We start from the raw sequence: 487,587 nt of genomic DNA on the forward strand, positions 1-487,587 counted from the left end.
GAAGAAGATAAGATCTGAGCTGATTCTGGAAGGAACACAGGGGCCTCCTGTGTTTCTCTTCTCTTACTCACTAATAGAAGTGAAGACTTTGAAGTCTGTTGTCTGACATCATCATTCAGTGACACTGCTTTCTTTAAAGTTACTTATCATTTTTAAATTGTCAAATGTAATGGCCTTTTCCCTATCCATATGCTTCTTGATCTCTTTGCAGCTTTTAACACTGTTTGCTGCTCTCTCCTTTTGGATTCTCTCTCTTCTATCATGTTTTTCACAATATTTCTCTTGCCTTGTCCTTTCTAATCCCTCCTTCTCAAGCCCATTTGCTGGATCTTCACCCAAGTCAACCCATTAAATATTGGGAATTCCTCAAGGTTTCATTCTGGACCCTATTTTCTTATCATTCTATATTGTCTCATTTGGTGATCTTACTTGTTTTGATGAATTCAATCATCTCTATTTAATTTCCAGATTTATATATTCAATCCTGGTCTTTCTGCTGAGCAACCTATCGTCATACATCTTCAACTGGACATCTTCAAATCAACATATCTGAAACACGAATTATGATCTTCTCAGTCACAATCCTCTCATTCCAAAATTCCAAGGCATCATTCCAGTCACCAAGGTTTGTGACCTTGGTCTTTTGTTGAACTTGGTGTTAAGCTGCACTTCTCATTCTTACACATCATATATATCTAATTGACTGCCAAATTCCAACATCTCTTGTGTCACTCATCCCTTTTTTTGTCTTTATCTCTAACTTTGTCTGTATCTGTCTCCCTATCTCTATCTGCCTCTGTCTCTATTTCTCTGTCTTTGCCTCTGTCTTTCTCTGTTCCCCGTCTGTGTCTCTCTATCTCTTTTTTTTAAATCTCTGTATGTCTATTTCTCTGATTCCCTCTCCCTCTCAGTCTCTCTCTGTCTTTCTGTTTTTGTCTGTTTCTGTCTTTGTTTCCATCCTTCCCCCTCCCTCCTTCCCTTCTTTCCTCCTTCCTTCCCTTCTTTCATCCCCCTCCCTTCTTTCATTCTTCCCTTCTTTTCTCCCTCCCTTCCTCTCTTCCTCCCTCCCTATTTCAGTCTGTTTGTCTGCTCTCTCTCTCTTCCCCCCACCTCCCAGAGAACCAACATTCTTCATCCCTTTTCTCAAGGACTCCAATAGTTGATCTCCAATATATTGATCTCCCTGTATCAAGTCATTTTTTTGTTATCCAATTCATCCTCTACTAATCTACTAAAGTGATTTTTCTGAAATATAGATCTAACCATGGCGTTTCTCTACTCAGTAAATTCCAGAGGTTTCTCATTACTCCAGAATAAAATAAAAAGTCTTCTGAGATTTAAATTCTTTCACAAACTGGATTCTTCTTACATTTCTCATCTTTTTATACTTTGTTCCCCTCCATGCACCTTATGGTCTAGCTCATCCACTTCCTGTATCCTAATTCTCAATCTCTGGACTTTCTGTCTTTGTACCCACTTTCCCTCATTTGTAATAATATTCTGCCCCCTTCCATCTCTGCATCTTAGCTTTCTTAGCTTCTTTCAAGGTTTAGCTCAAATCCTACCCTCTACAAGAGATTTTCCCTGGTCTTTCTGCCTTCTACCCAACTATGCATTCTGTATATTTGGAAAGAACTTAGTTTTAAAAGGCTAATATCTCTCACTGCATTCTGAGCTATTGCTAGTCATCCTGACCAACATCTTGCCATTGGACTCTGATGATCCTGGAGTAGAGAGTGAGGTTGATGACCCTACACAGTCCTGTGTAGGGGCCAATTCACTTGCAAGGTAAGAATATCCTCTTCATGTTATCGACCCTCTTTGAGTTGTTTGTCTTTCGTTCTTCAAGAGAATTGTGATATCAGGGAGATAATGCTGTGATGTGCCAATGAGTTGGATTTAAGCGAGGAAAGGTTGTGCAAGACCACCAATCTCACTTTCTCTTCTAAAGCCATCAGACTCATCAGGATGACTGGAGATAGCCTTAGAGATAGCCCTAGCAACAGGGGACCTTTGTCTTTTTTAAGCTAAGATCTTTTAACAGGTCTCCATCTAACACCCATTCAGTGATTAAGGCTAGGTAAGAATTGAGACAAAGAATGGCCTCTTTTACCTAGTCAAAAAAAATCAATCTGGGAGGGGAAGACCCTTAGCATTTCTGGCTAAAACAGAAACAATTGCTATTTACATTCATTTGGAGCCAGTAGGGGCCCAGACACTGACCAAGTGGAACCTGGCTTGGCAGACAGAGATTAAGTGATTTACTCAAGTCACACAACTATTAAGTATATGAGGTCAGATTTGAACTCAGTTCTTGCTGACTCCCAGTGCAAACGCTTATCTACTGAGCCCTAAGTTTTATTAGAGTAGCAAATTGGTCCATGGCACTAAAAGATCAAGAACCCCTGACAAGTAAGTTTGTTAAATTATATAAAATACGATGTCTTTTCAAGATTAGGTGTATTTTCCATGTGAATGGCAGCTTAGACTATTGCTGAAGGGAAGGAACTTGAAATTTGACTTATAGCCTCAGTTTTTAGAGCATTTTGGAAGTTGCTCCATAAGAATTGTATTTGGGTAAGATGCAGTAGAAGCAAGGTAGAGAAAGAGAAAGAGGGAATGGAGACTGGAAATGTTAATTTACTTCTTCACTTAATCTATATTATATGTGACCTTTTAAAAGAAATGGGTAACTGTATTTTATATAAAACTTAGTGGGGTTTCAGGTATTATAAAATTATTGGTAATAATTTAAAATGATATTATAAATTATTTGCTATGAAAGCAATTTTGTAAAGCAAATTAGAATTTGAGAGCAAATTTTCTGTATTAGTTAAATCCTTTGTAGACTCTACATCTCATAATAGAGACTGAATTTTGACTCTGGGATCCTATTAGATTCTCACTCTCTTATGACTGTAGTATAATATTTAATCAATGGAAATAAATAGGATATCAAATCAATTAAAGCATGATTGTGATAGTACAAAATTTTTTACTAGTTGGGCTGAAGATTCAGAAAGGGAAGTATAGTGGAACCAAAGACAAATTTTGCTTAATTTAAAAGAGTTTCTGTCACTGCCAGTGGTCTGACTACATTTGGAGTGTTTGATATAATTGGTTCTGGGGCAACTAGATTCTTAATGGAGAGAGTGCTGGCCTGAGTTCAGATCCAGCTTCTTAGATGTGTAATCCTGGCCAAGTCATTTAACTTTGTTGCCTCAATTTCCTCATCTATGAAATGAACTGGAGAAGGAAATAGCAAACCACTTCAGTCTGTTTGCCAAGAAAACCCTAAATAGGGTCAAGAATGTCAGATACAACTGAAAAATGAATAGCACTATATAGATGTATTTTCCTTGGCTCTCCTGAGAGGAAGCATGCTATCCTGGATGGAGAACTGACCTTGAAATTAGGAAGATCTGAATTCATGTCCTTGTCTGTATGCCTTTTGCTAAATTACTTAATTTCTTTGTATTCTAGCTGTATTTATATATTTACAATATTATATTGTTTAATATAATATATTAAAATTATGGAAAAATTAGATATAATATTGATACAATCTATGTCTAATATTTTATTATTTATTAGATATTATATTTGTTTGTATATTATATATAAATTCTTATATTATGTATTTCTGAGATTAATTTATAGAGAAAGTATTGACCTGGCTTATCAGAAGTTACCTCATCCCTATCCCTCTATTTGGCTGCAGAAGGCAGGTTTAGAGTCAATTTTTGGAGGTAGGAAAGAGATAAACTTGACTCGGATGCACAATTAGACCTATACTTTATGTCTTATTGGAAATATCTATGATAATGCATGAGAATGAATGAAATAGACAATGGGAAACCTTGCTTTACTTTACAAAAAAGGAAAGAAAATGGGGAAAAAAACCCAAAACAATCCTTTATAATGGATTGTCATTGCTGGAAATCAGTAGTTTCTTGTAGTGGAAATTTTTTTTTAATGTGATTTAAACCACATCATCATGAGTTCCCTTCTAATCCAAATTTTGATTTTCATGAAGTTAAGCTCATCTTCTCAGCTTCCTGTTGGTAATAGTTAACCAAGAAACATTTCTGTGGGGTGAACATACATTTTGTACTCTTGAAGAAAAAAAAAATCAAACAAGTATAAATAAAGTTTTCCCTCTTTAAAAACAACAGTAATGAAAATCATATAGAATAATTATATATGTACACATGTGAGTATATATAAATATATATGCACACACACACACATATATATATGTATTTATGTCTAATGGTGGTGATCTCTAGGATGGGGAGGAGGAAGAAAAAAGGGAAGAAAGAAATTTATTTGATAATTATGTATTTGAAAGATACAGCGAGTTGAACATTATACATTTACAGTTTCATGTGAAATATTTTTTATTATATTATCTTATGGAATTGCTTATTTTATTCCATAAATTAAAAATTAAAATTAAAACAACAGCAATGATCTTTAAAAAAATTCAACTTCCAAATCCCACTACAAGTTATTGTTGATGAGTCAAGGACTATTGTTGAGTTGTCTATATCCAAATTAGATGCTGCTGGTAATATCCTGAGATGTTACCCCAGACTAATGGACTGAGTGTACTAAATCTCAACAGATCACATCTGTAAAGAAAATGAGGAAGGACAAAAATGGTTTTAGACCTATCTAAGTCCAAATCTGGCAGAGATCCAGGTAGAAGAAAAAAAATTCCCTGCCTTTGAGACAGGCTGACTACCTGGGCCATTTTTTCCTATTTCAGTATTTGTGTTTTGACCATTAGAAGGAAATGAAAATACTTGAAATTTCTTATAAGATATCCACAAGACATATTTTCTTCTCAACCTAACCAAGCTATTTATCTGAAGATCAACAAATCTTTAATCAGGAAGGAACCTTGGAGATCATCATATTCATTCCTTTCCTTTTATAAATGAGGAAACAGGCCATCTTAATTGTCATCATTTGGAATGGTTCAAGAACCCAGGAGCGTATATAAACATAACATTACAAGTGGAATAAGGATGGTTCTTGATGACAAACAGGGAAAGAGGAGTAGGTCAAATTGCTCATCTTCCAACACAGTTCTCATTTCAGTTTTTAATTAAATTCAATTTGTTTGGAGGAAGGAGGAAAAAGGGAAGCAATGATTGTTTCCTTTCTTCCTCAATTGCCCAATTTTACCTACTTGTGCTAAGATTTCAAGTTCATCTTGCTTATTTAACTTATCTTTCTTTTATTATTAAGGATTTTGAACACTTGTTCATGTTGTAGTTGATAACTTGTGTTTCTTTTAAAAATGCTTCTTCATACCCTTTGCTGACTCTGTTTAGTGGAAGTTTTCATCAATTCCTAATAAGTTTTGGCTGTTGGACTTTTATCAGAAATGTCTGTTATAAAGAATTTTTCTGGCCTTTTTTGCTTCTGGACACTTTTCTGTTGTGCTTTTAAAAACATAATCCAATTGGTCTTTTTTTTTAAACTTAAGGGAATTTATCCAAGTCACAGCTAGTTGAATATTTCCTCAACCCTCTCTTCATAGTCGTAAAAATACAATCCACTGTGTACCTCTAGTCAAGTTAAGTCAGTGAGCATTTATTAAGTATCCTGTATGTGCCAAACACTGTGCTAAATTCTTGGGATTCAAGGAAAGGCAAAAAGACAATACTCGCTCTCAAGGAGTTTACAGTCTAATGTAGGCGACAGCATGCAAACATCCATGTACAAATAAGACAGGGACAGAATTGGGAATGATCTTAGGGGTAAGGCATTAACATTAAAGGAATTGGGAAAGGCTTTTCATAGAAGGTGGGATTTAAAGACATACTTAACAATAATCATGTTTAATGTTGATTATTGTTTTACGGATGTGAATGGGCATAGCTGGATAGTTATAGATCAATAACTAAAATTCAAAAACCTTTTTGTAACTTTCTCCAAAATTCTATCATTGGCCAACAGATTTCTCATGTGTTTCTAATATTACCTTACTCAGAAGGTTCACGAAATATCAGTTTAATTCTTGATTTACTGAAAATGATTAAATTATATTAGATGCCTTAAATAGTCCCAATTTCTATTTAATTCTATGTATATACACTCTAGCAGCATCCTCAGGGAGTATGCTTGTGTATGGTCATAATATTTGTACAAAAAGATGTTGTGTCTTGAAGAAATACCCAATAAATTGGAGTGAATGAAATAGGCAATGAAGAAACTTGCCCCACTTTATAAAAGGAGGGTGAAAGAGAAGAAAAAGACCCTTTACAAGTATAAATTAATTTTCTACAGAGGGAGCAATGAAGCCTAAATGATGTATAACACAGCTCCCCCCACACACACCCTTTCTGGGTCCCAACTACACCATATTATATTATGGGACCAGATATTTTTCATATTTGAAAAAAGCTGCAAAATTGTTTTGTCATCACAAAGCACATGATAGTTTTTAACTTAATAAGTGTTTATTGAATTGAATTGGATCATTATCAATAATAGTATTTACATAGAGATGTCACTGGAGCAAGGATAGAGCTACTATTCGGTTATCCATGTTGTATCTTTCATATGAACACCTACAATGTACATACTTATGCACACACATTCCCATGTGCAAAAGCACTGCTTACCCCAAGCATCCATACCATGCTCATTTTAATTTCTTTTTCCCATTGTCAGAAGTCTAACAACTGGTCCTTCAGATCACCAATATCTTTATGAGCTCAGTGTTGGCCCACACTGCTGCATGATTGGGACAAAGAGACGATGTAACAGTCTGGTTTCTATGGCAACAGAGGAGGGGTAGTTAAAACCGAAATGTTGGGAACACCCATTCTGATAATTGGGACATAATTCTGGCTATTGCAACTACATAGACTCCTGAAGAAGCAAAAGTGGCTTTTACCTTGCTACTCGGGCTGCCAAAAAACCTGCCCTGCACGTTTTTCTTAGTTTAGCTGTTAAGAGGAAGGAAACATCTCACACACAGGCCTCATTTTCTGCATGTAAAATGTGTGTGTTCTTTAAAAGCCAGTGGTTGGCTGGTTTTCCGGACATGATGTGGTTGAAGCTGTCATCGTAATGGAAATTCATTGCTGTAGCTATGGTAAATCGAGTTTTCTGCCTGTGCTGAATGCATTAGTCTAATGAGATGTTTGCAGCTGGAGAGCTGAGCTGCAGGAGACGTACAGTGTCGCCACTAAGAGACAGGGAGAAGATGGCTTGCGCGATAGTCCATGTGCGTGTCCTGAAAGTCCTCCGTCCGCTGGGTCAACACTCTGGGTCCCGATAAAGAAACTGACCAGAGATCTAGAATAAAGTAATAGGTAAGGGAAAGGCTTGATTTTTTTTTTTTTTTTGGAGGGTGGAGGGCAGTGGAAGGGGAATGCTTTTGGTGACAAAACCTTTTTTTCTAACTGTCATACTGTGAGTATATGTATGTTAACTTCTTTAGTGGTTTCTGGATTGCATGCCTCCGCCTGTGGATGTATGAACGCACTGCCCATGTGAACGTGGCACCCAATTGAAACTTTGGTCCCAGAGCCTCCAAATGCAATTGTTTGATTCCCCAAGAAGAACTCTGGGAGGGAAACTTAGCATAGCTCTGTGTTCTACAAGTTTGGGGAAACTAGGTGTGTATATGTGTATGTATTAGATCACCTCTCTTTAATTGTGCATTTAATATGCAGAAAGTCTTCAATCTTTTTCAAATGGAAATCCAAATTCAAGTGGCAAGTTGTCTTCCTCTATTGGTGTTACAAAAAAATGAGTCTCCTCTTTTGCAGCACATCCTGACATAGAAGGATTTTACATCAATCAGATTTTTAAAAATGATAACACAAGTGTTAAGACTCCTTTGTCGATGGTTGTTTTGTTTTGCTTTGTTTTGAAGTAGAATTTGGTCATCAAGATTTTGGATTGGAAATAAATGTCATTTGGATTTTTCTAACTTAACAAGATGTAGACAAAGACACTTAAATTGTTTTCAGTTGCTGCTTTTACTGCATTTTTGGGGAAATCTCCCCAACAGGTTGATTATTGATCCATCATCCATTTCTTGAGTGAAATGCAGATAAGCTTCCTTAAGGACTCATAAGCACAAACCTATTAAGCAAAAATGTATGTGTATATATATATATATATATATATATATATATATAATGTATATATGTGTAGATATGTGGGTGTGGGTATGGGGATATGTGTTTATAAAATGGGCTGCCTGGATACATTTTTTTTTCTCAACTTCACAAGGCATACATCTTTCTTCTCCATTCTGCAGGAAGAGACAGACAGAAGCATACAGAAAGGGAGTGAGATAGAGAAACAGAGGCAGAGAAACAGAGGATTTATTGAAAAAGGGTAAAGAACAATCTGCTTTGTAAGTGATTTAATGGATAGTTGAGATGCTTAAATAGAAGTTCTTTTCTTATTTAAGTAAAGGAGAGATTTTTGCCCTATTTCTGTTGTCCCTTGGTTTGGGAAAAATGTTTGAAAAAGGTAGATAAAATTGACTTGTTTATGGGAGGATGGTGTGTGTGTGTGTGTGTGTGTGTATGTGCCATTTTAGGGTATAACCCATACTGAGCTTCAAAAAAAATTTAGCAGCCATAATAAAGTCTGTTTGAGTACTGTAGGGACTTTGAGATAGATGGAAATGTAGGTAGATACATAGCATATTTTTCTTGTTTCATACCAGAAATTTAGTAGCTATTTTCATTTAGTTAGGGGTAGAGTGTTTAAAATGTTTCAAATAGTAGTTTAAGCAAAAAAAAAATAGTTCAAAAGAATTTAATGATGTATCCAATGATGCAATTAAAAAACCTGGAAGGCCCAATATTTTGTGGGCATTCTGTTGTCTGACTTATCCAAACATATAAGGATGCATTTTACAACATGGGAAATGAGGGTGACTTAGGAACATAATACTTCTCAAGTTCTAGCTCACAGAAAATATTTATTAGGAACAACCTGTTTTAAGGATACAGGATAATTTCCAATTGATTGCTTTTTGGGGTACACTATGACATTTTTAAGAATAAAGATGTGGACTCATTTCTTCCCCCTCCTCCCCAAAAATTGCAGCATGGAATGCCAATGAGTGTTGAAGAGTGGGAAGTCTTCCTAAAATTATTTGCCAGAGCTTCATTCTGAGCTGGTCTGATTGGCTTAGTAAGTTCACACACACACACACACACGTTCATAAATACTTGATATGGGAAAGAAAGAAAAAAAAATAAATGCCCAAACACTTCCTGATAGAAGTCAGCGTTAATTTTCACTATTTAATTGACTTTGGTTTGGTGGACATGAGGAGAATGAAAATACAAGAGTCAGTTTCACTTCTGGGTCCAAGCCTTCTTCAGGACTGAGACAGAAACCCAGCAGGCAATGATAAAATATCTATGTATTTTTCACTTTCTAAAAATGGCCTTAGTTGTTAGGGTGTGAGTTGATTTGAGAACTATTTTTGTAATGACATTTCTTGGTTAATTATCAGTCTCTTTTTCAGATATAAGTATTGGATTTAAAACACCTGATTCTCTCACATACCCCCCCCCCCAACATATATGTGGGTATGGGCACATGTGTGCAATACATAAACAAACATATACCACCTTTCTCTTGCAGAATAACTTTAGGAAAAGCATAGATAACTGAACATTTTTCCTTTTGAAAGAGTAAAAGAGTTAGTCCACCATGCCTATATTTAATCTGGGTAGTTAAAAGTAGTTCTTTGGAAATCTTTTTCAAATATTACAGGATACCTTTTCCCTCTTTCCCCCACCATGTCCATGTGTGCACTTATAAGCCTCTATAACCCTTAAGATACATACTCAAATTTGATTCAAAATTTGATGTGTCCCGTTAATTTGAGGATTCAAAATAATAGAATTTCTTCCAAGAGACTCAGCCAGCCATTGAGAAACCTTTGGTGATAAGAAGACTATGGCCAAATGTTTTCTTCACTCTCTCAGGCTTTTCTGAAAAAGATTTGAAAGGGAAAAATAATGGTATCCCTGTGTTTATGGTATCCACATTAATATAAATACAAAAGTATCTATGGATATTAAATCTATTTCAAACAATGGCTTTAGGTTTATAGAAGGTTAATAACCTTTAGTTTAACTCTGGATCATGTTTCTTTTTCATTGATTTTTGGACTTTGGAGTAAATTGTGTATGTGTTACATAGTTAATTTAACTATGAACCATCATTAGATTGAGGCTTTATGGAACAAAATGTGTGAAAATAGTATCAGAGTTGTGCTAAAAGTACAGAATATTTCTATTGGTAGCAAGTATCAAATCCAGAAGTGGATCCTTGTTTAATACTTTTCCATAGAATCTTGATTAAATGCCTGTGGACTCATCCAGGGATAGCTTGAGGTATGTTTTTATTGTCTTCAGTGGAAGTAAGGAGAGAAAAGAGAGAGAAATAAAAGTATGCCCAATGATAGATGGTACAGAGAATACATCTTGCTGGTACATAGAACCTAATACAGAAGTCACCAGTGTGCCCAGAAAATTACACTAAATTTTAATTAATGAGTCACAGAAGTCGAAATGCATGCTTAAAAAATTACCCCTGTATCATTGAGGTGATAATTAACTCTGTCCAGAATCAGCAGTCCTCCCAGACCTGAAGCAGTCTTCAGTGCTGCTAAGTTTGCTGGCATATGTCCAGTGCTGAATAATTGATTCTTTGGCAGTCATGTCTTGGCTTTTCATTTAAACAGTTGTGACATTTTCTAATGGGGCCAAAAGGCCACCAAGATCACCAGAGATCACTGACAATTCTGAGGTCAGGGGATAAACTGATATTTGGAAAGGGTTGTCCCTTCACTTTTTTTCACCATTACTTTTCTCTTTCAAATCTTTCTCAAAAAATAAAAAAGAGAAAAAAGTCCCCTTTAGCACCACAAGATCACTGACAGCATTTTAAAAAATATTTTTATTTATTTTGTTAAATATTTTCTAATTAGAATTTTTTTTTGAGAAACTGAGAAAACAGGAGAAAATTTAGATCTTTAAAACAAAAATAATTCAGCAATATTTCTTTTTAAATTTAGGTACAATTTTTAAAAATGTTCATTGTTAAAAATTTGAATCCCAAATTCTCCTTCCACTTCCCATCCCCCACCCCTTAAGAAGAACACTTATAACATTTGTTATAAACCTTTGTTGCCACCTTTATTGCAAACCTCACATGTGCTGGGACTGCACATGTAGTAAGTTTGAACAGTCTGCCCAGGGGCCAGTCAGCTTTGAAGTGCTTTTCATCCATCTCTGTTTCAGCTCCAGCCAGGTTCTGTTTCTATTTCTGCAAACATGAGCTGGTAATTTGTCAGCCACGGAGATGTAGATAGAACCTTGAGATGCAGCAGAGGGAAGTACGGGACATCTTTTTAAGTTCTGTTACTTGTGGACCTTCTTGAACAGGTACCTTTCAGAGCAGGCTGCTTTCCCATCTAAAGGGATAAAGATAGATTCATTAGTCACCATCTTGCCCAAGTCTATGGATGCTCATTCCATGAGTGGGCTTTGGGTCCTTCTGCCTGAGAGAAGTTAGGATTTGACCAGTATAGAAAAAAGAACAACTTAAGACATATTTCATTTCCAGCTCATATTCTCCATGTCTGAAATGTTTGGGCTTTTGCTTCTTAAGCAAGTAGAACTATACTATATTAGGACTAGCCTTAGGACAAAACTTCCTAAGGATCTTACTAAGTGGTGCTGTCATGAGCAATAACATCACCACTTTTAGGGGAGGAAGAAGGGAGAACACTAAGTGGAATTTATAGATATCCCTTCATAAATTGGGGCCTGGCAGTTGGGGAAAGTATTTTAGTGCCAGAGAAGAGATAAGATAATACATTCATTTTTTATCTGATGATGACTTCTGAGCTACTCTTTTAGAATAAACTTAATTATCCAAGGATTACTAATTAATCCAGGGATAGGAATCACCTGGTATAAAGCCTAAAATCTATTTCCCTGAAGTAATTAGACATTCTTAACTAAACAATAGCATACTGATGACATTAGGCATATTATGTCATTGTTGAAATTGTTATATTTTGTAAATAAATTGATGGTACAAACCAGTGAATGGTGGTGTCCAGTTTGTGGCTGTCCAGTGAGATACTATTTTTAAAAAAATAGCCTTTTATTTTCAAAATACATGTAAAGATAGTTTTCAACATTCAGCCTTGCAAAACCTTGAGTTCCATTTTTTCTCCTTTCCTTTCCCCTAACCCCTTTCCCTAGATAGCAAGTAATCCAATATATGTTAAACACGTGCAGTTCTTCCAGACATATTTCCACAATTATCATGCTGCATAACAAAAATCAGATTAGAAAGGGAAAAAATGACAAAGAAAACAAAAGCAAGCAAACAACAACAAAAAAGGTGCAAATATTATCTTGTGATCCATGCTCAGTCCCCACAATCCTCTCTTTGGGTGCAAATGGCTCTCTTCATCATAAATCTATTGGAATTGGCCTGAATCACTTCATTGTTGAAGAGTCACGTCCATCAGAGTTGACTATCACATAATCTTATTGTTGCTGTGTACAATGTTCTCATGGTTCTCCTGACTTCACTTAGCATCAGTTCATGTAAGTCTCCAAAGAGATAACTTTTTTTCTCTTTCATTTCTCCTTCATTTCTCCCAGCCTTCTTAGGGAATTGAGAAAACAGGAAGAGAAAATCTAGATCTTTGGAACAAAAATAATTCAGCAATATTTCTTTTTAAATTTAGGAAACGTGGAGGAAAGGTCTAGTTAAATAATCTCCGTGCCACAATGATAGTGCAGATTCTGCTTTGTCCCTAAGTGAGGTGGTACTATAGGAGCATATTTAGGGCTGGAATTGCCCTTAGAAATTTAGCCCCTTCATTTTACAGGAGGGAACTGAAAATAAAGTAACCTATCCAAGCCACATAAGTGGTAAGTAGGGAGCTGGGTTTTGAACTCAGATCCTTTGATTACAGATCTTCTTTTCACTCTATTCCTGATCTTTGTAAGTATTGGTGGGAGAATGATTTTGAGAAGATGTTTTATACCAATTGTTATCAGAGTTGTTGTCATTTCAGTCATGTCCAGCTTTTTGTGATCTCATTTGGGGTTTTCTTGGAAAAGATACAGGAATGGTTTACCATTTCCTTCTCCAGTTTTACAGATGAGGAAATTGGGGCAAGCAGGGTTAAATAACTTGCCCAGGGTCACACAGTAAGTATTTGAGGTTATATTTGAACCCAGAAGATTAGTCTTTCTGACTCTAGGTCTGGTACTCTGTCCATTGCACCTATCTTCCCATTGTACTTAGTACCATTTTAGTAAATATCCTTTTCTAAAGCTACTTAAGACTACCTATCTGGTTGGGCCTTGGACTGATGGTATTAACTACCCCTGACCCACAGGTTGCCCTAGAAATTTGAGCAGAAGATGTAACTAAACTCTGAGTTCTCAATTTGTAATTGGGAATGGAACTGGGAATTGGGATAAGGATCCTCAGAACTTATGTGGACTACCATTGCTTTCTCTAGCCCTTCTACTAGACAGAATATGGGCACAAAAGTATTATGACATCTTAACAGAATTAACTGCTACAAAAAAATGAATGTTTGGGACAAAATGCATTTTTTGATGCATTTACTTTGTGAGTGTGGGAACCGTAACAACTTTTGAAAATTGAGTGGTTAATAGTAGAGTTTTATTCTAGGTATTGCTACTGTGCTGATCACTCAGATTGAAAGTCCAAATATTCTAGAATCAGAATCATTTTCACTTTGAAGATGATTCTTAAAAAACTAATGAACAAAAACTAACACATTCAGTAGAGCCACACAAGAGGCACTTTATAAAGTATGTCACTCTAGGAACAAAGGTAGAGTTGGGCAGAGAATGGGATTGTTATAATAGCTTCCAAATCCAGTGAGTAGGAAATTACATAGAACAAATTGCACAGTACTGAGATAAAATCCAAATCTGGTAATGAGGTTTATAGACTAATGGAGTTGAACAAGGAGAATATTTACTAACTTTTCCAAGAAGAGGATATTACTATTACTCTTGAAAATTCTGATTTCTACTCTTCTCCAACTTGGAAACCTTTGTGGCCAGAAGAATTCAGTAATTAATGTAGGGCTTTGCCTCCCCTCATGTTTTCCTTATGGGCACTTTTCGTTTGGGTCAAAGAAAAGTTGGAATTTCTCCCTCTTCTCTTTCCCCCTTCCAGTTTGTCTGCAATGCATCATGGTACAACATATCAATCTGATGAGAAAATCAGGGCAGAATACTAAGGAGGGCATTGTTTGTATCAGTCTCTTTCTTTTACCTGGATATTTGACTTAATTTTGTACTGTCCTATGAACTTTTTTTGGAACCAGGTAACTTCTTCCCTCCTGCTCTATCCCACCCTAGGAAAGTTGCTTCAGATCATGTCTGTGGACTGCTAATTGAATGAATGATACATTAATGTTGATTCTGAAGGGCTGGCTTTAAAGCTTCATTAGATCTTTTCCAACTCCTAGATTTGAATTATGTTTTATTAGGTTACTAGGACCAGAGATAAATAGGTAAGGAGAGACAAAAAAAAAGAAGGGCATTGAACAGAGACTAGAAGACATGAGCAGGTTTGATTCAATTTAACAAATAGCTCTTAAGTGTATTCTATGTAACCATGCCATTTATTTTGTTTTTGAAATGGGGTGGGGGAGTTGTACTAATTTAGGAATATAAGCTCCTTGAGGGCAAAGACTTTTTCCAATTTTTTTAAATCTTTGTATTCCTAATATCTAGCAGAGCAGCTGTAATATAGTGGCAGGCTTTAAATAAATATTTGTTGAATTTAAGCCGGTTCAATTTATTTGACCTAGTAGCAGACTCTCCAATTCATCATCTAGGCAGCTGCTGAAGAAATAGTTCTAAATTGTGGGTCTAAGTAAGTTACTCTCCAACTCAAAAACCTCTAGTGGGTCCCAATCACTTAGAGTAAAATATAAATTCTTCTATTTCATATTTAAAACCCTTTAAAATCTGACTCTAGAAGGTTAAATATAATCATTATTGTATAGATTATTAAAATGTATGTAATTATAATCAATTTATTAATAAATTATAGATTATTATTGTATAAAGTGCTGTAGTGATTCCTGCTTCTTCATATACTTTAGAATTGAGCCAAATTGGCCTATTTGCTGTTCCTGAAGAGCAACATTCAATCTTCTATCTCTGGTCCTTTGTATGGGTTGTTCTGGATGCCTAAATATGCTTCTTCCTTACCTCCAATTATTAGAATCTTTAGATTTCTGTAAAGATCATTGCAAGTGTTACCTCCTACATAAGGCTTTTTTTGATTCTTCCAAATACTTGTGTGTTTTTCCCTCTTCAAATCAGTTTGCATTTTTGTATGTATGCTTATAGTTATATATGTACATATATATATACACATACTATTTATATATACATATTTATTGGGTATGTATGCATTGTATGTATTTTTACCAAAAGAACTTATATATCCTTCTTGAGGGCATAGTTTAGTGTGTGTATATGTGTGTGTGTTTGTGTGTTTTCCAATTACATGTAAAGATAGTTTTCAACATTCATTTTATAAGATTTTGAGTTCTAAATTTTTCTCCCTCCCTTCCTTCCCCCCCCCCCACAACAAATAAATTGATGTGGGTTATATATGTACAATCATGTTAAACATATTTCCACATTAGTTATGTTGTGAAAGAAGAATCAGAACAAAAGGGGAAAATCATAAGAAAGAGGAAAAAACAAAACTAAGTGAAAATAATATGCTTTGATCTACATTCAGACTCCATAGTTCTTTCTCTGGATGTGGTCAACATTATCTATCATGAGTCTTTTGGAATGTCTTGCATCATTATATTGCTATATAAGAGCTAAGTGTATCACAGTTGATCATGGCTGTCACTGTAAACTGCTCTCCTGTTTTTGCTCACTTCATTCAGCATCAGTTCATGTTGCCTTTCCAGATATTTCTGAAATCTATCTGTCATCATTTCTCATAGCACAATAACTTACAATACATTACATTCTATAATATATATATATATATATATATATACATTCATATATACATGTATGTACAGCACATTATAACTGCTTCAGCCATTTCCCAATTGATAGACATTCTCTCAATTTTCACATTTTTGCTGCCAAAAAAAGAAGTGCTATAAATATTTTTGTATATGTAGATCCTTTTCCCTTTTTTATGATCTCTTTGAGATATAGACTCATTAGTGGTATTGTTGGAGCAAAGTATATGCACAATTTCATAGACCTTTGGACATAGTTCCATATTGTTCTCCATAATGGTTGCATCAGTTTACAATTCCACCAACAATTCATTAGTGTTCCAATTTTCCCATGTCTTCGCCAACATTTATCATTTTCTTTTTCCTAATCAATAGTGATATAGAGAGTTTTTTCATATAATGATGGATAGCTTTCATTTCTTCACCTGAAAACTGCCTGTTCATATGCTTTGACTATTTATCAAGGGGGGATGACTTGTATTCTTATAAGTTTGACTTGGTTCTTTATATATTTGAGAAATAAGCCCTTTATCAAAGACACTTGCTATAAAGATTGTTTCCCAGTTTTCTGCCTTCCTCTAATCTTGCTTACATTGGTTTTGTTTGTGCAAAATCTCCTTAACTTAATGTAATCAAATCATCTATTTGGAATTTCATAATGTTCCCTATGTTTTGTTTGATCAAAAATTCTTCCCTTATCCATAGTTCTCACAGGCAAACTATTCCTTACTCTCCTAATTTTCTATGGTATCATTCTTTATATTTAAAACATGTATCCATTTTGATCTTATTTTGGCATATGCTATGAGATGCTGGTGTGGGCCTATTTCTGCCATACTATTTTCTAGTTTTCCTAGCAGTTTTTGTCAAATAGTGAGATCTTATCTTAGAAGCTAGAGTCTTTGGGTTTATCAAATAGTAGATAATTATACTGTGTTTTGGGTGCCTAATCTATTCCATTGATGTGCCACTCTATTTCTTAGCCAGTACCAAATAGCTTTGGTGTTTCCCACTTTTTAATGGATATGGTATGGCTAGTCCATCTTCCTTTGCATTTTCAAAAATTAATTCTCTTAACATTCTTGACCTTTTTATTCTTCCAGATGGCTTATTTTTCTAGATCTATAAAATAATTTTTTGGCAGTTTGAAGTTTATTTTTGAAATGAGATTGCCAAAGAGATCAAAGGGAAAGTGAATCTATCTATATGTATAAAAATATTTTCGGTGGCACTTTTTATTAGAGCAAAGTCCTGGAATCAAAAGAGGTGCTTGCAAATTGAGGAATGATTAAACAAATTATGGTATATGAATACAATGGAATATTATTGTGCCATGCGAATTGACAAATATGATTGTTTCAAAGAATTCTTTGAAGACTTGTGTGAACTGATGCATAGTAAAATGAACAGAATCAGGAAAATAATTTACATCATGTCCCCAATAATGTAAAGGCAAACAAATTGAAATGTTTTTGGAACTCTGATCAATGCAGTAATCCCAACCTCAGGAGACTGACACTGAAACATTCTTCTTAAGTCTTGGCAAACAGGTGATGAATTAGAGGTACAGAAAGAGGTTGACATTTTCAGACACAGCCAAGGTATTGATTAATTTTGCTTTACTATTGTTATAAGGGAGACTCCTACCGGGAATATCAATAATAATAAAGAAAAAAGAATGAAAGAAATAGCAATGAAATGCTTAAAAATACACAAAAGAGAGCAGAAAGGAATTCAGAAGACATTACACACAAGCAGGGATTTTTGTAACTACTGTGTTAACTATAATATACATTAAAAAAAGCAAAACCTAAAAACAACTCTTTGCCTAACAGAAGTTCATAGTTCCATATATAATTCTATTCCCTGTTCTTTTTATATTGAAAGGCTCATGTTTGTTAAATTTATAATAAAAAGAGAATTTTTATTAAAATTTAATAAAATGGAGAAAAGGAGCTAGAGCTAGATGAAGTATAAGATCATTTCCAGCTCTAATAATTCTAGGCCTGCCCTCAAGTGAACCAATACAGCCAGATGAGTATTATTTCTTCAGAGAGAGAAAGAGAGAGAGAGAGAGAGAGAGAGAGAGAGAGAGAGAGAGAGAGAGAGAGAGAGAGAGAGAGAGAGAGAGAGAGAGAGAGAGAGATTTTTCATAGTAACCCTCTGCAATCCAGAGATTACAGTAAATAGAGAACTGAAAGCTTACTTGGGAGTCCGAAAGACTGAGATTCTCACAGATATTTGCCTGTGTGACCCTAGTCTATTTTAAGTGGCAACTCAATTTTTTTTGTTCTATAAGATGCCCTTCCTCATTCCCCTTAATGCTAATGTCTTCCTTATAGTGACTGTTTCTAATTTAGCCTGGATGTAACTTGCATGTATTTACTTGATTTCATGTTGGGAGCAGAAATTGTTTTATACTTTTCTTTGTACCCTCAGCTTAGTATGGTGTCTGGCACATAGTAGCTGTTGTTGTTCAATTGTGTCTGATTTTTTGTGACCCTATTTGGGATTTTCTTGAAAAAGATACTGGAGTGTTTTGCCATTTCCTTCTCCAGCTCATTTTACAGATGAGGAACTGAGGCAAACAGGGTTAAGGGACTAGCTCAGGATCACAAAGCTAATAAATATCTTATGTTGTATTTGAAACAGGCTCTCCTGACTCCAGAGCCAGCACCTATTTGTCCACTGTGGTACCTAGCTGCCCTACAGGTTTATACTAAAACCCCCAAATACTGGCAGCAGGTGTTAGGATTATGATTCACTAAGAATTTCACAGAGGGAATGGATTTCTATTTTTCTTTTTAAATCTGGGGAATTCTGTATTAATAGAGGAGAACCAAATAAGGATGTGTCTACAAGGCTCATTCTTCCCCATCTCCTGTCCACTTCAGATCTTCATGGAGTTTTCATTAGGAGTATGATGAGTGGTCTTGTACCCCTTTGTTTGAATGTCTTTGGATGCTGGTATATTTTAACTCTTTTAGGCAATAAGGCACCTAACATTGGGTGCACTTGGTGTGTCAGTTCTTAAGACCTCATTAAAGCATGGACTTTAGAAGGAGAAATAGTAATAGGAATTCCATTTCTCAGCAATCTGTCCTGGTGATTGGTTCAGAGCTCCATTATTGGAGGTTTGGGTTGCTTTTGGGAAAGTGTGTGCTAAGTAAAGTACCAAAAAGCTAACTTTCCTCAGACCACTTTTGACTCTGTCCATAATCTGTATACACAGGTCCCCATTTGGGCCAAGCTCATCAATTATAAGCAGCACCTCAGAAAGAGAGAAAATATGGAGAAAAGAAAAGAATAAGAATTTATTAAATACTTATTAAATACTGGCACTTATGTGCCAGATACTTTGCTAAGCACTTTACAAATATTATCCCATTTGATCTTTAGAACAATTCTATAAGATAGAAGCTATTCTTATCTCCATATACAGTTAAAGAGTCTTACCCAAGGTCACACAGCTAGCAAGTGATTCAGAAGGGAACATTGACAAGCAAGGCAGTTTTGTTATTACCATGTTGTTTAGTATGCAATTAAAAACTGTAGCTACTAAAACCGCAAAATGTGAACATCAAAAGAGACCTTTTTTAAAGGATATTTAGTTCCAACTTCTCTTTTAATAGGTGAGAAAACTGAGGGCAAGAAAGAGAAAGTCATATGTCCAAGTTCATACCCATTTCTCTTCTCTCCTGAATCCAGTGTTCTTTCTATCTCCTTGGGGGAAAACCCACAATTTACCTTTGTGAAATGTACAATTCGTCTCTTGGCTTGGTGTGTATTGCACACATCTCACTGTGTGATAAATTAACCATGTCTGTGCCAGTGGATGCGGTTAATTTATCACACAGTGCGATGCAACATGACTGTGTACTGCCTTAATGAGATGTGGTAAAGATATGCTGGCTGTAGGAGAAATGAAGCCAGACAGACTATAGGGAGGTTAGTGGGGAGAGGAAGAAGCAGGAGACTTCTTTTGCCTGGGGCCTTTTCCTTAATGATCAGTAATCTAAATATGAATGCTTATAACATAACCATGGGATAATTTTTTCTCCTTCTACTGGTTTTCTTTTAGTCTAGTTAATGAGTGTAGTCTTCATGGTTCTTAAAAAAGACATCTATAGGGACTGTCCATTTGGCCATTTCAAGCAAATGCTAGAAAAGCTTGGCCCAGTTGTGGACATATGTATACAAAATGAGACAGAATTGAAAGTGGGTCTGGAAAAGTTAGCTTTTTGGTACTTTACCTAGCACACACTTTTCCAAAAGTAACTCAAATCCCCAACAATGGAGCTCTGCACCAACCACTAAGATAGGTTGCTGAGAAATAGAGTTTCCACTAATTAGCTGCAGGCCAAGGGAGCATGAAATAAACTTGATATGTAATTCCCATGTCTCCAGCATAGGTCTGGGTCTAGATTTAATCATTGTACTCATAACAATTACGGAAGTTACTGTGCTCTTTAAAAAATTACGTTTGCTTAAGTGAGACAACCAGGACTTAATAGCAAGTGTTGGATTCTATGTCAGAGGATGATTTGGGTTCAAATTCTGATTTACTTCTTTACTCCCTGTGTGATCTTAATCAATTATCTAATCTCTTTGGGCCTCAGTGTACTCATCCGAAAAATACAATTAAATTATTATCACAGGTTAAAAATAGATTAGATTATCTTTACAATCCCTTCTATCTCTAAATTATACAATCCTATGAATGCCCTGGAAATTATTATTTATAGATTCATAGTAATGGATAGTTTGATGTGATACAATGTGATAAGATTAATATCTTTATCCCCACCCACAATATAGGTGGACATAGGACATTTTTCTTTTTCTTGTTTTTAGGGATTAATTTTATAAAACTGTCCCTGGCATCTGATTGATTTTGGCTTCCCGGAGACAGTCTCCTGTTCACTTAAAGGCATTAAAAAAGTCCCAGCCAAGGGCAACTGGACCCTTCAGACTTAGTGAATTTCTGAAGACCACCAAGGCCTTCATAATACTCAAATGTTACTATGGATTATTTGTGCCCAATCTGACTGCACCTTCTAAGCTTGGATTTGTCTAGTCAGTCATAATGGGTGCATGATGCCTTGCTCCCAATATAGTGATGTCATTTTGGTCCTCTTCAAGAACAAAGGATAATAATCAACTAACTAACCTTGCCTTGATGAACAGATATTTCTGTACAGAGATGAGGGAAAACTACATGCCTCTATACCAACCTTTTGTTCACTCTTCAATGATTTGTGAGCACTTTATTTTATCTTAATATTGACCCTAAACTAAGAGAGCTCTGGTGCTAAAGCTGATACCCAGCAGCTAGGGCAAATTAAAGTTCAAGTAATTTAAAAGTTTGGGAAGTGACTTAAAAAAAACTCAAATTAAACATCTGTCATTTTATAGGTCTAGGGAATTTTTTCTGCCAGTGTAGCTTGGCACTTTCTCCCTAGCTTGTAGACTTGGTGAGGGCACTGAGAATTTAAGTGATTTGCCCAATTTTGCCATGTCATTCTGCATCAGAACTGGGACTTGAACCTAGCTATTCCTGGCTCTGAAGCTAGTTCTCTACCTTCTGTTCCACGTTCCCTCTCCAGAGAATGCTACTCGTGACCTCTCCACTGTCTCCCTATGTACACTTTGGATGACCCACCGGCTCTTAATCTATTCCTCTTCCTGTCACTGTGGATGCTGATTGAAACCAGATGGAGAAAATTAAGGAGCATCAGGCCACTTAACTGGGAACAATAGCTGGTCTTTGATGAAAAGGTTTAAAAGACAAAAAACCTGATCCACAGGAGAGAATTGGCTTCTCTCTTTGTGTTTTGAAATATTGCTTGAAGAGGCCAGGCAGTTTCACCTGTGAAGGCTAGAAAGAGAAAAAAAAAAAACATTTATGCAGCAGGTCCTGCTATCCTTGCTTTGATTTGACTGGAATGGGTCCCACTTCCAACAAGTTCTAGAAGGGAAATGCTTCCCGACTCCAGCCACTTAAAGGCACAGATTTAGTTAGCTCCAAAGCCCACTCCTAGAAAGAGCTAACTTTTTCTCTCTACTTTCTACCATTATTAATTGGTTTCTCACCAAGCTCCAGCTTATTAGTGTTTGGAGAAAAGATTCTGCTCTTCTGCCTTTTTCTCACCCTATTGCCCTCCCGAGGTCCTCATAGACATCTATCCTCATATATAAAGATCCCGTTTCCCAGAGACGTTTGGTGTGCTATAAGATGAACTGACTAAAACCTTCAGTTTCCACATAAATCAGAAGACCTTGATCTCCTTTTCACCTTTTCTCCTTCACACTATGCAAGGGTTTACTGTAAATACAATAGTACCTCACTATCTCATTATATCTATGTAAGTGCTCCAGTTGTTGAGTCATTTCAATCATGTCCAACTCTTCTTGATCCCAATTAGGGTTTTCTTGGCAAAGATGCTGGAGTGGTTTGCCATTTCCTTTTCTGGCTTGTATTATAGATGAAGAAACTGAAGAAAATGAAGTTAAATGCCGGATTTGAATTCAGATTCTTTTTATTCTTTTTATTATTCTTTTTATTCTCCAGGACTGGTGGTCAGTCTATCCACTGCACCACTTAGCTGCCCATTTTCCAAGGCCATTCTATAAGCAAGTTTTACTGGGGGATTTTGTGTTAAATGAAATGAAATAGCAGATTAGTATAATCCTTTATTATCACTCCACATGAGGATTTTGGTATATGCAAAGGAGAACTGGATTCTAACTCTTAAAACCTGGAGTTGACACCTATTGAAAACAGGACATTCAGAAAATCTCTTATATTCTTTGACTTCTGATCTTTGATTTCTGATGAGGTGATCCTCTCAGGTTCTTTCCAGCTCCTTCACCCTACCTACCCATTTCTAATTCACATCATCAGACTGCCAGAGGAGACAGTCAGTTTAAAAAACATATAATACTAGTTCACATAAAAGAGAGGGCACTGACTCAGAAGGGATGGTAGGAACACAAAGAAACATAAAATACAATAAAGATAACAAGGGTTTTCACAAAACAATTTATATTTATTATTATTATTATTTATTTATACATATAAAGCCATGGTAAGCTTGTTTTTTCTTCCCCTAGGGTAAAGGAAGAAAATGTATTCATAGTGTTTATCTCCTGATTTCATCTGACAGTTTTCATCTATTTTCCTATAAACTATGAATGAGAGATGCATCTCATAACAATCTCTTATGGCTCAGTAAATACTTGAATTTATATGCATATTAAATCAGCCCCTTTCCTCCTTCCCTCACTTCAAGCAGTAGGCAGCTACTTCTATGTGGGGCACAATGAGATCCTGGCTTTTACCAGGGCAAAAAAAGCCATTTGGTGTCTTCTGCTTCCTTTTGAGTGTCCAAAAGGGTCGAGAATACCGTAACGATTCATTATTATTTAACATAAGCAATTAACCAAAGAGAGCTGTAGCTCAAGGTGGTAAAGTAGCCCAATATGCCTAGCTGATAAAGGACAGAAATGTGGGGCTCCCTTCAGACATTGTGAAGAGATTGTGGCACTGCCCCATTGCAGCAGTTTCATCTCTCATGGTAAGACATGAGTGGATCCAAGAGGTCATCCAAAATCCCATAGCTCTTTACACCTAAATAGAGGTCCTAAGTTCCGGTTGTCTATCATTTGATTAACTATAGATTGGAATTTGGCCCTTTCTCTTCCCGCTATTTACTATCCTAAAATTCTGGGTGGAAAATGAATAGTAATACCTTTAAATTGGGATTAAAGAAGTAAGTGTTCTCAGTTTTTTGTGTTAAGACAATTTAGGCTCCTTTTTATAGTGGCAAGGGATTGGAGATTGAGTGGATGTCCATCAGTTAGGGAATGGCTGAAGAAGTTATATTAATATTGTTCTGTAAGAAATGATGAGCAGGCTGATATCAGAAAAGCCTGGAAAGACTTTCATGAACTGATACTAAGTGAAGTGAGCAGAACCAAGAGAGCATTGTACAAAGTAACAATATTATATGATGATCAGCTTTAAGTGATGGACTTGGATTTTTTCAACTATAAGGTGATCCAAGACAATTCCAAAAGACTTGTGATGGAAAGTGCTATCTGCATCCAGAGAGAGAACCATGGAAATTGAATGTGAGATCAAAGTACAGTATTTTCACCCTTTTTTGGTTGTTGTTTATTTGCTTGTTTTTTTTCTTTCTCATGGTTTTTCCTCCTTTTGAACTGATTTTTTTTATGCAGCATGACAAATATGGAAATATGCTTATAAGATTACACATGATTAAACAATATTGAATTGTTTGAGGTGGGGAGGGAGGTAGGAGGGAGAGAAGGTGAAAAATTTGGAACAGGGTTTTACAAAGGTGACTGTTGAAAACTTTGCATTTACTTGGGAAAATAAAATAGTATTTTAAAAAAAGAAAGAAAACTTAGGCTCAAGTAAGTTAAATTTCTTTTCTGCTTAGTAGCACAACTGGAGCCAAAACTTGGAAATGTTGAACCCATGGCCAGAGTGCAATTCAATATCTTAAATTCTTTGATCTGCTTCTGGGGCTATGGTTAATAAGCATAAGGAAACTTGAAGATACAAATGTTCTAAATAGTGGGTAATGAAATTAGAAATGTTTGATTTCTAAAGAGGTCTATCTACAATTTTGGGTGATAGTCCAGGCTTTAAGAATGAATCAATAAATCAATTATTAAATATTTATTAAATGCCTATTATGTGCCAGGGGATGTGATAAATGCTGGGGATACAAAGAAAGGGAAAAGACTGTTTCTACCTTCAAAGAGCTTATAATCTGATAGCATCATTGAATCATAGTTTTAAAGGCAGCTAGGCGGTCAGTGAATAAAATCCTGGGCCTGGATTTAGGAAGCCCAAGGTTTAGCCTCACATCCTCACTGCCCAGGTGACCCTAAACAAGTCATTGAATCTCTGTCTGCTTCCAGAAAACAGGGAATAGCAACTCTCTCTTGGGGTTGTTGTGAGGATCCAATGAGATAATATTTGTAAAGTATTTAGCCCAATGACTGGCATAGAGTAGGTGCTTAATAAATGTTTCTTCCCTTTCTTCATAGAATATTAAATCTGGAAAGGACCTTAGGGGCCATCTAGTTCAATCTTTAAATTTCATACACAAAGAAAATGGAGCTCAGAGAATGAACATAGTGTGTTGCTTTGACTCAGATGAACCTCATTTAACGAGGATCTTGTTGATCAGCTGATTCTTCTCTTAAATGGGTCCTAATAGCACATTTGGAATGGGTGCCTCTGATGGCTCTCTTGGAATGCGTTCAAGACCATAGTACATTACTATAATTGGGCAGTCTAATGGAAGGTTTGAAATATCCCCTTTCCCTAATTTTCACAGAATGATAGAGTTGAAAAGGAAATCACCTTTATCACCTAGGCAAAAAGTTTATTAAACTTTTTCGTCTCCAAATCACTTGGTTTTCAATAAACCTTCTCGTGTGCTCAATTCTTCATGGAAAAATTAAATCTAAGTTTACTATGCTTATCTTCACAGGAAACCAAAGTGATTGAATAATTTTTCATAAAAACTGTATTTGGTATATGAAAATTTTAGCATCGTAACTGCTAATTATTGGCATACAATCAAATAAACTAGTCAAGACTCTTGATTTTATTTGTCAACCAACAATTTTATATTTGGCATAGTTTTGGGAGTTTGAGCAGCTAGGTAGTACAATTGATAGAGTGGAGGACCTGAAGTCAGAATGATTCCAATTTGAATCTGGCTTCAGACACTTACTAGAGATGTGATCCTGGGAAAGTCACTTAACCCTGTTTATCTCAATTTCCTCACTTGTAAAATAATCTGGAAAAGGAAATGGTATTTACACCACTGCCTTTGTCAAGAAAACCTCAAGTGAATCATGAAGAGTCAGACATGACTGAAATCACTGAACAACAACAAAAATAGTTTTAGAAAGAGATTTCTACATTGTCACATGCAATGTTCATTTTTTTTTCTTACTTTGAATTTGAGAATTAGACTGAAGATTCTGATTTATATAGATAGGCTTTTATGAATGGAAACAAAGCCTTGTGATCATGTTTAGAAAAAAAAATAATGGGCTTTTTCCTGAGTATACCTAAAATTTTGGAACTTTATTGAGAGGAAATCAAAGTTTCTGTTTTATTAGGAAGATCATTTGGTTCATCCTGTACTACATCACTGTTACTGAATTTTTCTAGCTCTCTATGAAAAGTTTCATATCTAAATATCATTTAAGGCTTTTGATAAGTAGGAATTATTCCTTCAATTGACTCTCAAATTTTTCAGATGGACCATAATGCTCTCTTCTTACCTCTATTCACCACCATTTTTCTTTAATTCACATTCAACAAGTTAATATAGTTTTTTTACCAAATATTCCCTGAGAAACTTTTTGAAGCCTCTAAGAGTTTATGTGCCCCAAGCTGGTAATCTCTAATTTAGTCGAATCTGTACATAAACAGAAATCCCTTCCAAAATATTCTGACAAATAGTCCCTAAGCTTCTACTTCAGGACCTCCCCTGAGGAATCATCCATTCCACTTTGGAGTCATCAATTGTTGTCCTTTCATCAAATCTAATTCTGTCTGTCTGAGGTTTCAATCCATCCTTTTATTCTTCTAGAGATAAATAGAACAGGTCTAATCCCACTTCCCTATTACAATCCTTTAAATATTGAAACCAGTTAGTACTTCAATAAGGATGATATTAAAGGGACTTTTGACCAGTATACTATCTTATGGCATTTTTTTCAAGGGAAGTACATTGAGGAGAGGAACTCTCTTTCTTTATTGTTTTTTTAAAATTTTATTTAATTGCTTGATTTTTTCTGGTTATATATGCGTATTGACCTTTTAAATTTACATGTCTTTATGAATCATGTAGGGAGAGAAAAAAATCAGAACAAAAGGGAAAAATCATGAGAGAGGAAAAAAAAAACAGAAAAAAGAAGTGAACATAGCATGTCTTGATTTACATTCCATCTCCATAGTTCTTTTTCTGGATGCAGATAGCATCTTTTAGCCAAAGTTTATTGGAATGATCTTGAATCATTGAAGCACTGAGAAGAATCAAGTCTTTCATAATTGATCATCAAACAATCTTGCTGTTATTTTGTACAATGTATTCCTAGTTCTGCTTGTTTCACTTAGCATCAGTTCATATAAATTTCTCTAGGCCTTTCTAAAATCAGTTTGCTCATAATTTTTACAGAACAATAATATTCCATTACCTTCATACAACACAAATTATTTAGCCATCCCCCAAATGATGAGCATCTACTCATTTTCCAATTCTTTGCTACCACAAAAAGAACTATTATAAACATTTTTGCACATGTGGGTCCTTTCTCCTCCTTTATGATTTTCTTGGTTTACAGATCCATTAGGAGTACTGATCTCCAGAATGGTTGTTTTTGTTTCTTTGTTTTGTTTTTGTCTTTTTAACCCCTATGGGCAGGTTAGTATCTTGAACATAATGGTTGTTTCATAATGGTTTATGAAATTGAAAAACAAGAAGAAATATCCCAGTCCTTGCCGTGAACTTCTAGTCCCAGCCTTGCCTTTGAATATTGAAGCTGCTTCATTGCCAGAAATCTTTGGTAGGTCCTAGAGATCAGTATATATTGGGTCTGCAGATATTTTAGAGCATATAAAAACACTTTTCTGTCTCAAGTGATGTGTGCTTTTGTACGATTTACAAACATGTCTATGTCTTTACACTTTTTTTTCCTTGTATATGAAACATGATGTGAGTTGAGGTGACTAAAGAAATTTTAATCTCTTTCAGGGAAAAATCATTATTTTTGTAGTTGGAATTTGCCTAAAGCAGAGTTTTTTAATCCTTTTCTGAATGGTATGAACCTTTTTGGCAGTCTGGGGAAGTCTTTGGAACTTTTCTCAGTCTGATTTCAAATGCGCAAAGCAAAATTTGTTGTTTAATTGTTTTCAGTAGTGACTGCCTCTTTGTGACCCTTTTTGTTTTTGTTTTCTTGGCAAAGGTACTGGAGTGGTATGTCATTTCCTTCTCCAGCTCATTTTATAAATGAGGAAACTTAGGCAAAATGATACCTAGTAAATGTCTGAATCTGGATTTGAACTCAGACTTTACTTACTGTACACCTGACACATTATCTACTGTATCACCGAACTGCCCATGATAAGAACTCTAGAAGCTTTTAAAGACAGGCAGTCAAGTAAGTATATCTTGGGTCACAGAGTAAGTTTCTTAATCTGAATTTGAACTCAGGTCTTACTGATTGTAGAGCTGTTACATTATTTACTGTATCACACAGCTGCCCCTTTAAGACTTGTTACAAGCTCTGAAAGATAGGCAATCAAGTAAGTATACAATGTAGTATAGAGGAAAAAGCATTTGTTCTCAACACAGAGGATGGAATTTATATCCAATTTCTAAAAAGAACTGTGGGATCTTGAATGTAGCTGGACCTTAATTTACTCATCTATAAAATGGACATAAGGGTCTGTGATTAGATGCCCCCTTCCTCAAGGTCCCTTTTACTTCCAGTTATAGGATGGTCTCTCTGGTTTCAGTACTACCAGCCACCTCCTAAACCTACATGAATTGGGCAGAATCTGGCAGCATGAGTTTACTCTCTCCTTACAGGGCTGGTTCAGAATGAATGCATAGCCTTATTCTGCAAGGTGCTACTTTCACAAAAGGTCCTTCTACTTGGGAAACTTGGGACCTTGCCACAAGCTCCCACTATCCTTTATTTGGGGAGAAGCAAGACTGATAGAGAAGGACAAATTGTTCTTTTCCCACTCCTCATCCCTACCTCTAGACTTCTCTCTTTATAGTAAGGCTGAAAAATCCAGAGTATTTCCCATTAAAGCTGTTTCTTTATGGAATGACTGCCCCTTCTAGCCTGTCTGCCATCTCTTTTCCTTGCCCCTAGTTAGTTTTATCAGCTCTTAGCTAAGATCCTCTAAAATACAGTCACTTCTGAGCTCTAATAAACTGAAACAAGCAGCTTGAGAAGGTATCATAGCACAGAAATCCACACAAGAAATTCTGTCCTTGGGAAACTTATGAAAAGGCTGCTATCCCACACATGGGAGAAGACTTACCTGCCTGTACCTATAGAAAAGAGCCAGAGGCTGTATCAATAGAGCATCGCTTTCTTTAGGTACCTTTTCTCAAGAAAAAATGGTGGTGAAATAGATATAATGTTTAGAGTCAGGGAGATATAAATTCATATATTGTTTCAGAAATTTAGTTGGGTAACTGGGCAAGTTACTTAAGCTCTCCTAGCCTCAGTTTTGTGAATTGTAAAATGGGGTAAATAACAGCGTCTGTCTCTCAGGATTGAGTCCAGAGTGGAGTGGGGGATGTCTTTGTAATTCTTAAAGCATAATATAAATGCTAGCTGTCATTGCTGATGTTTTGAGGAATCTTTTTTTTTTTCAAAGAAATTTTTGGAGAAAGAATGAGAAAGGGATTAATGTGTATGTGGTTTTATTTATTTATTCATTTGCCAGAAACATCACAAAATAGTGCCGTATCTTTCCTTCCTTATCAAACATTCCAGAGAGTTTTGTTGGTTTTCTTCTCTCAGCTTCCTTCTGTTGCTCTGAAGAAAATCTGTCCCTTACAGATGAGCAGGGAGAAAGTCAGAGAGGCAAGCTTGAGTGGGAGGGAAGAAACTGAATGAAGAGGGAAGATTAAACTTAATCCCGAAAAGCAAGCCACTAGACTAATGGGATTTAGGCCAATGGAATTGCTGAAATGTTTGTGCTTCCCTGCCTCAGGTTGAAATTAAGTGATCAAAATTTTTATTGTTCAGTCATTTTCAGTCCTGCTCTCTGATCCCATTTGGGATTTTCTTGAAAAAGATATTGGAGTGTTTTGCCATTTACAGCTCATTTTATAGATGAGGAAACTGAGACCCACAGATTTGAGTGATTTGACCAAAGTCACATAGCTAGTATGTGTCTTGAAACAAGATTTGAACTCAGTTCTTCCTGATTCCAGACTTGGTGCTTCATCCACTATATCACTTAGATGCTCTGATTTTAATTAATTCAGCAATGGGATTCCAGTAGCAATAACCTGGGCAGTTTATTGTAAGGAACATGGAAGATAATTACAGCATATAGTGAATGATATCTCTGCCTAGGGTCCAGAACTCAGAGGAATTTGACTCCACCTGGTCAACTAGTGTGATTGCAAAGTTTGCCAATGAGGTGGAGAGGCTGGGACTAAGAAGTGGGAAGGAATGGCTTAGGGTGGGACCTAGAGGAAACTTTAGAGTGATGGTGAGGCACTAGGCATAAGACCATGGTGATTTTTAAAAGAATCTTCCTTAAATGCTACAGCCAATTGACTAAGCAGAATTTTACTTCTGGAGATAATAACAAAAGATGCCAAAGGATTAGAAATGACTGTTCTTTAAAGTTTTTAAAAATACTCAAAAAATTTTTTTAAGCATTTTCTTTTTAAATTTTGAGTTCTGAATTCTTTTTCCTATCTATTCCTCCCCCACCCACTGAGAAGGCAAGTAATATATCAATTATGAATATGATATCATAGAAATCATATTTCTATATTAGCTGTATTTTTTAAATATAAGAAAAATAAAAAGATTGAGAAATTTATACTTCAATTTGTATTCAGAATTCATCAGTTCTTTCTCTGCAGATAAATAGCATTTTTACATCATAAGTTTTTTGGAATTGTCTCAGATCAACATACTTACCTGAGTAGGCAAGTCTTTCACAGTTGGTCATTATTACAACACTGCTATACTGCACACAATGATCTGCTGGTTCTTCTCATTTCACTTTGTATCTGTTCATATATGTCTTGCCATATTTTTACTAAAACTACTCACCTCATCATTAAGAGTTACTAATAGATATTTTTGTACATATATGTCCTGTTTTTCTTTTGCTTTAATCTATTTGGAATACAAACCTAGTAGTAGTTGTATTTCTGAGTCAAAGGGTAGGCACAGTTTTATAGCCCTTTGAGGGTAGTTTCAAATTATTCTGCATAGTTGCTGCACAATTCACTATTCTGTGATGACCACGTTAGCATCCAGGATACTTTAGAATCAGCCGGAGTCAGGATAAGCAAAAGTCCTTGATCTTTATTCTTTGTGGGCATGAGAAGAATGGCGACACAAATCCAGCCAGGAGTCACTCTGGCTTTCTTACTCCACCTTTTTATCCCTCCTCTTCATCTCTCTATACACCAACAGATTGTGCCTGCACAGAATGGTGGGACGGCCATTTTCCAAGCAAATGCTAAGAGAGTATTGTCTAATTGGTAATTAGCCTTAAGTGCTTTCTTGTCCCAACCTCAGTGCATCTGCTCAGTTTCAGCCCATTACATCTCCCTCTTTCTTTTGTTTTAGAACCCAGGTGGTCACACCATCCCTGACCTCTCAGGGAAGTGAGAGCCCCCAAGGGGAGGTGATCATGCCCTCACTGACATCTCAGGAAGGGAGATGAAAAGCATCAAAGGGAAGTGGGGCTTGCTAGCGGGTTTCTGGGCTGAAGGGTCTTACTAGAAACAGGTATGCACAAGCCCATCAGCATGGGAGGTATTACACAAGCACATAGCAATAATGCACAGGCTATTAGTGATGACTCTCCCCACAGTCAGTGCAGGCTCAATATGGTGCAACAAACATGAATTGTACATGCAAGTAGTGAGATAACAAACAATATGAATCAACATGGTGTTGTAAAAGATTTCCAGAAGTCCTAGAAGGAAGGTATGTAAACAACAGTCACACGTACGCCTTCTTCTGCAGCCAAGAGATAGTCCAAAACCAATCTATTGTCTAGTTCATTACGTACCTATTTTTCCTTCATCTCCTTCAACATTTACATTTCTGATAGGTATGAGGTGATACTCAGAAGTGTTTTAATTTGCCTTTTTTCAAATAAAAATGATTTAGAATATTTTCCCCACATAACTATAGATAACTTTGACTCCTGAAAACTGACTGTTTATATTGTTTGACATTTATCAATTGAGAAGTGGCTCTCATTTTTTAAAAATAAATTTGACTTAGTTCTATACTCAGCATTTGTTTGATAAATAAGGCCTTTATGAGAGAAATTTGCCATAAAAAGTTTTGATATTACTTCATTGCCTGTGGTATCTTCTAGCAAAATGTAATTTTCCTGATTATCCTTTTTAATTAGGTATAATTTTGTTTTTGTTTTGTCTGAGATCATAATTGTTATCCCTTTCTTTTGTTAAAACATAGTAGATTCTGCTCTAGCCCTTTTAAAACTCTGTGTATGTGTTTTTGTTTCAATTGTATCTCTTGTAAACAATATATTATTGGATTTTGGTTTCTAATCTATTCTGCTATCTGCTTCTATTTTATTGGTAAGCTCATCCCATTCACATTAATAATTATGATTACTGACTTTCCCTTTCATTCCATTTTCTTCTGTTTCTCGGTCTCTCTCTTTTATCCTTTCCTTCCTCAAAAGTCTATTTTGCTTCTAACCACTGCCTCCCTTAACCTTCACTTCCTTTTTATAATCCCAATCTTAACTTTTTCTCTTTTAAAACAGCTGGTGGGAATAGAGTGCTAGATCTAGAGTCAGGAAAACTCATCTTCCTGAGATCAAATATGGACTTAGATACTTACTAGCTATGTGATCCTGGACAAGTCACTTATCTCTGCCTCTGTTTTCTCATTTGTAAAAAGAACTAGACAAGGAGATGGCAAACCATTCTGTATCTTTGCCTTGGATTACTAAGGATCAGAAATGACTGAAAAACAATTGAATAATTCCTTTCTCTTATCCCCTTCCCCTCCTATATTTTTATTGGATAAGTTAGATTTCGATACATGCCAGTGTGTGTGTAGGTGCGTGCGTGTGTGTATTTTTTCCTTTTTAAATCAATTCTGATGAGTGAAGTTCAAGCATCATCTTCCCCCTTCCTCCATTTCCCCCATAATATAAAATATTTTTCTTGTGTAACAATTTTATGTGGGAAAAGTTTTCCCATTCTACTTTTCTCTTCCCTCATCTTCCAGTGCATCCCTCTTTCTTACCTCTTCATATTTTTTGAGGTTACTCCAATATAATCAACTCGCAATCTACTTTCTTCCTATGTAAACTCCTTTTAATTGCCATAAAAATGATAAATTTCTTAGGAGTTACAAATATCTGCTTCCCATAAAGGAATGTAAACATTTTAATTTTGTTGAGTATCTTTTGATTTCTCTTTCATGTTTATCTCTTGAGTTTTGTATTTGAAAATCAAGTTTTCTATTTAGCTTTGGTCTTTTCTTTAGAAATGCTTGAAAGTCTTCTAATTAAATATCTATTTTTTTCTCTTGAAGGATTATACTCAGTTTATTGAATAAGTTATTCTTGGCTATATTTCTAGCTCATTTAATTTCCAGACTATCATATTCCAAGACCTCTGCCCCTTTAATGTGGAAGCCACTAAATCTTGTGTAATCTTGACTGTGGTTCCATGATATTTGAATTGTTTCTTTCTAGTTGTTTGATATATTTTCTCAGGTCCTGAAAAGTTAAGGGATTTGCCTACAGTCACAGAGCTAGTATATTTGATCCCATGCCTTTCTAACTCCAGATTCAATGATCTATAATATCATGATGACTCATATTCCATTATGTTGACATGCCACAGTACATTTATCTCCAAATTCATGGGTTTCTATGGCAGAACATTTTGTTAATGCTGAATGGAAGAAGAGGAGAAAAGCTATGCAATAATAATTATGGATATTTTTAGTGGAAGTCCTAGGTAAACCAATTTACTCATCCAATTGGGTAAGATGAAACTCATCATATTTACTCAGGATGTATTTAATTAATTGACTGCCAGTCTTTAGGGCTGGTCACAGGTCTTGTCAGACTTTTAAGGTATTTGGAAAATGGGAGTGAGAAGATGTAAGTTTCAAGAACAAATATGAAATGAGGACAGAGGACAAATAAAGAAGAGAGGACACTGTAATTCCTTGAAATCAGATCTTTTTTTGTATTGAGAAATGGTGACTGAGGTTATAATAACTTGAATTCCCAAACTTTATTTTATCAAAACATCACAACAAGATACCTGGCAATATAGGTACTCCAAGTAAATTTTCCTTTGTCCTATACCTGTGATTTTTACTGATGTAGAGAGCTTCCAATGAAAAGAACTCCTATATATGCCGATTAATCACTATAGGTGTTATTATCACCATTTTGCACATGAGAAAATTGAGTCCTAGAGAGATTAATTGCTGTAGCTATGGTCACAGAGTTAGTATCAAAGGCCAGATTTAAACCCTTTTTCCTCACTCTAAGGCCATCATTCTACTCACTAAACCACCATACTTCTCAACAAGAATGGCCCCATCTAAAGATGAATCCCAAATCAGTTTTTAAAAGGCTTATCTTATTGTTTCTAACTTTTAAATATTTGGCTTCAATATAACAAAAAAAAAAAGACATTATAAATCAGGAGTTGGTATCACATATAAGCCTCTGAAATATATAGACATTATAAATGAAAGCTTAGACACATTTCAAGGAATAATTTATTATTCCCTCAAGACTTATTTAAATGATTCTCCTCTCCTTTCCCTATTGCTGTTGAAGCATTATCAGCTCACTTCTTATTTATTGAGACATGCTTTCATTATTCCCAGGACAGGAAGAAATATCAACATACTTATATGATTAAAAAATTGTCCATGTGTCAAAAGGTCTCAGGTTCTGCCCGACTGAAGGCACCATGTTGACAATGCGCCAGCCCCTCCAGAGCTGTAGCTAATTTGTATCAGAAGGAACAGATGGCAGGTGCCCACGTCTCCAGCATGGCATCCTTGGAAACAGCAGGCTCCAACAACATGATGACTATGTCTATGTCACATTTAGCTCCCTTCAGCCCAGGGTCTTGAAAGTCTCTGGAAAGTCTCTGGAACATGAAACTATCACATCCTCAATAATGTTCACCTGATGGAGAAGTACCAGTACCCACCCATTAGGTGAGGACTAGAATATGGGACAAAGTTAAATCAGGCCCAAATCCAAAGGCTATGGGGAGGAGTTAATGATAGAAGGTATAAAATTAAATCACTGGAAAGTGAGTCAGATGTTGGAAGGGACAATTAGATGATCTTTAAAATCACTCCCAACTTGCAATCCACGATGCCATGAAGATCGGGATCTCATTAGACTTGTTTCCAAAACTATCTAAAAATTGAGGATCAAGAATTAAGGAATGTATACCTTTCTCCATTATGGAGTCTAGACTTGCAGCTTACTGTTCCTTTCCCCCTTGGCTCAGCTTTCATAGGAAGGCAATTTGTGTGATATCCCCCTGCCCTCCACCCCATGTTTCTGTATTCATCACAGTTCAGAGTACTTCACACCAGGTCTCTACTGATTTCTCCTCCAGTTTTGTTTGTTTGTTTGTTTGTTTTTTTGCCAAAATGACACAATTTCTTGTCAAGGCTCTTAAACTGACCCCTTGCTTCATCACACACTGGGAAAAGTAAGAGCAGCTCTGAGCTTAAAACAGGTTGAAAGTTCATCCTTTCAAGCGAAAGAAGTGGCCAAGTTGATGGGGACAACTTAGCATGTGCTGGGCTTTCAGCTATAGTTATATGGCTTTCTGCCCACAGAGTTGTTGGAGCTCGAAAGGTCAGTGAAGGGCCTAGGGATTCATGGAGTTACATGAAATCTCTGAACTGAACTTGTAGTGGTTGCCACACACCAGCTTTAATTAAGCGAGGTTATTAAAATGCCAGATCATGTCGCTTAAACTCACCCACCCACCCCAACTGCCATTTCCTTCATAATTAATGTTCAGCAAAGCTCAGCACGCCCCCTCTTCCCCCAAGAACATGGCCTTCATCCTGAAGAGTCCAAACTGCTCTGGAGTAGGCCAGTATATTTCATTTGGTATAGTTCATTCTGTGGCTGTGTTTAAATGTAGATGGTTGAGAAGATTACTGCTGGAGAGAAATGGATAATAAAATGGTCCTGCTGGGCTCCATCCTGATTAGCTCTTTTCTGCTTCTGCATCTAATTTGCTCAGCTTGCAGAAACATCAAAGAGATGAGTTTATATCCAAGAGGCATCCCTGTAAACCCACTCTGGGAATGGGAAGGCCAGGTAAGCCTGACCCGGAATTGTGCGATAGCATCATCCCCAGCTAGAAAGATCTGGATATTAGAAAGAGAGGAAGAGGGGGAAAGACAGAGAGAGAGAGAGAGAGAGAGAGAGAGAGAGAGAGAGAGAGAGAGAGAGGAAGACAGAGACAGAGTATTACATCACAATGAATAAGTTTGCATTTGAGCTGAGTTTTGAAAAACTAGAATTCTAGTCAGTACATTGGATGGTCCTTTAATAAGGAAGATGAGAGTTCAAATCTAGCATCAGATACTAACTAGGCAACTCACTTAACTTTTGTTTGCCTCATTTTTCTTAACTGAAAAAAAATAATAAAACATTTGCCTTCCAGGTTTACTGTGTTTCAAATAAGATAATAAGATAATAATCTTAACAAAGATACAGAAATGGTTTACCATTTCTTTCTCTAGCTCATTTACAGAAGAGAAAACTGAAGCAAAGAGGGTAAAATGACTTGCCCAGGATCTTCACACAATTTGTAAGTGTCTGAGGCTGAATTTGAATTCAAGTCTTCCTGACACCAGGCCTAGAACTCTATTCATTGCACCACCTGACTCTTCCATTAAGAAGTATGGTGGCAGCTTTAAAATGTGAGGCAGAATAGAGGTATCATTTAGAAGCAGAAAAAAGATAAAAATGGGATTCCTGGATGTAGTGATTCGGAAAAATAATTTTTAAAAATAAGAAAGACCTAATTTACTGAGGCAGAAAAATAGTAATATTAAAAAACATTGAAATATTGAGATAGAAGAAAATGCATGCTATACACATACACCCACATACATATATGCACACACACAGTTCAGGTCAGAATATAGTGTTCCAAATGAAACAAAGGGTTGTATGTATGTTTAATCATTTTCTGTCATCTTTAACTTTATATGACCCCATTTGGGTTGTTGCTGGAATTTTTTTTTGCAAAGATACTGGAGTGATTCACCATTTCCTTTTCCAGATCCTTTTACACATGAAGAAACTGAAGTAAACAGGGTTAAGTGACTTGCTCAGGGTCACTCAGTTAATAACTGTCTGAGGCTGGATTTGAACTCAGGAAGAGTTTTACTGACTCCAGGCTGGGCACTTTACTCACTGAACCACCTAGCTACCCATAGGGTTGGATCTCAGTAAACCTTAAATGCAGCAGAACATGAGCTTTTTGAGGTCAGGAATATTTTTTTATTTTTATATCTCTAGTGCATAACATTGTCTAGTGCATCATAGGTGACTAATAAAGTTTTCTTGAATTGAATGGAAAGAACACCAGATTTGGATTCAGAGGACAAGTGTTCAGTCCTAGGCAGGTCACTTAACCTCTTTGGGCTTCAGTTTTCTCATCTGTAAAATGTGTGTCATTGGAGCAAATAACTTCTGAGATTTAATTGAACTCTGGATTTGGGATGGCTTATTTTATGACACTTAGAGGTCATGACAATGGTCTTTTCATACACACTGAAAATGGGATACAGAAAAACTTAGTGATTCCTCATAAAATCAGCTAGTCCCCAAACTGACCTTATTTAGGGCTCTTTGTTTATTTCAGGTCCTTTTGTATCAGTATCCTGGAAACTGAAGTCATGAACCAGACATTCCAGCGGGAATGAATTTGCCTGAATGGCAGCAAAAGTCAAAAGGTTTTTAGCAAAACCAGCAGACCATGTTAGGACTTGGCCTAAAGTTATGCCAGTCAGGCAATTTTGAGGCTTTCCTTTTTCTCTTTATAATTGTTGAGTGAAATTAAATTACTTTACATTTCAATTGCTGCTTTCTGGTCAACTTTTGAACTTATGTAGGAGTAGGAGCCACAGAGATTTGTTTTGTTGCTTGCTGTTTGTAAAATATTCACCAACTTAAAAGATTTTTTAACCTAATAAAACATCTCAAGTATAGTTAGAAAGGGAAAAAAAGAAAGTAAACAAATACTATTTTTGTTCCAACTTCTACCCTTGTTAACAAGATGCAAATACTTACTGTTTTTTTTTTTTTTTTTTTTTTTTTTTTTGAGGCAATGAAGCTTAAGTGACTTTCTCAGGATTAATTAACTAGTAAATCTCTCAAGCTGGATTTGAATTCAGTTCCCCCTGATTCCAGAGCCAGTGCTCTAGCTACTCCTCTGCATAACTACATCTAAACAGTTATCTTGAAAATTATAAAGCGTGATTTATTTTGGAAACATCATCTGACTACGAAAGATTAAATACATAAATCTTTGTTTAATTTTAAGCTTTTAAAGCTTACTGTGCGTTAGGTAGCTAGTTGGTGTAGTAGATAGAACATGGAACCTGTAGTTAGGAAGATCTGAGTTCCAACTTGGCCCCTAATTATTTACTAGCTACATGACCTTAGACTGTGATTCTGAGCAAGTCACTTGACCCTGTTTAGCTCAGTTTTCTCACCTGTAAAATGAGTTAGAGAAAGAAATAGCAAACCACTGAAGTATCTATACCTAGAAAATCCCACATAGGGTCACAAAGTGTCAAACATGACTGAATAATAACAACAACAGGAATATCATGCCTTCAAATAATAGTAATTTATGCCTGCAAAGTTCTTTGGGCAGAAACTTTGCCTAGTGATCTCTGTATCATATAACTAACTACAGGAAGAGAAAAGAAAAAAAGCCCTCAGATATCTCCAAAAGAATAAAATAAGGTTTTTGTATGGGTTTCCTCTCTTCCCCACATACATGCATAATAAATTACCCATTTATTTCTCTAAATACAGACATGATTCCATGGGGATTTAAAATTTTTTTTTCTAATTATAATTTTACATGGACTCAGAGATAACTATCCATCTTATTATGGAACCATCCTTTAAAAAAAGATAAGCAGCCATGACCCAGCTGATGTGTAACCTATAGAACTATGTAGTCCAAAGAAATGAATCAGTCTTTAAAAGCCAGCAGATAGTAAAGACTAAAACCCACTACCTGTGAATGAGTGAATCAAGCTCGCCTATACTCTTGTCTTTCTTTTTGCTTCTATATTTAGAAAAATTCCTTAAGTAAAGAAAAATGTCCAGTGTCAGCAATATGGGTCAAGTTTTCTCTATAAAGAATAATCCTTAGTAAATATAGTTTAATCTCTAACAGCCTAAGGTGGATAAAAATCATTACTTTAAAAAAACCAATTTTAAAACATATAAATCTGATTTTTAAAAATGAAAGTATTTATTAAAGTTAGCAAAACACTTAAAATAGCTTTAATTTTAGATAAATTAAGGTTTAGAGAGACCATCATGGAATAGAGATTATAAATTCTAATTCCATAGTATTTCACCAAAAATATTCATGTCTTTCCAGAAAACCATTGTGAACATCATGAAATTATATTAGAAGCCTAATAGCATAGCTTTCCTGGGGTTATCCTATAGATGAGTTAGAAAAATTTTAGTCTATATATTAGGAATGACTTGGCTAAAATACAAATTTCTCTGTTTGGCATTTAAAGGTTTCACATCCCGGCTATAGCCTACCTTTTCAGTCTTAATTGAACATCACTTTTTTTCATTCATTTAATGTTTTAGCCAAACTGACCTGACTAGTTCTTTAGACTCATTCTATTTTTCACCTCCAGGCCATTGCACAGGCTATCCCTCCCTCCCTCCCAGTCTCAGAATAGACTCACTCTTGTCTTATCTTCTCTTTTTACAACAGCTTCCATCAAGGTTCAATTCGAACACCATCTATTACATAAATCCTTTTTTATCTCTTCTCGTTGTTAATGATTTCCCCTCCCTTATTTTTCAGTCCTTTCTGACTCTTTATGACTTCCCTTGGGATTTTCTTGGCAAAGATAATGAAGTGGTTTGCCATTTCTTTCTCCAGTTCATGTTACAGATGAGGAAACTGAGACAAAAAAAATGAAGTGACTTGTCTAAGGTGACATAGCTAGTAAGTGTCTGAAGATAGATAGGAAGATGAATAAGTCTTCCTGACTTCAGGCCTGAGAGTCATTCATACTATGATACCTAGTTGTTCCCCCCTCATATTACTTTGTAATTATTTTGAATAGATATCCTACTGAATCATTCATATACATATTGTTTCTCCCCAAGAGACTGTCAACCCCTTGAGGATAGGGACCATTTCATTTTTGTCTTTATTAACTCCAGGGCCTAATCTGACAAATGGTAGTTGCTCGATAAATGTATGAATCAAGGAACGAACAACTTATTAACTTATTCTCAGTCCTATGAAGCATCAAAGACATAACTTAGTTATCTCGGTTCTAAAACTGTGGGTTTAAATCTCCAGAGATTCTAAGTTAGTATATAATCACTATAGAAAAGAGCTTAACTTTATGTACATAAACTTGGAGATAAAAACCGACAGTTTCATATAGGTTAAATCATTTGCCCAGGGTTTCAAAGAAAGTAGTGTCTGAGATAGGAATCAAACTCATCTCTTCTTAACTCCAATTGCTCTCTCTGTTCTCTCTTCCCTCTTCCCTCCCTCTCTCCCTCCTTCTCTCTTTTCTTTCCCTCTCCCTCTCTTTTTCTCTTTGTCTCTTTCTCTGTTTTTCTGTCTCTCTGTCTCTGTCTGTCTTGTCTCTCCCTCTCTCCTTTCCTCTCTCTCTCCCTTTCTTTCTCTCCATCTATCTCTGTCTGTTTCCGTTTCTCTGTCTCTTTCTTCCTCCCCAGTCTATGTCTCTTTCTCTATGTCTCTGTATCTGTCTGTATGTCTACCTCTTTGTGTATGTCTCTGTTTCTCTCCCCTCTCTCCCTCCCTCCCTCCTCCTCCTCCTCCTCCTCTTCCTCCTCTCCTCCTCCTCCTCCTCCTCCTCCTCCTCCTCTTCTTCTTCTTCTTCTTCTTCTTCTTCTTCTTCTTCTCTCTCTCTCTCTCTCTCTCTCTCTCTCTCTCTCTCCCTCCCTGCCCCCCTCTTGCTACTGCCCTGTCATTTGCACCATTGATCCTATATAAGAAAAATTCTTGAAGAAAATAGAAAGCCATAGAAGTATGGGCATTTGGTACTCTGGGTCAAATCAGGAAGCTTTCTAAAGGTCACCAGTTAGGAGTGTCTTCTTCTGATTATTTTTAGGCAGTAGAATTATGAAAGTGACAGGTGCATTGTACCTCTCCTGAGACTATGGGCCATGGATTTATCTTTAGATTGCTTAGGTTTTAGCAAAGTGTTCTAGGAATACTGGTAATTGATTCTAAGACATAAATGAGGTGGGTTAGCTTGATCTTTACTTTCCTGCTTTCTGAGGAAGAATAAAAACCCCAAGTAACTCCCAAGACTATAAGTATTTATTGACACAGCCCTGAGGTGTTTGCAGCTCTAGGAGTTTTAAGACTTCCCAGATCCTTTCCCTGAGATTAATGATCTTCCTCCTCCCCAGTATCTGTTCAATGTACTTAGCTGGGTAATATGGGGTTCTTGTTCACCCATTTCCTTCTCTTTGTAACCCCATTTGGGTTTTTCTTGGCAAAGACACTGCAGTGGTTTGCCATTTCCTTTTAAATCTCATTTTATAGATGAGGAAACTGAAGCAAGAGGTTAGTTAAGTGACTTGCTTAAGAACACACAAATATGACACAGTTAAGGCTGTATTTGAATTGAGGAAGATGAGTTTTCTTGATTTCAAACCCCGTAGTGTATCTATTGAATTGTCCAGCTGCCTAGCCTGTGTGGTGAAGTAGTCAGCTTCCAAGGTATCAGTGATGACATATCTGCTAACATATTGGTGATTGCATGTCTATAGATATCTTCCCTCTGAGATTTCCTTCCATCTGCTTTGTATATATCTTGTATGCATATAATTGTTTATAAGCTTCCTTTACTTTTATCCCATAAGAAGATGAGCCTTGAAAGTAGGGACTATGATTTTGCCTATCTTTGAATCCACAATTCTTAGAACAGTGTCTTACAGTAAACACTTAATAGCTGCATCCCATCATTGAATTCTCAAAAACTTTCATTATTACTAACAGATTGTTATCTGATAGCCAGCCTTGTTGGTGACATTCCCAAGGCCGGTTAGCCTTAGAATTATTATTACATCCTTCCTAGGAGCTACACCATATCAATATAAACAGTTTTCAGATGAAGAAATTAAAGCTATTTATAGACTCATGAAAACAATGCTCTCAGTCAGTATTGATTAGGGAAATGCAAATTAAAACAACTCTGAGGTGCTGAAGGAGTATAGCTTCTAGGGAAATATAGAGATAATTTTGGGGGGTTTCTGTTCTGGCAATCTGATTCCAAAGTCCTGGCTTTGCTGCACCCACCCACCCAATCTAGGAATGTTATCGTTCTGACAGTCTGTCTGATAGTGAATAGACTATGCCTCAGTTTATTGCTCATTGTTGATGGATAATCTGTTGGTCAGTGATAACCAAATTTCTGAGACCACTCCTTTGGGCCAAAGAATTAACATGTCAATGATAGAAAGCTGGATAAAGGGTCTCCTCTCTCTTAGGACTTTGCTAATTTATTTTGAAATTCAGTTGCTTGTAATTGGATGACAATTACAATACATTTTGTCCCTTGACAAGGAAATGGATTCAAACCTGCAAATTCTTTTGAGATACCTCACGACCCTGGTGTGTAACCCCTGAACTTTTGGGGTCCCTTCCCAACCTCAACAGAATTACTTCATACCTATCAGATTGGCTGATATGACTAAAAAGGAAAATTATAAATGTTAGAAGGGATATGGGAAAACTGGGACATTAATGCATTAATGTGGTCTGATACAACTGTCTCAGAGAAAAATTTGGAACTATAACTAAATAACTATGAAACTGTGCAGACCCTTTGATACCATGGTCACTGCTAGATATTGACATTGACTGATTGACACTATTAAATTATAAGTTTGAAGAACTAAATCCAAACATTTTGAATTTTTCCCCAGTGTCTAGCATGGTACTGTATTCATAAAAAGTGTTTAATAATGTTAACTGTTACTGTTAATGCCTGTGAAAGAGTCCCAATCAGAATTCATTAATGGACAGAGAATAGTCTACTACTTTCCAGGATGAGCTAAGGGAAGGAAAGAGAGAAAGTCATATTTACTCTGAACCAAGACAAAATACTTATAAAGCTGTTACAAGGTTTGAAAATGACATCTCTATGAATGGAAGAGATTTTGAGTCCCTCTTCATTGTAAATAGGGAACTGATGGTAAAGTGAATACCCCTGTGCTATAGAGGGTAGACTATAAAAATATATACATTAATAAGAATTAATATTGAAAAGTATCCCTCAGTATTTTTGTTTTGAGGGTTGTTTATTTTGCTTACTCTTTGTTCTGGCTCTGATCTTGCCTTCAAAAAATATTGTAAAATCTTAGTTTGCGAGTTGATGAATCAGGGCCAGAAATGAAGGGAAAGAACCTGCTCTTGTGCTTATAGGGATCATGAGAAGGCCTGGAATTTCTGAATAATGTCCTTAACTAGTGATGGTCTCATCTACTCAGTTCTGAATATGTGTGCTACCTCATACCAGACCGTGGTGAATCCCCTTATTTTGGTCCTTGAATAGAACCTGCAACAGGAAGAGAGCCAAGAAGCCACAGAGACAGGGGAGGAAGTTACTTGTAAACACAGACCATAAGAAGAGCAGGTGCTGACCCCATGATATCATGGTAGTATTGAACTACAGGCTATTTAAAGATGAGTTCCCGTATCTACAAGTCATCAGTGTGATCTAACCTGGTAAATGTCATTTTTCACTGTCAGAATAAATTGTGGTGAAATCCAGAAATTCGGAAGTACAGATAGAGAAAGATGATTGACCAGCCTGGGGCCTTCCTATAGAAGACCTGGGAGGATCTCATGTTAGAAGAATGGGGTTGAGGCAGCAGAGTTATATTCTAGGATAAAATGCCTGACAGTGATTTCCAGAGTGAGAATGCAGTTGAGAGTGCAGCTTGTCTTTTGTCCCTGGGGCCACTGGGATAAGTACTGCAAGAATTTGGGTAGGAGGGAATGGGCCAAGGGAAAGGTGAATACCTGGAGACTCAACCTTCAGCTGCTTATCTGAATAATATTAACAAATCTCTAATACTAATACTAGCTTGGATGTGGGACTTCAAACTTTGCAAAACACTCTACATATATTATTTCATTTTATCCTAGCAACAACTCTGGGGGTTAGATGCCATTATTATCCCCATTCTATAGATGACAAAATTAAGACTGAGAGTGTAAGTACCTGAGGTAAGATTCAATCTCAAGTTGTAATTGCTATAATTAGCTGGTCAGTAGTTTTCCTCCTGACGTTATGCCCACTTTAGAGGCATGTTCCCAGCTCATATAATGCTCACATACTCATATCCTGCTTCTTTCCTTCTGGATAAAATCATCCATGTCTATTTTTGTCCACCATCTCTTACCTACTCTTTGGTTGGTCTTTGGTCTCCCTTATTCTCCATTCAACTATCTCAAGTTTTGCTTGGAGTCTATGACCTGAATATTCCTACATCTATCCTAAATGATACTATCTGTAAGAAGAGAGGGTTCCTGATGAGCCTAGTGGTTACTTTGTGCCTCTGAAAAAAAGGCTCTGATGTGGCAGAGATTGCCTGGGAGTGGAACTGAAGGCAAGAATGTTGCAAGAATATTTTACAAATCCAGAGAAGACTAGTCTGATCTTTTACATGTTTCTTTTGTTTCTTTTACATTTCCTTTTGTTTACTGAGGGATACTTATTGAAAAGTATCCCTCAGTAAACAAAAGGAAATACTTTTCCTTTTCAATATTAATTCTTATTAATGTATATATATATTTTATAGTCTACCCTCTGTAGCACAGGGGTATTCACTTTACCATCAGTTCCCTATTTACAATGAAGTGGGACTCAAAAGTGGGACTAGTCTGATTATTGCTGTGTCTTTGTTAATCGGATCCTTAGGAGCACTGGTGTGAGAAAACTGCTGCAGAACTTCCTAGAATGATGAGAGGGGGGAAAGAATCTGGAGAGAAATGCAATTTGAGATGTAGCAGTCGTTCAGAGAGGGTGTTTGAGTGGGGCCAAACCAACACAACCTTCTCCTCCAATGGGCTGGTGGGTAGAGAGCCAGACAGGAAATAAGAGCTCTGCTTTTCCCCAGCTGACCCCAAAAGGAACCCTGCAGTTATAGCACCCAAGAAGGAAGTGTATTGGATAGAGAAGAATCTTTACTTACATTAATAATATTCTGACTTCAAATTTCTTGAAGGGAAAAATTCAACCTTAAAAAACCCCAAGCAAATCTTAAACTTTCTATTAAGTTCAGTTTCAAAGCAACTTTTTTTTTGACCTCTAAGGCTTTTTATAGTTTGGTTCAAACTTTAGGAAGCCTTTTCTTTCTTTTTTTTCCCTAATAAATTTATTTTTTAATACACATTGCTTTATGAATCATGTTGGGGAAAAAATCAGAGCAAAAGGGAAAAACCATGGGAGAGATTAAAAAAAAAAAACCCAGAAAGAAGTGAATATGGTATATGTTGATTTACATTCAGTCTCCTTAATTCTTTTTCTGGATGCAGATGGCATTTTCTGTCTGAAGTCTATTGGGATTGCTATGGATCACTGAATCACTGAAAAGAATCAAATCTTTCATAGGTGATTATAGCACATTCTTGCTGTTATTGTGTACAATGTATTCCTGGTTCTGCTTGTTTCACTCAGCATCAGTTCATGTAAATTTTCCCAGGCCTTTCTAAAATCAGATTGTTTATCATTTTTATAGAAAAATAATATTCCATTACCTTCATATACCACAACTTGTTCAGCCATTCCCCAATTGATGGGTATCTACTTATTTTCCAATTCTTTTCTACCACAAAGAGTTGTCAGAACAACTTTTTGAAGTTGGGTCTATTTGGTGCCAGGTGAAAATAGTCAGTCAACTGGTTAAAATTAGCAGGACCTGACAAATGTGAGGAGGAAGTTGGATTAGGGAGTGTGTGATTTAGGGGATGGTTACCTTTCTTGAAATTAAGCTTTCTTAGCTGCTCAAAGCTGTCTCAGATTTCTAAAATAGAAATCAATGATATTAAATTAAGTCTCTTTCTTCTCTCAAAGTAGGGTAACTTTTTGAGGGATAACATATTTAGCCTTATTGCTCCCCTAATATGACTCAGTTTATCTGATACTTTCCTGTGAACAAATATTGTTTTTAATTTTCTATTAGTTTTTATTGAGAAGTGATTTCATCCCCCATTATTTTCTTTTTTTCATTTGTCAGACAAGACATTTATTGTTTCCTATCTGCCAGACATTGTGCTAAGTGCTAAGGCTACAGAGACAGGCAAAAAATAGTCCCTGCCCTAAAGAAGCTCACAGTCTATATAGGGCAGATAACAAGTAAGCAATTATGTACATATAAGATATAGGCATAATCTATAAAATAATCTATATGATTCTACCTATATACCTACAAGGTAGATATAATTATATCTATAATCTACAAAATACAAGATAGAAATTGATGTATATAATATATAAATGATATAGTAATAATATAGCACAACAATTAGATATTAAATAAAATAGTTATATACTATATATAAATATATAATCTATGTGATTATATCTCTAAATATAAGATATAGTTATGGTTTCATCCACAAAATACAAGCTAGACATTGATATAAACAATATGCATAGATATATCTATAATATATGACATAGTAATAATATATCAAAATAATTAGATACCAGGTATAATAAACCAAAGTGAAATATACAGATATATAATCTATAAAATGAAAGATTTATATATCTAGAGAGATGCCTATTTCTCTAGACATGTAAGATAGATAGATATATATATATATACTCATAGTCTATAAAAAAGAAATACATGTAAGATATATGTACAAATATGTAGTCTATAAAATAACTTACAAGATTATATCTATATCTATCTTGTATGTATATAATTGCTAAATGTCCCTAGATATACATTTATGCATAATAAACAAGACAACAGAAAATAATCTGAGAGGGCTGGAAGAAACCTCTTGAAGAAGGTGGGATTTCAATTGAGTCTTTAAGGAAATCAGGAGATAGAGAGGAGGTGAGAGATCATTCTGTGAATGTGGAAGAGTGAGTGAAAGGGACAGGGTTAGCAGATAGAGTGTTGAGAATGAATAGCAGCAGTTAGGCCTTTGTGGCTAGACCATGGAATATTTAGAGGAGGTCAAAGTATAAGAAGAAGTTAGAAAGGGATCAGATTGTGAAAGATTTTAAAAGCCTCAAAGAGGATTTCATATTTATTTAGTCTTATAGATAACAGAAAAGGAATTGATTTAGTGGGAGGAGGAGTCAGATCCACACTTTAGGAAAATTGCTTTGGTAGCTGAATGAAGAATGGATTGGAGTAGAGAGAGACTTGAGGCAAGGTGATAAACCAGAAGGCTATTGCAATAGTTTAGGTGTGAGGTAATAAGAACCTGTACCAGGCTGGTGGCTATGAGAGTGGAGAGCAAGGAATATATAGGTACATCTGTGTGTGTGTGTGTGTGTGTGTGTGTGTGTCTGTCTGTCTGTCTGTCTCCATCTCTGTCTTTGCCTCTCTCTGTCTCTTTCTGTTTCTGTCCATCTCTATCTTTGTCTGTATATCTATCTATCTATCTATCTACCTATCTATGTATCTCTCTACATGAGAGCTGCTACAAAGGTAGAAAGGATAAAATTTAACAATAGATTGGATGTATAGAGTGTGCATCCAAGGAGCTGAAGGTGATCCTGAAGTTCTGAATTTGACTAACTGTGAGGATGGGAGAGAAAGAAAGGAGAGAGAGAGAGAGAGAGAGAGAGAGAGAGAGAGAGAGAGAGAGAGAGAATGAGTTCTCTTTTGGATATGTTGAGTTTGAGACATCCATAGGAAATCCAATTTGAGATATCAGATAGACAGTTAATTGGTGACCTTAAGTTTAAAATAACTATGGGTTATGTCACTTCTATAATTCAAATATTTATAATTTCCTCACCTATGACATTCTCTTCCAGGCAGACTGAAAACTGTCCCATGCACTGTTGGAGCTTGTGAGGTGCTCTTCCTGTACCTCTTACTTTTCCTCTGCATACTTCTTCTTCCAGTCCATCAGGTTTCATCCAGTTTCCACTATGTGTAGACCCCTGGGCTGATTACACCAGAGTATATACCCTTCTTTGCCTTTGAGAAACTTAGAATCTGACAGGAGAGGCTCATCAAATATACATGAAAGAACATATCTTACAGAAAGAAACCTATGAAAAGTTGATGGTTAACACCCACTGTTCCATTTTCTAGGCTCCACTGCTTAGCCTCTCTTGGAGCAGTAGTTCATAACAGACTTTTTTCCTTTTAAGCAGTTACAGCAAGGCTTCATTGATTTACTGTTTCTCAGATCATGCTTGAAAGGATGGACACCCATCTTCAGAGAATTCTGAATGCCAAATGGCAGGCATTAATTTAGGGATACCATTGATATCCTGCTAGTGTGAGATTAATTCTCTTCTAGTGCTACTTCTGTCTCTAACTAGTTCTGTGCCCTTCACTTTTTTGAATTTCAATTTCTTTATCTGTAAAATTAAGAGATAGAGTTAGATTAAGAGTTCTTAACTTTCTTTGTGTTATGAATCCCTTGGGCAGTCTGATGAAGCTTATGTTACCCTTCTCAGAATAATGTGCGTTTAAACATTTTAAATGTATGTAAAATAAAATAGATTACAAAAGAAATCAATTATACTGAAAAATAGTAATCAAAATTTTAAAAAATTTAAAATAATTCTAAGGGTAAAGATGTTAGGTATAAAAACTTCTCTTCCACTATCAATCTAAATAAGAATGTAATAATGAAAATCCATATATCACAACTGATTTATGTATAAAGAAAACAAGAAATCTAGACCCCAGGAGCAAGAATTTCTAGGCTAGATGATTTTTAAGGCCCCTTCCATCTTGTAAATGAGATGATTCTGAAGTAAATAGAACAATTGATGTTATTCTTCCCTCATTAACTCAAGAAGAAAGATAGAAAACAAACAAACCAACTAATCCTACCTCTTGACAGAATTAGATAGCTGGCCTACCAAAACAAACTTCTAAAATCTAGTAGAAATAGAAACTTCAGATACCAATTAGCCCAAATCCCTCATTTTAAGTGGTTAAGTGACTAATTGGTTTAGTTACTTAACCCAGATCCCACTAAACTACCTTGTCTCTTTTGAAGCTTATGTAAATGAGTTGTTAAGGTGTTTTTTTATAACCCTCTAAGAAGGTATGAAATAGTTCCTTAATCTACTAGAGAAATTTATACACTTTAGTCATTGAATTTAGACAACCAAATACCAAACATCTAACAATTGAAAGAATCAGTAATATGCCCTAGGGCTTGCTTCATTTATTTATTTTTTTAAAAAAAGGTGTCCAACAGTTTGAGGGTGGGAAATGTAGGTTTAAGCTTTGTGGAGATTGGGGTGGGACAATTTTCTGTTCTCTAGAAACAGAGCTAATCACATAGACAGAAAGATCTCATCCAATAATTCAAGAGTTATTTTGATAGAAGTTGAGACAGAGAAGAAGCAGAACTACATACTCCAGGCAGACATAGATACAGAGAGGCAACCTGTTGAGATAGGAAGATGTAGGAGCAAGAACTCTGAATTCAAGAGCTAGACTAAACAGTTATGACTCAAATTTTGGAGCTAAGTAGATCTAGAAATCCTTGCTGAAAAGCCTACCCAAAAACAGAATTGTGCTTGGACTATACTAAGAGAAAGAAAAGACTTCCAGGCCTTAGACTAATAGGAATTGTGAACTGTCTTTGTTCTGTGTGTATCCTACATGTGAGTCTCATTGCCATTGTGCTCTAAATAAGTTTGTGCCCACTCTTCCCATAGCCACTATATGTGTGTTTATGAGAGAGTGTGCCTCAGTGATAGGAATGTTTTGTAGTTACTGCTTTTTTTTTTAATGTCAACTTAGTTAATTACTTTGTTAAGAGATAATCATATTTACCATCTTATTGTTAAAGGGAAATGTATTAGTGAGGACTTATGAGCTATTGCTTTTAAAGAGAAGATGTACAGAATACTCTAGCTCCTTGAGACATCTGGTAAAGATTCATCTCATGAGAGAAATAAACCACAAACTCCATTCATAGGTCAGTTATTTGTACAAGACATAAAGAAGTCTTATTGAATTGTCCACAAACACATACACATACACATTTAAGAGACATAATACATTAAGCTGTTAAAACAGAATAGGACAAAAAAAAAAAAACTTTGAATAGAACAAATGGAGGAGGAAAAAAAGATAAAGAATTGGAGGCTGAGGATATTAAGAGACTGAACACAACCTATGAGTATGGCTTGGAGACAACTTGACATTATAGAAAGAGGAGAGACTGAATTATAAAGTAAGGTATTGTAAATAATCTTCACCTTCTTTATAGTTTTGGCCAGATCTAGAATAAGGAATCTCTTCCAGTTCTAAACTGGATACAGGTCACGGGTAAGAATTAGCATAGGATAGTCTTATCTCCATCTCCTTTTAAATCACATTTTTCATTGGTATTATTATAGGTTTTTGTTAATTGCAGATCACTTGGAAAGAAACATACATCATTAAAGTAATTAAATTCTTGATACACAACACAATTAGGCTGTGTAAAATTGGTATTGTTCTCTAGTCTGTTTTCTCTGCTTGTTTTTGTAAGATAGTTAAACATAAATGACTATGATGCTGCTCATTGCTGATGTGGACAACTAGAGTTCTTAGTGTCTGAAGAAATAGTCTGCAAATTAGATTGGAAACTCCTTGCTTTTGGGGACTATTTACAACATCTTTGTGTTTTCCACAGTGCTTCACATATTGTAGTCACTCATTAAATGCTTCTTAGCTTATCTACCAAGTGGTTCCTCGGATCTTTGACTCATCATGGTAAATAGAGGCCAGCCATTAACAATCCCATCCATAGTCATCCCAGTTGTTATGCATTTAACTCAACATCAAAGAATACTCTAAGGAAAAGCTAAGTTCTGTGCAGTTCTCAGAAAAATTGTCTATCTCAGAGCATTGTTCTTTAGATTTGTCTTATTCTGGCTAACAATACTTATTTTGTTAATCTGGGGTGTGGATTTATTGCATTAGTCTCTTGGTTCAGTCCCTATTCATAAGATGTTACCCTCATCCCTCCTTTGGGTTAAAAAATTGCTTGGATACTTATTTTATTGTGTGACCCTGGCCAAGATCCTAAATTTTTCTCTGCCTCAGTTTTTTCGACTGAAAACCAATAATACAAACAAATATAAACAACAAATAATAGCACCTACCTCCCAGAATTGCTGTAAAAATAAATTGGTATAATATTTATAAAGTACTTTGCAAACTTTAAAGCACTATATAAATGCAAGCTGTTATTGTTATTCCCATGCTTATTGTGTTTCATTAGACTAATTACTTGAACATGACATAAAGGTTTAATTATTTGTAGTTCTTTACTCAGAAGTAATTACACAAACTATTAAAAACAACTATTATTGTAGACTATGTATATATATATCTCTTCTCAAACCCAGGAAGCCTCCAACCCAAATCCAGGAGTTGAAGGAAAGATCCCATTCAGGTACATCAAGTCTCTCTTTTTCCTACTGATGAGGGGAGGCAGAATCACTGGATACCAAAGAGCATGACTGTTTATGCTCCAGGTCCCTGATGGTTCCTAATGCTCTAATTTCTCTACTCAGAATTCCACCCCATATTAGTGAGTATAGAGGGTAGACCACCCTCAAAGCACCAATCTAGTCGGTCAACAAACATTTATTAAGCACTTCTTTTGTGTCAGGCTTCATGCTAAGCAATGAGGATACAAAGAAAAGCAAGAACATGGTCTCTACCCTCAAGGAACTCACATTATAAAGGCATGTGGATAACTAGGTTCATATAAGATATATACAGAGTAGATGGAAGACAGTCCCAGAGGGAAGATACTAGCAGAAAGGAGTTTGGTGTCAGAAATGCTTCCAGTTTCTTTATCTGTAAAATGAACTGGAGAAGGAAATGGCAAACCACTGCAGTATCTTTGCCAAGAAAACCACAAATGGGATCATAGAGAGTTGGTCATGACTGGAACAACTCAATAGCAATAATATTCCTGTCCATCTCATCAAACTTCTGTCCATTGACATCCATAAGGGTCTTGAAATGGCTCTAATCTGAGGTTAGAAGTGAGTTTTTGAAAAAAAAGCAGGGAAGCTAAGAGAACGAAGTGAGGGAGCTGTGAATTCTAGGCATAAGGGACACCAACCCAAAAGTATGGATTGATGGGAGATGGGGTTGCAATATGCAAGGAGTAGCAAATAAGCAAGAGTGCCTGGATCAGAGAATGACTATAGCGAAGTAAAGCATGAGAAGACTGGAAAAAGGTAGAAAAGGGCAATGTTCCAAAGGACTTTAAAAGTCAAATATTATTTTGTATTTGTTCCTGGAGGTGAGAGAAAGGAAGCCATAGGAATTTAATGAGTGGAGGATAGAATGGGACCTATGTTTTAGGAAAATCACTTTAGTAATTGAGTGACTAATGGTGTCCCAATTCTGATCTTCAGCAGGTAGGGGAAGGGAAAAAGTAGTTATTAATCACCTATTGTGTACTAAATACTTTACAAATATCATCTCCTTTGAGCATTTAGAGGATAACAAAGAATGAAAAGAAGACTGATACATCTTTTCAATGCTTCAAAATAATTCCTGATTTGTTTCATTACTGAGTTCTCCTTATCCTAATTTATATGGCAACCTCTTCATTAGAAAAAAAATAATAGAAGTCTTCATGGATTTCTGTGGCCAGAAAAATTCCTCAGTGGGCTTTTAACCTTCTGGCAATGAACCTCTTCAACCTTAGTCAGGCTGGCCCACAGACTGCAGACCCACATGCCTATATATCCCCAAGCCTACACTTTTCAACCCTTCCAGCTTATCAGAGCTGGCAGACTATGTGTTCTTTTGGCATAGCTTTAAGTAATTCAGGGTCACCTTCATTCTTTACTGAGAAGTTGGAGTCAAACTTTAGCGGAATGTGTTGAAAGAATAGTTTTTCAAAATCTTTACCTCTCTTTTAAATCATTACCATCAAACATGATGAAGAAGCAAAGAGAGTAGATTTGGGGGCAAAAAATAAGAATGGGTTATATAGGTCCTTAAAAAAACAGCATTGCCTTTCTATATATTTGAATAAATTTCCTTTTGGGAGCAGAGACATCTTCCCATCAGGGGAAAAATATTATTCTTTCTATTTACATATGTTGACACAGCAGGCTCAGCATATGTTGAAAGTTATTTAGATGTCTCATCTAGTGCAGTGAGCATTTCTTTTGCTTTCACAACAACAATAGCAACACATTACAAACATGGAAAGACAAAGGATAAAGAGGAAATTATATCATTAAAGAAACATTGAAAAAGAAAGTCAGCTCACATGGGAAGAGGAGGAAAGTTAATGAACAGTCTGTGCTTTCCATTGATATGCTCTCAGTATCATGAGAAATCCAGGAAGACCCTCAGCATTATTATACAGAACTTATGGGGTGGCAATAGACCTAAGTTTTCTAAAACAGGCAGCAGTATTATTTTTGTTCAGTTGTTTCAGTCTTGTCTGATTCTTCATGACCTCACTTTGGAGTTTTCTTGCCAAAGATACTACAGTGACTTGACATTTCCTTCTCCAGCTCATTTTACAGATGAGGAAACTGATGCAGAGTGTCATACAGCTAATGTGTTAAGTGTCAGAGGCCAGATTTGATATCTCCTGACTTTAGGGTTGGTGGTCTATCCACTGCACCATCTAACTATCCCCTGTTCTCTCCATTGTGCACCTAGCTTCTTCAGGTAGCAATGGAGGGGTTACAGTCATTGTAAGAAATATCCACAGTGAACATCCACTAGTTTTGAATAATAATAACAATAACAGTAACCAGGAGGGAAAAAAAGTAGCATATTGGGTGGAAAACAGACCTGGCAATGGAAAAGACCAGGGTTCTCTCTCTCTTAGATGCACATGCAGATGATGATAATGATAATGATAAAATATATCGCCTAGGGTGGTGTAAAGGGGGAAGAAAAGGAACAAACATTCATTATTCACTAAGTGCTATGTGCTAGTCATTATTCACTAAGCAATATACAAATATTATATCCTTTGATTTGGGTCAAAGGGCATTGAAACCTAGGTTCTAGTTTCAGCTTTACTACTAATTAGTTGAATGACTAAGTTATTTAATAATAATCAATGTTTAATAATAAAAACCAGTGATTTACTCCTTCTTAAGGGAGTCTCATAACTACCCCATGAATTAGGAACTGCAAATATTATTTTCTCAGTTTTACACATGAAAAAACTGGGATCTGGAAAAATTAAGTCCCTTGCCCCTAGCCATATAGCCAATAAGTTTTAGAAGTAAAATTTTCATCCAGGTCCCTATGATGCAAAATCCAGTTCTCTCTCCACTGATTACACTACTCTGGTTCTCTGAACTTCGATAAACTTCACTGGGTATTTGCAAAATGAGGATGCTTAAATAAATTGACTCTAAAGCCTCTTCCAATTTTAAATTTCTAAGATTTAAAAATATTTCAATACTTCAAGAACTCCTGATTTCATTGATATGGGAATTGAATTCACTGACAAAGATTATAACTCATCTGCATCTCAGTAGGCTGTTTTCTTTTTTTTTCTTTTTGTTTGCTTGTTTTATTTTTTAAATAATAGCTTTTTATTTTAAATATATATACAAAGATAGTTTTCTACATTCACCCTTGCAAAACCTTATGTTCTAAATTTTCTCTCCCTTTCTTCCCTTTCTTCTAGACAGCAAATACTCCAACATATGTTAAACATGTACAATTCTTCTATACACATTTCTACGATTATTACTCTGTGCAAGAAAAAATCAGATCAAAAAAGAAAAAAATGAGAAAGAAAACAAAAAAACAAGCAAACAACAACAAAAAGGTGAAAATACTATATTATGATCCACATTCAGTTCCCACAGTTCTCCTTTTAGATGTGGATGGCTCTCTTCTTCACAAGTCTATTAGAATTGGCCTGAATCACCTTGTTGAGAAGAGCTACGTCTATCAGAATTGATCATCACATAATTTTTTTTTTCTATTAAAGATTTTTATTTTCAAAACATATACATGGATAATTTTTCAAAATTAACTCTTGCAAATCCCTGTATTCCAATTTTTCCCCTCCTTCCCCCCACCCCCACAGATGGTAAGTATTCCAATATATGTTAAACATAGTAAACTATATGCTAAATTCAATATATGCATACATATTTATACAATTATCTTGCTTCATAAGAAAAATCATATTACAAAGGAAAAATGAAAAAAAAATAAAATGTAAGCAAAAAACAACAAGAGTGAAAATAGTTATGCTGTGATCCATACTCAGTTCCCACAGTTCTCTCTCTGGATGGAAATGGCTCTCTTCATCACAAGATCAATGGAACTGGCCTGAATCATCTCATTACTGAAAAGAGACACATCTTTCAGAATTGATCATCATATAATCTTGTTGCTGTGTACAATGATCTCTTGTTTCTGATCATTTCACTTAGCATCAGTTCATGTAAGACTCTCCAGGCCTCTGAAATCATCTCAGTAGGCTGTTTTCAAGAGTTGCTATGGACAAAGAAATTTCATCAGTGTGTGTGTGTGTGTGTGTGTGTGTATGCCTTATGTGAGTCTAGGAATTAACTCCTAATTTAGCCAGGTTGGTCCTCAGATGATAGATGCAAACTTGTTTTCAGACCTGAGTTCCAGTGTGGTAGGGAACTTCCTGAACTTGCCCTTTATTACAAGATCATTTCTGCACTGTGACCAAGGCATCTGGGAAAAACTTAGTGGAAGATTCTAATAGTTGCCCATATTTTATTAAACATTTCCCAATCATCTCCTTGCCAAGTTACCTATGTTCTAAGCCATCATCATCATCATCCCTCTTTATCCTTCCCTCCCCTCCCCTCACGATATCCTTGGAAACCTTGTTCCAATAGGTAAGTTTTTACCTTCTTTCTCCTGTAAAACAGATCTCCACATTACCTCTAGGATATATCCATACAATAATAGGCTCCCTCTTTCCAGGGAATATCTGGTATTTCTTGTTGCTGCTGATGTTGTCATATGAACATCTTGCAAACTTGCTTTTTTGTTTTAAAGTTCTGAGAGAGTGCAGAGGCAGCATGAGTTTTCAAACCTTTTCTTTATTCACCATGAAATGTTATGTGTTGTCTTTTCCCAGTAAAATGTAAGCTCCCTGAAGTTAGTATGACTTTCTTGATTATATATTTGTATCTTCAAGTCTTAGCACAGTGTCTGGTATATACTAAAGTGTTCAAAAAATCTTTTTTTTTTTACCCTACCTATCCATATATCTATCTATTGTCCATCTTCCTATTAGTTTCTATCATTTGAGGGTTATAACATGTTTTCACATGTATTATCTTATTTGATCTTAACAATCGTGGGAACATACAGAATGGGATATTATCACCCATTTTCTAATAAGGAAACTGAGACAAAGAGCACCTAAGTGGCTTTGGTTCATAGGATTGAAGCTGGAAGGACCTTAGAAATTATCTAGTTGAAATAGCTCCATTTTCATAAGAGGAAATCTTGCTGGAAATTAGGAAAATGACTTGTTAAAGGTGTTAGAATCCTTACAAAGTGATAAGTCAGTTGCTTAATTTAGCATGGTACTTAGCAAATTCTCTAGCTCACTAATGTATTTAAGTACTCATTGGAGTTCACACTTTTGGGAGATTCACAAGTCAGTATTCAGTATGAGATTCACAAGTCAGAAACCCACAATCCCACTCTCTTGGAGGAGGAGTCAACCTTTTACACCGAGCATAAAAAGAGCTTCAGTGAGTCAGTCATGGTCAGTTCAGAGGAAGCCACGAGTAGGAGTTGAGCTAGAGCCAGAAGTCACTTCGGAAGATTGAAAGCCACGAGTAGGAGTTGAGGCAGAGGCAGAAGCAAAGGACAAGCTGCAAGAGCTCTTGGAATCAAGGAAGGAGAAAATAAACGTTTGGATTTTATCAGCTGGTTGTATTTGAGGTGATTATTACTCTGAACTGAAACTAAGGCTGCCTCCAGAAAACCTCCCCAAGAAACCTGCTCAGAGAGAACCATTGTATTTTAAAGAAGAGAACACCACAAAAGGTAGTGCAAGAAGTGAGAAGCAGGTCTACTATTTATACAAATACCACTCAGCACAGTGTGCCCAAATCTAAGAAGGCTCTGTTGAAATCTTTTGGGTTAGGTAAGAAGAAGAGAAAGGAAAAGAAAATAGGTTATCCTGTAATAATCACAGAGAAGGTCTCTCTCAAGTCATTTTTGGCCAGATCCTTTCTGAATTCTCCTTAATAGGCTGATCTTTCCCCTGGATGCAACTTTGATCTGACTAAGATCTTTGATACAGTCAGTAATAAAGGCTTGGGGAAAATTGTGGCAAAATTTGGTTGTCCAGGAAAGTTCATCAGTAGTAAGCATCAGTTTGATATATTCACACAGGTTCTGGATAATAAACAATGCTCTTTGTGTTTTCCCAGCATAGCTGGGTTTTTGCTACCATGCTTTTTAACACAATGTTTCAGTGATGTTATCAGGTACCTTTGAAAGGGTGAAAATCTCCATTCATGAGAACATGTACTTGCTGTAACCCTTAAAACTGTCATGACGTCATTAAAAAAGGTTTCTTTCAAACTAGAAAATGAATGGATGCCATCAATTGGAGAATGGTTGGGTAAATTGTGGTATATGAATGTTATGGAATATTATTGTTCTGTAAGAAATGACCAGCAGGATGAATACAGAGAGGCTTGGAGAAACTTACATGAACTGATACTAAGTGAAATGAGCAGAACCAGGAGATCATTATATACGTCAACAATGATACTGTATGAGGATGCATTCTGATGGAAATGGATTTCTTCGACAAAGAGAAGATCTAACTCAGTTTCAATTGATCAACGATGGACAGAAGCAGCTACACCCAAAGAAAGAACATTGGGAAATGAATGGAAACTGTTTGCATTTTTGTTTTTCTTCCTGGGTTATTTCTACCTTCTAAATTCAATTCTCCCTGTGCAACAAGAGAACTGTTCGGTTCTGCACACATATATTGTATCTAGGATATGCTGTGACATTTTTAACATGTATTGGACTGCTTGCCATCTAGGGGAGGGGAAAAACCGGAACAGAAGTGAGTGCAACGGATAATGTTGTAAAAAATTACCCTGGCATGGGTTCTATCAATAAAAAGTTATTAATAAAAAAAAGATTTCTTTTTCTTGGAAGTCTGGTCTGCTTCCTGGAGGTCAAACACTCCTTATATATCCCCAGAACTAATATTCCAGGATAATAATCATGTGAAGAGGATGATCCTCTTCCTGGGGAGCTTGGTCAGCTCTTGAGGAAAAGGCAAATACTTGTATTAGTCACATAAGAAGTTGGCTCAATGCCTTTTATATCTAAAAGTATATTTAAGTCCACACTGGGAAAGTAGACTTTGGAGTCTCACCCATGAAATGGAAGGAAGCATTGTCTGGGATTTTCCCAGGTGGGACTCTGGAGGCTGAACTGGGAGCCCCCAGATGTTTGTGATGTATGTGATCCCCTAATTTTATGATGTGTTTTTCTTTTTATTTATCTCTCTTTTATTACAATAAATCTTGTTTCCTACTACACCAATTTCTTTATTCACTATGATCTGAACTGAAACTAAGCTCCTTGCTGCAGCACATTGCTCCTTATTAATACAACCTTCAATGAATATAAAAATGTCAATAAGATCAGCTACTCCACAGCAGTAAATATATTTAACTTGAAAAGGCTACAAGTCAAAACTAAAGTGGAGGGAGAGTTGGTGTGTGACTTTTTGTTGGCAGATGATTGTGCACTCAATGCAACGTCTAAGTCTGAGTTGTCAAAGTATGGATCGATTCTCTACTGCTTGTGTTCATTTTGGCTTAATAATTAACACCAAGAAAACAGAGGTTTTCCATCAACTTGCATCCATCCATGAAACCAGTTTCAAATGGAGAAATTTTGAATGCTGTGGTTAACTTTACTTCCCTTGGAGTTATACTTTCTATGGATGTCCACATAGATGAAGAGGTTGACACATACTTTCTCAGAGCTAGTTCAGTGTTTGGGAAGCTCTGCAGGAAAGTGTGAGAAGAGGTATTAGACTGATTACCAAACTGAAGATCTACAATGCTATTGTGCTGTCCTCATTATTATATACTTGTGAATCCTGGATAGTATATCAGTGACATGACAAGAAATGGAATCACTTCCATTTGAATTGTCTTAGGAAAACTATGAAGGTCACCTGGCAAGATAAGGTACTGGATAGTGAGATCCTTTCTTGAGATAAACTGCCAAATATTCAAACTCTACTGAAGAAAGTGCAACTCTGATGGGCTGGCCAGATTGTTTGAATGCCAAATATATGTGTGGCTAAAAGTTTATTTTAAGATGAATTCGTAGAAGGCAAGCACTCACACAAAGAGTAGAAGTGATACAAGGACACTCTCTAAATCTCTATAAAGAACTTTGTAATTATAAAACATGGGAGACGCAAGACCAGGACACTCAGCACAGAAGGCTCGGTTCTCTGAAGCAAAACAGAATTGTAGTAGCTCAAAACAAATAAACAAAACATCATGAGATGAGGAAATTTAGAGACACCTGCACTCCAAATGTTCATATGGACTATTTGTATCTGACTTGAGTCAGAATCTTCTGAGACCATAATTGTGGTCTGATCAGCCACAATTGGACACACTTTACTTTGACCCCAACATAGTAATGCCATTTTGGTCTTCGTCAAGCACAAAAGATAACAACCTACTGAGAAGTAGTCACAATCAAATTTAGGCCCTTTAATTCCAAAGCCAATGCTTTTCCCACTATATTATATCAAAATTCCATAGTCAATTAATCGATCAATAAGTATTTATTAAGTACCTACTGTGTGTCAGGCACAAACAATAACAGAAGTCAGGACTTAAACCCAAGTCTTCTGACTCCAAATCACTTTCCTCCATCTTTCAAATTTCATATCACATACCCTTTTTCTAAATCTATTTGGACTTATTTTCAAGAGACCAAAAATGAGATTAATAGTTAGAGAAAGTGCTGGCATGGATGCGAAAAATGGTATTAAACTTTTTAGTTGGGTGGGATACCTAGATACTGAATTAGACCTCATTAACATTAAGGATTTGCCTTTCAAGGAAAATACATAAGTCACTAATCTTACAAAGTGGCAGAAAAGAAATTACAGAATCACAGAATTTCAGAGTTGAAAGTGATCTCAAGAGCCATCTAGCTCAATCCACACCTAAATAAGAATTCTCTCTACAACGTATTCAACAAATAGTCCAAGCTTCTTTGAAAGATCAAAAGTGAGGGGAAACCCATTACTTTTGGAAGCAGCTCATTCCACTTTGAGTTAGCCCCAATTATTAGGAAGTTTTTCCTGACATCAAGTCTGCATTTTATTCTTGAGAATTCCCACCCGTGACTTCCCAATTCTTTAGTGCTAGACTAAGTGCTAGCACAAGTCTAATCCCATTTGATACACATTTAAAAGTTCAATAAGCATGGCAACAGTGAAAGGGGGAAAATGTTATTCTCTTCAAATACTTGGTGAGACAGTTCAGCTGTTTACTCACTTTGACTTTCAGTGTGGGTGAAGTCTCCTTCTATCTGTAAAAGACTTCTGGTTTTTCTGGTTGCTGCTTTTGTTGTCTGTAGAAAGCTTGAATACTTGCTTTTAATAGTTCTGAGAGACCTCAGAGGCAGCATGGGTGGAGTTGGCAGCTCTCAACAATTTTTTTTTTTTTTTTGTTCACTGTGAAAGGTTATTTGTCATAAAGAGCTGGGGCATACAGAATGTTTCAGTTGGCAACATGGTAGAATTTGTATATGCATAGTTTCCCTTCAGTATGAGCATACTCTTTTATTGAGTTCTGTGTAAATTCAAGATTTGATGCATTTTGAGGTTAGTGTGTTTGTTTAACATGCTGGTATGCTGGTATAGTGTGATATGTATGTGGTTTCTGTATGTAATACAAACATACATATATATATGCATGAATAATTTATACATATAAACACATGCCTATATAAATTTATATGTGTGTATGTATATATATATATATAAATCTCATTTTCATATTATTTATTTTATTTTTAATTTATGGGAAAAGAACAATCATTTCCATTGCATGGCATAACAAAAATATGATTTCACTTGAAATTGCAAATCTGTTATACACAACTTGCCATTCTTCTTAGATATATAATAAAGTTATCATGTACATTTCTTTCTTTTTCTTTTTTTCTTCTCTCTTCCAACTCCAGCCCTAGAAAGGGCTAACATTAGATACAAATATGTACACACACACACACACACACACACATATATAATTATTCTATACAAACTTTGATTTAATCAGTTCTTTCTCTGGATACAGAGTCTTCTCATATGCCCTTTATATCTAATTTAAATATTTATAGTTGGCAAAATGACTTTATCATGCAATGTCAGTCTTAAAACAGTATTGTTATTGTATATAATATTCTTTTGGTTCTACTTATTTCATTTTTTATCATTTCCACAAATTTTTTTATGTTTCTTTAAGATCATTGACCTCATCATTTCTTATAGCACAGTAACATCCCATCTCAATTGGCACAATTTGGTCAGTCATTCCCCAACCAATTATTAAACTTTTAATTCATTTCTTATAATAGCTTTTTTATTTTCCAAAATACATGCAAAGAGAGTTTTCAACATTCACCCTTGCAAAATTCTTGTGTTCCATATTTTTCTCCCTCCTTCCCATCCTCCTCCCTCCTGTAGACAGTAAATAATCCAATATAGGTTAAACATGTGTAATTCCTCTAAATGTATTTCCATATTTATCATGCTGCACAAGAAAAAATCAAATGAAAAAGGAAAAAAATGAGAGAGAAAAAAAACAAGCAAGATTAAGTTCAACTCTGACACTTACTAGCTATGTGATACTGGCAAGTCATTTAACTTCCCTTAGTCTTGGTTTTCTCATCTGTAAAATGGGGAAACATTTTACATACTTTCAAGGGTTATTATGTGGAGAACTTTAAAGCCCTATATTAATGCTTTTTGTTGTTGTTTTGTCAATTGAGTCATGTTTGATTCTTTGTGACCTTATTTGGAGGTTTCTTAGCAAAGGTACTGGAGTAGTTTGCCATTTCCTTCTCCAGCTCATTTTACAGATGAGGAAACTGAGATAAACCAGGTTAACAAACAGAGTCACCTACATAGTAGGTGTCTGAAGCAAGATTTAAACTCAGGAAGATGAGTCTTTCTGACTTTAAGCATCTCACTCTGCCACCCAGCTACCTACTATTATTTAGGTCTGTAAGCACTGATAAGAGAATATGGAGACAGGATGGCTTCACTAATCCAAAATTTTACAACACACTTAGTGAGACTTGCTGCTATGCTTTAAGAACTACTGGTGAGGTGGTTATTGTTTGTCCTTTGTTCTCATAGAGGACCATGACATCAGGGAGATAATGCTAGGAAATGCAAATGAGTTGGGATTTGAATGAGGGAGGGCTGTGCAAGGTCACCTGCCTCATTTTCTCCTCCAGAGCCATTTGGGTCCAGTGACAAGATAAAGATCAATTATATCTAGTTGAGATACCCCTAGATGAATTGGGAGACCTTGGTCTTTTAAAGCTAGTCTTCAACAGGTCTCAATTTGACTGAGGCTGTACCCATCCAGGTTAAAAATCTCCTCTTTTACATAACTCCCCTCCCCCAATCTAAATAAATAAATCTGGAAGGGGAAGACCTTTAGGGTTTCTGGTCAAACCAGAAATAATTGCTATTTACAGTCAATCACAAGGTCCAGAGTGAGAAAAACATTCCTCTGTGAGTTAAACACTTAACTAGCTGTGTGACTCTGGGCAAGTCATTTAACCTTATTTGTCTCAGTTTCTTCATCTATAAAATAAGTTGGAGAAGGAAATGACAAATCACTCCAGTATCTTTGTCAAGAAAACCCTAAATGGGATCATGAAGAGTTGGACATGACTGAAATGACTGAACAACAACAAAAAATTATTAGATGAATAGTCATCATTATTAAAGGTATTTTACAACTCTGAGGTGTACTGTTAAACATGTTTAGGAGTTGAGAAAATAGAAGGTGAAAGTCTGATGAATTCTGAGTTTGGATGAGCACAAATGGAGAAATCATCTCATTATTTTAGAGACATATAACATCCTAGTGTGAAATATTATGAGATTGAAGCTATCCTTCAAATAGACTTCTGATGTTAAATGCCATCCCCATCCTCTCTGTTAATCTAAGCTCCACTCTTGTTTGTTCAAGGCTGACCTTTCCCAACTGTCAGAGACCACAGTTATTCATCCTCCCTCTGAACTTTCTGATACTCATCTGTTTTAATCATTTTAACCTCATCAAATGCTGTCTTAAATTATACTTGTCTCTTTATGTATATGTTTTAAAAATCTATATAAAGATGACCGATGGATCCATCTTCATTGGTTAGTTCTTAAGAGAAATGACAGCTAAAATCAAAGAATGTGAAAGTGGGGAGATACCTTAGAAATCCACCTCAGTTGCCCACCCATTGTAGAAATCATTCCATGGAATACTCTTTGCTGTATTGTAAAGAGCATTTACTACCTTATTAAGACTGACTAGTCACTTGTTGAACAACTCTATAATAGAAAGTTCTGTTTATGCTGTCTTTATAAGTCAGTCAAACTGTCTTCATGTAACTTAAATATATTGAGGTCTGCTTACATGAAACACACAGAATCAAACAAGTATTTAAGATTCTACTACATGGAGGAGGCAGAAGCATAATGGATAAAACTCTGAAACACTTAGATTCAAATTCCAGCTCTGACCCAAACTGAGTTTCTATCTTTGGACAAATCTCTTTAACTCACTGCTTATCTAGATAACGCTTTTAAACTATAGTTGCTCAGAAAGCACTATCCTTCATTAGTGGAGATAATTATCTATAAAGGGAATAAAGGCTTTGAGAGAAAAAAATATCAATTTAAGTATTATTCCCTTTTAAATTATTAAATATAAAAATCTGAACATATAAAATATTATGTGCAAAAATTTTTCCTAATGAATATAGACTTGCTTTCCTCTCTTTTTCTTCAAAATTTTCTCATCCTTCCTTTCTTCTGGCAGTAAGCATTCTAAACTTTCAGTTCCCAAACCTTGATCTGTGACCATTAATGTACCTCTAACACCAGAGTGTCCCATAACCAAATTACCATAAGAAACTTTCTATTAAAGTGAGGATCATTGGGATTATTTGAAGACTTATTTCAATTCAACAAATATTTAATAATTTAATATTAACTTAATATTATTCCAGAAACCATTTGAGGTGCTAGGAATAGGAATAGGGACCTATGATTTCATTAGCAGAGGAAATTCTTGAATAATAAAATTCCATCTTCCAATGCATGTTGGTATTATCTCTTCAGTGTATAGTATTTTAGAGTTCTCTAGAGCAATTTAAGTTAAGTGACTTGCCAAGGATCATGGAGTATGTATATATCAGAGGCAGTATTTAAACCTAGGACTTCCCATCTCCAAGACTTTAAGTGAAAAATTGCTCATCTCAAGGAGTTTGCATGTTACCTAGGGAATGAGTCATATCCCTGAGCTCTAGTGCCCAATTTCTTAAACTGTGAGTCACCACCCTATATGGGGTATTGTAACTGAATATGGAGGTCATTAAATTATTATTTATTATCAGTAAATGTTTGGTTTATGTAGATACTTATTTTATATCTTATATACTCAGGTTACATAAGCATTTTTCATACAAAAAGGAGTTGCAAATGGAAAAAGTTTAAGAAACCCTACTCTAGTGGAGGTGGGTGTTAAGATTTCACTAGAATGATTTCTTGATACTTTGTCTCCCTGTAGGGGATGAATGCTTGCTGGCTTTTCAACTTTTATACTATAACAGATGCAGAGAGATGCAGAAAATTGACATTCCCTTCATCCAGTCATAGGGATAAATTTCACTAGAGGCAAAAAAAGCAAATCTGTGTTTTTATTATACCTTAACATCCTAGTGAAGGACTTAAACTGAAAAAGACCAATGTCGTGTCAAACATGCCTTGTTTGTGTTTGAGAGCAGGGATTCTTGGAAGACTCGAGTTTGGGGATTAGATGAAAGATTTCATCAAGTGGGATTGTATGAAATCAGACAGGAAAGATAGTGAAAGCCAGAAATCTAGAGGGCTATAGATGCCATCTGATCATTTTGTATTTTAGCCTAGAGATAATGACTATTAAAAAAAAATTGGTATTGGTGTTATATAGTCAGATTTGTTTTTAGGAGCATCATTTTGCCAGAAAAACAATGTGGTATCAGGGAGAGACCCCTGAGAGTCAGAGGTTGCTGTTAGCCAGTCATTTCAGTCATGTCTGTGACCCCACTTAGGGCTTTTTGACAAAGATCCTGGAGTGGCGTGGCATTTCCTTTTCCAACTCATTTTACAAATGAGAAAACTGAGGCAAACGTGGTTAAGTGACTTGCTCAGGGTCAACCAGCTAATAAGTGTCTGAGATTAGATTTCAACTCACAAAGATAAATCTTCCTGATTTCAGGCCAAATACTCTATCCTTTGGACCACCTAAGTGCCCTAGAATCAGAGGACTATGTTCAAATCCCACTTCTGATGCTTTCTAACTGAGTAATCTTGGGTAAATCACTTGATCTTAATAGGTCACTCAACTGAATCTTTGTTCCCCTGGCTTCCTTCAAGATTCAATTCAAATCCTACTTTATATTAAGAGGCCTGTCCTGTTTGTCCTGTTTCCCCCACCTGCTTATAGCTTTCCTTTTGAGATCATCTTCTACCTGTTTCACATATATCTTGTATATATCTAGTTTTTTTTTTTTTTTTTTTTTACCATTGTATCCCCCATTCAGATGAAAGTTTCTTGAGCATAGGGACTGTTTTTACTTGTCGTTGTAATTCTACTATTTATGACAGTTCCTTGTACACAGTAATGGCTCACTTGTATATCAAGTTGGCCATATTTGTTCAGTTAATCCTTGTACTGGTTTCATGTTTCTGTTCTTTTGCCATGCCCTTTGGAATTATGTGTAGGTCACTGTCTCTCCCTTAAACTTTAAGAATCAAGAGGTAAACTACAAGTTGACGTAATCCTCATTGTAGAACATCCAGAAATTAGACATTTAATAAAGTACTTTAAAAATAGTCTATCATAATTTTTTGCATTTATACCATAGTTCTCTCCGCCCCAAGCACTGCATCCCTGTAATGAGGAAAGGAATTTAAGGAAAGCCAATTGACAGTAACTACATCTGACAATTTATGATATATTTATAATACATTTGATTCCCATATTGCATCTCTTTTACCCCCTATTTACTTATTTATCTGCATATCTATCTATCTATTTGCCTGTTTATTTATTTATTTATTGCTGAGGCCATAGGGATTAACTGACTTGCCCAAGGTCACAGCCAGGAAGAAGTAATTAAGTGTCTGAGGTCAAATTTGAACTCAGATCCTCCTCACTTCAGGGCTGATGTTCTACCTACTACATCAACTAGCTGCCCTTTACTACCCATTTATTAAAAAGAGGAAGATCTCTTTTCTTATTAGTTATCCAGGGACAAGACTTTTCATTGCAATTTATCAACATTCTACTGCTTCTTCATCTTTTATCTTTTACATTATTGTAGTCATTATGCATATTTTTTTTGATTCAGCTTTCCTCACTTTGCACCATTTTGTACACATCTCATCTTTCATTGAATTCCTCATATCTGTCATTTCTTATCAAAGGGAATTATAATAGAAAATATTTTTCAAAATATTTATCATTTTATTCTCTTTCCACATATATTTGCACACACACATATGTATACACATAACAGTTTTATCTTAGAACGAATGCTAAATGCATCAAGCTACCTTGCTATATAAAGAAACCATGGTGTCAATTTTTTGAGAAAAATAATAAAAATCTTTTATAATTTCAATAATCACACTTTAATTCATCTATCCTAAAAGTTCATATTTTGGATTTAAAGTTAGAGGGCAGATTAAGACTAATGGGTGAAAGTTGCAAAGAGGCAAATATAGGCTTGATATCAGGACAACTTCATAACAATGAGAATTTCTCCTCAAATAATTGGATGTCTTCAAGTAAAGAGTAGGTGATCATCTGTTTGATGTGTTATAGAAAGGACTCTAATTGAAGTATGGGTTGGGTTTGATGGCTGTTGAAGTTCCTTCCAATTCTGAAATTCTGTGATTCTGTGATTTGAATCCTAGCTCACCAAGTTAGTAGCTTTGTGACTCTAAGAAAGTCCTTTGAAGCCCCTCTGATCCTGTTTCTTCAATTATATGATAGGGATACTGTCATTGCCTGCCTCACTCGATTATTGGGAGGAAAGCCCTTTGTGAACTACAAAGCAATAGATAAGTGTAAACAATGATTATTGTGGTGATGGTTTCTCAGGTCTTCTCAAAGCAGGGCAAACCAGTCCTATTTTCAAGGTGATTTTATCTGTCACTTTTGGAGTTGCTGAAGTCAAGAACTCTTGATAGTAGGGAGATAAACACATCATCAAGGGGAGATTTGCCCCAGAGATAAAGACTCAGATGGAAATAAACAAAGAGAAAGTAGCAAAGCTTTCTAAAAACTGAAAATAAAATGTAAACAGACAAGGGGAAAAAAATCAGGAAGTAGTCTTTTACAGAGAAAAAGTAGTGCCCTAAAAATTGACTTTCTAAATACTGGAGAAGACAGATTCAGAAAATAACTTACAGAAAACCTTATGGACCCCTAATAAGTATAAATATTCTCCAGTTTTTTTGTTACCTATCCCTCCTTCCCAATTGCCTTTTGTTATTATGATATTCATTCATTCCTTTTGATTCAGGGTTAATTGCTTTTGATCTTTTAGAGTCTAGCTTTCTGTTCCTTCTCCTCCACTTTCTCTTCCTCTTCCCCCCATCTCTCTGTCTCTTTGTCTCTCTCTCTGTCTCTCTCTATCTCTCTCTCTGTCTCTCTCTCTTTCTCTCTGTTTCAGTCTCTCTCTGTCTCTGTCTCTGTCTCTGTCTCTCTCTCTCAACACACAAAGTTATTTAAACTTGAACAAAAACTCTCTTTTGGATCTCAATTTTCTCTTCTGTTAAAAAAAAAAAAAAAGATGGGAGGAGGCAGCAAAACTACCTTTATTGGTACCATACTTGCCTAATGTCCTTCCCTCACTTGAGTCAGGAGTCAGTGATGGGTCTGCCAAATTGTGTGTCTTGACACAAATACTTTCATATTCTGGGCCTCAGTTTCCTCACCTTGAGGATGAGAAATCTGGATGAGATGATCTCTAAGAAATATTCTGATTCCATATTCAATGAACTGGCAATATCATTGTTAACCTGAAAAGGGTTACAAATCAGAATGATTGTCACAGTTTAAATTAAGAATTCCTTTGGACTGATTTTTGTCTTTATGTTCTTTGCATTTAGTACAGTGCAGTACACTCAGTAGACAATAGACAAATGATCTACTTCTTGAAAACGTTTCTAGCATGATATCAAAAGGGCTTAACAGTCACTCTTCCAGAGTTTAATTGTTTTGTCATTTTCTAATGCAGCTGATACAATGAGGCTTTCTGTAGGGTAACAAACTATTGAAATCACATCTGTATGACCTTGTAATTTCTGTACAATCTCTTTTGTCTGGAGGTTCCAAATGTAAACCAGGTTATCTTCTGATCCAGACACAATCCACTTTTCATCAATGACTGAAAAATTAGCAAAAATGCAGTATTTCTCATTCTTGTGACCAGTGTATGTCTTCAGGCACTTCCCTTTGCTATAGTCCCATAGCTTAAGAGTGTTGTGCAGAATTGCAGCAAGAATGTATTTACCATTTGGAGAGAATTCACAAAAGACACAGGAGAGTTATCATCATCAATAAGTGTTTTTAGATATTGACCTGATGCTATAATCCCAGGTTCAACAGAGACCATTGTAACTACTTGATACTATCAAGGATTCATCACGATTAAAATGAACAGTTGAAATAAAGTCAGAATGAGCAGGTAAAGTCTTGAGGCACTTTCCTCAATTGTATTATTTGTTGTTGAATTGAAAAAAAAAGATAAAGAGTGGAATGTATGAGACAACTAAGTGGTTATTAGGTGATTATGTGGGACTTGAACTTTTGAAGACTTGAAGTCTTGCCTTAGGCATTTATTAATTGTGTGACTCTGGGCAAGTGGCTGAACATCTCTTAGTATCAGTTTTTTTATCTGTAAAATGAAGAGAGTAATAGCATCTACTTCCTAGAGCTGTTATGAGGACCAAATGAAATCATGCTTGTAATGCATTTTGCAAATCTTAAAGTATTTGAATGTTAGCTATTATTATGTAAAATGTAATGTAATATCAGTTATTTTTTAAAACAAATTTTATTGATCTCTAAAATTTTAATTTTTAATCTGTATTTATACACACAAAATAATCTTTCTATATATAAAGTAGAATATGAGTTGAAAATATATCTTTATCTCATATTTATTGCTTTTTTAAAAAGTTTAAAATCAAATCCAAACTTTACATTCAAAACTGTCATGTTTGTACTTTTTTCTAAGTAAATATGTCAATGGCTCTTTCTCACCCTCCCTCCTTCCCCTTCATTCCTCCCTTCTACCTTCTCTCAACTCCATGTCATTATTACTGCCTCCATACCCCCCCCAAAAATCTTTTCTCTGTAGACAAATAGACAATAGAGAAATAGACAAATAGACAGTAGAGAAAATATTAAAAAAAAAACCAACCCTCTAACAAATGAGCATAGTCAAGGAAAAAACAATCCCACATAGAGGTCCTGTTCACAAGTGTATACCTCTTTAAGCATCCTCAATCTATCACTTTTCTGCCATGTTGGGGGTAATATACTCCTTTATAGGTCTTTTGGAAACACGATTGACCATTAATAACTCTGATCAAAGTTTTTTTTTATTTTAATAACTCTTTACTTTCCCAAATAATGCATAGATAATTTTCAACATTGACCTTTGCAAAACTTTGTTTTCCAAATTTTTCTACCTTCCTTCCTCCCTTCTCCAATCTGTTATAGGTTAAATATGTGCATTTCTTATAAATGTATTTCCATATTTGTCATGCTGCACAAGAAAAATCAGATCAAAAGGTGAAAGAAAAAAACGTAAGAAAGAAAAATTCAAGAAAACAAACAACAACAGTAACAAAGGTGAAAATGCTATGTTTTGATACACATTCATTTTCCAAAGTTCTCTCTCTGGAGGCAGATGGTTTTTTTCATCACAAATCTAGTGGAAATGTCTTGAATCACTGAATTGTTGAAAAGAGCCAAGTCCATACCAAGTTGATCATCACATAATCTTGTTGCTGTGTACAATGTTTTCTTGGTTCTATTCACTTCACTTAGCATCAATCCATGTAAGTCTTTCCAGGCTTTTCTGAAATCTGCCTGATTGTCATTTCTTATACAACAATAATATTCTATAAGTTTCATATACCATAACTTATTCAGCCATTCCCCAACTCAAGTTTCTAGTTCCTTGACATTACAAAAAGGACTGCTACAAACATTTTTGCACATGTGGGTCCTTTTCCCTTTTTTATGATCTCATCAGAGTTCTTGAGACTTTCAGGGATTTTTTTCTTGATAATCTTGCTGTCATATAAATTGCTCTCTGGCTTTGCTTCATTTCCTATACCTAGTGTTCTCTGACATCATCCCATCATTTCTTATGATATAACAATATCCCATTACACTCATAAATCACAGTTTTCTCAACTATTTCCCAGCTGATTCTTTGCTTTTTTTTTTTTTTTTTTGTCTTTCTCCATTCCCTTTTTAATCTCTCTTTAGGACTAGGAGGCTTATTCTTAGGGAAAGTTATGGTAAACTAATATCACAATCTAAAATGAATTTGAAGGAATAACTTGGGAATTGAAGAGGCAAGGGAAGAAGGACTTTCACTTATCCAGGATTCAAATCCTGCATTTGTAAATTTAGGCAAATCATTTTCACTGCTCTGGATTTCAGTTTCCTCATCCATAAAACAGGTTGGTGGACTAGATGACTTCAAAGATACCTTCATTTATGATTTCTTCCTTAATAAGAAATAACTTCTTATTGTCTCAAGGACAAAATAGAAATGTCTCTGTTTAGCTTTTAAACTCTGCTCAGCCCTAGCCCCAATCTATCTCTACACTATCATTAAATATTACTCTTCCTCCTACACTTTGCAATCAATTCAAACTAACCTCCTTATTGTATGCCTCTCACACACTCCATTTTCCATTTTCTTTTTTTGTTGTTGTTTTCTTTTTTTTATCAGAGCTTTTTTATTTTCAAAACATATACAGATAATTTTTAACATTCATCTAAGCAAAGCCTTATGTTCCAAATTTTCCCCTTCTTTCCCCCACCCTTTCCCCTAGAAAGCAAGTAATTCAATATATGTTAAACATGTGCAGTTCTTCTATACACACAGTTATCATGCTGCACAAGAAAAATCAGATCAAAAAGGAAAAAAAGAGAAAGAAAACAAAAAGCAAGCCAACAACAACAAAAAATGAAAATACTAATGTTGTAATGCACACTCAGTCCCCACAGTCCTTTCTTTGGATGCAAATGGCTCTCTTCATCACAAGACTATTAAAACTTTCCTGAATCACCTCACTATTGAAAAGATCCCTTTCCATCAGAATTGATCATTGTATAATCTTGTTGTTGTGTTCAATGATCTCTTAGTTCTACTAACTTCGCTTAACATCAATTCATGTAAGTCTCTCCAGGTCTCTCTGAAATCATCCTGTTGATCATTTCTATAGAACAATAACATTCCATAACATTCATATACCATAACTTATTCAGTCATTTTCCAGCTGATGGGCATCCACTCAATTTCCAGTTTCTTACCACTACAAAAGGGGCTGCCACAAACATTTTTTGTATATGTGGGTCCTTTTACCTTTTTATGATCCTTTTGGGATACAGGCTGGATCAAAGGGTATACACAGTTTGATAGCCCTTTGGGCATAGTTCCAAATTGCTTTTCAGAATAGTTGAATCAGTTCACAACTCTACCACTGTATTAGTGTCCCAGTTTTCCCATAGCCCCTCCAACATTCATTTTTATCTTTTCTTGTCATCTTAGCTAATCTGAGAGGTATATAGTGGTCCATTTTCCATTTTCCTTGCTGTCTCTAATACTTAAAACTTCTTCCTCCACTGCAAGTCTTTTTTTTCCTTTAAAATTCAGCTAAAAGTACCATTTTTGGTATCAAACATTTTAAGATCCCTTAACAGCTAGTTTCCTCTGTCCCAAACTATTTTATACTTATTTGACTTATATTTATGTTATTTTATACATATTTATATATGTATTTGTCATTTCCCCCATGAGAATGAAAGCTTCTTGTGAATAGGAATGGTTTCATTCTTTATACTTGTATGTTTAATATCTCAAAAGATCCTTTGAGGTTTAACATACTGTGACTCTCCACATAGCCATATACGTGAATATATATGTTCTCATGCGCCCAGAGGAATGTCTCCTTAATGAAAAGCACTAATCTCTGTAGTTTGCCTTTCTCTGAGTAGTTATTGAACAGAAATATCCCAATGAATAAGAGATAGATATTTCATATTTCAATCTGGGGACAGTGTTTTAGTAAGGAAAGGTCATAAAATGCTATCCTCAGAATTTTAATACAGTTCCAGTGATACAATTTAATTAACAATACTTTTGGGAAAATCCCTACTTGATATTTTGGCTTAGAGCTTGCTGAAAGATACCTGTTGTTAATTAAGGAACCTTTCTGGAAATTCTCATTCTACCTTTTCTTCTGATTTGAAAGCTGATCAATGGCAGTGCCTTTTCATTCTTGTAATCAAGCCCAGAAAACCATCTGCCATTACCCTGTCTTTGCACAGAATGGCTAAGAAGCTGGCATGGATGATGGTTGGAGGTGGTTTCTGTTGTCAAGGAGACTGATTTTGAACAGGCTTAATTCAGAGAGAATGACAAAAGAGGAGGTCTATGGAATCCCCCAAGAATAATTCAATCAGAATTATGACCAATGGATGGAAGTTGCAAGGAGATAGATTCTGGGCCAATATAAAGAAAAACTTCTAATTTTTCAAAAAATAGAATAGGCTGCCCCAGTCTTTTAAGGCTGTACTTTTTCCATCATTGTAGTTCTTCAAGTAAGGGGCTATATGATTGTAAATTAAGAAATGCTGCAGTTAGGATTACTGCATTGGGTGGGAAGTAAATCTAAATGATCTTAATGATAATTTAGTTCTCAAGATCCTGTGATTCTATGAGTTCATTCCTTTCATGATATTTTGTCATCCAAGTAGCAGAATAGGAAAAGAACTCGCCTTAGCATGCCAATGGAAAAATACCATCAGCATCCTTGGAATTTGGTTACCTGGGACAAAGCCCTGGTTTCTCTGCCCTTGCTACATTCCAGCTTATACTTGGATGTGATGAGAATGGAAAATTTAATTGGCTATTGCAGGATGTAATACTCAAGGATAAAGTTACAGGGAAGATTTAGGGAAAAAATCAATTGGTTTAAACTAATTTACATATTCAATACCATCCCAATTCAATTACCAAACATTATTTTATTGAACTAGAAGAAATAATCTTTAAAATTCATTTGGAAGAACAAAAATAATCAAGAAAATCAAGGGAACTAATGAAAAAATATAAAGGAAGAAGAGTTAGCAGTACCAGATCTTAAATTATCTTATAAGGCATCAATTATTAAAACTCTCTTGTACTGGCTAAGAAATAGAAAAAGTAGATCAATGGAATAGAGTTGACATATAATTTATAGCAAATAAATATAATAACCTTGTGTTTAACAAGTGTAAAGATAAGCTTTTGATAAAAGAATTCATTATTTGGTAAAAAATTGTCAGGAAAATTGGAAAGAACTATGCCACAAACTGAGCATAGAGCAATATCTTACACCATTTATCAAGATTAGGTCAAAATGGATACATGACTTAGATAAGTCGTAAAAAGAGACATTACAAGAAAATTAGAAGAACATGGAACATAATGCTTATAGACTTTTGGATAGGTGAACAAACATAAATAAACAAGATACAGCAGAGTAAAATGTAAAGTGGATAATTTTTATTACATTAAATTAAAAAGTATTTGTACCAAAAAACCCAAATGTAGCCAAGAACAGAAGGAAAGCAGAAAATTGGGGAATTTTTTTATAGACCATTTCTCACGTCTTGTATCTTAAATATATAAAGAAATTTGTCAAATCTATAAGAACACAAAAAGTTCCCCAATTGATAAACAGTCAAAGAAAATGACCAAGTTTTTCAGTGAATAAATAATAACAGTTTATAGTCATATACGCCAAATCATTACTTTTTGAAAAAAAATTAAAATAACTTTGAGATATCATTTTACACTTACCAAATTGGCTAATATGATTGAAGGGGAAAATGACAAATGTTGGAAGAATGTGGAAAAACTGGGACACTAATTTATTTTTGGTGGGATTGTGAATTGAGGCAACCATTTTAGAGAACAATCTGGAATCATGCCCAAAGAGTTATTAAATTGCTTATATTCCTTGATCAATCAATACAATATTAAACCTGATTTTCAGAGCTAATTAGGGAAAAAGGAAAAAAAACCTAAATGTTCAAAAATGTTTATAAAAACTTTCTTAGTGATGACAAAGAACTGGAAATCATAAGGATGCCCATCAGTTGAGGAATATCCAAACAAGTTGTGGTATATAATTGTAATGAAATGTAAAGAAAAAACTTGGAAAGAGTTCCATGAAATAATGAAGAGTGAATTGAGGAAAACCAAGAGAACACTGTAAACAGTAACAGCAATATGGCTTTAAGAATGAATTTGAATATTTACAGGAGTTCTTTATCAAGGCAAAGAACTGGAAATGAAGGAGATGCCTATTAATTAGGGAATGAAGGAACAAATTGTGATATGTTATTATGATGGGAAATTATTTTTCTTTGGGAAATGATGAGCAGGGTATTCTCAGAAAAACCTGGAAAATCCTTCATGTAGTTGAGAAAAATGAAATGTGTATGTACAAATAGCAATGTTGTGAGAGGATCAGTTGTGAATAACTTTGTTAATCTCAGCAATACAGTGATCCAGGACTACTTTGAAGGATTTATTATGAAAAATGCTATCCATACCTAGAGAAAAAAATTGTGTCTGGATACATATTGAAACATAATCTTTTTTAATCTTTTTTTTCCTGAGGGCTGGTTTTTGGGGGAGGAGATCTATTTTTTCACAACATGACTTTTATGGAAATGTTTTGCATAATTTCACATGTATCTTCTTAAAGGGGGTGGATATGGGGTGGAAGGGAGAGTTCTAGAACGCAAAGGTTTTTTAATTTGTTTTTTATTGAAACTTTTTGTTTTCAAAACATATGCAAGAATAATTTTTCACCATTGACCCTTACAAAACCTTGTGTTCCAATTCTTCCTCTTTCTCCTCACCCTCTTTCCTAGATGGCAAGTAATCCAATATGTGTTAAACATGGTAAAAAAAAAATATGTAAATCCAATGTAGGCATATGTATTTATACAATCTTGCTGCACAAAAAGAATCAGATCAAAAAGGAAAAAAATGAGAAAAATAAAATTCAAGCAAACAACAACAAAAGAAGTGAAAATGCTATAGTGTGATCCATAGTCAGTTCCTACAGTACTCTCTGTACTTGTTGTAGTATTCTGGTTGTAGATGGTTCTCATCATCACAAGATCATTGGAACTGGCTTGAATCATCTCATTGTAGAACTCATAGTTTTAAAAACAAATGTAAAAAATGTTTTATACCTAACTGGGAAAATAAAAATATTAAATAAATCTTTTTTTTAAAAAAAAGAATGACCTTGAGCAGATAAGTCATTTTGATATTATAAATGCCCAAATCAATTAGTAAGGATATTTGAAGAAAGATGTTGTCTGAATCCAAAGAAAGAAATGATGACTGGAAGTATGTATAGCATAATTTTACCTATATACACCCATTTGTGTTTAATTGTAACCATCTCTATGGTAGAGGAAGAAAAGGAAAGAAAAAAGAAATAAGCAACTGAGAAATCTGAGGAGAGGACCATGGGGTCAAAGGATCAGAGATTTAGAACTGGAAGTGATCTTATAGGTCATCTAGGTCAACATGAGTTCCATATGAGAAAACTGAGGCTCTAAGAGTTTAAATAACTTCCCAGAGGTCAAACAAGTATACAGTGACAGACGTAGATTTTGAACTAAGGATTTTTGACTGCAAATCCAATCTTCCATAAAAGCATTAGAGTTGTTGATAGAGTCCACTAAAAAACAGAAACTGGGCAAAAAAGAAAAGGTCAAATATTCTTAAATCTAGATGTAGAAAAGATTTTAGGAGTCTCTGGCAAAAACTGGAAGGAAGAAATAAAGAAAAATTAGGAAAGAAGAAAAACAAACAAGCAAAAACCACCTTTTATCTCTTAATACACACACACACACACACACACACACACACACACACACACAGCCCTCCACTCATTTTCTTTAAAATTAGCTCAAGACAGTGGGTAAATCCATAACTGAAGACAAAAATATGATGTATTAGTACAACAGTAATAGCATCCATTTGTAAAGTGCCTTATCTTGCTTATTATCCTCAGGCTTGGCCTAGCAAAATATGAAGAGACTAATAACACTGAAATGATAATTTATTTTCTTTGTAGAAATTAATGAAGACTGTCTCTTAAGGAATGCAGCTAAAGGGTTGTGATTTGTGTAAGTGAAAAGATCACTCCATCTCTCCAGGCCAAAGATCACGAATATTTCAAAGTATCAAAGAAGATGGGTTTGAAAATTTGATTATTTATTGTCAATTCTCAGTGATGAAAATGGTCACTAAAGAGCAGAAAAGGGTAACTAATTTGGCATTTTGTACTTGTATTATTCTGCTGCTGGTGCTTCTTCATGTAAGAAATGTCACCACTCTTTTATAATGAAATCTTCCAGACCTACATGCCTGGTGGCTTGTCAATATATTTCCAGTTGAATCAACAAAGTTTAATTGTTAAAGTTTAATAGTTTATTCATTCAACTGATGTAGTAGGACAACTCTTTGTGCTTTTCAGCTACTAGGAAAGCTTGTATCAAAAAAAAAATTGAAGCAAATGAGCTTTGCAAATTTAGAGTGAGGGAGGAGGGATCTGTTCTGAGTCCACAATTTTTCGAAGTCTCAGGCTGGGCTATCTATAGTCTTTGCAGATCTCTGTTAGTAGAAATTTCTTCTTTTTGAAGTCTATTATTATGTACTTACACAGCATGATTACAAATCAGTTCATTTTCATTATCTCATTTGGTCAACCCAATAAACCTGTAAGGTAGTCAGAACAGTTGTTACTACCACCAGTCCACCAGTGACAAAATGGAGGATAAATTGAGTTGCCCAGGGCCATGACATCAAAGTCAAAGACAAATGGGAGCAACTAAACTTATATAAGGATCTCTATGGTGACATATTCACTTAGACACCCACATATTAAGACTATCTATGTATTGTTGTATATTTATTTAATTAAATATTTCCCAGATACATTGCCTTCAGAGGGGGTCAATTAGGATAGTGAAAATCCATTTCATATGAGGATCTGCTGGGGAAACTAGGGATGTTTAGAATAAGGAAAAGATTATTTGGAGAGACAGGGTAATTGTGTTCAAATATTTGAAGGACTGTCTTGTGGAAGAGTAATTGGACAGTTGGCCCCAGAGGATGGAACCAGTAAAAATAGGTAGAAGTTGTAGAGAGACCCTGAAATTTGTACTTCATGTCAAGAAACTTGCTAAAAGAGAAACAGGTTGCTTCAGATAGTGGTGGATTTCCCTTCATGCATGTCCTCATGAAGAGATAGAATGAACATTTGTTTTTTTTTATTTTTTTATTTCTTTTTTTAATAACTTTTTATTGACAGAGCCCATGCCTGGGTAATTTTTTACAACATTATCCCTTGCACTCACTTCTGTTCCAGCTTTTCCCTTCCCTCCCTCCACTCCCTCCCCTAGATGGCAAACAGTCTTATACATGTTAAATATGTCACAGTATATCCTAGATACAATATATGTGTGTGCAGAACAGAACAGTTCTCTTGTTGCACAGGGAGAATTGGATTCAGAAGGTAAAAATAATCTGGAAAGAAAAACAAAAATGCAAACAGTTTACCTTCATTTCCCAGTGTTCCTTCTCTGGATGTAGTTGATTCTGTCTGTCACTGATCAATTGGAACTGAGTTAGATCTTTGTTGAAGAAATCCACTTCCATCAGAATACATCCTCATACAGTATCGTTGTTGAGGTATATAATGATCTCCTGGTTCTGCTCATTTCACTCACCATCAGTTCATGTAAGTCTCTCCAAGCCTCTCTGTATTCAACCTGCTGATCATTTCTTACAGAACAATAATTAGAATGAACATTTGTTAAATAAGTTACATTGAAGTATTTTATGTTATAGGGAAAAAGTCATTTTTTGGATAAGATAGATGGTGACAGATTCTGTGAGTCCTTGATCCTGGAACAGTAGTTGATGAAGACCTGAACCAAGGTCTCCTGCTTCCAAACCCAGTACTTGGACCATTACAACTCACTATTTCCTTAGAGGTCATTTAGAGAGATTAGAAAGATAGCAGATGTCTCACTGAATATATTGCTCTTTCCTCTCATTCAGTTATGATTCAGCTACCATTACATTAGTTTCTCTCTTTCCCTTCCTTGCTCCAGTGTTGCCTCCTTGTATCATTATCCTCCTCTCACATGAAGGGATCTATTCTGCCTAGGATCCTGCTTCCAAGTCCAGAAACTAAGAATTATATACATGGGAGCTATTATTTCATACATGTTGTTTCCCCCTCCTTATTCCCAATAGAATGTAAATTCCTGGAGGGCCAATAATGTTTAGGTTATTTTCCTTGTATCTCCAGCCTTTAATACAATCAAGAAAACCTGGTTTCAAATCTCACTTCTGATAGCCACCAACTGTGGGAGGAAATGTCTCCTTTGGGTCTCAGTTTAATCATCTGTAAAATGGAGGGATTGAATTCCATGACTCCTGGGTCTTTTCCAATTCTAAATCTATGGTCCCTGAATGTTCTTTATTCCCTCTGGAGGCAGAATCCGCAGATATTGAATCAGTCCAAGGTTTATCACTGTCACATTTGAGATCTTCAGAGGGTTTCAGCACTGGGGAAGGGCACAGATACTATGGATATGACATTTCAGTAGAGCTCCTATCCTCCAACAGCCTTAGTGCCCATCTTTTCCCAACAGCAGAATCCTTTAGAAATATGTAATCAAAGACTTGAAAGTTACTTTTCAAATACACATTAGGAATATAGAATCTCATCTCATCCAACCCATATGTGACCTAGAATCCTCCCACCACAAACCTTTTTTGCACGATTAGCCAACTTTTGGATGATTATGTTAGCAGATACATGAAAGATATAGATTGAAAGGTAGATGATATATATAATGAGATGATAGGTATACGATATAGATAGAACAGAGAGGGGGAAGAAGAAAGGGAGGGAAGAAGGGGAAAAGGAAGGGAGAGAAAGGGGAAAGAGAGACAGAGAGACAGAGAGAGGGGGAGGAAGAGGGAGAGAGGGAAAGAGGGAACAGCATTTATTTAGGACTTACTATGTGCCAGGCCTTTTGCTAAACACTGAAGATATAAATACAAACAAAATTTAGATTTGTTAAATCTATGTGGTGCAGTGGATAGAATGCCAGACCGAGAGTCAGGAAGACTCATCTTTCTGAGTTCAAATCTGTTCTCAGGCATTGACTAGCTGTGTGACCCTGGGAAAATCACTTCACTCTATTTGCCTCAGTTTCCTCATCTGTATAATGAGCTGGAGAAGGAAATGGCAAACTACTCCAACCTCTTTGCCAAAAAAACCCCAGAAGGGGTCATAAAGAGTCAGATATGACTGAACAACAAATCATCTTCAAGAAGATTAAATCCTAATGGGAAAGAAGATTCATAAAGGGGAACTAGAGGCACTTATGAAAGAACAGAGCTTATAGCTAGGTCCTAATGAGAGCAAACTCATTATCTCTCTCAATGTTGCTTATTCCATTTTCCTATAGTCTGAGTTATTAGGAAGTTCTTCCTAATATGTCTAAATATTCCTCTTCTTTCTACTGTTGCTGGTTCCATCCTCTGGATCAAACCTGATCTGTCTAATTCCCTTGATGTAGCAGCAGTTGAAGACAATTTTCATCACCTCCTCCTCCATCCTACCTCCCCAGTTTTCTAGTTTTAACACCCCTAATTCTTTTAAATGATCTTTCTATGGCATATTCTTGTCTGTCCTTTACTATGTCAGTCACCCTCTTCCCAATGTTCTCCAGATAATCATTGTCCTTCCTTAAATGTGGGGCTCAAAGCTGAACCTCCAGATGTGCTGTGACCAGTGTAGCAAACAGAGGAACTCTCACCTGTTCCATCCTGGTCTTTGTGCAGCCTAAGATGACATCATTCCTTTGGCTCACCTCAGCACTAAATCCCACCTTCTACACATATCTTCCCACTTATGACACAAGTCTGTCATTCAGCTGTTCTAGTTGTATCTGACTCTTTGTGACCCCATTTGGGGTTTTCTTGGAAAAGATATTGGAGTGGTTTGCCATGTGGGCTGGAGTATTTGACTAAGATTTCACAGAGGAAGTGAGACTTATTCTAGACCTCAAGGGATTGATATGGGATTTCTATAAGTGGATACAGGCATCCTAATTTGGGCAAAAATTTCCACCTGCATTTTAGCTCAGGGAAGAATGTTATCTGCAGGACACCAACTAACATGTGTTCCAAACATATGATATCATCATGTTTCAATGGTGTATGAGGTACAGTCTTATCAAGGGTTATGTTTTTGGAACACAAGGGAGATCAGAGAGTTAAATCAATTCAAAGTAGCTGGATAAGGGAAATGATTTTAAGATTATTATTTGGAAAGTGTTTTGCTCCTTATAACCACTTTTTATAATAGATTCCATTATTTTATCCAGTTTAAAATAAAGAAATAGAAGCTTAGATGTATTAAATGACTTTTCCAAAGTCACAAAGCTAGTAAGTGTCTGAGGTAAAAGTCAAATCTGCATCTTCTCAACTCCTACTGCTTTTCTAGACTGAGAAGATGCTCTTTGAAATTCTCTGTGCTGAGCTGAGTGTCCTCTGGGTTTGTGGGAGTGACAGAAAACCATTTTCTTCTCCTCCCTTGACCTGCCCATACTTCCAAAGGCAGAATGCGATCAATGTTTCTTGGATTACCTGTTTTCCTTACTGTGATGCCAGACCTCAGCTAGGATCAGGTTGCAGTTAATTTGCCATTCCTCACTCAATAGAAAGACTTGGTTAGCATGCTGGTGTGCATTTGCTAAGACTCTCCTGCTCCTTCTGTCTCTGATACTATGTGATGTGTATTTAGGAAATAATAATGTAATAGCTAATATTTACATAGTGATTTAAGGTTTGCAAAGCACCTTACATCTATTACTGCATTCTATCATCACAACAACCTCAGGAGGTAGGTTTTATTATTATTCACATCTTACAGCTGAGAAAACTGAAATAAAGAGAGGTTATATTATGTGTTCAGATTCACACAATTAAAGTTGAATTTGAATTCAGGTCTTTGTAATGAACTGAGGTTTGAGTTGATGCACTGAGGTCCCAAGTACATGAGGCTAAATAGTAATTGGACTATTCTCTATTAATATATATGATTGGATAAAGAATGGCCCCCGCCCACTTTCTGTGCAAGTCCTGATGTGTTGTATAGGAAATGACGATTTTGGTGGGTGGAGACAGGGAGACAGGAAGAGAAGCTGAGAGAGATTGACCTTGGCTCCATACTCCTGGCTACTGGTCGTGTGGCTGCTGGTTTAGCTAGCTTCTTGACTCAGCTGCACACATTGCTATTGCCCATTCTCTTCCACCTCCGATCTTTCTTCACTGAGAATAAAGACTGACGATTTTCCCCTAACCTGAATTCCTGACTCCGGCTGATTTTAAAATACGTGGTCTTCACAGGTCTTTGGGATTATAGTCCATTTTTAAAAATAGCTTTTTATTTTTCCAAATACATGCAAAAATAGTTTTCAACGTTCACCTTTGCAAAACCTTATGTTTTTTTCTTCCTCTCTTCCCCTTTGCCTCTCCACAGACAACAAGCAATCCAATATAGGTTAAACATTTCTTCTGCAATTCTTCTAAACATATTTCCATATTCATCATGTTGCACAAGAAAAATCAGATCAAAAGGGGAAAAAAGATGAGAAAGAAAAAAACAAGCAAACAAACAACAAAATGGTTAAAATACTATACTTTGATCCACATTCAGTCTCCATAGTTCTCTCTCTGGATGCAGATGACTTTTTCCATCACAAATCTATTGGAATTGCTATTGTTGAAAAGAGCCAAATTAGATGCATTTTTAAACCATTGCACAAGTCAGCTGCTTCCAGGTTACTTCACAAAGCCTAATTGGCCAGAACATATCACAAGAAGTGGCCAGAGTCCAGTTCATTCCTCATGTAAGCTCCAGGGCAATAACCATTGTTATAAAAATATAAAACTAATGACTATGTATGAAGATATTCAACAGCAGTTCTTTTTGTTGTAGCAAAGAAATTTGTCAAAATCCCTTACAAGCCCTATTTGCTCATTGTTTAGGTTTTAATAGCTCAGAGTGAATGTAAATCACAGTCATTTCTGTTCTGACCAAAAATTTTAAGGATTTTTCCTTCCTAGATTGATTCTTCTGTGAAGGCGAAATAGGCCATCCCCACACCCCTTTTTCTTTTCCAGCCTTTAATTACTGAATGAGTGTAGACTGAGACCTGGGAAAGTTCCAACCTTACAAAATCCAGGGTTTCCCCCTGCATCCAAGGCCATCATCAGTCTTACTGACCTATGTCTTGTCATTGGACCCAGATGACTTTGGAGGAGAGAGTGAAACAGATGATTTTTAATAGTTTTCCTCACTTAAATCCAATTCACTTGCAAGTCAAGTCATCACTCTACTGATATCATTGGTCCTCTTCCAGATTGGAGGAAGAGCAACAAGAAGCAAAGAATTGGACATGCCCTGCTCAGGAATGGTTAAACAAATTATGGCATATGAAAGTAATAAGATATTGCAGTGTCATAAGAATTGAGAAAGGTAATGGTTTCAGAGAAACCTGGAAACTGGCACAGGCTGAAGTGAGTAGAACCACAAGAAAAATTTATATCATAATAATGTTGTAAAGACAGACAACTTTATGAGAATACAAGGTATTCCTCAATTGATAAATTGTCAAAAGATATGGACAGTTTTCAGATGAAGAAATTAAAGTCATTTCTAGTAATATGAAAAAATATCCAAATTACTATTGATTAGAAAAATGCAAATTAATACAATTCTGAGGTACTACATCATAACTCAGATTAGCTAAGATGACAGGAAAAGATAATGATAAATGTTGGAGGGGATGTGGGAAAACTGGGATATTAATATGTTGTTGGTGGAGTTGTGAAATGATCCAATCATTCTGGAGACTAATTTGGAACTAGGTCTAAAGAATGATGAAATTGTGCATTCCTACCCTTTGATTCAGCAGTGTCTCTACTGCATCTGTGGCCCAAAGAAATCATAAAAGAAGGGAAAGGACATATATGTGCAAAAATGTCTGTAGCAGCTCTTTTTGTAGTGGCAAGGGACTGGAAATGGAGTGGAAATCAGTTGGGGGATGGCTAAATAATTTATGGTATATGAATGTAATGGGATATTGTTGTTTTATAAGAAATGATGAGAAGACTGATTCTGAAAAAAAAAAAAAGACTCTCGTGAACTGATGCTGAGTGAAGTGAGCAGAACCAAGACAACATTGTATACTAACAATAAGATTATGTGATGATCAATTATCGTGGACTGACTCTTTTCAGAAATGAGGTGATTCAAAGCAATTCCATTATACTTGGGATAGAAAGTGCCATCTGAATCAGAGAGAGAACAATGGAAACAATGTATACTGAAACATAATATTTTCACCTTTTTTGTGGTTTGTTTGCTTGTTTTTTTCTTTCTCATGGTTTTTTCCTTTTGATCTGATTTTTTTTGCCAAATATAAAAATATATTTTAAAGAATTGCACATATTTAATCCATATCCAATTGGTTGCTGTTTTGGAGAGAGGGGAGGTAAGAGAGGGAAAGAGAAAAATTTGAAATACAAAGTTTCACAAAAATGAATGTTGAAAATTATACATATTTGGAAAAATAAAATGCCATTTTTTAAAAAAGGAAAAAAGACAAACAACTTTGAAAGACTTGAGAATGTGATAAGCAACTATGATAATAGAGGACCAATTATGAAATATGTTTGTTACCTACCTCCTGACAGAAAAGTAATAGATTCAGAAAACAGAATGAAGCACATATTTTTGCATATATATAATGAGGAATTATTTTGTTTATCTATGCTTATTTGTTATACAAATTTTGTAATTTTTTCAAATGGGGGAATTGGAAGGGTGAGAAAATCAACTTATGTTAATTAAAATCAATTTAATTTAAAAAACCAAAGCACAAAAGCCTAAGGCCAGCCTTTCTATCTAAGTTATACTCTGTTTTCTTGATGACATCTTTCCTGGCCTAAACTCAGATGCTAGATTTGAGCATACACTGATTCACAAGAAGAAGAAAAGCTTATCAAAAAATATATGCAAAAGTGAGCTATCCCCTAAAAAGGGACCTGTTTAAATGGTGCTTGAGATGCATGATTAGATGAAGTTCAGACCACACTAATTTATTCCTTTGTGTGTATGGATAAAGGGAGATAGTAGTGAACAATGAGTGCATGGATTGGCAAGACAGACAAATTTAGGATATCAAATTTTTCCTGTGCTTTGTTGACCCCAAAAAGAATATCGCTAGGATCTATTCACTCCCTCGCAGAGGAGTGGCCTTGTGCTTTTGTGGGTTTTTTTTTTTTTTTTAGTAAAATGGGTTTTTAATTAATACAAGTTGATTTTCTCACCCTTTAGTTCCCTCACTGGGAAAAAATGATAAAACTTTTGGGACAAATAAACATAGGCATGTCTGTGGTGGTTTAGGGTAGAAACATATGTCAGGATAGGGAGCAGGAGGTGGACAGGTTGGATGAATTAGGAATTGTAATTAAGTTTATGGTCTTTAATTATCTCTGGTGAGGGGAACACATTTCATGGGCAGAGAGAGAAACAGAATGACTTGTCCTTGTTACTGTTCAGTCTTTTTAAGTCATGACTGATTCTCCATGACCTCATTTGGGATTTTCTTAGCAAAGATATAGAGTGGTTTGCCATTTCCATCTCCAGGTCATTTTATAGATGAGGAAACTGAGATAAACAGGGTTAAGGGACTTGCCCAGAGTCACATAGATAGTAAGTGACTGAGGTTAGATTTGAATTCAGTAGATGGGTCTTCCTATATCTAGTCCCTCCTCCTTGCTCCCAAACAGGATGTTGACAAAAAACAATTCTGAGCCAAAAAACATCAGAACATGTATAATCAACATTCTGTTGCAAGGACACATCTAGAAGCCATTCTTTTATGATCATATCTCACCAAGAGAAGTGTTGACTTTTGTTCTCTGAGGAAAAGGATTTTATTTATATGTGTGCATCTCATCACCTGAAGTTGCTCAAAGAGTGATGGTTTTACTTTTGGTTACAGGGATTTATGATGATTGTCTAATAAATGATGAAAGTATTAGGAGGGTTTATAAAATGTAATGGTGGAGGGAGAACCCTCCCTCTGATGATAAGGAGAACCCACTCATAAGCTCACAGGTATTTAGAAATATTGAAATATGTATATATGTATATGTAAATGTACAAGTTTGTGTATATATACATTATATATATATATGATAGCAAGAACTGGGATAGAGTATAATTATGATTTTTATGCTAGGGGAGCTTTCAGTAAATGATTTCTACCCAAGTAATTTGTAAGTTTTTCTGCAATTTATAGTTTAAGGGTATTGAATGTGGCACTGAAAGGTCAACTGAATTGGCTTGGATCACCCAGTCAACATATATATATATATATATATATATATATATATATATATATATATATATTTATCCTCTCTATATATATATATATATATATATATATATATATATATATATAGAGAGAGAGAGAGAGAGAGAGAGAGAGAGAGAGAGAGAGAGGCAATATTCTAGCTCAGATTTCCCTGCCTCCAAAGCCAACTCCTTCTTCACTATTCCACATTGCCATGTTCATGTATGTATGTGTGTATGTATATATATGCAATATATATACATGCATATACTTATACATTTGCACATATCTATAAAATAACAACACACACATATATGCATAACATACATGTGTGTATGTGTTTCCATGCATGTTTGGAAATCATGAAACATATGTGCACATGTGAACATATATGTGCACATATGCTTGTACATATTACATATTTATGTATTTCTATCTCTATGTTTACAGAACAATTAAACATATGTATATATGCATATATACTTATACACATCTGCATGTATTTATGTGTTTCTATGTATATGTTTATAAAGCAACTAAAATGCATATAAATGCTTATATATATATATTTATATACTTCTATATATATATTTATAAAATATCTAAACAAAAATCTCTATATATCTATATATGTCTATCTACACACATATACATTATATTATGTATAATAATTATATATGAATGCGAACTTATATACATGCACCTATACACATTTATTAGGTATATTATATATAAGTAATATTAGTATAGTATAGAAATAGAATTATATAATTATGTTACATCTATATGCATATGTCTATACACATATAAAGATTATATTATTTATAATAATTATATATAAATGCAAACTTATATATACATGCATATGTACACATATATTAGATATATGTAGTTAATATTAGATGTTGTATAGAAAGAGTTATATAATTATGTTATGTGATATATTAGTGGACAGTTGGGTGACTTAACTGATAGTGCGCCAGGCCCAGAATCAGGAAGATTTGAGTTCAAATCTGGCCTCACATACTCGCTAATTGTATGATGCTGGCAAGTCACTTAACCCTATTTATTTTAGTTTCCTTACCTGTAAAATGAACTGGAGTAAAGAAATTACAAACTATTCCAGTATCTTTGCTAAGAAAACCCAAAACTCAGACATGAGTGAAAAAAGATTGAACAATAACAACAATATTTAAATATATAATTATTCAATAATATACTATTATATATAATATTAGTTTACATTTATATAATGATTTATGGTTTTCAAAGTCCTTTATGTCCATTACAGAATTTAATCCTCACAACAATTCTCTGATGTAGCCACTATCTTCCAGATAGTGAATTTGAGGCTCAGAGTGTTTAAATGAGTTGCCCAATCACACAACTATTAAGTAGAGAAGGCAGGATTCAAATTCAAGTTTTACTGACATCAAGTCAGCACTCCATTTCTTATACCAGACTGCCTCTCTGAAGGTAAATATGCATCCATGTAGATTTTGTTTTTCTCTTTGTACTGGCAGAAATCAACTTTATTTGTGTATAAATATCTATATGTATACCAACACTGTATGTCTGATGCTCATATCCATATGTATATACACATAACATGTAGATATAATTATAATTTACACATATGGATTCAGGTATCAGAGTCTCTTGTTTCTAGGAGCCAGTTCAGATTCCTTTGTTTCACATTTAAAGGCCTTCATATAATATGAGAATGCTCATATTATATATTATATTGCATAGATATTTACACTTCTATGTATCTAGACATCAAATGTTATGGTTTCTAGCTGCTAGTACAAACTCCTCTAGTTGGCATTTAAAGTCTTCTGCAATCTGATTCCAAATTACCTCTCCAGATTTATTACACACTATTTTCCCTCATGCAGTCTACAATCCAGTCAGCCTTATCTTGCTTTTCCTCACCCAGAATTTTCATGTCTATGCTTCCATCATGTTTGAATAAACTCCCTTCTTACCTTTGTGACTTATGCTTACTCTTTTTCTTTAAGGTTCAAATCAAATGCTATATTCTTCATAAAAGCCTTTTCTGATTCACCTCCAACCTCTGAAATTATTTGTGATTGAATCCTTAATATTCCTTCGTCTTTATTTTGCACATATTTTGTATGTATTTATATAGCAGCCTCTTGGGGCTTTATCCCCAACTTAGCCCTTGAAAGTTTCAGGTTTGGTCTCAAGGGAGCAGTTTGATCCCATTTTCAAGGTATATTATGAGTCTGCATTCTTTTTTTTAAAATTTATTTTATTTTTAAAAAATAGAATAAGAAAAAAGAAAAACAGAAAAGGAATACAAAACAAAATAAAACAAAAGATATCATTGAGTCTGCATTCTTAAAAGTATAGATTACCAGCCCTTACCAGTGCATTTACCTTTAATGATCAGTCAGAAGGCACTGGAAAACATTTCCTGAATCGAAAGAGTAACAGTAATTATAAAGCATTCTGCTCTACTCAAACCCTACTCCCATAAATCTGGTCTAAAATTTTAAATGATATCAGTGTGAAAATGAGTTCATCCATAAAGAATACTGATGGAAGCACACAAGCAGGGAACATATATGATCAAGGTATTTCTGCCTCTAGCACTGTAGAACCTCCATGTACTTTCCCTTCTCATGGTTGTTCATGGGTTTTCTGGAACTACTTCTCTTTAAATCCATATTTGCTTCTCTTCTCTGTTACCAAGGGTCACACCCCTTAAAGTAGTCTCTTGAATTGGTTCTCACTGGGCCTGTTCCCTACTATTTCTCCTCCTGGACAGGAAGCTAGTTACTCCTGCAAAACATCATTGTTGATGGAGGTATAGAAAAGAGAGGAAATCCTTTGGCCATCTTCTGGTAAAAGTAAAAGAGGAAAAACAAAGAGCTGATTTCTTCAGCTCTAGCTGCAAGGAACTGCGCTCTTCAGAGCTATAGCTTACTTCCATTGATCACCCAATGATCTTATCTTACTTTCTAAAAAGCCTGCTGCAATTGTGAGTAGGGAGGTGGCCAAGCCTTAGCAAGCCAACATCTGCCAGTTGTCGTTCAGTCACATCCAACTTTTTGTGATCCCATTTGGGGATTTCTTGTCAAGGATATTGGAGTGACTCGCCATTTCTTTCTTCAGCTCATTTTATAGATGAGAGAACTGGGGCACTCTAGATTAAATGACTTGCCTAAGGTCACACATCTAATAAGCATGGGAGGCTGGATTTGAACTAGGGAAGATGAATTTCTAAGGCTCTATCCATTGTGGCACTTATTTGCCCCATCACACTTGACTGAAGACTTCATACCTTTACTTACATCTCTGTTGCATGATGAACAACTGCTTGTCTCCTTTATTTCTCTTCTTATGTTCTGATTTCAATTAATTTACAGGGAAGAGTCAATTCAACCAGGAATCTCCTGATAAACTCTGCCTACTACAATTATAAATGTACATCTTATCTCCTACACGAAAGGGAAGCTTCTTGAGGGTTGGGATTGTTTAATCATTGAATTTTCAGAGGATAGTACAATACCTAACACAAAACAGTTAGCTGCTAAATCAATGCTTGTTGATTGCTTGGTATATATATATATATATATATATATATATATATATATATATATATATATATATATATATATGTATTTCTAGGTAAGGAGTATATGTAAAGGAATAAAGGAATCCTCCTGCTTTTGTTTTAGCATTCCAAAAATTGGACTCACAATCTGGCATTATGAGTTTTCAAAATGTTTGCTAGCATTGGAGGTAATCTTTTTGAGGACAGGTACTGTCTCACTTTTTTATTAGTATCTCTAACATCTCCTGTGATGTCTGGTAAATCATAGGCACTAAATACATGTTTTGTCTGTTTATTAATTAATTAATTCATTCATTCCTCCTTATGTGGTAACTCCCTTTGCCTCATTCAGGCAGATATTTCCCTCAGCTTGCTTGGCAGTCTTCCATTTTTCCCCTGTTGGCATACCTAAACCCAGCTTATTTGGAATTGGAATCCTCCTTGTATGGATCATAAACCTGGCACCTATTATTTCACCTTTGGGCACAGTTCATCAACTCTCCTGAATTTTTATTGTCCATATGGGAAGTTCTATTAGCTCCCCTGTGGGCAACAATACAACTTCCTCATTCATGAAGTAGCCAGAGTAGGAAGCTATAGCTTTCACCAAAATATCAATATATACTAAATGAAATCATTGGGGTCCTTCCTGGTAACATTTAAAAGGGAACATATTGATTACAAGGAATCCTTGGTGATTCCCAGATAAGTAGTGTATGTTGGAAATAGTTTGGATATAGGTCACTTGGAAGTTCATATAGGAAAGTTTTTGAATTATTAATTCTAACCAGGCAGTTGGAATTGCTTCTTTGAGCAACTAGTTTTCAAAATTTTGAACCCTGAACAGAATGAATTTTGACAAAAGAGCCATCTGAGAAATACAGGACTCATAGCATTTGAGACACTACAGCATAGTGGAAAGGACAGCAGACTTGGAGTTAGGAACATCTGGATAAAAATCTTGCCTCTGAGACCTACTAGCTATATGACCATATGAAATTAACTGAACTGCTCTGAACTTCTGCTATAAAAGGAGAATCAAAATATTAATAACACTTATCTATTAATAACACTTATCTCATGGGATTATTGTGAGCCTTCAATGAAACAATGTGAAGCTCTTTGCAAACTTTCCTCTTGTCTCCTTTTCCCATTGCTAACAACTGAAAAAATGGTTACTCCTTCCAGCTTCTAACTTGTTTCCCCCAGAAGTCTTCAAAAAACAATCTTCAATATCCACATTTCAGCATATCACCAACTGGTGAACCCTGAGATAGTATCTGCTGGAGTTTCTCATTTCTATAGAAATATAGGTGTTACATTCCCTATCCACTCCATAGGGTATATTGGGTCTTGGGATCATGGTATATCCTTCCTACTTTTGGAGGAGGTGAACAGGGATATAATACTTCCAAAGGAAAGCCTTAGATATTGGGAAGTATACAGTAAACTCAAGTCTGTTGGTTGTTTAGAGCTGTCTTGGCAATAATTATTCTTCTTTTCCCTCTCCAGGACAGTTGTAGCTGGAAGTGGGAACCAATAGTGATTTCTCAGGCTTGGGTAATGATTGCCCTACTAGGTTTTACTGTAGTACAAGATCATTGTGCTTTGCTTTTCTTAAAATCCTACCATGGAACCAGTAACTCCCTGAGAAGTCTAGGGGGATCATTAAACCTTATGAGCAGCCCAATGGGATCAATAACTTCCCTTTATCAACAAGCATTTCAAAAGTTAATAATGCCTCAGTCTGATTTTATTTTCCCTTCCATTACATGGTTGGTATCCCAGAAAGGCTAAAAGAAACTGAGCTATTTTTCTTGTAATTTTTATTCCTATTTTCTTCCAACCAAACAAATTGTATTTTTGTTTTTGTTTTGTGTCTGAACTGATTCCTAGCACCTCCTCTGCATAACAATAATCTGTCATCACTGCTTACAAGACTGGTAATGGCTGAAATGCAGTCTCCAAGGATAGCAGGAAGAAAACGAGGCAGACCCCCACTTCACTCGGCACCTATGAAAATGGCGGTCCACAACCTTTACTCTTCTTCTGCCTGTTCCTTACCAGTTGTGAAGATCCCAAAGAAAAGAGGCCGAAAACCTGGGCACAAGGTATGTTTCCAATGCATCTTTATTCTGAGGCTGTCTTAGATGGACACAATTAGCATCAGTGTGGAATTAAAATGTGAAACACAGTGAAAGGTGGAGCAGGCCATGTAAAGTTTGCAAAAGAGAGAATAAGAATTTGTTCTCAATGCTATGTTATCACCATATCTCATTGTTACAGCATGTCTGCTTAATGTGTAACAAAAATAGTATCTCCTTTCTATATGTCAATTAAGTGGTACAGTAGATAAATTACTGGGTTTGGAGTCATAAAGATTTATCTTTGTAAGTTTTTTTAACTTTGTAAGTTTAAATCTGTCCTCAGACACTTATTAGCTGTATGACCCTAGGCAAGACACTCAATTTTTTCACCTGTGAAATGAACTGGATCAGGCAATGGCAAATCACTCCAGTATCTTTGCCAAGAAAACTCCAAATGAGATAACAATCAGTCAGACATGACTGAAACAATTCAATAACAATAATCTATATGTTGCTTTAAGAATAATAATGCTGTTTATTTTATTCGATCCTTACAGCAGTCCTGTTCTAAGGTACTCTTATTATTATTATTATTCCCATTTTATATACTAGGAAACAGACTTGGGGAATGAGTCTTGCTCAGGGAGACAACGGCTTCTAAATGTATAAGATGAAGTATGAACCCAAGGCTTCTTATTCTATGTTTAACAGTTTATCTCTTATAGCATCAATATAGTCAAACCAATTTTGGGAGTGGGGAAACTGAATTAATAATAGATAAGGTAAGATCAGAATAGAGAAGATTTTGAGGCAAACATTTAAATCCATGTTTCTAAAACCATCACCTAAATTAGCCTTTCAAGCAAGAGACCATTACCTGACTTCTTACAGGAGCTGTTTTCAAAGCCATCATCCAAAATGCATTTGTCATTTATTTGAGTAGAAGCAGATGATGTCTCTCAGACAGTTATATAAATAATACTATCAAGGCAATGTCAAGGAATATAGAAGAGTTTTCTCAAACTCAGCTCAACCAGGGACCCCATGAGGAAAACATAGTTCATTAATTCACAACTTCCTGCTTGCATAAAGGAAACTCTAATGTCAGGCTTGGCTTCTCTTTGATGAATTCCCAGTGATTTGGAAGTGGAGAAAGAACCAAATTCTCCGATGTAATCCCAGTCATATAAACAAACTCTAAACCAGGGATGGTCTTCTTCCATCTGAGAAGAGAGCCAAGTATTTCTAAGAGTCTCTCTGGAAAAAAAAAAGACCATCATACTGACCATTCCTGAACATTTTCCACTTCAAGTAGATTCAATTCAGAAGCTTTCTTTTGTCTGGAGAGAAGAAAAGATTTAGGCATCCATCTTGAGATTTGAACACTCTACCCAAATGCAAATTTCCAATTAACTTCCATAGATTTAGGAAAATGTATGGAAATTATTTCAGGTTTGCAGAAAGACAAAGCCTCTGGAAAGCCTGAAATGAATTCAACCTCATCCCCTTGTGATTCTTAAGGAAGTAAATGCAGGGAAAAGGAAAAACAATATAGAAAAAAAATGTGTATATATATATATATATATATATATATATATACACATACATGCATATACACATGCAAATAAAGGTTACTCAAAGTTATTTAAGGGTTATTTATGAATTTTTGAATTCAGTTGTCTGATGAGATAAATTTGCCTTCAGACTCTTGATGATTTTTCTTGGACTGGATAACTTCTTTCTTTGGCACTTTATTTTAAATCTTATTTTAAAAGATACTCTTTCAGAGCTGGTATCAAACTGATATCATTCCTCCTAGCTCTCTTTCTTTTTTCCCAATAGTATTTTACTTTTCTAAATACATGCAAAATAGTTTTCAACATTTACCTCTGCAAAACTTTGTGTTCCAAACTTTTCTCTTTCTTTCCCCTCCTTCCTCAGACAGGAAACAATATAAGTTAAACGCATGAAATTCTTCTAAACATATTTCCATATTTATCATGTGGTGCAAGAAAAATCAGATCAAAAAGGAAAAAGAAAAACATGAGAAAGAAAAAAACAATAAGCAAATAAATAATAACAACAACAAAAAGGTAAAAATACTATGCTTTGATTCACATTCAGTCTCTCTATGTGGATGGCATTTTCCATCACAAGTCTATTGAAATTGCCTTGAATCACCACATTGTTGAAAAGAGCCAAGTCCATCACCGTTGATCATCACATAATCTTGTTGTTACCCATCTCCCTTCCTCAACAGTGCTGAGGTCTGACTATCCTACCCGCATGCTTGGAGCAGAACAGATTATTTATTGATCCAGGGAGCAAATCCAGGGACTGGAAGAAAAGCTGTAAAACTGGCTCCTCCTACACCCTTGGGAGCTGTGGCCCATAAATAAAAAATGACAACGAAGATATTCTTTATCACAACCAAGAAAATGGAAATTCGCTCCCTAGCTTGAGCCCGACTGCATGATTTTCCTTCTTTTTAAAAACCACCATTTTCAGTCATCCTGGCTGTTATCACCATACAGCCAGCTGGCCTTTTCACTGTGTTTCACATTTTAGTTCCACTTGGGAGGCATTGTTGGGGGCATTTTGGGTGAGGGAGAGAGCTTCTGAGACTGGGGTGGTCCAGGTGCTCTTCTTTACAAAGAAGGCTAGTCATTCCCATGTAATCAGACTTTGGGATCAAATGAAGTAACATGGTGCTTTGCAAACCTTAAAATGCTATGCAAATGCTAGCTATTATTATTATTTTTAACAACAGCAACAACAATAATGTTAATAATGATGATGATATTTATTGGGCAGCAAGCCCTATTACTATGGATTCTTCTATGCAAATCCAGGTTTGCCTCATACACAAAGATGCAAATCATTTATGATGACTGGTGGTGGGGCTCATGTTCTAGGGTTTTTTTTTTTTTTTTTCAAATAAATGGATCATTTTCCTCTTTGGTCCTGAGGAGAAGAATTCTGTGCAATTGAAAAGCTTAAGACCCCTGGCAAGAAAATTATATAGTGACTCCTCACTTTCCCAGATGTCACCTATTGAGCAACCTCAATTCTTTGGAACAATGCCCAGAATCCAGATGTGAACAAACTCACCCCTCCCATTAATTATTTTGGATGGTAGTCTGTCTAAAATGCATTATATCCCTCACTAACACCTTAAACAGGGCTTTCATAGCGTAATTAAACATTTTCTTATTGATCCAATCATTCTTATAAACATTATTCTTTGTACTGATCTGTATTCATTTACCTTGTTGGTTTCTGAGACTTTTTATGTATTGAAGGCATATAGTTTACCCTCCCCCTTGTCCTAATTACTTCATTTATTGGACCTTTTCTTTGCAACATCTGTTTAAAAATCTTTCTATCGTGCATTAAAAGGTGGTTGGGCTAGGATATGAATTTTAGAAAAAAAGCTTATCTTCTTTCCAGTTGCTTCTTTTCCCTAAAGCAAAAAGTATAGGAACAATCTGGTTAATGAAATTGCTATCTATTTTTTGAATTAATTTGTGGGATTTTCAATAGAACTTCAACAATAGTTTTTTATTCCAATTAAGAAAACTGCAGCCCTTGTTTCTGGCAGCCCCAGAACTATTTTAAGAAAGGATGATTTATTATAAAAGACAAAGTATTAGTTATGTGCATTTATTTTGGTATCGTGGGAAGGTGCAACATGATTTTTAGGCCTGGGATCAAGGACTCCCTCTGACATAAGCTGTCTTTATGACATGTTTCTGTGTTCCAAACAAATTTTTAGAATTATTACTCAGGAATAATAATGCTCAGACTGAGCTGAGTCTGGCAAGGGATGCTAACAATCAAAATAAAAGGTCTTTAAACAGAGGTCACATGACTATTTATTGAGTATGTTATATTAGATATTCTTTTTTATCTATGGAGCAAACCACTGAGATTTCATTCCCATTCTCAAACTGTGATCTGTGAAATGTCAGAGAGTCACTGACTTTTACTGGTAAAGGGAGTTTCCTCACCTGGCAATTCCTTATACTATTTGAACCATAGCTCCAGTCCAATCCCCCTGTTCCTTTTGACACAGTGAACATGAGGAGTAGGATAGGAGAAAGTGCATGATCCTACTACTTCTATTCAAGGTGATGGAAACTATTTTACTTTCTTTTTTTCTCAATTTCAGCCTTAAAAGAAATGAGGTTCTTGGACAAAGTGACTACTTGTGACCATGGGAATCTAGGGTCTTAATGTCTGAAAATTGAAAAATTGAAAATTGTTCAAACACTTATTTCACTTTCTTGCTTCAATTTTTCCAATTTTTTCTTGATATTTCTGTTATCTTTTGTATGGCTTATGCTGGTGCCTAAGAATCAATTATTGAATTGTTAAAATTTCAGTTTTAACACTTATAAATCAGAAATCAGCAAATGGTTCAAATCAGATCACAATTTATTGTTTTGATGAATAGACTTAAGAAAATGATGGAGAAAAACGTTAATAATGGTGTTCCTGCATACATTTTTTTCAAAGAGCTGATTTTTAACATTTATTAATATGTCCCTACATAGGACCTAGGAATTGACCCCAACTCTCCTGATCTCATGACCATAGATAGATTTAAAACTGAAAGGGATTTTAGAGACTATTTAGTCCAGTCCCTATACTTTATAAATGAGGAAAATGTGGACCAGAGAAGTTCATAATTTGCCCAAAGCCACACAGGTGAATCAGAAGCAGAATGTAAATCTTAGCATTCTGACTCCATATTCAGGACTCATACCACAGCTCTCCAACCCCAAATTTCTTGTAGCACAACATGTGAGTTATTACAGAACAGATGGGCAAAAAAGGTTTTTTTTGAATTTTAGCAAAGTGGTAATTTGCAGCCCAAATTTAAATTCATTCTGATTTTTAAGAGGGCAGGAGTGGAGGGTGGGAGTAATTAGAGAATAGTCTGTTTTCTTTGGTGTGCAATCCACTTCATCTATAGCTTTTTTTCTCTCTGAGATACTACGTATAGTGATTAGCCTACTCCTGGCAGGTCTATTAGGCTTTTTTTTTTTTTAAAGAATTGTATTTTGGCAAGTTTATTTATTTCCCCTTCTTGGGTTCTTTTCCTGCTGAAGGAATAAAAAAAATAGTGTGTTATCCTTTTTGTCTACACAGATGATATTACGGAGGCCTTTATCTAGTGATGGACTTGTGCCAGTTCTATCTTTCCACCTTTCCATGTTCTCTTTTATATGGGGTGAGAAACCTTGACCTTGGGATCCAGAAGCTCTATACTGCAATCTAAGCTTGGTTACTATGAGGAAGTTAGCTTAATGCCTCAGTCTTCTGATCTGTAATAACATAACAATATTGATGACAATGACAGTTGGCATTTCCATAATGCTCTGAATTTAAAAAAAAAACATATTAACTTATTTGACCCTCACAATGACCCTGGGGCAGTAAATACAATTATTATCATTTAAAAGATAAAACAGAGTTTAAGTGACTTTCCCTGAATCATATAGCTAATAAGTATCTAAGGCAAATTTTGAATTCACTCTAGATTTCATATTCTATCCACTCTGCCACCTAGTTGCTGAGCATTGTTATCCCCATATGCAAAATGAGGATAATAAAACTTACATCATGTACCTCATAGGATTGTTACTTAATTTTTTTGGAGTGGCAACTGTGGTTAAGTGACTTGTTGAAAGTCACACAGCTAGTAAGTCAAGTGTCTGAAGTTGAATTTGAACTCAGGTCCTCTTGACTACCGGGCCAGTGCTCTACTGTGCCATCTAGCTGCACCTGTTCTTTCTTATCATGATTGTTATTACAAAATCTCTGGTATAAGTTGGTAGTACAATCTTTTTCCAGCCCAAGAAAAATCAAACCAATCAACAAGCATTTATTAAGTGCCTATTATTTGTCCTTGGCAAATAAAAAAGACACAAAAGAAGCAATTCATATCCTTGGGGTTTCCATTTTTCAGGGAGATTACATTTATCCATTATTTTTATACAGAAAAGATAAATATGTGGTATTTTGGAGAGGGAGGACATTTACATCTGAGAAAAAGGAAAAGATTCATATGAAGTCTTATTTGAGACTGGAGAAGTAAGAGATTCTGAGTTTGGGAGATAAAAGGAGATACATTCCTGTTATTGAGGAAGATTAGTACAAGGGAACAGAGATGGAATGTCTTCCCCAAGGAAGCAAGGCCAGTATAGCTAGACATGATTTGTGAAGGGGGTGACATATAATAAGGTCAATATGGTAGGTTGAGACTTTATTGTAAAAGGCTTTAAATTTCCAATTGTAGGAAGTTATATTTGATTCTAGAGACAATAAGCAGGTTGCACAGTGGATAAAGTTCAAGGACTAGACTTGGGAAGAGTTAACTAATTGAATTTAAATCCAGTTTCAGACACTTAGTAACTATGTAATTCTGGGCTAGTCACTTAATCCTATTTGCCTCAGTTTCATAATCTGTAAAATGAGGAGGAGAAAGAAATGGCAAAACACTATCATATCTTTGTCAAAAACCACAAATGATTAAAAATGACTCAACAACAATAAGGAGTTCACTACTGAGACAAGTGATATTATTAGATTTTTTGCTCAAGAGAAATTGTTTTGGCAACTATATGGAAGACAGATTGAAATGGAGAGAAACAAAAAGCAGGGAGACAAAATAGGAAGCTATTGCAATAGTCCAGGTAAAAGGTAAAGAAGGCCTGAACTAAGGTAATGGCTTGAGAAGTGAGGAGTCAAATCCAAGGGAATATATATCAGTGGAAACAATAAAATTGAGTATTTCATTGATTATGTGAGATGGAGAGTGAAGAGTTGAAAATAATGTGAGGCTGCAAACTTAGGAAGGATCCTGGAAGAATTATGGTTGTTGTTCAGTCATTTCAGTCATGTCCAACCCTTCTTAACCTCATTTAGGGTTTTCTTGGCAAATATATTGGTGTAACTTACTATTTCCCTCTCTAGCTTATTTTTCAGATGAGGAAACTGAGGCAAATAGAGTTAAATGATTTTTCTAGATTCATTCAGCAAATAAGTGTCTGGGATCAAATATGAATTCAAGTCATTCTGGATTCAAGTCCTGTGCTCTATCCACTGAGCTACCAGCTGTCCCTAGGATGAACAAAAATATGGATATTTGGAAATACAGAGATTATATGATTTACACAGATGAAGTTGTCCCTTTTCTCAGTTCACATTCATTCATTCAACAAATATTTGTAGTCCTGTTCTGAACCAATAGCTGCATAAGCTTCTGGTAATTGTAGTTCTAGGTCTGCAAAGAAGCTAAATCATCATGATGTCTGGGCTGAAGGAGCCTGGAAAATTTGGAATTAGTCTCTCTGCACAGGGTAGGGGTTGAGAGTGAGGGAAGATTGGAGAGAGTGGAGATACAGCAGCAAAATGGGAGGATTTTTTCAAGAAACCTAATTTCGAGCATGAAACTATGGGAAGCTTTTACTTTCAGCTCCACTTAATTAACAAGTCTTCTAAAAAGGCAGAGATTAATCTTTTCTGAGGAAATGCAAGATGTTGGTGAATTGTCTCCTTTCCTTCTCCATTCTCATTTTTTTTTGTTTGAAAGGGTGAAGGTTTAAATCAAAAGTCCCTTTTTTTGTTCAATTATTCCTTATTATTTAATTATTGCTTTAAATCTGGATTTTTCCTAGCTAAATGATAAAATCTCTCTTATTTCTGCATGTATATCTTTAACTTAGTAGAAAATAGATGAAACTTTTTGTTGTTTGAATACCCACAGAGATATTACAAGTCAGAGAAACTTATCTTTGGGGGAAAATTGTTAGGGAATTTCTGCTGTAATTAAAGACTTGAATTATTATTATTTATTAATAATCTGCATTAATAGCTTTCAAAAAATCACAGAAAAAGATACATGAATTTTAAAAATTCTTAAAATTCTTACTTGATAATAACAATAATAATCTGTATTAAAAGGATCCCAAAATATCAGGGCAAATGATGAATGAATTGCCTAGGCTTACAGAATATTAACTAGCTATGCCCCCAAAACTTTGAATATAGGTGGCTTAACCAATTTCCACTCCTTCAAGTTTTTAGAGAGAAAGGTTAAAAAATAAGAAAGGCATTCTCAATTCTAAGTTTGAAAGGGCAGAGACAGAAATGATTTGAAAGATTCAGCCCTGTCCTTCCTTTCAGAAGAGAGGGGATGGTAGAAAAGTGTGAAGATCATTTCTTCCCACAATTTTACTTACTAATTTGACAAAATCTCTTAAGTTTATGTATTTTATGCCTATGCCAGATTAGTACTCTGATTCAAACATTTTATTTATTTTCTCCATGTGACTGGGTGGTTTGTAGGATAACTTTATAACAGGATCACTTCTTTTTCTTCTTCTACTGATTCTCAACCAAGTCCATCATAGTTCCCCTTTTCATTAATAGAGAATTACTTGATTATATCTGTTTAATATATCAAATTATCCTCCCTTCCTTCCAATCTTTTACTCATTCTACAAATGAGAAAATTAAGACCCAGAGTTTTATTTGAGACCACAAAATTTATTAGTAACAGATTCAAAAATAGTAACTCATAATCTAATATGCTTTCAACTATACTACAATTTGAAAAATTCTGGGATTTGATTTGTGTGAATGCTCTATATACAGTGCATATTTTAATTTCCCCACTTAGCTTTTGAGCCTTTTTTTGGTTTAAATTTATTATTTATTTTAAACATTCTTCTTAAACATTTTAAACATTAAACAAAAATATTTATAGCAGCTCTTTTTGTGGTGGCAAAGAATTTTTCACTTTATTTTTCTTGCTTTTTTAATATGGATAATATGGAAATGCTTTACATGATTTTGCAAATTAATTAATATGTTGCTTGTCTTCTCAGTCAATAGGAGAGAGGTACAAAGGAAGAAGAAAATTTGGAACATAAATTTTAATATATGACTGATTGCAAAGTGGAGTGAGAAGGACCAGAAACTTATTGTACCCAATGATAGCAATATTGTAATGATTATTAGCTATGAAAGACTTAGCTACTCTGATCCAGGACAATTCCAAAGAACTCACTTTGCATCAACTCATATGGATCTTTTCATGTTATTCTGAAGCCATCCCCTTTGTCATTTCTTGCAGCACAATAATGCTCCATCATAATCACATGCCACAACTTGTTCATTTATTTCCCAATTCATGGGCAACTTTTCAATTTACAATTGTTTGCCACCACAAAAAGGGCGGCTACAAATATTTTTGTACATATAGATCCTTTTTCTTCTTCTCTGATCTCTTTGGGATATAGATCTACTGTAGTACTTCTGGGTCAAAGGGTCAGTTTTATAGTCCTTTGGAACATTGTTCCAAATTATTCTTTATAATGGTTAGCCAGTCCACAACTTCAACAATTCATTAGCACATCTATTTTCCTTCATCCCCTTCTGCATTTCTCATTTCTGATGGTTCCTTAGAGTAGTTTTCATTTATATTTCTCTAATCATTAGTGATTTAGAGCATTTTTATTTGACTATAGCTTTGATTTCTTTTTCTGAAAAGTACCTGCTTATAACCTTTGACCATTTGTTAACTAGAGAATGGCTTTTGTTGAATAAGGTTGACTCAGTTCTCTATACATTTGAGAAATGAGAACTTTATTAGATAAATTTGCTGTAATTTTTTATATTACTTCTATGTCTATGGAATTTTTTAAAGCAAAATAATTTTCCTTAGTTACCTCTTTCAATTAAGTCTATTTTTGCTTTTGCTTTGTCCAAGATCATAATTGCTACCCTTGATTTCTTTATTTCAGCCAAAAGTATAATATTCTGCTCAGCCCCTTATTTTAATTCTATGTATATGTCTTTGTGTTTCAAATGTTTCTTATAAATAAAATATCATTGAATTCTACTTCATAATTTATTCTGCTATCTGCTTCTGTTTTATGAGTGAGTTCATTCCATTCAAATTCATAGTTATGATTATTATGTATTTCCTTCTATCTTATTTTTCTTCTGTTTATACTTGTCTTTCTCTTTTTATCCTGTCACTCCTCAAAAGTCTATTTGAGTTCTGACCACTGTCTCCCTTAACCCACTCTCCCTTTTATCACCCCCCCCCCACATTTTTTTCTTATTTCTTTATATCTTCCTTTTCCCAATTGGGCACGATATTTCTATACTCATCTGAATGTATGAACCAATTTCAATGCATTGAACCAATTCCAATGTGAGATTCAAGCACTGTCCATCTCCCATACACCATATTTCCCCTCTAAATTATAAAAATTCTTTTTTATATAAATCTTTTATGTGAGAAATTTTTCCATTCTTCCCTTTTCCCTCTTTCTCTTTCTCCCAGTGCTTACCTTTTTCTCTCCCCCCTCATTTTTTGAGATCATTCCAACATAATTGACTCACATTCATGCCGTGTTTCTATGTGTTGTTTAGTTTTCTGACTTTTTGTGATCCCCATTTGGAGTTTTCTGGGCAAAAATATTGGAGTGATTTGCCATTTCTTTCTCCAGTTCATTTTATAAAAGGAAATTGAGACAGACAGGGTTAAATGACTTACCCAGGATCACATCAGTTAGTAAGTATCTGAGGCCAGATTTAAACTCAGAAAGATGAATCTTCTTAAATCCAGTCTTGCCCCTCTATTTACTGTCACCTCATTACCCTTTTGTCTATATAGACATCTTTTAATTAAGCCCTAAAAATGATAAAAGTTCTTAGGATTGCAGGTATCATATTTCCACATAGGAATGTAAATGGTTTAATTTTGTGGAATCCCTTATGATTACTCTTTAATGTTTAACTTTCTATGATTCTCTTGAGTCCTGAGTTTGAATGTCAGATTTTCTATTGAGCTCTGGTTTCTTTTTCTTCAGGAATGCTTCATTAAATAGCCATTTACCCCCCTGAAGAATTATATTCAGTTTTGCTGGGTAGGTTATTCTTGGCTGTAGTCCTACTTCCTTTGCCTTCCAGAATATCATATTTTAAGTCCTTCACTTCTTTAACATTGAAGTAGCTAAACTGTGTTCCTGACTGTGTCTCATTATATCTGAATTTTTTTTTCTGGAAGCTTGTAATAAATCTCCTTATTCTGAGAGTTCTGAAATCTGACTATAATAATCCGGAGAGGGGGGTCATTTTGAGGTTTTTCTTTTTCAAGAGTTGATCAAGATGCTTTGTATTTCTATTTTACCCTCTGGATCTACACTATCAGGGTAGCTTTACTTGACCATTTTTTGAAATATAATGTCTAGGTATTTTTAAAAATCATGGTTTTCAGGTAATCAGGCTTAAATGATCTCTTCTTGATCTATTTTCCAAGTCAATTGATTTTCTAATATAATATTTCACATTTCCTTCTATTTTTTCATTCTTCTGACTTTGTTTTATTGTTTCTTGATGTCTTGTGAGGTTATTATTTTCCACTAGTCCAATTCTAATTTTTAAGGAACTATTTTCCTCAGTTATCTTTTGTACACCCCTTTCCATTTGGCCTGTTCTGCATTTTAAAGAGTTCTTTTCTTCAGTGAATTTTTGTGCCTATTTTACTATTAGGCCAATTCTGTTATTCTCTTCAGTACTTTTTGTGCCTCTTTTACCAAGATGTTAATTTTTTTTTCATAATTTTCTTGCATCACTCATTTCTTTTACCATTTTTCTTCCATTACTCTTCTCTCTTTCTTTAACTTTCAGATATTGTTGAGCTTGTATTCAATTAGCATTTTTCTTTGAGGTTTTTCATGAAACTGTTTTCACATTATCTTTTTCTGAGTTTACATCTCAGTTTTCTCTGACATTGTAGGAATTTTTTATGGTCAAGTTCTATTTGTTTGTTTGCTCATCTTTTCAGCTTATTTCTTACCTTTGAACTTTGTTAAAGTTGGGCTCTCCAACTTGGAACACTGTCACAAGCTTCAGGCTTTTATGTGCTACTGTTTTTAGAGATACTTCTGGGGGTTTACAAGTTTTTGATGTTTCCAAGATAATATGATCCAGGCAAAAGAGTAGCCATTGCTCTTCTCATCTGTGTGCTGGCCTTTAGATAGAACTCCTGTCCCCCTGCATGTGTATTTGTTAGCACTCCCCTTGGCCTTGGAATTGAGACCTAATTCCCTCTTTTCCTTCAGCCACTGCTCTCCTGCTAGCACTCCTTTATACACTGGAACTATGACCAGGGTCCCTTCTCCCTTGTGTCTTACTTTTCTGGCTTGGGACTGCAACACAGAACTACATATGAGTAATAGAATTGACAATCAGTGCTGGCTATACACAAGGCCAGCAAAGGGTCCCCTGTAATATCTTTCTGTCTAGTTGTCCCACCCCCTTACTGTCTCTAAGATGAGAGCTCTTGAAGCTGCAATTAATAACCTCATTGACATTGCTAAGGCCTATCCACATTTTAATAGATAATTTTATGAGTTTCATCTGATGATCATGTTCATCCCCAAACTTAGATCATCCTCAGGCAACAGGCAACCTTTCCAGTTTGCTAAGTTCAGTCAGAACTTCATGTCCACTGGCATAGCTTTTTAAAAGCCAATATCACCTCCATACCACATAATACATATCAATCTCATGCTATTGCCACCAACAAATATTTGATTTATTAATATAATATCATAATGCATTACTTTTCCTGAGATGAGCTAATGATACTCAATTTCCCAGTATGTTTTATCCTAGACAACTAGACTATTACAAAAGAATTTTTTTTAGTTTTATAATGTTGAGTATGTCTTCTTTTATCCTATGTAAATATTCTTTGTTCATATATTACAGTAATCATGTTTTGAAATTTAAAGAAGGGAGCCCTGCCCTTGCTATAAAACGATGAAATAAATTAGCAACAAATAATACCCAAATATTTCCTTTTGGAAATTTGCATGAATGTGAGAGATAATAAAACTTGTCAATGTTTTAAATACTTCTCAGGCATGTCTTTCAATGGTTGAGGTCCTTTGAAAGGGCATTACATCCCCAAGTGCATGGTAAGGACATCTAAGGTTAGCTAAGTAACAAGAGTGATTTGCAAAGTTGTATTTGTGGGAGCTAAGGGTTAAACTGCCACCACTGAATTATCCTCTATGTATAATGTACATGTGTATGTGTATATAGTATGTATCACTGTTCCTTCTGATCAGTATCAATGTCATACTACTTCAGTCAATAAATAGTTGATTTATTGATCTTATTTGTGCAATGTATGTATATATATATATATATATATATATATATATATATGTATGTGTATGTATCTGTGCCTATGGCTATATATGTATATATAAATTTATAAACACATGTATTACACATATACATAAATGATGCAAAACACAACTTTAGCATCATGTAAGTAAATGAAAAGGGATAAAGTGCCAGGCCTAGAGTTAGGAAGACTCATTTTCCCAAGTTCAAATTTGATCTCAGATACTTGCTATCTGTGTGCCCCAGGTCAAGTTACTTCCTTGTGTTTGCCTTAGTTTACTCATCTGTAAAATGAGCTGGAGAAGGAAATGACAAACAACTCCAATATTTTTGCCAAGAAAACCCCAAATGGAGCCATGAGAAGTCAGACATAACTGAAAAATGACCGAACAACAATCAGCATAACCACAATTATCTCATTCATCCAAACTAGCCATCTTGGAGTCATCATTGACTTCTAATGCTCATTCCACAATCCAAACTATTGCTAAACCTTGTCATTTATACACGTACAACATTCCCTTCTCTCCATTCACATAGCTGCCACACTAGTCCTCCAGACCTTTTAAAACTGTAAGTCACAATCCCATATGGGATTGTATAACTGAATGACCTCCAATGTGGAGGTCATGAAATTATGATTTATTATTAGTAAATATTTGATTTGTATACATATTTTATATATCTATATATCTGGGGTTGTGTAAAATTTCTTGGGCAAAAAGGTATTGTAAGTGGAAAAAAGTTTAAGAAGTTTAAAAAGTTTACGATATAGAATTACAGAGATAGAGATGTAAAGATTGAAGTAAACATAGGGAAATGTAAAGCTAAGAGAAGTGAAAATGGTGGTATATAGAGATATACAGATTGAGAGTTAGGGATGAATTCTAGTACCTTCTCTAGCATTGTTTAACTCAACACTTCATGAACTTTAAACACTCCATCTAAAATTTACTCTTTTAGAATAAGACAATAAGACTGTAAGTTAACTACTAATATTTCTATGCAGTAGAGGTAGGTAAATCTGGGACATTTATTAGTTTCTTTAAGTCTGTTTAGTTTAGTTGTGTGTGTGTGTGTGTGTGTGTGAGAGAGAGAGAGAGAGAGAGAGAGAGAGAGAGAGAGAGAGAGAGAGAGAGAAAGAGAGAGAGAGAGAGAAAGAGAGAGAGAGAGAGAGAGATTGTCCACTCAAACTCATATTAAGTGATGTTCTTTTAGTTTAAGGAGCTTAAAAACATTCACTCTATTGATATGGTGTTGGCTTCCATAGTTCTTGCCTATTTTTTGCCTATTTAAACTTGAGATAATACCTACAAAGCATTCTTTCATAAATATCACTTACTCATACTAATATTGTCCTTTAGAGCACCTTAGATAAGCAGCACTTCTGATAATGATAAAGCTACACAGTTCCAGTAAAACTTTGAATTGTGGGTTCATTTATCCCTGATCCCTTGTAACTACTCTGTTTCCCATCATATTCTAGTTGGACCCTTCCTCACTATTTGGAATTTCACTTCAATTTGAGAATTTTGTTGTTGTTGATTGGTTGGTTGGTTTTTGTACAATGATCAGCACTATTCTATGTATTCCAATCAAACTAAACAATTCTTGACTGCCATGTTGATTTGCAGTTGATTTAACAAACATTGAAAACCTGGGGGGGTCATTTCCATAAACAAGGTAACTTGGGAAAAATTCATTCATTCATGCATGACATTCAGTTTTCCTCCAGAGAAAATAACTTACACAGGATCTTAGTAAATAATCATTTGCTTTTAGATTGGTCTCTGCACTGGCATTTTAGTTCACAATGGAATCCTATCCTAGTGCCCCCACTCTATTTTTCCTCCTCCCCTCCAGTTTTAAATGAGTGATCCTTCCTCCCCAGATCTCTCATACTGATCTAGATCATTTCTAAGCAATTAGATATTGTGAAATATAACATGCATAGATATATGTAATATATATAACTTTGTATAAGTATATTATAATTGGCATAGAAATTGGCTTTTTTTGGGGGGGATCTTATCCATCTTCCAAATGGTTATTCACTTCCTAGAATAATTATTAGGTATCTGGGCAGCACAGTGGATGCTTGACTTGGAATCAGGAAGAGCTAAATTCAAATCCTGACTCAAATACTTATAAACTTGTGAACCTGGGCAAGATAACTAATTTCTTTTAGACTCAGTGTCCTCATTTATAAATTGGGATAATAAAAGAATCTACCCCATGGGGCTATTGAAAGAGTACAACGAAATAGCATATGTCATACATTTTGTAAACTTTCAAAAATTGTTTAAATACTAGCTATTTTTATTATTGCCACTAAACTACAAGTTCCTTGAGGGCAGGACCATATCATTTTTTTCATCTTTGCACTCTTGACACCTAACGATAGCATCACTCTCCTTCCCAGGTGATAGGATATAAAATATGTGGAAAGCATTTAATAAATGTTTGTTTGTTTTGTTTTTTGTTTGGCCTAATTGAGCTAAAAGTCATCAAGGAAGTATGGCACTGAACAGTAGATTGATATGGAACACAAAGTCCAAATTGTCCAAAAGTTAAATGTTGGGTCTCTTAATGCAAAGAAAAGATGAGCTGGCCAGAGGGTTCCACCCTCTTCAGTTGCATTTCCAGCTGGCAGAGATGGGTACTTTCTCCTTCTGTTCCATTCTCACCATGATACTATTAACAAGGCAAAGCACAGGCTCCTCTGGCAGCCATTGGCAGCAACGCCCTTTACACATATCGTGTTGGATGCATTTGATTAAGGTTTTGCATTTCAGATCAAGGTGCCAACTTCACCAGTGCCTGTACAGGATTGTTGGCTTTGAATGTGTTCCCTAGATTGCAAATTGATTAGCTACTGTATGTCAGGGCAAGGCAGCCTGGGCAGTGAATCTTCTTCAAGTGGGTATGACTGCCAAGAAAGACTCCCCTCCTCCCCTCCTTGCTCTTCATTCCAGGCCGTTTGTTCGGCTGCAGCCTATTTGAGTTTGTCCATTAAAAACAAAGAAAAATCACCTGCCAGGAGAACAGCTTGAACAGATTGGGGCAGAAGTTGGAGCTCATCATTTTACAAGTTGGAAAGGCTTCAACTTTCGGTCCTGGGGTTTCCAAATCACATCCCTGCTCCAAGGGGAGAATCAAAGGTAACATTTTTAGTGAGAGGGCCCTCATTGCCTATCCCTCCTCATTCATTACATGGCCTTCACCAGCTGAGCAGCCTGATACATGCAGGGAGAAATTTTACTCACTGAAAGGCCATCCAAGTGGAAAGTTGGTTCACTTTCACTGAGCCTGAGTGGCACTGTGGCAGACTGGGACATTTAACAAATGAACAAGCAGACAATGCCCAAGTTGCTGTGACCAGTTCCCAAAGCACTTTGGGTTCACTCATTTGTTCACAACTGCAATCTCATTTTCATTATTTTGGGAATTATTTTAAAGTACTTTATTTTTATGGCCTTTAATTTTGTTTGAATGTCCAGCTTGTATTATGTTGAAAAACCTATTAATAGCAAATTCTTACTCTTAATGCTTTGAATATTTTTAAAGCAGTCTCGTTAGACACAACTATATAAATAGCTAGCTAGTGGTAGTGATTGTAATTCTTTTGTAAAATAAATTTTATGGCTATCTTTTATTTTCATATTACTTACCTTTACAAGTCACCCTTTATAACAAAAAAGACACCAGTTTAACAAAACTAGTCAATGGACTAAAAAAGTCTGACATTACATCTAGAGCTCCATACTCACAATATGGAGCCTTTTGTGAAGAAAGTGGGAAAAGGCCTTTGAAAGGATTTTTCATTATAATTTGGCAACATTGAGCTTTTTTTGTTTTATACATCTTTTTTCCATTTATATTGTTTGAGTCATTATGTCTATTGTTTTCCTTATTATACTTACTTTACTCTGCAACAATTTGTCTTTTTTAATGTTACTATGTATTCATCATTTCTCACAGCATAGTCATTCCTGTGTTGAAAAAAAATCCCATTACATCATATATCACAAAGTAATGTTAATTGTTAATCATTAATCTTTGTTCCCCCCCCCCCAACATGTGAGATTAAAGGCAAAATAAAGAATGGCTTGACTTTAGAGTAATTATTACGTGGAGGGTAGAAGATCAGAATTTGACTCTTTGAGATTCTGCAAATATTTAAGTCTAATGAGTTTTTATTAAGCACATGCTTATGTTGGAATTATAAAGACAAAAATGAAGAAGTTCCTGTCCTCAAAGAGTTTGCATTCTATTAGATTACCAACAGAGAATAATATTTAACAGAGAAAACCTTCAATTCTTGTTACCTTGGTGCACAGAGTTTGATGATAAATCATCCTGAATAAGTAAATTTTTTGTTCCGTGTTTAAGGTTCCAAGCAAGACATGGAGGTTGGCCTCTTTTTATCACAGAATATACATATCTCAGGACAAATGGCTAATCCTAGTAGCCTTGATTGTCAGAACTAGGCACAGGAGAATAAATTTCTCCCTTTGGGAAATGGTTCCTATATATATTTTCACAGTAGAACCATAGCTCAAGAGTGAGATGGGACCTCAGAGACCATCTAGTTCAGTCCTTTCATTCTACAGGTGAGTAAATCGAGGCACAAGGAAGTTAAGTAAATTGCCTGGAGTGACATGTGTCAGAAGTGGAAACCCAAGCCATCTGACTCCAAAACCAGTTTTCTTTTGATTGTACCATGCCTCCTTTATCAGGAAAGAAGCAGACAGTCAGCAGGGATATGGAGAGCATCACACTGAAGGTCTACAATGATCCTCTATGATTGAGGACTTGCAGGCTAATTTATATTAACCCAGGGCTCTAGACTGTAGGGTTTAGATGACCCTAGGAAATGATCTTGAAGATCATCTAGTCAAACTTCTCATTCTACAAATGAGGAAACCAAGGCCCAGAAACATAAGACAATTTGTCATTTAGAAAATTTCTGAGCTAGTAAGTGCTAGAATGAGCATAAGAACCTAAATGCCTTAACTCCTAGTACGTTACTTCTTATTATTTAAACATCATCAGTTTCATGGGAAGCCTTAGACAGTCATCTGGAATTCTGTAAATTCTTTTATTTATCCTCCAGATAAATAAAGAGGTAATAAAATTAATGTATTCAAACCACCTGGCCCAGAAGTTAATATCCTCAGGTATCAAAAGAATTGGCAGTTAGGATTACTGAGCTATTGTCAGTGACCTCTGAAGCCCCATGAAGAGTGAGAAAGATACTGCAGGACTGAAGAAAGTCAAATATTCTCCCCATTTTCAAGAAAGCAAAGAGGATGGAGATTTTCACTTTGATTCATTGAAAAAATTCTAAAATGCCCTATTAAGGAGATGGTTAATGATCATCCAGAAAAGAAAGCTGTGATCCCAAAGGACCAACATCAAGAACAGGTTATGCTAAATTAATTTCTTCCTCTCTCTTCCCTTGCTCTTTTTTTTTTTATTAAATAGAGTATCTGGACTGACAGACTTGAAGAATGCTATAGTTTCAGTTTACTGAGATTTTAACAAAGAATTTCACCAAGTCTCTCATGCTACTGAGCTGTGGGGTTAGATAATAGTTCAGTTAGGCAGACTTGGAACTATTTGAATGACCAGAAATCAGTTAGCCTCTCCTAAGCGACATTTTCTTCCTATATAAATTTGGGGCTAATAAAAGCATCTACCTCACGAGGTTGTTGTGAGGATCAAATAATATATTCTCTATAGAGAACACCTTGCAAACTTTAAAATGCCATCTTAATGCTAACTATTCTTGTTTGTAGAGAGACATCTAGTTCTGGCCAAGGTTAGACTAGTTGACCCCCTTTTGACTCTGATTCCCTATGATGTACACAAAAGATAACCGTGCTTATCATAATTTTTCCTTGGTGTGGTCTTGGGGGCTACAGATACCACTGGGCTATTTTATCACTGTAAACACATAATTCCACTTCACACACAAGCCGCATCCATCAGTGACCCTTTTCGTGCTTCACACACTGTGGAGGGAAAGGAAAGGCAAGATGGGGGATGCACTAGAATTTGCTAACTAAAGACAGGGAAGTATTCAGGGAGACAAGGAAATGATGCCCTCTAGGTTTTCATTCACCAAATTGGTTATATCTTGCAGCTGAAGTCTCGTGTTCTAATGACTCCTTTAGCAATCTCCCCTCCGCGTCCGCCGCGAAGCACACCGGAGCCAGATGTCAGCTCCATCCCTCAGGATGCAGCCGCCATGCCCAGCTCAGCAGCAGCAGCGCAGGCGCTCACAGGTACGTCCGCGGAACTCGATACAAAAGGGTGCGTTGGGGAGGCAGGGAGTTAGTGAACTGACTAATGGCTATTTGCTCCGCGGTCACAGACATCATTTGAGATCGATGTGACTGACGAGTTGGTTATCTCTGACAGTCAAATGAAATCTATAATGACCAGAAATGTCGAGCTATGCTGTCTTGAGGTTTGGAGCATTCTGTTTTGGGTTTTCAATGAACCTGATGATGGTCCTGCTGAACGCATGGGGGAAGGGAGGTAGGAAAGAGCGTGGAGGGAAAAAAAAAAGAAAGCCCTGTTTTGCTTCTTTGCCGTCAGACTTGATTTGAGCCAATACTAAGAAAATTCATCAATGTCATCTTATGTACATTCATATTTTTGATTTCCTAGTCTTGTCTCTTTTTACAAACCCATCTTTCTGCCATCAGTATCAGAGTAGGATGTATTTTAGCCAGTTTGGATTTCATATGAAATCAATTCTATGAAAGGGATCAAATATAAAATGATCCAATTCACTCATTCATTCATTTGTACACGAATGCACGGATCTATTAAATATCTGCTATGTGCTAGGAATTGTTTTAGATGTTAGAGAGAGACAAAGATAAAAATTGAATGGTCATAGGATTTGAGGAATTATATGTTATAGGGGAAAGAACTCTCCCTTTGAAATCATAGGACTGGGTTCAAATTTTGCCTTTGATTCTATCTACCAGTATGACCTTAGCTAATTTATTTAATCTGAATTTTCTTATGTATAAGATGAGGGGTTTGGAATAGAATTCTCTAAGGTCCTTTCTGCCTCTTAATTTATTATTATCTTATGAGCCTATAATTTGATATTCTTTAGAAAGATCCTATAATCAAATATCTCCTCTATTAAAGCTGAAAATTTCATTATCAGGAATTAATTTGTATTAATCTTTTAAAATCTAAAAAAAATAGGCCTGGTACTTATTTTTCAATGAATCAACCTTAGTGTGATTTTCTTTCCTTTTTAAAACAAAATCATTAATGCCTTTTGTATTAATGTCACAGTCACTTCCAGTTACTTCCTCATCCAAACCCCAGAATTATACTTCTTGTGAAACAAAGATAGTTAAGTAAATCCTACTGACATAGTGAATACTTCTGACTGTGTATGTAACACTCTGTACCTGTAATCTCCCACTTTTTTACCTTGAGAGAGAAAATGCTGAGTCATTTCTTTTCTAGGGATAAGACTGATAACATATAATTTATATATTATATTATTATATAATACAGTTATATAATTGACCATTATAATTATCAGATTAGACTTAATCTTAGTGTTACTTTCTTTTACATTATTGTAGACACTGGGAATATTCCCTTTTTCTGATTACTTCACTCTGAATTTAGTATATATTTTCCCATGTTTCTCTAAATTGCTCATATTCATCATTTGTTAAAGTTTAATAATTTTCCATTATATTTTTGTTTGTTGGACCATTCTCCAATTATAGATATCTACTTCACCCCCAATTTTTTTGTTTGTTTTTTATTTTTGCTATCACAGAAAGTGATGCTATGAATATTTTGTTGTCGGGTATCTGCCCAATAGAGAGAACTCTGGGCCAAAGAGAATGAACAATCTAGCCATTTCTCTTAAATCCAAATTGTTTTCCAATTCATAGATCCATTAACAGTGTATTTAGTGTGTTTATTTTCTTTTTTTTTCTTTTTATTTAATAGCCTTTTATTTACAGGATATATACATGGGTAACTTTACAGCATTAACAATTGCCAAACCTCTTGTTCCAATTTTTCACCTCTTCCCCCCCCCACCCCCTCCCCTAGATGGCAGGATGACCAGTAGATGTTAAATATATTAAAATATAAATTAGATTGTGTTTATTTTCTAATAGCTTCTTCAACATCTGTCATTTACAATTTAACAAATGTGAGGTGAAATATCAAAGCTAATTTAATTTATATTTTTTAGTAGAGATTTGGAGCAGTCTTTCATATGGTTGTTCATAGTTTGCAAAAAAAAAAAAAAAACCAACCCTGTTTTTATCTTTTTATTACTTATCTATTGACTCTTGATATTATATATTTGTGTTAATTCCTTATATATCTTGGAGACCAGAGTTTATGAATATTTGATACAAATTTGTATTGGTTTTATTTGTGCAAAAGCTTTTTAACTTTAGGTAGTCAAGCCTGTCTATTTTTTATTTTAAGATAAATTCTATACTTCCTTTGGTAAATAGTTATTCAGCTAGTCATATTTCTGAAAGGTATGTTCTCTTTAAGAAAAAAGAAAGAAAAAAGCTGTGACGCTCTATATAGAATATCCCCAAAAGTCTTAGTGCATTTTAAACTTTAAGAATAGCAATAGTCAGGGCAACTAGGTGGCACAGTGGATAGAGCACCAGCCCTGAAGTCAGGAGGACCTAAGTTCAAATCTGCTCTCAGACACTTAACACTTCCTAGCTATGTGACCCTGGGCAAGTCACTTAACCCTAATTGCCTCAACAAAAAACAAATACACAAATAATAGCAGTTTGATACTAAAAACATACAAAAATTATCTTCAAAAGTTATTTCAGTTTTTTTTAAATTAAAGTTTCTTATTAACTATAACCAACATCTTGTGCTGTAGGTTCCATTAAGTGATTTTTTTTGGACTTTGCAAAAATCTTCTTGAGATACTGCTCAGTGCCTGCAACAATTGCATCACACACATTAGCTTTAAAATAATCCAAAGAATTAACATTTAACATGTATTGGTCAACCTGCCATCTGGGGGAGGGGATGGGGGGAAGGAGGGGAAAAATTGGAACAAAAGGTTTGGCAGTTGTCAATGCTGTAAAATTACCTATGCATATAACTTGCAAATAAAAAGGTATAATAAAAATAAATAAATAAATAAAAAAGATAATCCAAAGAAAACTATTTTTGCATGTATTTGGGAAAATAAAATACTATTGAAATTTAGAAAAATAAATAAAAATAAAAGATTTTATTAGTTATAAAAAAAACATGCAAAGAATGAGATTTTGAAGCATACATCACAGTTTTGATGTGCATCCACAAAAGAATCCTAATGTTTATAAATCAGATTATTGAGGTGGCAAATTTGCTGGTCTGAGAAAGTATTTTCCAGAAAACAAATTAAATTAAGTGTGTTATTCATAATTCATAAAATTAAATAAGTATAAAAGAAATATAATTTATAAAGGGTACTCTATTTAGATAAATAATGTATTTGAAATAAGTAATAGTACACAATGCTGTATTAAACCAAGTTTCTGTCTATTTTTTCGTTTCCCAGCGATTTTTATGGGTTAGAGAGTCCTTTCATCAATAGTTTAATGTAAGTTTTGCAGATTATTTTCTTCAAAAGAGTATTTGTTGGAAACAATACTTCCTGAAAGGGTTGGATAAAAGGAGAGAAAAACTGCAAAGGAAGAAAGGGCATAGAAAAAGAAGGCTGTGGTCATCATGACATCTTATCATCTTCACATTTTTGTTTACAGGTGGCCATTCAGAGATGGAAGTTTATAAAGTAAAATGTAAGATAGATTTAATACATGGCCTTAGAGAACAATAATGGTACATAATGGCACCTAAAACAAGGAGGCAGTGAGATTTAATGGGAAAAGTTTAGATTCTGGAGACACAGGAACTGGGTTCAAATCCTGGCTCCGATGTTTACTATCATCTTGAAAAGGTGGGCATTCAACTAGATTGCATCTGAGATTCTTTCCAACTTGAGATCTATGGTGCTGTATACTTTGAGTTAGAAAGAAGTTGCTGTCAATGGACAGTTTTAAGGTTTTTTCTGATCTTTTCAAAAACAAGGAAATTCTAGTTGATTTGTATGATCAATCCCATTCTTTAAAAAAATAAACAACATTTTTTTTCCTATTTAAAAAGTCTCATTTTCTCTCCTTCCCAGGAGGGAAAAAATTAAATCCTTGTAACAAATATGAATGGTTTAGCAGAACAAATTCCAGTATTGTCCAGTCAAAAAGTGCATGCCTTATTTGGCATTTTTAGGAAGCAGGAAACATCCTTTATCACTGATCTCCTTGAATCCTGGTTTGATCATTATGCTGATCAGAATTCTTAAGTCTTTCAAAGTTGATTATTTTGGAATGAAATTGTTATGGTATATAATGTTCCAGTTCTGTTTACTTCAGTTTTCATTATTTCATAATACATATTAATTATATTCTCCATAAGTCATTGAAAACTGGTGGGTGCTCCTAGATTCCCTGAGTCATATGTTCAAACTTGTCAGAAACCTTTTAGGTATGGAAATGGTTTTTATTTTCTTGTTTTCTGTTCATGTTTTGACTATACTTGCTGGACAGATATAACAGGGAATAATAATAATAAAAACAACTAATATTTACATAGATTTTTAAGATTTGTAAAGCACTGTGTGAATATTTCACTTGATCCTTTCAACAACTCTGGAAAGTGGGTGCTATTATCTTTATTTTATGGATGAATAAACAGAAACAGATTAAGTAAATTGCTCAGGGTCACACAACTGGTAAGTATTTGAAGCTAGACTTGAACCCAGTTCTTTCTGACTCTGTCAGCAATGTATCTACTTCACCACCATTTTAAAAAAAATAAACATCTATAGCTTTGTTCTGTTTATTGAGTTGACCTCTGATTCTTTTCAATAGTTGAAGACAAATAAACCTTCATCTGAGGCACCTAAGTGGCTCCATAGATACAACCCTGGGTTCAAATCCAGTCTCAGATACGTATTAACTCTGTGACCTTGATCAAGTCACTTAATCTTGTCTGACTCAGTTTTCTCACCTGTAAATTGAGGTAGAGAAGGAAATGGTAAATCACTCAATTATCTTTGCCAAGAAAACCCAAATGGGGTATGGAGAGCCAATTGTGACTGAAAACAACCGAACAATAATTTTTATTAGAATGCTACTAAAAAAATAGAATTGCGATGTAGAGTCAATCATAAGAAGTGGGCTGGTGTAATAGGCTAATGGACTTTTAGTTCAGAAGACATGAATTCAAATCCTACCTCCGATATTTACTGGGCTACATGATTCCTCACAAATCACCTAGTTTCTCTGGGTCTCCATTATCTGTAAAATTAGAAGCGTGGACTTGATGGCCCCTGAGGCTGTTTCAGTTTGAAATAATTAAATCTAGAAAATTAAACTAGTAATTTTTGTACCTGGGATAGCATATACTGCAACTAGGGCAAATACCATAAAAAAAATTCCTGCAAGCTAAGAAATAATACTTCCTTTGGGTAGATAATATGAAGAAATAGACTATATAACAGCTTCCTATTTTAATTTTTTCTCATCTGTTGTAAAACTGTAGATTCTTTAGCACCCTATAAATTCAACACTTTGGAGCAAAACTTCATCTTCCTTTCCCTATTTATAGGGAAGCATTATAATGCTTCTCTCTAGATGTTTACATTTTAGGATGGATATAGGATCAACCTTCCTGTTGTGCTTTCTCTTTTTTCTTTTCTTTTTCCTTTTCTATTTCTTGGATTGTTGTCCCTTTCTATTTTATATTCAAAGAGTTAAGTGATACTCCTTTCAAAGAACCAGTTCCCATAGTTGATTTTTATCCCAGGAGTATACTCTGTTGGTAAACTTTCTGTAATGAGTAGATTGATTAGAATGCTCTATCTAAACTTTCTTTTTACATATCAACAGGAGTGTAATCATGTAATTCTTATCACTGCCCATTTCCTGCTCTAGGGATGCTGTAGACTCAGATGCTGATTTGAAGAACAGTCTTTTATTTAGTCCTGATTTCAATGTCCTTTTTCAAGCTTATGGAACCTCAAAGATGTCTGTTGAACTCAACATCAGTATAGGTGGCTTCTCCATTGGCTAAGATGAAGCACTCTGTCTGGTCACTGAACATTTCTATGTCTCTCAGAGTCTGGGCACATTTCTTTAGTAGGACATTTATGCTGGATGATGAGGAAATTAGGTGGACAGAGAAGAAAATGAATATATGCTTGGTAAAGAAGGTTAACCTTTAATTTTTAAAGTAATATCTTTTTTTTTTCCTTTGGAGAAATGGTTAACTGTGATTACAAAATGTTGAATAGTCAGACAAAATTGCTATTGGTTATTTTTGCTCGACTTTTACTTTGTCCCAAGGGAAGGTTCATTGGCAGTGAAGGTGGGGAATGCTATATCTGGAAATGACTGTGATATAAAGACAAAAGGCATCAATAACCAATAATTAATTAATTCATTCTTTAAAATAAAAGGAATATATCCATTGAGATAGCCATTGCCTGTACAGTAAAGATACAGTTAAGGAAAAGCTAGTGAGGCTCTGTCTCAGGCTCACCAAGATATACATGCATACATGTATATATACACATATATGTATGTGGGTGTCACACATACACACATATATAAAATATGCATCTCTATTATCCTAAGCATGCCATGTCAAGAGGGTCAGAATCAAATAATTTTATTTTCTTCCTTGGCACAAAATCAGACAGTTTCAGTGCTGATTTCTAGAATCTCTGAACTGAAAGAAATTCTAGCTCTTGTTCCTCCCTACACTTCTTTGAACACTGAAGTGATTCATACCACCAATATTCATTGAACATAGACTGGGAGCAAATCTCTGTCCTAGGTGCTGAATAGGAAGGGGTAGAATAAGAAAAGAGCACCATAGTCACTTGTTTTCTCTAAGTTTCCAATAGCTTTTACCTTCTAATTAGATAGATAAATAGGTAGGTGGATAGGAAGCAAGATAGGTAGGTAGGTAGGCAGATTAAGCAGAATGGGGCAATGGTTAGAATACTGTTGAGTTCAGGTTGTCTTGACTTCAAAAATCTTGCCTCTGACATTTACTGATTGCATGACCATGGGCAAACTAAATAACCTATTTAGGCTTCAAGTTACATCTGAGGACTTATTAATTACAGAACAATCACTGATCTGCTAGTTGATAGAAGGGATTTCCATACTGGTAGCTCCCCAGTACCACATTAGTGGTATCACAGCTCATCAGAGTGTTAGACATTATTTGTCCTTCCAGAGGAAAAAAAAAATATTCCTTGAAATTCTCCTCAGCTACAAAGGACATTCCTTACCACCACCACTATCCTATTCCTACTACATTCCTACCTATAATTCACTATTTCTTTTTCTCCAGAAAGCAAAGAATAACATTTTACTTCAGATATACTTCTCAAAGATTACCTGCCAAAGCTGCAAGTTACATTTACTGGGCCAGCATGACCTCAATAATGTTATCATCCCCTAGATTTTAGCATAGTCTGGCACATAGAAGATGCTTGAAAAATGCTCATTGAATAAGTAGAAGTTGAATGAACTTCAGTCCCTCAGGCAAAACTTTGCAGAATAGCTCCTTTCTCTTTTTCTAGCCCATGATTTGAAGTAATATCACTCGTTTACCCCTGGCTTTTATAAATAGCACAGCAGGGATTGCTTGGGCAGTAGGTACACCTATACATGGACAAATAGGGCATGATAGAAAAAAAAACCCAAAACTTTCTACAATGTGTCAGATTAAATTCCATATCTAGGTTATGATGTATGGCCCATTGATTCATTTTCTTTTTGATTGCTTGGGGAAGATGGGAAAACTATATCTCATATGTTCAATCCAATAAAAATTTTATTGTGACAACTGTTTGCCAGGTATTGAGGACATAAAGTCAAAAATGAAAAAAAAAACAGCTCTGCATTCAAATGGCTTTTATTTTCCTAGGTCCTTTCCTTGGTGGCTATCACCCTCCTGAAGTCACCCCCCAGTTTCATAGAAGACCAAGAAGAGCAAGTGAGCATACTTTTCCTTTGAAGTTATGAGTGAATAATATTTTTACCAGATAGGTCTCTATTGACAAATATTGTGACATTTAGGGGCTACCTCAAAACCTTTTTCGAAGAAAGAAAAAGTCACCAAAAAGGAGTCATTTTATTTTTTAGGGGAGGTAGGAGAGGAAAGAATGGAATGTGTATCTATTTGCACACATAGTAAGAAAATGACCACCAGAACTTTTAAATATTAGAAGTTTAGAACCATTATTACTAGTGAATTAATAAAGATCAGGTTTTGGCTTCCAGTATGGTCGCAGTCACTAAGCTCTGTGCTGAAAGACCCCTGAAGCTAAAGTTCAGTTTCATGGAAGGGTAGACAACAACATCAGTTATACTTATCCCTCTATCATTCTATTCACAAAGTTGGGTGTTTGCCCTATTGCTTTGGAGGGCTTGACACTTTTGCTCCTTTAAGAACATTCATCATTCTAGGATTGTCAGTGATACTTCCTAAAGGGAAGGAGGAAGGAAAAGGGAGTGAAATTCTGGGAGAGACCCTCAGCATAACATGATCCCCAGTGTTCCATAATAAGCACATGGTGCTGGGTATTTGTCTCTACAGTTTGCATTTATGTCAACAAACAAGCCAACTTGGGGCCATACCTGGAGAGAAAGAAGGTACAGCAACTCCCGGAGCACTTTGGGCCTGAGAGGCCCACAGCAGTCCTGCAGCAGGTGGTTCAGGCATGCATTGATTGTGCATACCAACAGAAGACAGTCTTTTCCCTGGTCAAGCAGGGATATGGTGGTGAGATGGTATCTGGTAAGGCTCTGGAGGATGATTGATTGTTGGGAGGCTAACAAGTGGGGGGACATCACGATAGGGTTCAATTGAGAAATCAGGGTCAAAGCTTAGGGGGGATGATTAGGACAGAGCCTATCCAAAGGTACTGAAATCCCAAGTGATTCTTTCCTCCATCAAAATAGGAGAGAGGCCCCATAACTTTAAAAAAGCTGGTTGCTTAAAGTTACCTTCCAGCTATAGGAAATTGTCTGAAACCTGACCTGAGACTTAGCCCATTTTCCAATCCCAGCTCTGCAGTGTTTCACTTAGATTCTCTTCGCCTCAATTTCTTCATCTGTAATATGAGAGAATTAAATAATAATTGCTAACACATAGCAATTTCAAATTTTCAAAGTGCTATACAGGCATTATTTGATTTTATTTTTTAATAAATCCACATCTAAAATTGTATGACTACTTTGCCTTAAAAAAAATTCCCACTACATTAGGTAGTTTTAACTACCCAAGTCTGCTCTCCACTGCTCATCTTCCATCTTGTCCATTGTTCCTTTCTGGCTGACCAATAGCAGAGCAAGGAAGAAAGCCTCTTGACCCAATGGGAATATTGATCTCTCTTGCCAAATTTTTGTCTCTGATTAGGGTTTCAAACAAAATATATTGAATTATATTAATTGTTGGATTATTTATTTCTTTTGCATAGCTCTTGTGCTATTTTTGCCACACAAATTCATCTCCAATTTCTTCTCCCCCTGTGCCATTAATATAGTTGATCTTGAACTGAGTGTGTACTTTGCGGAATTTTTTTTTTCTCTAGCATCCCTATATTATCATTCTCTTTATAGGCCTAGAATGAAAGTTTATGAAAGAGGCTCAGATGAAGACTGTTCTCTACAAACTCAGTCCCTCCAAAAATTATATCATGTTCTCAATTTTTTCTGTTAAATTCAATAATGTTCATCTCCTTAAGTGCTTGCACATTCATAGAGAGAAATAAACTTGCAGGCCCATGAATTCAGGGAGTGTCAGCCACCAAAGTCTATTCCCTCTGATGTGTACTAGCACCTAGCTTGGGTTATAAAACATAGTAGGTGCCAATTAAATGCTTGTTGAGTTGAAGTAGTCATAGGATCCTAGTTCTAGAGCTGGAAGCAACCTCAGAGACCATCTAATAAAAAAATCTTCATTTTATAGATGAGGAGACTGAGGTTTAGAGAAGTTTAGTGACTTGTTTAATGTCACACAGATAGCATCAGCAGCAGGATTTAAACTCAGTTCCTTGTACTCCAGTGCCAGTTCTCTATTGAATTGAGGTGAATTGCATCAAGTTGAATTTGCACATATGATATCATCTCAGCCATCAATTAGATCAGTTTATAGGCCTTTCTCTTCTTTATGGCACAAAAATTATGGGAAGCCATGATTTCCTACAAAGTTTTATCCTCTCTAGGCAGGGTTGTGGCTCTTTTTGTTAATGGATAGTCAATTCACAATTTGGAATGTCTCCACATACATGATTTTAATCTGTAAACTTTCTGCAAATATTATTTTAAAAGAGATGAAGGGCATGACCAGAGATTAGAGGAAGAGGAAAATGAAAATTTAAGACAGAGGAATCTGCTTACATTTAGTACATAAGATGTCTCTTCTACAAGAGCGAGCCATCATATACTATCTCACTGGACCCTTAAAACAACCCTGTGAGATAGTTGATATTATTTCCATTTTACAGATGAGGAAATTAAGTTTCCTTAAGAGATAGCAATTAAGTGACTTGTCTCGGGGTCATATAGTTGGTAAGTGTTTGGGGCAGGATTCATACTTAAGTATTCCTGATTCCAAATGCAATGCTTAAAAAAAATTCAAGAGATATAGTTTCTGGGTAAATTGAATGGGATTCCCCCTAACTCACCCCTGGGTTTGCTTCTCATTCCTTAATTAACTTAGTGCACCAAAATCCCAACTTCAAGCTCCCTTTCCCAGCTCTCTATGGCTTGGGGGCAGAATTTCCAGTAGACACAGAAAGACTTTAAAATGGAAAAGTATACATATTAGACTTCTGGGTCTCTTGGGGACTTAACTAAGTTCACAAAGACAATAAGCATTGTAATAGGGATTTGAATCAAAGGCCCTGTACTCTAAATCCAGCCCTCTTTCTACTAAAGTGTTTAGCCTCTATAGGATGGAGCAGATGAAAAAGTCTTCTGGCCCCAACTACAAATCATAAAATCATAGACTTAAAACCGGAAAGATTAGAAACCATTGACTCAATAGGTACCGATACATCTTGACCAGGAAGTGTAAGTTGTTAACAATCCTATTCCCCACCAGCTGTCTCATGGGAGATTGGCTCATTTTTTTCAGAGAGATTAAGGGACTTGTCCAAGGTCACTCAAGTAATAAACGTTAGAGCGTTAGAGTTAGAAAGCTACGTGCTCTGACAAATTCTTTGACTTTTTCATTGCTACCATGGTCATGGATAGATGGCTAGACTGACAAAAACAGAATTAGTAGAGGACAAAGAAGCATTTAAGTGTTTATTGTGTGCCAGGTACTGTGTGCCAAACACTGAGGATATAGATATAAGCAAGCAGGACAATCTTTGCCTCAAGGAGCTTATATTTCAGTGAGTATAGATAAATTTAAAGGAGCTAGAAAGGGGAGAAAGTATTTGCACAGATTTGGTAGCAATGGGTGGAGTCCTAGTTCCCAGGAAAATAAGTTCCAAATTCTTCTATCAAAGCTGTAAGAACAGAAGAAATAAGTTGCTATGTGGATTTTGGGGGTGGGGAGAGAGACATGGCCAAAGTGTTGTCAGCATAGTAAGGAGGAGCTCAGGAAGTGTATTCCAAGACAGACCCTCAAGCACTATTGTTTCTTTTTAAAGCCAAACCAAGACAGCATATTGGGGGTGGGAGGGGTTGAAATTTTCTTTTCTCTTATTTCATTGCATTTTTTTTGAATTTTATTTTTATTTCATTTGACTGTTTTAATTAAATTTTAATTTCATTTCTTTTTAATTATAATTACTTAAATTTCATTTCATTTTTTTCATTTTACTTAATTTTATTTTAAATTAATTAAATTTTCTTTTATTTCAATTTATTTTATTTACTTTTACATTTTATTTCATTTTGATTTGATTTCTTGGCTCCCAGGCTGTTTGGCCCAAGCTCTTCTTCCATACACACAGCTCTGAATCGCTGTCTCCTGTGGTTTTTCAGTCTCAGCTTCTTTTGATGGGAAACAGCATCTCCTGAGCCTGCCGATGGTGAGCAGCTTTGGCTGTGTCTTAAGCTTCTTGAGGAAGCTATGTCAGAGCCTGTTGTGTGACAACCTCTTCACCAGCCAGCCTCTCCCCCAGTACCCCAGGGCTCCTGAGCATGGTCCAGATTATGAGGACAGGAGGATGGAGTCAGGTAGGCCTTGACCTGTCCCAGCTGGCCTTGTTATCTGAGACTGGAGATAGTGACACGGACCTTCTGGGACCTTTCTGTAAGAATTACTTTCTTGCTATAGTTAAACTGCTAATATGCTAATAACAGCCAGTTCCTGGGAATTCTCTCATTGGGGTCTTCTGGGCTTCTCTTTCTGGGGTATTTATTTTAGCATTTGGTTTTCCTGGATTAAGAAATACCTGGAAGACTGACATTATACATTTAAATTTCTCAGACATTAAAATTTAGACTCATCTATGATTAAGAATTTTTTCTTTATTTTTAGTCCACTATTGTCATTTCATTGTAGAGAGCTTCTGATGAGGTGACTCCCTCTACAATTTCAGACCATTAAAGGATTCTATTACTTCAAGTCTCAAGTCCTTGAGTGCACTGAATTTAAGATACTTATTCAGTGATCACACCATCAGTAAATCTTTGAGATAGAATCTGAACCACATCCTCTTAACTCAGAGGCCAGACCTCTATCTTCTATGCCAGGGCTGGGGAATGTCTGGCCATGTAAGACCCAATAAATCATGTACTAAGGCAACCACAGGCGATAATGAGCTGAAAGCTAGGTACAACCTCCCACCGTCTGAGTTCTATAAATTGATAATTTTGCATGGTCCTTGAATGATGTTGTAAATGTCCAAATGGCCCTTAGCAGAAAAAAGGCTACCTTCCTCTCCTCTATGCTATCCTGTCTCTCAAGCTTTTTCATATTGACCATACTTGAAACTTGTGATTCACTGTCATTGTTACTGTATGTTACTATGAATGAAGAACTCTCCAAAGTCCTAAGTAAACTGGGTCAGATAATTATTTAATCTAGTAAATATACAAACATTAAAAGTATCTATTTCATGAATCAGATCATATAGTGAAGAAGAATATTTTTCTTCTAGCAGGTAAGTGGCACAGTGAATAGACCAATAGGTCTGTAATCAGGAATATCTGAATTCCAATCCAGCCTAGGGCACTTACTAGTTCTGTGACCTTGGGCAAGCCACTTCACCTCTAGTTTTTTTCAACTGTAAAATGGGGATAAAATAGCATTTACCTCTCAAGGTTATTGTGATGATTAAAGGAAGTAGTATTTGTAAAGCTCTTAGCATGGTGTCCAGCATACAGAAGGGACTTAAATACTTTTTCCTTCCCTCTCTCACTAAAATATTTAAAGTATTGCCTCTTCCCAACTCTCCTATTCTCTAACGTTTTTATAGAGCACGGCTCTTCTTGTTAGAGAGAGGAAAGTTCTAGGACAGCAGGGCTAAATGGATAGATTTTACAGAAGTCACATGTCATAATAATGTCCTTTTGAGAGTATAATTGCATCGATTAGAAGTATTTGTTTCCCCTAAAAAGACACCTCTCTCTGTATCTCTTTCTGTCTCTCCTTCATTTTCTCTCTCTGTTTCTCCTTCTCTCTCTCTGTGGGTCCGTCTTCTTCTGCTTGTTTCTCTTTGTCTCTCTCTCTCTTTCTGTGTCTCTCTTTCTCTGTCTGGAGGTATTATGATTGAATTTCATAAACTTGAAATGGCCTCAGAGGACTTGAGCACAAGTCACAAGTCATTTACTGCCTACCTGTGTGACCTTGGAAAAAGTTATTTGCCATCTCTGGGCCTCAGTTTTCTTATTTGTAAAATGAGGAGAATTATAACTGATTGGTCAAGATGATAAAATATGGAAACAGTGAATGTTAAATGAGCTATGGGAGATAGGTATGCTAATATACTGTAGGTAGAGGCACTGATTAGCCTATCATTTAGCATTTGAAGTTTTGAAGTCATTCTAGAAAAATGACTGAAAAGTTCATACCCTTTGACCCAGCAGTTCCACTATTGGATATATATTCCCCAAAAGGTCAAAGACAGAAGAAAAAGGAAAAATACACACACACTCACTCTAACACTCTCACAATATATATATGCATATGTAGTACACACATGTATCTTTATATATTGTATATTTATACATATATAAATACATGTACATGTATGTGTATATACAGAACAAATATTGAATTTATATACATGTACATACATATATAGAGAAACCTAAAGAAAATATACATACATGTCATAATATGTTCATATGACATGTGTATAGATGAAGCACATGCTGGTATAGGTATACATGCACATATAAACATAAAGGAAATGCATGTATATGTACCCATATGGCTATATGGAGTTGAATTTCTAAATAAAGGACATGTGTGTATGTACATATACACATACATACATGTACATATGAAGTACATGTTAAGTTTATATCCGCATATATGGGCAATTTATATAGTCATATTATTTTGTGGTGGCAAAAGCCCCCCACTGCCCACCCTTGCATGTACCTGGAAACAAAACAGTTAACTATTGATTGAGAAATGGCTGAATCAATTATGATATATGAATGCAATGGGATATTATTGTGCCGTAAGTAATAATAACTAAAATGAGAAATTCAGAGAAAGTTGGAAAGATTTACTTAACTATAGCAAAACAAAGTAAAACCAAGAGAATAAATATATGCTCCTCATAATTACATAAAGAAAAATAACATAAACATATATCAGAATTGAGAGCAATGATTAATCTTGACTCTAGAGGACCAGTGATGAAACATGCTTTTCTCTCTCTGGATGAGAAGTATTCTGGGTTTTGGATATGAAATGAGACATGTCAGACATGGTCAATGTGTCTGTTATTTATCTGTACTGGAGAAATGATTCTTTTCCTGATACATGTGTGTGGAAAATTTATGATAAGTCATAGTTGTATAATAAAAACAAAATAAAATTATAAAACATTTTAATAAAATGAATTATAATCATGAGTCTGATTTATATTTCTCACAATAGCTTGCATTTATACTTTATATAAGCAATTTCATTGGATCCTCACAATAATCCTGGGAAACAGATGCTAATATGATCCCTGTTTTATAGATAAGAAAACTGAAGCATATAAAGATGTGCCCAAGGTCATACAGCTAGTTACTATCCTTGTGAACAACATGAGTTGAATGGAATATTCAGGGAGGACTAGCACCTCTGAGAGTAAGGGCTGCTCATCCCTTTGGCCATTCAGCTGTCACCTGTGGCTTCAAGAAGATGTAGCATGCTACCAACAAACTTCATACCTGTCAGTGAGTTAGGGGGATTTTTTTACCCCAAACACTTGAAAACTTCCCTTGGTGGAATGAGTGGATAAGAATGATTTCTTTCAACAGCCATGAAGGGGATTGAAGCAGATGTTGTGGAGTACTTAGAGCTTAGTCAGAAATTGAAGAGTCCAAGTCATCCATTGCACCTAGATGATTGCCAATCCCTGACTTTTTTCTTGCCACTGAACTTTGAACTTAGAGAGGATGAGGCTGATGACTTTGTGCAATTCTTCCTCATTTAAATGCAGTTCACCCATTAGTTAAGACATTTCTCCAAGGTCATTGGTTCTCATCCAATTGAAGAACAAGCAATAGAGGACAACATGATGAGATATAGGATCACTATTACAAAGGCAAGAGTAGTTAGAAAATGGAACCAGAAACTGGGAGAACAGAGTGGCTGTCTTGGATCTGACACTAAGAGGCTATGTATTCTTTAGTTAATTATTCAACCTTTCTTGGCCTCAGTTCTCTCAACTGGAAAATGAAGGAGTTGGATGATATGTTCTCTAAGACCCCAACCAGCTCAAATTATCTAGTAATCAGATTTCCCTTTAAAACCTTATTTGGCTTAAAGACACTTAAAAAACTAATTTTTCCTCCAGTGAGTTTCCCAGTAAGAATGGTACAGTAGTCTGGATTCACTTCTAAACACAATCTCTTAGCCCATTAGGAACAGCTCAAAGTGGGCTAGCCAACCAGTCCATTAACAGGGACTAGCCCCGTCCCTCTTTCCAAAGCCTAAAAAGCCTTGGCTAAGGCTCTAGGTTTTTCTTTTGGGTGAAATTTGGAATGGAAGAGCACCTTTTTCCTTTGATTGTAGATCATAACCTTTCTTAAAACAGGCTACATTGCTATTTATTCAAAGAAGCATGATGGCTTTGTCTCTAATCACACTTGGCAGGTTTAATTCCAGAGCCATGATGAAAGGAAAAGTTGGGAGCAGTGTTGTTCAGGATTCATTTGCCCCTTTTCTCACTCTTCAGGGTGACCTCTTGTTTTTATTTTATTTTAAGTAGAGTCCCATATTAAATGAAAGGCTGGGTGGTAAGGTGAAAAGGGTACTTTGCTACCTTTAGAGTTGGAGCACTTGGGTTCAAATTCCTGTAAGATTTCAAGGATTTTCATGAGCCTTCCTGGCCTTCAGTTTCCTCATCTGTAAAATGGAGTCAGACTAACAACTTTAGATATAAAAATCAAGGATGTAAAGATTTCCTTATAGATACAACCTTAAAGAGAGAATCATGGATCCATAAAGCATTAATTAAAAGGAATCTTGGAGATGAATCCTTTCATCTTACAAAGGAGTAAACTGAGCCAGGGTTTGCTTCAGAACATTAGATTCTTATAGTCTCTATTATAGTCTTAAAAGCTATAAGTAACCTTTGGCAATGTGTAATTTTAAAGATCAACTTATATTTATTAATTGACCAGGTATTGTATCAGTCACTGGAGATACAAAGACAAAAGAGAAATAGCATCTGCATCTAAATAGTCTATCAAGGGAGATATACAGATTTTTGTCATTATTGTTGTTCACTTATTTTCAGGCATGTTCAACTCTTTCTGACCACAATTGGGGTTTTCTCGACAAAGATACTGGAGTGGTTTGCCATTTTCTTTTCTAGCTCATTTTTTCTATATCTGACTATGCATCCCAGATAGTTCTGGAGGGGAAAGTGAGGCAGTTGACCTTGCATAGCCCTCCCTCACTTAAATCCGATTCATTTACATTTCAGGCATCACTTGCCTCATGTCATGGTCATCTTCAAGAACAAAGGATAAACAATAATAGATGAGGAAACTGAGGTAAACAGTGTGAAGTGACTTGTTCAGGGTCACATAGCTAGAAAGTGTCTGAGGCTGGATTCAAACTCAAGAAAATGAGTTTTTCTGACCCCAATCTCATGCTTTATGCACTGTACCACTTATCTCCTCAGAGACAACCCAGAAACAAGGTATATAAATAATATAAATAGATATACAAAATAGAAAGTGAAAATGAGGCTGCCTCTAGTGGTCTAGAGATGGCTAGGGGACATCATGGTGCACGGAACACTAAGCCTGGAGTCAAAAGACCTGAATTCAAATACACCTTCAGACATTTACTATCTGTATAATCTTGGGTGAGTCATTTGACTGCTGTTTGCCTCAGTTTCCTCATCTGTAAATTGGAAATAAAAATTGTATCTACCTGCCAGGAGTGTTGTGAGAACCAAATGAGATATTTGTTTTTAAAAAATGCTTAGGTCAGTGCTTGGATCCTCATTTCCTTCCTTCCCCAATGGAGGCAAAGTGCCCAATTCTTTTACATCTATGCCAGTAAAAACTTGAAATTTGTACCAGACTAAATAATGATCAAGTAATACAATTTTTAAAATGAATGTGTGGCTTATTCTATTTCTATACTGCTTTCAAAGTGAGTCAGTAGACAATGCAGTTCCAGTGTAGACAATCCATAGCCTCTCAATTTGACCATAGAAAGGCCAGAGTCCTATATTTACAGCTACACAGAACTTCTGTCCAGAGGCAGTAAAGGCTGAGAGATTCAAAGAGAAATCATCAGAGAGATTGTTAGGGGCATTTAGCCTGGGGAATAGCAAAAACAAGTGTAGGTAGAAAAGGGTGGGCAGAGACATCTAAATGCTCTGAGACCCCTAGCACCCTGTTTTGAGATAGCAGAGAGGGCCCTGAATATTTAATGCTTTGAAGCTCAGAGATCCTGGTATAGGCGATGGCCTAATCCTAGGAGGAGGAAATTATTGAAGAAATCAGGTAACCTAAGGTAAAACCAAGGAGAGCCCAAAATCTCAGTGAGGTGTGAAATTTGTTCCCAGCACAAAGTCCCATTTCAGGAATTAAAGCTGAAGAGATAAGTAAACTAAAGAGTTCTATGACCAGCATTTAAAAATTATTGCAAATCTTGGGAGCCCCTAAAAGAAGGGTAAAGAGTCTTTATGATGACAGTAAATTCTATAGCAATTATAACTATAAGCAGAAACTGAAAGAAAAAGATGGATTTTCTATATACAAAGAAGAAATGAAGCTAGAGATAGAAAATAAAATAAATACTTGCGAGGGAAGAGATGCCATGAAAGCTATTCTTTGTCTGGGAACCTACAGCCATTGTTAATCCCTACTCTGTCCCATCTGTTGTTCTTCATCTCTTCCTTTATCTCTTTCTCTTTGGACTAAAAGCCTAAAACATACAAATGTCTAATTATTTTCTGAGTTAACTGGCCTTAATCATGATACATTTGTATATGCTGTGCTAATTATCCTTTCTTTTTTTTTTTTTTGCTGTCAAATAGAACTCTTGAAAACTGGGTGATAAAGTTATCCTCCCTCCTGCCTCATTACCACAGATATGGGCTTTTTGGGGGTTGTGTTTAATCATTTTCAGTGGAATTCAACTCTTCATGACCCTTTTTGGTATTTTCTTGAGAAAGATATTCAATAGATTTGCCATTTATTTCTCCAGCTCTTTTTATAGATAGGGAGATTGTGGCAAAGAATATTAAATTACTTGCCCAGGGTCATACATATAGTGTCTGAAGCCAGCTTTGAATTCAGGTCTTCCTGACTCCTGCTCCACCTAGTTGCCCAAGATGGGCATTTAAATATGAACAGTTAAGTGAAATTCCATCACCCTGTGATTCTAACTTCTGCATCATAGACTCCATTACAGGGCAATGATGACATTTTATGGTTTCTATATGGCTAAAGTTGGGAAACCAAATGTCTATTTTTCCTATTTTTTAATTGCCTATCCTATAACTGTGGTATACAGAAAGAGCATTGGCCTTGGAGTCTGAGAACCTAGATTCAAATCTGTCTCTGTTACTTACTAACAGATTTTGGAGAAGCCATTTAACTTCAACTTTAATCCATAAAATTAGGAGACTAGACTAGATGGTTTCTGAGATCCCTTCTAGTCCTATACTTATGATCCTAAGTCACTCAACTTCCTTAGGTCCCAGTTTTCTCCTCTGTAAAATGAGTGTATATACTAGATGACCTTTGAACTCCCTTTTAGAATCAAATCTATGAGTTTATGAAGAAACTAAAATTCTTCCTTTCTAGATGAATGAGCATCACCATATGGTGACGAGGTCCCTTTTCCCATAGCCAATTTCTTTTAGATGTCTCCCCCAACCAATATTCTTTTAGATTTCTTTTCCCACAGGCCTGTTTCCTTTGGTTTGGCTTTGAGTTGGCATATCTTGATCCCTTTACTCCCTTTGTAAGCAACGCATGGTACTTTGAAGTATATCTACAGTCGGTCCTCATCATTTGTTTCTTTAGCTTTCATAATTTCAAGAATTTACATGATTTTATTAGTAATCACAATTTTACTTTCATTTGGCAATGGTGCACAGTACTGGCTATTCATAGTAGAGAAAAAAAACTGAGAGTTGGGATATATGAAAGTTTGTGGAGCTACTGTTATCCTACTAGACACTTCACTAGTCTTGTTCACCCTTTCTTTGTGGAGAGCTTCCTGTGCATTTGTTCCATATTTTCATTGTTTGCTTTTAAAACTCAAGTTTTATATTATAATTATGCACTCAAAACATAGCGCAAGCTCTTCAGATTCTATGCCCAAGTGTGCAAAGTCAGCAATGTGGCTTAGTAAGAAAATAAAGGTATCACATGAACTTCATGCCAGAATATGTTCAGCCACTATCAACCTAATCAAGCAATTGGCTACAAATATCCAGGCTGCCTTTCCATCATCAATCTCAGCTTCAAAGTTAAACATTTATTTGCCTTTGCTATACCACCAAACTCAGAGACCACTAAGGATTTCAAATGGTGAGATATCACTGACAAATTATTTCAAGCTGCTACATCCTTCATGATCTCCAATTCCATTCACCAACTGTGAAAGACAGAGTGTCAGAGGTGATGTTGAGACCTCACCAGTCTTAGCATCTTCTGATGGCAGCAATTGAAGTCATAGCAATCTCTCTTTTGGTTTTCAGAGGGTGGGCAAGATAGAGAGAATCAAAGCAATATAGTATAACAGTACAATACCCTCACATTGCCATGTAACATAGTGGGAGGTAAGGTTCAAGTTAAATAATTTAAAAAGTTTTTAGTTTTAAGAATTTTAGTTATTGAACAGTATTTGTGGTACTATTTATTTTATGTTATGAGAAGTAAATATGATTTGAAATTAATGTTTATTTTAATTGAGAGGTTAGCACAAAAGATTACAGAATTCAAGGGAATTACTGTCAGGAAAAAATGTTTTGCATGTTACCAATTTTATTTTATGTACTGCAATTTATGGATGATTTCATGGTTACTATGTGGGGAAAGTATATATTATCAAAATTGATATTTTGTTACAAAAGAATTGTATGAATAAATGAGTTTTCAACAGTTTCTAGCAAAAGATTACAGGGTTTTTTTGGTGGTCTTAGGAATCAAATCCCATTTCCCATAGGTTCAATTTATCAACACTTGCATTTTTAATTTTATGACATTTTCTAGGAATGTTAACCTCAGGAAATTCAGGAGTGACAACTTGTGAGCAACGTGCTGTTCCAAATAGAATGGGTCTGGAGAACACAGTGTTACCCTATAAAGAGCCAGTTAGCTACAAGATCTGATAAATGCATAAACCAAGGAAGAAAGGAGTATGGAGTTCATATCACCAATCAAGCCCTTATAAGCCTAGGCAAAAGTGCCTACGATGCCTTGGACCTAGTGTTGGGAAGTGTGAGGGAGGGAGGAAAGCGATGTATCAAGAGATGAAAGCCACTCAGGAAGCTAGAAGCAGAGAAGGAATGAGGAACTAAATCTTTTCATTCTCTAGCCATTGCTTTTATCCCAAAGTTATACAATCTCCCACTATCCTACCTTATTGCTTCTACTGGGATACTTATAGGTTCACAAAGTCCTCCATCTAGAACTTAAAGTGACCTTAAAGATCAGTCTAAACCTTTTATAGATAAGATGACTGAGGACAAGAAAAGTGAAGTATGACAATGTCCAAGATCCCACAATCAGAATGAAATGCTATTTCATCTAGACTCTGAATTTGGCTTCCTAAATGAAAAGCACTCCACATGTGAGTAATTCTCTTCTGAGGGTATACACTTGTTTTGTTGCCTCTAACTGGGAAAGGATCAGAACCAAATAAAACCCAGAACCTCGATCAGCCAAACAGAAGGGAAACCGCACCCAGACAGGCGAATCAAGAAGAAAACCATAAATATTTTTTTCCTTTTCTGGATTTCCTCCCTTTGCCCACAAAATCTTCTGCCAGAAAGGTAACTCCCACTCCCATTCTCTGAACAAGAGCTACTTTTATACCCAGACTAGAGGCAGACCAAGATCAAAGCTGACTTACTAACCTTTCCAGTGGACATTATAGGGTCATAGATTGAAATATGAATTCATATCTGAGAAGTCAACTGCCCTTCATTTTACAGATGAACCTAAAAGAGGTGAAAACAATCAAGTGTTAGAGGTGAGATTAGACCTCAGTTTTTTTGACTTAAAAAAATCATAGTGCTTTGTCCTGTACTTCAATGCTTCAGTAAGAAGGTGTAGCAGCTAGTAGTACAGTGGATAGAATTCCAGGTCTATTTTTTAGAAGACTTATCTTCATAAATTGAAATTTGACTTCAAATACTTACTAGCTGTTGACTGTAGGCATGTCACTTAAGTCTATTTGCCTCAGTTCCCTCATCTGTAAAATGACCTGGAGAAGAAAATAGCACATTATTCCAGTATCTTGGCAAGAAAACTCCAGATGGGGTCATGAAGATTTGGACATCACCGAAAATAACAACAATAATAATTCTAATTGGACCTCCTTGAATGTTTAAATTGATAGAAGAAAGGGTAGAAAACTGTCTTCTAGTATTTGAAGAACTGTCATGTGGAAGAAGGAATAGATGTTTTTGGCTCCAGAAAATAGAATTACAAGTAATGGGTAGAAGTTGCAAAGAGGCAAGTTTAGACAATATAATAAAAATATTACTAAAATTAGAGCTATTCAAAAATAGAATGAGCTGTCTTAGGTGTTAGTAAGTTCTCCCTCACTAAAGATCTTCATTCATTCAACGTGCATTTATTAAGCTCTTAATACATGCTAAATTCTGGTGATACAGAAAGAACAAGTCCCTGCCCTCAAGGAATATCAGAGAAATAAACATATACATGTATTTTAAAATACCAGGAAGAACTAGCTCTTACAGCTGAGGAATTAGGCAAAGGCTGATAGATGACACTAGAGCTAAACTCTGACAGAAGCTAAGGATTCTAAGAGGTTAGGAAATGAAACCCAAGAGATCAAGTATTTTGTACAAGGGAGAAGCAGAACAAATTTGGCTAGAGCATAGAACCCATCAAACGGAATAAGGTGCTTGCAAATAAGCCTGTAACATAGGCTGGAGTCTGATAGAGAACAACTTCCAAGATCAAATATAGGTTGTTATATTGTAGAGATGATAGGAAACCATTGGAACCTATTAATACATGAAGGCTAGAGAATCATTTATCGGGTATATTATAAAGGAGTTCCTTTTTTAATGGAAAGGATGCTATAATTCCATCCAATCCTAAAATTCTGGGATTCTTTGATCATTCTTCATCCTGCACCCACCTTCCTCTTTCTAACTTAGTCTCTTCGATTTTGGCACTGATTCCAACTAGGGTTGACTTCTGGACTGTATTTATTTAAATCCCAATTTCTATCTTAATCTAACCTAGTCACTTAATTTCTCATTAGAATAGGTAACACTTACTACTAATCTCTATCTTTCTCTTCTAATACTGTTAACTTTAGTAACCGAGTGTTGGCTTACAGTTTTCAAGAGCTTATTAAACTTTCCCAACATCTTCATGAGTTAGATTGTAAAAATATTTTTATCCTTAACTTAACACAGTCTCTAGCACATAGTAGACAATGTTTATTGAATTAATTGAATTGAGTTTCTCCTCATTTGAGTCTGAATTCAGGTTGAAACCTACTTTTTAAACTTCATTATCCTTTTTTTGTCTATATTTTCTTTTGCAACATGGTTAATATGAAAATTGCATGACTTCACATTATGGTTTATATCAAATTGCTTGCCTTCTCAAGAAGAGAGAAAAGTAGGAAGTAGAGAATTTGAAAATCAAAAACAAATGTAAAAATTTTTTGTTTGTATTTAAATAATTGAGAAATAAAATAAAAGTTGAATGTAAGGGGGAAAAGAATTTATATCCGTTTGAAAGCTGAAAAAATGGAGGATCTTGCAGGTCTGCTTCTTCTGAATAGTTCATTTAGTGTTATCTAAAACTCTTACCCAATAGTCACTAGGTAGGATCACATACCCGTTAAGTCATATCCCCCCTTTTGTATACCCCTTTATGGAGACTACTACTCCACACTAAAGCTGTTTCTTGAATCAAAATAGACTCAGAACCCTACTATAATATGAACCGTGGAGTTTTTAAGGTTGAAGTTAGAATCCAAGTGCTAAAGCTTAGTTCTGCCTATAAAAATTCATTTAGGAGCAAACTATTGTACATCCCAATTAGATCATTATGCTTAATTGTAGTATTTGCACATTGGGTTTTTTTATATAATGAGCTGGAAGAGGGGAAAAGATTCTCTAGATAGAAGTCTGGGTTAATGCAAGAATTTAAAATAGATTCTTTTCCTTTTTAATCCCTGAGTAATTTCTTGGCTGCTTTCAAATGGAAAGTGTCAGGCACTCTGTTTGAAGCCCTAAGGAAATATGTTCCTACACAGTGAGGAGTTTTGGAAAAAAGACAAAAGATATTTCCCTTCCTTCTACTTGCATTCACATCTCAGGACAGCTGAAACTTGTAGAGCGATTGTTAAATTCTATTGGCTACATAGTAGATTGATTTAATAGAAAACATGTATTTTCAGGTAAATTAAAGGTTATTAAGTATTGCCTTGATGAGATACACATATATAATAGTTACATCAGAGTTCTTAATCTGGAATGTACAGACTCTTGTTCAGAGAGTCTGTAAACTTGGAAGGGAAGAAAATAGATATTTCAATGTAACCAATTTCTTTTATCGTTCTATGAATTTTATGTGTTTAAAAATATGAGAAGGGGTCTAGACTACACCAGATTGCCAAAACAGTCCACAACACACACACAAAAGATGGCACTAGCTGGGATTAAATTTAGTGGTCGTGAATTTCAAAGGGGTCAAGGTAGGGGGTAGGGAGAGACAAGCCAAAAATATGTCTTAGGGACCTTTTGTTTTGAAGAAAAGACTTCAACAATCCTTAAAGGATCTCCAGCTAGGGAAGAAAACCACTGGGGATATTTTCTCTTGATGAGTGAGACAAGTTAACCCTCCAACAAAATGAAATCAATGCTTGACTGTTGGAAGTGACCTGACCTTTCTACTACCCAGCTGGGTCCCGGACCAATAACACTCAAGCTACATGTAGATGATGGAAAGGCTTGCTCCTCATACCTCCCCTAGAAGGAAATGTATGTGTATGCCTCTGACAGACCCTCATTCTCTCCTGGTTGGTGGGCCAATTATAAGCACAGGGTCTGTTAACCTCAATCAGAACCCACAATCCTATCTGCTTTTTGTTTTTTTCACTGTGACAGATATTCCCTTAATACTTAGCTGGCAATTAGGTGGTGAAAGTGGATTCAACTCTGGGCCAGGAGTCAGAAAGATCTGAATTCAGATCTCCCTTTTGGACATCAACTGTGTAACCTTGGGCAAATCATTTAACCTTGTTGGCTTCAGTTTCCTCCTCTGGAAAATGGGGATAACATCTACCTCCCAGAGTTATTGTAAGAATGAAATAAAATAATTTTAAAGTGCTTAGCATGGTTCTTGGCATGTAGTAAATGCTATATAAATGTTGGCCATTATTATCTCCAGTAAAAACTTCCAGACTTTCTGGTGGTCTGTTTCTTTTTCCCTCCCTTCTTCCCTCCTCCTTCCCTCCCTCCATTCTTCCCTCCCCTCCTTCTCTCTTTTTCTCTCTCTGTGTCTCTGCCCCTCTCTCTCTCTCTCTCTCTCTCTCTCTCTCTCTCTCTCATTTTCTTATTCTTCCTTCCTTCCTTTCTCCTTCTTTCTCTTTCCTTTCTCATGTTGCAGAGGAGAAATGTAAGTCTCTGAGAAATTGTGACTTGTCTATGGTCACATAACTAATAAGTCTTAGATGCAGAATTTAAACCCATGTCTCTTTTTTGCCGCATAAAATACTATTTCTACACGTGTAATGAAAGCTTTATAGACTTTGCAACCAAGACTCTCATAGCAAAAGAAACCCAAAGTTTTTTGGAGGAGACTTTCAGTTACTTCTTGGTCTATTATCCCACTCCTCCCTATGAGTCTGGGAAAAAAATCTTTACCTTGCATTCACATTAAATAGTACCAATTCCTCACTAGCATACATATAATTTATAATATTACAGATTTATAAAAGGAAGAGGAAAAACAAAACAGAAGACTTTGAATGGACAACCACGAATCCCAGAGACTTCACAATGCAAATTCTCAGAGTTCCAATAAGGATTTATCTGCCTGAAGCACCCCCTCGAGTCTTAGGTTCATTTACTGTTCAGGGAGAAAACTTTCCACTGATGGAGTTTTACTTTTTCCCACAGGGTGATTCCACATATTGCTCTCTGCTGCCCTCTGCTGGTCATCCTTTGACATAACTTACCTGGTCCACTATAGCATCTGTGTAGCTTGGTTTTGGAGTTTTTGGTTTCTTTGTTTATAAAGGGGGCTGGAAAAAATCATTCTGACAGCTCTCTATTGTTTTGCATAACATTGTAGAATCATATATCTCGAGCTAAAAGAGAGTTCAGAGATTATCTAGCTCAACTCTCATTTTTTAGAGAGGAGGAAACTATTCCAGACTAAATTATTTGCCCAAGGTCACAACATATAATAATACTATTATAATAATAAATATTTACATAGAAAGTTTATAGAATACTTTATTATTTCATTTTATCCTCACAATAGGTAGGTGCTATTTATTACCCCCATTTCCCAGATAAAAATTATATTTCTTAGCCAAATCAAGCTGGTAAGTGTCTGAGGCTGTATTTGAACCTGTCTTCCTGATTCTACCACAACACAAGATTTAGTCCAGAACAGTTACTCTTTCCATCCCACTATAATGTCTCTTGACAAAGCCAAGGAGAGGAGGATGCCTTAAAATCCTCCTTGTTTTTTGGGAGTTATAGCTTTTTCTCTGGGGTTTCTCTGCCCCACTGGGATAGTCACAAAGCAACAGAGCCTTCAAAACCCCTTATCCCCAGACCCAACAGTCATATGGAGGTTTTTCCTGGGCCAGCTTCTGAGTTTGTTTCATTGCTTCAGAAGAATCCCTGATCTGATCTTCATGTTCAGCAGGGTGACTGAAAGCTCTGTTGCCCTTTCACCTCTGACACCAGAGATGGATGTTTTTCACTCAACATTTGTATAGAAGCATAAAAAAACATGTACTTTGTCTCATCCGTGTAAGCATACTTGGCTGTAATTATTCAAATAAAAAAATGTCATTAGCATTTTTGGCTACTTAGTTGCCTACTACATAGTCAGAGAGCCATTCCACCAAGCTGTTTTTCTTTTAAAAAAAAAGTCACCAACTCCTTTCATGTTTTCTTGGGTTCTGTGAGGAAAAAACAAAATTCTGCTAAGGACATTTAAACTGATCAGTAATAAAAAAAATGATTGTGGGATGAAAGTAGTTGATCAATATTTAGAAGAAAAGTCAATTCATTATAAAGATAAAAAGAAAATCAGTTAGAAGTGAGGGTAGAGAGTTTGCACTGGAATCCTGGATTTAACATCGATGTCTGCATGATTTTAGACAAGTCTTCTCCTAAGATCATAGATTTAGAAGTGTAAAGGATCTAAGAAGTCATTGAATCCATCCCCTTTATTTTATAGATGAAGTAACTATGGCCCAGGGAGGTAATTTTCCCAATGTCATACAGAAAATTGAGACAGTTCTTGTCTCAGATGCCAAACCTGAAATCTCCTCCATCTTCTATTTTTGCCCCCCATTTCTTCATTTTAAGAGGCAACATAGTGCAATGTTTAGACTACTAGAATAGGACCTAGTATTCTTTAAACCTGGACTTGGATTCTATTTTCAACATTTACTACTCATGAGTCTAGTCAACTAAAAGGCAATTTCCCTGGATATCAGGAATTTTTCCATCCATAAAGTGGGGACAATATTTTGAATGATTATCATGAGGCTGAAATGAGCTATTATACATAAAGGTCTTTGTAGATCTTAAAGCACAATACAAATGTGAATTATCAACTGTAAATTTATGGGGCTAGATTAGCTGACTTATAAGGTGAAAACCTTCAGTTTTAGAATTACTATCTAGTGACTTTTGTTTCTGAGTTATGGCATCCCCTTGGAAGGACCATTTGTCTAGATGTGTTAGAGCCAACACCAACCAGTTAGAGAGTGGGTTGTTAAAATTTTAGTGTCAACCAGCAATAGAATTGTTAAATTTTCCATGTGAACATTTACCCTTGAAATCAGCAAAGCTACAAATTAGAGCTTGATTTATTGTTTTATTGATTATCTACACTTAAGTGTTAATAATTCAGAGTAAACTTAAAAGTTTGTCATGTGCATTTTTTTCAGAAAAATGATCATTAAACATTTACCAGCACAACCCTAATTTCCATTCTCTGTCTATATTTCTTAATCTATGGAGAAATTTCAGAGTTTATCTTTATAAAGACTTTCCACTCAGTGGTATTCTGAGATCCAGAAGTTCAGTGATTATATTTTAATCCCTAAAATACTAAATAAATCTATTTTGGAGTATTATAATTATGGTGTCTTCCAGAAGTCCCAGGCACATCCAATCTGTTAAGCAGACTTAACATTCACACCTACAAGTCTTGACAAGAAGAATAAAATGCATGAAATTTAAATTCCTGCTCTTCTTGGTATTTGATTATAGGATCATAAACTTAGAGATGGAAAAGAATTTAGGCCACCTAGTCTAACCCACTTATTTCACAAAGAAGAAACCTGAGCTTCTTAAAAGTGAAATTACCTTTCCCAATGTCCTACTGTTAGGAAGCAGAAGAGATAGGATTTGAACTCAGGGTCTGTGACTCCAAATTCTGTGTTCTTTCCTCTGACACCATGGAGACTTAGTTTTACTTCCTGTTAATTTTCAGTTTTTGATTAATGCAGCCACTTATCCATTTGAAATCATAGGCAATGGGGGAAGGGGAGGGATAAAACTTTGGTCTTGTGGGTGGTATTCCTGCTGCTCTCTGGCAGCTTGTGATTGATCCCAGAGATCTCCATCTTCTGGCATGCACTCCCCTTCTTGCTCCCTAGGGATGAAGAACAAGTTGTTTGGCTCTGTTTCCAGATACCATCTGTGGCTGTTTGGGGTTTGTATAAACTCAAGCAGCCTGTCACACACACCTCATGGGGTTGGAGATTGAGAAAGGTAAAGGAGCTGTTAACTTCGGAGCTTTTTATATCCTGGCTTTTCTCATGATAGGAGTTTGAAGGTGTCTGAAATGAAAAGGGGTATAATGGGGTGGGGAGGACTTTATTAGAAAGTTAGGAAATATGCCTGATTATGGGTTTGACTTTTGATGGTACATAGAGTAATGTGTGTATGTGAGGTCCTTGAAGGGATCATAGAGGAGCTTACTAATGTCCCCATCTGAGAGTGTGTGTGTTTGTGTGTATGTGTGTGTCAGAATTAACCATTCTGGAGCCAGTTGCAGAGGAAAGGATGAAGGAATCAAGGGAAGAATGATAACTAAGTTAATGAAGCAGAAAGATCACAGTAATTGTTAAAGCAGATCATTGATTGGGGGCAGGTGCAAGCAGAAAGGTTTTTGTTCAATATCATGTAATAGAAAATGTCATTCACTAGGGCTGTTCCATTCTTGATTCCACTACTAATTAGGGATGTTACCTTAGACAGGTCACTTTGTTCTGCCCCTGTTGCCCCAACTTTTCTGGAGGCAATGGAGTAATGTAATGGCCAGGATCATGCTGTTAAGTAAATTCTGAGACCAAATTTGAAGTCATTTCCTCCTGACTTCAGGGCCAGTGCTCTATCTGTATTGTACCACCTAGATTCTCTTTGTTTCCCATTCTTTTTAAAATTTTCTCTTTATTTTGTTATTTTTCCAATTACATGTAAAATTGTTTCCCTATTCATGAAGAAATAGAAAGCATACTTCACCCAGATTCTTCTTAGTGGACTGTTCTAATTTTTAAGAAAACCAGTACATGAAAATCCATTTCTGAAAATAGATAAATTAAGGGGCAATTGTTCACAATACATAAGTTTGGGTTTTTGTTTTGCCTTACAAAAGGATTTTGTTCCTTCAAATGATAAATTCCACTCATGATCATTATAGTGAAAAGAAAACTTATTATGTCTAGATTACCTAGGCAGAAAGAGGGATTACCTAGTTAGTGACTTGCCTCTAAGATCTTCTCCAATTGACCTTGTGTATGTATATCTATATCTATCTTTTTACAGATGTTTGCTTGCGATTACAAAGATTGCCTTTGCAATCTTTCAAATGAGAGAAGGCATTACTAGATATCTTCCCTCCCTTAGCTCATTTGGGAGAAGAGCTATGAAAAACCATCTCATAGAAGAAAAGTTCGTTCCATCACTTCAAAAATGTAATACACCAACCCTGTCTGAAAAGTCTCCCCCTCCCCCCAAATAACTTATCCCATCAGAGCCTTAAAATAAGACTTTAGGCAAGAACATGAGTGTTCAGGGTGGAGGAAATTCAGAGGTCAGACAGATTAAAATTGTATGTTGCTTTCTGGTCTCCCTATTATGTGAGAAAATATGATAGCACTTAAACAGACATAGAAAGGGGTCACTGGGTTAAGTCCAACACTGAATGATTTGAGCTAAGGAGACAGGCTTAAAAAGAAAATCTATACTGTTCTGAGAAAAAGTTAATGGGAAATGTAATTAAAGCAAATAAAATGATAAAACACTATAGGTAATGCAACCTGAAGTGCTCTTTGACCTAGGAAAGGATGAAACAAAAGGCCATGAAGAGACATGGGGGTGAGGGGAGAAGCCACTCATGGCAAAAAAAAAAAAAAAAAAAATGATGGGTTTTTATTAGAGAGAGAGCAAGGGCCAGGGGGCATGGATAGAAAAGCCCCTAAAGAGTTGGAAGTATCCAGAGAGCTCCATTGAATAGGAGACAAGAAATATGCCTGGTTTATGCAATCAGGTTAGATGTCTACTTAAAGGTCCATGCCAGAAGGGTCTCGTGTCTATTTTCCTGAGTTCTGTGCCTGTGCTAAACACTGGAAGGACTGTCTGCCCTAGCTGACTGGGAGGGAATTTAGAATTTTGTTGTCCAAGGTAAGTGATATAGTCCGTGCTTAAAGGGAAGCAGTGGAGTGACCTCCTGGGGGAATGGGGAGTCAGGACTTCTAACAGACAATACACGGATGTATCCCTGACATCATGGAAATGCTCCAGCCTGGAGATCTCTCATTAGATTCAGTGAAAAGTCACAGAATCTTCTTGGTGAGCTCTTTAAAGAAAGGTGGTATGTGTGTGTGTGTGTGTATGTATGTGTGTGTATATATGTATATATATGTGTGTATATATGTATATATACACACATATAACATAGAGATGCATAGACAGATAGATATTCCCCCCGCCCCTTTCTGAACTGAAGAGTTAGAGTGCTGTAGCCACAGAAAACAGCTCAACCAGCTGAACTGTGAACAAACCCTTCATTTGGACGTTGATCAGTTGTTTGGGGGGCTTATTGCCAGCTGAAATGTGACTATTAAGTCCAGCCACGCAGAGCAATTTCTTGAAAGGACAGAAAATCATTTCCCAAGGAAAGCCAGTGAATCTTAAACAAAAGGATGCGGGAAACTATTGAGGGATAAGGTAACAAGCAGAAAGCCTTCATTCAAATACCTCCCCCCTTCATCTTGCTCAATAGGGAACTCATGAAAAGTATATATGTATATGTGCTGGGTGTGTGTGTGTGTGTGGGAAGCTTATTTTCTCAGTACATAGTACATTTTGCCTGCAATTTTATCAAATGCAGAGTTTTAGAGTAACATTAAATGCACCAGTGTTTTTAACATCTGGATTAATGTTGCATCTACTTTAACTATAACTCCTTTTCTGGTTGCTTATGGTATTTTTTCCTGATCTGATCATTCTGGAATTTGGCTACAATATTCCTTGGAGTTTTCATTTTGGGATCTCTTTCATGAGGTGATCAGTGGATTATTTAAGTGACTATTTTACTCTAGGATATCAGGACAGTGTGATAATTTCTTGAAAGATTCTATCCATGCTCTTTTTTTTATCATAGCCTTCCAGCAATCTAATAATTCTTAAGTTATCTCTCTTGGATCTCTTTTCCAGGTCAATTGTTTTTCCAATGAGGTATTTTACATTTCCTTCTATTTTTTCATTCTTTTGATTTTATTTAACTGATTCTTGATGTCTAATAGAGTTATTAGCTTCCACTTGACCAATTTTAATTTGGGGGAATTATTTTCTTCAATTAGCTTTTGTACCTCCTTTTCCATTTGGCCAATTTTATTTTTAAGGGCTTTTTCCCTTCAATATTTGTGCTTCCTTTTCCAAGCTGTTAACTATTTTTTCATAATACTCCTTCATAATTCTCATTTCTTTTCCTAATTTTTCTTCTATCTCTCTTGATTTTTAAAATCCTTTTTGAGCTCTTCAAAGAGGATTTTTTGGGCTTAACACCAATTCATATTCCCCTTTGAAGCCTCACATGTAGGCATTTTGACAGTGTTGTCCTCCTATGAATTTGTATTCTGATCTCCCCTGTCACCATAGTAGTTTTATAGACAAGCTTCTTTTCTGTTTCTTACTCATTTTTTGGCTTATTTCATGATTTTTAAAGTTGGGCTCTGATCCAGGGGCACAGAGGGCACTGCCCAAGCTTTTTATGTTTGGGACTAGAGGCCTGGTCACTGGCCTTCTATACCAAAGCTTTAAGTAATTTTCAACTTGGCCATGGCACTGCAATATCCTGCCCTCATTGCACCTGTTGTCCCAGAGTTCTGGGGCTATCATTTACCTTCTGTGCTGGAGCTGGAGGCCTCACTGGTGTCCTGCTGTGCCAGGAACAGGAGGCCTTGGTTTCTGTGACTGTGCTGTGACTAAGAGTTTCCCCTGCCTTGTTTGGACATTGCTCAGTGGGGTGTCCTTCCCTTTTACCCAAGTGAGACAGACTTTTCTGAAGTTTCATTACATCTTTTTGTGGATTCTGCCATTCCAGAATCCATATAGAGTCTTGATTTAATGTTGTTTCCAAGGGAAATTGGGGAGAGCTCAGGCAATTTCCTGGCTTTTCTGTGCCATCTTAGCTCATCTCCTTCAATAATTCCTTTTAAAACGTTGATATTTTTATGTTGTTTACAATACAATCATTTCCCTATAGCTTCCTCTTCCCTATTATGCCCCACTCCCACCACAACAAAGAAACAACAAAGAAAAAGAATCAAATTAAATGAACCAGTACAGCAACTGTGTTAGTTGACTTCTCCCAGATCTGGTATTCTTAGTCATATGACTTCTGAGATCATGATTAGTCACTAGTATTCTGAGTTCAGTTGTCATTTTATGTTAGATTTTTAAAATTTATATCATTGTAGTTGTGTGTTGTCACTCCTGGCTCTACTTGCTTCAATGTGCATCAGTTCATATTATCTAAGGAATCATAGATTTGGAGCTGAGAAGCACCTAAGAAACTTTTCAGTCCAATTTCTTAATTTTATAGGTGAAGAAACTGAGGTCTAAATATGAAAAAAAAAACTTTTCCAAGATCACTTGGGTGGTAAATAGCAGAAGTGGGATTTGACTTGGGTTCTATCACTTCAAATTCAGCATTCTTTCCATGGTCTTCCCAGATTTCTTTACATTCTCTCTATTTGTCATTTTATATAATGCAATAATATTCATTGCATGTGTAGTCACAATTTTGTTCAGCCATGCCTCAATCAAAACATATGTACTAGTTTTAGACTACCATTTAAAAAAATAGTGCTGTGATGATTTCCCCACCAAATCTTTCTTTTAGGTTTCATTTGACTTAATTTAATGGGCTTTTCTAATCTCATGAAAATAAATGGAAGGACATCAGTGATTTGCAGGCAGTACATACTGTAACCAACCAACTAAGGGAAATAAAGAAAATTCCCTTGGCTGAAAAGGAGCCAATCTCTTGCCTCCCATAGATATTCTATTTCTTACATACTTTCTTGATTACTTTCTCATCCAGCCCTTTCTTTTTCTTTCTGCCTCTTTCTTTTGAATCTTCTATATCCACATAGTCAGATACCCCATTTCTGATTCTTTTCACACCAGGATAGTGACCAAAAGGGGGTTCCTGGATGAGAAGGTTGTTCTTGCTGTTCTCAAGACCTATAAGAAAGGATTTTCCTTGTGGTTGTGGCCATGATTGCGTCCAGGAGGGAGGATAACACCCAGTTTATCTGAAGCTTTGATATTATCTTTGTGGAACATGCAACCATATAGAAAGTTTGGGCTCCTAAATACAACATAGCTCTTGAGTTTGAGTAAGTGTGCCCAATTCTAAAGTGCATTCTTTCATTCTCAATATGAAGGATTTAAGTAGACAATTTTTGGACAACATTTTTTTAAAGGAGGAAATCCCTCTCCCCCTTATCATGGACTGTTCTTGTGTATCTAAGAGCTATTCAGAGTGGAAGGGGCTGTCTTATTAAAGTAGTGAACTCTCTGTCACTGGATATCTTCAAGCATTCATGCAAATGGTTAGAATAGATGGTCTTAGATTCTGGGATTCCAAGGTTAGTAGTGGTATAGAGAAGGGCTTCTTAAATTTTTTCACTTGCAACCCCTTTTTGTCCAAGAAATTTTTATATGACCCTGGATATGTAGGTATATAAAATAACTATACAAACTAAATGTTTAATAATAATAAATCATGATTTTGTAACCCCCACATTCAATTACAAGACTCCATATAAGATTGTGAACCAGTTTTAAAAAAATTACTGAAATTAGTAATTGTTGTGCTTCCAAGGATTGTCAGAGGTTGATCCTGGAAATACCAGCAGTCATATTTAGTTGTGGCTATTTGGGATTTTGGTTTTTTTTCTGTTCAATCATTCTGCTGGATATCATACCAAAAGCAGATTGTTCTTAGAAAAGAGGCAATGATTTGCCAGCATCATCATTTCTCTCCAGTAGATCAGGATTTTGAGAGGAGAGAGAGAGAGAGAGAGAGAGAGAGAGAGAGAGAGAGAGCGAGAGCGAGAGAGAGAGAGAGCAGAGAAACAGAGAGAGACAGAGAAGACACACCCAAGCATATACATACCCCTTATGATTCAGCTGACTTGGTTTAGATTTCCTGGAGTCATCCTCAATAATTAAATGGGCTTGAACAAGAGTGGCTTGATTGGCTTCCTTTTGATTTAATGGGAGTAGTTAGGGTGGCAGGATAGCTGAATTGAATCAGGAAAGCATCTTTTTGTAACCGCTGGAGAGAAAAATGATACTGAAAGTTCAAGTCCTGTCAACAGGCTTGTGTGGTTGCTGTGTTACTGAACAGGCACATGGCTCTCAGTCAAGGAGCCCACACAACCCAACCACATATCCACTGCCCCTGCCTCATTTCTCCATGGTGTGCCTATCTTCATCATTCTCTATCAAGCTGAAAATTCTATTTTCTTTTTAAATTGTCTTAAGCATTTGTTAAGAAAAGTCTATGGGATGGGGGATAATGTAAATGCACACTGAGTAGGTCTTCAAGTCAGAAGTCATAAAGAGCTGTGTACAAATCCTACCTCTGACCCATTCTGGATTTATATCATATTTCTTGCCTTCTCAATGGGTGGGGGAGAGCCTATTAAGAATTTAGTTCTCAAAATTAAAAAAAAAGAATGGTAAAATAAAAAGGCATATATATCTATGTGTATGATATATATATATATATATATATATATATATATATATATATATATATATACTCATGGCTCTGGTTCCCTTCTACCTTTGTAGCCTTTTACTCCCTTCTATGTCCACTGAAAACCAACATTGATCTTCTTGACATTTCTTATATCTCCCAACTTCTTGCCTTTTCCATGTTGTTTGACAGGCCTGGGATGCTCTTCCTCCTCACCTCTGCCTCCTGGTTTCTTTCAAAGCTCACCTTACTCTCTTTTGAAAGAGATATTTTCTGGTCGTCTCTCTATGGTTACCTTCTATCTACTCTGTTTATACATTGTATGTACATAATTGTTTGCATGTTATTGCACCCTGTTGAAGGCAGAGCATTTCTTTGTATTCCCAGTGGATATCACAGTGTCTGATATTCAGTAAGTACTTAATAAATTTTTGTGGAGTGACTATGGATGAGAGAGATAAGAGTTAAATAAAAAGAGACAGACAGAGGTAGTGGAAGGAGACTTCAAATCAAGAGATCTGAATTCTAGTCCTGCCCCTGTCATTAATTATCTGCTTGTTTTGGACAAGTCACAACCTCTTGGAGTTTCCATTTTTCTCATTTGTAAAATGAGGTTGCTGAGCCAGCTTCCAGATCTCTATCACTTCTTTTTCTTCTTAACATCCCATAGGTCTGTAACTTTAAGAACTTTTTATCCTGTTGACAGGAGATTTATTGAACAAGAATGAGTTAATGATAAAAATTAGTGTTTTCTTCCTTGGAAATACTCTGAATAAGAAAGCTATTTCTCCACAAGGAGAAATATTACTTAAAACGACTAGGAGGAAGAAGGAGATATGGGTACAGATTGATGACTCTTAGTAATTTTTTTTGCTTTTATTTTTTAATTTATGAAATGAAACAATATTTCTATAACAGAATATAATTAAAATATGATTACACATGAAACTACAAATCCATTAGTACAACTTGCTATTTCTTTTAAACATGTAATAAAGCTGTTGTATGAATTTCTCTTTTTTCTCTCATTTATCCCCTTGACCTAGTCTACCATTAGTCTTACACTGTAGTCACTTTGACATTCAGTCATGATTTGTGTTTAACTGTTATGGATAAGCATTTTAGACATGGAATGTACATGGTTTGTATTTATTAGTGAAAGAATGAGGATGCTCTTTCTAGGCTTGGATATTTCTTCTTAATTCAGAAAACAAGTCATAGTTCTTTCTGAGGACCACAAAATTTAGAGTTAGAAAGGACTTTGATGTCATATAGTTCAGGCCCTTCATTTTATTCTGTATATCTCACCCAGAATAAAATTTACTTTTCTCCAAATGTTTGGATAGTCTGGTAAATTAACTATATTGACATTCAAACTTTGACATATCTCTGAATCTCACTAGTATGTCTATGTATAGAACGCCATTAGAAGAGGAAATGTGGTATAATGGATAGAGATTGGATCATGGAGTCAGGAAGACATGAGGTTTTGTGTACTTATTAGATGTGATTCCACACAAGTAATCTAGCTCCCTGGTCATCTTTGCATAAGCTGCCTTGAAGATGAGCCAGAAAGTCTAGGAAGATTTCATCCTTTTTTACAAAATTCTCCCAAACCTCTGTCTCCCACCCAAAATCCATAACTCCTGCTTTGACTTTGCTACCAAGGCCAGCCACCTTTCTGATTCCCATAGATCTCTTCTTCTCTTCATACCTTTCCAGTTTTGGAAAAGGGTTGTCAGTCTATTCTTTGTAGTCTTATCATCCTAGTAACTTTTCAAGTCAAAAATATCCAATCTGAGGACCACATTTCCCTCTATGTGTCACTTCCCTTTTTGGAATGTTAGCTCTTGGCTATGAACTGGGACTCAGCATTCTGAAAAGCAGTTTGTAATTATGCAAATAAAATGACTAAAAATGTTCATATCTCTTGACCCAGAGATTGCCCTATTGGGCATATACTACAAGAAAGACATTAACAGAAATGTCTTTAAATAGATTAAAATGTTTATAATAGCAACACTCTTTTGGTAGCAAAGAATTGGAATAAAGTAGAAACTTATCAACTAGGGAAATGACTTAAATTGCATTACTTGCATGCAATGGAATATTAGAGATTTATAAGAAAAAAGAAAAATAATGAATACAGACAAGCAAGGAGAGAATTATATGAACTAATGCAAAGTGAAGTAATCAGACAAGAGAATAATGTATATTGACTACAGTGTAAAGTGAAAGAACAACTACAAAGCAATCAAATGTGTTTGTTGTAAAATTACAAAGAATAATTATGGCCTCAAAGAAGAAACATAAAAAAACCAACTTTTCTCTCCGTGCCCCCATGAAGGAAAGACTACATAGTTATGGAAATGGCATCAGATTTTTTTTGATGTATTGATTAGTTTTGTATATTTTTCTTCTTTCTGGAAGAGGAGAGTGAAAGGTACAGGGGGAAATATGGGTGATGTAAAATATATCAATAAAATCTATTTTTTTTAAATGGAAGAAAGCAGAAACTGTTTTTGCTTCTATATTTGTATCTCCAGTGATTAGCACAGGACTTGGCACAATGTGAATGTTTAATAAATATTTTTCATTCATTTAAATTCATACATTTAAGCTCTCTGGACCTCAGTTTCCTTATCTGTAAAATGAGGTCATTCTAATTGGGGATCTTTGACCACCGCAAAAGCTCTAATCCTTTGACATGCTAGGTTTCTGGTCATTTTTTTTTCATTTCCTATTTGATTCTATTGGATAGTAAACAGAATTTTCCCTTTTCTTTCTTTTCTTTCCTTCTTTCTTTTCTTCTCCCCTTATTTCTCTTTTTTGTCTTTTATTCTGGTCCAGTGGGTGCCTAAAATTGTACAATCCCTAAAATATTTGTTATCCTCTCCCCTTTCTTCCTCTTCTCTCCTCTCTTCTTTCCTTCTCTCCTCTCATACATTGCTCCCAGAGTTAGGGGAGCTGGGAGGTCACAGCAATCATGGCATTTACATTGCTGCCAAAGAACCTTTTCCTCATCACCCTGTCTTAAAACTGATTAAAACAAAAATAGCAACAAGAAATCTTACTAGATAGTAAAATATGCAGAGGGATGCTAAAACAAATTGGGAGCTGTCCTCACAGCATCTGGATCCAGTGCTACTCCTGTCATCCTTCGCTGCCTCAAGGATCAAAGCCCATTTCCCTTGAAAGCTATATGAAATGCATCTCTACCCAAGACTCCTCTTAGACTCTCCCTGAGAATTTTCTCTTCTCATCTTGGAGAATAGATTCAACAAAAAAAGAGGCAAATGAACCCTCAAGGATCAAGACACATTGTTTACAATTAGTTTAAAGGACATTATTGTACCATTGTGGGACAAACAAGCCTTAATAACAAAAATATATCTACATACTTGTATTCATGCTAGCATACAGTGGTGCCAAAAACCCTAGTTCGGCTCTGACATTAATAGTTTTGTAGCCTTTTACAGTGTGTTTAATGTTAAATAAAATGAATTGAACTTAACGTTCCTGAGCCCAAGTTAGGAAGTCTATAAAATAGGAATAATAACACTTATTATAATAATTACCTCATCATTATGATCAACAACAAGAATTTACTAAGTATTTAGTAAATACCAGGCACATATACTAGGTATAAGGGTTACAAAGAAAGAGAGGGGCAAGGATCTCACATTCTAATAAGGAAGATAACAGACAAATAACTATGCACATAAAAGTTATATACATACAATGTAAATGGGAAGTAATAGCAGAGGGAATGCACTAAAGCTGGGATGGCCTGGAGAAAGGTCTCTTACTGAAAATTAAATTTGAACTGAATCTTAAAGGAAGGGAGGGGAGACAGGCAGGAGTAATGAGGAATGAGAGAATTCCAGGCTTCAGAGATATCCAATGTCATGAAGTTGGAAGACAGTGTAGTGTGGGAGTCCAGAGGCTCTGGATCACTAAGTATAGTGGATAGGATGGAAAGAAGATTAAGGTCTGAGGAGGTTACAAAAGTGATAAGAGATTAAGTTGTGTAGGGTTTCAAAAGTCAAACAGAAGATTATTGATTTTCAAAACAATTGGGAATCCCCTGGAGTTTAATAAGTAGGAAGATAAAAAAAATCAGACTGGATTGGGGAAAGACGGGGAGACAAACCAGAGGACTTATTGCTATAGTCCCCACATGAGTTGAGGAAGACCTTTACCATGAATTGGCTGTGTAAATAGAGAGAAGGGAACATGTTTGAGAGATGCTGTGAAGGTGAAACTACAATATTTTTTTAAAAGTTTATAATGTAGTTTTATGCAAGTAAAATATATTATCACAAGCTACTTAATCATTAAAACTACCAGAATCTATTGTCTCTCCAAACTAGACCTCTAGATGATATGCAAAGAGTATTTAGAAAAACAGACATTTATATTTAATATTTTTAAGAGGTAATTCAGTAGATGAGAGTGACTGTGCTTCCTGTTCTTGATAGATTTAAAAAATGTTTTTCTTGTATGCATCATTGAATAGATAATGCTTATACTTGGAGTTAATGTCCCTTAAAAGTGTACAATTTACACTTTCAGTTTTACAAAAGAAGTACACTAGCTACATGAAATTTTTGTCCTTGAGTCTTAATGTGCTCTTACTATGACATGATTTAGTTAATATGCTAAATGTATTACCAAAGGATCAGATGCCATACATTTAATGAAACTGCCAATAGAGTAAGTATGTTGGATGAGTGCTAATAAGGAAGAGATGATGACTTGGAGATTGTGAGTGACTGGGAGGATGGTGATGCTCTGGAATGTTAGTTCAGTAGGGGGGAGAGTTTGAGGGGGAAAGATAATAAGTTATGTTTTATACATGCTGAGCTTGAGATATCTATGGGACATCTAGCTTGTGGTGTCTAATAGGCTTTGGAGGTATGAAACTGGAGGTTAGGATTAAGGTTAGGGTTAAATAAATTGATTTGAGAATCATCAACTGATGAGATCATGAAATGAGATAGCATAGAGAAAAGAAAAGAAAAAGAAACCCAGAATGGAGCCTTGGGAACACTCACTGTTAGTAGATATGATCTGAAGGAAGAACCAACAAAGAAGAATGAGAATTAGTTAGAAAGACAGGAAAAAACCCAGGACAGAGTATTGACACAAGAATCCAGAGAGAGGACAGTATCCATAAGAGAGTACCAAAGACTACAAAAGGGTTCAAAAGGTTGTGGATTGAGAAAATGTTTGTTAATTAAGAGATCATCAGTACCATTCCAAAAAGCAGCTTCAGTTGAATGATGAAGCTGGAAGCTAGATTAAAGAGAGTTTAAAAGAAAGTGAGAATAGAGGAAGTAAAGGTACCATTTGTAAATGATTTACTCAGAGCCAGTAAGGACATTAGGATCACAGAAAGAGGGAGATATGAATATGTTTGTAGACAACAGGAAAGCAGCCAGTAGATAAAGACTGAAGAGTAGTGAGAATGGGAATGATAAAGAGGGTGATTTGCTGGAAGAAAAGGGATGGGATGAAGAGTTTGCCTTGGCAAGAAAGGCTACTGCTGCATGTGAGAAAGGGATTCTGGGAAAAAGCATTTGAATGATGTGAGATGTGGAAGGAAGATTAGTGGTGAAAATCAATAAGCTAATTTTATGTTAAGTGCTTTGTAAGATAACAGTTATTATTAGCAGAGTATATATTATGTTTACTATCTAATTGGTTATTGTGATTATTTCCATCTTTAAGTTAACCATATTCCCATCATCACAATGACTCTCATTTATATACTGCTTTCAAGTTTGAAAAGTAGTTTACCCACACATCTCATTTGAGGCTCATAAAAACCCAATAATAGCACCTTGAAAGGTGAGTGCTATTATTAAGGACTAGAAAACAGGTGAAACTAATAGAGCTTAAGTGTCTTGTAAGGGTCAGATAGCTGTTTTCTGAGTCTGGATCTTCCTGATTTCCTTTCATGCCCTCTATCCACTAAAGCATATTCTCTAATCATACCTTTTTTCTGGTTGCCAAACATTTTCTGGTTTTTGTTTTTTTACTCATGGATAAAAAGAAGAATTTACCAGCCACTTATCTGGGTAGGGGCAGCCTTTTTACCTCTTACCTATGTTGAGGATGGAGAGATTAGGGAGGAAGAAAGGAAGGAATGCTGAAAGGTTCTGTTCTATGATCTCTCATAATAGGTTGTTGGACAATGTTCCTAGGAATTCTTTTTCAGAGGATTTGATTGATCATTAGATTCATGGGCTTCCCGTGTGGTGGTATTTGAAAAATACTAACAATTCTCTCTCCCTCCCTCCCTTCCTTTTTCTCTCTCTTTCCCTCCTTTCTTCCCTCTTTTTCTCCCTCCCTCCCTCTCTCTGTTTCTTTGTCTGCATGTGTATGTGTGTCTGTCTGTCTCATCTCTGGCTCTCTGTATATGTGTGTCTCTCTTAGTGTCTCTATCTCTGTCTCTTGGTCTTTGTATGTGTCTCTCTCTCTGTCTCTGTCTCTCTCTCCATATATATATATATATATGTATGTATGTAATTTTGTATCCCCATAGTACTATGTAAATTCCTTGAGAGAAAGATGTTTCATTTTTATAACTATATATCCCTAGGGACTGGCATGGTGCTAGCACTTAATAAGTACTTATTGGTTGAATACTTATGCACTTGCTATATCCTTCCTGACAATGCAAACTTTTTGAGGGCAGAACTGTTTCTTTGTTTTGTCTCAATCTCTGCCTACCTAAGCACCTTCTCTGGCACATAATAGAATCATTATTAATTTTTGTTGAATTGAATTGATTATATAATTATTTAAATGGTTATCCAGATCATTCCATTTCCCCTTCTCCAAATGCTTCTTTAGCATCTCTGTACAATCAACCAACAAGTTTTTATTAGGAACTTACTATGCGCTAGCCAGGTATTAGGGATGCAAAAAATACTATGAAATAGTCATTGTCTTCAGGGAACTTATATTCTATCCAGGGAGACTACACACAGAGAGAAAGCAGAGAAATATAAAGAGCCCTTTTTGTTTGTCAGCTCCCTCAGAGAATGAATGAAATAGGTAGTTTGTTTTATTTTTTTGCTAACAAGATGTAAGTGATCTCTGTGGATGTCTTCTATCTACATAACACCATTCCCCAAATACCCAACAGGGCTAGGGTCAGGTCTGAACTTGTAATTTCATTGATTAGAATGAACTCTCAGATGTGAAACACCCTCCCTCCCCGACTCCCTTCCCTCCCCCAAGGCAGGTCAGCACCTTCCCTGCAACTTAGAGTCTAAGAGAATTGCCTTCATCACTGAGAGACTGGTTTTTATCCAGGGTCACTTTGCCAGGATGTGTCAAGAGTGATGTTTGAATCTAGGTATTCCTGGCTCACTACTCACAATTGCCCTTAACCTCCGAACATTCTGAATGATTGGGAGTTGACTGTCAGGGAAAGGTTTGCCATGTTCCAGTGACCATTGGTCTCTTGTGCTGATCTCTGCTTTTTTGCACTGCTTCCTTGCCCAGCCAAAACTGTCATCTCGGAAGATTACCTGTTGGACCCTGTGGGTATGAAGCGCTACAGTGTGGACCCCTCCAATTCTGCCTTCAGTTGCATGGGCTCTTCCTCTTCCTCCTCCTTGTATTCTGGGAGGTTGAGCTCTGGAGATGGATGCCTTGGGAGAGGCCTCCCAACTTCCTCCTGCAGTCATCGATCTGGCCCCATGTCCTCAAGTGGCCCCTCAACTGTTGGTCTGAGGCATCAGGCATCCAGCCTCATGAGGAATGGCACTTATTTGGAAGGAAACAAAAGTGGTAACGTAATACAATCCCATGTGTAACTGTCTAAGGTCAGAGCTCTGGAGACAATAGCAGTTTCTTCTAGAAGCCAATACAATTGATAATTTCTCCCCTAAGTACCACATAGAAGAGAGAGAGCTCACATGGTGTTAGGAAGCTTTGACCCTATTCTTTTATTGTCTCTCACATCATTGCCTGTATCCTTTAAAAATAAAAATATCACATTGCTCTTATCCTTCGCTCCCAAGCTACCAGAGCTCTGTAGATTGCATACTTATATAGCCAGGAATGATCAAAAATGCTTTCATGTATGTTTACTTTGCTCTACCCCGTACACATGGGCCATCTCCAAAAGCCTCCCCCAGGCTCCAATCTGCTTCATCACCCAGCCAGTTCCTTGTGGCAGTGAGGGTAGAGAAGCAAAAAGTGATGGGAGCCAACTTTTCAAGGGGATGGCAGATCTGGGCTGTTGAAGAAACCAGGATCCTTCTGTTAATTTCATACCATAAGACTATAAATCCTGCCCCAAGCTCCTCCCCTGGCACGACTCTCTAGGCTAGAAAGGGATGAATACTCTGTCTTAGATATCATTTTATATTTGGAAGGATGGTGGGACTTGGGGGGGGGGGAAATTAACTTTGGTTCCCTTCCATCTCCTTTTCTATAATAGTAAAAAAAAATTTTTTTAAGCTAGTATTTATATGGAGCTTAAGGTTTGTAAAATTCTTTACAAGTATTACCTTTTTTATCCTCAAAACAATCCTAGGTGGTAGGTATTATCTCCTTTCCAAACTCCTGCTTCCTTTACTCCTTCCTAGTTAAAGATCAATCTTCTCATGTTGCCTTCTGGTTGCCCACAACATCAGTTCTGAGGTTGTGATAGTACTGGCCCCAGGCCTGTTTTCTTCACAAATGCCTTATCCTACAAAATTTGTTTCACTCATTTTACTTAGGAAAATTTCTATTCTCCCAGCTTCTTTGAGGAGGAAACCAATTCTATGATAATAATTAAGTGAACACATCCTCTTTCTTTAATTCTACAAGGCACAGCTCTGGAGTTGGCTGCCTGAAGTGTCAATGATAGACACTCCCTCTAGAATTCTGGGAATTTTTAGTTTTTGTTGTGATTCTTACAACTTGATTGGTCATAACATAAACACCCACTTGCCAGGGAGATTGGCATTTTCTGGCATGGACAATATGGGCATATATAAATCGTAGTTATAATATGTTCTTCTTTGGATCTCCTTGCTTTTTATTCCCTAGAAGGCAGCCTTTTTGACCAATTCTTAGATCAGGCTTTCCTGTGCAAAAACAGAACCAGAGCCAAAATGAAGTTTGAACTAAGACCATGCTAAGAGTGTGGCCAAGCTGGGAATCCAATAAGGAGGTATGGCCATAACTATGTGGTCAAAGGGTAAGTAACTGAAAAGTGGGGGAGAGATAAAGAAATTAGATCTGATTTTATGGGAATTTTTTTAAAGATGTACAAGGATTGATTTTGAATTATCAATTGAATTTTTAAAAAATTTCCTATATGAAGTCCCCCAACCCAGAAGGCAGGGACCAGATTATTGGGAGTCTGAGCCTAACTTGGGGGTGAGGGAGAAGCAGTGGAAAAGAGCATGTATGCTTTGCCCAGGAATGGGTTTGGCACTAGCAATGGCTTAGTTTGCAACACTCTAGTAGGGATGGAGTTGTGGGTAGGACTATCATGGATTTTGAATATGCATTGAAAGCCAAGGTCTGCCTTTTTTTAAAAAAATCAATGCATCTGCATAAGATCAACACAGAAAAGAAGTTTAATAGTTCCTTTGTCTCATTTCTTCATTTTTTTAGAACAAGGAAATTTAAACCTGCAGAGATTAAATGATTATCCAACATCGCTTAGATAGACTTGGATTTCTAATATATATAATAATTTTAAGAGGAAGAAAGCACCAACAAATAGGGAATGAGAAAATGCTTGCTGCAGGGGAGGCACATGAGCTAAGCCTTGAAGGAAGAGAGGATTTCTGGGAAATGGAGGTAGGCAGGGAATACATTTTGAAGATGAGAGACATTCCACAGACATAGCTAATTTGAATGAAATGTAGAATACATGAAGATAGCAATGCAAGACAAGCCTGAAAAGGTCTTCTGGAGTCAAACTCTGATGGGCTTTCAGTGTCAAGAAGCATTCTGTTTTACCTTAAATATCCTAAGGAGCCACTGAAGATCCTTGAGCAGGGTAGTAGCTTGGTCAGATTTATGGATTAAGAAAATTATTTTGGCTGTCATTTGTAGGACAGATTAGAAAGGTAAGAGACTAAAAGAGAGTCCATTTATGAGGCTATCTATTGGCTTTTAGCATAGTGAATACCAACAATTCTAGCCAAATGAAGAAGTCCTAGCATTTATATTCTGTATGATTTTTCTTTCAATCCTACCCTTACATGAATCAATCAACAAGCATTTATACTAAGTACCTATTATGTGTCAAGTGCTGAGCTAGCTGAGATAAAGATAAAAATGAAACAATCTCTGCCTTCAGTCAAACCTTTGACAATACTATATTTTTCTTACCAAGGTCTCATCAGTTACTAAATAGCTTGGCTCCTGTGAGTGGTGCTGAAGATACCTAGTCCACTGCTTATTGTTCTAAAAATCACACCTTGAATGTGAAAGTATTGAGTTATCTCTAGAAATAGAAGTGACTTTGGTCATAAATTTGGGGAAGGCCCCTAGACTCATCTCCCCTCCACGGAATAAATTGAAATCATGTATCTTATGCAGTCCTGTGCTGATGGCAAGAATCCGGCATCATGTAGAACCACACGGCTTTCTCTCTCCAGTGAATAACCTGGTCTGTCTTCCTGCTGTCTTGATGCACGTGCCTGAGCTTATCTGTCAGGCTTGTCAATGTAATGTGAAGAGTATGTGTACATGGCCCACGCTTTCCTGGCTTTTGCTTTGGTATTCAGGTGAAGAAATTCTCTGAGAGTGTGTTCCTGTCTCTCAGCCAAGAAAGAATTGCTGAGAAACATGAGATTTCAAATAACTAAGACTTTCTGACTTTTGCATTTTACCAGTAGACTTCGAAGGATTCTTATTCATATTTAGTCCAAACTTCAGTGTTTAAAATAAAGAAACAGGATAAATCAGTTCTTAGGGCAGCCTGAATTTTATTGTATACTGTCACTTTGCTGGATTAAAGTTTGGAGTTGTCTTGGGAGAGAATTATGAGTTTGAATGTTCAATACTTACAAAAACTTTCATATCCTGAATCACCAAATAACAAAATTTTGTACCTTTAGTGGATCTTCTCATCACTCAAATGATTGTCATAGGTTCATTATAACTAGTGACATTTTTATAGACTTTCAAGTTTGCAAGGGATTACATGTTGTCCAATATGACCCCTTCTTTTCCTCCTCTTCTTTTCCTGTTTTGTACTATTCTCTCCTCTTCTCCTCTTCTTCTCTCCTTTCTTCTTCTATCTCCTCTCTTCCTCTTTCTTTTTCTGTTTTGTCTTATCCTCTCCCTTTCTCTCTTATCTGTCTCCTCTCCTCCTTTCCTCTCCTATTCTCTTCTTCTTTCCTTTTCTGATCTTTCCTCTTCTCTCTTCTCTTCTTCTTTCTTCTCTTATTTTTCTATCTTCTCCTCTCCTCTTTTTTTCTTTCTTCTGTGTTCTCTCCTTCTGATTCTCTTCTCTCTCTCTCTTCTTCCTCTCTTCTCTTCTCCTTTCTGTCTTCTCCACCTCTTCTCTCTCCTCCCTTTCTCTTTCCCTCTTCTCCTTCCTTTCCTTCTTTCTCTCTACTCCCATTCAGCAAGTGAACAGCATTTCTTAAAATCTATGTGTCAGGCACTGTGCTAGGCTTTCAAAATACAAATACAAAAATAAAGATCTAAACACTCAAAAAGCTTACTTTCTGTTCTCTCTCTCTCTCTTTTTCCTTCTTTTCCCCGTTCTTTGTATACACAACACATACACATTCACATTCTTAGCTCATACTTCTCCTATATCACCTGTCCCATTCTGTCTTATCTGGGCATATGTTTTACCTCTTCTGCTAGATTATGAGTTTCTTGAAGACAGTGGATAATGTTTTGTCTGAGCTTTCTTTCCCCATAACACCTAACCCATCATTTTTCTTTGTAGAACATAGTCAATATATCTGGGTTGAACTGAATTAAATGGGACACCAGGAATGACAATAAAATAAGGGAAATTATTCTATAAAATCCACCTAAATATTAATATCATAACTTCATGGTCACAATTCAAATCCACATTCATATTGCCACTACACTATACTGTTTGTATAATTCAAGAGATGTAGCTAAGGAAATTTTGCTTTAAAAAAATGTTTTTCCTTAAGCAAACAAAACAAACACAAATACCAACTGTCTTTTTGAAATTCTTAGCTTTTGTCTATTATTAATAGACTTTGGGGGCCTTGATCCTTCACTCCTATCCAAAAATGTGACTTTTTTCTACAAATCATTCTAGGGATTCCCTTCCCAAGCCCAACTCCCTCACCCATACAATATTTTACTTTAACTCATAATGTGATAGGACTATTATACAACTTCTATCAAAAAGAAAAAAAATGAATGCAATACTACTATAAGTGTATTGCATTTCCCTTATATTTTGGGTTAAATAGGCTTTTGTCGGCTAGCTTCTAATCCTAGCCTCCATTTATAATTCTGTTTCCATGAGAAAATGCAGAAAAGAGTTCCATATGTGATAGAAATAAAATACATTTTTTCCCTTCCACCTCCCAAACTGGTCTACAATGGCAAGGGCTTTAGTTCTGGAATGAGAGGTTTTATATTCAAAACCTACCTCTTACATGACAGTCCATCACTGGGTATTTTCACTATCTCTCATACCTAGAACACTATCCTAGAGGAAGCCTTCCCCAATTTCTCTTCCTTCTATTAATTTGTTCTACTCACCCTGTATATAGCTTGCTTTATATATATTTGTTTACATTTTATTTCTCTCCCCCCCCCCCCCCCCACTATTAGATTGAAAGTTCCTTGAGGGCAGGGACTACATTTTTTTTTTTGGTATCCCCAGTTCTTAGCACAATTCCTGACACATAGTAAGTGCTTAGTAAATGTTTATTGAAATGAATTTCACTATCCATCCTCATCTCTGCCAGCTCCTTGAAAATAAGAACTACTATCTTTTAGCTTTCTTTCTTTCCCCATCACTTAGCACAGTGCCTGACATACAGTAGGTGCTTAATAAATGATTATTGACTAACTTAGATACTTTTATGATTTAGAAGGGAATGGAATAGATGTCCTCTAAGGCCATTTCTGAATCAGACCAATGACCCTACAATCCAACAAGAGTTCTAGGAAGAGAAGTTTACCCTTACTCCCACTGTAGGTGAGCTGTTTACATATACAGGACACTTTTGAACTAGAAAGTCACCTCAAAGACTCTAATCTAGCCCTTTCATTGCAGATGGGGAAAATAGGGCTTAAATCAGTGAACTAACTTGTCTAATGTTAAACAACTATTAAGTGATTATAGGATTCAAACTCAGAACTTCTGACTCCAAACCCAATGTTTTTTCTACTATTCTAGTCAGGTTTTCCACTGACTTTTAAATCATGCCCATAAATTATAGAGGGATAGAATTGGATACCTCAAATTTATGTAACACTTTTGGGCCTGGTATCAGAAAGAGTCATCTTTGCAGATTCAAATCTGTGCACACAGACATTTTACTCGTTGTATTACCCTGGAAAAATCATGTAAGCCCATTTGCCTGAGTTTCCTTATCAGTAAAATGAATTAGAGAAGGAAAATGGCAAATGATTCCAGTATCTTTGCAAAGAAAACCCCAAATGAGGTCAAACAAGCAAGCAAGCAAAAAAAAAAGTAACTTCATATTTTTGAAAGATGTTTTATATCTGAGGCAGCTAGGTAACACAATGGATAGAGTACTGGGCCTGAAGTAAGAAAGATCTGAGTTCAAATGCAGTCTCAGACGCTTAGTCTAGCTTTGTGATTCTGGAGATGTTATGTAGTATATATTTCCTCATCTGTAAAATGGAGATAACAATAGCACCAACCTCCCAGGATTATTGTTAGGATTGGATGATAATAATTGAAAAACACTTTGAAAATCTTGGAATATATGAAAATAATATAAATATATAAATACATGACTAAGGCAAATATATGGGGCATAATATTTTATATTGTGTATATTATATTAATTATATTATGTTATTACATATGATTGTAATATAAATATAAATGCTATCTGCTTTCAAAAAGGTAGGATGGCATAGTGGGTAGAGTAATACACCTAAAGTAGAGAAGGTCTGGGTTCAATTCCCATCTCTGCCACTTACTGGTCAATGTTTCTCTTAGCATTCATTTTCCTCAGCTGTAAAATGAGAATGATATCTTTCACATCTTCCTCCCATCTTTCTCTTGATGCTCAAATGTGATGAGACATAGGGGCATGTACATGAATAAATATGCACACATACATGTATATATGCACATATGAACATATGTGATATGTATGTATATACATATTATATACATGGATATATGTGTGTATAAATAGAGAGGGGAGAGAGAGAGAGAAAGGGAAGATGAAAGGACAGAAAAGGAAAGGAGGGAAAGAAGGAAAGGAGAGGAGAGGAGAGTAAAAGGAGAGAAGAGCAGAGAGACACACAGAGAGAAACAGAGACAGAGAGATAAAGTGCTTGCTTCACTTGCTTTGGAGCGGTAGGTAAATGCCAGATATTATTATCTCATTTAGTCCTTGAAAGAAATTACAAGGCAAAAACAAAATTATTAGTACCTCCATTTTATAAAAGAGAAAATTAAGACCTAGAGAAATAAGGGCTTGGCTCAGATCATGCCCTACTGTGGTGCAACAATGGATCCCAAGAACCTTTGATAATACAAAGAGTTCTTGCCTTGGAATTAGTAAGTCTTAGATTTGAGTCCTGCTCCAAATACTTATTAGCTGTGTCTCTTTGGACAAGTTCTTAACCCCTCTGAGTTTCAGTTTCCTCATCTATAAAACAGGAATAATACTGATATTCACCTTCCAGGTTGTTATGAGGATAAAATGAAAAGCTGAATGTAAAGAGCTTTGTGAGTCTTAAAAGGCTATTTGAATGTCATATATGATGATGATAATACTACTCATTCCCAGTACAGTAGTTTTTCCATTCCCCCATTTTTCAGATGTGGAGATGAAAACATGTACAGATTCATGAAATACATGAAAGGATTTATTGAGTTTTCACATGGGTGTGTGAGAGGCAGAGAGACAGAGATTAAGTGTGCACACATGTAAAAATGTGCTGGATTATTTAAAAACTAGATTCAAGGCAATTCCATTCCTGGGAATTATTATTTCAGCTCTAGAAAAACATTTCATTATACCTCCATTCACAACTGGGTCTCATTTTTCATAAGCTTTTGGGCTGTATCCAGGGAAAGGACATCACTACTTACAAAGCACTCCACACCATGAGAAATGCTGGCATTTTCACAAAGACATTTGTCAAGCAGTTTGTATGTTTCACCAGGCTTCAACACTACATTTTTTTCACATCTGTCATGTGTTCCAGCTAACCTATTAAATTTGCCTGTCCTGGCAATGCCAGGCTGAATTCATAGATCTCCCTGACACCTTTGCGGCAGCCAGTTCATGTAGTTTATTTATTATCTTTATAAGCACAGACCACTGCAAAGGTTTTACAAACTTGCCATTGGGCAACTCCATTTTTCTTCTTCCTGAAGCTGGTTTATAGGCTGCCATTAAATCCTGGGCAAATCTTAGCATGTAACTTGTGCTGGTTTTTTGTCTAGTACAATTGTGTGACATCCCCCCAATCCCGAAGGTCCACACCACCAGGCCACTAGATGTGAGTCCCATCCATAACCACCTTTCCTCTAGCTCCATCTACCTGATAAAAGTTTTCATGGGATGTTTTATGGGCAGTAAGGTGTATGCTTAGTTACTGGTTGGACAGTCTCAACAACCATTTTGGGAGATAAGAAAACTGAATTCTAGTTAGAACTCTGCTACTAATTCACTCTGAGCCACAGCCAAATAGTTTCACTTCTCCAGAGCTCAATTGTCTCATTTCTAAAATGACTTGATAACTTGTACAATCTTTAGGATTCAATTTGACAAGCATCGATTAAGCATCTACTGTGTTGCAGGCAGTTACTGAGCTAAGGATGTGATTACTAATTAGCATTCTATACTATCTACTCTGTGCCAAGTACTGCCCTTCCTCACATTCTGTTATTTGCTTTATAAATATTGTTTCATTTCATCTTCACAATAACCCTGGGAGATAGGTGTTCTTATTATTCCTAATTTTACTGTTGAGGAAATTGAGGCAAATGAGGTTAATTCACTTGCCCAGGATCTTACAACTAGTAAATATTTGAGATTGTTTTTAAATTGAAGTCCTTCTGACTCCAGATGTATTATCCTAAACACTAATATCAAGAGGAAACAAAGTATCCCTGTCCTTTAAGAGTTAAAGTCTACAAGGAAAAAAAAATATACTCTAATAAATAAATACAAAATAATTTGAGGAAATTTCAGTAAAGGAATCAGGAAAGGTCTTCATATAGGAAGTGAAACTAGAGAAGTGACTTAAGGGAATTAGGAATTCCAAAAGGTAAGGAGGAACCCAGAAAGCTGGGCCAAAGTATAGAAATAGGAGCTGGAATGTAATGTATGGGGGGAAACAAGCAAACCAGTTTGTCTTGGAGCACAGAGCATATAGGAGAGAGTGATTTAAAATCAATCTGGAAACAGAGGTTAGAGCCAGATTGTGAAGACTTTAAATGCCAAATAGAACTCATATTTTATCTTGGAGACAATAGGGAGCTACTGAAGCTTTTTGAGTAATGTTGTAAAATGATCAGAGCTGTGCTTTTGGAGTGTGAAGGATGGGTTGAAATTTGGGGAGAGAGAGACTGGAAGCCAGGAGACCAAATTAGTGGTGCTTTTAATTGTTTAAGTAAAGGTTGGTTATGTATGGACTGAACTTGGGTGATAACAATTTGAGTGAGAAGAAAGGAAATGAGAAGACTGGACAACTGGTTGATAAATAACGGTGGGTGGGGTGAGTAAAAATAGAATTGAGTATAAATCTGAGGTTGCCAGCTTGGGTGACTGGAAGAATAGTGCTACTCTTACTGGAAATTGAGAAGTTAGAAGCAGGGACAAATTTAGAGGGAAAGATGTGATGAGTTTAATTTTTGCATGATGACTTTAAGATGCTTCCAGGTGAAGATGTCCAACAAAAAACTTGGTGATATGGTACTAGAACCTAGGAGAGCAATGAGAATTGGCTATATGCATTTGGGAGTCACCTACAAAGAGCTAATTGAAGTTGATGAGATCATTAAGAAAGAGTGCAAAGAAAAAAGAGAAGATTCAGAACAGGGGCCACACATCCATTACATGGAGATAATTTAGAAAAGAAAATGGGAAAAGAGGAATTAGGTAAGAGGAGGACCAGGAGAGAATAATGCTCTGAGAACCCAAAGGAATAGAGAAGTTCAGCATGCTTTAGAGTGGTCAAGAAGGATAACAAAAGTCTCTTATAATTTTGCAAATTTCTGATCCTGACATATTCTAAGATCTAATTCTCTACTTCCTCTTCATTTTCACTAATTCTGGAGTCTCTGTTTTAAAATTGAGCTTTTCTTTGTCTATCCAACCAGCTGAGGTACCACAGGAAATCAGCTCTGTGAGTTTGCTAAAAAAGAATACTTGCTTTCATCTGTTCATTTATCTTCATTTTTCCTTATTCGTGCCAAAAAAGGACATTAGAGTCAGCTTCACTCTTGACAGCTACAAAATCATTAATGGCACCAAAGACTCCCAGTCTTTTCTAATCAGAACATCTATTATCATCCTGATTAATTCAAATGCTGTGATGAAGTAGGATTCAAAAGTATTTGACAAATGTGATTTCCTTCATTCCGAATCCTCTAGTTGAATGCAAATGTCTTTAAACACAACAGCATTCAGATGGCTTTGTGATGCATTCAAGATTTTCCAATAGAAAGTTCCAGTACAGAACACCTTCTCTCATCCACATCCCATACAGGGCAGGAAGGAAGACTTAGCATTTGAAATCCCTACCCCAGCCATAATGCATGCATACAGTGACAGGAAGGCAAAGAGTCTGTTTTCCTCGAGTCCCGTATTTTTTTTTTCAAATAATTTACAAGGAAGAGACAACTGTGGCCATCTCCAGTTGTCCAAATCTATATCTGGCCACTGGACCCAGATGGCTCTGGAGGAGAAAGTAAGGCTGATGACTTTGCACAGCCTTCTCTCACTTAAATCTAATTCACTTGCAAGTCACAATATCACCTTCCTAATATCGTAATTTTTTTTAGATTTTTAAGATTCTCTTTTTAGATTTTAAAGATTCTCTTTAAGAATGAAGGAAAATGACTAGGAAGAGAAAATATGACAACAGAAAACTGCTATGACCTCATACACTAAGAAGGAGACATAGTAACTCTTAGATTTGAACCCAAAGATTCCACAGGTAACCTTGAAGAGTTCATTTCATCAATGCTCAGTATCTTCATTATTCTACCTGTAAAATAATAGTGATCCCCTGCTTATAAGATTGCCTATTTAGTGATTGGATTTTGGACATTTAGCCTATCAGAGGTTTCCCACTGGTTGTACCTTTTTGTTTTTTAAATTGGACCTGTGATTTCACTTTTTATGAGGTATGGCAGTGAAGAAACTCCTACCAATGCAGATCTACATTTTCCATGAAAATTATAGGTCTAGAGAGTTGCTTGAGGGCAATAAGAGGTCACAAATCCAGTTTGTCTCAGAAGTGGGATTTGAATTCAGGTCTGCCTGACTCGGGAGGTAAGTAGGTAGCTCAGTAAATAGAATGGGCCTAGAATTAGGAAGACCTGAATTCAAGTCTGATCTCAGATGCTTACTAGCTATGTGTCCCTACACAAGTCATAAGATCTCTGTTTGCCTGAATACACTGGAAAAATTAATGGCAAACCACTCCAGTATTTTTACCAAGAAAATGGCATGCTATATCCATGGATGATGAAGAGTTGGACATGATTTAATAACAAATACCTAACTCTAAAACCAGCTCTTTATCCACCAGAAAACTTGAATTCTACAGGGGAAAACAACATACCTCTTGTTAAGTAAATGCACTATATGCAAAGTAAATTAAAAAAAAAAGTCCATGCTTATGACCTCTTTCCCCCTCCCCCAGCCCATATTCCCTTGTTTTCAACTTCCCTATCTCTGTCCAGAGAATCCCAACCTAGTCACCTAAGTTTTTTTAACTTACAGTCATCCTTAATTCTTCCTTCTCCATCACTCCCATCTACTCAATCAGTTATCAAGTCTTTTACCTGTACATTTCCTAAATCCATCCCCTTCTCTCCACTCACATGGGAATCCTTTTAGTTCAGATCCTTATCCCCTGAATTATTGCAATAGGCTACTAATTGGTGTCCCTGCCTCAAGTTTCTCTCCTCTAATCTATCTTCCAGACAGTTGCCAGAGTGATATTCCTAAAGCAAAGTTTGTATTGTGTTACCTTGCTTAAAAAAGCTGTGGTGGCTCCTGTTGCTGCTAAGATAAAATATAATCTCTGTTTTAAAGCACTTTACAATCTGGCTCCAGCTTTCTTTTCTATCCATATTTTATATTATTCCCCTACACATACCAGATGTGTGGTATCAATATGAATTAGAGGGAAAGAGGGGTGGCAGTGTTTTGGAGTGGAATTTGTGGCATATTGTAGAGTCAAAATAGATCTTAGCAGCTGATTGGGCAGGAAAGAGTTAGAGTGTGGTGGAAAGGAAAGAGTCAAAGAAGACTTAGAACTTTCCAGTCTAGTTGGCTCAGAAGATGATGATGCTTTCAACATTTGGGTGAGAGCTAGACCTTTTCTTCTGCCTTCTACATGAGTTCAGTCTCGTCCATCAGCCATATTACATCAAGCCTACTCTTATCCTGTGTGCCAGAAAATGGCAAATTCAAATATGGTCCCAGATATCCACTTCAGATTTCTCTAATATAAAACAGGGATAATAATAGCACCTATCTCTCAGAATTGTTTTGAGAATCAAATAAGATAATAACATAGTAAGCACTTAATAAATCTTTCATTCCTTATTTTTCCTTCCTTCCTTCCATTCTTCCTTCTTTTCTTCTTCCTTCTTCTTTCCTTCCTTTCTTCTTTCTTCCTTTCTTCTTTCCTTCCTTTCTTCTTCCTTCCTTCCTAAGTTTTCAATCTCATAGTCATCCTTAATTCTTCTCTCTACCACTCCCATATACCCAATCAATTGCCAAATATTTTACCTCTACAGTATTTCCTAAATCCATCCCTATTTTTCCCCTCATATAGGAACTCTCCTAGTTTAGATCTTCCTCACCTATCATCTGAATTATTGCAATAGATTTTCTCCCTCCTTTCCTTCCTTTCTTCCTTCTCTCTCTCTCTCCCTCTCCCTCCCTTCCTTCTTTCTGTCTTTTGTTGCATGCAAATTTCAATCTAAATATGAGCTTATGTTGCCACATGCTGCTCCTCAATGAATGAATCCCTCAATAAGCATTTATTCAAGTTCTTCTTTTGAACCAGACCATGTCATGAAGTGATGCTTGAGCTGAGGTTTAAAGGAAATGTAGGATACTGAATCCAACCAGATGCATTAACACATTTTTTTATTGAATAAATGCTTCTAGGGGAAAGAGATAGAAATCAAGGACATCACCTATGCTGAGATTCTTTCAGTAATCCAGGCATAGTGAGGAGGGCCAAGGCTGGGGCAATGACTATAGAAATCAAGAGTAAGGAGGGAGAGGTATAAGGAGGTATATTGGAAAGAAGTAGGAGTTGAGAGACCTGGAATTTAGCTTTGGTATTACCATTAAACAGCTTCTAATCATGCGCAAGATACTTCATCTCTCCCTCAAACAGTTAGTCAATAAACATTTATATTAATACTAATCACTGCATTGATATAGTACTTTAGTGTGAGCAAGGCACTCATTTGACTTATACAACAATCTTAAAGAGATAGGTGCTGTTATTAATCTCCATTTTATAGATCAAGAAACCAAGCCAGGAGAGTTATGGTAAATGGCTTGCCCACAGTCACCCAGTTGGACTCAAATTCAGCTTTTTCTTCTTCCAAATTAGTCACTAGATCCACTATACCACCCAGGAAGTATTAAGTTCCTACTCTCTTGTAAGGCACTATGATAGACACTGGAGATGGGGGATAGGGACTAGGTCCAGTGAAGAAGCTTCCTTTATCAGTTTAGCTCAGGATCTTTTCTGCAATTTATAATTTTAGAGAGTTGCTCAAAGCATTGAGAAGTGACTTGTCCAGGTCCTGGGGAAATGAAGACAAAAATAAAAGAGTCTTTACCTTACTTGGGCTTCTGTACCATTGTGAAAGACAAAATATATACATAAAATTAGACATAAAAACTCAAAACTGCAATGAGACTTTTGGAACATGCTAGATAAAAATATTATTTGAGTGGGAAAGAGAAAGAGGCACCAGCAACTAGGGGGATCAAAAAAGATATCTTGTAGAAGATGGTATCTGGGCTAGCCTTAAAGGAAATTAAGGGTTCTAAGATATAAAGATAGGGAGAAAATTTGAACTGAGCTCAATTTCCCCATCTATGAAAGGAATTTAACTATATATTCTCTAAGGTCACTTATATGTTTAAATGATATCAAGAGCCCGTGTAGTACAGTTCAAGAGAGTTTTGAGATTTGATTATGCTTCTTTAGAGATCCCTGGAGATCCCAGAGTCACTTTTTAATTCCCTACTCCTATCTTCAGCAGTATTTCTTGTGGAAATTCCCCATGTTACTTTGTTCTCACCCTCCCCTCACCCCATGCCAGCTCTAGCTCTTTACACCAAATGTGTCCTTAGAACTAGTAGACTTATTCATTATAAACCAAGTGGTAATGATAGGACTCAAGAGGGTTGAATCAATATGAGTCATTGGCAAAGGAAGGCTTTGATTTTAGTTTTGGTTTTGACTTCGTGTGATGTAAAGATGGACTCTCCACTTCCCCAGGCAGGATAATAAATCCCATGTGAGGAGGTTACATCGATATGGTGTTGAAGATTCATCCTTCTGCAGAGACCAAGAATGAAGACATAAATGTATCTCTATTCTGCAGTATCATTATTGCTTTGATTTAAAACTAGTGTGGGCTGAAGTGATTTTTAAATCAACCTGCTCCCACACTATTAAAAAAAATCACATTTTCAGTGTTTATCTTAGCACTTCTTAGCAGATTAACAAGAAGAATGTTCATTAAAGGGGTTTTAGCTCATGAAGAAACTAGGACTAAAGGATACTGAACAAAAAAGGACAGCTAGCTGGTGGTGAATAGAGTGCCCAGCCTAGAGTCAGGAAAACTCATTTTCCTGAGTTCAAATCTGGCTTCAGACACCCTGGGGAAGTCAATTTGACTCTCTCAGTTTCTCAAGTGTAAAAATGAACTATGAAGGAAATGGCAAAACACTCAAGTATCTCTGTCAAAAAAACAAAAAACAAAAAACAAATGAAGTCCCAAAGAAGTAGACATGACTGAAAAATAGTTGAGCAGAAAGGTTCTTTTAAGCACCATGGACATCAGTTGGTTTAGAAAAGTAATTTTTCAATTCCTGTTTTTCATTTCTCCGATTTTATGACCTACAGAGAACAGAAAATTTGGTCTGCAGGTAGGATTTTAGAGTTGTATACTCACGGTTGGAAAGGAATTTAGAGAACTTCTCGTCTAATCTCATTTTACAGAAAAGGAAACTGATTCTTAGGGACACTAAGACTATACAAATAAGTGTCAGAGGTAGTATTTGAATTCAGATCTGGTGACAGTAGATCCCAATACACACACACACACACACACACACACACACACACACACACCCCTATCTCTTGGTTTCCTGTGTCCTGCTTAGTTAGGAAATTTGTTTCCTTTTCTCCAAGTCTAAAACCCAGGTTTAAACCAGAGAATAGCCACCACTGTCCCCGAGTGATAGATCCTGGACCATTTTCTAATAGCACTTTGTGCTTTTTCTCTATTTGCTCATCTCCACTTAGCTTCAAGTCCTTCTCCAGATGGACAAGATGCCGCCCGACCAGCCAGCAAGAATCCCTCCACCTGGACTGTGGAAGATGTAGTCTGGTTTGTGAAAGATGCTGATCCCCAGGCCTTAGGACCTCATGTGGAGCTCTTCAGAAAACACGTATGCAGATATTGTGGCCCTTGGGGAATGGGATAAGGGGTGGGGGGGGAGGGCTAAGACAAACAGACAGATGACATGGACTTGTTCAGGTGGACCAAATGAACACATCTCACTCCCTTCTATCAAAGTGAAATGCTTGAGATGCAGCAAAAAGAACACTTGCCTACTCTCCGTTACCCAGAAAGAGAATGAAGTTTTTTTCAGAGGACTACAATTCAAATCTTGCCTCTGGTACTTATTATCAGCATTATTTTGGAGAAATCACAAACCTCTTTATGCCTCAGTTTCCCCAGTTATAAACTGAGAGAGCTGGACTAAGGTCCTTTCTAGCTCTAGATTTAAGATCCTACAACCAGTTCTCTTATATCTGCTTCAGAAATAGCATTTCACTTGTTCCACACAGTATCTGGTTTTCACATTTACCAGGTAGACCAGTGTAGGATTACATTATTTCTCCTCAAAATGAAGTAGTAGCTGGTCTGTACAGTATATTGCTAATTTAAGTACTTATTAATCAAAAGGAATTTATAGGGGATACCCAGTTAGGCTCTTTCCTAGAAAATATGACTCTTCCTGTCCCCTACACTAGGGGACCCACTCTCACAAAAAGTATCAAAGAAGTTTTAAGGCTCAGATCTCAACATTCCCATGGACCATGCATGGGAAGTGAGAGTTTACTGGCATTTGAAATTTGTGTTACTGTTTAATACTACTGGTCTCTGAGCACTTGGTGGTCTTATGTATGAGTTATTGCTCATGATAATGAGTCATGATCACTGACCTCAGATTAAAGATAGACTTGGACCTCACATGGAGCTCTTCAAAAAACATATATGCAGATGTTGTGGGCCCTGAGGAATGGGGTAAGGGATTTGAGGTGGGAGGGCTGAGATAAACATATAGATGGCACTGACCTGTTAAGGGAGACCAATGAACAGAACCTCACTGCCTCCCCAACACATGTGTGAGTGCACACACACACACACACACACACACACACACACACACAACTCTTTTGGTGTCCTGTGTCCTGTTTAGGTAAGAAAAATTATTTTTATTTCTACAGGATTAAAGCCCAGGGTTAAATCAGATAGTAGCCACTACAAAAGAGAGACTTCTCTTCTTGGGCCAGGGGAAGACTTCAATGCAATAGACACAGCAAAAAAAAAAAATAAAAAAGCAGCCCACTTTTCTACTTTGTATTACCCAGGAAGAGAATGAAATTGAATTCCCAGACTTAACCAAAACAAATGAAACACAGTTTTTAAAATGCCCTGAGATTTGCCAAAGCCAGGGGCTGGATTCACACTAAACTATCTTGTTAACTTGCTATGTCATCTCCTAGTAAAATGCATTATTTGTTTTTACTCAATCCCTGGAAACATCTTATTCCAATAAATTTCTTAGGCAGAGAATTAGAAGAAGAGTTTTTAGAATGGGAAGCAAAAATGCTTATGACAAGCCCACCTCCACCCCATACATTTGTTCTATAGTTGCTATAGGCAAGGAAAGCTTCCTTACTACATACCCCAAAACCTTAAGGAAAACCTTAATGGCATGACTGGGTAGCCTGGATAACTTGACAAAATAGTCACATTGGCATTGCATTGGTATCTGGGGTGGTAGGAGCAGAAAGGAAGGAGGGAGGGGAAAATAAAGCTAATATCTCTACTGACATCTGAATCTTATTCACATGTTTTTTTTTGTAAAATGAAAGTTTATGCAACTATTAGTGCTATCTATTGGTTCTATCCTCATTAAAAAAGGCTCTAAAGAAAATGAAAACAAAAATCACCTCACACACTTGCCCTACTGCCCAATGCCCCTCCGTTTTCTCTATCCCTTTCCCTACCAAGAGCACAGCCATCCTCAATCTCTCATTACAATATCCATGAGAAGTTTGGTTGAGACCAAAGTCATATCACTGCAGTGTCTAATATCTGGGAGGGTTTTATATCATACATTTCAGGTCTACTACATAGCAATGCTATTGATGTTTTGTTTTTAAAGCAAACATCCAAGAATTTACTCATCCAAAGAAGTGCTGTCCCCTTTATTTTTATTTTTATTTTGAAGAGGGAGGATGGGTTCACAACCTAATAAGTGTCTGAGGCTAGTTTTAAACTCAGGGTCTCCGGACTTCAGGGCCTGTGCTCTATCCACTGTACCTCCTAGCCACCCTGAGTGCTGTTTGCTTTGGAGCAGTCCCCTTGGGAAACTGGGTACTTAGCCCTGCACTTACTTATTTCTTATTTTTCTCTATTTGTCTTTGAATGACTTTTGATTGTAACAAAAAAAAATTAAATCTACTGTCAAATGACAAATGAATGAGGTTTTATATTCATAAAAATATGCCCCAGTTGGCTCAAAAGAAATTCCAAAAACATTCTAAATAATGACAATATCATTAGAATAAATGTCTATCCTTAGAAGAAGACTACTTTGAAAGGGTTAATAATTATTTATGTTTATAAGTTTGAGAATTATTTGTGTAAAATCACAACTATCACTTTGTGTTCTAGGAAACATCAACTTTTTATGAATCAAAGAATGCTTTAAATGCATGAGGAAAAGCCATTATTAAAAATAGCAGTTTTTATTCTTTGTGCCCTGAACCCCATAGATAGTGAAGTCTATGTACACCTAAGAATGTTTTCAAATAATTAAAGGAAATGACAAATTACAGTTACTAATTTGGAATTACAGTTAGTAATCATGGAATTTTTGCCTTATTTGAATTTGTGGACCCCTGAAATCTATTCATAAGTTTCTTGGAGTCCATGGACTCCAAGTCCATGATCCCCAAAAGAATCCTATGGAGTTCTTTTATAAAGTGAAATATAATACTATAATTGGTCTTTTTCTGAAATCTAGATTTTCATTTAAGGTTATTTAAAGTAGGATAAACCTGTAAATTCCATTCTCAAGGAAAAAATATCAAAGAAAAGTTTAGGTGGGCATTTAATTTAAGATCCCTGCCTAATTTCTTGGTGAGTAGAGCTTGGTTCTACAGATCATGAACTGTCCACTTTGTGAGATCATTCAAACAATCTCCCTTACTTCAAACTTCTTCCCACTTCCTCCTTCTCCAATTCAATCAGTTACCAAGTTTTATAGATTCTGTTGTTTGACAGCTCTTTCATTGTTCTCTTCTCTCTTATTTTTCCTGGTACAACCCAAGTACAGGGCTCCTTATCACCTCCCACTTAGACATTGACAGTAGCCTCCTAACAGACTATCTTATCTTCACTTTGTCCATCTCCAATTTATTCTTAATACTGCTACTAGACTAATCTTTCTTATGCATTATTGACTCAGCAATGTTATTATTCTACTCAAAAATCTTTTGAATAGAATTTGGATCTTTTTGCCTGGAATTTAAAGCTTTCCACAACTTGACACCAGTCTACTTTTCTAACTTTTTCCCAAAGGGCTCCACTCCCAAATTATTCTAAACTCCAGCCAAACTGCATTCTAGTCTACTTCCCCATCCCACCCCCACATGTCATGTGATTCCCTAATTCCAGAGCTTTTGCTTTTGCTCTTCTTTCTGCTTGTAGCTCTCTTTCTCTCTCCCTCTTTTCCTATTGAACCTAATAACCAACTCAGGCACTTTCTTTCAGGAAGGAAACTGGAGCCAGATCAACAATCCACAATGCTGTGGTAGATAGAACCTCATCTTAAAGCTTTCTTTGCTGCTTACTCCCACTCTGGCGTAGAATACACTGGGGTGCTAACAACCAGATAATAAACTTTATCTACTGACAAGCCCCCATAAACACCAACCCCCAAAACTAATGACCATTACTCAGAGACAAAAGATCAAAGCCTACAAATACACCCCCCCATACACAGACACACACACACACACACACACACACACACACACACACACAGTGAGACTATCCCATGAAAACTGCTAGAGAACTTCATTAAAACATTAGTAGCCATTAGCACAACTGGATAAATCAGTTTATCATATGAATTTGCTGTTATCTAACAAATATCAGGGTCCAGAGACAATGGGGTACAGGAGAGATCTTCTTTTCACTGAGAATGTAAGGTGGAGAAAGAGAAGTTTATTGGAGAAGGCTGGGTAAATATCTAATCTTGTCCAGAGAAGGCTTATGCCAGTAGGAGACCCTGGATTTAGTAGGTTGGTAAAATATAAGAAGAAAGGGTACAAGAAAGGGAAGGGCAATTAAAGGGAGGGAAGGGCCAAAGACAATCTTGACAGGCTCCAGAATTCTGTCCAAGGCTGGATCCAAGGAGAAAAGGAGGCTTGTTGCTTTTCTCACAGTTAATGAATAGTAATCATTCCCCTTCTTGAAGTTCTTATCACTTAATTTCCATGTTGAGTCTATGGTTCTGGGAAATATACAGTACAAGTATCTAAACTGAGGTGAGAAGAGGCTAAAGAAGTCCAATTGAATTAGACTCATGAATTAAATATATCTCCAGGAGTTCTGTATTTTTCTTAGCAAAATGGGATTAAAACAAGTACCACTGGTGATTAGCGTATTAACTGTATCCCTATAATTGCATGTGCTAAACCTTAGTAAGAAGCAGGTGAATAATTTGTGTATAGTTATTGACAGGACCAGAAGACACCTAAAACCTCTCGCTGGGAGCAATTACCACATTGGCAATCAACTAAAGTTAGGGATGAAAATTTTAGGGAAAAAAAATCACAAGAGGTCCAGGGAATGAATGGCATATGGGGAAAGGAAGCTGCCAAACCTCAGACCTGGTTTTGTTTGCATATTTTAGGATATGATGGATGTCATATCTTATTCCTAGAGACATAGAGGTTGGAGTAAGGGAATGTGGTTTTGGGAATACAACAGAGATATAATTTCCTGAGCCCTCACTGAGTAATAGGGATGTTGTTTTCTCCAGTTCCTTCAACAAGGAGACATAGGCAATGACCTGAAACATACCAGAAGAGAATGATAGCCAACAGAATATAAACTCTTTATGGGTAGAGACTTTGCTTTTTTATCTTTGTATCCCCATTATGTAGAATAGTACCTGAAACATAATAGGTGCTTAATAAATTCTTGTTCAATTCTTGTTCAAGAGTTCTTTATCTCTTAGTTCTCTTCCCATTGTGAGACTCTGAACAAGGTACTGACTCATTTCATGAAAAAATGAAGCATAAGAGATCATAAGATTTAGAACTCAGAGATTATGTTAGCCAATGCTTTCATGAAGAAACTAATGTCAGAAAAGGGAAATAACTAGTCTAGGATAACAAAGGTTAAAAAGCAGAATAGGAATTCAAACTCAAACCCTTTCCCTTTAAATCCAGTATTCTTTCCATTGGAAAGAACTCTGGAGACAAGGATATGTGCATACACAACATGTAAAGATTAACTTTTTAATAATATCTCAATCATAGATTTAGAACTTCAAGAGACCTCCTTTTACTCATGAGGAAACTGAGGCCCAAAAAAGTGAAATAATTTTCTCAAGTTTACACAGATAGTAAATGCCATTATCAGGATTTAAACCCACATCTTCTTAACTAAAAATCCAACACTATTTCCAGGCAAGATGGAGAAAATAAATTAAAATAATAGGTAGACATGGAGGTGTCTCCCCTTTAACACTTATACTTCTTAAGTATATATTTACTCAACTATACACTCAAACACATTCTTAAATGATAATTTACAACCCTATTGTTATATATATATATATATATATACACTTATATACATATATAATATATACAGAATCATACAGATATATATATACATATACATAACACAGATATAACTATAATTATTGATATCAATATAGATATAGATGGCAGATACATGGTACAGTGGATAGATTCTACTCCTAGATTCCAGTTAGGGAAGACCTGAATTCAAATTCAGCCTCAGACACTTAATATCTGTGTAACCCTGGGCAACAAACACATAAACTCTGTTGCCTCAATTTCTTCATTTGTAAAATAATCTGGAGAAGGAAATGTAAACCAGTCTAGTATCTTTGCCAAGAAAATTCCAAATGAGATCACAAAGAGTTAGACATGACTGAAACAACTGAATAATAAACCTGTGTGTATGTATATAATGTGTATAATTATATATATATATATATATATATATATATATATATACACACACACACACACACACACACACACACACGTGTGTATGTGTGAGTGTTTCTCAGAAAAAAAAGAAAAAAGGTCAAATCAGTCCTGAGGGAAATTAAGCCACACATCCAGAGTATGTTTATTTGTTTTTCTTCAAGTCACCAGAGCACTTTAAAAGCATCTTTATCCTACAGAGCCCTAAATAAATAAATCAGTCATTATTATTACCATCATTATTACTAACTAAAAACTTAAATTTCTAATGTACAAGGTCATGTTTCTAGTGATAGTTCTTGGTTTTTGATATTTTCTCTGCAAATTTAACTTGGAAAAGGTAAAAGTAGTTATTTGACAAGGAAAATACAACTCACCTTCTTAAAACTTTCATGTGATTTTAAATCAACTTTGGCCCTAGAATTCACAAGTCTAAGCAATTTGAAACAATGCCTCCAAATTATTAACCTGCTCATATCCTTTGATATAGTAATACTACTATCAGACCTACCTTCTATACCTATACGTCTGTCCCTCTCAGTGTCTTATAATCATAAATATATTTTATTATTATAAATTATTATATTATAAATTATAATTATATTATTATAGTTGAAAAGAGTAAAAGGAGCTTTATAAATACATATATTTATATAAAAGCTCTTTTCACTATAGTCCCAAATTAAAAACTAAAAGTATGTTCCACCTATTTTAAAATGACTAAACAAATTATGATTTGTGAATGTAATAGATAGAATACAATAGGAAATGATAGAAGAAATAGTTTCAGAGAAAACTGAGAACTCTATAAATTGATGGAGAGTAAAATGAACAGAATTAGAACAATATCTACAATAACAACTTTTATAAAGAAAACATCTTTGAAAATATTCTTTATCAATGCAATGTTGAACCATGAGTCCTGAGGACTGAAAAATGAAACATGTCACCAATCTCTTGTCAAAGAGAGGATTGTCTTAAAATGAGATTCATATTTTTCTAAGTTGCCAATATGAATAATTTTCTGGACTCTTGTTTGTTATGATAGTTTTATTTTTCATGTTTCATTATTATTATTCAATTAGAGGTGGTACAGTGGGAGAAAGAAATAAAAAATTAAAATAAAGTACATGTGAAAAATATTTACAAGTATATAACTGTCCTCTTCCAAATATCCTCTCTGTCTCTGACTCTTTCTATACCTCTGTTTCTTTCTGTCTCTCTCAACTAGGAAATTGATGGCAATGCATTGTTACTGCTAAAGAGTGACATGATCATGAAGTACCTGGGCTTGAAACTAGGGCCAGCACTGAAACTTTGCTACCACATCGATAAACTCAAGCAGTCCAAGTTCTGAGATTCTCTAGAGCATAGAAACCAGATGTTGACACCAGTAAAAGGGTAGACTTTAAGGTAATATGCTGCCTTACCAACATACAACTCCAACCACAAAATTTTTTCCTTAAAATAACAAAAACTAAAAACAAAGACTTTAGTTTTGGGTTTTTTTCAACATTTGTGCATTTTTACCTTTTTTTGTTAAAAAAAAAATCAAGTATAGCCTTTTAAAGTGGCTGCTTCATGTTAACAAGTTGCAAAAAACAAAAAAGTACAAATTTTAATAATTTTTTAATGTTCCTAATATCATTGTTTTTCTTAAAGTAGGCCTTATTTTTATAACCCCAAAGTGAGAACACTGCATATATCAGCCCTCTGAGACACCTTGGGGAGTGACAAAGAGACTATAAGAAGAGAGACAACCCTGGCAGACTCTGGGGGTGAGGGAATTAATCCCTGGTTTATTATAAAGTGTTGCCATTCCAAACAGTGCCAACAGCAGCACTGCCCAGTGTTACATACAACACCTAGGACATTTACAGTGTTGGTCAGTTTGGTTCAGCTCTCAGAGATACTTCTGAGAATGACTTCTTTGTCTTGCACTATGTGGAAAACTTGAATTCTTTTACTTCCCAAAAAATGAGAGAGAGAGAGAAATGAGAGCACAAAAGAGAAGAAGAAAGAAGAGGAGAGGAGGAAAGAGAGAAGAGAAGAGAAGAGAAGAGAAGAGAAGAGAAGAGAAGAGAAGAGAAGAGAAGAGAAGAGAAGAGAAGAGAAGAGAAGAGAAGAGAAAGAAGAGAAGAGAAGAGAAGAGAAGAGAAGAGAAGAGAAGAGAAGAGAAGAGAAGAGAAGAGAAGAGAAGAGAAAGAAAAGGAGGATTTATTTCTTAGTGGATGAAATACCTTGTTGTCCCACTAGAGGGGAGACTTTTAATGAACTTTCTAGATTTTTAACTTCACAATATTGCTCTTCGACAATATTGGTGTGAGGGAATAGCTGTTTTCTTGAACTGCACCTGACCTGTACATTTGGCTATAACCCAACCAACTCATCCATAATCAGAACCAGAGAATGCAACAAAGCAAAGAAACCAAAATCCAGAGTGGTGCTGTTTTGTGTTCAGTAATTATTGGCTCACTGGCTGACAACATTACTGGCTAACTGATTTACTGCCTATCTGTCTAACTGAGTGGCTAACCAACAGGAAAAGAGAGTCCTTCTGTTTCATGCTCCCTAATTGTTGTTAACTTGTTGACTGACTGTGAGTAACTGTTTTTTGTCTGTCTGTCTAAATGAGTGACTGAGTGACTAGATGATTGATAGTCTGTCTGAATGGCTATCTTTCGGAGTTGGATGACTAAATGACTAGCCAACAGACTAAAAAAAAATTCTATTTTAGCTCATTGATTTTTTTTGACTGACTAGCTGAAACCTGGCTGACAAATAACCAAGTATCAAGAACAGAATTTTTGTCGCACTGAAATACTTTGTTTTTTATCATACTGAACTTAGTAGAATATTCCATTTTGTTGCTATTTCTACTTGGATCTCTTTGATTCTATTACAAAAAAATCTCAGAAAAGAGTGAGTCACATATCGTCAACTGGAAAATATGAAAATTCTGAACCAAGTTCTGGACCTAGAAAGCACTGACCTAGAAATATCCTTGCTGGACTGTAGTTGTAACTGTGGTTAATTTCATTAGTTTTTAACACATACACAGACATGGTGTTTAGGGTTGGATTCAATTTACAAATAGGTTTTCTCTCCCCACCATGAAGGAATACAAAAAATTGATTTTCTACTACTTTCACAGCTGTGTCCAACAGAAGAATGATATAGTCTATAATTTAATAGGACAGGAGGAGATTGAACACTTTTTTTCTCTCTCTCTGTCTCTTGGTTTTTCTCTCATTGAGTTAGAAAACTTGAATCTTTCAGAAAGGTGATTTGATCTTTTCTAAATGGAACATATTCTTTCTCAAAGAGTATTCAGAGTGGTAAAAGAGTCTACAACATGGCAAACTTCATGTTTTCCTAGGAGTTTTAGAGCCAGAACAAACCTAAGTAGCAGATTGGCTACCTATAATCAAGGCAAGATTTCTTTGAATACCATTAAAAATGCTCAACTCCAGAAAAAACGCTGAAGTCCATATGCATGAGGGAACCTTGGAGAAATTGGCTTCACGAGTGAATGTCTGAAATAACTGTATACCATGACATGCTTTTTCACTGAAGACTGACTTGAAAATGGGGAAAGGAAAAGGAAGGTGAAAAACTTTTTAAAAACTTGCTTCAATGAGAATCTTGAGTTTTCCAGTTGTAAAAATGATCTGAAGCTCAGACTTTACAAATGGACCTCATTTTGTTTGCCTCAGTGATTGTTAACTTTTACCAGAAATGAAAAAATCTTTTTAAACATGATTGGTATAAAAAATAAAAGCTTTTTTGGGAAGGGAGTTCATGCCCAACAAGTTTGGTAAATCTAAATAATTACTGCTGTATATGATATTGATTCATTTCCCTAAAATGCTATTGTACATAGTCAAAGCAGTTCAGTGCATATAAAAAAAACACTCTATACATAAATGCCGGGTAATTCTAAGACAATCTAGTTTCTTATAAGTGTCATTGTCTTGATGATAGTACTCTGATTTTTTTTATTCCTCTTCCACAAGCATATACCTCATTTCATACCTTTCAATATATATCCCCATGATATCCCTCCACAGTCTCTTGAGGTCTTCTCTCCCCTGATTTCTCTTCACCTTCCCCATCCCCTGCCTACACCTGCAAAACAGTTTCCAAAAAATAATAATCAGCCCAAAACTCTTGTGAAATAGCACTCATATTAGTTTATCAGTAGAAGAATGTTTCTGCTTATCTCCAGTTTCAAAGAAAATCAAACACATTGTCCTATGGAATCCCACACACAATCAGAGGTGCTGGCTTACCTTGGATCCCCAAAACTACCTAAGCCAGGATATTTAATGTTTGACTTTCCAGGCTTTCATTGCTAATAAAATGGATGCTGCCCCTAGTGTATAAGAGACCAACTGGAGAACAAACTCCTCCCAGCCTATTTTTGCACTGGAATTCAATCAGAAGGCCAAATTGTTGTAGCAAGATTGCAATTATAATTAATTTTTCCCCCTCTCAAAAGTCTTGTCAAACCAGGCGGCTAAATAGCTCTGCTGTGTAAAACATGTCAGGCTATTTCTACTGAACAAGCTTTTATAGAGTCAGACCACAGATGTCGTTCTTTTCCAAATGAGAGCCTGTGTGGAGGCCTCACATTTGTACAAATTAGGTTACTTGGTATTTCATTCTGTAGCCTTTGTTTCATATTGTAGCCAATAAAGATATATTGTTGCATTATTTAGAACAGGTATATGTGTGTGTGTGTGTGTGGACATGTGTATGTGCACGTGAGTGTGTACGTGACTTCTGAAACAATGGCATGAATCTGTTGTATACTTTAAGGGAATCAAGAGACATTTCTATTGCCTCAGGCATTTTAAATATTTAATAAGTGTGAATGTTCTTTTTTTTTTAATAAAGATTTTAGGTAAAGTCTGTGAGTTTTCCCCTCCCTTTTCTGTTTTTGCAGCAACTCTTATTGAAACAGACTTAGGAAATAGCATTCAAAATACCAGCTACTTGGCTTTAAAATGAGCACCCAGCTTACAGATTAACCTTTAACACGCCGAGGCAGATTGCTTTTAAGAGCTTTCAAACAGCCAGTCCTTAGTACACAATCTCCCGTTTTATTCTTTCATTTTATTGAAGATGAATCTCAGGCTGAATGGCTGTGATTTGCCCAATAGCTAAGTGGGAGCTGGGATTTGAATCCAGGTCTTCCTGATTTCAAATCCAATAACCTATTTAGTAGACCATGTTGTCAAAGGGATTTGTCCTAGAGGTTACCTAGGGATTCCCCTTAGCTATCCTGGCTTCATTGAGCCGTCCTGGGGCACTGCTGGGCCCATGACATGCTCCAATCTGGAGCCCTTTCTTGCCTTACCCAGCTTCTGCAGCCCTCCGAGAGGCTATCATGCAAGCCACACTTCACTCATTGTGAATTCTGGAGGGTAGGCCTCCCTCAGGGAACACACAGGTTGTAGACAAAGAGTTATACAAGGTCCAAGAAACCCTTTCAGGAGCACAGGATCTCCCAGTGCTCCCTTTCAATGGCACCACGAATGATTTATTTTCCTTTCATTTGGAAATTAGAATGGATGAATCACTCAGAAAAACCAAATAAGGATGCTTGAGTTGGAGAGAAATACTGAGTTTAGGTTGAAGACACAGGATGATAGTGTGGAAGGGCCCTATCCTCCTGTTTTGTAGATAAAGAAAATGAGGGTCAGAGATATAGCTATTTGCCCAGGATCACATAGCTAGTATGTGAGACAAAATTTAAATTCAATTCCTCTGATTACAAAACTCTCCTGTACTATTATCACTCTGGTTCTCAAATCATAGAATATAGGACTAGAAGAGTGCTTAGAAATTATCTAGTCTACCTCTTTATCACACAAGTAAAGATGTCAGAAACTGCTCATAATTACTTAGATAGTTAATGGTAGTATCCAAATCAACTGCCCCACATGATGATCATGCCAATCAGAATATTCCATATCCATCATCCATAGTCCCTTTCCCAACTGAGAAGGAGGAGGTTTTTTTTATTATCTGTTCTCTGGAAATCAATATTGGTCATTGCATTTATTTGGAGTTCAGTTGACTTATGGTGTTATTTTATTTTGTATTATTATAATTATCATATGTGTTATTCTCATGGTTCTGCTTTCTTTGCTTTGTATCACTTCCTACAAATCTTCCCAGGTTTCGCTGAGTTCCTCATATTTTTTTCCATTTTCATGGTATAATAATATTATATTATATTCATATACTTTAGTCATTCCACTTAATAGATGGATACCCACTTTATTTGAGTTTTTGTTGTTGCTTATTTGAATATGTGATGCTATCCATGTGAAGAATCATCAGCGAGAAACTCATGGAAATGTCCATAATTTATAGTTTTAGAAAATTTCCTGGGATTTTCAGAAATATTATGACTTGCCAGTTGAAAAGCTAGCTAGTATGAATTGGGACTTGAACACAGATCTTCCAGGCTGTAAGAAATACTCCCTGATTCCTATCGCCTCTTTTCCAATTAATTTTTTCCTCTCACATACAAAAAATGCTGCTATAAACTTTTTGGGGAATACATACACACACACACACACGTAAATGTGCATATATATGAAACAAATATATGTGTATATAGTATATTCATTCATACCTATATATACATATACATGCAGACATATACATATACACATGTGTGTTCATATGCACATCTAAATGTATGTTCATATATACATACATATATATACACCTATATACAAACACAATATATACATATATAATATATATATACATATCCATACAAACACACAAATGCATAGATAGATGGATGGATGGATACATATAAGGCCTTTCTATCTTTGACTTATTACTGTCTAGTAGTGCTGAGTCAAATAATGTGAATATATTATTAACTTCTTTTTTCACAGAATATCAAACTGACAAAATGTGCTATTTTTTCCAATTGGTTTTTAATATCAAGCACACAGATACCCATACTCCAGATGGTACTGCTTACACTTATGTAGACAGACCAACTCAATAGATGGTCAGAGCTGTGAACTATCCAGTGTTTCCTTTTTTATGATATCAAACCAGGTGTCAGTTTTGTCTGAATCATCCTCTTGTACACACACACACACACACACACACACACACACACACACACTCTAATCCAACAAGATTATTAGAGGAGGAAGCACTGGGCAATCCCCAGATCCCATTTCTCACAATGGTTGGGCAGTTCTCTGATCCACAATTCCTTCATGGATAGTTGGAGATTGATTCTTTGGAAATCCAGCATTGACTGGGAAAGGATTCACATTGATTCATCACCACCAGTTAAATATTATGGAAACATGTCTGCTAACAATTTGCTTTGTGTAATTTGCTCTAATGCTAATCAGCATCAGCTGTGATGCTTCCTGTGATAAATTCTTTTGTGGTTGCAGCAGTATTATCACATATGTACTTCACATACATGTTACATGAAAGAGTCACTCTCACCCTGGCACACCATCATTCCAGGAGCCTTCTTTGACTCAGGATCAGCATAAAGCAAAAGCACATTTATTATTACTTTAATATAGATAAAACTTTGTTTTATGCTCTTCTTATATTTTAGACAGGTCTCAAGGAGTTAGTTTCTATGGTAGATAAGATGGCTTTCTTGTATGCATTGCCTTGTTTTTCTATAGAAGAGGCGATTCCTCATGGTTACATTAATACACACACACACACACACACGCACACATATATAATTTTACAGTGTCAGATACAGTATAACATAGATAGCTAGTGGGGTGGTTTTGAAATCAGGAAAACCTGGATTCAAGTCTTTCATTTGATACATATTGGTCCTCTTCAAGAATAAGGACTTCAAGCAGCCTACACAACCAACCACCAACCAGTTAGCTCTGTGCCCCTGTGAGTTGATTAATTTCTCAGTGTGCCAGACAACTCTTTTAAGATCATAAATTACTAAAGAGTTGCTGATCAACATTGATAGGGAGAATTTTCACACTGGGAGTTTCCAAATCTCAAAAAATAAACCAAAGTTCTCTTTAAAGAGGTTGGAGGCAGAAAATTAGAATAAATCAGCCCTGCTAAAGAGATGGTTGTTGTATTGTCTGGGCAGCCAAACCAAATTATGTTAGCAAAAGCAAAAATTTTGCTGTTTGAATGATACAAATATATGCTTTTATCCATATTTATTGGGTAATTATTTGTTTCATTTTAGCTGGATAAACTGATTCTTAGAGAAGGGGTATATAAATAAGGGTCCTGGTACTTGCCCACACTTGTTACAAGGAATTCATCATAAACATCAAGATAATTGCTCCTTTGCTGCTCCATAACCTGGAACATCCTAATGAGATAACTGATCCCTACTGACTATTAATTAAAGTAAACTACCTTGAATTGAAACTCATTTCTCTACTATAAATCACAGAATCATGGAAAGGAAGGAAGGAACAAGCATTTATTAAACACCTAATATGTGCCAGGAATGGTGCTAAACATTTTACAACTATCTCATTTTATCCTTACAATAACCCTAAGAGGTAAATGCTATTATTGATCCAATTCCATAATTGAAAAAACTGAAGGAAACAGGTTAATTGACTTGCTCAGAATTATACAACTAATAAGTATCTTAGGCCATATTTAAATTGTGCTCTTCCTGACTGTAAGCCTAATGTTCTATCCATTCTATCCATTATCCACCTAGCTGCCTCAGAATCTTAAAATGTTAAGCTCCTTTAGAAGTTGACCTACCCAAGATTGAATCCCCTCTCTAACATCCCTAATTAGTAATTCAGTCTTTGCTTGACCACTTACATAGCAAGGAGTTCACTATTTTACAGGACAACTTTGCCACTATTTTATAGCTATTGCTGTTAGAAAGTTCTTTCTCATGAATATCATGACATTTTTGTGTATGAGTCATGATGGAGATCCATACTAAACATCATGAATTTTTGGAATTTTCTGCCATAGGTCCATGGCAAATGGAGTTGGATTTGTCAATAGTTAGCAGCTAAACCTACAATTAATCCATGTGACTTAATGATTGCCAACATATGCAAGATTCAGTCTCCAAAAGTATACTCTTGCTCTTCCAAAGGAAAGCTTTCAATGAAAATTGAAATGTGAACAGATCTCTACCATCAGATGTAGCATCCCTGTCATGGAAAAAAAAAAAAGGCAGTGAAAATTTTGTGAGCTCATAAAAAATTGGGGGCAACCAAGAGACTTTTTAAAGCCTAGCTATAAAGCTGCCTACAAGCACATAAACATATGAGTATGTGCATTTGGGTTTACAAATCTGCAAAATTTTATGCTTTGATTACAATGGTTATTACATTGGAAAATGTTGAAGGAAACTCAGTCTCTTCTAACTGCCTTCACTAATTATATAACGAACTTATTTTGAAGAAATCAATTATTATAATTGACAATAGAAGCTTAAGCCTGCTCTTTAGAGTATCTGTAAATAGATAATCCTGTTAACAGGAGATAACCCAAGGTAGACTACATTTGTTATAAAAGCTTGAAAAGGGTAGAATATAGAATAGAAGGGAGTGGTGAAGAGTTGCATACACTTTTTCAGAGTACTGCTCTCTTTATTTAGAAAAAGCTGTGGAGATCTGATGTAGCAACTAGGTTTTTTACAAATAAAGTAATGAAATATGTAGTTTGCTCAGTTACTAACCAAATATGAGGTAAGTGCCTTCTGTAAACATCTAAAGTTTGGTAAAACTGCCAGTCTTATAGATTTTCCCACGAAGAAGCCACTACTAGTTTTCTCTTGTTCCATTGGGTGGGGTTTTTTAAATTTTTTTATTTTTTGCTTTTTTAAAATAGCTCCCAAATTTCATCTTTGTTGCAAAGTAGCAGTATCACATAACTTCTTCCATTTGGAAATGGAATCAGAAGCTAGCAATTTCTCATGATGCAGTCTCTTTGAGTCAAGTAAGGAAATTACAAGGAAAGAAAAATATGATTTAGTGATATTTGTAGGGGTGACTCTTGCTCAATCTGAAGGAGATTGCCCATGTCTTTCACTGAGATGGGTGGCTGAACAATTTTCTCCCTTTCCTTTCACTCATGTTCTTTCTTGAAGGGGTATGAATTTTGACTGGCCTGAAGATACCATCACAATGATAAATGTTGTCTTCTGACACTTAGGACTGAGCTTATATGGTGAGGCTGATCTCAGCTCAATTTTAACTTTACTTCATATACCTCTTTATCAAAAGCAGATTGCTAGGTCTAGGCAATATCTGCTTTCCTACAAACCACTTTAGAACCTGGAATACTACAAACCACTTTAGAACCTGGAATACTTCCCTTCCTCACAAAAGCTAATTCAATTTCAAAATATTCTGTATGTCCAAATTCATTCTGCTTTTTACAAATATTATCTCATTTGATCATCACAACAATTTTGCATGATAGATACTATTATTATCCTCATTTTTCAGCTGATGAAACTAAGGAAAACAGATGTCAAGTGATTTGCCCAAGATCATACAACTAATAAGTCTCTTTGATGCTAGTTTGGCCAGGAAAAATTTTTTTACTCTCTGTTCTACACTGCTTTTCTCTTTATTTCTTACTGTGCAGTACAACTGCCTTATGTTTTGTAGTATATAAAACGTGGGGATATGTGGATCACAGGAGATAGATGAAAAAGCATCAATTCTTATTCTTTTTCATCATCTACACTGCTACTTCCCCAAAGAAGAGTATATAGAATCCTTAAGAGTACAGATTGGAAATAATAAAGATTCCTCCCTCCCCAGTTTTTCCACTTCATTAAGAGACAGCATGAAATAATGAATAAAGAAAAGTGGCCAAAAACATTGGTTCAAGTGTGTGAGTTGGTTTAAGTTCTTTGAAACTATTACTAGTAAAGGGAATGACAACTTTGCATCAGTAAAGAGAGTTTACTCACCTGGAAAGTCTTATTAGTGAAAACAAAGATCCACTCCCTAATTTGTTTCTAAAATTTTCTTAGAAATTCTTTTTGGGAATTGGCTATAGAGCCTGAGGCATTTTTTCTGTATATCTAGTGGAAGAAAATGTTTGCCCTTAGAGGAGTGATTTTATTTTTGGTAATGGGCAAAAAGTTTAATGATCAAGAATAATGTTGGGTGCTCTCAATTTGGGTCAAGAATGAACTATGGCTATAATAAAGTGATAAGACTTATTCCCTTGCAAACTGGCTCAAATATTAGGGTTATGGTAGCCTCATTACGATAATTATATCAACTCCCAAGGTGAATACTTTGAAGAACAAATCATTTTTATTAGATAAAACATGGAATTTTTATAAGTTTGATTATTTTATGATCTCTGGTGTTTTTCCCTGGAACAGTTCAATGCATATGTAAAAAGGCCCAATTACAGTCACACACCTAATGCTAGAACCCTAGAATTGGAATGCTCTTTTCTTCAACATCTCACCAAACCTCCTTTGCTTTGTTAGAGAGGCTGCTGTCTTAGTGTCAGGAGATTTGATTGTGTGACCTTATAGAAGTTATTCTCTGGGCCTCAGTTACCTCATCTGTAAAATGGGGGATTTGGCTAGATGGCTCCTGAGATCCAACTCTGAAAAGTAATAGAATTTTATCTTTTCTTCATGATGTCCAAAGTGGTCAAAAAATGACTTCAGCTTGAGGGATTGAAACCAAATTATCAAGGACCTTCCCCTAACATTTCTCCTTTTCTACTTCATTCTGTCATCTGCAAGTTCTAATTCTCTTTCCATTCAAATTCCTTGGGGTTTCACATCTTTTCCTCATTTTGAACCCAAGAGATTATTTCTTTGCCTTCAACCTTTTGTTTTCTTTATTTGGGCTATATAGATTGAAAGTTGGTTGGCTGAATTTTTCATTTACCAAACACAGGATGGTAGAAGTGATCTACTTGTAGGGAAACATATCCTAAGCCTGCAGCTTGTACTGAAAGCTTTAATTTGTCCAAGGGGAATCAGACTTTGGTTCAAAGTTCAACATCTAGAGGTTGAGGATGACAGGATATTTCCTTCCTGCGGGAAAGCAATTCCCTACCATCCTCAGGCAACCAAAATCTTATCCCTTTGATACCGCTGTCTTGGGGTCTATCTTATTCTCCAACCCTCAAGAGGTAAGACACAGATTTTGGGAAATGGCCAAAGCCTTTCCCTGTATGAGGGCACCTATAGTCACGCTGATCCTTATGCCATTCATTGCTTATTGAATATTAGCCAATGGCAAAAATTCCTAATTATGTCTCCATCCTCCAAGACATGCTACCTACCCCTTTGGAGGCACATCGTAATCTGTGTTCTAGAGATGCCATAGATCCCAACAATTCACATTCTTAGAGCATTTTATAGTTTATAAAACACTTTCCTTACATGACATTGGCTTCTTTTAAGTCCCAGCCATAATCCATTGGAGTAAGAAATTCCAATATTTTTGTCAAGAAAAGACCTAGGGATAGTATTGTCACGGGGTCATGAAGAGTTGGACAGGAGCACCTGAACAACAAAAATCCAATTTTTACAAAAAGCCTTTCCTAACCCCTCTTAATCCTAGTGCCTTCCCTCTATTAATTATTTTCTATTTACAGGATAAATAGGAATTTATATATATTTATTTGCATGTTGTTTCCCAAGTTAAATGGTAAATTCCTTAAAGACAGGAACTATCTTTTGCCTCTTTTTGCATACTCAGCACTTAGCACAGTGCCTGGCACATAGTAGGCGCTTAATAATTGTTCATTGATTGACTGAAGTAGATAACACAAGCAGTATTATTATCATTTGACAGATGAAGAAAATGAAGCTCAAAGAGGTTAGTTAAGGTGGTTGTCCAGTCACACAACTAAAAAGGAACAGAACTAGACTTTGTACCTAGTTTTCCGTCTCTCAAGCTCAGTACCTTTTCCATTCTACCATACTGCCCAATTAAAAAGGCACCACCAGTGGCTACCGCTTAAATAGAAATCAGGGAATGGTTTGGATTAAAACAGGGTATGAGAGTCAAGTCAGTAGCTGGCTCATGTAGTAAAGTGAAATGATCACTTGTCTCAGAAGCATTTGTCATTTTTTTTTTTAATTTGTCTGGTTTTTGTTCTTATGATTTCACTACTGCCAATAAGGCTTGTGCAATAGTGGGTCTCATGCTATGTCCAAGAAAGAAGACCTTTATATCCCACTTGCTTGCCCAATCCTCCCACCATCATATCCCCTTGAAGTTGATTAAATGATAGTTTCCCAGAGCCGGAAAGCCTAGATGATTTAAATCCTGCTGAGAAACTGACACTTCAAAAAAGGTCTGAACCAAGTATTAACCAGGGTGTCCTTAGATTTCTTCTACACATCAGTTAATTTTCACTGAGGAAAGAAAATGTGTGTGTGTGTATATATGTTTGGGAGGGGGTGTTTGGGAATGCTGAGGATGGGAGAAGGTAGTTTTTTGTTCTGTTGTTTATATTAAAAATATTTTAACTTAAAAGATGTTAAAAGAATATTAACTATGTATTTAATTTGCTGAGAGTTGTTAGGGGACAGAGAGCTGAATTCAGAGTCTAGGAGATGGGTTCAATTCTCTGAATCCACTGCCTGTAGGACTCTGGGCACGTCACAATCTTTTGTTCCTTCCCAGGTGATTCTCTGACTTAGAGAATTCTGAGAAGAAACTGATAGGCATCAGGAAAGTTATCCTGGGAGTCCTTATACTTACTCCCTCTGGCCAATACGCCATTTTTCCCCTCATTAAATACTGCAGGTACTTTGGAGTTTTTTGCCTAGTTTTTACATAGCAAATCAATTAATCTTGTGTTGAACAATGGGCTGAATCATGTCACTTTATCGATCACATATCCCCTCCCAAATCCCACTATATGGAGATGTTAAACTTTAAGTGCATTTGTAGATTTTTTAATTTTGTATTTTCTGTGCCCAAGAAACATAGAACATCATAGTTGGCAGACAAAGCTCTTTCTAAGTTTAGAAACTTTTCACCAAGATTCTGAGCACTGTGGCCTGAAATGTTACATTTTCTGCTTTGTAAGCCAATAGTGGTATTGTCGAATGCTTGTATTCAACTATACTCTTGCTAAGCTCATCTCCACCTTTTTGTCCCTTTAGTTCAAGATGGCAGACACACCCAATGGAGTTTCCTGCTCTCTGTACACAATTTTACAACTGTACCTCTTCCTCTTCATAATCATTTCTTTAAACTGTGCACTCAAAGAAATGACTAGACAGCAGGGTGACAATTAGAATCTTTCGTTGTCCTGGAAAGAAAAGAACTAGGTCAATCACTCTCTTTGTTGCTTTAGCAAGGTGTCATTGTAGCTCCATCTATTTGTATTGGTGCTGATACTTATTTTTTCAAAGCAGTGTGTGTATGTGTGTGTGTGTGTGTGTGTGTGTGTGTGTGTGTGTGTGTGTTAGGCCTGAAGGTCCAATAGAAAGATAGCCTGACATAAGTCTGTATGTTGTTAGCAATTAGAAGGTCTGACAAGGATCTTACTGTGTGTAAAATTCTTAATTATGGGGATGATTCTCTATGGTATAGACTTGTTACAGTGCAAGAGCATTCCTCTAACTTCAGGCTCAGTTCAGAAATGCCCAAGGAACCATACCCTAGAGCTTATGGGATAAGACTTTAGACCTTTTGCTATTTTTTAAATGAAAACTAATTTTAAATGAAAATTGATAAGAATAGGAATAAGGAGGAGGGGGGAGCAGCTAGATGGCACAGTCCTGAAGTCAGAAGGACCTGAATTCAAATCTAGCTTCAAACACTTAACACTTCCTGGCTGTGTGACCCTGGGCAAGTCACTTAACCCCAATTGCCTCAGCAAAAAATAAAAATAGGAACGGGGACTGTCCCTGTGATTTCTCTGATATAGGGAACTCTTCAATGAGGACACTGCTTCTAACAAGGAAGGTTATAGCATGTTTTCTACAACTTATAATCATAGATAGTTGCATAGAGCATTGAGATATTGAGGGATTTTCCCAGGGTCTCATAGTCAATATATGTCTGAGGCAGGACCCAGAATTTTGTGGGGAAAAAGTGGAATGACCTGACAAATTCATATTGGAGTAAAAATACAATAGAAATCACCATTTGGACAAAGTTAGGCTACTACCGACTTTTTACTCTTTGGGAACAAAACAATGTTTTTCTCCATTTGAACAACTGCCTTTTCCTGTGAAGCATTCTTATGAAATTATAGTATACACGGGAAATCACACTAAGTATCTCAGTGTTAAATTCAGTTTACTAAATATGCAATTAGAAGATAAATTGCTCAAATGCAAATGTTTCACACTTATTTGGAGGTGATTATGGGGAGATAAAGTTTGGTTCATCCTGAGAAAATCATCTGATAAAGGCACTGTGGCTATGGTTCTCTTACTTACAAAACCAAGACAAACCCACATAAAGAAAGGACTGAGAACATGTATTTAATGGTGTGACAGTTCCACACACTGTTCCCATCAAGAGCAGCATCTTTGTTATCCACGGTTATATGGGTGAGCATACAGCAGTATTCCTAGAGACATCCATACACAAATCTCTCACTGGTACAAACAAACAGACCCCAAAAGGTAATATATTCTTGGGTGATCACCATTGGCTATTTTCATTTTAATAATGTACCATATTATAAGAAATAATCTACCCTGCATCAGGCATTATGTCAAAATGTATTTTTTATTCTTCATTGTTTTTGTTATGTTTCATTTTTTCCATTTATATTTGTATTTTTTGAGTAAATTTTTGTTATTATTTAGAGGAATGTTTCCAATGTATACTTACTTGTACAGTGACTGCTAGAGGCGTATTGTGCCCAAATGTAAGAGCGTGAATTAAATGAGTTACTACTGTTACTACTTTTTTTTTTAAATCGTCTAAGTTTACTTTTGAGGTGGTATGTTCCAATCTTGTGTCATGGGGACCCAGGTTTGATTAAATGTAAGGATCCCAAATCTTCACCTTTATGTTCTACAAAAAGGCAATATTTTCTGTTATTACTGTAAGAATTATTTCTGTATTTTTAATAAAGAATGGAATTTATGTAGGTTTAGGTGTTTTGTCTATTTAGCCATTTTATCTGATTTGTAGTTTTAAAAGAGTATCTCTTCTTATAAATAGAAATAAAGGGAAAAATCATAAATGAAAGTGTGTAGAATCAGAACCACAGGATCCCAGACTTAGAGCTGGAAGGTATTTCTGAGGTCATCTAAGAAGGAAGGAAATAAGCATCTATAATGGTCTACTGTGTATCCAAGCACTGTGCTAATAACTTTACAAATATAATCCCCTTGCATTACAACAATCCTGGGAGGAGGTGGGTGATATTGCTATCCCAATTTTACAGTTGAGGAAACTGAGGCAAATTTCATTTAGATTACTTGCTCAGGGGCACATAGCAATTAATGCCTAGCTTACAATGCTTTGCACAGTTAGCACTTTATAAATATTTTATTCATTCATTTATTCATGAGGGAATTGAGGTACAAGGAATTGATATGATTTACCCAAGTTTACACAAACAAACTAAGGGCTGGAGGTACCAGTGATACCACTACTAGGCTTAGATCCCCAAAAAGATCAGAGAAAGAGGGAAAGGATCCAATTGTACAATAACATTTGTAGTGGTTACTTTTATAATTACAAAGAATTGTAAACTGAGAGGATGCCCCTCAATTTAGGGTATGTCTAAATAAATTATATGAATATAGTGGAATGCCATTATGCCCACAAGAAATGATGAAAAGGATGGTTTCGGTGAAATTTGGAAAGACTTATATAAACTGATACAAAGTAAAATGAGAAGAATAAGGAGAATAATTTCAATATTATAAAAAGAAACAACTTTGAAAATCTTAAGAACTCTGATTAATGCTTCAATCAACTATGTTTCCAGAGGAACCCTACCTCCTAAGAAAGAAAATGGACTCATGGAGCAGAACGATATATATATATATATATATTTGATATGACCAATGTAGAAATTGTTTTGCTTGATCCTGCATATCTGTTAAAAGGATTTTATCTTCCTTCCTTCCTCCCTCCCTCCCTCCCTCCCTCCCTTCCTTCCTTCCTTCCTTCCTTCCTTCCTTCCTTCCTTCCTTCCTTCCTTCCTTCCTTCCTTCCTTCCTTCCTTCCTTCCCTTTCTCTCTCTGTGTCTGTATTCTGTCTTTGTCTCTATCTGTTTCTCTCTGTGTGCATTTCTCAGTGATGAAGATTGGGGGACGGGAGGGGAAATTTTATTTTTGTTAATTGAAAAAATAAAGATTGGAGACAGAATTTTAAATAAGGACCTCTTAACTCCTAAAGTAGTATCCTTGTCACTGTACCATGTTGGTTCCAAGACAAGAATGTTAAGGTTAGCTAGAGAAATAAGATTCCAGGCAAGAATGCCAGTAAGGACAAAGTTTGTAGCAGAATGAATAGATGAGCAGCAGTCAGTCAGATTTGTCATCCATAGAGTATGAGTACAAATTGAAATAAAGTTAAAGCCAGGAAAAGGCAGTAGAGTCTAGCCAACTAGGGTGTGGTCCTCTTGATTTGATGAGGACAAGATTGACAAGGTGATGTCTATCCATCAATTACTCTTGCTAAATTGGTTCTTAGAAAAAACCAGAGAAAGCCTCAGCACCTCCTGGTTGATCCCAGTGTTAACATGTACTATTTTCTACTCCTGGCTTTACCATTATTTCCACTTGTTCCCATAGCTTTGGATTCTGAATCTGGTTTGGTTGATATGCTATCTATTCAATCTACTACTGGCTTGATTCTAGAACTGTTTGTTTTACTCCTTTTTGGTATCTTGATCTAGTTTCTAACCAGGATATCCCAGCCTTAGGACAATTAAGTGGTATAGTAGATAGAACACTGACCTTGGAAACAGGAAGACACCTTTTTGAGTTCAAATCTATCTTCAAATATTATTGTATGACTTTGGGCAAGTCATTTAACTCTATTTGCTTCAGTTTGTCATCTGAAAAATAAGAAGGAAATGGCAAACCATTCTAGTATCTTTACCAAGAAAATGCCAAAATGGGATCATGAAGAATCAGATATAATTAAAACAATATAACAAGCAAAAATACCCCAATCTTGGAATGATACATATAGTGAAAAGATCACTGTTTTGGGAGGTAAAGGGTCTGGGTTCAAATTAAGAATCTGTCAGTTATTTGCTTTGTAATGTTGCACAAATCATTTCTACTCTCCCTCCTCCACCCTTGTTTCAGTTTCCTCACTTGTAAAATGAAGCTTGACCAGAAAATCTCTTGAGTTCTTTTCTAAAACTGGGAACCTATAACATTGCTTCCAGACTCTTATCTTTCAGGTTTCCATCCCAGATTGTGAGCCCTCTTTTTAGTGCTTAGTTCTAATCCCTGACATGAACAACTTTATTCTCAATGCAAATAATTATTTGGAAAATCCCTTTTGTCTAATGAATAACATTCAAGGCTTTGTACAATCTAGCCTTACCTTTCTAGCTTGCTAGCTTATTCAATGTATATTATTCCTTTCCACCAACTCTATAGACTGAATTGCTCTCTCCTGAGCAAATCATGTGTTTTAATGCCTCTATGTTGTTATCAATGATATTGCTTCCCATGCTTGGAATATCTCTTCTTCCTTTCTTCACCTGTTAAATTCCTATTCATCTGTTAAATTCCAATTCAAGTAGTTCCTCTTCCACAAAAATGTCCTTGATTCCACTTGTAATTCCATTAATAATGTTGGGTACCACTCATAACTTCTGATGAGGGGTCAACTATAGGAGCATTTGTAGGGGACCCATGTAGGTGGTTACTAGGGTTGCTTCTATAAGTACCTGGTAATGTGGAAAGAAGGGGCACAGGCTATCTTTACATCTCCCCCAAGCACAAAGAAAGTGCTCTGACAGAGTGGATGCATATTGAGGAAAAGGGACCAAATCCAGGATTTCTTTTATACAGGGATTTCCCAGGTAAGGAAACTCATTCTTCTATTGTTGCCAGTGCTCCTCATAAATTTCTCTGAAACTTATAATCTTCCTTTTTTTAGAGCAGAGGTAGGTAACTCATAGTTACTGAGAAATATTTAACAAAATAAATAAAAATATCTTTTCTAAGAAAATCATACTCAAGTGGCTTGCTATTTCCTTCTTCAGTAGATTAAGGATCAATAGAAGTTAAGTGGCTTGCTAAGTACTAAGTAATTACTAAGTATCTGAGACTGAATTTGAACTTGGTTCTCCTGACTCCAGCCCCAGTGGTCTATGTACCATTGCTTCCAGGTTCTTATTAAATGTTAGTAAAATTAAATTAGTACTATTGTTAAAAGAAGGTGAAGTCACATGAGCACACCTTCATCATTTCACTTAGGTCTTTGGGTCTCTAGTATATTTAGTAGGCTCAGAAAAAATCAATGAATATGCTAACAATTAATTTAAAATTATTTCCAAAGTTTATTTCTTCACCTTCCTCTTTGCCTTGTTGAATATAAGACCAAAGGTAGATAGAGAAGATTTTCTGAACCACCAAAATGAAGCAGCCCTAGGAGACTGTCTTTCCAGATGTTTAAGACTGTGGCAGCTGGCAATCATACTGCTTCCCTTTTCTTTAATCAGCTTTTCTCCCCTAGGCTTTAGGGACAGTCCCCTAAAGCTACCTTTTATTAGTAGGTAGAAGCCTGAAATGTAACCCCAGTGGGGGATTATGTGGGAATTCTAAGGTAAAACTTGGACTTATTATTTCCCTCAGCTGGGAACTGTCCGTATTCTATTTCAGAGAAAGCTGACCTTCAACCCTTAATTCTTTCATTCTTCCCCATTATATGGAGGACAATAATCTCTTTGGTATAAATAATTATTACTGTTTGACAGTGATGAGCACAAAAGCATGCAATTTTTTTTGATGTAGATGTCAGTATGACAAACAGTGAGAAGTAGCAAAGACAGAGCTGGTCTCAGAGTAAGAAAGAGCCCAATTCAAGTTTTGCTTGTGACACACACTGGTTGTATGATTTTAGGCATGTCACTTAACTTCTTAGTGTACAGGCAACTCTTTAAAGAGAGTAAGATTTTAAGACTATTAAACTGTAGTTATGGTTGTCATTGTTCAGTTATTTCAGTTGTGACTGATCCTTCATGACCCCATTTTCAGTTTTCTTGGCAAAGACACAGGAGTGGTTTATCATTTTCTTCTCCAACTCATTTTACAGATGAGGAAACTGAGGCACACAGCTTTAAGTGACTTACCCAGAATCACACAGCTAGTAAATGAGTAAATGCTTGTGGCTTGATTTGAACTCAGGAATGAGTCTTCTTGCTTCTAGGCCTGGAACTTTATCCATTACATCACCTAGTTGCTCATTAAGTTGCAGATCCAGGTGCCAATTTTTACGTTAGTTGAGTTTCCTGGTTGTCAGTTCTTTAAAAGGCAAGTCTGATCTAAATGTGTGTGTGTGTGTGTGTGTGTGTGTGTGTGTGTGTGTGTGTGTGTGTGTAACACTAAGTGGGCTGTGTAAGATAGATGTAAAGGAAGAATTTTGTTGTAATTTTGCCTTTGAAAGTGTAGTGAATGATTTATGATTGTGCCTCCACTTAGAGAAAACTCTTTAACAGTAGCCAGGAAGCTTGGATTCCCAGCTCTGGCTTAGGAAAAGTCATTCTCCCCAAGTGACTTCCAGAGTTGCCCTGTGCCCTCATGTTCTAAACTGAGGAACACAGGAAAATGCAAAGGACCACAGGAGTTTATGAAAAATAAGACTAGATCAGGAATAGGCAGTCCTTAGCAGAATGAAAGGATGTATGTAGCAGTGATCATTGATTGGACCTGGCTGAAGGAAGGCAAGGGGAAGGGAGTAAGGGCTGCCACTTCTTCCTTGTCTGTTTTCTGGTTCACAAATGTGTCCTTTATAAAAAAAAATAGATACATGTATATAGATACATATATCTATACCTATGTATGCGTGTGTATATATATATACACACATATAGCAACAGACAGAGAGATGGAGAGACAGAGACGGAAAAAAACAAAGAGACAGAGAGAATGAGAAACTATTGAAGTCATGCTACTGATACACTTGTTGCACATGTGTGTGTCTGTGTCTATGTCTTATTATATCTGGCCCCTTATCATGTTAGCTTTCACTTCTCCAATCTCCCCAATGAATGAGTTTGAGGACAGGAACAGTTGATTTCATCACCTCTGCTCTTTTCCTCTGCTCTATGCATTCCATCTCTTTAAATGATTCCCTTTTTTATCTGGCTCTGATCCAAACCAAGCAATATCCCTTGCCTCAGAAGATGAGCAAAAACTCCAAATCCCAGAAAATATCCAAGATATTCTCACCTCCTCTGGAGAAAGTGTTACATTCTTACATATTTGAAAGACTGGAATTGTAGTGCATCAGCATGGGAAATTTTCAGCCCTAGGGAATTCCCCTAGCAAAGTAGGACTCCACCCGATTTGAGACTTAGTCTTTGAGACTTGCCCTAAAGGTTTTCCACAGAAACTCAGCTAACATGTCAGTGGAATGACTTGAACAAGTCTCCTTCCCTTGCTCTCTCTTTCTGTTTCTCTCTGTCTCTGTCTGCCTGTCTCTGTCTCTGTCTGTCAAATTTGACTATACGTTATCCTCCTCTCTTGAATCTTTTAGACTCTGTCATATTTCCAATTGCACCCAGCCAAGCCTTACCTTCAGATTACAGCCACTATTCATCACCTTTCAGCCTACTCATGTGCTGCTGAACAAAGGTGGAGAAGATCAAGCAATGATTCTAATTGTGTCCACTTCAAATTTATGTTACATAACTACAACTATTGCTGGGCAAGTCTATATAACTCCTTTATCACTCACTATCTCTTTCTCCACAATGACTCTTTTTAAAGCTTTACATCTCCTCTTAAATCTTCCATGGCTCCTCCTTCCTGTACTTTCTCAGTTGAGAACCTGGGCTTATATTTTACAGAAAAAAAAGTAAGGCCATTTTGCCATGAGTTCTCTCTTCCTCCTTTTCTATTATTCCTATTACATTATTATTATTCTTTCTGCCATTTTTCCTCCTTCTCAGTATCATATGATGAAGTGGCTTTAATCCTCACCCAGATTAATTCTCTACTTGTTCAAGTGATCCTATTTTGTATTGTTTTTTTTCTAACAGATTTCCTCCACTGTCATCCCTATTCTTTCATTTCTTTTCCTTTTTTCTTCTTTTTTTCTATTTATTTTAATAGTATTGTATTTTTCCAAATACATGCAAAGATAGTCTTCAGCATTTATCTTTTGCAAAACCTTGCATTCCAAAATTTTCTCCCTTTCTTCCCCTACTCCTTCCTCAAAATGCCAAGCAATCCAATATAAATTAAACATGTACAATTCTTCTAGACATATTTCCATATTTGTCATGCTTCACAACAAAAAATAGATCAAAAGAGGGAAAAGCACAAGAAAGAAAAAAATCTTTCATTTATTTTCAATTTCTCCCTGTCTACTGGCTCATTTCCTACAAACAAGTCTGTGTCTCTATTATCTCAAAAAAAAAAAAAAAAAAAAAAAACCAAACTTGATCCTTCCATCCCACTAATAGATAGATAGATAGATAGATGATAGATAGATAGATAAGTAGACAGGTAGGTAGGTAGGTAGATAAGTAGGTAGGTAGACAGACAGAGATATGTTGCTGTTTGTTACTAAACTTCTCAAAAAGTTCATCCACAATAGCTACTTCTCCACTTTCTCTCCTCTCTTTTCTTAACTCCTTATAATCCTTACAAGCTTCTGACCTTATCATTCCATCAAAGCTGCCCTCTCCAAAGTTTCTAATTATCTCTTAGTTGACGAATCCAATGATCTTTTCTCAGTTTTCTTTCTTCTTGACCTCTTTGAAACCTTTGCCACTCTTTGTCACTCTCTCCTCATTGGTTTTTCAGAACACCACTCTCTTGGTTTTCCTCTTACCTATTTGCCTGTTCCTTCTCTGTTTACTTTGCTAGATCCTCCTCCGGACCATGCTATGGTAACTGTAGGTGTTTCTCATGATTCTGTCGTGGGCTTTCTTCTTCCTCTATCCTACTTCACTTGGTGATCTTGTCATCTCCCATGAATTTAATTACCACCCCTATGCTGATGATTCTTAAATCTAACTTTTCTATTCCAATTTCTCTTCTGACCTCCAAATTTGCAACTCTAACTGCCTTTTAGACATCTCCAATTGGATTCCAGTAGACATCCTAAACTTAATATATTCAAACAAAGCTCATTATTTTCACCCTAAACCCTCTCTTTTCTCTCCCTACCTTACCTACTGTAGAAGATAACCACCATCCTCACAGTCCCTCAGGCTCACAACCTGGAATCATTTTGAATTCATCACTATGTCTCACCACCCATATCCAAGCTGTTGCCAAGGTCTGTTAATTCCACCTTGGTAACATTTCTCTAATAAATTCCCTTTTGTCCTGTGACTTCTACCACTCTGGAATGGACCGTCATCATCTTGATTTCTGCAATAGCTGACTGAAGGACCTGCCAACTTCAAGTGTCTCCCCAATCCTATTTATTCTCATTCAGGCAAATAAGTGATTTTTCAAAAATATAGGTCTAATCATGTCATTCCTGCCCCTACCCCCCCCCCCAAACACACACACTTTTACTCAGTAAATCCCAGGCTCCTTGTTGCCTCCAGGACCAAATATAAAATGTTCTGTTTTCCATTAAAAATTCATAATAGGCTTCATAACCTAGCCTCCTTCTACCTTCCCAGGATTCTTACTCTTTACTCTCCAATACATACTCTTCAATCCAATGACACTGATCTCTTGGCTATTCCATGAAAAAGAGACTATCTCTTGTCTCCAGGCATTCACTCTGGCTATCTCCCAATGCCTGGAGTGCTCCTTCTCCTCTGCTCCCACTACTTACCTTCCTGAATTTAAGTCCCAAGTAAAATCCCACTTTCTACAGGAAATCTTACACAGCCCCTCTTAATTTTAATGAATCCCATCTGTTAATTAGTTCTTATTTATCCCGTACATTCCTTGCTTTTTCTTCCCATGTTGTTTCTCCCTTTATATTGTAAGCTCCTGAAAACAGGGACTCTTTTGCCTCCTTTTATATCCTCAGTGCTTAGCACATAGTAGGCATTTAATAAATGTTTACTAATTGATTGGTTATTGATTGATTGTATATATGAGTATTTGTATATATGGGCAGTGGTGTGCTGATGCATATTTAATATCCAGCTTTAAAAAATGTACACATGACATACTTTTAAGTTTAATCTACCATCATTAACATTTTTCCTTACTTACATAAGGTTAGACAATCAAGAAATCAGTAAATCAAGTCTGATTTTTACTGTTTGCCAATTTCTGAGGTGTAAATGGTCACATTGAAAAGTAATAATAATAATAATTAAAAATAATCAAGCCAGTTCCTCATATTTGTGTGTATGTGTATGTGTGTGTATGTGTTGCCACAACTAGCTGCTGTGGCAGGCAGATCTATGAGAGAATCTCACTCCTCATTCCTAACCTGATAAAGGAGAAGCAGAAGTCATTCAAACCTTAGCTATTTCAGTCTACTAGTATGGGCTGACAAGGACAAGATATTTCCTCTTAGTCTCTGCCCTCTCTTCCCCTTCATCTCTCAGTCCTTTTCTGCTTGGTCAGCTGTGGAAGATGGAGATATTTAGCCCCAGATTCCATGCCTTTCAATTATAACACAATTCTAAATTCACTTTTTATATCTGGAAGAAGACAAATTAAAAGCCAGGGTTCTGTTTTACATACTGCTCTTGGAAATTTATTTTAAAAAATTTAAAATACCGAACAAAGCTTGTAAAATACCCTCAGGCAGCACTACCTACAGAGCTGAAAAGGAAAAACTCAGAACTATTCCTATCTTGTAAGCTAATTAACCAAAACTAGCCCATTGAATTCCCCAGATCCCAAGTAGAGATTTCCCCATGGGACAGGGGAAAACAAACTCTTTTATCTAAAGGAATCAGGCTTACAAAATACCATTAATATAGTGAAGAATGAGCTTAACAGGGAAATAGGAAGTTTAGTGTTAAATATGCTTCCTGAAAGGTCAGAGGAAGAGAGATGAATGGGGATAGGGTGACTGCTTGGTTTTTCAGTTTTGTGTTTGCCTCTTAGTCTAGTTACTGCTACCAAGTGCTCTTTTATCATTGTCCCCTCACCAGAAACCTTTTCTTCATTTCCCTTCTTTATTTCCTAAGTTATATCTTTTATGCTACTTGGAGGATACCAGTCATAAAAGGAAACAAGCTTCCCCTATTCATGCTTACCCTATGTCTTTCTATTGGCCTTTGGATTACCCACCATTTTAAATACTCTTTAGTTTTAGAACTTCTTAATTGGAGCTATATAGCATCATAGGAAGACTACTGATTTTTCAAGAGATTATTGTTTGTTTCAGGAGAAAACATCATTCAATTTTCCATGGGGCATAAATTCATCAAATCATATAAGATTCCTCAGAAAATGAATTAGTGAGAAAAAATTGTTCAGTGGTCCTTTAATCATCAATATCAAATGAAATGTAAAACCAGGAAATGGTTGCTCCCCGAAAAAACATTTGTCTTGGTCAAGAAAATTCCCTAGCTTGGACTCCAAATAGAAGACAGACTTCCTATGAATGAGAAGGTCTTCCATTTGGGAGTAATAGTGTAAAGATTGCAGTAAACTCCAAGTTAATAAAGAATCTCTTAAAGAAGCCCATCAATTGGGGAATGGCTGAACAAGCTGTAATATATGAATGTAATAGAATACTCTTCTGCAATAAGAAATGATGAATTGAAAAAATTTCAAAAAACCCAGAAAAATTTATATGAATTGATGCAAAGTGAAATGATCAGAACCAGGAGAATCTTGTATATAATAAATGCAACATTGTGTGATCAATTATACATGACTAAGCTATGTCCAAAACCATCACTTTTTCCACTGATCCATGATATCTCTAAGAATAGAAAGGAAGTAAATGTGAACAATGCCTGGGAGGGTAGAGGAGTGCCGGGGGAAATCAATTAATCAAAAGATCAATGAGCAAGCTTACTATGTTCCAGGCACTATGCGGATTGCTGGAGATACAAAGTAATAGGAAAAATAGTTTCAACTTTCATGATGTTTACATTCTAATAGAGGAGATAGTAAGCCAAAACACAATGTATTTTTTTAAGTGGAACCTAAAACAGTGATCTGTAACAAGAATACACAGGTTAAGTGACTTGCCCAGGATGGTACAGCCAGGAAGTGTCTGAAACTGAATTTGAACTTACATTTTCCTAGTTCTGGGTCCAGCATAAACTTTTCTGTACCACCTAGCTAGATGAGATAGATCTTTTCAGTTTCAAAGGAGTGTGGGGAGATATAGCTAGGTGGAATGACTCAGACTTCTGTGCCATAGGGAATGGGGTTTGGTCATCAAGCCTTCCTAGATTTTGCGTCTGCCCTATGTTAGAGAAACCTAGTGACTTTTCCTAACCTTGAGCCAAAAACTTCATGGAAAGTAGCCACAGTGTTAACAAATTGTTGCCTAAAGAAATGCAGCAGTTCATTTTTCAGGGAGAGAGTGAGAACAGGATAAGTCAGCCTCCAGCTTCATAAAAGAGAAACAGGAAACAACAGGACTATCAAAGAAGATAGTAGACAGGAGTCTCTTCCTCAGCAGAGAACATAGAGGCCCACAGAAGTGAGAAACTAAAATAAAACTCATATCAGAGAGCATTTGTTAAGGCACTGGGCTGGGTCTTACGGATATAAAGGCAAAAATGACACCATCCTTCTTTGAGGTGAGAAATTAAGGATCTAGAATATTGCATTTACTGTCAAGCAAGGTTGATATGTTAGTATGGCTGAGCTGCTTTTTTTCTTTCTTTTTTATTCTCTACCTTTTTAATCTTTATTTTTATCCAATTTATTCTATTTTCTTTATTTTTGCTCTCTCTTATTTATTTTTAATTTTTCATTATTATTTGTTCATTTATTTTTATTTATTTTTTATTCTTGCTCATAAAAGATGCTGGGAGAGGGGGAGGGAAAGATCAATAGTGGAAAATGAGAACATTATAAAAAAACAATAAAAGGGAGACAAGCTGCAGACATATGAGTAGATACGAAATATTTACAATTGGGGGGAACACTAGCAGAAGGAGTTGAGGGGATCAGGAACAGCCTTTGGATGAGGAAGAAGCTTTGGATTCTGAGGGCATGCATTCTAGGTATGGGAGATAATCGCTGTAAAGACACAAAGATAGAACATCATATGTGAGCAACAGCAAGAAAGTGTTTAAATCCAGGATGAACACTAAAGAATTAATTTTCCCAGGCAAGTAAAAAGAAAAGAGATTTTCCTTTCTCTACCATATTCAATCACTGAAACTATTATCTCCCAGAATAAATAAGTCAGTCACACAGATCAGGCATGAAGGGGCCTTTCCTTCTGCTCACTGATTAAGGCTTCAATTCATTCCAAGCTCAATGAGCTTTTGCCCTTCTTTATTACTTCTTTTCATAGAAAAATCATTATTTCAGTAGAATGGCTTTTCTCCTTGAACTTTTCAGTGATCCTGGTCTGAGATTCATCCAGCAGCAACTCCTAATTGTTAACCTATTAGTTGAGGCAATAAAAAATTATCGAAAGCCCAAGGCTTCTTAAATGAGAAGTGTTTCTACAGAATTCCCTTGAGATGGGATGGAGGGGGAAGAGGGCAGTACTGGCTGTGACCTTACTCTGGCTGCCAGTTTGAGTAAAGACTAACAGGTTTAAATATGCTGCTTTAGTTATCTGCTCTTTAATCAGCAAATCTCATACCTTAATAAGGCAATCAGTCTTTGCAGAAGCTGCAAATTACGGTTTCTGGCTTGCCATGTTGAAGACACCATCCTTAACATTTTACATCAGCAAACCTCTCCTCTGCAAAACTTGGGTAATCTGAGAAACAAGCATCATGTGCGATCAATGGGGCCTGACTTTGTCCTGTAAATTTATAGCCATTTCCACCTCTCTTTTTTCTGCCTTCTCTCTCCCCCTTCTCTCCCCCTTCCCAACCCCCATGTATTCTTGCCTTGGAAGATGTATTTAAAAGAGCAAAATGTGCCACTATTTATTACTGGATGCAAGAAACAAACCATAAAACCAGCCTCAAGTAAATTCATAGCCTTGTAAAAATCCACACTAAGTCAGTTCATGGGCCTTGAAGGGAGTTTTCAAATGATCAATCTGTGAATCTATGATTTATTAAACTAGAGAAAGTGGAGGGTAGAGGCTATCCCCATTCTAACCTAACTACTTCCATTAACCTCGCATGACACTCTGCCCCTCGCTAAGGTCACTTCCATTTTGTACATCCTATTTCAGCCCATCTCATTTTAGGACTGAGCAGTTCAGTAGCCACTGAGCTGTCCCTCCTCCAGACACAGCTGACTGACTGGTCCTTAAATTCCCCAGACTCATCTGCCAGATGTCATCTGCTGGCCCCAGCACTTTTGTCATCCAGCCATGTCCCCTATGTAGGCTAGGAAGCTTCACATAGGAAAAGGACAGTGCTCAAGGTTTCAGGTCTAATCTGGTTCATTTTGTCTCCTGTGGAACAGAAAGTGGGCCAGTGTGTGTGTGTGTGTGTGTGTGTGTGTGTGTGTGTGTGTGTCCCTGCAGCAAAGAGAAAGCTCTCTAAGCACTGGACTTGGAGGGAAGAGGATCTGAATTTAAAATCTGTCTCTGATACTTAGCAGCAGCAAGATCCTGGGCATTATTATTCAATCCATCTTTTGAAATTATTCAATCCATCTTTGTCTCAGTTTCCTCATCTCAAAAATGTAGAGCTGGACCTATTGGCATTCAAAATCCCCTCTGCCCATCTATGATCCTATGACCCTAGGCATTCACAGCAGGGCTTAGGGGCAAGGAAAACTTGGTCCCTAGCGGGAGAAAAAGAGGTAAAACAGCAGCCGTTTTGGAGAAAAAACATATGGAGCCTGGGAGACTGGGTTTGGCATCTCTCCTAGGGAAAGATGTTGGTCCTCACACTGAAGTGAGACTTGACATCTCTGCTTCAGAACTTCATAATCTCTTTAACTTCCCTAGTTCTGTTTTTTAGTTCTAAGAGCCCTTTTGGGGAATGGATTTTTAGCTCAGAATGGGGTTTTTTTTTAACTTTTTTTTTTCTACCTCTTCTCCAGCAGATGATGTCATTTTCCTCCTTATACTGCCTCCCTCCCACCCCCAACTCTGTCTGCATGTCCTGAAAGGCTATAACATTTCTTAGAGCTGCTTACCATTTCCCCTGGGTGGGTCCTTGTATTTTTTGGCCAAGTTAATTTTTATGTATTTTCAGCTGAAATTTTTTTCCCCTTTTGGTTTCACTTCTGCATTCTTTCTGAACATGGCTCAGTAGTCAATAATTGGGGAGGGGAGGATATATGTTTATTATTATTTTTTAATTCTTCCCTCTTTCCTGTCCCTTACTCTCCTACCCTGTGAGGACATCTTTGTGAGTTTCTTCTAGTCCTACCCTTTCCATAAGTGGAGTTCTCAAAGAAGGGAGTATTTTTGATGAATTGTGAAAAAATTCCTTCTCAATCAGTCTCCTAGAAACAGGATGTCAGATAAAAGGCACTTTCCTTCAACTAAGACAGTTTAAAAAAAAAAAAAAAGGTATCCAGGAATTGCTATGAAAAACCTAAGTGCCTTCATTTGCCTAAAACTGAAAAGGTAGCTATTCATGCTGGAGTCTAAGGGGCAGGGACAAAGCATCCCAAGCTTCTTAGGCCATGTGCTTATTCTCTCAAAGGCTGACAGAGGTTATGAATTACATAGATTGCATATGATTTCTATCTCTTGCTTTAAAGAAATTCAGGTTCAAAAAGTGTCTGGGGAGCTTTGTTCAATACTGTTCCAGAATGACTATTATAATTGTTTGAGACAGTTAAGTGGGAGCTCTGGAAGTAATTCTAAGTCATGATGTCTTATTTGGACTCTTAAGCCTTGATTAATGTAGCAGAACCTGGTCATCTTTAAGAGGGAAACTTAGAGAGCTTACTCAGTACCTAGCAAGGGAATTTAGGCTGGACCAGATGATTATGGTAAAAATCAAAGGGACAAACTTCCTCATGAAAAATTCTGGGTGTGGGGTGTGTGTGTGTGTGTGTGTGTGTGTGTGTGTGTGTGTGTGAGAGAGAGAGAGAGAGAGAGAGAGAGAGAGAGAGAGAGAGAGAGAGACAGAGAGACAGAGAGACAGAGAGACAGAGAGACAGAGACAGAGAGACAGAGAGACAGAAAGACAGAGAGACAGAAAGACAGTGAGGTGGGGAAGGATAGAAAGAGGGAAAAAGATAAGCTTGTTAATTTAATTCCAAGATCCCTTCCAACACTATGATATGATCATGACTAGTCCATCTCAAGAAGTAAAATAAACAAGAATTTGAAACAAACTGAACTTCTGTCAATAAAGTCATTATAATAAATAAAATAAAAAAGAAACAAACTGAACAACAAAAATTAGACCCATAAGTGTATTGAGCACTAGAAATACAAATAGAAACTCCCCAAGAGTTCACATTCTGATGACCTATGCATGACTATATATGATACATTAGAAAGGATGTTGAACTTGGAGTCACAGGTGATAAATCACCTAGCCCATGACAAAGGAGGAGACAGAGGCTCAGAAAGAGCTGAAATAATTCACCTGGGTCACAAAGCAAGATAAAGATAAAATAGGAGGAGCAGAATCTGGTTGTCCTGAGTCCCAATCCAGAATTCTTTATCTCTCTTTCATGCTACTCCATTAAGCAACTTATAGATAAACAATTAACAAATATATATCATATAAGTAGCCTATAAATGTGTATATATATTCGTTGCAATTGTTCAGTTGTTTCAATAGTGTTTTATTCTTTGAGACCCCATTTGGGGTGTTCATGGCAAAGATACCAGAATAGTTTGTCTTCTCCAGCTCATTTTACAGATGAAGAAACTGAGGAAAATAGGGTTAAATGATCTGCCCAGAGTCACACAGCTAATAAGAGTCTGAGGTCAGATTTGAACTCAGGAAAATGAGACCCAACACTCTGTCCATTGTGCCACCTACTGGTCACATACATATGTATGTATGCATGTATGTATGTATATACACACATGTATGTGTATATATTTATGTGTGGATAGCTTGATAAAGCCTCAAAACTACCTGACTGCTTTTAAAATTTAAAATTTCCTCTTCTAATTATATGAGATTTTATGAAAAAGACAACATATGTTATACACACATACCTATATATTTTCATATTATATATGTGTATGTATATATGTATATATACATACTCAAAAGCTATATATGTATATATATATTCCTCAATATATAACTGGTCAAAGGATATAAACAAACGATTCTCTCTCTCTCTTTCTCTTTCTCAGTCAAACATATACAGTCCTTTTAAACATATTTCCATATTTGTCATGTGTAAGAAAAATCAGACCAAAGGGAAAAAAACTGTGAGAAAGAAAAAGCAAACAACAACAAAAGGTGAAAATACTATCCTTTAGTCCATATTCAGTCTTTGGAGTTCTCACTGGAGGCGAATAGCATTTTCTATCGCAAATCTATTCTAATTTTCTTGAATCACTGTGTTGCTAAGAAGAGCTAAGTTGATCATAGTTGATCATCACATAATCTTGCTGAACAAACATTTCTTAAAAGAATGACTAAATATTTACAACTCTATGAATAATGTACAAAATCATTAGTAACATGAGAAATACATATCAAAATCACGCTGAGATTTTTCCTCACACACTGAAAATTGGCAAAGATGACAAAAAATGGGAATACTTAATACTGAAGGAGTTATAGGAAGATAGACACTGGAGTACATTGTTGGTGGAGCCATAATTTAGTCCAAGTATTTTGAAAAACAGTTAGGAATTATACAAAGTATCTAAAATGTCCATCTTCCTTTTGGTCCAGGGATTCCAATATTAGGTTTATATCCCAAAGAGGTCATTGATGAAAAGAAAGACCCTTATACATGCAAAAATATTTATAACTGCTCTTTTTTTTTTTTTTTTGTAATAGCAAAGACTTGCAAACAAAGTAGATGTTCATTTTTTTGGTGAATGGCCAAAAAACTTATAATACATAAATATATATTATACATTTTTATAAATATATTATAAAACATAAATATAATGGTCTGTACTATGATAAATTGTGAATATAATAAATAAATAAAGAGAAACACAGAAAGATCTAGTTAAACTGATACAGAGTGAAGTAAACAGAAAGTAATATACATAATGACTAAAACAATGGCAACAGAAAGAGCAAACACCAAAAACACATTGTAAAATTATGAAGAATAAATATGGCTCCAAAGAAGAGCTAACAGAAGCTATTTACACCTCACTTCTTTGAAGATATAAAAGGTCTACAAATATGGCACATATATTTTCACTGTTGTAATATATTGACCAGTTTCATTAATTTTTTTTTCTTTTCTATTAAAAAAAGTTATTTGTTATATGGGATGACTTTCTGGGAGGGGGATGATGAGTGATGCATGGGAAAATTTTGTAAGAGCAATAATAATATTTGCCACCAAAAGAAATTGAGATGTTTTTTAAAAGAATCTTTGGGGCCAGGCCATAAGCTTCTTGAGGGCAGGATCTGTTTTTTTGTTTTTATTTTTGCTCTCCCATTGCCTGGCACAATAATAAATGCTTTTTGATTGATTAGACTATTTGGTTTAAAATAACATAAGGGGAGTGAGAAAGTACTCAAAGTTTACAAAATTGTGAGAAGCTCGGAGAGACTGAGCACTGTCTTCACAAAATCTCAAATTATGAGATTTAACAGAAATTCTGAAAGCAAATAGAAGTTGGTTTAAGGGTAATAAAAGGAAATATATATGACTTTTTTAAACAAGGATGCTGGATATGGAATACTTCACACTCATACAGCTATAGGAAAAGATTATATGTATATAGTCAATGGCATTTAAATATATCATCTTGGAAAGTTGGGGCATTTGAGGTACATCCCTAATTCATGTAACAGGAAGAAATGTGACATTGTGCAGAGTGAAGCTTAGCATCACAATGACCTGAGACCAAATACCATTCTAGGGATTTATTGACTCCAACTCCAATATATTCAAGAGACTGTTAAATTTTCAGGATGAGGATTTCCATCTCAGAAACTGGCAAATACCAGAAATAAGGACTTGATTTATTGTTTAAATCTTTAAAATGTGAGGAGAAACTATTAGTGTTACAGATTAAACTTATTTGTTTAAACATGGTAAAAAAAAATGGATACATGTTTATACAATTATCTTGCTGCACAAGAAAAATCAAATCAAAAAGGAAAAATAAATGAGAAAAGATAAAATGCAAACAAACAACAACAAAAAGAGTGAAAATGCTATGTTGTGATCCACACTCAGTTCCCACAGTCTTCTCTCTGGGTATAGATAGCTCGCTATATCAAAAGATCATTGGAACTGGGCAGATTAACTTAAAAGGGTGTATCTCACCAGAGAGTCGGGCTTTGTTGAACTTCTATCAACACATTAGTGCTTTTAAAACTTTTAAAACACTGTGACCCTGGCAAGCCACAAAACCTCCATTTGCTTTGGGATGGAGTCCTGGACCTGGACCAGGAAGACTTGAATTCAAATCCAGCCTCAAATACTTATCAGGTGTGTGATTCTGGACAAAGCATTTAATCTCTGAGTGCTTCATTGTCCTTAACTTTACAATAGGAATAATAGTAACACATTGCTCCAAGAGTCCTTGTAAAGATCCAATGAGAAAACATCTGTAAAGAGGTATACACAAAAGAGATACTTAATAAAGGCTGATTCCCTTCCTAACATAGTGCCACTAGTTAAACTCCAAAAGCCTTGCAGAAGGCTGCAAATGCAAAATTGCAAATTCCAAAAATGTTATCTTGCAAATCTAAACAGTTCTTATGAGCTTGTGCAGAGCAGATTTTGGAGAATCCTCTGACATTCTGTCACTGGGATGTGATGAAGAAATCAGCTTTTGATTTGCTACAGGGTTAAAATTGGGTCATATTCGAAGGTACTAATTAGCCAAAGCAGGCCACCTGTTCTTTTCTGTCTGGCTAGTGTTCAAGAGAGGATGTATCTGGTACATAGTCACCCAGAGCCATCACGAAGGCAAGGAGGTATGGCCCTTCTGTTGCTGAGAGAAGTGATAGCAGTAGGTACAGTTGGGACCACCTGTTGCTATCTGCCTATCTCCCATCCAAGGGTCAACATGAAATCTCTTTTCTCTGTCTTTAGCACTTATTTTTTTCTGTTTTTAAGAGAAGTGCTGGAAATGGTGAGAAACTTATAAGTTTTGAAAGATCACACTAGCAAGTGTCAGAAATTCAGCAGCTGGAATTAATGACAGGATTTGCTGAAAACTAAACTCAGGTGAGGCAATATCTGAAACCCAGAAGAATGACCTTCTGGACCTAGCCTAATGATAGCTGATTGCTGCTGACTTATTCAATGACCATGCTAGGGTTGGAAGGAAACTTGGTAGGATGAATGCTTAATGGACACTGTTTGAAGCTTGAACCCACTTTCCCCAAGGATGAGGTGAGCAGAAGAAAGTGTGTGCCATGGATAAAATGCTGGCTCTGGAGTCAGGAAGATTCAATTACCTGAGTTGAAATCTGGGTTTACTAGCTGTGTGACTTTGGGCCAGTCACTTAACCTTTTTTGTCTAAATTTCTTCATCTGTAAAAATAAGCTGGAGAATGAAATGGTGAGTCACTCCAGTATCTCTGTCAAAAAAACCCAAATGGGATCATAAAGAGTAATACAATTTAAAATGAGTGAACAAGTTCTTTCTCTTGTAAAATCATCTCACTGTTTTGCTACACAAACGAGTTCGTTCTGTCAACTGTTCTACAATAGCTCACTTAATTTCGGGAAGATGGGCTTTAATTCGTTTTGTCCGGTTTAACTAGCTAAATCATTATGCTATATATCATTATACTATATATATATTCCTGTTTCTGTTATATCTACTCAGTATAAGATTTCTCGGTCTTCCCCTTTGTAAAAACAAATCCACGTTAATCGGTTAAATAAGTTGCTAATCACTAGTAATTGATATTGGGAAGACATACCAGAATGACTATTTCAACCTGTAATATTAGAAAATCACCTCCTCCCCCTCAGGGATAACTCTCAGAAGGAGAGATAGTCTGCACTTGGGAACTTAATTCATCAGCATGATTGATAAGAGCATATTCTTTGCAATATGTTCAGAGTGTTCAGGGAAAACTAGCACTTCTGGTGAGAAGATATTCTGAGTGCTTTTCAGAGTTGCTCATCCACCTTTGGTGTCCCCCTCTCTGACCTGTGTCTCCAAGAAGCTATAGCATGTGTAGTTGCCACATCCCAGTAAAACAGTTCAGCAGACTGGGTAATCTAGGCTGAATATAACCAACAGACCTTAAACCCACTGGTCAGTTAGAGGTATCTACCCCCTATTGTAAAGATTTCCTTACTGGAATGAACAGATGAAAGCAATTTGTTTAAATAGCCATGAAAGCAGCTGAAATAGGCTCTATAAAACTTTTGGAGCTTAATCAGACATTAACATCCACTGCATCCTCGTCATCACCCCTCATCCTGATTTTTGTCCTGCCTCTGGACTTTGATGACTCTTGAAGAGTGAGACTGACAACTTTGTTCTGCCTCACTTAAATACAATTCATGCACATGTTAAGATATCACTTCAAGATATTATTGGTCTTCTTTGAAAAATAAAGGACAAACAACAAAAACAACATTCTTTGTAGAGTTCCGGTGAGGATCAAATTATATAGTATTTGTAAAGTGTTTTTAGCACAGGGCCTGCAGCATAATAGTTACTTAAATACTGATAACCTTCCTTTCTAACATAGTACTGCATGATTGAGAAGATGTCAGTTTCTTCAAGTGCAAAATGGGAAGAATAATGGTGTCTACCCAGTGGAAAAATAAAGATAATGCCTAAAAAACTTGTACTGAATAAATGTCAGCTATTATTATTTATTAATCATCTATTATGTGGAGTGAATAAGAATTCAAAGATGTATAGTGTGCCTGAAATTTTGTTATGTATTTTGTACATACTTATGTGTATATATTTATTGTTTCACCCATAGAATAAAAGCTCCTTTAAGACAGAAACTGTCTCATTTTTGTCATTGTATCCCCAGTGCCTCCCTTTCTATGGTGACTGGCCTGTAATAGGTTCTTAATAAATGCTTGTTGATTGATTGAGTAATTACATATGTAACTGATCACATATACTAGCAAATTTGATCTGGTTGTACAGTTTTATCGATGTCAGTTTTTCATTGTCAGCTGTCAGTTATGAATTTTAATTTCTTTTTCTTTGATTATTTTTTTCTTTCATGGCCCAAAGCTCAAGATAGTCTCTTTATAATTAGCCATGTTGGGGAATTCTTTTAAGAGTCATCCGTTTGGGCAATTTCTCCTTTATTTCCCATTCATTGGTGAATTATTACTGTCTTGTCCTAGCAAGAGCAGCAGAGCTCTTCCCACTTACCCCCAGGTCACCTTTTTTTGCACAGATGATGTTTTAAATGCTACACAACAGACAGCACTCATATGACGGTCAGAGCACTCATATGACAAGAGACAGAGATAGTGTGGGCAGAAGCCATTGGGTCCCAAAGGGCATCTCTACAGACAGGAGGGACATTGTGGACCTGGACTTGTTCCACTGACTCCACCACAAATCAGTCAATGGAAACTTCCCTGAGAGAGAATTACCCAAGCAGAAGAGACCCTAGGGAGGTTTTTGGAGGGCTGATGTAATGGACCAGCATTCCTGGGAAAGCAGCTAAGCTTTAAGAAGGGGCCAGTATTATGTGATCCATTGTTATACAGGGTAGTAATAAACTATTTTCCATCTTCAGAGAGAGTAAGATAAGAGAAAATTGGTGTGAAATATATAACCTATGGAATTTAAGCTAGCACAGGCGAGATCAGGGATTATTTCCTGGGAATAAGGTCTATTTAAGCCCTGGAAGAAGTCATTTAAGACTGTAAAGTCAATCGTTTAACCATATGTTGTTTTTGATTTTTAGTGTTGTTTTCAGTCTCATCTAATTCTTTGCAACTTTTCTTGGCAAAAATACTAGTTTGTCTTTTTCTTCTCCAATATATGACTTTGGGCAAAACAATTCATGTCTTTGGGCCTCAATTTCCTCATCTGTAAAATGAGTGTTTAGACTAACCTCAGTTAACCTCAGTTTCCTTATCTGTAAATGGGGATAATTTACAGTCCTCACAGGACTATTGTGAGGATCAAATGAAATATTGTGTTTAAAGGATTCTGCAAATCTAAAAGCTCGATCTAAATTTTAGGTATGATTACTATTGTTTTCAATAATGATAATTCATTATTATAGTCACATAGACTTTATAGGATTTAGAACTCTAAGACCTCAATGATCATTTAGTCCTGTGTTATTCTTCAAATCTTATGCAAAGAAATATGAGAAGATAGAAGATGCTTTACTAAGCAGCTGAATATTTGAGCTGCCTTAGCCTCCTGACCTGATGTGGCCCTTCATTTGGAGCCATCTGCCCAGGAAGATGACCGTATTTATTTGCTCTGCTTTCTCTTTATTGAGACTGCTTTTCCATACTGGATAGAGATGAAACACACTTTTAAAAACGTAAACTTCTCCTGCAGGACATTAGCCCCAAAAGGCAGACTGTTTGAGAGAAATATTGTTAATAGGGAATAACTGAGTAACTTACTGATTTATAAACCCATGGAAAGAAAATGAAGGCAACTTTTCCACTCAGTGTGGTTATTTATGATGTCCAGAGACTCAACCAATTCCAGAGTAGAATAGTCTTTGGTCCCTGAGCATAGAAAGAATAAGAACCAGTATTTTCAAGATTGCTTTTTCTAATAAAATACAGTACTCAGTTTGCATCAAAATTTACCCTGGCCTCTTCTTGACTACTGTACATGAACATATAGTACTTGAGTCATGAACTCAAAACTAAGGGCATTATAAATAAAGAGAAGATTAAGTCGACCTGTTTCAGTTTGGTAACTTTTCAGTCTCCCTCCTTTGGTGGATATATTCCATTGAAGAGAAACTTTAGTTTTATGTAAATGATTTAAGTTTTGTCATTTCTCTCCCCCCATCTATAAACCACTACCTCTCCTACCACCTTTCTTCTCCTTCCCCAGACAATATTTATTATTTGCTTTAAGCATTCACCATTTCCTAATTTGTATCATATTTTTCATCTTCATGCCTATTAGAATTCTTTCTTATTCCTTTACTCTCTCCCCACAAAGTTCTTTACTTAAATGACATTTTATATATAAATGTATGTATTATATATCATTAATATTATAATCATTTATATATTAATATTAACTATATATTATAACATGTATAAATATTATAAATATAATGTAGTGTATCCTGAACACAAGCCCCTAAATTCCTTGAATGAAACATTCGAGTTATTCAATCATTTTGGTCATGTCTGACTCTTGGTGACCTTATTGGGTTTTTTTTTTTTGGCAAAAATACTGGAGTAGCTTAGCATTTTCTTCTCCAGCTCATTTTACAGATGAGGAAACTGAGGCAAATAGGATTAAGTTAGTTGCCTAGGATCACACAGCTAATGAATATCTGAAGTCAGATTTAAACTCTATCATGCCACTTAGCTGCTCCAAAATTAAATACATTAGATGGCAAAAGAAATCAATTCTATTAAAACACAGTTAATACAATATTCTCCTCCACCTCTCAAAAAAGTTCATGGATCCAAAGTTAAGAACCCTCAGATCGTTAACTGACATATTGCGTAAGGTCCCTTCCAGCTGTAACTCATCTTTTTTGCAAGGTCTTTTCCAACATATACCCATCACTCAAGAAGATGGCAAAGAGCCAGGTGGACCCAGAAGGCAGTTCCAACAGGCACACCTTGTACAGCAAGGAACCCATTTTCCCCAACCAAGGAAAATTTAATTTAACTAATAGCATGCCCAAGCTACTGCCATCCAAGGTAGCAACCTCTGAGAGTTCTATACACACTAAATGTATTCTGTGATCACTTTGGAGGGTCCCCAACTCCTAGTAGGAAGCAGTCACCTAGCCAGCCTACTGCTGACACCTTGTGGCTATTCGAAAATGTTTCTGCATTGTCAAAGAGGAGTTAAAAATAAAGTCAATCTTGGAAAAACCAAGAGAAACTATAGCCACCTCTTCTCTTCCCTCTCTAAATCCCACATTTTTAAATAGACAATTTCCCAAGTTTTATTCTACAAACTACAAAGTGTTCTTTGTAAGTTCCTCTCTGCAAAGTCAGAACTTCTCTGTTTCTAGGGTCTTTGTAGATTATCTCCCAAATGGAAGAGCTCTGGAGTAGAAATGGCTCTCTGACTGAGCCAATGGTTCAAAGGGTAAGAACATGGACCAGAAATCAGAAGACCTAGATTCTGCCATCCCTAGCTTTGAGACTTTGATCAAGTCACTGAATATCTCAGGATCTGTTTTCTCCTCTGGTGACAGAGTAGGTAGAATAAGAAGACTGTCAGCTCCAGAGTCAAAAATACTACCAGTATGACCAATTCTTGAGCAATTCTTCATGTTCCGTCTCTAAAATGAGGGTGTTGGAGAAGAAAGTCTCTAAAGTTCCTTCTATCTGTGAAAATCAGAGGATTGGATCAAGATTTCTTCCATTTTGTAAAAACTGAAGTGATAAGCACCTCAGGGTGTCACTATTATGTTAGCGTTCTATCTGGTACCATTGGAACTCAAAGATTGTGTGAAAGATTCATTGCCAAGCAGGCTAAGGAAAGCAGAAGTCTCCATAGACTTTTGCATTAAAACCAAAAAACAAATGACAATAGCAAAAAAACAAAAACAAAAACCAACAAGACAGATATGGTGGGGGTGAAAGGATTATTGAATTTAGAAAACCTGGGTTCAAGTTTTGATTCCAAATCATTTGATATGTCTACTGCTACAGTTACCTTTTTTATAAAATGGTGATTTAAAAAAAACTTAGGATTTTGATGTGAAAGCTATTAGTCTAAACTCTTCATTTAATAGAAAAGGAAACTGAGGCATACCATTGGAATAAAGAAGCAGAGTATTATCTAAACAGTGGTTTATTAAGAGACAAAGGGCAGTTGCATAACAACCTGGGACCAAGGCTCTTGGTAGCCAAGGACCTTAACTATTGGTTTCTATCCAGTTAATAACCATTTGGAGGTAGTGAAAAACAAGAAAAATAGGAAGAGGTGACTATAACATCATGTTTCTTACTGATGGAGGATATCAAAAGGCAATCAGGTGGGGATAATAGGGTATTCTTCTCATTGAATGACATTGGGGAGGGAGAGTAAATTTGTGATTTAAAATCAGGAACTTATAAGCAACTGAAACTTAACAAAATGGTGGTTAAATAACAAATTGAAGTTACATTATTTTTAATATTACAAAAGTTAAGTTGCCTAAGGTCACTTAGATAGCAAAACCAACATTCTTCTTTTGACTTCAAATTAGGGATTTTCCCCCAAAATCAGGCCACTTCTCCTTCTACCTCAAAAAGTTGCTGTTGTGTGGAAAGCAAATTCACAAACATAAAAATATTTTTATGGAATGTGGTGTGTGATTACAATGAAATTGAAGGGAAAAAAGCAATAATTTCACTACAGACATTCAATTCAATTGGATTCTCCTAGGCCCCTGAGATACAAAATCAAAAATGAAACAGTTTTTTATTTCAATTAAAAAACATGTGGGGGAGAAACAAAAATATACAATAAAAATGCAGTCTATGGAGAACAACTACAAAATAGTTTGGGGAAGGGATAAGAGAGAGAGATAAACTGAGGGATCAGGACATATAGAAGTTGACATGAGGGATTCTAAGAGGTAGAGGGAGAAAAAGGGAGTTCATTATGCAAAGGAATGGGGATGGGAGATGGAAGGTTTGGTAGAAGAACTGAACTCATTCATCCCCTATGTTGCTCTTTAAAGGGGTGTGACTTTTTCCCTCCCCCAGCTCAATCCTATAGGGACTGTTTTGTATCCAAAAGCCCCACTGATCCAGTAAAATAAGCCACAGTCACAGGGAACAATACGTTTGGGATTAGATTGTGGTTTTCATTTAACCTGAAAATGTGGTTTCCCAAAGCTTTGATAATCTCATTAGTTTGTTACAAAGAAACAGGTGCAAAATTTGATCTGTAGAAGGTCAAGTGGGGAATGCCCAAGGGGGTGCACTATTCCAAAACTATTTAACCGGATGCCTAACACAGGATAAATGTGAAGTTGCTTTAAAAGTAGGATTCTACTCCCTTTTCTATGATAATGATTTATCTTGATAAAGAATGTTACAAAAAGACATTCTTCTATCCCAAAGGTTCTTCATTTGGGGATCTATGGGCTTTAAAAGATGGGCCAGAAATTGCAAAGATGTTCATCAATTAGGGAATAGCTGGACAAATTATGGTATACAATGGTGATGGAATATTATTGTTCTATAAAAATAATGAACAAGCTGATCATAGAAAGGCCTGGAAAGATTTACATGAACTGATGCTGAGTGAAACAAGCAGAATCAGGAATACATTGTACACAGTAACAGTGAGATTATGCGATAATCAGCTATGAAAGACTTGGTTCTTCTCAGTGGTTTAGTGATCCAAGGCAATTCCAGTAAACTTTGGATAGAAAACACCATCTGCATACAGAGAGAGAACTATGGAGACTGAATGTAAATTAACACAATGTTCATTTTTTTCCTTCTGCTTTTTTTTTCTCTAAGGGTTTTTCTCTTTTGTTCTGATTTTTCTCTTCCAACATGATTCATAATATGTATTTTTTAAAGTACGTACATGTATAAGCAGGAAAAATAAAACAATAAAATATAAAATAATAATAATAAAGAAATGATGAGCTCAATATTCTTAAAAATACAAAAGGAAATGAGCAGAACTAACAGAACATTGTATGCAGTAATACTGTTTTAAGAATGACTTTGAGTGAATGAATTATTTTGAATACTATAAATACCAAAATTAACTATAAAAAAACATGAAATATGCTATCTGTGGCTAGAAAAAGACCTGATAAATAGAAGTATATATAGAATAATTTTACATGTGTATATACATATTCTTATGGTGTGTATGTATACATATACATACATATATATGTCTTATGGGAGTCATCTGTAGGGTAGGGAAGGAAAGAAAAAAAGAAATTTACACAATAATTTTGATGTGTATTTGAAAAAAATAGCAAGTTGTACATAGTAGATTTGCAATTTCATGTGTAACCATCTTTTTATTATAATGTTATAGAAATGTTTTATTCCATAAATTAAAAATAAAATTTTGAAAATTAAAAAATCCAGTCAAAAATATTTTTGACAGCTGTACTCCAATACAATTGATTTCTTTTGTAATCTATGTATTTTATTTTATGCATTTAAAAATGTTATTCTGATAAAGAGGCCATAGATTTGATCAGTCTTCCTAAAGGATCCAAGACACTGAAAAAGTTAAGAACTCTTGTTCCAGCTTTTCTATTGTCTCTTCTGCCTATGCAGATATTAAACTAATATCAATTCTCTTTCTCAAGACTCTCTCTCCTTTCAATTATCCATTATCATTTAAATGTTTTCCTCCCGGCAGCCTTTTGAAAGATTAATTAAATGAGATGCATTCTTAGTTAAGTGAACCTGGGATTTGGATCCAGATTCTTACACCTTTCTTGACATCATTTGGTCTGTGCCCAACCAAATAGAAGACTATGTCTCTGTTCTTTCCAGGCCAGCAGATGTAGACAAACTAAGAGAAAAAGAAAATTTCTAAGAGAAATCCTTCTCCTCTCCCTCCATAACCTTCACTCCCCAGATTGTTAACAAGTGCCTTCAGGAAATATATCAAGGTTACAAAGGATCCGTGTTTTCATCAGTAGAGGTACTCTTTTCTCCCCTAACACTGATCTTAACCCCTCAGCTTTAGAAGATGGATGATTTTCATGAATTTCTAAGGTTAAAAGTATCATTACCTGGTTTTCATCTCAGATTTGTTTTCAGATGACAGTCTATCCCTGGATCCAGTATGATAGATCTGCCAGAGTTTTTGGTTTAGTCACATAAATGTGTAACCCTTGGCTCAAAGGGGCAATTTATATAGGACTCTCTCCTCATTGGTGGAGATTGAATACTCAATGCTCCAAGCCTGTCTGAAGGGCAGGAGAAGCTGACAACAGCTGGAGAGAAGAAAGGAACTCAAATCTTCTGACTTTCATCTCCAATGGAAAAGATATGCCATTCCAACCTTTCTTCGGGTGCCTAAAGGGAAAGAAAGACTTTGAGAAGAGGCCAATATGTAGAGGAGCTGGCTATTTCTATTGTGTGCCTTCTTCAGCTTGTTCCAATAAAGACTTTGGAAAATTTTTCTTGGGTGAGATCTGAGACTCTGCTAATTGAATTAAGTCATCTTGCTTCTAAATGGAGAGATCAATTCACCATGTATTATCTGGTATATATTCTTCTATGTATAGTTTTTCTGCTTTGTGTTTTGCTATTGATTTAGATAAATGGTTTTATTTGTTATTTCCTATATGTGTTTGCTGTAGAGCTGGCATTTGATAATAAGAGAATCAGCCCTAGATATATAATATCCCATTAAGGGATAGTGATAAGGAATGTAACTTGAACCCAAAAATCACTTCCCCTAGACCAGGGCTTCTTAAGCTTTTTCTATTTGAAAATCCCTTTTCACCTGAGAAATTTTTACATGACCCTGGGTATATGAGTATTTTAAAAAAAGATATACAAATCAAATATTTCCTGATAATAAATCATAAAGCAATTTATTTAAAAACAATTATTTGGTATACATATAATTTTCCATTTATTAAATATGAAAGCAAATTTTCATATTAATGAGCTGGAGATGCTTATTTATTTTTAAATAAAGTATTAAATCTTTGCAGAATATTTGATATTGCAGGTCACAGACCATTCAGAAACCTTTTACTATTGCCAAATTTTTGCAATCCCTTCCCACATTCAGTTAGGTGACCTCATATGGGGTTGCAACTCATAGTTAATATAAGCTTTGCTGTAGACTAATACTATTTAAGGGAGCATATAAACCCGATTCTAGCCCAGTACCTTCTCTCTCTGAGGAGAGGAGAATGACCAACTTCTGGTCTCCACTTCCTGTATTTGCTCCTGGCAGAAATGAAAATCTTCCTTGGAGAAGGGAGGAAATGTTAGAGATGTCTTTTCTTATCTCCTTGGAGGCTACAAGACAAATATATGTAGACACATATAACTTAGACAGGTAAGAGCAAAACAGTGCACACATACACACATACACATATTTAGATATCAACAACTAAAGGATCAGGGGAGGATTTGAGAGCAGGATTCAGTGAATGCTTAATTAACAACCAACAAGAAGCACTTCAACTGTTTCTTACTACTACAATGGCGCATTAAAAATATCATTACATATTAATCAGAACACTGGACTGGGAAATAAGATAAGGACTTCTATCATCTAGCTGTATGACCTTAGGCAAGTAATTTCTCCTCTCTGAAACTTAGTTTCTTTATAAAATTGGGGTCATGGGGATAGGACCAAATGATTTCTGAAGTCTCTTCTATTTTGTGGTTTCATTATAAAGAGAAAGGACAGTGTATAATGAATAGGACCTGTGGATTTTTGTTATTGGCTCAACAGCAAATCTATTCAAGATATAGAAATAAATGCTGCCAATTCTAAGCCTTCCAGGACCCAACTCATTATTGAGAGTGAGAGATGGGGTAAAGATCCCCTTTGCTAAATTTTAAAAAGCTACAAACTTGGATTATATTTGGATTTTCCACAGTATCCAAGAGATCCAGCAATAATACCCCGATGTCTCTATAAGGGTTAAGAAACAGTGTGAACCAGAGGTACCAAAGCAAACAGATGAATTTGATTTCATCTGTATCCCAGAAACTTTATGGGAAGGATATAGTGTGTGCAAAATTGTATAATGCAAATAAACAAAAAGGGTGCATATTAAGAATAAGATAGAAGGGGAATGTGACAAATGCTGGAGAGGATGTATAAAAATTGGCACACATTCATTGTTGGTAGAATTGTGAACTGATGCAACTATATTAGAGAGCAATCTGGAATTGTGCCCAAACAGTTATTAAACTATCTGTATCCTTTCCCCAGCAATACTATTACTTGGTCTGTTTCCAAAGATGATTAGGGAAAAAGGAAAAGAAACTATATATTCTAAAATGTTTTATTGCTCCATTGTGATGGCAAAAAACTGTGGGTATACCCATCAATTGGGGAATGGCTGAACAAGTTATGATACACGATAAGAAATGATGAGCTCAATGATTTTAGAAAAACATGGAAAGATTTCAATGAAATAATGAAGAGCAAAATGAGTAGAACCAAGAGAACATTATATATAGTAACAACGATATTGTTTTAAAAACAACTTTGACCAAATAAGTCATTTTGTCTGTTCTAAATACCCAATTAACTATGAAGGACATATGAAAAAGGAAGCTATTTACATTCAGAAAAAGAATAAATGGAAGTACGTATAGAATTTTATATTTATGTATAGGCTTATATGTGTTTGTGTGTGTACATATATGTGTGTGTGTGGTTATATATGTATGTGTGTGGTTATATATATATATATATGTATATATATATATATATAGGTGTAGTATATGTGTGTATATATGTGTGTATGTATATATATATATATATATATATATATATGTGGTGTATATATATGTGGTGTATATATATGTGTGTAGTATATATAGGTATATATGTGTGTTTGTATGTTTGTGTATATATGTGTGTATACATACATATACATATATATATATATACATATACACACACACATATATACCTATTTATGTTAAATGGTAGACATTTCTAAGCTGGGGGAAAAAAGAAATTTCATTATACTTTCATTGTATTTTGAAAGGAATATTAAATTGTGTGTAGTACATTTGCAGTTTCATGTATAATCATCTTTTTATTGTACCATGTTACATTTATTTCATAAATTAAAAATAAAATACATTTTAAAATATATATATAATAATAATAATAGTATTTATACAGCACGTTCAGATTTGCAAAGTACTTTATATATCTTATCTTATTTTTCTCTCACAATTACTGTCTTCATTTTACAGATAAGGAAGTTGAGGCAGATTGTGGTTAAGTGACTTATTCAGGGTGATATAGGATGTTTTGAGGTAGAATTTGAACTCAGATTTTCCTGACTTCAAGTCCAACTATCCACTTTATGACCCAAAGCAGTGTGAGAAAATCTATACTGGCGGGAAGAAGTAGAGAGAAATTAAATGAAAGTCCATGGAAATGGAAACAGAAGTAATTTTGTGATAGGGGTACACTACAAATGAGCTAAACAGAAAGAGAAAAGAGATGAAGAGGTTGGGAAACAGATTTTACACCTGCCACAGAAACATGATATTATAATGTAGGGGACTATTTATCTGGATATCTGTGGTATTCTCTCTGTGTCAAAAATAAAGCTATTGTTGTATCTATTATTTCCCTTAATGAAAATTTTATCTTTCAAAAGATAAAGGGAAAAGTAGAAAGGGAAACTATATTCTGGACCTGATTTTGACCAAAAAGGAGATAGTGGTTATTAAAGAAGGAAGATCAGATCACTCCATCCTATAGTTTGTGATGGTGAAGAAAACAAGTGAAAGTCAGGCATTTGGGACATGTACTCTAGGTTTGAAGAGAGCAAATTTCAAAGACCCTGTAGCCTACTCTATTAAAAGGAAGATTGAATAGAAAGGGATGAGTATCTTTCAAGAATGAAATTCTACAACTTCCAGCAAAAATTATTACAACAAAGATAAAAGGAGAAAACAGACCAATAAGACCAGTGTGGATGTACTGAAAACTAATTGACAAATGCATATTTTTAAAAAATTATTTTTTGCTTTGACATTCTTTTCTTTTTAAATTTTGTGTTCCAGATTCTCTCTCTCTTTCCCATTCCCTCCCCACCTGCTAAGGGAGCAAAAGGAGGATTAACTTCCTTTTTTTTTTGACGGATAATTTTTGTTTTCAATTAACATTAACATTTTAATTAACATTGTTAATTTTCTTTTTAAAATAATATTTTTCTCCAATTTCATGTAGAAACAATTTTAAACTTTTTTTTAAGTTCCAAATTCTCTCCCTTCCTCTCTCCCTCCCTTCTTTTCTCCTTTCCTGATATCCCTGATATGTTCATGTGGACTATTTGTGCTCAACCTGTGGTAGAGCCTTCTGAGCCCATATAAATTCGATGAATCACAGTTGGACACATTGTACCTTGATTCCAACATAGTGAAGTCATTTTGTTCTTCTTTGAGAACAAAGGAAAATAACCATCTCCCTTCCCTGAGATGGTAAGCAATCTGATATAGTTTATACAAGTGCAATTATATACATCATTTTCATGTTAGTAAATAATGCATATTTTTAAAAATCATGCATGAATTACCAAAGATAAAATACATCATTTTAATTACATGACGTTGAAAAGCTTTTGAAGAAATAAAATTAAAACATCTAGGATCAGAAGGAAAGCAATCAACTGGGGGCTATAGCATCAGATATTTCTGATAAAGATTTGATATTCAAGGTACATAGACAATTACTAGAAATATGCAAGAAAAAAAAATCATTCCCCAACGATGTGATGAAAGAATATGAACAAGTAGTTCTCAAAAGAAAAAAAACTTTTAACAATCATATAAAAGAATGTTCCAAATCACTAAAAATAAGATAAATATATATTTTTTTTAAAAAACAGGTTTTCATTTACACTCCACAAACTAGAACAAAATGACAAAAGATAGGAATCATCAGTGTTTGAGGGACTGGAACACTAATGAATTATTAGTAGAATAAGTATGTACTATGTATCAATGTACTGTATACTGTGAATCAGTACAACCATTTTGAAAAGTAATTTGAAATTTTGCAAAATATCTAAAAAGTTCAAATTGTTTGACTTAGAGATTCCAGGCTAGGTATATACCTCAATGAAGTCACTGAGAAAAAGTCTCCAATAGTCACTGAAATATTTATAATAGTATTTTCAGAGTTATAAATGAAATAATAAATATAAAGCACTCTGCAAATTCTAAAGTGCTTTATTCATGTGAGTTATTATTTTGTGTTAACAAAAATCAATATTTATTGAATGAGGAATGGCTTAATAAATTTTAGTACCTAAATATATCGGAATGTTACTATATCATAAGAAACAATGAGCCTGGAAGTTGTCAAGAAACCAAAAAAGACTTCTAGAAATTGATACAAAGTGAAAGAAGCAGAACCAGGAAAACAATATGGATAATAACTACAATGTAAATGGAAAGAACCATTGCAAAACAAACAAACAAACAAAAAAAAACAAATGTGAAATGAAACAAAAAAAAATTATTGGCCTTAAAAAAGAGAAATAAAACATTTACCCTCCTAATTCCACATCATCCCTTCCTTTGCAGAGATACATGGGTGTGTAGTATTGCATATGATATTAGCATTTTTTGATATTTTGTTCAGTTCTGCAGATTTTTTCTTTCTTTTTCTTTGTTCCTTTCCCTTTGGATCCTTCAGTATATATATTAACTATCTTTCCCAACTTCCATTAAATTTAGTAAGCTAATCATCTATGCTTTTATCCAAGCCATTGATAGAAATGTTAATAGCATGAGAGCAAACATGTCCCTGGAGCATTCTACTACAGAGATCCCACACCTCTAACATTCAACCATTGACAATAGGTTTTTGAATCTGGACATCCAAGCAGTTATGAATTCATATAACAGCATTTTCACAGAACCCATACTTCTCCATCTCCCCCACAAGAATAGTATGAGAAACTTTATCAGAATTCCCAATAAGATTTAGGTAAATTATATCCACAGTGTTCCCCTTATCCATTCATCCAATAATTCTGACAAAACAAGGAAATGAAATTAGTCTGGCATGACCTGTTCTTGATGAAACCCATTCAGGCTCTAAGTAATTACCTGTTTCCTTTGAGATGCTCACCAACCCTTTCCCAAGAATTGAAGTCAAGCCCACTGGTTCACAGTTTGCACACTCCATTCTCTTATTTGGACAATATCTGTATTTCTTTAATTTTGTTGTATTTCTTCCACTTACCTTTGTCTTCCAAATATCCTTGACAATGGCTCGACAATCTTATCCACCAGTTTTTTCCTGATGTAATTCCTCTGACACTGGTAACTCAAACTCACTATTAGTAATAGTAATAATAATAATAAATTCTTTTTGATGATCATGATGATTCTAGGTGTATATGTGTCTTCTAGTAATTAAAATTTTATTATATGGAAGAAGGTCTGAAATTTTCCTACCTGACCCTGGAGGAGAGAGTTAAAATCAGAGCAATCTGGATTATAATATCTCACTAGGCACAAGTTGTGGAACATCCTGGACTTAAAATCAAGAAGACCTGAATTCAAAATTTGTGTCACTTACAAGCTGTATGACTCTATGTATGTTACTTTATTTCTGCCTGCCTCAATTTCCTCCTTTGAAAAATAGTAATAACACTCACTTTCTGTAAAGGGCCGAAACTCTGAATATGTGCACTGGAATCAGACAACTGAGCACTTAAGGCTAATTATGATTGGACAATACTCTATTAGCATATGTTTAGAAAATGGCCCTTCTCATTGAGCCAGCCCTATGCTGGCTTGATCTTTTGGTGTATACAGATAATGGTAGGAGGGATTAGGGGGTGGAGTTAAGACAAGCCAGAATCACTTTGGCGGTGGACGAGGAGAAGGGAGGTCTGAAGAGCTTGTGTCAATTCCCTTCATGTCTACTCCTAAAAACCAAGAATAAAAACCAAGGACTTTTGCTTATCCTGACTCTGGCTGATTCTAAGGCATCCAGGGTGCTAACCTGGACTTCACAACCTTCTGTGGTTATTGTGAGGATAAAATGAGATAACAAATGTCAAATACTTTTTTTAACTTTAAAGAACTATATCAATGTTATTGTTGTAATGATAATTGTAAACAATTAAGAAGGATGCAAGGAGTTTTCTTTCACAATGAGTTGTCAAGAAAATGCTGAGTTATCACTTATTGGTAATACTGTATGGGAGATTGTTGATAAGATATAGGTTATACTAGATGGCCTCTGAAATCTGAATTAGACACCATATTCTAATAATCACTATTTTCATCATGTGTAGCTTGGATCTTTAGTGTTCCAAGCTTCCCACTCATCCAGAATGTCAGAGGAAATATCTACATTTATATAGAAGGGGGAAGAGGAAGAAGCTTAAAATTATAGTCATACATTCATGTAATCTCAGAAGAATTTCCTTTAAGCACTTAAGATCACATAATAACCACTCATATTTTTATAGCATTATACTTAAGAAAGGGTATTTCTTACAACAACTCTAATAGAAGTTTTTGGGTTTTGTCAGGGAAGGAAGAAAAATCTGTATTTGTAATTTCATCATTTTAGAGAATTACTAGAATGAAATCTGTTTCCATCAATGCAGATCAATAACTCATGTATAACTTAAAGAGTTAATTGGGTCACTGAAATATAAGTTACATGACTTGCCCATGGTTATCCAATTAAGAATACATCAGAGGAAGCACTTGAAGTCAGTTCTTCCTAATTGCCTCTCTATCACATCATACTGCCCCTTTTAAAAATATATTATTCTATCTTTTTCTCCACTCACATATTAAAACAATTTTTAACATTTTTGAAATTTTCAATTTCAATTTCAATCCCCCTCTTCCATCCCCTCCCCTCTCCTTGAGACAGTAAGCAATCTGATATAGATTGTAGGTACAAGCATTATTAGCCCCATTTTAACAATGAGAAACAGTGTCCCCAAAAATTAAGTGGCTTGTCTAGGGTGGAATGTTAAGTACTCAAAAAACTTAAGAACTGGGGCTGCAACCCAGACCTCCTAACTTCAAGGCTAGTATTCTTTCCCATAAAGAGCCTAATGACCTCTTAATACAACTGAATCCTGCTGAAAGTGAGGGGAGAGAGTTGTAATGTGTTTCCAAAACAAGGAGTGTTCCTAACCTCTTTAACCGTTGACCCTGTCTCTAGTAACCACAGGTTTCCTTATTGATCACTAAGAAAAGCTTGGTTGTTCTCTCAGGTCATTAACTGCCAGAGCTAAGCTACTAATAGCTTTATTCTCTTTTGGGGGTGTGGTGGTGAGGAAAATTGAGATGACATGACATTTCTAGGCTAAACAGTAGAATTCCTTAAAATCCCACTCATTCACATAGAAAGCCAGACAGCAGACAATACAGCAACAATATGCTCTGACACAAGGAGAAGCTCTCATGGGCCAACATGACTTCCAGACTTAGAGGTGAACTTGCAGAAGAGCCTCATCTGACTTCCTGGAACCTCTCATTAAAGGCTTCTGTGCACACATCAGAAGGATGGAGCAATGGGCCAGCGGGAGTGGATGTGCCAGCTAATTAGTCTATCAAACCTTCTGTTCCTCTGGAAGTCCCAGCCCTGCTGGACAGTGCAGCATTTTGTGTTCCTGGTGTCAAATGGCCTAGTTCCACCTCTCGATGGTACTGGTATTTGGTTGGTCTGCCAGGGCTCCCATTTGGCCCATAAAGAGCAAACATCTGCTAGGGTTCTGGTTGGCTTGTTGGCCGATTTTAGAAAGGTTGGGGGAATTGGGATGGGGGGTGACCAGGAGAAGGAAAGGGGATGGAGGAGGAGAGGGTGGCCTGCAGCATTAGTGGAGCTATTCTGGAGGAGTTAATTAGATTCCATGGAAGAGTTTCAGCTAGCAGGGGCCAAGCTTAACCATTTAAGAAGTGAAAGCAGGACGGGGAAAATGGGATTTCACAAAATCTCATAAAAAAAACAAACCCTAAAGCAGAGGCTGTGAGTGTTTTCCCATCCATTGCCTTGCCTCCTCCAAATGTTTCATTTTCTCACCAGTTGGCTATTATTTTCTAACGCATTTTGATAATTACTTTATCAATCAAGAAAGATAAACAAAAGTCTAAAAATATATTCGCGAGAACAAATTTTCTGAGCCAACCATTCTTCGGTTCTACTTTATTTGTTGAGCTCAAGGAATGGTTTAAGTTCTGGGAAATTCATTCAATGGTATTATTTACACTAATCAGTTGAGTGCTAGTGGTTATCATAGATACCAGTCAGAGAAATTCAGTTAGTAGGGCAATCTTGTTCAAGCAAGATATATGGGTTGAAAATTCTTGCCCCAAATCTCTTTATTTGATTATCTCTTCCTAGTCATTTTTTTAATGAGGAGATTACAGTGTTAAAAGTTAGGATAAGCCTTCATGTGGCACCTCTCTAAAAATAAAGCTCATGGAGCTCATCCCTGTCACAGTAATTGTTTTCATTAAAGAAGGGAACAAAAAGTTCCTGTTACTTTAGAGACGAGTATAACATTTCAAAATTGAAAATATTGTCCAGCTAGGCCCTTTACAAAAAGAAAGAAGATATGCACAAACATTTTGATCTTATTTGAGACCAAATATGTTGTAATCTAAGGTCTTCTTTGTTTATAAAGCAGAATCCCTACTAAGGAATGGTAAAGTTTGGAGAAAAGGAATCATCAACATTAGCCTAAAATTCCTAACTTTGGTAATGAGAAAGCCAGTAGGACTTGAGTTTCTCAAAATTTACTTCCATGCACCATCCCCTTAAAGCTGTCATTTTTGAGAGTGAGATCTGCCAATATTGGGTTTGGGGAGGGTACTTTTCCAGTTGAGACCAGAACAATTGGGACTTATTCCATACCTATTCCCTAAAACCTATAGTGTCCTATATGGATATCAGACATGAAGGAAATTATCTAATTTATAGCTGCTCATGTGAAAGCCGCCAGGAGGATCGTAAAATGATTCTCCATATGGTGCCCGGAAGCATCCAAAAACTATATGAGAAAGGGGCTTGGACAGAAATTTTCCATTTTAGGTATAAAGGATAAAATCATAGCATTTGTAGCAATCTAGAAAAGGGAACTCCCACCAGGGTAACATGAAGGGTCAGTCTGGAATGGCCTGCCCTTGAATAGAAGATCACTAATATGAGGCTTGGAGGTATTGGGATTTTATTTTTGTTGTTTTGAGGGTTTTTTTGTTAAACAACTTCATGTTTTCTGGCAAAAAGTGAATTCTACAGTTCCATTGCATGGAGGCTTCAGAACATGGTTTGCCAAATGGAAAAACATTTGGAGGTTGGGAAAAAATCTTGCACATAAATTACCAAAAGCATGGAGAGCTTGAAAGAGGGATCAAATTAGAAGCCAAGGAAAAGACGGGGAGGTGCCAAAGTTAAAAGAGAGGAAGGAAGGGAGAGACAGACAGACTCAGACAGACAGACAGAGGCAGAGAAATAGACAGATACAGAGATAGAGAGACAGAAACACGGAGACAGGGAGATACAGAAAAAGAAAGAGACTGAGAGACAGAGGCAGAGAAACAGAAATGAAAGAGAGAGACAAAGACAGAGAGAGAGAGAGAGAGAGAGAGAGAGAGAGAGAGAGAGAGAGAGAGGCAGAGAAATAGATACAGAGATAGAGAGACAGAAACATAGAGACAGGGAGATACAGAAAAGAAAGAGACTGAGAGACAGAGGCAGAGAAACAGAAATGAAAGAGAGAGAGAGAGAGAGAGAGAGAGAGAGAGAGAGAGAGAGAGAGAGAGGCAGAGAGGCAGAGAGACAGACACAGAGAGAGAAAGACAGAGAGAGAGACAAAGAGACAGAGAAGAAACACATAGAGACAGGGAGATACAGAAAAAGAGACTGAAACAGAGGCAGAGAAACAGAAATAAAAGAGAGAGAGAGACAGAGAGAGAGAGAGACAAAGACAGAGAGAAACAAAGAGAGACAGAGACAGAGACAGAGAGACAGACAGAGAGAGATGGAGAGACAGAGAGATAGAGAAACAGAGAAAGACAGAGAGAAAGAAACAGAGAGAGAGAAAAAGAAAGATAGAGGGAGGAGGGAGGGAAGGAAGAAAGCAGACAGAGAGAAAGAGAGAGAGGGGGGAGAGAAAGAGGGAAGGAAGGAGGGAAAGAGAGAGAGACAGAAAGACAGGAGGGGGGAGAGAGAGACAGACAGACAAACAGACAGAGACTGAGAGAAACAGAAAGAGGGAGACAGATACAAACACAGAGAAACAGAGAGGAGGGAGAGAGAGGAAGGGAGGGAGGAAGGAGAGACAGAGAGTGAATGATTTTTCTTAAAGCCTCTCCTTCAAACTGGAAAGCAAGCTTCTAAGTCATGTCCTAGTCTCATAAAAGCCATGTGCCTAGATGATGAGAAATATCCTTTAAATGGTTAGATTAAGCCTCCATTTTTCATCCCCTCTCCCTGTGCTCTCGATGGATTATGCTAAGTGCTACCCACGGGTAAGAAACACAGAGGGTTCCTTGTCTTCAACTGTGGCAAAGGCCAGTTACACACTTGTTAATTTCCTGATTTATGACACAGTAAAGAAGGAACTGAGAGGGTGTCTTTTTTTCCCCCTATTCTTTCTTTCTTTCTTTTTTTTCTTTTGGTGGAAACTATTAAAACAGAGGCAGATCAGGAAGTTTGTGATAAAGAAAAGACAGACTCTCCACTGACATGCAATCTCCCTCTTGGCTTGAGTAAACCTTCTCCTTCAAGGCTCTGCGATCAACAGGGTCTGGGCTCACATTTCACCACTAAATCTGAGTCAACAATCTCTAATCTGGACACCGGGTTCGGAATCCGGGCTCAAGTTGCACTTGGAAGCGAACAACAGGGACGAGAGGAGAAAAATACGGCCTTTGTTTCTGGTTCGATCGTCCAGCCTGTGCTGAGCTGAGGTCATGTGTCATTTTCTGTCATCAACAAGATAAAAGTTTGCACCTCTCTGGCCTTGAAATGGCTTTCCTGCCACTTATTTTAAGTATGGGAAGATCTATGCCCAAGAATCAGGGGCACAAGTTGGACGAGCAGCTCAGATTTGGACTTCTTTTCATCTTTCTGACATGTGATACCGTGACATAAGCAGCCTGCAGCGGGTTGCTATGCAGATATACAATTTCTGAAAAGTTACACCAGGAAAACGAAAACCTCGTGCTGGATTAGCATTTCACAAAGAACAAGGATAAAATGTGTAGCAGTTCGACTAAAAAGCTAAAAAAAAATAGGTGAATTAAAGTTTCATGAAAACAATCTCTTTTCAAAAAAATGAAAAAAAAAAAAGATCAATAAGCATAAAAGTATCTTGTTGCATTCCTGGCCCTCAGTCTCATACTCTAATCCAGCTACTGTATATGAAGGAGATACTGTGTGTTGAATGGTGGAAACTGGGTAGGAGGCTTCTTGGGATGAAAGAGGTGGGTTGGGGAGACAAAAATTTGAGAGATGTTAATGTTTGGATGCTGATATATATTTTAATTGCCTCTCTTTTCTCGTTAATTTTTTTTGACATAACTTTGTAATAGTTTTATTTTTAAAAGTGAATCTTAAAAAAAATACTAATAGAAAATGATATTTTGGATTTCCAGACAAATGTACCTCGGGTCCCAGTTCCTTTTTCCCTCTCTAAGTTTTCAAGTCAAAGACCATGTGCTGCTCTCTTGATTTTACCCTGTCTTCCCAATGAATAACAAAAGGTATTATGAATAACAAAAATAATATCATTTGAAACAATTTGGGAAAAAAGTATATTTGCACATAAAGATAAAGGTTAGAACAAACTGGGGATTTGATTTAAGGAGAGGAGCAGGAGAAGAAAAGTTATTGGGATTTCCTTGCCATATTGCAGTGACATTACAGAGACATCTCAGGCTTTTCTGTATCATTCCTGAAGTATCCTTTATATGCTTTCCTTTGTCTACATTGCCTAAATAAAAGCTTCAATACCACTTTGAAATTTATAAAGTGGTTTTTTTACCAAGTATTTTTTACTCACCTTAACTTATTTGAACTTATAAGATAAGCATATACTATGAATATTTAAATTTTGAGGGGTTGAGATTTCATTAGTGTGCCTCCCTAATGCAGTCCTTAATCTCAAGGAGCTTATACTTTAATGAAGATAACATACAAAAGGAAGTTGAAATGGTGGAATGGGGATGGCCACTAGGTGGTACCCAACTTGGTGTTCCTTGGAATCATTGCCAAGCAGAGAAACTGATGGAAAATGGAGTTATCTAAAAGGCGTTGAGTCCTCTATAAAGCAAGATTTTGGTAGGAGTTTAAGGCTCCACCCGTCAGCCCTCCAATCAGAAGGGACAGCCAATTAAGGGTAAGTTGAGAAGGTGTTGAGTATCAAAAACCTGAGTCAATCTGTAAGATGATGAGATTTCAGATGATCAGGTTATCCTAGGGTGGAGCTCCATGGAGCGCAAGCCAAGCTGAGCCATACATAGTCTTAGAGATCTGTTCTAGGCACTGAGAAGCTAATGGACTCTCCCATGGTGAAACAACTAGTATTTAAATTTAAACCATTTCAGTGAGCACTTATTAAGCACTTACATTGTGGAAGGAGGATATTCTAGAAATGGGGGATGGGAGATGAAATGTTACCTGCAAAGAAAAACAAGCAGGCCAGTTTGGCCACGGTGTAAAGTAAAGAAAAGAGAACAATGTGGGTAGAATAGAGCCAAGTTGTTAAAGACTTTTAAGAGCCAAAGAACTAAGTCATATTATATCCTAGAGGCAAAAGAAAGGCATTGGAATTTCTTGAGTAGGGAGGTGATGTGATTAGACCAGTGCCTAAGGATAACAATGATGGAGTGGAGGATTCGAATTAGAGACAGGAGATAGCAAAGGCAGGGAGAGCAGTAATACAGGAGTAGTATAGGCAAGGAATAATAAGGGCTTGCAACTAGGGTAGTGGCCATGCCAATAGAGAAAGGGATATTCAGTAATGTTGTAGGGATAAAATCACAAATATTTGCAAATTAATTGAATATCATATCAGGGGTGAAGGAAGTGTCGAGAATATCTTTAGGTATAGCACATCTGGGTAATCAGAATGATGGTGATACTTTAACAAAAACAGAAAAGTTGGGAAGAAAATAAATATTTATGTGGTTGTACTATATCACATTGGTTGATGTTTGGCGGAAGGTAGTATAAGGAAAGGAGAGAGAAAAAAATTTCAAAATCTTACAAAAATGAATGTTGAAAACTATTTTTACATGTAATTGGACAAATAAAATACTATTGAGGAAAAAAAGAAAATAAATATTTTTGTAACATCTATTGTGTACCAGGTATTCTGCTAAGCACTTTGACAAATATGATCTCATTTGATCCTCACAACCACCTTGTGAGGCAGGGAATGTTATTATTCCTATTTGACAGTTGAAGAGAGTTTGATAAGATGATCTATATGGTGGTCCATTCCACTTCCAAATCTGTGACTGTTATTTTGTATTTATGCTACTTAATTCAGCAGTTAGCTTATATAACTTCTATGGTTGGTCCCCCTAGATGCATAAAAATTGAGGAAAGAGAGACTAAATGACTATTTAATATTCAGGTCTTAAGGAGCATGGGAGAGGTAGAAAAATGAAAATTAACATACTTTAAAGATTCTTCCCCTGGACCAACTAATCGACTAATTCAAAGTGGGAGTAATACATTTGCCCTGAAATGTTTAAAATCCAAATAGAGTTGCTACTTGAGTTGACAATGACATTTAAATAAGTGACTGTAGTCCAAAGGAGAGACTGCCTGGCATAATACTTTAAAAGCTGGCCTTAGAGACAGAAAGACCAGGATTCAAGTCTTCAGATGCATGCTTGAAGTATGACTTCAGGCAGATCACTTAATTTTTTAGCTTTCCCAGGCAACTCTGAGACTAAAAGTAAGGTGACCCGTTTTCTTCTGGGTGGAGAGAAGTTTCCACACCAGGGACTCTCCCAAATGATGATATCACAGGTCTATATCCAAAATACAAGTAACCCACTGTCAACTGGAGATTCAGTCCAGATGTGTATGTAAGAAAGGGATTGTTCGCACCTTCAACACCTGTAGCCCATCTCAGCTCATTGAGCTTTGGGGGGAGGAGGGAGAGAAGGAAATGTTTTATTTTCATATACCCCAACTGGCTTCTAACATGTTTAACATTCACCCATCAATCTTAGTGAGAGCCAAGGGGATAGAAGACCTAATAGTTAGAAAATCAAACTACATTGAAATGGAAAAATGTGTGTACGTCACCCACGTGCATCATAACATCTCCGTTTATTTCCTCTAGGGATGAAGAAATTCAAGTCTGGGACTGACTGACGATATTAAATGTACCTCTGCTTTTTTTTTTTGAACAGCCTTTCTCTTGCCCCCTCATCCAAATCTGTCTATAAGCAGATGGATATTTGCATATTTGGCCTTTTAAAGGACCAAGGGGAAAAGATGCTATTATGCTGCAGAGGTTTGTTTTTTGGTTCAAGCCTGTAAGTTCAGTGATGTAAGAAAACTCCTACATCTCATGAAAAAACACCTTTTACTGATTCAAGTAAAATAGCTCCTACACAACTTTTAGACTTAGAGAATTGTTGCAGTGGTGGGGAAGAGATGGTGGGGAAGGATGGGGAAGTGACTATAGCCAGTAGGAGGAACAAGCCAAACCCTAAGTCTTCCTGACTCCAAGACCTATTCCCTATTCTCTATGTATGACAGATAGTTATTTCTAAATCCTTTCTATATAAAAGGGGGGGATGCCTGCATCACACAAGTTTGGGTATTAAAGAGCTAAATAGCTTGATCATTTGCAACAGTATAATTTAAGTCTTTCCACTCTTATAAGTCTTATGCTCATTTTACTCTTGCTCATTGTACACTTCCAAAGAGGAATACTTATATTGCCTTTTCATTCCTTTGCAACTTTCTCATGATTAGAGTATAATAGAGAGATCACACATAAAAAATGTAGCTCTGGTTCCAGCACATGCTACCAGTGTGACTTCTGGCAAGTTCTTTGATCTTTCTGGGTCTCAATTTATTTCATCTGTGAAATGGACTAAGATATATCCAATATACCTCCCAGCTCTATAGTTATAGGATGTCCTTGATTCTATACTAATAGGTTCTTGGTGTTTAGGAATAAGTATGAATTTTCATCTAGAAATGTTTTTGTGTCAAGAACCTCACTGATATCTAGATTCATTCCAGCTCTACAAGTCTATGATTCCTTCCCTAAAGTAAAGTTGTTGGCAAGAGACTGTACATTTGATTTTGCATTCCCTTAGCACCTAGTAAAGTGCTTTTCAGAGTAGGGATTTAATCATTTTGGTTGAGTAAATGGAATGGATGAATGAAGTAGGCAAGAATTTTGATGACTTTCCCTAAACACTAAACTGCATAAATGACATCTTCATCTAGTTGTCTTGTGCTTTGTTGCCAAAGGAAATTATTTTCTACAAACAGGTGAATAAAGAGACTTTTTTTCATTTAAGAAGAAATTGCTTATAATAGCACTAGTATGTTTGTTTCCCCCCCCCCAAAAAAAAAAAGGAAAAGGATCTACTTATACAAAAATATTTATAGAAGTTCTTTTTATGGTGGTGGAAAATTGGAAATTGAGGAGATGCCCATCAAATGGGGAATGTTGAACAAGTGGTGGTATATAATTGTTGTAGAATATTTTTGTGCTACAAGAAATGACAAGCAGGAGGTTTTCAGAAAAACTGAAAAAGACCTATGTGAACTGATTCAAAGTGAAGTGAGCAGAACCAGGAAAACATGGTATACCACAATCACAATATTATATGATAATCATCTAAATGACTTAGCTATTCTCTGCAATGCAAAACAATTCCAAAGGACTTCTAAGGAAAATGTTAGCCATTTCCAGAGAAAGAACTAATGGAATCTGAATGCAGTTCAAAGCATACTTTTTTTAGCTTTATTTTTCTTGGGTTGGGTTTTTTTTTTTTTTTTTTGGTTCATGTTTTCTTTTACAACGTGACTAATATGGAAATATGTTTTGCATGAGTGCACATGTATAACATATCAAATTGCTTGCTTTTCAATGAGAAAGGATGGAAGAAAGAGAAAGAGAATTTGGAACTCAAAATTTAAAAAAAAACTAATATTGAAAACATTTACATGTAATTGGTAAAAATTAAAAAGAAGGAATTGTTTAGAATAAAATGTGTCAGCTGTTAGGTTCTTGCTTACTCTTGCAATTTATGATTATGGCACAGAATTTCCATGGGACTTTGAAACATACATGATGTTAGATGAAATCAAGAAATATGGTCATGAGTAGGAAGGTCCAATTAGTTTTTTCTTTCATTAAAGTAATATTTAAGTCAAACCTACATGATATTCATGGGTTCAAAAGGATATTACACACTGTGTGCAAGGCACAACAGGCATTCTTTGCATGGGTTTCATTAAAGTCAAGACCTAATTAGCAGTCAATCACCTGAAAATTAAATCACCTAACTATCCCACTCAGACTCTCGAGCAGTAGCCCTTGACTAAACTGTGCCTCTAGTGGTTCATGGGTCCTTGAAATGGATGTAGGATCACCATTTTTCTGTAAATCTGGAAGAGGCCCACTGTACAAAGTTTTAAGTGGGTGCCCAGAACTGTAACATAATAGCTCTGTTTGGCCAATTTGGTATATTGACATTGTCAGTGTTTTTGAGGACTTTTTTCATGTCTTTGCCCTGTCTCTGCCAATTCAATTTTAAGCCCTGCCAGGGTTTTCATTTTGTTCCTCTCTCTTACCCCTTTCATATTTTGCCATTATACCTAGAATGATATGGGGACAGGGGAAATTCAATAAATGTTGACTGATTCACTCCCTTACTCATTTTCCAGGAAGTCCAGTATCCTCCATATCTTCTCAGAAGCCAAAAGGTGAAGTGAGCCGTAAATCATTACTGTCCAATGTTTTTGTTCATGTTTAAAATTAGGGCCAGGTTAGAATGAAACTGAATCATCTGCACAAATGCTCAGGAGGTTAAAAAAAATTCTGGATCAGCTTAGGTTTCCATGGTCATTCTATGGATTAGATTTCAGGGTTGGTTTGTATTTCTTTTCTATAGATGATTTTCAGGTCTAAGAGATATTGCACTCTGGAAATGCTGAGTTTAAAAGGAGGAGGAAAAGAAGACAACAATATACTGATGTCTAATGATATTCTTTAGCGTAGGGAACAAAGGAAACTTTTGTTTCCAGAAGGGTCAAAATGTTTGCCGACAACCTTGGACAGCAGACAAAAGCAAAATTAATATCCTGTGTGATTGTCTCTCAGGCCAAGTCCAGATGAATAGTGCTATCAGGGATGGCTTACCAGGCAGGAAAACTGATGGCCGATTCTCTCCAACCTGGCATGTCCTCTGCTGAGCCTGTTCAGCTCATTTGGAGACTATGTCACTGGCACAGAACTGTACCCAGAGGCCTCCGCTGATGATGCCCCAGGGCTAGGAAAGCATGAGCCAGTGTGGCAGAAACCACAGGATGATCATTTGAAAAAGGTTTCCCTTGGACGGCACATTTTTAATGAGCACCTGCTTTTGATATGCAAATGTTTGGGTACCATAGAGAAACTAGGCTGACCCCAAGGTGAACTGCTGGTTGCCATACACCCTTTATAAAAGCTAAGTAATACCAAAGAGAGGCAGCATGGTGTAGTAGACAGAGAATTTGAGTTCAAATTCTATGATACTTACTGGATAAATCACTTAATATCTCAATTCCTGAAATGGTACATCACAACAACCCTTACTAATCTCCCTCAATAGTGAGTGTCTATAGGGATTTGGGATTTCTGTACCTCCTACAATAATGAAATCATAAATCAGATTAAAATCAATAGACACCCCAAACAAAATATATGGCTAATATTGGGATGTGGAAATGGGTAGAAAACCTGCAAATAGCACGGAGATTGAGTTAATGTCTTTTTCTTGATTTGCATTACTGTTTAGGTAGATCTCTATTAACAACTTGGTTTTGGAAAGAAGTTTTAAGACCTGAAAAACTGATTTGAGAACGACTTTGGAAGAGAAACAAACACAAGATTTAGAGTTGTAAAGGAGGAGAGGAAATTCAGTCCAATCCCTATATTTTATAGTCAATAAACAAGCAATCATTAAGTACTTATTAAGTGCCAGATACTATGCTAAGTGATGTAGATACATAGGAAGGTTAAAAAGTCTCTGGCTATAAGTAGCTCACAGTCTGTGAGGGACAATATGCATAAAGAACTATGTACATACAAATAAATTATATATGTGTGTGTGTGTATAATATATGCATATATGTGATAAATTGGAGATAATCAATAGATTGCAAAAATTGAGATTCAGAGGTCACACAAATAATGTTTGATGGTGCCTCAAATACCAGAGCCATTCCTTGTAATGTTACTTTCCATCTACTCTTAAGGCATTTTGTTATTATTCAGTTATTTCAGTAGTATCTAACTCTTTCAAGACCCCATTTGGGGTTTTATTCAGTTATTTCAGTAGCATCTTCACGACCCCATTTGTGGTTTTCCTATCAAAGATACCAGAGTGATTTGCCATTTTCTTTCTGCAGCTTATTTTATGATGAGGAAACTGAGGCAGAATGAGATTAAGTCACACAACTAGTAAATATCTGAGGCCAGATTTTATGAGTCTTCATGACTCCAGGTCTGGCATTCTATCTATTGCGCCATGTCACTGCTCAATGCATTTTACATGTCCCTATTTATTTACATGTTGTTTCTAATGTTTAAATGTACATTTCTTGAAGACAAGGATTGATGGAGGGTTTTTGCCTTTCTTCTAATGCCTTTAGTGTGCAGTGTCTCACACATTGTAAATGCTTAATAAATACCAATTGATTGATAATAAAGAGTAATGATTTGCTCAAGGCTCCATAGATAGTATGTAAGGGGAAGTTTGTAATATCAAACTCAGATATTCTGATTCCCAATCCAAGGCTTAGGTCACTTCCTTGCAAATAGGCTGAAGCCTACAGAGCGAGCTGTATGTTTGTGAAATGTGATATGAGGGAATGGTATGATTGCATAGGTAATGGACTTGGACCTTCAAATAACATCTCTATATTCTTTTATTTTATTTTTCAAAAGAAAATTATGAAAAAGAGATTCGGCAGAATTAATATCTCTATTGTTGTTTTTGTTTTTGTTTGAAACTAACTGATCCTCAGAAAGTTATAATCCATAAGGAAAGATAAGAATACTTTCAAAAAAAAAAAAAAAGAAAACGCCAATGACAATAGTCATAGTAATGAAAAAAAAAAACCAACAGCAGCACAAGTTAGTGCATTTTTTTTTCTTAGAGATTTATTTTTGTTTTAATAAATCTGACACCAGTCAGGGAGAGAGAAAAAATGTTGTGAGCCCAGAAGGAAAATGAGCACAAGTTCAGTGCCACTTTTCTCTGTGTGTGTATGTGTGTGTGTGTGTGTGTATGTGTGTACATGTGTTGGGAGAGGGGAAAGAAGGTTGGCATGTGTTGGAGATGGGGGTGGGATTTCTTTTTAATTTGTTGCTGGAGGTTTTTCTTTTGTTCACTTTTAAAAATCTCTCCCCTGGCTTGCGAGCTTCCCCTCCCTCCCACCTCCCCTTCCCTTGCCCCACGATTTTATTTTTAAAAAGCGAGCTCGCTCGCCAGGTGTGTTTCCCAAGCTCTCACAGCTCTAATAAATAAGGAGCACCTGTAAAACAGTAGCTTGACTCGTTAAGTGAATCTGTACAAAGGAAAATATAGAAATACAGTATGTACATAGTGCCCGTCGTGCCCCATGTCTACAAGGCTCTGGCTCTGGGCATAGGTACCCCGTCCCAGCTCTGCTGACCCTGCAATCGACCAACCAACCTTCCCTTTCTCTTCTGCCAATTGCTCGTTGGTTCTGCTCTGCAGCCTTGTAGGTCAGGGTGCACTTGGAAACCTTCAGCGTGAACAATTGCTTTATTTGAGTTAGTAAACAGATACACTGAATCACAAGGTGATCGGAATTTTTTTTTTGTTGGCTTTCTTTTTTTTGGGTTTTTTGGATTTTTTTGTATTTTTTTTGCATTTTTTTTTTTTTTTGTATTTGTCAGAATGGGATACTCCACAACTGTCTCACCAATTCAGTGCCAGTATACATGCTCTAGTGGACTTTTGGACTCTCGGCTACGACTGTACAAGTGCACACAAGTAAATCTACCCTGTTATCCTCCACCCACCGATTGAGGATCGAATTGCACATTTCTCTTAACCATGACAGGAGAAAGCAAACAGTGAAACAGAATCATGGGGGACCTTTCTCACTTTACTCCTTGTTTGCGGCGGTTTGTCCATACCATTCTAATTATCATGAAAGGGCGCTGCGTATGGAGAGATTGTCTCACTGGCTTCCTGGATCACTGAAAACCATCAGGGCTGAAATTTCATCCAAGTCTTTCGTGACGCCCAGCAAATATTCCTCTCATATTATTTTACACCTTGAGGGAATTTTGGTCTTTAGTTCAACACTCTTGCTCTGTTCCCAAATGGGGCGCTATTTAGGGGAATTTAAAGAGAAAGCTGAGAAGAATAAACATTTACTGAGTTCTCTTGGCATTCCGTCTCTGAAAAACCACAGTATAAACTATTCATGCTGCTTCTTACATCTGTCAAATCAAAAATTAAAACCCATAAAAGTGTAACACTGAAAATATGGCATTAAAAAGGATAAAGGTGGCCTTTGTAAAAATAACAAGAAAAAGTATATTAGCCAATAAAATATTCTAACTCTTCATTTAAAAGTGCATCCTGGGTAGGCTAGAGATGACCCTGAAGTGTTGTGACTCCAGTTGAATCCCTTTCCCCCACCAAAACGTGAATAGTATAGGTCCAAAACCGTACAATGCAAATCACAATTCTTAGTGTAGCAGCAAAACCACAGCAGTTTTTGAAAAGACAAAAATTTTTTTTTAAAAAAATCCATATCATCTTTCAGTCTCACATTTCTGAGCCTTGAAGACAGAGAGGGAAAAGTACCTACATTGGTCCTTGTGGTTTATTGGTGCTTTTTTTGTTGTTTTTGTTTTTGTTTTGTCTTGTTTTAAACCATGGGCAAAATCCCTAAGTTCTTCTGGGGATGAGGAGAGGTGGCAGCAGCAGGAATGCTGAGCAGGCTTGGTGGGTTCAAGATGTGCTGGCTCTTTTGGGCCAGAGGCCACCATGGGAGAGCAGCTTCCTCCAAGACGCTTAATGACAGGAAGCTGCTTTATTTACTTGAGTTTTAGCCAGAGGGGTGGTGAGCTGACCAGCTGGTGTCATTTGGTGGAGTGACATGATTTGCTCTGCTCCCTTTCTCCATGCAAGGTACCCTGTGAGTGAGTATTCCTGAAAAACAGAGAAGAAGGAGCCAGTCAGAATACATTGTAACGGAACCACTCCCAGAAAATGAGAGCCTAGACATTCAATTCGTTCCCTCTGAGCTAAGAAGGCTACTGATAACTAAGTAAGCATGACTTGCTCTGTGAATCTCATTTCCAGGACAGCTAAAAGTCAGTGGCACCAATTTCACATGACCAACTGAGTTAATTCTCTAAACCTGAGTCTCTTTTAGAACATTCTAATATATATATATATATATATATATATATATATATATATATATACAATTCATATCTCTTAACCAATGGCCATGTGCCTCATTTCAAGTCAATAGCTCGTAGCTTTTCACCTTATTTCACATTGAGTGAGTTTGAGGTCTTCAGATTGATCCTATGCCTCCAATTAGTGACAGAACCATTATTAAGGCTCTGTGGCTCCTTCTGCTACTTCTACAACCCTTCCTACTAAGCAAAAAAACTCACTCTGGGGCGTTTGTTATAAAGCAATGATCATCTTTATAGCAAATGAAGTAATAACCTACTTGGAGACACACCTCTTAAAAGGCTTCTCAGACACATGGAATGATGTCCCCAGTGGTAGGAATGAATGAAATCAAAAGTGCAGAGCCAAATGCACTCAATCAATCCACTCGTGCCTCTCTTTTTCTAGCTCTTTCCTTGAGGAGATGAGCCATTCACATCTTTATATTTCAAAACCAAACAGGTAGGGTTGGAGAAAAGCTCTCTGAAAGCACAATGACAAGCTTTTGTGGGATTCTTTGATCCCCAACCTTGGACTGAAATCTGACTTACTTAGAAATGTCTATCCCAGCACAGAAATTGATTTCTGGATCTTTGTTCTTATTGGTTTATTTTAATGTCATTCAGATACTCAGCTGGCCGATCAGTTTAGAATTAAAGCAGTTCATTTTGCTTGACTGTTGTGGCTGGGATTGTAAATATGCATAAGATAGAGTTTCATAGAATAGGAGATGGATTCCTTTAGAGGTTATCAAGTTCAACTCCATAATTTTATAGAGGAGGAGACCGAGGCTATTTATGTTAAGTGACTTGCCAACATAGAGTCAGTGGAAGAAGTGAGCCCAGGTCTTCTAAATTCAAATACAATACTCTTTCCCATTGTACCACTTTGTTTTTTTGGTAGAGTGTCAAAATAAAGAATTTGCATTTAAGAAAGGAAGATAGGAAGAAAAAAAGGAAAGGGTGTGAGGGAAGGAAAGAAGGAAGAATGAGAGAGGCAAGAAAGGAGAAGGTCTTTTTCTATTCATCCATACAACAGTGAACATATTTTTTAAATGTTCACAAATGAGGATATCAAAAACATTCCCAGCTTAAGTTTTGCTAATATGAAGTGAAGGTAGAAGGCTTATAAAAATCTTTACAACTGTGGAGAATATTGTTAGAACTAACAAAAACTTCATTGTGGTTATAACAAGAAATTAGAATGAATTTAAGAGAGCTAAAAAAAAGTCCATTGGGGAAGGACCAAGTTTAAGTACATCCTTTGTACAATTTCTACTCAATGTGTTAATGAGAATGGTAGGAATATGGCTCTTGATACTTGCTAACAGCAAGTTGGAAATTTAAATGTTCACTGTGGTAGGAAATGCCAGAGTTCCCAGAGTAATACTAAATCACCAGCATTGTATGCACTTCTAAGATGTACATTTAATTGCCAAATTAAAAATGTAAAACACCACAAATATGACTAGAGTCACCCAGACATGAAAAGTTTTTATCTGGCACAGTTGGTTCTGAAAGTGTAGACATTCTATCACATTGTGTAGCCATATATCTTTCATTTGACTTTTACTGTTTTCATAAGGAGAAGGAGGAGAAAAAGCTGCAAAGAAAAGAAAATGGGAAGAGTAAGAGGAATTGAGCCATGAGACTGAGTAATTTCCCTTTGCAGAGTTTTGATTCTGAAAAGATAACTGAAAAACATTCTCTTGACAAAGTTTGTCTATAAAAATCACTCTTCCTTGGGATACCAGAACATGATGAAAGATAGTAGTGGAAAAAATGATAAATATAAAGAATTTGGAGGAGACTGGGAACATTCGCACAAACAATAGGCTAAAAAAAGTATTAAAACCTTCAGAAATCTGATCAGTGCAGTGACCAATCATGACTTTATATTAGTCATAATGACTTCTCACCTCTAGAGGTATTGAATAGGATATGCATTTTTTGATATGACCAGTGTGCTGATCTATTTATTTGAATACACTTAACTTGTTTCAAAAGTGGTGATAGGGGAATTCTATCTGGTGGTGATAGGGGAAAAGGGTAAATTGGTGAAATGTGAGAAAGATTTAAATAAAAGGAAGAAAAGAGTATCATTTTCCCCCAAAACACTGCAAATCATCAAAACATCACTACACAAAAACATTACAGGACAAAAAAAAGTTTGGAAGTAATCATAAAAATAGCATGTTTTTTTTTTTTTTTACTACCTTGTTAAACACTTTAAAAATCATTACAGAAGTTCACTGACTTCTATCCAGTACTCTTTTTGTTCCTCTTTCTATATTTCAACTTTTGTGTTTGTTAATTGAGTTCATAATTAAAAAATAAGAAAATGTAACATTAAATTAAATTATTTTTGAAGGGAGCCAGTATTAGTATCTGGAAGAATATAAACTGATATACTTTGTACTTGTATATTTTTGTTCCTGTTGCACCCCCACCTACACTCATAATTAGAATGGAAGCTTCTTGAAGTCAGGGACTTGATTCTGTATTTGCAACCTCTAGTCTAGTCTAGTGTAATGTTGCATTATATGCTTAATATTTAATATGCTTAATGTTTATTGAATTGATTTGAACTAATTAAGAACAAAAAGCATCTTTTTATTCTTTCTCCTTTCTGGAACTTGCTGCTTGAGAGCCTTACAACTATATACTCCTAACCTTTCTAGATTTATTTCCCATATACAAAATGGGGATAGTAATACATTTCTTTTTAATGCTTTTTAATAGCATACAAAAAAGATCTGTGATTTCATCAGTGTGGAAATCTAGTAGATAAATTCCAGAGAATTACCTGAGTGAGGTACATGGGAATTGAGTGATACATTCAGGATCCCATAGCTAGTATCAGAGGTAGGTGTGTCACCGGATTGAACACATGTTAATTTTTGTTCTAATGATGATAATAATAACCACAACAAAGTAGGCAAAGAAGCAAAAAGAGGAGGAAAAGGAAGAGGAGGAGAAAGAGAACTTAGGTGTAAGGTTTTCAAACTTATTTTGTTTGTAAATCATATTTATTCAAACCTTAGGGATAATTAATTATAAAGTTATTTAAAAGTTCCTAGGGGCTACCATTTTGGATTGTTTTCTTAATGATGTTGCAGTTTCTTTTTCAGTATTCTGAGATTCATGTTTAAATTTTTTTCCTCTTTCTTCTTCTTCTTCTGCCCCCTCTTCTCTCTCTCCCTCCACTCCCAAAGAAGAGTATGTTAAATAAGTTTCTGAATGTTCAAATTTACCTTTTAGACAGACATTAAACATGGAAAGCATCAGCCTACTAGAAGGGAAAAAAATTCAAGGCATTTATAAATGACTGCAAAATAATGAAAGCCATTTTGGAACCCTAACTATAGCATTCGCCGTCACAAACGCTATAATAATCATGATTATACTCTGGTATCTATTATTGTCTGGTAAATAATATGTGTTTTCCCTGAAAGTTGCAAAGGGTGCAGCTGCACCGTACGTCTATTTTTGCAGCCCCAACTCCTGCTGCTCTGAAAGCTTCCTCACACACAGCTTATTTTAAGTGAATAGCCGAGCAGACAATTTAGGCTGTGTTTCCTTCATCCTGGCTACACGTTTCCTATGTCAGGGACAACCCCAGGGGCCGGATGGTGGCAGCAGAACTCCCTTTCTGTAGCTGCCATTTCTGGGGTTGGGAGGGAAGCCAAGCTTATTTCAGCCTTCTGAGGCTCTGCTTGGTTGAGGTCAGATCCCTTCTTGATGATAAGCAGGGCTGTTGTTACTGAACAGATTGTCTGTGTGGTGTAAACGAAGAAAGACCACATCTGGAAGTGTACCTATTTGGAAAGCAAGGCTAGCATGGAAGTGAGGGAAAGCATTGTGGAATGTCTGAGCTGAAAGGGACCCCAGCGATCAACTATTTCCTACCCCTTGTTTTCCAGATTTGGAAAGAGAAGGCCAGATAGGATTTGTAAATTGCCTAACCAGTTAATAGGAGAACTGGGATTCAAACCTTGGTCTCTGGATTCCTAGTTCACTATTCTTTGCACAATTTTGTGTTGCTTTTAGGAAAGTATTGAAGGCAAGAGATTTCTGATCTTTAATTTATACTATTATCTTTTTGCCTTTGAAGCATGCCCTTATAAGAACGATTGACCAATATACCAGTTTCCTCATCTATGTCAATGGGAAACCATCCCATGAAAAAAAATAAGCAACATTTTTGAGATCTTTAGATAAAAGTGATATATCAATGCAAAATGACTACAAACATAAGTACCTGTGTATCAACTCCATAGATATATTACACGAAAAGTGACTACAAACATAAGTAGCTGTGTATTAACTCCATAGATATATTACATACAAAATGACAACAAACATAAATAGCTATGTATTAAGACTTCCATATAGAGGTTTAATTTCCAAAGAGTCTCATATCACTAAATTGTGTGCTGGCTAAGCCTATCTTTCACAGAGGGGACCCGTTTCCTTGGGACCATTTAAGTGGTAAACCTAAAGACATTATTTAGGCATTATTTAAGTGTTGAGATGCCTGGCACTATAGTTCACATATTTATAAAACTTTTCAAATTCAAAAAATACTATCTATATGTCAATTATTATTGTAATTATGAGCATTACTACTGTTTGACTTCATAAAGAAGAACCATGGCACAGTGGATAAAAATCTAGTTTCTGACATCAGAAAGACCTCAGTTCAAGTCTTTCCTCTGACATAGACTGAAATTGAAATCAGTAGCTAAATTGCTCTGGAAAATGGAGTTTCTTGACATGGAATTCCTAACACCACTGAAATCACAGATCAGGATCACATATCTCATATTAAGATACCATCTGACATTTTAATGCAACATTACTGATAATAATCCAGCCAAACTTGCTTTCTGAATGATGTACAAATTGCCACAAAGCTTACTTAATCATTTTTTTTCTGGACTGTGGAATCAAAAATTCTTTTTCAGGTAAAACAACTTCTGGGCAAATATATTATGAGAAAGGGAGTGTGAGGGGAGTGTGTTTTCAGCATCTTCTCTTCATTTGCATCCCTTTTCACTTGCAAGAAATTACTGTAGAGGAGTGATGACTCCTTACCTTTGATAGCATAAGAAATAGAAATGGGCTAGATACTGCAATGAAGCTAAGATCTCTTCAATATGACGCCTGTCTGTGTCTTCCTAGAAATCCTCCACAGAAGGGAGGTGCCCTGCAAAAAGGCTTTCTTTTAGGTCTCCTGGTATTATGTGAGTTCAGAGCAACATTCTGGCTGTCCACCTGTCATTTTTCACATTCTTTACATGACCAGCCCATTTCTTTTGCTGACAATACATCCCTTTGATGATTTTTAATGCTACTTCATGCATGCAGTCTGTCATTGTTAAGATGCTGTATTCTATTTCTACCCATCATGCATCTCTCCATTGACCTCTGGGCAAACCCCATTTTGATTCCTCAGATTTTCTGGCATCCCATGATTTGTGGCCATATAGCCTCACCAGAAGAATAAAGGTGTTGAAATGATGGAACTTTCTTTTAGGAAGAAGCTTGGGATCTCTGGAAGTGCTGCACAGTTTCCCAAATGCAATCCAGCCTGCACTCCTCCTCCTATTCAATTCTACGTCCACCTCATAGTGCATCTGTAGTATTTGTCCAAGATTTAGGTACCGATGGAAGAACTCTATGGGCTGTCCAACCAACTGTATATCAGTCTGGAAAATAGACATTCTTCATCCACTTTGTTTTTCCACCGTGGATAGTAAGAATGACCTCTTTTGAGTAATTATGGATCTCATTTTGGAGATGATGTTATTCCCATGCTCCAGAAGCTTCAATGGTTCCCAATAGATTCTAGGATAATATACAAACTACTGTGGCATTTAAAAACCTTCTCAATCTGAATCCAACCTACTTTCCAGACAGATTTTACCTTACTGCCCTTTACACATTTTCATATTCAAGTGCACTGGCTTACTTTCTGTTATCTATAGACAACTCTTGTATCCCTGTGTCCATATAGTGTATCTCCCATGTTTGGAATGCTTTCCCACCCCCAGTTCTACCTCTTATAATCCCTATTTCACTTTAAGGCTTACCTCAAGAATCTTCTATATAAGGACTTTCTTAAAACCCCTAGTTACTATTGCTCTCCTTTCCCAATAGAATTACTTTGTATCATTACATATTTGTTTTATATTTATCTGTGTGCCTGTTGCTACCCAACTCCAAATTCCACATAGAAATAGAATATAGACTCCTTGCAGAAAAGGGCTGTTTTGTTTTTATCTCTAATATCTACCACAGGGAGAGTCTAACACAGAGAAAGAGTTTAATAAATGCTTGTTGAACTGAATTAATATTCTGGGGCTTGATGAAATCAGTACATTGTTATCCATAGATAGGAACATCTGGAAGGCCTCATTATCCCTAGAGAATCTTTCTTCCATTTGAATGCTACACTGTATTAGCTAACACATTTCATAAAATCTATCAAAAATTGTGCATGATGTTAACATGTTTTGAGGAGATCCTTTATTGAAGGTCTAAAGTGCATTTAGTTCTACAAAAACAAAATTTCTTTTTTTTTAAATCAACAAACAACAGTGAAATTTTATGTTTTCTACTATTTGAGGACAGGGAATGTTTTGTCTTTTTTGTATCCCCAAAGTTTAGTAAAGTGCCTGGTACATGTAAGTGCTTAATCAATATTTGTTGACTGATTTGTATGACTATAAATATGTATACTGGTCATTTGTAAAAGTCTATCTGTTCTCTTTTCATATTTTCGTCAAGGATGCCCATGAGATGTGAGGAGTCTGTTTTCACCAAGATTTCATAGAACTAGACAGCTGGATTAGAAATTACTGATATCCTCTTGATATCCTCTTGATCCTCTTGTTTGAGGAGTAGAAATATATTGATTTTTTTCCCCTAACCATTTGATGTTTTCCCATCTTTCAGAGTTGTAGGAATTGATCCCTCAATATCCTCAAAACTGTGTCATCTCTAGCACAATTCTCTTTGATATATATTTGGTCTGACCCAGCTGAACCTCCCATTTTTGTTTTCTTTAGTGTATATTCTATTTTTCCATATAAAATACTAATAGCTGTGATGACAAAATGTGGTGGTTTTACTTTCATTGACACAAAAGGGCTTTTAAAGAAAAATCTTGACAAGATCTTTTCTATTTTTTATCTACTTTCTATCCTACTTTCATTCTCATTCTTAAATTTTTTTCAGATGATCTGACTTAATTGGGTCTCTCACTGAGTTTTCTATATAGTCATTTTCCCCTCCATCATTTCTCATTGCTTTATGAAGTGATGTTGATTATAATTTCCACCATCCTTCTCTGTACAATTTTATAAACAAGTTTATATTCTAAATCTATTTTGCTCTTGGCTCTTCACTTAACAAGGAGACCAAGTGTTGCTGAATGTGATGGTTTTTAGTTAGATTTTTTTCAGCTTTCTTTTTATGAAGTTATAAAAGACAACAATATGACCAATTTTTTATTACTTAAAAAAACACATTATAAGATATACATTATTATCCTTGTATTTATCTCAGCTGATTGACTCTCAAAGAACCTTGGAATTACAGCTAAATGTTAACCAATGAAATAAGGCTAAAAAGAGAAAAAACTTATTTCATTCATGAAAAATATCTTTGATATACTTAAAATCACTGGCTAAGGTCCATCTCCTCCAAGAAGCCTCCCCCAATCAATTTTTTCCTTCTTTAGCCTGCCAGCACAATAGTGATTCATCCTTCCACTCAAAGAACTTTGATAATTTTCTTTCATGGTCTAGTCCCATCCCTACTTGGAACCAATATCTTAGGACGATGGTGAGAAGAGATTGAAAAAGTTTCCCCTCATGAAAAGCAGAGTCTCTACCTCTAGTCTCTATCAAAGAGGGAAACTGAGCCATAAGGACTAACATTTTATTATGCTGGTGTCCCTTACTAATTAGAGATCTTCAGTAATACCTAGACAGTGACCATGAAAAGCAGAGGAAAGGTCAAATCTTTTTCACAATCAGTAAGGGGAGAGAATGATGGGAGAACCAAAATAAGACATCAAGCCAAAATCACCTCATGGTCTTTTGCAGGGATTTCTTTTTTCTACTCAGCACATGACTATGATCTATGATGAGGATCAGGCCAGGATCATTTGCCAATTTGTCAAACTATGATCAAGGAACTTCAAGATATGCAAAAATCACAGGGGAGTCTGGAGTGAGTAGCAGCAAGAAATTGATGTCTGTTTAACCAAAGAGTTATGCTTTTCAAGCATACTGCCCAGATAAGACTTAAAAGACTCAAATGGCACTTACACAAGAATAATAAAGATTTCTTTTAATTCGTAGAATTTGTTGCTATTGTTGTTGTGGTAGTTGTGGTTGTTGGGAATGGGAAACGGTTGGTTTTGTTTGTTTGGTCTAGATTTGTGATTTCATGGGGTAGGGAACTCTAGGTAAGTTAACTTCCTCTTTCAATATAGATCAGCAATTATTTTGTAACTGATAGTCTTATAAAGTTGCTTGAAACACTAAGAGTGTCTTGCCTAAGGTCACACAACCACTATTCATCAAAGACACAACTTAAATTCTGAATCTTCTTAATAACAAGGTTAGCTTTCTACCTATTACACTAGGTTATCTCACATTGTTAACTTACATTTTAAGTTTCATTAGGGCAGAGATCATCTACCCTATGGTCATTAATATGAACTCCCATTCCTTGAAAAATCTATACTACTGCATACCCCCATGGTACTCAATAAATAGTTGGGATTTTTTGACTGAGGTCTTCATTTAAATATTTTGGGTCCGTAGTGAGAAGAGATTGAAAAAGCTTCAGATCAGTTATATCATTGACTAAAGTAGTCCCAACCATCAGTTAACATATTTAAATCAAGCCATTAAGGTTTGATTGTACCAGTGTTGTTTATCTGGGACAATCAGGAGTTTCATGGAGGACTAAACTCTTGTAGGGTAGCCACAGTTGATTTCCCAAATTACAAAGGTATAGCTTAAGACCATCTGTGCAGCCTGATAAAACTCCCAATGAAATCTCTGATAATAGGCTCAGCACTAAGCTCTTCTTTGAAAGAGCTCATTTATAAAGACTTGCCATGAAATTTTTTTCTCTTGCTGATTAATAAATTATTTTTCAATAGTCAATATCAGTATTTTTAAAATTGGGCTTGGATGGGATGGTGAGTGTGAAATAAAGGGAATGAAATAACATTTTCTTCTAATTAGGTCAGTGGTTAATGAAAGAAAATGAAAAACATTCCTCTTGTTTTTCAACAAGTCTACAAATGGAAAAAAAACACAAAGGCAGGGCAAGGGGCAAGAGAGACAGAGGGGCAAAGGTCAGTTTCACTGTGGCTTCCAGGCTGCATTGATCTAAGTTCTACATGATTAGTAATGGTCTACCAAAAAGATAGGTAAGATAGATCTTGGAATTATCTCCAATAACAAATATTATATTATGATTAAACTAATTTTAGCTGCTTCTTCCTTCTTTTTTACCTCTCCTTCACTGTCTCCTTTCTTCTTTCCTTCTTCCCTTCTGTCCTCTCTTTCTCCTTTCTTCCTTCTTTCCTTCTTTTCCTTCCTCCCTTCTAATCTCTTTTTTCTTCCTTCCTTTCCTCCTTCCTTTCTCTCCTTCCTGGTAATTTTCCCTTTTAGAAAACTTTCTAAGCCAACACTTTGGGCAGTAAAATGACCACCACATAAAAACCTTTACTGAAAAAATTATATCTTTAATATTATGCAATTACTGGTTTAAGTAGCACTGCTAGCTAATTGAGACAAAGGTTTTCTTTATTTACTCATTCTGCAGACATTTATTGAGTGTCTACAACATACATGGCTTTATATTTATTCTTATAAGGATGGGTTATAGTTTATTATTGCCACTAATGGGGAACTTTAAATTCTTTCTTTCCCTTTGCCTACTACTCTTCTTCCACACTTGTAGAATCACAGAATTTAGAACTAGAAAGAACTTGAAAGATATCTATTCCAACTTTCTCATTTTATAGATGTCAAAATTGACATCCACAGAGATTATGTTCAAGACTTGTTCAAAGTCATGCAACTGAGAAGCATTGCAACTGGGATTTGAACTCAGGTTTCTAGCTGTAAATATTAGACAATGTAATATATGGGAGGAAATGGGTAATCCTCCCATATATTACATTGTCTAATATTTAGTTTAACTGAGCTCTGACTTGGATTACCAAACCCTACTTCTGTCTTTTCCCCAAAAGTATGTAATAGTGTCAGAATAAACATTCTGGACAATGCTATCTACTAAAGATTGGTGGCCAGACTAATTCACAAATAGGGGGAATTAAAGTACTTAATAGGTCATATGATATTCTTGCATCACAAAGGAACTTCACAGGATTGTTATGAAGAAAGTATTTTCTAAAATTTTAAGTAATATATAAATGATTTTTTTTATTATTATTTGAAGAATAGGCTAGAAATTTAGTTTTCTGATCCCCAGCTCCATGAATTATCTGATATCTAGATTCCCTCAAAGTAAAGTTCAAGTGCTGTTCCAGCATTCCTGATCCCCCTGTTATCTCCCTCTTGGCATTATTTCATATTTTCTTATTACTTAATATATACTTTTTATTTACTTATTTGAATAAAAACTGTATCCCATCCTCTGCTCCTTGAAGGAAGAGATTGTTTTTGTCTTTGTATCCCTGTCCTCTAACAAAACACCTATTTTTTTCTTGAATTTAATTAACTATATTATTTCCTTCCTTCTTACCTCTATGAGGTAGATAGGAGCAGCTATTCCCATTTTATCCAGAATGATAAGAAGGCCTAAGCCAATTTACATAACTTATTAACTGCCACAAATTGGGAAAACTGGACTCAAAATTCATTTCTCGTCTGCCCCCTGCTCTTTCCATCAAAAAGCTGCCTTTCCAAACTGTCACTTTGGATAATTGAGGTCCTCATTCAAATACCATGGGTCTATGGTGAGAAGGGATTGAAAAAGCTTCAGATCAGTGATATCATTGACTTGGTCAGTCCCAACAATTAGCTATGTTTAAATCAAGCCATTAATTAAATCAAACCATAAGTAATTTTGTGTTAAGTTTGACTCTGGTTTTTTCCTGTGTTATTTGGACCCCAACACCTTAGGAAGACAAACTATTTTGACCATAAATCAGCAAAAGAAATGAGAAATGTAGCATTTTTTTGTCCAATCAGCCTTGTCACTTTTCAGAGGCACAATGAAACTGGTATCTTGTTTGAAATAAGATAGGTTATATAAGGAACATGTAAATGTATGGTGAAAAATATAACTCTGGCCATAGTCAGGGATAAGTTACCAAAGTATTTTAGTCTCATGCTCCTTCTTATCGGGAAAGTCAGGTAAGCACTCTAAGACCTGAAAATTTCCTAATAGTTATAGCTGCTCAAAAGTAAAATCCCCAAATGCAATATCTCAGACATGAATGGAAGCCAGAGTTTAGAAAAACATTTATTGGAAATATCCTCAGATATTGACTGGTCTGGATTAATGGTGGCAACTCACCACTAACCTATACATAAAGATGACTGCAAGATGAATTCTGACTTAGAAAACCACATATTAATATTGTCTAAGTTTTATAATATTTTTATTTATTTTGGTTAAGGCAACATTTGGGGGCCATCTCTTTGATGCTTTTAATTTAGGTGACAACTGAGAATCTGTAAATCTAATCTAGTCTGTGGCACAGAATGGCCTCTCTCTCTTTTTTTTTTTTTATCTATTCAATGGATTTAATGATTCTGCCAGCTGTGAAATACTTAGAAATCTTTATCTTCTACCTACTTTCTAGATGTGTTAGGAAAATTAGTAAAATAATTTAAGGTATATTCCTAAACCCCAACCATTCTTCTACAGTGTTCCAGAGACACAATAATGAGATGGATGAAGCATGTGTCTGACCCAGTAAAACAATTGTTTAATTTTGGGGAACACAGGCATCCCAAGAGAAGCCTATTGCTACTTTCATACAGTAATTTAGACACACATGAAAGCTTCAGAAACTAGGGGTCTCTAGGGTTGAAGGAAATTGAAAGGTAGGCTCTAAAAAGTTAATGCAGCTTCCAAAATTACTTTGTGCAACAACCTCAAGTCTTAAGAGAAACTGAATCAGTGACTCCATAACTCCAATAACATCCTGAGCTTTGACTCCAGGTATCTTTTAAAAATGGACAGTTTGAGTCTCACTGTAGTATGATCCCCTAGATATACATCAATTTTCTCTTTCCTAAATGGTGTCCTCTCCTATTAGAACTGACTGTGGTGGTATATGCATTTGGCCCTTCCCCAGGATGATCTCTGTGCCAGCAGACCCAGCCTGGCTCGGCATTCTCCCAGCAGGGGAAAGCTTGAAGGAGCTGTGGGAGCCTAAAGCTGACATGAGTGTGGGAGAAGTTTAAAGCTGCTTTTCAGACAAATGTTGCACCTGTTTCTGTGGCAGTCTGGTACTGGGCCAGGCCTTGGCCTCTAATGAGTGGTTAGAAAGTTCTGCACAGCCCTCCAGGTCCCATGCTGTGTCATTGAGTGCCCCCAGGCCCACTCACAGGCATAAAGGAAAAGAACTTTCTCCCACATGGTGACTGTGATTATACAACTTATTTAAAACATAGCATGTGGCAACTTTCCTCCCTTGTATCCTGGTGAAAAAATTCTGCAATGTTTTGAGTTGACCATTGACAATTAGCCTTTCTTTAAAATGCCTCCGTAAGCATCCGTAGTGCCAATTTCGCCCTACTCTTACCTCTTCTAGACATGGGTGATAGAACAATGGTCCTCCATTACAAATTTCAATATGCTCCATTTTGCCCCATCAAACAAAAGATAAATGGCCACATGACAGATACTGAGCAAGGCTATTTAAACATAAAGACAAAAACAAATCAATTCCCGCCTTCAAGCAATATTCTCAAAAATATCTTGTGTATAAAATACAAACTCTTATCTCCTACTATGCACAAAAATCTTTGTATTACTGAGCTGACAAAGCTCAGATTCTGCTCTCATCTGAGGGAAATCTGAAACCTATCCCCATTCATTGGATTTCCCAGATTTTAAAGATAGCATAATAGAAAGAAAATTAGGATCAGTAATCAGGAACACCTGAATTCAGATGTTTATTTCTGATTCTAAACCAATTATCCACTTCCCCTTTCTGTCCACTAATTCATGCCCCACATCATTTTTTAAAAACTAACTCAAATCTTCCTCAAGAAGTCTTCCAGAATTAAGCACACTAAATACACATCCTCTCAAGTCTTAGATACTGTATCTAGATTGAAACCTTGAAGGAACCAGCCAGATTCATTCACATCTATTGATATATTGCTTTGTAAACTGATATTTGAGTTGTTTCATGTAGATTCTGTTCTAGCTGTCTTTCCCCCTCCTCTTCATGTATCCTCTGACAATGTGTACATGTATATATGGATGGATGGAATTAAATTCAACCCCCAAAAGATTTATTGAATATCCTCCAGGTTCCAGGCGCAATGCTAGGTCTTAAGGATACAAATTTAAAAAAATAAAATGATGTGGTGCAGTCCTTAGGAAGGCTATAGCAATAACCTTAAAGCCCACCTGGTCTTGGGAATGATATAGTTAGAAATGACATATTTCTTCCCCTAGGCTAATCTGTTCCACTTTACTCTATATGACCAGGATGCTAAGGCCACAAATATTGCTGGCTATTTGATAACAGCCTGTTGGTCAATGATAACAGATTTTCTGAAACTAATGGGAAACAATAATGAGGTGTTTAAAGTTAATGCAGGTGCAGAACAAAATTGGGTGTCCACCACTTGACCTAGTGCTATTTCAGGCCTAAAAACACATCTCCTGAAGCTTCCCAAGAGCTCTGCCCAGGGAACTATGGGTATTGCATCTATACACGAAGTCAGAACCAGATCACTCCTCAACTCCACCTCTAAGCCATAAAATTAGCATATAGTGACATGAAGCACCTGGTTTCTCTAACTTTTCCCAATAAATTTATCTTCCTGCTCCTGGCACTTTGCTAACTTCATTTGGAATTTATATTAGCATTACAATCAGATCCATATCTGAGCCTGCAAATTCTTTTGAGACATGTCATGACACCCATCTGGAACCCCAACATTTTGGGGTTCCCTTTGAACCTCAATAAGATCATTCCCATTTTTAAGGAACTCACATGCCAGTTAGGAGGAGAGGGCAAGTATACAGATAAATAAATATAAAATTATTGAGGTGGGCTCAAGAAGAGCATTAGCAACTAGAAAAATGAGGAAAGGCCTCTTTCAAAAGAAGTAGAGATGATGCTAAGCCTCAAAGCCTGTCAGTCAATAAACATTTATTAAGCACCTAATATATGCCAGCTACCAAGTGCCTAACTAGGAAGCTAGGATTTCTAAATAAATATAATTGACTTGTTAAATGCATTTTCTTGATTTTCCTAGAGGATCAAATGAAAGCCATGAAGACCCTGTTGTGAATGTTGTCTCCCTTTTCTACTTAGTGCATTTTTCTTTATAGACCCCCCCCAAAAAAAAATTGACAACAGCAGCAAATCAGTAAAAATAGGATCTTTGTTTGTGATTAGCCAGATCTGAATTTCATGGAATCATTTAATTCTCATGGAATCAATTCAACTAATAAGCTTCTATTAATTGTCTATTATGTGGCAAAAATCGGCTACATGATGGGGATCACAGATCTACAGTTGGAACAGACCTCAGAGGTCACCTGTCCAATTTTATAAATGAATAAATTAAAGCCCAGAGAAGCCAATCATTTGTCCAATGTCAGAGAGATACTAAATGTCAACTAGGAGATTTAAACTCATTTCTTGTGACCCCACATTCACTACATCTAGTGTTTTCTTGATTAAAAAAGTTTTAACTTTGAAATTAATCTAGGGAACATTCTAAATATGAGCATTTTTCTTTTTTGGGTAGGTGAAGAATTGAGGTAGAATGACTGTGACTCAGGCAGTGAGGAAGTAATAGAATCAGAATTAGAATTCCAAACCACTGGCTCTTAATCTTCATTTCCTGAGCAAAGTCACTCCCCCTCTCCACCTACCCTCTTCCTTTCCTTCCAAAATATTCAAGTATAATTTTTCTATCATTATTTGATAGATAATGTTGATCAAACCTTAAATTATAGAAAAACAGCCATTATGTCTCATGTTTAGGTTCCATAGTATTAAATGGGAGGTACAGTGGAACCTGGATGTATTTTTGGTTTGGAAAATAGCTCAAACTATTTTTCAAACATTTTTGGTTTGGCAAAAACTAAAATGCATTTTGCCAAGCACTTTGGCCTTAATTTTTAAACCCATGTGTATTTTAAGGGAAATTTAATCTATATGTTTCTGACTCATTTACACTTAACTCATCAAAATGTTGTTTGGTAAGAGCTATTAGATGTCCAAGAAACTTTATGAGCCCTTTTCTTAAGCTGTTTTACTCCTTGTCCTGACCAGAAAGTTGTACTTTGCCAGTCATAAAATAACTCGAACCTCAGAGGCCTGAGGTCAGTTTGAAATTTATAACCTTCAAAGTTTAAGTGGATACCAAGCTTGGCAAAAATCCCCCTCCCCCCTTGTCTTCTTATGAGGGCTACAAATAAGTCGGGTTTTTTATGATAAAGGTATGACAAAGACTAGCTCTTCAGTTGACAGTATAATAAAGGACCTGGTCTATATAGCAACAACAACCAAAAAAAAAAAAAAAAACCCAAAACACAACAACAAAACAAAACAAAAACCCTATAAAAACCTGCCAAAGAGGGCAACATAAGCCATTTCACAACTAGGTAAGGGTGAGTTCCTAACTTATTTCCAAAGAAAAGTCCTAAGTATCCATTATAGAGAGAAGAAGGAAGTGGGATTTTTCCATAAGGATCTGTGATTTTCAGATCTTTATGTTTTGTTTTTTGAGGAGCTAGTAGGGAAAAAAAGGGCAAAAAAAAAAAAAACAAAAAACAAAAACAAACACCAAACTTTTATCAGTGGCAACTCTGTGGTATGACAATTTCTACAAAAAATTGTTAATGAATTGGACTGCCAAAAACAGCACTTGAGTTTAAACCAAAAGCACATGGGATCCATGTATGCATATATGCATGTCATGGTGATCTCATCGCATATCATCTGTAATAATGTTCAGATGTCACCAGATTACAGTATTCTGGGGGGAGAGGGTTTTTTTGGACAAGGTACTTTAAAATAGCAGCTTCAGTGGTTATAAGAGCTTATAAATATTTAAAATGTAAGCATTGAACAAATCTTAATGACAAAGTTTTACATTTAACTGCATATGTACCAAGTATCTTGCAATTGCTCTAAATATAGGTTTTAAAATATCAAAAAAAGTATGTTGATGGCACACAGAACTTTGCAGAGAAACTTAAACCTGATAGTTCTTGCCCTCACAACATCCAATCTGCACAATTTTAAAAGTGTGTGTGTAGGTTTCCACAGAGGAAGATTATATTACACAGCCTAAATTTCCAACACAAGAGTCAAAAGCTGAAATATAGCTTTCCACCCCACCCCCTCTTCTTTCAACAAATGCAGTTCAGCCACTTGGCTTTTCGATAATGTCTTATTGTCGGTTGGCTCAAATTTAAGACAGTAACATTTTAGAAACATTTGGGGAACTAAGCCAGCTGCAAGGAGGATATCATTACAAATTGAGACACATGTTGTACAGGAATACCATTCATTTTAAATACCAAAAACATGTCTGGAGGAAATACAGTCATGCAAATGAGCCAGAGATACATTTTTACACTATATTTCCAGAGATCAGGTCAATGTTTTACATCATATATGTCTACAAAGTAACTGTATTTCTCCTCTTTGCCTGCTTCTTCAACATTTTTGGCCTGGCATTATTATTTCCCCTTCACTCAAGACAAAACACAGCTTGCTATCAAAAGAAAACAGCAAACCAGAGGTTGGGAAGAAGGAGGAAGCCAAATTTGGCACAGAGGAGGAAGGAGATTCCTGAACTGACTGGATGGGAAAGCAACTTGGGAAGTTCAACAGTTTTCACTGGCTGGAGCTCTGATCTCATGACTGCCCAGGGAGTCATTTTTGCCTTTCTCAGACACCTACTGATGATGTGCATTGGGGAAACACAGCTAACTTGTCAGAAGCTTATTTTTGATTTCTACTGCTGTGATGAACCATTTGAGAACAACCAAACCCAAAGGTGGTCAAAGAGAGCTTTGTTAGTTTTCCACCAATGAAAGCTTAGAGCATTTAGGAACAGTTTTGAAATGTAGGAAGTCATTCCTACAACCATCAAGAGATTTTTTTGGCTCTAATATCTCAGCCAAGATCTTGCAACTGACCCTTGAAATCATTCGGGTGTGTTTATTCTTCCTCCTGATTGCCTACAATTTGCAATCATAAAATCAATTTCCACCCCACCCTGCAATTGGTTGTTTTTCAGAATTCTGTGGGACTGCACAAATTTTCAGAGATTTTATATTTAGTTGGTGCTTAGTGATTTGAGTCTGAGATAGTATCTACTCCAGATTTTCCTTTAGAATAAGCTCAGGTTGAGGTTAAGGAATAGAGGAAAGCATTTATCCTTTTAAGATATTTCCTTTCAATTCTCTTGAAATATAATTATTTTTTGAGCCAATATTTCTTTGCTCCACATCATCCTCCAAACCGCACCCCCCAAAAACCCCCCACTCTCAATATTAAATAGTTTATACATGTGGAGTATATATGTGACTTAAATAGTCTCCTGAAAATTACATGTGTTGTGTTTAAAATAGCAACTAAGTGGCACAAACTCCATGCTGGGAATATTAAAAGAAAAAAGTACATGACTCTCTTCATTCCTTTTGGCACACCCTTTTTGACACGATGTTCTGGAAAACACTGAGTGTTTGGGCTGGGTCTCCATGAAGTAAATATTCCAGACTGTACAGTATTGTTTGCTTCCAAACTTCTGTGTCCCATGGTATGATGTGTCTCTGAGAGGGAAGGCCTTAAATGACTCAACTATCATTGAGGAAACTTGTTCTGCCTGGGTACCACTATAGCTATTTGTCAACAGCCAATCAGGAAAACTAAGTTCTAGAAATACTATAATCAAAAGCTTATCTTCCTTTTTGTTTCTTCCTTCCTGCCTTTGTTCCTTCCTTCGTTCCTTCCTTCTTTCCTTCCTTCCTTCCTTCTTTTCTTCCTTCCTTTTTTCTTCCTTTCTTCCTTCTTTTCTTCTTTCCTTCTTTCCTTTCTTCCTTTCCTCTTTCCCTCTTTCCCTTCCTTCCTTCCTGTCTGCTTCCCTCTCAGTATAAAGGAACATGTTCTTTAACAAAAATACATACAAGATGTTGATTTGTTTGGGGCGGAATAGAGGGTAGGAAGGACTCAAAATATTGGTTTGCTATCATATAGATATCCTAATTCTTAATGCTTCAACAGAAATGATTAAATTGCCTTCTTAGACAGCAAGTTTTTAGGAATTACCTACCTTTATTTTCCCATCACCAACCCAGGATGTTAGCTAGCACTTCCCTATAATTTGGGAATGAATGCTCATTTTAGAAAAGTAGAATTGTTTCTATCCTTTCCTTCCTTTTCTTCTTTCCTGGGAACTTGTAGAAAGATATGAGTTTGTCTCTTTGCATTCTATCACTTGGACAAACTTCCATTACAGGAAAAAACTCAAAAAAATTTTTTTAATACCACATAAAACTTAGAATAATGGATTAGATCTTTTGCTGCATTTTTCAGGATAAAGTTTGTGGTAATTTGGGAAACACAATGGAATTTTTTCAACTCAAGATAATTAACTTCCTCAGGGCAAAAAAGGAAATTCCTATTTCTGATGTACCTAAACAAGAATTTACTGTTTAGCTCACCTGTCCTAGAAGGTAGGAGAGGGTACAAAATTGGAACACCTTTTGGAGGGAAAAAGGAAGGGAAATATGTCAATACTTTGTCTTTTTGTTTTGTGTAATACAGTTGCATGTACTACTAAAATCTGACTGAAATACTATGTGAAAGCCAGATGTTTCACGGCCTCAAAATTGTTTACCTTAAACCACTTCTCATAATCCTGCCAACATATAGCATATGAATACAGCCAACATGAGACAGGCTAATTTTAGAAAGCCCCAGCTGACAAACCTGAAATAATGGGAACCAACAAAATCTCCTGGTTAATCATTATATGTGTCCACAAATAATGGTCACCCAGTGGCTTTTTCCACTTTGAATAACATCAGTTTAGACCTGAACAACCACATATACTCTGACCAGAGGTAATACTTGAAAATCAGGGAATGAGGTTGCTAATTAGCATTTCCAAAAACAAATTAATTGGGATCTTAAATAATCTCATCTGGCCTAGTGCCCTAACAGCTCATACTTGAACTGGTTTCCTTTTTTTTGCTCTGTCTTTTCTCCCTTTGTTTTTGGAAAGAGGATTTCAGAGTAGCTTTCTGAATATGGAGTTTGACTTCAGGAACTTCACCACAGGCAAAGCCAGCACTTTTCTGTCAAACTATTCTATAGAAGAGTTTAAATTGACAAGAAGTTACATGCTACAACCACATATTTGGTTTCCCTAATGAGGAGAAATCTCTGTCACGAAACAGTCATTTCAGTTAGTGAGATTCCATGACCTGACTATTAATTAAACTCCAAGGGACCAAACCTGCAGCCACTGCCTCCAGCCTTCCCAGAGAAAAACCAAAGAGACCAAACTCTTGGGACAGGAGTCTCCAGGAGTTCTAAAGAATTAAGGCTACATAGCTTGAGTCTAGAATGGGAAAAATATTAAAAAAAAAAAAACAATCAGGGAGAGAGAAAGGGCCAATTTTCATTTGATTTTTAAATTGTATAGGAATACTCTGAACTGCTGTTCCCAAAATGAAAAATTGTATGGATTGTTTCTGCTGAATCAGTTTTGGGACCATTGGTCTCTGTCTAGGAGTGGAAAATATGACAGTGATGAAGTTACTCATGCTCCAAATCTTTTCCACTCATTTGAAAAGAAAAATTAAATCAGAATGTTTCATTTCTTTGGAAAATGGTTAGTGGTGATGGTGGTAGTGGTGGTGGTGGTAGCAATAGAGTGCTTCTGAATATCAGAAAATATTTGCATATGGTAACTCTGAATTCCAACTTATGCAAAGAGCAAATATAAACTTTGGGGATTCAGAAAATGTACAAATGCAAATTGCTCCCCTAACCCATCCTTGGACAAAGACAAATAAAAGGATATTTATCCCCTTTATAAATAAAATTCTTTGTGGACAGGACAGTTGGAAAAATGTTTATGCATTTTGTTTCTTCATTTGGGGAAGGTTTTCCCCTCATTCTATAGGAGGTGCAAAATTGGTCTTTCAATCATCAAAGGTTTAAGGATAAGGAACGACTCTCAAATTGTGCTTTTATCTTCATCTCAACTTAATTTGTCCTGTGGCTACAGGGAATCATGTATGCACACTCATGTCACTTGTAATCCTATCAGCCTACAATATATAAAAGAAAGTCATGCACATAGGAACAGAATTACTTCTGACTGGAATCGCGGAAAGCTTCTGTAATAGCCTCTCAGTAAGATTAGGTTATTTTGCTAGGTGATTATTGCTATTGATTTCAAACTACAGTCCTTTGGTTCTGTTTAAGATAATAAGAAAAAAATAGAAAATGGGAAATGGTTGACCTGAAAGGAAAAGAGACTAAAGAAAGATTTCTGATATTAGTAGTGGATGGTTCTGTATGGTTCCAGGAATGCCAATTTAGAACAGTCTTCCCCCAAGACTAAGACATCCCTCAGTTGCATCTTCCTGACCATATCCTTGAATGCTTTGGCATTTACTATTCCTCAGTCCAAAGTCAACTGTCTAGTCACAAAAGTCTCAAAGTCCATTATTTAGGACTTGATCCTTTTGGATTCTAGGATCCCAGATTTGGAGCTAGAAAGGCTTGATATCAGAGGCCATCTAGTCCAACCCTTTCAATTTATAGATGAGACCAAGGTAGTTTAGAGTTACAGAGGTAGAAAGGATAGAAGTAGGATTTGACTTCAAAGCCAATGTTCTTTCCATTATATAATACTTCCTCTTCATAATGTAGAACTATAATGAATGTGGCTAGTTGTTTAAAGGCAAAAAAGAAAGACAGCAGTGTTTGTACACGAACATGTATGCATGTATAAGCACACATGTGCTTATGTGTATGTATATAGATAGATATGGGATGAGTACAAGAAGAGATGAGGCTCTAGAAATGAATTCTAACAAGTTGAGATTACATTATGTGGTTCACATGAAACTACAATGAAAAACAGAAAATATGATTTCCTGAAATTATCTAATTCTCTCTCTTTTACAAATCACTCATTTTGTTGCTAAGCCACTAAGCTAAAGACAGCGAATCTGTGTTCCTGATTCTCTAGGCCTGGTTAGGGGAATGAGGTAAAATCAGGGCCCTATATGTAATAATCATAACAAAGGACTCTTTCCTCCACTGCCCCCTCCACATACTTAGAAGCCATAGGAAATTGATTTATAATTTCTTTGGCAATGGATTGAAGGAGGCTTTCTTTTTCATTAATGACTTTAAGTCTTCATTTGACGGGCTCTGGACTCATTCTTGACTAAGAAACCAGACTATTCCCAAAAATGTGATGTCCCTTTTTCCTCCGTTATCAATAGCACTTTTTGAGTAAGTGACCTAGTGATGCTTTCTGTGTCTTGGATGTCTCTATTCTCAGTTTTGGAAGAATAACTACCCTGATGCTCATTTGAGAAAGCAGACTTTTTCTATATTCTAAAAATGGGTTTAAAAAATTATATGCCTCCTATGCTTTCTCTTTGCTTTCTTAAAAGTGCTTATTTATTGTGTTGTTGTTTGGGGGGTTTGAACACAGATTCTTACCACCTGCTACTAATTCTCATCAAATCATAAGAGCACAGATTCAATTTCCTAATTTTATAGTTTAGGAAACTTTTATAGTTTAGATGACAAAGGGATTTTCACAAAGTCATCCAGTTAGTAAGTAGAAGAGCTGAGATTAGATTTCTTTCAAGGGAAACTCAAATAAGATGACCAAGGGAGGACTCTACACACCTGCCTTTGAAAAACAGGAGTTCTGTTTGTGAAATCAGCAAGTCAAGGTCCCTATCCCAAACTTTAGTGAAGTAGATGATCAGTCCTAATTAATAAACCTGAGGCCTCCCCCCACCCAAAAACAATAGGAAGGAATGAAAAAAAAATTATCTAATGGGAATGTTTTATTTATTCCCACTTCTGAAGATCTCCTTTCCTAGGACTCTTTCTTTTCTTGACTTTTACTTAAAGGTCAGTCACTCACTTTTTAGGGCTCACAAACATAAGATCATAGATTTAGAGCTTAATCTCAAAGGTCGTCAAGCCCAAACCCCAGCCTTTGCAGATGAGGAAACTGAGGCCCATAAAATTTAAGCCACCTGCCCAATGTCACACACTTAAGAAGTCAAGTTCCCTTGACTCTAGAGTGACTTCATTTTCCATTTTCCCATGCTGCTTCTTACAGCTTAACAGAGCCAGGACAGATTCTCAGCAAGGATGAGCTATGACATATTTAGGGAGGTACTTTTTTTTTCCTTTCAAGAGTACTACCAGTTACAGAGATGAACTCTGAAACATCTATTACCATCATACTACAGCCCCTTCTCAACCACAGGGGGTAAGAAAGAAAGCTATGCAGCTCTGAAGGACCACCCTGACTTTCCCAGACTTTTCCCAATAAAGCAAAGTGAAGAGTGAGACCTTCTCCCCCTTCTCCCTCTGAGACTCAGGGCAGTAAGTATTTTCCCCAGCTGCCTGCCTGGCAACTCTCCGGAGTTCTGGGCAACAGAGTTTGTTCTTAGCTCATCTCTTGGACACTGCTGATGATCTTTGCAAAGAGAATACAATGACTATAATGGAAACTTGATGGCTTGGGAAAGTTCTAGCCAGTGGTGTGACTGATACCAGAATATAGCCAAGATGGGTGGGTCACTGGCTATTTAGATGACTCTTCATAGCTGCCACCCCACCACTAAAAATCACAGAAGTCCCCCACTAAACTTTCATCCTTCCCTACAGAATCACCCCACCCTGAAATGACTGGAGAACACAGATTATACAAGACAAAGACAAAATATAAATATTGCTATAACTATGACATCCTCCCCCATTCCTATTCTTTCCTCATTTTTTTCTTTGTTGGATCGTAGCTGTTAACACCTAGATCTCAGCCTCTGCTTCTGTCTCACCACACAAAGTCTAGGCACACCTACAAACAGAGAGGAGAGGCCTTTGGCTCAGGACTGAGACAGGCCACGTGGACCTACAAACCTTTTACTTATTTTGATTTCGAATTCGGAGGCACCTCCTTTTCAATGGCGGTTCCAGGTCCTCTGGCCCGGTGCTGAGCATTGGTGTTGAAATGATACACGGTGCAATAGCAGTCTTTTCTGCGGGTTTTGGCACAGGCTGGATCACGCAGCCTGTCTTGGGGAGCATCCGCAGAGCGTATGCGTGGTCCTCATCTGCAGGGTTATTAAGGTTTGGGTCTGTCTTATCACCCACCGTGAGGGCCTCTTCCCCCATCAGCTTTTTGCCGGCCTCTCCATCCATATGGAGGCTGGAAGCACAGTTGTTCTCCTTGACGGATTCCAATTCACTCACTGTGGGCTCCTCGGGTTGCTGGGACTTCTTCTGGGAGGGTGGCAGGGGAGGAGGAGGAGGAGGAGGCAGCGGCGGAAGCAGAGGAGGCGGCGGCGCTGGAGGCAACTGTTCTGGAGGCTGTTCTATGCTCTTGGAACCCTCGCTGTTCTTTGTCCCGTTCACAATGACATTGCACACCGCAACGCTGGTGGCTTCGAGTCCCGAAGGACCTGAGGGGGCCAGGGAGACAGGCCCGCAGTGGGTTGCGTCACCACCAGGCAGAGTTTTGGGGTCAGCGGTGTTGCAATTATTGTCCCTGCAGGTGCTGCAGTTCCTTTTGTCAGAGCTACCAAAAGCCATGCTTACAACACTGTTAGGTTCACGTTCCACCTTAACTTGAGCATGCAGAGCCCTGTGAATGACATTGTGTAGCCGGGACCGATGGCCCACGGTCAGGTCTATCACACCATCCTGAGGACCCTGGACCACACTGGAAAAACTAAACTTATTGTTCACCGGGCTGCTGGACCGCACAGTCAAATCCACCACCTCATTCTTACCATGCTCCTGTTGGGCTGCTGCGTGACTCAATGACTGGCCCGAGCAGCCGGGTGAGGAGTCAGAGGACTTAGAAGACCCTTGCTTGGAGTCTCTAGGGGACAAGGAGTGTCCACTTGACTTGCCCCCCGCTGAATCGCTGGGTGTGTTTGGAATGAAGTTTTCCCCATTGCTAGAGAAGCCGTTAGGGGGCTTGGAATCATTGACATGAGGGATGGGGATGGGGATGGGGATGGGCACAGGCAGTGGGACAATGACGGGGTATGGCACTAACAGGGTCGGGGGCGGCACCAGGGGGGCAAGGGATGGCAACCCGAAGTTCATCATCTGTGGCATAGGCATAGGGCCATTTGGCATCATGCTGACGGGAGGGAAGGGAAGACTAGGCAAAGGTGCTCCAGGAGGGGGCGGGGGCAGCAATCCCGCAGGGTTCCCAGGCATGGTTGGCGTGGTGGGGGGGTGGATATGAGGTGATAGCATTGGCCTGTGCATAGGGCTGGAGGTGGGGCCCATGTTTCTGGGACCGCCCGGCGGTGGACCAATCCCAGGAATCATTGGGTTAGACAAAGGGCTGTTAGGGTTGGAGGCGTGGTGAGGTGGCCCCCGGATAAAGGGAGGGCGGATCTGCTGCATGATTTGCTGTTCCATGAAGATGGGCAGGGGGACGGGCCCTCGGTTTGTCATCACCATGGGAGGACTCCGAGGTGGGACACCAATTGGAGGCACAATACTAGCAGGTGGCTGAACAGAAACTGGAGGGACATTTGGAGTCTCATTGATGGTAATGGGTTTGGGAACTGGTGTGGGGATTTTTGTGACAGAGCAGTTGGCAGTATCAGATGGAGAGACGGTGGTTGACGCGGATGGTCCAGGCCCTTGATTTTGGCCAGCTGCAGACACTGGGGAGGGGGCCTTCCTCCGAGCATCTGTTAGCGGTATATTCCAAGAGTCTGGAGTCAGCAGCTGTACCCCAGCACCTTCTGCTTTATTTTCGATCGGAGGATGTAATGTGCTGCACAGTCCAGCTGGAAGATTGGCCTGTGTTTCTTTGTAGAAAATGTCCATTTTGTACTGATTGAGACATTTTGCACTGCAGAACTGAAGCCTTCGCTCCCCGTCCCCAAAATCCAGGTATTCTTTTGTGTGTCTTATGTGCTTACACCAGTCACATACCTACAACACAGTAACAAAATCACAACAGGTGAGATAAGCAATTCCTTGGGTAAAGTGTGTTTCATATTGTACATAAAGGTTCTTTCTTTCATACTCATTCAGGGTTTTTTCAGAGTCTGAGTCTTTCTTTTTGAGAGATGAGTCTAATGTATTTATATAAAAAAAAATGACGGGTAAGACCTGCCAATATAACCCCATACATAAGCTAAAATCACCCTCTTCTGTTCTTTCTCTAAAAATGGAGTTACACCTTCCACTTTAAACATCACGGATGTGGAACGTGCATGTGTGTGTGTGTGTGTGTGTGTGTGTGTGTGTGTGTGTGACTGGGTGTTTAATTGGAGAGAGAAGAATAAATACACCTGCCCACACATTTTTTCACTTGTCAAAAAAGGCCCATAGTAAATGCAAATCTAAATATGTTTGGAGAAGAGGCCTTCTCCAAAAAGTTCAGTGGGCTTGCAATATGTCCCTTTACAACTCTCCTCCCCAGGAGGCATTTTTCCTCTACTGACTGCATTCCCAATAATGTTGGACAGAGTGCACTACGTTAAGAGATATCACAAAGCACCAACAATCCTTCTCTCTCCTTCCAAGTCAAAACTTGGAACTCATCATGAAGTCTGTGTAAGGTTCAGTTCTCCCCAACTTGTGATGTTGCAGCAAGTTAGAAGTATTTTTTGAGCTGTTTGCCCACTCTCACTCAGTAGTCAGATTTCTTGGTGATATTTCTTGGCAGGCAGGCTTATTTAACAACTTTTCAAACATGAGAGAACGTTTTCCAAAAGTTGTTATGGCATCCCCTACCCCCAACCACCACCCTCCGAACCTCTTCTACTCCTAGTGTAAGGAAGGCTTAGCCAAATTCATTTTAAAGTAAGGCTGCAGAACTAATTAAGGGCTGAAAGCTTTTCCCAATTGGAAATCACTAGACACCAAAGTTCAAAAAATAGTCATTCTAGGCTTCAGAACCCATTACTTCGGAGAAATTATTGTGATTTCATTAACACATTAATTTTGCAACACCATCAGTTCTCGCAGATGGTGAAGACATGATCTACAATTCAAATATGAGTCTTGTTTGCACAAATGACTTTCCTTCATATGGCATTTTAAACAAGAATTAATGAGTAATCTTGCCATAGCTATAAACAGATAAACAGATGTCAAATTTTTCAATAGTTTTTTCAGTGCCTTACTTCTTTTCTGACAGAATTTTACACACATATAATCTTTTTTTTTTCTTTCTTTTTTTCCTTTTTTTTTTTTAGCTTGGTGCTCAAACTCTATGACCCGTGGAGACTTCCAAGACTCTACAAGCATTAAGTTTGTTGATTGCATTTCTGACCATGTCACAATAAAGCACTGTGTACTGAGTTTGTTGTTCCCGGAAGTACTATGCCAGCCTTAAGTTGCTTGCTGCTGGTAAGGGTTTGGCTTTAAAAAAAAAAAAAAAAAAAAAAACAATTATTGTAAGTGGATAGCATTTAAAAGATGATTAATTTTAATAACGATTGGCCACATAAACAATGCAAAAACAACATATGCTGGGCATTTGATTACTCATCTCATTTAACTCTCAGCTTTCCTTGATTATAAACAGTGGTAGCATTCTAGTGAGTGTTTCTGTATGTGCTATGTATGTGTTTGGTGTCCATGTGCCTATCCATATAAACCCACCCACTTCCTCTCTACTCTTTCTTTTGCATGAATTTTCACTAGTAATAATACGCATTCATCACCATTTTCTTTTCAAAAGTTTTCCTATTGGGTCTTTTCTAGTTTTTTTTTTCTAAAAATTAAATAGTTTCTTGAAAAGAAATAGTACATCCCAAATTATCTTTGGGAATGAGAAAAGTAGCTTTTGAATTGTATTTTCACAAGTGCTCGTCAGAGTTGGAGGAAAAAAATGAATGTTCAAAGCCCCTCTGAAGTTAAGAGACTGGAGAAACTTTGAGCATGCTATTGGAGTCAAGAAGAATGAGTTTATTTGACAAATATAAGCAAAAATGCTTTAAAGATAAAGACCTATACTCAGACTTCATCAGGCTCTCTAAGGATGGTTACACTATAAACAAGCACTAAATTCATCCCTATGTATGTAAGTGCATTTATATTTTAGAAACCTGCTTATTTTGGCTATAGAGTTAACCAACATACACATGACATGCCATTTAATTTTCTTCTGTGGAACTTGGCCATGTGTGATTGTGTTCCAAAATTAGGCATTCAACAAAAACCTACAATTGAAAATTACAAGATTATAGCAGGAGATTACAATTGAAAAAAATATGAGGGCAGCTATAGATTTAATTTTATATGGAAGAGTATTATTAATGGATGAGTTAAAATCATTAAAAAAATAATATATCACAGAATTTCTGACTTCCTTTTGTATTATTTTAGGGGGGGTCAGTTATCAATATAAAGTTTTCAGAAATATTTGGGCATTTTGTTACTAAATTGATTTGCTGGCCTATAAGGGATTCCAAAATCACCTCCAGTTACATAAATATTTTCCCCCAGGAAAACACTTAAGAATCTTGCTTGAAAAATTTTCTACAATTTATCTCATTTTTAATAATTCATATGAAAAACAAAACAGGCTATAGGCAGAATAACCAAACTATATAAAAATGCAGATTATTCACACATGCTTTGTTGGTAATGATAGTTCATTTTTTATAGCACTTTAACATTAACAAAATGTCTTCCTCACAACTATCATATGAAGACAAAGTACTGTCCACACTTTAGAGATGAAGAAATTCAAAATCACATAGGTTAAGGGATTTGTTCATCATTATAGAGATAGTAAATATCAAAACAGAGATTTAAATTCTAATCTTCTACAAAAGCTCATAAACTCATACTCTAGTCCAGTTGTCCATCCACTATTTCATGGCATCTCCTGACATTATTCTTCCTTATTCACATCAACCATGGTACAAATAATGAAGAGCACAATTTTAAAATAATGCAGCAAACATCCTGACTAGAAGAAAAGAGTTATGGTTATCAAACTAAATTTCTTCCATCTCCCAAAATGTCTTGGTGAAAGTGACTGTCTACCAGACTGCCCTGAACTGTCTCATTTCTGTCTTGTGCTCTGCGTGTAGGCAAGTTTATGCATGTGTGTGTGTGTGTGTGTGTGTGTGTGTGTGTGTGTGTAGGCATGTGGGAGCGGTGATGGGGGGAGAGATGAGAGAAAGAAGGAGGGGAGAAAGGAAGGAGAGAGGGAGAGAGGAAAAGAGAAAAAAGAGAATGAGGGAAGAAAAAAGAGAGAATGAGAGAAAAGAGAAAAGAATAAAAGAGGGAATGAGAAAAGAGAAATAATGAGAAAAAAGAGGAGAGAAAATGAGAGAAAGAAGAGGAAGGAAAGAAAAAAATGAGAGAGAAAGCATGAGCCAGAAGACAAAAGAAAGAAGAGAGAATCAAAGAATGAATGGGAGAGGAGAGAAACAATGAGAGAGAGAGAGAGAGAGAGAGAGAGAGAGAGAGAGAGAGAGAGAGAGAGAGAGAGAAAGAGAGGAGCACATTTCCACCTCTTTATTATATTACATGCCAGGATACTGACCTAAGACATAGAAAAGTAATTTTTCAGTTTCAGGGGAAAAAATTTCTTAGAGGAAAAAACTGTCACTTAAGAATTAATGAATTCAGTCCAGGATTCATCATTTAAGATGAGGTCAATGAATTTATGATACAACTGGCTATATTACACAAGGCAGTAAAATAGAGCAACATCACTCATTCCCCATCAAACTAATGACACACTCTTAGTAATTAAAGATTTCTTCTAAGAGCCTGTCCTGATTACTTAAGATGTAGGAGTTAGGTAAAAGCATAGACTGTATATCTTTCACTTTAATAAAATAACATTTGCATATCCATGATATACACAGCATGTATCTCATAAAGAGCAGTTTTATAATCATTATATTGTGGAGTTTTTCCACAAACTGCTTTAAATCTATAAAACTTCATTGCTTCCCCTCGCTTTTTTTGCTATAATTATTCAAGGAAGGTTTAAAAAAGCTTGCAGGCATTTTTAAAAGCTAAAAGGTAACAAGTACAACATGAAACTAACTTGGCTCTGGAATATTTTTCTCCACTTAATTCTCTTTCTTTTGGAATCTGGCCTCTCTTGTTTCACCTTTTAGGAAGAGTCCTAAACAAGTCCGAGGATTATATCACACTGAGGTTTTCTAACAATGACATTCTGGGGACACAAGCAACTGGCCGATGTGCTACTCTCATATAAGAAACCCATCTAAAATGCTTCATTCCACCAATACATAATATAAGGCTGGAATGACAAAAAGATCAGGAGAGAAACAAATGTATGTATATACCATTGTAGCTTGCAGCAACAGCCCTTAAGAAGATTAAATTTACCTCCTTGGTATGTGTCCAATTCTAAACAACAGAATGAACATTTCCTTTCATACATTTAAAGTATTTATACTTTAGTGGCTGACTGCCAGGGTAGTACTTATGAGCTTGGTGGTTTGATATCATTCACCCCTTTTCCTGTGAAAAAAAATATGTGTGGCAACACACACCACTAGACTGCTCCAAAGACGTTGCATCAGCAAAAATATCAGTTGCTCTTGCTTGATATGGGAAAACCAAAAGACCAGGGCTGGTGGTTCCTAGAACTTTTTCCATCTTATGTTTCCCCAGAAAAGAAAGCAAACTATTCACATAGGCAACTGAGCCTTTATTTTTCAATAAATGTCCAGAGGCAAGTCCAGACCACATGGGTATAACATATACATTCTATGAGCTTTGAAAGAAGTAACTTTGGGAGCAATATAATTAATGCATTAATCAGCTGTCAAAAGCAGGAGAGGAGTTCATCCATTAGTTGAGCCTACCATTGCCCTCTGAATGATAATCTAGCATCAGGCAAGATTTAATTAAGAAGGTCTTTACTTGAAATTTTTCTTATCCTGAGCAAAGATATATGCATCAATCTAGTAGGAATAGGATGCTAATAATCTCTTGAATGGAAACTACTAAGTTCCCCCCAAAAAATCCCAAACAAACAAACAAAAACAACTTACAGATTCTTTGGCATTCTCTGAATTTGTTACATTGGTCACCTCTGGGAGAAGTTTTGTTTGTATGTCTGAAGTCTATCCACATGGTTTCCTTGCTTTAAGGAAACTCCCTTTACAAATGCATATAAATAACTATTTGATCAGTCAATCAAACATTATTAAGTGCCTACTGTGTGCAAGTTACTTAGAGTCTTAGAGAGAGTCTCTTGAGTGACTCACTTAAAGTCACATAGCTAATCCATGGCAAAACTATAATTTAAATCTTCCTATTCTTAGTCTGGCTCTCTATCTACACCTCTATCTTGCCCCCCTTGGAAATCATGCTTCTTAAATATATTTTAAGGATAAAGACTTTGATTTTTTGGACTAAAAAAGTACAAAGATAGAGGATGTAGTAGAAGGAAGGCTACCCTTGGCTCCTGGTGCCATCTTTGATGAGTATCAGTTTTGTGAATATTGGCAATCATAAGTCCCTCTGTACCACAAATATTGAAGAGAATAAATTATAGGTGAGTTGCCCATCAGCGTTAATGGAAGTTCCTTCTACCAATAAATATCATGTTTAAACAAACAAGTCAATAAAACTATAAAAAGTATCAGTGGCCTTTTGGTACGGGTCAGGTCTAGAAAGTCTGAGTACTTGTTAAAAGACTCAAGGATGGAAAGAAGAGAATTGGAATTGTATATTGTCACTGGGTCACTCTTTATCTATAACTACAGATTTTGGGAAGCAGAAAGCAGCTCTCAACAATGAGAGCAAAATCTCTCTCACTGGCCCTCACACAAATTCTTATGTTTTCTTCAGACTTTGCATTAATACAGTATCTCTAGAAAACCCCTATGAAAATGCATGTTTTCTAAGAGGCATAATATATTAGCATCTATTAACACATTAGACATGGATTAGTTTATCAGATTAGCTAGCTAAAAAGAGAATAGGATCCTAAGGGGAACTGAAAACAACACAAGTAACTTTTAGTTGTTTGACCAGCTGGACTGGTAATTAGGACAAACTAGAGGCAGCTAGGTTCCTCTATGGTTATAACAGTAGTCATGGGCTCAGAAAGACCTCAGATCTGACCTCAAATCTGACCTCAGATAATTAGTAGCTGTGTTTTCTTATCTATAAAATGAACTAGAGAAGGAAATGGCAAACCACTCCAGTATCTTTGCTAAGAAAACCCAGATGGAGTCACAAAGAATCAGACATGACTACAAATGATTAAACACGGTTACTGGGCCCTAGGAATGGGCAGCAAGATTGGAAACAGGTGTCAAACAGCTCTCGATCCTGGAGTAAGGAAGAATAGTTGAGATGTCATAGAGCCCAGTAGCCTTCTTCACAATTTGGCCTAGGATCACACTTCAGAGGAATCTTACTGTAATTTAAACTGAGACAATGATTTTCTTCTTGCTTATCCTGCAGTTTTTCAGCATGGAAGCAACACCCTCTACTAATGGAACAATACTAAAGTGGGACCTTTGTCTCTGGGATAGGATAAGGAGATTTTGGAAACCATAAGAGCAAAATGAAAATTAAAACAATGCAAAACCTCCTCAGTGAAATTTGCAGAAAGGTGAAAGAGATGGGTGAATCTAACCATCCTTACTTGCCAAAAAAAAAAAAAAAAAGTAGAGGAAAAATGCATATTGATCACTCATCAAATTATTGCATTAGTACGCATCATGGACAAACATGGCACATGAATAATGAAAAATGAATAGTAGAGGTAGTGGGCAATGGTAGATTCAATTCCTAGCAACTAGACAGCTCAATAGATTAAGTGATCCTGCAGATAGACCTGAGCACAAATCCAACCTCAAACACTAGCTGCTAACACTAAACATATCACTTAACTGCTCTCTGCCTCAGTTTCTTCAACTGCAAAATGTGGATTACAGTAGCAACCAATTTCCAGGATTGTTGTGAGAATCAAATGAGATAATATTTGTAAAGTGCTTAGCACAGTGCCTGGTGCTTAATACATGCTTTGTTTCCTTCCTGTTTACTACTTAAATGATCTTAGTGCTTAGATGATCAATCATTTAATGTTTCTAGACCTCAATCTAAATTGCACTTAGCCACAATCTTCCAGTGATCCTAAACAGTTTGCCACTGCAAAAGCCCATCCCTTTTTAACACCATATTCTCACCATGATATCATATAACAGTGAATCATGAGACACTACCATCTCTGAAGAATTAAAATGGCAAGTAATACAAAGAACGATGGAAAAACACATAGTGAGCATATGAAGGTTATAAACTGGTCACAGGGAATAAGCTTTGACGTAGCACCAATTAAGTGCTAAGATCTTTGCTTTACATCCCTGCAAAGTAGATGCTGTTATTTCATCTATTTCATCGATAAAGAAAACTGAGGCAAATAATGTTTAAATAATTTGCTCAAGGGCACAAAGCTAATAAGTATTTGAAGGCAGATTTGAACTCAGGTGTCTTGGACTCTAGGCTCAGTGCCCTATCTACTAGACTCCTAGTTTCCACTGACAAAGATTACAGACATTTTTTTAGGGTACAATTCAATTCAAATAGACTTATTTAAAGCTGAATGAGATCTTACACTTCATTCAGGCCACACCCATCCTGTGAGGTGAGGCCTAAAAAGGGTGACTTTCCCAAAGTTACACAAATAATTAGTAGCAACTAAATGGTAAAGGGATAGCTTAACTAAGTTTCAGGAAGGAAAAAAAGCATCAATTCTGTTAGGTGAGGGATTTTTTTTTTTAATATTGAGAGTCTTTTTCTTTTCCCTTGGCCATTCCCCCTCCTTCCTCAAGCCCAGTCTGTCTCTGATTCAAGCAAAGGCTTGATAAAACTGCAAGACTGCTTGAAATGAGTGTTAAATCCATTAAAATGAATAATTTCTCATAGTTTCAACTGCTGTTTGAATAGTGGGAGCCCTAAGCTGTACTATTCATGTTTTATTAAAAAACGGAGCAGATGAATGATCTGCTAGACTCATTAGACTGCAGAATCATCTTCCAAAGGAAGAAATAGACACCCTATTATCAGGGACATTTAAAAGAAGACTGGCTGACTAGCTGGAACAAGACATAGATGAACTTACAATTTATATATATAAAGAAAGTCACCAATCTCTCAAAAAATACCATGGAATAGCAGGATATCCTAGAATGCACAGTTTTACAAAACTTTTGCTGTATTGTTTAGTCCTTTCAGACTCTTTGTGACTTCATTCTGGAGTTTTCTTGGCAAAAATATAGACGTGGTTTTCCATTTCCTCCTCATTTTACAGATGAGGAAACTGAGGCAAAAAGGGTTAAATGACTGGCCCAGAGTCATATAGCTAGTAAATGTCTGAGGTCAGATTTGAAATCAGGAAGATGAATCTTCCTGATTCCTAATACAGCACTCTAGCCATTGAACAATCCAGCTTCTCCTCTGCAAAGCTGGAGTGGAGAACAAGGTTCTTCAAAGGATGATTTGACCACAGACATATAAGTGATACAAAAATCAAGGTATTCAAGGGTCAGCAAAATCCCTTGTAACTAGGAGGAAAAATAATAATTAAGTTTAAAACAAAACTTTTTCCCCTTTCATATGCCTAATATCTGTAATGGGCAACAAGTTGAAAAGACCTTAGTTAAAATCCTACCTCTGACACATGTGATTTGCACAACCACAGTCACTTAATCTTTCAGTGTCCTAGATAAGTCTCTAAAACTATAAAGTTGCAAATATGCTGCCAACTTGTACTGGGAGTTCCCTAAATCCATAAAGTCACAGGTTTGGATCAAAAATGGTTTAGAATATAAGAGTTAAACCAATTCTCAATTTATGAAATTTTAGTTATCAAATGAAGTTTACTATCAAGTTAACTGTTTAATCATATAGTGTTGCTGTTGATGTTGTGTGCATTTGGATGGAAGTTGGCTTTTTTTGGTTCATTATTTCTTTTGTTAAACAAGTTAACATAGATTTTGGATCTCAATAACCTACTAGGGAAGTCTATCTGAACAGAAATCTAATAGAAAATTGTCCTCACCAAAAAAACTAACTACGAAATGAAGTCTTTGTGATATGTTTCCAAAACCCACTTATCTTATGCTTTTAAGCTAGATCCCAAAACTGTTGGCTAAATTCGCTAGGGACAAATCCATCCCCTTTGCTCAGTGCTGTGGCCAAAGCAGGGGCAAAACTGGTGTAGACTTAGTTTGGAGTTAAGTTTTGAAAGCAGCTTGAGGAAAGCTCAGGCTTGTTCTAGATACTAACCTAAGAGTTTGAAAAAGCTAAAGGTGAGAAGTTACTATAAATAGTGACTACCTCCATTTGGTATTTTTCAAAGATTACTGACTTGGTCTTTGAGTAGTCATTTAATTACAGAAAAATCTATTTCATTTAGTTTGTGGAGATGCAGGTTATATTCATACAATACTGGTAAAACAAAGGGAAATGGAAAATTTGAGTCAAATAACCAATTTTTGGTCTACACTAAGACAAACATCTGGGATCTTTGGCTCGTTCAGTTTTCACAATGTCTGACATCTAATAGTGCCACAGCCTAAAAAACCACAGAGATAATATATTACAGAATGTGACAATTAGAAGAGACTTTAAAGATCACTGAATCCATCCACTTTCTCTGAAGTATTATGTCAGCTCTTCTGTTATCTTTTTGGTGAAAGCAAATCATTATTGGTCATAAAAAGAATCTTATGTATGCATGGGGGGATGGGGGTAGGAGATACTAAGAAATATGTTTTTTAACTAGACCTGTGATTTCATTGGTTTAGAGAACAAGGAAACTTCCTCTATGAAGAGAGATAAACAAATACTCTGATATTTCCAAAAAGTTGCAGGGATATGATGGACCTAACAAGAGAGTGGTGAGAGCCAGTTGTTAAATTTTCAATGTGAGCATCTACAACTTAGAAATTGGTAAATGCTATCAATCAAGACTTGATTTGTTTTATTGATTATCTGTTTTTAAGAAGGTGATAGAGAAAATGTTAGTAATACAGATTAAACTTAAAAGTGTGTCATAAGTATACATTTCTTTCCTCATTTTAAAAAAAAAAAAAGGTGGTTGTTAAACATTTACCAGCATCCCCCTGCTGCTGATAGATCACTGACTGTCCAAAGTCATATAGGATCACAGGCAGCATTCAAACTCAGATCTTCTTGACATTTAAACTAGTTTACTATTCACTGTACTCAACTGCCACTCAACAAATGACTACTAACTTAAAATATTTTGGTTGAGTCATTGGTGAGTTGTTTCCATTATATTTTACTCTTTGAGTTTTCTTGGCAAAGATACTAGAATAGTTTGCCATTTTTCTTCTCTGGTTCATTTCACAGATGAAGAAACTGAAGCAGATAAGGTTAAATGACTTGTTCAGGGTCATGCAGCTAGTGAGTATATAAGGCCATTTTTTAATTCATTGAGATAAGTCTGTGATTTCAAGCCCAGTGCTTTATCCACTGAACCACCTAGCTGCCCCACTTAAAATATATTTATTTATATATATGATATTTACATGTGTACATGTATATAAAAATATATATTTACCACATTATATAGATAGATGGATAGATAGATAGGGGTGTGTGTGTGTGTGTGTGTGTGTGTGTGTGTGTGTATGTATAAATACATAAAAGAAAATCTAGTATTTCTCTACCTTTTAACAGTCATTGTTTCCATGCCCTACTATTGTCTAAGATAAAGAGATGATTTTTCTATCACATAATGTAATCAGGAGAGGTCACAAGATATAGGGGCTGATTTAGAATCAGATGATTTGGGTGGGAGCCCAGGCTAGACATTTAGATTATGTGACACTAAGCAACCTCTCTAAGCAAACTGCCTCATTTGTAAAATAGAGAAGGTGATATCACTGACATCAATGTCTTCTGTTGGGAGAAAACACTTTATAAATTGCAAACATCTTTATAAATGTTAATTATTACTATCATTATTATTATTATTTCCAGACCCTTTGCTATCTTGGTTTAGTTTCTATGACAAATCCCACTTTGTCAATGATTGTTTCAAAATATAAGACTTAGAGTATTGAACACCATAGTACAAATATGATCCTACCAATTTAGAAGATGGGATAACACCTTCTGTGATATGAATATTCTATTAATAATTAATACCTAGCACTTAAAGTGCACTTTAAAGTTTACAAAGCACTTCATATATGTTATCCCGTTTAATTCGTACAACAATCCTGAGCTAATATTTTACCAGATGAAGAAACTGAGGAGGCAAAATGTTTTAGTGACCTCTCCAGGACCATATACCTAGTGAATGTCTGAGGTAAGATTTTAATTTGGATCTTCTTGATTCCAAGTCTAGCACTCTATCCACTCCTCTACCTAGCTGCCTTGATGTTAAGTTTGTAATGCACGTTTGAGGTCATTTTTGCCCAGCCTTTACATCTTTTTTTATTTTATTTTTATATTTTATTATTATATCCTTCCCATTTATTGTTTTCTTTCAGTGCCCCCCCTTTATGCTTATTTTGCAAATAGCAAGTCAAGAAAGAATGGATCAATGTATCAGATGACTGGTTTTTAATAAAATGAGATATTTATCATATATTTGAAAGCTGAAACCTACTTTCACAATTATATCCTGTCTCAGTTCCAGTTTTTGATTCTATATATATTTGAGAGCATCATCCATATCGTGCTTCAGGCAATGCAGCCTTTAGCATATTCCCAACAACAATGGCACTTCAAATACTAGTTATTGTGCTTTTTTAAAATTTTCATATTGGTATATACCACTCTTTTCTATCTGTCACTCTCACTCCTCATCAGTCTAGCACATGGGAGGTACTTAATGTTTGTTGGTATCTTGATTAATTGGTCTCTCAGATTAATTTCTTTTTTTTTAATTTTTTGTGAGGGTGGGCAAGAGGGAAGAGAAGGGAAAGGCTATTGGAGTTAGGTCACATAGCTAGTAAGTGTTAAGTGTCTGAGGCTGATTTTGAATTCAGATCCTTCTGACTCCAGAACTGGTGTTCTATTCTCTGCACCATCTAGCTGCCCCTCAGATTCTGTTTTTTTTTTTTTTTTTTTTTGGACAATCTATTGTTGTTGTTGTTGCTCAGTCATTTCTTTATTCCCAACCGTTTGGGGTTTTCTTGGAAAAGATACTGGAGTTGTTTGTCATGTCCTTAGACATCACCGTATTTTAGTCTTAAAGCCCATCCTACCAAGTTTCAATGATATCTCTGTGTTTGTACTTAAATTAAAATGTCAAGATCTTCATGTTTGTTCCCTCTACATTTGTTTGCATTGGCTTGTAAATAGCCAAGACTAATATATTGTTCCCAACCTATTTCCCAATTATTATCAGATCAGAAATACTGGGCACTTCTTGCAGTCTCTGTTTTCTTTCTAAATCATACCTGTTGTCTTTAATATTGCTCATTTTCCAGATTCATTTAGATATCTTTTGTTATCCCCATCTCCCTTGTAAAATTCAACTGAAAAGATTCTTGATCCAATGAGCTAATGACTGCAAAATACATTGCTGCTAGATTTCATGGATTATCTCAAAGTTCTGCTACCAAATGAGTCACTAGACCATTTTTGTCAGTAGCTAAATTGAAAATGTACCTGCCTTCCCAATTCAATTATTTGCAATCATTAATCCTTATAAATGTATAATATCAATATTTTAAGAGGCCAGATGATACACTTATAGATTATTCTGCTTACCCATTGTTTTGAAATTAAAATTTAGTTGTATATTTTCTCTTCGTTTTAATTTATTTTTCTTTTGATGCATTTTGGGGAAGGGGAGTAGTGTGGAATCAAATTTTAAAAAAATACAGACCAACTAAAGAAAAATCACCCCCTGCCAAACTCTACAGTATTTCCAATGGTTCATGAAATGTTTGACAGCAATGTAATTGCAATAATGAGGTAGTTTGAGGGCCAGGTGGTGGTTTTAAACTCACACAGGATGTTTCTAGCCCTAGGCCTAGCTTCAGGCCAGGACCACTTCAACCAGGCCAAAACTACCAATGGAATCCCTGTTGCTGGGTAACACACAAATGTGACATTTACTAGGTCCCTGAATAATGCCTTTCTCTGAGTAGCCAAAAGTACTCGCATATCAAACAAGGAGAGGAAGGGTAATTTAAGATGTCAGTAAGTCTTTATGATTTAATTAAGACCTGAGAGACTGTCTAGGATTAGGATGGTTCCTCCAGTCCCTGCAAGGGATGCTCTGAATCCCTTCTTGAGAAATCTTTCCCTGGATTCCAGATTGTAATAGGTTGGTTCCTCAGCCTTTGTTAGGATGCTTTGTATCTTTCTTGTTTGCTTGTATCTGTTCTTTTCTGGTTGATAGCCTGTGAATTTAGCAGTCAGGAAGTGCTAACAACCTGGTTGAAAACCAATGCTCAGCTAGTGTTAGTTTTTCCCCTTAGCTTCCCTCCAGCAACTCAGAATTTATCAGCAATCTCCTTGTTATCTCAATCTAAACTCCTGGCTTGGATTGCTAAACAGTGTAGGCTGAGGACAGCTGTGACAGTAAAAGAAAATGTATATTATGTATATACATGTAACATATACAGAGTTTAATAAACATACATATGTATATATATATGCACATAGTACACACACATAACCACTGGTATTTACCACCAGTTTTCCTTCAACTAGTTTAAATGGCTACATATAAATACTCCCTCATTAGTCAGGAACGTAAGTGTGTGATGGAATAAAGAGCCAGGTAATAACCTAATTTCAAAGATGAGTATATTGAAGCTAGCATTGGTTATACGGTCAAGTGGTCTCATAGTCAAAACTCAATGACAGTGCTGTGATTATTACCCCAATCTCATGTCTCCTTGACAACCACAGCCCCTGGGGGACCAGAACAAAATCCATCAAATATTTTCATTTGTGTCTCCTTTTCCTATTGGACTCCTTTTGCCATGGACTCAAGATAATTCTATGTGACAGTGACATGATGTCATAGCCAACCCAGATTGTAACCAAAACCCATAATACCTCACAGATGCCAAATTTGGTGGGGGCGTGGATGTAGAGGAAACAGAAACATTCATTCATTCAATAAACACTTATTAAGCATTTATTTTTTAAATAACTCTGTGCAAAGTCAGAGAGCTATCAAGGTATCGCAGAATGAGAGTTAGGTGTGCTGAGTTCTAATACTAACTCTGCTACTTAATACCTATGTGACTGACCAAGGTCAAGTCATTTTTCTCTGGGTTTTAGTATCCTTATCTATAAAAAAAGGGGAGGATTGTCATAGATGACTTCAAAGATTCCTTCTAGTTCTAAAACCTACCTATGACGAGGTCTATGTCATGGATTCCTTTGACAATCGGATGAAACCTATGGCTTCCCCCTCAGAATAAAGTTTTTAATTGCATATACAGGATTATCAAGAGAATGAATTATATTGAGATAGAGTTTTCATAATATTTTTCTAAAAACACAGATTTAATGATCCCACAATATGAATTCTTGATATGATTATCCTTTAAGCCAAATGGCTTAAACCTATGATATCCTTTAAGTCAAAAGGCAATTGATAGCAAAATCTCACTTCTTCCTCTCTTTATACCTGTGATTCACACTTACTTTGTGCTAAAATGAAATGCCTTTGACACTGACCTAACTTTCAGCACCTTCCAGATCTGACTTCCCCCTTCCTATCTTTGCTTTGTGCTCTAGCATGCCTTCTGGAAAACCCATTTTATTGTTAAGATATGCTCCTTCATCCTTTCATAGTCTTTTTATATTATTTCCCTTGTGGTAATCTGTAAATTTCTTTCTAAAGACATTATAGCCCTACCACTCTCTTCAGTATTTATTCTATCATGCCTCTTCTTTCAAAGGGCAAGGAGGAAGAGTAGGCACTATTGGATATTATTATTATTGTCACTGTTATTATTAGGGAATGTGTGGAGCTACTGAGTGAGGGTTGGAGGGTAAGGATTTCTTGTCTGGAGCTGGGCTGCTTTCTTTTCTTATTCTCTTAAAAGACAAATTCTCAACTCAATACTTTTTTCTCTGCCACACAATCTTCTTCTTTCTCCTTTTTCAGGGATTTCAGGCCATAGCTTGTAAGCTTTTTCTTTGTTTCAATCCTTTCCTCTCATACTCATAAATCTGAATATATTCATTAATGTTCCCAATAATCAATTAATAATTAATATATGTATTAATAATGAGAATTAAATAATTGTCAAGTCTTTTTTTCACAGCTGGCCACAATGATGGCACATAGTTTAAAGCCATCATCCAAAATTTTGTTATTCTCATGATCCTGATCTCGCTCTGATTATAAATTTATATCATTCTACCCCTTCAGTCCTTCTAAACCTAGTCTTTATCCTCATCTCTTATATCCCTTCCTGTTCTCAAAATTAATCAACATCACTGGAGACTCATTTTCTTCCCTTCACAGTCTTGACTCCTTGAGTATACATCTCAGCTGCCCACTATCTTCCACCCTATAATTTTATGCATCTTTGCTCTACTGACATTTAGGTCTTATTGAACTCCAACTTTGAATTATCTTCACTGTCTGCTTGCTTCACTTTTACTCATCATAGTGTAGAACATTGTAAGAGGGAATAATGCAAGGGTGCCAACAAAGAACCACTGAAAAGTTGTGCTATCTATTCAATTGAACAAATATTAATGGACTGCTATGTACGTGATACTGTAGTATCTAATCTCAAGTCAGTCATCACTACTGGAGAGCAAAATCTTTTAACCTGGGATCCATGGACCCCCAAGGGGATTGGGTATAGATTATAGATTTCAGGGGATCCACAGATTTGGATAGAAAAAAATATATTTGTATTTCAAAGGTATTCATAACACAAAAAAAGCTTAGAACCTCTGAACATAGAGATCTCCTTTTATTCTTCCTTATTAATTCCCTACCATGTTTTCTACAGATATTCCAAATCTTTTTTTTCTTTTTCCAAAGGAGTTCTTTCTATTGAATCTTCCCCTTCCCTTCCTACTGATTAATTGAGAAAATTCTTCTCTTTTCCCTAAATCCATATCCCAAGATATTTTTTACTTAGTCCTCCATTTTTTTTCCTCCTTTGCTCCAGTTTCTGAAGAAGAGGTGGCCCTTCCCTTTGCCAAGGTTATTTTTCTGCTTATTCTCTTAATTCTGACCCCTGAAACCTCCTCCAGAATTTTTCCCCATCAGTCATTTTGTCTCTCATCTTTAATCTCTCCTTATCTACTGAATCCTGATCTCCCCCATCCTTAAGCTAAATAAATAGCCCTCATTTGACGTTGTTGTCTCGTGCTATCATACAATACCTTGCCTCCTTTTCACACCTATCTCTCACCTGGAGATAGAAAAAGTCACCTACTTTGGACGCTTCTAGCCTCACCTCCCACTCATTTGCAACCTGGTTCCCTACCCCAGGATTCTAGTGAAATTTTCTTCTTCAAAGTTATCATATATTTTAACTGTTTAATCAAGTAGCATTTTGTCAGTCCTTATCTTACTTGACTTCTGCAGTTTGGGGAACTGTTGAACACCAGCTTTTCTTATATAACCTTTCCTCTCTTGGCTTCAATAACTCTAATCTTTTGGTCCTGCTCCTTCTTATCTGACCATTCCATTTTGTGTCCTTGTTATACTATCATCCATCTCCTACTCACTAAGCTTATCACTCTCCTAAGTCTCTATTCTGGGCATTCTTCTCTTCTGTCACTGAGTCATCTCATCACTTCCTATAGGTTCAATTATTAGCTTTTATGTGATTATTTTATATTATAAACAGATGATTTCCAAATCTATATAGCTCTAACCTCTTTATCTGATAGTTTCCCATGGCTCTCAAATTTTATATATCCCAAAAGAAAATATTATTTACCACCATTATGCTCTCCCTTCCTTTAAACTCCTATATTTCTTTTTGGGAAACCAGTCACCTTACAATTACTCAGGGATACAACATAAGAGTTCTACTTAACTATTCTTTTCCACTTTATCTAATCAGTTGTGAGGCTTGTTGATTTTATTTCCATATATCTCTTGCATTTTCTCCTTCTCTCTAAATCAAATAGTCATTATACTAATTCAGACTCTCAACACCTCTCTTCTGGACTATTGGAACAACATTCTTTATTGATGTCTCTGATTCTTGTCTCTTCTTTCTTGGATCATTTCTCTTCCTAGCTGCCAAATCATTACTCTTAAGACACTGATCTGACCATATTTCTCCATAGCCAGAAAACTTTCAGTATTTTTCTATTTTGTTCCTAGGAATTACAGTTGAAAGAGAGTTGAACTGAATTTCGATCAGCACCCATATTTTACAGATAAGGAAACTGATGCCCAAGATTAAGTGATTTGCTTGGGGTCATGTGAGTAAAATATAGAAAAGTTAGGATTAAAACTCAAGTATTCAGAGTCCAAAGATACTCCTACTCCTTTTGACCCCATTTGAGGTTTTCTTGGCAAAGATACTAAAGGGATTTGCCATTTCCTTCTCCAACTCATTTTCACAAATAAGGAAACTGAGGCAAGCAGGATTAAATGATTTGCCTGGTGTTATACAGCTAGTAAGTGTCTGAGATCAGATTTGAACCCATGAGGATAAGTCTTTTTAATAGGGTCACATAAAACATTTCCTCCTGCCTATCACCCACACATGAACAGAACCTGAGAGAGAGAAATGAGATTTCAGACTTTAACTTGAAAAGAAATTTCCTTCTTCCATTTCCTTCTCCAACTCATTTTCACAAATAAGGAAACTGAGGCAAGCAGGATTAAATGATTTGCCTGGTGTTATACAGCTAGTAAGTGTCTGAGATCAGATTTGAACCCATGAGGATAAGTCTTTTTAATAGGGTCACATAAAACATTTCCTCCTGCCTATCACCCACACATGAACAGAACCTGAGAGAGAGAAATGAGATTTCAGACTTTAACTTGAAAAGAAATTTCGATGGCCAGTGTTTCAGAGATCTGGTGATAAAATGTATTGTACTGTATTACCTTCTTTTATTTGTCTTATTGTAAAAAAAAAAAAAAAGGCTTTATAAATGTCTTTACTGGACTTGGGATTGAAGATTAGTATTTGGATTGCCACTATTTCTTCATTCATTGATTGAAAGATATTTGTTTTTGTGTTCTGTGTTTGTTAGACACATAGTGTTTAGATTATTAGGTAATTGTCCAGTGGCCTTAAGTATACCTCTGAGTTTTTGTCCTTATTGTGGACTACTAAACCACACTAAATTCTAGGGACACAAAAACAGAAAGAGCTTAGGTTCTTGACCTCTGTGAGTTTCAGTTTATTTTTCTGATAAACTTGATTTTTCTCCTTTCTAGCTCTATGATTTAGTCAGTTAGTCTGATCAGGCTAGAGCTCACTGTTATAACTTGTGGAGTTGTAATAAGTAATTTTTTTTGTTCAATCGTGTTTCAGTTGTGATTGGCTCTTTGTGGCCTCTTTTGGGGTTTTCTTGGCAAAGATATTGGAGTAATTTGCCATTTTCTTCTGCAGCTCATTTTACAGATAAGCAAACTGAGAAAAACAGAGTTAAGTAATTTAGCCAGAGTCACATAGTCAGTCTGAGGCCAGATTTGAATTCAGAATTGAATCTTTCAGATTCCAGACCCAGCACTATAACCATTGTACCATCCAATGATGGGTGCTCCAATGATGAAAGAGTATTATATGGTAAATTCATCACCACAAATGGAAAAACAACCCAAATGCAACCATACAAAGGATGATTCTGTAGCACTGGCTTTGAATGCAAAGGGTAGTCCATGTTCTAGAATGGAATTAAAACCTAAATTTAAAAAGCCTTCCTTCAGCCTCTCTTGTTGATATGCTATAATAATTTGAGAGTATTTATTCAATAAAAATCAAAAAAGATTGTTTTCTTTATTATCTTTACAGGCACAGATTTGCAAAATTTCCATGTAAATTTATCATTGCCTTCAATAGGAGATGTATGATTTAAGAATGGACCAGACAACTGGATCAAAGGATGAATGAGTTGCTCCTATTCTATCAATCAAGCCATTTTAATCACACATCTGGGAAAGAGCCCCAGCTCCAAGTCCCAGTGCTTTTTCTGATGGTTATCACCTGTGCAACCTTTGGCTTTATCTTCTGTTTTCTCATTTCTAAAGTGAGCAGGTTTAGACTAGACCAGACTAGATCTCTAACTCTATAATGTCACCATCCCAGGATTCCAGTTTTGTGACAAAATCCCTGATAATTGAAAGTTGGCTGGAATATTTTCAGCATGTAATTTCTAACAGGTAGCATTATTCCTCTTATATGCTATAGGACTTGGAAGAAGGCTCATGTTCTCAAGTAGGTCTGTTTGGTTCCTTGTTGGATCAATGCTATCAATTCCTTATAACAATGTATAGATAGAGATTAGTTCAACAATTATTTCTACAAGATGGTTTTCACAATGACTTCATGAAAAGAAGTAAGAATGTTGAAGTGATCCACATTTATGATACCAGGTATCTATCAGAGGCTGCTTTTTGCTTTTCTAGAGTGAAAAGTGAGGCAATGAACAGGCTAGCTAAGCAAACTAATTCATTGAGCAAATTTTTATCGAAGCACCACGGAGACCTGAGGGATCAGTTTGGACTCATATTCCATTATGTATTTTGAATTATTAAACATTACATGTTTGGAACCTCATTCTTCCCTATTACTTTTTAAATAATTCATCTGTATTTACATCAGCTGGACTTCCTGGAGCTTTACACATAGCAAGTAGCAGCCATGCTGAGAGTCACAACTATTGAAAGATATTAAAACATTTGTGATATATGGTAACAGAAAAAAAAAAGGCTACTAACCTTCAGGTTGGCCAAATTGGACAAAGCAGTAATTCTCAGTCTTTAGACTTCCCTTTTGTTTGATTTTGCAATTCACATCCTCCTCACCATCCCTGCCAAGAGCATGCAGCATGGGCAGATATTGGCTTTTACAACTAGTGCGAATCTAAAGGGGGGTTTTGTTTTTGAGAATTTCACAATCCCTTGAGTTAAATGGAGATACTCTGGTATGCTATAAAACCAGGGTTAGGGAAAGGAGCACATGTGATTGTCTCTTCTGAAATTAACTCTATATGATGATTCCTTAATTAATAATAATAATATGTCTCCAAAATCCAACAATCCAAGCACATTTCTCTGCCAAGCTTCCCTATATCTGTCAAGGGAACCCCTATTTTAAAGTCTCTTAGGTTCACAAGTCAAAGATGACTATCCTTCAATCTCCTATTCCATCCAATCAATTGCCAAGACTATGTAATTCTGCTTCCTTACATTTCATATATACAACCCCATCTCTTCACACACATAATTATTATTCTCTTTCAGGTCCTTATCGCCTCTTACCTGGACTTACTGCAAAAGCCTCCATATCCCATTTCCCTATTTCCAATCCTTCTGGTACACAGAAGTGTCAAACAGATATTCCTAAAATAGGAATTTTTCTATTTTTTTCTTATTTTGTATTTAGTTTTAAATAATTTTTAAGTTATTATTAACTCAAACATTTTGAATGGCACAATTCCATCTGATACAGAATTATTACCTCACCTCTCATTGTTTCACATTCTCCCTCCCAATGAACTTTACCATTCGAATCATGCTGCTTCCTCTGATGTATCCTCCCCTACTATTCCCCCTGAGTATCTCATAATGTCTGTCAATCTCAAAGCCCCAGTAGCTCTTCATTCGGGTCCTTCTCCCCCTCCTTTACTTCTGTGATTGCTGTCGTCCTGCCCATTTGGCCAAGTGCAATCTGGATTCAGACTGTCCCAAAGCTAGGAACAAGAAATTTCCAACAGCCTGACTGAATGCAAATGCCTTTGCTACCCAAGGAAAGTACAGGAGGTCAGGTTTCAATGGAGTATGGAATTCTATGCCAGGAGAGGAGATCAAGGTCTGAGTAACTCAAAGTACAGAAGAACCAGCGCTTCAAATGTCAGCCATTTCAAGGACTCTGGGTCCTGCTGTTTCTGGAGTTGAAGCGATAATCAGAGTGGTGTATATATTAGACTCCTTGCAGAGATCTCCAAAAGCATGGGCTCCTATAGGGTTTCAACCTAAGAATTTTATTTCCTTTTAACAAAGCAAATGGTGCAGACTAGCCACATGACAAGGCTGTTTTAAGGAGCAAAACACTATTTTACTTAATAATAAAAAAGAAGATGTAGGATTCAAAGGAGAAAATTATGTGGGAGATAGAGTTATACTAGGAAGAATTTTAAAAATATAACGTGACATTGCTTATATCCTGGGAGGAGGAAGGCCCACTGACATCTTTCAAGAGGTTTGGGAAAGGAAAAAAAATGCCTCCATATGTCAGTATATCCCAGTATTGTGATACCTTTTGGTATGTATCGAATGGCTCATGCAAATTATGCAAATGTCCTCATAATTAGCCTCAGAGTAGCTGGCAGCCTGAGCCTCCTGGTATTCTAGGGCTGAAGATGCTGAGGGTCTTGGCCCCAATTCAGAAAAGTAGTAAAGTAGGAAGGCTGTATGTTCAAAAGCTGTGCAGATTGGTGGCTTTCTGGACACACAAAATGTCACATTCTCGGGGGAAAGTTAGATGGGCTAGAATTTGGAGCAGGACACATGGACTCCTGTAGACTGAGGGAAATCCCAGGCCCCAAAAAGCAAGGACGAAAATGTGGATGTTTAGAAAATTGAGATCTTGCAAACAACCACCAAAAGCAAAGAGTTGGAATAAAAAGCAAAGAGTGGAATAAATAAATGAATGATTGAATGAATAAATGAATGAATGAATCAAAATATATTATACACTTACTTATGGTGGAATACAAACAAGGGAACAAGAAAATCCCCTCTGAGCTCTGTTCTGGACTACTAAACTTTCAAGACTACACCTTAGCTATGGTCTCTCCTAGACTTTCAATACTCTATCTCAGCCTAATTCCTATGGGATAATCCTTTCCCAAACTGGTTCCTTCTATTTGTGAATTCCTCCTAGAGGCCTCCATTTCGTGGAAGGGTCCAGGGATAACCAGCCTTCATTTTCTTCCCATCTTTGCTCTTGCCTTCTGGGCTTAAAAACCATTTCTCCATATGGGCAGCTCCATCGTCTCTAACTTTTCAGCTTCTTTTTGTATGTTGTCTCCCTTGAGGGCAGGGACCATATTATTTACCAGTTGCTGCCAAAGTAAGCTGTTAATAAATGCCTGTTTTCTTTCTTCCTTCCTTACCCTTAAGAAACTTCTGTTTTAAATAATGGCTTTAAATCTTTTTTAAAAAAATCCTTCCCCAATTGGACAAATTTTTTTCTTATATGTAAAGTGAGGGGCTTGAACTAATTTATTTCTAAAATTTCATGCTATTCTAACAATATAAGAATATATTCTGACTCTGTGACAAGACAATGAAATCTTCTAGTCTATCCCCCAAACTAGCCTGCAAGACAAGAGTCTTCAGTCTCATCAAAACTCCCCTAGCACAGTTTTCTGCAAATAGCACAAAAACATCCTAAAGGTTTACTGGATGAAAATTAATAATAAAAGTTATTTGCCTTTTTTTATATCTCAGGTCTTACCACAGTACCAGTGCTAAAATGCATGCTTAATAAATGGTAGTATTTAATAAATGGTTGTTGATTTGTTGATTTAAGACTTCTATCATCTACAGTTAACTTTGAAACCACTCTAGAGAAATACAGCAATGAAATCCATCAATAACCTGTCAGCTTCTTTCTGAATAAATAAAGTTCAGACTCTTTCAAGCATTCCAGATCCTCCACACCTTGGCTACCACTTACATTTTCAAACTGATCTCAGTCTCCTGTCCTTCAAAAAGATAAGCCCTTTAGTCAAGTTAGACAATTTACCCTTTTGTGAATACTAGCTTTTTTTCTCAATAGTATTTTATTTTTCTAAAACATGGAAAGATAGTTTTCGACATTCATTTTTGTAAGACTTTTGTGTTCCAAATTTTTCTCCCTCCCTCCCTTTCCTTCCCTCTCCCAATGCTAGCAAGCAATCTGATATAGGTTAAATATATGTAATCCTTTTAGACATATTTCCATATTTGTGTTATACAAGAAAAAATCATACCAAAAGGGGAAAAAACATGAGAAAGAAAAAAGCCAACAAACAACAAAAAAAAGGGGGGTGGTGAAAACACTGTACTTCAATCCACATTCAATCTCTATAGTTCTCTCTCTGGATAAAGATGGCATTTTCCATCCCAAGTCTATTGTAATTGCTTTGGATCACCACACTGCTGAGAGTTGATCATCACATAATCTTGTTACTGTGTACAATATTCTCCTGGTTCTGCTCCCTTCACTCAGCATCAGTTCATGTTAGTCTTTCCAGGATTTTCTGAAATCACTCTGCTCATCATATGAATACTAATTTTTATATTCTGCTCTGTACCTGGCTGTCTTAGAATTGCTTTCCCTTTGTCCTCCTTCTCCCAGCTTTCCCTGTTGAAATCCTAAACATTCTCTAAAGTCCAAGTGAAATACTATCTCCTCTGTAAAAGCTCTCCTACTCCAAGAAATGGCTTCCTTTTCACAAATGTGGTAGAATTTTGGTATGATTGAGAGCTAGAATTGACCCCACTCCAGAAATCATCAAGTCCAACATCTTCCATATTTTACAGATGGGGAAGTTGAGGTGCTCAAGTTCACACACAGGGTAAGCATCAGAGCCATTATTTGAACCCAGGTCCTCTGACTCCAGAGCCATAATCCTCAATGCTGTACCAGATACTTTAGAATCTTCGTCTTCTACTACTGTATTATCTTTGTCTATCTTATCACTCCTGTTGAAGTGCATGCTCTTTGTGTGTTGGGACCATGTCTTATTTATTTCTGTGTTTCTAGCGGTAGTTGAGATGATGCTTTGACTACTGTAAACTCTCAATAAACAGCTGTCAAAATGAATCAAAACTCTTTTTCTATGAAAATACTCCATCAATGTGCCCAATTCCAGCAATGAGATGAACCAAATCAGTTCCAATGGAGCCGTAATGAATTGAACCAGCTACACCCAGAGAAAGAACTCTGGGAGATGACTATGAACCATTACATAGAATTCCCAATCCCTATATTTTTGCCCACCTGCATTTTTGATTTCCTTCACAGGTTAATTGAACACTATTTCAGAGTCCGATTCTTTTTATACAGCAAAATAACTGTTAGGACATGTATACTTATATTGTATTTAATTTATACTTCAACATATTTAACAGGTATTGGTCAACCTGCCATCTGGGAGAGAGAGTGGGGGGAAGGAGTGGAAAAATTGGAACAAAAGGTTTGGCAGTTGTCAATGCTGTAAAATTATCCATACATATAACTTGTAAATAGAAAGGTATAATTGAAGACAGAAAGAAAATACTCCATCAAAGATGTCGATAGCATATTAAACTGGGCATTTGGACCTTGGGAAGATTAGGTGACTTCTGAGTTTCCTTAAGTTTTCCTTATAAATGTTTTAATTCAATTTAAGTCTTCTTACCACTCCCTGTTGTTATATGGAGATGCCTCCTTTATGGAACATGACTAATTTGAAATACTTCCTCATGCATTGACAAAGGGTAGGTAATTAATTCAGGAGGGGATTCCCAGTGGAGCTTTTAATATTTATAAATTATAGAAATGATAAACAAAATTATAGAAAGCTAAGCTACCTTGACTACACCCAGGGGTAGGCTACTATTTCCTACTGGCATGAGAGCTAGCCTGTCAGGCAAAATGATTTGACTTTGAATTTTGTTTCAAATACTCGTTGACCCTGACTGTCCAAGAGCACTTAACCTCTCTCACCTCCAGTTACCTCTTCTGAAAAAGGAGGAAAATAACAGCACTTACTTCACAAGGTTGTTATGAGAATCAAAGGAAATGTTATATGTAAAGGGATTTGCAATTTTTAAAAAACACTTATATGAATATATATGAGCAGCTGGGATAGAGCTCCAGACTTAGAGTCAGGAGGACCTGAGTTCAAATCCAGCCACAGACACTTAACTAGCTGTGTGACTCTTGGAAAGTCACACAGCACCCAGTTTCTTCATCTGTAAAAATGAACTACAAAAGGAAAAGGCAAACCACTTTAGTATCTTTGCCAAATAAAGCCCAAATGGAGTCACAAAGAAACTGGACATGACTGAAAAGACTCAATAAACAATAATATAAATATTTTCTATTAAAATGATTTATATATTTTTGTACAAAAGATTTTGAAGTAACTTGGAACTTTCATCACTGCCCCTAGAAAATTATCCTAAAGCTCAATAAATCTTTCTGCTGGGCAATTTCCTCCTGCTATTTAGCCTAAATTTTTCTTTCCTTAATTTCATCCCACTACTCCTACCCTAATTATAGCCCTTGTCTAGTACCACATAATTCTTTTCCTCCTTAGTATTTACATCCTTCAGATAGCTGAAGACGATGATCATGCTATCTACCCAAATTTCTTAGTCCTAATTAATTTAAACTATGTATAAGATCTATAACATATGTGTATTCCTCTAGGACAGTGTAAGCCATTCAGGTCTATTCCTTTAAGTTCTTCCTTTTCTGATGTATTAAACTATCAAGAACCACACTTATTCAGTAAGTTAGCTAATGGCACTGTGGATAGAGCACTAAGCCTGGAGTCAGGGAGATCTGAGTTCAAATCTAGCTGCAAACATTTCCTAGCTATATGATTCTGAACAAATCTCTTAATTTCTGTTTGCCTCAGTTCCTTCAATTGTAAAGTATGGAGAATAGTAGTATCTACCTTGATGGGTTGTTATGAAGATCACAAGATAATATTTGTAAAGCTCTTACCATATTGTCTAGCTTATGATTGTTTATATCAAATATATATAATGTGGTTATTCTGACTTTTGTGTATGTGTGTGAAAAGAATCCACTATTATTTAGAACATATATGAGTTCAAGTTCCCTCCAGCTGATAAACCTAAAGCAGTCACAATCCCAAAGCAAATAAGTATTTCCAAATTTGATTTTGCCAATGATGTGAGTATTTAATCAGGGTACAAAGCAGGTTTTTAAATTATACTAAGGTGATTATTAAATCCAAATCTACTTTATGCTGTTGGGTTCATATTTTGGCACATAGTACTTAGACACCAATTAAATCATAAAATCATAGACTCTTAGAGTGGGAGGGGATATTAAAGGTCATTTCTATAAATATGAGTTATTATTATCCAGTCCAAACTCCCACCCAATGCAGGAATCTTCCATGACATCTAGCAGCCTCTATTCAAACACTTCTGTGGGAAATTCCTGACTTCATAAGACAGCCCATTTTGTTTATTTTCAAGTAACCTTAATTGTTAGAAAGTTTTTCCTTATGCTGACCTGAAGCTTGCCACCTTGGAATAATATTATTATTACTAATAACATGTAGCATTTATATAGCACCTATCATGTACAAGAGACTACACTAGGCACTTTAATAATATTCATTCATTTGAGCCTCACAAAGGTAGATAGTATTATTGTCCCCAAGGTGAACAAATTGAATCCCTTCTAAAACAGAATTCTAATACTTGAAGAGCAGTCACTATAGTCTTTCTAAGTTTCTTCTTTTTCAGGTCAAAAAAAGAAAAATGTCCAGTTCCTTCAAGCAATTCTTCCTTCTATGGGATGGTGGCCATATTCCCATTATCCTGACATCTCTTCGAATATAAGACAGAATTGGCCACAAGGCTTCACATATAGGAGGTCTAAAAAGTATCTAAGGCAGAACTAGCCTTAAAATAGGCTAATAGAGTATGATTTGGATATTCATGATTAACTACCATTGGCTCTCCCCCAAACATCTCCCTTATATTGATGATAAAGAACACCAAATATAAATAATGAGAAACATATTTTTGGACATTACCATTGTGGGAATCTGTAAGTTTGTTATAATGATTTTGTTTTTCTTTTTTTCTGGGGGTGAGGGGGTGTTGAAGGAATAAAAATAAATGCTTGTTAATTGAAAAAAACTAAATTGAAAAAAATCTGTCATGCCAAATATCTTCCTTTCAGTGCCTAATATTCTACTACTATATTTTTTTCTTTCAAGTTAAGGAACTGTATCTCTAGGAATCCTGTTAAGATCTAAATATCCCTCGGTATGGCATTATATTAAGCTGCAATTGCTTTTTAGATAGATTAGTTTATTCAATTAATTAGCTATTATCTGGAAGAGCAAAGAATAGGATGCTGAAATAACTAGACAAAAGATAGGTGTGTTTGACTAGAGAGAAAATGGAATGCTAAACTAGAAAAGAGTGCTGCTGAAAAGACAACCAAGGACCAGGAAGAGCAGGGTGGAGTGGGGATGACATTGGGGAGGGATGAGTCCCATCATTGGCTATAATCAATAGAATTACAGCTCTATCAGTGATTTTGGGGAAAAATCCAGAAAAGGTAGGGGGGAGGGCAATATGGCAACTCTTTATTTTGCCTAGGATTTGTCTAGCATTAACCCTACTCTGGACTAAGAGAGAAAGGTATGTCTAGAGCAGCAGCCAATATATGATATATTCCTTTCAGAAGAAATGTTCTAAGTCCATCTGATTTCAGTCAGTCCCCATTACAATTCCAAGAAATTCCAGGAAATAATCAAGCTTAGTTCATATCCCATCTCTGAGGCTTACTATCTTTATATCCCAAAGCAAATCAACTTAAATTCCTTAGGTCTCATTTTCCTTATCTTTAAAATTATAGAAAATTGAAGTATCCAATTCAGTAAAATTTACTAAGGGCCTACTATGTGCTAGATACTAGTTAGCCTCTGGGACACCATACTGCTATGATCTATGTAACATTGATTGTCCAAGCTTATGATTCTTGAGGCAAATTGATCATGCCATGAAATGCAGCTCACCTATGTTCAGTCTCAGATCTCAGAGAAATTTCAGACTGCTCTGGGGGTATTGTGGACACTCTGAAGAAGATTTAGCTCACCCAGGAAGAATTACTATATTCAAGAAAAGCTGGCTAAAACTGAACCTACCACAAAACAAAACAAAAAAACCCACCAATGTTTCAAATATCTCCCAGGACTTTTCTGTACATTTGGATGGGTTGACTAATTTAAAATTGATAAAGTGCCTGGAGCTCAATCCCAGTACTGTTCCCTTTGTCTTCCCCTTCTCTGCCACCACAGTTCTGGGAATTGGTTTCTATTAGCAAAGATAAACTGATTCATCATAGATATGTGGGATGTTCGCAATGGGAGTAGAGTCCAAGATTAGGTGAGGGAGCAAAAGCAAATAGCTCTGTATTTTTATAGAAAACACATTCCTATCCCCTGTGAAATCCTTGAACCCAGGAGGTCAAGAAGTCCCTCTCTGTCCAGCCTCCTGTTGCCTAGCCTCCAAAGGACTCAGGTACAAAAATAGAAATCTTGGTCTTTATAGTAGAAATAAACTCTAAACAGGCATGGCCAAAAATTCAGGTGGAAGGCCAGGACAACCTACACAGCTTGAATAGGGCTACTTTGTCAAAGTTAAGTCATTTTTAAGTCACTTCCGACTCCTCATGACCCCATTTGGGATTTTCTTGATAAAAAGACTTTGATTTGCCATTTCCTCCTCTAGCTCATTTTTACAGATGAGGAAACTTATTAAGTGACTTGCCCAGTCACATAGCTCTAAGTGTCTGAAGCTAGGTTTGAACTCAAAAAAATGAGTATTCCTGACTCTGGACTCAACTCTGTATCCACTATGTCACCCAGCTGCCCCTGCAATGTTGCTCGCTACTCATCAAATAGAAAGATAGAGGAAGATGAATAAATCCCTTCTTATCTTTTTTCTGCTTTAGGCTAAATGAAATTGGATTTTCTATAAAGGCTTAAACTTTTCTGTATGTGTCTCTATATCAACAGGAATGACAGTTCTGAATCTGTTACTTGGTGCCCCAGTAGCTTTGTTTTTCCTTTTAATCCTTCTGGATTTGGGGTCATCCTTGACTTCTGAGCACTCAAAACCTAATAATAATTAGCAATAATTGTTCATGAGATTTTCTTTAGCACATAATAGTTTACAAAGCATTTTCCCCACAACAGGCTAAGTGGTAAGATTCACAATAGCAGAATGAATAGCAAATGGGTCTCAATGCCAGGAATGCTAAAATTCAAGTGCCCTCTCTTATAAATATTGGTAATTCTGTATATGTCACTTCAACTCTCAGTGGCCCTGGGAATTAAAACTGTATGGTGCAGAGGAAGTGCCCATCTGCCTTGGTAGAGGAAGTTTTTGACCCAGGAGTTGTCTGTACCTCTGAAATGACATGTCCAGTGTATCCTATTTGTAGGAGTAGAAATTGAAGTTCAATGTCCACGTGGCTAATATTAACCCATGGTCACATAGCTAGCACCAGAGTCAAGATTTGAACTCAGATGCTCTCTTGATTCACATACAGAAAAGTTTAAACTTCTCTAGAAAATCTCCTTTCATTCAGTCAAAGGAGGAAAAACCAGATAATAAAGAATTTATCCATCCTCCTGTAACTTCCTCTGTGCTGAGCAGAAAGTCTGTGTTCTTTCCCAAAACCTCACTCAGATAAGTGATGATGACATGTTGAAGTTTCAAAGCTAGACTTCTGGATAAATGTATAATCTTTGTCTATTGCGTTAGTCTCTCTCTCAAAATATATTAGTCCCTTTGCTAGAGTGAGGTGGGGGAAAATGGAAGGGGAATTGACAGGGAAAAAAGAACCTCCTTGTAAATAGGATCTATTTCATTTTGTCTTTGTTTCTCCAATAGCTAGAACAATGTCTGTCACACAGTATGTGATTAATCAATACCTAGTGATTTTTCTGCATAGGCGATATACATAATGGATTGAATGTTGGTGTTGGAGCCAGATTTAAATCCCATCTCAGATACTTAGTAGATGTGGGATCTTATGCAAGTAAGTCACTTAACCTGAATCTCAATTTTGTTTTCTACAAAATGGGTATAATAGGACCTAGTTTACAAAGTTGTTTTAAGGATCATATATAATGTAGCCTTATATAATTGTGAGCTATTATTATTATAGTGTCCAATCTCAGAAACCAAACAGAAAGTATTAAAAATCTACTGAGTTCACAATTAATTATTTTCTAAGGGAACTCAGAATAGTGTTTAACATATATATATATATATATATATATATATATCCTTATACATCTTGAAGCTGGTGTCTATCTCTTGTCTTTGGAGGGGAGCAAGATCTGCTAAACAAGATGTTGGAATGACTGGAATTCTCCCTTTTGATATTTTAAAGTTTACCCCAAGTTCAATAGGGTCATTTGATGCATTTCCTTATCTTCTTTTTTTATTTAACATAGTTTTTATTCCTGAGCATTTGAGTATTCAATTTCCACATGTCCATGCTTAAGTGAGCAGAGTGCCTCAGATCTTTTCCCTACTGAGGTTGTGTTGCATGGTATTTCTCACCTGGAAAGAATACAGTTCAGTTCCCTCTGTTATACAACATTAGCATAACTACAATGCCTGAAATGTAAACACGCATAGCCATATGAGTAAACTAAATGACTGGCTAATCTATCAGGAGGAGTCAGGACCCCCATTGAGCTGAAGGGAGAAGGAAGGGAGGTGATAGCTTTAACCCAATGAGCAGACAGAGTGTTTATTCCTTTCCATTTGCAGGGCTGCCGCGTTTAAATATGAATATGTTGCTTATAGCCAAATTTTAGTGACAGCAGCCTGTGGCGTCTATCACTGTTTGCACTTTTACTCTTGCTAAAAATAGGCTTGCTATCTCTGAATTCCTTTAGTGTCCACATCTGCAGGAAGTTTTTATTTTTTAATGTGCTTATTGGTGGTTATTGTTGGACTTTTTTTTCCTTTTTCTTTTTTCTCTACGCATTAGTGTTCTTTTCCCTCCCATCTTCCACCCACCAGCAGCCCTCTTCCCCTCCTTTGCCTGGATTAAACTGTGTTCAGAATGATGATGACAAATAGTGCTAGCTCAGCCAGGCCCACAAAGGCCCAATGTAGGTTCTCAGTTATTATCAGAGACGTCAGTCTTTGTGAAGTTTTCAGGGAAGGGATCACAGGATTTACTTCAAAAGGCATGTCATTTGGGTTTTAGAATTAACGTGACCATAATTAATTGGGTCAGCTGCTCATGTCAGCTAACAAGGATGAGAAGTTAGTGTCATAGTCAAAGGAAGTTAAAACCTGGAGACAAGGAAAAAACTGGGGCTCAAAGAGCTTAACCTTAAGAGATTATTAAGAGATTAGAAGATAATTTAGTTGACTTCTCAGTCCCCAAATTTGACAGATCCATATTTCTTTCTTCAGATTCAAGCTGCGACACCCTTTCAAATGGACCGATTGAATAACTTCCTTTCAAAATGGGCAAATATTCAATTTTCTATATGTTTATTTAGTAACACGCAAAAATGATGCTTAGGAATGACAACATGGTTTCTTTTGAAATGAATAGGGAAATATCCAGTTGCCTTTTCCCACTGTATGCAGGAACCAACAAAAGACTCAAAGGAGATGGATACTTTGCTATTGATGTTTTCAGAAATGATCTACAGAAAGGTATCATGGTACAGTGGGCAAGAGAAGTGAAGTAGGAATCAAAGGAACTGAGTTGTCAATCAATGAACATTTATTAAACCCCTACTATGTTCCAGATTTGGTGTTAAGCACTGAATCCCAAGATTTGGATCCTGGACCATAATAAGCAAGTCAATTCAATTCTCTAGGCCTCATTTTCCTAAATATAAGGAGAGGATTGGATTAAGTGATCTCTAAGGTCTATTGTGATTCTAAGTCTTAAAACACTTTCTAAACTATGAGACAGGATGGGCAAGGCTAATGCTGGGAGTAGAAAAAAGAGAGTTTAGACTGTAAGCCCAGAGATCTGGGTTCAGGTCCTGAGTATCATTAATCAGCTGTGTCACCTTAAGTAAGCTACAGTTTCTTCATCTTTAAAATGAAGGGGTGGAACCAGATGACCACTAAGATTTTTTCCAGAGTTAATGTTCTCTATCATTTCCACAAACATATATTAAATATCTTATAAGGCAAAAGACTTTGTGCTGGGCACTAAGAATATAAAAAAGACTTGGCATGGTTCCTGCTGTCAAAGACTTTTACAAAATATTAGAGGGAGGAAAGAGAGTGGGCAGGTACACAAATAATTGTGATAAAAAGGATAAGTATAAAAAAAAAATCCTGGCAAGTGCAATGAGAAATTCAAATAGAGAGAATTCATTTTCCTCTGAGCAATCAGGGAAAACTTCAAGATAGGAATCTGAGCTATGGCCTAAATAGAAGAGAGTTCATTAGACAGTGGGGGGGGGGGGGGGGGGGGAAGAAAGGGGGAATCCATCCTAGATATGAATAAACATACAGAAATGAAAGGGGTCAAAATGAAAATAGGGAGCAGAAAGTAGTCCAGTCTGGCTGAAATGCAAGTTATTTACACAAAGGTTCTAAAGACAGCAATATGAATCTATACCGTTTGGAGAGTTGGAAGAGTCAATGGGATGATTTTTTTATTTCTTAATGCTCTCTTAAGGTAAAACCATCTTTGTCAGGTTGGAATAAGATTTTGGATGCCAGTTAGAAATTTATTCTTTATTCAGTTTTATACTTCTATGATATCTACTAGATGACATATGCTATTGAACAGCCAAATGTGGGGAAAGGTTAAATAAGAGACCCAACCAAAATGTCTCTTTGCTGAGGTCAGCACTGATTAATGAAACCTACAGGGGCAAAATATCTTTTCCCCTAGATAGTCTTATCATTGTTATTGGATCATATTTCAGATCAAATTTATCTGAAAGGACTTTGAGAGGCTATCTAGTCTAAATGCTCCCTTTAACAGATGAGGAAACTGAAGTCCAAAGAGGCAGTCATGTCATTGTTATTAGATCAATGGATTACAGATTTAGAGCTGGAAGGGATTTCATAGGCCACCTGGTTTAATCCTTTGGTTTTACAATTGAGAAACTGAGTCCCAAAGAACTTGGACAATTGCCCAATTGTCTAGATTAGCTAGAAACCAGCCCCTCTGATTCCAGCTCCCTAGTTCTTTCCAGTAGACCATGCTACTTTGGGATGGAGAATCAGGGTGCATACTAAAGAGCTGACTGCATACTTGGCTCCTAGAGAAAAGGTACCATAGATCTGGCCACATCTCACTAGTTGTGTTTAATGAGGCTTATGACTAATAGGCAAAACTTCTAATACACTTTCTCTCCTGCCGGGGTCATTCTAATTGCATTTTGCTCTTTGCTGCATAAACCTCTAGCAGTTTCTCTGCAGACCAATTTGTCTGGTGTTGCACCAAATGTTGAAGGAAAGAAACTCTATAAAAGCTTAATTGCAAAATCCACAGCTTCATTGTCTACTTCTAAGGGTCTAACAACAGCTATAAAGATAAAAGCACCCATTTCTGCCAAATTCCACATCCTATAGTTGTTGCCTAGACATATGCAAAGACTTTTCTCTGGCTATTGTCTGTTTGTTCCCTACATGACCAATTCTTTACTCCCTTTGCCCCTCTCGGGGTAACATTCCAGGAAAGCTGCTACATGTCTGATATCTCAGGGTAAACATCAGATTCTCTCTTAGATCAAACCTTATTTTATGAGGCTCTTTCTGCCTCAGATTAAAACATCAAGCAATCCCACACGTTTTCTCAAGCTTTTGGGCTAGACCTTGCATATGGTCCAAGAAGTTCTATTCCCCCTCCATCCTCCATATACATATAGTACAGACATTCTCTATTTTATAGAAGAGAGTCTCTATCAAATCTCCAGTTAGTGATTTCCAGTTAGTGACGCAAATATTATTTAGATGTTACCTATATTATAAAATTTGAGAAATGTTTCCTTGGAAATAATCTCCAATAGACTAACTCAGTTGAGAAAGTTGAAAGGGCAGAAATGTGCCTTTATAACCCTTTCAGAAACTGGTCCCAGTTTCTTGAATCTAGATCTTCTCTCTGCCATAACAGGATTTCTTACATTTAAAAGGATTGCATGTGTTTAACCTGTAATCAGATGGCTTACTGTCTTGGGGATTAGGGAGGTAAAAGAGGGAGGAAGAAAAATTTGGAACACAAAGTCTTACAAAAAGGAATGTTGAAAACTATCTTTACATGTATTTGGAAAAAATAAAATACTATTGATGAAAAAATAATACAGGATTTCTCATATGCATCCTTTGCCAAAATAGAGTAATTTCTGCTAAAGCTATCATAATTCCATCTTCATGTATAATTGAAAAAAATAAAATACCATTAAATGAAAAAAATTTCCTTACATTATATGATTGGTATAATTTCCTCTTCTTTCTGAGGTTTACAAGTTCCTTAAGGCCAGATCTTTGGCCTTCTTTATCTTTCTATTTCTCTCAATACCCAGTACATAGGAGACCCAGAATATTTGGTGAAAGATGAATGAATCAACAAACAAGATTGAAGAATTAATGAATAACCTTAGTCCTGAAATCTCTTGGGTTTGTCTTATCCTTGATTATTTAAAGACTCATAGAAATTTAAACTTCAGGGGCAATTAAGTGGTGCAGTGGATAGAACACCCACTTAACACTTCCTAGCTATGTGAACCTGGACAAGTCACTCAACCCCAACTGCCTCAGCAAAAAAAAAAAAAAAAAAAAAAAGAAGAAATTTAAACTTCAAAGATTATTTAATGTAAACTATTATTACATGATTATACAGATGAGTAAACTAAGAATAACTTGCACAATATCCCACAGTAAATTAATGGTAAAATTGGGACTTGAACTTCTTGTACTTGGGACTTGAACCATCTTATATTTCCAGTTCAGTGTCTACCTCTTTGCCTCAATTATAAAAATTAAATTCTATATGCAAAAAAAATCCCTTTCAGCATTCTTCATAAAGGAATTCATCTCTAAGTAGAATTTTAGACTGAGAGGAAAATATTTTGGTTCACAGTGAATCTTCCTGGTTGTTCCTCAAACTATATTTTAAAGGCTACTGTCTGGTCTATCTTATTTCCTCCAAAGGCCAGCATTTAGATCATAGGTTCTTAACCTGAAGGTCTATGGACCATTAAAGAATTCATGGATAGATTCCAGAAGGTTGATGAAGGGAAAAAAAAATTACATGTTTATTTCAATATAATTTGTTATGATCTGTATTTTATTTTATGGCTTGCCCTTCCATGTTCAGCAATATCCAACTTTCCCTAAGACCTTGTCAACATGGAACATCCCTCCATATGGCCCACTCTCTTTTCTCACTGCTGAGTTTCTCCTCTGAGCTTGGCTTCCTGATTTCAAAATCATACCACTATCCAGGGACCAGTGATGGGCAGAATTTGGTTTAAATTCGTTTCCCCAAAGCTTAGCACAGTGCCTGAGGCACAGTTAGGATTTGATAAATACTAGTTTCTTTCCTTTCTAATGCTAAGGATCCAGAGGCTTCTCTAAATTGCCAAAGGGTCCATGACTCAAATTCTTAAGAATCCCTGTCATCAAGGATTTCTAAAACAGAGCTGAATTCAATTAATCCATATATATACACTCCTCATGCTGACCTAGCCATCTTGCCTAATATAAGCACAATCCTGTTCAGATAAACATACAGAAGGTCATGGTTTTGTCTTTATATGTTCTTTTTTTAAAAATTTCTACAATATATTTATTGTGAGAAAGATCAATCTTTCAAAATCACCTTTAACCATTAAGTATGACTATTGAATTTTCTACAGATTCATTGGAATCAACTTTCTCAAGAGGGTAAAGATTTTCTCTCTCTCTCTCCCTCTCCCTCTCCCTCTCTCTCTTCTCTTCCTCTTTTTCTCCTTCTCCCTCCCTCCCCGCTCTATGTCTATCTGTCTGTCTTTGTGTGTGTGTGTTTATCTCTCTGTATCTCTGTCATTCTCTTTCTCTCTGGCTCTGTCTCTGCTATCTGTCTGTGTCTATCTTTCTGTGTCTCTCCTCTCCCTCTCCCTCTCTCTCTCTCTTTCTCCCTCCCTCCCCCCTCTCTTTGTCTGTCTGTCTTTGTGGGTAGGTGTCTGTCTTTCTCTGTGTCTCTGTCTCTCTGTGTCATTCTCTTTCTCTGTGTCTCATGCATTCAGTAGATCCATCAGGTGTGGATGCACATATGCATATATACACGCATTTCACGAGCATGTGTGTGAAAAAGTAGCGATGAAGAACAAGATACATCATTTCCAAGATCAGTTCTCACACACACACACACACACACACACACACACACACAACAGGCACAGCCCACCCAGGAGATGCTGGTCCAGAATTGCCTAAAGCTGCCCTTTCCGTAGTACACTTTTAATCTGCCTGCAGCCAGGGAGGGTGGGAGCTGGGCTGGGGAGACAGAAGTGACAGCTTTCTCTGTCTCCTGCCAACAGAAAGCAGCAGCAGCAGTAGTAGCCGGAAAGGTCGAAACTGACAGTACAGCAGCTGTCAACCTGCTCTCCCCACTCCCGAGCCTCCTCCTCCTTCTCCCCCCATCTCCCACCACCCATTCCCTCCTGGCATAAGTAAGGAGTCACAAGGCTAGAGATACGACACTTGGGCCTCTCTGCTCCCTAGTCTTCTTCCTTCTGCAGAGCCCAAAGGATGAGACATCTCTGAGGACACCCCCTTCTCTTTGTTCCCACTCCCACCCAAAATTGGCCTGTTTCTCCTAAGGCTAGCTGTCAATGCTGGAATGTGATGCTGTTCAGGGATGCATCCCCAGCCTTTTCCTTGCATTGATCAAGCCATGGAAACAAGATTTCTGAACCCAGGGAGTATAGTTCAGTAATTAGTTGAGGTGGCAGGGCAGAAGGAGCTGACATTCTACTCTCTAACTTGGAGCCTGATCTCAGCTATGTAGATTGCAAAACCTGTATCAGAGGCTTTCCAAAGAATTGCATTTTCTCAGTTTACATACATGTCTTCTGGTTCCTTGTAATGCCCATTTGTCAAGTCTCCTGTCCATCTACACTCTTGGTGTAGTCTCTCAGTCGGTCCACCTTTCTCACAAAGCTACTGCCTTTTCTTATAAAGATAGGACTGCTTCTGTATTTTCATTGGCATTAACAGTTGTCAAAAAAAATTGTTTTAAATTTTAGGCTCTCTTTTACACTTTTAAAAATGACGGAGAATATTCCAAATAGCTTTTGTTTATGTGACATGTATCTATCTATATTTACCTTGTTAAAATGTCTTATTATTATTATTATGAATTTGGTTTGATTATATGGCCCCCCCAGGAATCCCCAGACTTTGAAAACCACTGGTATAAGGAAACTTATGCAGCCTAGAAACTTCTCTGCAACTGAGATCTTGGAAAGTTCCCTGAAACCATGAGAGGTTAAATGACTTGCCCAGAATCACATAGCTAATATGTGATGGAACTTGAACCTACGTTTTCCTGGCCCTGAGGCTGGTTGTCTATCCACTCCACATGTTGCCCATTTCCTGTAGTGTAATAAATCTTATTTACATAGCTCCTTTCACAAAGCCTTTTTCTTATATCATCCCTGTGAGGAAGGTAGCACAAGAGACAGACTCATTTTACATATAGGGAACCTGAGGTAAAGAGAAGTTAAATGATCTTCCCATGGTCAAAGAATGTTAGAAACAGAATTTAACTCCTATCGTCTGAATCTAAGACTGGCATTCTTTGCTACATCACATTTGCCTCCATAATTCATCCATTTTTCTGAGCTACAAAGGAAGTATTTCAATATCACCTCTCTTTAACCCACTAGAGCAATTGCTCAGCTAAAGACTGTTTGAATGTATTTCAATGTATGTGTATATCCTAACAATCTACTAACATGCTAACAGCATGTTAACAACTGCCGCAGAGTCCAAATTTACATACAGATCCATGATTACATTCCAGGTTGCTGGAAGAAGAGGGCATGCATAATAAAAATGTCCATACTCATGGGCAGCGCAACAAAGAGAACCTCTGTATGATCTCCTGACCCAGAAAAGCAGGTATGGATCCCTAAGATCATAGATCTGAAGCAAGAAGGCAGTCTAATCAAACTTCATTTTAAAGGTGAGGAAATTTAGATCCAAGAAGGTAAAAGGATTTACTTAATTTCACAAAGGGAGTGATCATCAAGAGTGCAATTTGAACTTGTGCTTTAATTCCCAAAATCACTGCTCTTTCCACTGTCCCAGATCTTCATCTTCCAATTAAATCTCATAGATAGTCTTAGGGTAATTCTTAATATTCCTAGCACTTATCCAGACTTAGAAAAAGACAGGAGTTCTGACTGCTAAAGGCATAATGGGAAGTACACCAAGGCACCCACACAGAGAATGTTTCTGGGACTCATAGCATAAGAGATACAGGTGGGCCCATCTTTTTGGACTGGCCAATGGCATTATCTTGGATTGACAATATGTATTCCTATATGTGTGTGTACAACATGGTATAGTAGAAAGCTTTCTTATTTTTAGCAAAGAAGGAATTTCACATGCAAAATGTAGAATATTGCATCTCAAACATAGTGGTTTTGTAATCCTGTTTTGCCTAACTTTCCTTGTTACAAGAAAGGGTTTAAGTAAGATAAATCTAAATGTCTTACAATTATAATGAACCATTACAGCCCCAGAGAGAAAGTGGAGAAAATAAATCTCCCTTCTTTTGCTAGAGATGGAATATTACAGGGGTTCAGTATTTCAAGTAAAACCATTAGGTTTTTTTCACTTAATTATTATTTTTCTTTATAATAAGAGGAGGACTGATGAGGAAAAGGGAATATCTGAAAATGTTCATAGTGTAAAAAAAAAAAGCATAATAAATCTTAAAGACCAGACACCAAAAAAATAGCATAGACAAAAAAGTCAGAGGCCTGAGGCTGAGTTCTAGCTCCAGCATTTACCAGATGTGTGATCTTCACTAAGTCAGTTAATCTCCCTGAAGCACAGTTACTCCATCTATAAAACTAGGATATCAATACCTGTATTCCCTATTTCCCAAGGCACTTACCCTATCTGAAACGCAGTTTTCTCACATGTAAAAGTGTACTTTCAATGTTTCTATTCTTTACCTCCCAAGAATATGACAAGGAAAACATTCTACAAACTCTAAAGTACTAGATAAAATAATCTGTTACTATATGTCATTTCCTATTAAGTGTTCTGGTGAATCGAGATCATATATTATACTAATTTTTTTTCCCTTTTATCACCTATCATCAGGGAGGAGTCATTAAATATTTGTTGACTGACTGATGAATATCTTTTTTTTGGAAAATAAACTTTCAATTTGGCTCCCACTCAGGCTGGATTTCCCTAAAACCCAAAAGGCCAAAATTTGCTTATCGAATGTTAGAAGGAGACAAAATCTTGGAGGTTACCTTGTCCAATCCCCTAATCCCTCTTTTTTATAGCCTAGGGGGAGATGAAGTGATTTGCCCAATGTGAGTTAATGGAAGAATGGGCAGTCTAACCCAGAGATTCCACTTCACCATATTTCTCACTTTCTCCAAGGCAGTAAAGTCTAATTGAACTGACTTAAAAGTAATACAACTAAACCCTCATCATAGACACTAGCCTTCTCCAGAGTTTATACATACCAGAAAAGATAAGAAAGAAATATCTACAAGTCCCAGGCTAACTTCCACTTAGTCCTTCTTGGCTCAGAGTGAGTATAAATAGCAATTGTTTCTGTATTGTTCAGAAACCCTTAGAGTCTTTCCCCTCCCAAACTGATTTATTTTTTACTAGCTAAAAGAGTCATTCTTACTTAGCCTTAATCATTGATTGGGCATTGACTCAGTCAGACTGAGACCTGTTAAAGACCTTAATTTAAAAAAACCAAGATCTCCCACTGCATCCAGAGTGATCTCTAGTCATTCGGATCTATATCTTTCTCTTAGCACACACAAACAAAAAGAGAGAGATTCCCTAGCCTCTCTTGGAGACACTTATGGCTTCCAAGTGTCATGTATACATCACGAACCACTGCCCTAAATCAAGTACCTACAGAATCTACAACCTTATAGAGTTCACAGAGCAAATCCAGCTGATTCCCAAAATTCTTATCTGAAAATCTGATTTTATATGGACAGAAAGCTGCTAGTGTACTCCTTTTTCTTCCCTCTACCCCATTGTAAGAATATTTTTTAAAAAAATGCTGCTTATTTCATGGGCTAAATGTTCATTGGCCCTTTGGGATCATCTGATCCCATGTGTATGAGAATGAACTCCATTGTACTGTGTCTGTAAATATCAATTCATTTTCCTGGAAAAAAAAATTTTCCCCATCGTACTACCCACATGGGCACAGATGGAGGGTTTTATGTGGTAGCCCCTGTTTACATTTCTGTCTCTGGAGGCCCATCAAATGCCACCAGTGCAGCCCACACAGGAACATGATCCCTCAGGCAAAGACATTAGTCATGATAGGTCAAGATGCCCATGGATGCAATAGCCCAATGGCATGCTCTGCAGCACCTCCATAGGCACACACATTTCTTTGAAGGCAGATGCCAGGTGTGGCACAGAAGGCACATTGAGAGGGAGGTTTTGCTTGAAAGAGGGGGGAAGGGGAGGGGAAGCAGCATAAGAAACACAGAAAAATCATTTCTGAATTTCAAAACAACAAAACAAAGCCTGCCCCTCAGAAAAAGCAGGGCATGTTGTTCAGCGAGTAGCTCGTGCAAATTTCACCAAGTATCCTTAATTTTATATTGATAGACATCCATTAATCCCAATGGATTTTTATCTTTTCAGCATCTTGCTGAAATTGATAACAGAGGGAGTTTATTTAGGAAAACAAGGATTACTCAGCTCTGAAGAAGTCATTGACACCTCAGTCTCACACTAAGACAGCATTTACCAAAAAATGTCAACAGATTGCTTCTTGCCTTTGACTTGTACAGACATCAAAAGCTTATTTTTAACAGAGCATTTTACTTAAGCTCCTTCAGTTGGTTCAGGAATTTAGAATCTGTCACAGAATCATAGGCTGACTACATAATTTGGGTTAAGCGCTTCTCTTTCATTTGACTGATTTTGCACAAATCAGACGGACATGCTTGAATATGGCCCTCCATTTATACAATCATATCCTCTGTATCGAACACAACAAATTTGCCCTTTCTTCTACATGTGTTCATATAATATTTTGGGTAGGTTTCCTCTTTTTCTTTTCTTTCATTTCCTTTTTGATTTACTTTTCTTTTTTCCTTCCTTTCTTTTATCTTTCCTTTTTTCTTTTTTCCTTTCCCACTTTCTCTTCCTTCCTTCCTTCCTTCCTTCATTCTTTCCATGCTTCTTTCTTTCCTTTGTCTTTGTCTGTCTCTCTCTCTCTCTCTCTCTCTCTCTCTCTCTCTCTCTCTCTCTCTCTCTCTCTTTCTTCCCCCCACTCTGTAACACAGCTTAGTTGCTATGCAAAAGCTCAAAGTAACTGCAAGGGGGATCAGTTCCAGAGTTTGGTTTGATGTGAATAAAGCCAAGCAAATGAAGCCTGTATGTGATTTGACAGGGTTTTCCTGTTTTCCTGTTTCTCTCATTTGGAGACTAAGGGAAGAAGAGAAGTACATCATTTTGTGAGTTCAAATGATACTGGTCTGATTTTCTCCAGCAATTCATATGACTCAGTAGACACAGCTCAGATATTAGTTCACGGTTTCACTGAACCACAAAAATGTCTACTGGAGACCCGATACAGTTACAAGGGCTAATATCAAAAGGCAGATTTGTAAAGACTAAACAGAGAGAGTTTCCTTTTCCTTCCTTTAGATCTTAGATTTAGAGTTAGGAGTCTGGGAAGACATTTAGTCTTTCATTCATTCATGTATTCATTTAACAAGTATTTATTAAATGCATTAAATGCATACTATGTACCAGACACTAAGCTAAGTGCTGAGGCTAAAAAAGACAAAAACAGTCCATCTTCCTCCTTTTACAGATGTAGAAACCAAGGCTTACTGAAATTAAAGGATTTGCTCAAGGTTATAGGCAGGAAGTGGTGGATATGGTATTTAAATATTGTTCTTTACTCAAAATCCAGTCTTATTTCCATTCTACTTCTTTCTTCCTTTTTAGCTTTCCTCCTTCTTACCTTCCTTCCCACCTTTCTACCTTCCTTTCCACCTTCCTTTCCACTTCCTCCTTCCCTTTCATCCTCCTTTCCTTTCTTCCCTCTTCTCTCCCTTTCTTCCCTTCTTCTCTCCCTCTCACTGTGTTTTTTATCACATTGACAAGATATGACTCCAAAAGTTAATGGTAATTGCACTCATTTTCATTTAGCAAAGAGGGAGAGAGAAAGACAGAGAGACAGAGAGAGAAATGAGTGTAATTTGCTGATCTGAGAGCAGGTCATTACAGGTGTGTTATATTAGTGTATTCATGAGCCCCCTGGGATAGGCCTGCTGAGATATCCAATAACTTTCTTAATGTGTAATTACATACCATCGGACTATAATTGATTAATTGAAAAGAGAATGTAGGCAGATGCGAGGCCAAGGCTTCTGCTGCTCATTAAATGAATATGTCCTTGCTTCTCTTTAATAAGTTAAGTGAACTACTCAAAAGCAATTAAGCCAGTAGTGAAATTCATTAAATTTTAAGTAATTATTGGTATTAACTTCTATAATAAAATTCAGGGCTTTGCATATTTCCATTTCCAAAAGATGTGCGCTAATTCCATAGGTTTAATTTAGGAAAAATTGGACTCCATATGGCAATATCCTTTACTTGTCTGACCTATTAGTATTTTTTTTTCCTATGAAAATCATCAACCCAACTGATCCGGCATTTCTTGAAAGCCTTATATATTATCTTAAAGGGGGGAAATGGTTAACTTTTGACATATAGGTAAGAAATCTAAGTCCCATTAACATATGTGAAGAAACTTAATTTTTTTTTAGAAATATTTCATTTTGTCTCAAGACATTTCATGTGAGAACAACAGATAGAATGGAGAAAACAAAAGACAAGTAGTAATTTCAAGTATATGGAGTTTAACCTAGAAAGTGAATTTTTAAAAATCTTTATTTTAAGACTATTTGCAAAAGAGTGATATAGTGGAACTGAACACATATCTTGGAAAATCTAGGTGATCTGGGTTCAGGTCTAAGCTTTAACATTTTAACTTTGTGAAACTGGGCAAGTCAATTCATTTCTCTGAACCTTAGTTTCTTCAAGCATAATAATTATATTACCTACTTCACAAGATTTTGATAAAGAAAGCATTTTATAAGCTTTAAAATGCTTCATAAATGTGAACTGTTATTATTATGAGTCTATATTGTTTCACATACCATAAGGATTTTGTCATAAGGATGGTTTACTGGTGTCTAGCACCCAGTTTAGCATGCTTTAGAGTTGGTAATCTTTCTTTGCATGTAAAACTTAAAATGTAAACCCTCTACTTTTGGTCATCTTTGCACAAAAGGCATTACCATGGGTTTTTAAGTTATATTACAAAAACTAGAAATAAGCACATGGATAATTTCACAATTTAAAAATAATTGTGATTTTATTGTTTCCTAAAGCTAAAACTTCTGCTAAGTAGATCCAGTCTACTGCAAGTAATTAAAATATTGAAATTATGATTTTTACTACCCACTGTCTTACCAGAAGAAGAAGAAAAATGACATTTCAAATATATTGCAATTCATATATACACAGAGCTACACATATTATGATTTTAGAAATCATATGTAAGTACTAAAATTACATTTGCCTGTTAGATGAAAAGATTAAGAATTAAGAAATAATAGACATCAATTTACCTGGATGGGATTTCTTTTTTTTTTTTTCATTTTTCCTTAAGCAATGGTTACTTCCCTTTCCCAGAAAAAATTTTCATCTTGAAAATCACCTTTTTAATTTGTTTTGGAGCAACCCAGCTCAGTGAAAATTAGGGTTAGGGAAGTTGGCCTCCAATTTTAACTTTTTAAAAGTTGTGCTAATGATACTAATAAACATGTTTATAATGCACTAATGATTTTGCTAATACTAGATGATAAGCTCCTGGAGGAAAAAGACTGTCTAATCCTATGTACCCAGCATAGTATGTTATATAAAATATTAAGGTATTTAGTAAATATTTATCAAAAGTTGAATTATTATTAGTTTTCCAATTCTTAAAACTTATAGGACCCAATGGCTTTCAAACGGCTAAAATAGAATAAATTAAAATGTAGAATCTGTAGAAACAGTCATATTTCTAAAATATCATATTTCTAAAATTATCAATTTAGAAACAAAGAAGGAAGCTGATCCAAAAAGCAGGCAAATATGCACTGAGATATAAATAAAAATTTTAAAACTATATAGGCAACTGAAATTATCATGGGATGGGAAATTCTACCTAATTTCATTTTCTCGGTAACAGATTACTAACCAGAAATCCCTTTCTATTCTAACCCTTATTTTTGAAAAACTTAATAAGTTATGAATTTCCTCTTCTGCCTCACATTAAACAGAAGTGAATTTTCTTTGAAACTTAAGGATCTTGCTCTGCGTCAGAGGCGTCGCTCTGAACACCCAGTGGATCTCTGTATTGCTACCAATTCTCAGAAGTGTTTTTGTTTCCATTTTTAAATGCAATTTCTCATATGTGAAATGTTTTGCAAGTTGTTACTTCTCAACTGTATTTTAACTTGCTAAAAAATAGAAATCCCATTTTCTTCTTTTTTTCCTTTTTCTTCTTCTCTTCCTTCTCTTCTGCTTCCTTCTCTTTTATCTCCCTTCTTCTAAATTATTTCTATTTATTTTGTTAAATATTTCCAAATTACACAAAAGAAGTTTTCAACAATCTTTTTTTTTTTTTAAGTTTGAGTTCCAAATTCTCTCCCTCTCTCCTGCTCTTCCTTCTCCTTGAGAAGGCTTTGCTTTAGATTATGCATATGAGATCATGTGAAACATGTCCATATTAGCCATGTTGCGAAAGAAAATACAAAATAAAATAAGGAAAAACAAAGAAAAAAATTTAAAGTATGCTTCAATCTGTGTTCAGAATTTAATTCCCTCTCTGAAGGTGGATAGCATTTTTCATCATAGATCCTTTGGAATTGTCTTGGATCATTATCTTGATCAGAGTAACTAAGTCTTTCACAGCTGTTAATCTTTATAATATTGCTCTTACTGTGTACAATATTCTCCTGGTTCTGCTCACTTCTCTTTGCATGATTTCATATAAGTCTAACTAGGTTCTTCTGAAAGCATCCTGCTCATCATTTCTTTTAGCACAATGATATTCCATCTTAATCATATACCATAACTTTCTGAGTCATTCCCCAATTGATGGATATTCCTTCAATTTCCAATAATTTGCCATCTCACACACACACACACACACACACACACACACGCACAAAACTGCTATAAATATATTCATACAAATGGGTCCTTTACCTGGTAGTGTTTTAATTTAAATTTCTCTAATCAATAGTGTCTTCTTCCTCTCTCTCTCTCTCTCTCTCTCTCTCTCTCTCTCTCTCTCTCTCTCTCTCTCTCTCTCTCTCTCTCTCTCTCTCTCTCTCTCTCTCTCTCTCTCTCTCTCTCTCTCTCTCTCTCTCTCTCCCTTTCTCTCCCTCCCTCTCTCCCCTTCTCTCTCCCTTTCTCTCTCCCTGCCCCCAAAACTTAATTCAGTGTTCCATACAAGTATTGTTGCACTTGCTATCTATGGTCACTTCCTACTCTCACATCACTTCATCCATAATCTTGCTAGAAACCTACCATGACCTGAAGGTCTTTCATCTCTAGAACTTTAATCTGGGTCTCATTCCCTTCTCCTTCCCCTTCTCCACCTCCTGATTTGGGGCTTCCTTACCTGAGGAAAGCCTCAGATATGTTCCTTTTCATACACAAGCTTCCCTACAACATTATCAGCACCCTTCCCATCTTGGAAATGTTCTCACCTTTCTATTTTTCCAGAAAGAGGTATATCAATTTACTCTCCTATGAGCCCACTAACCTTTATATGTGCCATTAACCTTTATTACTATGTAAGCCAAGTAAAGGCAGAAGCTATCTTTGCTTTTGTATTGGTGTCCTGAGTGCTTAGCACAAAACTTGGCACAGAAAGTCTAATAAATGCTTTTTTCATTCATTCATTTTATTATTTGCTTCTTTCCTCTGAAAACCTGAAAGAAAAAATACTTTATTTAATTGGAAGCTGTGGATATTCGGATTCTGTCTGATGGAGATTTTACTATAATCTCATCTTTAAAAGGCTGGATATAGGAATGTTTGTAATTAATCAGTCAATAAACATTTATTAAGCACCTGCTATGTCCCAGGTACTCTGCAGCTCATGGCCTATTGAACTGGTCCCTGTTCTTATATTTAAAGTCCATGGCTAGCATGGAAATGTATTTTGCATTGTTTCACATTTATAATCAATATCAATTCTTTCTTGAGGAGAGGGGAAAGGCAGGACAGAGGAAAAGAATTTGAAACTCAAAAATTTTTTAAATGCTTAAAATTTTTTACACATAATTGGGATATATCTAAAGAAATAAATATTTTAAATGAATTTTTAATTAGTTAATTTTAAAAATAAGTCATGTTTATGCCTTATTCATATTAGGTCAAAATTATTTTATCAAGTTTTAATTTCTATTCCTACTTTGGTTCTTTGTTTCTGTAAAATATATACTGAACCTCTTTTCATTTATGTTACCTAATATTAACTACCAAAGTGTGGATTTTCATGTAAATTTTGCATGAGAATAAATATGTCTGCCAGGTATATTATTAATATATTCATCAGAACCTCGTGTCCATTATCTATTGTTTCTCTCGGTAGACAAAACTCTGGGCTTCAAATTCTTTGTCTATACAGTGAGGAGGTCAGACTAGGTTAACTCTTACATCTAAATCCCATGATACTATGCACCTCTCAAACTGAGGAATACCTTCTCCATTTCTACTTCTGCCCTTACAATAAAGCCAGATTTTCATTTCCTCATACCTGATTAGATTCATTCACTTCTGAGATGAATTGCTCTTTCTCTCCATTCCATGTTCTAATGTACCCCCACATTGGTGCTAAATTAATCTTTCATATACATTGCTTTCAATATGTCATTTCCTTGCTCTATATTGCTTATCACAACAATTCTAAGGTTATCTGCTTCCCTTTCAAGGTTTTCCATAATCTGACCCCATTCAGTACATAAATATAAGTTTCTTTGCCATAATTTCTCATAAAATGATATATCTTTTACTTCAGTTAAACCAATCTCCTTAGAGCATTCCTCCTGACATATTCTCTCACCTTAATTGCTTAATTTGCTCTCTTTGAAAGAACCCCCCATTCCCTCCTCCATTCTTTTATACTTTTCCATTTCCATCCATCATGTCCTATCTCTTCAATGAAAACTTGCCCTAATGACTACAGCCCTACCAGCTACATAGACCCCTTCCACATTTTTCATCATTGTATCTCCAATATTTAACACAATGCCTTGTGTATGGTAGGAATTTAATAAAAATACATATTGAATTGAGTTGCCTCACACATATTGCCTGGATTATACAATTAGCATGTAACTTCATACTATCTATTTCTCTATTTGTACTACTTTGTATTTTGGATTCTCTCATCAGTTATTTTGAAAGTGTGTGTCTTGTCTCACTTACTATGTAGACTCTATGTTCCTTGAGGACAGGAAATCTGTTTTATGATCTTTTATTGACTTATTTTGCTTTGACATTCTTTTGGGATCTCAGTTCCAAACATAGTGTTGGATACAATAAATATTTAATAAATAGTTGCTGATGGATTCAGTAGCTAAAGTACTCTATACACAAGTGTACTGTATCATAACCATATACTCTCATATTAACAGACAAGAGCAATATCCACACAATGACCTCACTTATTATGCCTTTAAGATTTTTTGACCATAGTATAGTAAATATGTTTTTAACTGTCTCTTGTCTCTACTAATTTAAAAATTTGCCTCAAAAACTTATTGGGTTATGAATGTGGGAAAAATCATTTAACTAACTTCTCTCAGCTTCAGTTTCCTCATCTCAAAAAGAAAAGATAGAAACAGCTAGATGATGCAGTGGGGAGAGCACTGACCCTGGAGTCAGAAGTATCTGAGTTCAAATCCAGCCTCAGAAACTTAATACTTACAAACTGTATGACCCTAAACAAGTCACTTAACCCTGATTGCCAACAAAAAATCCTTACAGAATTGATTTTCTACTATCTGTCTAAGTCTAAATTACTTCTTGACTCAAAACCTTCTTTTCTTTTGAAAGAAGCTTGTTATTCAAGGCTCCCCACAATAGGATTCCAGCCATATATCATGCTTTTCCACCTCATGTGGTCTATATTACAACAAACAGACTACTTCCTTGTCCCCTACTCTGTTTTTAGTTTTTCTTCTGTCTGTATTTTTGCTCACACTATTCCCCTGGTATTTCCTGGAAGGGACCCTCCCTCCCCATTTCCACCTGTAACAGTTTTTCCATGATGTCTTCCCTGTCTTCTCTTATTCCTCTTCTCCACCCACCCCATGAAATGAAATTTCTTTCCTTTCCATATGTATTTGTCATAGTACTCATTTTTTGCTCTCTCTTTTCTACTTGTAACAATTTTATTTTACAATTGTTTGTGTATAGTTCTAATTCTCAACCCCCTTTTAGACTATCAGCTCCTTCAGGAGTTACATATGTGTTTTATGTGTATTTTCAATTAGTGTCACTGGTATTGAGCTCAGGACTTTGCACATAGTAGGTACTTATTAAACGCATGTTAATTGAATTGAATGCCAAAATACCCAGATGCTTCCAAGCATCCAGATGGCTGGAAGCACAAACTTCAAAATGTGTGACTAGTTTTTTTTTTTTTTTTTTTTTTTACTTTCTATCAGAATATTTCAACATCTCCTCAACCCTGAAATTGAAGTTATTGTCAGTGTCTACACATGCAATATAAATAAATAGTTGTGAGAGGAAAGGTTGAAGTAACTGCCCAGAAAAAAATGAATGGGGGAGGGGAAAGGGAAGGAAGGAAGAATGGGCTTTAATTGAGAACGGTGTTTTTGGACCAAATTATTTACTCCAGCTGTCTACAATCAATACAACTCAATTTTTCTTTATTTATTGGGTAGCATCCAAAATGTGAAGCTTTTAAGTGCAAAGTTAGGAAAATTGAAACTTAAATTCTCAAGATAATTCTTAATATTCTCATATTATTTATTTTTATACATATGTATACGTGTGAGACTCTAGTATTAAAATGCCATAAAAATCTTCAATATGTCTTAATTTTAGCAGGGGATAATGCCAGTAATGTAGCAACATGTTATTTTAAAAGCAATTTTCCTATATATATTTGTTGTTGTTCTGCAGTTATTTCATTCACGTCTGACTCTTCGTGACCCATTTGAGGTATTCTTGGCAAAGATACTTAAGTGGTTTGCCATTTCTCTCCCCAGCTCATTTTGTAGATGAGGAAACTGAACAAACATATCCATAAATGTCTATGAAATATACTGTGTTCTCATGTGTATTTTGTAAATGTGCATGCTTATGTCTTCAGAAACCTCACATACACAAGGAGAGAAACAAAAGAAAAAGAGGAGAGACTGGTGTATGTCCCTCTAGTCCCACAGAGAATTGGATCCCAGAAAATAGAACTGGGACCAAGGATTTAAGTTGCCATAAAATAAATTTAGGCTTAGTAAAAGGAAGAACTTCTTTACAATTAGAAATAATCAATGATATGTTACATTTATCAAATTCTAAAGACAAAATCTCATCCCCAACAAATATTTTTAGAGTTTTTCCTGATCATTTAGATATAATTTTTAAAAACAAATCATTATGGCTGGATCTATTTATATAGGTTTTCTGGATAAATAAGAACAAAATAAACTAGATTGTGATCTCCTTTAAAAACTCACTAGAAAATAAATGAATAAAATTAAAGTCCAGGCAATCCACATTCATCAAATTACCCAAAAAAATTGAGGTGAATATATATTAGTAGGCCCTGATTACCTAGATAATGTTCAAGTGAAGATCTGCTTATAACTTCTTTAACTTTCCAATGCCTCACATTCAGACAAATGAGGTTTTTCATAATGGAGCATTAGCTCCCCTGGACTATAATGTGCTCCTGCAGAATTTTGTTTAAATTTCCCATTTAAATGGAAAAATTGCACTACAATTGTACAACAGAGAATTTAGCCCCACCCACACCCACAAAGGTATTTCAGGAAGTTCACCTTGCATTATATAAATTAAGACTCCAAACAGCATTTTGTTCTTTCAGTCACAGTGTAACTCTTTGCAACACCATTTTAAGATTTCTTGGCAAAGATATTAGAGTGGTTTGTCATTTCCTTCTCCAGCTTATTTTAGAGATGAGGAAACTGAGGCAAACAGGGTGAAGTGAGTTACCTAAGGTCACACAGCTAGTAAGTGTCTGAGGCCATATTTTAATTATGAAATGAGTCTTTCTGACTCCAAATTCAGTATTCTATCCACTACCCTACTTGGTTGCCTTAAAACATGGCTTTTAAATTCCTTGAATAGAGTAAATATATAAAATGTATAGGTTCCTTAGCATAAATTGGAATTTTCTATGAATAGATAATTGATGAATCCTCTACATATTAATGGCTTCCCATAATACTTATACCCATAAAGATTCATAAATCATAGAATGATAGCTTTCCAGCTAAAAATTATGTGGGGCATGATGCCTCCAAGGGTGATGTCCAAAGCATCCAGCAGCAAATGTGAGATCTCAATGATATATATATGCTCGGGTAGCTAAACAAAGGCAGGGGTGGAGTCCAAACTCTGGTGAGGAAAAATCTCCAGGCAGGAACCATCAATCCAGTTCTGACAGGTCAGGGGTAGGACCATAAATTCTAACAAATTGGGAGTTAAGGAGGTGTCCAACTAGAGCCAGGAAGTCTGGTTTTAGAGGATACAGACAATGCCAATTAGGTATCTCAGATAGGATATCTGGAGTCTTATCTTCTGGAATGTCAGATCTCCATAGCCCCTAATTATCTCAGTTCTAATGAGCAGAAAAGGGGGTTGCAACCAGAAAGAAACTGAGGCAGAACAATTCAGGGAAACTGAGGCAGAAAAATTCAGGAAAAATTAGGCAGGACAATTAGGGAAACTGAGGCAGAACAATAAAAGGGAACTGCGGCACAACAGTTCAACCACCTCATTTTACAGATAATGTAGCCAAAATCATATAAATACTAAATAGCAGAACCAGTAATTTGGACCCAAGTTACTTCTCTAGATCTACCACACCACATTGTCTCTATTCTATTTTAATAGGAGGTGCATCAGTTTTGTTCTTTCATCCTAACTCTGCTATTTGAAGAAAAATGATCCAGGAAATGTGATATGAATTGGAGAATTAGAGCAATTTTCCAGAGAATTCAAGCAAATGTGGATTTAGATTTTTAGATCCAAATTACCCGGATAATTGCCCCTAATTCTTCACTTTGCTCTGCAGGCCCAGATTGTCACAAATATAGAGGGAAATGAATTGTTGATAAATGTGCTGAGATGATCAAGGTCCACTAAGGATAGACTAATCAAAAACCATAAATGTAACAGAATGGTTTTTATGTGCAACAAAACAAAATTATGGTCTAGAACCAATGGAAGATGGGGGGAGAGGATATGATCCTTTAATGAGGCCTGACTTTTCTAGTTTGAATCCCTGGGGCAAAGAAAAGGAAGAGGAAGGAGGAGGAGGCAGAAGATGTGGAAGAACTGTGAACCAGCCCTGGAGAGGAATTCTGACACAAAGACAAAGGAAGCATCTCCATGGGAAATATCTGGATTTCTGAACTGCAGAAGAAGCCTGAAGCTAAAGAACAGATTAAAAATGCAATTTTAAGCACTTGAAATCCATAGAGTTGATTTCCTGGACCTAACAAGGATATTTCCATGTAATACAACCTTGATTCTCTGTATAGCAACTTCTTTAATTAAAAAAAAAAAAATCTTCTCCTTTCCCCACCCCTTCCTTTGCTTTTCTTTCGATTTACCTATGTCATTCTATCCCACTCAAAATGTGTTTTTTCTTTCCTTAACCTTTTCCTTCCAACATATTTTCCTTGACTTCTTATTCTAGCCATAAATCAAGCATGTTCCTGCATATGTTTTTTAGTTCTGTCTGGTTACTTATACATATTTATACTGAAAATTCATGGTTCTTCTAGATTTTCTTTTTTCATTAACATAGGACCTGTTGAGTTGAAGGAAGTAGGGAGATTTCACTTGAAGAAAAGGAGAACTACACAGAAGCATAATAGCTATATTCAAAATATTTGAGGAACTATCAAGGCAAAGAGGGAATTGACTTGTTCTATTGATCCTCAGAGAATAAAATAGGGACAATGATGGAAGTTGCAATGAAATATTTAGATTCTGTATAAGGAAGAGCTTTTTTACAATTAGAGGTATTCCAAAGTGGAATAGCTGCCTTGGGAACAAATAATGTATTCTCCTTTATCCTACATGTCCCAAATGGATAGAGGGTTGAGACTAGGGTCAGGAAAATCTGAGGTCAAATCCAGTGGTAGACACTTATTAGCTGTGTTCCTCTAGGCAAGTCACTTCACTTCTGTCTGTCTCATTTCAGATAATAATGGCAACTACTTCCCAAAGTTGTTGTAACGATCAAATGAAATACGTGAAGAGTTTAACACAATACCTGGCACATAGTAGGCACTTAATAATTCTTTTATTAGAAATCTTCAAACAGAAACTGGATGATCATTTGTCAAGTACATTACAAGGAAAACTCTTTTTCAGGTACAGATTAAACTAATTAGGTACTAAGATCCCTTCCAACTTTAAGATTCCGTGATTCTCTTGGAAACTCTAGGAAACATATTCTCCTTGATGTTTTATGCATTTATTTGTTCCTGGAAGGGGGAGACTAGGTGGTAGAGTTGATAGAGTACAAGTTGTAGAGTCAGGAAGATTCCTCTTCCTGAGTATAAACCCAGCCTCAGACACTTAGTACCTGTGTAAATCCCCTAATCTCTGTCTGTGGGGTTTCCTCATCTGTCAAATGAGCTGGAGAAGAAAATGGCAAATCACTACAATAAATCCTCAAATAGGATCACAAAGAGTTGGACATAACTGAAAAAATTGAACAACAACAACAAATTTATCTCTGGAGATTGTAAGAATATGAAGTAGTTGGGGAACCCTATATATCAGAAGTTAGTCCAGATAAATTAACACAGTACCTGGTACTGATGACTTGACATGATTTCTATAGTCTAGATTCCTTGGATAACACAGGAAGAAAAAAATCTAATTCATTTAGATCCTGCCCAGTAGAATGTTTGAGCCTTTGTTTCAAAAGTTAAGTCCCTCTGATAACCAGAAATTGGATCAAAATGTTCATGAGAGCACTGCCAACTACTACATGTATCTCTGTTATTCTCAGATAGGAAATCATACTCCCCCTCATACACACAAATGCCCAAATCCCAGCAAAAGAATATTTTAAAAGCATACCACCACCCTATGTTTCTGGAGTGTTACATGTGCCATTTTCATCATCTGGCACATAAAAGGAAGCTATCCTTTGGATACTTTTCCTACAATTGCCTCTGCAGTGGGAGTTCTTTGCAGAAACAAACAGCTATCCCTTTCAGAAGAAGTTGCATTTCCTCATACTCCCTTACAGCTGCTCTTTCTGGCTTAATTTAGAATCCTTAGATAGAATTATGGTGACAAAGAATCCTCAAACAATGCTTCTTGAAGTAATTGCTTCCATCAGTTTGCAGTTGCAAGTACTTTCTTCTGGCAAATTACAATTTCATTTTACATTTAGTGTCTTAGTTGTTAGCTTCTAAGATTAGTCACTTATAGCACTGAAAAGTGGAAGAGAAGCATGAGTTTGGGGCCATGTGCTACTACTTACTACCTGGGGGAAGGTACTTCAGTTGAGTCGTTTTTGTTCTTAGGGCCTCAGTTTCCTCATTTGTAAAATGGAGACAACAATAACTATGTCACCTCCCTCCCTAACACATTTATCATAAGTTTCAAATGTAATATTGCATATAAGCACATTTGTAACCTTGAAGGCATTACCTTCAATTATTTTTATTATTAGAAAGTCTATAAGTTTGGTTAGATAGAAAATGAATATATTCCATTTTCCCAGTTGTGTTTTTGTTTTGTTTTATTTATAAGTTTTATTTAACTTATCTAGTTTCCTTTTTGGAAACACACTCATCCCAAAGCACCAATAAAAACAGCCAAGTCCACATTCCTATTGACTACTGACTACAGACACCTTGGGCCCATAGGCAATTGGTTATTTGAAAAATTGTTCCCAAGAGATTTCCTCTAAATTCAAATGTGACAATCCATCCAAATGATCAAGACCATTGGCCAAATTACTCCCTCTGGGGAAGAAGCCCAGATACCCCAAATTTCTGTGCCTTCATTTTTCTTTTGGAGTTTTGTGGTAATAGTAGTCCTTGGTTTTTGAAGAGGGCCAATGGCATCATGGCTAATGTCTTGACTTTATGCATGGATTGGATTTAAATGAGGAAGAGTTGCACAAAGTCCTCAGCCTCACTGTTCCAGTTTTCAAAGTCCACTGATAAGACAAAAATCAAGATGAGTGCCAATGGCTTGGGATGCCTATTTTGTTAGACACATACTATATAGGCTCCATTGTCAACTGGGATGCAATGGATCTCAAATCCCAATTTATGGCTAATATAACTTTGTATTTAAGGGGTAGGGCACAAGTGTTCTAATCAGAGCTCTTGGAAGTGGGTCATGAGCAAATATTTCTTTTGTGTTTGATATCAATTATCAAATAGCGTAGGATGCAAGAGAGGCAGAAAAAGCCTCCTTATTCTTGCAAAGACATGTTTTAGTCAAGGTACCTACTGAGAGTAAATGGCCCACAGCAGGAACCAAAGAAAGGAATAAGAAGGCAGAGCTAGAGAGTGACTGTTGTTCCCCACCTTCCAGCCTACATCTGAAAAAGCGAAGAAAAAAAAATGTTGTTTCAGTCAGAAGTGAAGTGGAATAACTTGGCCCACATAGGTAACTAACAGATATTGAAGAAGAAGAACCCAATCAAACAAATGTGGGCAGAATAGGTAGATAGAAAAAGGGAAGAGATGAATAGACCCAGAAGAATAGGAAAAGGGAAAAGATGCAGGTGAGAAATAACTTGAAATGATACCAAGAGAGATAAAAGGTGGAAGATAAGAAGGAAATTTTGGCTAAAATAGTTTTCTGCCCAAGGTGTTTTCCTTTGAGATTATGCACAGGGGCGCTAGAAGGCACAGTAGATAGAGTACCAGTCTTGCAATCAGGATAACCTGAATTCAAATCCAGCCTCAGACACTTAATATTTACTAGCTATGTGACCATGGGCAAATCACTGAATTCTAATTAACTTGCAAAAAAAACATTTAAGATCACCTTCAACTTTCTTCAAAGCTTATTTTAGGTACTACAACTATACAAGCATTTTTGGATCCTTCTGTTCCCATCTTTTTAGTAAAACTCTCACATTATTTTTAATTACATTGAAGATTTATTTTGAATTAGCTGAATACAAGTTTTTTTTCCCCAGTAGAATGTAAATTCCTTGGGAGAAGAGACTATTTCATTTTTGTCTTTGTATCTCTAGTGTTGATCAGTGTCTAACATATAGTAGGCACTTAATAAATGCTTGATTAATGGTTGAATGAAAATTGTAGAACACTACAAGATGACTACATGGTATATTACAATGGTTTTTTCGTTTGTTTTTTGGCAAAGAACCAGTCATTCATTCATTGCCTTTGCTTAGTTGAAAAAACAATAAACTGTTTCATTTCATGTGTCTTCTCTTAAAGATTCCATTTGTCAGGAAAATCCATTTCTACATACTGTATTCTGGAAGCATAGGGACATTTTTAATGTGAAGAGCTAAAATGATTCTAAATCAGCTGTGGTAGTAAATGGGGCCAAGAGCAAAAGTACTCAGATAACCCTCAATGGGCTAAGAAATATATAGTATTACATATCCTTATAGGGAAACAGGGCCCTGAGGTTTTATGTGTCAACTATGTCTCTTGGGGTCTTAAAATTATTATTTTAGAGAGCTGATAAGAAATGTATCATTTAGTAAAACCTCAGGTGATAGTATAATGACATATTTGGGGTAGTAGAGGGAGGGTGATGGGATTCCAGGTTTGTCATACTGGTTTTTAATCTTCTTTGCATTTGAATATAAACTATAACACCAAAGTAATATAATTTGAAGCAAAGTTGAGCAATGACATCCAATTGGCCAATAGTATTAAAGAACTGTAGTATTAAAGAGATACTTTATCAGTAACACTTTCAAGAATCTATAAAGCTTAAAGATGAAATGTATTGGTCCTATATTCAGTTTTTCAGATAATTTTTTGGTTCCCAATAGCTCCCAACTCAGTAGTGAAAGTTCAAATGATTTTTAACATTTGTTCTATAAAAGGGATGAGAAAGCCTTGTCAATTGAGTAAAGTACTAGTTTTACAATCAGTAAGAACTAGATTCGAATGCTGCCTTTAGTATTTATTAGCTATGTGAATTCAGGCAAGTCACACAATCTATCAGTCTCAGGCTACTCATCTGTAAAAGGGAGATAATAAGAGCACAAAGAGCAATGTGGTTAGCGGATATTCAGTCAGTTTTGGAGTCAAGAAAATTCCAGGGTTCAATTCTTGCTTCTGACATATATTGTTGGTGTCACATAGTATTTTCCAATAATTTTCCAGGGGGCATGTCACTTAATTCCAGACAATTCTTTAATACTCTGAATTGCAGCAATCTGTATCAGTAAAGAAATTTTCCTCACTGTAATCACCCTGCACTGATGAAACCACTGGTGTGGATTCGGAATACAATTCTCACAAGATTTCTGTGAGAATTAAATAATATGGTATATGTAAAGTGCATTGCAGATCTGATAGCTATATCTAAATGTCAATGTTATTTGTTATAGCTTTCAATTTTCCTTGGAAACAGATTATATATGACCTGTTGCTAGGCTACAAGAGAACAGGGATAGGGCAGAAAGAGGAGAGATGAATCTTACTTCAAAAAAAAATACAATTCATTCTCAACCTGGAGTCTTGGGAGTATAGAACAGGAATGACTTCACTAGCATAGTAATTGAATTTCCATTTAAAATCAGGGAATTCTTTTTAAGTTATTAACTGCCATGAGTTACTAAAATTGAGCTAACAGTGGAAGGAGAGTTGTATAGACAATTAATTCACCTCTTTTTCTACAATGGCTCCTCCTTACATACTATCTCAGAGTTCTTATTCCCTTATTTAATCAGCATCAACTTACTTTCTAAAGAAATGGGATGCCCAAAATTTTAGCAAGTCTATAGAGACTTCAGCTTTTTGTCTTGCTACTCAATAATACAGAATCACCAAAGGATTTTTTTGACCAAATCTAGCTATCATAATTCTCTTGTCCATCTCCACAAATAAATGGAGCGGAAAAAATAGCTCCATGAAATAACTGTTTGACCACCATAGCTCTTTTCCATGGTATATAAGGCTACAAACTTAAAATTATTTTAAATTCCCAAGTTGCCTTGATATTGCGAATGGCCCCAGGGAACATGTTCTCGAGGACACTTATGAACGTGGGGGAAAGAAGGTGGGAAGGGAAACAGACTTTCAGCCAAGCATTTCTGGGACTCGTTTATACAAATAAATGAGTTTATAAATAAATGAACTTGTATACCTCACCTTGGTATTAAGGCAAAGGGACAGATGGGAAATGGTCTGAGGAAAGGAGGGTAATTTTTATAACTAGAAAGATAAATCTAGGGAGATATATAGTATATTCCAATATTAGCATAATCCTCCTTCCTCTAAATTAATTCTGACTCATCTTCCCCTTTGTCTGAACATCCAGATGAACTATATAAGATGATAGAAAGATAGATTGATAGATGAATAGCCAGAAATTGAATCTATAATTTCTTTGATATAAAGAATCCCTAGGTGATCAATTTGAATCAATGTAAGCTATCAAAAATTAACCAATCTATAGTTTTAGAAGGTTGCCTAGAGAGAGGTTAAATGACTTTTCCAGGGTCAAAGAGTCAATATGTGTCAGAAGAAAAATTTTAACTCTCATATTATCTTGACTTTGAGACCAATTCTGAATCCACTATGCTATACTGCCACACATGTGCACACATATATATGGAATATATTAAAATATATATACATAGAATATATACATACATATATGAACATACTGTATAATCAACCATAAGTTCCCTCTCTCACTTTAGCTAATATGAGAAGAAACCCAAAAAATCCTCTTAATTTGTCAAGATGATGACTCAGAAATCTAGGACTAAGGAAAACAAAGCAAGCTAATTGTTTTTTCTGAGTTTCTCTGTTTTCCTTCCTATATTCCATTCATTCAGCAAATTCTAATTTAGATTTTCCAGGTCTGTTTCATTTTCTACTTTAAATTTTATATCAAATAGTTTACATATTATGACCATTTTTGTAACTTCTTCCCCAATATAATCCCATCCTTGAAATCCAAAATTTGGAAATTGTCAAATTTATATTGGTACCTTCCTACCTTCTCTTCTCATGTCTTTCCAGGCTTTCCTGGGCCCTGTGCTTCCTGTAAATACCTAAATAAGGTCTTTACACTCACTGATTTACTTGTCCTTCCATTCACTGACATTCACTAATAACTAATGTGTCAATTTAAGCTATTAGATAATAAGCTTAAGATATAAAGCCTCCCAGAATTGTGGATATTTTATACAGGGAGCTCCCAAAGTAGAAAGTCTTCAAGGCCCAAAAGAAGGGAGTTTTAAGGGTGGCATGGGAGAAAGAAGGGATATGGATAGATTCAGTGATCTCTATGGTCTCTACTAATTATAATGTTCTATGACTTTATGATCTTAAGAGTTCACCCTTCCTAAACTGGCCCTGAATGTTGTTCCTTCTGAATCTTTTGACACAATCTCCTTTTATAATATTTTCTCCATTTGGGTCATGATAGAAATTACATATGCATGTGCTATCCTACTGGTGATCATAATGCAGATTCTTATTATATTGAGGCAATAGGGAATGCCATCCCTTTAAGGGATGACCTGATCCACCATTCTGGTTACCTATATTTTTGTTCTGTCCCCTAATGTCTTTTGGGATTTGGTTTTATAAATCTAAATCTAAATCTAAAACTAAGAATGGTGAGGGAAAGGAAACAATGGGTTCAAACCAGGCTGTGGCCTGTGCTGTTGTGCCCAAGTTTTATTGAATGTTGTTCATCTTGACAGCCTTTCATATTCAAAATTATTAAAAGCATAAGGAATCTGCTGAACCTTCCCTGACTAAAGAATCTTGGCCACCAAGTTAAATATCTAGTCATCTGTGTTGTACATTAAGTGTGATGGCACATATCACAGTTTAGGATTTAGATGGAAAAATCAATACCCTACAGGAAATCTACAGCTGTAGAGCAGATTTTTTATCAGTCAATGCTTTCACTGTCTGAGCCTTCTGATTACACACACTTGTATAATCCAGACATTGATTTCTTTCTGCTTGTATTTAGTTTACTTAATATCCCTCACCTTTTCAAGAAACTCCAAGATTTTTAAAAAGTATTTTATTGAATGAGATGAAAAGAAATCCAAATACCATACAACCTTCCAGGGTAGCATAGTAGCATCTACCCTAGGACAAAGGACTTCAAATAAATACCTGTGATTCAATGCACTGACCATCTAAGCCTCTGCTCTGGTTCTTCTACTATAATTCAGAAACCATTCTGTGCTCTCTCTGCTAGATTCATCCTGGCAATTTCTCAGATATACAAACATAATCTAAATCAGACTCTACACTTGGAAGCTAGAGCTACACCCTGGAGTGAAGAAAGCCCTCTGGAGTCTAAGGGCCAAAGCTCCTCCAACAAGTCTTTATCAGACTTGATCTAAGATCCATTAAGCAGGCTCTAAGCATTCTCCAATTATACTAAGAATCAGTGAGTCTTTTTTGTTTCAAATCTTAACATTTTTGGACTTCATAACTAGCCTTTAAACCATCATCTCTCTCAACAGATGAAAAATTAGTTACATTTCTCAGCAAAGAAATACTCTTTTTGGTTTTTCTCTTTGGCCTCCTTCCCTTTTTGTGGAGATGGAGGTAGAGAGTATTGGATATACTATCAAAAATAGAGCATTTTAAACCACAACCAGGAAGGCAAGAATTGTACCAATCCCAAATCTTCCCAAACTACAACAAAATATGATATTTAAGAATGGCCCTAATTAAACATATCTTTTTGCTAATAATAGCTGAAAAAAATATTCATTTTTCCTTCTCTTCCAATACAAACTGACCATAGCCAGAGTCTTGGACAACTCATCTTCCCACTAGCAAAGGGGTCAGGGAGAGAAAGGTCAAAATACTTTCATTTCTTCTTTAAATAAGAACCAAACTGTCTAAAAATCACTTTGATAATTGAATACCAACACAAATGGCTCTTCTTGATTTCAATCAGGTACATAGAAGGTATGTAGTGAAACTTTTAAAATACCTTTTTAAATGGGAAGAACTGCTCTTTGAAATAATCTACATTAACAAGAGCAGACCTGAAGGATTCAATGTCCCATTGACAAATTCAAGAAAATGTAAGGGTTCAGAGGAATTTCATTTATAAGAATTAAATATTCCCTCTGACCAAAGCATAGAACACAGCAGATGAGTAGTGCTGTTGTAACTTAATAGGGCCATGTAGCCAAAAAAAAAAAAAAAAGTGTTTCTCTCTTTCAACGTAGTCACTGTGGCTAGAATGGGCAAGAACTGTATTTTTTTTCATGCTTCTGCTCTTTGGACACTTTGTTTTTATGGAACAGTTGGTGTCAGGGAGAAGCCCAAAGACCGTTGCATGTGGGATTTCCTAATGCAGAGATTTGGCAGACAGACTCTTACTGGATTAGGCCAAAAATGAAACAGAAATTAGACTACCTCGAGATATAATAACTAAGCATTCTCACACTCATTCACTGGGAGCAAATGTTGTGCTTAAAATGCAGTTGAAAAGAAAGGAAAATTTAGGGGAAGACATAACTGAATTCATCAAACAGCTTCATTTTCAAAAGCAGTGTTTGAAATCTCTTTAAATAAATGACAATTCATTCCCTGTTTACTTTAGGTAAACAGAAAATTCATTGTGGAGTATTCATTTTGAAAAGCTAATCAAGAACATTAGGTCCCAACAGATTCATTTAATAGAAATATAATAGGCCTTCTTGCTTGCTTTTCATCTTGTCTAAAAATGCTCAAATGAACAGCAAATTAACCCTCCTTTGGAATACAGTCCTTTTCACCACTGATATCCTCTCTCTCTTATGACTTGTAAACATCCTCAATTCTTCTTGTCAGTGCTTTTGCTTACTTGATTCGACTCCTTCTACACAGAAAAACAGGACGGAAAGAGCCTGATTGCATTTGGCAAGAAAGTGGTGAAATCGTTGAATTCTAAAGGGAGTATTGCGTTGTTAACTCTATCTTTTTTTTTTTCCCTAGCAGAACAAAATTTTACACCTTTGTCCGAAAATAGTATACAGATATCAGATGAGAGTGGGGTTGGATCTTTTTAAAAGCTACATATATGTATATAATATATCTCTATATATGTGTGCTTATCATCTCTATAGTTTTAACTTTTCTAATGGGAAAAGGGTTGCCTATAATCTACTATACCAAGCAGATGAATGTAACCGGGCCACTCAAGCTCTATAATCAGATATAAAAGATTTGCAAACAATTTGAGATCTTAATACTTATTCAGTGATATCAGCATTTAGAACTTTTATACAGATACAACTCTAATATTTCATAACTTATGTAATAATGTACAAACCCTTTCAAAAACTTTTTTCACTGTGCTAAAGTAACATTCTAGACTTGTTGTAAGTATGTTATTCTTACAAGTAGTTCGCAGTTATTCTTGAAGGCAAGCCTTGGAGTTTCCTTAGCATAGTGCTGCTGGGGGAAATTTTCAGCATGTCCATCTTCATCTCTAGCCTGAAGGGAAATATAATGGCCTATTTAGGGACTTACAAATAATGGAAGAAAGAAAAAGCTAAAAGCATAACAGCTCAGATCATTAAACAAACGGGAATCCAGAAATAACAACATTATTAAGAAGCTTAAATACGCAGTATGCCTTTTAGATATTAAAACTTGGGATTTTTTTTTCCTTTAAATAGCTTAGGCTGAACATGCAAATTCATTGTGTTCTAATACTTAAAACAATAAGAAACAAACCAAAATCCAATAGTTAAGCTGAAAGTCATACCCACTTTAGGAGTTTCATATGACTTTATTGCATTTTCAGGATTCCATTACATACATACTTGTGTAAACTTTTTGACATGCTCAAGCATTCTCTAGATAATGTACTTTTTTGTCGTTTTAATAGCAAGGCCATAAGAAAAGAGATTTGCATACTTATAATTGGCATCATAATACTGTTAGCAATAAACTGATTTCCCCTCTATTTTTAAATAAAGATCTGAAAGCAGCAACGGTCTAGCAAGAACAATGAGTATTCAATCAAATGCAGTAAAAAATATTTAATTAAGAAGCTGCATTAAAAGTTACTGGTTATTTTGATCTACACTGTTAATTAAGAAAGCTGAAGTTTAAATGGAGACATTAACAGAACCCATTAGCAATACCGTTTGCATACAGTATTTTCCTTCTAATCTACATCATTTTCGGGTTTGGAGTTAAAGCAAAGGGAGAAGTAGGTGAAAGGAGGAGTGTCAGCAGCACACTCATTAAGCCATTCATTTGGGCGACACTTGCACTCTGTTCCGCTCTCATCTCAACTAATCCCTAGCTGTTCACTCTCCCAGCCTCCTGAAATTCACAGCTGAGCTGTCTCCCTCACATATGGCTTGCATATAATTATGCATATTCCATTTTACACTGCATTAAAATGATGAGCTTCTGGCCCTGAGCCAGCTTATTTAAATAAGCCCCAGTGAACTAAGAAAAAGAAGAGAAACACAGAAAAGCCATAGAGTAAGCAGCAGGTAGCTCTGTCTGCTGTCTTTTCAGATAAAATGTATGTCTGACACAAAGAGAGCTGAGAACTACCTGTTGTGATATATGGACTAAGGCGGGGATGATGAGTATACTTCTAGCAAACCCTGACAGCCTTTATGCATTGTTTCTCTTTGATGGAGTGAAATTGGTCTGATGTTGTTGGGTGTCACTGGGAACACTGGGAGCATTGTTTGGTGATTGTTTTTGTTGTTGTTGTTGGGTTTTTGGTTTTTTTTTTTTTTTTTGTATTGCCATTTAAGAAACAAATCCACATTTTGCAAGCCCTGGTATGTGAAGCTCATCTTCATAAAGGCTTTTGCTTCCCACTGTTGGAATGGATGGGAGTTAGGATGGAATCATTCAGAAGAGGGAATGACAAGGCCACTAGTATTTGGGTCACAGAAGGATTAGGGTGTTTTTTTAAATTGGTTTGCTTTAAGAATTAGGAGTGCCCCCATTTTGGATTCAATGCCTCTTTTATTGAGTCTTTTCCTGATGCCCAATGCAGTTGACTTTAGAGGAGGGGAAAAAATACAGTGTGAGGCTCCAAGTTGTGTAAAAGTTGTCTCTTCCTGAGTGTTTAACATCTTGATTTGACAGATACCAATTTAAACTGGCCAAAGTTTTACTCAGAGTAAAACTGATACTCAGGGTGTTCATTCTACTCTGTCAGGGTGACCTGATAACACATGATACAGGGTTACACATACTATGTACTATATCAGGATGACCTATTTAAGGAAATGTGGCCTTAAGTTGGGCCAGTTACAAATCTATCATTACTTGCCTCTCCTTTGGGAATTTCCTTAGCTCTTAGGGCAGACTCAATCTCCCCGCCCCAAATTATCAAATACGTACTTATCTGTCAACTGGTATATCCCTACCCTGTTCCTAATTCCAAGTAGAATATAGGCTTCTTGCTGGTAAAAACTATTTTTCATTTTTGCCTTTAATCTTTTGCTTTTTGCCTAGTGCTATTGGCACACAATAGGTTCTGAGTAAATGCTTGTTGGGCTGAATTGGATTGGGTTGCCTCAACCCTAGTAGGTAGAAGTAAAAAAAAAAAAATGGAATGCTTCAACAAAAGAAAGATTTTTAATGCCTAGAGCAAGTAATGGATACTGTTCCATGAAACTCCACTGTAATGTTTGGCTCATATAAATAGATTGTAAACACTTCTCTACATTGCAACTTCCTAGAAGGTAGGAACCATGTCTAATTTATCTTTGTTTCCCCACAGTACCTAATACATAATATGCACTCAATAAATGTTTGTTGTTACATGGATGAACTCTGAAATGTGTTGAACTTAAGTCCTACTATAAGCAATCCTCTCAAAAATGATATTATTTAGCCAGAAGGACTTTATTGAGTCCTTTAACATTCTTAGTGTGTTGTGTTACATATGCCTGAAAATATATTTTACATATAGTCATACAGGGGCCAATGTGTTTTCATATATCCATGATATATATATATATATATATATGTATCTTATATATAAATATTCATAAGTTAGAATGTGTTTATTATACATGTAGTATGCATACACATACATACACACCAGATGCCTAGTGATATTGTCAACACTGCTGATTAAAAATAAAAATAAATTTATTTCCTTTACACATAAGTCTTTTACAAATTGTTGGAATCTTTAAAAGAACCTCCAGATTACTATATTATGTAGACTTTAAATTGGTCTATTCACAACAACTAGATCATATTTATAGTTCATAACTTATGAAGTTAAAAAATTAGTATTGAAGTATGACCCACTAATGCTTAAACTTTTCTAGGAGGCATGTGTGGTTTGGTATGTTAAAAAAAGAAAGAAAGAAACATACAAAATGCCTGATCCCTACAGTGACTTTAGCAATCATCTGATTTAATCCCCTCACATTCAAAGTAAGGAAACTGAGGCTGAGGCAAGTGAAGTGATGTGCCCAGGGTCAAATGGTTATAACTTCTGGCCTCACAGTGCAACACTCCCACTCCATGCTACACTCCACTCTTGCAATTTGAACCCTCCTGTTTTCACAGCTTGTCTTACTGAATCTTCCATTTTATTCTCTGCATCATACATCCCTGTCACTGGAAAGTGCCTGAACCTCTGACAATTAATCTGACTACATAGTTAAAGAAATTCCATCCTACAACCATTTGCTTGGTATCCATCACACAACCACGGAAATGGAAAACACACACATAGTGAAAGGAAACCCAACACCACCACCCACATGCACACCATCACACACACACACACACACACACACACACACACACCAGCACTGCCACCACAACCAAAAATAATCCTTCACAGTATTCTGAATTTCTAAATGGTCTAATGTTTTAAACTTCACTAAGGACAAAGAGAAGTCAAGTATAATCATCTAAAAAAAATAAGTTTTAAGTGCTTGACTCTTTCCTCTCCTGGGAACAGACATGATGCTCTTGATCTGGAGGGATGCAGTGAAATCTTTTGAATGATCTGCTGTGTATTACTAGAGGAGATAAGGGATGTGTGTAGCTTTTAGAAGAATATTATACTTGAATTCGGAAATGTTATTCTAGGAACAGCTTAGTACACTGCTTGGCATATAGTAGCTGCTTATTGACTTGACTTGAAGTGTTATAGGATGGGCTATTTTTCCAGCTCAAGTAATTAGAGAGGAGTCACCCTAAAAAATTTGGAAGGCTTCAGTTCATACTTGCCGCTCAAAGACCATTTATGAATAATCACAATTGAGATTACATAGGTGTCATCAGGATCATAATTTTAGAGCTGGAAAAAGACCTTATAGGCTAAATGGTCCAGCTTCCTCCTTTTATAGACAAGAATGGATCCATGAAGGCTAAATAACTTATTCAAGGCCACACACATACAACTGAATATTTAGTTCTTCCTCACCACAAATGCTATACTATTTATTTTTATAAGAATCAGTGGAAGGATCTGATTTTAGAACCAGTATTCTTTTGTTGCTTCCTAAAAGCTAAATTAATGCCTGCATGATAGCTATTATATTCAGTTCATTACTTGATTGACCTATAATTTTAATTGAATCAGAGATATAGAGTTAAAAGGAACCTCTCATCTTAGAGACCATCTAGATCAATTCCATTATTTTTAGAGGAAATAAAGACCCAGGTATGTTAAGTACTTTACCGGACATCACTAGGGCAATAAGCATTAGAGGGTAGATTTGAACCCAGGTACTTTGGCTTCAGTCAGTGATTTTTCCAGTTACACTGTACTGCTTCCCTCTGAGTCTTTCCTGCCTTAGATGTTCTTCATGAGCTGATAAAAATTAATGTCACCTGATAGCCAACCTTCTACTCCTGAGCTTTCACAAATCTAGAAAGTCTGGTTCATAATTCTACATTAAGCCTATCATTAAAACCTACCCATGGTCCACTGGCATGGACTTTGAGTACTCAGGCTGTCCTCCTGTCCCAGGATAGGACAGAGGAAATCTTTAGGGAAGATATTAATACCATAGCAAAGGCTGTTCTCCTTTTTTGCAGATGATTTTCAAAACTCCACTAACTGCCCATACTGACTTTTCCAATTAAAAAGAGATTTTATCAGCAATCCTACAACATCACTCAGAATACTCTCAGACTTGGCCAACTGTCCCTCTCTAGTAGTAGAGCAACAACAGAAAAGACTCTACCAAACAAGCACCATCATGCATGGTTGATGGCACCATCTCTGGCCCAAGAAAGCTAAAGAGTTCTTTCTAAGGAAAAGATGGAAACAAGGGTAAATGCTTAATTCAGTGTGGGAGGAGAGACAGGCTACCTCCTAAGGGTCTCTGTAGGGAACAAAAGAGAAATTTTCCATTTGTTCTGTTGAACATCAACTCCCTTTGAATGGATCATACCACTTCACTGGAGTGCTAGGCAAAAATCCCTGGAAACTTCCTTTCCCAAGCTTCAGAATTCCTCCAGGAAGATTCCTGAAACTCTGGTTGTGTTCATTGTCTTCTTCTATATCTATGCCTGGATACAGTAGAGCCCCATATTAATGTCAAGGTTCAGGGACAAGGAAAGCACTTAAGTTACAGACTTGCTGGCAGCGTGACAGAATGGCAATATATGAAACACAATTTGGACCAAAATATACCTGAAATCATAAGGCACTTTAGAGGTTTTATTTTTCCTTCTGTACTTCTTCATAAGTAACTATACCCTTGCTAGGGCATTGTGTACTTGCTTTAAATATAGCATAAGGAGGAGTTGATACAAGTGTTTTCATAAGAAATGTTACTGTCGGATGAAAGGAATATTTTTTACCTATTATTATTATGAGTTGCTTTCACTTCAAGGCACAAAAAAGAAATCAAATAAAAAACCCCAAATTGCATTATATCAGAAAAGGGTTTTACCATTTAGCTGCCTGACATATATACAATTTTTAAAGGAAATTACAAGCATTTGGGGATATTAAAATAGATGAAGGAGTATTCAATAAATAGTAAAGGAGAAGAATATTTAAAGTATTCATCTATGGAACAAAAGCTAACAATTATATATCACTTTGATATTTGCAAAGTGATTTCTAGACTTGGAATTACAAATCTCAATCCCAATTACTCTCTCAGTTTATCCTCATCATACCCCTGGGAGGGAGATGCTATTATTTCCTCTCCCCCCCCCATTTTACATAAAAGAAAACTAATTCAAGCAGAGATTAAATGACTTGCCCAGGGTCACACAGCTAGTTTTTCTGACTTGACGAGTAATATTCTATCCTAGTACTGTGTCACCTAGTTGCCTTATGCCTTAATGGCTCTAGCCCAAACAAATTCAATACCTCATTTTAGTCCATATTTTTACAAATATTATCACTAATTCTATGCTTTTATTTTGTTTCTTATAGTAAAAACTCTCTTATATACTTAGACCAGAGATTTTATTATGTATTTAATATTCAAAGTGTGCATTCTTTCTTCTGGTTTCATTGCTACAAGGTTACTCCTGCATGAAGGAACTCCCCTCTACCAAATGCAAGTCTGTATCTTCTCCAAATCTTAGAGTTTCAGAGTTGTCTCAGGTACTGAATCATTAAGGGACACAAAGCAAATATGTATCAGAGGCAAGACATGAATTCAGGTCTTCCAGTCCAGCTCTCTAGCTATTATGCAAACTCCCTTCCAACCCTAGAATCACAGAATGAGAGGAAGAGCCAGACAGCGCCCAAGAAAAATATTCCCCATTTTATAATTGAAGACCAGAGACATGGAGTGACTTGTTTAAATGAATAGCTATAATATAATGACTAAACTTGGGTACATAATATACCTTTATTGTTGGTTGAATATTTCTCCCACCTAATTGGCAAAAATTAACTAAGAAAAGGTAATTCTGTTATATTTACTATAACAAGGCCACTAAGGTAGCATGATGTAGGGAGGACAAAAATAATCATATTATATTTATCCAAAGAGAATAATTTCTATGAAAGGCAGTAATGGCCTCCAAACAAGGATTTATCTGAATTCAAGTCCTGCCTAAGATATACTGGCTAAGATACATGTTACTTCTCAACTTAATGTTCTAGGCAATTCTCTAAAACTATTATTGCAAAGGTTTTGACCTGTATTGGAATAAACTGGCATATTTATACCAATAAAACCAAAGGTTCAGTCCCTATGTGTAACAGTTTATAAACTATAAACTGCAACTATAAACATCAGCAACTGATGACATTTCTCTGATGACATCTCTGTGAGGCAGGTATTTTATGTAATATTATTAATCCTTGGGCAAGTAGCTGATTCAGTGGATAAGTTCCAGATTTGGAGTCAGGAAAATCTGAGCTCAAATCCAGTCTCAGACATTTTTAGCTATGTGACCTTAGGCAAGTCACTTAACTCTGCTACTATTTCCTCATATGTAAAATGAAATGGAAATGACAAACCACTCCAGTATCTTTGTCAAGAAAACTCTAAATATTAGGGCCACAAAGAGTCAGACAAGACTAAAACACAACTAAAATTTATTAGTTCTGCTTTATAGATGAGGAAACTGAGTTGTAAGGATCTCAAGAAACTTAATGATGGTCACATATTGCTAGTAAGAGTCAGAGGTAACTCTTCATCCCTGGTCTCTTGACTTTTCTGGCTATACCATTGATAGCCTATGTATCAATGAGATCCCCACACATATAAGGCCTTACATGTGAGTAACTAATGAGCCACAGGTTCTTTTGATCTATGTGACAAATGTGTCAATGGGCACACACTGTAGAATCAAATAGTAGTTATTTCATTTAAATAATAATCATAATAATTGACAAAGATTTATGTTTTATAAAATCTCCATTTGAGAGATATTTAAAAGCCTTTTCTGATGTCTCATCATAAGGCATGAATGTGATTTTTGGATTTTCAATATCTATATCACCAATAGGTGAATCTTGGCAGATCCAACCAATACAGAAAGCTTTCCAGCACAGATGTCATGATAGACTGTATGTCTGTTTTCCCAGGACCAGAATAGATAAATTTAAAGATACTTATCATCAGAATGGTCACCGGAGGATGAAATTTTTAGTATCATAAAGCAGTCTCCATCTCTGCTGTTGGCAATAGGGTCCACACTGGTAAAATCACAGATCTTTTCAAGTATTGAAAATTCAATATATTTAAGTATAAATATTCAAGTAATGGTTTGCTAAGCAATTTTCAGATACTACCTTTTATTTGATCCTTATGAAGTAGAGAGATATAAGCAAAAATAATGCCATCCTCACTTATATAAACATAATTCTATTCAATTGAATCTGCCTCCATTTTAAAGATGAGGAAACTAGGGCTCAAGAAGTTTAAATTACTTGCCGAAGATATGGCAACAATTCAAAAAGACTATCTGATTTTTAGGACTCTGAACCTACCATCTCCTGCTTCCCGGAACTCCCAATCTTGCCTTTTTCTGAAAGTTTCCATGATTTATTCTAGAAACTTCTATGTTTGATGGTTGCATAACTGGAGCCTTACTAGCCAATCCCTAGTCTTTGCTTAGCAGTGACATTAAAGATGGGGAAACCCATCAAAAGAACCTAGTGAGAACTTTCCCCCAATAAACCCATGGCCTTTGTCTACTTGGTATGGAAGATATGGGAACCAGCCATATCACACAGTATTTAGAAGGAGTGATGGAGAGCAGGGGAAGCTTGCTGTGCAAAGTTCAAGGGCCGGTTCTTCCCAAGAGCTCACTGATTCCCTGTTCCTCCTCCAATTACAGCCTTTAGGTTGTCAACCTATCATCTGAAAAATTCCTCCATTATCTTTTCTTTGTTGCTCCTTCTTCCCATGACCCTACCTATGGGAGTCTTATTTTAGTCCCTGAGCCTTCCCTTGTGAGAGAAAAAATTCACCCCAATAAAGCTCCATGGATGTTTGCATTACTGTCCTATCTTACTCTTGTGAGTTACTCATGCTATTAGTCTGAGAAAAGTCATATAGCTAGCAAGCCAGTTAAGGCTCAAACCCAAGTCTTCTAGAAAATCAATAATTATACATTTCAACTCTTTGTAATTAAAGTTTTAACACTAGAGATAAAAAGACAGAAGAAGTTGGATTTATATCTCATTGTATATCTCTGGTTTAAAAACCAGAAAGACTGGGGTGTTTTTTAAAGTATAGAAAGTATAACCAACATTGGAGTTAGTTACAAAGCAATTAGTAACTCAGAAAACTTACAGAATTTCAATCCCATTAATTTCCATTTTCTCCATTATGACCTTTCCTGAAATACATATGAGCTTATAAAACTAGAAAGGGATTTGGGCATGACCTAGTCTTGGTAACTTTGAAAGGAGTAGATCCTTGTACCATCCTGCATTGTAGTTCTTGGTGTACTATTCTTTATTCCTACTAACCTTGGCAACTGAGCCTTGCTTCCTGAAGTAGCTTTGGCTCTACCCACTGACTTTGACTCTGGAACTAATTCTGGAATTCTTTGGGAATAGATCATGTACTGCATTGAGAAAGGCTTTTGCCCAGAGGAGAGGGCACATACAAATAGAGACAAATAAAGTTATTGCAGAATATCTATAAGTCTAAGCCCTGATTTCATAGGAATTCTACCCAACCACTACCCAACTAGCATTTATGTAGTACTTTAAGATTAGCAAAATATTTTTCATATATCATGTCATTTGATCCTCACAATAATCTTGTAAGGCAAATGCTATTATTATCCCTATTTTAGGGACAAGGAAACTAAGACTGAGAAAGATTAAGTGACTTGCCCTGTATCAAACAACTAATAACTGTCTAAGACAGGATTTGAACTCAGGTCTTCCAGATAGCCAGACTAGCAATTGATCTATCCCCTAAGCTACCTGGCTGACTAATTTTAGATAGGTATATTTGTAAGAGGGAGCAGTTCCTTTTTTTCTACCTCAGTATGAAATTACAGGGCCACTAATCTGATAGTCAGGCTATTATTGGCTAAACAGCACATGTTCTGAGAAAAGTTTAAGCATGGAGCTACCTTTCCCCAGCCTGGAAAAAGATAGGACCCAAAAGGTGACACAAGGTAAGCCAATGACCTGTATTGTTTTCTTGTACTCTTTTTGTATGACTATATCTATATGGTTTATATATCATTCTACAAACTCTGTGCTTAGATGAACTTAGTGCAAGGCTTTGTGTTGTTTAATATCATGAATCTAATTAGTATACAACACACATTGACACCCCTGGTACTTTCTAATGGCTAGGTTTTTATCTTGTTCTTCAATTTCACAATTGTCTGTCCTGTATCCTTATAACTCAGTTCCTGGGGTGAGTGTCCTACCTTGAAGCTCAGAACCTAGAGAATGTTCTCTACCTCTTATCCTTATTTTCCTGATGCCTGAATCTCCTATTTCTATTACCCGACCTTCTAAATACCAACTTCCCACCCATTTCACCCTCTACCAAATGACTCCTTGCTGAAATTCCCAATCAACTCTCATCTATCTTTGAATATCACCCACATTTCATATCAGGTTTGACTTGGACCTTGGCCAATGATACCTTTAGCAGTTTTCCCCAGAAGCTGATCTATGAATTTCAGATTTGCCTTCAAGTTCACCCTCACAAGGCCATCCTTAGATAACCCATCCTCAGATTTGCTCCCATATTCAACTCCTTGGTCTAATCCAACCTTACTTATTTTCTTGAATTTCTTTTCCTAATCTTTCCCAATTTGGCCCCCACTGCTAGATTACTGATCATGTCATATTTTATAATAGATTATAAACTACTATGAATTAGGGGCAAGGTCTTACTTATTTTTTATTTTCTGAAAGAAATGATAGTTTCTCTTTCATATTAATAAAATTGGGGATACCCCAACTTTTTATCCTCTGTTCTATTTCCTTGTCCAATATCTCAAGGATAGGGTTGATGGAAGATAAAATTAACATTCTCCTCATTCTGGATATTGCTGCTCCATCCTACTAGATCAGACTTCTAATCTAAGATGAAATTTCCTTTCTTTCAGGTTTGGGTGGAGGGTATAAATTCTTATTTAGATTGCCCAAAACTGGGCTTAATTTAGAAGTAAATGATATAATCAAAGTTCATTAAAATAGGTTCAGCCCCTCATTGTAATATCCATTCTCTCATTAATTGTTAACCAATCAGAGTTGACTGCCACCCTCCAGACTACCCCTTTTCCAAAGGCATATAAGTCATAAGACTGCCATAACTGTCTGGTATTTGAGAGTGCCACGACCTCCTTTAGTTAATAAAATGACTACCCAAAAATTGTGGTTCTCAAACTTTTCAAACATCACATTTCCTACAGTTTCCCACATTTCCATCACTGCCATAATGAATGAACTTTGCATCATATTGCAAACTAAGGTAGGTTATAGTAATATCCCATTTTCCTTCATTGTAAATCATCTGCCTCTAAATATCAATTATATGTTAGCAAGCATTTAAATAATCAGACTTCTCTTAAGCAGACAGCAAACTACATCTCAGTAAAATAAACAATGGTTTTTCTAGCTCAAGTGAAGAATAAATCCAAGTCACCTGTGAACAATAAAATCAACCCTATCATTCTATCATCTCTTGAATATTTGGTCAAACTACAAATCCATACCTTTCCTTTTACTACTGATTAGGTATGAGTGGCTATTGGCCTCCTTTTATACCTGCTGTTCATATAATTCAATTTTACCTAACTCAACATTTATTAAACACCTATTATACATATAATAATAGCAAATATTTATTTTTGTTTTAAAATTTGCAGAGTATTTTGCATGTATGATTTCCTTTGGACCATGCAAACAATTCTAGGAGGTAGATGCTATTACTATCTCCATTTTATAGATGAGTAATTGAGACAGAGGTAAGTGATTTATCCTGATTTGAACTGTTTTCCCTGACTCCAAGATCAACTCTCTAACCATTTTATTATGAAGCTGCTTTTTACAAAATATTATATGAGAAGACAAAATTAAAATAGTATATGACCTAGAGATGCTTATGGGGACTAAGGGGACACATGTACACTAATTAAGTATTGAGAAGATAGAGATCCCTAAAAAGTGAAGGAGGAACTAGAGAAAGAGGTGGCTCCTGATCTAAGTCTTGAAGGCTGAAACAGATTTCTAGAAGCAGAAATAAAAAGAAAAATCATAATGATTGCTTCAAATATATGGAGGTAGAAGGTGGGGATGTTGGTCGGAAGAGATGATTAATCCATTGCAACATGGAGTTCATAAAGGGGAACATTATGAAATAAAGTTGAAAAGGTAGGTGGGAGGACCAAATTATGGAGACACTTAGAAGCCAGAGCAAGAAGCTTGGATTTTGTATCACTACAGATTTTGTATCACTGAGTTTTTGGAAGTATGGAATGGTATATAGTCAGACAACTTAGAAAGATTACTTTGATAGCTATATGGAAAATGGATTGGTGAAGGGAGAGACTAGAAAAAGGGACATTAATTATTTTATTTTATATATTTAAAAACATTATTCTGAAAAGGAATGCCCAGGCTTCACCAGACTTCCCAGGGGGCCCATGGCACAAAAGGGCTAAGAACCCCTGATCTAACACAACTCTGGGCCTACAAAGCTGATTAATTATAAGGATGTTTAGCACATTCAATAGAACTACAGAAGTTTGGAGGAAGCAAAGCATCAGAAGACTGATGTGGGGAAGTCCTGGTCTTACATTTATTAACAAAATTAATCTGTTCTCATTTGACATGATAAACAGAGGGAAAGGCTATTTCTCCTGCAAATGTCCCTGTTAATCCTATGCCCTTGTTCAGCTGGTAACCAGAAAAATTGCCTCTTCACTTCCTTCTGTGATAGGCCATACAGCAATGATAGAAGAAAAGTACCTATTTGCAACATGCATGTCTGTGTCTATGTGTGTCTCTGTCTCTCGGTGCATATCCCTCTCTTTCTTATGTCTTTTCTATCTCTCTCTCTGTTTTTTTTTCATCTTTCTTTCTCTCCCTTCTTTCTCTTTCCTTTTTTTTCTCTCTCTCCTGTTTTTCTCTTTCTGTCTCTCTGTCTTTTTCATCTCTGTCTCTTTTTTTCTTCTGTTAGTCTTTTTTCTCTCTCTTCTTTCTCTGTTTCTGTCTCTTTCCTGTCTTTTCTCTTTTTTTCTATCTCTATCTCTCCTCTCTCTTTCCTTTCTGTCTTTCCTTTTTTCTCTTTCTTCTCTCTCTCTCATTCTATATAAATCTTTACAGCTATAATAAATTTTTAATATTCCATTTTAAGCCTTAAGAGAATAATGATAACAAATAGACAATATAAAGATAATATGAAGTGAATGTTGTTTATTGCCTCTATGAATATCTTCTTGAATGAGGTGTCAGATGGTACCCATGTAAAGCCTGCAATGAAATGAGTCAATGGGGAAGACCTCTTGCTTGACTAATGATTGTGCATACTGAGACAAAAATGGATTGCATGACAGTTATAGGGAAATCTTCAATATTAGCTTGAAATACAACTATTCCATACAAGAAAGCATATTAAGTTCTTTCTCCCAGATTCCAGCTTTGTCTCAACTAACTAATGTTTGTTTCCATGTGGTCCTGAAAAAATCCTTCTGCTTGGTTTTTTAAAAAAATATTTATCTTTTTTTTTCATGAGACAGATGACTCTTTTTGATTTATTTTGTGCTATTCTTTGTTAGGTTACTTGAGTGCTTTTTGTTCTATTAAACACATTAGGAGAGAGGGTTCTACAGGACAGATAGGGGCTAGAGTGTTGACAGAAACTAGAGGAGATGAATGCTTCCTATTCACTTCCCAATGAGACCAGACAACTACCACAAGTCAGTTCTAATGCCTCTATATTGTGGATTAGTGAGAGGTGCCATAGCCATGGTACAATGGGTGTTCTTTTTTTTTCTTGCTCATGTCACATTCTTTGCCCATAAAGAATAGTGAGTAGTATCTTGAACATTTAAATTAGCAACACTAGTAGAGAATTGGATGCATCAAACATACTAGTTTCTCTTAAATAAGAATATTTTGAGTGAGTTCTTTGTGAAGTCAAGGCTTTATGTCTTCTGAGGTTAATGTATACATGTAGTTTACAAATATTAGATTTAACATACATTTAATATTCTGGGCAGGTAAAACTTTTATTTACAAATTATTTATAATTGTCCTTTTATCTGCAAGAAAATTATATCCCAAATTTCATATCCTATGTATTGCAACTCATGAAATCCAAGTGTGATGTAGTAAGAAGCCATAATGGATAGAGCCCTGAACCTATATTCAAGAACAGCTGAGTTCAAATCCTTCTTGATATACTTGTTGGCCATGTGCTTCTGGCAAATAACTAACCATCTCTGAACTTGTTTTCTCAGTGACAATAATGGCAGCATCTCCCCCATAGATTTTGGAACAAAATCAAAAACATGCAATGTATATAAGTGATTTGGAAACTTTTAAGGGCTATATAAATGGGGCTGTTATTTAAACTCTTTAGCCTCTGATAGAAGTTTAGAATTTTTTAAATTCTTCTTAATAATTCCTATTAATTAATAATTAGTTAATTATTCCTAATGTCCCTTTCAGACATTCTACCAATATACTGGTAAATGGGCAAGGAAAAGAAAATGAAGTGATGAAAGAAATGTACTTGAGTTCTGGGGGTTTCATTTGCTTGCTTTTGATCTGGGATTTCATCAGTGTAGGAAACATTTAGCATAGATTGATACCTTTTTTTGCAGGGGATGAGGGATGGGAACTGAGTCTCTATCTCATCCAGGCTAGAAAAGTTGTGAATGATCGCAGGCTTGACCTCACTATTGATCAGCACAGAAATTTTGACATTCACTTCACTCTTATGAAGCTATTAAATGAGGATAATTTATTGTAGTCCTAGAGTTGTTATGAGGTTAAACCATGTGTGTGTGTGTGTGTGTGTGTGTGTGTGTGTGTGTGTAAAATACTTTGCAAGCTGCTAGCTCTTATTATCACCCTCAGCTATCAGTGAGAAGAGATTCTTGAAGTTTTTAGTCATTTTTCAGTTGTCTTCAATTCTCCATGATCCTAACTGGAGTTTTCTTGGCAAAGATACTGAAGCAGTTTGCTCTTTCTGTATCCCAGATGATTTTACAGATGAGGAAACTGAAATGACTTGCACAGGATCACAAAAGCTAGTAAGTATCTGAGACTAGATTTGAATTTACAAAGATGACTTCAGACCCAGCATTCTATCTACTGCACCACCTAACTTTCTATGGGGAAAAAAAGTTAGGTAGAGTTGAGACCATTAGAAATGAGGAAAAATGTGAAATAGGCAAGGAGAATATAGGGACAGTCCAACAGTAACACTCATAATAAAAGATTAACTACAAAAAAAATTTCCAAAATAATCCAACCTAAAATGTGATTTAGAAACCCATTACTAATCTGATTATAGCACAACTCCAAGTATCATCAATGATCAGTCAATCTAAAATGTAATCAGTATATAAATCTAGTTAGCTTCAAAATTATAAGAGAAATTTATTGAATTAAGAAAAGGAGGGTATTGTAATAGCAAATGCAAACAGAAGAGGGGTGGTCTGCCTACAGCCTAGTAACAGGAGAGGCAGTGAGTAAGGATTTGCCAGGCTGTCTTTAGCCCTGACCAAGAGAGATCGCTGGCCAGCAAACATAAATATTCAGTAGACTTGGCAAGTTTATCCAAATAATGGAAAAGGGTGAGTCATTACCATGGCCTGATGAAAAGGTCTCTTATGATCATTCAATTTCCTTTATCCTAATTCTTTATTCACTAAGAAATCTTGTGATTAGTGATTGCGTTTTCAAATTATTCAGTATCGAGCAGAGGTTGTTCTGATCAACTGAAATACCTGACAATTCTGTTCCCCAGTGTAAATTAAATTGCATTTTCCTGCTTTACAAATGCTTTGTGTTATATTGGTTAGTGTTCATCAAAGCCTGGTCACACTGAGAATTAATGAAACTGAGTTTATGGGCCTGCATGCTGAGAAATAGGCCCTGAACCTCTAGTAAAGTAGAAAGCTTGCTGAGTTTAGAGTCAGGGGACCAGGTTCAAATCCCTGCTTTGACCCTTACAAACTATTATGTTGAGTGACTCATTAAACTTCTCTAAAGCTTTAGTTATTTTATCTACAAAATGAGGGAAATAGAATAAGAGCTTCCAGTTCTAAAGCTATGATTCTATGAACTCTCTCATTTTACCCTCTCATTTGACATTAACATATCCTAAATCATCATGAATAATTGAGCATTAACTATAAATAATGTGTCAATAATAAGGACATCTAGATGGTACAGTGGACAGAGTGCCAAATCTGGAGTCAGGAAGACTTCCTGAGTTCAAATCTGATCTCAGACACTTACTAATATGTGATCCTGGACAAGTCACTTAACCCTCTTTGCCTTACTTCCTTGTCTGTAAAATGAGCAAAGAAAGGAAATGGCAAACTACTCTATTATCTTTGCCAAGAAAATCCCAAATGAAGTCACAAAGAGTCAGATATAAGTGAAAAAACTAAACAACTAATAATATTAGTCATTTTGCTTAAAAACTGGTACTAATGAGGTTTAGGTCATAGTTATATACATAAGCCAGTGGTTCTCAAAGTATGGTCTAGAGAATCCTGGGGATCTCTGAAATCCTTTTAGAAGATCTACAAATTCAAAAATAGTTTTTATTTCCAATACGGTAAATGCCTATAAATATAATCCAGATAAACAAAAATGCTTTGGAGAGATCCTCAATAATTTTTAATAGGATAAAGATACTGAAAACAAAAGTTTGAGAACCACTGGTACCATATCAAAGCTAATTCACATATAGCACCTTTAATGTTGACCAAGCATCTGACAAAAATGTTGATCCCAAAAGAAGCCTTATAAGAAGATATGAATGGACCAGTACAAATTCATCTATTATCCTTAGAGTGTAAGCTCCCTGAAGAGAAGAGCTGTGTATTATCTGTTTCTCCTCTAGCATGGTACTTAATATATCACATTATGCTTGAAAAGAACCTTGACTTCTCTGGCATGAATCCACTCTTCATTAGCCCTTAACATAACTTTTCCATGAGTTTCTGTGGCAAAGCTCTTCATTGTGACCAATCTTCTAGTGATGAGTCTCTCTACATTTATTAAGATTAGTTCTCAGATATAACGTTCATTGTTAAATTCATACTAAAAAGCTCTCTAGTTTCATAGGACCAGCCAAAGTTTGTGCTCCATTAGCCTAGCCTGTGGAAACTCAGTCATTTCTGTATCACAAAGGAGCATTTGAGTGGTAGCAAAATGAGCACTTTCTTGAGAGCTGAAAGTCCTGGCTTCCACTTCCTACCTACATGTGACTCTAAGCAAGTCAGTCTACCTAACTGGTTGTAGATTTTCCTATCTATAAAATTCCCTTTCCATTTCCAAATCTCTGATCCTATAACACCAAGTGCTTAATATATATTCATTTTTGAATGAATGGATGGCTGTAAATCATTAACTAAACCAAATATTCTTGAATATGCTAATATAGTCACTGTTTATGGAATTTAATAATATATATGATGAACTGGTGACAGACTGTTGATGACTAGTTAAATTCCTTCAAAATCATTGACTTTTTGTATCATTAAGAGTCATTCAAATATTTAAGCATTTTTTTTAACATGAACATGAGAAGAAAAAGAAGCTCAGAAGGATATAAAATCAACCAGGACAACTTGGTAAGTAACATGTTTCAAGGAGATCATGGATAAGAAAAGAGCCCCTATGTAGACCAAAATATTTATAGCAGCATTTTTTTAGTAGAAAAGAATTGAAAACAAGGTAGATGCCTATCAGCTAGTGGAATAGTTAAACAAATTATTATAAATAAATATTACCAACCTGTAATAAACAACTAATATGATGAATATAGAAATATGGAAATTTTATATCTCCTATGCAGAGTGAAATAAATAATGTGTGTATGTGTATTTTAGTGGTTATCATCATTATATATATATACATACTACATATATATATATGACAACATCTAAATAAAATGATGACAACAACTAAAATGGAAAAAACAACCACAAAATAAAAGTGAATGCTGTAAAATTACAAAGAACAAGCACAGTGTCAAAGACAAGATAGGAAAAGATATCTCCACCCCAAGTCCTTTGTTTAAGTGGGATGTCCAGGGTGTGGAACACTGCATATATTTTCAGATTTTTTTGATGTACTAGTTGGCTTTGCTGATTTTTTTTCTCTTCTTCCTCTTTCTTTTTTTTTCTTTAAAAATATTATTTGTTATATGAGATAGCCCTCTGGGAGAAGAAAAGGGGAGGATATTCGGAGAAATTCTGGTAAGATAGAAATAAAAGATATCAAAAATATTTAAATAAAGAAACATACTTATGGTATACTTTTTTAAAAAAATAAGCCTCATACAATAGTGTACACATATAATCCCCCTTTTATATATTGCTTTGATATAAAAATATCTTCCTTTGGGGGAAGGATGGTTTTAAAATTCAGAATAAATTATTTTTAAAAGTGATTCTGACTGATTTAATGAACTTTTGTTCCCTTTATAACAGATGCAACATGATCAGGGCTCTATTACCATAAACTTTCTTTTCTCTTGATTCCCGTTAGTCCATGATATTAGTTTCACAAAAGTCAATATCCAATTAAGGTGAACCAAGAACCTTAATGGAGATCATAGTGAGTCTTAAACACTAGTTTCCATGGGGAGTAGGGCTGGAGGCTGAGGCAGAGGATGTGTGTTGGGGGGGAGGGGAGAGTCTCAGTGTAACCAAAGACCTAAAATAAGCCTGAGGAAGAGAAATTGAAAAGGGCTGAGCCTGGCCATTGAAGTGTCCCTATAATCTATAAATTTCTACAGACAAATCCTTATTAATATTCAGCAAAGCTATGATTAATGCTACATGAACATGGGCCAGGGAAAAAAGGCAAAACAACGTGGTACATCAATCTCTGTGTATTTTTTCCATGGGTCTTCCCAAGTATGAAAACACAATTTTGCCCTGCCCTTGATGAGACTTTAATTATAGGTGATGTACCACTTGACCTTCTAAGGAAGGCACCATGGCGAAAGCAAACATCACTCCATCACTAAAGAGAAGGACAACCAACTTCTCTAGGAAGCAAAAGAAAATGTGGCAAGACATGAAAGTAGATAGAAAACCTACTACATACACATGACATCCTCTATCCAATCAATTTCTAGGCTTAGTTTTGCTGAAGATGTTGACTAGTAATGACAGTGACATGTTTAAGTCAGGAAGAAATTTTTAAGTAGAAATTGATAGTAGCCGAGAGAAACTCATATTGGACTTGGCAAATGAACGTCAGGTTAAAGACAAGAGTATGCTCACTAGCCACGTTAATTTTTTGGTAACATAGTGCTACCCTACCATTTTTTGGCCCCAAGAGTTATGATGTTTTTGAATTTTGTTTTTATGATTCTGAACTTTATAAATAAAATGAACGTCTCTACATCCACAGTAAGATAGGAAAATATTATATTTAAAAAGCAAATCTCTAGTATGAAATCATAAAAATAGCTAGCATTTATATGGTATTTTAAGATATATGTTATCTCATTTGATCCTAAGAATTTGTTTTTTGTTGCAAAACATTTAAATTCATCATATACCTTTCAAAGTTGCCCAGATTGTGATTCTGTGATTCTTTCTGACCTCCCTTCTGTTCTCTTTTGTGCATTTTCTAAAAATGCTTGATTTTCAAATTCCTTTTATTTCTCTCCATTTTCTCTCACTTTTTCTTTCCTTTTATATGCTAGAACAAGGCATAGAGTCTTCCACATAGTTGATGTTAAATAATATTAATAAGAGGCAGCTAATTGGTACAGTGAATAGAGCACCAGTCCTGAAGTCAGGAAGGACCTGAGTTCAAATCTGACCTCAGACACTTAACATCTCCTAGCTATGTGAGCTTGGGCAAATCACTTAACCCCAATTGCCTCAGCAGCAATAAGTAAATATTAATTAAATTATTAATATTTATTGCATGAATGAAATAAATCTTATAATAATTGTATATATTACTATATCATAAAGCAATAATATTTTGAATAAAAACACAAAGTGTTCATGTTTCCACATTTTCTCTCTTATAATATTCTGATCAGTTATAATTAAGAGATAGCATAGTATAATAAAGAAAGAGTTACATTTGGAGACAGAAAGACTAAGATTCAAATCCTCTTCTGATACTAGTTAAATGATCTTGGATCAATTAACCTTTGTGTGACTTCTACAGTTCCCTAGATCTTATTTATTAAATTAAAGACAAGATGTGATTTGAATGAGTGGAAAGAGTTCTTATGCCTACAATACTCTTCACTGAAAAATGCCTTTGTATATTATTTATGGTTAAGAATTACCACTAGGAAATAGAAACACTAATACATTGTTGACAGGATTGTGAATTGGTCCAGCCATTCCAAAAGGCAATGTGGAACTACACCTAGAAAGTTACCAAACTATGCATATTCTTTGATCCAGATATACCACTACTTCGCTTATATCCCAAAGAAACCAAAGAAAGAAAAGGCTCTACATGTGCAAAAATACATCTATCAGCTCTTTTTGCTGTAGACAAAAAATTGGAAACCAAGAAGGTAACCTCCTATTGGGGAATGATTAAACCAATCATGATATACATATATATATATATATATATATATATATATATGAATATAGTAAATATTGTTTTGCCATAAGAAAAGACAAAATAGACAGCTTCAAAGCAAATTGAGAGGACCTTTATAATCTCATGTAAAGTGATCAGAAATAGAATGATTTATTTAATAAAAAATAGCATAGAGAAAAACAAGTCTGAAAGATTTAAAAATGCTGATCAAAACAATGATTAACCATGAATCCAAAAGAATGAAGATGAAATATGCTCTATGCTTAAAATGCAGAAACATATATTTTTGGATATGGCTAGTGTGGGAATTTGTTTTTGTCAAACTCTGTAGATATATAATGAAAGATTTGTTTTTCACATTTGTTCATTTTTTAAAGAAAATTTTGCTCAATGAAGGAAAGGGAGAGTGGGAGGGACCGACTGATTTATAAACTTGTTACTTGAAAAAGAAAAATAATAAGCTATTATTTTAAAAATCATCTGTTGTACTCCCTCTAATAACTCAACTATAATTCCTTATCTCTGTTTTGTCTATACCCTCTTATTGTTCCTATTATGACCCACTAGGTTACCAAAATTCCAAATCATTAAAATACAATGCAGTCTTTGGTATTGTTGCAAGGCACTATGCTGTTAAAAACACACTTAACATTAAGCTAAATTTAGAAGATGACAACCTAAACTCACCTTAAATTGTTGAATGCCAAAGAGTCTTCCAGAAAAAGGAATCACAACACACTAACTATAAGTTACCAAGAATTCATGACAATGAATGCCAATCAATCAATCAATCACTAAGCATTTGTTAAGCACTTGTTATATTCCAGGTTTTGCACTAGGAAGCAGAGATACAAAGAAGAAAAACAAAGCCATCTTTGCCTTCAAGGATCTTACCTTCTATCAGGGAGAACAAAGTGTATGTACATCATGACAAAATACATAAAAAGTAAATACAAGGCAATTTCAGAGGGTTCCCTTGAAACCTTTTTGAATCAAGAATGGCCATGTATTAAGAAGTAGCTCTTGAGGTTAAAGAAATTAAGTATCTAAAGAAGCATGAATGGAAAGTCTCTACTCCAGGCAGAGCCTATGCAAAGGCACCAATCATCTATATTGGTGTCCTTTCACCCTATCTCACCACCCCTTTCTTCAAAGAACTCCTTGGCAAGAAAATAAGGAGGTATAATGCAGAGAACGCTTTGATTCATAGTCTACTCAATGAAATTAATGTTACCAGCATATCTAGGCCAACAGAGGCAAAGCAGCCATCACAAGGGATAATGACCCCCACTCTGGCGTTGCTGCCTTTCATAGAAGAAGGAGGCAGTTAACTTCCCAAGAAGAAAAACCTTTGGGGTAAACACCTTATCACCAATACACTTTAATTGGGGAGAGTGGAAGAGAGAATAAGAAGTTTCAGAATGATATTCTGATTTTATCTATTAAACCAATTGCTAAAGAAGGTGAAATTCCAGAAAAAAATGAAAGGGAAGATAAAAACCTAAACACAGAGATGGAATGAAGTACGGTCTCTAGATATTCTACTCATGAAGTAAGGATGGGTGGGAGCAATGATAGGGATGGATAGTGGATAGGAAAATAAAAAGAATAGGAAATACAAAAAGAAAAGGATACAATGGTATGAGGAACCAGAATGCTAGGTCATGGAAATGTGCACATTTTGGAGAAAGGAGCATTCATTGTAGAAGTGTAAAGGTGCCTGCCTTCTATCCTTCTATCCAAGTTATAGTTTGTTGAAACAGAACAGAATTAAAGCCCTCTTTTTCCCTCTCTATTTTACTTGGAGTCTTCATAGGTTCAGTTCCAAAAGTAACAACCTATGGTTGGTAAAATGTATAAAAGGGATCTTTTCTCAGATATTTTGTATGAGCAATTAAGACATTTTTGGAGACCAAGATTTTTATGGATTTAAGCTCTTGACTCTGGAGTTATTTTTCACATTTACCCAGTCATCAAATGGACTATTATCTTATCTTACTATACTACATCATTGTTTAAAGATCGGCCTTTACTTGTCTATTAATTATGTATTATTGACAAATGTATGCACTGACTATGTATCCACAATTTGCTAGTTACTTGAGTAGCTGAGGTTTTGATCTTTAGTTCCTTTTTTGGGGGAAAATGTTTACAAACCTATGAGTTTGGACCATAAAATGATTTTACCAAACTCCACAAATTTGAGATTTCTCTATTTGGTGATTATCCCCAAATGGCATGGGTGTTTTGCTGGCACAAAATAATATGCCACAGCAGCAAAAACATCTGTGCAATCTGTCTGTACTGTGGCAAGTAATTACACAACTAATAAGAATTTCATACTAACCATGTATAACTGCAAATTTTAAATGTATCACCAAGGCAGTTTGTTTGAAAATAGGGCCTTATCAAGGCTAACTATGTTACTTCGAGGTGCTAATTTTCATGGATTTTACACGTATTTTTCTCAATGTCAGACTGGATTTTAAATATATATTATTCCCACCCTTACTCTACCCTTTATATAGCTGAATAAATTTTAGTTCAAGTTAAAAAGAAGTGAAATCCTACAAACATCCTCTTGAGAAGAAAACACTTGTAGTAAATAAAAAGGAAACAGATAAAATACAACAGCAGAGCATTTCAAAAGACACCTGAACTAATGACTGCTTGATACTTTTCAAAAGACCTGATGCCTTTTTAAAAGAAAATGACCTAACCAGTTTAGGGAACAAGAGTATTTTTTCTTATTTTTAAGGTCTTGATTAATTGAGTTGAAATAGCACAGTGAAAAACATTTCACATTCTTGACATAAATGTTTGTTGATGGTGATGATCCTTCATTTTCAAAGAGGACCAATGATGTCACAGAGTGATGTTTTCACTTGTGGATGAACTGAATTGAAATAAGACAGAGTTGCACAAAATCAGTAGCATCATTCTTTCTTCCAAAGTCATTGAAGCCCAATGGCAAGACAAAAGTCAAAGTGACTGGCAATGACCTGGGATGCAGTGGATGATGTTAGCTTCTTGGTCAGACAACATCAGTTCAAATATATGATGATGATAGTAGAGAAAGAATATAAAAGTGCTACTGACTGTAAGCTCCTTGAGGTCAGGGGCCATGTCTTATTTATGTCATTTATATCTCCCTAACACCTAGCACAGCACATTAAATATAGAAGTACATTGTCTATGTATGTGTGTATACACACACATACATATTATATGTAGGAATGTGTATATGTATATATACACAATGTCTATGTATATGTATAGACACAACTATATGTGTATGTGTGTATGTATTTGTGGGGTTGTCTGGAATTACAGATATTCTAGAAATGCCCACAGGAAAACAAAATAAAAATATATTCTCAAATGCAACTTCATCTCCTGTATCTTTCTTTTAGAGTCTCATCCCATGATTTAATTTTCCTTGACTATATCAATCTTCTCTTATACGTCTTAACAACTGCTCCTGCTCATTTTAGGTAGACATCCATCTCTACCACACTGCTACCATGTACCTTATTTCATGTCTTAAATCTTCATTTCATTAATTTCATGCCCATCCTTCTCATTTCTCTTTGTATTAATTTTCAGGTCTTTAAAAAACAAAAAACAATTTCTACTTTATGTAAGATAACTCTTCGGCTGGTAGCAGAACATCCATTTATCTTTGCAATAAATTCCCCATTGAGGCCAGGGCAGAGCCAAATAGAACTGCAAAACAAGCTTCCCAAACTGAACCACCCAACCTGGTGTCAACCAGGGCCTGAGGCAAAAGAAGGAAGGAGATTCAGGGAAAGAGAAAGTCTGGATCAATCTTATATTTGGTTTAAAATTCAGGTAATATAGGGGGAAAAAACAGCATTTTTTCCTTTTTTTTTAGCCAGACTGATCTTTTTTTGAAATAGGATTACAGCATTGACTTGCTTCTTAGTTGTATCAAAGTTCAAATCAAAATTGTTGTCAATGGGATTTTTTTTAAAACATGCATTCATACTTGTCTCTCTCTAACATGGCATTCTCTTTCTTTTGCTTCATAGAGGGTATTATTTTTTATCTCATCATTTCTCCATCAATGAAAGTTCCCTTGTCTTGGTCATTAGTGCCATCTGAAAAAGCTTTCCCTTTATTTCTAATACTTCACCTTATTTCACCTTAAAATGAATGTTTCTTCCTTGCATGAATCATTTTCATTTCTCCCCCTCTCTGCCTCTGGCCTTGTGACAGGAAGCAGAATTTCAGTCATTATGTCACATTTATGCTCATTCCTTCCTTAATTTATACCCCATCCTACCCTCCTGGGCCCTAGGATATAATGTGTACAAAAATACTATCAAAAATGGAATTTTATTGGCTCACATTAGCAATTATGGCAGCAATTCCTATAGATGCTGTTGGCAAGACAGAAGCTATAAGGTCTGCCTTATTTTGGAGCAAAAATGAGAAATGACATCTCTGACGGAGAAGACTCCATAGAGACCTGGGTAGAGATGTGGCCTGTTCCTCTGTGCCAACAGCTCTCTTTTCCTTTATAGAATTGACAGGTGTGTAATCATTTTCCTTAGTCACAGTTTGTGTTAAAAATCCCCGATTACAAAATGAATGGGAATTGAGCTCTGTATGGATGTCACTAGTCAAAAAATGAAGTCATGTCAAGCAAAGAATATACTCTAAGTAAGTAAAAGTCTTAGCTGTGAGGATTCTTTGCTGAGCTTGCAATATGATTTTCAACAAAGCTATGTAATAGAAAGGCCACAAAATACTCTATTATTTAAACATTTCTAATTTTTCCACCCCATGACATACCCAAGAGTTGTCCAGAATGCCCAAGAATCCCTTCTTTTCTCCCCCTATATCTAACTATCAAATGATCCAGGCAACTGTCCATTCACATCCTAATTTTAGATACACAATTCATACACACACACACACACACACACAGTCACACATATATGCACCATCCTCCCTTTTATTTCTGCTAATAGTGACCACCACCTCCATCTTTCATCCTCCACCCAGTTATTCAAAATTAAACAGATAAAAGTGTGTTGTGCTTTTCTTCCCCCTTCTACAAAGATGGTTGTCAAAAATTTATCAGCACACCCCTGCCTGTTATTATTGAGGGCACTACCATTCTCCCATTTACCCAGTCTTGAGATCTGAGTCATTCCTCATTGACTGCTCACTTTTACTCTTTCCATATATCCAAACTATTATCAAATATCATTGTTTCTACCTTTGCAATATCTCTCCTATATACCACTTTCTTTCCACTCATATAGCTACTTTGCTACAAGTTTTCATTACATCATGCTTGGACTATAATAATAGCTTTCTGGTTAGTCTTCTTGACTCCAGGCCTGATCCTGGGCAAATTATTTAATCTGGTTGCCTCAGTTTCCTTATCTGTAAAATAAGCTGGAAAAGGGAAATGCCAAACCACTCCAATATCTTTATCAAGAAAACTTCAAATGGGATCATGAAGAGTCATATAGAATTAAACACAAATTCTCTCACCCTGTTTCCCATCTATAAAATAGGGATAATAATAGCATTTACCTCACAGGATTTTTGTGAAGAGTAAATGAGATAGTATGTGTTAAGTGCTTAAAGTGCTATGTAAATATTAGCTTTAGCTATAATCATTCCTTTCTTAAGTATTTTACAGTGCCTTGTACACAGTAGGTGCTTAATAAATAGTTGTTGAATTGAACTATAAAGCTCTCTCATTGTAGGATTTAAAACTTATGGGTCCTAATTCTATCTGGTGCCCTTTTCCCTAGTCTATCCTTTGTTAAGACTTAAAAATATACTATATAATAATATATAATATGATAATTAAAGGGAGAAGGGATCATGAGGGCAGCCAGTGGTGTAGTGGATAGAGTACTGAGCTTGGAATCAAGAAGATCTGATTTCAAATCCAGTCTCATTTAATAGCTGTGAGTCCCTAGACAAGTGACTTAATCTCTGTCTGCCTCAGTGTCCTCAAATATAAAATGGAGATAATAATATCATCTACTTCTCAGGGTTATTTTGGGGATAATGATAGCATCTACCTCTCAGGGTTGTTGTAAGGGTCAAATGAGACAATATTTGTAAAAAGCACTTAACAGTTCCTGGAACATAGATTTTTTTGTACTTCCTTTTTTTAATGAAGATAACCAATGATATCATGGGTGATGTCTTGACTTATATGTGAATTGGATTTAAGTGAGGCAAAGTCTTGCACAAAGTTGTCAGCCTCACACTCTCTTCCTGAGTTACTGAAATCCTGGCACATGGTAGGAGCTATATAAATGCTTATTCTCTTCCCCTTCCTTTACAAAGTCCAGGCTTCAGGCTTAGCATGCTATGTCTCTCTGCATTACACCCTTCTTTATTTGCTTCTGGAAGCTTTGGCAGTGAACTTTCAGAGTGAAAAGCACACTGCTTTCTACATATGGTAGGAAGAATCTTGTGCATCAGCTGAACGCATCCTGTACCACACACACATTCTGTTTTCTCTCTGGGCACAGCTGTTCTGCAAAAGCTGACAAAACGTGAAACCTTCTGTGCAGTTAAAAGCATGGATGGAAGAAGCTAGACTATGACTTAGATGTGACACAAGCCAGAAACAGCCACAAGGTTTTAGACTAAGGCTCAAGTGTAATGTGCTTACTGTGTCAAAGATAAGTTAGGAACTGGGAGTGATCCTTAACTTCAGCTTTCCTCACTTATGACTTCTGCCACAACTTCTGAGGTCCTTCTTTTACAAACAGTGCCCCTAAGAAGACCTCATTCCCTAACATTTACTTACTGATAAAATTGAGCAGAAATGTGTATATGAACCATCAGAAAGTAATGAGATTTGCTTTTTCCTCTATTTGATGATGAATTAAGTAAATACAATGATATCTGAGGGTAGTTTTATAGATTTGCTTTGAGAGAAGCCAACAAGGAACAGTTTGTCAGAGCTCCTGTGAGCTTTAGCTGATCCTCACTTACTAGGAAACATTTCCTAGGGACTCACAGGACCCCACAAAGATTACTTAGGAGTTTCTGGAAGCAAAATCTGAGTCTACTGTAGACTCTGAATTATAGAATATTACAGAAGGCACAGGGCTCAGTTCCTTTCCTCTTTTCTTCTCATTCCTGGAGACCCCACCTCATCTAATCGTGCACAAGAGGAAAAAATGGACAAAACACTTCTTTTTTATATCTTTCACATAAACAGGCTATAACTACCTTTCTCTTCTCTCAAAACCACATCTTTCCCCAGTTTCTGTTGTGGTTGCATCCAAGTTATTGTTCAATCATTTCTGTCATATCCGATTCTATGTGACTTCATTTGGAACTTTCTGGCAAAGATACTGGAGTGCTTTGTCATTTCCTTCTCCAGCTCATTTTACAAATGAGGAACTGAGGCAAACAGCCTTAAGTGATTTGCCTAGGGTCACATAGCAAGAGGCCAGATTTGAACTCATGAAGATAAGTCTTCCTGACTCTAAGTTTGGCACTCCATCCACTAAGACACTTAACTGTCCCTGTATTCAAGTAAATAGGAAAAAATTGAAGTTGAAGGCTTTTACTGAAGCTAAAAGTTTCTTTGAGCAACAGATCATAGATTAAGATCCCAAAGGGACCAATTAAGTCATTTTGCCCAATCTCTTCATTTTAAAAATAAGGAAACTGAGGCCCAAACAAATTAAATGATTTGACTGAAATAATAATAAATATTGGAACTAGAATCTGTGCCCATATTCTCAAACTCCTAAATCAACAATTTTTCCACTAACCACATTGCCTCATTAATAGAACAATCAGTCTGCGCATAGAAGGATGAATCTCTTGACTTCACAGATGCCATTAATGATTTGACAGAAGTCACTCAGTACAAATTAGAGTTTGAAATTCTTGACAATGAGCCCATTTTGCCACTAAGAGTGCAAAAGGCAAAGAGAACAAGAGAGAAGTAATTATAAAATTTCACAATAGTATCTCACCTATCTGCTGGGCAATTCCTTCTGTTAGGTGATGAGGATACCATTTCTTATCAGCTCAACACCTTTGTCTGGCAGAGCAATAAAAGTACAGTCAAATTCTTAAAAACTTAGAAAGCTTGGCATTACAGAAGCATGTGCTATCACTAACCTAATTTATTCTTCTTTCAGAATTTAGAATTGAGTTAGGAGATTATTTAAAAACCTTGCTTCTCACAAATGTTAGGGAGTGAGGGAAGTTAACCCTAAACTTGTAGAAAGTTTTGTGTAGCCTGAGGCATGCTTTGGCTCATTTGAGTCAATTGTTCATGTTCAATATGGTTTCAGTGTTTTGAATTGGTATGAACAATAAAACACATATTTTAAAGGGTCTGGTAGCTGCATTATTTTCCAGGAGTTATCTCAAGTCAAGTTAACAATTCATTAAGCACCAATTATGTGCCATTCATTGTGCTAGCACTGGGGATATGTATTGTTCATTGGGTCATATCTGACTCTTTGTTGAACCCATGGACTATTGCACACTAGGCCCTTCTATTCTCTATTTCCCAAAGTCAGTCTAAGGACATGTTCATTGTTTCCATAATACTATCTCACCATCTCGTACTCAACCATCCCCTTCTCCTTTTGCCTTCAATCTTGCCCAATATCTAGGTCTTTTCCAATAAGTCCTATCTTCTGTAGAAGAAAAACAGTTCCTGATCTCAAGAAGCTTACAATCTAATGGGGAAGACAATGTGTAAACAATCATATACAAGCAAGCTATGTTGAGGACAAAGTGAAAATAATCTTGTTTGCACATGTACACATATATATATTCATTTATGTGTGTTCATATGTACATAATTGTATATAGATATATGTGCATGTGGTTTTTGACTTTTTAAAAATGATTTTAATATATAGTCAGAGGAATGAAATAAAGAATCACTTGTGGTATGGAAAAGAGTGTGGCTTTGAAGTCAGAAGACTTAAATTTGAATCTTGCCTTTGATGTTTACTACCAATGTGACCTTAGGCAAGTCATTTAACTTCCTTGTTCATCAGTTTTCTCATCTAGCAAATGAGAGGATTAGATTAGATGAATACCTCAACTCTTGGTCCAGGATCTGATAGTGAGATGGAGATGGAGCCTACCCTCTAATTTCTTTTGTAGCAGAAGCTCTGCTATTTGAAAAGTATTGCTATGTTATCTGTAATTCTTAATTGAGAATTAAGTTTGGGGCATTATGTGATTTAAATGGCAAAGACATTTCTTCTGGAATTGTCCAAATTAGCTAGGACTAACCCTTTAACAAGCTGAAGTTACAAGCTGGCTTTAAATGCCATTATTACTTCCACACATGCTTTGAGGAACCTTAAAAGATTGGATGAGAAAAATACTCCACTTTTCTTTTCCTTAATGTTCTTATATGGAAGCTTCAATTTTCAGCTCTCTTTTTTTCATGCTCAGATGGACTATGGATGGCCATTCACCATCAGCCATCACAATTAAAACTCATCCAACCAACTGCTCCCTTCATCATGTGCAAACTGCAACTGAAAGCTGAAGCATGACTTGTATGCCAAGAAGTATCACACATTCTGCAAAGCAATTTGGAACTGTGACCAAAAAGTTATTAATCTGTGCATACTCTCTGACACAGTGATATCACTACTAGGTTTACATGCCCAAAGAGATTAAAGAATGAGGGTAAAGACTCATATGTACAAAAATATGTGTAACTTCTTTTTGTAGTAACAAAGAACTAGAAACTAAAGGTGTATCTATCAACTAGAGGGTGGTTGAATAAACTGTGATATAGGAATTTCATGGCTTGCTATTATGTTATAGAAATGATGAGATAGTTTTAGAGAAAGACTTATATGAACTGATGCAAAGAGAAGTATGTAGAACCAGGAGAACTATTTATAAAACAACATTATAAATGCAAACATTTTTGAAAGATTTGAGCGTTTTGATCAATGCAATGACCAACCATAATTTAAGAGGAGTGATGATGAAGCATGTTACCTACTTGCTGAGTAAAGAGTGATGGACTCAGGGTGCAAAATGAGACATAGTTTATAGACACAGTCAAAGTAGGAACTTGTTTTGTTGACTATATTTGTTATAAAGACTTTTTAACAGAGAGCAGTTCATTGAAAAAAATTAACTTTAAAACAGCACAGTACAAAATAGGGCATAATACGTGATAAACAGGAACTACAGACAAACAAATGCTATAGGAATTCAGATGGAGGAGAGATCACTTTCTGGATAGACCAACTCTATCCCAAACTTAGAATTCTAGATGTTTCTTACTATAAACCCTGGTTTGGATATACTGCTGGAAGCTGGGTAAGAGTAAATAGGAAACCCTTCTTCCTAGAAATCCTGAATTCTAACATCTAGCTTTGGCACATAAAATTTCTAACACATGTATTTTATTTTTCCATTTAGTTTTTCTACTATTCATCAAATTTGGAACAATAATGGTTTGCCTCAAAAAGAAGACTATAGTTATCTAATTTAATTTGATATTCAAGGACCTTGTTCTTTTTAATGCAGTTTGCTCCAATCTCACATACAAGGAAGTGGGTGAAAAATCTAAATTATTAGCACAAGATCCTAGATGAGAGCTACAGAGCTGAATGTAGTTTATTATTTACAGTAATAACAGTAATAGCCAGCACACATATAGTAATTTTTAAGATTTGCAAAGTGCTTTACAAATATTATCTCCTTTGATCCTCATGACAATCCTGGGAGATAGTGCTATTATTATCCCATTTTACAGATAAAGAAACAGAAACACAGACCACAACATAGCATTTTCACTCTTTTTGTTGTTTGCTTGCATTTTGTTTTCTTCAGTTTTTTTTCGCTTCTTGATCTGATTTTTCTGGTGCAGCAAGATAACTGTATAACTATGTATGCATATATTTTAACATATTCAACATGTATTGGACTACCTGCCATGTAGGGGACGCAGTGGGATGAAGGAGGGGAAAATTTGGAATGGAAGGTTTTGCAAGGGTCAATGTTGAAAAATTACCCATGCATATGTTTTGTAAATAAAAAGTTTTAAAAAAAAAAGAAATAGAGACACAGGCTAAGTGATTTGTTCAGGATCACGCAAGTTAGTATCTAAGGCTGGACTCAGGTCTTTGAGACTACAGGTGTTCAGCGGACTAGCCACTGCACCACCTAGTAGCCTCATTAGTTTTGCTTTTCTTAATTTTACTAACAAAAGTTCCCCTTTAACAGAATGTAACCATAACTTTCCTCCCTTCTTTGCCACCAGGACTGACCTAATTTTCTGCTACCCATCCTGATTTGGTTCTATTCTCCTGCTTTTTGTTCTCCCTCCTACCTAGTGCCACTGTTAAATAAACAATAGAATTCTGGGGGGAATTGTCTTTTCTGATCTTAGAAAGAAGACAGATGATACCATCCCTCTCTTCTTTTCAAGACTATATTTCCTTTTTTCCCCCTTCTCTTCTGATAAGAAGGTAAATGACACCTTGCATAGCAAATGTAAAGTATTATAGAATCATAGATTGTTAGGTCTGAAAGGAATCTTAGAGATCTTATAGTCAGTACAATTCAACAAATCTTTATTAAGCTCCTATTATATTCAAGAAATTGTGCAACATATAACATATTGGGGGTTCCAAAGCAAAAATAAATTAGACTTGACCCTCAGGGAATTTATATTTTGCCATGGTGATACATGAATATAAATAACTAAATACTAAGTATATACAAAGTAATTTCAAGAGAAAGAAAGTATTAATAACTGGGGATGGAAGCATATGTAAAGGCTTACTGTAGGAGGTAACAAGTGAGCTGTGTTTTGAAAGAAACTGGGGATTCTATGTGGTGGAGGTAAGTGGAAAATGCATGTACAAAGACACAGTTGGGAGATGTTAAAGATAAGTAAACGGTACAGTTAGTAGACAGATTTAACAGAACAGGTAGTGTATGAAGAATAGTAATATAAATAAATCTAGAAAGGCAGGTGGAAGCCAGATTCTAAAGGATGTTAAATGCCAAGCTGAGGATTATGGATATTAATTCATAATTAATGAAGCCATTGAAGATTTTTGAACAAAGGTTGTAACTTGATCCTAATGATTTGTTTTACTGATAAAGAAATCTCAGGAAGATGGAGAGGAGGGGCAGAATTAAGAACCACAGTCGGTAACATCAAAAACATTATAAATACAATATTTGGTGACCAGCAGGATGAATACAGAGAGGTTTGGAGAGACTTACATGAACTGATGCTAAGTGAAATGAATAGAACCAGAAGATCACTATACACTTCAACAACAATACTATATGAGGATCAATTCTGATGGAAGTGACTCTCTTCAACAATGAGAGGATCCAAATCAGTTCCAATTGATCAAAATGAACAGAACCAGCTACACCCAGTGAAAGAACATTAGGAAATGAGTATGGACTACAACATAACATTTAAACTCTGTCATTGTTTTCTTGCATTTTTGTTTTTCTTCCTAGGTTATTTTTACCTTCTTTCTAAATCTGATTTTTCTTGTGTAGCAAGACAACGGTATAAATATATATACAGATATTGTATTTAACATATACTTTAATATATTTAACATGTATGGGACTGCCTGCCATCTAGGGGAGGAGGTGGAGGGAAGGAGGGGAAAAGTTGGAACAAAAGTTTTTGCAAGGATAAATGTTGAAAAGTTACCCATGCATATGTTTTGTCAATAAAAATCTATAATTAAAAAATTAATTAATTAAAAATATTTGGTCTTCCCTTTTTCATGAGAAGGACAGAGATCAGTAGATTAAAGCCAGAAAAAGTGATTCATGGGGCAAAAAGCAGTGAATTTTCATAAAGTAGTGATATGTGTTAATTTTGTCCAAAATGGGATGATTGTTTTGTTCTTTTAGCTAAACACTCACCAAATTTGTGGATAAGACATACTGTCTCTTTGTCTAATGATGAAATCTGCTCATTTCTAATGTTAATGGAAAGTCAGTTGGTAAACCCTTTAGCTTTTAGGGCATCTGTCATTTATGATCCAAGAGAGTAACAGGTGTCAGCTTCTTTAGGAAAGGACAATTGAAAAAAAATCTGTTTATATACATAAATGAACTAAAACCAAGTGAGGGGGAAGTTCAAAATTATCCTTGAAGCAAATGGAAAATAAGGTTTCAATCACTTCTACATCTATGGATGAACAAACCAGATAACAGTAATTTCCATCTCACATAAAGTCCTACAGATTACAATCTTTGCTTGATTGAATCTGGCTACTTAATGTAGGCAGTCATACAATTTTTGGATTCAGTTTTTTTTTCAAATATGATAAGTTATGAGTATATAGACCTCCAGCAAGGCATAATGGATAGAGTAGGTCTTACAATCACAAAGACCTCAGTTTGAGTCTTGCCTCTGGAATATACTCTGTGACTCTAAGAAAGTCACTTAACATCTTAGGGTTCCAGCCAACTCTTTCAAATTATGAATTGCATATAAGGTGACAATCTGCATCTATATAGATATTTTCCTCCCATATAAGAAATTATTATGTATATGTGTGTGTGTGTGTGTGTGTGTATAATGCTCATCTGTATACATGCTATTTCTCCCCAATACAATGTAAGCCTCCTAACATCAGGAACTGTTTGACTTTAGCTTTGTATACTGTTTGCATTGAATTGAATGCACCTTCACTTCTAAAAGGAAATAAAAGAATCTAGGAAAACATCATAGAAGCAAATATTCCCTCCAAATGCTGTTTCTTCTGCCATTGCTAACATTTATCATCAAAGGCTAATTGAATATAAGCAGAACTTAGAGTGTGTTGAGTTATATTTATGTCTTCCTCTATCTCAAAGAATTAAAAGAAGGCTAGGTTAGTCCATACTAAGGCTAAAGATTCAATTAACCTTCCCTAAAGCCTTTCAGGAATCTTGTAGACAAGCATGGCTTGTCTCCCAAACTCTCCTTGATCTAGATGTTCATTTCTGGAGCTGGCCTAGACTGGTATTCTTCAGTTTTTTTTCAAGCAGCGATGATGTTTTTTATAGACAGGAGATGGGTTATTTCTGCATAAAGAAACACTTCTACCAAGTGAGAGGTCTGGAATACTTGATGTGTTTCCTAAGAAACTGAGAAACACTGGAAAATACTTGGTATCTCAAGTCTCTATCCCTATGTCAGGTCCCCAAACTGTTACTCAATGTTGACTTCTCAATAAATGATAAAAAGCAAGAGAATTGTCAAGAAAAACTACTTAGTTTAGTATTATGTTCAATGAATCAAACATGACTGCAAAGGACCAATAAAATGTTACCTGACAAAGAGGTGATAGTCAAGATGCAGAATGAGATATACGCTATTGGACACAGATAATGTTGGAAATTGTTTTGTTTGACTTAAAATATTTATTATAATGGTTTTCTTTTTTTATTCAGGTGGAGGTGAGGAATAAGGATGGGTAAAGATAGTGTTCTCCCTTAGAAAAATGAGAAGACAATGAAAGGAATCATAGACAAGTTGAATAGTTTTGAAAATCACACACTGAATTTATTTTATAATTAAAAAGAAAAGCAAGTCTATATAGTGGAGACTCAGTTTCATATACAAACTTCTCCTGTTTTACAATGAATATCAAAATGTTCATTGAATTTAGTGCTGAGAATGAAAATTAAATGAGAGTTCAGAAGATCAGAATAAAAATGAAATGGAAAAAAAAATTGCCTTCTCAAGATCAATTACATAGCTGAGTTGAATACTTAAGTCCCACAAAAACTCCAAAGTAGAAAATAATACCTTGTGATGACAGCATAAGGTGTTGAGGACTATCCCTCAGAAGCAATACCACATGACAGTATTCAGGCAATAGCTCTGACACAAACTATTCTGTGAGTCGTGTGAGGGAGATGACAAGTTCCAAGTCTAGGATGATGGAGCAATGGTCAACATCTGATGTGTGAGCTGGACAGCTACTACTGCTAGGCAAATATAAAATTCCCAAGGAAAAGTCCTAGGGGAATCCAGATTATACCCTTTAGGCTGAGATATGATTAACCTCCTTGTAGCATATGTAACTACAAATGTTGCTGGTCATAAAATTATCCAGCCCTTATTAAAAACCAGCTGCAGCCCTGGGTTCAGTGACCTCCTAAGGGAGAGATTTCCACAAGATAGCAAAATACTTTGTGGAAGGGGAGCTCTTTGCTAGCATTTACTCTACAGGAGTGCCTTTTAAAGTTTAATGAGGAGACCTTGAGAGAGACCAGGTTCCTTCACATTAAGAGCTTTAAAAAAAGGAAGGGCCAGATTACATTCTGTTTGCTACTTGGTGAGCAGCCATCCTACAGTTCTAACTATATACTCCTTTCTAGAAGGATAAACTTGTATGTAATCATGTTCATTGATACATGTGATATAGAGAAACATAGGAGATGGAATGCTGGGCTTGTCATCAGAAAGACAAGGGTTAAAAACCTTCCTTATCACTTGTTAGCTATGTTAGCCTGGGAAAGTAACTAAGCCTCTATATAGCCCAAGCAAACTCCTTTGGACTTACCAGGTCATGGAAGGAGTACAAATTGCATTGATTGAAGGGAGTAGTTTCCATACCAGGAGTCCCCCACATAGATGAAACCATTATCATCCTATTTGTGTCTATACACTTACTTTTTTTCTATTCAGATTTTACATGCTTAGACTCATATTTTCTAACCACTTTATAGAGTCCTAACATTACAGAATTGCAAGAGATCATAGAATGCATCTATAACACTCTCCTAGACATACAGAAATACCTCCCTACACACACACACACAGACAGAGACACACAGAGAGAGAAACAAAGACAGAGACAAGATGAGACACAGAAAATGGACCCAGGCTGCCTCACCAAACAGTAAACTCATAGTAATCATAAGTATTCAAGTAGAAACTGGATGATCCCATAATATATCCATATTACCAAAGGTACATGATGGCTAGAATAAGTTAACTACCATCAATAATTAGTTATTCAAAATCACTTTCTAATTTTGTCTCCATCCCAAGAAGTTTTGTCTTAGAAACCTCTTCTCCTAAACAATACTGTCACAGGAATGTCCTCTCCTTTTCTTGGAAGATAGATAGGAGCAATGAATAATAGTCAGCTACACCTGAATTCAAATCCAGTCTCAGCTACTTAATAGCTGGGTGACTGTTGACAAATCACTTAATGGTCTATCTGCCTCAGTTTCGTCATCTGTAAAATAGAGGTGATAACTGTACCTATCTTATCTGCAAAATGCTATGTTATAAAAACATTGGACAGAAGAAACAAGAATATATGAGAAAAGTTTTGGTTCTTTGAGGAGTTTAGTTGTTGTTTTTGCTTATCACAAATTTCATTTGGAAGTACACAGCTAAAATCAGAGCAATTAAAATATTGGATTTTTTCTTTTTCTGATCATGGAATCAGAGAATCTCCAAGAAGAAATCTCCAAAATTATTCAGTTCAATAAATCAGAAATCAGCTAAGCTGATATCCCTGTGTTGGGTTCATTCATCTTCCAGTGAGAGGAAACTATTACTCCTGGAGTCAGTTCCCTCTTTGTTTAGAAAGGTTGTAATGATTAAGTATTTCCCAACTTGATATTGGTCACTCTGTCACTTCTACTCATTGGTCCTTTTGCTTTAGGGAGTCAAACAGAACAAGACTAAGCCTTTTCCACACAACAAGTCTTTAAGAACAGTGAAAAGAGTCATTACATATGACTCTATTTCTTCTTTTCAGATTAAAGCATTCATTCCCCTTTCTTTTAATTTTCATATACCATGGTCTCAAAATCCTGATCCCTTAAGTCTGGACAAGTTTGAGTGCATCAATGTGCTTCCTAAAATGCGATGTCCACAATGGAGCACAAGGAAATATTTTGCTTAATAAGTATTTATTGAATTGAATTGGATAATCCAATGTGGTTCAACAACAGCAGAAAACAGCAGGAAGTGAAATACTTACTATTGATATTTTAATTTCCTCTACCAAAATACTCATTTTTATGGATGGCTTCTCCATTTTGGGGATTTCATTCTGCTGCTATTTATCTAAAGATTTGGCATCTTTTCCCCCATTTAATTTCATAAAATTTAAATATATTCTCTACCATGAAAACCTAGACCTTGAATACCTGTAGAACATAGATAGATAATAATAGCTAATATTTGTATAGTGATTACTATGTGCCAGACACTATGCTAAGCATTTTAGAAATACTATTTCATTTGATCCTCACAACAACCCTGGGAGGTAAGACAGTTATTATTTCCATTTTACAAATGATGAAACTTAGGCAAATAGAGATTAAATTACCTGCCCACAGTCACAATTATTAAGTATCGGAGGCTGAATTCAGGATTTCTTGATTCCAAGTATAGCATTCTATTCTAAGCCATCTACCTGCCTTGATTTTTAATCTTCCCTTCTTTTCATCTGGCATCACCCCTCAATGATACAAGAACTCTTCATTTTTTATAATCGAAAAAAAAAGACCAATCTTTTCCTGGATAGTTTCCTATCTAAAATGATTCTGAACCAGCAGATTCCAGCTATCCATTCAAACTCAGTCTCTTTCTGTGTCTCTCTATGTCTCTGTCTTCATCTCTCTGTCTGATCCTGTGTCTCTGTCTTTATCTCTGTCTCTGTCTCATCTCTGTTTCTGTCTTTGTTTCTCTCTATGTGTGTAGGGAGATATTTCTGTATGTCTTTCTCCATTTTTTAAGGTTCAACCTTCATTTAAATCATCTTCAAATATTTTATACCATTCCAACAATAACAAAAACTAGTTTCAAAAGCAATACTATAACTGGTCTCTGAGTTATTGCAGAGGAAGAGAAGAGTTTGCCCCCCTTAATAAGCAATCTTCCATTCATATCTTGAAATCTTAAACTGTGGCTATAAATTGAAGTACTCTTAGCCTAAACTGCCTTCTCCAATTCCAAACTGTTATCAGCTGCAGCAGTCTATGAAAACAGGTGGCAAATGTCCAGAATAAACCTTTAACCTGTGGCCAACTGCTCTGAAATTCAGTTTCTCCTTATTTCTCCAGTCCCCTACTTTTCACTTTCCTCCAATAACTCCCTCAGTTTAAATGTCGGCATTGATTTTCATTTAACAGTATCAAATGGCCCTTTTGGGCCCAAGCAATGTAAAAGGGAGGAGAGGAGAAAGAAACTAACGATACCACAAATATAACGAATATGATGAAGGATTTAAATACATGTATATGAGTACAAATGTACCTTCATCAGCAAATTTTAAAATATACTGCCTTTAAAAAAAATCAAAATAACAAAACAATGGTTTTATGCCATATGCTAAATGACCTTCCAGGTCCAAATAAACTCATCTTTCAAAAAAAGACAATTTGTTTTTATTAACCTCTAAAAGCCTTTCTTTCAATCCACCCTCATTAGGTGAGTTTCAGCATTTAAGAACCAGGGGGCCATTAAGAAGCAACCATGTGATGACTTAGTATGGTTTTGCTTCAAAGAATATATGATTTTAATGGTCTCTTTTGAAGACCACAGAATCACACAGCTAGGAAGGACTAAAAATGTATGCTACACTTTCCAAGGGATTCATTTCTTTCTGATACTTTAAAAAAAACAGCCAAGCTATAATAATTATTCAGTCTAAACATCCCCAAGTAAATGAAACAGCCTTTAGACAGCTGTCAAGATTCAGTCTTCCGGAAGCTTTGATTTTAATGAAACTCATTAAGGGAAGAAATTAACAGAAAATATCATAATCTGTCTTGTTTCAGAAAGCTAAACAGAAACAAAAGGCTTCTTAACCTGACAAGCAATTTGACCAGTCAACCTCCTTTCTTGCATTTAGTCATCCTCACTGATGTTAGCATTCTCAGTTTTGTGGATGCCACTAGACAACTTTATATGTTAACAGAAGTGCATTGAATAAAACTCTTACTCCCAAGATATTAGCACAAAATTGTCTATGATATAGGCTCCTTGAGAATAGATATTGCTTTAGTTTTTGAATTTGTGCTAACATGGTATTAGTCACATAGTTGGAACTTAACAAAAACATTGTTGGTTGTTGGTGGGTTGGTTGTCTACATCTTGTGCAATCTTAAAACATTCAGGGTAATGAAAAATTATGAATAAAGAAAATTTCCAAAATAGGGCTAGTCATCAGGATTATTGACCAGAATTCTGCATGAAAATATCTACCCCTAAATCCTGTTTTTTTTTTCATTCATCTTCAATCTAGCAAAGACTATATGATCTCCTGTTTAGGAAACTGATAAGAATACCAAATAGAATTTACTCAAGAACTTCTTGAGAATAGGAACTGAGTTTTGGCGGTTTGGATTTTGTTTTGTTTTTTAGCTACCAGCACAACATCTGGAACATAACAGGTACTTAATATTTTTCATGTGAAATTGAATTGAAATACTTCGTTTGTAGATGTTATATAGGGTTTTTTTATTACAATAAAAGGAGCCCATAAAATATACACCCCTGTCTTTGCCCTCAATCATGTCCTCGAAATAGAGAATATTCCCAAGAAGGGAATGAATAATTCATCTGGTATTAGTTTGTGTGCACTTATCAGGACATTCTGTGCTCAGTAAAAGTCTTTAAAATCACCTTTTTTCATAAATTGGTTTCTAGTGATAGCTAGATTCATTTCTTTTGAGTGGTCTAACCCAACTTTAATTTGAATATGCTTTAGGTTAGTAGTATCTAACTATTTGATCAGTTATATGTCTAGGAGAGTAGCCATTTTTTTTTTCTGAGAAAGAGACTTCTAATTGGAAAATGGCTAAACAAACAGTATATGCATAAAATGTGATGTTTTTATGAAATGAAATGAAAATGAAGAATTCAGAGAACTGTGGGAAAATATGTAGGAACTCATGCAGAGTAAAGTAAACAGAACCAAGAGAAAAATATATGCAATGTTCAAAATCATATAAAGGAAAACAATGCTAAGAATCACAGTTCATACAAATGCAATGACTAATCGACACCAGAGGACTTATAATGAAAACTACTTCCATCTTCTTTGCAGAGAAGACTATAGATTATAAGTGGAAAATGAATCATATATTGTCAGGCATAGTCATGGGCTGGTTTGTTTTGATTAACTATATTTAATGCTTCCATATTACAAGTGAAGATTCCACTGGAAAGAGGCAGATTATTGCAAATGACATTAAAGTTTTTAAAAAATAGAAGTATAATGCATTGTTTTGTTTTTGTTTCTTAAGGAGGCTATCAGTTGAGAAATTAGGAAAGGAAAAAGGAAAATATCAAAAGCTTTTAGAAACTTCATAGGAAGGAGTCCATAAGCAAGGTTGTATCACATGCCCAGAAGGTAGAGAAAAGGTTAATGTGTGTTTTCTAGAGAGAGATGCCCCAAAGTGGAGATTGTCAGTCAGCTAACTTCTTTGTCACTACACTGCTCCTTGAGAAAGTTAAAGGCTACCAAGATAAGCAAAGTTGGCTCAAAAGATAGAAAGAGGAGTATAAATATCAGATGCTTTAACCCCCTCCTATTTTATAACCCAGAAAGATTGAGTTACTAAATCACTCAAGTTAATATTAGTCTGAGGCAGGGAAAGAGAAATCAAAAATTGCAGTGGTTTTATATCTGATGGCCAAAGTTCTTATATTAGATTGGATTGTTTACTTCATCCACATTTGCTACTTGGAATTAGCTGAACCCTGGATGTATTATACAAAGCTTCCTGTAGGTGCTACTCAAAGCTTTTTGCAATCTCATGCAATGTATACATGTATCACAACTTTGGAATGACACTATGATAGAATAATCAGGAATAATAAAAAAATCCTTTCTAGGACTACAACTGAGTAAGGCAAACTAAGTAATCTACAAAGTGTCTTTGCCATCCCAAGGAATCAATGATAGTATTTCTTTATCTATTTATGATCCCATCGAAATCAGAAAGAATACCTACTGGGTACAGTCCTGTTAATAAGGGAAGATCCATCCCCTCCTACACTGGGATTTGTATACATTGCAATTCCTATTCTGACTTTCAATATTCCCCCTTTTTTCTTTTATTAAATACTAGTTTCTTGTTGTAGTAGACTGAAATAAATTCTACCTTAATTTAGTTCATTTCCAGCCCTTATTAGTTTGTTTGTACCACATGGTTTGCATGCTGAAATGAGAATAATAGTAATAATCAACCAGATTATCCTTCATTTTGTGTAGTTACCAGATCCCTTCAGCTTGTGACAGCTTCAGAAAATTCAGCCAACCCCTACATAGCTCTCAGCATCTAAATCTTCACCATGAATTAGTGAAGAAGATAAGTGGCAAAGCAGAATTCTCTATATCTTATAGTAAGAGACACCGAGGCACAGTAAAGTTCAGTTAACAGTAGAACTGGGAATGAATGGCTTGTCCAAGCCCCATGTCAAAACTGTGAGCTCATATATCAGCTCTTTCCAATTTTCAAAATAATATGTCTTAATAAAAAGCTCTTTCGTCTATCCATTCAGTTTGGCATCAACTTTCAAATCTCCTTGGTTAAAATAGCCAGCAAGTCTTCTGAAATAACAGATTCTCAATTTTTCATATCACTAGAATTATTCTTTTGGAGAATTGGTCCTTTAAAGATTCTCATAAGCAACAAAAATAATAGCCTACAAATGAGTGGATGTTTTGTCAAATGCTTTTAAAATTCTGCATAATTTTAGGCTTGTTGTTCTGCCTCTTTCCTATTACATAATAGGATTTTTATGTGAATAAATGTGACATAAACTAAGATCCAACACATCTTATTTTATCTTGTCTGAAATTCATTTCTTGGACAATAATGCCTTAGGAAATTTTCAGAACTAAGACTTGCCAAAAGGCAAACCAAAATATTTCAATACTTTCAAGAAATTGTTTCATTGGTGTACACATTAGTATCAGAATTAGCATAAGAAAAACCATTCTATTGTTGTCTAGTTGTTTCAGTTATATCTGACTTCTTGATCCCATTTGGGGTTTCCTTAGCAAAGACAATGCCATTTTCTTCTCTAATAGGGTTAAGTGACTTGTGCATCTACTCCTTATATTTATACCATCAGTTGAAATGTAGGATTAAGTTTATGGTATTTTTTCTTCAGGAAGCATAAAATACTGAATAGAGAGCTAGTCTATAAATTAGGAAGACTTATTTTCAAGGTCTGCTTCTCTATATGACTCTAGGTATGTTATTCAAACTTTCAATATCCCCAGTCAATTTTGGTTATATATTATAAAGCAGATAGCAATCTGTTTAGGTACAAGGAGCTTCCTCATTGGGAATTCCCTAAACCAGTAATATCACAGGTCCAGTCTACCTTAAAGGGCAGCTATAGGTGGCACTGTGAATAGAGTGCCAGAGTTCCAGTCAGGAAGAAGAAAGTTCAAAGATGGCCCCAGACACTTACTAACTGTGTGACCCTGGGCAAGGCACTTCATCCTGTTTGCCTAAGTTTCCTCATCTGTCAAATGAGCTGAAGAAGGAAATGGCAAACCACTCCAGTATTTTTGCTAAGAAAATCCCAAATAGGGTTACGAAGTGTTATACATGACTGAACAACAAAAACAACTATTCTACCTTAATTTTTCCCTCTTTGGAAATACACTTTATAACATGCCTGTATCATTTCAGTCACAGATTTAGAATCTTAGCTCTTAAATTTTATAATTCAGTTGAAAAATTATAGCATATAATACAAAGTAAATATACTCTAGTTGTCATAGTATATTTAGCAAATAACTAGCAAATGATTATAATATATATAGCAAATAAACTATGGTCAAGAAAAGCTTTACAATTTCATATTCCTATTCCTATATACTTACTAATATAAATATCACATGGAAAGGGTACAAAAGAAAATATATATGGTAAATTCTTAACTATAGTTCTTAATGCAAAAGGAAAGAAGAATTAAAATTTAATGATGTGAAATAATGGATAATAAAATAACAAGAAATGTCACATATAATCACACAAACACATACACACATACACACACATACATACACACACATGCATATCAAGTTCTATAATTAATCCTGTCCCTTCCTGCTTTAGGGTTATTTTCAATGATTCCAAACTTAACTTAAAAAAAAAAAAAAGATAGATAACCTTGAACTGTTCTGACGACTATAGTCACAGATAATCAGAAATTGTTGCTTTATATTTGACCAAATGAAGCAAGGGTTTATTTCACCTCAACTTTTTGGCATTTTTGTGTTTCTCTGACTGATGATTCTGTGATGGTTAAAAAAAATAAAGTACTTGACTGATTTTGTGCAAATTTAGTAAATGATGACTAAAAAGTATCAAGACCTCTCTTCAAATTAAAAATTTATTAATTCATTCATCACTTCTAAAGAAAATATCTGTAATACAAGGCACATGCCTTATAATTTCAAATAGATCCTAATGGAGTTTTTAGGGATTACAACAATATGTGATGATACCAATTGAGGTCTGTATGATTCTGTGTGGCAAAATTAGCCATTTTTTATTGCCTTTTAAAATCACCTTCACCTGAAATGCTCATTAATTATTTATCTGAGACAGTACCTCATGCTTTAATTCTTCTTTTGCTTTTTACTGGTAATTTTATGTTTCAAGAAAAAAAATCTGAAAAATGTGAAACCTATATTCCATGCCTCTATTATATTCCTTTTCACACAATAAATTATACATCTTTTAGTCACTAAAAATTCATGTTGCTGCTCAAAATCAGTTGGGCTCTAAAGAGATAAGTCAATTTTTATAGTGGTAGAGAGAGATTAGAAAGCATAGATTCTCACAGAATTGTGTAGCCACTCCGTCTGATTCCTTCTCTGCCCCAGTCCCAAGAGTAAAGGTTTGAATAGATTGTCCAGTCTTCTTTTCTGCAGTGTACAATGTCTTAGAGTTCACAACTTTGTTCTGTTAACTCATTATTAACTGTGAACTTTTGTCTTCCCTTACTACCCTAGATATGGGCATTGCCGGGTGTACACATCTGTTCCAACAGCTGACCAGATTCAGTTCTGTTCTAACTGAGGTTTTTGTAACATTTTAAAAATTAGGTTTAAACTAACCCTACTCCTGAAATAGTCACAAGATTTAAAACAGTTGATTATTTACATATAAACCTTGATTCATGCATAAATGCATTTCTCCTGTCTAGGCTGCCATGGCTTATCAACAGTGTTGTGCCATTTGCTTTGTTAGGCACAAATTAATGCACCAGAACCATATAATTTATCCATGCCATTTTGTCAAGCCTGTTCTCATAGAAATAGCCTGAGAAAACCCCAACACTCCCTTGTCCTCCCTCCAAGAAATCATGTTCTGCAGCTCCCATTTGGTGCAATGGGTCAGCGTGCTCTCCTGCCAACATCTGAGGTGATGGAAATCACACTCTTCTCTGTTTCATGGTGTGGCAGGTAAGCTGATTTGTGTGTACACAGAAGAATTATGACATTGCTATAATGGAAAACTTCTGACTACATGGAAATTTTTGGAAAGGCCATTAATAGGCCATTCAGTGAATCAAGGACAAAGAGTTGATTTACTGATTTAACTCACGATTGTACATTTCTTTCTCTTAAATGTGACAGACTGCTGAACTACATCATTACGCTGACACAATTGACTCTGATAACATATTATAATGCCGGCAGTTTAGAACACTCCAACATGCTCAGTTATAACACTTCTATTACTTCAATAAGGGAAGACATGGAAGAGATTTTTCCACCTTGCCTTGGAATCCTCAGGTTCAGTGTTAATACATATAACAAAACACCTTCTGGCAAGTATTGTTAAAGCTATCATTAAAAGACCTCCAAAAATCTTTAACTCTGCAATTGAAAGTGTTTCCCAATCCTCTTACTCTCAATGTAACAAATCCCACTGTTCTTAAATCCAGTGTTTTGTAAATTTGATATTCCATGGCTTATGGGATATATTGGAAAGGAGAGGGGAAATGCCATATTCTCCTTTCTAAAACAACTGAAAAGAGGCTTTAGAGAAAGGGAAAAAGAAAATCAAGAGCACTTCTTTCATCACGATATGGGCATAATTCTAGAACCAGAAGACACAACAATATTGCTAACCAATTACAGTTCTGTCTGGGTCATGTGCTATCTGTAGCAGAAAGAAGCAAGATGGCAGATGCCCTGGGTTATTTTAATTAATTTAATCATGTGACTAATTGGTCTCTGCTGGGTTTCTGTGGTAACTGCTTCCTAAGTGCTGATGGGCAATTGTGTTAAATGTAGCTTGGAAACCGCACGTAGGGTGCACTGCCTTCTAGAGAGCAAAGGGAATTGTACAGCTGTGCTTGGAAGGTGCTCCTGCTGGGGCTTTCATTATCTCACTGCAGAATGTTTACAGCTCTACTGTCCTCTCTGCCTCTCTTGAAATAGACTTTTCCATCTGATTTTCTGAAAAGATGTGCTACCTACCTACAGACTCTCGGCATGTATTCCCCAGTGGACATAGGAAAATGCATACATGTATACAGAACAGTCATGTTCTATGAGCATTTTTGGTGTCAGACTTAGAAATGCAACAGCAATAAAAGAATATCTGTATGAAAGTGAGGAGTGGAATTAAGGGTACTCTTCTGTGAATAATATGAAACCCCAGAAACTATCATGCGTTATTCATTGCTGTCCAAATGATACTAATAAGTCATTCCTTTAAATGCCTTCTGGGGTTTATGATTCCCCCCCCCCATTCTCTTGCAGTCTCATTTCTCCCTGTCACTGAGTGGGTGCGTGGGAGAATGAGTGGGTGGTTGGCCAGTTTTAGAGCACAGTCTACTGCAAACAGATGGAAGGCAAATGACTTCCAAATTCTCTTATGAAGTGGGATATGTTTGTGTTTGTGCAATGCATTCTAGCACCTGTGCAGAGAAAAATAAAATGTAATCACAGATTTCCCTACACAAGGGGTTTAAAAAAAAAAAAGCAAAACCATTAGCTTCAAATCAGAGATACTGCTATACATTAGTAAGCTTTTCCACTTGTAATATTTATTGGTTTAATGTCTTTCAGAACAAATGTCTTCCTGCCACCTCTGGTAAAGGCCAAGGGATGCCAAAAGCGTTATAGAAGCAACAAGAGAAACTGCTTTTTTGGACTATTTCCATGTCTTTTGTAAGGGTGATCAGAACAATACTTCTTCCATAGAACGCAAATAGTAGGGAGTCATTGAACTGAATATGTTGCATTGTTTTAATCTTGACACACACAAAAGTGACTCCTTTGTGGCAAGAAGACCCTATGCCTTGAAATTTATATGGTAAAGAGGTAGTTCATAGCCTGCATGGTCTTCGCTCAAAAATTTTTCTTTTACACTTGCATTTCAGTATGAAGAGGTGTCTTAGTGAATCAAATTAAATTGGCTGCATCTAAAAATTTACATTAGAAATGAACATTTAATGGATTGACTGGCTGTGTTCCTTTAAGGACAGATAGGGGATTGTCCTAAATTTCACAATGGTATCTGACAGCAAGTCCAGTCAGCCATATGTTATTTAATATAATATTGTACTATAAAGACCAAAACCTTGCCCACATCCATTATGTGTCTGAAATGCGAATGGAAGAATTTAAGTCCATGATACTGCTAGTTTTGTGAATCTAAATGACACCCATTTTCCAGAGGTGTCTGTCTGCTCCAGGTGTTTTATCATACAGCTTTAAAACTGTCAATGAAACTACAAGTTCCAGTCAACAAGAGGAGAATACTCTCTCCTAAAGGGAGGTAGAATTGATCCCTCACCAATTTTGCAAAGTTCGTTCTTGTATAAAGTTATTTTAGAAGCCTGCAGGGGGGGTACAAAAACTAGAGGAGCCAGGGCTACAGGTAGGAAATGCACACTGCTGCCCAAGCACAAGACACAGCAAGGGATGCCTTTTAATTAATATAGCTTTTTTAGAAATGAATTTTTATGCCAGAAAATTCTTTTTGCCATCAATCAATCAGTCAACAAGGACATTTTAAGTATCTAGGTTGTGTTAGGCACTTCTGCTAGGTGTTGGGATGTACAGTGAATTAAACAGTTCCTACTTGTAACAGGTATATATATATATATATATATATATATATATATATATATATATACAGCCTAAATAAAAAAATAAGTAAATACAGAGTAGTTAAAAGCAAGAAAGTACAAAAGTATTTCTCATAAAAGTATTTGTTTTGTTTTGTGATAAATCCAATCATATGCATTATAATAAATGCTTAAAGATTCCAATGGACAATACATATATTGGGAGAGGAAGCACTTTCTGGCATTCCTGTTCCTTTCCTGCTTGTTGTCTTTCCCCTAGGTAACAGTTGTGTGGGTATGTGTGTGTCCATATATATATATATATATATATATATATATACACACTCTTAATTGTTCTCCCTGCATTCATCTTTCAAGCTGTCTTTCACATGAGTTGTTATTCCAATAGTAGATTTCTAATCATTTCATTTTCCAGCTTACTCAAGAAACTTCCCAGACTTTGTATTGTCTATAACATAAAACACAAACTCATTTCTCATATTAAAACTTTCATTATCTGGCCCTAATTTATCTTTCTGGATAACTCACATTAATTTCTTTTAAGCACTAACCTACCTGCTGCCCCTTCCTCATATGAGACATTCCATCTTCCATCTCCATTCCCTTAATCAAATCATTCATCATTTCTGGAATTCTCTGGCTCTTGAGACTGTTCATATGCCACATCTGAAGAGAGATTATCTCCCCACTAAATACACAACAAATTAACTTGAATAGATTTACTTTGTTATTTAGTTTTTGCTTATATGTGTACTTGGTGTTAAACCCCAAATAGAATATAATACTTGAGGGCAGGGACAGTTTTATCTTTCTATTCCCAAGGAAGAAGGGAACAAGCATTTATTAAGTGCCTACTATTGTGCCAGGAACTGTGCTATTAAGTGCTTTTAAAATATTTCTGTGACCATTACATAGAATTCCCAATCCCTCTATTTTTATCCGCCTGCATTTTTTATTTCTTTCACAGGCTAATTGTACAATATCTCAAAGCCCGATTCTTTTTGTACAGCAAAATAACTGTTTGGCCATGTATACAAATATTGTATTTAATTTATACTTTAACATATTTAACATGTATTGGTCAACCTGCCATCTGGGGGAGGGGAAGGGGTGGGGAGGAGGGGAAAAGTTGGAACAAAAGGTTTTGCAATTGTCAATGCTGAAAAATTATCCATGCATATATCTTGTAAATAAAAAGCTATAATAAAATAAAATATTTCTGTGATCCTCACAGCAACCCTGAGAGGTACATAATATTATTATCACCATTTCACAGTTAAGGAAACTGAGTCAGACAGCTGTTAAATAACTTGTCCATAATCACATAGCTAGTGAGTGTCTGAGGCTGTTTCAACTCAAGTCTTTCTGCCTCAGATCTTTTATTCACTGTGCCACCTTGCTGCTACTAAGACCTGACATATAGTAGGAGCTTAACGAATGATTGCTGAATATAATTGAAATTGTGGCAAAATCACTAAAGTGGAAGTCATGAAACCTGGACTTGATCAAACCACTTAATCTCTTTGGGTTTCAATTTCTTCATTTGTCATATAAATGAATTAGACTCACAACCTTCACATGTCACAAATCACAACCCTTTTTTTAATCCAGAGAATAAGATTACCTTCATATTCTACTCTACTGAAGCAAACTTGCCTTTTGCTATTGAAGAAGGGTTCTGAGCTCTGACCTCTGCCCCAAGCCAACTTAGAGGCACACACATTTTAGGAGCTATTGAGCTTCCCCTGGGATGAGAGGCTACTGCTTTCAGTACTTGTCACTGAGAGCCCTAGGTGATGGTGATTATTCTGGGCACGGTGCCTAATGAGAGTAATTTGGGAGACAATCAGTGTGCTTTGCCAAGTCTTGGACAAGAAGAAGGACACAGGACGAGGGATGACCAATTCTTTTGTGGAGATACAGTAAGGAAGCCCCCCTTCCCCCAAGGCAGGAGAGGCAGTATACTGACCCAGAAAGAGTGATGCATTTAGAATGAGTAGTTCAAATTGCCCCATTGCCACTTCCCAGCTGAATCTGTGTTTTTGCAAGTCACTTAATCACATTTTGTAATTGTATAGCTAGATAAATATAAGATATGGCTATTATTCAACCATACTGTTCTCAAATAGGGTTAGTACCACTAGCTGAAGGGTGGAAGATAGGACATGTAGTAAAGTTATACAATTCTCCTAGTTCTAGGTTAAGTCTCAGCACACACAGACAATTGAGCCATAAACAGAGTTAAGTCTCAGGAGGACTGAATCCTCGATTTAGTTCTCCACGGCTAGAGCTGTGGGCTCCCCTTCAAAAGCTCCTATTATATCTCTGAGGCTTCCCCTACTAAAATCGAAAGTTCCTAAGGAGAAACTGCAGGTGTCCTGGATAGCTGAGAAATGACATTGGTCAGGAACAGATGGCAGAAAAGATATAAATCAAGTAGAACACTGAGGAAGCAGAGACCACCAAACCTTATACCACTTGGCTTAGAGTAGAGATCGGAACTCAGATTCTACAATTCATGAAAAACAATTGAACAACTTGTAGTATTCTGGCTTTATTGTTGTTCAATTTTTTTCATTCATGTCTGACTCTTCATGACCCTATTTCGGGTTTTCTTAGCAACAATACTAGAGTGGTTTGCCTTTTCCTTCAAAGGAAGTTCAAGCATCCTCTCCCACATGGAGCTTTTCCTGATTCTCCCTCCCCACCTCCAAATTACTTCATGCCTCCCTCCTAAATTATCTTGTATTTATTTTTCATAAACTTGAAATAATATTGTTATACGTGTTATCTCCTTTCCAGAGAGAAAGTATTTCATCTTTATATTGTTGGAACTTAGAACAGTGCCCAGGGCAACTGGGTGGAAGGGTGGAGAGAGTACCCAACTTGAACTCAGAAAGACCTAAGTCCCAAATATGGCCTCAGATTCTTACTAGCTTTGTGACCCTGAGCAATTCCCTTCACCCTGTTTGCCTCAGTTTCCTCATCGGAAACATGAATTGGAGAAGGAAATCACAAGTCACTCCAGTCTTTTTGCCAAGAAAACTCCCAATGGGGTCACAAGAGTCAAATGCAACTGAAATAACCAACAGCAAAGTACAGTGCCGAGCTCATAGAAAGTGAGACAGTATATGGCACAGTGGATAAAATTCCAGTCCTAGAATTAGGAAGACCTGAATTCAAATCTGCTCTTAGGAACATAGTAGCTATGTGACTCTGGGCAAATCTGATTGCCTCAATTTCAGTCATTATGTAAAGAAATTAATTCAGACTATCCACTATAAGTTCAAATATAAAAGTTAAAGCTGAAATACTTTGGTCATATAATGAGAAGATGGAACTTATTGGGAAAAAATCCCAATGTTGGGAAAGAATGAAGGCTGAAAGAGAAGGGGAAGACAGAAGATGAGATAGAGAGTGTCCTAAAAGGAACTTAGACTTTGAGAGATAGTGGAGGACAGGACCTGGAACACTATGGTCCATGGGGACACGGTGAGTCTGACATGACTGAGCAGCAACAACAAAAATGGAGATAATAATCATACCTCCCTCTCAGGATCAAATGAGATAATAATTGTAAAGTTCCAAACACATGGTAAGCTCTATATAAATGCTTATATTAATTACTGTTATTATTGATCCAAACTATGAAAATATATGCTATATTAATTACTCCAAATCATTGAATCAATTGATCCAAATCATGGAAATATTATAACACAAGGTCAATTTTAGAGATAAATGGTCCTTTTTTCCCTGTGTATATTTTGGCTCAATCTTTGGATTTGAGGCTCCAGAAGTCTTTAAACTTTTCCTGAAGACTGTCTCTAGAGAGCTGTAAAAGCCAGGGTGGAGGCCAGAAAAGTAAGCAAAGAACTCTTCTAGGCTCAAGTGAAAGATGAATGAAAAGAAAGTGAGAAATCCTTGTACAGAACATTCCATTTCCTGGCTGTGCATTTTCATTGACTGTCCACCATGTTTGGAACTCTCTACCTCCCTATATCCACCTCCTGACTTCCCTGGTTTCCTTCAAGTCTCAGCCAACACTCAACCTTCTACAAGAAGCTTTTCCCAATCCCCTATAAACCAACCTTCTCTGTTGGTTATTCCTAATTTATCCTGTACAAATCTTATTTGTCCATAGTTGTTTATATGTTGTAAAGTTAAAGTGTAAGCTCCCTTAAAGCACTGAATTTTTTGCCTTTCTTTGAATCCCCAGTGCTTACCACAGTATTTCAGCACATGGTAGGTGCTTAAGAAATGCTTGCTCATATTGACAGTGTATTTGGTCATGATGGAGAACTATTACCATCTCTGGAATCACAGAGTTAGACTACGCCCACAGAGGATGAGCAGTACATAGAATCAGATGGAAAAAGAATCCTCACCTGGTGATGGTAGAACCTTGAGATTCAAAAGGGCATTATGAAATTTTGGATACTCTGATTGGCTCATAGCTGATTTATATACTATTTGATGATTTTTCTTTTATTGTAAGTAAATTTTCTTTTTATACACCAAGGCTAAAATCCTTTCAAGTCCAGGATTTGGTGGCAGCCTCCTGAGCTGTCTAGCAAAGAGCTTCCCCAGGTTGAATCTTCTCCAACCTTCCACTTTTGTATATTGCTTTTTCTGATAAGATGACATGCTTAGTTCAAAACAAAGAAATTAAAGTTATGTAAATAAACCAATATAACAATGCTATCTCCTACCCCAGTCCCAGAACTCATCATTCTCCCTCAGATACACAAATCTTTAATGAGAAGAGTAGAACTCTATAAAAATTATCTCTGACCTCTCTATGTTATAGTCTAAATAAGGAATAGCAGAAGGGAGTAGGGAAGAAAGGCAATCAGATGCATAGTAAAGAGTTCTAGCTTTGGCTTAAGAGGACAAGGGTTCATTACTGTTTGATAAAAATTGCTGGGAAAATTGGAAACTAATATGGCAGAAACTAGGCATTGATCCATACTTAACGCCGTACACCAAGATAAAGTCAAAATGGGTTCATGACCTAGGCATAAAGAATGAAATTATTAATAAATTAGAGGAACATAGGATAGTTTACCTCTCAGACCTGTGGAAGGGGAAGGTCTTTATGACCAAAGCAGAACTAGAGATCATTACTGATCACAAAATAGAAAATTTCGATTATACCAAACTGAAAAGTTTTTGTACAAACAAAACTAATGCAGACAAGATTAGAAGGGAAGCAATAAACTGGGAAAATATTTTTACAGTCAAAGGTTCTGATAAAGGCCTCATTTCCAAAATATATAGAGAATTAACTCTAATTTATAAAAAATCAAGCCATTCTCCAATTGAAAAATGGTCAAAGGATATGAACAGACAATTCTCAGATGAAGAAATTGAAACTATTTCTAGTCATATGAAAAGATGCTCCAAGTCATTATTAATCAGAGAAATGCAAATTAAGACAACTCTAAGATACCACTACACACCTGTCAGATTGGCTAAGATGACAGGAAAAAATAATGATGATTGTTGGAGGGGATGCGGGAAAACTGGGACATTGATGCATTGTTGGTGGAGTTGTGAACGAATCCAACCATTTTGGAGAGTAGTTTGGAACTATGCTCAAAAAGTTATCAAACTGTGCATACCCTTTGATCCAGCAGTGTTACTACTGGGATTATATCCCAAAGAGATTATAAAGAAGGGAAAGGGACCTGTATGTGCACGAATGTTTGTGGCAGCCCTTTTTGTAGTGGCTAGAAACTGGAAACTGAATGGATGTCCATCAGTTGGAGAATGGCTGAATAAATTGTGGTATATGAAAATTATGGAATATTACTGTTCTGTAAGAAATGACCAACAGGATGATTTCAGAAAGGCCTGGAGAGACTTACACGAACTGATGCTGAGTGAAATGAGCAGGACCAGGAGATCATTATATACTTCAACAACAATACTAGATGATGACCAGTTCTGATGGATCAGGCCATCCTCAGCAACGAGATCAACCAAATCATTTCTAATGGAGCAGTAATGAACTGAACTAGCTATGCCCAGAAAAAGAAACTCTGGGAGATGACTAAAAACCATTACATTAAATTCCCAATCCCTATATTTATGCACACATGCATTTTTTATTTCCTTCACAAGCTAATTGTACAATAATTCAGAGTCTGATTCTTTTTGTACAGCAAAATAATGTTTTGGTCATGTATACTTATTGTGTATCTAAGTTATATTTTAATATATTTAACATCTACTGGTCATCCTGCCATCTAGGGGAGGGGGTGTGGGGGGTAAGAGATGAAAAATTGGAACAAGAGGTTTGGCAATTGTTAATGCTGTAAAGTTACCCATGTATATATCCTGTAAATAAAAGGCTATTAAATAAAAATTAAAAAAAAAAAAAACTTAAAAAAAAAATCCTGTCATCCATGTTAAAAAAAAAAAAAAAAGAGGACAAGGGTTCAGATCCTAATTTTGTTATCTGTCCCCTGGGCAAATTGCTAAAAACTTGTTGCAGGTTTGGGGATTTTGTGGGATGAGAGTAAAGAGAAAGCCTCAAGACAAAAAAAGTAGTATCATCCTTAACAGGTAACCCAGCTTCTGGAACTGCACACATCCCTAATCCACAACCCAAAGAAACAAGGATTAACTCTGACTAATTTTTTGATCTCCAATGCACTGTCTACCATGAGGGGAAAAATGAGGGGCACAGTAAAAAAAAAAAAAAAGTGTGAGGCAGTGACGAAAGCAGATCTATTGGGAGAGAGAATAGAAGCAGAAACAGCTCTGTTATGCTCCCACCTTCAGGAAGTGAAATTTTGGTTCCCAGGAATAAAATTCTGGTTAGCACTAGTGAACTAGTGAAGACGAAAATAATTGCAAGCTAGATCTTCACAGAATTTGTCAGAACAATGAACCCAACTCTGAAAGATACCTCAGAACCCTCTCTGGCCACCCACATGCAAAGGTGGCAAAGCAGAAACTGAAGCAAGACAGGACATGGAGTGCAGAATTACTGGACTGGTTCTAGATGAAACATCTAGGTCCAGTCCCTTCCCCCTCTGGATCTTAGTTTTTCTACTTGTAAAATGAGGATCCCTTCTACCTTTCACTATATGGGCTGTTTTAAGAATCACAAATAAAATATAATTTTCAAAATCATATAAAATAATGTATTAAAGAGATTTTCAAGCTTTACATTACTCTATACATGTAAATGACTAGTATTTGCCACCAGTACTTTTCAATGGAATTTCCCCCTAATGTTTTGACAGAAATACACTGAGATACAATCCAGGCTTATGATTTTAGGATAGGGAACTCCCAGAGGAAGAAATGGCTTCTATCTACAAAGTCAACAGATTCTCTAGCAGCTTAAAAGTCTTTTTTAATTGTATTTTATTTTTACAAATACATGTAAAGATAGTTTTCAATATTTCTTTTTGTAAAACTTTGTGTTCCAAATTTTTCTCCCTCTCTCCCTTATCTCTCTTCCCTCAGACAGAAAGCAATTTGATATAGGTTAAATATGTGCAGCTTAAAGTCTTAAAGATTTACTTAGACTATATGGTATCAAACTCAAATAGAAAAAGATCCTTTGGGGCCACATATTAACTTAGAAAATCACAAATGAACATTATCTATGTTGTATTATATTTTTATTTATTTTGTAAAATATTTCCCAATTCCATTTCAGTTGGGTCCATACCCACACTCCAGAGTTTTGCTGACCCTCTTTGACCTAGAACACCGAAAGATTAAATGACTTACCAGTAAGTGTCAAAGGGAGTAGTTGAACCCAAATATTCCTGGCTTTTAAGACAGCTCTCTGTCTACTACACTCTGACCTTTTCTGGGTTTGGGGTTTTCTTGGTAAAGATACTGGAGTGGTTTGCCATTTTCTTCTCCAGCTCATTTGATAGATGAGGAAACTGAGGCAAACAGGGTGAAATAACTTGCCCTGTGTCATACAGCTAGTGAGTGTCTGAGGCCAGATTTGAATTCAGGAAGATGAGTCTTCCTGACTTCAGGCCCAACACTCTATCCACAGCCCCTCCTAACTGCCCCACACACTGGAATATCTTTTCTTTTATGCAAATATCAGTAAAAATATAACCAATTACATTTGTTTCCCCCCCTCACACATGAAAGAAGGCAAAACTAGCGCCACCTTTACTAGGCTACTGACTAAACATTTAATAATGAAACTTTTGAGATAACTGGGAATTTGAAACCCTGTTTGTTTCCAAGGTATTATAACCCTGTTTGCCTCAGTTTCCTCCTCTATAAAATGATCTAGAGAAGGAAATGGCAAACCACTCCAGTACCTTTGCCAAGAAAACCCCAAATGGGATCATGAAGAGTCAGACATGACTAAATAACCACAATAAGAAAGTACAAATAGGTTGCCCTAAATGGGTAACTGGGGGTGAAACAGATCGAGGTGAACTACACCTGCTTAAAGGGAAGGAATAGGAGGAAACAGTAGAACTCAAAACATTCCTTCCATATTGTTATATAATGTTTTATTTTAACTCAATACATTTGGAAATAAGACCCTAAAATCCTTTTCCCTGAGGCTTTTTTCCAACTTTCTGAAATGACAATAAATCCCATCATTTTGATTTAAAAGTTCAAAATACTAATGCTTTCTACTCATCTATTCATGATATGGTAGGTCTGTCCTCTTTTACTATGAATTCCCTGAGTTCTGACTTTTCATTTTTCCTTAAACACTGTTTTGAATGTTATGATTTGAGGGAACATTATCTTTTGCTGTCTATTACATACATCTGAAGAAAGGAACAGGGTTGAGGGAGGGAGATAGTGACATCGCTGATGCAATGATATTTCTGAAGTTATTCAGACTACAAAATTTGTAATTCTTGATTTTGTTAAGTCCCATTGTGGCAGTCTGTTGTTCCATTGGCTCCAAGTCAATGGAATCATTCAAGTCATTTCCAATGACAATGCATTCCATTCATAAATTCTTCAATTCTTATTTGATCCTTGCCATTAAAGAGAAACTAAATCACACTACTAGCAACTAGTATATTTTATAACTTTTATGTTAGCTAGATTATAAACTCTATGAGTACATAAAGTTACCAATTTCCCCATCCCCATTTTCCCCAACACTACCATTTTATCCAGTGACTAGCACAGAATCATGCATGTTGTCAGTGTTTAATAAATATCTGAATAATTTGTTTTCCATGCCCTTCAAAGTAAACTAAATTGTCTATTTTCTTGAAGTATGCCTGATAAGTATCAAGCATTAGAAAAGAGAGCAATATTGTTTTTCCAATCAGAAAACTCATCAATTTCAAAGCTAAAGAATGAGATGAGATTATCTTAGTAGAAAAACAACATATCACAACTCTTATTCACCAATCAAATCAAATCAACAAACATTTGTTAAATAGCTATTACATGGGGGCAGCTAGGAGGCACAGTGAATAGAGCCCCAGCCCTGAAGTTAGGAGGACCTGAGTTGTTCAAATCTGGTCTCAGACACTTAACACTTCCTAGCTGTGTGACCCTGGGCAAGTCACTTAACCCCAATTGCCTCAGCAAAAAAAGCAAAAAAAAAAATGGCTATTACATGAAAGGTACTAACTATATAATGAAGAACTACAAAGTCCCTGACCTCTAGGTGTTTAGAATCTAAGGTATGGAGAAAGGGTAAGGCAAAGAAAAAAATGGGGATAAGGATAAGATATAGACCCAAATTATATGATGCAAAGTAGAATGACAGAGAAAAAGGAGAAATATAAAAAGTTATAAGAAAATCAAGGAAGAAGCGATCACTTTCATTTCAGGGACTAGAGAAGATTCCCTGAAGGAAAACCCTGAGCTGGACTTTGAAAGGTTTTAATGAGCAGAAATATGTGAAAGGAATACATTACCAGCTTGGTGGGGTGGGATGGGGATGGCATAGCTTGCAAGAAGTCACAAGAGATTCAGGAAAAAATTAAGGAAGAGTTAGTAATTAAAGTTGACTGGAATATAGAACATATAAAGGAAGAGTAAAGGAAAGAAAGAAACATTTATTAAATGTTTGTTATGTGTCAGATATTGTCCGACACATTTTGAAGAATCTCATTTGATCCCCACGATGTCCCTGGGAGATAGGTGTTATTATTCTCTTCATTTTATAGTTGAGGAAATGGAAGTTAAGTGATAACCATCACACTGCTAATGCTTGAATCTGAATTTGAATTCAGGTCTTTCTTGTTTCTGGCCCAGCCGTCTGGCCACTGTACCATATAGGTGCATTCTAGGTGAAACATGTAAATTATAACAGTAAAAATGGTTGGCACTATATTATGGAGTCCTAAATTCCAGGGAGTCTGTATTTTAAAATATAAACAATGGAAGCCATTGTAAAAAATATTTTGCTAACAAGTATCAAACCCATGCATTTGTTTATTTATTTATTCAATAAGCATTTATTAAGCACCAACTAGGTGTCAATTAGAGCAGTTAGGAGGTACAATGGATAGAGCACTGGGCCTAGAGTCAGGAAGATCTGAAATCAAATCCACTCTTAGACATATTAGCTGTATTATCCTGGGCAAATCACTCAACCTCATTTTACTTCAATTCCTTATCTGTAAAATTGGGACACATTGGAGAAGGAAATGGCAAACTACTCTAGTAACTTGCCAAGAAAATCTCATACACTTGTCCAGAGGGTCAGGAAGAGTTACATGTGAGTGAACTACTGAACAAGAAATGTGTCATTCATTGTGATATATATTAGAGTTGCAGATATAAAGAGAAAAAAAAAAACCCAATCCTTGTCAGCAAAGAGATTCTATTATATTGAGGAAAATAGTACATATACATATAAGTAAATTCAAAATAGACACAAAATAATGGTACATGGGTGTACCATAAGTAATTGGATGATGGATAAAGAAAGGCTTCAGAAAGGAAGAAGCAGTTAACTTGAACTTTGAAAGAAGTGAAAAGGAAGTGCATTCTAAGAACAGAGGACAGCCTGTTCCCACCCACTGAGGTGAGAAATGATAGAATGTTGAATGCAAGGAAAACTACTCAATTGTATAAAGGAGAATACATAAAGGGGAGTAATATGTGGTAAAGTAGGTCAGACCCAGATTGTCAAGGGCCTTAAATCCAAAACAGTGTTTGTATTTTATTCTAAAGGCAAGAAGTCCCATTAGAATTCCTTGAGAAGGGGAATGACATGATCAGATCTGTGCTTTAGGTAAATTATTTTACATGGAGTGGGGAGTGAAAAGAGAAGAAAGCTAAATAAAAAGTCATTGCAAAAATCCAGTTGAGAAATGATGATTGTCTGAACTTCGATTTTGACTGAGTAGAGAGAAAGGATATGGGATATTAAAGACGTAGAATTAACAATACTTGCCTCAGACTGACATAGATGAATAAGAGAGAAGAAAGACTTGACAATGATTCTGAGATTGCAAACCTTAATGGTTGGAAGAAATAACAGAATCTAAGAATTTAATTGGCCATCATGGAGTTCTTAACCCCAAGCAATCTATGGGTAGATTTCAAAGAATCTATGAACATGGATGGGGGAAAACTACATTTTACTTTCACTGAGCTTCAACAGAAATTTAGAATTTCTTTTATTATAGGAAAAATTTTACTTTGGCTTTATTAATTCCATTTGTTTGAGAAAGCAAGCCATATCACCAGCTAAAACTTATAGAATTTAACCGAGTTGTCAAACTTTAATTCAATTGTTTAAATGGTTAATAAAGAAAATTTCTGGTTCAGTTTTATTATCTCTATTCACTTACGATGATCATGTCAAGTAACTAGCTTTAAGGTTAATGATTCTATTTAGTCTGCAAATTCCAGCTTTATCTCTAGAGTTTACAGACCGATTTATAATTTTACCCCATACAGATCTTCCCCTTCTTCTATCTATTCCTTGATGTGTAAATCTTCACTTCCTACTCCTACTTGTGTAATATTCCACTGTATCCATTCTGCCTGATATTATTAAAACTTATATAAGGTTTTTGAAAAAAAACACTGTTTTGGTTTTTTTAAATACCATGGGACTATTTTGAGCATATAAAAACCACTTAGATATATATAATAAACCAATTTAAATTTTCTGCATATTGAAAAGTATGATTGGCACATAACAATGAATCCTTGGACAATTTTTATGTCTCCTTTAATTATGAATGTGAGCAACAAAACATTATTCCAAGAGGGTATCTACAGGCTTCACCAGAATGCCAAACTTGCCCATGACACAAAACTGGTTAAGAACTCCTGATCCAGTCCAACCTAAAATAGTGGTCTCCTCAAGAGAAATTGGGATGCTTTGAAGATTGATGGCTTGGGATATAGAAGGGAATGATTTCCATTTGGGACATGATACATTTAAGATGCCTATGGAATATCCAATTAGAAATGTCCAACAGGCAACTAGTGATTGGTTGGCTGGTTCTTGCCCTTAATTCAAGAAGAAGATTGAAATGACATCACTATGTCATGGCACAATATGTCTGACTGTGGCTAATAAGACTATTATGAACTCAAAAAGCTCTACCACTGGTCAGGTACAATGAGTCCATTTGCAGTGGAGATATTTCTACTGATGATATGAGCTTAGAGATGAGAAGAGAACTAGAATAATCTTTTTGACAGCCATGTTAAAGATGGATTAAAGAGAGAGAGAGAACTTGAAGGGAGTGGGATACCACTGACAACTAGGCTAAATTATCCATGATTTCTAAAATTCTCAATCACTCTGGAAGTCCCCTATATGTCCCTTGAATTGAAGCATTCTGTAATGCTATTTGTCTTTACTCTTCCTTCATTCACTTTTCAATAATAGCAAAGAGTTAATCTTGATTCACTTCGTAGCCCTGAATTAATAGGTTCACTTAAGCCTAATTCCTAACTGACCTCCATGTCACATATAAATTTTATTTTTAATTTAAATATTTTTTAGTTTTAGATTTAACCAAAAAGTTCAGGTAACATAAAATGGAGTTAGTGCATGCAATATAGATGTGCTACTAATATCTTAGTTGTTTGATGCGTTGTGCTCTACTTGTTTTAATCTTATTAGGCATTCAAAAGCTTTTCTTATGCCCTAAACAGCCAATGCCATGGATTTGCTTTATAGGCTCTACTAATTCTTTCTCTAGAAAACTTGCAAATTCAATGTATACAGGGTTATGACAATATCAAACTTCTCTCTTCACTCATGCTCCACATATCCAAGCTATTATTGAGTCTTGTTCCCATTAGAAAGTAAATTAATTATGAATAGGAATCATTCTTTCTTCTTGTAATCCCCCTGCCAAGAACAGTATCAGGAACACTGTAAGAGTTTAATAAATACATGTCCACTTACTAACAAAAAAAGTCACAATGTTTGGTTGTGTGTGCTGCCTAAAAGCTGACTGAATGGAATGAGAGCTGAAATCAGGTTAGTTCATCATATATAAATTTCTTACTAGGTTTTCCATAGCCCTTGGTTTTTACCAACCAAAGCAATCTTCCCCCACATTACCATCCCATTCTTTGCACCAAGCAATCAACATATTATGTGACCAGTCCTAATACAACCCTAGAGAGCTAGCATTAAATTACCTGTCCTTTGAGGGATACCCACCCATTCACTACTTATCTAGGTTCTTCATCTCCAGGAAGACTTTTTGCTTTGCCTCTTCTTATTTGTTTTCCTCACAGGTGTCTTCTGAAGGAATTGGTGAAATGCTAAATGAATTGCTTGGATTTATAAAGGTCTAAATAAATTATCACACTTTTTTGCAGGGTTGTAGTTTGAATATGTATTTATTTTTATATAAAATGACAGTTGATAAAGAGCATAATTTTTCTTTTCCTCTGAGAAGATATGGAGGTCTAACCCTCTCAGAGTAGATTTAAATCAACTCTATACCATTGCGGTGGTGGTATTATTATTGTTCAGTCATGTCCAACTCTTCATGATCTCATTTGGGGTTTTCTTGACAAAGATACTGAAGTGGTTTGCCATTTTCCTCTCAAGCTCATTTTACAGCCAAAGAACTAAGGCAAACAGGGCTGGTCACAGGTTAGTAAGTTAGTAAGTAGCATTGTATGATTCCTTAAATATAGATTTCATACCTTTGAGTTGGCTTATCCAAATTCTGAGGATCTTTTTTAATGTGCAGAAAGTTACCTATGATCTCACATTCTCAGGTAGAGTTGCTACATCTAATAGCACAGTGTTAGTAACCCATGCTACTAACCCATAAATTGCAGAACCTAATAGATGTATATTGATGTACGTAGCTTCTGCAACAGGAGTTCCTTATAGCCTTGAAATCACATGTCCAGTCAATACTTATATATACATATATTGTATTTTATAACGAATACAAGGATACTATTATTAATAGCTCACATTGATACAACACTTTAGAGTCTATGAAGCACTTTCAATAAATTATCTCATTTGTTTCTCCCTGCAGTCCAGTGAAGTAGGTTCTATTATTTTGTCCAATGTATAAAGAGATTAAGTGACTTGCCCAGGGTTACACAACTAATAAGTGCTTAAGTCATTATTTAAATCAAAGTTCTTGACTCCAAGTTCACCACTGTAATTGGTTGGATTTTTTTTTAAATTTCAGCTCTTTGCCCCTTTGATTTTCTAATTTGCTTTTAACCCATCTTGCTAGTTTCTTGAGACAGATTTTCATGTTTTAAAAGATGCCTTTTTAATCCTAATAAACTTTCATACTTGTCTGTTTAATCATGCCAGCTTTACTGTCCCCTTTTTCTTTTTTGTTTTTGGCTCAGAGGTATATAAACCATCTGTGCCTCTAAAACAGTTTTCTTAAATAGCCTCCAGGCAGATTTTATGGTTTTAAAGTTTTTTACTTTAACCTTCAGCCTGCTGTTAGCCATTTTCATCACAGTTTTAAAATCAGCCTCTTTTGGAGGTGATTGTCACTGTGTGTGGTTCTCAAGGCTATGAGAAGGAAGCAAACCTATGATGATTTCCAACTTAATTGCACTATGACCACCATTAACCAAGATAGGACAGTCTTTTGCTCAGGGTGTATTCAGGCTGAACATAAAAAGAGATCAACACTCTTCTCCTGTGATGATTTGACATCCTGTTTATCTGTTTGGAAAAACTATTATTTAGCAAAACTATGTCCATCAACCAGTTAGCACAGAAAAAACCTAAAATCTAGAGCTCTTTACCTGCCCATTTGTCTGTCTCTCCATATCTAAGAAGCTTGTCTACATAATTCCAGGCACTAAAATGAGACACTAGGCTAGAACAAAGAATCCACAGAAAGGGAGGAGAAGTCTTCCTCCCCTCCCCTACACACTATTGTGTTATGTTATCAACCATTGCTATTTTGCTATTTTGTTTCAATTTTACCTCTGTATTCTTGACTGGGGACCTGAGTGATAATTACATTTAGTGTTTCCTAGAATCTGTGATCATCCAATGTTCATCTCCACCCTTGAATTAAATTTTGATATAGCTCTATGGTACCTTACATGTACAATGCAGCTGTCTCTTCCTCCCCCACCCAGGGTGTTAATCTACCCTTTCTGTGGCTCTCTTCACCAAGAAGCCACTTATCTCATTTATTTTCAATCACCCAGCCACATTTATCAGACACTAATTATACCACTCTCCTTTTCCAAAGCAAAGCTTTTAGCTTTTCCCTTTTCTTTGTTGTCATTGTGGCTTATTTTATGCAGGCATTTGATCATTAAAAACAGCATTTTTAAATTTATTTACAAAATGCATTCATTACCTTCATGAGTTAATGAATTGTCAAAACACTCTGTGATGTGAATCAGTATTACTGTCACAACTCTAGAGTCAATGATATCGATTGTAAACTCCTAGAGGGCAAAAAACTGCATTGTATACATTGATTCCTTATAACCTTTATGGTTACATATAAATACATACACACATATGTATATATATGTGTGTGTATGCGTATGTATGCCTTGAATTAATTCCTTCATTAAATAAGCAATTATTAAATGCCTCTAATGGGCCAACTAGAAGAGGGATCACATATAGGCAGTGCCAGACCTTAAGGAGCTCAAGTTTTATTGGAGGAGAAGAATTACATACACATTTTAAGTAAATTCAAAATCTAGAACAAAGTTTTTTTTGGGGGAAAAGGAAATAGCAACTGAAAAAATCAGAGTCAAATTTTCAGCACTTAATCTAATCTTTGAACAAAGATAGGAATTCTAAGCAGCACAAGAGAGTAGAGTTTCCAGGACAACTGTGGGGGATAACCTATGCAAAGGCATCGATGAGAGATAGAATGTCTTTATGAAGAAAAGCAAATAAACCTGGAAGGCAGAAAGTATAATGGAAAGTAGTATGTAATAAGTCTGGAAAGGTAAGATTGAGAGATTGTTAAACAAGTTAAATGACAAATGGAAGAATATGTCATTTATCTTAAAGTCAATTGGGAGCTACTGGGAATTTCTCAAGTAAGGGAATGACAATGATCAAACCTGTGCTTAAAGAATGATACTTTAATGAATTGTCAAATGTCTAATATGCTATTTTGCTACCAATAGTGGTACCAAAAGTACCAATGTGAAGGAAGGATTTGAGAGGGAAGGCAGAAGAGGCATTAAAGGCAGGGACAACAATTAGAAGGTGTAATGGGCTGAGGTTTGAGCTGATGCACTGAGGTCCCAAGTACATGAGGCTAGATAGTAATTGGGCTATACTCTATTAATATACATGATTGGATAAAGAATGGTCCCTGCCCACTCTCCGTGCAAGTCCTGATGTGTTGTATAGGAAATGACGATTTTGGTGGGTGGAGGCAGAGAGAGAGGGAAGAAGACAAGCTGGGAGAGATTGGGCTGGGTTCGAGACTCCGAGCTGCTGGTTGTGTGGCTGCTGGTCGAGCTAGCTTCTTGACTCAGCTGCACACATTGCTATCGCCGATTCTCTTCCACCTCCGATCCTTCTTCACTGAGAATAAAGACTGACGATTTTCCCCTAACCTGAATTCCTGTCTCGTGCTGATCTTAAAATACACGATCTTCACAAGAAGGTATTTCACTTATCCAGATGAGAAAAGATTAGAACCCAAACTAAGGCAATGGTCATATCAGTGGAAAGAAGGGAACAGGTTTGAGGGATGTTGTTGAGGTAGAATCTGTCAGATTGATTACTTTATTGGAAAAGGATAGTGAAGGAAAGTTATGAGTTAAGGCTGACTCTGAGATTGCCAACCAGGGTGACCAGAAGGATAATAGTACCCTCCAAAGAAATAAGGAAACAAAGAAAAGTTGAGTTTGGGATGACTACTGGATATACTTTGCTCTCTACTAATAGTTTTAGGTCCATAAACTCGTAGAACTATTTATCTACTAAATGATGGTATCAATGAAGTTACTAGCTCAGAGCACTGACAGAACTAGGATTAGATTTTGGCATTCCTACCTCCAAGGTTTTACAGTCCTATTCATGGGGACCCAAATTTTAGACTTCCAACTCATTAAAGTCTCACTTCTCTTTCAAAAAGATTCCTTTTCCTTGCTATGATGAAAGCTTGCTACAACTTAATAGATCAAGTTCCCAAATATCCACATAAGGATTAGCTTCATAACAGATTCTTTGTAAGCAGGACAGCTTCAGAAGCACCTTTCTGAACAATCCAACAACTTCAAACGACTTTCCAGACTGTCCCAGAATGATCTACCTCCTCACAGACAGGACAGTCTTGGACCAGTGCCAAATCTGCTACTGAAGCTTAATAAAGTCATATTGTATATTATTTCCTATTTTTAATTAAATGTATCATTGCTCCCTCTTCATGAGTGAGAATAATTGAAGTAACTGTAATTATTTTCTCTTGGCCCGACGCGGCTTCACTTGTTTTATAGGATCTGACCAGAATGAAAAAAGAATGGACTGAAACACAAACCCTTACCCTAGGGTTACCCTTCTTCCCAAATGGCACCACAATCTAAGTAATACACACTACACCATCTTTTTAATAATAAATCTAGAGACAGTTGTTACTTTATATGAGATAAATGGCTTTTTGGTGAAGCCTGTGACAGAACAGCAAACTTATCTTTTCTATCTCATAATCCATACTCAGCCTCCAGCTTATTCATGAGGAAGCCTAGTGGAGGTTATCCTTCAAAGGGGTATTACTGTAACTTTGGGAAAGCTATTTAACTTATCTTGGTTTCAGTTTTCCCAAAAGTCAAATCAGAGTGTTGGGTTGGGCAATGTTTGGAGTGCTTTCTAGGAATAAATCTATTATCCTTTGACCTTTGCCTCTTTTCCAATGAGTATAAATCACTAATTTTCATCATCAAACTATTGCTTCTTCTAACAAATTTTTTATTTATATTAAGTCAAATTAAAGATCATTGACTCTGGAGCCAGAAGACCTGGATTTAATTCCCACTATAGAAACATTGGAAAGTCACTTAACCTGCCTGGACTTACTCTTCCTTATTTGAAAAAAGAGGGTATAAAGTTAGATTGCCTCTGATACCATTCTATAGACATGATCTTAGGATCCCTGTATAGGTATCTCCTATAAATAAAGCTTCCTCCCATCTTACCACATCTAGAATTAGTAGCTTACATTCATTCGGATTTGGGGTTTTGCAAAGTATTTTAATGTCCCTTAGGACTTCATCAATCCTTATGTATGTTGTAAATCTTCCAATGAACTCATGAGTCCCCAGTGCCCAATTTAGTTCTGTTGGTTGCTTTTAATTTCAGATGCTAATATCATCGGTGGGCTCAAATGAAAGTACTTAGTCTTGTCATACTAAAATCTGGGTTTATATGGGGAAATGAAATAAGGGACTTAACATCCTGCCCTCATTTTCCTCCCCTCTGATGCCATACACACACACACATATACACACACGCATGTGTGTGAGTATAATACAGATATATATATATACACACCCATACACATATACATACCCCATATATATGAACTGGTTATGCACACTTTTGGTACTGGGCAATTTTTCATAATTGACAATAAATGTTTGTTGAGTAAAATAAACAACAACAAATCAGCAATCTCTAGTTTTCTGTGCTGAGGCACACTCTACTTTGACCCAGCTGCTGTTGCCTTTTCAAACTCATTCATCTTAACTATATTTGGAATGCTATAGATATGAATACCCCATTTTAATCAAGACATGTTAAGCTGGAGAGCTTTCAAAGTGAGGGTGACTAGGATAGCAAAGGAACTAGACATCACGGCATGTGAAAAACAATTTGAAGGAACTGATCATGAAGAAGCTAGATGGCACACTAGCCAGATATTTACTAACAGGGTAAATTACTTTTGTTTACTTTACTAATATTATAACACCTACTTCCCAGAGTTGTATAAGGATTAAATGAAATAATGTTTATAAAGTACTTTGCAAATCTTAAATTGTTATATAAATTCTATTTACTATTATAAAAGGAAAAATTTCTAACAATTAAAATCATCCAAAAATGAAATGGCTCTAGAGGCAATAGTACTTCTTCTTCCCCCATCTAGATATCTTCAAAAATAAAACAAAACAAAACAAAAAATCTGACAGATCACCTTTACTCAATATTGAGTATGTTCAAGAAGATATTTCTGGTATGGAATTAATGTGATGACCTTTGAGATTCTAGCCATTATCCTGACTAGAATTAATTATGTGATTTTATTTGGATATATATCTACAAAATTTAGAATTTCTAAATACCAAGTTGAGACCCAAGTATTAAGTAATATAAATACCTGCTTTCAAGTAAATAAATCCCTTACTCTGTTCACTTAATTTCTGCATCCAAAAACTGTTGACATCATCATCTTTATTTCCTCACAAACACCTTCAGAGGTGATTACAACTAGAAATCAATCCTCTCAAACATTGTAGCTGTAAAACAGTTTTTGAAGTCCAGTCATGAATTTAAAAAAAAAAAATTTTTTTTCATAGACTTTTCAAGTAAGCAAATTGACTGAAGAACAAATTAACATGTAAATTAACATGGCAGCTGAGCCCCAAATGATAGTGCACTAGGCGTGAAGTCAGGAAAACCTGAGCTTGAATTTGACCTCAGACATGTATTAGCTATGTGATCATAGGCAACCCCTCTCTGCCATAGTTTCTTCTACTATAAAACAGAGAAAATAATAGCATCTGTATCCCAGAGTTCTTGTGAGGTCAAATAAAATTTTTAAATGCTCTTAGCACAATGTCTAACTCAAAGCAGGCATTTAATAAATGCTTGTCAGTGCCAGTTATAGGTTCGTATCCCAAAGTAATTATAAAAAAAAGGAAAGGACACACATGTACCCAAAAAATGTTTGTAGTAGTCCTGTTTGTAGTCACAAGGAATTGGAGATTGAATGGATGCCCATGAAATGGTGGAATAAGTTAAGGCATATGAATATAATGGAATACTATTGTTCTATAAGAAATAAAGAACCGACAGATTTCAGAAAAACCTGGAAAAACTTACATGAACTTTTGCTGAGTGAAGTGAAGTGAGCAGAACCAAGAGAACATTTTACATAATAATAGCAAAATTGTGTAATGATCCACTATGACACACACCTCTTCTCAGTAATACAGTGATTCAAAACAATTCCAATATGATGGAAAATGCCAAAATGTTAGAAAAAGAACTATGGAGACTAAATGCAGATTTAAGTGTTTTCACTTGTTTTTCTTTTTCATGTTTTTTTTTTTCCTTTCCCTTTTGTTCTGATTTTTCTTTCACAACATGACTAATATGTCAAGATGTTTAAGATGTCTGCACATGTATAACCTATTCCAGATTGCTTGATATCTTGAAAAGAGGAGAGGGAAGATAAATCAAAATTGTACGAAAAATAGATGTTGAAAACTAACTTTACATATAATTGGAAAAAATTAAGAAATAAAAAACAACAAAGACAAAAAACAAATAAAATTTTAAAAATAAATACTTGTTCCCTTTCTTTCCAGTGTGTGACATATAGTAGGTGATATATAAATGTTTATTTCTTCCCTTTCTCCCATTTCCTTCATGGGTTGTTCAAGATGACCTCTGAGGTCCCTTTCAATTCTAAATTTCTGTAATCCTGTGAGAATATGTTTTCCTACTCCTTATTTAACACTTTCTTCCCCCTCAAACCATTATGTATATATGCACACATAACGTTAGCATGTTATATCCCCCCATAGAATGTAAACTCCTTGAGGCAAGGAGCTACTAATGACTTTCACTAATAAGGAACCTAATGACACCAATTTTAAAGGTTCCATAGTTGATTCAAAGAAGATAATATAAATAAAATAGTTTGCAAGGCCTACAATTTTAAATGTTATTGTTGTTGTTTTATTAATTTAAACTCATTATTCCTACAGAGAAAAATTCAGATAACCTAATCCGCTTTTGCAAAGGAAAAAAGTCAGATAACTAGAAGGGTTAACAAGCAACAGCTATTTGTTGGAGTCTAAAAGAGAAATGCAATAATAAAAGAGAAAACCAATCCTAAACTAACTTCATCAATTCAGATGCCTTTATTTAAAAAAAAGTCAATTTATTAAAAGTTAAAGATGTCTTTTCTTCAATCAAATGCAACCACATATTTTAAAAATAAATTTCTATTTATTTATAGCAGCAAATGTACAACATACAATATGCCTACAAAAATTTTTTTAAATCACTCTAATAAAGCACATGGGAATAGGAGGAGTATTGCATATTCACTAACCTTATGTTTTGTTCTAGTAAGAAAATGAATTAAACAGAAAATTCATTAGTGTCTGAATTTATTATGGGAACTGCCCTTTTGTGAACCCTTAACTACAGTGGACTAATGAGCTACGTTCTACTATGGAAAGATTAATAAGGGCTCTCTAGTACTAAGAGATTTAACATTTTGAGGATTTAGCCACAAACAGATCTTCTTTCCCTTTTAATTTTTCATTTTGCAGATGACTCATAATGATACTACTTGTCAGCATAAGTATCCTAATTTTTGAGAAAAGTCAGTTCTTCAAATAAGTTTTACTCTTTTTTAAAATTCGTAGTATAAAAATCATGCTACTAAAGCAACACTTTGGGGATTTTGTTTCCTTGGGCCAAATTCTCTCAAATACCTGGTGGTAGAAGCAAGCTATTAAGCCTCTAAAGAATAAATCTGGCCACCTGTCCCTTAGCAATGAAGAGATAATACAAATTCTGTTAGACTGTAATTTGGGAATACTGACTTTCTCTATCCTCTGAAATTGTCTTTATTTAAGAGTTCCATTTAACAAGAGTATTTATGGTGAAATGCAGCACAGTTGCAAACATCTTTGCTGGATTCACTGACCAATTGATCTCCCTCCTAATGCTTACAGGACTACAAATCTCCTACCTGTATTTACAGAAGATATAGAAAGTTGATGTATAACCCTCAAAAGCAACTGGGAAATATTTGATTGTACTGTTTGCAGATTCATCTTGGGTATGGATTACAATAAAGGGCATTTTCCCTCTTGTGAGTATCCACTGATGAAATAGACACAGTGGAAAACTGCAGTATCCTATTATTTGTTGGATATTAATCTGAAAGCAAAGGGACACAGGACCAAAGGAATAATTTATATACTACTTGCTTGTTTGCATTGTCAGTCCAGAAACAATATAAGAGAAAATACACAAAGGCATACATGTGTAAATGAGTTATAGATTAATTTTCTGAAGGGATTTTTTTTTTAGACACAGTCATGGTGGATCTGAATCTTAGGAATTGATGGAATAAATAGCTTAGATGTAAATCTTCAAGTTTATTATACTAAAATCTCTAAAGCACCTAAAAGCACACCACCTGCCCCTCTCCAGAAGGGCATTCAACTAAGCATTCAACATTTTTTTTTTACAAAGCTGTCTGATCAAATAGAAAATAACTACAGGATAATAATCACAGTGAAACAGGACATTGTTTCTTCCTTGATTACTCTGCAAAGCTCACCCTCACCCCCGCCATAGGACATTATTTCTTCCTTGGTCATTCTAAAAAGGTTGCCCCACACATAAAATCTGTGCCTTCTCCTTTCTTTGGTGCTCATTACTAAGGTGTGATCACACCTCTTTTAAATCAGATGGAACAGGTTTCTTTTGGATTAACTCAACCCATCTTTTAATGTGAAAAGAATATGGAAAGGAATGATTATATAATTCTTTTGTTGCACAGTTGGTATGCAAATGAAAACCCTGTTACTGGCAAGGTGAGAGATGTGGCAGTGCAGGTGTCTGGAAGAAGAAAGAGGACACATCAGATAATTAGATTTCTTCCTGGCAATTTGTTTGACTGAAATTCCTACTACCCAAACAGACAGCCAGACCATGAACCCCAAACAAGCACATTCATCAACCTACACAATACTGACCAGCATACAATGTGGCTGATGCAACTTGACACTGTTTAAGGGCAAAGAGAAACCTGCCTTTTAGATAGATTGGATAAACCCTGGCCAATCAGAAGAGAGAGGAAGGAAAAAAAAAAAACAATTTCAATTTATGGCACTAAATAGCCACAGATGGTTGGTAAGATACCTACTGTGCCTGAAAGCTAATGAGCCTGCACATGTGCCAACAGCCACTAGGCATCCCATGGTGACCCCATTCAGGTTTCAGAGCCTGCTGCCATTACCATACTCCCACTCCAACATAACCAACCATAAATGAATCTTTAACACAGATTGGTACTAGAATTGATTTGGGTTTTCAGTCATCTTCTTTTCTTTAAATTTGAACCTTCAAAATCATATTTTGTATTTTAAATCTATTCTGGGTGGTGGTGGAATTTATATTTTGTTAGGTTTCATTTCCATTAAAAGAAAATATAACTATTTATACCAGAATATCAAGATTGTAAAAGCAATTTTGAAAGACTTAAGAACTTTGGTCAATGCACTGAGTATGATATATTAGTGGGATCTGATCAATGAGTATCAGAAGAATGGTGATAAATAATGCTATCCACCTCCAAACACAGAGGCAATGGACTAATAGCCATAATGAGAAAATGGTTTTGGACATGGACAATATGGGAATGTCTTCTTTGATTACTTGTTGACTAAAAGGATTTTGTGATTTTCTACCCCCACCCTTCCATGGAAGTAGAGGAAGGGGGAAGAATAAAATAGAAAAAACCCTAACACTTGATAACTTGAAAAAAAGTAATTTAAAAAATAAAGATGTTCTATATATCAAAAGAAAAATAAAAGATGAACCCTAAGGAAAAAAAATAATTATCCATCTTTTGGCCCCAATTCTAGCACTCTATCTTTATCTCATCTCTGATATAGGTAGGAAAATTCTCAAGATTCTGCATATTTTTCCTCCAGAACTTCCAAGTATCTTCAGGGTCTCTTGAGTCTCATATCTTAGACTAAAATTTTTGTCTTTCCAACAAAAATGTGCTTACAAAGTTATAGTCCCTTCATATACTTCTGCTATTGCTTATCCCAGTTGGCCATTTGTAGGAAGTCATCAATATTCCATTAAATATTTCAACAGAGAATAAGAAAGCAGGTGGATTTGTAATGCTTTTTCCCCCCACTAAAACCTCCTGAGAACTTCTTTGTTTACTATAACCAACAGGGAATTGTGACACTGGCTTATTTTATAGGACTAAGACCCCATACAGCAACTTCCATACTAAAAAGCAAGACAACCCACTAGCTTTAATGAAAGTCCCCAAAGCATGTGCAAAGACAAAAATAATACTATCCTAACAGGACAGCCAGAATGACCACCATCATTCACTGCAACCTCAACAGGCATCTAATTAAAACAAGGTAAATCAAAAGGAAAAATATTGACTCCCTAAAAGCATTTATAAATGTGGCAAAGCTTTCTTTAGAACAAGAAGCCAAAATGGGGCTGGTAGTTTGAGCTTTTGAATGTCAGGGGACATTAATTGTGTCTAATCTTTTGAAGCCATTTTCCAAACTTATATGAATGATAGTCATTTTGCAAATTAAATTTTGCAGGTGTTAGAGGAAAAAAGGCAGCAGACAGATTTTTGTCATTACTCATTGCCTTAACTGGGAGATCGTTAAATATTTCTTCTGCACTGCTAGGTTGTATAATTAAGCCTGAAATGAAGAAAACTTTGCCCATTAAGTTTTCAGTTTTAATATCAAAGAGCAATATTCCACATCTAGCTACAATGTAGCTCCAAATAAGCAATATGATGACATAGATTAATTAGAAATGTGTTCTTCCAGAGATGACTCCTCTAAATTCATTATTCTACTTCATATTCATGACTAGTTTTTATTTCTTTTTTATACACAATTCGAAAGTATTAGAAAGAGTTATTTAACATATTGTATGTAGTAGGTAAATTTATGTTAATAACTATTACAATTATAGCCATACTTATATGGCATCATTTGCAAATGCTGACTCTCTCCAAACACTTGAAAGAAAAAATTTTTAAATATGTCAAGTTGCTCCCATTGAGCTTCAATCCAGCTGTTTAATAACCACCTGTTTTCTTACTATGATGGCCAGCTGAGAAAAGAAAGCTAAAAGCGAATTGAATTGAATCCACTTTTTTCCAATAGTGATGAATTGATTTCTGGGAAAAGAAAATCATGAGATGGTCTACTTATCAAAGAGGTAGCAATATATTCTGCCTCCAGACAGTAGGAGAAACTAGAAAAGGGTCAGAAAACATAGTAATTTTGAAACTGAAAGAAGTTATCAAATTATTGATACAAAAAATTGAACAATTATTCTTCATGACTCAAGCAACTATTTGCTTTGAGTTTATAACTTGGGGGATTGTGTTTGTGGAAATTAATTTAAATGACAAGAAAAACACAAACTGTTTTCTTTAGTCAGTTTTTTTAAGGGTGCAGTCATGCAAACCAGTAATAGGATGTTTGAAAATTTCTGCTGCCTTTGAACCCAAATAATGTGTGCCTCTTTTCTTTGCAAAGGGACAAGGGATTCTGGGAGATAACTCTCAGAGATAGAACTACTTAGTGTTTAGTGATGATGTTGGAAAGAAAACAGGTGATATGGTACACCTACCAAATAGTTTCAATATTTCATGTAAATTTGAAATAAATTGAAATGTCAAGCTGAAATAAATCTAACAACAAGACCTAGATTGGAAGCTTTTCTAGGTTCTTTTCTATTTGTGGCTAATTTTTAAAAAAGCAATTCTGTCCCTTGTATATGCCCAATAAATGTGCATAATAAAATTGACACCCATGTATACTTAATGCTAACTCTTCCCCATCCAACAAACGTGGCATTCACAAAGGTTTAATTGTTTCATTGAACCACAGTCTCCAAAACTAAATCATCAGTGGAACCGTTTAGGAATTCAGATTCTACATAATGAAATTATGAATCAATACAGCCTTTTTTAAAGATCCAATATCCTGAAACGTGTGAGCTAGTAATTAAATTCTTAACTATATGCAGCTGTGATTCTTGGGCCCATATTAGCAAAGTATTTAAAATAAGCATTTAGGATACAGCCCGAACATTTGTGATAAACCGAACAACCCCAAACCCTAAATCATCTCAGTAATGTCATAAGAAAGGGGATATGAAAATAGGTAACACTATCACCTCCAAATACCAATGCAGTAAAGATTTAACTTGTTACCATTCTGCATTAGCTTGTGTATATGTGTGTGAATATATATAAAAAGGTACATACATACAACATATATATCATATATTATACGCAGCATATAGATATAATATAGATATATAAGTATTTTACATATATTCTACATTTTAGATAGATATAGAATTTATTCCATATTCTAGATATATATGTATATATATATTCTCTAAATTGTTCAATAAGAAAAAAAAAAGAAGTAAGAAAGGTTCAGTGAATTTTCAGTTGGCCTTTGTTTTGAGTGAATTTTTCTGCTCAGAAAATCAGCTTTTGCCCATATAACTAAGTATTTATGAAAAGCATGGTGGGTAGCTGCAGGAACAGCTGTCCAATTTACATTCACAAATGCAGGTGTTGTTCATACACAAAACTGAGGTCAGCTGAAAAATCTGGCTCTTAATTAGCTGCCTTTTCTAGCAGAATTTTTCTTAGTGAAATTCTGTGTATAATTTAGGTTCAAATTGGAGACCTCATTTTTTTAGATCCTACCAAGCCATCAAGCTGGAAATTGTCCATCTTTGTGAATCGTAATTTACAGCATGTTTAATTTCACATGCTTTATCTATATAACATGTAAGACAAAATCTTATTCTATATGTAAAGTTGGTTTTTTCCCTTTTTTCTCAATGTTTCTTTTCTATTTATGTGAAAGAATTTTGCTCCTCCCCCACTGATTTAAAAATTGAGAAAATATGCAATCACAATAGGGTCTTCTTTTCAACTTTTGAAAGTGATACAAGATTTAAGTGCTCTATCTGCTATTGTTTCAATAGAGGGAAGCCCCAGAGCTTATTACAGCACTTCTTAGAAATGACAGAACAAGGAAGAGTGTCTAATACAATCCATTAGGAAACCCAAGCCTTAAATCAAATGACCACAGAGCCCTCTCAGTTAACAGAAATGCAGCAGCTGTACATATTTACTGTAACGCAATGCTATATTGTTGCAGAGATAACGTTGTTTAAAAAAAAAATGAATCCAGCATGCGACATGTGACCAGCTTACTCCTCAGTGTGCAAAATGAGAAGGTATAGAGTATTATTACTTTTGGAAAACATAAATAAGCATTAAGATCATAGAGAAGACAAGTATTTTGTGCTGCTAAACTTGGAGAATCCTTTTACAAGTCACTGGGTTAAAAGAAAATCAAGATAGTTCCTGGCTTTTGCTTTGATTTTAAAGACCTACACTAATCACTACTTGCCAGGAATAAGACATCAGTACCTGCTTATCTCTACTAGTATTTGTCCTAATTCCACAGTATTTCTACAAATATGCTAAATAGTATTTTTCATGTTCATCGGAGTTCAACATCAATCAAGCACGCAGGATATGAAAGATGAATTAAGATCCATACTAAATCTTAATCTAAATCTTATCATTGCTAGTGATAATGCCCTGTGACATTTTGCCAAATAATATATATTGCTTTTCCTCCAAAAAATTTAAATAGCTGAAGTAAAACAAACTGTTGGTGGAGACGTCCATATAAGTTTCTAGTATTTTGCTAATCTCATTTTTCCTGCCTATTCTCATCCATGCAATTTGTCTCAAGCAGTACACCAAGATTCGGAATACTGCCCAGAGCCCATCAGATTTGCCAAAAGAAAAAAAAGTTCTGTGGTGACCTCTTTGAATGGCATAAATAATATTTTGCTATGGAGAATCTGGTCATATAGAGAAAAAGAAATGGGGTAAGTGATTCCTGCTATTTTCACCATTAACATTCTTAACAATGACCAATAAGAACCATGATTTCTCCAAAGTATATTTAAGTCTATATCACATAGTTTTAGCATCTTGTCTCCCCATTAGATTGTGAGTTCCTTGAGGACTATTTTTGTTTTTGTGTGTGTATGTGTGTGTGTTTTTGTATCCCCAGTACTTAGCACAGTGTCTGGCACATAGTAAGTACTTAATAAATACTATTTGACTTGTTAACTACTTTCAGGAAATCACTTTTCTCCATACTATAAGTGAATGTAAAAGAGCATTTCTCTCCCTAGATCCTTTACCCCCTCGCTGACTTCTGCCAAAGGACAGAAATTCACTCTATTGAGTTTTGAAAGGAGACTCCAGTGGATTTCCTTATTAGCCTCTCTATTGTGGCCTGATTCTCAAAGATACCTAGGAAAACTCTATTCATTGGACATATGCAGCCCAATTCTTTAAGCATTATGTTTTGGGGCAGAATTATGTGACCCAAATTGGCAAAGGAGGGTGATATTTTGCTACTGTGAAGTTCCTTAAAAGGGAGTGATCCCATAATGGGAAATTCAGGATTACAAAAAGGAGATTTCTTTAATTTTTTTAAAGGACAGAATTTGATCCTGAATTATGGAAATGACAATGCTTAGCAAAATGTGGAAGATTTTATAAATTAAGAAGGCTTTATAGATCAATAGAAAACAGTCAAGAGCTTGCAGTATCTTTCAGTAATTAGTGGCAAAATGCCATAGTTCTTCAAAGACTCAGAAATTAGGTTGTTTGTGTTTGTATTTGTGTGTGTGTGTATGTATGTGTGTGGTAATAGAAATACCATGCATTCAATTTCACATAAACAGTAGTTTAAAATATTCTAACAATGCATTTTTCTGTCCTGGGATATCTTTTTTTCTATTTTATGGTTATTTTGCTTTGGGAATCCAAATGCATATATCATGAAAATATTTCATGATGTAACAATATTAATAATCTTTAATAATGATTAGAATGGCTCTTACTATGATGGAAGCATGGGGCATGTCCATCAAACTTCAAGTATAAAATCAGTGAGTCAGAAATTAGAAAGAAGTAAAATGTTCCCATCTGGGAATGCATTAAATTATAAACAAAGGCTTAACTGCATAGCTTAGGAACTTAATGCCTTATTCTACATGGGAACTTTTCATGGACTATTTTTATAAAAACAGGATATCTTCTGTCAAAATAGTATTCTGATCTATTTTATGGTATCTACTTATTTTTTTCCTCATCAAGTTCATCCATCCTCATATGACTCAAACAACAAGGCAGAAAGTGAGGAACAAGTTAATAAAGATTGCTTACCAATAAAGTTTAAAATGAGAGAGAGCATGAACAAGAGGAAAAGCAAGAGCAGGAAAGGAAAGAAGGGAAAGAGGAAAGGAGAGAGAGAGGGGAAAAGAGAGAGAGAGAGAGAGAGAGAGAGAGAGAGAGAGAGAGAGAGAGACCCAAAAAAGTACACAAACATTTTCAGAAACTAACAGACACTAGCATATTAAGCTCATGATTTAGACCTGGCCTATGGCAAAGCTATGGTTTTCTCTATAGTTCTCTTACCTTGTTCCTCTTGAAGTATGCTCTTCGGCAAGCTGCAAAGCACTTCTCACTGCAGAAGCTTTTCACCTCACTTCCCATACTCAGGGAATATCGCTTGATTCCCACTTTCTGGCACCAGGCACACATTATTTGTACATTTGACACATCATCTTCTATAACAAAAGTATAAGAAAAACGTTGACATCAAAAGCTAACAACCCATCAGACTTACACACACACACACACACACACACACACTCTTTAACAAAAGTGAATGGGGGCATATGATACTATAGTATCACAACTTTCTAATAGAGCAGGATGGCTCCTGGACTTTTTTAGGAGATTTTCATGCTCCTAGGTTGCTGGAGGAGATGGCTTGCATACAAAACAGAGCATGACAAAAAAGCTGCCGAAGGTCCTAGGGGAGGGGGAGGTTAGCTCCGTTTAAGATACCTCCCTCTGCTCCTTGAAACTAGCCTCAAAATTAATGAAGCTTACAAAGTAACCCCATTCCTAATAGGGTATTGCTTAGATCTGATATATTCTGCCACATCATTTCCTCAGCAAATGCAAAAGACATCATCTACACAGCATAGCTTTTGAGTAATATTAACTTCTTGTGCATCTTTGAGCTGTTAGGAACTGAGAGAACGTTCTCCTTCCAAGTGGATATTCAACCCCAAATGTACAATATTCTCAATGACAATGGAAGCATTTTGACAGATCTTTGCATTTAGCAACAGAGGAGAAGATCTGAGTGGTCACATGCTGGATATATAAGAACTCTCTAACAATTAAGATTCTATACACACTTGGCTTTCTGAATAAGCTATGAAAAGTACAACCTTTTGGCATTGGTTTCACTATATGGAAATTAGATTTAATATCGACTATTAATCAGATCAGTTTTCCTCTCATCAGGGGAAGAGTGGTGATCATATGGCCCATAAGGACTAAGGTCATGTGGCCTTACAGAATTCTTTTCTAACTTCATTTCCTGACTATATGTCTATGGAAATTAAGTTTAAAAGAAAATTGGAATGTTGGGACCAGGTAAAGCTTTTCTGCCTTTACCAAGTGAAACACTTCTATATCACAGAAGGTTCTGTTCGATTTTGAGTTTCTTGTCCTCCTCTCAGTTGATGGTAGATAATATGGCATGCTGTTATTAACCAGCTTTTGCCTTCCCATATGGAATCATTTTTAAAGGCTAAATCAGAGCCCTTCCTATGGACTTAAACTGCAATCACAGGATCCCCAGCTATCTAGAGCATTCTCTGTTGTCTGATTTCTGAGCAAAACCCCGCAAAGACTAATTGCTAAAGCAGTCCTTGGTCCATGAGTTGTTGACACATTCATGGTTCAGAGAGTCTGTCATACAATCATCTCATTTCCTTCTGAGAGATTTGTTTTGAGGCATTGCTGTCAGCAGCCTGCAAAATTAGAAGCAAACTAATTTGTAGTGCAGCGATATGGCTTTTTTTTTCCTTGAGCATCATAACTCAGAATTACATGCTACATTTTATTCACCTTAATGGAATAAATATTGTCAGTTTAATGGGTTTTTATTCCACAAATTACATGGTGCAATTTATGGTTATGAATCAAATGCACACAGACAAAAAGCTGACCTTTTCTTTTTAATCAGATTTCTTTTATAACTTACACCTTTCTTTAATTGGAACCAAACATAACTTCAAACTTAATGCTCCAAATTTATTGTATTTTATAATTTACTTGTTCAAAGTCTTATATATATGCGTATATATTTTAAAATATATCACACATTTACATATTAGACACAACATCCATGGCTTACAAAATTCCCCAAATACCCTGATTTACTTTAGAGTAGATTGAAGAGGGGTTTTTTTTAATTTAGTTTTAGTAATTATATTTTTAAATAACCAGTCTTCATTCCCAAAAGAACATGACTAACATCATTCCTTGCTTTATTTTTTAATTTCTCCCATTAATTAAATACATTTTAGATCTCAGATTCCTGAAAAAAAAAAAAGAGGGCAGAGCAGAATGTTTCACAAATGATCCAGTGGCAATAATCTCACTGCTGATGAAATCTGAAAGGAAAAATCAAACTGGGGAAATCAGTTGGCATCACAGTTCAGTGAGGAAAGCACACTTTGAGAATATCTCCACTAATTAAGTTCCATTCCTTACTTCTCTCTTTAAGAAGTCTGGATTTTGAAGCCAAAGACAGCATTCTGAATCACTGTTATTTATTTAGCAATACAGAATTGAACTGAGAAGAAATAAGTGTAGTGGGCAAAATTGCAGGAAGGCCAAGTACTGAGGCTTACACAAACTGGAGCATATGAAGGATTGCTGGGATCCAAAAATTTAGTTTCATTTCCCTCTTTCATGCCCCTCATCCCATCATCATTAAATATAAGAATTATTCATTCAAACTACTTAAGGGGATGCTTTCTGACAATAAGTCTAGTGATTGAACAAGGAAGGTGTCATTTAAAAAAAATTATTGTTTTGCAAACGAGCCCCATCACAGACCAACAATATGGCAAAATGCAGCCAAAGAAATAGTGTAATTTTTTTTCTTTATTCAGCAGTTGGAAAACTCTAAGAATGGTGGTTAGCATTTGTCTTGATAAATAAGCTGGCATTCCCATAAATTTCTCATTGAATTCAATTTCAGAAAGGCACCACCTTGGAAAACAGTTATCAGCTTTTTTTTCTTTTCTGTCAAAAAACTGTTATCAATTACAATCGATCCTCCAAAAAATTTCATAAAAGGTTTATTCCAAAAATTCAAGCAAACGGTTTTCAGATGTCTCATTTATTCTGGTCTTCTGCAAAGTTCAGTAAATTAACACTACAGTTAGTAAACAAAGAAGTAGCTGTGATTTATTTTCAGATTAATTTTTGCAATCAATACATGACATGCAATTCTCTTACAATCTCTGAGCTGTCTTTGTATTAAACAAACTACATCCCACTTCACCACTATACCCCACAAAAATTATACAAATCATTACTACTCTAAAACTGATGAATTTCCAAGAGGACTCCATTACACAATTAGCTCAAACTATTAATGAACATAGCTACTCAGGTAAGTAGCTCTTTTTATTATCTTAATTTTTCTAACTTTAAGCTCAATACATAGTTTTCACTTTGGTCTTCAGTCAGTATATTTTTGTAATGAAAAACTGTAGCAAATGTCTAATGTTTACAACATTAAGTCACGTTCCCAAAGAGAACAGTTTGTGTAACAAGAAAAATTATCACTTTATAATAACTAAATATGCATCAGTCTAAAGGATGCTTCAAGTAATCATCCAAAATTTTGCCATCTCTCTAGGTCTTAATTAGGCAGAATGTTTAAGATTGTCTTTCTTTTCTTATTTTTTTTCAGTCTCATATTTTAAATAAATTATGACCAATATTTCTGATCAACATTTTATTCTGATTCAGTTCCAGAGAAAAGACTTAGGTGGGTCATGATTGCCATTTTCAAATACCAGTTTGCAAATCTCTGGGTGGGGCAGAAATAGGACTCAGTAATAAAATTTAGATAAGCAGATTTCAATTAAGTATAAGAAATAATGACCTAGCAATTATCCAAATTTAGGATAGTAAGTGGTAAGTTCTCCACACCAGAGGTTGGGGTAACCACTTATCAGGAGAATTGCCTCCTCCCAAGAAGAAAGATTCTTGCTTCCACAATTTTAAAATTCCTTCTGGCACTAAGATTCTCTGATGCTATGAGCATTTTCTTCATTTTGATGGAAGTCTAATAAAATTATGTCACTTGTGTATGAAATCTTGAGGCTGCTTCTAAAATCTTATCTGGGTTTTCTAAAGAACAGCATAGATAATGAGGCACCTTTCTGGATTGGGGAAGTTATAAAAATGAAAACTGTTCTATGCTACCAGATACTGAAAGAAAATAGTTGGTCATGGTAGAAAGCAGGCAGTTAGCTTTCTACTATGGAAAAGAAAATGAAAATACTCTGCCTCTTTTTCCTCTTCCTTTTGGATTTCCATGAGAATTTGTGTCTGTGGAGAAACTCAAAAAATATTTGCTATAGGCAGATGCTTATCTTCTCTAACGACATATAGGATGAGTGAATTTGAATAACATTTTTGAAAGCCAAATGACCTTTTAAAATAATTTACAAGGCAGTTTTGGTTGTAGTCTTGATCATCCCCAATAGAGTGAAACAGGATTCATTTCAAACTAGCTTTCTGCAGCCATGCTTGAAGGCACACATAGTAGCTTAAGATCTGATATTAAATTTTCTTTTGAATCCTTTTGGAGATTATTTAGTTCAAAAAAATCACCTGATAGTGATGGCCCTCCAGGAACTTCTGCATGATTGACAGTGGTCTAGAAATATACAGCAGGAATAATTGACAGGGTTCCTGGGCCATTTTTACATTAAACAATAACTCATAATAATGATGATAATAGCTGACATTAATAATTACTTACTATCACCAGGCACTGTGCTAAACATTCTACAAGTATTATCTCATTTGACTCTTGTAAGAATCCTGAGAGGTGGGTGCTATTATTATCATCATTTTTTATATCTAAGGAAACTGAGGCAGAGGTTACATGATTTCCCCAGGATCACACAATTAGTAAGTGTTTGAGGATGTATTTTAACTTAGGACTTCCTGTCTATAGACCCAGGTCTCTATCCACCAAACCAACTATTTCAGTCCTATGCCTTCAATTCTAATTAGGAAATGAGTAAGATAAAAGACTGAGATACTGTATTAATCTGTACCAAGGAAAACAAAGATATTAATTAATAAGATCTTTTCTCATCTGTAAGAAATTGAGAATTGTCAAATATTCTGTGACCTGAGCAGTAAATTACCCACTGACATTCTGATAAACTCTCCTGAACCATTATAAGAGCCTCTTAGCCTCCTAACAGATCCTTTTGGCCCCATTTGCTGAATCTTCTGATTCTTCTTAACAGCTTTCTTATATAGAAATATGATTCTTACTCTTTTATTCAAAAAAATTTCAATGACTTTTTGTTACCTTCTCATTACGGTTCAAATTCCTTATCCTGATGTTTAAGGCACTTCATGAATGAGAGAGCCATCTTACCTTTCCAGTTTTCTTCCTATTTCAATTCCTCCTGTACTCTATACTCCAACCAAACTGAACAATTTTCTCTTCCAACAACATGCCCTGCACTCTTCCTTCTCCATACTTTAACTGTGGTCTCTTCTGTGCTTGCAATATCAAACCCCCCCTTTTTTCCCAGTTAAATTCCTATCCAAGCCCAAATCAAATACCACCTCCCCTGTGAGGCTTTCCTGGATTCTTTCTCCCCCACTTTCCACAAGTAACATTCTTTCTTCTGCAGCATCACACATGAGTTTCTTGAATCAATCAATGAATGAACTAATGAATGAATAAAAAATCATTTAGTAAGACTTTACTTTTTTTTCCAGGCACTATGCCAAACAATAGGGAGACAAAATGAGAGAAACAGAACTGCCAATACATATAAGGTAGTGGTGACCAGGGAAAGGGGTTTTTGTCTGGTGAATCACAGAGATGATGATCTCATCCAAAAGGCAGATACTTGGCGTACCTTTTTTCTTTAGAGACTTGCAAAACTTATCATGTATTATTATATATTATATTTATCTGTATTTGTGTTTTTTCTAATCCTAGACTAGAAGCTGGATAAAGGCCAAGATTCTGACTTTTGCAAATTTTGTATCTCTCCCACAATTTAGCAGGATGAGTTTAATAAATTAAGGAATTCCTCAATTAAGGAATAAATGAATGAGTGAGTAAATGAATGAAGTAGAAATTCAAATTTAAAATGTCAGCATGCCTTTGAATAAAATGTTAAAGTGGAATGTTTAGTAAATATTTTTTGATTGATTGATTAGGAGGGAACCACATTTGAGGTCTTCAAAGCATGCCTTTAATAACTCTATGCCTGGGAAATTGGACCTGCTGAATGCCCCACATCTGACTTGCATTAGCATAATCTATGAGCCATATTTGACATGAAGTGACAAGTCAGAATCATGATCCAAGTCCAATAATTCATTCAGTCATTTGTTTATAAAACATATAAATACTTAAGCTCAAATGAGATAATGTATGTAAAATGCTTTGCAACTTTAAGGTTATATTTGTATATAAGGTATATAATTGTTAGTTAAAATCATTATTATTACAAGTATTATTATTTATGTTCTTTTATATGAGGTTCAGTAGCATAACTATGGGAAACAGAATGGTGTTCCTTGACACCAGCATAGTCACAATAGCAGCAACAGCGCTATTCCATCGTGTGAACAATAGATGACAGTAGAACATAAACATACAGCCTTTTACCTAGGTCACTACCTGTAGGGATTTTCTTTCATGAAAATGTCTCGATCAGCATTTGAATGAAACCTTGGGGGAAGAGACCTGAGATCTCTCTCATTTTATAGATGAAGAAATTGAGACCCAGTAAGGAAAATTTATTTTTTCCAAGCTCACTTAGGACATGGTTCAGATTTGAACCTCTGATCCAATTCCACAGTTCAAAATTCCTTACTTTAACTTAAGGTTTATTTGTTATTGCTCAGGCATGACTTTTCATGACTCCATTTGGAGCTTTCTTGGCAAAGATACTAGAGTGGTTTGCCTTTCCTCCTCCTGATCATTTTATAGATGAGGAAACTGTGACAAATAGGATTAAATGATTTGTTCAGCTAGTAAATTTCTGAGGTCAGATTTGAACTCAGAAAGATAAGTCTTCCTGACTTCAGGACCAGTGCTCTATCCATTGAACCATTTGTTGCTGTTGTTGAAGGGCAGCTGGATAGTTCTTATCCTTTGTTAAAATGAAAAAAACATCTTCCCCCCACCCAAAAAGTGAATGGTTATAAAGTAAATTTGTAAATTACAAAATTGAGTTATTACATATTTATCGATGATGATTTATACTTTAATATAAATTAACTTATCAGATTTTTCCCCAAAGGTCTTTTTAGAGCTAGGGGAATGGGCAGAATGTTAAGAAACCAAATGCTTAGAGGGCAGGAAGAAGGCACAAAGAGTAAATTGTGAGAGTGTGGATAGTTGAGCATGTTCCACCTCACAATTCTGCCTTTGGTAAATAGTTTTAGTGAGCCAAGGTCAAATGCAAGCTAAATAGAAAGAAACCATGGCACAAGGGCCAATGGTGGCAAAAGTGCCAGTTAAATCAGACCAGAATAAATATTTATTGAGCAACTACCCTATACAAAGCGGTGTGTCAGGTGCTCTAATGTGGCAATGGAGCACTGAGAAATAAGAACAGCACAAAGGACAGAGAAATCACAAAGAATGTCTTTTTTTTTTTTTTAAAGAAAAATTGATGAATAATTCCATGAGACAAAGAGACAAGCTCTTCCAATAAGCAGCCAAGACCTTTAAAGTAAACAGAGCATTTTCTTTACAATTATTCTGTAAGTTAGGTTATGCAAGTATTATTTCCATTTACATATAAGGAAAGGGAAGATCAGAGAGATGAAGCAGATTGTCTAAGAGTAAATGGAAAAGCCAGGATTCAAACCCAGTTGTTCTGATGCCAAGATCAGTGTTCTTTCCACTATGCCATATTGTCTTTAAATTGACCATAGATTTGACCTTAGAGTGGGTCAGTTAAGTTTATTTCCATTCTACTGTCAAAGCTCCAGCTCTTTATGTCTTGTTAATTTATGTTATCTGTTATGAAGGACGAAGCAAGAGAATATGAATAGATGAATCTAAACTCATTCTTACTATTGAAAAAGAGAATAATCCATAGAGTGACCCATGACAATTATAATAGACTTATGATGAAAAATGACAGCTACATCCAGAGAGAGTATTATGGAGATGAAATGCAGATCCAAGCATACCATTTTCTTTATTGTTATTTTTTCTTTCTTATGGTTTTTCCCTTTAGTTCTGATTTTTCTTTCATAACATGACTAATATAAAATTATGTTTAAAATTATTATACATGTATAGCCTATGTCAGATTGCTTGCTGTCTTGGGAAGGGGAGAGGTAAGGGAGAGGAGAAAAAATTTGGAATTCAAAATTTTGAAAACTATCTTTACATATAATTAGAAAAAATAAAATGCTATTAAGTTAAAAGAGAGAGAGAGAGAGAGAGAGAGAGAGAGAGAGAGAGAGAGAGAGAATAATCCACAGGAAACAAGTATAATAATATATAATCTCTTTCAGTTGTCCTCTTCTTTCCATTCACCAGCTACAAATCGAGTTCAGAATTTCAACACCTCCTCTCCCCCCTATTGTAATTGCCTCCTAATTGGTCTCTCTGCATCCACTATCTGACCTCACCTACTCATCCACCATATAACTACCAAAATGATATTTCTAAATTACAAGTCTGACAACTTTATTTCCTTTTTCAAGAAGCTTCAATGGCTCCCTCTTACTTCAAGGATAAAATAACAAATTCTTCCGCTTGTCATTTGAAACCCTTCACAATCTGTCTCCAACCTACCATTCCAGAATTATTTCACATTAGTCCTTTTCATACCTTCTGCATTAAAAACTGGACTTTCCTCATACCAATTCCTTACCAGTATTTCATCTCCCATTTTCTTTCCTTTTGCACTGAGCATACTCCATGCCTTGAATCCTTGCCCTCTTCATCTCTACCTATTATAATCTTTTAACTCCCTGCAATACTTAGCGCAAGTGTCACCTTCTACAAAATGCCTTTCCTGAATTTCCCCAGTTGTTTCTGCTCTCCCAACCACAAAATAACTTTGTATTTACTTTGTATGTGTTCCATTTCACTTATCTATATATGTTTTATTTTCCATAGTATCATGTAGGCTCCTTGAGGTCAAACACTGTTTTTATTTTTGACTTTATATTCTCGAAGCTTTTGAGAATGTATTGAATTAATAATAACCTTGGTGATGCTTTATAAATTCAGGGTATTTTTTGTTTTGTTTTGTTTTTGCTGAGACAATTGGGATTAAGTGGGCCAGTCACACAGCTAGGAAGTGTTAAGTGTCTGAGGCCAGATTTGAATTCAGGTCCTCCTGACTTCAGGGCTGGTTCTCTATCCAGTGCACCAACTAACTGCCCCTATGCTTTATAAATTCAAGACAGCATTGGTGATATTCTTGTATCCTGCTCTCTATCTGGGATAATCATTTCATCTTCTGAATCTGGTTGTCTGTCAAAAATAATGGTGACTCTAAAAGTCTGTGACTGCTGAAATCCTATCCTTCTGAATTTCATAGTATGCTGAGGTACAGAGCCTATGTTCCAGAAAAATCAGGAATTGTTCTCAGGACTCACTCTATAGAATTTAAAGGAATCATGTGCTCTTAGAAATCCATGGAGGGTGTTTCTTTGCAGAGGTGGGAGGCTATGACTATGAAACATTTTATACATTGGGAAGGAAGGAAGAAAACCCACAAAACAGGACAACCCACAAAAGCCAATAAATGGCGCAGAAAATGTTAGAAACTCAGAAATGTATAACATATATGGATAATATTGTATAATATCAATTTTACCTTTTAAATACCATAATAATTCAGATTTCTTCTCTGGTATTAAGGGAGAGTAAAAAAAAATCTTGTGGATTTTTCAGATTGTGCTTGCCCCTCACCCCCATGATGTAAAAGAAATAGCTATATTTCATTGTATTATAGAACTCAGAATGCAAGAGAGTCTTAGCACTTTAGCCCAGGGGTTCTTAATCTGGGAGGTCTGTAAATGTTTTTTTAATTTAATGACTGAATCTCAATATAATTGGTTTCCTCTGCAATCTCTGAACTTTATTTTACCAGTGAGATCCATGACGCCAAAAAAAGTTAAAAATTCCTGATCTAGTGCTCCCTACCCATTTTACAGATGAAGAAGCAAGATCATACTTTGATCATCCTAGAAAACCAGGCACAGCAGCAATATTTTGAGGCTCCCCGTTTCAAGGTGGCCCCAAGTATAGTGAAACACTGATGAAAAACATTCCCTTTTTCCAAGATAGCTCTTTTCATTCCTCGTACTGACGCCTTCATTTAGCCTGCTTTGCAGGTTGGTTCACACCCAGAGATACAGAAAAGCCATGAAACATGGGAATGAGTTAAATGGAGTCATTGGTGATATAGTTTAAGCAGAACCCACCAAAAGTTATTAATACAAAATTGTGTTTTACCACCACAATCACTACTTTGTGCCTGCTTTGAATATAACTAAGGAAAATAGGGATGGATCAAGTAGAGTCTCTCATTATGGGATAGCATCGCTATGGAGATAAACACACTGAACTGGGCGTTAGAGGATCTGGCATGGAATCCCAGCTCTGCCATTTTCTACTTGTATGACTTTTGATAAATCACAGCATATATCTAGACTTCAATTTTCTAGAATTAGCAATCTACTGTGTGTCATTCCTAGAGCCAAACCCAGGACTTTTAAGTCCAATGCTCATTCCCTTTTAACAGGATGGACCATTTCTGTTTCTAGGAAAAACACCAATTAGTTGAGTAGCCAAAAATTATTCCTAGTCTTCTAAAGGACAAGATTATTTCCAGTTATGCACAGAAGACCAAGGAAAAACTCCAGATCATACTTTAATCATTGAACACAATCAGGAATTGAAAGAAAATGTATTCCAGTTGATGGTCTTTAGAATTTGGGGTTCATTACTGATTTCAGTCCACATCCAAAAAAATTCCTTAAAGAGTCATCAGAGTCTATCTTTGTTCACCTATATCCCTTCCTTCTGGTCACTGTCTTTCTGGGAATAAAGGATGACAACCTCATATTCATTATTAGTATGTACTGCCTTGGTATGCCCCAAATCAGGTACCTCCCTGCCTTTTCAATTGAAAAATGTCCCATAGGAACTAGTGAAAATGAGAGCTAGCTTATTCAACTCTGACCCCAAATTGTCACTCTTTTTCTGGGCCTGCTCCACAGGACAGTTCCTGGTCCTACCAGGACCAAGGCAATGATGCTAGCTCTATTCCTTCTTCAAAAAGATTTTTCTCTGACGTACATAATAGGAAGAAAAAAGGAAAATGAAAACACACACAACACACACACACACACACACACACACACACACACACTCCCGAGTCCGTAAGTGAACAGAAGAGGATGTATTTGTATAATTCTATCTGAAAAAAACTACAGCTGTCATTTTGGTAAATACAAGAAATGAGATGGACAAATGATAGGATACCAGCTACATATGTGTGGGTCTATATGCATACATGTATGTATATATATGTAATCACTGAGGACTATTAATACTATTAGAGCTAAGCTCTACTAGAGAATGTACTGTGTCTAATTTAAACTTTGTATTTCCCCCCAGGATAGTGCCTTACACAGAGTAAGTGCTTAATAAATGTTAATGAATGAATTTATGGTTTTTGAATTTAGATTTTTACTCCAACATAAATTCAGAGGTGGGAGAACAGTTAACTCAAATGTCAAGTGCAGTTCCATTTCAACTTTTCTGAGGGAAATTCTGATAACTAAGCACTAGGATACCAAGTCCAAATGGTTCAAACCTTACTTCATGCTGTCATCACAAGGAGGTCCAAAAAACTATAGTTTAACTTCTCTCTTTAAATACTATAACTTTTGATAAATAATCAGTTGCCTTCAGCACCTTATTTGGCAGGAACCTCACAAGATTTCACATTGAGGTCCTTTCTCTAGTGCAAGGTCCTTAACCTGGAATCTGTGAAATTTAAAAAATATATATATATTGAAATTATATTTCAGTATAACTAGTTTTCTTTGCAGTCCTATGTATTTTGCTAATAATGTACTTAAAAAGCATTATTCTGACAAGTCCATGAACTTCATCAAACTATCAGAGGAATCTATGATTAAAAAACAATTTTTTAAATTAAGATACATGCTCTAGTGAGTATGGCACAAGAAGGTTAAAAATAAGCCCCATTCTAGCAAACCAAGGTTGTTATCTATGTCTAACACCTAATATAGACAAACTATACTTGAGGAAAAGAGAAACGTGAAGATAAATAGAAGAAAATAGAAAAAGGAAAACCAGAAGCATAAAGACAGGAAGAAAAATAAAGAAATCCTAGGTTCTTCCTCTTTATTCATATACTCTACATGCCAGTACACTACTTCTCCAAATTTCTAATAGGACTAGAGGTTAGAAAGAAAAGACAAGGCCTGCATTAAGAGCCAATATTATCTCTCAGTTTATCTATTTCAACCTACTTTGGGTCAATAATTTATTAATTTCTTGATGCAGCATTTAATTTCTGGAAAGTCTGGATTAGTTCCAGAGATGAAAAGTCTTAGAAAAATAAGGAACACTCCTGTTCTTTCTATTCCCACGCATCCATTTAAATATTTATTCAGTCAATATTTATTAAATACCCATTATATGTTATTATGCATTACTACCTTAACTCCTTAGTAATCTTTCAGGAGATCTTGAAAATCCTATCTTATCTGTGTTCTCCCCAACAAACATTTTATAATAAGTTCAAAGTCATTTTGGTGACCACAAGGAATGAGAAAGATGATAATCAGATGTATGTATATATCACTCACTCATCACCACAGGGCTTTGAGATATATAGAAATGGTAAAATGATAAATGTAAATTGGATTTAAGTGAGGCAGAGTTGCATGAAGTCTTCGGCCTCACTCTCTCTTCCACTTCCTGTCCAGTGGCAGGACAGAGTCGAGATGACTGATGATTACTGGAGATTCAGTGGATGACCTTGGGATCTTTGATGTCTAACCAAGCTCTAAATGCTCCACAGCATCTACTTCCCCTACCTTCACGAACTTGGGAACAAATTGTTCTAATCCATCCATTCCATTAGGGAAAGTCTTCGTGTGCTTGGGGTAGGACACCCCAAAAAACTTACTGTAGGGTTTGAGACTCCTTGGTTACCCTCAATCTGGTTTAGCCAGTCTACCAAAATAGTTTACTAGGGTGTGACCATTGTGCATACTACAGCTTCTTGCAGCCACAGGTGAAAGTTAGGTGGATCAGGTAAACACCAAATATGGAAAGCAACTTTGTAAAGGGCTCAGCAGCCCTCACTCCCAAGATACTAGTCTTCCCTAAAAACAACCTATTAGAAGCATTGACTGGTAGATCAGATCGCCACAATTAAGAAACTTGAATTCTAGTGTATTTTCTGTTATCTGTTATTTAAATTACTTAAATTTCCTGGGCCTCAGTTTTTTGTTTGTGAAATAAAAGAATTGAATTATCATTAAGGCTGCTTTGAACTCTAACTTTCTATGATTTTAAATCTATAATCCAAATAACTAGATTTTGAAAACACAACTAGGAGAAACCTTTCCTTTTTCTTCCTCCAATCCAGACAGTACCTAACTCTAAAACATCTGACTTTACAAATGGTCCATCATGGTAAATAACAAACACTGTTACTGCCCCATCTCCCCCTGATTCTGGAGGCCTTGATTTTGAGACTTGTTTTGATTTTTTTAATGGAGTTTTCAAAGCCTTTCTGAATTCAGATGTAGAAAAAGGAAAAAAGCTATGAAAAGCAGGAATATCTTACACTGCCTGAAATTTCATCAGTTAGAAATTCATCTGTGTATTTAAGTCTACTCTTTTAAAGATGGAAATGAGCATAGGAATGTCAAAAACTATGTCATTCACTCTTTACTGTAAATTAGTGCAATCAGATTTTGTTCCTCTTAGCTTAGATCATCCACACTAAGGGAAATAGGAAATTCAATTGGGAGAAAGTAAAATAGGAAATCTGGGGGCATGGAACACTTTGGGAAAAAGAGGTGGTGAAAAATGTTGGACATGTAATCAGAAAGATCTGTGTTTGAATCCAACCTTTGTTACATATAGATGGGCCTATGTAACAATGTAACGGTCATTTGATATCTCTGAACTTCTATTTTTTCAAAGAGGAGATAATTTTACCAGCTACCTCAGAGGATTGTAGCGAAGCTCAATGGAGGTGATATAAGTACAGCACTATTGAAATATCAGTGATTTTGTAGAAGAAATCAAAAAGAATTTATTAAGCACATTCCATGTTTCAGATACTATACTAAGCTCTGGAGAGACAAAAAAAAAAAAAAAAAAAAAGGCAAATGAAAGTCCCTTCCCTCAAAGTGCTGACAATCTAATGGATGAGCACTTAAGGAAATAAGGCAAGCCTGAATGAAATGATGAAAGTCTAGATTAGTACTGATTAAGGACCTAGAGTCTCAATGCTTAGAGAGATGGAAACTGTGAGGTCGGAAAAGAGCACAAATACAATCCTAAAGATAAATTTCACCTGTATCAAAAATTTGCCTGGAGCTAATCCTATATTCAGAAAAGGTATATAATTATTTTTTCTTTCCCTCTTCCTTTCTTTCTCAACGTGCAACCTCCTACTCCCAAGACTAATAATTCAGTTTAGGATTATTATAACTATAGTTCAGCAACACTATGAAATAAATGACAGTTTGCCTGAGAAACTAATCACCAATTATAACAATATTTCCATGGAAAAAGAGTACTTCAAATTTCAAACAACTGATTTATTTACAAATAAAGTTTTTAGCCTATAATCTTATCATAAGTTGGGATTGAACTATATTTATTTTAAGTTCAAGGTCAAAGACTGAGAAATAATAATAATTCATATAGAGCTTTAAGAATTGCAAGACGTTTTACATATATTATTTATTGTGATCCTCACAGTAATCCAGTTAAACCTTACAACAATGCCATGAAAACTGGAAAAATGGGCTGATTTATAGTGCATTCCCCTTTCTAAATTTTTCTCCTATTTTGTGCATTAAAAATATCTCCCAAATACTTTCTTCTTCACTGTTCCAAATCTACTCTCAAGTTGAGTTCTCCCTTTCAGGAAGGATGTGATAAACTAGTTCACACCACACCACACAATTGGTATAATCTATTATATTATATCTCACTTGAATTGCAATAAGAAACAAAACCTTTAACCCAAGAGAATGGCCTTAATGGTATAATTTCAGACACAGATAATAACTGGCTCACAGGATTATAGGATAATAAATAAGGTCATTTAACTATTTGATCATGTTATTGATGTCAAATTACAATCCTCTGATTCTGTTTGAGATAATAAGAAAAAAATAGAAATGCATTGTAAGAAATGCTTACTCTGAAAGATAAAGGAGATTGATGAAGTTTTTCTGGCTACTGATGTAGAGGTACTTTCGGAATAATTCTAAGAATTCCAGTAAGAGTAATCATCCACCATAATCAGGACATCCCTGATCTGCACCTTTATTGAATGTATATTCTTGATAATTTCGGTCTTCATTATTACCTTAGTATCAGGTGGCTGGTCACAAAGGTCTAAAAGTCCTTTATTTGAGCTTAATAATATTGCTTATGAAATTTAAAAATCACAGATTTTCTGTTTTAAAAAACACAGAAGAATGGGAAGAAATCTCAAAGGTCACCTTGTTTAAATATCTCATTTTACAGATGAGAAAAGTAAAGCCTCGGGAACTTAAATAACTTGTCCAAAAGCACAAAAAAACAGCTACCAAAAATTCCCAGCTCTTAGAATACAGGCCTACAAAAGCCCCATTGTGCTAAAAAGACATTTATAGCACTTGAAAATTTGCAATGCATTTTACATACATTATTTTATTTGAGTCTCCCTAGAATCCTGGGAAGTAGATTTTATTATACGGTTGTTAAGATGAGAATATTGGGATTCAGGGAAATTATATGAATCGTTCATGTTCACATAGGTAATAGATTTGATGCAATATTTAAAGCCAATCTGAGGCTGACCAAGTCCTGTTAGTCCCCAGTGTCCTCAACTTTAACCCTCTTCTATTCTTTCCTTTTATGACTTATACATGATATCACCAACTCTAATGTGTTAAATTATCATATCTGTGTTAATGATTTCCAAATCTATATATTCATTTAAATCTCTTTTCTGTCCTCTTGTACCATCTTACCAACTGCTTGATCCCCATCTCCATACGTGTAATCTGCTATAGAATGGCAATTTCACACAGTGGTTAGAGTACTGGACTTAGAAACAGTAAGATGTAGGCTCAAATATTGTCTCTAGTGTTAACTATCTGTATGACTCCAAGAAATAATTTAATCTCTCTGGACCTCATTTTCCTTATATATAAAACGAGGAATTTGGGAAGATGGCTTTCAAGATCTAAATCTGTTCTCCAAAGACCTCAAAATCAACAAATATAAAATAGAATTCATTCTCTTTTCCCAAAAAAAATCTTCTGTCCTCAAATATCATGATTTCTGTTGAGGGTACCATCATCCTTCCAGGCCTCTATGCTCATAACCTTGAAGATAACTTTGGTTCTTTTTTCTCCTTCCCTCATCATAGTTTCAAAGTTGATTTCAAATCTACACTTTTCAAAGTAATCACCTTGCTTTCACTCACATAGCTAACATTTTAATTCAAGCTTTCATCCTCTTTTATGGACTTTCTCCAAGCTTCCTGTATGTCTCCCTTCTTGCAAACTCTTCCCTCCTCCTATGGTAAGAAGCACCTTTTTTTTTTAACTTAGGGAAAGGAAAATAGAAGAGAGATCAACAGATCTTTATGGGCAGCTCTTTTTCCACTAGTTGAGCAGCCTATAGATAAATTAGTTATGAGAGAAAATGTTAATCTTTGCCAAATTCCACTTGGCTACCAAAATAATATTTCTAAAACAAAAAAATTTGTTTATATAAACCTCTTATTAAAATATCTCCCTATTGATAGAGTAAAAAATATAAACTCTTCTAGCTAGCATTTAAAACTTTGTACAATATGGCCTCCACTCTTTCATATTTCATAATACTCCCTTTCCCATGCTTTCTGTCAGTGTCAAACTATGTATCTGGTTGTTCCTCATTCATAACTATTCCATCTACTGACTCCAGGCCTTTGCTTAGGATATGGAATTAGAATATTGGATATGGAATGCACTCCCACTTCACCTCCACCTCTTAGCATCTCTAACTTCCTTCAAACCACAGCATTGATATCCACTTCTATGAAGGCTTTTTCTGATCCTTCACAATTACCACCAGTTATTAGTACCCTCTCCCTTTTGAAATTATGTGTATAACTAATTTTATGTACACTTTGTATTTACTTAGCTATATATATGTTGTATTTCCATATAGAATATAAACTCCTTGAGGGAAAAACTCTTGTCTTTTTTCTTTGTATCCTTAGAGCCTATTATAATATCTTACACATAAAAGGCACTTAATGTTTGTCAACTAAAATGAAGATCTGCCTTATTACATATATTGTACTACATGCAAATGTAATCCATATGATACATTGCCTCATAGACAGATGACAAAGCAGAAAGATTTGGTATGAGAAGTGGAAAGAGGAAAGGAAGAGATCACACAATATTGATAACTACCAAATATGCTTTGTAAGGTCAATCCAACTTTTGTGTTATTTATTTAGATGGCTAGGTTAAGAACTTTAGATAAAGTGGAATTGCATTTGGGAAGAGGGGACTGAGATTTGAGAAGTATTCCAAAGAGGGAAGACAGATGAGCTAACCAGAAAATTACTCACAAAACTCATAAAACCTTTCTTTACTCATAAAACTACTTTTTGTTCAAATAATATACAAGTTAAAATGATTTTCTCTCCCTTGATATTTCTGTATTCCTAACCAATTACAAAAACACTGCTACTGCCATGGGGTTTTTATGAACTTTCTTGAGCTGTACCTCTCCTCGACCCTAGGGACTACTCAAGCTAGTTCCAGAAATAAAGTCAAGTTTTTATAGTTCCCCATCATAAAAGCTTAATTTCATATGCATCTTATGGTAAGAAGTACCTTTTTTTTTTATTTGGGTGAAAGAGAACAGAAGAGGGATCAACAAATTTTTATAGACAGTACTTTTTCCACTAGTTGAGCAGGCTATGGATAGACTAGTTATAGGAAAGGAAATGTTAATCTTTACCAAATTCCTAAACTTGGTGACTTAAATAATGCTTCACATAATAGAGTACCTCTTAGTTTGTAAATTGCTTTCACATGTGTGTTTTCACTTAATCCATGAGGCACTCTAAAATGAGGGAGCTGCACAAAATGATTTCTAAGATTTCTTCTGTTTTAAGTTCTGTGTTGTAAATCTAGGGTTTTTTTGTTCAGTCATTTGCATGAGACTCTCCATAACTCTATGGACTTTGTCCATGGGGTTTTATTGGCAAAAATTTTGAAATGATTTGTCATTTTTTTTCCTTCAGTATGTCCCCATTTTATAGATGAGGACTGAGGCAAATGCAGGTTAATTGAATTGACCAACATCACACAGCTAATAAATGTCTAAGGTCAGATTTAAATCAAAATCTTCCTGACTCTAGGCTTGGGCATCTATCCACTGAGTCACCTAACTGTCCTAGGTGTTACATATACTCATTTTACTGAGGGAGAAACTGAGGCTCAAGAAATTAAATGGCTTGCTAAAGGTCACTTGGTATGTGGCAAGACCAAAGGTTGATAGGTTTAGAGCTAAAGAGGTCATTAAGCCCAACCCAGACATTTAGCAGATGGGGAAACTGAGGCACAAAGAGGTGAATTGACTTATCCAGTATCATACAGCAATAAATATATGTCTGAAGTTCTCAAATCCTTTTGAACTTCGGATTCTGAACTTAATGATTTTTCCATTACCTTTTTGCTTGCTGTCTCCTATAACTTCCTATTTTGAAGTTAGGAATTATTTTTAACAAGCTATTCCTTTATAAGGAGTGTAGGAGTGTAGGAGCTCAAAACTAAAAAGGAAAAAAATATATTAAAAATTGTTTTTACATGTAATTAGGGAAAAAATAAAATTTTAACTGACCTTAAAAATAAGGTTAATGGGACTGAACCCAACAACATATGCTTCATATAGTTTCTTTCTCTACTTAATTTCTCTATTCTTGTCAGACATTAACTCTAGTCTGATATTAATTATTAAAGGTTACTGAAATATAACAATAAGAATATTTAAAATCATCTTCAATAAGCAGTGTGCTTTAGAATACTGGACTTAAAATTAGGATTTCCCCAGTTCAAACTTTACCTCAGATGGTGTTATATGGTAACCCCAAGAAAGCTTATGCTACTGTAGGTCACATCAAGGAACATAATATTCAAAATTAGAAAAGTGCTAGTGGGTATTGAACTTTGTCCTGATCACATTAGAGATGTAACATCACATTCAGCCCTAGGCATCACAAAGGATGTTAAGAAGCTAAAGAACATCCAAAGAAGAGCAATCAGGACCTCAGTCATTGAGCTCAGGACATGTGAGTATTAATTTAAGGAACTGAGGATGTTTAGCTTGATAAAATCCAACAAAAAGAAAAAAAATTGAACAAGGATTGAGATTATCTTCATGTCTTTGGAGAGCTATCATGTGGAGGTTAACCACAGAAATCAGAACTAAATGCAGTGAAAGTTGCAAAAAAGCAAATTTGAGTTTAATATTAGGAAAAAACTCCTTAAAAATTTCACTAATAATTATGATGACAATGATGATGTTAAAGCAAAGAAGTATTATAACTATATAAAAGGTATGCATTTCATCATTATCTGAGAAATTCAGTGAATCCGTCAACAACTATTGAATGATTACCTGTTTTATATAATTATTTCTTTCTATATCCTATATAGTACCTAAAGTAGGGGATGCTTAATAAGTTTTTGTTTACTGAAGGAATAACAATCTGTAGGAATCCTTACTTTAAAGAACAGGTACAAAAATTTATAATTTACAAAACACATAAATTAGAAGGTTGGTAAAAGCTAGAGTTGTAAGAAACTTCAGATGCCATCTTGAACAACTCCAAATTTTACAGATGAGTAGACTGATGACCAGAGAGGTTAAATGATTTACTTAAGGATACACAACAAGTCAATGGCAGAGTTAAGAATTATTGGGATAGTCAGTGCAATATTATTTTTTAATATTCCACATTGCCTCTTAAAGAGCAAATTCCTCTGGTGGATTTTAAAAAGTGTTGATATATTGAAGTCATTTCCAGTATTTGAAAGACTGTTATAGAGAGGAGAGATTAGAATTACTCTGTTTGACTCCAAAAGTCAATTTAGAAGAACTGAGAAGCATTGTTGTTGATATTATTTAGTCATTTCAGATGTACCCGACTTTTCATGACCCCATTTGGGGCTTTCTTGGCAAAGTTAGTGGAATTATTTGCCATTTCTTTCTCCAGCTCATTTTACAGATGAAGAAACTGAGGCAAACAGGGTTAAGCATCTTGTCCAAGATCATACAGCTAATAAGGGTCTGAGACTTGATTTGAACTCAGGCCTTCCTGACTCCAGACTTACATCATTTAATTGCCCTAGGATAGAAGCTGAAAAGAGACCAATTTCAGCAGGAGGTAAGAAGACATTTTTTCAACATTTAAAGCCACCTAATGTAGAAATAAATTGGTTGAATTGGAAAGCCATTGAGGTCTCTTCTCAACCCTCAGATTCTATTATAACTTAGAAAAGTTTTCAGAAACACAAATCTAACAAACACATCTATCACACAAACCAGGGTATACTTGAAACCATTGTCCTAACAGCTAATAGTTTTTATTCTTTCCTGCTTTGGATAACTTATGTAATTCTGAATTCCAAATGCCCTTTTTCTTTTATACATTTCGGTATTATTAATACACACAATCTCAAGATGTTTTCATTGGCAGACTTCATTCAGTTTACTACTACCTCACCCCATTCCTACTTCATGTTAAGGATTGAAGAAACTATGGTCCCAGAATGCTCAAATAACTTTCCTAAAGTCAGTCACCCTACCAAAAATGAAAGAATCAGCATTTGATTCCCCAGACATCTACCAGAGTTCTCCACAGCACCATACAGTTCTCTTTTATCTCTGGAAAATCGACTTTATTAGCACCAAATATCTTGACTTTCCTAGAATGCCTTAAGAATCTTGAATTAGTTAAAGTCAAATGTTAGTGGGCAAAACCAAGTTAAAAGAGCTTTTGGATTATATATATGTTCACTAAATTTCAAACTGCAGAAATGTTTTACACTTCTTTTCTGTCCTGTTTTTCATTCTAATCCTATTCAGCATGTGACATAGTGCTAGAAAGATAGTAAGTGGTCAATAAATATTTATGTATTTATTTATTTATTGGCTAATTGATATTCTGTGTTGCTTACTCTAAACCACCACCAATCCTGCTATCTGCCATGGCCTCCCTGTCCCTCTCTTCCATTGGTACAATGAATGAATAACTTACTGTACTTTTTTAAAAATACATATCTGGTACATTGAGATTAAGTCATCCAAATCCTCTTAAATTTATATAATTTTATTTAATAATTATACTTTAACATTTGAACATTTAAATAAATGGTAAACTATGTATCTAAGTAAATCCCATATTTTCTCAATGGCTCTTTGGAACCCATCATTCGTGGGCAAGCCCTGAGAATATTGAATAACAGAAGAAATAAATGATGATCCTAATGAAAACCACATTCTGATTCCTGCTTTCCTGCTTGTGCAATTCCATATAAGAATTATAGAAGCCAAAAAAGCAACGTGCACATTAGCTGTGGGTTGCTCAACTACATACACATAGCCTTGTAGGTCATGTGACTGTTTCCATCTTCTTTGTTAAACTAATGGTTCCTCAGATCCCCATGAGGCTTCTTTAAAAGAAAAAAAGTATCAAGTTTCTGTGTCTATATTCTTAAAAAAAAACTAATTTGCAAAGCTCAATGAAACCTTAAGCACTTCAGGTGATGGAAAATATCCACTGTTTAAAAAAATAAAAAAGCAAGACTACATGTAACTAAGCTGATCTACATGGACAATATTATCCTCCCCCTCATAGGAACATACAGCTGTACTTTATGAATGGGCCCTCCTTTTTAAGTGACACATGGTTGCAAGGCTGAGACTGGAAATCAAGTCAGCTATTATTTGAAGGGGATAGAGGTAGTGACTTTCCAGAACCTCAGCAATAAGAGTATGTGTTCTCCTGCTCTCTTATTTCATTTTGTTATAAAGCAGTCAAAGATTTATAATGAGGCTGAATGCAGAATAGTCAGGCTGTAAGCCTCTGGGTATTCTGGCAAAACCTGTCAAATGACTTAGATTTTTAAAAATTCACTTTTCTAAACACGTTTCTTTCCTTTTCCTCAAAAAAGATTCAGTGAAACTTTCAGTGGGAAAAATCATTTTTTATAATTTTTTTCTCACAAAGAAAATCAAGATCAACAACAGCTTTCTTTATTTTTGGGGATGCTCTTTAGTTTTACAAAGAGGCAATGTAGTACAGTCTTTGGTAAGGATGGGATGAAGAGGAGGAAAAAGGGGAGAGATATGCTGGTCTTAAGCAGAGGATCTGAGTTCTGCTTTTTCTTTCTGCCACTTACTAATTGTCTTATCCCCAGTTTTCTGAAAAATGGGATAATAGTTTTGTTCTTTTCCTCCACAATTTACCCTGATTCACTCTCACCTCACAAAGTTGAGAGAAGAATCTTATATAGGATATTCTAAAAGTCTTAATGCAGATTTAAGCTTAAATAGCTTAAAAATATTCCATATAATAAAAATATAGGTGAAGTTGCTTTGAAAAGCCACAAATCACTACACAAGGAGAAAATGGAATTTTTTTTTGGTTTTGTTTTTGCTCATTATTATACTCTCAACATACCTGCCATTTAGATTTTTTAAAATATTGAGAAGTTTTCTGGGAATAATTATTAGATCCTTATTGTCAAACTCTAATTGAGATCAATACCATTGCTTTCAGAATCATAAATTTAGAGTCATAAAGACCAGATGGTCTACTCCTTCATTTTACAGATGAGAAAAACTGAAGCTCAGAAAGTTTAACCAACTTGTCCATGATCACACAAAAGTAAGTAATCTAGGTAAGACTTGAATTCAGGTCCCCAACAACAAAGTCAGTGCTCTTCCCATTATTCCACTATCTCCCAAAAACTTCTGATACTAAACTAAATCAGCCACTTTGTATAGAGTCCAGAAGGACAGACAATTTATATAGCAAAGTCAACCCCATGGAAAAGAATATTATAATGAAGTTCTAACAAAGACTGAAATTTGATCATTCAAACTACAGTAATCCTGAAGAACTTTTTGTTCTTTTCTAGTTATAGTCTTTTATTTCTGAATCTACTAGTCAATAGGATTTTCCTGTGACTTCAAACTTGGGGAGAGGGACAGAGAAAAGATGCATTTTGCATAAAAATAAATACTTGGCCAGGGTTTGCTATCATGATCATTAATCTGATACAGGAAATATACTTATAGATGCTTCTATTTGCCTATTTACTAGATCCTGAAAAGGTCTGTGATCTTAATTTCAGCAAAACTGCTACTGACATCAATTGACTCAAAAAAAGTTGCAAAATCAGGGCTATTATCTCGTGTTTATAACAAGTCTGTTACCATAGTAATAACTGTGATGTCACAAATTCAGCACCACAGGCCAAATTCTGGCTCTGAGTGGAAGGGGGAAAAGCATAAAAAGAGAGATATAAACATATGTGGTTAAAATAGGGTCAGTACTTGTCAGAATCACAAAAGGGCAGAGAGTTCCCTCTTATCCCAGGGCAGTGGAGGTGGAGAGTGAAGGAAAGATGGCAAGATTCAGCCTGAGGATCTGCTCCACAGCCACAAAAATGACCAATATCCAAGCCTTCTTCATGCAGCTGTGCATGAAAGAAAGTAAAAATCAGAGAGAACATAATATCTGCATGTTCCCAATCATGACTATTCCACTGGGCCAATGGTTTGCCAAAGGCAGTGGATTTGAGCCAGAGCAAAAAATACATTTTAACGAGTAAATTTTTGCCCATATAAATCCCACTGGCCCCCTTAGAAGACATAGCTTATCTCACAAGAGCAGCACATCCTTTATAATATAGCCAGTGTTTGATTCCCATTGGTTCACCACAGGATCAGGCCTTTGGGGTATGGGAGAGAAGGGGGAAGATCCTTCAGATATAGACATATAGACATAGACACATAATCATCAGAGAGTGTGGAAATATTGCAATAGGCATTGTTATCCTTTTGCTCAAGATGGAAATTTCATAAGATCTTGTGAGCTTAGTTAAAATATTATCCCAGAGTTAATCTGTACTGAAATTAAAAAGAAAAAAATAGATCAAATAAGTTCCAGGACAATAATTGTATTGTTAGAAGACCAAATATTTTCCTCATCCCTTTTTCCTTACCTTGAAAGGTAATAATAGGAAGAGGAAAATGCTGCTTTAAAAAATGTGTTGGATATTCTTTTTCTCCCAGCCTCTCAGAATACCTAGGTTCCATTAGAGGCCTCAGTCCCTTTGCATATTCGTCATATGAACTAATGTTAAATGGGTGCTGTGTGCCTGGATTCCATGTGGCTTACTAGGCAGGAAACACTGGGGCAAATTTTCTGGCATATAGCACCCAAGTGAGCCTCAACTCAGTTCATTTTTAAGTTCCCTTTGCTCCCATGAGACACTGCAGACCAATCAATTTGCATTTTGATATACAACTTTCTTTATGCACAGCCTATGTATGGGATTTCTGTTGGTAGGTATGGGAAGAAGGATTAGAGACTGAAGCAAAAGAGAGGAAAAGATGGTTTTTTAAAAATTGTTATTATTGGAGCCATTCATCTAAACCACTGTACACATGTTCAAAAACAAGTTCTAATTTTAGAAAATTAACCATTCTTTACTCCGTCCTCCCTTACCCCTACTTGGCCTGTTCACAGTAGATTTTTGGTCTCTCTTAAGAAGGAATTTTGCTCCACAAGCAGCCAAAAGAGAAAATGGGCAGAGAAGAACTAAATGTTACCTTAAGTACAAATGACTTTATTTTTTAAACTAATATTCCTACCAAGTCCAGATTTGTGATTTGATAAAGAGCATAATGAACTGAGGGGTACACTTAGCATCAGAAAGACCAGGGCTTGAAACTTGCCTCCAACACTTCCGAGCTGTGACACTAAATAACTGACAACCTTTATGAGTCTTAGTTTCTTCATCTGTAAAATGGGGATAGTAAATAGCACCTGCCTTATAGGTTTGTTGTGAAAACCAAATAGACATATGCATGTAAAGTGCTTTTATACTACATAAATCTAAAATATTATTATAATTCCATCAAGGATGTGAACTCCTCCCATGCAAATTAACAACTCATCTGTAATTCCCAGTCTTAAAGAGTTATCTGAGGCACCAAGTTCCATTACTTACTCATCTTCAGGAAAGAATGATTTTTTTTTGTTTTAAGTTTAATGGTAAATCGATTTCGAGTATATATATTTTAAAAGACCCTCAGTGTCTAAGTTCCTCTTAACACTAATATGAAATACTATACAAACAATCAAAGTATCTATTGTCTGCATCTATCTGAGGCAATGGTGTCAGCAATAAAAAGAGTCTTGCCTGTACCCTACACTTGCATTGGTCATTCAGGAAAATTCATTCAAACAGCTCACTGCATATGTTTGTTTTCTAGTAAAATTATAATGACCACTTTTAGGACATAGGAAAATATTGTCACATGAACTCTTATGACATATATCCTGGACAATGTATATCAATAAATATTTAAGATATATAATAAATCATCAATGTACCCAAAGTAGCAATAATACAGTTCACCTTAATCCTGAAATGTATAGTATACTACATTCATTATCACATAGAGTAGGGATTCTTAACCTCTAATCCATAGACCTAAAGAGGGCAGATTTTTATAGATTTCAGAGGTCCATGAGCTTGGACAGAGACAAAATAATATATCTTTATTTTAATATAATGGGTTTCTTTTGTAATCTTATGTATTTTATTTTAAAATGTTGTTCTAAGAAAGGGTCTATAGGTTTCATCAGGCTGCCAAAAGGGTCTGTAAAACAAAAAACATTTAGAACCCCTATACATAGTTTTCTCTTTGTAAAACACATCTGCCACCTTCTTTATAGCAAAGCTTCTTCATATAACTGAATATAGAGGGTCAAAACAGCATGATTTATTATCAGGAAATGTTTGATTTGTATATTTATTTTATATATCTATATGCTTGTGGTCACATAAAAAAATACACAGCTAGTTTGTGTAGTGGATAGAGCACCAGTCCTGAAGTCAGGAAGACCCAAGTTCAAATTTGGCCTTAGTCACACTTCCTGGCTGTGTGATCCTGGTCAAGTCACTTAACCCCAATTGCCTCAGCAAAAAAAAAAAAAAAAAAAAAAAAAAAAAAAAAAAAAAAAAAAAAAATTTCAGGTGAAAGGTGACTCAGGTCATGAGTGGGAAAAGTTTAAGAAACCCTGTTTTACAAGACTGAATAATCATGCTAAATCTATGATTCCAGTACTTAATTTTAATGTGAAAATTTTCTGAAAATGTAAAATATTTGAGAATATGAAACATCTTTATTAAAACAATGAAATCAAAAGTGCTTTCCAAGAATTAAGTAGATCACTATTAAGAACTTAAATGTCATGATCTGACTTTGGGTAGATTTAAAGGAAAAAGACCTGGCCCCCAAATCAACAGGTTCTATATATTCCTTTATGCAGATAAATACATATACTATACATATTCCCAAAGAACCCTTAGGGGGCAAATACTTCCTAGCTTTGTGGCTAGTTCATCTCCATTTGGCTCTTTCTCAAAACTGAATATTTTGTGCATCCAGTTTCAAAATTCGTTCATTTATTTTTAAAAGTTTTAGATTAACAAATGTGTAGCCGATCATTTATAGCCGTTTGAGTCGATATAACACTAATACTATTTAAAAAAAAAAAACTTGCACAGATGTTTCTCATGGAACACTCATTACAATTAATATTACACAACATACACACATACACACACACACACCAATTAATATTACAACTCTTCTCATGGCTTAATTGCTATTAAAAATTACTTATAAGATGGCAAAGTCAGGATAGTTAGTTTTCTATGAATCATTGTCATTTTAAATACTAGTAAAGATTTACCTGCTGGTGGCTTTATGAAAGGTGGTGGAATTAATGGTACAATAATGGGTACATTCCCATGATCCTTTGACCCTGCTGGTGAGTCAGTTAATCCATTTCCCGTGGCAAGCCCTGGATAGCCTGTGTTCATATTATACGGTGAAATAACACTGTCCTCGGATAATTTTGGCTTTGGCAAAGAATTTTCTGTAAAACAAAAAATATATATGTATACATATATAGAGACATATAATATAGCAAAAAAGTACCTATTAATTAAACTAAAACTTTTTCTCTGGTTATTTTTCTCATTTAAGAAAACTGTATAATGAAAATTAGTATTTTCTATCAGACTTTGAAAAATAAAATATTATCAGAACTCAAGGGAACAATTCTGCTCATAACTACCAATTTCCATCTGGCTCCTTTATAATTGGCTTCATGCTTACCATTTTATTCTGACATCAAAACTGATGAATTTAATATTGTAAAAATCTCCTTGGAATACCCAAAATTCAGATTTATTTAAGGTCAAACTATTTTCCCTGATGTGTTTGTAGCACATCTCTCATACCACACTAGTCTATTTAAGCAAAATTTTACTGTTTCCCAAATATTGGATTATCACAATTCCAGAAGACTGATCATAAATGGTAAACATGCTAGTGGCCTCTGGAAAGAGGGAGATGGACTCCAAGGACAAATGTGACATAAACTCTTTTTGGAAATGACCATGGCAAAAATTTGTCTTCTTGTCTCCATATATTTGTTACAAGGGTTTGGGTTTTTTCAATAAGTGGAAAGTAAATCCATTTTTGTTTATTAAAAAATATAAAATAAAAATTATAAATATTTAATATTCAATATGTTAGGTTTTTTTAACTACCATTGTATAATGACATGACTGAATTAGAAAAAAAACTCAGGAAGAAATAGATAATTAGAAAAATTTTTGTAGGATTATAGATTCCGAATTGAATGGAATCTTAAAGGTCATCTAGTGAAGTCTCTTCATTTCATAGATGAAAAAACTAAATACTAGAATAGTCAAGTGACTTGCTCAAATCACACAGATAGTTGTTACCAGAGCCAGCATTCAAACTCTGATCTCCAACTTGAAATCCAGTCCTCTTGAGACAGCTAGATGGTGCAATGGATAAAGCACCAGCCCTGAAATTAGGACAAGAATTCAAATCTGGCCTCAGATGTTTAATGTTTAATAGCTGTGTGAACCTAGGTAAATCACCTAATCCCAATTTCCTCATCAAAAAAAAAAAAAATCCAGTCTTTCTTCTATTCTAGTTTGTACATTTTCACAAAAACATATTCATGATTAGCAGACAAAACTATAAAAAGAAAGGATGCTTATCTTATAAGTTTAATGGTTTTTTTAGGAATATGAGTTTAGTAACTTTTACCTGGGAAAGAAATCAAGTTCTCAAATAATGAAGTCTCCCAAAACAACAAATAAAGGAAGTAAGCTGCTCATCCATTAAAGAAAAAAAATCTTTTTCCAGGCACTCACCCCTTGCTTCTCTCAGATAAAAAAGATTAATATAAAGGCCAGGTATTACATGAACTATTAGTTTATAGAATATAAATTCTTGACTTGCATCTTTCTATTTACAGAAAAATTGATGATGCTATCTAGATAATATAATGTATACAATTTCATATCAAGCTGAATAAAAAATTTGTCACATACATTCGACTCCACATGCCTGTAGCACAGCTCATTTACATTCTATTTGTTGTCATATAAGAAGGAAATGTATTACCTTGGAGACTGGGAATAAAATATTTGAAAAGGTAGTTTATACTGACAGGATTTTCAGTGGAATACAAATACTGATCAAATTATCAATAACAACATGCAATTAGTTTCATAAATGGTTTATGAATATCCCTAAAGAGTATGGTGGATTATTGTTTGTTGTTTGTCAGAGGGAGGATTTTTTTCCACACATATCTTTTTCATCTCTACCTAGTAATCTTCCTGAATCAAGGATTCATAAGTCCCCTTATCAACACCCAGAAGAGCCCAGTTGTGGATTTCCTTAATGAGGGAGCATAGCTGACCATTCATATGGCCCATGACAAGCCATTGTAACATAAAAAGCTGCCATTATTTCTTCTCTATATATGAGCATTAAGAGAAAGTTTGTTAGATAAGTTAAAATCCAGGCATACTGCTACATTCTGAATCTGTAGTGTTCCTCTTCTTCTTACCTAGCTAGCTGCAATTCCTTATCAAGACTGGCTGAAGAATCCAAAGACAAAACTAAATTCCTATTGTTTAAATTTGGGAATAATTTTCATGAACAATGTAAAATTGAGGGATATTATTCACAATTGAATCCCAACTCAAAAACTCATACTTCCACCACTGCTCCTTATTAACACTCCTATAGTGAGATGAAAGTGGGGAGAAGGAAATAAGCAAAAAAAAAAAAAGCATTCCCAAAGTAATCTGGGTTCTCACTTATATTTTGATGATCTTACTCTTGACATTTTTGCCTGACAGAAAGCCTTAGTCTCAGGATTTTTTTAATAGTAAAAGAGCTCAGGAGTTCAAAAGTTATAAGCAATATTTTCTCCTTTTATTGTGTTTTTGGCAGAATCCTGAAACCTCAACTATATAAGCTTTGTCTGGCTCTGCCATAATATTACTGTTGGTGGAGAGATAATAGTAAGTTCCTATTTATTTTATATTGCACTCTCACATTCTACTGGCTCTTCTTTATGGAAAAACCTTGTTGGAGATATACATTTAAATCAGCCATTGGAATAGGCTACAAAGCATGAGTCCCATTGCAACTCTATTCTGGCAGGTTGAGATAGTTCATCCTTCTTTGCATGAACAAAGGAACATTAAATGTCATTACCTTTGAGAACAGAAATGTGCTGCCGGCTCTCCCCATCAGTAGGGTAGTTCCTGAATTCAATATCCTCGCCATCTTTCAATTCAACCTTATCATAACCATACCAGCCAAGAAGTTCATTCATGGTGTTTTCAGCAAAGTTCTGAAAGAGAAGAATAGCTTGCTTATTTAGGTAATCAATAATCATTTTGGAAAGAATGCATAAATCGAAATCCATTTGTATTGTACCAAGAACTGCTTGCATCATCCCACCCCCCTCCAGACTCATGTTCATTTTTCAAGTCATGTATTTAAAAAATAACACATTTAAATCCCACAATACCATGTGCAATTATAATACACATTCAGACTTTTCTAATTTAAAAAAATAAGAAAAGAGGAATTTATCATTTTTTGCTTATAGAGAGGTCATATTTTAGCCTATATTCATCAGCAAAATTTATGCAACATGCTTCTATAAAAATATTGAAAAGTGAAACAAAACTAAATGAGAACAAAAGACTTCCTTATGAAAACAATTAATCAACCTTTTCAGTGTTTCAGATTAATTTAAATTGCAATAGCTTTCTAACTCAGATGTGTCTTCTTAACATGAATGCCTTGGATCAACTAAAATCTTAATAAAGAAATAATTTCTTCATTGTCAATATGTAAAATAGGACAAGTAATAATATAAGCTTTCTTTTTCATTTTTTCATTGGGTGAGAGGAGTTTTTTAAACCTTATACTCCTTTTTGGTTTACCTACATAAAATTAAAAGTTAAACATTCAGAAATATTAATTTCATTGGCTATATTTTCCTGTTGTATGAACCCAAGGTCAATTGTTTTTTCTATTGCCTCATAATTCAATTCAATTAAACAAACATTTCTAAAGCTTCTACTATGTACCAGATATTATGCTAGGTGGTCTTATGAAATGTAGATATCTTTAAAGTTAGCTGTCAACAAATTTTATAATCATTATGGAATTGATTTATGCTATCATTCCAACAAAGCTAAAATTGTACAGTAAGACTGTACTATATATGTCCACTATAAACTTCAAAACAAGATGTAAAACTGTATATTTTGATATTTTTTTGTAATGTGATGGACAACTATATGATGTGTTGCAGGACTTCAAAAAGTTGCAGGGATCATTGGATTCTTTGACACATAAAGTAATGGACAATAGATTTGTTTTGGACTATCTCTTGGCTGCTGAAGGAGGCATATGTGTGATTGTTGTTTACATACCCTCCTTCTAGGACTTCTGGAAATCTTTTACAACACCATGTTAATTCATATTGTTTGTTATATCACTACCTGCATGTATAATTCATGTTTGTTACACGTTTGTATACATGTGTTGTATACTACCTCCCATGCTGATGGGTTTATGTATACATGTTTCTAGTAAGACCCTTCAGCCCAGAAACCCGCTAACAATATCGACCTTGACTCCCCACTTCCCTTTAGTATTTTTTTATCTCTTTTCCTGAGAAATCAGGGAGGCGTGATCATCTCCTTTTTAGTGCTTTTACCTCCCTTCCTGAGAAGTCAGGGAGGGTATGATCACCTCCTTTTTGGTATTTTCACCTCCTTTCCTGAGAAGTCAGGGAAGGTGTGATCACTTCCTTTTGGGGGTTCTTACCTCCCTGAGAAGTCAAGAATGATATAACCACCTGTGTTCTAAAATAAAAGAAAGCGGGAGATGTAAAGGACTGAAACTATGAAAAGGTGTACTTGAATCAGACAACTGAGCACTTAAGGCTAATTACCTATTTGATGTTAGACAATGACTCTATTAGCATATGTTTTGGATAAATGGTTCTTCTCACTGTTTGGTGCTTACTCAAAGTTTGATCTTAAGATAATAGTAGGCAAGGATTCGAGGGTGGGGTGAGACAAGCCAGAGTCACTTTGTGGCAGGAAAAGGAGGAGAGAGGTTGGTGACTTTGGATTCGAGAATCCAAGATACATCATTGGCAAGCCTCATGGCAGTTTGTCTGTCTCCTTCACTTCTCTCCCTAAAGACCAAGGACTTTAATTTATCCTGACTCTGGCTGACCCCAAGGCCCTCCAAGGATCTAGCTCTTACCCTACAATGAAGATATATTTATATGATAAAGTCAAGACACCTGGCTTGACTGCCACAAACTACTACTTCTGATTTTCCTTTTAATTCAAATGTTCTTGGATTTTGCTATGTTAAAATTCAGAATTTCATTTTAATTTGTAATTTATGAATACAATGTATTCATTGTAATATGTAATTTATGAATCTGATATAACATAGTAGGGTTTTAACCAAGAATATGCTCATAAATGTTTAACAATCAACTTGGGGGGGAAAAAGGATATACACATGACACCCTTTTTAATTTAATCTGCATTATAACATTTTCCCATCATTTTCTTAAGTCTAGACAATCAACAAACATTAAAGCATTCCCTGGTTCATACAATTTACCAATTTCTGGTATAAGTCCTTGCACAATAAATTTAACAGTTATTTCTCAGTGCCAATATAGGCTGGCTCCAGCACATCATTGATTCTACCTCTAAGGTGCTAAGACAACATGAATATTTCAGGTTTTCTTGAATGCCATCATGTCTTAGATTTCAACTGGGATTGCATATAATGAAAAAGCTATTTCACTACTGATTTTGCAAAAACAAACCTGGCATTTCGAACCACCCACAGGATTTTAGACCCTTTCTTTAGCACACAGATCTGAGTCAAACTATGATGCAATGACATGCCAACAATTATAAAAGAGAAACACCCAACAACCAGCCAGCCAACATTGCTTCTGTAAAGCTTTTACTCTCTTTGATGGCTGATCATTTTTTACATTCTGTTAATTAATGCATAAATAAGGCATGAACAACAAGATGAATAAACCTAATAACTTCAAGAATACCTCCACTGAGGAGGATTATGCTAAATATTTCTCCTTTAAATCAGAAGAGCATTTCTTTAATGAGATGCTATATTCCCTTATTATTTCACTTCTTTCACTCAATTTAATGTCTGACCTGAGAATAAGATGTATTCTTACTGACCTAAGCTCCCATTATACAAATCCTCTCCCCTCCTCCCCCCCATTAGATAGGGAAGCAAAACTTAAGAGGCTAAAAACATATTATGAAATGGGAAACTTGCTTTCCAATGATTTTTTTAAACTCTCATAGTCTTCTCAAAGTAAGTAGAAGATATTAAATTATTCTTAGTGTGTCTATTCTGACATTGTGAGTAAGAACAAAACACTGGGTCCAAGCATTTTTGAGTAATATCTACTGCGGCTAACTGAAAAGGGAATGAGACTGCCTTAGAAAGTAGTGGCTTTCTCCTCATGAAAAGTTTTCAGACAAAAACTAAATGATCCCTTGTCAAGCATGTTATAGAAGGAATTCTTATTCAGATGAGGGTTGGACTACATGATCTCTCAATTTCCTTCCAACTCTGAGATTTCATTTGTGTCATTATATATGGATGCTTAAGGTGATTTTCCTCCCTTCTGTGATCCAATCCAACCAGCCAGTAGGCATCTTCTCTTTATCTCTACTAAAAGTACCTCTTAATCATATTTTTCTTAAGCATTTATCATATCCTAATTTGCTTTTTTATTCATTTTCGTACACATCTTATTACTCCAACAAGATTGTAAGGTCTCTATGTATTCACCTATACCAAGTATAATGCCTTGAATACAGTTAACATTTAATGATTATTTGTTGAATACAATTTAATTAAAGCATACATTGACTCATGGATTCTTCATAATTATAAAATGAATGGATGAATAAACTTTACCATAATCTATAGTTTCATCTAACTTCTGTAGTGGATATAATACATAATACATAATTCCTAGATCTATCTTCTTTTACCAGAGAATACAAGGTACAAATTCACTCATTTTTTTCAGGTCCATATTTTGCAGAATATAATTCAGGATTTTTGTAATATGTGGAACCCAATTTATAGTTTTAGTCCTAGAGTTTTTTACCATTTGGTTAGTTTAATTGTGGCCCTCAGATACTATGGTTTGGTTTGCAGACCACTTGGCTTCACAGAGTACTTAATATGAATTTACATTTTTTCATGATTTTTAGTTAACTATAAAAATTTTTTTACTCTAAGCAGGAAGATAGTGAAATTGATATGTGGGGCAGGAAGACAGCAGCTATTGCTAATAATGTTAATGAAGTCACCAATTCATCTCTCACTCTGAAGCTGCCTGCAGGCAACAGAAGAATACAAGGAAAATGTGGGCTTCTGGGTTAATGTCAAACTGGCCTTATCTTGTAACAATTGAGCTGGGCTTTCTGGAAGAGAGATTAGCAAGGAGATTTTTATCATGGCAAAATAGTTCATCTCCAGAGACTCCAGTTAGCTCTGTAGTTTCCCTATATATCAACATTTGTATTCTTTTGTGTTCCACGGGTCCCTAAGGAAAAGTCTTGTTCATTGGATTATGCTACCAACTGCTTGAGGCTATAGATATATCATATGCTAAAGGGCTATGCAGTGATGACTCTTTGTCCCAAAGTTGGTAACTTAAATCCTTGACAACACCTCTGAAGCCTTCCACTATTTTCTTGGATCTTTTTGAGTCAGAGATTGTAAATCCCTGCCAGACAGAGATCATGGAACCAGAACAAGTAGTACAGGCTTATAACAGAGCATTTCCTCCCTCTTCTTAACTCTACTACTTCAAAACCTCAAAGGCATAGCAATACATGGGTGAGAATGACAAGGATACTTACTACTTTTTCCTGGTTCTCTTCCTGCTTATCTAAGAGTTCTTTTTTCATTCTCCATCACTGGTTCAACATCAATATCATGCCTGCTAAATATTGATGTTCTCTAAAGTTCTGTTCTGAGTCTTCTCTGCTCCTCTTTCTACACAGTTCCTCTTGATAACTTCATTAACTTTCATGGGTATAATAAGTATCACGTTCTCTCATTACCTTTTGGACATTTCAAACTAGATGTCCTGGACACACTTTAAATATATGTAGAAAATTGATCTTATTATCTTTCCATTACACTCACTCCTCTTTCAGACTTTTCTATTTCTGTCAAAGGTGCCACAAACACCCTTTTTCTAGATTTGTAATCCTGATACCACATATTTAATCAGTTATCAGACCATATTGTTTCCAGCTATGCTACATCTTATCTCTTTATTCACAAAAATCACAACTTAAGTTCACACCCTCATCAGCTTTTACTTAGATTATTTGTTATAGCCTCCTAACTGGTCTTTCTTATTCAAATTTCTTCCCACTCCATCCATCCTCATACTATTGTCATATGATTTTCTTTAACAATGCTACTCCCCTTCTCAATAAATTCCAGTGATTCCCTATTGCCTCTGGGGAAAAAAATAAATTTTAAAGACCTTCATAACTTAGCCCCAACCTATCTTTCCAGCTTTGTTATACATTATTCTTCCTTCTGCACCATGATCCAGCTAATCTGAACCTTCTTTCCATTCTTCACACATGACATTCTATCTCCTAACTCTGTGACTTTGTAACTACTAACCTCTATGTTTAGAGTACATTAAGTTATCAGCTCTAACTCACAGAATTACTTTTTTAAAGGGATTGTTTCATTCTTTTTATTTGTATCCCAAGCACTTAGGACAATGTCTGGCAACAGTAAGTACTTAATAAATGTTTATTGGTTTATTGATTGGTTTTTCTATAGCCTTCAGTACAATAGCACTACTACTTACAAGCCTGTCATTTTTAAAAATATATACTCCAAGAGCAGTAAGAAGAAACACTGGCCTTCTTAGATCAGTGTAGTCTAGGCTTTAAAACCAAATTATGGACCTTCTGAACAGATCTCCAAGTGTAAATTGAGTCACAGAAGGGAAAGCAGGAGGAGAAAGAAGAATAATCTAATTAAACAGTTACTCTGAGGAAAGAAAAAAAGCCCTAGTAGAGAATTATCATTAACACATTAAGACAGGCTTTCGGATCATTTGGGCTTCCACCTCTGCAAACAGGATGTGGTTTCAGGGATTTTGACTCTTGATACCTTATAAAAGTAAATTCAACCAACTAAGGATATTTTGAGTTAGTGCTGATAGTTTTTAGGAAGGCCTAAACAAAACCTTAAAGGACAGCTGAGAAGGGCTTTTTGTGCCTGACAATCTTGTGTATTTATGTGGTATGACAGGTCCATCACCATACCACAATTGTGGAAGTCCAGTCAACTTTATCTCAGTATTCCCTTCTTTCCTCTGTCATCACACAGGTCCTCTTCACTTCATACCTGAACTACTACATGAGCCTGCTGTTTAACTGGCCTGCCTCAAGCCTCTCCCCATTCTAATCCATCCTACACTTAATTTGCAAAGTGATTTTCCTAAAATGCAAGCCTAACTCCGTCACTTTCATACTCGATAAATTCCCCATTTCCCCCAGAATCAAATACAAAAATCTGTTTGGCATTTCAAGCCCCTCATAATCTGGCCCTCACACCCTTCCAGTCTTCTTACATCTTACATTCCACCATATATTCTGCAATCCAGTGACACTGGCCTCCTTGCACTTTCTAGAACAACACAGTCTATCTGCTGAATCAAGATATTTTTACTGCCTGTCCCTCATGTCTACAATGTTCTCCTTTCTTGACTTCCTTCAAGTCCCAGCCAAAATTCCACCTTCTGCAAGGAGCTTTTGTGGATACCCTTTAAGTCTAAGTTTCTTCTCTCACTTGAGTATCTTCAATCTAGCCTATATATAACATGTTTGCTAAGTTGTATCTTCCCTACTGGTCTGTAAGTTCTTTGAGAGCAGGGACTGTCTTTTTCTTTCTTTGTATCTCCAGAACTTAGCACAATGCCTAGGACATAACAGAACCTTAATCAATATTTATTGACTCATTATTAACTGATTAAGATGCAAAATGATAAATAAACATACTTCTATATATAGCCACTGAGAGAATTTGTTTTATTTGACTATCCATATTTTTAATAAGAAATTTATTTTTATTTTTTCCCAATGAGGTAGACACTGGAAGAGGAAAATATATTTCTTTTCCTTTTTTTGTTTTTTTTTGGGTTTTTTTAATAAAGAGGTAGTGGGTTGTTACAGATGTGAAATGTTACATGCACTTTCAGATGAGGTCATTATATTATTACTTTTACTTAACTGTTTTGTTTTGTTACAAAAGACATCTCATCTGCAAATGTTTATAATGTAAAAATAAAACACATCAATAAATTTTTTTAAAAGAAGGGAAGAGGGGGAAAGAGAAAGGGAGAGAGAAGAGGAAGAAGAGGAAAAGGAAGGAAGGAAGGAAGGAAGGAAGGAAGGAAGGAAGGAAGGAAGGAAGGAAGGAAGGAAGGAAGGAAGGAAGGAAGGAAGGAAGGAAGGAAGGAGGGAAGGAAGGAAGGAAGGAAGGAGGGAGGGAGGAAGGAGGGAAAGAAGGAAGGAGGGAAGGAAGGAAGGAAGGAGGGAAGGAAGGAAGGAGGGAAGGAGGGAAGGAAAGAGGGAAGGAGGGAAGGAAGGAAGGAAGGAAGGAGGGAGGAAGGAAGGAAGGAAGGAGGGAGGGAAGGAAGGAAGGAAGGAGGGAGGGAAGGAAGGAAGGAAGGAAGGAAGGAAGGAAGGAAGGAAGGAAGGAGGGAAGGAGGGAAGGAAGGAAGGAAGGAGGGAAGGAGGGAAGGAAGGAAGGAGGGAAGGAGGGAAGGAAGGAAGGAGGGAAGGAGGGAAGGAAGGAGGGAAGGAAGGGAAGGAGGGAAGGAGGGAAGGAAGGAGGGAAGGAGGGAAGGAGGGAAGGAAGGAGGGAAAGAAGGAAGAAAGGAAGGAAGGAGGAAAGAAGGAAGAAAGGAAGGAAGGAGGGAAGGAGGGAAGGAAGGAAGGAAGGAGGGAAAGAAGGAAGGAAGGAAGGAGGGAAGGAAGGAGGGAAGGAAGGAGGGAAGGAGGGAAGGAAGGAAGGAAGGAAGGAGGGAAAGAAGGAAGGAAGGAAGGAGGAAGGAAGGAGGGAAAGAAGGAAGGAAGGAGGGAAGGAAGGAGGGAAGGAAGGAGGGAAGGAAGGAAGGAAGGAAGGAGGGAAGGTGGGAGGAAGGAAGGAAGGAAGGAGGGAAGGTAGGAGGAAGGAAGGAAGGAAGGAGGAAGGAAGGAAGGAAGGAAGGAAGGAAGGAAGGAAGGAAGGAAGGAAGGAAGGAAGGAAGGAAGGAAGGAAGGAAGGAAGGAAGGAAGGAAGGAAGGAAGGAAGAGGATATACCGAAACCAATTATATAGGACAGATCCCTAATTTAGGAGAGAACAGTGGACTAATACCAAGATAATGACAAGACCTTTGTAGCCTCTAGTTGATCCCCTGCCATGGGCATATGATGAGTTAGGGGTACCCTTCTTCCTCCAGGAAGAGAAAGAAAAAAGGACCAGTCTTAAAGAAAGAACATCACTACTATAATCGAGGAAGCAAAACAGTTGATCTGTGGTGTAGGAGACAACAGCTGCAACCATTCACTCTAACAAAGGCATACCAGCCTCTCTTCTGAGGCTACCTAGAGGCAGTAGACAAAAGTAAAGATTACCCTGGTCTGGAATTCAGTTGGCTCATTGCACTACAGTGATAAAGCTATGCATTTTGCAAGGAAGACAAGCAAAAAAGAACTTCTAGCCTGTCTATATTTTTGTCCCTGAAGAAAATCTTAGATTTGAGGTGAATTGCAAAATACTTGAGTTCTCAACTGAGCAATCAACAAGTGTTGAGTATATTGAGGTAGGCAGTAGGGATACAAATACAATGAATTAAACAGTCTTCTTATAAAGAGCTTGTTACTTGGCGATGTTTTTTCCAAGACATTCAGGGTTAAGTGAACTCTCAAAGTCACACGGCTAGTAAGTGTTGTGTCTAAAGTCACATTTGAACTTAGGTCCTCCTGAGTCCAATGACAGTGCTCTACCAATTGTGTAGGTCTTCCCTACTCTTTTGGGTAGAGCTATGCAGTCCATGATGATGGGACCTAACAATGTCAATGAAAATGGGTCTTTGTATTTAAATATGAATATTGCCTTATATCGTATAATACAAACACATACCTCTAAATATTTCAACATAAAAATCATAAATCTGGAAGTAAAAAGTAAGCTTGATAAAACAACATGAGCTAGGAACATAGAATTGAAGCTGGATTGTAATCATTCTCTGATATTTTGCACAAAATGAAGACCCAAACCCAGACCTTCCACATTTCCTCAGTAGGAGGGTTCTGTATGGGCCTGATACTAAGCTGAACCAAAGCAACAAAGTACATTTTTGTAATTTGTTGCTTTTCAAGGTTGAAACTCAGCATGTAAAATAACAATAATAGCTCACATTTATATATCATTTTTATGCTTACAAAGTATTTTCCTTACAACAATGATGTGAGGTAGGTATTTTAGGAATTATCTATCACCAGGTATATGATATATTCTAGGGTTTATATTTAGGGAAAAAAGGATTTAGAATACAGAATACAGAAAGGAGAATTTAGAATACAGACATAAGGAATTGTCACTCAAATAATAATAAAAACAAGTTATTGTGCCAAGAAAGATTGTAGAATTTACTTCCCGATAATACATACAATTCTCTATTTTATGTGGCTTACATCCAATTAATTTTAATTCAACAAATAATGTCTGATGTACAGAATCCTATGTTAGGTGCTATGAAAGATTACTCCCAAATAAATAAGACATAATCTCTACTTTCAGTCAGTTTAGCATTTAGCAGAGGAAACAGAAATAATTTTGACATAAGACTTCTGATGTGTTATAAAAAGTTAGAACAATAGAGATTTACAGGAAGGATTGTTAAAACCTGCTTACGGGGAATGAAGGAAGGCTTTTCAGAGAAGATAGCTTTTGAAATTGACCCCAAATAACTGGTAGGTTTTAGTAGGTAGAAATTGGGGAAAGGAACGCTAGGAAAAAGGAACAAAATGCAAAGACAGGAAAGCATGGGCTATATATCAAGGAAACATAATAATCTAATTTATCTGGAGTGTCTTCAAAAGAAAGAAAGTAGTGAGAAATTGGTCTGCAAAGGTAGGCTATTGCCTGATTGTGCAAGTCTTTGAATGACAGGCAGCTGAGTTCTACTTTCTCTCTAAGGCAATGAAAAGACATTGAAGATTTTTGATTGGGGTAGTGACAAGATCTAGGGTATGATTAAATGACCTTTTTAAATCCTTTCCAGCTCTAAAATTCTATGAAATTAAAAGATGCCATAGCTACTTAGGATCGGAAGTGTTTATGATAAACTCTTTAAGAAATTCCTAATTATTCTGAGAAATCTAATCCCAGCATACTTTATAAGGATGTGGAAATGCCTATCTGAATTAGACCAAAGAGACCATAATTCTGAAGGCTCAGATGGATTGATTCACAGGATATCTGAAACAGAGGATAACAAATGCTGGGAGAAAATCTTGGACTTAATTGTCATGAAAAAATGAATCAGAAAAAAATTGATAATTATTGATCCATACACCTACTTTCTTACCTCCACTTTGAGTAATTTTAAAAAATCTTCTCATACAAAAAGTCAAGCCTTCCATGCAATAAAGTATCTCTGTCCTAAACATGTCCTCCTCTCTAGTTTTCTTTCACTTCTCCATAACCTTCTGTACCTGGAATCTTTCGCATTAGAAACTTCTCTGCCCCATTCATCCTCATTAATTGGTGCCTCTTTCCATGTAACATGAGAGGGGATAAACCATCCTACTGGTTTATTCTACTGTACCTTAGTAAGCTGACCATCTCTGTAAAATGCCTGTCCGTGGCCTTTTTGATTACTGCTTTTGGAAGTGAGTTGGTCTAGAATACTCCAGTAAATGTCGCTATTTATCACAGAGAACATAGGAACATAGCTTTAGAGAATTATGAGCCATCTAGTCCAACTCCCTCATTTTGTAGATGAGGATACTGAGGCACTGAAAAATTAAATGATATGTACAGGATCACACAGCCAATGTTTTAGATAATATTTGAATGCAGCTCTTCTTATCTTCAAGTTCAGTCCCCTATCCACTACATTATTCTGCCTCACTTTGTGGCCCTAATTTTAATGATATTGGCTTCCAGCCCCATGTCACTGCTACTCTGAAGGAGGAGATAAAAATCTAATCTTCTCCAGTACAGAAGCTGGGATACTCAGACCATGGAATAGCTTCTGCAAGAATGATTATTCCTTCTCTACCATAGCCCAAAGATGTCCAATGGCCACTTTGGCTTTAGCTTTTCTTTGTTGCCTCTGGATTCCCCTTGAGGTTCCCATCCCTAGGTCCCCTGATTCCACTTGTACAAGATAAAATCCAAACATAAGAAAGGGCTACTGGTATTAGAATTTTAAATTCTTTTCCAAATGCTTTTAAATCCCCCAAACAGAGTAGAATAATATTTATGAAGACCAATATATGCATCAAGTAAATCTGTGATAGTTATGGAAAGGGAATAGACAATCTTTTCCAAACAGAATTCTATAAAACACCACAACTTCACAGTTATAGAATTAACTGAAAGATCCAGAGAACACAAGATCCCACTGTGTTTATTTTTTGTTGTCTACATAAAAGCATTTGATTCAATAGGACAAAATGTTGCCTTGAAAAATCTCCTCTAACATGGTACTGTCCACATTTATATTGAAATCATACAAGATTTCTAGAAGGATATAACAATAGAAATAGCTTTGTTGGACAAACTGATTCTTTGTATCAAATAGAGCATAAAAACAGGTAAACACATTCCCCATACTATTTGTAAGCTAGTGTCAAGGAGGAGGATGAGACAAAAGGAAAGGTCCCACTAAAATATTTATACCAGCATTTTTTGTGGGAACAAAGAATTGTTAATAGAATAGATGGCCATTGGTTGGTAAATAAATGTAATGGAATATTACTATTCTGTAACAAATGACAAATATAATGAAAGCAGAGACACATGGAAATACTTATATGAATTGCTGCAAAGCAGAATTAGGAAAACAATATGTACAATCCAACAAAGTAAATCAAAAAAATAATGACAAAACACTTGAAATTAAATGCTGAAAAAGTATAATGACCAAGTTTGGCCTCAGTGAAAAGATAAGTAAAAACACTTAGTCCCACTTCTTCACAGAGGTGAGGGACCATAGGCATGGAATGCTGCATGTGTTAAGATTTTTTAATATATTGATTAGTTTTACTGAAGTTTTTCTTCCTCCTTTTTCATTCTTTATCTTAAAGGATAGGTCTCTGGAAAGGGAAATGGCAGGAGAGAAACAGTGGGAGAGGTAAATAATGTAAAAACAAAAGATATCAATAAAGAAATTTTCAAGAAAGCATGAAATCCACATTAACATCCTCCACATGTTCCTGTTTAAGGGTGGCATTATTCATATTCCATTAAACCCCAAAACATTGCAGAATCTCCTCAATGAGATCCAAAATCAATTGAAAGTATTTGACCTCACTATGAATGCAGGAAAAGTGAAGTGGATGAAGAATATCTATTGTTCAAACTATATTGTATAGATGGACAACATATAGAGCTCATTTGATCTGTCACAGCATCATCACAAATTTAATAAATATGTATACATATACATATAATTTGTCATGATGCTGCAGTATAGTATATATATATATGCATGTATGTACATATAATTTGTGATGTTGCTGCAACAGGATCAGATAAACACACACACACACACACACACACACACACGCACACAAACACACATCAGGCATTGAAGACAGAAAATGAACTGGGCCAAGAATTTAATGGAAGTAAGTGAACAGGTGAGATTGCCTTTAGGAAATCACACAGTACTTTTAATGATCCTGAGTTTCTTCCTGAAGCAAAACCTCATCTTTTTAACATCAATATTCTTCCAATGTTTTATGTGACTGCATGTATATAAACATTTTATCATATCAAGAAGGGGAGAGGGAGGAAGGAAAGGAGGGATAGAATTTGGAACTCAAAATGGTTTTTTAAGTGAAAAATTTTATTTTAACATATAATTGGGGGAAATAATATATATACATATATATAATAGAAAATTTTATTTTCCCAGTGACGTATGGCTATAAGCTATGGAATATTACAATCTCTGAACAATCAAAGTTGTAAAATACCAAAGAGCAAGGAAGAGGGACATGGGGATTATGAGACCGTTACAACATATTATTATCAATGATCTTTCCAGAAAAGTGTCATAAAAAGATATTGTTGGAGAGATATATGACCAGAAAAGGAAGAGTGCCTACCAAAGAATTCAAGAGCAAAAATACTGGGCAGGTTAAAGTGCTCCACTGGAATCCACCAAGTAATCCATTGGTAGGCCATCAGCATATTGCACAGACATTCATGGAAGACACTAAGAATCATACAGGATGAAGAGATTTAGATGTGTTGCATCAGCACCATTAGTGAGGAGGTCCCACCTTGATGAGATCACACATCCATTGAAGTATCAGTGTCAGAAAAGAAATATTTTTTAAAAGAAAGCTATTATAATCCTACTCTATATCTGTATAGCAAATTATAACATATTTGTAAAGTGCTTTGTTTACTCCCTCCCTTCCCTAAACCACTTAGCATTGTATCTAACCCATATTAAATAAATGTTTCCTACCATCCATCCTTCTTTTCTTCCTTCTTTATTCCTTCCTTCCTTCTATCTTTTCTTTTTTCCTTCCTTCCTTTCCTTCTTTCTTCCTAATTGTCTTTTAATTTTTAAAAGATATACTCTCATGATGATCACATTTGATCCTCACAATAAACTTTGAGGAGCACGGAGCAAGTAGAACTAGGTTTCCTCAGATAAAAACCTAAGGCTCAGAGAGTTCAAAGAACTTGGCATGAAAGGTCACAGTAATTTAGTGGCAAAGTCAGGACTAAAATCCAGGTCTTTTAACTTCTATCATGGGGGTCATTTTATTGTATCACACTGTACCAACACAGTTCAAATGGTTAGCCCATAACAATGGTATACATAATAATTCAAATTTACACTGAGTTTCAAGCTTTGAAAAATACTTTATATATATTGTTATTTTATTCTATTACAGCATCTAGTTGACTGTTTACTGGGTCTGGAGTTTAAATCCATTTTCAGATCCCAGGCAAATCACTTAACCCCATTTGCCTCAGTTTTCTAACATATAATGAACTAGAGAAAAAAAATGGTAAACCACTCCAGTATCTTTGTCAAGAAACCCCCAAATGGGGTCACAAAGAGTCAGACGTGACTGAAAAACAACTGAACAACAATATGTTCTCTCATCAATTAGTAACTAAAAGATTCGAAGATATATTATAAAGGACAAATAGCACTAGAATGTTATTATAGACATAAAGTTAATTCTCAAATTAGGGCATGTCTGTCATTGGACTTATTTTGCTTTCAATTTTATTCATACCTAGTACCATTCTATTAAGTTCTTGCTTTGCTAACAATATTGGATTCTCAATATATATGGTACATAATCTTATTTGTGACTTTGTTGATATAATTCCATCTGTTTATTTTGGAATTCAAAAATGCAAAACACACTATATTCAGATTTCTTTCTCCTCCTCCAGTTCCAGGTAAACTCTAAAAGAAAATAAATCAAGCAAAAGTCTAAAGAAGTATGAAGGTTGATTGTTAAAGTTTTTCCTGTGAGCACATATACTTCAGAAATTGGCAAATTTCACAAATCTGGGTTCAATTTATTGTTTTGTTCATTGTGTAGACCTAAGAAGAAAATGGAGAAAATGTTAATGATGCAGGTCAAATTTTAAAAGTGTTTTGTTGTTGCTGTTGTTAAAAAGCTGGTTGTTAATTATACTAGCACACCCTTAACAATAAGGAAAAAAATATATTGGTAAGAAAAATGCCCAGGTATCCAGTTCTTCTTGTATTGGGTTTTCATAACTAATTAGTTTTCTTGTTTCTTTTTTAAAAAGTTAATTTCCAGGATGCCAAATATCATATATACAAATGTAAATACTACATCCTTTCAAAAACACAGCATAATTTAATTTTACATTTTGCATACTACCATTTCCTTCCATATTGGTAAATAATTCAGAATGTATAACAATTTAAAAATAATACTGATCTCAAAACACTTTATGTATATGCAATGCATATATAAATCTTCAAGATGACAACCTCCTGAGTGACTTCCTCTATTCTCTCCAATACATCACCTACTTAACTGGCAAAATCACCTTTTTCTTAAGGATTAATCTCACCAAATCATTCCCATGCTCAAAACCTTCCTATTGTCTCTGATATTAAATACAAATCTTCAGTCCAGCATTTAATGCTTTCAATACTCTGGTTCCTGCTTAACTTTCTAGCTTTAATATCACTTCCTTGAAAGAACTCATGTTCCCACCCAACCAAACCATTAATTATTTCTTGAATTCAACATTTTAGCTTCTACCTCTATGTATTTATACAGAAAGTCCTCTACACCTTTTATTTTTATCTTTATATCTCCAATACATAGCATAGTGATTTGTACATAGTAAGTCAGATTTAATTAACATCATTTTTTTGACAACACCTCCTCCAGGATGTCTTCCTTTATCAATTCCCCTTAGTTTTCTGTCATCTCATTGAAAACCTAAATATTACTTTTCATATCTCTAATGTTTGTATCAGTGCAGATAGATGTCACAGTGGATAAAAGCACTGGGCCTAGAGTCAGGAATACTCATCCTCCTGGGTTCAAATTGGCCTCAAATTCTTGATAATTGTATGGCTCTGAGCAAGACAGTTAACCCTGTTTGCTTCAGTTTCCTGATTTATAAAATGAACTGGAGAAGAAAATAGCAAATTATTCTAGTATCTTTGCCAAGAAAACCCCCATTGGGATCACAGAGAGTTGGACAAGACTGGTTATTTTACTAAATAACCACATAGGGGCAGCTAGGTGGTGCAGTAGATAGAGCACCAGCCCTGAAGTCAAAAGGACCTGAGTTCAAATCTGGTCTCAGATACTTAACACTGCTTAGCTGTGTGACCCTGGGCAAGCAAGTCACTTAACCCCAATTGCCTTAGCAAAAAGCAAAAAAAAAAAAAAAAGGCAAAAAAGCCCCACATAAATACATGTATGATGTATATATAGCATTTATTAATGCTGATTAAAAACATTTATTAAGCACCTAATGTGTGCAAAGTACTGTGCTAGACATTGAAGATATGAGGATGAAAGATAATACTATCTGCTCCCAAGGAACTTACAATATGATTAGGAGGGAGGTTGTAAAGGATACACAGCGTGTACCCAAAGAAGAATGACTCAAGATAAATTGTTAAAGAGCAAAGGTACACCCAAAGTGCTTAAGGGAAGTCTGTGAAGAAAGACAGAACTTTCAGCTGGAGGGAATAAAACAAGTATTCATGGACCATGCAACATCTGAGCTAGGCCTCAAAGGAAGAAAAGTATTTCAATAAATAAGGCTGAGGAGAAATATATTTCTGGCATAAGTCAAGAAAAATATTCTACATGAAGACACAGGTAACAAATTGTAGGTGTTTGAAGAATAACTAGAATCCTACTGTGACTTGAATGTAGAATGCATGAAAGGGAAAAATGTGAAACAGAAAAACTCCTATTATGTGAAGAGGAGTAATATAGAAAATATACAAATAATATGAAAGGAGACTCCTTGAGATGTCTCATCTAAATTTTGTATAATACCTAGTACTTACATGAGGGACAGCTAGGTGGCGTGGTAGAGTGCTGGTCCTAAAGTAAGGAAGACTCATTTTCCAGAATTCAAATCTGATCTGACACTTACTGTGTGTCTCTAGGCAAGTCACTTAATCCCTGTTAGCCTTAGTTTCCCCATTTGTAAAAATGACCTGGAGAAGAAAACAGCAAGCCACTGCAATATCTTTACCATGAAAACTCTAAAATGGGCTCTCAAGGAATCAAACATGACTAAAAATAATTGAACAAAGACAGTAAAAGCATTTATACTGTGCCCTAAGGTTTGCAAAGTACTTTAGGAATATTATCCCATTTGATCCTTACATCAACCCCGAGAAGTAGGTGTTATTATTATCTTAAATTTTACAGATGGGAAAACTAAGGCAGATAAAGGTGAAGTGCCTTGCCCAGTGTCATCCAGTTAATAAATAAGATCAGATTTGAGCACACATCTAAGAACACATTTTCCTGATACCCATTATCACTTTGATCCATTACCACTAACCTAGATTGTATATCTACTCTAGAGTTCCCCCCTACTATAAGGGCTAAATATGAAATAATTATAGATTTAGAACCTAAAGTGATCTTCAAGGTGATTTAATTTTAGGCCCAGAAATGTTGCAATTTATCCAAAATCACACCAGTAATCGCAGAATGGGATTCAAACCAGGATCGAAACCCAGGGTTTACACTGCTACATCATAATTAATGAATGGCTATTAAATTTAATTATTCATTTTGTAAGCATTGAAGTGTTGTAAGAACATAAGGGCAGACAGCACTGAAACAATCAAAAATAAGTTGTCTTTTCCAATCATGTCTGATATACCTACCCCTTTGCATTAATATTTTTCAATATTAAAACCTATAAAATAGAATAGAGAATTTTTTATTCTTATTCATATCTCTGATCTTCATCTTAATCAAGAACAAATGCAATCTCTTTTCCTCCTTCTATCCTCTCCCCTCTTCAACTCAATTCAATTGTAATGTCAGTCTCCCCAGCCAGTTGATGACAAATACATTATAATTATTTTTATTCCCTACAATTTCTAGTATAGCACTTTCAAACAATCTGTGAACAGTTATTAAGTGCCTAGAATGTGAGAGGTGCTGGAGAAACAGATATAAAAGTAAGAAAGTTGCTATCATCAAAGAGCATGCTTTCTATTGAGACAAATAAAACTTGGCAACAAATTTAAATGGTTTCTCAAAGAGCAATAAAATGTAATTTCTAACAAAACTCAGAGGAGGTCTTTTGGGGTTTGGACTAGGGGTAACCTCAAACATATAGAAAATCAGAAATTCCTATGTGTCAATAAGGATAAAGAGGAGCCATGGGCTACAAAATATAACTTCAGAACATTTACTGTATATGAAACACAATTTGTAACTGTTTAAAAAGAAAAGAAACTCACAATCCTGCACAATTTAAGAGGCAGGAAAAATGTAACTGTGACTGCCAATTAAAATTGTATCTATAATATGATAATGGACAACTTCCTGGAAGTTGATCAGATTTCACATCACAAGAGAGCCTAGCTTTTCAATATTGTTCTCAAAAACCATACCAAAAAAATACCAATAAGAAGTAAAAAAAAACAAAAACAAAAACAAAAACAAAAAAACAGAAATTATAAATGTTTTTAGGGGGAAAAAATTCAAAGAAATGAGCAAACAAAAGAAAAATTAAGAAATGAAGCAATATTATAAATTGTAAAAGTCAGGGACAAAAATGCCAAAAGAAAAGTCAAACTATGTCCACAGAAGCACTAGAAATCAAAACTACAATTTTTTGAAAGACAAAACAAAATGGATAGAAATAAAAATAGTAAAAATATCACAAATTGAATTAAGATAGAACTGAGTGCAACTAAAAAATCTCAACACAAGATGAATGTAATAAGTTTTTCAAAATAAAATAATAATTCAATTCTATAATACTTTAAAATTTATGAAGTGCTTCATCTATAACAACCTTGCAAGATAGCTAGTGAAAATACTATTGTTGTGCAGTTGTGCAACTTTTAACAATTCCATTTGGGTTTTTCTTGACAAAGGTACTAAAGTAGTTTACCATTTCTTTCTCCAGCTCATTTGACAGATGAGGAAACTGAGGCAAACAGGATTAAATGATTTAACAGAGTCACACAACTAGTAAGTGAATGAAATCACATTTGAATTTAGGAATATGAATCTTCCTGACTTCTGGCTTTGTGCTTTATGCATTGTTCCACATATATTATTCTTTTTGTAAAGATTTGAAGAAATTGAGGCCCTCAGAGTTTGTGCCATATCCAGTATAATGCAGCTAGTAGACTTAGAGATTAAGTGACATACCCATAACCACACATGTGTCTGAAGTAGGTTTCAAACCCACTTCTCATTTCAAATCCAGAATTCTACTAACCAGTCTTGTTTGAAAATCTCATGTCTCCTCCTCAACTTCCATTTCTAAGGATTGACACTGATGACAGTTTTTTTGTCAGGTACTATTTGACCTACCATTAGAGGTGAAGTAACTGAATATGCAAAAGGGATTAAGAAGCTTGTCTAAAGTTTCAGAGTGAATTAGTAATTGAACTAGATTAGAGTTTCTGACTGCATTCTCAGGCAAAGCTCTGGTCCCCAGTCTATGCAAACCCTCTCAAATCTTGTTCAGTGGTTTCTTTATTTATATTTGATAATGCTGTTGCCCAAAATGAGAATATGCCATTAGAAAATTTTAGACAGTGAAAAATAAATCAGTTGAGGTTTCATTTTGTTTCATGTTTCAGTTTTCACTTTACTAGACAGTGAAACTTCTAATAAAATTGGCGAGAGTCTGTTCTAAGGAAAAATAAGTCAAGAAAGAAGTAGTTTCTCCATAGAAATGTTAACTTTGGACACTATCCTTATTGCTTTTACCTTGAGTGGGACTTTTCAATGAGAAGCCCTTTGAGGGGGCAGCTAGGTAGTACAGTGGAGAGAGCAACAGACCAAAAGTCAAATTTGACTTCAGACAATTAATAGTTGTGTGACCCTGAGCAAGCCTCTTAACTGAGATTGCCTCCCAGAGAGAGAAGCCCTTTGAGGTCCAAAATCTTTTCAAATATGATTATGGCATCTTAATTGTCTTTACTGGAATCATTATTATAACAAAGAATGTGAAGGTGTTAAAATAATGATGTTAAAGCTCCATATATTGTCATGCTAATAAAAAACAACTTGGGTCTGAAATGCAAACAAAAAAAAGGGGGAGCATATTCTCTTGCTCTCTCAGATACCTGGTTTGAGTGAGCTTGATATTGGTATCCTGAAATTCTAATTATAAAATTGATTCTTACAGAGAATAAGGTCTCCTTTATCTGTGGCCTTAAGTTTATAGGTAAAAGGTTGTAAAGGACCATCCAACTCCAAAGCTATCCAGTACAACACTCTCACTTTACAGATAAAGAAACTAACATATAGAAAGATGAAATAATTTGCCCAAAAGGTAAAATACACACTAGGTGCTTAATATATGCTTCTTGAATGAAAGAAAGGTTTACTGCATCTTCAACTATTTTGCTGTGATATGTAGCAGACAGTCATCTCTCCTAAGCTTTGATATGCTGTTTGTGCATTCAAATGTCCTGAAAGGGTCAAATAAATTCTGTGAAACTAAAAGCAGAGCCTCTTGGTAATTCTGTAGCCAGAATGGCAGGTGTGCAGCTGTATACAGCTGTGAGCTCTCTCACACACAGCTGCTGGACTGTACTCAAAATCACAAAGATTTGCTACATTATTCTCCTGTCCTTGCCAAAAACCCTTGGACTTAAAGTGGTGCAGAATTCCAGATCTTTGGTTATGTAAGAGATATTAATACCCATCCGTCTTCAGATCCTAAAATATGTGTTCAGGATATCTTTCTGACCTCCTTTGGTCCCCTTCTTCTTCATCTCTGTTTTCCTAGATATTGTTTATTTAGCATTTCAAATTAGCATAATTTATTTTTTCTTCATATTATCTTACAAAGTCTCATTTCTTTCAGCAAATGAACTTCAATACTCATTAGATTGAAATTGCATGTGTAACTAGTTTGCCATTCTGCAGTGCAAATGTTTATATTTTGTGTTTTTATAATCTACCTTTGTGTATTAATATTACTGCTGATATTAGACATCTAAAGAAAAATATTTCCATCAAATGACAAAGGCTCTCAGTAAAGGATACATTTCATTTGAGCACAAGAGAAGTATGACTTTTCTAATATGATAGGATTTTCCCCTGTGCCCCCTTCCATTTAAAAACTCTCTGGTGTTCATTGACATGTGTGTCCTTTTTCAGGGCTTGTTTTTCTCTCTCTCCCTCCTTTTTGCTGAAGGAAAAAAAAAGCTATGTTACCTCCTCTTTTCTATGAGCCTTTCACACAAGGGGAGCAAGGCTTGGCTCCTCAGAGCAATGCTTGGCAAACTCCAAGGCAGGAAACGCAGAAAGGAACGAGTCTGTCAGACTCATTTTCTTTTAGTTCAAATGTTTATTTCAGATTTTGGAGGAAGTAGAGTGGTTCCTTTCCATTTCCTTGTCTCTGGGACCCACAAGTTGGATGAAGCTTAGACATCCACACCACACCTCAGAATGTGCCCACCATTAAACTTAGACAGAAATGGAAATTTGTCTGAGAATCCCCAATATGAATGAAGCCATATATATATATGTACATTTGCCTCACTATATCTCTTCCACTAAAATTGTAGGATCCTGTATCTTCCTAGTATTGCCACCTTTGACTGATCTACATTCAATAAAATTTAAGCACCTTAGATGGAAGGACTATTTCATTTTTGTCTTTGACTACCTCTCCATACCTCACCACCCAGAAGCACAATATCTAACTCAGAAAAGGAACTGATAAATGCTTGTTGAATGAGATTGAACTGAACTGAACTGAGTCTTCATGTGATATAGCTAAGGTGTTTCAATAGCGTAAAGGGGATTTATATATGGCAATCTATGAGTTTATGGCAACGTACTACAACCAGGTCTTGAATTCTAGGATATGACTTCACTTTGCTATGCATCATATGATTACATACTCAGGCTACTGCTTATTTCAGGAAGATTGACAAAAGGTGTCTACTATCCTAGTTGAAATTTTGGATTAAGCTATTGCAGAATCCATTACATTTTCCAGATATCACCAAAAAAAAGGTCTGGGTCTGAGACTAGGACATGGTTTCTATGGTTTTTAATATGTTCTATGTTTCTATGATCTTTAATATGATCATTTTATCATTACTTGTAAGTGGTTTTTAAACTTGTAATCACTTTAATTTCCCCCACTCTTATTTCCCTTGCCCCTTTCAAAAGATACAAACCAACCAAGGGCATTCTATCCACAAGCTATCATCTCTATATTAAGGTTTTTACAGCTCCTTCTTTCAATACCAAAATGGGAATGTTAGAACCCAAACTGGAGAACCTTCTGATGAGTTTACAACTAAACCCTAACAGATGGACTTGTCTTAAGGCATCAGGAATGAAGCCCAATTTTAGATACAAATAACTTACTGAGAATATTTATAGACAGCAAACTCTTTGGGCACAAGAGACAACCCTCTGAAATTTTAACACGGATTAATCTGTAGTTTTGCAATTGATAAATAAGTCAAACATTGCAATTGTATCAATTAGTTTTGTAGGAGACTTTCCAGGGCAAGGCATAAGATCTAATCATTTTTAGTCTTTTCCCCTAAAAAAAATGTTCCATTGGATGAAAATCTGACCTAATCAATCTAATCATCTATTGGACAGTTTGAGTGATGTGGATGTGTAGCAACCATGGTTCACAGTCAAGTGTTTCATGAATTCTATACAACCAGCTGATAGCATTCTTTAGTTGTTATGTACACCCGGATGTCCTAAAAGTCTTCATGCAATTTGCTAAACCTTTGGGGACACTCTGTGTGTAGATACATACATACTGCCACATGCATATGTATGCAATATTGTTTTTATAATAAATAAAAGTACATGTATACTGATAGATTTTTGAAGAAAGTGGTTTATATATATATATATATATATATATGTACATATACACATATAATACATATATATTCAGAGTAAGCTACTAAACTCTAACCAGTCCTTAAATGTGTCAGATATCCCTATAAACAAATATCCCAATTTTACAAGAAGCATGTGAGAACATGCTTCTTGTTAGCATGAAGCAATATTTGAGGTGATCTCAATATTTCAGAAGTAGCCAAGTAAGTAGCCTCAATAAAAAAAAGCACCAGGTTTAGAATGAGAAAATTCTGGGTAAGTTAGAATCCCTGCTTTTCCATTCACTAGCTATGTGATCATGTGCCATTTCTCTGTATCTCAATTTCTTCATTTGTTAAGTGAAGATATTGACTCTACTTGCCCCACAGGGTTATTATGAAACTCAAATCAGAAAATACATACAAAAGTACTTGATAAACTTACTATACAAGTAAATATGAGGTATGATCACAGAGTAATCCTTTTTTAAATTTTCCTCTCTTCTAGAAAACATTTAAACAAGGTATATCAATGACAAGTAACCTGAATTCACTTTTTTTAAATAATGAGCATAAAAATACAAGAAGAAGATGAAAGGGAGAAAGAATGGAAACCAAAGATAAAGAATGAAACACTGTAAAGGTTACAGTGAAATAAACATTTCTGTTTGAATGTATTTCCATCAAAGTACAGCAGAAAGAAACTGCAGTCATGTGCTTTTTGCACACAAAATTGTATTGTATCAAATTTAAATTTGTTACAACTGTCATGTACATTAGTTTAGTGATAAGGAAAATGTAACTTAATATCTGATATAATGAAACAGCGACCACCATTAGCTCCTAGCCATATTAAAGCCAGGCTGTTAGTGACATTGCTGGTGTCATGTGAAAACCTCAGATTCTGTTTGTCTTCTTTAGCCATCCTCAAACAAATATATGACTATATCAAACAGAAGATCTTGAAGGAAGTCTCTGTGATGAGGTAATTTCGTTGCTCATTCACAGTGCCTTGCATTTGCTGTACTTAAAATAGACACTTGTACCAATAGTCTTTTTATTACCCGAAGGGGGAAAAAAATCACATACACACCAGTCCTTTTTCTTTCTGCCCGCAAAGGGAAGCAACTTGATCCAGTGAGGCCTGAAACCTGAGTAGGTCACTGTACACCACGATAAAATTCCCTAATCCCTGAGCCAAATTTCCCTAAGGGGGCCCTACTCCTGATCCTTCACTTTCCAAGCTGACTTTTCCATTCCCTCTCTCGTCTTTCCCTCTTTCATTTCCCCTACCTTAAAGCCTTGATATCTGATCCACTGTGGGTGCTCGGGTTACAGTTTTTACAGCTTAGGCTGTCTACTGCTGTATACATTCCTTTCTTTCTGCTCTGCCGTGATTACTTACCAGAGCTTATTTTACACTGGTCCAGATGAAAGCAGTTCAGATGAAGGGAAACACAGTCAGGCAGCTTGAGTATTACAGATATGAAACTCCACAAGGGCACATTGTGTTCTCCGTGACATTTTGTTGCACATATTTATACAGTATAACCAATTTGTTATGTTACTCCAGTCTTCTTTAGGTTTATGGGGGCTCTAAAAAAAAAGCCTTCCCGTGGGTTTTTATTAAAAGCAGTCATATCAGAAAGGATAAATAATACTTCTACCCTCTATGAGGTTAACTTGTTATATTGGAGGGGTAAGTATTAAACAATCCCATTTGAAATGAGATTTCATGGCTAACTGATATGATTGATAGAGAGGGCATAAAAACTTCACCCAAAGATCATTTATGTTATTCCAGATCAAAGAGAAAAATGCAGATCTTGAAGGCAATAAAATTATTTCATCTGACGACTTTCTATCAATTTATTAATCTTGCGGTCTGTAGTTTCAGCTAGCAATGATTTAAAAAATAAAAGAAAATTCTGTGCACCAAGGTTAATTCCAGTGCTTAGTCCTAAAGCATTAGTTAAAAATTGTGTAATTTTCCCCCTTCACACAATGTTGTTTTTGTTTCTTCCTCACTAGTTCAGACAAACATCTGTTATACTGTAGAAGAACAACTATCTCCCAAACCGCTGAGTGTGCCTGTAGCCAAAGTAAACAAAACAAATCCAGAGGATCCAGCACAGTCAGCCTTTATATCCAGCCAGGATAACATTTCACATGTTTTGATTAAAATTAGCTAATTTGTAATTCTAGAACCTATGAAACTTAAAAGCTGCAATCTATATAGATCACATTGAAAAATGTTTTAAAGGGGCAGGGCATAGTGTGATCTACAGCTACAGAGCTCTTCACCTCTCACTCTGCTATTCTCAATATAATATGAACTGGAAAAAGAAATCTGGAAATTAGGCCAAGAAGAGATGGAGATGGAATTAGAGTGGCAGTCTTATTTACTATGGGGTATCTGGTTCCTGAAAGCCCCATCAAAAAGCACCAACTTCCTCCCATCTTTCAAAGAATCAACTGTCCATTCTTACAATCATTGGTGATTTCCATAAAAAATATCAATTTCCAATTTTCCCTTATTATGTCCCAACCACATCCTTATTCCCTTCTATATATCCATTTCTCACCTTTCTAGACACTATGTCCCTCACCCACAGATGAAGAAAATACTAGCATCAAAATCCAGATGGGTACTGACGTTTCAGACAGAAAAGAAAGAGGAGACCAGACATCATGCAAACAACAAGCACATATGTATGGGATATTCATTATACACATACAAGCAACCAGGTGCCTACTATTCTTGAGCAGCAAGGAAAATGTAATAAAATTTAGGGGGATGATAAAAAAATTAAAATATTCCAAGTTTGTCATAATAGAATACTAGTTTCTTTTCGTTGGGTCTTTCAAACATAAACTTAAGCATCTGGTTTAACAAGGTGAATTACGGGATTTTTAAGAAGTGACCAAATGGGCCAGTTTAAAATATTCTATGCAAGCTATACCCTAGCCGACTCAAAAGACTGGAAATTAAATTCTGTAATACCTATTACCTGTTTGTGAGTCATAAGAAAAAAAAAAAACAGACCAAAGGAAGGGGGGAGGGGAAGCAACACCAGAACAGACGTGTAAAGTCAACAGAGAAAAAACTCTCATCTAGCCAAAAGCTGCAACCTCATGGAAAAAAAAAAAAAAATGTCCTGAGCTGTGTTCTTGTGCAACCGCTAGAATCTGAACATCTGGAGTGCCAACCTCCTGCACAACCTCCTCTGGAACACAGCTGGACTGGCAGGTCTTTATATCAGATAGGACACCGGGGCTACCCCCCTCTGAACAATAAATACACTGCTGTCAAAAACAGCCCCTTCAGACAGCTTTCTTTCAACAGGACTTACTCGGGTTTGATTAACTGTGAAGTGAAGCATGTAAGGGGGGGAAGCAAAAAAAAGGAGGTGGGGTAGAAATGGAGTGAAAGAAAAGGGGCGGGGGGGAGAGAAAGAACAGGGAAAGAGGGGAGTCCCTTCGTGTAGCACAAAAATTATGTGCGGTTCAATCCATAACATTTCAGTTTGACAATTTAATTATACCGTTGCAGCTGGCTATTAAAAAGGGGGTGGGAGAGGAAAGGAGCAAAAGAGGAAGGCGAAAGATAGCGCTTTTCCAGAGGTGCCTGCCCCATCGCAGCTCCCTAACTTTAGAGGGTTCACTGGGAGAAAGGTTTTATCAGAAAGAACTGCACAAACGATTAGTCAAGCTTTCTTTATGCCCCACCCGTCCCCTATTCCCCTCCTCCTTTCCTGGATGTCTCCGTAACTCACTGGGTTTTATTAGACTAAGTATTGTGTGTAAGTGATCTTCTCTTTCCTCTTTCTCTCTCTCTCTCACTCTCTCTTTCCCCCTCTCTTCTCTCTCTTCCTTTTCCTCTCCCTCGCTCTGTCAGTCAAAGAAGTCGATTTGCAGGATTGAAGGCTGGGAGTTAGCCCTTATTTTCCACCCGGGAGGCGGAGCTGAGACATTGAGTGCATCCTACAGAAATTGACAAGCGATCCCTTAAAAAAAAAAAAAAAATCCATGCAACTGCAAAAGGGGGTGGAGGGTAGCAAAAGAAAAAAAGAAGAAGAAGAAGAAGAAGAAGAAGAAGAAGAAGAAAGAAAGAAAGAAAGCTTTACCCAGCCAGTGGGGATTATAAATACCTTCATTTCCTCATTGATCTCCCTTTTCACAGGGTGAGCCGGTTTCCTGCTCCTTTTATTTTCGGGAGGTCTCCCTTCTTTCTCCATTTCTGCCATGTTTTTGTGTCTGGTTTCTGGGGTGATGAAATGGCTGCTCCCGCCGCCGCCGCCTGCCTGGGTGCCTCGGCCGCGGCGGCCGCCGGTGCTGCCGGTGGCGGTGAAGGAAGAGGAGGAGGAGGGGGAAGAGGAGGAGAAGGAAGAGGCAGAGGTACCGAGGTAGGAAAGGGGGATTCAAGAGCTAGGGGAGCGGGAACTCTTCTAGCGGCAATAGACGTCAGTGACTGTCAGAGGGAAAGGGAGCTCTGGTAGTCTGAGGGATGCCGATGATGCAGCCGCCGGAGCCGGAGCCGCCTCTGCTGCCGCTGCCGCTGCTGCTGCTGTAGCTGCTGCTGCTGCCGCTGCTGCTGTTGCCGCTGCTGCTGCTGCTGCCGCCGCCACCGCTGTTGCTGCTGCTGCCGTCCCTGCCACCACTGTTGCTGCTGCTGCCGCCGCTGCAGCCGCCGCCACCGGGCTGCATCCTCGATGCCCTGTGGAGTCGTCAGCCATGTTCCGTCTCTCTGTCTGTCTGCATGGGAGAAGGGGGACAGAGGCCAGAGAGGGAGACTGAGAAAGCGAGAGCGAGCTGCTCTGTGTGCGTGGATGTGGGTTCTATGCGTGTGTACGCGCGCGCCCGGGCGCGCGTGCGTGTGTGTGTGCGCGCGTGTGTGAGTGTGTCTCTAGTGTGTGCTTGGCAGAAGAGCGCGCCAGCCAGAGAGCCCAGTGCCTTCAGTGAACAGGGGGCGGGGTGGGGAGAGAGGGAGGGGGAGTAGGGGAAGGAAAGGGAATGGGTTGGGGGGGCGAAATTCGGAAGGGGAAAAAAAAAGGTGGGGGCGCTAGGACAGCCCCCCGGCTCAGGGAGCGGGCGGGGCTTCCGCCGTCACTGAAGACGCGGATGCTCCTCCGCTCCGCTCTGGCTCGGGCTGCGGGGGCTTCTTAGACTTGGCCATTCATCCTCTGCAGGGACTGGCAGGAGGCGGCCCACCTCACTCCTGCCGCCTACTCCTCCTCTTCTTCCTCCTTGTTTTCTTTCTGCCTCCCTATCCCCTGCCCTCCTCATCCTCCTCAGTGCCTTTCTACCATATCGCTGCTCTCTTGCAATGTGTGTAACTAAATATCTATTTTATATTTATTAGGGTGGGGATTAGAATCCCCCAAGATCTCACTGGAGGCGTCAGTCCTAAAGGCTGCTGTTGGAAATTTAGGAGGGGGTGACTGGGGAGGGGGCGAGGAGAGAAAGGTAGGGAAATGGGCTAGTGGAAAGAGGGATCCCCGTCTGCTGGCATCTCCGCCGGAAAGGCTAAACTAGCAACTCGCTAGAGCTGATGGTCCTAAGGTTCGAACGGCTTGAGGTCCTGAAAGGGCAATCAGTGCCCGCGGACGGCGGCCTGTGGCTGCTCTTTTTTGGATCCTCAGTGGGAACCTTCGTCGTAGAAACAGATCAGAGACTTGATGAAGCCCCTCGCAGAAATCCTTGATCCCTTTTCTTGCCTTATCCCGCTGGAGACGCCTTCTCTCTCCGCCTCCTAACACTAGGCTTTCCTCCTGATTCCAAAGAAAGCTTGCTTTTCTGGGTCGCAGTCTTTTTGTCGACCCCATTAGGAAATGGAGCATCTCTTCCTTCTGGCCCCCGCCCCCTATCCTTTTATTTTAAAGGGCAACCGCTCCTATCTATACACTTGGTCCCATACAAAAAGTTAATTCCTACAACCGCCTTGTGGCCTTACTCACTCACTCCACCCCTTGAATGTCTCCCGGGTTTATTAAGTTCCGTGCCAACTTGTGCCTTCTCAGAGTGGAGGCCACCGGCGGAAGTCCAAAATTCCCCGGGATGGCCTGGAGAAGGCGGCTCTCTCAGAACTCCAGAGTGGCCAGCGCCCACAGCCACACCCTCTAAAGTCCCACCCCGCCCCACTCTAACCTGCCCCGCCCCACCCTCACTACTGGCTGCCCCTTTCCTAGACTTCAAAACTCTACTCCCTCCAAGAATGAAGAAAATTAAGATTCTCTCTCTCTCTCTCTCTCTCTCTCTCTCTCTCTCTCTCTCTCTCTCTTTTCCTCTCCCTCTCTCCTATCTGAGTTACGAGGAATGAATGGTTCCTTAGAAATTAGGTAACAGTGGAGGTGCTAGATTACGATGCACACTCACTGACTGAGAGATCTATGGGTTATTCCTGGGCCCCGCACTTTCACATTCTGTGGCAGTTTATAATTAACTGATACAATACAATATGGGGGTGTCCATTGTTCCATTAGTCAAAATTGTAATTGTGAAGCATTTTTCATTATGGCTGGTGGAGCTTTAAATTACACTTTTTTTGATGCTTAAAAGATAAAATGTGTTTTGTATGGGTATGAGTAAGTTCTCAATAAAAAAAAAAATCTGTTTAACCTGTCAAAACTAAGTTCATGCTGCACTTTACAATGTCTCATTTGCATGTTTTATTATATGTGTGTATGTCTGTGTCCATATAAGTTATCGGAGCTTAAAAATCACTGGTATATTGGAGTATAACCTGGGAAGATTGTACCACCCAATCTTTTTTTCACTCGCTTTTCTTATATTCTTCCCAAGGTTGGCTGGAATAGTAGGAGAGCCCAAAAGGAGAGAAAAAACCTCTCTAAGCCTGGTGGTCTCTCCAAACTGCCCAAATCCCTTCAACTATCAAATTGTAAAAAGAGAGAGAGAAATTCTGGAAGGATGCTTAATATCCACTGAAAAGGGTCAGTAGTAAACATTTGCCCTGCTGAAAAGTTGGAGAGCGATCAGCTGCTCAGTCTGTTCAGCAAAAGAAGAAAAAAAAAATCAAAGAGAGAGATTTCCTATCCCAAGTTCTCCGGAGATAGATAGTACATGTAAGTTAGAAGATCCCGATTCAATGACGAATTTTATTAAAGATTTTCATAATGATTGAGCTCTCCAAACTTTCTTGGTAATTGCTGGCTTGAGGTCACTGGATCTGCACAGAACTGTTAGTTCCTTTTTCATTGAAGGCTCCACATCTTAGCCACAGAAGTCAGATCTCACTCATAGTTCATAGTGAATGAAACTTGAATTCCTTTACAGACAACTCTTAGTACAGTCATAGTTTGTTGAAGGTATAAAGCAACAAAAGATATTTCCTTAGAAAGGAGAGAGAATAAAAAAGATAAATCATTTTTTAAAAAATCTAAATTACATCTGATAAGTAATATATGGGTAGAAGTTTTATGTTTTATACTGTGTTTGTGGTCTTGTGGGTTCACATGGGAATTGGAGGTAGAGTGAATTTTTTTGAATGTCACTGACTTGGAGAAGTAGAAAACAGTTTTAAAAAATACTTTTCAATATTCCATGTTGTGGAAACATATTATAGACATTATAGTCTCCAAATGTACCTTTCTCTACTGGAAATATTTGCAAGTCCTCTCTGTGGTGTCAGAACGATTACAATTCATCTACTGTTTTCCAGCACATATCATATATCAAGTTATATACCCCAAATCTTCAGATACAATTTCACAACTTATGCATAATAAATAAGACTCCCCCAAAAGATGTTATGTTTGGATATAGATAACCTTCCTTTCACTAAAACTCTCTTTGAAATGAATCAACATTAAATAATAATACTTGTCAACATTATTGCTTTACCTGTTCCTTTATAGGAAAAGAGAAAAAAAAAATAGGAAAGAAAGAAGAGAGGGAAAGAAAGATATCATGTTAGAAGCCAGAGCTGACTCTCAGCTATAAGTGAAATGTATTTTAAAACTTCTTGTCTAGGATAAATTTAAGCATCAAGAACTGAATAATCTTGTTAGTGAATCTAAAATAGAATGTAGTGGAAGTCAAAATGGAAGTCTATCTGCATATCTTTAAAAATGCCAGTAAATCTGCTTAAAAACATCAAATTCCCTTCTACTACGGTCTCTTATTTCATAGATTTATAATATGAGTTATGCCATGGAAAACAATAACATATCATTTTGACCAAACATTCTTAACCTTTTTTTAGTATCCTGAGTCCCACTGCCAACCTGGTGAAGTCTATGAACCCTTTCTCAGAATAATGTTCTTAACTTTACAAAGCAAAATACATATGATTACAAAGGAAGCGGATTCTGTTGAACAAATTTATTACAATTTATTTCTTAATTTACTAATCCCAGATTAAGAATCCCTGAGTAGAAAATAAGACACTGAACTTGTATTTAGGAAAATGGCTTCAAATTCTTGTTTGGTACTTGCCAGATATGGGACTCTGATCAAGTCACTCAATTTCCTCATAAGTAAAATAATGGGATTTTATTCAATGACTTTTAAGAACCCTTCCAACATTTATCTGTGCTCTTTGCACAGATTGCAAACTCCTTCAGAGAAGTAACTGTGTTTTACATTTCTTTGAATCACTGAATCTGGGTTACAGCAAATCAGATTTATGGCTCTGGAGTTGTTATTTGCTTTCATCCATATCTTTTGACTTTTTCCTTCTCACACAGCTGATGGGACTGAGAAGTCATTCAGGGATGCAACTGGTGAGGAAAAATGAAGACAGACATCCAAATGACCATTAAAATAAATGTGAGGCTCTTATACATGCAATCAACCCATAAATCCCTTTCCCCTACTATAAAGGCAATGTAGGTTTAGAACTACTCTGCTTTTTGCATTCTCATCCATCTAATTTCTTTATTTTATATTTCTGCTAGCCTAATTTCACTAATATCAAAGTGTTGGTTAATTGAGATCACACAGTGTATGAAGTATTAAACTCCCAGAGATACCCTTGGACTCTAAAGACCCTAGAATTTATACTGATTCATTGTACCCCTTCCCACTGTACCTTACAGTGAATTACACAAAGAAATTAAGTAATTGTTTGATTAATTACTTTTTCAGTTAATCATATCACTGATTTTAGTATGTATACCAGATGATCCGTCAATAATTAAGAGAAAATCTATGATACAGAGGTTAGTTGTATAATGCTTTAAGTTTATGACCACCAGTGAATAGACTCCTGATAGTCTCTTTTAAGCATTAAACTTGTAAATATTCAGAGGTGTGTGTGTGCGAGTGTGTGTGTGTGTGTGTGTGTGTGTGTGTGTGACAGAGACAGAGACAGAGATAGACAAAGACATAGAAGAGAGAGAGACAGAGAGAGACAGAGAGACAGAGACAGAGACAGATAGACAGAGAGAGAGATAGAGGGACAGAGACAGAGACAGAGACAGAGTGAGGAGGACAGAGAGATATTCAAAAAACATTGGGCTGATTAACAGTCAATATAACTATCTACTGACTGGTTGTGTTGCATTTAAGACCTATATAAGAAGTCATTTAACTGGAAAACACAGCTGGCTAGATTTTAGAGTAAGTACATAAGGGAAGAGTGTAGTAAAATAAAATTGGAAAGGTTAAGTTGAATCCAGACTGTAGAAGACTGAGTGACAAGTTAAAGAGTATGAGTTTTATTTGGGAGAAAATGTGGAATTATCAAAGGTTTTTTGAGCAGTAGGGGATAAGATGATCAAACCTATGCCTTATTATAATTATCACTTCAATACTGAAAAGATCTGTGTTTTTTGTTAATTTTTAAATCCCCTCACCAAAGATCACAATATTTCTACAACCTAGTAAATGATTCTTGAGAATAGTTTTGCTTTCCCCACCCTCAAAAAAAGGTCATCATTCTCTTGGCCAAACTAGTGAAGAGACTTTAAATTTAGATAAACTAATATTCAACAAACAAATACATGGTATATCATTTCATCTCAAACCCAATGACTTTCCAGCTTGAAAAAAACCTGTTGGAGTTTTGTCTTTAAAAAGGAATATAGTTATGAAAGAAGTCCAGGTTCATCTCTATGCCAATATAAGGTGAGAGAGGAGAACTTTAGTGTGAAAATAATAACAATATATTTTATTTATATAGAACTAAGATTTATAGTGTTTTATCCTCATTGTAATCCTGTAAGATAGGTGGCATATCTAGAGTCACTTGTGTCAAAGATGGGATTGAATCCAGACAATGCTTCTTATGTTTCACTAGAAAAATTCAACTTGTAGTGATGCCTAGAATCAGAAGATCATAGGACTTTGATTTGAAAGGAGCCTTAGAAATCTAGTTGACACCCTACCCCATTTACAAGAAATATACTCACAGAGTTTAACTCATTTACCCATTGTCACACAGATAGTAAGTATTGGAGGCCAAGGACTGTCTAACACTAAGGGGGGGAAACCAGCCAAGATATCTTTGCAATAGTCCAACTAAGAAATAACAAAGCCTTAACTAGAAAGTGGCAAGGGAATTAGTAAGGAAAAGATGGACAGGATTTGGCAACTAATTTGATAGGGAAGGTTAGTCAAAGATAACTTCAAGATTACAAATTTTCTCTTTCTAAGAGAATAACAGTGCCATTGAACATAAGAAAAGCAGATTCCCACAACCAAAAATAAAATCTCAGAAGTCATTCCTCCAAATGACCTATTTTTAATAGGATTATAACTATAATGATGACTTTAAAGTTTTAAATTAAGCCCAAACATTGGTATGCTTTGCTTTTAAAAAGGAAGCTATGATAAAAATTCAAACTTCTACCTTAAATAAATCAGAAGATTATCATTATTAGAACTGCAAAAAAAAGTTATAAAAGAATTCATAACAGAGTTGTAAAATAATGAGTTCCTGTACTATAGGTAAGATAAGGTTAATTTTTTTTTAATTTCTGGAACTAAAAGAAACAATTCAAGTATAGTGAAGTCTTGGTCAGGATAATACAAAATTAGCAGCTTCTACATTAATGGATCAAGGGGTTTGGAATATGATTTTCCAGAAAGTAATGGAGCTAATGGAGCTACAACCAAAAATTATCTACCCAGCAAAATAATCTTCAGGGGAAAAGGTGGACATTCAATGAAATAGAAGAATTTCAAGCATTTATGATGAAAAGACCAGAGCTGAATAGAAAATTTAATTTTCAAATACAGGACTCAGGAGAAGCATAAGGAGGTAATCAAGAAAGGGATATCATAAGGGACTTAACAAGGTTTATCTATTTATATTGGAAGATAATACTTGTAACTCACAACTTTCTCATTACTATAGCATTTAAATGTGTGAATTGAACATGAAGTCATAATAACTAAAAATATTAAATTAAGGGATGAGAGATGAATGTATTGGGAGAATGGGAAAGAGAGATGGAATGGTATAAATTATCTATTATAAAAGAGGCAAGAAAAAACTTTACAGTTGAGAGGGAAGAAGGCAAGGGGGTGGGAGAATGAGTGAAACTTGCTTTCATTAAAATTGGCTCACAGTACTAACATAGACACTCAATAGGATGAAAGAAATCTATTTTACCCTGCAGGAAAGTAGGAAGGGAAGGAGATATGGGAAGAGAGGAGAGTAATAGAAGAGAGAATATATTGGGGGAGGGAGTGGCTGGTAGCAAAACACTTTTGAGGAGAGATAGTAGAATAAACAGGGGAGAAATTTAATTAGCAATAGTAATTAGGAGAAAAATTTTGAAGCAATTTTCTCTGATGAAGACCTCATATCTCAAAATTATAAGGACTGAGTCAAATTTATTTAAAAAAAAACAATAATAAGAGCCATTCCCCAATTGATTAACAATCAAAAGAAATGAACTATGCCCAAAAGGTTATAAAATCATGCATGTCCTTTGACCTAATAACACCACTACTAGGTATGAATTCCAAAAGAGATTTTTTTTTTTTTTTACAAAGGAAAATGACCTATATGTACAAAAAAAAATTTGTAGTAGCTCTCTCCTCAGGGCAAAAAATTGGAAATTAAAGAGATGCCCATAAATTGAGAAATGACTAAATAAATTGTGATATGTGATTATGATTGAATATGGAAAATATTGAGCAGGATGCTTTCAGAAAGACCTGGAAAGTCCTGCATGAACTCAAGAAAGTGAAATGTACTATTTACAAAGTAATAGCAATGTTGTGGGGTGATCAGCTGTGAATGACTTTGCTATTCTCAGAAATACAATGATCTACAATTACTCTGAAGGATTTATAATGAAAGAAGAACTGATTGTGCCTGACTACAGATTGAAACATACTCCTTTTTTTTTTTTTTACTTTATTTTTCTTGAGGGTTTTTTTGGGGGGAAGGTAGAGATCTGTTTTCTTTCACAACATAACTTCTATAAACATGTTTTGCTTAACTTCATATGTGCCTTCTTAAAGTGGGTTGGGGAGGAAAGGAGAGAATCTGGAGCTCAAAGTTTTAAAAACAAATTTAAGAAAAAGTTTTATGTGAAACTGGGGAAAATTACAAAATTAGGGTAAATAAATAAATTTGTAAGAGTAAAATTTCTGGAACCTCAACTTTTTGTTTTATTTATTTAGTATTTTCCCCCAATTACATTGGGGGGCTTATGTATATTTATACATAATAATTATGTATATTATACAAAATAATTATATTTGTTTCTAAAATTTTTAAGTTCTAAGTTCTCTCCTTTACTCCCATCCATAATTAAGAAACCACTTATGAAATTATGCAAAACATTTTCACGAAGGTCATCAAAAATAAAACACAAATCTCTCACCCTAATGAAAATAAAACCCTCAAAAAAAATTAAGGATTTTTTCCTGAGGTAATTGGGGTTAAGTGACTTTCCTAGGATCACACAGCTAGGAAGTATTAGGTATCTGAGGCCAGATATGAACTCAAGTCCTCCTGACTTTAGGGCTGGTGCTATATCCATTTCATTACCTAGCTACCCTGAAAAATTAAGTTTTAAAAAAAGGAGAGAGAGAGAGAATTCTTCAGTCTGTATTCAGATACAATCAGTTCTTTCTCTGGGTATGGACAGGATTTTTCATAAATCCTCCAGAATAGGTGTGGATAATTGTACTACTGAGAATAGCAAAGTCATTCACAACTGGTCATGCCAGAACATTGCTATTATTTTGTATACAGTGCATTTCACTTTGCTTGAGTTCATGAAAGATTTTCCAGGTTTTTTCTTTCCTGAGAGTATCCTGCTCATCATTTTTCATGGAATAATAATATTCCATAATAAATACACACCAGTTCATTGAGTCAGTTCCCAACTGATGGACATCCCTTAAATTTCCAATTTTTTTTCACTGAGAAGATATCCTAATTATAGTGAGAGATCAATTCTCAATATTCAGCCTATATATCTATATATATACATTTCAGCCTTAAGCTAAATAGAAAAAAATCTGATTTAGAATCTGTCTCCTAGTTTATAAGACTGGACATAAGGAAGCAAGATCATTGACTTGCATATCATTTAGGACAGGCATTGAAGCAGACATTTGCTAAATTATACCCTGATGCCCCAATGCCTAAAGGAGAGAAGATTGCTTCCAACTATTCATTCTGGGACCTTTATTTATAAGTGGCAAGGAAATAACAGAGAAAACTAAGCTTGTTAATTATACAAATAAATGTAATAACAGCCAAAATAAGTATGTAATGTATTCTCTCTCTCCCCCCATATCTATCCTCCTCTCCCCACTTCCCCTTCTCTCTCTCCTTCCTTCTCCTTTCCCTCCCTTTTCCTCTTCTCTTCCTCTCTCTCTCTCTCTCCCTCTCTTTCTCCCTCTCTTTCCCTCTCTTTCTCTCTCCCCCCATCTTTTCTTTCTCTCTCCTCCATTTCCTTCTCCTCCTCTTCCTCTCCTCCTCCTTCTTCCCATTCTTGTTCTTCTCTTTTCCTCTTCTCCCCTTTTCTCCTCCTCCTCCTCCTCCTTCTCTCTCTCTCTCTCTCTCTCTCTCTCTAACACACACACACACACACACACACACACACACACACACACACAATTCTTTTCTTGTTACATTTACAATGGAATTTTAATAACATGAAACTGGTTTAAATGATTTATTTATTTGTTAAGGTGGTTAATAGAAATAGCCAACCAGGTAATTCAGGCAAAAAAAAATTACCTCAAAAGCTAGTTTATCCTCTTTGATTGTCATTTTTGATCAAGCTACACTTCATTTGGTGCTATGCAGATATATAGTCTTAGTCTTAGCCCAGAATTATATGTACTTTAGATGTCACTAACCAAGTGACTTAGAAATTATTAAATCTGTGACAACCCAATTCTCTTAGACCTGAGGAAATAAAATGACACATTCCTTCTTTTGAAAAAATTCATTGAAACATTTTGCTTTGACATGACAAACAGTTACCAACAAAATTCCAAACAAATCTGCCTTCAAAGCACATTCCCCCAAAACAGTCAAGCAAAACTACTCAGTACATGTTACCTTCTACTTTTGTAATTTTAGATTATTAACAGAAAAGAAGGATGCATCCTTTAACTTTGTTACTGTTAGTCATACCCTGGGCAACAATCCCACTGCCCATTTTATTTGATCTGTATCTCAGTGATTCTCAGCAGCATATTCTTTCTAGTGAATTCTGATACAAAGAGATATTAGAAAGTTAAAAACTTAATTATTCCTTCTTTTTCTTCATCATCTTCTTCTCTCCTCTTCTTTGCACCACATCCATTCAATGTAAATATATTTGTGACAAAACTCATGTCTTTAAATGTAATATTCTACATGTTCATACCCTGAAACTATACACAACATGCAATAAATAATTGCATGAAATTGATATCTATGTTTTGATCCATCTCCTTTGAGAAACATTAAGTACAATGCGGCATTTTTCAATCACAGAAAATTTGTCTTCAATATGCTGTTGGGGCATAAGTTGTCTCTTTATTATGTCCCAGAGGAAGGACATTGAGTGGGAAAGATTCTACAGCTTTAACTATGGAAAGACATTATAAAAGCTGTGTACATAAATTAAGGTTTCTATAATAGATATTTGGACAAATTGTGTGCCTTTGTGTTGCTTTTTTAAAAAATCCCACTGAAACTATTAAATCTATGGCCCAGATGCCTGAGAGGATATCCTGAATGAGAAAAAGTCATTTATTTTAGTGTATAAAGTCAATGGGATTTTTGTTTACTATGGACTTTTCATTAGTATGAATGTTCTTCTTTGAGGAATGTTGATATACAGTGATTTACTCTGGTCTGACTTTACTCTGGTCTGACTTCAGAATCTGAGCAACCATTTATATAACATTTCATATTTGGAAAGTAGTTGTAAGGTTTTAGAGTAATTTCCAAAGATTGGGATATTTTGAATTGTACAAGCATTATATCATGAAGTTAAAATCCCGACTGACCTGGAAATAAATACTAATGGGCTTATTTGTAATATCTGAATATATATACTTTTACATAGAGAGTTTAAATGGCTATCCAGAATGTTTCAAGAATAAAATGCTTGGAATTTCCTGGCTAAGAACAATCTTTTAAAAACTCTATAATATTCCAACTCTTATTGAAAAAAAATTTAGAACGTTCTACTAACTTCATGTCAGAATATGTTTGCAAATACCAAAAGACTATTTTGCATTCTGGGATAGCATTTTGCAACATCCAGTCAATGAATTAGCATTGCCCATATAAAAATCTTCATTAAAATATAAAATACTAAGATAACAAAGATCTTTCCTTCTTAAAACTTAACAAGTAATAACTTTAAAACATTTTCTTCCTTTTTCTGCTGGAGTCCAGCTTCTCCTACTCCAACGACTATTTCTTTTCTTGCTGGTTCCAGGTCCATACTCCTTGAATAAGTGAAATGAAGCTTCAGAAGACAGGATAATATGATGTATAAAGTGTTTAGAACTTTCCTTGAGACACAGTATAGTTTAGGTTGGGAAACACTATTCTTGAAGATTATCTCACTTCTTAATCCCCCACATAGAAAGCCAGGAACATCTCTCCACTGCCCAGAGAAGAAGGTTTTTAACAGTTCCATACGTAGCATACAGGTCCTAATATATTCATCGCTATATATATGAAAAGAAAAAAAACCAAATAGCTTATAGTAACACTAAATTATAATGTATGTCTCAGTCTCATTTATACTTGTAACATAGATTTGAGAACTCCTCAGTAATGCCCCTAGGTTGTCAGGTATTGAAGCAATCAGAAGTACAAATAAAGCTTGAGCCCTTATCCAAGACATTCTGTACCAATGGAGTGGGCAGAAATTCAATATCAAATTCCTCCCCCGGCTGGATTATAAATCCCATAAGGTCAGGGACTATTTCACTTTTGTCTCTGGATCTTCAAAGTTTAACATAATGCCTGACACATAGTAGGTATTTAATAAATATTTACTGATTGATTGATTAATTGGAACAGAATAACTAAGTAAAGAAAAAAAAATCAAACAATAGGATCATATTTGATAGATTCCATATACAAAAATATATTGTCTTTCACAGATTCTCATAATGATAGAGGAGAAAAAAGCGTGTGCTCTGAGATAGAATACCTTTATAGGTAGAATTCATTTCTTTAGCAACCTGCTATTCCTCACTGCTGCTCTTCACTGCTTGTAGACCTCTCAGCATGGTTCTGTAGTATCTTTATTGATGCCATTCCCATCCACTTTGACAATTATCGCTATCTTTTTTTCATCGTTCTCTGCTTCCCCAACTATTTTGTTATTGTTATTGTTATTATTGTTATTATTTCTTTATCAAACTCCTACTGCCATCTTCTGGAGCCACAATTCTAGTCATCTTTTGTGTTTTATTCTTTGGGAAAGTATTGTCTTTCTATGGTGAAACTGGGTTAGGCCAACATGTTGGGGATCAATCAACATTTTCCATTTTTTGATTAGAAAGACCTCACCATACTTGGTAGAAACACAAAAAGGTCACTTAGGCAGTTATTAATAATGTTTTTCTTAGTTCATCTCCATCCCAACCTGTGAAGACTGTGTATTTTAAAATCAGCCGGAGTCAGGAATTCAGGTTAGGGGAAAATCGTCAATCTTTATTCTCAGTGAAGAAAGATCGGAGGTAGAGAAGGGAATGGGCAATAGCAATGTGGACAGCTGAGTCAAGAAGCTAGCTAGACCAACAGCCACACGACCAGCAGCTACAAGCATAGAACCCAGGCTCAATCTCTCTCAGCCTCTCTTCCTGTCTCTCTGCCTCCACCCACCAAAATCGTCATTTCCTATACAACACATCAGGACTTGCACAGAGAGTGGGCGGGGGCCATTCTTTATCCAATCATGTATATTAATAGAGTATAGTCCAATTACTATTTAGCCTCACGTGCTTGGGACCTCAGTGCATCAACTCAAGCCTCAGCCCATTACACCAACCTCCTTCCCTAAACTGGAAGTCCCTCAGTCATCATTCATATTTGGCTTAGAACAAACAAATTCCTTTCATTTTCTAATATTATTGCTCTCTGGTGCCCAGGTCATAAAAATTACTTTAAAACTATAATAAGCCATAATTTGAAAGTATTAAGAGTAGGGAACATTGAAGGGAAGAGGCAGAGCTGGAAACATTTACCTTGCCCATCAATTGGAGAATAACTAAACAAGTTGTGGATTTTTGAATGTAATGGAATACTATTATATAATAAGAAATGATGAGCATGTAAATTTTAGAAAAACCTGGAATGTCCTGTATGAACTGGAGCAAAGTGAAATGGGCAAAACCAAGAAAACACCATACATAGTAATAGAAACATTGCATGATGATCTACTATGAAGGACTTACCTATTCTCAGCAATGATCCAAGACAATTATAAAGAATTCATGATGGAAAATGCTATATACATCTAGATAAATAATCGATGGACTTTGAATACAGATCAAAGCATATTGTTTCATTTACTTAGTGTGTGTGTGTGTGTGTGTGTGTGTGTATGTGTGTGTGTGTGTGTCTGTGTGTGTGTATTTTTCTTTTGGTTTGTTTCTTCTTTCACAACTGTGTCTAATATGGAAATACAGTTTACATGATTGCACATATATAATCTGTATAAAATTTGCTTACCATTTTAGGAAAGGAGGAGAGGGAGGGAAGAAAGGAGGGAGAAAAATTTGGAAGTCAGAATTTTATGAAAATGAATGCTAAAAATTGTCTTTACATGTAATTGAGAAAAATAATGATGTTTTTAAGTATCAGCCTAATAGCAAAGTAGTTAATAATAGTTAATGTTTACTAAGTAATTTTTCAGTCACAATAAGTACATACTTATAATTCTTTTGTATTTTAATCATAGTGTCCCCTTTGTCCTCACTCTCCCATCTCCTATTTACACAAGTGAATCAGCTTCTTAGAGGATAGTTGACTCCTCCCTCAGGGATCTATTTTTGAATACATGTAACTCAAAGGATGAAAAGTACAGAGGGGAGGTTCCTATGGCTATCTTTGATAGTTCCCATCTGCTATAATTATTCCAATATTGATCAACCAGTTGACATCACTTCACTTTTATAAAAGAGAATTTACTGACAAACAGTGATCCCAAAACATGCCTCCCAACCAAGTAGTTTTCCTTCTCCTTACCATTCGCACACAAGAATCTTGGATGAACCAGTTGACAATACTTCATTTTTATAAGAGGAAATTTACTGATATATAGCAAGATCCAAAACACCTTCCTCCAACCAAGTACTTTTATTCTCCTTACATTCACAAAGGGCCCTGGAGAGAGTACACTTAAATGGTATTAGTAGGACATATGTGAAAAAGACATGTGGAATCAAGGAGTAATTCACAACTTCTGACCCTGAAAGGGTTTTTTTTCCCTTCTAGGAAGCCCCACTAAGTTTTTTTCAGGGAATGGCATCATTGATTGAAAAGTTACTCATTCATTTATCTGGGTTGGCTGCTCCTTCCAGGAAATGGTCTCAGTTGATGAGCCAATTCATGACTGGGCTGGGTCAAGCAGGTCACTCAGCTGTTGTGCTGGCCCTTCACCAAACTTAGCATCTGCTGCCCAGCATGGCATGTACTCATCAAAGAAGGTGCTGTGCTCTATGAACAAAGCAGAGGTGAAGTAGTTCAAAAGAAGTAAGAGATGCACAGAGTTAGAAAATCCACCCCAAGTGTTCATATGAACTATTTGTTCCCAACCTGTGGTAGAGTATCCCAAGCTCATATTAGTCTGATTAGCTACAGTCGGGCACACTGTAATTTGACTCTAACATAGTGATGCCATTTTGGTCCTATTTAAGAACAAAGAATAATGATATATATCTGCTGTCATTGGTTTAAGACTCTAGTTGTCAATGAGGTCTTGGAGAATTCTGATCTATCTCCCTATCTGGTTACTTGCATTCTTTCCTCTCATTCACCTAAGACTTTGGGAAAAATGAATACAAAAGAAGCAGGGCCAATGTGCTAGGAACACATGGTGGCTGGCTGTAAAACAAGGCACTTGTTGCCTCTCCTCTCACCTGGAAGTTCAAGCAATCCTTACTGAAAAGCCAAAAATGACTAAAGAAGATATACAAGTGAGACATACTGTTTATAAACAGCTCCAACTTCTTGGTCATTTAATCTTCCCTACACAGTTCAAACCTTGGGGTAAAAATGGATGACAGGAAGCAGAGGTAATCTATGCTATTTCTGAAGTATGGAAGTAGTTTACTCCAAGATTCCATGTACTTGATTGGAATACTGGCAAGACAATTGAGTATGCTTGGAGGAATTGGGAAATGGAAGGTACAAAACAAATAATCATTTCTTTTGTGTGAAAGAATAAATAACTCTGCCTTATCTATCTTGTAGGTTGAATACCTTCCTCATTTTTTTTAGAGACTAAGGAGGCAACTAAGTGGATCAGAAGATACAGGGCTCAGCCTAGATGAAGAGAACCTGAGTTCAAATTTGACCTCAGATATTTAGTAGTTGTGTGACCTTGAGCAAGTCACTTAAGGAAACAGCAAACAATTCCAGTTTCTTTAACAAGAAAACCCCAAGGACAGTAACCCAGGGTCAGGAAAAATTGAATACAATTGAACAACAACAGCAAGATTTGGGTCAAAACTAAATTTGAAATGGTTGTTTCCCTCTGAAGTTCTAGAGAGAAAACATAAAAGCTAGCTACAACCAGAAAGAGCCTGATCCTTTTCTTTAGATTTCAGATTTGACCAGAATTTAAGCAGGATAGTGAGAGCCCAAACTTGGGGTAGTTAGTAGGAGAGAGCAAGAGCCCGAGGACTCAGTGTTTCTATTGTTAGATATAATATTTTAAATACAGAAATAGAAAATATAAGGGATTATGCAAAATGTGTATGACTCCTATATTACAATGGCATGAGTTTATCTTTTTTTTTATTTTTTAACTTTCTCATAATAAAGAATGAAAAATAGGAGGGAAAATATCTAAATGAAGTTTCTTAAACTTTAACTATAACAAGTTTATATCCTAATGCTAATTTTACTGATTTTAAAACAGATTTCTTTACTCAAACAAAAAATATGCTAAAATAAATAGAAAGAATACTGGAGTTGGAGTCAAGGGCCTGTGTTCAAGTTCTGTTATTGTGTGGCCATAAACATGTCACTTAGCTTTTCTGAGCCTCAGATTCATCACATATAAAATGGGATGATATCTGCCCAATCTACTTCATAGGCTTGTAAAGGAAGCATCTTATGCAATAAAATGTACTATATAAATTGAGCTATGATTATTCATCAAAAACAAATCAGATTATCACCAAATAATGGAAACAGTGGAGGAGGTAAAAACTAAGTTGGATGTAATAATATAAGATTCAGCAATAAACTAGACACTAAGAGTTCTGGGTTTTGTTTCATGATTCATTTTTCACCAGTGACTAGTCTTTGGGCAGAAATGTAACCTTGCTATGATTCAACATCGCCACCTGCAAAATTAAATGGTTATACTGTCTAATCTCAAAGGATATTTGGAAGATGAATAAAGCAATGGCTATAAATATCCATAACTTCCTCCACTAGAGAAAGTATGAAAATATCAATGTAATTTTCTGTTTTAAAGCAAATGAGAAAGTATGAAAAGAAACAAGAAAACAGTCAATGGATTTTGGTTCTTGTTCTTTGAAACCCAACTACATGATATAAAAAGACTTTCATGAAAAGTTATATGCCTAGAAATCAAATTCTTATTTAAAAATATATTTGCTGTATATTATAAATTATATATTATGCTATAGAAATGGAAAAGCATAAAAACACAATAAAAACGTTTACTATCTGTCCAACATTATGCTAAATGCTGAGGATGCAAATAGAAAATTAAAACAGTCCTTGCTTTAAAGGATAATTGTGGGTGACAACATAGAGCAGGTAGAACACAAGGTTTTCCAAAGGTGAATGTTGAAAACTATCTTTCCATGTATTTTGAAAATAAAAAGCTATTATTAAATAGATAGATAGATAGATAGATAGATAGATCAGGACTCATGTTCAGGTTAGCTCTTATCAAATGGAAAAGCCAGATAGTACATGGAAAGAAAGATTAGCAGGGTAGATAGCAAGACCCAGAGGATCTTGGGAGAGCAATGGCAAGGCATATGTAGATCCTCCCATCAAAAGAATAGTGTATGCAAGATTTAGAGTGGAGTGGAGTTCTAATATATCTTGAAGAGAGGTAGGGATTGGGAGGTTAACATCTAACTAATGATGATTGTTATTATATTTTAAGTATCATTATTATTATGCCTTCAATAATTTTAAGTTTGACTCATTTGCAAATTTCTTTGAAATGCAATCACTAAGTTTTGTTTGAAAACTGATAATAAGCATGTTTAAGAATGTTAAAAGTCTTTTCAGGTGCAGGTGCTATGTTGGTTTTACTTAGCTATTTTTCTTTGTGTTCACCTCCTGGGAGATCTTCATGTTTCTACAGTATGTGGGAGACCATGTACTCTTTCTACTCTGTGATAGAGATTCCACATATATTATTCTATATCTCAGAAGGTTCTGGATATTCTGTTCCAGAACGTGAATTAGCTAAACACAAGTTTTATAAAGGAAAGACTACAAAAAAAAAATCTCTCAGGAAGGGAAGGTGATGAATAACAGGAAGATTAGACCAGGGAAAGTGGAAGGGAAAACAGGAAAGATGAATGAAATTAGGAGAAAAAAAACATGGATGAAGAACTGGGAGACTGCTGAATAGGTATATATAGATAACTCCTGCCTCTATAACAGATGTAGCAATGCTTTGAAAACATGGAGGCATTACTACTCCAGTGCAAAGAAAGCAAAGGTTTATAGAACATGAGGCTTCAGTGATGTAGGCTAAGGCACTTTTGTCTAAGCATTGAATCATTAACATCCATCTACCTTTATTTTGGGGGAGAACAAAGGTGTAAATTCAAATTCTCCCACTGCAAGAGTTATAAATAAACATTGTTTTTGGAAGTGGGTGATAAATCAAGATTTCTTCTTTTTTTTCTTTTATCCTATCTTAAGTAAATGTTCTTTTGCCTTGCCATTACCTTACTATTTCATTATGTGGTATATTATAGTCAGTTGTAAGAAAGGTCAGAGGAAAATGGGGGCTCGTGAATAGTAGTTAAATAGAAGATGTATCCAAACAGATTACAAGAATCTGAATGGGAGTAGTGGAATTTCATATGTGGGTTTCATTTTTTACTTTTGCTCATGATTCTAATTCTATTACTACTTGACTTGGGTACTTTGATCTTTGTTGTTTTCAACCTTAACTGCTTCTTCTCCTTAGGCAGACTGATAATCAGCCTTACTCCCATTTCCAGAGGCTTGCCATGTTGGTGCCAGATTTAGTGTGGATATTCAATCAGCTTTAGTCCCATTGCAACTCAGACTTCCCAGGCTTAAGAATTCTATCATCCTAAACATTCCTGGTAGCAGGGTTTACAGGTATATATCATCATGCATGGTTTGATTTTTTTTTAAGTAAGATTCTTTTTAATATTGGGTCTACTTAAAGTAATGCAAGGATCTATTGCAAATATTCTCTTTTCTCCCCACTAAACCATAATCAACACTCAAAGGTTTAGTATTTTTAGATCCCTACTGAAACACTTAGTGATTAGACCAATGGTTTTATTATAACTATAATACAGTTGTGTGTCAATATGTTATTGATACTGACCTGATATTTTACATATTTGAATAATCACAATGACTATTCAGCTTTTGGAAGATTAGTGCTCCTTCATGGGACTTGACCTGCATCAAATGATCATTGATTTGGGGAACACCTATTGACTATTATAATGATGTTATTTTATAGGCTCAAGAACACTTACAGAGATGCAAAGCATAGGCCAGTGGTAGAAGAGGAAATAGTATTTGTGTTATGTAAATTTCCTGAAACATTATTATAGTCTAGAATTACTAAACAGATTTCTCTTAATAAGATTATAGTACTTGAGGCTTATTTAAAAAACTCCCTACTGTTGACTGGGATAATGAAAAAGTTTGGGGCCTTCCTGGTAAGAAAAGAGGGGGAAAGGGAAGTAAACAAGCATTTATTAAATATCTATTAAGTGTCAGACACTAGTTAAGCAAAATAGTAAGAAGAAGTGAACTGCTAACATGAAGCAGTGCTAACATCTTTGGTGTTTGAAGATGTAGTAGTGATAATTAGGAATGGAGTGCAGATAGTTAGCCTGGGAGTTCATATAAAAGGGCTCAATGTGAGAAGTTATAATGCTTGTTGGGAGATGAGAGACTAATCCCATCTACCAAATGAGGAACCTTTTGAGTTCCAGCTAGGATTTATTCAAGAAGAGGCTAGCAAACAAGAAGAAAAATGAGCAATACAAGACACATCTTGATTGCCTCCAGGATTTCTCAACTATGAGCTATTAAGTCCAAAGGAGACAGTACTTCAGCTCAACCAAATTCCATTGTAGAAACTCAGTCTTCTGGGAGACTTCTGGGAGATGGCACAAGGGTGGGCAGAGTGATTCCTCCTATAGTAACAAAGGAGCTTAGGACCATGAGTCAAAGCAGTCCAGTTCAGAAATGGTGCCAAGAGAACGTAGGCAAAGAGGCAGGATGATACTGTGTTAATACTGTGTAATAGATGAATAGGTGGATGTGTGTGAATGCCTTCCAGAAAACAAGAAAGCATACAGAATCAATTAGGCAAGAGCTTAATGTCTATCAGATGGGTACTAAAAAATGTAGATGGAATTGGACAGAGGGTATCCATGACCCCAACAGCCTACCAACATTTTCAGGGTTTATTTAAACTAGAATCATAAAATCCTAGACAACAGTGACAGGTTTGAAGTGAAAGACAGACAAACATAGATAGATAGTCGAATAAGAAGCAGAAAATCTCTAGCACTTTCCCAAAACCTCTCCAACAAAGACTGACCAAACCACATAGTGATCAGAAAATCCAAGGAAAAAACCACAATGGATCATTTTTCTAGCCCTAGTAGACACAGAAAAAATCTTAAAGTTATGACCCCAAAAAAAGAGTCTTAATACCATTTTTCAAAAGAAACACCAAAATGAAAAGTCCCAAAATATAGACAAAAACCAGAGTTTCCAGATTAAATAAAAACCCTTCAAGAATCCAGAAAGAATGATTTTATATACTAGGAGGCACAAAGAAGATCACATGACATTTGGTCAAAAGGTTTATAAACAATTATAAATTACCCAGTCAAAGTATAATCTAGCAAGGAGAAAAAATGGGACCTTTAATTAAAGGATTTCTAAGTATTCCTCATTAAAAAAAAATCAGAACTGAGTAGAAACTGAAATGCCAATACAGAAGTAAAAAAAAAAAAAAAAAAAAAAAAAAAAAAGAAAGGTTCTTTTTCCCACTGACCTTCTACTCCAAGGAGAAAGAGAGAGAGAGAGAGAGAGAGAGAGAGAGAGAGAGAGAGAGAGAAGAGAGAGAGAGAGAGAGAGAGAGAGAGAGAGAGAGAGAGAGAAAGGGAGAAAGGGAGGGAGGGAGGGAGGAAGGAAGGAGGAAAGAAGGGAGGGAGGAAGGAAGGAAGGAAGGAAGGAAGGAAGAGAGAAGGAAGGAAGGAAGGAAGGAGGGAGGAAGGAAGGAAGGAATGAAGGAAGGAAGGAAGGAAGGAGGGAAAGAGGAAAGAAGGAAGAAAAGAAGGGAGGGAGGGAGGAGGAAGAAAGAAAGAAAGAAAGAAAGAAAGAAAGAAAGAAAGAAAGAGAGAGAGAGAAAGAGAAAGGGAGGGAGGGAGGAAGGAAGGAAGGAAAGTAGGAAGAAAGAAAGAAAGAAAGAAAGAAAGAAAGAAAGAAAAGAAAGAAAGAAGAGAGAGAGAAAGAGAGAGAAAGAAAGAGAGAGAGAAAGAGAAAGGGAGGGAGGGAGGAAGGAAGGAAGGAAGGTAGGAAGAAAGAAAGAAAGAAAGAAAGAAAGAAAGAAAGAAAGAAAGAAAGAAAGAAAGAAAGAAAGAAAGACAACCCTTTTAAACAAATATGGAGTCAATAAAACACATTCTTACATAACCAAAAAATGTATGTTTCAAACTGCATTTTGAATCTATCAGTTATCCTTAAGTATATGCATAACAAGTTTCAGCACTAGTACTCTGGAATCATGTTTGTTCAGTAAATTGTTTAGATTTCTTAAGTCTTTCAAAATTGTGTTTCTGTTGTATAAATTATTCTATTGATATTAACTCATTTTCAGGCTGCTTTTAAGCTTAATGTGTTTTCTATTTTAACCAAGCTGTTTTTACTTTTGCCTTGTCTGAAATCATGCTTGCTACCTTTGCTTTCCCAAGTTATGCTGAAGCATAATAGATTTTGTTCTAGTCCCTTATTTTAGGGATAGGATCTCCCTATATTTAAAAAAAAGAAAAAGAAAAGAACAGAAGGAAAACCAGAAGGAATCACAGACAAGCAGAACAACTTTGATAGTTACATGTTGAATTTATGATATACATATAAATAAAAGCAAATTCTGCATAATAGGTTCCCAGTTTTATATACAATTTTCTCCTGTTCTATAATGCATATAGAAATGCTCATTTTATTTTGTTTGTTAAATTCGGAATTTCTTTTAAAAGGAAAAGGATTGACAACGGAGTGTCCCAAAATGCTAAAGAGAAAATTCAAAGTAACAATTAAATTCCAGTCATTTTAGAAAAGATATTCACAACATTAACTTCTACAGTCTGCTCAAAAATAGAATAGAGTTTTATGGACTGAATCAGGACAATCCATATCTAGATTATATCAATGAGAGTTTGAACTTCCTGGTATATTGTTAACAAGAAACACATAAATATAAAGATTCACATAGAATTAAAATAAGAGACTGGAGCAATAGGAAAGGTAGACACTATGGACCTGATGCCCAGTGGATCTTTCTGGAGTATTAGCATTAATTGACCAATCACAAGTAGGGGCCACCAGGGACCATAGTGAATAAAGAACTGCACTTAGAGATAAGAAGACATGAGTTCAAATCCTAAAAGATTTTCTCCAGCATTATGACACCAACAAGTTACTTAAGCTCTCTGTCTCAGTTTCTTCATCAGTAAAAGGGAACTAATAATTGAATTTACCATACAAGGTTGCTGTGAGGATCAAATGAGATAACACCTAAAATCCTTTGCAAACTCTAATACACTTTATAAATGCTACTTACTGTCATTATTACAGACTATTCAAAGTACCCTATAGTAAAATGGAGTGCAAGCTGACTTTGAAGACCTAGGTTCAAGTCCAGCTTCTGACATATACTATGTGATCCTGAGCAAGTCACTTAACTTATCAATGCTCTAGGCAATTTTATAAGAATATAAATTGCAGATTATGTGCTAACCTGTAGAGATAGTAATAATAACAACAATAATAATAATTTACAATTTTATATAGTGCTTGGTAAAGGTAGTATAGTGGTTGGAATAGTGCTTTCTTCACCAGGAAGTCCCCTGCATCAATGAAATAACAAGTACAATCTTTATCCCTATTCAAAATAGTGGCAGACTGTTGTAGACAGTAGACAAAATATCTCATAATCTAAAGATTCCAGCCTCACATGAGGAAGTATATAAAAAAATAGAAGCTATTGATGACAAAAATTATCCAAGGCATACTGTACCTGTCATCTGTTATGGAGGAGTTCAACCTCAGGGACTTTCCAATGTCTGAGAAATGAAAAATCATTTGAGAAAGAAACTGTTTAAAAATGATTGTACTCATTGCATCAGTGAGATCTAAGGTATGCTCAAGGAATAACCACTCCATCTTAATAAAACTGATTTTTTCTTGAGCAATCATAGAAAATTTCCTCTCTGAAAATGAAAACCAATGAACCATACAAAAGAATTATTAGTCAACAGTAATTAGCATGAAGCTAATCTTCATTAGCTTCTGTACCCCTCACTTATAGTGGAAAGATTTATATACATATGGATTATTGATTATTAAATAAGGGAACTAAAATGGGTTACAATAATTAATCAATCAGCAAGCATTTATAAATAAAATCAATGGATTGGCCTCTGTATGAAATACTGCAAAATAAAAAAAAGGGGGGGGGGGAACAGTCTCTGACCTCAAGAAGTTTATATTCCATTGAGGGAGACAATACATACATATAGAACTTATATATATGATATACTATATCATGAGTTTGAATGGTTCATAGAGAAAGTGACTATTCATTATTAATCAGAGAAATGCAAATTAAGACAACTCTAAGATACCACTACACACCTGTCAGATTGGCTAAGATGACAGGAAGAAATAATGATGATTGTTGGAGGGGATGCGGGAAAACTGGGACATTGATGCATTGTTGGTGGAGTTGTGAACGAATCCAACCATTTTGGAGAGTAGTTTGGAACTATGCTCAAAAAGTTATCAAACTGTGCATACCCTTTGATCCAGCAGTGTTACTACTGGGATTATATCCCAAAGAGATTATAAAGAAGGGAAAGGGACCTGTATGTGCACGAATGTTTGTGGCAGCCCTCTTTGTAGTAGCTAAAAACTGGAAACTGAATGGATGTCCATCAGTTGGAGAATGGCTGAATAAATTGTGGTATATGAATATTATGGAATATTACTGTTCTGTAAGAAATGACCAACAGGATAATTTCAGAAAGGCCTGGAGAGACTTACACGAACTGATGCTGAGTGAAATGAGGCAGGACCAGGAGATCATAATATACTTCAACAACAATACTATATGATGACCAGTTCTGATGGACCAGGCCATCCTCAGCAATGAGATCAACCAAATCATTTCCAATGGAGCAGTAATGAACTGAACCAGCTATGCCCAGAAA

General features: G+C 35.9%; 2 protein-coding genes, 1 long non-coding RNA gene and 1 pseudogene across 4 annotated transcripts; 1 reads left to right on the forward strand and 3 right to left on the reverse strand.

Annotated features, from left to right (window-relative positions):
* Positions 1-68,014: 68,014 nt before the first annotated feature.
* Positions 68,015-80,682, reverse strand: LOC100915514 (annotated as a pseudogene).
* Positions 80,683-91,979: 11,297 nt separating this feature from the next.
* SCML4 (Scm polycomb group protein like 4) lies at positions 91,980-178,133 on the forward strand. The gene is made up of 8 exons (XM_023503148.2): positions 91,980-92,191; positions 111,537-111,678; positions 119,420-119,488; positions 120,092-120,292; positions 123,496-123,690; positions 154,372-154,659; positions 169,792-169,937; positions 177,272-178,133. Exons 1-8 carry the CDS (start codon positions 92,027-92,029, stop codon positions 177,395-177,397), a joined length of 1,332 nt encoding a protein of 443 aa, XP_023358916.1. The 5' UTR covers positions 91,980-92,026; the 3' UTR covers positions 177,398-178,133.
* Positions 132,946-153,001, reverse strand: LOC116423158. The gene is made up of 4 exons (XR_004233640.1): positions 152,963-153,001; positions 146,266-146,427; positions 133,527-133,591; positions 132,946-133,325 (listed from the first exon to the last, which is right to left on the reverse strand). It is a non-coding gene; the product is annotated as an uncharacterized LOC116423158 (long non-coding RNA).
* Positions 178,134-241,466: 63,333 nt separating the features above from the next.
* Positions 241,467-463,844, reverse strand: SOBP (sine oculis binding protein homolog). 2 transcript variants are annotated; one of them, XM_031964459.1, is made up of 7 exons: positions 463,401-463,844; positions 436,534-436,672; positions 433,670-433,855; positions 406,674-406,825; positions 329,315-329,410; positions 265,214-267,256; positions 241,467-241,549 (listed from the first exon to the last, which is right to left on the reverse strand). In XM_031964459.1, the coding sequence occupies exons 1-6, from the start codon at positions 463,494-463,496 to the stop codon at positions 265,217-265,219; spliced, it is 2,709 nt and encodes a 902-aa protein (XP_031820319.1). In that variant the 5' UTR covers positions 463,497-463,844; the 3' UTR covers positions 241,467-241,549; positions 265,214-265,216. The 2 variants fall into 2 exon arrangements, with proteins under 2 accessions (XP_031820319.1, XP_031820320.1); XM_031964460.1 differs by lacking the exon at positions 329,315-329,410.
* Positions 463,845-487,587: the final 23,743 nt, after the last annotated feature.

This window comes from Sarcophilus harrisii, chromosome 4, assembly GCF_902635505.1.
Source record: "Sarcophilus harrisii chromosome 4, mSarHar1.11, whole genome shotgun sequence".
Taxonomy (NCBI): Eukaryota; Metazoa; Chordata; class Mammalia; order Dasyuromorphia; family Dasyuridae; genus Sarcophilus; species Sarcophilus harrisii.

Bases quoted from the DNA above. Each gene is read 5' to 3' on its own strand.
- SOBP (XM_031964459.1), bottom strand. From the start codon at position 463,496: ATGGCAGAAATGGAGAAAGAAGGGAGACCTCCCGAAAATAAAAGGAGC. The intron at 436,673-463,400 runs GTATTTATAATC...CTTCTCTTTCAG, and splicing joins AGATCAATGAGGAAATGAAG to AACTTTGCTGAAAACACCAT. The intron at 329,411-406,673 runs GTAAGAGAACTA...ATTTCCCTTCAG, and splicing joins CATACTTCAAGAGGAACAAG to GCTAGAGATGAAGATGGACA.
- SCML4 (XM_023503148.2), top strand. From the start codon at position 92,027: ATGGCTGAAATGCAGTCTCCAAGGATAGCAGGAAGAAAACGAGGCAGA. The intron at 119,489-120,091 runs GTGAGCATACTT...TTGTCTCTACAG, and splicing joins TAGAAGACCAAGAAGAGCAA to TTTGCATTTATGTCAACAAA. The intron at 120,293-123,495 runs GTAAGGCTCTGG...GTGGTTTTTCAG, and splicing joins TGGTGGTGAGATGGTATCTG to TCTCAGCTTCTTTTGATGGG.